This window comes from Marmota flaviventris, chromosome 4 (assembly GCF_047511675.1).
Source record: "Marmota flaviventris isolate mMarFla1 chromosome 4, mMarFla1.hap1, whole genome shotgun sequence".
Taxonomy (NCBI): domain Eukaryota; kingdom Metazoa; phylum Chordata; class Mammalia; order Rodentia; family Sciuridae; genus Marmota; species Marmota flaviventris.
In genome coordinates this window covers 121905144-122420332 of record NC_092501.1, presented here as the reverse complement: position 1 = coordinate 122420332, position 515189 = coordinate 121905144, and the positions used below count along the sequence as shown (strand labels likewise).

At 36.2% G+C, this 515189-nt stretch overlaps 1 protein-coding gene and 1 pseudogene across 1 annotated transcript; both read left to right on the top strand.

The window, feature by feature from the left end:
* The first annotated feature begins 61236 nt into the window (after window positions 1–61236).
* Vwa8 (von Willebrand factor A domain containing 8) lies at window positions 61237–455536 on the top strand. The gene is made up of 45 exons (XM_071611473.1): window positions 61237–61508; window positions 68977–69054; window positions 112284–112414; window positions 115928–116038; window positions 131589–131756; window positions 135976–136140; window positions 136463–136512; window positions 137235–137343; window positions 139435–139539; window positions 148092–148223; window positions 150382–150516; window positions 150604–150681; window positions 183663–183823; window positions 186076–186189; window positions 197315–197483; window positions 199208–199285; window positions 204387–204502; window positions 213266–213372; window positions 215979–216085; window positions 221878–221949; window positions 251646–251722; window positions 288597–288672; window positions 290782–290917; window positions 293502–293621; window positions 299094–299299; window positions 300398–300549; window positions 315618–315726; window positions 317487–317625; window positions 319923–320122; window positions 327372–327482; window positions 328363–328427; window positions 328815–328940; window positions 330032–330141; window positions 330887–331041; window positions 335023–335218; window positions 340911–340992; window positions 345085–345289; window positions 398864–398972; window positions 402611–402767; window positions 428654–428762; window positions 436902–437027; window positions 439115–439273; window positions 450991–451089; window positions 451888–452126; window positions 454702–455536. The coding sequence occupies exons 1-45, from the start codon at window positions 61346–61348 to the stop codon at window positions 454808–454810; spliced, it is 5721 nt and encodes a 1906-aa protein (XP_071467574.1). The 5' UTR covers window positions 61237–61345; the 3' UTR covers window positions 454811–455536.
* Window positions 415146–418493, top strand: LOC114078941 (thyroid receptor-interacting protein 11 pseudogene; annotated as a pseudogene).
* Window positions 455537–515189: the final 59653 nt, after the last annotated feature.

Genomic DNA, 515189 nt, shown 5'->3' with positions numbered 1-515189 from the left:
GCGGCCTCCCCGGTGGCCCGGCGCGGAGCTGCCGGCGGGCGCTCAGGGAGCCGCGGGGAAAGCACGGGCCCGGCGGCCGCCGTGTTGGCGATCATAGCAGCGGTGGCCGCGAGTACTAGAGACGCCTGCCAGCGCCCCTCTCCCTCTTTCGCTGTCTACCGGGAGTCTGCAGCTCCCGCCCGCCTCTGTCCAAAAGCTGGCTGCCCGAGCTGTAGGCGCCTCCCCGCCTCTGGGTGCCGAGGCTTGAACGAAATCACATTGGACAGTAACCGGCTTCAACAGAGCGAGGGAGATCTTCGCACTCCCGAACCGCTCCAGAACACACGGAGCCAGGGATGGTTTCTTCTTTGTGATGTTAAGAAAGCTGCAGATGGGTTACCATCTGCAAGAGAGGTTAAGCTTGAGAAGTGCTGCTTTTACTCTTTTTTAATGATTACCGGTTTCGTGGAAAGAAAGTCGTGATGGGCTGAGACCATCTGCGCTCCAGTTTTAGCACCACACTGAAATTAGGGGAAGGGGCTGGCACGCCGCGAGCGCTCATTAAGCAGCAAGTCGCCTCCTCCCGTCCTTTGTGGGAAGGAAAAAATGTTACAAATAGCATTTCAGATCATCTCCTTGGCACTGGATGCAGTTTCCATCTAGTTCTAATTCAAGAGTGACTGACTTTACACAGGTTGTTTCCTCTCCTGAACTTTCAGAAGCCTTCCATCTACATCTTCTCGCGGCCTTTATATCAAATGCATTCACAGGTTTTCAAAACCGGAAAGTCAAAAACATTTACTTGATTCTGTTATGCCTGCCATTCCACTGAGACTACACTGACAAAGGTCACCCAATGGCTTTGAAGATTCCCCAAAACATTTGATGTTCTTCAATTCTCATCTTAATTGATTTTCCTGAAGCATTTGTCACTGTTGACTAGGTTTTGATTCTTGAGTCTATCCTTTCCCTTGGCTCCTTGATGATTGAGTAGTGATGCTGCCTGAGCATTTCTTGCTCAGCTACCTCTTATATGTTGGGGAACCTAAATACTTTGCCCTCGGACTGTTTTGCTACCCAGGAAACAATGAGCGGTCTTGATTTGAACTGCCAACTGCTGATAACTCTTAAATTACCATCCCTATCTCAGATCTCCAGTTCTAAAAAAAAGCCAACTTCTTACCAGAAAATCTCTACTCAGATGTCCCCCTTGAACTAGCCTGACTAACACAGAAGTTAGCTTCCCTAACAGTGACTTTTCTCTCCTGTCTCATTCTCAGTAAATGCCATAATTTACCTAGACAACAAAAGGAGAAACCTGAAAATTATCCCAAGCCCCTCCTCCTTCCATTGTTCCCCACACCCCATGGTTCCTGTCCATCACCTTCCCTTCATTCACTGCTGTTCCCTGGTTTCAAGTCTTTTGTTTCAAGTTCCTGAAACTTTGCATTACTTTTCCTTATTAATTTAGCTGCCTCTAAGCTTGTTGCACCTCCACTGTTTATCTCTAGTACATTGACTTAAGCAAGCCCTGTAAAGTACAAAATTGAGCAAATCATTCCCTGGGTAACCCCTGCCAATAGCTCCCCCCCACCACCACCCCATAGCCTAGAGGGTAGAATTCCACTATCTTAGCCAGTGCCTACTTTGCCAATCTTGTCAAACACTTTGAGTTCCTTGCATTCAGTTCCCTATCAGGTCACTTATTTTTATGCTGTGCTCTCTTATGGAATGTCCTTCCTCTTATTCAGTCAGTCCAAACACCTGCTCATCTTTCACCATTCACCCAAAGAGTCACCTTTCTTATGAAATCATTCATTCCCAACTCTGCTGCAGGTTAAAACTAGCCTTTCTCTCTACACTGAGTGACTAAATATCTTCTGTCTCCATTCCCAACCATAATACTTAGCAGACTTTGCCTAACTCAGTTTTTACATTTAATCTCCCCAATGGCAAGTGTTATGATTGACTCATCTCCATTTTCCTAGTTCCCAGTTCAGTTCCTCACACATAGTAGGTGCTCAGTAAATGTTTGTTGAAAGAATTAATTATGTGACATAGTTCAAGACATGTTTTTATGGCTCTTGAAAATTAGTGTCTCATGCTTAGCTCATCTCATTCTTATAATTCTCCAAAAAATATATTATTGTCAGCTTTTATTGGACACTGAAGCTGGAAAAGGATAAAGTAATTTGCTCATGGTTCTGCTGTATAAATCACAGAGTAAGATAACCAAGTTTGCCTAGTTAAGTTCATTACATGTTTTCCTATTTCTGTGGTCTAAATGTGTATATCTTTCCCAAATCCATATGGTAAAATCCTCACCCTCCTCCACCAAATAATGGTGTTAGGAAGTAAGGACTTAGAAAGGTGATTAGGTCACTGATGCAGAGTTCTCATGAATGGGATTAGTGCATTATAAAAGAGTCCCCATCCCTTCTGCCATGTGAGGTTATAGCAAGAATAAGGCAGACTATGAGGAAGCAGGCCCTCACCAGATGCCAAATCTGCCAAAGTCTTGGACTGGATTTTCCAGCCTCTGAAACTGTTAGAAATAATTTTTTATTGTTTATAAACCAATAAACTATAATACTTTGTTATAGCAGACTGAACAGACTAAGATGCCTATCCATTCTCTTTTCACTTAATTCTGTTTTGTATGATATGATAGCTTTCTTTGCTTTTAATGATTGCCCAGGTTAGCCCCCTCTTTATTTTCAACCATTTTAAGTCATTCATTGCATTTTAAGTGTGTCTTGTAGATAAGAGTTGCATTTTGACATTACTGACCCATTGTAACAGTCTGCCTTTTAGGAGACTTTTTAAATCTGTTTTCATTTACCACATATATTAATCAGAGTTAAAACTTGTTGTAAGGAGCAGATCCTTCCTCCCGCCTTCCCACACCTAGTGTTTATTTCCTTTTCTTGGAGCAGTGCCGAATAAATGGTCTAGTTGCTGGGAAGGCTCCTTTGTACTGTATTGCAATTCCATCTTCTTAAATTTTTATCCACATGGTGGAAACTGGTAAGGGAGCTTCAGTTTATAGAAGGAAGAAGAGAATGTGAAGGAGCACTAACCTAAGTTCTGAAGGCCTACCGCAAGAAGTGATACACATGTCATCTGCTTATATACCATTGGCCAGAACTTATATGACCACACTTAGCAGCAAAAGAGCAGAAACATGACACCACTAGCTGTGTGGTCATAGACCAACCACAGCTACATTACTATGGAGGACAAACAGATTTTATTGAAAACAAGCACACTCTGTCACATTATGATGACTGTGTTTTGGATTTATTAGCACCATCTCATTTTTGTATTTATTTAACTTTCTTTTGCTTTTTCTTCCTTGTTTCTTGCCTTCTAGTGGTTTTTGTTGTTGTTTGTTTGTTTGTTTTGTTTTGTTTTTAGTTGAATTTTCTTTAGTGTGTTCTCTTTCTCCAAACGTTTCTACTGATTTGAAATATATTCCTTCTAGCCAGTTACAATGGAGCATGCCCGTAATCCCAGTGACTTGGGACGCTGAGACAGAAGAATGGCAAGTTTGAGGCCAGCCTCAGCAACTTATTGAGACCCTATCTCAATAAATAAATAAATATTTTGGGAATATGGTAAGTGCACCTGGGTTCAATCCCTAGTAAGCCATCCCCTACCCCCAGAGAAAGAAAAAGAAAGAAAGAGAGAAAGAAAGAAAGAAATGTATACTTTCTAATTCAACTTTTTGAAGTTATCCTGAAAATATTAAAATATTAACATTTATATTTAAAATCCAAAGTTAGTCACTATCTGTACCTCCTCCTATCAATATAACCTTAAATTAAAAAAAAAATAATAAAATGAATCACTCTGTCAAGTTCCCTTTCTATAAACTACACATTGATCTCTTGTGCTTTTTATTTCCCTCTTATTAATTAATTAGTTTATTTATTTTTCTCTTTTGCAGTGCCGAGGATGGAAACCAGGACCTTGCACATGCTAGGCAAGTGCTTTAGCACCAAGTTGTTCTCCTACCCCTAGCCATTACTTTTAAGTGCTCTAAATTCTCTACTCATCATTGTTACTACATTCATAGTTATCCCATTAAATTTACCAACATATCTTACCATAGTTTTTTCTTATTGTTTGTCTTTTGTATTCTGTTCTTTCCTTTTGGGATAAATTCCTGACTTAGTGAAGTGTGTTGTTTTTGGTTTCATTCACCAAAGGTCTGGGTGAAATTTTTTCTTTCTCTTTATATCTCTCATTCTATTTTCCCTCATACTCTTAAATCATAATTTCACTGGCTATGGAATTCTTTTTTTAATTTTTTTTATGTTTTAGTTGTAGGTAGACACAATTATCTTTATTTCATTTTTGTATGGTGCTGAGGATTGAACCCAGGGCTCACACATGCTAGGCAAGTATTCTACTACTGAGCCACAACCCCAGCCTCTGGCTATGGAATTCTAAGTTGACAATTATTGACACCAACACGTTGAAGTGACTATTGCATTACCTTTTGGCATTTACTGCTGGTTAATTAGAAGTCTGCCGTTGGTCTTATTATCACTATATAGATATTTTTCTCTCTACTAAATCTTAATATTTTCCTGTTTTGAGTTGATAATTGCATTATTGCAATTGGGTTTTGTATTTGGATATATTATTCAGGATGTAGTATGCATTTTAACCTGAGGATCTAAATTCTTATTCTTCCTCTCCTCCTTCTTATTCGCCTTCTCCTCCTTTTCCTTCTCCTTCTCCTTCTCTTTCCCCTTCTTCTCCTTCTTCTTCTGTACCAGAGAATGAACCCAAAGGTGCCTAACCACTGAACCACATCTCCAGCCCTTTTTATATTTTATTTTCAGACAGGGTCTTGCTAAGTTGCTCAGGGCCTCACTGTGTGGCTGAGGCTGGCTTAGAACTTGCAATCTTTCTCTTCAGGTTCCCAGGTTGCTGGGATTACAGGCGTGTACCACTATATTTTAATTCTAGAAAAATTTCAGCCATCTGTAGTCATATACTGCTTCTCCCTACCCCTGTAGCATGCATTTTTCTCTTATTTTATATCTCTAGAACTTCTGCTAGATATGGGTTGGGGTCTTTCATTTTATCTTCCAAGTCTTAATTTTTCTTTTATATTTTCCATCTTTCTACTTCCCTTTGTTGGCCTTTGGTAATTTTCTCAAGCTATGGCACAATTCCCTAATTCTCTTTGAAGCTGTATTTAGTCTCCTTTTTAATGTATCCATTGCATTTTTATTCATTCCCATTTCTAGAATTTCATTTCATTTTTTAAATTTATTTATTCTTTTTAATAGGATGTTAATTTGTCGGTCTATTTTTTCCTTTATCTCTTTAAACATTTTAAACACATTTATTTAGAAATTCCTTTCATATTGCTCTGTTCTCTATTGTTGTTTGAATGTAAATTCTTCCATTTGTTGCACATGCTGAGTCTTGCTTGTGTTGACTTGTTTCCTTGTATACTTTGAAACATTTTCCTGTTGTTTTCCATGGGAATAATGTATATCCTATGGAGTCACTATCTGGAAGGGTCTTATTCTGAATCAGCCAGGGACCACAGATTTCTTTGGTTCACTTATGTTTCTGGCAGCTGATGCCAAAAACTCAAACAGCTGCAGGCTAGTATACCTGGGACTTCTTGGATATCTCTCTCTCCAAGAGGCCTCTCCACTACTCATTCCGGCATGGTAGCTTCAGAGTAGCTGACATCTTATGTGTAGGATCAGGTGTCCCAAGATGTATGTTGAAAGAGAGAGCTATGTGAATGTTGTATCCTTTTTATAAGCTCACCTGAGAAGTCATGTAGCATCACTGTATCCAAATCATTTAGTTGGAACTGTCACAAAACCCTGTCTAGATTGAAGGGTATAGAACATAGACCTACACCTCTCACAGGAAGAGTGCCAGAAAAATTGAAAGCATAACATATGGAATTAGATATATATATATATATATACACAAGTACAGCCATTTTGGAAATAATCTACCACAATAGTGTTTTTTAGTAAATTTTGGTATTTATGCTTCTAGGCAATCAGAAGTCCATTTTCTGTACAGATTATAAGTATGGGATACTTCTTCCCTCTGACATAGCACCAGGAGAACATAGATTATGGGGAAACCAGCCCACCAAAATACAAGCATATGGTTCTCATATTTGGAGTAGCAAAGACCTGTTGCTTCTATTACAGCCAAAACTCTCATGGACCATATTGGAGTCTAGCAAATTTTTCCATAGAAATAATTTGACAAAGGCTTTCCACATGAGAATTACACTTGAAACAAATTCATAAGAAAATTATATCTTAGTAACAATGCATCTGAAACAAGAATTGGAAATTCCAGCCTCTGCTCCCCTTTGTAATAGGAATAGGAATGAAACACACAAAAAGAGGGTCCCATAGCAAACAAACTATCCTTTCATCATGTTGGCTAAGATTACCCCTTGCTGTTTTAATGAGAAAGGGCTTCATGGTTCTTCTGTAATGAATGCAGTTCTGTGTTGTTTTTTACAACTACAACTCAAGTGTGCAAGTTCTACAAATGAATTTATCTTACTCTACTGTGCTTGTATCACACAATATAGAATGGGGGAGGGGACTTAAAATCATTAAAAATATGTTAACTATAAGTATTGACTTGTAAAAATGCTAAAAATAAAAAATAAATAAATAAATAAATAAATAAAAATGCTAAAAATATAGTAAGAAGGCAGATTTTTAAAATAGAGAATGTAAAAAAATATAAATATTATACAAATATGAATTAAGAAATTTGGCAGACTATATCCTAATGTAGTTGGTGATTATTGATTGACAGTAAGATTCCATAATCTCAATGTGCTTCTTTCTTGTTTTTGTTTCATGTGTAGTAGGATTATGGATGATCTCCCTCCACACACGTAATAAGCATTTGTTGTTTGTGAGGAAAGAATTGCTCATAATTAGGTTAGCAAAGAGATCAACACAGAACAAATTTATGAAAATACAACTCGGATGTGTAACTGATGTGATTCTGCAATCTGTATATGGGGTAAAAATGGGAGTTCATAACCCACTTGAAGTGTGAAATATGATATATCAAGAACTATGTAATGTTTTGAACAACCAACAATAAAAAATTTAAAAAATAAAATAAAAAAGAAAAAGAAAATACAACTTGGAGCTGGGTGCAGTGGTGCACATCTGTAATACCAGCAGCTTAAGAGGCCGAGGCAGGAGGATCATGAGTTCAAAGCCAGCCTCAGCAAAAGCAAGTTGCTAAACAACTCAGTGAGACCCTGTCTCTAAATAAAATACAAAACAGGGCTGAGGATGTGGCTCAGTGATTGAGTGTCCCCAAGTTCTATCCATAGTACCAAAAATTAAAAAGATATATATATATAAATCCCTGAATAAAATGTAATAATAATAATTTAAAAGACAACAGTGGGACTTAGGAAGTAATGAGGCAGAGGAAAGGGGAAATAACAGGTGGCTAAGATTTCTTCTCTGGATGGGACAAGAGTGAAGATTTGGGTCTAGAGTTCAGATAAAATGTTACTGTTTTAGTTGTGATTCAAGCAATGGAACAATGGGGGGGTTCTTGCCAAGTAAGCACTTTGAAAAGATGGGAATCTAGTTTCTGTGATCCCTAAAAGTATATTTAGCAGACTTCATCTGGGCAGTGACCGTCTCCAGTCACCTTAGATCAAGGTCAGAACTCTCCAGGCTATCAGGAACTGAGCAGTGGGAATCAAGCCAAAGCCAAGTGCTGGGATCCAGGGATAGGCATGGAGGGATATCCAACCCACACGCCTCAGCTACAAGCACAGTGCCCATGGGGAACTTAAGGATTTGGAGTCTAGGAGGCTATAAAGGATAGTGGGAGTAGTGATCAGTAGTGGCCTTCAGGATCTAGGTACAGGGACAGGGCCCTTACTCGAGCAAAAGTACCCCAGGTTAAAAGATTAATATTAGGGAAGGGGCAGGGGATTAGCAAGGACGGTGGAATATGATGGACATCATTATCCAAAGTACATGTATGAAGACTCGAATTGGGTGTCAACATGCTTTATACACAGACAGAGATATAAAAAATTGTGGTATATATGTGTAACAAGAATTGTAATGCAAAAAAAAGTACATGTATAAAGGCATGAATTGGCATGAACATACTTTATATACAAAGATATGAAAAAAATTGTGCTCTATATGTGTAATAAGAATTGTAACGCATTCTGCTGTTTAAAAAAAATAAAATCATTAAAAAAAAGATTAATGTTTATGCCATGTCTTTCTTCTCAGGGATAGCTAGTAAACTTTCTTTTAGAAAACTAAGAGAGAAGTACATGCCACAAGAATGAGGTTTGGGACTTGGCCTTTTGAGGTACACTAACATTTTTGTGGAGAGAGCATGGCATTTTCTGTTAAAGAGAACTGTGCCCAAACTCCTGCTTTCTATTTATCAATCTTAAGACCTTGAGCAATTTATTTTCTCCTTTTAAAAAGGAATGTAATAATGTCAATATCTCTTAGAGGACCAGGTGAAATGCTGTACTAAACATACCTGGCATAATACAGGTGTCTCTCCAAACATAAAAGTTCCAGCAGAAAGAGAAAAAGAAGGACTATTTATTTTTTGTAAGATGAATTTGTTGGAGAGCATTGCTTCCCATTATTATGACAGAAGTCATAGTTTTTGAAACAAGTGGCTACTGGAATTAGAAAAACCATAGCTTTGACAAAATTTTGCATATATTGGGATTTTAAACTCCCTTTTAAATGAGTGACACTTTGGTTGTAATCTTCAGATCAACCATATGAAGTTGTTATTATTCCTACTTTGCAGGTGAGAAGACCGAGGTTCAGGGATCAAGCAATTTGCCCAAGGTCACAGCACAGAAGTAGCACTGATTTGTGGAGTCCTCAGCATGCAGAGAACTTCTGTTAAGAAAGGCTTTCTGGAAGCAGGAAAGAGAGGTGCACATGAGGGAGGGAGAAGGAGGATAGACTACGTTGCAAGAACTTGGGTGGTGAAATCTTTACTGGGAGATTATTGTTGTTTGGTAGCATAGGGAAATACTTGTGTGTTTAGGCAAATGAGAAGGAGCCAGTAGAGGGAAAAAGGATTTCAATGCCAAAGAGAGGACCAGTTGATGGGAGAGGTCTGATGTTCAGATTGAGGAAGAAGTTTTAACGAAATCTGCTTTTTCAGAGCCTAAAATAGAAAGGCAAGGAAGAGACACACCATAAATGTTAACTGTTGTTAGGACCTGGACTGGAATCCAGGTTTAAAGCGTTTTCTGTCCCGTTGCCCCAGGATACAGCAGCTGCTTCAGTACAAAGGTCTTAAGCAGGCTGTGTTCAGTCTGTCCTTTTCACCAGCCTCAAGTACACAAACCCCCCCTTTCCTAGACCATCTCCTTTCAGAGTTTTCCTTTGGTTCTACTTCCTGCACCACTTGACTTCCCATTCACTGGGGGCCTGGCCAGTCTCTTTTGGTGCCCCTTCCTCTCCTACATTTCTCTGCCTTTTAAACCTGGATGGCAACCTGGAAGGCCACAGATGGGGAAGGACGTCAGGATCTTGACCTGACCCAGCTGGCTTTGCCTCACACCTCTGCCACAAGTGGGTTCCAGCTGTATGGAAGCCCAGAACAAGCTGCATACCATTCTGACTGCCCCATCCTGCCTCTCCTCTTACGCAACCTCCACTCCCATGGACAATCACGTGGATAGTGCATCCGTGAGGCTGGCTGCAGGCTAGAGATCCCAAGTGTAGTGACTGAAGACTTAGGCCCAGAGGGAGTTTTGGGGATTGGAAGAATGGTGCTGTTTGTGTCCCGTCCTTACGGTGGAGGCATGGCAGCAAGTCAGAAAGGACACTGTGGTGCTGCTGAGTTGGAGGTGAGAACCATCTAACTAGATCTCTGGGGGACAGTATCTCACCATCTTCAAGTTTAATTTTTTCACCAACAAGCAGTTATTGAACACCTACTTTGTGCAAATCATTAACTTTGGCTTGTCCAGAAATCATATGAAACATCCCATTAGTTAAACATCTCTGGCCATAAGATGTGGGCAGAACTTTAAGAACTTGACAAACTGAAGTTTTGTCAGACAGAAGTTAAAGTGAACATCCATTTCATGTTTTCTAAGGGAAAATTTTTAGATGCATTACTTGCAAAATCATAGTTATTTAATTTATTTGCTCAACAAATCTCTATCAAGCTCCTATTACATCTGAGGCTACACACACCAGGGAGACATCTATGACAGATAACGGGGCCTTTACAATTGGGTATTGTAAGTGTGATGGTACACTAAGTGGCAGGCATGAAGAAGGGATGGGTTAACTTGGAGGGTTAAGAAAAGTCCCCCGCAGGAAGCAACTAACTCTCATTAACTATACCAAGTTGGACAGGGAAGGGAAGAGCAAAAGACAAGTATTCCCAGGAGGCTGGGGGCCTAGTGGGACAAAAACCCTACTTCTTTATAAAGGCCAAGTGGCAAAAGAGAACCCTGCTGGTTGGTTCAAGTTCTGAATAGAATTGCAATATGACTATTTATTGCAGTATGAGGTAGTGAATAAAAGATGAGATAAAAGAAAGGAACAGAGAATGGATCATGAAGGTCCTAATACAGCAGCCAAGACTTAACTGTGCTCACATCTTTAACATAGTAATAATAGCAAGAAGTGAGCTCATTGAATAACTAATCTTTTAAAAAATATTTTATTAGTTATAGATGGACACAATACCTTTATTTTATTTGTTTATTTTTTATGTGGTGCTGAGCCTCAAACCCAGTGCCTCAAACATGCTAGGCAAGCACTCTAGCACTGAGCCACAACCACAGCCCTGATTAATTAATCTTTATAAATCCTAGAAGGCAAGTGAAGTTGATTATAATAACTTATTATTTTCCACCTTAAATTCCCTCACATTATGTCTTAAAAACTGGGAAGCACTGGCACAAGTTTAAAAAGACCTGCCTTTCATTCTTTCTCCCTCCCTTTCTTTCTCTCTCTCTTTCCATAGAAGGGGGGTTGGGAATCACAGGACTGATGATTGAAGAAGGGAAGGCATTTTGGACAAGCTTAGAAACCCTCTGACTAACCAGTTTGGCATCTTAAAAGATCTACAAATTAACAGTTCCTCCAGGGTGGAGCATAGACTACAAGCTGGAGCAGGCTTTACCCTTTGGGGAGGGGGCGGGGGAGGCTGGAAACCTAATTCAGACACAGGGCTCTTACCATTTCATTTTTAAAGCACTGCTTTGGAGAAGGAAATCAAAGTGAATAAAGAATCGCAGTTTCAACTTATTATTAAAATATGATATTCTTGCCTCATCAAAAAAAAAAAAAAACACCTGATGTATGACAAGACATCAGATGAATGTACCTACTGAGTGAACTTTCCGAAAGAGAAATTTCTTGTTAGAATTAGTGACTAGACCATAGAATTAGTCATGTTGTTTGATTTATTGAAGCATATTATTAACCAGATTAAAAGATTAAAAGGGTTCCAAAAGCTGGTACTGAATGCAAGAGGTCACTAGCATCAGACACCTCTCCCCACCCCCCCCCCCAAAATGACATGTTGATTAATGAAATTAATATAAGAATTATTTCTTTTCAGTTTAACAATAGTGGTATGTTATGTTTCTCAATGAACAGAGAAACAGATAGATTGTGACATGCATGGCCAACCCTCCCTTGGGTTCTTAGGAGATGAAGAAAGTGCAGAAAAGGGCAGTGAACTTTGGAATTGCTAGGAGGCTCTGTCTCAAACAGGGTGCAGCCCCTACCTGAGCTTAGCTGATCTGGACTAGCACCACGCCCTGCTGCTTTTTCTGCCCAGAAAAACAGACTTTTCTTGCCTTCTCCCTTTACTTTTCCTAAGGTAAAGAAAGAGCAGCCCAAAGAATTTTTTACCAACTGTACTTTCCCATCCCCCAATCTCTGCTTACTGCATTTCTGGTTCAGTTTCCATCCCTCCCCACCAAATTTACCAGCCTCTTCCAGGTTGCCAAATCCAGTGGACGCTTTTCAGTCCTCAACTAACTTAAACTTTCGACAGTGGTTGCCCTTACAACACAGATAACCACTCCCTACTTTTTGAAATACTTCCTTCTCTTGGGTATGTTTACACAGAACAGTGCTATTACCCTCATTTTGCTTTCTTCCTGCCTTACTGGCCACTCCTCAGCCTCTGTGGCTGCCTCCTCCTGCCCAATTCAACCTCTGTATGTTAATATTTTCCAGGGCTCCCATTTAGGGCCCTTTGTCTCCTCTTCTTATACTTCTTCCCAGGGACTCTCATTCCATCTCATGGCTATGAACAACAATTATATGCAGATAATATCTGTATTTGTATTTCCAACCCTGACTCTTCCTCCATACTTTATGCTCATATATTCACCTGCAGACTTGACATCTCTATTAAGATAGGTAATCAGCATATTAAATTTAACACATCCTAAATAGATGCCCCCTCAATCTGTTTCTCAATTTCCCCCATACCGATAAAAAGTACCAATATTCACACAGTAGATCAATATAAAGACCTAGAATGAATCCTCTTTCAACCTCGCCCCTTGTGTCCAATACATCAGCAAGTTTGGTCACCTTTACCCCCAAAGTGTCTATCTGTCCACTTCTAAGTTTCACAGTTTCCATCTCAGTGCAAGTCACCATGATCTCTTCCCTGGCTGTTACCCCTATCTCCTAACTGGGCTCGCTCCTTCCATTATTACTCTGCCTGTACCATCCTTGTTCAACATGGCAGAAGAGTGACTTTTTAAAAAGCAGTTATCAGGTCACGTAAATTGTCTGCTTCACAGACCACTCAAGCTATCTGTCCCCTACCTACTTCTCTGACCTCCTGACATACACTTCATTGTCTATACTCTAGTCACATTGTCCTTTAAAGGTTCAAACATGCTAAGCAATCTCTCTGCCTTGGAGACTTTGCCAAGCTGCTCCTTCTGTTTGGGACACTCCTTCCCTAGTCTTCCGTTGACTGGTACCTTTTTATCCAGTGCCACCTCTCTCAGAGACTGTCCCTACCAAACTAAAGTAGCTCCCCAGATACTTTCTATCATTCCTCCCTGTTTTATAGTCTGCATAGAACTTGTCACTACCTAATATAATCTTGTCTTTATACTTGTTCATTGGATTACTAACTGCCTCCACTATACAATGTAAGCATCATGTCAGCAGAGACCAGGTTATGTTCATTGCTTTATTCCCAATGCTTAAGTGCCTGACACATAGTGCATGCTCAATAAATTGTCGTTGAATGAGTACTTTGTCCCATTGTCTCAAAGCTAATACTTATACAACACCTGCTATGACCTAAAGCCTTTAATATAGCTTTACATATATTCCTTCATTTAAATAACAAGGTAATTCTGGTGTTACATTGTATTATATCTGTGTTTTGTTTTAATAGATGAGTAAATGCAGCACTTAGAGTTAGTGGCAGAGCTGGGGTTTCATCTGAGGCAGTCCAGATCCAAAGCTCTGGCTCTTAAACATATTACAGAGCTTGGTTTAAACTACTAATTTCCAACCTTCCTAGGAAAGGATCCTCAGGCCTGTCAATCCTGACACCCTTAAGGGAGAGAAAAATCTTAGGGGAAGCAGGAAGAGCTTCAGACTGTGTTAAAGAAAAAACAAACCGCTGGGCACACCTGTAATCCCAGAGGCTGAGACAGGAGTATTGCAAATTCAAAGCCAACCTCAGCAACTTAGGTTCAATTCAGTGAGACTCTGTCTCAAAAAAAAAAAAAAAAAAGGAAGAAGAAGAAGAAGAAAAATAATAAAATGAAAAGCAAAAACAACCCTTAATTGACTTACCTTATGGCTATTGCTTATCTTAGTGAAATGCTCCAATCACTCTTTAATAAAACATCCTGAGTTCTTGGGATTATGTATGTCCATCTTCTTTGGCACACCCCACCCCACTGAGGAGGGAGAATAACATAATAAGAGCCAACATTCCCTGATTCTTGTTCAATCAAAAAAAAATCAGTCTATATGTGTAATAAAAATTATAATGCATTCTGCCAACATACATAAATAAAATTATAGTTAAAAAATAATTATGCCAAAAAAAAAGAAAATGATCAGAGGCTGGGGCTGTATCTCAGTGGTAGAGTGCTTGCATAGCATGTGTGAGGCACTGGGTAGGATCCTCAGCACCACATAAAAATAAACAAATAAAATAAAGATATTTTTAAAAAAATGATCAATGAGAGAAGAGGTCAGTACAACCCTGGATGAGGTCTGCCCATACTTTCAAAAGACCACTGTGTACATGTATCTTTAACACAGATGTATCCCCCCAGCACTGATGAGATGTGGGGTGTCTAAGTCCATTCAGCCTGCTACAACAAAATACCATAAACTGGGTGGTTTATAAACAACAGAAACTTATTTCTTACATTCTGGAGGCTGGGAAGTCCAAGATAAAGTCTCTAGCTTTATGGGGTCTGGTGACGACCCACTTCCTCAGATGGTGTCCACGCGGCATCAAAGGCTTCAGAGCTCCCTTGGGCCTCTTCTATGAGGGAACTAATTCGATTCATGAGCTACTCCTTCCAATGACTCCCTAATCCCTTCTCGTTGGAAACTGGATGTCAACATATGAGTTTTAAGGAGATAAAAACATTCAGACCATAGCAGGAGACCTCAGCCCTTTGAGGTTCCTCTGTGGTGTTGTTTTGTCTATTCAACCACAATGTTCAGACAGCACTTTCTGTCCTTCCCAGGCCCTGTGACCCCTGGCAGTTCTTCCTTTTCCTTCTTCTAATCACATTGATTCCAGTCACCAGCCCTGAACCTAGATGCCAAACTCCCCTGCACTTCCCAGGCCCCTCCTGAAATTCTGGGATTAGATCCAGGTACATGCTCTTTCCTCTTTCCTGGGACTCTGTTCTGACCTCTTGAGACCTTGAGCCCCCATCTGTCTGAATCCTTTTCTCCTTCAGCTTCTATAACCATGTATAAAACTAAGACTGCTTCCTGGGCTGTCTGTGCATCTGTAACACCCTGTGTCACTCAGATGGTCAACCAGACATCCCACTGTTTCTGAAACAACCTGATAAGCCAATGCCTTTTAGATACAGGTATGTTGACGTGTGTATGTGTGTGTGTGTGTGTGTGTGTGTGTATGTTGTTAATGTTTAGATTCTAGATGATTTAATTTAGTTTTGCCTCTACGCAAGAAGGAATGACTTTTGTTATGTGGCTGGTCCATCCATTCCTCATTATCTGTTCACTGGTATACTTTACCTCTCTGGGACCCTGCAATAGTAGCCACAATCTAGGCTTATCTATCATCCCTGGGGACCTCTAGGAGTCCTGCTATCAAACCATACCAATCACTATGCCTGGACTTACCTCTCTGACTACTTTCCCACAGACTCATAGACAGTAGAAGATGACAACAACAATTAACCTGGAGCTCACAGTAGAGAATTCAGACTGCTGATAGCCACCAGGAATCCCACAGTGGAATACTACTCGGGCTCTTCTCTGAGTCATCCATCAGTCTAAAATGTTGGCAAAGATAGGAAAACAGCAAGATGCATTTAGAAAAAAGAAGCATGACCTGGGGCAACCAATCTAGAACTAACAATTAAAAACCTGACATTCTCATATGCAGTGATTATTTACCTGAGGGTAGCTGTATTAGTCTGTAACAAATATCTGAGATAATCAACTTATGAAGAGAAAAGATTTATTTTGGCTCACAGTTTTGGAGGTTTTATTTCAAAACCAAGTAGCTCTGTTGCTCTGGGCTTGTGGTAACACATGATAGAAGAAGCAGCTGGTGGACAAAACTGCTCACCTCCTGGCTGGAATGCAAAAGAACAAAAGGAAGAAATTGAAGTTCCACATTCACCTTCCAAGGCATACCCCAATGACCAAAGGCTTCTCTCTGGACCTTAAAATCTTAAAGTTTCTATAGCCTCCTCATAGTTTAACTTTGAGGAACAAATCTTTAGCACATGGGATATTTAGGGAACATTTAAGATCCAAACTATCGGAGTAGCTACAGTGACCATATTGAATCTCACCAATATGGTGGTGGTGGTCATCTCTTCTTCTTTATTCCCAGGGCTCTTTATAAACATGACCTTTATCATATCACAGATGCCAGCAGTAGGCAAAGTGCAGGCAAGACAGATGAATTTGGAGAAAACAAACAGGCAAACAAACACCAGAGGACAGGATTTTCACTTTGCCTGTGGAAATAGATAACATTATTTCTTATCTCCTCTTCATGGGTTCTAGGCATACACTGGCACTCCAGAGTTATTCCCCTGTTCCTTCAAGAACAGACTGTTGCTACAAATTAAGTTCAAGCTCATTTATGTGGTTGCAAGAACCTCAAAATAGTTTAACTTTACTCATGTTCCTTTTTCAAATTATTATTCATTCACTATGATTCCCAAACTCAGAGAAATCCATCTCAAAGGGATGATGTGGGACAGAGCACAGTATGTTGAACTGGCTTTAGTCTCAGGTCAGGTATTTGGAGACCATCTCATTTTGTCCTCGTAGCTATTTTCTACACATGCCACAACTTTTTCCCCCAGTAACATTTTTTTATTCGTTTTGTTTTATGCTTGCTTCACTAATGTTACTTGCAACTTAAAAAAAAAAATTCTAGTGCATGTACCTGGCTTTCTTTTCAATACCAATTTTCCTTAAATGCTTCTTTTATTCATTTTTCCCCTTAAATAGAAACACTTCTAATTCTTCCATATTTGATGGACACATAATAATTGTACAGATTATGGGGTACAGTGTGGTGTTTCAGTCCTTGTGTCCATTGCACAGTGATCAAAGCAGGGTAATTGGTTTATCTATTCCTTCAAACATTTATCATTATTTGTGGGTCACACCTCCTTTCCTTTCATACTTGAGTTTGGAGCTGGAACTTTATTTATATCTAGTTTAGAAGTGTTTAAATACTCTCAAAATTTTTTCATCTTTGTCAACCACAGTGCATAAATATGGTATTTTCCAATATCATTTCAAAGTGTGAGTATTTATAATTTACTTTGGCAGATGCTGTGTAAAGATCATAAAGCTGTTCTTAATTTGTACATGAATTTATAAGTGGCTTTACCATTTGTTGGAAGAAACATAGAAACAATCTGTCTTCATTCCATTTCACTGTTTTCTTTTCTCAGTTTTACTTCTATATGCTTCAACTGACTAGTATACATCAATTCAATACAATAAACTCACACGATAGGTACAGCTCACCAACAGGTGTCATTAACACATTACTAGCTTTAATTTTAAGATTTCCCAAAGTGATTATAAAGGCCTTCTTCAATAAATATGATAATTTTATAAAACTGGTAATTTTACACTACTAATATGAAGATCCAAAAGATAATGATTGAAACTTGTGTCAGATTTTCATATTCGAGTTCCTTAAGAGAAATAGTCCAAGAACCATCTCAATAGAAACCCTCAAGAAGCACTTAATAAAAGTTAACACCAATTCTCAAGTTAAAAACAAAAACAAACAAAAATCTGCCTACGAGAGGAAAAGAAGGGAATTTCCCCAGCTTGAATATAGTGTTTATCAAAACTGTCTTAAATATCCATCACAATTTTTGGAAAGTTGCATGCACTATCACCAGAGTTTTATTTGAAGAAAAAAAATTCTATGTTTATGTAGCCAATCAATGTAAGCACATTCTTTCTCTCTTTAAAAAAAATTAATATTTATCTAATACTCACTTCATAATACTTAGAAAAGAAGAAGCTGTTTTTGACTTTTTTTTTTTTTCTAGTACCCGAGATTGAACCTATGGGCCTTTAACCACTGAGTCACGTCCCAGCCCTTTTATTTTTTTTAAAACATTTTATTTTTTTTTTAGTTGTATTTGGACACAATACTTTTATTTAGTATTTTTTATGTGGTCCTGGGGAATGAACCCAGTGCCTCATGCATGTTAGGTCAGCACTCTACCACTGAGCCACAACCCCAGCTCCCTTTTATTTATTTATTTTTATTATTTTTATTTTAAGACAGGGACTCACTAAATTGCTTAGAGCCTCACTAAGTTGCTGAGGCTCTTTGAACTTGCCATCCTCCTGCCTCAGTCTCCCAGCCACTGGTATTACAGGTGTGCAGCACTGTGCCCAGCTTGACAATTCTTAAAGGTTTATACTCTTGAATATTTTGAGGATTATTTAGCTAATAAGTTTAATACATTATAGGCAAGTGAGTAAGTTTTTTTAAGTTGTTGATTGACATTTATTTTATTTATTTTTATGTGGTGCTAAGGATCGAACCCAATGCCTCACACATGCTAGGCAAGCTCTCTACCACTGAGCCACAACCCCAGCAAGAGAGTAAGTTTTAATTGGGAAAAAGACCACCACTCTCATTATGATAAAAGCAGAGCATTTCATACTTCTTTGTCATCTCCTTTCTTGTTTTTAGTTTTGTTTTGACATGATGACAAAAAAGAAATGGAATTGAGCATACATGAGGTCATTTTTCTCTGGTACAGTATTAGTGAATATTTATTTTTCAAAATTTCCCCAGATTTAGTGAGGTATGGTTGACATATAAAATTGTATATATCCAAGGTGTACAATTGTGAAATGATTACTACAATCAAATTAATTAACATACCTAACACCGTATAGTTACCATTTTGTAGTAGGGGATGAGGACATTTAAGATCTACAATCTTAGCAAATTTCAAGTCAACAACATACTCATCTGCTATACAGTAGATTCCTGGGATTATTTATAATCGGAAGTTTGTTTAACCAACATTTTCCCATTTTCTCTTCTTCCTAGCTGCTAGAAACCTCCTCTCTACTCTCTGCACCTATGAGTGTAGAGAGGAAAGGGAGGAAAGGGAACATTTTTAGGTTCTACATATATGTGAGATATGTGTGGTATTTGTCTTTCTGTGTCTGGCTTTTCCCGCTCATAATGGATTTCCTCTTTTTATGGTTGAATGATATTCCGTTCTAGAGTATATCATATTTTCTTTACCAATTTATCTGTTGATGGACACTTACTTAGGTTATTTCCTTATCTGAACTATTGTAAATAATGCTGCAGAGAACATGGGAAATGTCTCTTCAAGATACTGATATCATTTCCTTTGTATATATACCCAGAACTTTAATTTCTGAGTCACGATAGTTCTTTAAAAAAAAAAAAATTGGAGGAACCTCCACACTATTTTTCTTAATGACTATAGCAATTTACATTCCCACCCACAGTATACAAGAGTTCCCTTTCCTCTACAGTTTCCCATAATAATGGCTCTACCAATTTACATTTCCCACCCACAGTATACACATACCACCAACACTTGCTATCTCTTGTCTTTTTGAGAGTAACCATGTTAACAGGTATGAGTTGATATCTCATTGTGGTTGGTTTGCATTTCCTTGATGATTAGTGATGGAAAGCAGCTTTTAGTATAAGCAAATAAATATTTAAAATCAGACTTCTTACAATATACCAACATAAATTCTGATAAGTTGAATATGTTGAAAGAATATAACAAGCTTTGGAACTGCTTCTGACCAAGGAGATAATTTCTCATGCCCACAGAATTCACCAATCTTACCAAGTCCCCATCATCTACGGCCACCATCTGAATGCTAAACTGGTACGAGGTTGGAGTACTTTCCTATAGGATGGAGTACATTCTTGAATTAGTGGCCAAAGTGATCAATATCTGGTGGTGTTTCTTTCACAGCCAGTATAGGTTTAACCAACCCCAGAAATTGAGGTGTGAAAATAGAAGTCCCTCTTCTCACTACCACAGGTAAGAATCACTCATAAATGTTTGTTTTCAAGCTCTTATACTTTAGGTGTTGCTGGGTTAGATCATAGTTCTCCAGGCAGTTCCTTTGAAACCCTCAACAATGCTTCTTCTGTCGACCTGAGAGCTGACACTGACATGCGGCCATTTTGAGCTCTACTAAATTACTCTGTGAAGAAGAAATGAACAAATGAGGTGCCACATCTATCTTAAACCCCCAAGATCAGCAGGTGTCTTTAAAAGTTCAACAATAGTAAAAATCAAGCCCTAAAAGAGATGTTTAAAGCATCCATAGACCTGAAAAAACAGATCTCTTTAATTCAGTCTGTGAATGGTGCTGCCATTGAAAAAGAGAAGAAAATTACATAAATCACATTGATGGAATCATCAAAGACAATTTATCTTCAGTTAAGAAAAAACAACAAAACTTTCTAGAATGACTGAAAGACTATCTTAGATATCTACCTGTCAAATTCTAGAACCATAAAGACATGTTATATTTAATGGAAACGGATCAGCAGGAGAGAGAGCTATTAGTCAAAGATTCAAAAACCAAAAGATTTTTAAACTCATACAAAAGAAAGAGCATAAGCAGGCCCTAAAGATAAAATTATTATAGATCCCCCCAAAATACTTGATTCCCACTATAAATCCACATTATATCATCCCACTGGTTTTGGGGGTATTACTTACCTTGTTTAGATTTTGGGTTGCTGCTTGTTTGTGTTTGAGGCAGAAGAATTTTTGCAAACATAGAACCTGAAAGATTATTTTGCCATAATTGCATCAAAAAAGAAAAAACTATGAAGGATTGGGGCTGTAGAGTGGACAATAAATATAAGTGATTAGGATGACTCTTACAGCAAAGGTAGTTAAGTACCTATGTTAAAGAATTATTGTTATGAACTCTAGAACTCCAAAAGATAACAATATGAACATTGTTTCTGAACAAAATTTAAGATATTTAAAATAATGCTAAAAGATAAAAAATTAGCCTAATTAAAACTTGATATATAATGGGGAGCACAATAAGTGTTCATTTCCTTCCTTTCCTATACCGAAATTTTTCACAAAAGCACACAGAAACAAAGAAGAGGTGTACGAAACTAGACTTTATAAAAAAAATAAGGACAGATAAGTGTTAGCAAACAATTTTATTTTCAAACTGAAGCAAGTGATGGTTTCTTGTAGATTTAACCAAAAATTGTTGGACATCAGCATAACTGAGCCCCCCAAAAAAAGAGAAACCAATTTAAAAAAAAACTAAAATAGGGGAAGATCTAGAAGAAGTATATGAAAAAGTGATTAGAAACTATCTTATACAATTCGTACACTCATTTTTAAACCTAAGCAAAAATTCCAAGTATAAAACTGACAGAATATGAAACAGAAAACAAAACTTGGGAATCTCCTCTTATTTCAAATCTCAGAAAAATCTTTCCCTCTCTAGGTATTGTGTTGATTGCCTCCATCCAATCAGTCAGAAACTTCCAACTATCGGAAAGAAAGTACCCCTTGGCTCTCCCAAAGTCTCTGGGGTTCCTAGAAGGTACTTATTAACCTGCCATCAGTCCAGTGTGTCCTCGACTTTGCTTATTGTCTCACTTCACAACCCAGGCAGTTACGCATGTCTGCCAAGCTGAGGCTGAGTTGATGAAGGTGCTCTTGTTCTTCCAAGATGCAGATCTTCTTGAAGCTCATGACATTATTACAAATTGCCACACTCTAGTGAATGGTTCTGCTTCACCTAAGTAATGTCTGTAAGATGATGACACAGCAAATGTATCTGGGTGCAGAGGTGTTTCAGAGTTTATTAAGGTCCTTCTTTTGAATTACACACAGCTTTATGTACCTATGGGGGAAAACTACCTAGTTTGGTTGAGATTTGTTCATACATTTTGACCACAAGTTGGTCTCTCTTCACTTTCAGACCTTTTTGGTGTCTGAATCCTAATTTTATGCTGGTCTTTCTGCCAGAGGGTCCATAGTCTTCTAGCAATTTTTGAGCTCTCATCACAAATCCTACCCTTAGAACTCACCCACACACCAGTCCTCCATAGTACTAACATATCCCTACAACTCAAGAGGAAGCAAGATATCATCTCCCTGCCCCTGGGGGTTCCTAGCCTTCATACAAGTCAGTGATTTAAGCAGGGATGGATATACATAGTAAGTACCACCTACTTTCATCTACCAATGAATTCTGATATCGGCTATGATCTAGTTGATATGCCATGTGTGTTAGTAAGAATCCAAGGAGGAATGAGAAACCACTCTAGGTACTTCAACAGCTATGACTTAATGCAGGGATCAAATGCATGTGAGACTGCTTTACAAGCCCTAATATACACATTCACAATAGATACTTTCTTTAATAAAGTCACCAGTAAACTCAAAGACCAAATTCACTGGATAGTTTCTTTGCAGTTTTGTGTAGGGACTTTGCTTTTTTCTGAAACTGTCTCCTGGCTTAGCTTCACAGGTTTTCTGCCTGTCCGGTTCATCCCTTCTTAGACTCTTCATAAGTCCTTATACTTTTAACAAATAGATACTGAATAAATTAAATCAGCATTGATGATTAGACAGACTTGTGTGAGTTACTGTTTTTCTTATTTTTCTTAGATCTTTCAGCAGAACATTTTTGGACTATAAATGTTTAAGCACTTTCTCCCAAAGAATTCATTTCATATTACTGTTCTCTCGGCCCTGTTCCCCCTGCCCCTCTGAAGAGGAAGCCAAAAACTGGAAGTGAAGCCATGCACTGAAAGCTACACTATAAGTTAAAATTTTAAAAATCCGCTGGTCAGTGGCATTGAGACAAGCCAGACTCCTGTTTCTAAACTCTGATGAGACAATAGTGCCTCTTCAAGTAATAAGCAAATAAAAATTCCCGGGGAAGTGACAAAATGCTTGCAGGCATTGTTTCTTGTTATTTCCTTGTTTCTGTTTTAATTTGCTTATTTGTTTTTTTCTGTAGAAAAGAAGTCAAGAAAAAGCATGTCCAACTTGATTTTTTCTTTCTCACCCATTTCTTTCCTCCACGCTAAATAATTTGTTTAGAATTTTGAAAAGTAGTTTTGATTTTAATGGATTTAACCTAGTGAGTTTATTATATAACAGAATTATTCATTGAAATTATATTTCATTGAATTATATTATTAGTATAAACTCATTTGAATTGTTTGTAAAATAACAAATTTATTCATGTATATGTTAAATATGTGTATAGATGTGTATGTATTAGTTTATATATTTAATGTGTACATAAACATATTTTATGTATACAGTTGACCTTTTGTATCTGTGATTTCCACATCAGTGATTTAAACCAAGTGCAATTGAAAATATTAGGAAAACAAAAGTTAAATCTGTCCTGAACATGTATAGGCCTGTTTTTCTTGTCATTATTCCCTAAATAATACAGTATAACAATTATTTACATAGCATTTACATTGCATTAGTCATTATAAATAATCTCAAGATGACTTAAAGTATACAAAAGGAAGTGTATGCAAATAATATAATTTGTATGCAAATACTATGCCATTGTGTGTCAGGGACTTGAGCTTCTCTGCAGATTTTAGTATCCACAGGAGGTCCTAGAACCAATTCTCAGGAACAACTGTATATATAACTATATTTTGTATTGTAATATAGTTGGATTATTTTGATGTAAATATCCAGCCTAGTTTATTTTGGGGAAAATAATAATTTTCAATTTAACTGCATAAGTTGCTTATATGAATTATCTTAGTGCTATTTGGATTATTATTAATATTTAATCATTTGAACAATGAAGAAAAAAACATAAAAATAAGGTGTACTGGCTCCAAAATTTGAAAGTAGGCCTTTGAGGTCCTCCAGGATCTGCTCCCATCTGCACTCCTCACTTCTCTGGTCTTTTCTCCTTCTACCCCACGTACACTTTGGCTGTTCTCCTTGCTGTGCCTTAAGTGTGCCAGGCACACCCCACCTTGAGACCTTCTCTTGGGCTGACTTCCTTGCCAGGAATATTTTTCACTCAGAAACCCATCACAGCTCATGACCTCTCCTCTTCCAAATCTTTGCTCAAATGTCAACTTCTCATGGAAGTATTCTTTGCTTGATCTGATGTAAAAGTGCACCCTGCCCCTCCTCCCAGGTTCGTGAAGCCCTACTCTTCTTTGCCTATTTCCCACAGCTCTTCTCCTCTTCCAACATTCCACTTAACTTTTAAATACATATTAATTTTGTGGGTTTGGAGTTTACTGTGAAGTTGAATTTGGGGCTCACTAGCTCTCTTGAGAAACATCACCACCTGCTCACTCAGCTCAGAAAGTGTCAGTGAGCTGGGCATAGTGGCGTGCACCTGTAGTCCAAGTTCCTCAGAAGGCTGAAGTGGGAGGATCACTTGAGGAGTTGAAGCACATGGCCTCTCTGGGGCTCATCCATTTGAAGCCACTCACAGGAGCTCCCAGCCTTTAGGAGGATAGAAGGACAACTAGAGTCATTTGCTTTGGTTTCCTCACCTCACCAGACCCACTTAAAGACAAACATATATCCCATTTGCTTCCTTTGTAAAAGAAATGATAATCAGAAATATTGGGGAAAGAGGAGGAGGTTACAGCAATTTGGTGATACAGCAATTCTTTCTAGCCAAGGGTACTATAGCTATTTCACATGAAAAGCAAATGTGTCTACTAAAGGATGCTCATTATCGCTGCTTTGTTTGAAAAGAGCAGAAACCTGAAGCAACCTAAATGCCCACTAATAGTGACTGATGAAATAAAAATAGTATATGGAGTCAATGGTATATTATGCAACTATAAAGAAGTATGATGAGACAAGATATACTAATTTGGAAAGAGATCTATGATATTTTATTGAGTGCAAAAGCAAATTATAGAACAATAGGCACAAAAAGACTTGCGGGGAAAAAAAAAACCCAAGAAATTATAATGTGGTGGGGAAAGCCTTTGAAATGTTTACTAAGTGTCCCTTCTTCCCACCACCATTACCAACTTCCAAGTCACCTTTTCATACCCGCCCCCCTAACCGACTGCAGGCAGTAAACAGGGCATCCCAGGCCTCAGGGGATCAGGGCCACAATTAAACAGAGAACAAAAGAATTAATTCTCACTTTTTTAGTTTCAAAATAGACTTATGAAACTCCTGGCAGAGATAATAGGTTAAACAATAGCTTTGAAAAGAATGAATGTTGATCTAAGAGCCAGTTTTCCTGCTTTAGGTGAGATAAAAATATTCCAGGAGAGTTAGTGGGAAAAATATAGTATTGGGATCTGCCCACCTGGGGGCTGAGCCTCACTCAGATGGTCTGGAAGCCCAAGAGAATGAGACCGAGTTTCCAGGTTAGGGACCCGTGACAAAGTTCCCTTCGCCTTCAAGGCACAAGAGCACGGAAGTGAGACAAACATAAGGTGTGCCATGCAGTTGGGCCAGGAGCACCTTTGCTGGCTGGATCCTGGGAAGAAGATTTGGTTTCCTGTAAAGAATCAGGAGCTTATTGCAACCTCTGGGTGAGCAGAAGGCAACACATCAGCTCATACAGTGTCACCACCTGGTTTGCACCAGATGCCAATATGGAAATGGAGGGGGAGCAGCAGCTCAGCACTAGATCCGACCATGAGCATCACAGTAGATGTCAGAGTGTTTAGATCTCACTCATGGCTGCCCACCTCTTCCACGTGCCTCTTTGCCAACCCCCAGAATCTAGAACAACAGCCACAACTATAAGCAAGGGCAGAAGGGCAGAGCTGAAGAGCAGTTCCCCACTGAGTGAGAACTCCTGAAATGACTGTTTCCTTTGCATTGACAAACATTATGTTTTCCCCCTCTCGACAGAACTGGTGCTCAAAATAGAAACCAAGTTGTTATTTTTAAAAAGTTGTGTTTTTGCACTCCTGAATGTGGCATCCTGAAAATCATCATGACGGCTATGCATAGATATGTACTTGTTTATAAATAGAGACGTTAGGGAGGTAATTCAGAAATGTAACAGAGAACATCCCTGGGGGTAGAACTGAAGAGACAGGGGACCTAAAGACTTTTCACTTGTGCACTTTGAATTTTTCAGCATGATTAACTTTAAAATACTCGCTAAAGACCTTGTCCTTAAAGAGCTCAGAGAATATGAAGTAGGACAGACAGATAAGGAAATAACTTAGAGTGTGATATGTTCCCCAATTAAATGTCACAAGCGAAGCAGAACAAATGATCCTTAGAGGTGACCAGATGAGAGCTCAGATGAGTCATCAAGGACCCCTAGCCTATTGGGAGGGAGAGTGTCCACTAGGAGAATCCTTGTTTAGGATTATCTCAATTGTTACCTGAGGACTCAGTCCACAGGGGGAGAGTATCCCTGGAATATGAGTGACCCTTTTTATCAGGAAGAAGCCAGAAAGCTAAAACTAAATTTTTGACCTAGATCCAGGAAGAAAAGAAATAGGCATTGAACAATTTGGTTGTTCAATTCACCCTTTCCTCTGCATTAGTTCTTGCAAAGACCCGAAAGTGTAACTTTTTTTTAAAAAAAATTGGTCTAAATAGTAGAATATATTTTGACACATGGCACACAAATGGAGCACACAACTTCTCATTCCTCTGGCTGTACTTGGTGCAGAGTCACACAGGTTGTGTAATCATACAACATACATGTATATAGGGTAATAATATCTGTCTCATTCCACCATCCTTTCTACCCCCACACCCCTTCCCCTCCACTCACTCCCCTCTGCCTAATCCAAAGATTCTTTATTCTTCCCTACCCTCCTACCCCCATTATGGATCAGCATCCATTTATCAGAGAAAACATTTGGCTTTTTTTTTTTTTTTTGGTTTGGCTTATTTCACTTAGCATGAATTCTCCAGTTCAATCCATTTATCTGCAAATACCATAATTTCATTCATGAGTAATATTCCATTGTGTATATATACCACATTTCTTTCAAATGTTGAATGGCGTCTAGGTTGGTTCCGTAATTTAGTTATTATGAATTGAGCATGCAAGGGTACCTTCTTAAAAAAAAATCTGATTGCAACTTGCTTTGCAAATGAGTACCAAAAAATTGATCCATATCTTTAAAATACTTTCCAGTGCCTGAGTTCCTCAGGGTGGTACATGTGAGACAGTAAAGGACATCTACTTGCTCAACTACTGCACTTTACATTGTTTAAATTGTACCACTTCCCCGAGACCTAAATGTAGAGATCCTGGTAAAAGTTTAAACAAAGTAAAACCACATTTTTTTTCCTATTCCTATTGCTACTGTTATTAATATTACTATTGGTGCGACTGGGAAAGGGTGGAATAAAAAAGAAAATATGTTATTTGAGCAACATTCAGACAAATATCTGCGTTTCATGCTGAGAGTAGAAAAAGGAAGCCACAGTGTGGGAGGCTGGGGCATTTGAGGAGAGCAGGAAGGCCACTGAGGCCCATGGTGGATGTCAGAAAGCTCCCAGGATACCCAAGAGCTCCAGGGGATCTAGGCATGAAATCCTTCCAAGGGCTATGAGGACTCAGTTTTGCTCTGAGTCAGATGGAAATCCAAGGCTGGAGGGGGCCTGAGAAGAACTGTGCAAAAATGATTCAGTATTTAAAGTCACCACCAGGCTGCCACGGTTTGAGTGACTGTGGAGGCACAACAGACATCATGAACAAGGCAAAGGGTTTGTTCTCCCCATATGGTGCACCTAAACTGCTCTTGGGTGTCTTGTTCCTGTTTTTAAAAGGGAGGTTTTATTGTTCAGTATAATTTAATCTCCACCAAATAAAAAAGTCAGAATGGTGACAAGTGGGTGATTAGCCTACAGCATATTTTACTCCTCCAGTGTTCATAAAATAACCTCTTTCTGGTAGTAATTACTGAAAGTCTGGGCAGGAAAATCAGCAAGATGACAGTTAAGGCCACAGAGAATAAGAGAATGAGGAAGGGAACAGCCTCTTGAACCATGTGGTGGAGGCAGAGGAGTCTGGGTTTAGCAACAAAGGGTATGTGGAGGGTGAAATATAGTTTAGCGTCGCTGCCTGGACAACCAATCATTTAAGGCTATTTTAAATTAACTTACTGTAATTTTATTTTGAAAGCCTGGGCTCCTACAGAGATCGGGGGGTGGGGGGGGCAGCCCTGTGAGCATCATGATGTATCAGGCAGTAGAATCACAGCAAACCTCAAACAGAAGCAAACGCTGGCTAAGATGGAACAGGGAGTGGGAATGGGCACATTCCCTGATACTGAGGCCACTTCAATCCAGGGCTGGAGTAACCCCTTGGAAGGGATACAGCAGAGAGCTAATAATTCTATGTATTAGTCTTCTTGGGCTGCAGTAACAGAATACCACAGACTGAGTGGCTTAAGCAACAGAAAGCTATTGTCTCACAGTTCTGGAGGTGAAGATATTACTCCGGAGGTTTCTCTTCTTGTAAGTGGTTGTCTTCTCATTTTGTCTCCAAAGGTCTTCCCCAGTCACATGGATCCTTGAGGTCTCCGTGTATCCGAATTGCTTCATACAAGGACCCCATCATATTGAATTAGAGCCTCATGTTAACAAAACCACCTCTTTAAAGGCTCTGCCTCCAAATACAGTCACATTCAGAACGGCTGGAAGTTAGGGCTTTAGTATATGAATTTGGGGCCACACAATTCAGCCTTTAGCACAAAGATCCTTTACATACATAACCACAAATGAATTTGTATTTCAAGGGATAAATGTAGAAGAGGAATAGAGATGAAATTTAAATGTCCTAAAATGCATTGAAAGGGGGAAAAATGCTTAGAAGTAAGTTAAAGAAAAGCACTTCCCAAAAGAGTTAAATCATTGTCAAATCATTCCAAGCCAGTGGTAAGCTGGGTTAATTGTCAAATACTTCAGCAAGACTAGTGGGGGAGTTAACAGCAGTTATTATCTTAAAAAGAACACATTTCTTTGAAATGCTATTATGTGTTAGAAGTGCATAAAAGGTTTCCAAGGAGAGTCCCTTTTGTGTAACGATGCAAATTGAACTGAGTGGTATGCATCATTTCTGGGGTGACATCTGCGGGTAAAGTCAGAAAAATCCAGAGGCTGCACACTATGTTAAAGGTAAATTTTCTTGAACTGGAAGAACCCAGCTAGCATCAGAAGGTGGAACACACAGAGCTTGTAAAATAGAGACAATAAGGGGGGAATAGCAGGTTTTAGAATCTTGCAGGTTTCCTGCTGTTTATAGCTCACAGATCTAAATATAGCTTTGTTTTAAGTTTTTAAAACATTCAGTTTGTGTGAAAATCCTCCTCTATAGATACTCTATTCCTTAGTGAAATAGACTAGGAAAGGAATTTTAGAAACCACCCAGATCTCTTTAAGAGAAATGATTTGCACCAAGGATTCCTGGCAATCTGAATTTTTCTGAATGTAAACAGAAAACCGTCTGGGGGGAAGAATGGGAGAATAAAAAACACTGACATGGGAGGGGAAAAAGTCAAAAAAGAGATACAACAGTCTGCTATGACTAATTTTTATTCTCCGAAATTACTATTTTATTTCCCAGCACCAATCCCCTTTGGAGACCAAAAACTTCTAGCCCACTTATTTATGCTCTATTACAAGTGTTTCTCCCGAGGTTAGTATTCATTTGGGTAGGAAGAAGCAATTGAATCTGTGAAAGTGACTTGGCAGTGGAGTTTTTTCCCCTGTAAATCCATTAGCCATCTGCTTTTATTACATTTAAGAATGTTCCCCGAGTCCAATAAAGCTCTGGGTGCATCTAGGCCATGCATCAACTATCTCTGAAATATTTAGGTGCCACTGTGATGAAAACATCAAAAATAATTATGTGCCAGAGTATTGCATTATTCACTAGGGAAACATACTTGCCTTAAAAGCTGTTTTGAAAAAAAACCATCAGTTTCATCAGTTTTTTGGGGGCACCCCTGAACCTCAGACTACTCTGACTCTCACCTCCGATATTCCATCTTGCTTACCAACTTCCTGAGGAAGCTAAAAGTTCAGTGATTATGCTTCTGCTTCTCTGACTTTATCATTGTCTTTATCTCCAATATCTAATGGCATCCCCCAAAGAACCAAGACTGTTTCATTGATACCCAGTAGTTCACAATGAATCTGAGAGATTGTACCACAGTTAAAATGTGTATGAAATTTACAACGTGATGTAAAACAATGTGAGGTAGCTTAGTCTCATTGTTATCTTGTCAATGAACAAACAAAAAACTTACCCTATATCTTATTTCACAGGTAATTTTCCAATAATATTCTGCATTTGCACAACATTTTTCAGATTTTATATCATCATCAAGTGAAAAGTCTAGCAGGAGGAATAGCCAACATTAAATGAAAGTGATACTGGCCACGTCTGTCTCCCACTTCTCCCTCTTCCCCATCTCTCTTTTACATATTTTATATAATATCTTCTTCAATCAGGCCCTACTTCAGTGCACTGGATATTAAAGATGTAATCACGAATAAGATGAAGTGGCAACGGTAATGCAACGTAATAAATACTGCAGTATAGAGACCATTTCAATATGATTTTAGTTTGGGCACCCCCAACCACCTCAATTGAAGCCTAAAGAAAATACTTAGGTACAGGGAGTTTGTTTGGGTGATTATCCCAGGAATCAGAGTGAGAAGTGTGGAGAGTAATAGAAGAAGGGAGAAAAGTTAATAAAAGATATCAGTGAGCAACTATAGGCCTCAGGGGCACAATACCACTGGAGGCCCTCTGAGGAACTATGTAGAATGAACCTCAGAATCATCCCAATGAAGGCTCCGCCGATTCTGATCCTCTATTATTTGGCAGTTGCCTCTGTGGGTAGCAGCTTCCCCCACACTTCTATGTTAACTTCTGCAACTAAGCTGAGCAGCTTCCCAAGGGATTCTGGGACAAGTGTCCAGGCAGCAGAGCACAGGTACACTTCAGAGAAGACTTGAAGTGAGGAGTAGGCAAAGTACTTGGGACCCTTCCTAGGTTGGCCAAGAAACTGTAACGGCTTATCACAAGTATTGGCTACAAAAAGAATCAAGAGGCTCCTAATTTGATCATGGGAAGAAGGGAATCGTAGATTTCCTAGAGGAAATAATTTCCAAGCTAAAGTCTAAGAGAAAGGGAAGATTTAGGCCAGGAGGAAAGGCATTATAATATATGAAAGAGCATGAGCAAGAGAGGACAATAGAACATTTGGAAAAATGTGTGTTTATTTGGGTTGTGAAAATAGGGAGAATGAGATGAATCCAAGGGGGAATTTAGGAGGCAGACTAAAAGGACTTGTTAAGGATCAATGGGAAGAAAAAAAATTTTGATTGGGGTAATAAAGTTGGTGGATATAAGAAAAAGGATGGAGAACTCACTTATAGGGTGAGGACTATGCACATGAAATGTCCAAGGTGTCTGTAGAATGGACAGGTGGGCAAATTCTGTAGATAATTGGATGTCTGAGACATGAGCCATTAGATACATGCCCTTATTACATTAATAAAAGTACCCTGAGCCATGTATATAAAGCATTGGATATAAAAGCATCTGGCCATGCATTAGATATTGCAGGATTTAGGAGAAAGGTAAGGTCTAGAAATATAGATTTACATACATCCACCCTAAGAGGTTACTCAGGAATGCAGGCAGAGGTGCATTAGGTGTGGTAGTATGTACCATACTGAGACAAAAGGGTGGAGGTCAGAGCTTTGATGTCTGAACGGTAGGCAAAGAAAGAGAACTTCACGATGGATATTGGTAATCTACTGTTAGAGGAGTAGAAGAAAGTAGTAAAATGGAAACCAAGTAAAAAAGAAAATGTCAAACAGAGGTCAACAATGTCAGCCACTGTAAAGAAGTCAAGAAAAAGGCATTTAGTGACAGGGAATTTGTTAGTGATCATAGCACAGTGAGAAGTTGCTCTTCTTATTGCATGCCAACTCTGGGTGCTTTGTGTCTACTCTTATTTAACTATCTCAGGCTGACTTATTACCAGTACTTTGAGTTTCAATATTTCCTTATATTGTAGAAAGGGAAAGGAATGTCTCTGGGGTCTCTTTAATAAGGACACTAATCTCATTTCTCAAAGGCTCTACTCCTAAGACCTAGTCACCTCTCAAATGTTCAAATAACCTCAAACTGGGGATTAAGTTTGGACATATGAATTGGGATGGAGAGGTATACAGGTTCTCTAGTCTTCAATCTTTAGCAGCTATACTTTCTCATAGATCCCCTGACTAGAAAAAAGGATACCTCTTCCATGTAGACAAGAAAAAAGAAGGTAAGAGCTCTGTGGAAGCAGATGTTGGGTGGAAGTGTAGAAAGTTGCTTAATTCAAATCAGCCTCTGTTTTCTCTAATACATTAAATTCCTAATCTGAGGCAAAGAAAGGCAATATGGAGATATGGTAGGGAGACTAATGGCAGAGATGAAACTTCACAATAACTTCAGAGAGAAGAATTGAACATCCCAAAGGCTGAGACCTCAAAGACTTTCTGCTTCTGAAAATTGTCCCAATCCCGTGCCATCTACCCAGGTACATGCATCTATTGGATCTGCCACGTTATGGTAAATAAAATAAAATGCTTTATTTAACAATCATGGATCATTCCATAGACCAAATGATTGACTTATCCAGGACTAAGTAGTAGATTCTGAGCAATGTGTGGGTCTTGATTCTGATCCCAGTGGGTTGAGAGTGTTGCCCTCCCACTGGGGGACTTATACATTGTGGATGAGAATATAGCTCATCAAATCCATGAATCTCACATACACCTTCAGGCACTGTTCCGGGAAGACAGAACCTTCTCCGAACCTTGGTGACCTGCTTGATAGACTGCACATGGCTGGTGGGGGCACAGCAGAGATGCCATATTACAAAGTGACTTCAACTTCTGATCACAGGGTTTTGGTCCTCAATGGACATCTGACCCAAGTTTAGCCAATGTTATTTTCTTACCTTTCTAGTCAGAGTTCATTCTGTGTTAATGACAGCCCTTTCCCAAGAACATTGGAAATATAATTGAAAAGAAAACCAACTGTCTTTGAGTATAAGAATTTTAAGATAAAAAACATGGAGAATGTTGGTGGCTGTAGGGTTTTATGAGGGACAATATATAAAATCCCTGTTATTTTTGTTTCATATCCATGGGGGATTGGTTCCAGAATCCCTCCGGGATACCAAATCTGCAGATGTGCAGGTTCTTTATATAAAATGGTATGAATTTGCATATAACCTACATATACTCTCCCATATAATTTATTTTTCAAAATCATTCTATAATGTCAGAAGATGGGGAAATAAGCCAATGGTGAGGATTCTCTTAGAAATTCTGTAGACCTTATAGTTCTTTAAGCCCTTCTAGCAACATGTGGATAGAGGCCTGCTGGTAGACAGATCCCAAGAAGAAGAGGAAGAATGGAGCTGAACCACATATATTCAGTCCTTTTCCTCAAACACACAAATCAGATAAGCCATCCTTACCTGCAGAGAACTTGGGGGAGCAGGGGTGCAGAGAAAGCAGGAGGTGTTCCCTAATGGAAATGCCTCCTCAGGGAAACAAGAGGAAAAGGGATGAGAGCCCCTTCTGCTCATCCTTGGCATTTTCCTTCCATGTGAACTAGAGAAGCAGGTGAAACTCTGCAGAGACAAAAGAGCCAGAAACAAAGCAGATAAGAGATACAGAGAAAGTCCTGATAGCATTTGAATCTCTGGTTCCAGTTGTTCCTCCTACCTGTGGATTTTTCCATTTTGCTGTATCCTAACAAAATCATCAAGCTCTGGTCTTGGCCTCGTAACATCAGAAGATAATATTCCCAGTGCATTTTTCTCCAAATTGAACCTTCATTAGAATCCTAGTGTTAAATATTGTAAACCATCTTAGCCTGGTTTCCCCACAAAGCACAGACTGAAACAAACACTTGAGTACTTTCTTGAGGAGTGTGATTCAGGAAGGAGGAGTGAAAGGCAGGGGAGTGCAGCAGGGAAGAGGGAGAGAAAATACAAAGATGCATTCCTAGTTGCTTACACCTTCTCACAGACCTGCTGACTGCTTTGTGAAACTCAGGGATGCCAACCAAGGTAAAAAGTGGGAAAAGGTTTTGTTGATAAGCTCCAACCCCTCAAGAGTTACGGGTTGTTGCTTGCCAGTGGATTTCGACTGCATCCCCTCCACATTGTCAACAGAGAAGCCCTGGGCTGGAAAGCATAAGACCCGTATGTGCAGAGGACAGATGCTGTCTGTGTTTGCAGGAAACTGGAGCCTGCACAAACTGGGTATGAGAGGAGCTGGAACAAGTCACAGGTGAGGCCCAGAAAATATGAAGTGGTGGCCGAGAAGCATCCATCAGTTACAGGGCACTTGTGCCTTCATGATGAAATTGACTTCATTTTCTCATGAAGAAGTTACATGCTTGTCAAAATATATTCCATATTTAAATGTATTGCACATTTGAAAAAAATATATACTATATTTATACATCTTAAAATATATTATACATTTCTACTTAGAAACTCAATCTAAAAAACCTAACACTGTTTTCAGTTCAGAATAGACTCCTCTTTCCAGACAGGTTAAAATAAAACCATTAGTGGACGATTGTTGTAAATATCATGGCTTTAATGTGTTTAGTAGTATATCAGGCTGCCTTCTCCAACCTCCTCTCACGTACTTCTCTAATTAGTTAAGCACAGCTCTATTCAATATTTACGAAATGGGAGAAGTGTATCTAAAAATAAAAACTCCCCCAAAATTGATATAAGATCCTTCCTCTGGAAACGATTTATTATTTCTTTTCTTTTCTTTCTTTCTTTCTTTTATTTTTTTTGGGGGGGCTATCGGGATTGAACTCGGCCACTGAGCCACATCCCCAGCCTTATTTTGTATTTTATTTAGAGACAGGGTCTCACTGAGTTGCTGAGTGCCTCACTTTTGCTGGGGCTGGCATTGAACTCATGATCCTCCTGCCTCAGCCTCCTGAGTTGCTGGGATTACAGGTGTGAGTCACCGCGCCGGGTTAATTTCTTATTTCTATAAAATATTGAATAGTATAATCATAAACTGTCATTTTAAGATCATCCCTCAGCCTAATAGGAACCTAAAAGAAAGCATATAAAGGAAAGGTCATGCTTGGGACCTGGAGTACTTAGGATTTATCCTGGACAGCTCCTCCAGCTGCAGCAGCAGCACCACCACCACAGCAATTGTGGACTTCATTTTCTGCACTGGTGATAATCAAACAACTCATATTGTGCTGAATCTTAGTGTTATTTTTTCCCTCAGTTAATAGTACATTTTGGAAAGCTTTCCATATCATAGGAGCTAGCTTCCTTGTTTATGTAACTAAGAACTCACTAATGGGCATGTCATTGTTTTTTTTTTTCAAGTTGCAATGAACAAGCTTGCGTGTGTATTGTTATGCTTGTTCAAATAAATAGATTTGTAGAATGACATGGAATTTCTGGCTTGCTCCAGTTTTTAAAATTGTATTGAAGACCCAGCCCCTGCCTTGTGGCCTACTTCTGGTAATTGGGTCACAGATTTTATTTTCCATGTGGAAGTCCCCGTCTTTCTTTTATCAGTACTACAGTCTCTAAAGAACTGAGACTTGGCTTTGCTCTCTTCAGTTCTCTATCAGAGATGAAAATTCTGCAACTCAACCTCTTTCCAGTTTTACTGCTACCTTGACACCGCCTAACAGACTTCTCTGATGTCTGCTTGGGTCTTGAAATAGTTTCTGTACCTAGTTATAATGCCAATGCTTTGTCTACCTATTAAGAAATTGTTAACAAATATTGAATACCATTGATATTCTTTGTATCAACTTCCATTCATTGCCTGAATTTCTGGATACTGTTTTATCTACTAATCTGTTTGTTTTTGTACTAGGGATTACACCCAGGGACACTTAACCACTGAGCCACATGCCCATCCCTTTTAGTTTTTTAAATTTTGAAAGACGGTCTTGCTAAGTTGGTTAGGGCCTTGTTAAATTGCTGAGGCTGGCCTTGAACTTGTGAGCCTCCTGCCTCAGCCTCCCAAGTTGCTGGACTTAATAAGTGTGCACCACTGTGCCCAGCTCTAAACTGTATTATTTGTATCTGAAGATGAACTTCTTGAAAACATGGAGTTGCATATGATTCCTCTTGGTAGCTCCAAGCCTGTCTCATGATAGGAGTTTGATATATGCTCTGATGTACTTGTGCACCTGAGGATTACTGAGGATTAGAGGATACAGTCCTTGTTAAGGCAAAGGATATACTGTAATTAGAAAAAGGAGTTTAGGATTAGAATAGAAAAGGAGGTAAACAGTAGAGCAGAAATAGATCCCAAGGGCCACATAAATCAACTTGATCAAGTTTGTATCCTGGTTTTAGCACTAGAATGGGGGAAGGGAGACCTCTGATATTGAGGATTAAGGAGTATAGGAAGGCTTTTGGTTTGATATGAAGTTATCAAGAAGATTATAATCTTGTGTTACTATAGAGGGGCTTGAGAAACACCTACTCTGATAAACTGAGGTTGGCTCCTGTTACTCATGCCAGAAACCCAAGTTATACAGTCTCAGAATCTAGGAGGCAGGGAGAAGAGTCAAACCTCACTGTTAAAAGTTATAAAAATTGCAGAATATTTAAGACTACACATACATGCACATATGCACACACAGTATGAACATGTATACTTAGGCACACATGTAAATACATGTGCCTCTGGAACAAAAGAGGAGGATTTTATAAGCATCTCACTAAAACTTCAGAAGGAAATTCTTTAAATTACCTACTTAGCAAAGGGTAGGGAAATACAAAAAGACTGCCAATAATTGCCAGTATGATGTATAGAATGTCATAGTTACCATCATTACATGATAAACTACTTGTGTTATTTTAGGAAAGGTAAAAATATTTGTGAGGACATTTATACATTCATTCCCAAATTCAGTTCTTGTAATGTTATTTTTAATAAATATCTTAAGGTTGATTAATGGGCTGGGGATATAGCTCAATGGTAGATCCCTTGCCTACCATGCATAAGACCTTGAGTTTGATTCCCAGCACCACAGTTGATTAATTATTAATTAACTAATTAATTTAAATTTACTCATTAGGAAGAATAAAAAGTTTCTAAATTTTTTTTTTTTTTACAGAAGTTGATGTTTGAAAATTCCCACCAGTGGAATTTCTCCAAAGTCTCTCTAATTCCTCCAGTCAAAAGGGATAATACACAGGAAATTTCCCCAAGGAAGATTGTAGTATTTTCTGGTGGCAGTAATGCCTGAGATGTGTCCTCAGCAAAAGGAATGGAGTTTCTTCATCGGACCAGATAAGAAGTGATATTTCAGGCAAGAAAATGTTATATACAAAATTATGCAAGTCCAGCAAAGCATGCCAGGTTCAGGAACTGCAGGTAAATAAGTGTTGGGACATAAAACAGAAGGGGCAGTGTATATAGTTACATATGAGTTAGCACACATTTTGTGGCTTAAAACAATAGCTATTAATTAGCTCATAGTTTCTGGACTTAAGGGTCTGGCACAAAGCAGCTGGGTCCTCTACTGAGGGTCTCAAGAGTCTGGAATCAAGATATCTGCTGCTGCAACCTCACTTGGAGGCGTAATTAAGGAAAGATCTGTTTCCAGGCTCCTTTCAGTTGTTAACTATTGTAGGACTTGTATTTGTAGGACTGAGGTCCCCATTTTCTTGCTGGCTCTCAGCCTGGGACTTCCCTCATCTCCTAGAGGTTGCTCTCAGGTCCATGTTATGTGGCACCCTCCATTTCAACGATGGAGAAGCTCCTTTCAGGTGATCTCTCTCCATTTGAATCTCTCTGGCTTTTATTAATGCAACCAGCAGGGACAAACATTCTGCTTTCAAAGGGCTAGAGTGATTAGATTAGGCTAACCTTGAAATTTTTCCTTGATACTGTCAATTGGTTAGCAACCTGCATCCACCATCTTCGAATTCTACCTACCATAGGTAGAATCTTGAGAAATGACACAAGAAGCTGTTCTGGATGTTTCATTTAGAATGGAAGCCTGAAGGAAAGCAAAGTGGATGTTAAGGACTGGAAATTCCATGAAATAAAGTCTCATACATAAACAAAATTGAGGTGCTTTGCTTCAAGAATAGGAGACAAATTCAAATTTTCAAAAGCTGACAAAGATGATGGATTTGCTTTGTGTATGTTGCAACTAACAATGGGTGGAAGTCACAGATAAGACCAGTGCAAAACAATGCAAAGATGAACTTGTAGTCTTTAAATTCTTTATGTTTTTCCAAAAGACTCTTAGAAAATATTGTTTCTTTTTTTTTGGGGGGGGGTGGGGGATTGAACATGAACACAGTACCTTTATTTTACTTATTTATTTATTTTATGTGGTGCTGAGGATTGAACCCAGTGCCTCACATGTGCAAGGCAAGTGCTCTACCACTGAGCCACAACCTCAGCCCTGAAAATATTGTTCTTGAACCTTACTCAGATCTATGGATGCAGAATCTCTGGGAGTAGAACAGATGATCCTTACCCCAGAGTAAAAATTGCCTCTTCTTTCAAGCCTCCTTCTGTTGGTTATATATTAAACCTATCACCTCCTCTTCCACCACCTCCAGTATTACTGCTTTGTTCTTTTGGATTTCTCATAAAGGGACTCAAATCAGATCCTGGGCAGATTCTCTATCAAGTTTAAAGTAAAATATTATATGGATATAAAAAAATTAAGTGGCTGAGGCTGCTTTCTTGTTCAATCACTAAAAGAGGAGATTGTAGACACATGGTATAACATGAATGAACTCTGAAGACATCATACTAAGGAAAATAAACCAGTTGCAAAAGGACAAATACTGTACAATTCTGCTTATATAGGGTATATAAAGTAGTCAAATTCAAGGACAAAAAGTAGGAATGGTAGTTGCCAGGGACAGACAAGAAGAGTAGGGAATGGGAAATTAGTGTTTAAGGGGTACAGAGTTTCAGCTATGCAACATAAAAAAAACTTCTGGAGTTGAATGGTGATGGTGGATAACAACATGAATATATTTGATGCCACTGACACACTATCCTTACACACGGTTAAGATGGAAAATTTTGTGTTAAGAATATTTTACCACAATTAAAAAAATTTAAAAGAATATTATATCATTGGAAATGTATGACAGTTTGTCAGTAAACTTCTCTCCTAGAATACAGTAGCCTCAAACAAGTAAAGGACATTCCTAGGAAAACATTCCCCAACTCAGGTTAATGATTTTAAGAACTCAATAGTTTCAGTCACAGGCCCACAATTTGGAAATAGGCATGCTTTTTTATTATATAGGATTCTTAAAAAAAACATATATGTTGTAGATGGACACAATACCTTTCTTTCTTTCTTTCTATGCAGAATTGAGGATCAAACTTAGCGCCTCAGTCATGCTAGGCAAGTGCTCTACCACTGAACCATAACCCCAGCCCATGGAATATAGGAGTTTTTAAAAAATTATATTTTTATAATGTTTTCGTGTTTTTTGTGCCTTTATTTATTTTTTATGTGGTTCTGAGGTTTGAACCCAGTGCCTCACACATGTTAGGCAAGCCCTCTACCACTGAGCTACAACTGCAGCCCATAGGATATTTTAATTAAGTTATTTTTATTTTCTGGTTCAGATTGTTAGATGGCCTCCTGACTAGATTGTGATATACAAAGAAAACACAATCACCAGAGCTTGTTTTATACAGGCAATTCTTCAAAGAGTGTTTGTAGATTACCTATAATAGGCCCTCCTCTTTCTCTATGTACAGATAAATAAATATCACATCAGAGAGCCACATTCCACCTGCCTCCATATTCATGTCTGGGTGCTAAGTTTGCCTTGTTCTAAATATAGACTTGGCAAGAGCTGAATGTCAAACATGATCAAGACCCAACTAGAAGCTAACGTTCTTGTACTTACAATGCTCATTATTATTTCCATTTCTGGAAGAGCCCCTATTTTATTGTCTACAAACTATAGGTTAATTTCTTATTTCTACAAGCCCTTCTTCCTTAAACTTTCATATGTAATATTATATTTTAAAAGTCTACCTCTGGAACAAGTTTTAAATTTGACACTAGCATAGTATTTGAGGCTTTATTCTTGCAGAAGCCATTTAAGTACGCATACTAAAATTTCCCTCATGCTGCTTGGAATGCTTAGAAACCTTCCTTGGAATGCTTAGAAAGCTCATTCAGTGAAGTTTTATTTCATTGGATTGCATGTTTTCTATTTTTAAAAAGTTTCTGTTTATATATATATATATATATATATATATATATATATATATATATATATATTTTTTTTTTTTTTTTTTTTAGGTGGACACAATATTTTTATGTGGTGCTGACAATGGAGCCCAGTGCCTCATGCATGTTAGAGGAGCACTCTACCACTAAGCCACAACCCCAGCCCAAGTTTCTGTTTTTTAATAGCAACAAAACAGTATCAGGATTTTGTTACAAATAACAAGCAAGTCTAATAATGAGCATAAGTAAAATTTTGCAGTCTTCCCTGGGGAATCTAGTATAAAATATCTACCAAAATTCAATTACATGTACATATATAAAAGATGACACCTATTTGTTCCTGAGGTAGGCATTAGTCATTCATTTTCTTAACTAATTATTTAGTTTTATATCTAATCCTGACTTAGAAGCTATTGAATCTCCACCCTTAAGCCCAAGAGACTGCCTTCTAGGAGTTAATATAATTGTGTGGTTATTTGCAAAACAGTAACAGAATTAGCAGAGGTGCCCCCATTGTGTGCCTAGCTTGTCACCACCCATGGGTTTACATTGTGGCTTTCAAGGCCACAGCTTGCAGGGCTTCAACATCATCATGAGGCGGCTGCACTTGGCTGTTATCTCTGTTGAGTGTTTCATCACCATGCTCTGCATGTCTATGTGTGGACATGACAGAAAAGTCACCCTGGCTGGAGGCACTTGAGAATGTGCTGTTCACTAGCCACACATTTACTGAAGCATAAAATTTGAATTTAGGTTCTGCTCCATTATTTGACTTTTGAAAATTGTTTATCTTTGTGGAACGTTGTCAGCAGTTACAATGCAGTAGTTTTTTTTTTTTTTTTAAATTATTATTCTTATTATTTTTCTCCCCTTGGTTATCTATATACCTGAGCTACTGGTTTCTTTTTAGTTCTTATTGGTGACCATAATATTATGGTCTGGTTATTTCCTGTCCTCATGTGGAATATTCTTTCTAAAAAAAAAATTCTTATTTGAATGTCTTCTATATGTTACTGCTTATTTTTTCATGATATTTTCTTAAATATATTCAACATTATCTTCCTTTCTTATTTATTTATTTATTTTACTGGGGATTGAACCCAGGGTGCTTAACCCCTGAGCCATATTCCCATCCCTTTTTTAAAAAATGTTTTATTAGAGGCAGGGTCTTTCTGGGATTTTATGCATGCACCACTGCACCCGGCTCTTTTTTTTTTTTTTTTTTGACACTGGGGTTGAACCTGGGGGTACTTTATTACTGAGCTACATCCCCAGCCTTCTTATTTGTTATTTTGAGATAGGGTGTCCCTGAGTTGCTCAGGCTTCCCTTGAACTTGTGATTCTCCTGGCTTCATCCTTCTGAGTTGCTGGGATTGTGGCAATACACCACCAAATCCAGCTCAACATCTTCCTCTTTTTAAAGAAACCAAACTGCTCCTGATTTTTAAAACTCTGCCATATATTAAAATTAAAACATTTTCCTTAATATACATTATTAAAAGCATGTTAAACTGCTTACATGGTATTGTGTGTTACATTATTGACATTTCACACTTGACAACTCAACCTGATGAGCTTGGTTGGATAACATAGCTTGTCAATGTAGGAAATAGAAAAGATCATCATTCTCCAATTGGGGTTCCATAGAACTCCATTTCCATAAAATGTTCATAGTCTTTATGCTTTAAAGGGTTCTTTTATCCCAAAATTCAGAAATCAGTGAATTAAACAAAGTAAGCTTATTTCTAGTATGACTTTTGAGAACTTTTTAAATGCCAAAATACCATATGTTCTCAGTGTCAGATGTGGTATGCAGCATTTCCAACATGTGTGTGCATGTTTCAGAGCACCTAGTAGGATTGATGTTTCATAAAGCACACTTTGAGATATATTAGAAGAGCCAATGAATTTACCTGGAGAATAATCTAACATGGTATAAAGTTAATTAAATAATGTCCTAAAACATTTTAGTGGTTTTTCAAGGAGCCATAATGAAAAACTTCATTAAATTGTCTTGAAATATTGCATTGTCCATTTAATTAGTGACTTCATGTTATTATTTGGACAAAGATAGGTGAGATCTGAAGGTGTGTGGCCCAGTCTAGATGTGGAGCACAAAGTGAGTAGAGCCAACTACAAGGGCTGCTGCCCCAAAGTCTAATGAGACCAAATAGCAGGTGGCATTGTCACACATAATGAAGAGACTGCTTTCAGCTTGGATCAAACATACAACACATACGCCAGTTGTGGCAATGTGAATACAGCAGAGTGGTGGGAGAGACGTAGTGGAAGCCTGCTGGTATGCCTTTTCTCTTCCTTCTTCTGCATGCAATGACCTGCAGGTGGGATGTACAGCAGCCATATGGTGACCATGAGATAAATATGAGAATAAAAGTTGATGGGCTAAGGATGGAAGGATAAGGGTACTGAGAGAAAGCCTGGGTCCCCTCAGTCTTCTTGAGCTACTGCACTGGCCCTGGACTGCTTTCCTCTGAATGTCTTGTTATGAGACACAAATGAAACTATTTGTTTAAGTTACCATTAGTCAGGCTTCATGTCATTTACAGCTGGAACACTTTCTTAATGGCACAAATACTCTGTCTCTATCGGGAAAGGGCCACTGTGGAAATAATGCTTGTGTGTAGCAGGTAGACCGAAAATCAGATGTGTCTGAACATCCTTGACAAAACAGTGGGATGAGCCTTCCAGAAGCAGAGTTGCCTGAGCCCTGAAAAGCCCTTTGGGAAGACTCATCCTGTAGAAACAGATGCTAAACATTGTAAGAGCTGCACAGAGCAAGAAAGCTTTGGTAGTCAGAGGAGGAGGGAGCATTATAGAAATAGCACTGATATTCAAATATCAATCTGAAATGTCAAATTCTGGTATTCAAATTTGCTTCCTTATCAAGAACTCTTTGGACTTATATTGGGTAAGTCAGAGGAGTGGTTCTTCTTTTTTTAAAAAATATTTTTTTTTGTTGTAGTTGGACACAATACTTTTATTTTATTTATTTTTATGTGATCAAACCCAGCACCTGGCACATGCTAGGTGACTGTTCTACCGCTGAGCCCCAGCCCCAACCCCTGGAGGAGTGGTTCTTTAAAGAAAAAATTAAAGGAGATACTTACTTTTTAATAACCTCACAAGGCAAGCTCATCTTTTGCCCCCTCTAAGAGTATCCCACATTAAGAGGTCACCTCCCCTGCTTTGCAACAGAACAGTACAACAACGTGGCATCTCAAAACTTGGTGTGTCAGCTGCTTTGGAGGTTCTGACGCTCTAGGAAACGTGGCTGCCAAGTGTGAGAGGGTGGTACCCGGTGCAGAAAGGACACTTATTTTCTTGGAGGAACTTTCAGAAGTATTTAGAGAAATCTTTGCAGTGGGACTCACAGGTGAGTTGAAGGCACAAATGGATAAATTCTATTAGCATAACCCCACCTAAACATATAGACCTGAGGTCATTTGTATAACAGACTGTGCAGAAGTGTTAGCTACACTCTGAGGTTTTACCCCTTAATATCAGCCTCTAAAGGGAAGGGGTCTATAGAGCTGAGGGCTAAAAGAGTTGGCTGTGCAAGTGACAGGAATACAAAATCACCTCCACTCTCTCATGTTTCTTTCTTGCAGAAGAAGACAAGGCTGTATGTGCCATCTGAGGTAATATCTTTGATTCTAGAATTTTAAGAGGAAACAGGGTAAGGTCAAAGAGAGTGGAATTGAGGATTGGACTGTTCAGATCTGGCCTCAGGCTTAGGAAGAGGATTCACTGACTGTTAAGGTATCTGTCTGTGTTCTCCAACCTTTCCCACAATGGGAAAGGTAGTAAATGCAGGAAAGAAACCCCATAAAAGTATGTTTGGGGCTGGAATAATTCCCTGCATTCTAGTTCTGATAAACCATAGCACAGCAACAGGCAATAGACAGGCTCCAGATTCACCTAAACTGAATTATTGGGGAGACAAAAATATAAACTCAGAACATAAATGGAAGCAAAACTGAAATTGTCTCTCCTTTCTCCCAACCCTATCTAATTTATGTGCATGTACACACACACACACACACACAGTGTGTGTGTGGCGGTGTCACTGTGCATCCTTCTGCCCTACCTAGAGGTTAAGCTTTTTTTTTCCTCTTTAATTTTTTAATTGTAGTGGTACACAATCCTTTTATTTATTTATATGTGATTCTGAGGATCGAACCCAGGTCCTCGCACATGCTAGGCAAGCGGTCTACTGCTGAGACACAACCCTAGCCCCAAGATTAAGCTTCTTTAAAAGGAATAAGAGGGGGCTGGAGTTGTGGCTCAGTGGTAGATCTCTTACCTTGCACACGTGAGGTACTGGGTTCAATCCTTAGCACCACATAAAATAAACAAATAAGTAAAACAAAGGTATTGTGTCCATGTTCAACTAAAAAAAAAAAAAAAAAAAGGAATGAGGAAAAACTTTGGATGAACAGCTACATAAAGAAATTCAGGTCCTCTAGACTCTTGGCTTTTCATTTGCCAGCCATTTGATTGTGGGTAACTCACTCACACTAGCTTCCACTCTTAGTTTCCTTGTTTGCAAAATATTGCACTGTCTACTTCATAAGAATAATGTGAGGAATAAATGAGATATATGTTTAATAAAGTGCGGTGCAAACAACGTATGTTCATTGTTGTATTATATGCACAGAGCATGGTGACATATGAACAGTGTGGGCCAAAACAAAAGAGACCAAAATGTAGAGCAGAGCTGGGGGGGTCCTGGCAGATAGCCTATCAAAAACACCATGGCTGAAGCCAGAGAAATCCTCAGGATTGGAAGTATTAGCTGGATACTGAGAATCAGGAAGGCTAAATATTCAGTAAATGATGGGAATGGCCAGGAATTTTCAAATGTATTAAGTAGGCTGAGACTATTCATTTCATTTTTTTTTTTTGCAAAAAATATAACTGCAAAAAAACAACAAATATGCTCTGATTTCACATATGTAAGGTACATATTCTATGCAAATTTATAGAGACAGAAAGTAGAAGAGAGGTTATAGGGACTGGGGGAGAGGGGTGAGAAGTTACTATTTAATGGATACAGATTTTCCATTTGGGGAAACGAAAAAGTTTAGCAAAGGGATCATAGTGATGATTGTGCAACATTGTAAATATACTTAATGACACGACTCTGAATTATACACATAACAATGGTTATCATGGTAAATTTAGTGTTATGCATATTTTAGCACCTCCAAAATATACTGGTATAGAACCCAAGATTTCAAAGAGTTCTAACAAGGAAAAGTGGCAATAGCACAGGAGCTACTAACCAAGGCTTGGATTGAAACGCATAGGTTTGGGGGTAAAACCCAGGTTTTTTCCACCTATGTGAGAGGCCTTTTCAAAATTCCTTATTAATATCTGTAAAATCAACATAATAGATCTTGCTTCATGAAGTTTAGGATTAATTGACATAATATAGTGACGTTCTTAGCAAAATATCAAGAACATAGTTGGTGCTCAATAAAAATTCACCAGTAGCAATTAATTGTAGTTAACAGGAGGCCCTCCTCATGCCTTTGTGTTCTGTGTTGGCAGAAATGGTTCACACACCTGGGCTCACACCAGATGTAAAGGCAGAATTTAAAACATCCAAATTGCTGTGCTGACTAAAATAGAAGAAGAAGCATTGTGATGGTTAGGATGGCTCAAGGACTGGGGCTGAGAAACAAGGATGATAGAGAGTGGTTTGATTCAGTTGACTCCGTTGCTAAAAGAAGACAAGGAGTGTTTCTTTGACCTATTGCTTCCATTCTCCTGCTGTGGTCATGACAGGTAAAAGGAAATTGCAAAATTGTTCATACAGCATAACAGATAGAGAATAAAAGTTCTAGAGAATATTAATTAAAATTCTTCCTGTAAGTCTGGAGATACAGCTCAGTAGTAGAGCACTTGTCTAGCATGTGTGAGGTCTGGGGTTCATTTCATAGTGCCACCAATAAATAAATACATTCCCTGGCCCTTCAAGCAGATAATAAAAGAAAAATTCCTTCAGACACAGCTTTATATAAAGAACTCAAAGCACAATAAAGGTCTATAAAATCACTGTTCATTTCCCTTGGAAAACATACACAAAGCCCAGAAATAAAGTCCAGGAAAAAAATTGAGCATGAAAAAGAACTCCAAGGATAATTATTCTTTCTGCTATAAAGCAGGCTTAGCAATAACTACGCAGGCACTTGCCCAGGGCAGTTGAGAATTTGTACCAGATGAATGAATAATAAGGAATTCTGACGATTTTACTCTTATGGGACGGATTGACTGGTTGAAATAAAAGCAAAGATTGGTTTTAAATTTATTTTTGCTTTTGTATAAGATGTGGGGACAGGAAAAATTAAAATCCCAGAGGCACATAAGAAAGAAAAGAAGATACAACTTTTAAGGACAAAAAACAGAGCATGAGTTACTAGGGTACAGACCATTACCATAGCTCAGAAGAAAGGAGATTCACCATGTGTGTTAAGATGCACAACAAGAAGCCTGGGGGATAGTAAGAGAAAGAAGTTAGCAAGAAAGCTTGCATGGTAGTGCAAAAGCATTTGAAAATGAGAACCAAATGGAGCAATAATGAAAATGAATGGACCAGAGAGGAAAAAGGCTAAAGGAATATTACATGTAAGAAAATACTTTTAGGATATGCTGATTCCAAGAAGAAAACCCAGATAGCAGAAGAAAAGGAATTACATGAATCAAAAAAAGGAGCACAAATAAGTGTGTTAAAAAAGTTTAGAATTAGCAGGGGAAAAAAATGATTTTAACCTTAAATCTCTTTTAAAGAGTCACGATAGTAAAAGAAATCCCTGCTCATTTAGGTTTTTCAGCAAAAAGGTCCTGTAATAAAATGAATGAGAGTCAGGAATAAAATTAGGGGAAAGTATGTACTTATTTTTATTCTAACACATACTCTCATATCCCCCATAAAACTTACTGTGGTCTCATTTAAACAAACAAATGAGCCTCCTGGAAACAGTAAAGGTGTCTAATTGGTGAAAGAGTACTAATATTGCTCTCTGGAGGACTGGCTCCCACATCTGAAGCATTAAATTACTTCAGGATGCGAAGATGCCCTTCTATGTTAAACTCAATTATTTAAGAGGAAATGGTGATCACACAGCTACACTGTGTCGAGAGGGCAGGGGGAGTAGGGTCAGTTATAGAATAGTGGAAAGAAAATGTAACTTCTAGGATGATGCCTCAATTTTTCATTTGGGAAATAGGGATAGTGAACTCTATATGTATTCTGGGTTCTTATGGTTCAAATCCAGTGAACTGCAACCCAGGATTGATAGCCTAAGCAATCTCTGGGATGACAACCAGGAATAAGCAACCAGAGTGATCCCAGCTCTTTCTGAGAGGCGCCTGAGGTCTTTTAGCCTAGGTGTGTTTGGATTCTGGTCCTTTTGGTCCTCCATTCTAATCTTGTCACACTGTGCTGCTGCAGGGGTCTTCTCTGCTCTCCAGGTGGTGGACAACTTCCCCTTACTTTTCCACAACATGGTGGGTACTAGTGCAGGGCTTCAATGGAGATTTTCTGACATTTGAGGAATATCAGAAAAACAAGTGTGACACCAAGAACAACTTGTACCTACTGTGCAAGTCCAGACATACCTTATAGTGACCTAGAGTGACCATTCCCAACCTCTCTCCTAGCCTGCCTCCTTGTGGCAGTGTGTATCAGTGGAGTCAGTGGGAATGCAGTTTGGAGGGCCAAAGATTCATTGGGAAATAAGACCCATGGAAATAAAAGGGAGGAAATGGGCCATCAAACTGGGATGCAGACCCAAACAAAGTCTCTCCTGTCCAATGGGAGCTCCAGAGCAAAGTCTGTCTTTAGCGGGGCCCATATCTGGGCAGAAAGGGTAGACCCATGTATTACAGTCTTGCTTGAAGAGCAAGAAAAACATGACCTTGACTCAAAAGCTGAGGTGGACTGAGGTCTAAATAGCTGGAGGCTGTCAGCTAAGCATATTCCCTAGAGTCTTTTTTGGTTTTTTTGCTATTTTTTTTTGTTGTTGTTCTAATCAGTTATCAGTTATATATGACAGCAGAATGCTCTTCGATTCATTGTACACAAATGGAGCACAAATTTTCAATTCTCTGGTTGTATATGAAGTAGGATCACATCATTCATGCAATCACACATGTACCCAGGGTCATGATGTCTGTCTCATTCCACTATCTTTCCTACCCCCATGTCCCCTCCCCTCTTTTCCCTCCCCTTTGCCCAGCCCAAAGTTCCTCCACTCATCCCATGCTCATCCCCCCCCCCCCCCCCCATTATGGATTAGCATCAACCCTTGCAGTTTTTTGTTGTTATTTTGTGGTGCTGGGGATTAAAACCAGGGCCTTATACATGTGGCAGGCACTCTACCAACTCACCTATGTCCCCATCCCTCTTACAGTTTTTTTTTTTTAAATGTTTTTATAGTTGTAGAGGGACAGCATGCCTTTATTTTATTTATTTTTGTATGTGGTGCTAAGGCTCAAACACAGTGCCTCACTATTCTAGGCAAGTGCTCTGCCACTGAGCCACAGCCTCAACCCCCTTACAGTCTTTTTTGAAGGAGGTTCTGAGCAATGCACATTCCCATGTCTGCTACACAACTCTACATACCCATTCAAAATCAACAGACAGGTCTCAGCATTACTTTTCCCCCAGTTCTAGCCAACCTGACTTTGACTATAGAGGAAAGAGAAAGTCTAAGGCCTGATTTTTGTATTCTCATATCCTTCCCCATGACTGACAGTGTGAATATTCATTCCATTCAAAGAAAACGCTCCTGCCACTCACAAGAGTGTGGTCTGACCTATGGCCCTCATACGAAAATCACACAAAAGTCTAATAGCCATATATTTCCCCAATATGGGTTATCCTATTTTGAAAAATACCACATGTAGCCTATCAATGACTAATACAAATGGCACTCTGCCAAACTCAATAAAGATTCTTATTAGTCTTTTTGTTTTCAAGGGTGTCACGATCTTAGAATCTAGTCGCATCCAAGAGCACTTTATTAAAAGAACAATATATGTAAAAGGACTTTAAGACTCATTTGCTATATAAATGCAAGATATTGTCTTTGTAATGCCAAATATTTACAGATGTATGAAAACATTCTTGACTGAATTTCTCACTTTCCTTCTAAATATAACTATCATGTAATTTCAAATAGTGAGTAATCAGCAGGAACAAGCTGAACTTTAAGAGAACATTCAAAGCATTTTCTGATTTTCCTTTTCATAGCATATTCTGATATGGTTAATACTGAGCTTAAGTACAGTTTTTTTGTCTAGAAATTAATTGGAATACACTTATTTGAAATCTTAAAACATGTTTCTCACTGGAACAATGGCATTTTTTACTTTCCTGGGTTAACTCACAAAAGATAAAGTATCCAGAATATAAAGTTATTTTTTCTTCTATGTAAGATATACATAGAAATATTATTTAATCATAACACTTAAGTAAACAGATTGTTCACCTTCCTTCACTCTACAATTCAGTTTGCTATTTAACATATAAAAAATAACCCCCCAAATGGGAACAAAAACTGTTAAAAAGTAGGAGAGACCAGAGGCTTGAAGAGTGGATATTAGGTGGACATTTAGATAAGTTCCTCACTTCATTCTTACCAATTTTTTTTCTTCTGGGTTTTCTCATTCCCTATTCACTCTCAATTACCTTGCAGACACAAACTCTGGCTAGTGGGAGTGGTGGGAAGAGCAGTAATGGAAATTTTCCATCTTTTCTCCCTTCCCCTTTCCTCTATTCCTCCAGTTTCTTGTCTTGTCTCCATTTTCTTTCTCCATGTTCCCTTCACTCCCCTCTCTTCTTCTTTTGAACACCTCCCCTGTTCTTCTTCTCTCCTGAGCCATATTCTTTAAATATATATATTTAAATATATAAAAATATATTTAAATATATAAAAAAATATAAAGAAGAAGAACAGGGGAGGTGTTCAAAAGAAGAAGATATATATATATATATATATATATATATATATATATATATATATATATATAGTGTAGGTGAACACAATACCTTTATTTTATTTTTATGTGGTGCTGAGGATGGAACCCAGTGCCTCACACGTGCTAGGCAAGCTCTCTACTACTGAGCCACAACCCCAGCCCCACCATTATTTCTTATGCCATTTCTTTCACCTTCTTTGGAATCTTTGTCCATTGCCTGGATGGGACTCTCACCATCTTTCACCTGCAACCCACATGATTTTCTTGCCTCTGATCTTATGCCTACCATTCATTCTCTATCCTATAAGATAAATCTAATTATATTATATCCTAACTAAAGACCCCAATACTTTGGAGATTAAATCTAAACCCCTTATGTTTGGCTCCTGCCTACCTCCTGAGCCTTATCTCCTTGCTACTATTCTATCAGTTTGAACTGATTGATTCCTTTCTGGACCCTCTGCCTGGCTTGGGCAGGCTTCCTTTGTGCCCCCTCAGTGCATGCATCTAGTTACCATTTCTCCTACCAAACTATAAGCACCTTGAGTGCAGACAAACTCTTTATGTGCAGATTAAGTCTTTTATCTTTGTTGTGGTACTGCAGAATTAAGTCCAACTCATCACCAGTTTTGGCCGCAAGGACAAGAGGCCCTGCTGGAACAAGGCAAAGAGTGAGCAAGAATTACAAGAGTGTACAATAGCAGCACATGTGAAAGATGTTTGTCTCCATAGGTGCAGAAGTCTGCACTAGCACCAGGAAAAGGGACCTCAAGTGAGGAGGAAAATTCTCTGCATCTGATGCAAGACAGTTTACAGCAGCCCTATTAGACCACTGGCAAGGAAGTGGGACTAAACAGGGTACAAGTAAGCCAGGAACTCCCCATACTCTTTTTAAAATAGATTACAGCAGAAACAAAAACAAATACTAAAACTGTGTTGTGGCTCTAATACTTGAGTCTCATAAACTCTATTGAAAATGAGTGCTAAGTATATAATTTGCTTTTTAAATTTTTTTCAGTACAATCTTTATAATGGAAACATTATATAATACTTGGCTAAATTAATTATATGTATAAAACATTCTGAATATATGTATACATTCAATTTTGAAACAACTCTTATTGCAAATGATTATCAAGGAGTATAAATTAAGTTTTTTTTTTTTCATTGGAGGGTCTCCCTCCATATAGAAACCATTTTCTTCCAGGCAAATTTTTTAAATTAATGCTTTTGGGCTAGGTGTGGTGGTGCACACCTATAATCCCAGTGACTCTGAAGGCTGAGGTAGGAGGATTTCGAGTTCAAAGCCAGCCTCAACAACTTATTGAGACACTTAGCAGCTCAGTGAGACCCTGTCTCTAAATAAAAAACAAAAATGGATTAGGGATGTGTCCCAGTGGTTAAATGCCCCTGGGTTCAATTCCTGGCGGCATCATCATCATCATCATCATCATCATACTTTTGGACTGGGGATATTGTTCAGTGGTAGAATAAATATTTGCCAGCATGCATGAGGCCCTGGGTTCAATCCCCAGTTCTGTAGTTCAGATCTGAAGTTAGGAGGAATGTAAAAGTTTCTTCCTTCAATGTCTGATGGCTGGACTCTTCCTAGAATTTCTGTTCTGCTGTTTCCTGTTCCTTTGATTGGGATTATTAGTATTATCTTCAATCAGTAGCTTCTTTGCAAAGATTTTTAAAAATTGTCAATTTGGGGGGATTAGCTTATTTCAAACTAGATATTATAATCCATGTAAACTGTAGTATGTAGTAACATGCTGAAAGCAAGTGAATGAATGAGATTATAAAGGTCAACAAATTCAATAAGCAATTCTCAGTCTTTCCCCAGGACATCTTGTGTTCCTGATATGACTGACATAGATGGTGTAGGGGCACCAATGTCATTCTATACATAAATATGAGTAAAGACTTTCAAATGGATTTCCAACTCTTAGGAAAACAGTTGTAACTTCTTCCTCATATTTAATTAAAAATGTAAATAGTATTTCTATTAATTTCTTCCTATACCCCAGTGGTTTGTCTTCTAGAACCCTGGTGATATGTATCCCCACTTTGGAGATCATTAATTCATATCAGGACTTCACAAACTTTAGGTTGTTTAAGAATCTCTTGGAGGTTAGAGATGTACATATATATGTATTTAGATATATATGTATTTAGCTGTACATATATATGTACATATATACATATGAACATACATATGTATTTAGTCAGATTTGTTGAGAAATAAGTTATTTACAGTAAACATTTACTTTTTAGGTATATAGTTCTTTGAGTAATGGCCATTGTATGTAACCACCAACAAAATCAAGATATAGAAAATTTCATCTCCTGTCAAAATTACCACATGATCCTTTCTTGCCTGCGTCCCGTGCGTGCAGGTGATGGAAATGGAGTTTCACTCAGTGGAATGGTCTGGCTGCAAAATAAAAGCTAAGAAAAACAGAATGACAAAAAAACCCCACAGGACAGAGAAAATAATTTCAGAAAGCAGGGGTGGGACGGACTACCTGATCATGTTGTGCCAGCATCACCATTAATCTAATTCTAGCTTTTTTGTTGTTGTTGTTATTGTTGTTACTGGGGATTTAACCCAAGGGTACTTACCATTGAGTCACATCCTGAGTCTGTTTAAAATTTTTTATTTTGAGACAAGTTCTCACTAAGTTACTTAGGAGCTTGCTAAATTGATAAGACTGGCTTTGAAATCATGATCCTCCTGCCTCTTGAGTTGCTAGGATTACAGGTCTGAGCCACCACGCCCAACTTCATTCTAGCTTTTTATCACCAGCAAAAGAAACCCCATTTCCATTAAGTGGCCTGAAAATATTTATTTTAAAACCTTGTTGAACCTGTGGATTACCATGTCTCAGAGTTTATAATTTAGTAAAGGTGATGTCAGTCCCTAGAATCTGCATCTTCGACAAGTCCTCAGATAGTCCCAAACCACATTTTGAGAAAGTCTTTTCTCAAGATAAAGCTATTTCAGTACATCAGATTACTGTCTAATTTGAAAAGAGACACACATGTAGTAATTGTTGACTTAGAAATATAACCTAGGTTTCCATTACACTTTACCATCGTCTTTCAACAAATGAGGTCTCATAAATATTAACAATGAACCTTTTTCTTATCTTAGTGTCACTGCCGATTCAATATACTGTCTCCTTTGCAAATACTCTTCATATATTTCTGAGCATCTACAAGGTTATCCTGTCCTCTAATTGTAGAGTCATTTGGAGATTCTTCTTAGTGCCACAATGAATGGTGTTCATACCCAGAATAGATACCCAAAATGTTGAAGTCCATGAAACTTCCAAATATCCCTTTCTTAGACTGGATTCCTTGGAAATAGACTCTGAGATGGAGAACTGGTCTGTAAAAGTTTCTTTGAAGGAATGCTCTCAGGAGGTACACCTGTAAGGAAATAAGGAAGACAGGTTGAATAGAGAGGCAGGATCATGAGTTCAAAGCCATCCTCAGCAAAGACGAGGCACTAAGCAACTCTGTGAGACCCTGTCTCTAAATAAAATACAAAATAGGGCGAGGGATGTGGCTCAGTGGTTGAGTGCCCCTGAGTTCAATCCCTAGTAATAAAAAAAAATCTGGAGGGAAGATGGTCCTTTGGTATTTATCTCATATTGAACCAAGCCGGCAGGACCTTTGCATTCCTGCCATTGCCAATCATTGGCTATAAGATGCTCTCTAGAAATTAGCAAAACCACCCTGTGGTGGAGAGTATGTTCCTGTGAGGGACACAATTGTGAACCATTAGCAGCTGATAGTCCCAGCACCTCAGGTATAAGTAGTTAGGCCCTGAAGAGGGTATCTGAGCATAATTCTATGGTATCCACTACTGTCCACTCTGCACCACTCATATCCACATGCTTTTTTTTTATACTAAATTCATTTAACTTGGAAACAGCTTCTCCAGGATTCTAGTGGTGTTGTTTCATGGGAAACATATCAAATAAATAAATAAATAAATGATCATTTGAAAGGACTCAAGCCCCCACTGCTGCACAATGGATCTGGAGGCTGCAACTGCCTTTGTATATTCACTTTGCAATAACCAAGGACCTCATTCTTGTGAGGTCAGAGCCCCTGGTTACCATGAACCTGCAGCTTCTGTTTGTTGATTTGCCATTCAGACTAGGCACCTGAGAATGAAGAGTTATTCTCATGGATTACCTGAACACCACACACTCCACCCAGCTGCCATTGCGTAGTAGCAACTCCAACTTGTCCTGATGGTTAGAGTATGTGATCTATGCTACTCCCAGCTCTAGCATGGAGAAACCCTAACAGAACACTCCTGAAGCCAGGGGAACTTTAAGAGAATATACAGGGCATTTAAGAAGCTGTACTATTATTACCTTGTTTATTATAAAAGTCATTCTAGATAGAGAGGAAATAATTTGGAGAAAAACTTCTTGGAACTGTGCTGTTTTATCTTGATTCCCCAAGCCATTCTCATCAGGAAACCAAAGGACTTCATTGATTCTGTGTTTTTTGTGGACCTAACACATGCTAGGTAAATGCTCTACCACTGAGCCAAATCCCCAGCTCACTTCATTGATTGGGTATCTTTATCTAACTCCACCCTACCTTTTTCTTTCACAGCCTGAATCATTGAAAAATAGTCTGTACCAGCATTTTCAAAATCATTTTAAAATAGTAGTTTCATGATATAAAACAAGCAATTTTATGATAAATGCATTTGGGAATTTTAATTATAAATAGTAGCCAAGATTTACTTATGTCTTATTACAAATCAAAATATGATGTTAACAGTTTTCAGTATCGTATTTATTTTATTCAGGAATTAATCATTTAACAAATATTTACTGAATTCCCAGTAGGCACCAGTCACTGTTATAGATGCTGGGAATATAATGCAATGCAACAACTACAAAGACAGGATTTTTACCTTCATGGAGTTCATACTTTGCTCAGAAGACATTTACTAACCAAATAAGCACGGAGACAAATGTAACATTGTGACCATGCTTAATATTTCAAAGGAGGGATAGACGGTACTGTCAGATAACATAACTGAGAAATTGATTTAGAAAAGTCATTGAAGACTTCCCTAGGAATTGGAAATTATCCCAGGATATGAATAATATAATATCACATAAATATATATTTGGTATATTTATGCCAACATTTTCCCATGTTCAACTTAAAAAAAAATCAACCACAGATCAGGAATCTTAGAAACTATAAAGAAAACCACATCTAAGCACATTATAGTTCAACTTATGAAAAATATAGATAAAGAAAAAAGCTCAAAAGCAGCGCCCCCCCCAAAAAAAAAAAAAACCCAAACTCTCTGTGTCTGCTTCTCTTTCTTACACACACACACACACACACACACACACACAGAGACATACACAGGAGCCACCATACCCAGCTATGATGACACTTGTAAAGGACCAAAAGAAAAAAAAAAAAAAACAGAAATTCTGTATTCTTAAAATGTTTTTCAGAAAGAAAGAAGACATTAATGTTTCAGGTACACACAAATCAAGCGATTATTGCCAGTAGACTTGCACTAGCAGAAAAGCTAACTAAAGTTCTTCATGCTGAGGGAAAATATTACCTAATGGAAATACAGATTCATAGGATGGGATGCAATGTGCTGAAAATGGTAAACATGTGGGTAAATATAAATGAATGTTTTCTTAAAATTTTTAAGCAAAGGGATGTGTGCTGGATTCTGTGTGGTCAACTTGGAACCACCACTCCCATTTGAGGCTACCTTTCTTGGAATTCCTTTTGCTGTGTGGTTCTAGGTTAGGGTTGCTTGAAATAAGAATTATGGAATGCAGAAATAAAGCAGAAGCCATTACTCTTGAAAGGCTCTGGTGGTCAGACATGCTGATAGAAACAGAGGTAACTAGCAGTTTCACTTTGTGCTCATTCTCCTTCTGTGTCCAATCTTCCCAATTTCTGGTGCTATTGTTGAGCAGTGATCCCAAACTCAGCACCATGTTCTTGGCTATATGCTCATATGTCATTAAAACAACCCTGGGAAAGATTGCAAACAACTGCCATGTTTTCTGATATGTTTTACTATTTTTAGTTTTCCTTTTAACTGACTTCTTTTTGTGGCATCTGATAATCCTGTTTTCCTTCAGATGGTCTAGTCTGCTCTTGGTTTTGTTGACACTACGATTTCCTGGTTCTACATCTCTCATCCTCTTTTCAGCCTCCTGATTTCATCTGCCTATCCTTAAAGTGTGCTCTTCAGGATTCTGTCCTAGCTTCTTTGATCCTCTTGCTCCTGCACATTCTCAGAGTGATCTCTTTCATTAGTCCAACAAACAGAAATTAGGTGTGTGCAAATCATGGGAAGTCCAGGAATGAGACACTGATTCTACTCTTAGGATGTCCAAATTCTATTAAGGGAGGCAGAATACTAAAAGAAGATTTTTTTTTTTTTATAATATTGTAGAGTGACTGGTGGGAGAAGTTTGGATCATGAAGGTACTCATGTAATTAATAGGGAGTTTTCAATTAATCTTGAGGGTAAAGGGAAATCAGTCAAGGGTTTCGTGTTATAAATGACAATTAGATTTGCACATTAGAAAGTTCATTCTGGAAATGGTGTGGAGAAGAGATTAAAGAGTGATAAGTTGGGAGGTTCCTGTAGCAAGCAAATTATGATTAAGGTCTAAACCAGGGCAATGACAGAAAGACATAAAAGAAGGAAAGGATTAGATGGCTACGAAAAAGGTACATTAGATGAGATTTGTTTATTTGGATATAAGAAGTGAAGATATAAAAAAGTTGAAGGAAGCCCCACAGTTTCTACTTAGCTTAACAAATCAATATGGGTTACTAGAGACTCAGGGACATATGAGGAGAAACAAGTTTAATGAAGAAGGGATGAATTCAATTTTGAGTTTAAATTATTCATAAAGTCTTTAGATTAGGATTATCCAATGTAGGCACTATTGACATTTTGGGCCAGGTAATTCTATTAGGGGAGGCAGAATACTAAAAGAAGAATTGTTATAAGGGGTTGTCCTTTTCCTGAAGGATGTTTAGCAGCACCCCTAATCTCAACCTGCTAGATGCCAGAAGCACTTGACCCCTAGTTAGTCGTGAAAATAAAAAATGACTCCAGACATTGCCAAATCTTCCCCAAGGGACTAGGGAGGAGGGAGGGATGAAACTGTTGGCTTGCTGAGAATCACTGATTTAGATGGAGATTGCTCCCGTGATTTCAACTGTCATGCATATGCTAATGATACTCATACTTATATCTCAGCTCACATCTTCTCCTGAGCTCTAGACTCAAGTAATCAGCAGCCAGATTGGCTGGACAGGATGAGGACCAATTCCGTTCAGGGTGATATTTACATTCATTCCATCTGTACACATTTTTTTCGGGATCTCATTCATGGTGCCAGTTCTTTAAATTCATAAAGGGGCACAAACTGTTGTCCAATTCTTGTATGTACAGAGGAATTTCTCATGAGAAAAGGAAAAATGAGAGAGGAAAGAGATAGGATTTTACTTTTGTTTATGGGTTTTCTTTTTTTTTCTGGGAGTAATGGCTCCTTGGTAGCTAAAGAGGTACATCTTTTAAGACCTTTGGGAAATGCATGAAATCAGAAACAGACTACTCAATTACTTGACATTGGTCAGATAATAGGTTGTCCTAAATTCATGGATTTAAGTGTGTCAAGGAGAGTTCATTCTCTTGGTGTGGAAATGGAGCTAACATTTTTTCCCTTACATTTTGTTATTTTCCTCAATACTGAAATTAATATGTTTATGGCAGAAATATTTAAAACAAAAAGGTTCAAAAAATTTTTGTTTACCCATGAATTGATCACTCCAATGATATTTTTCTATATTTTATGCCCTTATAAAAATTAGAATCATGTTGGATGTATAATTTTGGTTTTTATATTTTTAAACACGAAGTATAAAGATCTCATGATTGTAAAGTTATAATTCAGTTAACCGTTCCTATTGAGTAATTACTTTTCAATATTTTAGTGTCATAAATAATGCTTCGGAAAACTTCCTCACTCCAAGACTACAGTAACATCTATTTTAGTAAGCTAGAGTCCTAGAGGGGTGTATCTAGGTCCCTGATACAAGTTGTCATATTGTATCCCAGAATAACTGTACCAGTTTCCACCTTCATCCTCAGCAATATTTAAGATGATTTTCATCTTTCTTATCAAGTCTCTTTTTATAAATTGCTGCCTGTCTGATATTCACAAACATTTTTTTTCATCTTAAGTTGGGCAATAATATTTGTGTTATTAGGCATTTTCTAAGGGGCGTACTGCCCATTGATACAGTGGCTTCTCTTCCTTCTTTTTTAAATTACAGAAATAACAGACACTTGTTTGAACTTGCATTCATTACAACAAATGTGTTATTTTTTTGTAATTTAATATAACACTGAAGGAAATCAAAGTTTTTCTTATGCCATCCTCCACCCTGCTGAGGTAACCATGATAACTCTCCTGTGCATGATGCACCACACTGTTCTGTACACTTACATAACGCATATCAACATATGCATGAAAGGGGATGTACATTACATTTCTTTTCCTTTTACTATTTATGGCTATTCTTTCTTTAGACTTTTTTAAATTTATTTTTTATTTTTTTACTTGTTGATGAGACTTTTTTTTTTTTTAATGTTGTGCTGCAAATCAACCCCAGTGACTGACACGTGCCTGCAAGGCAAGTGATCTACTACTGAGCTACAACCCCAGCCCTCATGCCTATTCTTATTGTTATGCCTTTTACTATTTGTTCTATCATGCCCAGTACTCTGCTTGCTTTGGTAACTTAATAATATATCCTAAATGTCATTTTAAATCAATGCACCTAGACTTATTGCTCCTCACTTTTAAAAATAGATAGCTGTGATGTATCAAAATATCATGTGGCTGGACTCAGTGGCACATGCCTGTAATCCCAGAGGCTCCTGAGGCTGAGACAGGAGGATTGTGAGTTCAAAGCCATCCTCAGCAAAGACGAGGCACTAAGCAACTCTGTGAGACCCCATCTCTAAATAAAATACAAAATAGACCTGGGGATGTGGCTCAGTGGTTGAGTGCCCCTGAGTTCAATCCCTGGTACTTGACCCCCCCCCCCGCCCCAATCACATGGTATCCCATTGATATGTAAAATTCTTATGGTTTTAAGTATGTTGATAAATATATTTAATTCAAAAAATAAAAATAGGTGACTCAGTTGAGAAAAGTAATAAATAAACATAATGCAAGAGTATATGGTGATAGGTGGGCATGGTGGCACATGCCTATAATCTCTGCTACTTGAAAGGCTGAGCAGGAGGATTCCAAGTTCAAGGCCGGCCTTGGCAATTTAATGAGACCCTGGTTTTAGTACAAATATCCAGGAGCAAATCCTTCAATTGAAAACATCTGAGGGACAAGTTGTTCGGTTGATCTACTCATGTATATCCTTTAAGAACCATCTCGAACATCGCCTACTCTGAAAACCCTCACTGACCTTTCCTAGGTGTGACACTGTGCCTTAGAGTATCTTGAGGCTAAATCTCCTACACATGTCTCACTATATTATGTAATTCTTTATTTGTATGTCTGTCTTCTATACTTCATGCAAGCCCTTTATTTTACAGTACCTAGCAAGGTCCTGTTTATACAATAGTTGTTTAATAAATGTGGTTGAATGACTGGGTGCTCAAACCCATATCAATCTCCTCATTGTCCCCCCTCCCCATTATCTCTAAGAGCTCTTAGTGCTTATATCAATCATTTTGCTAACTGCCTTAGTTTTTTTCTCCATTCTTTCAGATGTGTACTGGGTTCTGTTGACATTAAACATAGATGTCTTGACCAAGTGTATCTAACTCTTTCAGCCTCAGTTTCTTCATCTGTAAAAGGGGAATTAAATAGTACCTCAATAAAAGCATTCTGTGAAATAATTCATTAAAGTGCTTAGCACAATCTTTGTCACATAGTATGTGCTCAAAGTGAGCAAAGCATTTTATAAGCTTGTATCCTACCTACATCTATGTCATATCTTCTAGCAGTCTCCTAGGGTGGTTGTGAAGAATAAATAAGATACTAATGAAACCATGTTGTAATATATTAAGTGAGTATTTATTATCTTTATTTTCACCATCTCCCTAACTAAGTTAGAAGCCTGTGTCAGCCTTCATTACTCAAGTCCCAGTCCTTGAGCAGGATGCATAAAGCCTTCTTTACTCAGCCCAGCTTCTATTTTACAGCCTCATCTCAATCACTTTCTTCTCAGCATCTATCATAGATTTATATGCTTGTGAGATAGGTATATAGGTAGGTGTTCAATATGTATTTAAAGATAGTGGCAGCTTTAGAATTAGCAAGGCCTTTAGCTAAAAGTGAGGCCTGCTCTCTTTGTTGGATGTTTGTAGAACTTGATAACTTTTCTGCCTTGGTCAATTCACTCCTGACATTTTGGTGATGTAGTATAATTACATTAGGCTTCCTCTGCTTTGTGATAGGACCATTTCTGCTTTTGGAATGTATGAAAAGGAGGCTGCCTTAGCCAGTGCCCTACTTTTCTCCTACTAGAGATACAAGTTATGTTTATATAACTCTTGTATTGCTGCATGACTGAAAAGAGCTTGATTTGGATCCTTTCTGATAGTTTAGCAGTATATACCATCACAATGTAAAAATTTCACTCGGATTTTAGGAAGGGATAATAAAACATACAGAAACAGAAACAACAAAACCTCCAAAGGTTAAGGCTTTCAGTTATTGTATGGAAACACTGGTATGGTTACAATGAATCAACATGGGCGAAAGTTCCCATAATCTCATGCATGTTTTCTCAATTCCCAAAAAGGATTTGAAGCAACACACGGGTAAAGCGCATTACAATAAGACCGAGAAATGAAGCCAGTGCGAGTTATCTGAATTCCGATGCTCCTAAAACCCTTCAGCATTTTCTGAACTCCCCAGAGTTTATGGGGCGACAGGGCAACGACTGGAGGCAGGCCTGGAGAATCCAGGTGAGGGGTCGCTGGGGAGGCGAGGTGCGCAGGAGCGGAGGTCCGGCAGCCGGGGTGCCCAAGCCGGCTCCACGAGCTAGCGCTCCGCGGGCGCTCTCCGCCCCGGTGGGCCGGGCAGAGAGGGCTGAGCCGGCCAAGCCGGGGGAAGGAGTTTCCGGCGGACTCAGCGTGGTGTCGCTTCCTGTGCCTCTTGCCGCACCGGTTCTCGCTGTGGTCCCGGGACGCGGTTGGGCCTGGGACCCTTAGCTGTCCCTGGCAGGACCCCGGCTCCATGCAATCCCGCCTCCTGCTCCTCGGAGCGCCGGGCGGCCGCGGGGCCTCGGCCTCGAGGCGTGTGCGACTGCTGCTGCGGCAGGTGGTGCGGGCCAGGCCGGGCAGCGATGGGCAGCGGCCGGAGGTCAGACTGCTGCACGCCGGGGCGGGGGCAGACACAGGTAACCCAGGCGCCCCCGCCGTGCTCCCTGCAGCCTGCGCTGGGTCCGGGCCTCTGCCGGCTGCTGCCTCGCGGCACTCGGCTGGAGCGCTTGCTGTCAAGGTTGCTAAGAGATCTAAGTTCTCGTCCGATCTCTCTGCTAACTGCTGCGTAATGTGGGGCAAAGCGCTGGCACTCTCTGGGCTTCATTCTGTAACTTGAGGGTCTGGACTAAAGATCCTGATGACCTGTTCTCCTCCTCCACTGGCGCGTTTACCCCCAGAAATCTGACTTGAATTATAGTACATGTAGAGGTTAATGCAGCAGCCTTGCAAGTTTTTGAAAGCTAGAATTGACCTTGCTTTCTGAGTGTCCCCAAAGGCTTGGGCCTGGAAGCCATAGTGCTATGCCATATAGCTATGCCGTATTCCCTGCAGGGCTTGACATTGAGTAAAAGCATACATTCTGGTCAAAGAACCCATAATTGACGGTGTGATATATCTCCACAAATCTTTTCGAGATCTATACTAGTCTTTCCAAGTTCCACATAAAAAAAAAAAATTCTTAGAGCTGAAAATCACAGGTTCATTTAGCCTAAACACTAAATGTGTGTGTATGTGTGTGTGGTGTGTTTGTGTGTTGTTGTGATTTGCTACAGATCACACAACTAGTGACTACTCTAGAACTACATGCTCTGATTTCTAAACTTGGCATTTTTTTTTTTTTGTCTCTACTTGAGGTGGTTTCAGGAATCCTTTTTGTTTTATATTGGAATTTGAGTGTTTGTGATGATTAAGGGAAGAGATGTATGTTGCTGTTCTTCAATGTTTAAGTTATTTCTAGGAAAAATTTTGTCAATGTCATTGTTGCTTAGAATGATGGAGGTTTTCACTATGAAATCGTAGATTTCATTGTTCCTCTTGCTTTCTCTCTTCACCTAATACTTTTTCTTCCCAAGAAATGAGTCAGTTTTATCTCCCGTTCATTCATTCATTCATTGAACAAATGCTTCCAGCAGAACTGAAATTCAGAGTTTGCCTTTCTCCAGTTGTGGTGTCTAGAATATTTGTTTTGTTTTTATTTGTTATGTTATTTGTTGTTTGTTGCTCCTCTATCCTAAAGGCAGAGGTCAAGGGCAGGCATGTAGCATAATCTATACCTTGGGTTTTGGAGCTAATCAGTCTTGGTTGGAATCCACTTCTGCACTATCTAGCTGTGAGGACTTGAAGGTAGGTTACTTGTGTTCCAATTTTAACTGTAAAATGAGGTTAGGAAGATAGGGTTGTTGTGAGGATTCAACTTGCAATTCAGTACATATATTATTAGTATTATACATTCTTAGCTAGGTGAAAGTTATTCTGCTTCAGTGGCTTTAGAAGAAATGAAATCAGTTACTTTTAGGTTCAGAAGTATCTGGATAGGCAGATGGAGTAGAGTTAATTGACACATTTTTAAAAATAGAAGTTACTCTCTATACCTGAATAATACTTGTTGATTGTAAAAATATTAGAAACACATGTGAATGTAAATTTTAAGTCTGTATTATATAGATGGTGGTAAATGTCCTCAAAATTTGTGTTATGTTCAACAATTCAAAGTATAGGCGTTGTTTCAAATGCAAGTCACAGATATGTGAATAACAGTTTAACTTCTTAGACTCAGCCATTGACTTTGGCAGAATCAGAACACAAGAAGTACAGTATGTTGACCTAAGTTGTCTTGCTGCTACAAAGATTTGTAATGCTGAAGGTTTGAGGCATGTGGATCCATGCACCTGGAAACTTACCAGAGATCTGGGCTCAAGTAAGAAAAGTTATGAGCCAGGGAAACAGAAGGCAGTTCTTGGCTACCCTGACATATTAGGGCAAGGCCTTCCAGGTTGGAGTGGCCTATTTGGAACCAGAGGTCATATGTTGACAAATGTAAAAAAAAAAAAAAACAAAAAAAAAAAAAAACAGTAGTTCATAATGGATTCATATTTATAATGAAAAGGAAAAGAGGCTCTGAGCTGCGCTGATATATGTGACCAGTAACTTACTAACTCCTCTTTATAATTGACATTGCTTCCTTAGCAGTTTTGGGGAAAAAAAGTACACAGCAAAGTACATAAATAACATATTCTTCTTTCCCCTGGACTTTATGTCTTATTTATCATTATGTTGCTTTGGGGCCTGCCAACACATTGTATTTAATAAGCCTTCAGTGGCTTACTAGGTTAAAGATCAGAGAACCAGTGTGAGAAGCTATGATTGCGTTGTTGGCTCTCAAGATAGAAACTTTACTAAGCCTGATAAGAAGAAAGATAGGTCATTTATGGAAAAACAAAACAACACAAAATCCCAAAGCCACTGTTTTTCATTCTTTGTTTTTAGATAGAGTAAGTATCTTCAATTTGTAAATTCTTTATCCCTTTACACTTCTATTAGTAGTAGTGTCTCTTGGTTTTAGAAACAGAGGGGTTAGTTAACAAGGAGGTTATCTACTGCAGAGTTTTCAATAAAGAATATTGTAGTGTTTTCACAGATGGAGCCAAGTAAGTTGGTTCAGTAGGACTCTGATGTGAAATGGATTCAAATATACTAGAAATAAAATGAGAAACTCAGAAACACAACTATGTAAATCCACTGTGACATTTAGTGCTCTCTTTCAACACAATTATTAATGGATTCACTGCTTTTTCTTTATGACTTCTGTGTATGAATTAAATGTTTATAGAAATACTTCAAAATACTTTTGCATAATCAATCTATATTCATTATAGAAAACTGGAAAATACAAATCCCCTAAACAGTCCTCTCACCCAAATTTATAATTGTCAACTTTTTAAAAATATTTTTTTAGTTGTTAATGGACTTTATTTTGTTTATTTATATGTGGTGCTGAGAATTGAACCCAGTGCCTCACACATGCTAGGCAAGCACTCTACCACTGAACCACAATCCAAGCCCCAATTGTCACTTTTTTGCTGTTAATCCTATCAAGTTTTATTGATCTCACTATAATAAAACATTTATGCAAAAACATCGTTTGAAAAATGGGATATGTGTTTTGTGACACATTGTTGTGAATATATCAACATAATATTGCCATGCATGATCATTTAAAATAGGAATTATTAAATTAATGTATTTATCCACATAATTTATCTTATTGGTTTCTCATTCTTGGATATGTAGATTGTCTATTTTAAAACATATAAACAGTGAAATAAATGTCCATTTATAAACATTTTTGTGATTTTGAGATTACACCTTTGGGCTATAATAGAAATAGTAATAAATGACACTGGGGAGGGAAAATATAGAACTCTGGCTTAAACTGAGAAATCCAGTATAAAGGGAAAAGAACTATACTTTGGTTTAGGTCTTAATTCTATATTGACTTGGTATTGAACCTTGGGAAATTATTAACTATTTTGACCCTGCAATAGGACATTTTGACTCTGAGGATCTTTTGATAGTGTTTATATATTAAAGAATTTAGCAGAAATATTCCAGAAGAGTTGTAAACGTACAAATCATTAGGAAGACCCATACCAGGAACACATAGACCAAGATGGAAATTGATATATTTGGTTTTCTCTTGGGTCTCAGTTTTGTATATTAAAAAACGGTGCCACTGACCCATTTGTTCTTAACCTGAGGTGATTCCCCTCCCCCAGGGGACATTTGGCAAGGTCTGGAGATGGTTTTGGTTGTCAGAACCATGAGGGAGGGCTACTACTGTCATTTTGTGTGTGGAGGCCAGTGATACTGCTAAACATTCTATAATACACAGGACAACTCCTCTGTTTTAGTGAGCTTTTTTGCTGCTGTGACCAAAAGACCCGACAAGAACAATTTTAAAGAGGAAGAGTTTATTTGGTGCTCCCAGTTTCCGAGGTCTCTGAACATAGATGGCTGACTCTAGATGGCCAACTCCATTGCTCTGGTCCAAAGATAAGGCAGGACATTTTGGCAGAACAGTGTGGTGGAGGAAAACACCTGGGAACATGGCACCAGGAAAGAGACAGCTCCACTCTCTTGGAACAAAATATATATCCCAAAGGCATGCCCCCTATGAAATACTTTCTCTAGACACACCTTACATGCTTATAGTTGCCACCAAGTTAATCCCTATGAGAGGATTAATTCACGGACTGTCTTAAGGTTCTCATAATCCAATCATTTCACCTCTAAACTTTCTTGCATTGTCTCACACATGAGCTTTTGGGTCACTTAATATCTAAACTATAACACTGTCACAATAAAGAAGTATCTATCCAAAATGTCAATAGTGCCACGTTTGAGAAACTATGAACTAAATCAACTTCTTTGTCAAAGCTTGTTAAAAACTTCATACAAATCAAATTTAAGAGTTTAACTTAGAGCAATGAATGATTGACAAATCAGATAGCTCTAGAACCAGAAAAGTTTCAGAGAGGTTCACATAGCAATATGGGCAAGCAGCACTTATGGACAAGAAACAAGTGCAGTTCAGAAAGAACTTGATGGATTATAGCTTACTGTTTGCCTTATTTGCCCATGGTTTGATCAGTTGACAACCTGTGTTGACTGAAGCTGGGCTTGGTGTGTCTGGCTAAGACTCAGTTAATATAAAAGTATATTAAGTTAGGTTTTCAAATAGTTTACTAAGTTAATTTACATTTTTTAGAAGCCTCTTGCTTGTTGCTCTAATGCTTGGGGATCTTCAGATACCTTTTTGATTTGATTTCTAGTTTAATTTCACTGTGGCCAGAAAGCATACTCTATGGTTTTAGTCCTTTGAAATTTATCAAGACTTGCTTCATGGTCCAGTTTATGATATACTTGGGTGAATTTTCCATGTACATTTAAAAAGAACTTGTAATATGCTGTCATTGGGTGTAATGTTCCAAAAAGTTTTTGTACATCAAGTGAATATTAGTAATTTCAGATCAATACTCTTCTCTGCCCTTACCTTTGATACTTAATCTTAGCCAAAAGACTAAGAAGCAATTGTCCTAACGTCTGTATTACTTTCTCCCCCTGTTCCTTCCATCAATTTCTGGAGAAGTACTTTAAATTATTTAGATGATTGTGAATTTGTCTATTTCTACTTTTCTGTCAAGTTTTTTTTTCTTCTTTTTCCTTCATATTTATTCTCTAGCTCCCTTGTTGCCCAGGTCATCACCATGGTTTTGCTGTTTTCTTCCACGGAGAAAGAGGTTAGGATGTTGCTTTATCTAGTTTCCTTCTTTCCTTGCTTGCTCTTCTGGCTTTTTAGGCCTAGAGGTCGTCATGGTTTTCTGTTATGGCTAGTCCCAGGGTATTGCATTATTCTTATTATTTTTCTGCCCTCACCTTTGTTAATCGTTTCTTGATCATACTCTTTTCAGTTACTCAATTTAAATGTAACAACATTCCATCTGTTTCTTTCAAGGTCTCTGATTGACAAATCCATATGCTCGGTAAAGCATTTTAGTTAGTAGAAAAATCCAGCGCAGAAACAAGAAATAGGGAGGAGACAGACCAGTTGTGGCTGGAGTAGGATGAGTGCAGAGAAAAATTATAGGAGATGAAGTCAGAGAGGAAACCGGGGGAGCTAGATTAAAAATATGCCTGTAGGCTATTGCAAAGAATGGAGGATTGACCAGAGGATTGGTATTGATGCATATTTTATTAGAATCACTATAGCTACTCTATTGAGACTAGACTGTAGGGGAGCAAGGATTGAAACAGGAAATCTGTCAAGATATGTGAGAGAAGGCTTTTTGGACTACCATGGATTAGGGTATGAAAGAGAAAAATTAAGAATTTCTTGACTCCAAGCTTTGTGGTCTGAACTGCTGGAAGGAAGAAGTAGCCATTAGCAGAATGGGAATACTGAGTTGAGCTTTTTGATGGGAAGATCAAAAGTGCAGTTCTAAATACTGAGGAAAATTTTACTACTTTAAAAAAAACCTCAGTAAAAAAGTTATAGATATACCATGTTTTATTTTGTGATTCCCGTTATTTAATATTAAGTTAAAATTTTTTTTGTAAAAAACCTATCAAGAGATGTCTTAGTCTGCTTGGGCTGCTATAACAAATTTCATAAACTGGATTATTCAGAAACAACAGAAATTTATTTCTCACAGTTTGGGGTTTAGAAATTCCAAAATCAAGGTGCCAACTGATTAGATGTTTTAGTGAGGGCCAACTTTTTGGTTCATGTTGACACCTTTTACCTCTATCTTCACATGGTTAAAGGGGAAAATGAGCTGCCAGATAATTATAGTCTTTTTAAGAATTGAAATAATATTTATGAAGGATTCTCATTTGAAAATGACACAGCTATAATTCTTTATAACTGTTCTGTAATAAAAGCCAGTAAGTATCTCTCTTATATTTGTAAGGAAGGTTATACTTTAAAAACAGATACTTTAGAAAGTAGCTAATTTATGTTTTCCTTGCACTAAGAAAAATAGGGTAGCATAATCTATCAGCCAATGCCTGGAAGTAGTTAAGGTTGTACTGTGAGACCCTACTGACCACTACATTTTTGAGGATATTAGAATTTAAAGACCAGTGGTTCTCAAAGTTGCATTAAAAATGACCTGGAGGGCTTGCTGAAGCAGATTGCTGGACAATACTGATTCAGTGTTCTGGGGGGCCTGAATATTTGCATTTTTAATAATTTTCAGGTGATGATGTTGCTACTGGTCTTTGAAAGTGTGAAGACCAGAGACTGAAGATGGTTGTTATTATCACCATGATTTAAGTTCTTAGTCTCTAGAGTACCTGACTAGTTATAAACTGGCCATTCTGAAATATGAATTTTCCACAACTACTTTTTGAGTGTCTTTGAACCGTGTCCGAAGTTCCAGGTGCAGTATGCCTAACTTGCTGTTAGGACAAAGCAGAGAGCGATTATTTGGTTTAGTCCTGCACTTTAGAAAATCAGTCATAAATTAATGTTAGTTTAAAAAATTGAAAGTATAGAAGTTACTGAGAACTTTTGTAGTTCTTTTTCTACTTGTTTCATGTTGAGATTCTTGGCATTTATGTCACTTAGAGTTTTGTTCTTTTAATATGGATCTAGAAATATTAAAGTTTGAGGTGGATTGCTAGAGAACCTGAAATTGTACGTAGTAAAATAAGGATGTATAAAGATATAAAAAGGTTGAGGATATGTGTTAAAAATTCAACTATTCATGCTTTGGATACTCTTAAATAACATACATCTTCTGTATTATTATTGCCTATGTTAGCATTACTATTAATGAAAAGACAAAATGGTTAATATTGTATTGTGCTTCATCTTTTTTTGCTAACCCAAATTTGAAATGTGAATTTTAATAATACTTCATTTCTCCCTGATATAATTTATACTGTGGACAGAAGTTTTTGAATGCACTGCCTTTAACATAGTCATATGTGTAGTACATTTCTGTGATGTCCTCTCTGTGGGTCAGGAGAATCATTGTTGATAAAGGCATGGTATATGTCACTTGTCCCTTGTAATGTGTGTTTTCTTTATTCTCTTTTTAGGTGATACTGTTAATATTGGGGATGTATCCTATAAGTTGAGAACTCCTAAGAACCCAGAACTTGTGCCACAGAACTACAGTAAGAAATATTTATTTATGAATGAATACATTTTAAACTTTTTAATGGGAATTTTCAAACAAACACAACCTAGAGAGAATATTAAAAAAGTGTATGATCTAGTTTATTAATATTATGCCAATCTTTAACCTGAACCTCTTTTTTTTTTTGGTTCTGGAGTATTTAAAACCTATCCAAGACATCCTATTACTTTCTTTATTCATGACTATTTAGTAGAAACATTAGTTTTTCTCACTACCCTTAAAAAAAAACTTGGGATAAAGTTTACATCTACTAAAATGCATAGATTTCAAATGTTTATTTGGTTAGTTTTGACAATTTTATAAACCTTGGCTTTCCATCTCTGTGACAATATACCTGACATAAACTCAGATTAAAGGAGGAAAGATTTATTTGGCTCATGATTTCAGAGGTTTCATTTTATGGTTGGATAGCTCCATTGTTTTGGGCCCATGGCAAGGCAGAACATAAGTGTGGCAGAATGAAGCTACCCACCTCATGGTGCCTGGGATGCAGAGGGATACAGCCTAGAACAAGATAGATCCTCAGTGACCTACTTCCTCCAACTAGGTCTTACTCCTAAAGTTTCTACTACCTCCCAATAATGCCACCAGCTGAGGACCATGTCTTCAACACATAAACCTTTGGGGGATATTCCATATTCAAACTGTAACAACCTCCAAATGTTCTCTTTGCCTTTATCATGACTTGGAAACCACTGATGTCTTTTCTGCCATGATAGATTAGTTTTACCTACTCCTTAGCTTTTTAAAAGTAGAGTCATGCAGTATGATTGTGTGTGTGTATCTAAGTTCTTTACATCAAGAGAATGAATTTAAGGTTCATCCATGTGGCTGCACCTATCTGTTTTGATTGCTGAATAGTAGTTTATTGTAAAAAAATACCACAGTGTGTGTTCATCCATTCTTCTGTTAATAGATTTTTGGATGACTTCCATTTTTAGATTGTCATAAATAAGGTACTATGAAAATTTGTGTACAAGTCTTGTGATCATAAATTTTCACTTCTTTTGAGTAGAAAACTAGGAATTGAATTGATGTATTATAGGATAGATACCTGTTTATAACACACTGGAAATAATTCTCCAAATCAGTTGATCAGTTGTACTATTTCCATTTTTTTTTTGTACCAGGGATTGAACCCAGGGGTACTTAATTACTGAGCAGTATCCCCAGTTCTTTGTTTTTATTTTGAGACAGGGTCTTGCTATGCTGTGGGACTCACTGAATTGTTGAGTTTGGCTTTGAACTTGTGATCCTTCTGCCTCAGCCTCCAGAGCCACTGGGATTACAGGCATGCATCACTACACTTGGCTGTACCATTTACTTTTAACAGTGATATTCTACATCCTTACCAACATTGGTGTCTTATTCTATTAGGTATGAAATAGTAACACATTGTGGTTTTTGTTTATAAGTTTTGTTCAGATGTAATTCATATACCATAAAATTCACTTTTTAAAGTGTATAGTTTATTGATTAGTAGCATATTCAAGGAGTTGTACAGCCACACCACTAACTTTAGAACATTGTCATTACCCCTGAAAGGTTACATATTAATAGTTACTCTCCATTTTTTCCTTTTCAACCTTAACCTGTGGTAATCACTACGCATTATGTTTTTATGGGTTTGTCTATTCAGGACATGTTATATAAATGGAATCATACAATATGTGGCCTCTGTATCTGGCTTATTTCACTTAACATATTTTCAAGGTTCATTGTTTGCATAGTATGTATTACTATGGATGAATTATATTCCATTGTATGAATATTTTACAATTTGTATATGCATTTATCAGTTGATGGATATTTGGTTTCCACTTTTGGTCTGTTATGAGTAATACTGTTGTAGAAGTTTTTATATGGACATATGTTTTCAATTTTCTTACATATGTACCCAGGAGAGAAATTGCTAGGTCATATGGTAATCCTTTGTAACATTTTGAGCAATTACCAAAATGGTTTCCAAAGCAGCTGTACCATTTTACATTCCCATCAACAATGAATAAGGGTTCTCATTTCTCAATATCATCACTGCTTTTTACTGTCCATCATTTTGATTGTAGCCATCCTTATGCATGTAAAGTGGTATCTTATTGTGCTATTGTACTTTTGATTTGACTATTCCTAATGACTTGCCATTTCTTTGCTCAAAATCATTTTATTTCTTTTCTCAAGAATTTAAAACATCTTTCTTATACCTTGGGAACAAAGATAAATCCTTAGCTATTTTGATCTAGACTTAGTCTAACCTTTACACTCTCTTTTTTCTGTGTTTCAGTGATTGAGCACAATATAGAACATGTTTTTTTTTTCCTCTTTAGATTTTTCCACTAGACTATGTGCTCTTTAGCAAAGAAATCTTATTTTCATCTAATGCAAAATTACATTGACTCTACCTCCTAAATGGCCTTGCCATCTGTCTTCTCTACTCTGTTCCCCCTTTATTTTACTATGTTTTAGGTTTTTTCTTTTTAATTATATTTTCTTAGTGGTCATCTTAGGGATTACAATTAACACCTAAAGCAATTTTTTCAGGCTAATACTAACTTTAATTTTAATAGTATAAAAAACTTTGCTTCAGTATATGTAGGTCTGTTCTCTCCCACCTCCTTTGTGTTGTTATTATTATTATTATTTAATATTTGTTTTTTTTTAGTTGTAGTTGGACACAATACCTTTATTTATTGATTTTTATGTGGTGCTGAGGATTGAACCCAGGGCCTCGCACATGCTAGGTGAGGGCTCTACCACTGTGCCACAGCCCCCTTTGTGTTATTATTATTATACAACTTATATCTTTATACATTAAAAGTCTACAGTTTTATAATTTTTGCTTTATGAAGTTGTCTTTTAAGTTAAATAGGAGAAGAAAAGAATGGACAAAAACATGTTTATACTGTCTTTATATTTGCTTATATTATTTTCTTTGCCAGTCTTAATTTCTTTGTGTAGACTTGATTTACTATTTATTATGCTTTCATTTCAGCCTGAAAGAAGGACTTTAGTATTTCTTATAGGGAAAGTCAGCTAGTAAAGAATTCTCTGTTTTTGTTGATCTGGAAATATCATAATTTCTTCTTTGTATTTTGAAGGATAATTTTACTGGGTGTACAGTTCTTGGTTGACAGTTCTTTTGAGCACTTTGAATATGTCACCATATTGCCTTTGGCCTCCCTACTTTCTGATGAGAAGTCAGTTATTAATCTTATCAAGGATCCTCTATGTAATGAGTTACTTTTCTCTCTGCTGTGAAGATTCTCATTTTGGCTTTTGATAGTTTGATTAGGATGTGTACTGTTTTAGTAAGCTTTTTCAATGCTGTGACTAAAAGAATAACCTGGGACAATTGTGAAGGAGGAAAAGTTTATTTAGGGGCTCACAGTTTCAGAGTTCTCAGTCTATAGATAGCAGGCTCCATTCCTCAGGGCTTGAGAGGAGGCAGGACATAATAATTGCAGAAGAGTATGGTGGAGAGAAATAGCTCACATGATGATCAGGAAGCAGAGAGAGACTCCACTCACCAGATACCAAATATGTCACCCTCCCCCCGAAGGAATTCCCTCAGGGACCCACCTCTTTCAGCCACACCATACCCTCCTTCTGTTATCACGTAATTAATTTTGTCAGGGGATCAATTCACAGATTGCTTTAGGGCTCTCATAACTCAATCATTTTTCCTCTAAACCTCTTTCATTGTCTCACATCTGAGCTTTTGGGGACACCTCACATCCAACCATAACAGGTACTATGGTTTGGATGTGGTTTATCCCCCAAAGGTTCATGTCCTAGAACCTTAGTGCCTAATATGGGAGTGCTGGAGGATGGTCGAACCTTTAAGAGAAGCGTCCTAGTGAGTGATAATTAGGTCACTGGGGAACTGCTTTTGGAGGGGAGATTAATTCTGGCCTTTTGGAATGAATTTCCTGGAGAATGGGTTGTTATAGAAAGAGTAAGACTGGACCCTCCTTTTTGAATTTCTCTTCTAATGTTCTTACCTATCATGTTATGGCACAGTCAAGGGGGCTCTTACCAAATGCTGAAAAGATAGGGCCACCTGATCTTGGATCTTCAGTCTCCCAATCTGTGGGCTAAATAAATCTATTTTATTTATAATTATTTTATCTTAGATATTTTGTTATAACAATGGAAAACAGACTAATACATTAACAGTGCTAATTTCTGAGTTCATCCTATTTGAAGTTTGTTGAGCTTCTTGGATACTTAGATTTAATGATTTTCATTAGTTTGGCAATTTTTTAGCCATTATTTTTTCTCTTCTATCTATTTCTTTCTAGTACTCCTTTATTTGTATGTTGATAAGCTTGATGATATCCTACTGGTCTCAGAAACTTCATTTTTCTTTCTGTTACTGAGACTAGATACTCTGAGTTGACCTGTTTTCAAGTTTGCTAATTGTTTCCTCTCTCTGATCACTTACTTTTCTATCTTTAAGGTTAATGATTCTTTACCTGTTCACATTTGTTTTTGAGTTTCTCTAGTGAATTTTTTCATTTCACGTATTATAAATGTTTTCAAGTTCATAATTTTTATTTGGATTTTTGAAATAATTTCTATTTTTATTGATGTTCTTTCTTGAGATGTCATCCTCACATTATCTTTTAATTCTTTAGACATGATTTCATTTTATTCTAGAATTTATTTGTAATGATTGATTTAAAGTGTTTGTCTACCAAGTCAAATGTCTGGCTTCCTCAGAAACAGTTTTTTATTGACTCTTTTTTTTTCCTATGAACCATATTTTTTATATTTAAAATAGTATAATGTGGCAGCTCTGGAAATCAGATTCTGCCTTTCCTAGGATTTCTTGTTTCTCCTTGTTTATTTGCTTTTGTAAGCTATTTCTTTAAATTCCAAATTCTTTGTCATGTGCAGTGCTTTAAGTTTCTGCTCGGTTGGTTTAGTAGTAAGCTAATGATTAGACAAGAGATTTCTTAAATGTGTTGAACTAATAATTCTCTTGGCCATTGCTGAGGGTCTTTTATGCTCTACATGGGGATATGATTTCATTGTCACAAACAGCTTATAATCGTGTTTTAACTTTACTTCTGTTTGTGCAAACCCTCAAGGGTCAGCCAGAGGTAAGCAATTAGGCCTTGCTGTGCATGGCCTTCTAGATTTCTAGGCATATAGTAGAGCTGCTGAAGCCTTCTATGATTATCTCATTCCTAGTTTTTCAAAGTTTTTGCCCCTCCTTTTGTTAGTTCCAGTTGGTATCAGTGCCTCATGCAGCTGTGACATTAAATAATTGTAGTTGATTTTATTTATTTATTTTTTGAACACATGCCCTGGTGTCATGCTATTTACACACAATGAGCTCTGAGTAGGTTAAATAAAGACAAATTTTAACAGTAGATATTTTTCAGGGAGCTGCCAGACTGACCAAGAAGGGACAATTCTATGGGAATGGGGCTTTTGAAGCACTCCAAACTGTACTGTTCCATTTAAGTGGTTGCCAGGTCATGGTGGTTGGTTTTCAATACAATCATAAAGCTGAGAAATTAGGGATGGAATTAGGGCAAGTTACACACAGAGCTTACTATTCTTACTGAAGTTCATCTCTTTTTTTCTTGGATAAATGCTCGTTAGACTATTCAAAGCCTTTCATTAATTTGTAGAGTTCTAAAAAAGTTATTGACAATTTGTGCAAGTGTTCTCTTTTTTTTTTATGGAGAAATGAATTTCAGAGGTCTTTTCCCTGCTATTCCAGTAATACCTGTGCTCTTGTGGTTTTAATTTGCTTTTCCCCTGATGAGGGATGATGGTCAAGACATTTTCCTATACTTGCTGTCCATTTGTATATCTTCACTTGTGAAACGTCTACATCATTTACCTATTTAAAAATATTGAGTTCTTTGCCTTTTTATTATTGATTTATAAGATGTTTTCATATATTATGCATTATATATTATGGATATCCTCCTTTGTCATCTATATGCATTACAAATGCTATTCCTAGTCTATTTGCTTAGTCACTTTCTCATTGGTATCTGGGTTCGCAGAAATTTTAGCTGCATTTGATTTATTATTTATTTACTTCATTTACAATTAATACTCTTTGTATTTTAGAAATCTTAGTCTACTCCAGGATTATAAAGACAGTCTTTTTTTCCCTTTCAAAGAAGTTTATAGTTAATTTTGGTGTCATGAAATGCAATTATACTTATAAGTAACAGCAACAAGAAAGTTAAAACTTTAAAACTTTGGAGAAATGAAGTCTAAGGATGGCAAATCAATGTAATGCCTGATCTATTGGTTAAACTAGTTGTCACTGAACAGGTTGTAGATGAATTTGTGAAAGTCTGCAAAGAACATTTAAGTTTACACATTGTCAGTTTTTGTTATTTTAAAATTATACCTATTTTTTTAAATTTTAAACTAATGTTGGTAGTCCTGTGTGTAACAAATGCCCTGTAACCATTAACTATGTCTCAATTTCAGCAAATGTAAAACAGCTAATGACTCTCCTATTCAATCAAGCTACTGAGTTCTTTTTACTCAGTAAAAAGATAAGTGTGTTTTCATCTCAGTTTGTAAACTCATTGACATAATTTTTTAATATTAAAGCCTCCATTATTCTTTAAATATTTGTAGAATCTCTAGTGATATTCTTTTATTCCTCATATTGGAAATTTGTATTTATACTTTTTAATAGTATAAATCTTACTGGAGTTTATCAATGATATTGACTTTTCAAAGAAATACTTTGTTGATTTTCTCTATTGTTGTTTCATTCATTTCCATTCTTAATATTTCCTTATTTTTACATACTTCAGTTTTTATTCTAATTCCAGCTTCAAAACCCACAGCAAACCATAGTTAATCTCTCTTAGCTATATATCTACCAGATTTTTGAATTGCTGGGGAGCTCTCTTTGCCATCCGGTCCTGTATTTTGCATTCTACAATTTAGATTTCTCTTGTCCTATTGCCTTGCCTCTAGAGGCCACTTCACTGAAGAAAAAGAAAACCTCAAAAAAATTTATGTGTACTAGCCCAGAAGCATCCTCAAGGAACTTCTCCTTTGCACTGGATAAAGACCCTAGTGTCCGTGTGGAATTTCTGTCATGTCTTCTATCCCACCCCTGGTGTCAGTGGGTTGTTTCCTTGCATTAATAAAAGGTCCAACATACTTCAGAGAGGGTATCTCTCAGCTTCTGCTCTGTTTGGCTTTTAGTGTGCACTCTTATGTACCTTCACTTGGTAAGAGCTGGTGGGAAAGAATAGATGGGTAGTTAGTTGCAGGTTTTATTTGTGGCTGGGATGGCTCGGTTTACTAATTCATCATGCCAGCTCATGTGTGGCCATTTTAAGTTTGTCAAAAGTTCAGTATATTCAGTCGCTTGGCCCATTTATTGATTGGGTTATTTGTTTTTTGTTTTTTGGTGTTAAGATTTTTGAGTTCTTTATATATTCTAGAGATTAGTGCTCTATCTGATATGCATGTGGTAAAAATTTGCTCCCCAAAAGTAGGCTCTGTATTTACCTCACTGATTATTTCCTTTGCGGAGAAGAAGCTTTTTAGTTTGGATCCATTCTATTTATTGATTCTTGATTTTAATTCTTGTGCTATAGGAATCTTATTAAGGAAGTTGGGGCCTAATCTGACATGATGTAGATTTGGGCCTACTTTTTCTTCTAATAGGCAGAGTCTCTGGTTTAATTCCTAGGTCCTTGATCCACTTTGAGTTGAATTTTGTGCATGGTGAGAGATATGGATTTAATCTCATTTTGTTGCATATGGATTTCCAGTTTTCCCAGCACTATTTGTTGAAGTATTTTTCTCCAATGTATGTTTTTGTAGCCTTTGTCTAATATAAGATAACTGTATTTATGTGAGTTTGTCTCTGTATCCTCTATTCTGTACCATTAGTCTACCAATCTATTTTGGTGCCAATACCATGCTGTTTTTGTTACTGTTGCTCTGTAGTACAGTTTAAGGTCTGGTACCACCTGCTTCACTCTTCTTGCAAAGGATTGCTTTAGCTATTCTGGGTCTCTTATTTTTCCAGATGAATTTCATGACTGTTTTTTCTATATCTATGAGGAATGTCATTGGGATTTTGATTGGAATTGCATGAACAGACACTTCTCAGAAGATGATATACAATCAGACAATAATTATATGAAAAAATATTCAACATCTCTAGCAATTAGAGAAGTGCAAATCAAAACTACTCTAAGATTTCATCTTACTCCAGTCAGAATGGCAGCTATCAAGAATATAAATGTGAATGTGTAACCAATGTGATCCTGCAATCTGTACACATGATAAAAATAAGAATTCATATCCCACTTGAATCAACTGTATGAAATATGATATATGTCAAGATTATTGTTATGTTTTGAGCAACCAATTAAAAAAAAGAATATAAACAACAGTAAGTGTTGATGAGGATGTGGGGGAAAAGTCACACTCATACATTGCTGGTGGGACTGCAAATTGGTGCCACTGGAAAGCAGTATGGAGAATCCTTGGAAAACTTGGATTAGAATCACCATTTGACCCAGCTATCCCTCTCCTCGGTCTATACCCAAAGGACTTAAAAACAGCATACTACAGGGACACAGCCCATCAATGTTTATAGCAGCACCATTCACAGTAGCTAAACTGTGGAACCAACCTAGATGCCCTTCAGTATATGAATGGATAAAGAAAATGTTATATATATATATATATATATATATATATATATATATATATATATATATTCCATTGTGTGTATGTGAATATGTGTGTGTGTGTGTGTGTGTGTGTGTTTGTGTGTATGTATGTATACACATACAATGGTATATTATCCAGCATTAAAAGAGAATAAAATCATGGCATTTACTGGTGAATGGATGGAATTGGAGAATGTAATGCTAAGTGAAGTTAGCCACTCCTAAAAAAACCAAATTCCAAATATTTTCTCTGATTTAAGGATGCTGATTCTTAATGGAGTTGGGAGTCGGGGGGAAATGGGAGGATTAGATGATCTGTAGATAGAGCAAAGGGGAGGGAGAGCAAGAAAGGCACATGTGAGTAGGAAAGAAGGTGGAATGAGTAGACATCATTACCCTAAGTACATGTATGAAGACATGAATGGTGTGACTCTACTTTGTGTGCAATCAGAGATATGAAAAATTGTGCTCTATATGTGTAATATGAATTGTAATGCATTCTGCTGCCACATATAACAAATTAAAATTGAAAAAATAAATTAAAAAAAGATGCTAGCAAATGGAATCCAACAGCAAAAATAAGTAAGTAAGTAAGTCAGTAAGTAAATAAAAAATTCAGTATGTTTCTCCTCTCATATCTATGGCAGGTTCTTTGTCTTCCTGCCTGGGATTCTACCAGGAATGAAAGTTAGCTATGAGTCTTTTCATCTCCTTAAAGGGCTTATTACTTTCTAGATTTTAGTTCATTTAGGTTTCTTTGTATTTTTACTTCTATGATAAGTTTTGAAAAACTGTGATTTTTATAGATTAAGTGGTTTGTTCTAGTTGTTATGTTCGAAGTGAAATTCTCTTCATCCTAACTAGAAGTGGGAGTTGAGAGAACATTTATTTTTAATATTCATTATTGAATGCTTATGTGTGAGCATATTATTGTAGTAGACAGGTTTTCTTTTCTGGGGGTAAGACTAGTGACATAAATTCTCAACAAGTTGTTATACTTGTCTGGAGAAAAATTAACAAAATAGATTTGTAATGAGATAATTGGGAAAAAAGGGACATTTTTCATGATTTCTGTGTCTTTTCTTATTATGAGTGTAATTACATTTTTATAGTAAACTTCAGAATGAGGAATAATATTGTCTCTTGATAGACAATAGGAAAAAATTTATTTAATTTAATGTCTGTAGGAAAAAGACTGCTGGGGGTGGAAATTATATTTAAAAATTTGTCCATACTACTTTCTAGTTGCATGATTTTTCTCTAGGTTGTTTATTTGGTTACATGGGGATGATTGTTGCAACCTCACAGGTATATTTTAAGGATTGAATCAAATAGCTTAAGACAAATGTGTAGAATAGTGCCTGGCACTTAGTGTTCAATAAATGAGTCGCCAGGAAACCATTTCCTTGGTCTTCTGATTCTTGTTCTCTTTCATTTCCCATTATTTTATACCTGGGAATGACATAGTTGAATATGAGGATTATTAAGGAAAACTGTCGTTCTATACTAAAAATGCTTTAGTCTTAATTCTGTATTTTCCTTTAAACAATTAATCTGGTACATTTCATCTAGATTTGATTTTGAATTTGCCTTCAGCCAGGTTGTTTGCAGGATTACCAGTGGCTGTAGGCCCTTCAAATAGCTTCAGTATCCTTCAGAGATAAAATTTGCCATGTTTACAATATGGCAAGATGCTTACCTTTTCAACAGGAAGACAGGAAGTATAGTCAGTGCCTGACAGTTTTCAATAGGATAGCACTAACCATTTCTTCTTTTGATATCAAAGATACTATAATCTCCCATATGAGGTTGGCTGAAACATTTTGTCATATTCACAAATGCTTAGTCATTTCATAAGTTTTATTAAGTGAAAGAATCCATAAGAATATCTGTACTAGTTTTAAGAATTCCATTCTTATTTTAGTAATAATGTGTTTTACAAAACTTATGAATTATAGCCTTTGAATAAATGTATTTTCATATCTTACAAATGACCACAGGGCAATATAGTAGCTGGTTGAAGTCAAGCCCCAGAGTATAAAGGCTTCTAAATGTAGCAAAACTATCAGAAATGGTGACCAGCAAACCCCACAAAAACGAAAACAATAATAACAACAAAACAACCAGTACATATTCTTGCTTATATACTTCTTTTAATATTTATTTTTTAGTTATAGGTGGACACAATGTCTTTATTTTATATTTATGTGGTGCTGAGGATCGAACCCAGTGCCTCATGCACGATAGGCGAGATCTCTACCTCTGAACCACAATTCCAGCCCCTTGCTTATATATTTTTAAAAACTTTTTCATGCATCCTTTATGTAATCAATTTTTTTTTCATTTCTTTTATGTTTAGCTATTAGTAGCTTACTCTTTAAAATTTTTTTCAAGATAGTTTATGTTGAGAATAGTCTATAGATCCTAATTTGTGTTTTCTTGTTCTTGTTATCCATTGATCATTATTCTTTCCATAGTCACAGTATTTTTATCTTTTGTCTTTCTCCTATCAAGATGATTATAGCATATGCTTTACTCAGTAGCAAATTGCTACATTGACAGTACTTATGAGAGACTGTGTCCATTTGTAAGAAAAAGATTTAGGAGTTTAGCTTGATATAGGAGAAGTAGCTGAGTCAACCAAAGTCTTCAGTATCCGCAAAAGCATCTCGTGGTTGCCACGTATAGATTGGAAAGATAAAATATATTATATTACACAGCTTTTTGTGCATCCATTGATTGTATTATATTAAAATATTCTATTTGTTGAACTTTTTCTTCCTCAGGGAATATTTATAAAATGGGAAAATTTGGCTTTTCTGATGTTATTGCATGATTGAAGATTTTGAGTTTTGGTTCTCAGGGAATTTTGATGCTTTCTTTTTTTTAAGTTTTAAAATATTCTAAAATATTTTAGAAATGAAGTTAGGTTGAAGTTTGATACCCTGTTACTTTCATTCCTGTATTTTTGCCTCAGTTGAGCTTTAGCCTTTTGGATATTTAATATTTTCAAATAAAACATAGACTGATAGACTTTTTTTTTTTTTGGTGGGGGTGGGGTTCCAGGGATTGAACTCAGAGGCACTCAACTACTGAGTCACAATCCCAGCCCAATTTTGTATTTTATTACAGACAGGGTCTCACTGAGTTGTTGAGTACCTCCCCATTGCTGAGTCTGGCTTTAAACTCGAGATCCTCCTGTCTCAGCCTCCTGAGCCGCTGGGATTACAGGTGTGAGCCTGGCAAAATGATAGACTTTTGTTGAAGAAAGGAACTTTAGTAATTATTATTCTCTCTAAAACTCTATTTCATAGTCAGGAAATTAGGACTACAAGAAAAAGGTCAGAAGACTAATTAGGAAAGCCTAGATTTTCTGACTTCAGTTTGGTTTTCCTTTTGCAGCCTGCCACAGTTTCTAGCTATTTATCAGCTACTCTTGATTTTCTATAGAATTAATTCTGGAATGGAAAGTAGAATGATATGTTAGAAAATTTCCTTTTAGATTTAAAAGTATAAAAGATTATTTAAAAATGCTGAATTACTTGAAGCGTGGCATGATATTTTATTTCTATCTTTATCAAAGTTGTCAGAGCACTGGAAATCACACCATTGTTATAGTGTTATAGAAATGAAGAAATAAAAATCACACCATTGTGATATGAACCCTGCTATCCATATTTAACATGTGTTTAATACAACGGTAGAATCCTGCTAACTGGTATTTGCTATGGACTAGAAATGTTCTTAAGTGGAAGTCTAAGATTTGATGAAAAACCACATGAAAACAGTATTATCAAAGTAAGATTGCTTAATTCACTGAACACCTGAGATAATGAATGCTTACATTCTATACTCATTTGTCAGCTTTTCTTTTGAACTTTTTCTGTTTTCATAGTGTTGAGCAAAGCAGCAAAGCAGGACATCTTTCTAGTTCTAGCACCCATCTTAGTGCCTGGCACATCATAGAAACAGGAGTTCGATTGCTCTTTAGTTTTTTTTTTTTTTAATAAACTATCTCTTGTCATCTCCTGCCTTAACCATTGTAATTTCCATTTATCATCTTAGTCTATCATGATAGACTATAAGTGTCTTTTGCCTTTTTGTGTGAAAGTGAATCTTAAGGCTTAGGTGAAATTAGCAGTTTAAAAAAAAAGGGAGATTCTTTCATATTTTTTTTTGCTTGAAGTTAAACTATATTGTATCAAAGAAGGTTATTTCTTCCAGGGTTTGCCTTATGAGGTAATGTTCCAGGGTAGATAGTTTTCAATAGATAACTTTAAACCTGACCTGAGAGTTATATTCTGCATCCTCACATAATGTTCTTGTTGCAATGAGCAGACTAATTATACATGAAGTCATTTAAGGTTTACTGGACTCTGAACTTTTATCAGAGCTGTGAGAGCTCACAAAGATTTTCTGCAAGAATTACAACATTATGTTCTTAAAATGGATCACAGGATGAGAGGATTTTTTTCTTTAGTTTATAAATAATTTTGAGGTTTGAGAAATTCATCAACATCATAAATGATAGAATAGCATGGGAAAATGGAATTCTTGTGTAAATATAGGTAATGAAGAATAATTATTGCAGCTATGTCTTAGCTTCTTTTTAATATTTATTTTTTAGTTGTGGTTGGACACAAGATTTTTATTTATTTATTTATTTATTTTTATGTGGTGAGGTTCGAACCCAGGGCCTCACATGTGCTAGGTGAGTGCTCTACCACTGAGCCATAACCCCAGCCCTTATGTGTCAATTTTAATGAATTAGTGATAAGTTATGCAGAAAGGTCTCTGGATTACCCAAGATTCTCTTACTACATAGTCAAAGCTTAAAAAACAACTAACCAACCAAACAAACAAAATCCAGAAAACATAAGAGAAATAGGGCTTCTAATACTTAAGATCTGCCTTAATTTGTTGCAATACTTTTTAATTTCAGCCCAGTTATGTATAAAAATTGCTTATTATATCATTTTCATACTTCTAACTATAAAACAGATATAGAACATATGTTTATATACTTACTGGCCACTAGATTTCCTCTTCTGTGTCACAGCTATTTAAATCCTTTGCTTATTGTCTACTGAATCACATGATTTTTCTTATCAGTTTGTAAGATATATTTGTATATTAAGCATTTAGTTCTCTATCACATGTGTTGTATATGCATTAAAATTATTTTTAATTTAATTTTTAATAGTTGCACTAATTGCATCTCATTATGAAAGAATTTATTTTAAGAAGTATCTTTGGTTTTCTTTAGATGGATTTAAAAAATTTTTTTAAGTTGTAGATGGACACAATATCTTTATTTTATTTATTTTTTTATGGTACTGAGGATTGAACCTAGTGCCTCATACATGCTAGGTGAGTGCTATGCCACTGAGCCCCAGCCCTAGCCCCCTTTAGATGTATTTTTAAGAAGAGTTCTCAGAAGGAAGAATTCATCAACTTTTAAGTCCTTGAATGTGTCCCACAGTCTGTCCTGGAATCTTTATAGTAATCTTTATCCAGTTCCTAATTTTTCTTTAATCTTCTTTCTCTTAGGAACTGTATGCAGAGTAAATTTTTTTGACATATTTTATTACTTTTTATTTTTCATTTAATTGCCCTTGTTGCTTTCTACAAATTTCATTGCAGATGTACACTTTTTTTAAAATTATTTTTTAATTGACAGAATTTTATGGTACATAACATGATGTTTAAAAATTATAGAATGACTAAGTCAAGTTACTTAACAAATCTTTTACCTCATCTATTAATTTTGTGATAACATTGAGAATTGATTCTTTTTGTAAGTATACGATACATCATTATTAACTATAGTCAGCCTGTTGTATAATAGATCTGAACTTTTTCCTCCTGTCTAATTGAAATTTTATGTCCTCCCACCAACATCTTTCCAATGCCCTCTGCCACCAGATACACAATTTTTGAGCTATGAAATATGTTAAATAGGCTTCTTTGGATGTACCTGGCAATTTGGCTACAATGAATGACATTGTTTATATGAGAAAATGAATTCAAATAGTAATTGCCTAAATTAAAAATCATTTTAATGCATATACAACACATGTGATAGAGGACTAAATGCTTAATATATAAATATATCTTACAAATTGATAAGAAAAATCATGTGATTCAATAGACAGTAAGGAAAGGATTTCAATAGCTGTTACACAGAAGAGGAAATCTAGTGGCCAGTAAGTGTATAAACATATATTCTATATCTGTTTTATAGTTAGAGATATGCAAATTATATGATAAGTTAGCAATTTTTATACATTAGTGGGCTGAAATTAAAAAGTATTGCAACAACAACAAAAAGTATTGGAACATCAAGTACCTATAGAGTTTTAGGGCAATGGCTTTCTCATATTTTGTTGGTAGATGTATGAATTCTTATGACTTCTTTAGAAAGTAATAAAAAAACACCAAGTTTAAAAACCAAATCATTCATAAATTGAATTATAATCATTGCTATCATTTTAATATGTGTCATTTTAGTATTTAAAAGATTGCTAGGAATAATTTAAACACAAAACTGTACATATTTATATATTTACAATGTGCACTTTGGTAAATTTTGATATGTCCTATAACCAGGAAACATCTAACTATAGTCAGAATACTGATCAAATAAATTTATTACCCCAAAAGCTTACTTGTGACCCTTTGTGATGTTTCCTGGGTTCCTCCATCATCTTGAAATCACTGATTTGCTTTATAGACTTACCAAGATTTTCTAGAATTGTATATAGATGCAATCATACTATAGAAATTATTTTCGTTTAGCTTCTTTACTTAGCATAATTACTTTGAAATTCTTCCATGTTGCAACATTCAAAAGGATTATTCTCCTCTTCCTCCTCCTCCTCTACCTCCTCCTTCCTTTTTTTTTTTTTTTGTGAGAACAGCATTTTACTGTATGGATATATTAAAATTTGTTTATCCATCTACCTGTCAGTGATTATTCAGCCCATTAACATTTTGTGGCTCTTACAATAAAGCTGCTCTCAACATTCATGCACAAGTCTTTGGACATATGCTTTCTTTTCATATATATATATGCTATATTACACCGTAAATGTTTGTTAAATTTTTTTAAGGAACTCCCATTCTGTTTCCTAAAGTGATTGTATCATTTTACATTTCCACCAACAATGCGGATTCCAGTTCCTTCACATTTTTGTCAGCTCTTGGGCATGGCCAGTCTTTTGGATTTGTTTTTATTGGGGGAGGTACCAGGGATTGAACTCAGGGACACTTGAGCACTGAGCACATTCCCCGCCCTATTTTGTATTTTCTTTAGAGACAGGGTCTCACAGAGTTGCTTAGAATCTCACTTTTGCTGTGGCTTTGAACTCACAATCATCCCACCTCAACTTCCCAGCCACCAGCATGTGACACTGTGCCTGGCCAGTCTTTTGAATTTAACCATTTTAATGGATGCGTAATGATATTTCACAATGAATTAATTTGTGTTTCTTAGTGACTAATGCCTTTGGCATTAGTTGCAGTGTTTGTTCAGATCTTTCACCTATTTTTTTGGCGGGGAGAATTGTTTATGTTCTTTTTTTGAGTTTTGCTATTTCTTTCTCTACCCCCACCCCTGCCATTTCACTATACATCCTTGATATCAGATGTAAGTTTTGAAATATTTTCTTCCTCTCTGTGACTTATCTTTTTGTTCTCTTGTGTTCTTTGAAGAGTGAAAGTTGTAAATTTTAATGAAGTCTAGCATATCAGTTTTTTAACTTTGTTTTTACTTTGATAGATTGTGCTTTGGTAGTCACCTGAGAAATGTAAGAAATCTTTAACTGAATTCCATACAGGCTTTTTTCCCTAAATTTTTAACTAGATGTTTTTATTTATGTCTATTATTCTTTTTTACATGAATTTTTGTAAATGGTATAAGGTATGGGCCAAAGTTCATTTATTTTACATATGGGTATTCAATTGTTTCAGCACCATTTACTGAAAAAAAATCTATCCTTTCTTCACTGAATTGTTTTTGTTCTTTTGTCAATGTATATTCCGTGTCCATTACTAGACTCTGTTCTGTTCCTTTTGTTTATCTCTCTTGACACCAGTGCCTTACTGTCTTGACTATTGTAGCTTTATAATAATATTGAAACGAGGTAAAGTTACTCATTTTTATCTTTTTTACAAAGTTGTTTTGCATATTTTAGGTCCTTTGCATCTATATGTGATTTTGTAATCAGCTTGTCAATTTCTATATTAAAAAAGCCTGCCAAGATTTTGGATTGGGATTGCTTTGAATGTGTAGATGATTTTGTGGATATCTTCATAATACTGAACTTTCCAATCTGTGAACAATTCACATCTTTCTATTTAGGTCTTCTGTAATTTCTTTCAGTGGTGTTTTACTGTTTTCAGTGTATAGGTCTTATATATATTTTGTCAACCTTATCCTTGGAGTATTTTACATATTTTGATGTTATTTTGAATAGTATTATTTTTCAACTGTAATATAGAAGTACAATTAATTATTGTATATTGATCTTGTTTCTTGGTACTTTGCTAAAGTCACTTTTTAGTTCAAGAGTTTGTTTTTGTAGATTGCATCACATTTTCTACATAAACAATCATGTTCTCAATAAACGAAGACAGCTCTGCTACTTTTTTCCCCAATCTGGATGCTTCTTATTTCTTTTCTTTAAAATATTTTTTTTCTTGTTTTTTTTTTTAATTTGTTTTCCTTATTGCATTTATTAGAACCTTCAGTGTAATGTTTAATACAAGTTATGAGAGAAAACATTGTCCTGATATTATGGGGAAAGAATTCAACCTTTCTCCCTTATGTAAAATAGATATAGTTGTTTTTTTTTTTTTTTTTTGTTTTGTTTTGTACTGGGGATTGAACTCAGGAGCACTTGACCACTGAGCCACATCCCCAGCCCTATTTTGTATTTTATCTAGAGACAGGATCTCACTGAGTTGCTCAGTGTCTTGCTTTTGCAAAGCAAAAGGCTTGCTTTGAACTTGCAATCCTCCTGCCTCAGCCTTCCGAGCTGCTGGGATTACAGGTGTATGTCACCACACCTGATTGATTTTTTTAATTAGGAAGAAATGTCAGATTTGTTGAGTGCTTTTTCTGTGTTATTTGACAGTTTTCTTTTTCTTTTTTAGTTTGTTAATATGGTGAATAACATTGATTGATTTTCAAATGTTAAACTAACTGTTCCCAGGATATATCCCAATTAGTGCTGATGTATTATTCTTTTTACATATTGTTGGACTATTTGCTAAAATTATATTTAGAATTTGTGCATCTATATTTATGAGATATATTGATCTGCAGCTTTGTTTTCTTGTTATGTTTTTGTCAGATGTTAATATCAGGGTAGTGCTAGCTTTAGAATGAATTTGAAAGTGTTTTTGCCTCTTCAGTTTTCTGAATACATTTGTATAAAATTGATATGTCCCCCTAAATGTTTGGTAAAACCAGTGAAATTATCTTGGTTAGGAGTTTTTTTATAGTGTGTGTGTGTGGGGGGAGGATATTTAATGGTAAGTTCAAATTCTTTCATACAAATGGCTATTTATCTCTTCTTATTTTTTTTTTTTTAGTTTCTTCACGACTTTCTTTTCTTTTTTTAAATTTTTTATTGTTGGTTGTTCAAAACATTACATAGTTCTTGATATATAATATTTCACACTTTGATTCAAGTGGGTTAGGAACTCCCATTTTTACCCCGTATACAGATTGCAGAATCACATCAGTTACACATCCATTGTATACATATTGCCATACTAGTGTCTGTTGTATTCTGCTGCCTTTCCTATCCTCTACTATCCCCCCTCCCCTCCCCTCCCCTCCCCTCTTCTCTCTCTACCCCCTCTACTGTCATTCATTTCTCCCCCTTGTATTATTTTCCCCTTTCCCCTCACTTCCTCTTGTATGTAATTTTGTATAACCCTGAGGGTCTCCTTCCATTTCCATGCAATTTCCCTTCTCTCTCCCTTTCCCTCCCACCTCTCATCCCAGTTTAATGTTAATCTTCTTCTCATGCTCTTCGTCCCTACTCTGTTCTTAGTTACTCTCCTTATATCAAAGAAGACATTTGGCATTTGTTTATTAGGGATTGGCTAGCTTCACTTAGCATAATCTGCTCTAATGCCATCCATTTCCCTGCAAATTCTATGATTTTGTCATTTTTTAATGCAGAGTAATACTCCCTTGTGTATAAATGCCAAATTTTTTTTTATCCATTCGTCTATTGAAGGGCATCTAGGTTGGTTCCACAGTCTTGTTATTGTGAATTGTGCTGCTATGAACATCGATGTAGCAGTGTCCCTGTAGCATGCTCTTTTTAGGTCTTTAGGGAATAGACCGAGAAGGGGAATAGCTGGGTCAAATGGTGGTTCCATTCCCAGCTTTCCAAGAAATCTCCATACTGCTTTCCAAATTGGCTGCACCAATTTGCAGTCCCACCAGCAATGTACAAGTGTACCCTTTTCCCCACATCCTCGCCAGCACTTATTGTTGTTTGACTTCATAATGGCTGCCAATCTTACTGGAGTGAGATGGTATCTTAGGGTGGTTTTGATTTGCATTTCTCTGACTGCTAGAGATGGTGAGCATTTTTTCATGTACTTGTTGATTGATTGTATGTCCTCCTCTGAGAAGTGTCTGTTCAGGTCCTTGGCCCATTTGTTGATTAGGTTGTTTGTTATTTTATTGTCTAATTTTTTGAGTTCTTTGTATACTCTGGATATTAGAGCTCTATCTGAAGTGTGAGGAGTAAAGATTTGTTCCAAGGATGTAGGCTCCCTATTTACCTCTCTTATTGTTTCTTTTGCTGAGAAAAAACTTTTTAGTTTGAGTAAGTCCCATTTGTTGATTCTAGTTATTAACTTTTGTGCTATGGGTGTCCTATTGAGGAATTTGGAGCCCGACCCCACAGTATGTAGATCGTAGCCAACTTTTTCTTCTATCAGACGGCGTGTCTCTGATTTGATATCAAGCTCCTTGATCCATTTTGAATTCACTTTTGTGCATGGCGAGAGAAAGGGATTCAGTTTCATTTTGTTGCATATGGATTTCCAGTTTTCCCAGCACCATTTGTTGAAGATGCTATCCTTCCTCCATTGCATGCTTTTAGCCCCTTTATCAAATATAAGATAGTTGTAGTTTTGTGGATTGGTTTCTGTGTCCTCTATTCTGTACCATTGGTCCACCCGCCTGTTTTGGTACCAGTACCATGCTGTTTTTGTTACTATTGCTCTGTAGTATAGTTTGAAGTCTGGTATCGCTATACTGCCTGATTCACACTTCCTGCTTAGCATTGTTTTTGCTATTCTGGGTCTTTTATTTTTCCATATGAATTTCATGATTGCTTTCTCTATTTCTACAAGAAATGCCGTTGGGATTTTTATTGGCATTACATTAAACCTATAGAGAACTTTTGGTAATATCGCCATTTTGATGATGTTAGTTTTGCCTATCCATGAACAGGGTATATTTTTCCATCTTCTAAAATCTTCTTTTATTTCTCTCTTTAGGGTTCTGTAGTTTTCAGTGTATAAGTCTTTCACCTCTTTTGTTAGGTTGATTCCCAAGTATTTTATTTTTTTTTGAGGATATTGTGAATGGAGTGGTTGTCCTCATTTCCATTTCAGAGGATTTGTCGCTGATATACAGGAGTGCCTTTTATTTATGCGTGTTGATTTTATATCCTGCCACTTTGCTGAATTCATTGATTATCTCTAATAGTTTCTGTGTAGACCCTTTTGGGTCTGCTAGGTATAGAATCATGTCATCAGCAAATAGTGATAATTTAAGTTCTTCTTTTCCTATTTTTATGCCTTTAATTTCTTTTGTCTGTCTAATTGTTCTGGCCAGTGTTTCGAGAACTATGTTGAACAGAAGTGGTGAGAGAGGGCATCCCTGTCTTGTTCCAGATTTTAGAGGTAATGCCTTCAATTTTTCTCCATTCAGAATGATGCTAGCCTGAGGCTTAGCATAGATTGCTTTTACAATATTGAGGTATGTTCCTGTTATCCCTAGTTTTTCTAGAGTTTTGAACATAAAGGGATGCTGTACTTTGTCGAATGCTTTTTCCGCATCTATCGAGATGATCATATGGTTCTTATTTTTAAGTGTATTGATGTGGTGGATAACATTAATTGATTTCTGTATATTGAACCAGCCTTGCATCCCAGGGATGAATCCTACTTGATCATGGTGCACAATTTTTTGGATATGTTTTTGTATCCGATTCGCCAGAATTTTATTGAGGATTTTTGCATCTAGGTTCATTAGAGATATTGGTCTGTAGTTTTCTTTCTTTGAAGTGTCTTTGTCTGGTTTAGGTATCAGGGTGATATTGGCCTCATAGAATGAATTTGGAAGTTCTCCCTCTTTTTCTATTTCCTGAAGTAGCTTGAAAAGTATTGGTATTAGTTCCTCTTTAAAGGTTTTGTAAAACTCTGCTGTATACCCATCCGGTCCTGGGCTTTTCTTAGTTGGTATTCTTTTGATGGTTTCTTCTATTTCCTCAATTGATATTGGTCTGTTTAGGTTGTCTATATCCTCCTGACTCAATCTGGGCAGATCATATGACTTAAGAAATTTATCGATGCCTTCACTATCTTCTAATTTATTGGAGTATAAGGATTCAAAATAATTTCTGATTATCTTCTGTATTTCTGAAGTGTCTGTTGTGATATTGCCTTTTTCATCCCGTATGCTAGTAATTTGAGTTCTCTCTCTTCTTCTCTTCGTTAGTATGGCTAAGGGTCTATCGATTTTATTTATTTTTTCAAAGAACCAACTTTTAGTTTTGTCAATTTTTTCAATTGTTTCTTTTGTTTCGATTTCATTAATTTCAGCTCTGATTTTAATTATTTCTTGCCTTCTACTTCTTTTGCTGTTGTTTTGCTCTTCTTTTTCTAGGATTTTGAGATGAAGTATGAGATCATTTATTTGTTGGTTTTTTCTTTTTTTAAGGAATGAACTCCAAGCAATGAATTTTCCTCTTAGAACTGCTTTCAGTGTGTCCCATAGATTCCGATATGTTGTGTCTGTGTTTTCCTTTATCTCTAAGAATTTTTTAATTTCCTCCTTGATGTCTTCTATAACCCATTGATCATTCAGTAACCTATTGTTCATTCTCCAAGTGATGCATGATTTTTCCTTCCTTCTTTTATTGTTGATTTTCAGTTTCATTCCATTATGATCAGATAAGATGCATGGTATTATCTCTACTCCTTTATATTGTCTAAGAGTTGCCCTGTGACATAATATATGATCTATTTTTGAGAAGGATCCATGTGCTGCTGAGAAAAAAGTGTAACTGCTTGATGTTGGGTGGTATATTCTATATATGTCAATTAAGTCTAGGTTATTAATTGTGTTATTGAGTTCTATAGATTCCTTATTCAACTTTTGTTTGGAAGATCTGTCCAGTGGTGAGAGAGGTGTGTTGAAGTCTCCCATGATTATTGTATGGTGGTCTATTAGACTCTTGAACTTGAGAAGAGTTTGTTTGATGAACATAGCTGCACCATTGTTTGGGGCATATATATTTATGGTTGTTTCTTGTTGGTGTGTGGTTCCCTTGAGCAGTATGTAGTGTCCCTCTTTATCCCTTTTGATTAACTTTGGCTTGAAATCTATTTTATTTGATATAAGTATGGACACTCCTGCTTGTTTCCGAAGTCCATATGAATGATATGATTTTTCCCAACCTTTCACCTTCAGCCTATGTATGTCTTTTCCTATCAAATGCATCTCCTGTAGGCAGCATATTGTTGGGTCTTGTTTTGTGATCCATTCTACTAGCCTGTGTCTCTTAATTGGTGAGTTTAAGCCATTAACATTTAGGGTTATTATTGAGATATGGGTTGTTCTTCCAGCCATATTTGTTTATTTATGTTAGTAAACATGGTTTGTTTTCCTCTTTGATTATTTTCCCCCCTTTACTGTCCTACCTCCCACTGTTGGTTTTCATTGTTATTTTCCATTTCCTCTTCCTGTAATGTTTTGCCGAGGATGTTTTGAAGAGACGGTTTTCTAGCTGCAAATTCTTTTAACTTTTGTTTATCGTGGAAGGTTTTAATTTCATCTTCCATCCTGAAGCTTAATTTCGCTGGATACACAATTCTTGGTTGGAACCCGTTTTCTTTCAGTGTTTGAAATATGTTATTCCAGGCTCTTCTAGCTTTCAGAGTCTGTGTTGAAAGATCAGCTGTTATCCTGATTGGCTTACCCCTAAATGTAATCTGCTTCCTTTCTCTTGTAGCTTTTAAAATTCTCTCCTTATTCTGTATGTTGGGCATCTTCATTATAATGTGTCTAGGTGTGGATCTCTTATGATTTTGCACATTCGGCGTCCTGTAGGCTTCTAGGATTTGGGATTCTGTCTCATTCTTCAAGTCTGGGAAGTTTTCTCGTATTATTTCATTGAATAGATTGCTCATTCCTTTGGTTTGGACCTCTATACCTTCCTGTATCCCAATGACTCTTAAGTTTGGTCTCTTTATGTTATCCCATATTTCTTGGATGTTCTGCTCATGGTTTCTTAACAGTCTTGCTGAGCTGTTTATGTTCTTTTCAAGTTGAAATACTTTGTCTTCATTGTCTGATGTTCTATCTTCTAAGTGTTCTACTCTGCTGGTAGTATTCTCAATTGAGTTTTTAAGTTGGTTGATTGCTTCCCGCATTTCTAGGATTTCTGTTTGTTTGTTTTTTATAACCTCTATCTCCCTGTATAGTTGATCTTTTGCTTCCTGGATTTGTTTGTGTAATTCATTGTCGAAGTGATCTTTTATTGTCTGATTTTGCTGTCTAATGTCTTCCTTGAGACGCCAGATCATCTGAAGCATGTATGTCCTGAATTCTTTATCTGACATTCCATCTGCTGCAGCTGTTACCTCTTCTAAAGTTGAGTTCACCTGCATTGCTTGTGGTCCTTTCTTTCCTTGTCTTTTCATACTGCTTGCGTTTCTTTCTGCTTGGTGAAACTGTTGTGTTTTTGAAATATTTTTCCCCCTATATATTTATATTGCTCTTGTATAGTTGAAAAGTCTCTCTTGCAGGGTCGGGCGGCGGTCTGCCTACCTTGCAGGCGCTGGCGGCGGCTATGCTCTGCCCTTACTCCAATTGGGGTGACGTGTCTACCACGCCGGCGGGTCGCTGGGCTTATTCCGGGCGCGGGAGGCGGCTGTGCTCTGCCCCTACTCCAATTGGGGTGACGTGACTACCGCGCCGGCGGGCCGCTGGGCCTGTCCCGGGCGCGGGCGAAAGCTCTGCTCTGCCCCTAGTCCAATTGGGGTGACGTGTGTACCACGCCAGCAGGCCACCGGGCCTGATCCGCTGGTTGGTTGCAGGTCTGCCTACCTTGCAGGCGCGGGCGGCGGCTCTGCTTTGGCTCTCCTCCAATTTGTGTGACTTGTCTACCACACCCGCGGGCCGCTGGGCCTGTTCCCGGCGCAGGCGAAGGCTCTGCTCTGCTCCTACTCCAATTGGGGTGACGTGCCTACCACCCCGGCCGGCCGCTGGGCCTGTTCCACCGGTCGGTCACAGGTCTGCCTACCTTGTGGGCACGGGCGGCGGCTCTGCTCTGCCCCTACTCCAAATGGGGTGATGTGTCTGTCGCGCCGGCAGGCCACTGGGCCTGTTCCTCTGGTCAGTCGCAGGTCTGCCTACCTTTCAGGCGCAGGTGGCGGCTCTGTTCTGCCCCTACTCCAATTGGGGTGACGTGTGTACCATGCCGGCAGGCTGCTGGTCCTGATCCGCCGGTCTGTCGCAGGTCTGCCTACCTTGCAGGCGCGGGCGGCGGCTCTGCCCTGCTCCTCCTACCACGCCCGCGGACTGCTGGGCCTGTCCTGCCAGTCGGTTGCAGGTCTGCCTACCTTGCGGGCGCGGGCGGCGGCTCTGCTCTGCCCCTCTGGCTTGATGACAAAGTGAGAGAGACTCGGGTGTTTGTGACTCACTTTCTTTACCAGGAGACCAACTGTTTCTGTCGCCGCTGGTATCTATGAAGTTCTCTCCTCCGCCGCTTTCTGATGACATCAGATCTCTGCCATGTTGGTATCCCATGCGAATGGCAGCAGTTCGTTCCCTTTGCCGGGTGACCAAAGCAACGGGTGAGTCCTGACCGGCCCTCACAAGCCCCGTCTCAGTCCTGTTGCCACTGCCTATGAAGGCTCGGTTGGTATTTACCTCCACAGTATTCAGCAGGACCCGGACCGAGAAGCAGTTTCCGCGGGTTCTTTATCCCTGGGCCAGAGCAGTTCCGGGAGCTGGAATTCGGCCGCTCCGTGCTCGGTGTATGTTCTGATAGGAGCAGGCTCCAAGAAGCAGTTTCCGCAGGTTATTTAGCACTGAGCCTGAGTAATTTGTTTGCGAGCCGCAGGCGAATGGCAGCCTGAAATTACCTGTTCTATGGCTGAATGAGCTGCGATCAATCGAAAACAGGGATGGTGACGTCAGCTCTCCAAGATCGCTTCCTCTGTGGTCTGACTGGTGTGGAGAACCGAATTGGACCGCTTCCTTCCCCCGTCTCAAACCCAGAATTCAGCACTGAGTACGGTGATTGCACAGCTGGCAGAAGCCCGCAGAAACTGCAGCGCTCTATCTTTGCGTTGCTATCTCCTCGTTTCCCAGCAAGCGCCTCAGACTCTAGCCGTGGGGCGATTTGCTGAATAAGCAGCGTGACCCTCCCTCCGTGCGCACAAATCTCTCGCGTTTGAGACCCCGTAGCTGATCCTCGTATGATGGAAATCCTTCCTCTAGGTTTTGGAGCACCCCAATTTTGCTGGAAATTCCTAACAAGATAGCTTTTAGCCGTTCTAACTCGTCATTCTCCCACACAGTGACGCGGTTCACGGGGGTAATGCTCTCCCTTCACCGCCGTCTTCATGCTCAAGGCTGGGGATGTAGCTCAGTGGTAGAGCACTTGCTTAGGATGCTCAAGGCCCTGGTTCCATCTCCAACACTGCCGGGGCCCCTGACCAACTCCCGGGCTGCTGCCTCTACCTCGGCCGCCAGTAGCCACCAAGCGCCACCACCTATTTATCTCTTCTTGTGTCAGAAGACCCGGCTCTTTTAAGAAACTTTTCTTTTCAGTAATTTGTTCATTTCATCCAAGTTGTGAAATGTATTAGCATAAAATTTTTCACAATATCTCATTATTTTACTTTTTTAAAATTTTAATTTGTTATATATGGCAGCAGAATGCATTACAGTTCATATTACACATATAAAGCACAATTTTTCATATCTCTGGTTGTACATAACATAGAGTCACACCATTCATGTCTTCATACATATTCTTAGAGTAATGATGTCTATCTCATTCTACCATCTTTTCTACCCCCATACTCCCTTCCTTTGCCCTATCTAGAGATCATCTAATCTTCCCATGTCCCTTCCTCATCCCCATTATGAATCAGCATCCTTAAATCAGAGAAAACATTTGGCAATTGGGTTTTTGAGATTGGCTAACTTCACTTAGCATTAAATTCTCCAATTCCATCAATTTATCTGCAAATACCATGATTTTATTCTCTTTTAATGCTGAGTAATATTCCATTGTGTATATATACCACATTTTCTTTATCCATTCATCTACTGAAGGGCATCTGGGTTGGTTCCACAGTTTAGCTACTGTGAATTGTGCTGCTATAAACACTGATACGGCTGTGTTCCTGTAGTATGCTGTTTTTAAGTCCTTTGGGTATAAATCGATGACTGGAATAGCTGGGTCAAATGGTGGTTCCATTCCCAAGTTTTCCGAGGATTCTCCTTACTGCTTTCCATATTGGCTGCACCAATTTGCAGTCCCACTAGCAGTGTATGAGTGTAACTTTTTCCCCACATTCATGCTCATTTTTTTACTTTTTGATGTATGTGTTCCTTTGTGTCTCTTTGTTATTTCTGATGTTAGTAATATGTATCTTCTTTTTTCCTCTTTTTGGATCAGTATGTCTAGAGATTTGTCAGTTTTATTGTTATTCTTAAAAAAATTCAGTTTTGTTGCTTTTTCTTGATTTTTCTGGTTCCTATTTCATTGATTTTTAAGCTCTAATCAATATAATTTCCATTCTTTTTTAATTAAAAATTTTTTGGTTGTTGAAGATGGACAGAATATTTTACTTGTTTTATTTTTATGTATTGCTAAGGATTGAACCCCATGCCTCACACATGCTAGGCAAGTGATCTGCCACTGAGTTACAGCCCCAGCCCTATAATTTCCATTCTTTGGGCTTCATTTGATCTTCTTTTACCACTCTGTTAAAGGACAACTGAGACCCCTAATTTTAAATACTCCCTTTATCTCAATATAGGCAGTTAGTACTATGTAATTTCTCATGAGGCAGTGAGTGGCATGCCAAAAATTTTTATACATTATGATATCCTTTTCATTCAGCTTTAAAAGCATTGTAATTCCCTTATTTCTCTTTTGACCCATATTTTCTTTGTTGTTGTTGTTTTGTTTTGTTTTGTTTTTGTACCAGGGGTTGAACCCAGAGGTACTTAACCACTGACCCACATCCCCAGCCCTTTTTTCTTAATTTTTCATTTTGATACAAGTACTTTTTAAGTTGCTTAGGGCCTTGCTAAAATTACTGAGGCTGGCTTTGGAACTCACAATCCTTCTTCCTCAGCCTCCTGAGCCACAGGGATTATAGGTATGTGCCACCATTCCTGGCACAACTCATGTGTTTTATTTTTTAATTTTCTTTTTAGTTGTTGAAAGACCTTTATTTTATTATTTATATGTGGTGCTGAGAATTGAATTCAGTGCCTCACACATGCCAGGCAAGTGCGCTGCTGCTGAGCCCCAGCCCCAGGCCCCCATGTTATTTTTTTTTTAAATAATTTTTTGTGTTTATATTTATGGTATACAATTTAAATTGTGGAATAAATATATATAATGAAATAGTTATTATAGTGAAGCAAATCAACATATCCATCATTTTACATAGTTATACATTTTTTGTTTTTATTTATGGCAAGAAAATCTAAAAATTTCATTTAGAAGCATCATAAATCCATGATAGTTTTATTATATTTAGTTCTCATGTTGTAAATTAGATTTCTGGACTTGTTCATCCTGCTACTACTTTGTGTCCTCTTGACTTACATCTTCGCATTTACTATCCTCCCCACCCACCATCCCTGATAACCTCTGTTTTATTCTCGTTCATTGTGTATTTGATCCTCATACCCCACTGGTTTCCAAATATAAGAAGATCATGCAATTTTTTTTAGTATAACGTCCCCCATGTTCATCCATATGGTGACAAATTGTAAGATTTTCTTTTTTAAGTCTGAGTAATATGCCATTGCATGCATAGCTATACACCACAGTTTTCTTATCCATTCATTTCTTATCCATTCATCCATTCATAAACACTTAGTTGTTTCCCTACCTTTGCTAACATGAATAATGCTGCAATGAACACAGGAGTACAGATTTATTGATGAGAAGTCAATTTATTTCCTTTGGGTATATGACCAGAAGAGGAATTGCTGGGTCATGTGGTAGTTCTATTTTTAATTTCTTTAGAAACCACCATACTTTTTCTCATTATGGTTGTTCTAGTTCACATTCCCTTTCTCCACAAGCTCAGCAACATTTGTTATTTTTTCATAATGTCTATTCTAATGGGTGTGAGTTAGTATCTCAGTAGTTTTGATTAGCATTTCTTTTTATATACTAGGTGACCATTTTTATGTCTTTTTGGAGAAATGTCTATTGAGATCTTTTGCTTATTTTTCAATCATATAATTTTTTTCTATTGAGTCATCTGAGTTCTTAATGAATTTTGGATATTAACCATTTAAATTTCCCTCCAATTTTCATTTTGTTGGTTGTTTCTTTTACTATACCTAAGATTTTTAGTTTGATGTTGTCTGGATTATTTATATTTGCTTTTGTGGCCCAAGTTTTGATAATAATAATAAAAAAATCATTGCTAATATCAATGTTCAGGAGTTTTTCATCCATATTTTCCTCTAGGAGTTTTGTTGTTTCAGATACAGTATTTAGGTCTTTGATTAATTTGAGTTGATTTTTGTATATCATGTAAGTTAAAGGTCCCACTTTTTTTTTTTGCATGTGGAAATCCAGTTTTCCTGTACCATTTACTGCAAAGATTATCCTTTCTCTAAGTATGTCTTCTTGGTGTCTTTGTCAAAAGTAGTTGACCAAGTGTTGGGGTTGTGGCTCAGTAGTAGAATGCTTGCCTAGTATGTGTGAGCCCCTGGGTTTGAGCCTCAGCACCACATACAAATAAATAAAAATAAAGGTATAGTGTTCAACTACAACTAAAAACAAACAAAAAAAGTAGTTGACTGTATATGTTTGGATTTTTTTCTATGTTCTCCATTCTATTCTACTGGGCTATGTGTCTGTTTTTGTAGCAGTACCATATGGTTTTGATTATTATAGCTCTGTAATAAAATTTCAAAATAAGAAGTATGATGCTTCCATCTTCTTCTTAGAATTGTGTTGGCTACTCAGGATATTTTGTGGTTTCCAGAGGGTTTTGGGATAGTTTTTTCTGTGAAGAATGTTATTGGGATTTTAGTAGTGATTATATTGAATCTATATATCAATATGGGTAAAATAGACATTTTAATTATTCACCAATTCTTATGATCCATGATTATGAGGTATATTTTCACATATTTGTGCTATCTTCAATTTCTTTCATCAATATTTTTAATTTTCAGTATATAGATCTTTTACCTCCTCATTTAAATTTATTCTCAAGTGTTTTTATTTGGTTCTATCGAATAGGATCATTTTCTTGTTTTTTTTTTTTCAGCTAGATCATTATTTATGTATAAATGCTACCAACTTTTTAATGTTGATTTTGTACCCTGCAAATTTATTGAATTCATTTATTAATGGTTGTGTGTGATTGTATGTGTGTGTGTGTGTAAAATCTTCGTGGTTTGCTATGTTATGTACTATGTCATCTAAAATAGAGATTATTTTACTTCTTCCTTTCTGATTTGGATGCCCTTATTTCTTTTTCTTATTTATGATTGTTCTTGAGAATAATTCTATGTTGAAAAGAAATGAGTGTGTACATCCTTGCATTGTGCTGGATCTTAGTAGAAAATCTGTTTTCCTGACAAAATCATGGAATTTGCAGGGAAATGGATGGCATTAGAGCAGATTATGCTAAGTGAAGCTAGCCAATCCTTAAAAAACAAATGCCAAATGTCTTCTTTGATGTAAGGAGAGCAGGGAGGAAGAGCATGAGGAAAAGACTAACATTAAACAGAGATGAGTGGTGGGAGGGAAAGGGAGAGAGAAGGGAAACTGTATGGAAATGGAAGGAGACCCTCATTGTTACACATAATTACATATAAGAGATGGTGAGGGGAAAGGGGAAAAAAAAAACAAGGGAGAGAATTGAACAACAGCTGATGGGGTAGAGAGGGAAGAGGGGAGGGAAGGGGAGGGGGGATAGTAGGGGATAGGAAAGGTAGCAGAATACAACAGTCACTAATATGGCATTATGGAAAAATGTGTATGTGTAACCGATGTGATTCTGCAACTTGTATTTGGGGTAAAAACGGGAGTTCATAACCCACTTGAATCAAATGTATGAAAGATGATATGTCATGAGTTATGTAATGTTTTGAACAACCAATAAAAAAAAAAGAAAATCTGTTTTCCCCCATTGATTATAATGTTAGGTGTGGGTTTTCATAAATGGCCTTAATTATGTTGAGGAACTTTATGTCTATTCCTAACCTGTTGAGAATTCCTGTCAAGAAAGGATGTTTGCCTTTGTTGAATGTTTTCTTGTATATTGATGGAGATAATCATGTGCTTTTTAAATCTCATTTTGTTAATGTAGTGTATCACAATTGATTGATTTGCATGTGTTAAATGAATCTTGCATGACCTACTTGGTCATGATGTATAACTTTTTGGATGTGCTGTTGAATTCAGTTTGCTAATATTTTATTGATGATTTTTACATTAATTTGGCCTATTTTGTTTTCTTGTGATGTCTTATCTGGCTTATATATAAGGGTAATGCTGACTTCATAAAATGTGTTAGGAAGTTTTCTATCTTGATATTTTGGAAAAGTTTAAGAAGAATTTTATTTAATTCTCCTTTGAGTGTTTGATAGAATTCAGCCATGAAGCCATCTGGTCCTGAGCTTTTCTTTGTTGGAAGGTTTAAATTACTTCTTCAACTTCTTTAGTTGTTGTTGACCTGTTCAGACTTTCTGTTTCTTTCTGATTCATTCTTGGTGGGTTGTGTTTATCTTAGAACTTATCCATTTCCTCTAGGATATTTAATTTGTTGGCATAGACTTGTTCATAATAGTCCTTTATGATCCTTTTTATTTCTGATGCATCTGTTATAATGTCTTTGCTTTCATTTTTTATTTTACTTATTCAAGTCTTCTCTCTTTTTCTCTCCAAGTTAGAAAAAAAATGTGTATTCTGCCACTGTTGAATGGCAAATTCTGTAGATTTAAAAAAAATTTTTTTTAGTTGTTGATGGACCTTTATTTATTTATTAACTTATATGTGGTGCTGAGAATTGAACTCAGTGTCTCACACATGCTAGGCAAGCACGCTACCACTGAGCCATAACCTCAGTCCTCTGTAGGTGTTTTTATGTCCATTTTGTCTGAAGTGCTATTCGAGTTTAGTATTCTTTTTTTAAAAACTTTTTTATTGATTCTTTTTAGTTATATAAGAGACATTAAGATACATTTTGACTTAATAACAAAAGTAAGGAATATAATATGCTCTAATTCAGACGCAGCACGCCCTCCTTCCTCTCCCTCCCCCTGTACCTCTCCCTTTACTCTAATGATCTTTCAGCAATTTATTGATAGTTTTTTTTAATTACTGTCTTGTGTATATACTTGATACTGGGATTTACTGTGCTTTATTTATGTGTGTACATACAAAAGGTCAGTCAGATTCATTTGACTATTCTTCCTTTTCCCATTCCTCCTTTCATTGATGTGGCTGTGTCCTTGTAGTATGCTGTTTTTAAGTCCTTTGGGTATAGACGGAGGAGTGGGATAGCTGGGTCAAATGGTGGTTCCATTCCAAGTTTTCTGAGGACTCACTATACTACTTTCCAGAGTGGTTGCACCAATTTGCAGGCACACCGGCAATATATGAGTGGACCTCTTTCCCCATCCTCAGCAACATTTACTGTTGCTTGTATTGTTCATAATTGCCATTTTGACTGGAGTGAAATGAAGTCTCAGTATAGTATGAAATTGCATTTCTCTAATTGCTAAAGATGTTGAATATTTTTTCAAATATTTGTTGACTGATCGTATTTCTTATTCTGTGAAGTGCCTGTTCAATTCCTTTGCTCATTTATTGATTGGGTTATTTGTTTTTTTAGTGTTTTGTTTTCTGAGTTCTTTATATATCCTAGAAATTAATGCTCTATCTGAAGTGCAGGTGGCAAAGATTTTCTTCCATTCTGTAGGTGCTCTCTTCACCTTCTTGATTGTTTCTTTTGCTATGAAGAAGCTTTTTAGTTTGATACCATCCGATGTATTGATTCTTGATTTTACTTCTTGTGCTTTAGGAGTCTTGTTGAGGAATTTGGTTCCTAAGCATGACATGACAGAGACTGGGCCTACTTTTTCATCTAGTAGATGCAGTATCTCTTGTCTAATGCCTAAGTCCTTGATCCACTTTGAGTTGAGTTTTGTGTAGAGTGAGAAATAGGCATTTAATTTCATTTTGCTATATATGGATTTCCAGTTTTCTGAGTACCATTTGTTGAAGAGGCTATCTTTTCTTCAATGTATGTTTATGGTACCTTTGTCTAGTATGAGATAACTGTATTTATGTGGGTTTGTCTCTGTGTCTTCTATTTTGTACCATTGGTCTTTATGTCTGTTTTTGTGCCAATACTGTGCCGTTTTTGTTACTATTGGTTCTTAGTATAATTTAAGTTCTGGTATTGTGATGCTTCCTGCTTTTTCTTTTTCCAAATGAATTTCAAGACTGCTTTTTCTATTTCTATGAAGAATGTTATTAGAATTTAAATAGAAATTGCATTAAATCTGAATAGTGCTTTTGGTAGTATGGCCATTTTGAAAATATTAATTCTGCCTATCCAAGAACATGGAAGATTTTTCCATCTTCTAAGGTCGTCTTCAATTTCTTTCTTTAGTGTTCTGTAGTTTTTGTTGTAGTGGTCTTTCACCTCTTTTGTTAGATTGATTTCCCCATTTTTTTGAGGCTATTGTGAATGGCATAGTTCTTCTAGTTTCTCTTTCAGTTGACTTATCACTGATATACAGGAGTGCAATTGATTTATGGGTATTAATTTTGTATTCTGCTACTTTACTGAATTAATTTATGAGTTGTAGAATTTTTCTGATAAAATTTTTGGGTCTTCTGAATATAGAATCATGTTGTTAGCAAATAGGGATAGTTTGAGTTCTTCTTTTCCTATTTGTATCCCTTTAATTTCTTTCTTTGAGATAAGGTCTTACTTAGTTAGACTGGCCTCAAATTTTCTGACCCTCTGCTTCAGACTCCTGAGCTGCTGCATTACAGGCATGTGCCACTCCTCCCAGCTATAGATGTTTTAAAGTTTATTTTGTCTGAATGCAATTCAGATCCAGTATTCCATTTTAATTTTCTGCTTGTTCTATTTATTATTGGAAATATTGTATTGAAGTCTCCTGCTATTATTTTATTGTTACCTATTTCTGCCTTATATTTGTTTTATGTATATAGGTTTAATAGTGTTGGGTGATTACATACTTATGAATGCATACCTTCTTTGTCTTTTGTAGTAGCTTTTTATTTGAAGTTTAGTTTCTTAGATATCAGTGTAGTTACCCCATTCTTATTTGGTAATCATTTGCATAGAATTGTTTTTTGTATTCCTTTGTGTGTTGTTGTTGTTGTTCTTTTTTTTTTTTTTTTTGGTGGGGGGTACCCACAATTGAACTCAGGGACACTCAACCACTGAGTCTTGTCCCCAGCCCTATTTTGTATTTTATTTAGAGACAGGGTCTCACTGAGTTGCTTAGTGCCTCATTGTTGCTGAACCTGGCTTTGAACTCATGATCATTTTGCCTCAGCCTCTTGAGCTTCTGGGGTTACAGACATGTGCCACTATGCCTGGCCTATGTGTGTTTTTTAAGCTGAAGTGGATTTCTTGTAGGCAGCATAGTGAGATATTCTTTTTTTAAAATCCATTCATCCACTCTGGGTGTGTGGGAGGGCACTGGGTACTGAGCTACCTCACCAGCCCTTTTTATTTTTTGAGACTGGGTCTTGCTAAGTTACAAAGGCTGTCCTTGAACTTTTGATCCTTCTGCCTTAGGCTCCTAAGTTGTTGGGATTACAGGTGTGCCATCATGCCATTCTATGTCTTTTGATTGAAGAATTTCATCCATTTAATTTCAAGGTTATTATTATTAGGTAAGGACTTTCTACCACCATTGTGGTATTTTCTGGTTGTTTTTTTATAGATTCTTTGATAATGAAAGTATAATGTGCCACTTGTGTGGGTTGAATGTATTTGTGGACCTTGGAGGTTTATCAGTTAGGATGTCCATGTCTTTCAAGACATGGGAAGTCATTAGCAGCTATTTTATTAAATAAGTTTTCTGTCCCTTTCTCTCTTTTCCTTCTGGAACTCCCATAATATGAATATTTGTTTGCTTAAGATTTCCCATACTCCTGTGGCTTTTCTTCACTTTTTTACCCCTCTGCCTGAGTTATTTCAAAGACCTGTTTTTATATTTACAGATCTTTCTTCTGATTGATCTAGTTTGTTGTTGAAGTTCTGTATTATATTTTTTTATTTCATTGAAATATCAGCCCTAAGGATTTGTTTCCTCTTTTTTTTATTATGCCCATCTCTGTTGAATTTCTCATTCAGATCATGAATTGCCTTCCTAATTTCATTAAATTTTGTCTGTATTTTCTTGTGTCTTACTGAGTTCCTTTAACATAGTTATTTTAAATTTCTTTTCAGGAAATTCATAAATTTCCATTTCTTTGTGGTCTGTTACTAAAGAATTGGTGATATCGTGTTTCCTTACTTTTTCATGTCTCTTGTGTCCCTGCATTGATTTCTGTCCATCTGGTAAAACTTTTACCTCTCCCAAACCTCACAGAAGAAGACTTTCACCTATAGGTGGGCCTAAAGGTGCTGGTCACAGTAGCTCTGGGTAGCTGCAATGATGTAGACTCTGTGCAGCATCTTTAGTTGTGATCAACATCACTGATGAGTCCAGGTGTCTCAGTGGTCTAGGATGCAAGAGTTTGTAGCAGTGATGGTGGTAACAGGTTATTGGGGTCCTCAGTGGTAAGGATCTCTTTAGAAATCTTGCTGTGTTTGTCTTCCCCACAGTGGGCATTTTTAGCTGAGGGATTTGTCATGGTTGTCCAGTCAGATATTGTCCAAAGACAGTGATAGTGTCACTGGGGTCCAGGGTATAAGTGTTTGGTGTGGCTTTGGAACTATGGTTCTGGGCTTAGGGACTTTTGAAACTATTGTAGCTTTGTAAGAATGAAACCTGAAGAATTGGTTCTCTATCTTTCTTTCTTTTTTTGTTTTGGTGTGCCACTCCTTGAACCCAGGGGCACTTAAACTCTGAGCCACATCCTTTTTATTTTTTATTTTGAGATAGGATCTTGCTAAATTGTTCAATTCCTGCTAAATTGCTGAGGCTGACTTTTAACTTGGTGATCCTCCTGCCTTAGCCTCCCAAGCTGCCTGGATTATAGGTATATACCACCACACCCAGCTTGGTTCATTTTCAAAGGCATAGGTAGATACATTTCTCCCACAAAGTTGGGTCTATTTCTCTGAGGCAGTACACTGGGACCACAGGACAGGGATGTATGGATGTGACTTTGATCTTGGAGGGAAGGGCACAGCACTGGCATGGCTATGGGGAAGAAGTGCTTTGGGGGCTTGGGCCCTGGAAAACAGGGCACATCTGCAATTTGGACCTTAGAACCAACAGGACATAGTGGCAGCATGGGCCCTGGCACATGAGAGGTACCATTCATTGGTGACTCTAGACCCCCAAATGGTGGGAATGACACAAGCCATGTTCTGTGTGGCCAGGTGCTGCAGCAGTAGCAGCAGTAGCAAAGAACCTAGGAGAGGCAAGGCATAACTGTGGCTTGGGCCCTGGTAAATAAGCACCGGTGCAATGAAGATGCCCCCCTTTGGGTACCTCAACAGATCATATTCTGGGTGCTTACTTCAGTTCCTGGGAGATGGAGCCTTGTGGCTATTCAACCTAGATGGCAGGGTAGCTAAGCTCATCCAGGCCTTTGATTACTTACAGTACAAGTTGCTGCTTCAGTTTAGCCCCAGAAAACATAAATACACAGGTCAAATGAGGCTTCGATTCTTCAGGTCACGGTGCTGTGTCAGCTGTGGCTCTAGGAGGTACAACTGCATTAGTGTGTCAGATGGTTGGGATTTACCCCTCCCAAGGGAGAGGGCTCCATGTTGGCTTGGGGACCAGAATTTGAAGTTGCTCTGGTAGTTTACGGCTGGTAGAGAGAATTGTGCCATTTCAGCTAAGGCCCTGAAAATGTGGGCTGTACCAATTATTGGGATGGGGGTGTGTGTGACATGCACATGAAAGCTTGTCCCAGAGGATAGAATGTAGCAGTTTCTAAGCTCAGGAATGATGGACTACTGGTAGATTGGTGCAGTGGTGTCAAAGCCTCTAGTATTGAGGGATTCCATGGCTATTTGGCTATTTGTCCCTGGAGTAAGGTGTACTCTAGCAGTGATTCTGGTTCCGTGATAGGATAGTTAAATAGTAGCTTGAGCCAGGGGTGTGGGGTGAAGTTGTGAGTGGGTATGGAATTGGGGATGAGCAAGGCACTGTTGGTTTCTTCTCTGCGGGTAGCATTATGTGGACTCTTGGGAGCTCCCTTGGCTGCTTTCCTTTAGTTATTTTGGTTGAACTATAGATGTTTATTTTCTGTTTTGTGATTTTTTTTTTAGGGAAGATCACTGAGAACTTCTGCTTAGCCATTTTCCTGATATCACTTGGCAGTGATCTCATTTCTTATTTAGATATGTGCTATTTAGTTTCTAAATGTTTGGAGACTTTCTGAAGATCTTTCCATTATTAATTTCCAATTTAGTATGGGGCAGAGAACATACTTTGTATACTTGAATCCTTATAATGTTCCTTGGTGATGTTCCTAATATTTAAATGTTCCTAATATTTAAAAAAGTGATAATATATGCCTTCCATATAAAAATATTCTATAAGTACTGTTTTGTGACCATTTTCACAAAGCAATATATTCTGGAAAGTTTTTTTTTTAGCAAACATTTTCTAAAGCTCAACCTAAAATAACATTTGGGGTAGAATTTTTGGCTCAAAAAATCAAAACAATGTAAAAATGCATATTGAGAAATATTTCCTTTTACATTCTTCTTATAGTATTAGTTTCAAGGATATTCATTTTGTATTTATCATGCAAACACAAGCAAATATGCAACCTTTACCCAAAAAGTGTACAGTGGGACACTTAGTCATTGTATGTGAATATACTATAATTTATTTACTCTATATTTACCAGTTTTTCTAATTTTAAGAAAAACTAAATACCTTCTCTGTGCTGAGTACTGTGCTGACCAATGTTATGGTTTTCATTTAGTTTTTGTTACAGCCATATCACATGAAAACTCATCAGCTCATTTTATATATAGTGACTTTATATAAACTGAGATCTTATATATGTATTATTTTCTGATAACATCTTCAAGGACATTCTTGTACTTTGTGTTCTTGATGATAAGCATATAGATTTCAATAAATGGACCTGTGTAAATACTTGAGCTTTTTAGTTCAGTTAGCCCATGTTGTAAATAATGAGGGCTTTGGTTCTAAACACAGTATATTGTGTCCCCTGCCTTCATTTCCCTCCTTGATGTCCACTACATCCATTTACAAATGATACACAGTAGATACATGATGGTTTAGTAGAAGAGCATGCAATTACAGTGAGGAGATTAGTTGTGCTTCTTTTGAAATCTTGCACTGTAATATGGATAGAAAAAAATTCAGGGGAGTGTGATGGATGTGAGTTAAGATATCTCTGAGTGATTTTGTGGAATGACTGTGGCGGATGACATGGTACCATGATAGCTTGTCCCCAAAGGGTAGAGTGCAGCAGTAGATATGAGAGAGTACCAACTCAGGCTCTATTGATTAGGATGTGTAAATACTGGGTTCCTTTCTCTCTCATTTTTTCAGGGTGGGTTCTAGGCCCAGAGGATAATTTTAGTGTAAACCCAAGAGTCCATTCATATCCACTTAGTTTACGCTGTGCAGCCTGTTGTCCAGGCCACACATCAGGGGAAAGGACTTTTCAGGTGAAGATAGGTCTTTCCCTACCTGGATCTCATTGACTGAGGGACTGGACAAAGTACTTTAGCCATAATCCTCATAATAACCATACCTGATAAGTATTATTACCCTTTTTTTGAAAATAGGGAAACTTAGAATAGGCAAATTCTTGTTCAAGAACACTGATAAATGACTGGTAAAGGAAAGTGTCAAAATCACAACTGTAGTTTTTAACTATAGTTTTGTTTGGCATCAAAGTTTTTTTTTCTTTCTATTATATTGTCTCTTGGGATACTAAGCAACATCACTAGTTTTGAAGAATTTATTATAAGAATTTGAACTATGTTTAATTTTATGGAATTCTAATTTTTACTTTTATGACAAATTGGAGTCTGTAAAGGAAGAAAATTAAAATTTAGATTACTCTAATAAAATTATTTTAAAGCCCTTGAATATGACTGATCAAAAATAGCAATTTTTTAATATTTATTTTTTTAAAAAAATCAATAAAAAATAAAATAATACTATGCTTAAAAAAAGGCAAATTTTTTTGAAACAAATATTGACAAGGAATTGAAACAATAATTAGCCCAATATGAGCCAGGTATTTTATTTCTACATAGAAAGGGAATCAGAATATGGTACTACTTTGACATAAGCTTATTATTAGTAGACTCCTGAAAGGTAGCATTTTGTGCCTGCAAACAAGTTGGGGATTTCTCTCATGTGCTGGGCCATGTTTATATTAGGTTATGCACGGCAGCATGGCAGTTTATTTTGCAGATGTTCATAATGTACAGTCTTAAATCTTATTTCTATTTCTGGCATGCTTTTAAGTATGACTCATGCTTTCTTGAGGCCATCCTAAAAATACAGCTAGTTTCAATCATTAATGTAAATACACCACAGGCATCACATAGCACTATATAATGCTTTCTTTTAGTATTTTAATGAAATTTCCTGACAAATTAAATATGGGATTTGTTTGTTTGTTTGTTTTTCAAAATATACTATCCTAAAAAAGGAATAAAGTAGAATTTTTTATGGAGAAGTGAGTCCTGTGATAATATAATGTACATAACAGAATGACTGACATTTTAATAGAGAGAATAGAATATATTATTGATATCACCAAAAATAAGAGAAATAGTACTAATGGACAGAACATTGAGTCCACTAAAATTTTTGATGTATCCCTGTGGGTCTGCACTTGTAGGGAAAGTCTTGAACCTAGAGGACATAATGACTAGAATGTAGGCTTTAGATTGGAACAACTTGGGTCTAATATTAGTTTAAGGATTTACCAACTGAACAAATGATATTGCCTTTTCAGCTTTGATTTTCTTATTATAAGAAATAATGAGTATTTAACAAACACATAGCACTTACTGGACCATGTTCTAGCTCTGTGAGTACAATTTTTAGGTCCCTTATACAGATGGGGAAACTGCACACAGATTAAATAACTGGATTAAGGTTACACAGCTAGTAAATAGTAGATTTACAATTTGAACCCAGACAGTGTGGCTCAGGTCTGTGTCCTTACACAGATGTAGTCTGTTGCCTCATAGGGTTATTGTGAGATCTAAATTATTTTCTACACTATAGAAGATCATTTGTATTTTTATCTAGCACAGGATAAGAATGCAATAATTTATGGTTATTAGGGCTATTTTTTGGGGGGGGGAAGATGAAAGTAGGGAAAAATATGGTCATTGTAAGATACACCATAGCCTATAAGATCTGCCACAAGATTAAGAAGCTACTTAGAATTGAAAGTGATGATGAAAGCCTTAGATATCCTGACATCTCCTCCAGGCCTACATAAAGGAAGAACTTGCTACTGACTTGCATCCCTAACAATGTCGTCTTGCAACAGGTAGGGGAACTGAGAGGAATGCTTTCTCTGGGCTTAATTGTGACTAATTACAACTCCTTAGCAATGTGCTGGCAATGGAGGCAATTGAGGAAAAAAAAGTCTATTTAGCATTTCTCAATTAGGATGCTATTAACCTTTTGGCAGTATGAGACTATCTTGGACATTTCATTTAGCATCACTAAATATTGGTAGTAAACCAAATTATTCCTCATTGCCTGAAGCTTTGCAACAATTAAAAGTATCCCGAGACATTTCCAGATGCCTTCTGCAGGTATTGGGCTATGGCAGTACTACCATTGGTTGAAAACCACTGTTGAGTGCTAAGAATAAGGGAAGTGGTTGCTGAAAATTGTCAGATATTTCTTAAGCCAGTGGTTCTCAACACACATGAAATGGAGGACACTCTCATGAGCATTCACAGGTCTATACACAATTCCTAGGGTTCTAACTTTAAATAACTCCATGCCTTTCTACATTTGATTGAGAACTGCTGCCTTGGATTTAACACAACCTTGAAAATGAATATAGTTCCAAGATCAAGACATTTAAATAGACTGGAACTATCTAGAACTAAAATAAGACTGTAATTATGAATAGTTACCAATAGTTATAAATAATAAAAGGTGGGAGGAAGCTGAAGAGACCAACTTGGCTTTACCTTTTAGAACTTGGCAAGTTTTAGATTTTCAGTAGTCAAGTCTAGATAATGGAATATCAGGCACATTGCCAAAGTTGAACACAAAGAGTAACATGAAACTGTGAGAGTAGGGTAAGAAAGCCTGTGGCCATAATAAGCCAAGGTTTGTAAAGTAGGAAAAAATACCCCAGTTTTTAACAATTTATTTGATATTAGAATAAGAAGAAGTAGTAGCTCTGCAGCATAGGGAAAATTGTGTCATATTACTGATAAAGAATTTAGGGTTTCTTAATTCTTATTTATTTTGTCCTTGAACAACAGGGAGGCTGACTTATTTTGAAATAAGATTAGACTGTTTATCACAAAGATGGATAGGAAAAAAATAGTTACAAGGACATCTGCTAGTTATATATGAGGTTAACTCTGTAGATCCAGGTGAATTGAATCCTAATACCAAGAAACTACTTGAAAGAGTTCTCAGAAGTATAAATATTAGAGCAGTGTTTTTCAATCAGTTTTTTATTATGGTTCTTCTAAGGACATTCTTCTCCATCTCAATTTTCTTCTCCAATTCCATGAAATTTTAATACCACAGAGATGTTGTATACCCATTTATGTAAAGGTCCTCCTTTTAGAGGACCACAAGACATTGTAATATCTAAGATTTTTTTTCTCAAACTCTCTTCCAGTAGCTTCCCCTGAAGATGTATGCCCCCATCCATGTCTTAGAGGATTGATAAGACAAAAGAGAAGCCAAGTACCTCCACTTGGGTTGATTTTCAGACATAGAGGAGTTTGTTTTGGGGAAATTACAAGATGCTTTAGTTTACTCCAGTGATGTAATAAACCAACCAATCTACCCAAAACCTTTCCCTTGATCTTTCTACCAGGATAAAGAAAACCAGAAAATTACCTTTTCTAGCGATTAGTTTTCTTTGGGAGTGAGGGGCTAATAATGTTGTGCTGTCAGAGCACAACAAAACAAAACAAAACCATTTGCACTCCTATGCAAGCTTTCTTAGTTGGATGTTCAAATTATTTCATGACTTCATTGGATGATTAAACAAAGTTAAAAAAGCATGGATATTCAATATATGCAAAAGAGCATATAATATATGTTTCTCGTTTTATGTATATATAAAATGTAGCATAATAAAGCAAACACTGTAGCCCATATCCAATTTAAAAACTAGACTACTACTCATACCATTGTAGCATTCCATGAGAATCTCTGTGATTCCATGCCCACCTCACATCCCCATGCATCCAGTTTCTTGAATTTATCATTCCTTTGCTTTTTGAGCATTGTTTTGTCATGTTATCTCAAAAGAATTCATTTTCTAGTTTGTTGAACTTTATCACAATAGTTCAAATGATTTATTTTGTGGCAGTTTTTCACTCGATATGATATTTTTAAGGTTCAGCATTTGTTGGCATTTTCCCTTATCTGAAATGCTTGGAACCAGGAGTATTTTGGATTTCACATTTTTTAAAAATGTGGAATATTATTTTGGAATATTTGTTTATATCTTAGAGATGAGACCCATGTCTAAACATGAAATTCACTTATATTGCATATATACATTATACACATTGCCTGAAGATAATTTCAAACAATATAGTCCATTTCCATTTTGACTACAGCCTGTCACATGAGATCACATGTGAAATTTTTCACTTGTGGTGTTATCTAGGCACTCAAAAATTTCACATTTTGGAGCATTTAGATTTCAGTTTTTTTTCAAAGTAGGTGACAATTTATTCTGTTTTTGTTCTTTTGTAAATTTTCTATCATGTGTAGTTTATCATTTTCCTTTCCCCAGTTTTATTTCATTTTGAACAATGTTGCTCAGAGTATTCTACATGTCTTTTAGTTGCACAAGGGCAAGAGATTTTCCTATATACCTAGAGATGGACTCTTTGAGTCATTGGGTAGTTTACACATGAACAAACACAATTTATCTGTATTAATTTAAACATTTTAGAACATGTTGAGGTAGAAGATAAGCACATTGGAGCTTATTTAGTAGCAGACTTAGAAGGGTATTGTATGGAGTAGTCTTCTGTTCCCAAAAGAATTTGTACAGAAGAATAGACTTAAATTATAAATTCCAAAGTAGTTTTGAATCTACATCAGATTTTCTAGTTGTGGAGTTTGGGAAACCTTAAAAACATTGCTAACTTAAGTTATACTTACTTGTCTCCAAATTTTCAAGTCTGTGATAATCATTAATTGAGGTGATTGTTTGTATCTCCCTTTTGGAACAAAAGGGTTAGGCTGTGGAATTGTGGTAAAATAATGATACCAGTTCCTCAAGTTATCCTTGAAAATTACTTTCATTTCTTTACGGAAACTTACAGTTGATTATTCAAATGTCCTTATATGTTTTCACATGTAGGGTATGTGACTTTTTGTGATATCAAAGACTTCGTGCTGTTTTAGCATTGATAATAATAGTTTTATTGTGAAAGAGTAAAAATTTACCAGGTATCTCTATAGTCTCAGTTTCATCTCTTGTCTCATACACACACACACACACACACACACACACACACACACGTATATTTTAAAATATACAGTCTGCATTGCTCAGAGATTTGTGCTAAAAATATTAGTCCAATTTGCATTTCATTTTCTCTTTTTTCCTACTTAAAGTTTCAGACCCTCCGACTCAATCTGTAGTTCAGCATCTAAGATGGATAATGCAGAAGGATCTTTTGGGGCAAGATGTCTTTCTGATAGGACCACCTGGACCTCTTCGACGCTCTATTGCCATGCAATACTTGGTGAGCAATCAATTCTTGTCAATTCATAAAGGTCTTAATTTTGATAATCTATGTAATAAGTAAGTAAGCATTAAGATTTATAAAAATATCAGAATTAATGACTTCTTGAAATACCAGTATCAAAGGGTAATATATAAATGTTTGGCAAAAGTTATTTGGGAAGAAAGTACACATCTACTATGAATGGCTTTAGCAGATTTTTCTGTAACTAGAAAGTCCTCCACTTTAAATAGAAAAGAAGTATAAACCCAGACAAGTAGTGGATAGAACCAGCAAACAAACAACAAACACACTTTAGTTTTAAACTACCCAGTGAACTTTCCTTATCTCAGGTTTACAGCTTAAAAACCCAGTTTCCTTGAATTGATGAAATGATAGTCTTTGGAGGGAATGTAAAGGTTTGTAAATCATTTCTAATGTGTTATATGCTTTCTTTTTTTTTTCTTTAACTAGACAAGAAAACAAATTATCAGAACTTAATTAGCACATTCTATCTTTATCCAATAATAAATGATGGAGCTCGACTTTAAATCTCATATTGTTTCCCCTTTTTGACATGTTATCCAATGCTAGAGGTTCTTTGAAAACTTTAATAGAATTGAAATGTTTAAATATCAACCCAAATAAAGTTTTATAAGACTTTTCTACAGATTTATCAATGTTAATCGATTGACATTGCTATACTGAATCAAGAAAGAATGCCATCAAATGAAGTTGTGCTCTAACAATAGTTTTTAGGATGAAGGGAAAACCATTGTTCAAAACTTCTTTGAATTATTTGGTATTAAAGGATTGGTTTCTATGCTATTGAATTCTACAACATATACTTAATTTTATTTCAGTGGTGAATTTACTTTGGTACTTCAAAAAGCATGTGAGGAAGGAATGATAAAAATACATTGGACGGGCTGGGGTTGTAGCTCAGTGGTTGAGTGCTTGCCTGGCATGTGTGAGGCACTGGGTTTGATCCTCAGCACCACATAAAAAAATAAATGAATAAAAACAAAGATATTTTGTCCATTTACAACTAAAAAAATGTTAAAAAAATACATTGGACAAGCTGGGCAACAGTGGTACATACCTACAAACAGCTATTTAGAAGGATCACATGTTTGAGGTAGGCAACTTAAAGAGACCTTGTCTCCAAGTATGAAAAAGGCTGGAGGTGTAGCTCAGTGGTATAGGACCCCCAGTTCAAACCCCATAAAATGGATAGGTCAGAACCTAATTCTTACTACCCTTAACTTTTGTATCTTACTTATTCCTAGATCCAGTGTGTGAGGCATAACATGCCTTTATAGCATTATCATGTCTTTTTTAATAATGTTATTGTATTTTTTATAACTTTATTTTATTAATTTTTATGTGGCGTTGAGGATTGAACCCAGTGCCTCGCACATTGTTATGTAAACACTCTGCTACTGAGCTACAACCACAGCCCCTTATAGTCTCTTTATTAACACACATGGTGAAATTGTTTTGTCTAAGAACAGGGGATCAGCTACTAAGAATCCCTTGAAATTTCTGCCTCTAAAGACATTATCTATCTCTTTAATTTTTAGATGTACACTCTCTCCCTTGCTTTTTTCAAAGACAATCTCATTGAGATTTTGATTCTGGCAAGGCTTTGAAGCTTGTTGGGATTGTGGAATGAGAAGGACAAGGAGATTTTAGGGGGGTTGTTGGTTCAAAAATGCAATATAAGTCTGTCACTGTAAAGCCTGTATGTTTGAACACAACCACAACCAAACTTTAAATTGTGAAATACAGCTGAGGCAGCCATATGATGTAGAAATACTCATTTGAAAATTCAATACTAGCTTAAGCCACCCTGTAAACTGTGCACTGAGTACTATTGTTAGTAGGTATAAGAGCCTTTATTTAGTCATGCCCAGAGTAGATAATATCTTTAGAGGCAGAAATTTGGGGGCAAACCTGAAGAACCAAAGAGAAATAAGTTGATAATTGTCTTTATGTGATATTTAACTCATACAAGTTTTGTAGATTTAAAAACAAACAAACAAAATAAAGCAAAACAAAAGCCCCCAAACAAAACACTCAGCAGACCACTGCTACCTCTTCCTAGTACTGTTGTGGCTTGCTTGGTCTACTGTCATGAAGAAGCACCTGAAGAGACTGTAGTGCTTGTCATGGCTGTCCCAGGAAGCTGTTAAGACTGAGGATAATGATAACATTGTCCTCAGTGTGGCAGTTCAAGGTTTAACTGTGGTGCAATTTAACAATCAGAGGCATACATAGCCTTGTCAACCATTGTGAATGACAGGGTTTTCAGTGAAGGGGATCACATTCAGCCAATGAAAGAAGCAGATATGAAGGTAGTAGTGATATGTTCCAGAAACAGGAAGGAGGTTATCTGCTAAAAAGAGAAACTGGTACTTTCCTCCAAAATTGGATCTCACAGACAATTCATTTGTATTTAGGAAAATGTTGTTTGGTAACACCACATCTTTATCACTGTGCTGTATGTATTCTATACTTAAAAATGTTTCCTCTTTTCCATACATACTTAAAGTTATAGCAACATGGGAACAAGCACACTTTAAAAATGGAATGAAAATAATGATGTATTTTTTGCTAATATAAAAATAGAATGCAGAGAAAAAGTTACTTTCTGTGGTAGTAAGCCTTTATGCCATCAGTAACATGTTCATTCAACTTTTTCCTCTATTCTCTGGTAAATTAATTTGTTTTCCCTGTTTAGTAAAGACTTATTAAATCTCTTATTTGACTGGAAAATATCATTGTTTTTAATTCAAGGATAATGCAAGGGTAATGTTAGAGGTTTTTTTTAAATCTTGATGTTTGTTCTATATCAGACATAATGAGTTTGAATGGATAAATTATTTGGAAAGAAATGTATTCTGGATGATTTTCCCTTCAATCATATGATGTTTTGGTAAAATGATTCCCCCCACTCATTCCTCTCCGTCTCTCCTCTCTCCTCCTCCTTTTCCTCGTCTTCCTCCTTCTTTTTTCATCTCCTTCAGCTGTGCTTGTGTGTCTCCTCTCTGTTGACCTGACTTGACATTTACCTTACTTTAATTCTTGGCAAATTATCTAACTTGCTGTATATATTTGGTAAACATTGGTCAATGGAATGAAATAATTTAAATCACGTTTAAAATTACATGAACTATACTTATAGAAATTGTTATACTTTGTGAGTACCAAATAGGAATGTTGCCACATTATTATTCATGATATTTGAAAAGAATTCTACAGAAGAAATTAAGGTTTACAGGATCTAATTTTGATATATTATTGCCCTAGTAGGACTGAGTGCAGTAGAAAGAGAGCACTAAGAGATATATGCATTTTGATTAATATTCAATAGGTTATATTTTTCTCAAAGCTGAGACTCAAAAGATTTTCATCCAGAATTTCATTTAAATGTTCTTCTCAAGGGTATTGTCATTGTCAAATAAGTTGTTCCAAATCATTTTCTGGTAGTTTGATTTTAGTTCTGGAATAACTTAACTCTCTATCCTACAGGAGCTAACCAAACGGGAGGTTGAATACATTGCCCTGTCAAGGGACACCACTGAAACTGATCTCAAGCAGCGAAGAGAGATCCGTGCAGGCACGGCTTTTTACATTGATCAGGCAAGTTCTTATTCCACTCCAACCTGTGAATGGTTACTCCATGACTGTATGAAATTGATTTTTAAAGTAGAAAGAGAGTGGCTCATATAACAGTGAAAGATAGATATACTATGCCCTCTCTAGACAGATTTAATTTAGATTTTAGGTTTTCTCATTCTTGGAAATGTCTCCTTGGTTTTGTACTAAATGAGAAACACTAGATGAAATTAATGGTTCCAAATTGTCAGCTAATGATCAACATGCCAATTTCTTTCTTTTAATTTTTCCCTTTGGTACTGGGGATTGAAGCCAGAGGTGCTCAACTACTCAAGCCAAATCTCCATCCCTTTTTTTAATTTTTAGTTTGAGACATGGTCTCACCAAGTTTCTTAGGGCCTTCCTAAGTTGCTGAGGCTGGGTTTGAACTTGGGATCCTCCTGTCTCTACCTCTGAGCCACTTGGATTATAGGCATGCATGATAGTTATTTAATTTTCAATTTCTTCCTAGTTTTTACCTATAAATATTTGATTATCTAAAAACAAGAATTAAGGAGATTTTATTATAGGCAATTCACTAGCATACTTATTTAAGTATGAATGAAGGTCAATTGGGTAAAGGTGTATTAGAGGGAATGAAATTAAATATTTACTGCTATGACTTTAGCTTTTCTTGAGGGGTGTCTTAGGTATAGATTGCCAACTAAAATAATCTTCTATTATTATTATAATATTTTATAATATCCTAATATTATAATGATGCTGATTAAATATTTCTCAAATATATTACTTAAAATGTTAAATGTTGTTCTTAGTAATACCTTATAGAAAGTACTGTACAGACTATAAATAATCAATTTGTAGAGAAGTGATTTCAAATATACAATAAATTCATGGAAATATGGTTGAATTTTTTGTTTATAAAAATAAAATTAAAACACTAATGTGCTGCTGTTTTATTTCACCTCTCAAATTGGGGAAGAGCGAAGAATTCACTAAGGTTCAGTGTTGATGAGGAATAAGGGATGAAGAAGCAGCATTGCTGTTGATGGCAACAGAAATCAATGCAGTATTTATTTATTATTTATTTATTTATTTTTATTTCTTACATACATGACAATAGTGGAATACATTACAATCATAATTATCCATTCACAGCACAATTTTTCATATCTCTGTATATAAAGTATGTTCACACCAAATTATGCCATTATACATGAGCTCTCTTTTTTTTTTGCTTTACAATTTTTTTTAAAGAGAGAGAGAAAGAGAGAGAGAGAGAGAGAGAGAGAGAGAGAATTTTTTAATATTTATTTTTCAGTTTTCGGTGGACACAACATCTTTATTTTTTATTTTATGTGGTGCTGAGAATCGAACCTAGCGCCCCGTGCATGCCAGGCGAGCACGTTATCGCTTGAGCCACATCCCCAGCCCGACATTACAATTCTTAATACACCTTTATACCACAATTTATCATATCTCTGTTTGTATATAAGGTATGTTGACACCAAATTCACATCTTCATACATGTATTTTGTATAATGATGAGGGTCTCCTTCCACTATCCATGTTATTCTCTTTCTCCCTTCCTTTCCCTTCCACCCCTATTCCCTATCTAGAGGTAATCTTCCTCCCTTGATGTCCCTCCCAACCCAGTTTTGAGTCACCCCCCTTATATCAGAGAAGAATTGATTTTATTTTTTTAAATACATGACAGCAGAATGCATTACAATTCTTATTACACATATAAAGCACAGTTTTTCATATCTTTGTATATAAAGTATCTCACGCCAATTCTTGTCTTTGTTTTTTTTGCATTACAATTCTTATTACACATATATACCACAATTTTTCATATCTCTGTTTGTATATAAAGTTGGTTGACACCCAATTTGTGTCTTCATACATGTACTTTCAATAATGTTGTTCATAACATTCCACCATCCTTGCTAATCCCCTGCCTCTTCCCTTTCCCTCCCTCCCCTCTTCCCTATCTAGAATTAATCTATGACTCCCATGTTCCCACTCCCTACCCCACTATGAGTCAGCCTCCTTATATCAGAGAAAACATTCAGCATTTGTTTTTTTTGGTATTGGCTAACTTCGCTTAGCATTATCTTCTCCAACGCCATCCATTTACCTGCAAATGCCATGATTTTTATTCTCTTTTATTGCTGAGTAAAATTCTATTGTTTATATGGGCCACATTTTTTTTATCCATTCATCCACTGAAGGGCATCTAGGTTGGCTCCAAGTTGAGCTATTGTGAATTGTGCTGCTATAAACATTGATGTGGCTGTGTCCCTGTAGTATGCTGTTTTTAAGTCCTTTGGGTATAGACCAAGGAGTTATTTAGCTGGGTCAAATGGTGGTTACATTCCCAGGTTTCCAAGGAATCTTCCATATTGTTTTCCATATTGGCTGTACCAATTTGCAGTCCCACCAGCAATGTATGAGCGTACCTTTTTCCCCACATCCTCGCCAACACTTATTGTTGTTTGTCTTCATAATAGCTGCCATTCTGACTGGAGTGAGATGATATTTTAGAGTAGTTTTGATTTGCATTTCTCTGATTGCTAGAGATGATGCGCATTTTTTTATATATTTGTTGATAGATAGTATATCCTTTTCTGAGAAGTGTCTGTTCAGGTCCTTAGGCCATTTGTTGATTGGGTGATTTGTTTTTTCAGTGCAGCTTTTTGAGTTCTTTATATACCCTAGAGATTAGTGCTCTATCTGATGTATGAGGGGTAAAAATTAGCTCCTATGTTGGCTGTCTCTTCACCTCACAGTTTGTTTCTTTTGCTGATAAGAAACTTTTTAGTTTGATTCCATCCCATTTATTGATTCTTGGTTTTAATTCTTACGCTATAGGAGTCTTATTAAGAAAGTTGGGGCCTAATCCCACATGATGAAGATTAGGGCCTACTTTTTATTCTGTTAGATGCAGAGTCTCTGGTTTAATTCCTAGGTCCTTGATCCATTTTGAGTTAAGTTTTGTGCATGGTGAGAGATATGGGTTTAATTTCATTTTGTTGCATATGGATTTCCAGTTTTCCCAGCACCATAGTTGAAGATGCTATCTTTTCTCCAGTGCATGTTTTGGGCCCCTTTGTCTAATATAAGATAATTGTAATTTTGTGGGTTAGTCTCTGTATCCTTTCTTCTTAGCGTAGAGAGCCTTCTGTACCATTGGTCTACCAGTATGTTTTGGTGCCAATTCCATGCTGTTATTGTTAATATAGGTCTGTAGTATAATTTAAGTTCTGGTATAGTGATGCCACCTGCTTCACTATTCCTAGTAAAGATTGCTTTAGCTATTTTGGGTCTCTTATTGTTCCAGACAAATTTCATGATTGCGTTTTCAATTTCTATGAGGATTGCCATTGGGATTTTGATCGGAATTGCATTAAATCTGTATAGTGCTTTTGGTAGTATGGTCATTTTGATAATATTAATCCTGCCTATCCAAGAGCAAGGTAGATCTTTTCATCTTCTAAGGTCTTCTTTGATTTCTGTCTTTAGGGTTCTGTAGTTTTCACTGTGTAGATTTTTCACCTCTTTTGTTAAATTGATTCCCAAGTATCTTATTTTTTTTGAAGTTATTGTGAATGGGGTAGTTTTTCTCATTTTCTTTTCAGAGGCTTTGTCCCTAATATGCAGAAATGCCTTTGATTTATGGGTGTTGATTTTATATCCTGCTACTTTGCTGAATTCATTTACTATTTATAGAAGTTTTCTGGTGGAGTTTTTTGGGGTCTTCTAGGTATAGAATCATATTGTCAGCAAATAGTGCTAATTTAAGTTCTTCTTTCCTATCCCTTTGATTTCTTTTGTCTAACTGCTCTGCTCAGTGTTTCAAGAACTATGTTCAATAGAAGTGGTGAAAGAGGGCATCCCTGTCTTGTTCCAGAGGGAATGCCTTCAATTTTTCTCCATTTAGAATGGTGTTGGCCTGAGGCTTAGCGTAGATAGCCTTTATGATGTTGAGGTATATTCCTGTTATCCCTAGTTTTTCTAGTGTTTTGAACATAAAGGGATGCTGTATTTTGTCAAATGCTTTTTCTGTGTCTATTGAGATGATCATATGATACTTATCTTTAAGTCCATTGATGTGATGAATTACATTTATTGATGTCCATATGTTGAACCAACTTTGCATCCTTGGGATGAATCCCACTTGGTCATGGTGCACAATCTTTTTGATATGTTTTTGTACTTAATTTGCCAGAATTTTATTGAGAATTTTTATCTATGTTCATTAGATATATTGGTCTGACATTTTCTTTCTTTGATGTGTCTTTGCCTGGTTTTGGGATCAGGGTGATATTGGCTTCATAGAATGAGTTTGGAATTACTGCCTCTTTTTTATTTCCTGAAATAAATTGAAGAATATTTGTATTAGTTCTTCTTTAAAGGTCTTGTAGAACTCAGCTGTGTATCCATCCAGTCCTGGGATTTTCTTGGTTGATAAGCTTTTGATTTCTTCTTGTATTTCCTCACTTGATATTGGTCTGTTTAAATTGTGTATATCTTCCTGACTCAATCTGGACAAATAGTATGACTTAAGAAATTTGCCGATGCCTTCAATTTCTTCTATTTTATTGGAGTATAAGATTTCAAAATAATTTCTAATTATACTCTGTATTTCTGTAGTATCTGTTGTGAGATTACCTTTTTCATCACATATGCTGGCAATTTGAGTTCTCTCTCTCCTTCTCTTAGTTAGCATGGCTAAGGGTCTCTCAGTTTTATTTATTTTTCAAAGAACCAACTTTTTTGTTTTGTCAATTGTTTTCCCCATTGTTTCTTTTGTTTTGATTTCATCTCTAATTTTAATTATTTCTTGGCTTCTAGTGCTTTTGCTGCTGATTTGTTCTTCTTTTTCTAGGGCTTTGAGATGTAGTGTGACGTCATTTATTTGTTGACTTTTTCTTCTTTTAAGGAATGAACTCCATGCAATGAATTTTCCTCTTAGTACTGCTTTCATAGTGTCCCAGAGATTGTGATATGTTGTGTCTATGTTCTCATTTACCTCTAAGAATTTTTTAATCTCCTCCTTGATGTCTTCTGTGACCCATTGTTCATTCAGTAGCATATTTTTTAGTCTCCAAGTGATGAAGAAATTTTTATTTTTTATAATGTCATTGATTTCCAATTTCATTTCATTATGATCTGATAAAATGTATAGTAGTATCTCTACTTTATTGTATTTGCTAAGACTTGCTTTGTGGCGTAGTATATGGTCTATTTTAGAGAAGGTTGAATGTGCTGCTGAGAAGAAAATCTATTTGCTTGATGCAGGTTGAAATATTCTATATATATCAATTAAGTCTAAGTTATTGATTATGTTATTGAGTCCTATAGTTTATTTATTCAACTTTTGTTTGGAAGATATATCCAGTGGTGAGAGAGGTGTGTTAAAGTCACCCAAGATTATTATGTTGTGGTCAATTTGACTCTTGAACTTGAGAAGAGTTTGTTTGATGAACATAGCTGCACCATTGTTTGGGGCATATATGTTTATGATTGTTATGTCTTGTTGGTGTAGGTTCCCTTGAGCAGTATGTAATGTCCATCTTTATCCTTTTTGATTAATCTTGGCTTGAAATCTACTTCATTTGATATGAGTATGGAAACCCTCTGCTTGCTTCTGCAGTCCATGTGAGTGTTATGATTTTTCCCAAACTTTCACCTTCAGTCTGTATATGTCTTTTCCTATCAGATGAGTCTCCTAGAGGCAGCATTTTGTTGGGTCTTTTTTTAAAATCCAATCTGCTGGCCTATGTCTTTTGATTGGTGAGTTTAAGCCATTAACCTTTAGAATTACTATTGAGACATGGTTTGTATTTCCAGCCATATTTGTTTATTTTTATTATTTTACTTGAATTGGTTTTCCTCTTTGATTAGTTTTTCCTTTAGTGTACTACCTCCCTCTGCTGATTTTCATTGCTGTTTTTCATTTCCTCTTCATGAAATATTTTGCCAAGGATGTTTTGTAGTGCCAGTTTTCTACCTATAAATTCTTTTAACTTTTGTTTATCACAGAAAGTTTTTATTTCATCTTCAAATCTAATGCTTAATTTTGCTGGATACAAGATTCTTGGTTGGCAACCATTATCTTTCAGAGCTTGATATATGTTGTTCCAGAATTTTCTAGCTCTCAGGGTCTGTGTTGAAAAATCTGCCATTATCCTAATTGGTTTTCCCTTGTATATAATCTGATTGTCTTCTCTTGAGGCTTTTTAAAATTCTCTCCTTATTTTGTATGTTGGGGATTTTCATTATAATGTGCCTTGGTGTGGATCTGTTATGATTTTGTACCTTTGGCGTCCTGTAAGCTTCTTGAATTTGGATTTACAATTCATTCTTCATGTTTGGAAAGTTTTCTAATATTATTTCATTTAATAGATTGTTCATACCTTTGCTTTGGACCTCTATGCCTTCCTCTATCCCAATAACTCTTATATTTGATCTTTTTATGCTATCCCATATTTCTCGAATGTTCTGCTTGTGGTTTCTTATACTTTTCACTGTGTGGTCTATGTTCTTTTCATGATGATTTATTTGATCTTCATTGTCTGGTATCCTATCTTCTAAGTGGTCTACTCTGTTGGTGATACTTTCATTTGAGCTTTTAATTTGGTTTATTATTTCTTTCATTTCAAGGATTTCTGTTTGCTTTTTTTTTTTTTTTTTTGTAGAACTTATATCTCCCTGTTGAGGTGATCTTTTGCTTCTTGGATTTGTTTATGTAGCTCATTGTCGAAGTGATCTTTCACTGCCTGTATTTGTTCTCTTATATCTTCCTTGAGATCCCAAAACATTTTAACCATGTTTATCCTAAATTCTTTCTCTGTCTTTTTTTTCTGCTATAGCTTCCAATGCTTCTAATGATGTATTGTCTTGAGTTGTTTGTGGTACTTTCTTCCCTTGTCTTTTCATGTTGCTTATGTGTCTTCCTCTCCAGCTCTGTGGATCTGATGTGTTATTGTTTTTACCCTATAGATTTGTAGTGCTCTCATAGAGTTTCAAGATCTCTCCTGCTCAAATGGCGATCTGATCTGATAGCCACGCCCACCACAAAATGGCGAGGAAGGTTTTCCAAGATGGAATCGGTCTGCTTCCAGCCCCAGGGTGTCTCGTGATGTCAGGGGAGCTGGGTGATGGCCTTGTGCTGTGGATAGGTTGCAGCCAAGTGACCTGTGTGGGAGCGGAGTGCAGTCTGGAGTTCTGCAGAGGAGCTAATAGGTGGTTCTGCTAAACCACTTGTGAGCTGTGGATGAGCTAGAACTGTGGGCTTTGCGTCTGGTGTCCGGAGACTTACTAGAGCACAGAGGCTCTGATTTCTGCAAAAATCCATTGTATAGGGTTCTTCTTGTACTCTCTGAGATGTTGTATTCCATCTGAGTGAGACTTTGTGGAGAAGCTGCCTGCCTGCTTTCTTGGTTTCATGTCACAGAGCAGCCAGAAACAGGACTTCCGCTATTCCGCCATCTTCCCTTTTGGGAATGGTTAATGCAGTTTTTAAAAGAGAATTTGACAGTATATCAAAAGAAAACAATGTGCACATATTTGAATCCAGCATTTCTAACAATCAAAAGGTCTAGAAAGTTTTAAAAGTCTTATTATTTATTGTTAAGCCTCTTTCTAAAAAGGGTATACCCATCACACTCTGCTCTAATCCTTTGAATGATTGTCTCATGGTATATATATTGAGTGTATCTATATACTTTGCCAAATTGATGGGCTTTAATTTGTATTGAAAATTATTAAGTAGGTGTATCTTTTTAAATACTTATTGGCTATTGCGTATAAGATGTCAGTAAGTGGAGTGATATGGGTGGAAAAGACATACTGATAAAAGAAATTATAGCCTATAAAAATATAATTTACATCTTATTATCTATGTAAATATTTGCCATAACTTATCCACTTGTTATGAACATACTTTTAATACTTTTTGTGGAATTCCTTTGCTATGTAGTTTACAAGGTAAGCTTTTAAAAATAAGAATTGGTTAAATAATGAAAATATGAACATTTATTAGAGTTATTATAACATCCAAGGAGAAATAAGGAGACTAACCTAGATATTTTGCTGTCACATGAACTTTCATTTGCCTTAGGAGATAAAGTAACCTGAAAAAAGTCCTAAGTCATTGTAACCTTAAAAATCTATTACTATATTTATTTTTGTATGTTGATATTGTCATGTTCTGTTTATATTCCTGTGATTCCAAAGAGCTGGAAAAAGGAGACTTTTAAATAAATATGTAATTTCTTATATTACTCAAGTATAAACTAATACAACTTACCTATACTATGAATAAATTACAGTCAGATTTTCTGCCTGGCCAAGTGGAGATATTCTTTATCCCCAAGATAATTTGGGGAATAGAAAGTATGGATGGAAAAGTTTGAATGATTTTCTTTAACTTGTTCTAAGCCAGAAGTGCTTTTTGCATTGGTATCTTGGGATATTTGATAATATGTAAAGTACAAATTTAATATCAAGTATAAAAATGCACATTAAATAATTATATTTTAATATATTCTATTTTGGATTATTCTGAATTCCTTCATTATTACTAAACCCCTCTAAGACTTCAAAAATACCACATGGCTTAACTACTACTTATTATTAAAAGTAACTCTTAATTGAATAATATAATACCATCAATCAGAAAATAAGGGTTTTATCTTGTCTAGATGTCATTTATTTACTTTAGCAAATAAGCAAAGCATTACTTGTAAATTATACCTCATTTGTGGATGTTAAAATCAGTTTCTCCATGTAACCAGTGTTAAAATTTCAAAGTTGGATTTCAGAAGTTCATTCACAAATGAAATATTTAGAATTTAGAATACATTTTGTATTTGCACCAGACCATTTGCAACTGCACTGTTGTGTGTCTAAAGTATCTCTTATTCAGCTGGGGAAGAACTCTCTCTATTTACTTTGACCTCTATGTTAGGCAGAGCTCAGGCCTTGCTTCTTATTATGTTACTATCATAGTCAGAACAACTCTTATCTACTTATTAGTGTTAACTATTTGGCAGATTTATAAAACTCTAAAAATATCAAGGGAGATAAAAGGAAACTTTTGTTGGAGAAGATGTATGTTATGCTAGGTGTTTTATGTCATTGCATTTAATCTACAAATAATGACTTTCTGGTTTAATAGGTGAAGTAACTGAAGCTTATTGGCTATAGTCAGAAAAATAGCAGAAGTGGGATTTGAACCAGCTCTGTAAAATTCCAAGTCTCATATTCTTTCTACCAAATTATGCTACTTCCCTAAAAAATGATTGTGATCATGATGATCACATGGATGACTACAGTAACCAGTGACAATTATGGTAATATTTATAATGACAGCAGGTATTTTTAAAAAAGAAAATAAGATTGTTCTTTGTTTTCCCAAATAAATGACAACTATAATCAGTTGTCAATGCCATATATTATGTATTCACAGTTTATTTGGGTCAGATGTTATAATCATGGCAAAATATAATGCAATTTATATTTGCAAAAATAGGCCAATTAGCTTGCTTGATTGGGTCATAATTCTAATGAGGCTAAGTCTATAGGTTTCATACATGAGCAAACTAATATTGTACTGGGAGACATTCCTGCTGCAAACTGTCCCTAACTTTGTTGGGTTGTCCTATTTTTTTTAAAGGAAGAATTTTATTCAGTAAACAAATATTAATGGTGTCCATTGTTTGCACAATCCTCTTTTAGGCACTAGAAATATAGCCATGTATAGAACAAATAAAATCCCATGTACTTCTTTATAGTGAAAACATTCAGAGTCCTTCTTTCTTTTTGAAATGTGCAGTACAGCACTGTTATCTACAGTTGGCCTACTGTGCAGTTATACACTAGAACTTGCTCCGAAATGTAACATAGTATTTCTTATTGACTTTTCCCCATCCCTTCTTCCCTGAAAGTCTTCCTAGACACTGGTAACCACCATTCTACTCTTGATTTCTAGGAGATTAACTTTTTTAGATTCCACATGAGTGAGATCATGAAATATTTGTCTTTCTGTGCTTAGCTTATTTGACTTAACATAATGTTCCAGAAAATGACAGGATAGCATTCCATTGTGTTGATTGTTTTTTGACAGTTTACCATGTGCCAGAAATTATTCAGTCTTTAACACAGTCTCTGTTATAAGCACTGTAATGAGTCTACATTCAGAAACAAATGGAGGCTTAGGGAGATAAAATGACTAAGCTAAATCCTGGATAGCAAGTAAGTGGTGGAACAACTGCTGTAGTCTCTTGTGTTGCTGTAACAAAATACCTGAGACTGGGTAATATATAATGAACAAAAATGTATTGTTTCATAGTTCTGGAGGCTGGGAAGTCCAAGGTCAAGTGTCTGTCTGAGAAGGACTTCCTTGCTGTATTATCCTATGGCTGAAGGGTAGAAGAGTAATAAGAGTATGGAGCAGGATGAGAGAGAGGAAGAAGAATGAGGAAGAAGGAGAAGGGAGAGAGGTAGTGGAAGAGTAAGAGGGAGAGGGAGAGGGAGAGAGAGCGAGAGAGAGAAGAGGAGAGTGAGGAGTCAGGCCAAACTCATCCATTTAACAGGAACCCACTCTCAAAATAAGTAAACTTCTGCCAAGTAATGACATAAATCTATTCATGAGGGCAGAACTTCATGCCCTAATTACCTCTTAAGGTCTACCTCTTAATACTGTTATGGTAGGGATTAAGTTTCCAACACATGAACTTTGGGGAACATATTCAAATTATTATTCTATCTAAATCTATTATGATATTTTAAAATAAAGAACTTAAAATGTATTTTTTAAATTTTTTCTTCCTCAGTACTTTTACATTGTAGTCTTTTTGAGGAAGTATGAATTTGTTTGGGATAATTTTTGTGAAATAATAGTTACATTAACAATAACTTACATTTTAACAGATTCAGCAGCTTTAAATTTTTCTAGTACTACTTTGATTCAGAAGTTGCACAATACCTCTTGAGGATATTTTCATTTAGTAAAAATGAGGACACAGACGTCCAGATTAATTGTTTGCCTAAGGTCTTATATCAAACCAGAAGCAAATCTAGAGTAGGGGCTTGGATAGTTTTTGACTTTAGGTCATGTACTTACTTTTGTTTTGAAATTGTTCATGTCCATGTGTTGAGTTGTTAAAGCTGTGATATAAGATGGCTAGGCTAAAAGAATCTTGTTGCAATTTACATTTGAAAAAATTAGGTCTCTGGAAGTTTTGTGGCTTGAAGGACAAAAAGTATCCTTAAAATTGGCCTAATTTCTATTTTAAGGAACAATCATAACTAGTCATTCCTCTTAAAAATGTATGTGCATTGCTCCTTTGTTTTCTTTTACAATTTCAGAAATCTTTTACTACAATTACTGAGTAATCTATGTAGAAAAATTTCAAAATATCTAAACGGAGTCTCTCATGCTTGAGCTTATTCTATTCTGTTCTCATAACAAGTGTAGGCATAGATAACTGTCATCCTTCATATAAAAATTCTTTCTAAACTTACATAACAACATCTTTTAACTGAGTGGCTGCATTTTTATTCCATAAATGTTAATAGCCTGCTGTGAGCTAGTTTTATACTGGTATGCTTAAAACATGGGGTTCTCATCCTTTGAAGACTTCTGAATCCTACTAAGATGTGAGAGAATGGTGCAAGTTTCCTGTTGATCCTCCAGGCTTAAATGCTGAACAAACAGAGAGTGAAGGGGGTGGGGCATTAGTGCAGGGAGGGTAAGAAGCTTAGGCCTCTATCAGGAATAACAATTTTTTTTCTCTCCAATTAAGTTGAGATTTATGTGTAACATAATAATTTTGATAGAATACATAATGTACTTTGTATTTGCTTTAGTCAGTTACTTATTTATAAATTTTATTTTCTTCTCTACAAATGCAAACTTTATTACAGTAGTGAAGTTTGGCAGTACTTTAAAGCATTTAGCTTATTTTATAGACTATTTTAAGGAAGAATTAGAAAGCAAGTTGATACTAAAGTAGTAAATAGATGCTAGTAGTTCTATAAATTTGAGTGTTTCAAACTTTGTTACCAAAGATCATCTACTTAAGGTTTTCTCTTTTTGGCCAGTATTTCTGCCTACATTTAAAAATTTTAATCTTCACATGTTCTGGTCTCCAACCATGCAGCCAAAGGGCAAATAGGGAAGAAAGTTAAAATTCTTTGGTGATACTTTGCTTATCATTTTTCCTTCTTTTTCCCTCCTAAAACTTTACCATTCTATGGATTTGTAATTCTCTCTTTATATTTTCATCTTTGGATCCAGTTGGACTATAAAACATCCATTCTCATTGTGATGAAAATTGTGTGTAAATTTAAGAAATAATTTATGTTGTATTAATAAGAAAGAAAGTTTGGGAAAATTTATTGTTTTAACTTTAAAGATATTCTTAGTAAAGATGAGGCAAGTCCTATACTCATGGATCTTATTGCTAAAAAATACCTTATAGATGGTTTGGTCCAACATCAAGTAACAACTTTCTTAGTTTTATTTCAATCTTATGCATTCTCTTTCTGTGCCCCTGTGCTATCTCCCCCTCCTACTCAACATCATTTGAACATATCCATATCTTTGAATCATTCAAACACTGGCCTCTACCACTCACATTGTTCCTAACTCTGCTTTTGCAGTAAGCTTCTTCCTTTTCTTCTTTATGGGGAATTATCTTTGGAATGTTGCTCAGTTTGGGTCTTGATATTTCCTCATGATTTATAATTATGCAGTTTTAGTACGACTACTATAGAAGTGATAGGTTTATTTCAGGGCATCATATTAGAAGTCTAGTATGTGACCTCTACTGTGTAAATGTACTTGTATGCATTTTACTCTAGAGAAGAGGTGCAAGCAATATGGATCAGGTTTTCAAGAGGACATTACATGGTATTATCTTTTCTCAACTTTGTGGTCACAATACCTCCATTAGAGTAGACGAAAGAATGCCTTTGTATATTTGGCTCCTGTTTCTGATCCCTCTACAAGGCTTATCCTGAAAATATTCAGTAAGTAGTAGACCAGAGTCTACCTGAGGTGCATAAAAGCAGAGCTGCAGTGTTTTTTGTTGTTCTGTGTTGTCCAGCCTTTGTTTTCTCAGGCCCCATAGTTGGCTAACCACTGAATTTTGATTGGTGGTTCTAATTTTACCTCAGTGAACATGAGTTTTCAAACTTATGAAGTTTTAAAAAGTCCAATACAGTATTTAGTCTATTATATACAAAGACTGATTAAAAAAAAAAAAACCTTCAGGTTTTTAAGAAATAATATTGCCCAGTTTATGATAACTTAATTAGTTTCTTTTTTTTAAAATTCTGAGCTATGCTTTCTTGGACTAAATAAATTTTTGTGAAAGAAAGCTTAATTGAGACCTTACCTGAAACATGAATTTTTATAAAAAAGTAATTTGTATTTGTTTTTTTTTAATATCCCAGAAGCTTTGTCTTTTATATAGCTAGCAAAATGAGATTCTTGGTTTTGTTTGTTTGTTCCTTAGGAACTTCTAAGTCATCTCTATCCATGCATTTAAAAATTAATAAAGCTACAGAAGAGAATTAAAATATATAAAGTAATGGTAGATTTGAAAGATTCCATGAATTGTTTTTATTCTTAAAATGGGATGATTTTAGACTAATATGATTTATTAAAATCTGATTATTTTATAATATCACAGACACCTGAAATAAACTAAGCCCTATTATACTGTGTAAAATCCAGTGGTTTATTAAAAGGAAGCAGCCTGCAAGCTTGATTAAACAGTGCTTATTTGCTCCTCTATTCTTGAAAAATCAATACTTTATTGGTCCAGAAATTTCCTTGGCTATGGATATGGAGAAGGAGAAGGAGAAGGAGAAGGAGAAGGAGAAGGAGAAGGAAGTAGGGAGATGTTTTCCCCCTTTCATAAGTTTAGCTCCTTTTATGGGCTGATTATAATTACTAAAGGGAAATTAAATTTTGAGTAAAGAGGTCACTTTAATTAAACACAGATTTTTCTAGTAAAGCAATATGATATGTACATGGATGGGAGAAATCACATGCAGTTCATTGTCACAAAAGTACCACATGTGAAGCAACTAATGTCAGGAAGTGACACTAGAAATCCTGTAGTATGATAGGCTTATCTGACCAATTAAGGAGCTTGGACTACTATGGAGGAGATCTGAGATTTAAGAAGGACCTGAGCTTGGGGTATAGTAGAAAGGGATGAGTTCAAGAGATATTAAGGAGGTTAAATCGTCAGAACATGTAGATGAATGTAAGAGGTAAGATAGGAATCAAGGGTCCTATCATGGGTGAATGGTTTTCCCATCTTAAATAGAAGAGAAGCAGATTTGCAAGGAGGGGGAAAGATGTGCTCAGTGTTGAGCTGAAGAGCTTGTAGGGTCTGAATGGAGCCATCATGTGATAGAACCATATGGTCTGCAGTTTGGGTTCTGGAGATTGGGAAATCATTAGCATAGAAGTGATGTTTGGAACTGTGTGATTCAGATTAATGAGGAAGTATCTTGTAGAGTAAGAAGTGCTGTGGGTTAAAGATATAATTCTGAACATCACCTTCATTTAATGGACAGACAGAAAAAGAGAGACTTTTTCTAAGAGCATGCAATGTCATGAGACCAAAGAAAAAGCCTTTTAAGGAAAGAGTGGTCATATAAATTTAGCACCATTAATCTTGTCTGTTGTTCAGTGTGCAAAAGAAACTTGATTGAAGGTTTCCTTTTTAAAGCTGATTTCCAAGGATTTTTTATGAAGAAGTTTTAATTCATATTTTGTTTTTATTCTACATTGTTCAGGACCTGCAAGTTAAAGGAGAATTTTAATATGTGTGTGTGTGTGTGTGTGTGTATAACTATAATACCAATAAATTACTGAAGATATAATACAATATCTTCAGTAATTTATTGGTATTATAGTTTTCCTGTCTCTCACCATTTGGGAGTCTTTTATTTCTCACTTTTCTCTACTACTAATTTTCCTAAATTTATTAGAATACTTACAGTACTGGCTAAGTCAGTATGTTGTAGGCTACTGTAAAACCTCCATCCACCTTCAGGTTCGACCTGAATTCTTTTGAGGATGACTCATTTATAAACATTATGGTCTTCAAGCCTTCTCACCTAGTTTATTTGATCTTCACAAGAAGCTTGCAGAACATTTAGGGCAGATTACTTTCTTTATTTGCCTCTTCTAATTTAAGGAATCTGCTCCCTTGTTTAATTATCTTACCAGTTCTTAGGTAGCACTTAGTTTCTATTCCTTTGGGTTCATAATCTAAGATGTTAATGCCAAAAGGAACCCTAGAGGACATCTCTTTCAATGTCTTTTTTTTTTTTACAAGTGAATAAACAGGCACAAATAGGTAAAATCACTTGTCTAAGATGGCATGGGCAGAAAAAACTAAGATTGGAATTTAGCATTCCTGATTCCCAGACCCTATAACAAGAAATGCAAGTATAGTTTGCAGTACATGTAAAATTAGGTCAAGGCCTTCTGCTATCTTTAATATTCTCATTTTGCTCTTATGTGTTTTGGAAATAGTGTGCAGTTCGTGCTGCCACAGAAGGCAGAATTCTCATTTTGGAAGGCTTGGAAAAGGCCGAGAGGAATGTTCTGCCTGTATTGAACAACTTACTGGAAAACAGGGAGATGCAGCTTGAAGATGGACGCTTCCTGATGTCTGCTGAGCATTACGACAAACTTCTGCAAGTAAGAGAAGAAAAATCCTCCTGCTTTGTCTTTGTTGTCAAACTGTGGGTAGTGTCAACTATGGGTGGCGTGCCATATAAAACACAGTTCTCTTGGAATCAGGACAAGTGTTCATTCAGATGGCCCTTATCTTTGGCAAATGAGTTTGCAGTTTTACAAGGCTGTACTTCTGCAGACCATGTCAGAGACCTCTGAGATTTCTATAGTTTCTTTTTTGTCAGTTTAATAACTATTTTCTCTCTTAACACATTTTTCTCCTTTTCCCCCCTTTTCTTTGCTCAACAATGTAAAATTCTAATGACTTTTAGACAGTGCTCAATAACTTTTGACACCAGTGGTTTTGATTGAATTCATACTTCGTGGCATCTGGGATACAAAGCTGAATAAAGTTCAGTTCTTAGCCTCCTGAACCTCAAACCCCAATAGGTATTGACCAAAATGAATATGATATTTAAAAGACACCCTGATGGTCCAAGCCAGGAACATCTTATGCCTGGCTTCTAACTGGATTCCCTGTTCAATTCTTATTCCTTCATACAGCAGCTAACGATTGCTTTAAAACATGCATCAGATTTTACCAGATTGGGTCACTCCTGTGCTTGACCTTACGGGCTTGCTCTTCAATTCCTTTATAATGGAATTGAATGCTCTGTATGATCTGGGCCCTTACCCAGATCATATCTTATCCTGCCTCTTGTCCTTCTGTCCTCCACCTCTTTTACTTCACTCCAGCTACTAGTATTCTCTTTACCTTAAATCTGCTAAGTAGGCATTCTATTTTCAAGCCTTTGCACAGGTACTTACCTCTTCCAGAAATGTTTATTTCCCCAGGCATTTACTTGGCTTGCTCCTCTAACTTAATCAAGTGTTCAAATGTTACATTGTCAGTGAAGCCTGCCCTGACCCCCCTATTTAAAATTGTAATTTGCCCTCTGCTTCTATACACCCTAACCCTACTCTGTTTTGTTTTTCCATGTTGTCTTCTAATATCCTATATAACTTGTTTACTATTATCTGTCTCCCTCTACTAGAATATAAGTTTTGCAAGTACAGGGATTTCTTTTTGCTAATGTTTCTCAAATTCCTTGAACAATGTAGTGGGTGTTCATTAATTATTTGTTGGATGGATAAATAAGTAAGTAAAATTAAATGCTGTGCAACAAGTACAGGATATGGGGCTCTTCAAAAGGCTTTGGATGTGTCATTTAATGTCATAAATGGCAAGAAGATGCTTAGTCCTTATTCATTTAGCTCAGGCTGTACCAAATTGGAGCTGTATGTGCTAACAGCCTTCTGTGACTGACTGATTGTTCTGCATCGACATTCTAGGACTCGGAGGCTTTCTCACACCTTTTCTGTGCAGATACATATATGCTAATCTTACTGGCCAATCACTCAAGAGCAAGACCTGTTTCTTATATTTCTTGATCCTGCTCTCGGGGTGCAAATACAAGTCCAGAACACATGAGGCACTAAATAATAGATGTTGATGCCAGAGGGTCTGATTGAACTGATGTTCCATGGCTGGTAGAACCAGGAGCATCTTTTTCTGATCCCTGCTGCCCAAAGCTGTTTCTCTATAACAATCTTGCAACCCTTTTAGTAGTGGGTTTCTTTTCTGTCTGTGAGAGTTTTTTGATGGTGTTTTTCTCATGCAGTATAGTAATTTCCATCTAGATCTATCTAAAGGTCATCTAATTCTTATACAATTAGAAAGGGATAATGGAGGTTCTAATCAATAAGAAGAGCTAAATTTTATTCCTTCATTTTGCTATAGTTCACGTACTGAAATGAAGACTTTTTTTTTTTTATTATTTGTCTGTAAAAGAAGGTGAAAACATGCAGGTCACTTTCTCTTTAGACACTTTTAAATTTCAAAATAATTGTTTTCTCCTAAAAATTATACTATTCAACCTTTTAGGACATGATTTGGAAAAGAATACTACTTAGAATGTGGAATTGTATGTTTTAAAAGCAAAAGCATCACTTCACAACAAAAAGTTTGATATATTCTTTATTCTTAGAGTAGAATTCTGCACAAAATTATTGAACCTTTTATTTTGGGTAAAAACTTGCAACATGGGAGTCAAAAGGGTTCAATTATGTAGGGAATGCTTATAATTAAAAGAGAAAGATTTTTTCCCCTCAAAGAAGATATTAGTATAAATACATAATTTTTATTGGTAGATGTTAATTCTGTACTCATATGAGATCTGTCTCATGAGAATATCACAGAATATAGGCAAGATCTCTTTTTGAAACTTTTACATCTTAAGGCAATTTCTATGGTAAACAGATTCCAACACCATAATTTAAGTCCCACTTATTTCTAACTAGACTCAATATACTGAGTTTTAATATCTCAAAAGGTGTATTTTTTCACAGAGGTAATGGTTGTAGAATTTTGTTATTATATAAATAATCAGTCTGTATAAACTTTATATGTATTCTAATTATCACTTTTAGGTAAATGAAAAACAGAAATATTTGATTCTCTGGAGGTTGTCTTGTTGGTTTCTCAGACAGGGCTGGATCCAGACTCTTGTTTTCTAATGTATGTAACATAGTGTTAATCATATGTAACATAGTGTTACTTGGTTAATTTATGAATTGTGATCTTTTTATTATCATTGAAATAATCATGTTTCATTTTTTAAAAATTAATTCATGCAGTCTATCCACAGACTTTTGGATTCTTATGTTCTACAAGCAATAAGTCCTCTTATGAGGTTGGATTAGCATGAGGCAGTCTTGCATAGAAGTAGCTGCACAGTCATGTAGCATTGAGGCCCTGCGTTCCAGCCCCAGCATTGGAAAAACAAAACAAAACAAAATCCAAGTGAAAAGTCACTAAAAATGGGCTCACAACAACCTGTATATTTTATAAATGTTTTGTTTTTTTTTTTTTTTGGATGTGGGTGGGGAAGGAGAGCAAAATAAATAAGTTATTTACTTAAAAAAAAAAGAAGTAGCTACACAAATGTATAAAGATAGAAGCTTGTAAAAGATTTAATGAAGGGGTATAAAAGTAGTTCTAAAGGGGAAAAGGATCAGAAAAGGACCTGTTTTTATGAAGCTGTGGTGTGTACTAAGATTTGAATGATACTTGTTTTTATGCTGTACAAAATGAAAAAGGTGTTTCACTGAAAATGGAGCAGTGTTGCTGAAGCTCCATTTTTGGAAAATAACAGTAGTATGATGGGTTGAAACAGAGTTATAGAAGGTTGGATTGCTGAGACTGGGAGAATGAGATACAAATCTTGCCAGGAAAGGCAATGAGAAGATTTTATACTGTCAATGTGGGCATTGCCCTCTGAGGATCTGCTGAAAGCACTGGACCTTTCCCTCAAAATGTACATATGCACATTTATATAAACTTTATATACCATGGATACTATTGTTTAAGGCTGTGAAGAGCCATTAAGGAAGAGAAGGAAGGAAATGATTTGTAACATGTGCCTGCTACATACATACATTCTCACACTTAGTTTTCATAGCAGTCATAATAATGTAGATGATATTATTTCTGTTTTATAGATGAGGACTGAGGTTCCAACGGTAAATAATATAACCTTGATAATTTAAGTAGAACATGCATGTATCAGGTAGTTGAGCCAGGGTTTGTGACTTCAAAACTATGCAGTTTATGTTCTTTCAGTGCCTCCAGTGACCATGGGTAAGTTATATAACTCCTTTGAACTTAAGGTTTTTCATTCAGATCATAAGGAGATTGTCTGGATTCTGGTGCAAGTTAAATGAGAAAAATTCATGGAAAATGCCTACTCTGTAAATTTTCAAACATGTTAGTTGTTATTAGCAGTATGTTTTTCTAGAAATATTCCTGTAAACATAATTATCTATTTAGGCTCTGTGGGTGATCTCCACTCTGGATGGTTTGTCTGTCCTCTTGATCATCATGTCTTTTCCTTATTTTCCTGACTCTCTTCCTCTGTATTATTGAGTGGGGCTTGGAGATCTGACTCAGCTTTTGTTGGTTCCTTCGTGTATGAGGGACTTTTGTTTCCAAGACTGGTATTCATGTTGCAAGCTTTCCCTGGATCTGGATTTTACTTTGCTTCCTCCCTTGACTGTGTGATTTTGAAAGTGTTTTCAAATTCAGTTCTCTTAACAGGCAAGGCTTAGGTGTCTTGGCCTGGTAGCTCTTGCAGTTCTAATCTGTTTCATTTGTGCTGTAATTTTTGATCTCTCCCTTTCTTAGGATCATACTAAAGCAGAGTTGGATGCTTGGAAGATTGTCCGAGTTAGTGAAAATTTCCGAGTGATTGCCTTGGGCTTGCCAGTGCCCAGATATTCTGGGAATCCATTAGATCCCCCTCTTCGTTCTCGATTTCAAGCCAGAGATATTTATTTTCTACCCTTCAAGGTAATTATGACCAAGATTGATTAAGTCTTTAAAATAGATTTTTGTCCACAACAAGAAATTCAGTTCCTCTTCAGTAGTTAATGGACAGGAAAAAAGATATGGGATAAGGAAAAATCTCTGGGAAGTAGGATGAAAAATTTTTGTGGCATTATTTGTTTGAAAGATTTTAAAAAGATTTTTATAAAATGAATGTAACAAGAAATTATTTTTCCTATGAATTTCTTGGTGTCTGCCTAATTAAAAGGTTTGTTTGTATCTATAAACTTTTCCATTTAATCTGTTCTAGTTTTTATTAATTTGATATATTTCTATGGCATTTTAGGATCAACTTAATGTATTATATTCAGTTGGAGCCAATGTTTCAGCAGAGAAGTAAGTGTACTTTTATAGATACTGGTCACTTAACATTGAATTTGTTTTGCCTGTTCATTGATTGATATATTCATTCCATGACTATTCTTTTAAGAATTTTTTTAGTATTGCAAGGTTTGGTATATGCTGGTGATAAAATCAATAAAATAGATCATTGATGGTAAGAAGTGGAATTAAGATCTAGTAGAACGGAAAGAGATACAAGTAGCTTAGTTTAACCCAGTGTAGTTACATGCCACAATTTCAAAATACTGGGGCTATTTGTGGTTGAGACTTTGTGAAGGCTTCACAAAAACATTGATGTTTGAAGTGAGTCCTAAAGAATGTGTAGACTTTTCCCAGATAGAGAATGGAATGAAAGAATTACAAAGGACTTTTCTGAAAGCATGAGATATGAGAGTTTATGCTTTGTTCCTAAGGCTATAAAAATCTGCTGTCTAGAGTTTAGATTTGAGATTGAGAGGAGATAAAGCTGGCAGGGTAGATTTAGATCAGGTTGTGATAACCTCACCTATCTTGATGGGTTTAGGAAATTCATGTGTCTAGCTAATCAGCTTCTGAGTTTTAAATGGAACATTGGGATACGGGAGTCACTGTTCTTCAAGAATTAACAGTAGGGATCATTTTAGATTAATTAAATTGGCCCAGCTATTTGCTATTTAACATACTTATACTTATTTCAAAACTATTAGAATAAAATTTAATATGATTTTTTCCCCCAGAGTTTCTCAGCTTTTGTCTTTTGCAACAACTGTCTGTTCCCAAGAATCTTTTGCTCTTGGACTTCCAGATTTTCCTTTAGATAGTTTACCAGCTGCAGTTCAAATCCTGGTATGTATAAACCAAATTAATGACTCGTGAACCCAAATATAGCAAAGCAAATTTAAAAGTTAATCCTTGGGAATTAATCACTTTGGGTTTTCTTATCATATTCTTCTGTAAAAGGCCTAAGGTTGATTTGTTGTGCAGTATAGTAAACTATACAGAGCCCAAGGACGTGTTCTGAGTTTCTAAAGAACTCCTAGCTTTGGAGAAGGAGGAGGTAGACATGAGATGTAAGTAAAGTATAAAGGTGGAAGGGAAGGCTTCAGCCGTATCAAAGAAGAGGTGTACTGCAGTGAGTTAGGCCTCAAAGTTGCCCCAACTGGAGCAGTAGAGCTGGGCTTTCTTATTCTAGCACCCATTAGTCATTGGTTAATAGTTGTCCCAGGGGATGTACATTTCAAGTCATTACCGTCTCTCCCAGCTTGTGAGCAAAGCTGGTTCCAGGAGCTGAAGGGCAGTCTTCTTAAAAAGACCTGCAGAGCTGGTGTTATGGCTCAGTGGTGGAGTGCTTGCCTAGCATGTATGAGGCACTGGGTTCACTTCTCAGCACACATATAAATAAATTAATAAAATATAGGTCCATTGACAAATTAAAAATATTTAAAAAATAAGATCTGCAGCAGCTGGCTGTGGGAAGGGAGACCTGAGAGGCACAAAGAAAGGATATAAAGAGACCTGAGGGGATTGGGTGGACAACAGCTGTTGTCCACTACACTTTAAAAAAGTGCATGGCAGTTAAAGGCCTTATAGGCAGAGGATGCATTCATAGGTGTTCAGTCACAAAAGAACCTGGTAGGAGAGTGAGAATAAGTTGTATCCCTAGAGAAAGCGTGTATGGTGAGAGAGATGTTTGAACTTGATTTTGAAATATTTCATGGGGAGTGAAGTTGCCTGGAGTTTATGATGAAGAAATGGCCTGTAAGACATTTTGAAATAGGTAGAACATTAGGTGATCAGATTTAGGTTACAGGAAAACACCTCCCTTGGTGATGGCATCAAGGAGGTTGGGGAGAACCTGGATGCCAAAGATATTCAAAGGCTTGTTATAACATTTAGTGAGACCCTGCAAAGGAGGTCCATCTGAAGTAGTAGCAATACTGCTTTCTTTAGTCAAGGAACTCATTTTTAAATGTTAATTGTTTTTTTGAATTATCTATTTAGACAGGAAGGGTAGTTTTTACATTGCTCTACATATCCAGAAAGGCATTTCTTCTGTTTATCCAATTTTGCATTTTTGTTTTTGTTTTTGCTCAGAACTTTGTGCTTTGAAGAGTGTCATATCTCAACAAGCTGGAAAATAGTCAAACATTCATAATTCCTTCACCTAGAAGCACCAATTACTAACATATTGCCACATTTTCTTGACCCCTCTTCCCCCCCTGAACCATTTGGAAATAAATTGTAGTATTCTATTAAATATTTAAGAATATGACTTCTAAGAATTAGAGCATTTTTCTGCATAATGAGAATACTGTTATCATACTTTACCATATTAACATTAATTCTGTAATATCATCTAATAGATAATCCATATTGAAATTTTTGTGTTGGTCCCTATCAGTAGACTCTTTATTGTGTAAACAGAATTGAAAATGCAATTTGGTTTGGGGTGAAGGATTTGAGGAAAATGAACACTTTTTTTACTTTGCACTTATAGCTATGAAGCTAAGTTAATATAGATCAGATGAACTCAGATTATGAATAAAGGAGGAACATGTGCTTTGGGATGAGTAAAGTATGCAAATGTGAATAGTTTCAGATGTAAAAGTTTACATATGAAAATTTACAGTATGTGACTACATACTGTAGTCACATGTAATGGATAATTGAAGATTCAGGTCTAGAGCTCAAGGAAGAGCATGATTAGACATAGAAGCACAGGAGCTACTGACACACAGATGAAAGGTAGGAGTGAGTTCACTTAGAAATGAATAGGAAAAGGAAGAGGAGAGGAAAGAATATTTTATTTTTTTACACTTCTGGAAAATTATTGGTTATTTTTATAGGGCAATTTTAATGGCACATATACATTTAAGATACATTTTCTGTGGTTATTTTAGATGTTGCTTATTCCTATGTATTTGTGCTCCTAAATAGGATTCCTTTCCTATGATGTCAATTAAACACGCAATCCAGTGGCTTTATCCATACACTATTTTATTAGGACATGAAGGGAAGATGGCTGTTGAAGGTGTTTTAAAAGTGAGTATCTGTTTCCCTTACATTCCAATTTTCCCTTCTTTTGCCTTCCCTTTCCTTTAAATCTTCCCATTTCTCTTTTTTCCATCTCTCCTAGTTTTCTCTAGTCTCCTTTCATCTTTTTTCACCATCCCTTGTCTTCCTTTCTAGTCATGAAGGCATTGGATGCCAGCAACAAGAAAGCAGTAATGGGGAAAGAAGCACAGAGGGACTGGTGTGGAGAGATTGAGAAAATAAATAGATCGAGCACATGAGTGACTATGATAAGGATATTGAGATAATGAGAGCTGTTGGAGAAGGGATTTATAAACAAGGAAAGGGATAATGAGGTATTGAATGAGGTATTTAATTGAAATTGGAGATATGACTTATGTTTTTGATACATATGAACAAATAGATAATATAGTATTACATTATAGTATTTTATACTACATATAGTATTATATATAGTATATATAATATTATATATATTTATATATACACACACACACACACACACACCACATATATATAATATATGTAGCTCTCTTAAAACAGACAAAAAATTGTATGATCATGCCATATACCTAGACACTGATTACTAAAAGAAATCAAAACTCCTTGGAAATAGGGTTGACTCAAGGACTGAGCCATAAAACATACAAGATGAGCATTGAATTTCTTAATGTTCCAGAGAGTAAGGAAATGTTTAACAAATGATATTGACATTTCAAAATGACAGAGGAGTCAGCTTGAAAATTTGACCATTAAAAATAAATAATGATAAAAATTAATAGAACTCGTTTCATAAAATGGGAATCCACAGATCTCTATGATATGAATAAATTATAAAAATGTGGAAGAGAAAGAAAAATCTTTTAATGTGAAATGCTTACTGATAAATAAGGAATAATATAACTAGAAAAATCACCATTTGGTATTCATCAGAATGGTGGTTGATTTAGGAAGGTGTCACCAAGGGATTTAAAGCTGGTGGATAGATCTTTGGATATGAATACAATTTCTGAATATCTCTCTACTCTATACAAAATACTCAAATTGCCTATTATATATATATATATATATATATAAAATTTTGTATTGGGGATTGAACCCAGGGTGCCACATCCCCAGCCCTTTTTATTTTTATTTTGAGACAGAGTCTTGTAAGTTGCTTAGGGCCTTGCTAAGTTGAGGCTGGCTTTGAATTTGTGATCCTCTTGCCTTAGCCTCCCAGGCCACTAGGATTACCGATGTGTGCCACTGTGTTTGGCAGAAAGTAGTATTTTTACAGTAAACATGAGCTTGACCAGCTGGAACAAATTGACATGATGTATCTCTTGAATGATGGGCTTTGAAGAGCATCATTCTTGGGGAGTTCCTACTAAGAATTGAGGATGTAAGTATGGCCTAGTCCTAGGTTGAAGGCCATCTTACAGAATGAAGGCCTATGTTATTTAAAACTGTTCAGACAGTGTTCCATGTTGAAGGAGACTGAAGAGCCATGAGCTAAATGTTCCTGCACTGGATCTTGAACCAGATAGGAACAAATGACATTGTTGGTGCACTTTGTAAGAAAGATCTGTGCATTGTATAGTATTTTATTAAATTAATTTCCTGTTCTGGAAGTTTATGTGGTGATTAGATTGGCTAGAGATCTTGTTCCAGGAAGTATGAACCAGAATGTTTAAGGGTGTGTGACATCATATCTGCTGCTTGTTCTCTAATAATCAGAAAAAAATCAATACTTATGTGTGTGTTTAATTTTTGTTTCTTCTAATACAGTCTGGTTAAGGTACAGATTTCTAAGGAGTAGATAGAATGTTAACACTAAGCTGTAGTGGCTATGTATACAGCACCTTCATTTTCTGGGCTATAATTCGACGCTCTTGAGAACTTGGGATGTTTGTTTCTCCCTTATTCTCAAACCCACATGTAGTCTTTGGAAGTATTGAAGCACTCTGTATTCATCTAGTAATAGAAATGAGAAAGCAGGAGAGTGGCATAGGAGATTCTAGTTGTTTCAGTAAGATTTTTTTTTCAATAGATAGCCACAAAACCTAAGAAATAATGTTTTCATTGATTAATTATGTTTAATAGTAATAACAATAAAATCATAGAAAGCTATTTTTCATAGATAATGAGAAGTACAATTATGAATAGAACCTAAAGAAAAGCATAAGGAAGCAAGGAGTTAATAATGGTCAATAAAGAGGCAAAGGAATGTAGAAGAAAGCAAGAGAATAGAAGTGGTGAAATAGTAGTCACTGATGAAAGAGAAAAAAAGAGGTCTGCTCTGTGTTTTTTTTTTTTTTTTGTGTGTGTGTGTGTTTGAGAGAGGAAGAGAGGGAATAAAAGGAGAAGGAGAAGGAGAAGGCGAGGATATTAAAAACCATTAGAAAATGGGGAAAGTCATACATTCAGGAAACTGCCATTTTCTGACTATGTAGTTCACTTTTAGGTTTATTCTAGGTACTAAAAAAAAAAAGAGAACTGGAATTTATCTTTGGTTTAATCAACATCTGAGCTAAATTGGCATTGGTCACTGAAGCAGAACATCTAGTATTCAAGATCAAAGGCTTCCTCAATTCCAGATGAGCTTCCTTAGTGCCCTCAGCACAATACCTGTGCCTTGGGAACAAGGGGGCATACTCAGGGAAGAAGAGAGTCCCAGAGGAAGTACTGATAAAATGAAGCAATGCAGAGTTACTCTGTGACACAACTGAGAAAGATGTTCAGTATCTAGATAGATCCGTTATGAACAAAGGTCTATATCTTTACAAAGAAACCACTTTGATGTGTTTCTGGTCTCTAATTTTTAAAACTACTTGTATAAATTATATAAAGTTGTAGAAAATACTTTTAAAAAAATACTTTTATTTTATTTTAATGTGGTGCCAGGGATTGAACCCAGTGCCTCAAGCATGCTAGGCAAGCACTCTACCACTGAGCCACAACACTGGCTCTGGAAAATATATTTAATGAGTTGAATTTTCTGAAGAAAATAGTATCATTTTGTTTGCCCTTAATTTTAACCTCTTAAGGGTAACATGATGATGAAAGGTTTATATTACAAACAAATCATTTTTAGTTTGATTGTAGAGAATTTTAAAAAAATGGAAAAAGGTACTGGCATTAATCAGATAAAAGTGTAACTGTGTTTTCTCACCTTAATTACCTGAAGTGCTAGTTAATGCACAGATTTCTCTTGTCTGAAGCTAAAAGAATTTTCTTTTGGTAAGATTATTATACACTGATATATACATAAATATACACCTAAGGTGTAAAATATCTTTCCTTAAGAGTGGGTTGTGCCCTGAATGGTGGTACATGCCTTAATCCCTGCTACTCAGGATGCTAACACAGGAGGACTTGAAGTTCAAGGCCAGTGTGGGCAATTTAGCAAGACACTATCTCAAAATCAAAAGGGCTGGGACTACAGGTCAATGGTAAAGCACTCCTGGGTTCAATCTCCAGTTAGGGTGTGTGTGTGTGTGTGTGTGTGTGTGTGTGTATGCACACACATGTGCAGGGAGTGGAACCGTCTATTCATTGGTATAGTTTTTTGTTATCTGTTCTAGGGTGCTCTGTGTGGCCTGTTTCTTATTTAAATTTTCACATTGTTTTCCCAAAGCGTTATTTTAAGCCAATATTCACAGATGAATGAAATATTATCTATCTTCAAACAATTTTGATAAGAATGGTGAAAATTAAAGTACTTTGTTGAATTTGGAAAAATGTTTAATTAAGGAATAGAAATGTGTATTATAATAGAGCTAGTCAATAACTTTTTCTTCATAAGGGATAATTATTTTCTCTCTCAGATTGCTATAGAAATGAATGAATAGTTGTCTTTGAGTTACATATCCTCCTGAATTTTAGTGTATTCACTTAATTGTGTTGCATTTTTAAAGGAAAAATTATTACTCACTGAAAATGTAGTCAGCTAAAAATCAGAGCACCTTTCTTTTTTTGAACTAGCTATAAAAATGACTAGAATAATTTTTATTCCCCAGATGGTACTTATTATGTGATGTTCATATTCTAAAAACATTTTTATAGTCATGAAATTACTTCTAGCTTTTAGTTAAAGATGCCTTAAAGATTAATTCTGAATCTACCACACTTTGAGAGTTGGCATCCTTTATCACAGTTTAGTAACAAATATATCCAGGCTTTTCTCAATATGTCTCAGCTCTCAGTTCTACGTAAGTAGAACTCCATCATAATAAGTGTTAAATTAGTATATTCCCTAGGTGATTTAGAAAGGATATGCTACTGCTTGTTCATTGATAATATAATCTGAATGATAGTTTTGCAAGAGAAACTTGGAAGGGTCTTGAATTTAATATTTTCACTCAGTTCAACAAACATTACTTGAACATTCATTATTTGACAAATGATTATATGTCTATAGAAATCTAGAGATATAGAAATGGATGCTATTTGATCCCTGCTCCTGAGGAACTTACCATAATGATGAATAGCTCTGGCCAAACATGAAGTAGCCCAGTGAAAATAGGAATTAAATGGATGTGAGAAATATCTTAGATGCAGTAATGTCTTAGATGTTACTAACTGATAAAATGTGGGTTGGGTTGGGAGACTGTGAGAAAACGTGAGAAATCAAGAATGTCCATGGATACTAACTTGGACAAACGAGTAGTTACAGCTGCCATTATTTAATATGAGAATATGCAAGGAAGAAGCACAATTGGGGTGTAGGCTAAATAATTCTGTATGGTAGGATCTTTTTTGAATTTGAGATTTCCAGGGAGGTTTATCCAGCAGACATGAAATACAGATCTGGCTCTGGAACTTTTTTGTTATTAAAGGGAAATACTTGAGAGTTGTTAATGTGTGGGAGTTGTTTGAAAGAACTCAGGGGAGCAAGTAGAGTGAGAAGAAAAACTGGCCAAATGCTGAACCTTGGAAACACCAACATTTAAGGTATGGACAGTGGGGAAAGAACATGCAAATTAGGCAGAAGTAGAATGGTCAGAGAGAAGTAGAACAGAAAGAATATTCTGATGAAACATTAGGAGTGATAGTTTAAGAGGAAAATGTTAATAGTTTCCAGTGCTGCAGAGATATCTTATTTAAACAAGACTTTTAGATTATTCATTCAAAAAAATTATTCATTCCAAAAAATTATTCATTCCAAACATCCTTCCACAGGAACACTTAACTAAGCACTATTATGCTGAAAATGTAGCAGTAAACAAAACAGACAAAAGTCCCTGCCTTCATAGAGGTTGATTTTTGGTGAAAAAAGTCAATTAGTTAAGTAAATGATGCTATATGTCAATTGAGGAATACATGTGTTCACCAAGAAGGCAACACTTAGATAAAGATCTGAAGGATGAAAGCACTTCAGAAATCACTAGTACATAAGCCCTGAGCAGGAACATACTTGGGGCATTCTAGCATCAGCATAGGATAGTGTGATGGTGCAGAGTAAGTGAAGGAGAGGTATGTAGGAGATGAAGTTAGAAGGTAGGGGAGCTCAGATCATGTAAGGTTCTGTAGGCCATCAAGGAGATTTCTGCTTTCAGTCTGAGTATGATGGAATACCATTAGGAATTTAAAAATTTTTTTTGGCAGTCTTGGGGATTGAACCCAGGGATACTTTACCACTGAGCTATATCTCCATCCCTTTTTAAAATTTTTTACTTGGAGATAAGGTCTAAGTTGCTTAGGGCCTTGCTAAGTTGCTGAGACTGGCCTTAAACTTGTGATCCTCCTGCTTCAGCCTCCCAAGTTGCTGGGATTATAGGTGTGCACCACCTTGCCTGGACCATTACGAGCTTTTGAGGAATGTCTTATATGACTGATCATTCAGCAGCCCTGTTTTGGTTGCTAAGTAGTGAATAGACTGTGAAGGGTAAGGGCAAAAGCAGAGAAAAACCAGTTAGCAGATTGTTATAATAATTCAGTTGAGAGATTATGGTGATTTTGACCAGTTATGAGTTGGTAAGAGGTAGTTGGATTTGGGTTATATTTTCAAGGTAGAGTTAACATATCTGCTGAAGGGTTGGATGTAGGGTTAAGACAGGAAGTCAAGGATAATTTCAAAGTCTTTGGACTGAGGAACTGGAATGATGAAGTCGGAGAGAGAGAAAATGGGGGGAAGGTTAAAGACCTGAATGTTGGACATGTTTAATTGGGGACACTTAATAGCTATCTGAGGGGAGATAATAAGAGGGAAGTTTGCATATGCCAGTTAGGAACTCAGGAGAGAGACTGGAAAGAGAAAACAAGGAGTCATGAACATATAGATGGTTTGTAAAATCATGACTGGATGAGAGTATTGAAAAAGTAAATATAGATAAAACTATATCTAAACCCACTTGGAAACCTCAAATTCAAAGGACTCCACTGTATGGAGTTATTTAGTATCCACTCCAAATGTGTTTCTTCTTTCTACTTCCTCTCATTAATGGCATCACTATCTTTTCACTTTTCCAAGCTAGAACTCATAAACACTCTTGATTTCTCACTTTCTTTCACAGCCCCCCAACCTGCCCTATTTTTTTAAATCAGTTAATGATATCTATCAAATGATCCATTCCTGAAGTACTCTAATATGCACTGTTTAGGAAGATGAAGGAGAAGTCACAAAAGAGACCAAGAAGGAGGAATCAATGAAATAGAAAGAAAATTAATTTATTAAATTTGGCAAATATGATATTATTGGTAGAATTATTGAGAACAGTGTTAGTAAAGTGGGAATGTAAGCCATAAATTCGTGGGTATAAGAATAAGAAAGATGAAGCAGTGATTATAAACTACTTGTAAAATAAGCAATGGTGAGCAGAAGGAAGAAGTTGATGGGTTGCTGAAGGATGATGTAGAGGGATGGGGAAGAGGGTGGTAGAGAGGGGGAGACTATTAAAGCACAATGCATGCATGCATGGAATTGTTACAGTAAAATCCATTGATTTGTACAGTTAACATTACTTGATATTTATAATAAAAAAGGATGATGTCAAGTGAAGAAATGACTGTTTCTTGGAATGGGAAAAATAAACATGTTTTTAGGAAGTAGGGATGACATTTGTTGAGTACATGTAAAATATGGCTTGGGCAAGGTGAGAAAGGACATTTCCAGAGCACCATTGTACTTGATTTAAAATGATATAAGAACTTATTTTCTATCCAGAAACTGTACTGATGGGATTGCTTTAATTTGAAATTGAGAAAGACTGGTGGCTTTCCATCTACTGTCACTTAAAGCAGAAGTCCTTTTTACTGAGAAAATGGGAAAAGAAATAAATATTGATGAAATTATAGATGATTTTGAGGATTAAAGAAAAAATATTTTCATTTTATTTTTCTCATTTAACAAACCTTACATGACTATTGACTAGGGTAATTGTAGGTTGTAGAGATTTTGGAGAGAGCCAAATAGATTGAATAGTTCTCTAAAGAGACTTACATTCTAGTAAGGAGTAGAGAAGTCTAAGGCACTGTTGTAGGTGGGAGAAATGTCTAGATTGCCTGCCAAAAAATGGGATAGAGGACTTAAACTGACTTCTTAGGAAGCAAGTAATGGTTCGTATTAGTTGCTGAGGTGCTTTGGGAAAATAGCCCAGGAAAGATTGGAGCCACATATTTGTTTAGTTGCTAATCAGCATGGTCTGGATAATTTCTCTTTTGCTGCTCAATAGCCTAGAAAAATCTAGGAAGAAGGTTCAGCATAGTGGGTCAGGATTGGGAATTATGAGGATGAATGCCATTGCCTTATTACTTACATCTATGTGATTTACATTTCATTCTGTATAATTATAAATCACATTATAAATAATGTAATCCCAAAGAAAGTTAGTTGGAAATGTTAGTTCTGTTTAATTGAAATTAAAGAATTCATAGGAAAAGCCCATAAAGTAGTAAAGTAAATAAATGCTGATTTTCTACATATTACTAGCATGTAGTCTGAAACATTTTATATTCCTCTTGTACTCCTTTATTTCTTTTCTGATTAATAGTTTCTCTAAATTTCTTATGTCAGCAAATGATAATTCACCTTGCAACTTGAGATCTTTTACTATTCAAGTTGAATATAGCCTGTTTCTATTCCACTAGCTTATTTAGCTTAATTATTTATAAAGATATAACCAATGTAGTAAATGATTCTTTGCATTTGTATTTATTTCAGGAATATGAGTGCTCTAACATCAATCCTGTATCAACTTATAATGACATTATTATAACTGGGGTAAAAGCATACTATTTCCTGTCATTTTATAAATTTTAAGGATGATTTTAGTATCTATCACCTGTATACTTGGTTTAAGTAGAATGGTATTATTAGAAAGTAGAAAAAGTTCTCATTAATTTTTTTTTACTTCTATTTTTATAGAATTGAAAAGTTTTGGTTCTAATTAGATGAATCTAATAGATATCCAACATTGATTCTAAAATCAAATGTAAATTTTAGGGCTGGAGATAGAGCTCAGGGGTAAACACTTGCTTAGCATGCATGGGGTGCTGGGTTGGATCCCAGGTACTCCAAACAAACAAACAAAAAAAAGTAAATTCCATGACTTTTACATGATTTTCTTATAATTTTACAGCGTTTTGAACTCCAAGATTCAGGAAGCTCTCTGCTTCCTAAAGAGATTGTTAAAGTGGAGAGAATGACTGAAAACCATGTCTCCCATGCTTGTGTGACTATTCAAATTGCAGGACAAGAGGTTACCATTAAGGTAATGAATCACAATTTCTTCACTTTAAGATGCACCTGGTTAATATGGCCTAAATTAGGCATATGACCCTCTCATAAGTCTTATTTGGCTCTGTAGCAACACATCTATGTCTCTGTATCTCCTTTCTGTATTAGGATTGATTATTTATACTATTTATTGTGTCTCCTTGATATATATTATACTATTTAAATCCCCCAATAATCTTGAACGTAAACTTTATTATCACCATCTTATAGGTTAGACAACTGAGATGTACCTTGATTAGTGGATTCATCCATGGTTATAATCTAGGAGGTGGCACTGCTGGTAATTCTAGACAAGGTCACTTTGCACTACACTCTTCTGTCTTCTTCAAATGATAATCTATGGTAGAAGCAGATGAATAAGGACTACATTGGAATGAATGGCAATAGGGACCTAGAGAGGGAAGTAATACAGGAATTCTGGAGGAGTAAGGAAAGCTTCAGAGATGAGGTGAAACTTGAGCTAAGTTTTGAAGAATGACATAGAATTTTCCCCATGGCCCAGGGATAGAAAGGTGATAGGACACTGGGAAGTTTAAACAGAATGTTCAAAGTCATGAGGTATGAGCCAATCTTCATTATTTGCTTGACTTTGGTAAGAGTTCACTAACTTTGTTGATTCCTGTACCTTTTGTTAACTTTTCATGTTAGTACCAGGATGATCTTTCTTAAATGCAAATTTGATATTGTTTCCAAACTTAAAATTATTTAGGGTTCATGTTGTATATGTCTGATCAAGTCCCAAGTCCTTAGAAGAGCATGACACCCAGGATAATGATAAGGAAGAGGATAAAAAATAAAAGAAGATCATAATCTTACTCATATAGAATCTAAAAAAGTTGATCTCAGAAGTTGAGAGTAGAATAGTTACTACTAGAGGTTGGAGAAAGGGGGAGAGAGGAACAGGGAGATGTTGATCAGTGAAAACTACATTACAGTTAGACAGGAGTTAGAATTTTCTGATGTGCTATTGTATAGTAGGGTGACAATAGATACTGATAATGTACTAAAAGTGAGGAGGAAGATTTTTTGAGGTTTTAATCATAAAGAAATAATAAATGTTTAAGGAGATAGATATATTTAACCTGATTTAACTATTATACAATTTATAGTTCATTGAAACATCATATAGTAATCCATTAATATGTATAATTTTTATGTTTTATGTATCAGTTAACAATAAATTTAATTTTTAAGAAAGTTCCCTAGGGAATGAAAGAGTAATCAAAGATGAAAACCAAATGAATTGAGACCACAAAGAATAAGTATAGAAATAAAAGCTAAAAAAAAAAAAATAAAAGGAAAAGTAGGTGGGAAGCATGGGAGGAGAGGTTTTTTTGAATAGATGCTTCTGAGGGTAAACAAAGATAAGAGTAAAAAGAATTTGTGGACATGGGTTTTGGAAATCAGGAGGTCAGTGGTGAGTTGGAGATTTTGACATGGGTAGATTTTAAATTCCATATTATGTCTGCAATTTGAAAAAAGGTTCATTCCCCACTAGAGATTTTTTTATGAGTTATAAAGGCAAGAAAATGACATGATTCTTATGTACATATGTGACAGCATGGGACTTTAATTTTAGAGGAATGATTAATTTGGGTGTTGGATAATAAGATCATCAGATCTCTGAATGGGAAAATAATTGCTGCTCTATATCCTTATATCAGAGAAAACATTTGGCATTTGTTGTTTTGGGATTGGCTAACTTCGCTTAGCATTATCTTCTCCAATGTCATCCATTTACCTGCAAATGCCATGATTTTATTCTCTTTTATTGCTGAGTAAAATTCCAAAATATCAATAGCTACTATAACTAAGTGTAATCCTAGCATCTCAGGAGGCTGAGACAGGAGGATCTTAAGTTTAGAGTCAGCCTCAGCTACTTAGTGAGGTCCTAAGCAACCTTTTCTCAAAATAAAAAATAAAAGGGGTTGGGACATGTTTTAGTACTTTAACACCCCTGGGTTCAATCCCTGGTACTGAAAAGACAAAAAATAAAACAAAACAAACTTTGAATTGAGGAAGGAATTAAGTGTATGTGGGAGCTTTTATGTGGCAGCTACTTATGTCCTTTAAGTTGCTAATATTTTGAGAAAAGCATATGAATATTTTATCTACCCCTCTTTAATTTGCAGGTGCCAGCTGGGACCAGACCATTTGGTCAATCTTGTGCATCAGACCAATTCATACGGACTTTAAGTCATAAGCAGCTACTGGCTGAAATGATGCAATCTCATATGGTTAAGGACATATGTTTAATTGGGGGAAAGGTAAGAATGGCAGCTTTTTTGCAAACTTTTATTTCCTGGCTTTTCTTGTTTTGATTCATCCTTTGAATGATGTGTTTCCATTTATAGGGTTGTGGAAAAACAGTCATTGCCAAGAACTTTGCTGATACCTTAGGATACAACATAGAACCCATTATGCTATATCAGGTATAATATTCATCTTTACCACTTGATCTATAAACATGTATGTTTGGCCTATTAGTAGTTGTTACCTATTTTGAATATTCATATAGATAAATAACTAAAATAGCAATCAAGTTAGAGTATAATTATACTTATTTGGAGCTTTTGAAAGTACATTCTAGGATACTCGTTTTGTGTAACATATCAGAGATCTGTTTTTTTAAAAAATTCATTTTATGTGTATGCACACATATACACAGAGTACATTTACTAGTTATTTGGAAATAAATGAAGTTGGTTTGGGCTGCTGTGGAAGAAAATTAGGTATTCACTGAGTGGATTATTATAATTTTTATTGTCATAAAATATATATAACATAAAATTGGCCATTTTATTTATTTATTTTTATTTTTATATTTTAAATTTTCCAATAAAAAGACCAAGTGGTTGAATGGATTTCCAAAAACAAGATCCAACCACATTGATCTTTTTTTAATTGATTTTTTAAAAAATAAATGACAGCAGACTACATTACAATTCTTATTACATGTGTACACACAATTTTTCATATCTCTGGTTGTATAAATGTACATTGACACCAATTCACATCTTCATACATGTACTTTGGATAATGATGTCTATCACATTCCACCATCCTTGCTAATCCCCTGCCTCTTCCCTTTCCCTCCCACCCCATGCCCTATCTAGAATTCATCTATTCCTCCCATGCTCTCCCTCCCTACCCCTCTATGAGTCAGCCTCCTTATATCAGAGGAAACATTTGGCATTTGTTTTTTTGGGATTGGCTAACTTCACTTAGCATTAACTTCTCCAGTGCCATCCATTTACCTGCAAATGCCATGATTTTATTCTCTTTTATTGCTGAGTAAAATTCCATTGTGTATATATATGCCACATTTTTTTTTTTTATCCATTCATCCACTGAAGGGCATCTAGATTGGCTCCACAGTTTAGCTATTGTGAATTGTGCTGCTATAAACATTGATGTGGCTGTGTCATGTAGTCTTTTGGGTATAGACCGAGGAGAGGGATAGCTCTCTAAAATTTGCCATTTTAGTATATGTACAGTTAACTGGCATTAAGTACATTGACAATGTCATGTAATAATTGCCACTTTCTTTTCTAGAACTTTATCATCCCAAGCAGAAACTTTGTATTCAATAAACAATAGCTCCCGATACCCTACACCTCTCCCAGATCCTGTTAGCCTCTATTTTACTTTCTGTCCCTATAAATATGTTTATTTTAGGTGTCTCATATAAGTAATCAAAATTTTTGTTCTTTTGGTTTACTTTATATATATATTTTCAACATTTCTCTGTGGTATAGTATGTTTAAGAATTATGATCTTTTTATGGCTGAATAATATTCTGTTGGATGTATCTACCACTTTTTGTTATACATTCATCTCTTGATAAAACATTGGCTTATTTCTATCTAATGGCTATTATGAATACTTCTATTATAAATGATTGTGTACAAAAATGTGCTTGAGTTCCTGCTTTGAATTCCTTTAGTTTATACTTGAGAATATAATTGCTGGAGCATATAGTAATTCTGTTTAACTTTTTGAGGCACCAATAAGTGGTTTTCCACATTTTCTGTATCATTTTATATTTGACCAACAATGCATGACATCCTCGACACCTATACTCAGCTTTTGTTTTTGTTTTATAATAGTCATTCTCGCGAGGGTGAGGTGATAGCACGTTGTGGATTTTATTTGTATTTAACATAGGAGTAATGATGTTGTGTATCTTTTTATGTATACATATTGGCTATTTGTATATTTTGGAGAAATGCTTATTCTTGTTAAGGTTTTTGCCCACATTTTAATTGGGTTGTTTTTTTTTTGTTGAGCTATTGGAGTTTTCATACATTCTTTATATATGTGTGTGTGTGATATATATATATATATATATATATATATATATATATATATATATATATAGTTGATGGGCCTTTTTATTTTATTTATTTATATGTGGTTCTGAGGATTGAACCCAGTGCCTCACAGATGCTAAGCAAGCAGTCTGCCACTGAGCCACATCTCCAGCCCTATACATTCTAAAAATAGAATCCATTCTCAAATATATGATTTGCAAATATTTTTTTCATTCTGTTGGTTGTCTTTTGATCATCTTGACAGTGTTCTTTGATTCACAAAAGTTTTTAACTTTATTGAAGTTCAATTTGTCATTTTTCTTTTGATGCCTGTGTTTTTAGTGTTATTTTCAATAAATTCAGCTCAATGGCCGGGATTTCCCCGTATTTTCTAACAGGTTTACTGTTTTCTGTAGTACATTTAGATTTCTGATCTATTTTGAATTAATTTTTGTATAGTGTGTAAGACAAGTGTCTACCTTTAATTTTTTATTATTTGGTTATCCAGTTTTCCTAGCACCAATGTTGAAAAGATTGTTCTTCTTCCATTGGAATTCCTGGCACTCTTGTTAAGAATCAGTTGAGTATAAATGTAAGGTTTTATTTCCAAGCTTTGTATTCCATTGGTCTATGTGTCTATCCTATGCCAATACCACACTGTTTTAATTACTGTAGTTTTATAGTTAAGTTTTGAAATCAGAAAGTGTCAGACGTCTACTTATGTTATTTCTTTCCCAGATTGTTTTGACTATTCAGGGTCCCTTGAGATTCCATATAAATTTTATGAGAAGTTTTATTTTATTTCTGTAAAAATAAATGCCATTGATATTTTGAGAGAAGTTGTACTCAGTCTGTAACTCTTTTTGGATAATATTGTCATTTTAATAGCTTAGTCTTTCAATCAGTGAATATGGTTGTCTTTTCATTTATTTTTATCTTATTTCATATCTTTCAGCAAAAGTTTTACAGTTTTCAGTATATACATCTTTTGTCTCCTTGGTTACATTTATTCTAGGGTATTTTTGAATAGATTATTTTGGTAGATGTACATGTTGCACATAGTATGGAGAAAAAGCAAGCCTACAGCTGGTATTCTTACAGAGTGAAGTTTTCCGCCATGTATTTTTTTGTGATGATCTCTCCTAACATATTTTTATCCTGCTAATATTTTGATGCTGTACGTTAATCTTTGGCTGATTGTTGTAGCTTCTTACTTAAAGCAGAGTTTAATTTTATTCTTTGAAAGATTTTGAAACTGAACGTGATACTATTTATTTACATTTTAGGATACCTTTTGTGTTTTTAGGTTATTCTTTAGTCATTAGGTTATTCTTTTGAATTGTTTCTAACATTAAATATATTTATGTTAAAAATGTTGTTTCTGAAAAATAATATTGAAACTAGTTAGTTTTTGTGGCATTAAATCAGAAATTTTTTTATTGCTCATATTTCAAATTATTCTACTGAGAATATTCCTTTCATATGGCTTTAAGGTAGTTTGTGCCTACTTACTAAATTGGCCAGAGTTTAGATGGAATTGTAGTTACATGATACTCCTAACTTTGGGGCTGTAAGTACAGGAATATGTTATAAAGGTCCATGTAAGGATTCTTCCTAAAATTAATCCTTTCCTTTGCTTAATTTAACCCATTCTGAGCATCAAGTACCATTTAGGATTTTGACTTGCATTGAAAACAGTTTGGGAAACAAAAGAGAAAGCACCCTGTCTCTTTATAAAGCTGTGGTGAATCCATACCTCTACTATTTTATATAGTTTTCACTATCATATTTCAATAAATACAAAAGCATAAAAAGGAGGTTATGTCGTTAAAACAATCAACTGATTGAAGGACTTAAAAAGTTTCAAATATTTACTAAGAATCACTATGATCTTAAAAGATGAAGTTTGTGAAGAATCATATGTGAAGGTGATGAAATCAAGAAGAATGAGTTAAGGCAAAGAGATTTAAACTATCAGGGACCCCATGTATGTTTAAAGTAAAGTATAGGAAAAAGAAAATATATTTTTAGATTCTATAACAGGTTGTGAATTTGAGGATCCCCCAAAATATATTTTGAAATGAGCTTTTATAACTTGATTCTAGGTCACCTAGATTTTTTAAAATAGGAAGTAAGGATATTTGAGGGGATATTTCTCTTAATAAATCTATGGAAGATGCCATGATAAATACTTTGACCTTTTACATAATCATGCTTCTTTGGCAGAGATCATAAGATAAGAAAGTTGTCTTTGTATGCTCACTCATCTTTATTTCCCCTTCCATAGTTCATGTCAGAAATAATCTGAGGACAGCACTTTCTCTTTTCACCAACCTATTCCCTGTCAACTTTCTGATATCCAATAACAATGTTTTTCTGCCAAACATCAATGGGGAAAACTTTGATCATCAGTATATTTTGCAAAACAAATTAAGGTTTTAAATAATAGAGTCTAATTTGCCTTCAGGTGCCATTACTTTGAACTTACATTGACAAGACATTTTGAAGAAAATACTTCTTTTCTCTTTGATTCCATTCTAGCTTACTATTGTTTATAAATTTATGAACATGAATATTTTCTTCACATTAAAATAAAACTTTCATTCTAATGAAAGCTGGAAATAGTCTATACACCTTATCAGTTTTTTCAAAAAGTACTGTTCCTGTGCTGGGTTTCTATAATCAGTTTATGGTGATTTTTATACTATATGCTTGAGCTGTGAAATGTTTGTTTACCTCACCCTGCTGTTCCTTAAAAAAAGAAAAAAAGAATCAAGGGGTTGGGAATGTAGCTCAGTGCTAGAGCATTTGCCTAGCATGCTTAAGGCCCTGGGTTTAATCCCCGGGGATGGGGGATGGGGGAATGAACCAAGGAAAAATGTATGTGAGGTGTATCTGATCATTCAGAAATTCAGAATCTCTTAACTACACTGAAAAACAAAAACCAGAAAAACACTAAATGTACCCTTCCATTGAGGATGTTATTTTAATATGTGAAAGGCTTAGTTTAAGAGTCTGAAGAACAGATTTCTTTTTTACATACTTTTTTGTATTTATGTTTTTTAGCTCTAAGTGGACACAATACCTTTATTTTATTTTTATGTGGTGCTGAGGATTGAATCCAGTGTCTCATGCATGCTAGGCAAGCACTCTACCTCTCAGCCACAACCCCAGCCCCTTTTTTACATACTTTTTAAGAATGACAATGAGTTCACAAAAATTATTTTAATGTTTTTTTTTTTTGCTCTCCTATTCAGTCTGTTGATGGATGGATGATCAGGAAGATACAAGTTGATATCAGGCTATTCTGTTTCCTGATAAACTTCTGACTCATAAAATCAGTTTCTTCTAGTTTCTATCACAGAATAAGATCACTTAATTATATCTTAGCAATCTTCTGTCTCTAGAAAACATGGATGATGATAATTGAAAGGCACATAAGTTTTCCATGAGAATATTTTGCCTGCCCTTTGCACATACCCTGTTGGCTTTATAGATGTCTTATAAGAATCAGAGAAACAGTAGAGAGATAAGCAAACTAATAGAATATTCTGAACAATCCTCTTTTTCCACTTTGCTTTTATGTTCATTAATCTTCAGAGAAAATGTTCAGAGAAAAATAATTAAGTATAGACCTTGGAATGGATTAGAGAAATATAATAATTGTAACATGGTCTGGAGATGAATTTTTGTTCTCTTTATTGCTTCTTTCCACAAATGAGTCAAAGCAAATGTTGGGCCTTGAATTGACATTTGCAGATTTTGTGATTTGAATAATCAACTGGGTTTATATTGTGAGATCAAATGTAAGACGTTTTTGCTTGCACTTACATATTTTTGGTAAAGCTCATTGATTTCCCTGGGACAATGGAATTGAAAAAATTAAAGAATGAATTTGGTTTTAATAATAATGTTGTCTACATTAATGAAAGTATTCCAGAGGTTTAATCCAATGTAGAGAATTTAGTGGGAACAAGTGATCCACCATCTGTTTTCCTAGAAGATGTGGAGACTTCCTTGTTATTTGTACGTGCATAAAGCTACACTTAATCTGCGGGTTTTGCCTTATTTTTAGACTTAACTATTTTTAGAACTGGATTTCATATGAAGCAGAAGGAAAACAGAGCTTTAACACAAATTTGTGGCAGTATGTAAAATAAGTTTTATAATAGGCTATAAAAATCTTCAATCATTTGACTCAAGTGTTAGGTCAGATTCTTTTAACTGATTATTCTTTTTTTAGTGTTGAAGCCAGTGATTTCATAGTTATAAAGAAATACAAGTTATTATTCTTTCCTTCACAACCAGAAAAGGGCATATTTCCAGATTCCTTTTGAGACCATCATAAATACACTGGCTCTGAGATCTCCTTAATACTATTTGGATTAAAAGCTAAATCAAATCCAATCAAAATTTTAAGAGTAAGTAAGCTTATGGGTCTTTTAATGTAAGTAATCAAGGTCTAAAACATGCTGAAGTCTTAGGGTCATCTTTGGCTCCTTAGCTAAGTTTTTTTTCTTATAGCTAAACTGAAACCAAATACATTTTTTCCTTCTCCCATCTAATGTGCATCTCCAATTCTTTATTTTATCCAAAGATAGTAGTCTGCTGCTTTTAACTGCCAAAGACTTTATCACATTTTTATTTGTGTTTATGTCAGTGTTTTTGTTTATTCCATAGGAACTTTACTTCCAAAGTCGGCTGCTTTCATAAACTTTATCAACAATAGCTTCCTAAGCTTTCCAGCCACTTTCAGCCTGGGTTTTGTCCAATTTATCTTTCCTATTCTTATTTTTTGTTCTTTCTAATTTCCCCCTTGCTTTATATTTTTAAATCACTTTTCATAGTTTGCAAGTTAAAATTGAAGTTCTGTTGTTTAATACACAGTACTCTTTTGCTTCTCCCCTCCAAGGCCTTGATCTGTACAAGTTAACAGCAGTGACATGTGCTATTCAGTTAACTCTTTGTTCCCTTCATGGACACCTAATAGATGGCTAGTTAAAATATGAAGTTTTCAAATGCTATGGTCTCTAGCCATTTTGTAATATAATTGTAAACCAAGGCAGTTATTTTTGTTGTTGTTTTCATAGAGCTCTTTCTCATTTGTTTCTTTATAGCTACATATTATTTTATCATGTGAACAAACCAGAGGGTATTCAATCAATAGCCTCTGTATGGAATATTGGGTTGTTTCTAATACTTTGTAATTACACATTAAATTGCAATAAATAAACTTATGTGCATATAATTTCATGTTATTAGGAGCATATATTCAGGATATATTCCTAGGAGTAGGATTGCTGGGTTAATAGATATGCTTAGTTTTGTCAGATTTTGTTAATTTTTTCTCTATAAGCATTGTGCCATTTTTGTACAACAATGCCAACAACATTCTATTCAACAATGCCAATAGAGTAGGCTGTCAAAATTTTTAATGTTTTGTCAATCTGATAGTTAGAAATGTTATCTCAGAGTAATTTTTCATTTCTTTGGTGGAAAGTTGAACATCTTTTTCTGTATTTTTACTTTATGAGAGCTTTATGAAGATAAAATTCATAACATAGGATCTGATTTTAAGGGCTATTATTATATCTTTTTTTATAATTGTCTTTTGCCCATTTTTTCTATTAAGTTTTCATCATTTTCCTTTAACTTTTGAGTTCTTAATATTTTAGGGATACTTGCCTCTTATTTTCTCTCAATTTGTCAGTTGCCCTTTGACTTTATTTATGATTATTGTTTTTTGCACTGTAAAATTAGAAAGATGTTTACAGTTAGATTGAATTCTTTCTTTCATTGCATCTAGATTTTAAGTCATGGTTAGACGGTCCTTCCTTACACCCAAGTTATGGAAGAATTCCCTCTGCCTTTGCCAAACTTCTAGACTGACCCCGCTCTAATTGTTTCAATCCTCAATGTGTTATCTTTCTGCTCACAGCTGGAAAAAGTCCTCCTATTTTAAAGACTCACATTATATAAGATTGGGTCCACATGGATAACATAGGATAGTCTTCCCTGTTTTAAGATCCTTAATATAATCACATCTGCAATGTTCCTTTTGTGATGTAAGATAACATATTCATAGGCTCTGGGTTTTGGGATATGGCTATTACTGTGAGTTGGGGACACTATTTATCTGCCCACTATATTGATCATTTTGGAAGATCAGATCACTGAAATAGTATTGATAAAAGACACCTGTATCTATCTGTATAATATTTATATTAATTTCAGTTCTACATTTAGCTATGAACATCTGACTTCATTATGTTTATTGGTTTAGCTGTGTCCATATATTTGTGGAATTATTTCTTTTTTTTTCACTTTTTATTATATATATCTATCTATATATATCTATATATATATACATTTGAATTTATTCTAATTTGTTATATATCACAGCAGAATGCATTTCAATTCATATTAAACATGTATAGTTCAATTTTTCATACCTCTGGTTGTATATAACATAGAGTCACACCATTAATGTCTTCATACATGTACTTAGAGTAATACTGTCCATCTCATTACACTTCCTTTACTACTCCCATGCCCCTCCCTTCCCTTCCCTTCCATTTGTCTTATCTAGATTTCATCTAATCCTCCCATGCTACACCCCCCTTCCCCATTTTGAATCAGCTTCCTTATATTAGAGAAAACATTCATCATTTGTTTTTTTGGGATTGGCTTACTTCACTTAGCATTATATTCTTCAACTCTATCCATTTGCCTGCAAATGCCCTGATTTTATTCTCTTTTAATGATGAGTAATATTCCATTGTGTATATATACCACATTTTCTTTATTCATTCATCTACTGAAGGGCATCTAGCTACTGTGAATTGTGCTACTGTAAACATTGATGTGGCTGTGTCCCTGTAGTATGCCGTTTTTAAGTCCTTTGGTAATAGACCGAGGAGTGGGATAGCTGAGTCAAATGGTGGTTCCATTCTCAGTTTTCCAAGGATTCTCCATACTGTTTTCCATATTGGCTGCACCAATTTGCAATTTATGAGTGTGCCTCTTAAAAGCTATCTATGTTAAGCCCCAGGCCAACATCATTCTAAATGGGGAAAAATTGAAAGCATTCCCTCTAAAATGGGAACAAGACAGGGATGCCTCTTTCACTACTTCTGTTTAACATAGTTCTTGAAACACTAGCCAGAGCAATTAGATGAAAGAATTTAAAGAGACATGGATAGGTAGAGAACTCAAATTAGCACTATTTGCTGGTAATATAATTCTATACCTAGAAGACCCAAAAAATTCTAACAGAAAACTTCTAGAAATAACAAATCAATCAGCAAAGTAACAGGATATAAAATCAATACCCATAAATCAATGGCATTTCTGTATATCAGTGACAAATCCTTTGAAAGGGAAATGAGGAAAACTATACTATTTACAATAGCATCAAAAAACAAAAACAAAACAAAACAAAACTTGTGAATCAACAAAAGAGGTGAAAGACCTCTACAATGAAAACTACAGAATGCTAAAGAAGATGGAAAGATCTCCCTTGTTCTTGGATAGGCAGAATTAATAGTCATAATGACCATACTACTATACAGATTTAATGCAATTCCAATCAAAATCCCAATGACATTCCTCATAGAAATAGAAAGAGCAGTCATGAAATTCATCTGGAAAAATAAGAGACCCAGAGTAGCTAAAGTAATCCTTAGCAAGAGGAGTGAAGCAGGTAGCATCAGTATACCAGACTTTAAACTGTGCTACAGAGCAATAGTAATAAAAACAGCATGGTATTGGCACCAAAATAGACTTGTAGACCAGTGGTACAGAATAGAGGACACAGAGACAACCCACATAATTACAGTTATCTTATATTAGACAAAGGCACCAAAAACTTATATTGGAGAAAAGATAGCCTCTTCAACAAATGGTACTGGGAAAATTGGAAATTCATATGTAACAAAATGAAATTAAACCCCTATCTCTCACCATAAACGAAACTCAAAGTGGATCAAGAACCTTGGAATTAAACAGAGGTTCTGCGCCTATTAGAAGAAAAAGTAGGCCCAAATAGCTATCATATCAGATTAGGCCCAGACTTCCTTAATAGGACTCCTAATAGTGCAAGAATTAAAATAAAAAATCAATAAATGGGATAGATTCAAACTAAAAAGCTTCTTCTCAACAAAAGAAACAATCAGTGAGGTGAATAGGAGAGCCTACATTTTGGGAGCCAATTTTTACCACATGCACATCATATAGAACATGAATCTCTAGGATATAAAAAGAACTCAAAAAATCTTTACACACACACACACACACACACAAAGACCCAATCAAAACTAGGTAAGGGAACTGAACAGATGTGTCTCAGAAGATGATATGCAATCAATCAACAAATATATGAAAAAATGTTTATTATCTCCAGAAATTAGAGAAATGCAAATCAAAACTACTCTAGATTTCATCTCACTCAGTCAGAATTGAGGCTATTAAGAATACAAACAAGAATAAGTGAATCATTTCTTAATGAGTTATTTCCCCTGTACTAAAGTTTACACATTATCTTGAATTTTTATTTGAAATTATGTGTGTAGAAAATTCATTATATGTCTATGGATTTTTTTCTGAGATGATAAGGGTTGTAAGGCAAATATTATGAAATATTCTTTATAAAATGAGGATATTGGCTCTATCAGAGTTGAGAACCATTGGGCTAGACCACAGCCTAGTGTTTGGTATGAAGAAGATATTCTGTTGAATATATACCATCTTGGAGATATGGTAAATCTTAAATATTTTAAGTAGGTCATATACTTTTATATTTATCAAATAGATATGATTATTCAAGCAGTTATATCAACTCTCTCATAAAAAATATTTAGTAGCTTCTCCATTTACAACATTCCATAATTTACAAAAGCAGAATAATTGTTTTGATCAATTCCTGATTTTTAAAAAATTTATTTGTTCTTTAGTTATTCATGACAGTAGAATGCATTTTGACATATCATACATACGTTGACTATAACTTCCCATTTTTTTGGTTGTACATGATGTGGAGTTACACTGGTCGTGTGAATACATGAGCATAGGAAAGTTAATTCTGATTCATTCTACTGTCTTCTTCATTCCTGTCTTCTCTCCCTTTCCTCCACTCCCCCTGTCCTATCTGGTAAACTCCCCCTGCCAACACAAATCTATTGTGTGTGAGTCACCATCCACATATCAGAGAGAACATTTGGCCCATGGTTTTCAGGGATTGGCTATTCACTTTCTTTCTTTTTTCCTTTCTCCCTCCCTTCCTTCCTTGGATTGAACCCAGGGGCACTTAACCACTGAGTCACATTTGCAGCCCTTTTTAGCATTGTGTTTAGAGACAGAGTCTCGCTGAGTTACTTAGGGCCTTGCTAAGTTGCTGAGGCTGGCTTTGAACCTGGGATCTTCTTGTCTCAGCCTCCTCAGCCACTGGGATTACAGGTGTGCACCATGGTGCTTTGCTTGGATTGGCTAATTTCACTTAACATGGTAGTCTCCAGTTCCATCCATTTACCGGCAAATGTCATAATTTCATTCTTCTTTATGGCTGAATAATATTTCATTGTGTATATGTACCACGTTTTATTTATCTATTCATTCATTGAAGGGCATCTAGGTTAGTTCTGTAGCTTAGCTATTGTGAATTGAACTGCTGTAAACATTGATGTGGCCACATCACTATACTATGCTATTTTAAGTCTTTTGGGTACATGCTGAGGAGTGGGATAACTGGATCAAATGGTGGTTCCATTTCAAGTTTTCTGAGGAGTCTTCCTACTGCTTTTCAAAGTGGTTGCACCAATTTGCAGTCCCATCAGCAATGTTTGAGTGTACCTTTTTCCTCACATTCTCACCAACATTTATTGTTGCTTGTATTCTTGATAATTGCCATCTTGCCTGGAGTGAGATGAAATCTCAGTGTAGTTTTAATTTACATTTCTCTAATTGCTAGTGATGTTGGATATTTTTTCCTATATTTGTTGATTGATCATATTTCTTCTTCTATGAAGTGCCTATTCAGTTCCTTTTCCCATTTATTGATTGGGTTGTTCTTTTGTTGTTAAATTTTTCAAGTTCTTGATATATTCTGGAAATTAATGCTCTATCTGAGGCAAAGATTTTCCCCCATTCTGTATTTTCTCTCTTCACCTTCATGATTGTTTCCTTGCTGTGAAGAAGGATTCTTTATTTTACTCCTTGTGCTTTAGGAATCTTGTTGAGGAAGTTGATTTCTAAGCTGACATGATGGAATTTTGGGCCTACTTTTTCTTCTGGTAGGAGCAGTGTTTCTGGTCTAATGCTTAGGTCCTTGATTCACTTTGAGTTGAGTTTTGTGCACGGTGAGAGATAGGGGTCCATTTTCAGTTTGTTGCACATGGATTTCCAGTTTTCCCAGCACCATTTGTTGAAGAGGCTATCTTTTCTCCAATGTATGTTTATGGCACCTTTGTCTAGTCTGAGATAACTGTAGTTATATGGGTTTGTCTCCGTGTCTTCTATTCTGTACCATTGGTCTTTATGTCTGTTTTTTTGCCAATACCATGCCGTTTTTGTTACTATTGCTCCTTAGTATAATTTGAGATCTGGTATTGTGATGCCTCCTGCTTTACTTTTATCACTGAGGATTGTTTTGGCTATTCTGGGTCTCTTATTTTTCCAAATGAATATTATGACTCTTTTTGCATTTCTATGTCATTAGAATTTTAATAGGAATTTCATTAAATATGTATAGTATTTCTAAGTATGGCTATTTTGACAATATCATCATCAATTCTTGACTTTTGAGAACTAACCAGTTCTTATAGGATTAAGCAGGAGGCCCTACTTTGAGATAGACTCATGTCATTCTCAGATTATAATATTTTTTCTTACGTTTTTCAAAAATAGTTTTGTGATAATTTAATAATAATTTTTTTGGCGATTTCTTTGAAGTGATCAAAGTTTTTTACTAGAAGGTAATTAATTAATTATCTCATTAATTCTTCAAAATAGGCCAGTAAAATGAAATATTTTGACTTTCAAAATGAAGGGTAAGAAAGATTAAGCTGTAGATTAAGGTCAAAGCTTATAATACAGCGCATAATTTATTAATTTTCAAGACATTTTCTTGCCTGCTAGATTATACATCTTTAAAAACAGCAGCAGAGAGCCTCCCTGCGAGGTTGGCACTAACTGAGTTGAGGCTCTTGAAGTACCATCTGTTTGATTTGGAATGCTATCCTTCAGGTTAGCTTGATTTGCTTTAGAATGCTACCGTTCTTCTTGCATCACAGTTTGTTCTTTAGTATGGTCTGTTTTCATATTTGCTTGCCTTTAGAAACCAAAACAATAGAACAGAAGATTGATGGAATTTCCATAAATTAAAGATTGTTTTGAAATGATACAATTCCATCTCATGAGTATATTATTTTTATTACTGAAACTTTGTAAAACATCTTGTGCTTTCATCTTGAGAGATAATATCAAAAGGTGAGTGTAATGGCACATTTTATTTTAAGCTATTTGGTAGACTGCTTGGACTACATGTGAAAGGACATAGCACAGAAGTTATGTATTGAAAAGACAGGATATTTGGTGATTTAACTTTATACTCTTTTAAACTTATAGATATTATATATTCTAAAGATGCAAAATGTGTCTTAAAGATTAATTTTGATAGAATGTTATAAAAGTTCATTTTAAAGAAACTCTTCTGTTGCATAAATTTGTCATTTGTAAGTCAGCAAATTTTATATTTGCTTTTGTAAAACAATTCCAGTTTGATATTCAAATCTTTTATATATTGAACACTTTTTTTGGTGTGGGGGTACTAAGGATTGAATTCAGGGATGCTTAACAATGAGCAACATCACTGGTAATTTTAATTTTATTTTTCAAAAAAATTTGAGACAGAGTCTTTCTAAATTGTTGAAAGTAGTCTTAGAATTTGTGACCTTCTTAGCTCAGCTTCCCAAGTCTGTGTGCCGGTACACCTGGATAATGTACATAGAACAGCTTTTAAAACTTTTTTTTTCTTTCTTGATATTGGGGATTGAACCTAGAGGCTCTTAACCACTTAGCTACACCCCGAGCCTGTTTTTTTAAGATTTTGAGACAAAGCTTTGCTAAGTTGCTGAGACTGGCTTTGAATTTGTAATCCTCCTGCTTCAGCCTTCTGAGTCACTGACATTATAGGCGTACACCACTGCTCCAGACTTCAAACAGCTTCTCCAGGATTCTAGGGCTTTAAATCACTATTTATTTATTTTTCTGTTGCAGTTCATTGCAGTTTATTCATTATATTCATTAGGGTTAGTAAAGTTAATCTTCCATTTTCTTCCCTTTAGGACTGCATATTCAATATAATTAGAATTTTTAATAGCAGAATTACATTTTTTTTTGTTCTGTGTGCCTTTTTAAAAGTTTTATAAATATCATGATAATAGCAGAAAGGAATTTTGAAGAAAAGATAAATCACCCTTAATACAACACTATAATGCAACAGCTGGCTTCAATTTGGAATATTCTCTTCCAGTTTTACATATAAACTAACATGTTTTACATATTTATTATGAAAATGAAGGCACATGTTTCATTTTGCTTGTACTTTCCCCTAATTTTATATATAAATATTTCCATATTGCTTCATCTTTAAAATTTGATTTCTCATGGTAATTCAATAATTAATGTTATTTAATATCATGATTTACCTATGTACTTTTTGTTATATTTTTTAGTAAAGCTTTTACAAAATTTTTTTTTCGTATTTGTAGATGGACAGGATGCCTTTATTTTATTTGTTTAATTTTATGTGGTGCTAAGGATTGAACTCATTGCCTCACATGTGTTAGGCAAGTGGTCTGCCACTGAACTACAGCCCCAGCACCTTTATTACAGCTTTATAGTTTTATATATAGTAATTAACTTCATCCTGACAAACTCATACATGCATAGAATTTGATTTCTGTTCACAACCCCCTCCTCTCTCCCCCGTTTCCCTCCTGTCCTTACTCCCCTGATTCTACTTCCTCTACTCTATTAGAGTTCCTTTTACTTATCTATTAATTTATATGATTGGTTCTTTCTACCTATGCATAAAAATGAAGTTTCCTTTGCTGTGCAGAAACTGTCATATATTTATATATGCACATAACATGATTTTCAAGAATTCATTTTGCATTGCCTCTCCTTACCTATCCCTTCACTCTGTCTCTTGATTCGTCTATATTACTGATCTTCTTTTTATTTTTATATTATCATATCCTTCCCTCTCACTTTTCTTTATTTTACTATAGCTTCCATGTATGAGAGGAAATATTTGACCCTTGATTTTCTTTTTTAAAAAAATTGGTTCTTTTTAGTTATACATGACAATAGAATCCATTTTGATAAAACTATAGAAGCATATATTATATCCTTTTCTAATTAGGACCCCATTCTTGTGGGTGTAAATGATGATATAATTCACTTAGGTATTTTCAAATATGGACTAGGAAATTTATGTCACATTCATTCCACTATCTTTCCTATTCCTGTCCCTACTCCTATTCCCTTCATTCCTCTTTGTCGACCTTTGGGTAGAATTCTGAGTGTGGCTTATTTACTTAGCATGATATTCTCCATTTTGATTTGAGTTTTGTGCAGGGTGAGAAATAGAAGTCTAGTTTCATTTTTCTACATATAACTATCTAGTTTCCCCAGCACCATTTGCTAAAAAGGCTGTGCTTTTTCTAAAATATATTTTTGGCACCTTTGTCAAATATCAGATGGCTGTAGATCTGAAGCTACTTCATACTAGCTAGTATGATGCCTTTAGTTTTGTTTTTGCTCAAGATTGCTTTTGCTATTTACAGTCTTTTATTATTCTATATGAATTTCAGGATTGTGCTTTCTCCTATGAAAAATGTAACTAGAATTTTGTAAGGAATTGGATTGAATCTATAGATCAATTTGGGTACTGTCAACCGTTTAACAACATTAATTCTTTCAATTCATGAACATAGTATATCTTTCCTTTTTGTGTGTTTCTCCTTCAGTTTCTTTTTTCAGTGCTTTATAATTTTCATGTATTGATCTTTTACCTCCTCATTTAAATTTATTCTTGCCATCCCTTTTGATGCTATTATAAATGGGAAAATGGGATTATTTTTATATAATTTAACATCAGTACATAGAAATTCTGGCTTTTTAATGTTGATTTGTATCCTGCAACTTTAGTGAATCTATTAGTTCCAACAAGTTTTTTTGGTGTGTGTGTTTGTGTGTAGAATCTAAGTATTTCTAAGTATTAGATAATGTCATCTAGAAAGAGATAATCTTCTTCCATTTAAATTTGGATACCTTTTATTTCTTTTTTTTCCTAATTGATCTAGGACTTCTAGTACTTTATTGAATACATTGTTGAGAACAGAATTCCTTATTTTGTTCCTGAAATTCCAGGTTTTGCCATTGAGTATGAGGTTAGGTCATATGTGGCCTTTATTCTGGAATATATGGGTTTTATACCTAGTTTTTGAGAGTTTTTGTCATGAAAGAATGTTGACTTTTTCTCCCACTGTGTTTTTAGCGTCTTTTGAGATGGTTCGATGACTTTATCCTTCTTTCTATTAATATGGTGTGTCATATTTATTGATCTGTTTATTTTGGGACATTTTTACATCCCAGGGATAAATTTCTCTTGATTACATTGTATTATCATTTTAATGTGATGTTGAATTTAGTAGCAAACTAAACTAGCAAAGTATTTTATTGAGGATATTTGTACTTATTTTCATCAGGGATATTGGCCTGTAATTTTCTTTTCTTGTAATATTCTTATCTGAAATGTTGTTGTCAGAATTATGCTGGCTTTGTGAAATTAATTTGGAAGTACTCCCTGTACTTCAATTTTTTGGAAGTGCTTGAGAAGTATTTGGTGTTAATTCTTGTTTTTAAAAAAATTTTATTGGTGCATTAGTATTATACATAATATTGGGGTTCATTATGTCATATTGATACATACACATAATATAACTTAATCAATTTAATTTTTCTTTAAATGTTTGGAAGAATTTGTCATTTAAGCCTTCAGGGGCTGGGCTTTTTCTGTTGGCAGGTTTTTGGTTACAGAGTTAATTTCATTACCCATTATTGATTTGTTATGGTTTTTTATTTTTTCATGATTCAGTCCTAGTAGGTTGTAGATTTCTAGGAATTTATTTTTCTAGGTTACCTAATTTGTCATTACATAGTAGCTTTTTATGATTCTTTTTCTGTGGTAACATTTGTGGTACCTCCTCTTTTGTTTACAATTTTATTTATTTGAGTCTCTGCTCCTTTTTTCTTAGTTGATATAACTGAAGGTTTGTCAATTTTATTTTTTAAAAGTATCAACTGTAGTTACATTTGTATTTTTCTATTGTTTTCTGTTCTGTTCTCTAATATATCTATTTCTGATGTGATCTTTATGATTTCTTCTATTATCTTTTAGTTTGTTCTTTTTCTTTTATTTGTTTACTCATATGTCTATTTTAAAATTTGAGCTATAATCTGATATTGCTTTTGTGGTTCAACTATTAGGAACTCTCTCAATAGGTTTCTGTGTCCCACCCATCACTATAATTTTTTAAATTTGCTTTTTTTCTATTGTTTGCTTTTAGTATGTCTTTACTTTCTGATTTCCTAACATGCATCCAACTAAGTGTGTGTGTGTGTGTGTGTGTGTGTGTGTGTGTGTGTGAGTACTGGTTGTGCAGGACCACATTTAATTTCTAGTATTTTTCAAAAAAGTTTAGTTATTTCTAGTTTCATAACATAGTGTTTAGGAAAGATAGTTAATACTTCAGTCTTCTTAAATTTGTTGAAACTAATTTTGTGGACTAACATGTGATCCATATCAGAGAATGGTTCATGTGTGCTTGAAAACAATATATGTTTACTTGTTGAATTGAAAGTTCTGTATATGTCTATTAAGTCTATTTGGTCTGTAGTGTTGTTCAGATCTGCAGTTTCCACCTTGATTTTCTGTCTATATGATATATCAATCTTTTAAAGTGAGATATTGAAATTTCCTACTATTATTGTTTTGCTGCCTTTTTCTCTTTTTAGCTCTAATTAATATTTACTTTATAAATTTAGGTTCTCCCATGTATGGTGTACATATATTTACAATTGCTATATCCACTTGATAAAGTGACTCCTTTATCATTGTATGATGACTTTGTTTGTCTCTTGGGAGTTTTAGATTTAAAGGTGATTTTCCCCCCTGATATAAGTATAGTCATTGCTACTCTCTTTTGCTTGCCATGTGCAATTTGCAATTTACCTTCCCCACCACCTTTCTCTTTGACATTCAGCCTATGTGTGTCTTTAAGACTAAGGGGAGTTTTATATCTTTGTAGACAACTTTGGTAGGAGAAGCCCTTCTGTAGTCACTTCAGCAGGAGACTCTTTGGGCAATATAGTGGGGTTTTTGCTGTTGAATCTTTGAGTCATTAGTCAGTGCATAAGTCAATGGGTGGATAGGTCTGGATCCTAGGTGCATGAGAGCTGACCTGATCTTGGCAGGCCTTGAGACTGAGTCTATAGGACCTAACTTGTCAATGGGGCAGCCCTAGCATCTGGGTTCATGGGAATGGACCTGATCTTAAGTCCATGGGTTCTATCTGATGCCAGGGCCCTTGATGGCCTAAATTCCTTTTAAAGTCTATACTTGACTTCTTACTTAATTGAAGCAATATACTTTTTTGGGGGGTAGGGGTGGGGGTAAATGGATATCTCTGTGTTATCTTAACAAATTTAGTTACCATGCGATATTTATTAGTTTTGTAAAAGCTCACTAGGAGGGCTTTGGCATGTGTATAAAAATAAACATTACAAACAAAGCCAAGTCCATTAGCCCAAGGGAGAAAACAGAAGAAAAATGACCAAGAAATCCTACTAAATAAGGAACTCTAGTTTGAAAGGTATTTCTTTTACCATTCCTGATGGTCCATAATCTCCGAGAAGGAAAAAATTTCGAATTTGGGAATTCTCTGTGGATTAATTCCAAGGATAAGGGCATAGTATAATGAAGTTGTAGTGATATTGGTAACAACAAACTGGTATGCTTGATCATCACCCTTGAAATTTTGTATTAAATGTACTTTACAATAATTTCCATTAGAGGTCTTAGGGAAACCTTTTAAGAGACTCAGAATTTTATAGTTATTTAAGACTGCTATAAGAATGAGGAGTTTCCAAAGATTAGTAAGATTAATGATGAAGTTATATATGTATAAACATTCATCTTTTCTAAAAAAGAAAATAATTAAGTATATAACTTATATTTAAAATTTTGTGTTTTTTAAATGTCATATATTTTATGTATACATTCCATTTTTGAAAATAAGAAGTAAATGTATGCTTTTCAGTTATATCACCTTGTTGCCTTGTATGAGTCCTACATGCTTTTTTAAATTTCCCTCTTATTATAAAAATCTTTTATTCAGGATCCATACCACTTTCTAAATAGAACATTACTAATGATTTTCAAGTTGGTCTTATAGTAGAGGCAAGGCTTTCTGAACTGTTTGAAGTGTAAGCCTTTGGTGGGAATCACAGTGACAAAGCCAAAAGGACACAAAAGGGAAAGAGCACTGTTTAATAGAACTGAACTCATATCTCCAGACTTGTAATTGAAGTATCATGTGATTTGAGGTGGTAGAAGCTGCTAAAATCTCAGTTTTATGCTCTATTGACTCCTGTTAAAAGATAATAACTTGAAGAATGACCTTAGACAGCTCAGCTCCTGTAGTGCTTTCTGTTCATTTCCTGTGGTTTTCTTAAACGCTCCCAGATTTAGGTGGCTGTAGGCGGGCATCCTTGTTCTGGGGAGGATTGGTGCCCACTGTGCTGTCACATAAGTGGGAAGGTGGGCAGGTTATAAAGTTTGTCCTTTAAGTGCAAGGATTTTGTTTTTTAAATCTTCAGAAGCTTATTATCTGTGCTGCCTCAGACAAGAGACTCTTCTTTAATGACTCCCAAATCCATTAGCACTTTCCAATTTTCCCGCCTAGTAAGCAGGTGTTTGGCTTCCTGCTACACAATGTCTCCCATGGAGGAGCAGTTCAAGAAAGCAGTTTTTTGTTTTGTAAGGATGGTGACAAAAGGGATACATTAAATCAGTCAAAAGAGTTATCAAGTATTAAAGCCATGGCACACTTCTTAGCCTTTGTCTACCCTCTTCACGCCAATTACCAGTCTTAGATTACTTGCTTTTTGTAGAATTCAGGGTAACTACAGACATTTCCTGTGACTCCAGTCCATCATCCCTGGACCCATTATTGAGGGTTTGGTGCAAAACACATTTGTCTTAAGGAATTTTACTTTATAGTTACAAAGAACACATCATTTGTCTCACTTTTACATTTGTAGATATCTAATTAGAATATGTTGCATTCCATAATCCATTCATTAGGGAGTAGTAAGAGTGACTTTTTAAGAATATAAATAGGATTATGTTATTTCCCTACTTAGAATACATGAATGGCTTTTCATTATCCTTAGAATAAAATTAAAAAAAAAACTCCTATTTTTGGTAATTGGAATTGAACCCAGGGGCACTTGACCACTGAGCCATATCCCGAACCCTTCTTTATATTTTATTTAGATATAGAGTTTTGCTGAGTTGCTTACAGCCTTGCTAAGTTGCTGAGGCTGGGTTTGAACTGACAATCCTCCTATCTCAGCTTCCCGAGTCACTGCGATTATAAGTGAGCGCTGCTATGCCTTGCCAAAAAACTCTTTATTTGGACTTCTGAACCCTCCACCAATGAAGTTACCTATTAGAATCATTCAAGGATATTTGAAAAATGTCCCTGTCCAAGCCCTACCTTCAGAGAGTCTGAAGGAATTGGCATTATATGAGATCTGGACTTCAGTGTTTTAAAATTTTAATTAAAAAATCAAAGCAGGGTTGAGAACCACTGCCCGGTGTGAACTGTCCCACGATTGCCTTTTCAAACTTCTCCCTCCATGCTACACACTCTGTTGATGATGTATCATTCTCACTGGCTACTTTTAGTCCTTTAAATATGTCTAGTTTCTCTCTGCTTCAAAGCATTTTCACAAATCACTAGTTGCAAAGGCACTATGAAACAATGTTTCTAGTTTTTAATATATATATATATATATATATATATATATATAAAATAGGAGAGAGAGAGTAGAATGACATTTGGTTGCTTATCTTAATTTAATATATATACATATATATATTGCCTTATTCGCACCTACCCTGACCTTGGCTTCCTGTATTATTTTAAGATCTTTAGTTGAGTTGGTTGTTAGTAAGATAGTGGATTTTATTACTGGTTAGCTTCAAGCAGAGAATTTTGCTTTATGTTAATAAAATAAATCTTTAGCTAGATTCAAAATCAACTTCCTATCAATAGCAGAGTAACATAGGCTTGTAACATCAATATCTTATCATATACATAAAAGGGAACGTTTATTTTATATGTGACAGGTTAAAAATAGTTCTTTAAAAGAAGTTGAGGAAGAGGCATGGGAGAGTTTACAAATAATTTTACAATATATGTATAACGAGAGGCCTTTTTAAGATCAAACATAAATGACACTGAAGAATGTTGGCCTCATGCCCTGTGTTCTGCTCCCTGAGCATGCTTAGACTCTGTAAATGTCTTTGTTTCTATTCTAAGACCTAAAAGTTATTCACATTCTGTGTTTGGACAATATTTATGCAGTATTATGCTAATAGGTATGGACATAATTAATATTTAATGCAAATTTAATAGCTTAAATCAGTTAATCTTAGTGTATTCTTTTATTCATTTAAATCCTAGATTTTCTTAAGTGTTCATATGATTGATGATACACAGACAGAGACACACACACACACACACACATCTCATATAATATATACGGGAATTTTTGTGGAAAGCTAACAGAATTCCAACTAGTTTCTTTTGTAAAACAAAATGATAATGCTTATTTACCCCTATCAAAAATATTAAATGCCTAACATCTATTTTTAAATAAGAGAATGAAAAATCGTATCCACCTAGAGATATTCTTTGTTGCCTACAACTAATCACTACTTTTAGACTCCTCTCAAAAAAGTTGATTGAGACTATAATAAGAAATTAATTTGTTTGTGAAGCAAGCCTGAGAGGTATATAATTGGTACATTCCTCTGTTAACTATTAATCTACCCATGGATTAATTAATCCAAACTAGTTCTTTTTCTTTGTTGTCCAATTTATTATATCCTTGAGGACAACCCAGCTCTTCTTATTAATTGTGTGTCCTTGATTGGGTAAACTTTAACCTTTTTGTACCTTGGTTTTCTCATCTGTAAAAAGAAGACAATAATTGTACCTATCCTTTAGAGTTGGAAGGATTACATGAGTTAATATATGTAAAGTGCTTAGAGCCTAGTGAGCTTTTCAAAGTTATTTAGTTGCTATAATTTTTACTTATGTTTTAAATTCTTTAACATACCTATTCCTGTGATGACTTGATCAATGGGACCCATTTTTTTCTGTCTCATTTTCAAGAATTGTGCTGCTTCTGATTTGGTGTCAATATTGTGGTTATTATGATTGTGTGTCAACTTTTGTGTTGGGCTTTAGAAAGATTGGATTCAGATTTTAGTTATTCTTACAATGTGCATTTTGTTTACTATCTTTTCCTTTCTTGGTTTCATCTTCCTTTGTTTAGTTTTATTTATTCACTTATGTTTAATTTTATAATATCTTAAACACATTTTTGCAAGTCAAGTTAAATACTTTCTGAAACTCTTCTAGGTTCATATACAAGGTGAAAATGTGTATTGTTTTAAGCTGAGTTGCAATCAAGTTCTTTATACAGTTTGATATCCTACTTTTTGTCATAATCATTTTAGTTCCTTATTAGAAAAATTACATATATATTATAATATAAAATTTTATGTTCTATCAATATCATAATTTTACTTACATATCATATTATATTTAAGAGATATAGTTAAAATTTCTTTATACACTGAAAATATGTATCTTTCCAAATGATATTATAATTTGAAAGTAATTCTATCTAATTCTAGCCACTCCATACACAACCACCTTTTATACAGTTATTTTATTGAGCTAATGACTTATATGTGTATTTCTCAAGAGACTCATTAAAAAAAATAGCTTAGACTATTTCAAAAGTCCTATAAATATTTAAGGCATATAATTGCTTTAAGTTTCAAATTTATATTCTTTGATATATTTCATACAGTTATGCTTCTCATTTTATTAGGACACTTTGATTTTTCATTCAGTTTCTCTGTTGCAAAAGAAAAGAGCATAATTTATTATGAAACAGGATCTTAGGAACTATTATGAAACAGGATCTTAGGAACTATATGGATGTTTTCCAGGGATCTGAATGAAGGTGAGGTGAGGAAGGTTAGACAATGGTAGCTTGAAAGGAACTAGATTTCATGTCCTGTTGTTTTCAAATTTTTAAGGAAATGCAGAAAGAGGAAATGGTTCAGGCTTATGATATCATTAGTGCTATTTTTATTCTCTTAAGTTCAAAGGTTCTAGGGATAAGAACAATATATGTAAAAATGAGGACATTCATGTTTTTTGAGTTTTTATTAGTGTGCTTTCAAAATGTCCATAAAAAAAGAGCACATTTTAACTTTCCAACAAAGAGGTACAGGTAGGCAGGAAGAATAAGGAAATCATATATATGAAATTATATAGAGATATATGAAATTATAAATATATATACACATATCCATAATATATGTTAAGATAAATAAAATATTGAAATGTTAATTTTAGGGTGCTAAAAACTGAATCCTTTATAGACAGAACCATTTGAAATGGTTTTACTGTTTTAACGATAAACTATTACCTAAAATTAATTCATGTAATTGACCCATTTAGATTATACCAGAATTTTTCTGTTAATTTGTTTTTATTAGGTCCTATTATTCTGTGAAGGCTTAGTTTGATATTCTTGCATCCTCACACAATTGGAAATAACTTTGGATTTTAATTAATATTGAGAAAAATAAGGGCAACTATTTTCGTTAAGAAAAGGCTGGGATTTTTATCTTTAAATGTAGCATCTTATTTATAAAACTGTCAGCTTATATAAATGGAATGCTATTTTTTCTTCTGAGGATGGTTTTTATTTTAAAGCAAAGATATATTAGAAATAAAGAATGATTCTTTCTAACATGAAGGTATGCAGAGAATTTAGGTGATAAAACCTGAACTGAGCTAGTCTTGTAAGAAATGTCAAATATTTTCCATTTTTCACTACTTTGTTTTAATGCTAACCTTAAATATTTAAATGATTGAAAAAAGGAAGAATATTTCTGATCTGTACTTGTTGTTAGCATTAACAGCATTGAGCTATGTTGATCTGTTATAGCTTGTTATGTAGCAAGAAATAATTATTTTGTTTTACTTCAGTAAATGTAAGGGAGTCTTTGCTTATTTGGAAAGAGAAGCTGAATTCTCATCATTTGTATTGATAAATTTTACTTTTATGAACAAGCACTATAAGCATTGTGTGAACTAATAAGATATTAAAGTACTTTGGAATCATGACCAAATGAAATTGTATTTTTTTTTTAATTGTCATGTAGAATTGTGGTTCAGGAATGAGGTAATCTACTAAAATTAAAATAATAAAAAATGTTCAACAGTTGTTAGCTTCAGCTCCTTAGTACTCTAAACTTCTGCATCAGAGTCACCTTCCTCATTTTTTTCCTTTTCCTGGGCCCAATCAGAAGATTTCTGAGCAGAATTGGGCTCATATATTTTCAGTCTGCAGCTGAGATTTTCAAAATTAACACCCAGCCATTTCTTGCAAATAGGGTATCAGGAGATCCTTTGGTCATGCCACCTACTCTCTGAATTCCAATAGGAAGGAAACAAGCCTTATCTTTTCCTTTTGTTTCTTTCATTCTTTCATCTTTATTCTATGCTATTTTGTTGTACATTTTGTATAGTTGAGCAATATCATAAATCCTATTTGAAAAAGGAAGGCATATAAGTAAATGAGACAATATTCACATTAGCTTAATGTCTTATAGAGCAGTACATCCTGCCTGGGAGATATATCAGAATTATGTACATAATGTTAATAAAAAAAAAGATAGGTAGAATGAATGTATTTTATCAGAATCTTTAAACTGTTGGGGTCTAAGCTTTGTGTTTTCAGAAAGTTTCCCAGCTGTTTCTGATATGTACCTTTAATTTTGAATCATTATTATAAGCATGTTTTCAGTTTGATTTTCTAGGACAGTATGTGTGAATATTTTTATGGAATAGTAAGTACTAAGAGTTTTAAGTTTACTTTGTTTTAATACAAACTTTAAAGAGATTTTGTGTGTGTGTGTGTATGTGTGTATACACACACATGTAAATATATACTTGATTTTTTTTAAAAATTGTGAAAATGACTCACAAGCACTTTTATTTTGAATAATGTCATATTTTTCTTGCAGAGCAATCTATTTGCTATTCTATACCAACTAGGAATGAGCTCATTGCCACTATGCACCATCCTGCTAAGTACTAATGATAGGGATGTGTTAAATGTTGGCTGTTCTAACTGTCATGGGCAGCATATGTTGATACTATTCATCCAGTTTGCAACTATGAATTTAAAATTCATAGTTAAAGAATTAAATAAAATTGTTAAAAGACTTAGGCCAAATTTTAATAATGGGTTAAAATGACTTGCTGAATTTGAATGTTGTTTATTAAGTGTCTTTGATTCAGCAGGAGCGTATTACATTTTTAAGTTAATACGTTTTTATAGTGTGAACATGGACATAGTAAGACTTACGTTTTAATCTTGAGTTCAGAACAGACCTGTTACCATTGTAAATATAAGAAATTTCATCAATTTTTTTTCCTTTAATTTTTATTGTTGGTTGTTCAAAACATTACATAGTTCTTGACATATCATATTTCACATTTTGATTCAAGTGGGTTATAAACTCCCATTTTTACCCCGTATACAGATTGCAGCATCACATCGGTTACACATCCACTGTTTTACATATTGCTATACTAGTGTCTGTTGTATTCTGCTGCCTTTCCTATCCTCTACTATCCCCCATCCCCTCCCCTCCCATCTTCTCTCTCTACCCCATCTACTGTAATTCATTTCTCCCCCTTGTTTTTTTTTCTCCCTTTCCCCTCACCTCCTCTTGTATGTAATTTTGTATAACCATGGAGGTCTCCTTCCATTTCCATGCAATTTCCCTTCTCTTTCCTTTTCCCTCCCACCTCTCACCCCTGTTTAAGGTTAATCTTCTTCTCATGCTCTTCCTCCCAACTCTGTTCTTAGTTACTCTCCTTATATCAAAGAAAACATTTTGGCATTTGTTTTTTAGGGATTGGCTAGTTTCACTTAGCATAATCTGTTCTAATGCCATCCATTTCCCTGCAAATTCTATGATTTTGTCATTTTTTAATGCAGAGTAATACTCCATTGTTTATAAATGCCACATTTTTTTTATCCATTCGTCTATTGAAGGGCATCTAGGTTGTTTCCACAGTCTTGCTATTGTGAATTGTGCTGCTGTGAACATCGATGTAGCAGTGTCTCTGTAGCATGCTCTTTTTAGGTCTTTAGGGAATAGACCGAGAAGGGGAATAGCTGGGTCAAATGGTGGCTCCATTCCCAGCTTTCCAAGAAATCTCCATAATGCTTTCCAAATTGGCTGCACCAATTTGCAGTCCCACCAGCAATGAACAAGTGTACCCTTTTCCCCACATCCTCGCCAGCACTTGTTGTTGTTTGACTTCATAATGGCTGCCAATCTTACTGGAGTGAGATGGTATCTTAGGGTGGTTTTGATTTGCATTTCTCTGACTGCTAGAGATGGTGAGCATTTTTTCATGTACTTGTTGATTGATTGTATGTCCTCCTCTGAGAAGTGTCTGTTCAGGTCCTTGGCCCATTTGTTGATTAGGTTGTTTGTTATTTTATTGTCTAATTTTTTGAGTTCTTTGTATACTCTGAATATTAGGGCTCTATCTGAAGTGTGAGGAGTAAAGATTTGTTCCCAGGATGTAGGCTCCCTATTTAACTCTCTTATTGTTTCTTTTGCTGAGAAAAAACTTTTTAGTTTGAGTAAGTCCCATTTGTTGATTCTAGTTATTAACTTTTGTGCTATGGGTGTCCTATTGAGGAATTTGGAGCCTGACCCCACAGTATGTAGATTGTAGCCAACTTTTTCTTCTATCAGACTGCGTGTCTCTGATTTGATATCAAGCTCCTTGATCCATTTTGAATTAACTTTTGTGCATGGCGAGAGAAAGGGATTCAGTTTCATTTTGTTGCATATGGATTTCCAGTTTTCCCAGCACCATTTGTTGAAGATGCTATCCTTCCTCCATTTCATGCTTTTAGCCCCTTTATCAAATATAAGATAGTTGTAGTTTTGTGGATTGGTTTCTGTGTCCTCTATTCTGTACCATTGGTCCACCCGCCTGTTTTGGTACCAGTACCATGCTGTTTTTGTTACTATTGCTCTGTAGTATAGTTTGAAGTCTGGTATCGCTATACCGCCTGGTTCACACTTCCTGCTTAGCATTGTTTTTGCTATTCTGGGTCTTTTATTTTTCCATATGAATTTCATGATTGCTTTCTCTATTTCTACAAGAAATGCCGTTGGGATTTTTATTGGCATTACATTAAACCTATAGAGAACTTTTGGTAATATTGCCATTTTGATGATGTTAGTTCTGCCTATCCATGAACAGGGTATATTTTTCCATCTTCTAAGATCTTCTTCTATTTCTCTCTTTAGGGTTCTGTAGTTTTCATTGTATCAGTCTTTCACCTCTTTTGTTAGGTTGATTCCCAAGTATTTTATTTTTTTTGAAGATATTGTGAATGGAGTGGTTGTCCTCATTTCCATTTCAGAGGATTTGTCGCTGATATACAGGAATGCCTTTGATTTATGCATGTTGATTTTATATCCTGCCACTTTGCTGAATTCATTTATTAGCTCTAATAGTTTCTTTGTAGACCCTTTTGGGTCTGCTAGGTATAGAATCATGTCATCAGCAAATAGTGATAATTTAAGTTCTTCTTTTCCTATTTTTATGCCTTTAATTTCTTTCGTCTGTCTAATTGCTCTGGCCAGTGTTTCGAGAACTATGTTGAACAGAAGTGGTGAGAGAGGGCATCCCTGTCTTATTCCAGATTTTAGAGGGAATGCCTTCAATTTTTCTCCATTCAGAATGATGCTAGCCTGAGGCTTAGCATAGATTGCTTTTACAATATTGAGGTATGTTCCTGTTATCCCTAGTTTTTCTAGAGTTTTGAACATAAAGGGATGCTGTACTTTGTCGAATGCTTTTTCCGCATCTATCGAGATGATCATATGGTTCTTATTTTTAAGTCTATTGATATGGTGAATATCATTTATTGATTTCCGTATATTGAACCAGCCTTGCATCCCAGGGATGAATCCTACTTGATCATGGTGCACACTTTTTTTGATATGTTTTTGTATCCGAGTGGCCAGAATTTTATTGAGGATTTTTGCATCTAGGTTCATTAGAGATATTGGTCTGTAGTTTTCTTTCTTTGAAGTGTCTTTGTCTGGTTTAGGAATCAGCATGATGTTGGCCTCATAGAATGAATTTGGAAGTTCTCCCTCTTTTTCTATTTCCTGAAGTAGCTTGAAAAGTATTGGTATTAGTTCCTCTTTAAAGGTTTTGTAAAACTCTGCTGTATACCCATCCGGTCCTGGGCTTTTCTTAGTTGGTAGTCTTTTGATGGTTTCTTCTATTTCCTCAATTGATATTGGTCTGTTTAGGTTGTCTATATCCTCCTGACTCAGTCTGGGCAGATCATATGACTTAAGAAATTTATTGATGCCTTCACTATCTTCTATTTTATTGGAGTATAAGGATTCAAAATAATTTCTGATTATCTTCTGTATTTCTGAAGTGTCTGTTGTGATATTGCCTTTTTCATCCCGTATGCTAGTAATTTGAGTTCTCTCTCTTCTTCTCTTCGTTAGTATGGCTAAGGGTCTATCGATTTTATTTATTTTTTCAAAGAACCAACTTTTAGTTTTGTCAATTTTTTCAATTGTTTCTTTTGTTTCGATTTCATTAATTTCAGCTCTGATTTTAATTATTTCTTGCCTTCTACTTCTTTTGCTGTTGTTTTACTCTTCTTTTTCTAGGATTTTTTTTTTCTAGGATTTTGAGATGAAGTATGAGATCATTTATTTGTTGTTTTTTTCTTTTTTTAAGGAATGCACTCCAAGCAATGAATTTTCCTCTTAGAACTGCTTTCAATGTGTCCCATAGATTCCGATATGTTTTGTCTGTGTTTTCATTTATCTCTAAGAATTTTTTAATTTCCTCCTTGATGTCTTCTATAACTCATTGATCATTCAGTAACCTATTGTTCATTCTCCAAGTGATGCATGATTTTTCCTTCCTTCTTTTATCGTTGATTTTGTTTCATTCCATTATGATCAGATAAGATGCATGGTATTATCTCTACTCCTTTATATTGTCTAAGAGTTGCCCTGTGACATAATATATGATCTATTTTTGAGAAGGATCCGTGTGCTGCTGAGAAAAAAGTGTAACTGCTTGATGTTGGGTAGTATATTCTATATATGTCAATTAAGTCTAGGTTATTAATTGTGTTATTGAGTTCTATAGTTTCCTTATTCAACTTTTGTTTGGAAGATCTGTCCAGTGGTGAGAGAGGTGTGTTGAAGTCTCCCATGATTATTGTAATATGGTCTATTAGACTCTTGAACTTGAGAAGAGTTTGTTTGATGAACATAGCTGCACCATTGTTTGGGGCATATATATTTATGATTGTTATGTCTTGTTGGTGTATGGTTCCCTTGAGCAGTATGTAGTGTCCCTCTTTATCCCTTTTGATTAACTTGGGCTTGAAATCTATTTTATTTGATATGCGTATGGACACTCCTGCTTGTTTCCGAAGTCCATATGAGTGATATGATTTTTCCCAACCTTTCACCTTCAGCCTATGTATGTCTTTTCCTATCAAATGTGTCTCCTGTAGGCAGCATATTTTTGGGTCTTGTTTTGTGATCCATTCTACTAGCCTGTGTCTCTTAATTGGTGAGTTTAAGCCATTAACATTTATGCTTATTATTGAGATATGGGTTGTTCTTCCAGCCATATTTGTTTATTTATGTTAGTAAACATGGTTTGTTTTCCTCTTTGATTATTTTTCCCCCCTTTACTGTCCTACCTCCCACTGTTGGTTTTCATTGTTATTTTCCATTTCCTCTTCCTGTAATGTTTTGCCGAGGATGTTTTGAAGAGATGGTTTTCTAGCTGCAAATTCTTTAAACTTTTGTTTATTGTGGAACGTTTTAATTTCATCTTCCATCCTGAAGCTTAATTTCGCTGGATACACAATTTTTGGTTGGAACCCATTTTCTTTCAGTGTTTGAAATATGTTATTCCAGGCTCTTCTAGCTTTCAGAGTCTGTGTTGAAAGATCAGCTGTTATCCTTATTGGTTTACCCCTAAATGTAATCTGCTTCCTTTCTCTTGTAGCTTTTAAAATTCTCTCCTTATTCTGTATATTGGGCATCTTCATTATAATTTGTCTAGGTGTGGATTTCTTATGATTTTGCACATTCGGCGTCCTGTAGGCTTCTAGGATTTGGGATTCTGTCTCATTCTTCAAGTCTGGGAAGTTTTCTCGTATTATTTCATTGAATAGATTGCTCATTCCTTTGGTTTGGACCTCTATACCTTCCTGTATCCCAATGACTCTTAAGTTTGGTCTCTTAATGTTATCCCATATTTCTTGGATGTTCTGCTCATGGTTTCTTAACAGTCTTGCTGAGCTGTCTATGTTCTTTTCAAGTTGAAATACTTTGTCTTCATTGTCTGATGTTCTGTCTTCTAAGTGTTCTACTCTGCTGGTAGTATTCTCCATTGAGTTTTTAAGTTGGTTTATTGCTTCCTGCATTTCTAGGATTTCTGTTTATTTGTTTTTTATAACCTCTATCTTCTGTATAGTTGATCTTTTGCTTCTTGGATTTGTTTATGTAATTCATTGTCGAAGTGATCTTTCATTGTCTGATTTTGCTGTCTAATGTCTTCCTTGAGACTCCAGATCATCTGAAGCATGTATATCCTGAATTCTTTATCTGACATTCCATCTGCTGCAGCTGTTACCTCTTCTAACGTTGAGTTGAACTGCATTGCTTGTGGTCCTTTCTTTCCTTGTCTTTTCATATTGTTTGTGTTTCTTTCTGCTTGGTGAAACTGTTGTGTTATTGAATTTTCCCCCTATATATTTATATTGCTCTCGTATAGTTGCAAAGTCTCCCTTGCAGGCGCGGGCAGCAGCTCTGCCCCTCCTCCAATTGGGGCAATGTGCCTACCATGCCAGCGGGCCACTGTGCCTGTTCTCCCGGTTGGTAGCAGGTCTGCCTGCCTTGCAGGCGGGGGGGGGCGGCGGCTCTGCCCCTCTGCATGTTGCTGGGCCTCTTCTGCCTGTGGGTCACAGGTCCACCTACCTTGCAGGCGCGCGGCAGCTCTGCTCCTCCCCCAACCAGGGCAATGTGTCATCCATGCTGGCGGGCCGCTGGACCTGTTCTGCCAGTGGGTCGCAGGTCCGCCTGCCTTGCAGGCGCGGTTGGCGGCTCTGCCCCTCTGCGGGCCGCTGGCCTGTTCTGCTGGTGGGTCGTAGGTCCGCCTACCTTGCAGCCGCCCAGCGACTGTGCCCCTCCCCCAACCGGGGTGATATGTCTTCCACGCTCTGCCCCTCCGCGGGTTTCTGGGCCTCTTCTGCCGGTGGGTCGCAGGTCCGCCTACCTTGCAGGTGCGGGGAGGGGGCGGCTCTGCCCCTCCGCAGGCCGCTGGGCCTGTTCTGTCAGTGGGTCGCAGTTCCGCCTACCTTGCAGGCGTGGGGGGGCGTCCAGGCCGCTGGGCCTTTTCTGCCGCTGGGTCGCAGGTCCGCCTATGGTTATCAAAGAATTTACAAAACACTTTAAATTTTTGTGTAATGTTGACTGTAAAAGTCCAGCTTGTTTGATGTATGTGGCATAAAATGTATCTGAAGTTGCTAACAGTAAAGAAATTATTGCCTTCAATCTTAATACATATAAGAAAAAATTGTTCATGTTGTATGGCACTAATCTTTTACAGTAGATTTTTATATATCATAAATATTAATTGCTGAGAGCCGTAGCCAAGTAGGAATGACACATGGCATTTTTGGTTGAAAGGTGACACCGGCAAGCCATTGAGATAATAATGATTATGTTAAGATGTGCATTTAATTGGAGATTAGACCCCTGCTGTCTGCCTTGGCCTGCTCCTTTGGAGCTCTCGTGGGACTCCCTGAGAGTTCCCATTGGTTGGGGAAGTGCGGTAGGAGGGAATTCTGGAGGAGGGATTTCCTGTTGGTAGTGTGCGTGCGTGGCATTCACGGGAGTTTTGGAAATAAAGTTTGTTCCTGCTTGAGTGGCTCTTGATTTTGTGCCCAGCCAGACTGCGGCAATTAATAGTTTGCTTAAGCCTGTTACACTATTTTAGTGCTAGCATATTGTATGTGTACCTTAAAAATTTGCTTGTAAGTGCCATGCTATTGTTTCTGAATTCTTGTACCTCATCTGATGACTGTCCTCCTAGATTTCCTCCACTATCAAGCCTCTTTTAAATATAATTAGTCACTGTGATGGACTGTAGTGGCTTTTCAGGAGAACTCATCAACTGCAAGAAAATGCACATTCTTGATAAGGATCTCTGAAGGTTGACTTTGCATAGTCTCTCATTTTAAAATGAAATCAATGCATTTTACTCCCTGCAGGAGGGGAACTGAGTTAAATTCCATTAAATTATTGCTATTATCTAAATGAACTTTTTAAAAGAGAAGGAAATGCTCAATAAAAGGAGAAGGGGGAACAAATCCTCACTCTTACTATGTAATGCTTACAGATAATAGGAGGAAAACCTTAAGCTTTCTGAAAATCTTTCTTTTCAGTGAATTTGAGAAGATGACTTCCCAGTTGTTATATGAAATAATTTGTACAGAAAGAGGGCCAAATCCATGTCTTAAAAATTAACTTTTTTTGTGATTTCTGGAATTTGTTTTAGGATATGACAGCTCGTGATCTGCTCCAGCAGAGATACACACTTCCAAATGGAGACACTGCCTGGAGGTCCTCACCCCTTGTGACTGCTGCTCTGGAAGGCAAGCTGGTCTTGTTGGATGGCATTCACCGGGTCAATGCTGGCACACTTGCTGTATTGCAGAGGTTTGTATGAGTCACACACTCATACACAAAAAACCCAAAACACACAAATATGCAAACAAACACCATGTCGACTTAAGCAGCAGACATGGATTGCTCCCATTTTTTTTTTTAAACTGGGTTTCTACATCTTGAAAAGCTCATATTTCTGTGTCCGAGTAGAATGTGAGATTACTTATTTTTACAGATATATTACAGCACAAATCCAAATAATGAACATTTTCGGAAATGCCATAGCCATAACTTTTTTTTTCTTCATAGCTGAAAAAAAATTCTCAATAATTTTGAAGGACTTTATATTTGCAGATTTACATATGCAACAAATTACAGAGCTGGAGTTTCTGTATTTTTTTAGAGTTATAACTTCACTAGTTACAAATTCCATATTGATCTGGATCTGTATTATTGGTTGATTTTGTTGGAATCTTTGTTTTTTGAGAAAGAGAAAAATGTAGCTTTAATTTAAAATGTTTTAGCTATTTGATTATATTGTATAGAGATTAGAAAAGCTGACTTTGCAGTAATAAACATTTATGTCACCATTTTTTTAAAAAATTATTTTAGTTTAGATGGAGAAAAATATTTACATATTCTTAAAACTTCTGTAGAATTTAGTGTTGAGAGAAGCCTCTTCATGTGTAATTTTTGTGGAAAATATTTCTACCCTGTGTCATTTTAGAAAAGTAATTAGTGATATTTTTTATTCTTCTTGGTTCTATGATTTTTGGACATTGATTGTCAACTTTGAATTATAGGGAAGAACCAAATAAGTACAATAAGCCATTTCCCCAACTAACTATTCAAAAAGTTTTTGTCCTTGACAAGATGCAGATAGTATATTAAAGATCCCAAATGTATTAATTCTAATTAGATTTGAACACATTTAAAATACTATCACAAACTTTCAGTGATTTACCATAAATATTTTATACTTATAATATTTTTATCTTCCAAGGAGAAAAATGTGTAGACAAAAAATAAAATAAAGTCACCTTTTATTTACTGTCTCTTGAATGTTCAGCTAAGCAGGAATAGCAGCAGCAGCAGCTATCATTAATTGAGTACTTACTCTGTGCTGGACATTGTTTTAAGACAGTGCTTCTCAGGTTTTCAACCTTGGAATTACCTTGCAGGTTGGGAATTTAAAAATACCGATGCCTGGGTTCCACCTTCACAAATTCTGATGTTAATTGGTTCAGGCTGAGGCTTGAACATTGGCATTTTTAAGCACTTCCCAGAAGAACTTAATGTACAATAAAGATTGAGAGCAACTCTGTTAATCATTTTTTATATTATTCAATTTTCATAGGAACTCTGTGAGGTTGTAAAATTATTGCCTTAATTTTGTAAAAGATAAAAATGTAGAGATATTACTCCCTCTCATTCAGGGAGTAAAATGCCAAGCTAGAGTTGAACCCAGGTCTGGCTGAGTCCACTGCCCATGCCCATAACCTCTGCATTATAGACCCATAGAATGGAGACTATGTTGCAGCTCCTAACATGGGTGTCATCAGACTTAGTGGTTGGTGCTTTTTGACTTTTGCAGCACCTGGAAGACAGTGCTGTTTCTGGTGTAGATGGCTAGGCCAGCATCAGAATTGGTATATGAAATAGCAGTGTAGTGGGGCTGGGGCTGTAGCTCAGTGGTAGAGCGCCTGCCTTTCATGTGTGAGGCACTGGGTTCTATCCTCAGCACCACATAAAAACAAATGAAATAGGGGCATTGTGTCCAACTATAACTATAAATAAATAAGTAAATACTTAAAAAAAAGAAATAGCAGTATAGTTATTTCATTATGAAGATTTTTGATATTTAAAATCATCTAATTCCAAAGATAGAAATATTTTGATAATACTTTCCCTTAAAGAGTTATATCAGATTCGGGTGTATGTGACAACTGCCTTGCTCAGTAATATATACCCTATGGTAATTCTGAGACACTCATTCAGCTGTTTCTTTTTGTCCCTCTTCTCCACCTCCTTGCCACTCTTCCTCCTCCTTCTCCTCTCCCTCCCCCTCACTGGCTACATCTAGTAGTTATGACTGTAGCTCTCTAGTACAGAAAATAAGTTTTGCCAAATATAACAGCACTAGCCACCTTGAAATTTTGAAAAATCCATCTAATGAAATAATTTGACTCAACTACAACCTATAATAGACATGATTAAAGTGTTGATCGAGTGCTTCTATTTCTAATAACGTCACTGTTCAGAACTGGCTAGTTTGTTTTCTGACATTCCCTTTATCCCACTAGGTTGATCCATGACCGAGAGCTTAGCCTCTACGATGGTTCTAGGCTGCTGAGGAAAGACAGATATATGCGTTTGAAACAAGAGCTGCAAATGTCTGATGAGCAGCTACAGAAGAGGTAATTTTGAGTGCCCTATTGTTATTGGTAATTTATTGCTAAGTAAAATAATGTTCATTTTTTTCCTAAACCTAGGGTCAAACCAAAACATCTTTGAAAAGCTTAATTATTTGGTGTTCTGAGCATGATAAAAGTTTGGGACTCCCTAAAACTTGCGGTTGCTATCCAGGATACATACACACACACACACACACACACACACACACACACACACACACTCACACACGCTTTGTCTTCTCAAGCTTCTTTTAACTAAATGCCTAAACTTTGGTTTTGTTACCGAAAGCTCTGTCCTTGTCCCCAATGTCAATCCCGTAATGAGGACACTAATTTGAGAAAAAGGAAAAAGAACTTTTAATGCTTTGCTAGCAAAAGAGAAATACAAGGGATTCCTGTCCAGGAGGCTGTGATTCTGCCCATTAAGGGCAGCAGGGAGCTTTTAAAGAAGTGATTCAAAGGCTACATTCCAGGGTTCTCTGTTGGAGTTATGATTCACTTGTTAATTTGGGAGATAGTCATTTTTGAGATCTTGTGGTACAATCCCAAGTCTGAATGACTTTGTGGGTATATGCTCAAGGACAGTCAACTCTGCTTAGGATGGGGAAGAACACCCCCCACCACCACCAGTGAGATTAGGGAGGTGGAGACATCAGGAAGGAATAGGGAGAGAGGAAGAGAAAGAAAATAAGTCACAGTGGCAGAGTAGCAAGGGCTGTACCCAAAGCACAAAGTGGACCACTGTTACAATGTTAAGAAAGTAATGCCCCCTCTTTGTCTTACCAATTCAGTTTGGTCTCATTCTGTGTATTCCCTCAGCAAAACAAAAGCTGGACCCACAAGTAACTGGATCCATTCTCCTAGGAAGTCTTCAGTTTTACCCAAAATGGATGCCACCTGATAACAATGTTAACCCAGTGTGGCTTATCAAAATCTTCTTCCAGAGATGTGACAAAAAAATACGATGGGTGAGACTTGATTGGATCCTGGAACAGAAAACAAAATGAAAGCAGCTATAAAAGACAATTAGGAAAGGTTAAATATCAACTGTGTATATATTACATGATGTTAAATTCATATTAATTTTCTAAGTATCACAATGATATTGTGGTTATACAAGAGAATATTACCATTTTTAGGATGTGCTACCTGATATTTCTAGGGATAAAGTAAAATATATATAAAACTTACTTCAAAATGTTTCATGGGGAAAAAAAAGAAAAAAAATAGATACATGTGTGTATGTATGTATACAAACCACACACCAGAGAGAGAAAAGAGAAAGATAAGTGAGAGCGAGAATACAAATGTGATAAAATCTTAATAACTGAAAAAAAAATCTAAGTGAAAGATATATAAGCCCCCACAGGGCTTGCTGCCACATTTTAAACAAGAAAACCTTACAAAAAATAATGAAATGTATTTATTATTGAGTTTATGTTTTTAGTGAATTTTTGCTTTAAAATTTCCTTGCAATGTTTTCTTAGGGGGAAGTGTTGAATTCCTTACTATCTTTGTATAAGTTTTTAAACATCTCACTTGATTATACAGCTGCTTATGCTTCTAGGGCATACATTATCAAATTTCTGTAGCACAGAAAATGGTCCAATTGAGGGTTTAAGTTCTAAAATCCTTCTCATTTCATACTTTTTTTTTTAAAGAGAGAGAGAGAGAGAGAGAGAGAGAGAGAGAGAGAGAGAGAGAATGGGAATTTTAATGTTTATTTTTTTTAGCTTTCGGCAGACACAACATCTTTGTTTGTATGTGGTGCTGAGGATCGAACCCGGGCCGCATGCATGCCAGGAGAGCGCGCTACAGCTTGAGCCACATCCCCAGACCAACATTTCATACTTTTGATTTATAACATTTGGCGTTTGTATATTATTTGTATGTGAATCACAAGTCAGGAAAGGACTCATATTTTCAGAGAAATAAATAAAAGCAACTGGGCAATAGCTCACAGCAAGCCTGCCTGGAAGTTTCCCTTAAGACATCAGGTTCATTGATCATTATACTTGACACCAAATGTCCAGGAAATGACAATTCTTTTCTCTGAAAAGAACCCAAGTTCTCCTTTATGGTCATAGCAGTTTTACAAATAAAAACAAGGAACAAAGTGGCCCTGAGCATCACATGCTGGGTTTGGCTCACATTCTACAATAGTACTTCTTTCTCAAAATTTTCTACCTGTGTTGTTCAGTTTTTTCTCTTTCACAAACGTAATCCTGCTTACCTCTATCTCCAAAGGAGGGAAAGTAGAGAGAAATCATAGCAATACTTGCTTTCTTTCATTAAAATTTTTTGTTTGACTATTTACTAGTGTTAACCAGGTACTGAAACTAGAACCTGATAGTGTTTTATGAAAAATGCTTGTCTCCTGTCATTGATTCTATGAAAGTCTCTCATTTCCCTCTATTCACTTCCTTAAGGCCACCACTTTCAACTCTTCGTTTTGGTATTTACCTCTGTCACTAAGCAATATGCTTTCATTGGTATCTCTTTCTTTTCTTTATTTTTATTTTTGAAGTACTGGGGATTGAACCCAGGGGTGCTCTACCAATGAGCTACATCCCAGACCTTTTTACTTTTTATTTTAAGACAGGGTCTCAGTAAGTTGCTGAGGCTGGCTTCAAGCATGGAATCCTCCTGCCTTAGACTTCAAAATAGTTCCACTGATATTTCTTGATTTATTCTTTAGTGTTGTCAATTATATATTGATTTTCTGCATGGATAATTAATGTTTGGCTCTTTCACTGTCTCTTTTGTGTCTTTCTATCCACCCATTCTTCCTAAAGAGTTATATAATTTTGTTTAGAACTTTGTCTAATTTTTACACAATTATGACAGCATAAGAGTATATACATCTGATTCATTTAGTATACTATAATCATTTCTCCTTTATACATACCTCTTTTTTTTCCTAAAATTAGTAATTATTTGCATATGTAGAGAGATATAAATAATTGCAATCCAGTTTTGCATGTTAGAATAGAGATTTGTACAATAGTACTTTGGGAGCACTGAGTGGGGAGACAAGTATTTTTTCATAAAAAGATTAAAAAAAAGTGTTTTAGTCAGCTTTTTCACTTCTTTGACCCAACAAGAACAAGTTTAGAGGAAGAAAAATATATTTTGAAGCTTACAATTTCAGAGGTCTCTGTCCACAGATGGTTAGTTCCATTCCTCAGGGCTTAGGTAGGGCAGAGCATCATGTTGGAAGTGTCTGGTGGAGGAAAGCAGCTGGGAACAAGACATAAAGGGGTGTGTTTGTGTGTGTGGGGGGGGAGAGCACTCCACCCTCCAAGGACAAAATATATATCCCAAAGGCATATCCCCAGTGACTCACCTTCTTCAGCCATACCCTACTTGCCTACAGTTACCACTCAGTTAATCCCTATCTTGGGATTAATGCTCTGATTAGGTTAAGGCTCTCATAACACAATCATTTCATTGTGAACTTTCTTACATTGTCTCACACATGAGCTTTTGGAAGACATCTCACATCTAAACCCTCTTTTTATGTATGTCTCACTTTTTCATCTCAAACACTTCCTCTGATGTCAAAATCTCTCAGCATATTGAGGTACATCCTATATTTATCAATTACATCTTCTATCAGTTTCACCTTTCTCCAACAGAGTATTCCGACAAGCACTTATCTGGAGTTCTTCTTCTTCTTTTTTTTTTCTGTGGTGCTGGGGATTGAACACAGAGCCTTGTGCATGTGAGGCAAGCACTCTACCAACTTATTCATTCCTCATCAGTACTCCTCCTTTGTATCCAAGAAACAATATTTCTAATGATATTAAAATGTTATCTCTTTATTTTGTTGTTAAACATTGCCATGTTACAGAATCTGCTTCATTCTGATGGTTTGGGATACTAGTAAATTTCTTTGCCTTTTCCCGGTTAACCTTGATTTAATTTGGTAAACTATTTTTGCCTTTCTCTGAATAAAAATATTCTCTTTTACAATTATAACATTTTACAATTGCAACATTTCTTATAAGTCAGTTGGCAGTATTTCTTTCAGGACTGTATTTATTATATAACAGCTTATTATAACTGTGTTTATTGCCTAACAGCTTGACTAGAAGGACATAGTATGGTATAAAAACAAAGAAATTTGTACTCAGCAAATTAATTTACATCATGAATTGTTCTTGTGAGTAACACAATCTGTTATCTAGCATAAGTTGATCTTATATGCTGTCCATGTCTAATATGTCACTCTTGGCTACAAATTAGAAACTCGTGACTTGAATTGTCTATCATTTAACTTCTGTACTTAATCACAGAACTAAAGTTCAGCGATGTGAAAACTATTTTTATAATATTTAAACAAACTCAACCTTTATTTTATTTTTATTAATGCTGTGTTTCCTTATGGGAGATTTTAAGATAGAGGAAAAAGGTCAAAAGTAGAATGACAAGAAAATTTTTGTTTTGTTTCTTAAAGGTAAGGGTTTTGGAGAGATGGGGAGGGTGTTCTGGGTTGGTATGTCAGTTGCAGTTGTCTAAGCTTCCATAGTCTTGCATAAAAATAAATCTCCTACCTCTGGGGATCAGGATTCTAAGAACAACTTCTACTAATCTGTGGAGTAATAACTCCTAACTTTAAAACTTTTGTTCCAACTACAGTATTGGGTAATTTTGTTGAACAAGAATATCATAGAGGCAATCTCCACAGTCAGTACTCTCTGGGTACTCAGGTGATTAGAATAATACCCAGACTAATGATTTGGTCGGATTTATTTGGAGATTATAAGCTTTCGTTATTGATTATTGGCATTACTTCGCTCTTTCAGGTTAAATATTTATTGAATGCTAACTCTAAGATGATATAGTCACTTCCTGTTGCACCACATATGAAGACAGACAGATATGCAAACAAATAATTACAATGTAGCTTTTAAATATTAGAGTAGAGGTCTGTACAAGGGGCCATGGGAACACAGGAGAGGAAGTGACTAGAAACTGCCTTGAAAGGTTCGGGAAGTCTTCAAGTGCTGTTTAAGTTGGCATTTTCCAGGGTTTTCTCCTAAACCTTTTCTTTGGACAGTCCTAGTCACTCTTATATCCTTACCTGTTGTTGGTACAGTGAGCTTTCCTCAAAATCTCTTTACAATTTAGTTGTCTTTCCTAAGACTACTAAATGTCTTCCCTGAGGTGTTGTGGAGAAAATATGAATTTATTTCTACCAACCTACTATTCCTCTAGAATTCCTGACCTTAGTGGACAGAGCCACTTCCTATCCATACACCTAGCCTAGATGTGTACAGTACCCAGCAATTAATTTGATTACATCACTCTTTAAATCCTTCAGTAGTTTTCATCACCTGCAGTGCCCAGGGCCAACATCTATATATGTCTTCTATGCTGCTTTATCCTTCACCTCTCAGGCCCAGTGTAGCCAACTTCTGTTACTCCTGTTAAGACTCACCTCCACTGTGAAGCCTTCTGGGATATTACTGTAACTCTTTCCTAGACCAATGCAGGTTTAAGAGCATCTTTGCTTTTAGGCGTAATGTGGTAAATTTAGATACATGGTTCTGCTTCAAGGTAGGAACAGTTTCCAATATTGTGTTTGGCAAGATTTCCTTAGTTACAAGTAGCAAAAAATTCAAACTGTTGCAAAAGGGAATTTATTAGTACCTCATATGGTAAAATGAAAGGCAAAGATGAAGTAGAAACTGAAGAAATAACCCGAACCTGGGACTTTGATGTAATCAGAACTTTCTGTATTGCTTCTGTACCTCATCCTTTTGTTTCTCATGACAAAATATGTGGCACGTAGTAGACTATTTGGTGAGTAATTTTGAATGAGTGCGTAAATCTTAACCTGGAATAAAGTTTAGAAAACATAGGTAAAGTTAATTCTATTAACAAAATTTTGGGTGGCCTTGTGTGCTAGCAACATTTCCTCACGTAAACCTACTAATTAGGAATATTTTGGTGCCCTTTGATGACAAGTCTGATAGCATAGTATTCCATAATTAAGAGCTGCTGGCTGTGTGCTACCAATCCTTTTCAATTTCATGGCACGAAACCCACTTTCTAAATAATTATATTTGACTCCTTTGCCAACCATCATTGTTTACTAGTTTATACCTAGGATCATACACTTTGATCATTTCCAGAATGTTCTACAACCTTTTACATTCTTAGCAGGTAATTATATGCCTAATAACCTTTAGAAATGTTAGGAACTCTTGTTGCAAGATCCTAGGAATTCTCTGGGTATGGTGGTTAGAAAAACAGTGATAGCCACATTCATTAGATATCAGTCCCACCTGCACTGCTTGCAGGAAATAAGAACCACAATAGAACTGTTTCCTTTCATGAGAGAAACTTATTTTGGGGAAGGAGGGAGTACAGATACTACAAGCTGCTAAATACTACCAGCTGCTAAATGTGTCCCTTCCTGCTGATAGCCAGAGCATGGATGAGAGAGATGAGTTAATAGTTCATTTCACCAGGAAAGGGCTTCTGGTTATCTCAGGGAAGCAATACAGATTGTGGCCTTGCCTTGGTTGTATTTAGATGTGCTCTAATATTTTTGTATTTTCATTGAATATTTTACAGGTATTGTTTGTTATTGAACATTAAAAACAGCTTACAACCTCTCGGTCTTCATTGATTACTGCTGAAATGTAATTGGACATTTGAGCACAGTCCTTAATGAATTAGGTTCTCTGTACCCTTTTGCTTTTACTCTTACCCATGTTTGAAGATAGTTAGGACCTAAGCATTCCCCTATGTCCCAGAAATTTTAACATCTTTTTTTGCTAGCAAATTTGTCTGTGTAAATTTTTAACCAAATTCAATATAGATCCAGGATTTTATACCAAAAAAAAAAAAAAAAAAAGAGCAATAGAAACTTTGATTTTGAAAATAATCCTGTATATTTTTTTATGGACAAGGAATAATTTTAAAAACCTATGCCTATGTAGGTATAATTATTTTGCTATATATTTTCTCAGTTTGTCCTTTTGATACAGATAATACAGGAGATCATTATTTTCAGTTCTTATCACTTTGGTTTTTTCTTGTCACAAAGATCTTCAAAAAGTTTCTTGTAGCCAGGCATGGTGGTGCATGCCAATAATCCCAGTGGCTCCAGAGGCTGAGGCAGGAGGAACATGAGTTCAAAGCCAGCCTCAGCAAAAGTTAGGTGCTAAGCAACTTTGTGAGATCCTATTTCTAAATAAAATACTAAATAAAGCTATTGATGCGGCTCACTGGTCGAGTGGCCCTGATTTCAATCCCCGGCACTCCTCCCCCCCAAAAAAGTTTCTTGTAGTACTGGTAATTGACAATAATTAATATTGTCATTTATTTGTTTGGCATCTGCTTTCTTCCAGGTATTACCCTAGATCTTGTATGGTATAAGGAAACATTAGAAATGTGTCTATGCAACTTGCTTTGTTGCACAGAAAAAAATGAAATATGAGCTATGTATGGAACTATGCAACTTCTAGGTTCTGAAATGGAACCATAAGTATAACAGCATGGAAGGCCAACTTAAAAATCTTTTTCCAGCCCATGATTGATGTCATTATAGAAACCTTCTGTATAATTCTTTCAAGTGCCTTAATATGTAAATTCAGCAAAAATATGCTATATAATGTCTTTCAAAAGATGGGAGCTTATCAGTGCCTTTTTTATTTATTAAAATCTTTGTTGAGGTATCATTGACATGTCATAAACTTTATTTAAAGTGTACAGTTTGATAATTTTTGATATTTATATATACTTGCAAAACTATTGCCACAATCAAGATATTGAGTGCATATATAATCTCCAAAGTTTCTTTAGACCCCTGTGTAATCCCTCCCTCCTGCCCATTCTCATTGTCTTCTGCCATCCCCAGGGATCTTCTTCTGGTCACTATATATAGCTTGTATTTTCTAGGGTTTATGTAAATGGAATCACACAGTATATATTCTTTTTTGTCTGGTTTCTTTTATTCAACTTAATGATTTGTGATCATCCATTTTGTGTATCAGTAGTTTGCTTCGTTTTATTGCTGAGAAACATTATAAAGTATTTTAGTCTCTACAAACATTTATGCCGAGGATGGTAGCACACACCGACAATCACAGTGACTTAGGAGAATTGAAAGTTGGAGGCCAGTATGGACAACTTTCTTTCTTCCTTGTCTCAAAATTAGAAAATTAAGGGGCTGGGGTTTTAGCTCAGTGGTAGAACTCTTGCCTGGCATGTGTGAGGTGCTGGGTTCGATTCTCAACACCACGTATAAATAAATGAATAAAATAAACATACATCAACATCTAAAAAAATTTTTTTAAAAAGAAAAAAAAAAGAAAGATAACAAGGCTGGTAGTGTTGCTTAGGTGGTTGTGCCCCTAGGTTCAAACCCAGTACCAGAAAAAAAAAATTAAAGAAACACCTCTGTCTACAAACATATTGACCCCAATATTTCAAATGTTGACCCCAATATTTTAAATCTTTAAAAATCCTTTTAAAATACATTTTTGCTTTTTAAATCTTTAATCCTTAGGAAATAATGCCCATGTGAAAGTAACCATCTTTTTTGTTTTATTTTTGTCATTGTTAAATTCTAGTAAAATTAAACCTAACTTTGATTTTAAATTTTCATGGTGCTTGTTTCCTTATTTTCAATTATGAACCAATTTCTTCAGCCTTAGTATTACCAGTGGTTTGTCAAGTCACTCTGAAGTCCATGGTAAAACTTCTGTTCTCTAACTTTCAGACTTGGGGAATCTAACTCAGTTCAGAAATAACTCTCTATATAACCTATTTGTATGTAAGGAAGTTTTGTGGGGAGAGCCTAGAAAAACTAAAAGGTTCTTCTCATCCTGTTATTCAGTAGTTTGGTGGTTGTTTTTATTATCAGAATAGCCTTCTATGCCCAACATATCAGCTGTCTCAGAAATGCCCCCTCCAAATCTGGCCATCTTACTGAAGTACCTTGTGAGAATCAAAATTAAAGAGCAAGCCACAGACAGTAAATATCTCAGGCAATGGCTCTATCACCTTATTTAAATTCAGGCCACCTCCCTTGTTCTCATAGTACTTGCTTCCTAATCTCTTAGTTTAATGATATAAATTGGGCTTTCCTTTTTGCCTTGCCTGTTGGATTTCCTTTTTTGTTTGGCAGTACTGGGGATTGAACCCAAGATGTGCTCTACCAGCCCTTTCTTTATTTTATCTGGAGACAGGGTCCTCACAAAATTGCTGAGATTGGCCTCAAACTTGCAATCCTCCTACCTCAACCTCCCGAGTCTCTGGGATTACGTGTGCACAATACCATGCCTGGCTGCCTGTTGAATTTTGACTCTGTTTACTCCCTGATTTGCTATCCCTCACTGTCTTAGGTAAAAATCTACATCTACAGCTTTAATTTTGTGCATCCAAACCAGACTTTGTATCTCCCATCTTTTTTTTGTCCCCACTAGGAGTCAGGAGGATCAAGGATGTTATCTCTTGATGGGCCTTGAGGCAGAGTGATCTGAATTATAACAAACTACTTAGCTAAAATAGAAAATGAAATAACTTGCCTCTTTAGCTTTCTGATCTCAGGATGTCCCATGCCCATTTTCTGGTATATTACTAATTACTAGCAATCCTGAATTACCATGCTGCCCTCAGGACTTTCAGGCACTATCCATGTTGTTATCCTTCCCTGTTTTCCCTGAACAACTTTTTGGGACAGATCATTCCTCAGGCCCTGCTGGAACATCTTTTTTTTAGACCTAGATAAATGAAAGGATATCAGGTAGTTTTTATGAATCCATCCAGGTCTTCTATATGGCTATTTCTAAAATTGCTTTTCCCTGGTTTAAAAAATTATGCTCTCTAAAATTATTAGATGATTTATGTACGGTAAAATTACAGATCATGTAGTGAAGGACTTGGTAGACCACTGTATTGATATGACTTGCTCTTTTTTGAACTCTTCAAAGTACTTATCTGATTCTTTTCACATGTCCTACCTCCCAGTATTCTGGCAACCTAATCATTTAATTCAGGCACCAGTGAAATAGTTAATGTTGGAATACAGTTATATACTGATATTTTTATTTTTTCTGAAAATCTTGACAAGTATTTCACTTTTTACTTTTCCTCAGCATTAACTATATTACCCTCTAAAAGCAATATTTCTGATGGGTTTTTGAGTAGAATTGATGAAATCTGACAATATTTCCCACATGCTTAGATTGTAATAAGTGGTTTCCTATCGCTCATCTACAACCATCTCAACTTATTTCACTAGCCATGGGAAGTCTTATCTTTTTCTTCTATGTGTACTAAAATGTTTATATGCCTTCTCAATTTTCGTAAGAGAGATTTTTTATGAACATCACTTTAAAAATTGTAACATTTCTATAATGATACCAAAAGAATAGATTATGTTAAGCTTTGGTTCTCTTTGCTTTTTTTAAAAACATTTTTTGGTGCATTATAATTATATATAATAGTGGGATTCATGCTTACATGTTCATAACATGCACACAATGTAACAATTTACTTTGGTCTTTTTCATTCCCCAGTATCTTCCCTTCCCTCCCTTTTTATTTTTCTTTACCTTTTTAAAACCTAAGTATTCTCTTGCTGATCTAAAGTTTAAATTTAATCTAACCCCCTTCAGCTGCTTTAATTTTTTGTATTTGAAAAAGTCTTCCTATCCTGAATCATGCTTCTTGGTCTTTCTATGATTGACATAGAGTGGCCTCCTTGCAAGACAGAAGATTTTGAGGAGATTTTAAATAAAGAAAGAGAATGTGTATGATTAATATAAATGTGATAAAGATAATTAATATGAACTAAATGGGATTTTAGTTTAAGGGACTTCAGGGAAAGTTTTTGAAGGTATAACAACATGTTACAAGCAGTGATTTGTGTTAGGACTGGAGTTTTGTAAATAGACATTGTACAACATTTATTAGTATCAGGTAATTATGTTATTTTTCTTAATCTTAGGATCTTGGGATACCCTGACTTTTTTTTTTTCTAAACTCATTCTTTGAGTAACAATTTGGACATTAATAGTATGATAGACTTATCATTGCCTACTTTCCAATTACCATGACCTAATCTCTAATGTGAAAGTTTATGTTTTCTTGTTATTTTTCCTTTTTAGATCCATTTTTCCTATACACCCTTCCTTCAGAATCATTGCCTTGGCAGAGCCCCCTGTTATTGGAAGCACAACACAGCAGTGGCTGGGACCAGAATTCTTGACCATGTTCTTTTTCCATTACATGAAACCCCTTGTCAAAAGTGAAGAAATACAAGTGATTAAGGAAATGGTAAGAGTAAGGCCAGTGATAGCCTAATGCCTATAGCTGTTCTCTTTCTAATGTACCCTAATACATGCTGGGGCAGAATGGGGCATTTTGTCTTTTCCTCCCCATTTATTTCCAAATATTTTCATATAATAGTATAAGTCAGTGGTTCTTAACCTCTTAACATTTTTCAGAATTATTTGAAGGGTTCGATAAAACACAGATTTTTGAGCTCCATCTCTTGTTTTTTGAGTCAGTAGATTTGAATTGGTATGTGACAATTTGTATTTCTGACTAGTTTTCAGGTGATAGCTGATGCTACTGGTTTGAGGACCACACTTCTGAGAACCACAGGTGGAGGCCACCTTTCCCCTATCTTATGCAGAGTTTTGCAATTCCTTTCTGATTATATTCAGTCAGAAGTGACTATTTTAACTTCCTGCTGAGAAAAGGCCAGATATATAGTTAGTTCCTTAGATTTTAGAGAAAGTACTAAGTAGTCCTGGTTCCCTCAGGACTATAATCTTATACTTACCTGCCTAGTCAATTGGTAGCTTCTGATATGTGGGTGATCCATTGTTGAAATGTTTGCCCTAACCAAGCATTGTGTTTACCACTTTGTAGTTCTAGAACTGTGCTATTCAATGTGATAGCATTAGCCACACTAAACAAAAAATTTTAAAGTCAGTTTCTTAGTCACCTTTCAAGTACTCAGTAGCTATGTGGGATGTGTTGACTACTGTATTAGCACAAATAAAGAAAATTTCCATCATCATAGAAACTTCTATTGGCGAGTGCTGTTTTAGATCATTAAACATGAACATTTTACATAAATGGATTCATTTCCTTTGAAATACCAGAATGAAATGGTTAATTTTAGGTATTGTGAGCATGGTTGTGTACAAGGCTTTAGGGTTCAGCAACTTGACTCTTAAATGTCAAATCTACTACATATTAGCTTCTAGATCTTGGATAAATTAGTCACAGTTTCCTCACTTGAAAATGGGGATAATACTACATCTTACACCATAGGATGGATTTAAAGAATAAATAAGGTAAAGTATGTAAGGAATAGAATTAAAATTCTAAAAATTTCCATTTACTTAAGTGACCCAAAACACCCTGAGCAGTGTACTTTCAAAATGGTCATATTATGCCAATCATCACTGTAACATCATTTCTATTCCTTTTAAATTAAAAATTGAAAGTTGTTGATTAAATTCTTATAGTTTAAGATATTTAGTTACATTAAGGTTTGTAATAGTTAAAAGCAATCAATGTCTTTTATTTGAGCAGCTGCTCTCCTGAATTGATCATGGCCCTCAAGTATGAGGATTAAAATTTTTTGAGAAAAAAGGATACCTTGAGCATTCTTTATACAATAGTATCTTATGTTACTTAGTAGACATATAGACACACACATATAAAGCAATTTGGTTTTAGTAATGAAAATGCCTAAATCAGAGCTTTCACAATGAAACTAACAAAACCAGAAATGAAAACATTTAATGGTTACACTATATGTCAGTTTTTAATTGCATTAATTGTTTTGTTTTATGCTGGTGATTAAATTGTATATGGAGAAGAGTAGCTTCACACTGACTCATGAACTATGTATGTAACTAATAATCATGTACTTTCTATAAATGTAATTCTAATATTATTTGCTAAGTAGTCATCATTTCTGGCCAATTGAGCAGATAACCTAATTATTTTTTCTGATTTTCCTCAATTCTCTCATAAAATAGGTCCCAAATATTCCTCAGGAAGCCTTGAATAAATTGTTATCATTTACACACAAACTCAGAGAGACCCGGGATCCAACGGTAAGTCTGGGCTTTGCCAAAGGATTTTCTCTTGTTGACATGCTGTTGTTTTAAAATCTGTTGTTAAATTGGCAGTTTTAGCCTTTATCTTTGGTTTCTCCTGTACATATGTTTAACTATGATTTCAGTGATTTTAACATTTTTTTCCAGATCTTTGTGGCTCATGTAGAGGATGTAATTTTTACTTTATGGGAATATTTGGGGCTCTTGGGGTTCTACTTTGTTCCCTTCATCTCTTTCACTGAGCATCAGCATCTATTCTTATAGCTGTGTCCTGTTTCTAACCACACCCAACCCCTCTGTTTGTATTTCTATCCCAGGATGGCATGTTGGAAACATAAAGTACTATCACTTTCTAACTCTGTAACTCTGTGTTCTCATCTGTAAAATGGCAAAATTTCCATTTATCTCATAAGAAGGTTGCAGTGATTAAACATTAAAATTTATGTAAAGAATCTCCTCTTTAGTAACTGCCTAAAAAATGTCAGTTTCTTTACTTTTCAACTAGATAGCTTTGAGATTACTATAAATTATCTAGTACAACTAAGCTATCTTTCCCCTTGAAATTGTGTTCCCAATTTAATTTCCTTTAATAATCTACCAAATTACCCAAGTTAGAAAGCTTGACATTTTTAATTCCTTGCATTTCTTATGTCTCCTTTTAATAGGAAAGTAAATCTCACCAATTTAGCATCTTTAAATGTCATATCTCTTCTTTGATCTAATGTCAATAATTGTTCTCATATCAGATTTCACAGTCTTTCTCCTGGGGTATTGGTATTTTCTCTCTACTGCTCTATTTACCAACAATTCATTCATCAAGTGGTTGTCTGTTATTTTCCTATAGCTGTTATAACAAATTATCATAAGTTGTTGGTTTAAGAGAATAGAAATTTGTCTGGTGGACAACAAAATTTATAAATCAGTGTCATCCAAAATCAAAGCATCAACAGAGCTGTACCCTGGGAAGCTCCAGGGAAGAATATCTTCCTTGCTTGTTCTGGGTTTTGGTGGCTTCCAGCATCCCTTGACTTGTGACCTCATCATGTCAGTTCTGCCTCCATCTTTTTGTCACCTTGTCTGTGTATTTGTGCCAAATTTCCCTCTGTTTCCCTCTTACATAAGATTTCATTTAGGGCTCACCCAAATAATTATCTCCTTATTTCAAAATCCTATCCTATCTGCAAAGAAAACTGTCATAAAAAATGACGTTCACATATTCCAGAGATTATGATATGGATACCTTTGTGTGGAAGGGCTTAGGGTTGGGGGACCCTGGACCATTTTCTAGATGTCACATGTTTCCTGTTAATTAACATCTAGGGCCTCATCTCCAACTTCTTTCCCCCCTACTCATTCTTCAGCTAGCTGTATTGATCTCTTTGCTATTCCATGAACACAGTATACCTGCCTCAAAGCCTTTGCTACTTGGCATTTCCTCTGCCCATGTGTCTCTTTCCCAGATGGCTGCACATTTACTCCTTCACACCTTTCAAATTCTCTCAGGTGTTACTTTTTAAATGTCATATTCTCTCAGGTGTTATTTTTTAAGTAAAGCTTTCTTAAATTTCTTCTCTATTTTATTCCTATCTCTCTTTCTACCTTAAGGTTTTTCAGAGGACTTATATGACCTTTGGACACAATAGACATGTTTTAGTCACTTATTTTTTGTTCTCTGTTTTCCCTCACTTGGATTTTTATCCCCAGCAGCATTTGCTTTTGTTTGTTTTGTTCCCTGTGGTATTTCCAGAATCTTGAACTTCGCCTACAACACAGTAGGTATTCAACAGGTATCTGTTACATAAATGAATGAATGAGTCTTCTTTATTGTCCTTGGAATGAACTTTCTCAATCCATTTATGGAGTTCTTCCCTTTCTTTAAAAGTGTTAAGAGATTCATTCTCTTTGCCCACAGATTAAAGACAACCCCCTTTTCCCAGTCTCATTTCCTACAATCTCTTTTGAAGCTCCCTCAGCTCTGTTCACACATGGCTTCTTCCTGTTGTTTTTTTTTTTGTTGTTGTTGTTGTTTTTGTTTGTTTGTTTGTTTTGACTCTACCACTAGTCTGCTCTGTATTATGTCTGAAATATGCTTTCTTCCCATCCACTTGTCCCTCAGATTCCTTATTCTCTCAGGTCTCTCATCCTCCTTAGGCAGAAGTAACCTCTATCTCTCATCTGCTTTCATGACACTTGGTGTATACTTCTGATATTGAGACATTGCCATTGTATTAAACTTTATTTTTATATCCCCAATTAATATTTGAACTTTTTGAGTCTGAGTCTTGTTCATTCTTTTATTCTTTTTTCCCAGGCTGGTTGGTACCTGGCACATAGTAGACACTTAAATCTTTGATGAATGAATGAATCAATGAATTTGTTAAGTAATTACTTATTAGCTGTACACCCTTACATTTTTCTCTTGACTTGTGATCTCATCTGTTAAGTTTTCGGAAAGAATAATTCTTTAGGAGAAAGAAAGGTTATTTTAATAAGTTCTGATAAGATCTTTTATATTTTTAAGCTGGGTACTAATAATCATGTTAATAATATAAAACCCTTTTTGGTGTGTTTTTAAATTGCATAATCATGGTAACTAATGCTTCTCATTCTCATCCTATTTTCTACAGATAAAACTGTAGTTAGAAATTTGATATTATAAATGTTAAATACATTAGGAATTTTAAATTAAAGTATACTCTCAATTTTTAATCAAAAATATGACAACAGAAATTACTAGTCTCTCTATTCAACACTTAAATGGCTCAACAGATAGCTTAGTTCTGATTTTTTTCAACACTGTATATTATTGCAAAACATTTTGGTTCCATCAACTGAAGGAGTTATTATTCTTCAAATTCATGAGAAATCCTCACTGATCACTAGAATTAAATGTGAAGTCTGAACTCAGTGTTATGCTTAGAATGAGATTAAAATGTTGTATCCTAGAAAGTTACCTGAGGGTTTAATAAGACTCTTGTCATCAGAAGCCTCTGTTGGGAGTTTAAACTTTTTTCTTGATTAAAATAGGAAAATTTCATCATGCTAGATATTAAGGATAGGGATTTCTAAGTTATTTCTAGCCTCTGATACTTTCAGCCATACTGGCTGAATCTTATCCTTAGTTCCTCTCAGTTGGAAAGTCCTTTGAGATACTTGTTGCATCCTTTCTCTTCATGTTTGCTGCCATAATTGGACTATAGGATTTTGTCTTTTCATAGGCAGATTAATGAAGTAACTTTCTGTTTCCTGATTGTAGTCTCTCTGTCCTTCAACTACTTTACATATGGCTGCTGATTTAAGTCGGGAATTAAGCCAGATAATTTGATTCTAAAATCAGGGTACTCCTTTGCACAAAGTTCCCTTTCGTTTAGGAATAAGGTCAAACTCCTCAGAGTGTCACCCACAGGTCTTTGATATTTGAGAATAAGCCTTTCAGCAGGGCTCTATATTAGAGCTGTGCTGATGTCCTCACAGCTTACATGAATTTGTGTTCCATTTGCTTTCATGCCTTTGTTGTAGCAGTTCTCCTGCCTACTGGAACATTTTAAGCCACTGTAGCGGTTGTCAACTGTTCCACTTATTTTAGCATTAAATTACATGCTATTTTGAATTGAAATTTATGGTTTCTTATCTTTAAATATTGTCTCTATGTCTAGAATGCAAATTTATTGAAAACAAGGATGCACCAAATGTTTGCTTGTGAATGAGTTCTTTGAAATTTAGAACATGTTGTTTAATAAAGGATATGTACTAATAACAGTAGATCAATATCTTATGAAGCTGAAGTTCATGAGGAAGGAAATAGTCAATAAATTTTTCTTCTTTGGGACTTACAGAGATGACCTTAGGTGAAAAGTTTGAACAAGAAAATGAATGTGAAATGTGTCTTTGGCTTTCTCCCCTTATCTATTTTGAACCCTTTGTTAATTTTATAGAATCTCCTTTATTAGGCACTTTGAGCCATGTTAGTGCTCCTGTCACCTACTACATTTCACTCTTATCTTCGGTGTGCCCTCCCAAAGGTCCAGTTGCTTCAAAAATCCTTCTCTGGTTTTCAGTGGAAACCACTGTTTTCCTAACATTGCCTATCTGAGTTGAGAATTAGGCCATTAACAATCTGGCTCATTAAAATTATGGTCATGTCTCATCCCTTTCATCTATTTGATTTTTTTTCATTGTGAAGAAGGTAACTATTTTAATGATCTCTGCCACCTGTTGAGCACTCATATTTTTCAGACCTGTACTAAGTGCTTCAAAATCTTTTTCTAATGTAATTCTCAAAACAACCTTAAAGGTAAGTGTATTATCATTGCCATTTCAAAAATGAGGAAACTGAGGCTTGGAAAGTTTAAATAATTTTGTGAAGTTCATACAGTTAATGAAGAGTCTGACTTATCAAACTCAAAGCCTATAAACTTTATCATGATATTATGGTATCTGCCAAGAGAATTTCAAGTTCAAGTCGGCAAATGTTTATTGAGCACTTACCATGTCCTAGGTTCAACAGGAACAACTCTGTGAGTGGAATCTGAGAAAGTAAGAAAAGAAAAAGAAATTATTCTGACAGTAGAGGGGAAGGATTTCAAACATCAAGCTGCCACACAAGATAACAAACTGATTTACACATCTATGGTCAGCACCCTAAAATATTCCACAACTCCTTTTCTCTGGTTCAGAAACAAGAGATTTCCTTAAAGTTCTAGGAATTTTTAGAATACCTTAACAAATTAGGGGAAAAAAAGAGAAACAAATAGTCATTTGTACATAGGAATTATTTTTAAGACAGGTATGACCTATGTTGTATAATACCCTTCACCTATTCACTCTCCTCCACCCCAATATGTGAATATAGCACTTAGCACAATTAAAATAACTTGAATTGAATTGATACTTTTTATATTGAAAAAAATTGCCTTTACAGATATTTAAAATGCAAGTTGGTTTGTTTATTTTTATTTGTAATTCATTAACAGTGCATATTTAATTTAAAGTTGGCCTTATCCTTCAGGAGTAATGAATTCTGCTGTGATACCCATTTAAAGGTTATTTAATAAGTTGAAGCAGGTCTCTTAACAGACTTTCCTTACCTTTTTGATAGGCACAGTCCTTGGCAGCATCACTTTCTACTCGACAATTGTTGCGGATTTCTCGTCGGCTGTCACAGTATCCTAATGAAAATCTTCACAATGCTATTACAAAAGCTTGTCTTTCCAGGTAACCATACTCTTCTTTCACACTGACTTCAAGTCTTTGGATCTTTGCTAAAACACAACATAAATTTAATTGATAGTCTACATTCACAGGTTCATAAAAAGTATTGGTCTGAATATATGAATATTTCAGCCTAGTCATCAGTCATTAGAATTTACTTAGTATAATATATTATGTTATTTGGGCATGAAAACAATTACAAGGCGGGGGGTGTAGCTCAATGGTAGAGTATAAGCTTAGCAGGTATGAAGCCCTGGTTTTAGTTCCTAGCACCAAAAAATAAAATAAAATAAAATAATAATAATAATAATACAAAATTTTAAACAATTTTTTTATATTTGTTTTTTAGTAGTAGTTGAACAAAATACCTTTATTTTAATGTGGTGCTGAGGATCAAACCCAGGGCCTTACACATGCTAGGTGAGTGTTCCACCAGTGAACCACAACCCCAGCCCCAAATTTTAAACAATTTTAAGAAGTATTTTACATATGAGAAAACTGAGTCACTTGCTCAGATCACGGAGTAGAGGTCTGAGACTTGAATGCTGGTTCATAGGTCTTCAGAGCTGGGGCTTTTGTGCATTTTACTTATCACCTTGCAAATTTGCCTTGGAATTTTCTATGCTTGTTAGTACTGCCCTCTTCTCTAATTTTAACAAAACTAAGTTGTTTTAAGTCTACACTAATAGTTTTCATACCAATGGGGAATGATTATAAAACATTGACTTATAGAATTTTCTTACAGAATCACCTTTTCATGAAACCATTTTAAAAGAGTAATAAAAAAAGATTAAGAACAATCCCAGTTAACATAAAATATCTTCTTGAATACAAATCTTATTCTTTTAAGTTGATATTAGGTCTTGTTTAATTTTTTTCCTTTTTTATGTTAACTCACATAAAATATTTTTGAAATATTAAAAAATGGTTTATTAGATACTATATTATTTACCAAATATATTTTCACAGTAAGTCCAATACTAGGTATGATCAGGAAGCATCTTTTTTTATACCTACAATATGTTTGAGTCATCCTGTAAGCAGATTGGTTTGTGCTCACTGTCTCAGTAGGTACATCATGAAAATGTTAATTTATGCCACTTATATCCCTGTATTAAAGGGCTCAAATTCATTATAAGGGTCTCTCAACAGCTGCCCACACTGACAAGATGAGCTGGGTTCAAAATAGCTGGCTGCAACATTAAGCTAAGAAAATGGCAAGAAATCACACAACACAGAAGTAGATTTCATGTCGAGGGTAGGATGTCTCTGCAACCTTAGGGTCAGCATCCACCCTGAGGAGCACTGGAAAGAGAGCGTGTACCAGGAATCTATTTTTATGGGTGGGAGACCCACAAAGGAGATCCAATGGAATGTTTTTCACCAAATAAGGCAGGGGATAATGTTTCAAAGGTGAAGTCTTGCTTTGTGATGTCTTGTGGTCAGCAGATTGATTGACATCTTGGCAAATCACACCCATCTCAGGTGCTGTGTGGGATCATAGGCAGAACAGAGGAAAGGCACACTTACAGCCCAATCAGCGAACAGCGCCAGACCTGTGATAGTTCCACCATTTGACCCAGCTATCCCTCTCCTCGGTCTATACCCAAAGGACTTAAAAACAGCATACTACAGGGACACGGCCACATCAATGTTTATAGCAGCACAATTCGCAATAGCTAAACTGTGGAACCAACCTAGATGCCTGTCAGTAGATGAATGGATAAAGAAAATGTGGTATATATACACAATGGAATATTACTCAGTAATAAAAGAGAATAAAATCATGACATTTGCAGGAAAATGGATGGATTTGGAGAATAGAATGCTAAGTTAGCCAATCCCCCAAAACCAAATGCCAAATGTTTTCTCTGATATAAGGAGGCTGACTCATAGTGGGGTTGGGAGGGGAAGCATGGGAAGATTAGACAAACTCTAGATAGAGCAAAGGAGAGGGAGAAGAAGAGAGGGAGTAAGGGGTGTAAGAAAAAGATGATGGAATGAGATAAACATCATTAACCTAAGTATGTATGTATGTATATATATATATATGAAGACATGAATGGTGTGAATATACTTTGTATACAACAATATAAAGCAGGGGATAATATTTCAAAGGTGGAGTCTTGCTTTGTGATGTCTTGTGGTCAGCAGATTGATTGACATCTTGGCAAATCACACCCATCTCAGGTGCGGTGTGGGATCACAGGCAGAACAGAAGAAAGGAGCACTTATAGCCCAATCAGCGCACAGCACCAGACCTGTTATAGCTCCAGTGCACATAGTTCACACATAAAATTAAAAAACAAAAACAAACAAACAAAAAAAAATCCCAGTAGGCCCAGAGTGTTTTTTTAGACCCTTTTCATATGTTCTAATATTTTCATCCTTCAAATTCTATTCCTGTGATTTTTATGATAGTTATGCATATTGTCCATTATTCCTTGATTAGAGGAATTAAAAAAGAATCAATCTATTTATGGCTTAGGATAATATGAAATGGTCCTTTGTAACTCTTTAATGTAATAGACAATTTTTCTTTTAGTTAAATTAAACTCCTTAATGTTGCAACTTGAATTTGTTTTTCCTGTGGTGTATCCAGCTAAACTGAGACTCTCCAGTGACTTTAGAGTAATTTTTTGAGACATAACAAAAATGACTCCTTTCCTTTAACTAGAATATGAGATTTCCAACGAAAATTTGAAAAAAGTCTTCAGTCACCTATTTTTGAGTTATAAACTGAAGAAAATATAGATAGTTTAATTACCTAAACAATATTTTGTCTTAGGTAGGATTTGTTATAAATATGAGATAATAGAAGTTGACACTGAGTACTAAGCAGTGTAAACAACTTTGAAGCTCAAGGAAAAACAGTAGTATGAATATGTTAGAATAAACTAGCCACACCTCCAAAATTCTATGACCTGTAAGATATAGGTGGGCAATCAAATCAACTTTCGGTTTCCTCTGTTTAAAAAAATACAAGAGTAAATACAGTAATGAAAACTGGTTTAGTAAATAAACAATAGTGATCAAAATTTGGAGAACTAATATCAACTATCTTAAAGCATCTGAGAGAGCTGAATATAGCTCAGTGGTAGAGCTTTGAGCCTAGCGTACACAAATCTCTGAGTTCAATTTCCAGTACTGTCAAAAATAAATAAATAAAATAAAGCATCTGAGGATGTTGATAATTGGCAAAATTTAACTTATTACTAATAGTCATACAGTCTACATAGAAAATGTGAGAAAATTTTTAATAAAGGTGAGAAAGAATTAAGGAATTGATTTTCATCAGATGTTTTATTTGGATAGATATTTGAGAAAACATTAAAAGAAGTAATTTCAGAGTGATTCCATATTTTTCCTTTTATATGAGACAGAAAACTTCAAGGATCTTTTTTAAAACACTAATATTTTTAAAACATGTTGAATTAAAAGAGTTTAGAAGCCATTGAAAAACATAAGCAAGATAAACTGAGGTAAATATTCTCTGTTCACTCTGCCAAATTAGAAATTGTGAAAAACTATAATAAAAAAAATAATTTTTTTCTTATTTAAACTTGAAAGGAAGAAAATATCACAATTCAGGTATAAGAAATGAAGTAAGCTTGAGGTTGCCATGGGACCTAGCAATTCTGTTCCTGGATTTTTAGCCAAGAGAAATTTTAAAATGTCCATACAAAAACTTGTACATATATGTTCCTAGCAATCTTATTCGTATTGGCTGAAAAGTGGAAATACACAGTAGATTGAATTGGACATAACTTTCCTATGTTCACATATGAATATACGTTCAGTGTAACTCCATATCATGTACAACTTACAAAAATGGGAAGTTATATTCCATGTACATATGATATGTCAAAATACTTTCTATTGTCATGTAAAACTATAAAGAACAAATTTTAAAAAAGAATATTGAGGAAAGAAATAGGTAAATATATGGGAAATTTAAATGTATTATGAAAAGTAAAGAAAATGAATACTAATAATATAGGGAATTTTTTTTATGGGAAATTTAAATGTATTATGAAAAGTAAAGAAATAAAAATGAATACTAATAATATAGGGTAATTTTTTATGGGAAATTTAAATATATTATGAAAAATAAAGAAATAAAAATGAATATTAATAATATAGGGAAATTTTTAACAACAAGGTGAAACCAATAGTAAACAAGAGACTATAGAAACTGGAAAAAGATGAATATCTTAGTTCTATTTTCTTTTTTAAAAATATCTTTATTTTATTTGTTTATTTTTATGTGGTGCTGAGGATTGAACCCAGACCCTTGTGATGTACTAGGCGAGCACACTACTGCTGAGCCACAACCCCAGCCCTTAGTTCTATTTTTTAGGAAGAGAATAGAAGTATCAAATCACTTGGTAGTTGGTAATTCAAGTATGCATGCATAAATTTTGGGTAACCACAAAAAAGTATGGAAATGGATCTTATGGGATTAGAATGAACAAACAGAGAAAAACTGATATCAATACAACATAGGTAGAAATAAAAGAAAAAAATCAGCATAAAAAATAAACATGAGATAATGTTTAAAGTTAAACAATTTCTTCCTTCGTCCTCCCTACCTTCCTTCTTTCCTCCTGCACTGGGTGGCGGGGAAGGGGTTTGAATCCATGGGTGTTCTGCCACTGAGCCACATCCCCAGCCGTTTTTATTTTTAATTTTGAGACAGGGTCTTACTGTATTGCCAGGCTGTATTCCTACTTGAGCCTCCCAAGTAGCTTTGGATTACAGGTATTCCCAGCTAGAAGTTAGCACAAATTCATTGTTGGAGATTAGGGTATTGACATGTGAATTTTAGAAGGGACAAAAATGTTCAGTTATAGCAAAAAGATGATGTTATTTCTGAGGTTTTCTCTTTTCACTTAGCTTTTATTAAAATGTACCTGTTTTTGATTTATCTAAAATGTATGTTACACTTCTAAAACTTATGAAAAATTCAGAATTATCTCAAGAATGTGAAGAAGGTCCAAAATTCTATTCTTACTTCACTGTTAAAACATATAATTGAGAAAAGATAATATTTTGATAAAGAAAAAGTGTTTCATAAAATCAAATAGCCAAATCCAAAATGAAACCAAAGCAAAACCAAACATCACTTAGTAAACCAGGCTTATTTTTAGTAAATCATGAATAGTTGGGAAAGTCTTTAATCTGATAAAGAATATGTACCAGAAATTTATAGCTGATTCTTTTGGCAAAACACTTGGCACGTTTTCTTTAGAATTAGAAACAGAGCAAGAATATCATCTTTCTATATTTTTAGTATGTGCATTTGCCAAGGATTATATCATTGACTACACAAAAAAATCCAAAGATAATACATGTAAATTATTTGAACAAATAGAGTTTAGTGAGGCTACTTATGTACTGTACTCAGTAACATTCCTGTACTCTAGCACCTATGAATAAATCTAGTCATTGAGCATGTAATGCTTCTATGGAGAAAAGTACAAATTTTTATTGAAATTTACAAAAGAGGACTTAAAAGGGAAGCTATACCTACATGAAAGGAAGGATTCATTAGTTTAAAACTGTTTTCCCCAGAACTGAAATACAGATATAATTTAATGAAAATCCCACAAGGTTATAGTGCATTTGAAAAGCTTTGATCTCAAAGTTGACATGTAAGAATCAAATTCAAAAAACAGTGTAGGAAATTTCGAAGATTTGAGCAGGGTATACTTACTCTATCAAATATCAAGATCCATTGTTAAACCGTATTCTTCATATTTATTTTGTGTTCGTGTAAGGCAAGACAAATAGACTATTAGAATAAAGTAGGAAAAGATGTTTTACAAGATTTATAGTCAAGAAAGTATTGGTATTCAAGGGACTACAAATATTAAGGAAAAAGAATCAACCCTAAATGGGCAAAGGATGAATAGGCATTGATGAGAAGAAGGAGTAATTCAAATGGCTAATAAACATTTGAAAAGATATTCAACCTCATTACTAATAAGGGAAATGAAATTTGAAATGAAAATCAGCTACCATTTTATACTTTAAAATTTTTTACTTGTAAAAACATTTTCTGTAATATCTCTGCAATTTTCTGAACTACTAAAATATTTCAGAGTTTAAAAATGTTTACTTTTTGTTCTTGTAAGTACCTCACTGCATGAAGTAGCTAATTTTTCTGGTGTTAACAGCTGACCACAATAAAACTCCATTTTCTTCTCACCTTATAACCTTTTGGAAATAGAAATGACAGTTCATCTTGTTTTTTGCATCATCTGTTGACTTCAGCAAAGCTAAAGTTAGAAGTCTTTGTACTAACCTTCTCCCAAGGATAGCACAATGTCAGGAATGTACCAAAAAATTATTGGTGATAAAGTGTGGGGGTCTTTTTGTTTGTTTGTTTGTTTCGGTTTTTGTATTCTTCAGTGACTTCATTCCATTTTGAGGCAGTGAAACAGAATTGAATTTTGTTGAAATTTTTAAAATAAAAATTAACCTAATTTATATTCATAAGGTATTTTATTTAGCAGACAAAAAGGTAAATAAACTACCTAACCTAAATTTATTGAACATTAAATTTATTAAAATTATGCTTATTTTCTTGTAATTTTATTTCTTAAATATTTACTTTAGGAGACTGTTTAGAATTTATTTTTGGCTTTAAAGCTGATTCAATTTTTTAAGGCTATAATTTTAAAAATTCTAAGTCTTCTGTGGTTTTCTGTTCATTCAGCTAACTAAGAGATCTTAACAATCATTTTTAAGGGCCTTTAGAAAATGTTTGGTTCCATTTATAAAACTTGGCTAAATTAAATATCTTTAAAAATTTAAACCTGCATTAATAATTTTATGTATTTTCTGTTTAACTATTTCAAACTATATTTGTAAGTAGGATAAATCATGTTATCTTAAATTACTATTTGTAAATTTAAGAATTAAAATTATACAAATAAAATAATTTGTTACACCTTCTAAGTAAGACTGCTTGAATACACTGAGCCTCTGTTTTTTTCCTCACTCTTATTTATACCCCTCCTCCCATATTTGCTAGACTCCACTGGCTTTCCAGGCAATCTAAAAAGCTTCCAGTTCACGGTCAATTTGAGGATGTGTTGACAGACCACGGTGATGTCAGGGATGACTGGAAATAGCAAACAAGTCTAGTTTGTAAGTGGGCAGTGCCAATTGAGGTGGTCTGATAGGAAGTAATGGAGATGCAACCACAGGGTGCACAGATACAGTCACTACTACCATCTAAGTCTGGGAGAATGGTGAAAGGAAGATTGATGGGGTACTAGGACCAGGGCTCAAAAAAATAGAACAAAAGCCCAGTTATTGGGTCTGGGAGTTAAAATGAGCACATGGTTTTGAAAAAGGCAAATGATCTAAGAGTTATGATAAAAGGTCACCATTGTAACAGATAAGTCTGACTTGATGCTGAACTGATGAACTATTGGCACAGAGGTCTATGAATTCCCTTACATCGCCTAGGACCAAAATGAAACATTAGCTAAGAGCTAGTGTCAGATCTAGGAGTGGAATGCTATAAGGACAGGGATTATTCCATAACAATCCCTTTATGGACATCTGTTGCCTCTGGCACATACCACTCCATTGTTAAAATTATTCTCAAACATGTTGGAACCATTGTCAAAGTTTTAGAGCTGTATAAGATCTAAATTATAAGTGGTATGTTCTTAGTGTATTTATTTGAAACACTGTATTTCCTAGTGGTTAGTTTATAAAAGTATGGTACAGATAATCATGGATTAAAGATTATTTCTGTGGGCTCACTTGGGATCAAACTAGTATAACTTTATTTGGGTGGGAATCTATGTTTCATGTTAGCAGCACATGATATGTTTATAATTGCTCACAATATGTTTATAATTGAAGAATGCCTCTGTCACTCACCAAATTGACAACACAGTTATAAAATAGATATGGAGATACACTTTTGTATTTATTTATTTATGCTGCAGTACTGGGGATCACACCCAGGACTTCATGCATGCTAGGTGGTGCTTTGCTACTAAGTTGAATTCCTATCCCTGGAGGTATATATTTTTTAATGTAAGGAAGATCCAAGATTGATAATTATTCATTCAGTAATTTGTTAAGACTAATTCACCTCCATTGATTTGAATTTGTGACTGTAAACTTAGAGCAGTCCAAAGTATTGCTATAATATCTATTTAATAAAATTTGATAAACCAATAACAAACAATATTTATGAAGTATATTAAATCCACTTAAAAAGCAAATTATTTCAATTTTTATTCTGTAATATGTTGTTCGTAAGTGAGTACGGCTAAGTACAAATGAGCTTTATTTAGTTATTAAAGAAGATCCCGCAAACATCCTTTACTTTATAAAGTATATACTTTATACTTATATATTCTAAAAATTTTGTATGCTTCGAATCTCATAGATCCAGACCAATCTCCCATAATAGGTAGTAAATACTAAAGTTGTGTGTGTTTGTACACGTGCACCCATGTGCATTTAAAGATATTTGAGAAGCCTAATGCGGTGGCGCATGCCTGTAATCCCAGAGGCTCAGGAGGCTGAGACAGGAGTTCAAAGCCAGCCTCAGCAATGGCAAGACACTAAGCAACTCAGTGAGACCCTGTCTCTAAATAAAATACAAAATAGGGCTGGAGATGTGGCTCAGTGGTCAAGTGTCCCTGAGTTCAATCCTCAGTACCCTCCAAAAAAGATATTCGAGAATCACAGAAAACTTTGACTTTATCATTCCATTCCCCCATTCTCTGCCAGGTTCTTACCAAGCCTTGCTAGGTCAGCTTTAGAGAAAAATCTGGCAGATGCTGCAATAGAAATAACTACCAATGACAATCTGGAACCAGACCTGGAGGATTACAAATGTAAGTATTTAATTTGTTTTTGTTTTAAGTGAAAAAATAATTATCAAACATTTGATGCTATTATTTTAATTTCAATATAAATGTTTTTAATGCATTTTGTTTATGTACTGAGTTGAAGAATCTGTTTTTTAGAAATGTGAATGCTATTTATAAGTTAAACCTTAGAATATTTACTGCATTGCAGTATATTCTTGATGGCTCTCCCTGGCCTTCAAGAGTCACAGTTGATACTAACATATTAAAGGCTCTGAGAATCCATTTTGTAATTAACTTGTATTATTTTGACAATATTTTTTTCCAAATATGTTTCACGATATTATCTAAAATTCTGCTTTCTTTGCACAACATTTAAATATTGAGGACCACTATGGGACATGTTTGGGCAACTTTTTTAGCTTGATTCAGACTAAACTAATATTCAGAATAACATCTTATGCCTTCGTACTCCTTCCATTTCCACCTGTTGTTTGTGCTGCTTTTTTTCTGAGTAGCCATAAGTATAAATTTGAATTTTGAGGAGGATTATTCATAAAAGTTTCCTATTCTTCAGTTAGAGCACAGCGAAAGTTTCCCCATTTTTAAATGTAATTACCTGTTTTTTTTAAATTTTATTTTTAATTTTTTCATTGTAGTTGGACACAGTACCTTGATTTTATTTATTTATTTTTATGTGGTGCTGAGGATCCAACCCAGGCCCTCATCCATGCTAAATGAGCGCTCTACTGCTGAGCCACAACCCCAGCCCCTGTAATTAACTGTTTTATCAAAACATTTAATGTATGACCATTTTCTAAAATAGAGTACTGTGATTCTCTTTATAGTAGACTTTTTTTTTTTTTTTAATAATGGAGGTTACCCTGAACCAAGAATTTGGTATTAAGAAAATTAGATGACGTTTTTGGACTCAGATTATAAATTTAATATACTGATAGATCTGAATAGGAATTCAGATCTGAATAGAAACTCAAAAGAGACAGAATAACTCTGGGCCTTGAAGATTCAGAGTGTTATTTGATTAAATCTATTGATATATCCAAAGAAAGACGATCATTTCAGACAGGCCCTTGTTAGCAGTGACGTGACCCTCTTGTAGAATATAAGGGACCTAAGTGATGAGACTTTTCAAATTGACTAATACCATTCATTTTTAAAATCATCTGTCCTATAGAGAATTCATTAATTTACTTTCCTTGTTAGAGTCCATGCTTACCAAATAACCTTCTTGAGAACATGGCTTTCCATGCAGTTCCCACTCCAAATAATAAGGTTTTATGGCAAACAGTGTATTATAGTTGATATGAAAGTTGCAGTTTCCATTGTGATGTAATATTTTGCAATTTTATTTTCTTAGTCAGAATGTGTTTAATATTCTCCTGAAAGTTAGATTTACCCTCAGTTCTGATTATAAAATTAATTTTGAGCCTACTAGATTTTGAGGAACTTCATAAATTTACCAAAATAATGTCATCCTGTGAAATTACTTACAAGATAGCTAGCCAGCTTTCTCCCAGAAATGTACTAGCAGCATCATTCTCTGAGTTCGTATCCCCTTTCTGCTTATCAACATTGGTTGTGTAAATTCAATTGTCCTAAAGTTAATGGACATGTTCCATAAACTAAATTGTAGATGCTATCAGATGCTGTTTGAACCTGAAATTACAAGTGTCATCTCAGCATACAAGTATAAGAGTTGATTCACTGCCATATTCTGCCTCTGTCCCTTTATAGTTTTATATTGGGTCTATTTCAAGGTCTGGTGGTAGTAAATAAATACTAAATACTTAGTGTGATGGCTCTTGGCTTTCCTTCCCTGTAGAACTTTTGAAAAAGGAAAATGGTAAAGATCTGCTGTGCTCTGGCAAATGTGTCAATGAGCTTGAATATCTGATTACTACAGGGAATATACAAGATAGGTTCCTGACTTCAAGAAATTTATTATTATTAAATTCCTGTATTTAAAGATCTCTTTAAAGCAAAAAGAGAACAATACAATAAAAGTTATTACTGAATAACTGTATGACAAAGGTTCCCAGTTCCTACTTCAAATAAGAATATTTCTGATACTATTCTATCAGAATCACCTGGATATTTATTTGAAAATATAGATCTTCTGGACTATTCCTGAAAATAATAGTTCAAGAGGTCCAAGGGTTTGGTTCATCTGTATTTTTTACTAGACCTCTCAGGGATTTTCTTGTGGCGTTTTTCATTAGGTGCTTCCGGAAGATGATATTCGGGATACTTAAACCCTTTTGAATGTGTACTTGGCTTATGTGTATATTATAATCCTGACCAGATAAATTTATGAATGTGGCTTGGCTATGTTCTGGGTTGTTTTTTTATTTCTCAATTTTATCTATATACTATTTGCTAAATTTATTGCTTTAAAATTATTACATTTTAGAACATTATAAGCTGTATATAGAACTGTAGTGTTTAATTACCATCTTTAAGCTTATTTCTTTAGATGTTAAATTAAAATCCCTGAAGAACTCAAGGTGTTACAAAAGCTATCCTACATTTTATGTTGGGTGGATTTATCATCTTTGGATATTATTTGTAGGATGTAGTTATGACTAATTCTCTGTCTTATGTAAAACATTCAGGTGAAGTGGTATCTGGATCACTGAGGATTGGTACTATTAGTGCACCAATATATAATACCCATGAGAAAATGAAAGTGCCTGATGTTCTCTTCTATGACAACATTCAGGTAAGAGCATCACTTTATTTACTTACAAATCACCACTTATTGTGGTAGTTAGCTCTGAGAAATGATACTTATGTTTAATTATCTATGTAATTTTCTAAATTAAATGCAGATGATGCAATATGACGTGTTGAAACATCTTTTATTAAAGTATTAAAAACTTTAAAATTCTTTTTTTTTCTCCTCTGGTGAGATTTTCTTTTCTTTTTTCTTTATTGATTTTTTAAAAAAATAAATGACAGCGGAATGCATTACAATTCTTATTACACTCATACAGCACAATGTTTCACATCTCTGGTTGTATATAAAGTATGTTGACACCTATTGGTGTCTTCATACATGTACTTTGGATAATGATGTCTATCACACATTTCACCATCCTTGCTAATCCCCTGCCCCCTGCCTTTCCCTCCTACCCCTCTGCCCTATCTAGAATTCATCTATTCCTCCCATGCTCCCCCTTCCAAAGGTACTTGAAAATTGGAGGAGTTGCTATTATCATTAGGGTTATAAATTTCATATGCACACATAAACAAATATTGTATGGCTGTACTTCAGGTTGATAAAGTAAACCCATTATTAAATTAAAAACAAACAGAACTTCTCATTCTCTTTTTTTTTTCTTCTTAGTGAAATCATTTCAGTAATTCAAAGAAAGTGTATCTTATACATTCTACAATTCCAGTATTTTTCTTTTTCTTTTTTTTTAAGGGAGTATGATGGAGAATTTTCATCTTACAAACTAACCAATAATTATGGACTTTCCACTAAGATTCAGATATAAGTTTATACCTAGAAAGCCATATTGTAGATATTCAATTCAATTAGATTATTTTCAGGGAAAATACTCTGAATATAACAGTTTTCTTTTCCAAGTTTTCCATGAAGTGGTCCTTCGGTCCTTCCTGCCAGCCTTTTCAATTTTGTGTGTGTGTGTGTGTGTGTGTGTGTGTGTGTGTGTATGTGTGTACTGGGATTGGACCTAGGGACACTCTACCACCAAACTACATCTCTACCGCTTTTTATTTTTTATTTTGAGACAGGGTCTTCCTAAGTTCCTGAGGCTAGCCTTGAATTTGTAATACTGCTGCCTCAGCTTCCCGAGTTGCTAAAATTATAAGTGTATGGCTCTATGCTAGGCTATGTATGTCTTTTATAATGAAAGAGTACTTAAAATTTTCTATAATACTTCATTATTATTCTGCATGTAAATAGTACATTTAATTTACAAATTATGTTAGAACTTCTTACTATTTTTGCTATGTTAAGGCATTAGCAAAATTGAAGTTAAATTTATTTTTTAATCTGACATTCTACAATTCTGTTTTTTGTTCAAGTATCATAATTTAAATCACTAAATTATAATAACAATATAGAAGGTATCCAGGCAAATTCTTCTTTCTTAATAAAAATCCTGGCTTAAAATTTTGAAATCTGTCCAAGCTACACTAATTATTTTTGGCATAGCAAAGGCATAACCCTGATTTGATTTTAATTATTAAGAATCAGTTAATTAATGAAGATTTTATTTTTCTTCAGAAACATTAGTGTTCTTGCATAATCAGTACACAAATAAACAGAAAATTAAATTGTAAGACAGAGGAGGGAAAAAAACTCTTGCCTAATAAATAAAGACAAAAACTTGATTAGAAAGAAAATATACTATTTCTAAAAATTGATGGTATCACCCTCTGTCCATGTAATGAACAAAGAAAACAAGAAATCAGGGTACTGTTATAAGTAACATTTAATTGAAAAGCTCTACAGCAGCAAGGGTTGAAAAGATTTCAGAGTGTATAAGAATATAGGAAATTCAGTAGGAAAGAGGACCATTGTGCTCTTGAACATAGTGTCTGTTGCCAAGGTGTTTATGATATAGACATGCAGGGCTGCAGGGCTGCTGTGAACTTTACACAGAGCCCCTGAGGGACTTCTTGTAACCTGTCTCCAAATGTACCTCCTCCTCTAAAAGCATTATGAATTAACCACTAATGAAAAAGTTTTAGCTGTACCAATTCTAGGGACAGTGGCTTGATTAATTTTGCTTTTGCTATGTATTACTGATTCTGTTTTTGCTGCACTTCAGCTTTGAAGCAGTATGCTTCAGAGTCTTTTGCAGATTGAAATACCATCTTGTTTTATGCCCTGTTGTCTCTTTACCACATTGCATTGAGAATGGTTTTGAAAATGTGTTCTTATATATCATAGGGCGAAGCCCTGTGTTTTCTTTATTTTGTATCTCCAGCAAATAACAAAGTGCCTGGTGCATAGCAATTGCTAAGTATATAAGTGGTGAGTGGATTAATAAAAGGATGAATAAGATTCTGAGTGTTCATGCTAAGGAATATTTTTTTTCATCCAGCCATTCATTAAGAAATATTAGACTTGTATCAGTAAGGAGGAGAGATTTGAGGGAAGAAAAATTAATAGTCTCTTAATATGCTTTAGATCTGAAAAAATATCGTAAATATTTATTGTGGGTCAGACCTTGTCCTAAGATCTTGAGATAAAGAGATTAAAATAGTCACGTGAGCAAATGCATCTTTAGAGCTCAAATTGTTCTTAATCTAATGGAAAAACAGGCAAATACACATGGTTACTTCACAGTGTGATGAAAGTATATACAAGTTATTGTGCTTACCTTTGTGAGGTGATCATCCCTGATGATAAAGATCATAGAAAATTCGTTAACAAGACAAAGCTGGGCAAGTCTCTCAGAGACTAGCATTTGTAGAGACTTGCTTATATGAAAGAGTAGCTCATTTATGGTACCCAATGTAATTGTCACTAGCACAGAGCTGAGATTGCAAATAGAAAAGTTTAAGAGATGAGCCTGATAAGTTAGGAAAGGATCAGATCATCTGAGCTTCTCAAATTAAGGAGCTGGGATTTCTTTCATTGGTTTCCTCACCGATGAAAGACTTTAAGCACATTTGCTAACTTTGCATTCACTCTTGAATGTTGTCTAAGAGTTAGGACCAAGGCAAAGAGAAACTAGTTTAGAGTTATTCTAACATTCTGGGTGAAAGTTAAGAAGGATCTGAAATGAGGTAGTGAGAGTAGGGACAGAGTAGAGTGGACACCTCACAGGACTATTTAGAAGGTAGAGTCCTTGGAACTTTGTGTTTGTTTAAAACAAAGATTCTGCCTCAGGGAGCACACAGTGTGGTGCAAAAGTAAACTGAAGAGTAAGTAGAAAATTATTCTAGATTCTTCCCATCCCTGGAACATTGTGTGAAAGAAGGAGAGTGGTAGGGGATGAACCTGAGATTAAATCAGAAACATGAGAAGTACCTTTGTTTCTAAATATTGAGTCACTTAAAGAGTTTTGAAAAAATGAATTGGCAAGATTTTGAACAAAGAAGTGATTGTATGAGAATTATAGAGAACACATTGACTCAGGGAAAGGATGAAGTTTCAAAAGCTAAATTAGCTTAAAAATTATATCTACCTACCTGTCTATGTATATAGGCCAGAAATAATAATACCCTAAATTCAAACTGTGGTAATAGTAAGGAAATAATGAATACCGTTGATCTTTGTTTTGGGGAGTTGGTGGTTTTGGATTTTTTTTTGATCTTGATAAAAGAGAAGCAAGGTGGGCAGTGTGATCATGATTATGATAAACATTTGATCAGGCAATAGAAAATGATGCTATTAATTATGAAAAGAAAAGGAAGAATGAAGTTATTGAAGAGAATGTAACAAGCCAAGTTTTGAATTTGAGTATGCTGAATTTAGGAGCCTGGGCAATAATCAGGGGGTGTTATTATTAGTCATCACTGAGAAATCTTGATGTTTGAAGATCAGGGTTAGCTGCAGCCATGAGATGGATTGAGAGAATGTAGGTAGTGTGAAGTCAGAGGTAGCTCTTCTAGCACTGATGTGTGGGTACCAACTCTGCACATAGCCCTCACTTGGATCTTAGGAGAGTGACTGTGTACAGATAGGCATGACTTGTTCTACCCTATACTGAGACCCCAAAGAAAGCAAGTAAAAGGTAATGGAGAGAACAAACAAAGGAACCAGGGGAAAATCATATGGAAGGAATTGCTACAACAAGATGATCTAGTCCAGAAGACTATGGAGAAAAATTATTAAAGGCGGGGAAAAAATCAGGAGAGAAAGACAACTCACTGAAAGCATAGACTTAAGAAATCACCTGCAGTGCCAAGTAGAAAAGAAGGCAAGACAAGAATTATGTTGGTCATGACCTTAGCCTTTGTTAGTGTTTGTGGATTTGAATAATCTAGTTAAATTTAATGAGCATATGAAGAAGGAAGATTTAGAATAAACAATACAGATAAGAATACAAATATAGTTTGCATTCATTTTCATTATTATGGAGCCATAAAGGTGCTCCTTGCAACTTTTCTATCCATTCCTCATGCAGATTAGCCTATTTATTTCAGGAAGAATTTAGTGTTTTATGGAAATTGGTATTGACTTTTCATCTGAATTAAAATGTAAAGATCTCTGGCGTATATTACCACAGAACTGAGTTTTAAATTATTTTCTAGGACTCACTTTTATAGAGAAATCATACATCTCAGTTTATCTTAGTTTGCTTTTAAGACAGTCTCAATTTAGGCTGGGAATGTAGTTCAGTTGCATAGTGCTTGCCTAGCATACACAAGGCCACTGAGTTCAATCCTTAACACCACAAAAAAAAAAAAAAAAGAAAAAAAAAAAGATAGTTTGTACCTATTGTGACCCAGCATAATTATTAACAATGGCTGGCTCTTTATTTTAAAAATGTGCCAGAATGACAATAAGTAAATATGCTCATTTTATTTCATGCCTTGTTAAAACTTTAGCTCCCTAATGTATCTAATTTTAAAAAACAAAAACTATCAAGATAAATATCAGGGGCTACTCATTTGTTCTCAAGGTAGGAAAATGCTTTCTTAGTTTTCCTTTCTAAGAAACAGACAGAATGAAAGTATACTAAATTTGATAAATGAAAGGAAAATTTCCTGGCTCTCTAAAAACTAACTTAAAAAAATAAAAGCAATTGACATACCAGATAAATATCTATAGATATATAAAATGTTAATATAAAAGGTTAATGCAAAAGTTTAATTTGCCTTTTTTAAAAATAGGGAACTTCAATAAGTTTAGTACTTATGAGGCTGTTATTTGATTTGATACAGAAAACCAAGAGAAAGTAATAGGGATATTAACTGTTCCTGGATGTAGTTCTTTTCCTGACCCCCAATGAGCTTTTGTAACCTACTTATAGGTGGCCTATTTTTTAAGATACAAAAGAGCAATGTAACTTTCTCTGTAGCTATTGTGAACAACCTTAATCTTGTTCTTTTATTATATTGTGTCATAATTCAAATAAAAAACTGTGGAAGTTGAATAATATATTTAATTTCAAAGCTATATATAGTTTTGAAGGTAATGGTTAAGTTGATGTCAGTCTAAAAAGTTCCATAAAAATTGCTAATTATTTTTGGAAGCCATTATATATTTACATTAGCAAGTGTCAATTTAAATTTATATTAAATTTCAAGACAATGCTACGTAGTTTAAATAAAAATACTTGAATTATAAAAACAACTTGAACTGGTTAATTGGTTGTACTTGCTCTAATGGGCTGTTTTAAGTTTTCAGTATCAGTGACCCAATTGGTTATGTAGTTTACTTATATCTAACTCATTAATTTTGTTTTCTTGAAAGTTAAATTACTTGAGTATTCTATCATAAAGGATGTCTTAACTTCCAAGAAGATATCTATATAGTTAACTTAAAACACAGTTAACCTATCTGTGGTCCTTTTTTTCCTCTAGCACATGATAGTGATGGAAGACATGCTCAAAGACTTTCTCCTTGGAGAACACTTATTATTGGTTGGTAACCAGGTAAGTTATGGGTGAAACCCAAGCTCTAACGAGTAAATGACAGTAATAGTTTCAAAGCAGTAATTTTTTTTGTTGTTGGAATAAGTTTTTGAAATTGCTCCCTTTCTCTCCCAGTAAAATGACTCGTTTAATTAAAAGGTGAATGTCTACCTTAGACTTAACCTTAGACTTACTTCAAGGCTTAAATCAGACCCCATTCTACTCTACAAGTGGGCACTCTTCTTGCTCATATCTGTTACTCCAACCCTGCTCACCGTCACCTATCTCCTGGATTAAGGCAATAATTTCCCATCAAATACACTATAAACTGTCTTCACTCTGCAATCAGATTGATACTTGTACAACTAAAATGTGATTAAGTTTCTCTTTTGTGCTTGAATTGACTCTCCATTGCCCTCAGGTATGGTCCTAAGTCTCTAGTATGCTTGACAGGCCTGTAGAATCCAGCCTCTGCCCACCTATCTGGTCCAAGCTTTGGCTCTTCTTTTCTCTGGATGGCAGCTTGAGCTACTCAGAACTTCCACCAGTTTCTTATTTCCGTTCTGGTCCTTAGTGCATGTTTTTTTTTTTTTTTTTTTTCTACATTGAACACTCCCTGTCTCTTTATATCATGCCCTGCCCTAACTCCTAGGAGGGAGGTTTTCCCTTCTCCCTAGCTCAGTTAAGTTCTCCTGACCTCCTCCCTCTGTCCCCTTCATCACACAAGTTATATGATATTGTATTCACCCATGAATGACTCTTCCCAACTTGTCTGGAAGCTCTTGGAGGGCAGAGACCTTGTTTGTCTTATTCATCTCGGTCCTTGGTTCCTAGCCCAGTACTGCTATAGATATTCAATATATGTTTATGGAGGAAATGAATAGATATTCTGTAGTTAGAGGGTGCTGATAATTTTCCTTAGTTGAATTATCGTACCCACAGTAAGTGACACTTTGGGTCTCATTTTTAATTAGTCTTAAATTAATGGTGACAAGCTTTCAGAAGTTTGTCCTTTATTTTTTTCTTTTTTGTACTTATAAAAATAGTACATATTCTTAATATATTTAGCCCCTCAAACTTACAATTTCAAAGTGCTGTTTAAAAATAAAAATGGGCCAAATGAGTGTTTTACTGGCTGAGGCATAGGCTTGAGGGTTAGCTGGCTAGAGATCCAGTAGCAGTGTTCCTACATAACGGTGTGTGACTTTGGGAAATTGCTTATCTTAGACTATTTCCTGATGTCTAACCTGGGAATAAAAGTAGTTTGTATTCTACTGGGCTAATGTAAGGATAACATGATATAATGCATGGAAAGTACCTCACACTGTGCTCTATTCTTCCAACTAAAAATAAAATCACTGTAAAATTTAAAAAGTACTTTAATGTATCTTGTTTCATGTTTTCTAAACGAGAATTAAAAAGTAGAACAATAAATTATTCGTGGCAGTTTTTTCCATAAAAATCCCCACCTTCTTTTCTTTCCTGAAAAATCATTTTTCTGTATACCTGAGGTGAAAGGATGAAGATCAGTTGACGGTATTTGTTCCTTGATGTTGAAAACCATAAGTCAAGTTGTCGTCTCACTTTGAAAAACAGTGAGTCTGTGGACTTTTAAGTCTTATATAGCCCAGAGTGCTTCACAGACTTTTTATCAACTTAACCATGGCACTCAGTGTTTCCTTTTCAAAACTTCTTCCATCACATGAATGTCCTCAACACAGAAACTTATGGCCTCTCACCAGCAGCAGACAAGCCTATAGAGGAGAGTAGACTGGGAACATACCGAGCTGGGCTCAAGGGGCAACTTTCCTAAGTAGCAGGCTTGGAAAAGGAAGGTCCTTGGAGTTCAAGGCATGGGGTCCAGGTGTTTTTGAAGCATTCATTGATATTGATGTGCTAAGGTTTGTTGAGTGGAATGCAGTTTCTCAGCTAAGATAGTTTTTACTATTAAGCTATTAATAGAATCAGGATTTCAGGACAATCATTTACATTTATGTCAATGTTAGAGTCTTACTAGTAACCAGAGATGGGGAGCATATTCTAACCTCTGGAGAAATGAGGGGAGCTATGCAGGGTAAGGGGTAAGATAGAATGGAGGTTTGCTTCTGCTTTATGAGAATTTAAAAAGAATATGTGAAAGTATTTTGAAATTATTCTGGAGTGCTATACTAATATTTGTGTAAAATTTGCCTTGCCTCCTCTCATCTGTTTCAAGTCCCAAGGAAGGGAATGACGCTAGAACAAGGGCTAGGCAACAGGGTAGGTGTGGTGGAGGGAAGAGCAGCTACAGTTCTATGGGCATGTGGTTAGTCCCTAGCATCTGTGAGGATGGATGATTCAAACCTGTCTAGGGTTGGTTCAGGAACCAGCTGTACAGGGTTGAAGATACTCAGGGGCAAGGCAGGAGGTATAGGGTACCACAAACTTGTCAGTCCCATCACATTTTACATCTTGCTTTCTTATATCCCTGTTCTACCACCCTCCACTTAAGAGAAAGAAGAATTAACAAAGGGAGATTATGTTCATTAGAAGTGTGCTATGTGTCATTGGCCTTTTTTATATTGGAAGGCATTTCTCTTCTTTCATTATAAACCTCTGAGATTGTCAGTGTTCTATTGTAGTACAAATGTTAAAGGAAGTATTAGGTGTGCAAGTAATTTCTGCTACCTGTGTCCATTAAATTGTTTTAATGAAAAAGTCTAACTCTCTTAGACTGCCATTTGATACCCTCTGATGTCTGATCTCACTGTTTTCTGCCTACCATCTCATTTCTCCCCTCAAGCTCTTGTTCTCAGAGAAATTAAATGGTCTGTGTTCCAAATAAACTTTTTTATCAGTGTTATATTCCAGCCTATGTTTGCCACCATACTGTCTTCTTTCCTCCATCCTTGCTTATTCAAATGCTTTCCAACTCAGAGTGGCAACGTAGTATAATGGGAATGAAGTAAACTGGGAATCTGAAGGCCTACTTCTGTGTTCAGGTTTTTAAACTGTGTGAATGATATGGAGTAAATTCCTAATCTCCTAAATGGGCTTTTTCTTTCCTGCCTCCCTCCCTGGCCCCCCTCTCATATCCATAAAATAATGATTGGAAATGGATGTTTTCTAAGGTTGCTCATAGCTCTAATATTCTATAATAGTGGGTCAATATAGATTTCCTTGATTTATGCATCTGCCTATTCTGTCTCTACTGAAAAGAATGAGCCCCTCAAGAAGAGTCTTCATTAATTTTGCTTTCTTCCCAATGCCTTGTATATAGTAGATGTTAAATAAACACTGGATTTTAGAGGAGTATAATAATATAAATTCCTAATGAGTAGGTAAAATGATTTAGAAATAATATGAATTTTAAATTTCAACTTGTATTATTTTTAGGAAATTCTGAAAAAGATTGACTGTATTTTTTCTTCTGTAATCTTACAGCTGCTGAATTAAGGATACAAATGGATTAGATATAATGTAAGAACTCTTCTTTGAAGAGAGTAAATAGTTAAATGGCCCCTCAACTAGGTATGATTCCATGATAGGATTAGAGACTGGCAGTGTTATCACTAGAATTGACTAATAAAAACTTATTATTTTAAAATTTCATAATAATTAGCTGAGTAGTACTAAAAAAATTAGATGAGGTATAACTACCTAGGCTTACATTTTACAGGTTGGGGAATGGAAATTATATTCATTTATTCAGATTGTCTTCAAAATCTAAATAATACATTCATATACTTTAGCAAACTTTATTTTTTTTCAAGCTTTTTTTCAATAGCTAATGTCTGTGTTTAGAACCAAGTAAGATTCTATGGTTAGACTCTTGACTGCCTCCTGGAAGGTGTGAGGACATGCAAAGCCACCTGAAGTGTTACTTGCAGATTGCATACCCTGCTGTGCTTGTCTAAGTACGGGTGCAGAGATTTTTTTTTTTTTTTTCTGTGTGCTCTCTGCATCTTGGTCATTTAGAAGAGTTCTCTCTTCAGGAATGTGTGCTTTTGCAGCCACAGTAACTCAGGTCCTTCTTCTGTAACTTTGAAAATGCCATATTTCATCCATCAAAGGTATTTCAAACCTCTGTTAATATTTCATGTACTTTCTCACCTTCACCTCATATCCACCTTCTGAAACATGACAATGAAAAAATAAAGAGACAAGCAAGTGAAGATATAGGTGATAGTTTGGGGACTATTGACTCTCAGCTTTCATGCAATACTGTAATTGGTGTTTTCCCTCAAATGCAAAGTGACAGCCATCTGGGAAAATGCCCATTTAAATCACATGATTTATTTTGAAACCAATTAAACCATTTGTAGCAATTGAGCAGGCTCTTACCTTTCTCTTTCTAAAGCATTAAGCAATGACTACTCAAAAAAAGGTAAATGCAGGCGCGGTGGTGCATGGCTGTAATCCTAGTGATTTAGGAGGCTGAGGCAGGAGGAATTGGAGTTCAAAGGCAGCCTCAGCAATTTAGCAAGGCCCTAAGCAACTTAGTGAGACCCTTCCTCTAAATAAAATACAGATAAGGGACAGGGATATGGCTCAGTGGTTATGTGCCCATGGGTTCAATCTCCAGTACCACCCCTCAATAAAAGTTAATTAAAAGTGAAACATAGAGATTAAATATTGACAAAGAATCCAACAGTGAGTTGGCATAAATATGTGATAAAAACTTAATGAATGCTCCTTCCACAAACACCTGTAGAGAGATGTCTCCATAGCTTTCTGTTTGCAAACTAGATACTGGCTGAAGTTCGTGAAAGAAACTTCAACAATTGAAATTATAACTAGAGCTATTTCAGAAGACTGTTTTTCTGGCAGTTTTTACAAATAAAGAAATTAAATTGAGTAGATGTTGATTCTGAGGCATCTCGAGATTCATCACCTTTATTTTGCCCAATCTACTTTTTTTTTGTAGATAGTATTATCTTTTCTAAGAATCTATAGTATTAGACAAAATTTCATGTCTCTTGGGAAGCTAAAAACAGTCCCATAAAACACCACTTGTCATAGCAAAAGAAAATAACTTGCATCTTTATTTTGGTGAAATAAAATAGACTTGTTTATCCTTTATATTTTCTATGTGGGATTTTGTGGCATAACACATCGCCTTTCCAGTAAATGAAGCAGAATTGCTGTCTTTCAGCCAAATAGGATGGGGAGCCCTGAAATCACATGCTTGATGGTTACATTGGATACAGTACTCCATATCATGGAACTGCTAAGTGTGCTGTCACATGCATTATTTTCTGCATATTATAATTATCATATTATATATATCCATCATGCAATTAAGAGTTCCATTATGGTATTACTATTATTATTATTATTATCATAGCACAATTTTCTACTTAACAAAGAGAGATGACTATTTGTTTTCTAATGAGTGATGCTTTTGTTTGGTCCCGGCTTTAGGTGAAGAATAAGCTTCCTGCCTTCTGCATCTTCCCATACTGGCTTTACTTTTAATTTGTAGAGTCTTATTAAATTTAATACACAAAAATTTATTATGACAATGGAGGTTATAGAATCACCCTAGAGGCACATCATTTCTTTTTGTTTAAAATGTCCCAAAGAATAAACTTATGTTTAGGGGTAAAAATGCTTGAATTTTCAGAGATAGTTATATTTTATTAGATATTTGAAGGGAAAAAAATTTTGCAGTGTGATGCTGTAAACTGCTTAGATACCCTTACATAAGAATTATCTTTAAAATCTGCAGTGTTTCATTTTTTAGAAATGAAAATTTAATCAGTTACATAAAATAATGTCACTTGGTTGTTTCTAGAACTAGACAACATTTCAAAGCAAGTCATCAAAATTTAATTTATATTTAATAAGACACAATTAATTATTCACAATTACTTCTGTATGAATATAGCCCAATAAAATCATTTGCTAGGGTTTGTCAACATTTTGTCTTTTTCATTTTAAGCCAGCTTTGTGTATCATTTTATCAAATAATGGCAGTCTGCTGATGTTTTTCTATTTAAAATCTCCTTTTGTTCCATGTTCATATTTTTTTGCCCTTACCAAAATTCTGTATGTAACAGAATTCCTTAACAAATAAAAAACCAACTCTGGAAGATTTTTATATAGGATGCCTTCTATTCATGTTTTTGTTTTTACATGACTGATTCTATGGGCCTCTTCACAGTTTCATGGCAATGTCTGACCTAATAGCAGTGATACAATCCAAGAAAGCATCTCTTACCTATTTCCTGTGAAAAGTTAAAGATGAACCTACTTGCCTAAAAAGCAAAATCTCCTTTGTAGAGAGATACCCCTAATGACAGACAGTCTGGCTCCAAACTCCTTTTATAGTTCTTCCAAAGTATAGTGTCCACCCCTTCCATGCCCAGAATTCTGCCTGAGTCATTTTTTTGTGGTATATACTTTGTACGGTCTCTTTCCCTTCTCTCTTCTTGTGAAAGTCATGCCATTTCAACAACTCAGATGTTGTTTTCCTCTATGAAGCTTTTCTTCATCTCCCCCAAATAGAAATAGTCTTATTATCCTTTGAACTTTTATAGGATTTTCTCACTATTTTGATCACATTTTCTTTGAAATTGTTTTGCTATGTATTTGATTTCATCTCTAATTGAATTAGAAGTTTATGAGCAAGGATTTTCCTGTGTCAAACTTATCTTCTGTTTCTCCCCCGCTTACTCCCTCCTTTGTGTACCCCTTCTCTCTGCAGTGAACTGGTGCCTCTGCCACCTCTATCTTGGCTTCAATGTCCTCTTTCTTGTCCTCTGTTCAAAGCAACCAAATTTCTGGGTCTCTGTGACTCTCTGACTGTCCAGTATGAATTTCAGTGAATTCCCTTTGTTACTCACCTCACTGAGAAGCAGTATCTCAAGCCATCAAGCAACTGGAAAGCGCACTCTTCTCTAATCTTCCATCTTTGGTCTCCTCATTTCACACTCATTCTTATAGTAGTAGTTATAGTAGTAGTAGCAACAAAAACAACATGATAAGTTACTTGTTGAGTAGTTTTAATAGGATATAATAAGAGCCTGAACATACAAAGTAAAGGACATTTAAAAAATTTTTATGGAAAAATTAGTATACTATAAATAGCAGATATGTAACAAATCCCCTTGAACCTAGCAACCAGCTGCTACAGTTAAAAGTCCTTTTTGCCATTTTGTTTTATTTATTCCCCTAACACTTATTTTATCTCATCTTTTAATAAATTATCCTTCTTGCAGTTACTTCAGTATTTATTTATAATATAACCACAATTTAATTATTATACCTATTAATAATGATCTCTTAATGTGATATTCCATCTATTTTTAGTTTTCTCATTTATCTTGAAACGTTATTTTATAGCAGTCTTATTCCAGTCATCCTCCAAATAAAGCCTGGCCATTGCATTTAGCCGATACAGCTTCCAAGTCTCTTCAAAAGAAACATGGCCCATTTTTATTAGTATAAACATTTTATTCAAAATTATGCCAGTTAATGAGTTTCTATTGGTAATATATCTTCAAGAGTAAGATTCATTAAGCCAATTTAATTTCTTAATTAATTTATATCACAAAATTATGATACTTATTTTTACAGGCTTGAAATAACTTCTTTCTTAATTTTCATAGCACTGATTTTAAAAATTTTTTATACATATATGAAATCAGTGAATATGTACTTAGGGTCAACTAAATAGAACTCTATGTACATTGTTACTATATAATTCTTTGTACCTTCTCTCTCTATTAATTATAACTTTACTGTAATCAGGGACTTCATTTTTTTATGGATAGAAGCTTAGCAAATGTTTACTTGAATTAATTAATATTGAGATACTGTGCATATTTTATTGCCAAAATTAAAGAATGTGTGAATTTGCTAATTAATTTGAACTGAGTCCTAGCAGGTTGTTACTGTGTACCATCAGAAATATACTGTGTTGCTATGCCAGAGCAATTGTCTGAAATCTGTAGAGAGGCTGAACAGTTTGTCCAGAGATTTTCCTGTGTTTCTTTCCAGCTGGTAGTGGCAGCAGGGCTTTTGATAACTGAGTGTGCTGTGCTTCTACTAGCTCCAGTAGTTGGGGGTCTGGTAGGGGGGAGTCCTAAGACTGTGAAATGCATGTTTTCATCAAATACTGTGATACTCATCTCTCTATATAATATATATTTTGTCCCTTCTTCAATCCCTTGGTTAGTGAAGTTGCCTAAATTATAGTCTGGAAATAAGTGTCATTTTTTTTCACATTCTCTCTGCCAATTTAAATAGTCTACATAGTAGGTATTTTTGTTTTGTTTTGTTTTGGTGCTGAGGTTGGAACCTAGGGTCTCACATATATTAGGCATGCACTCTACACTGAGTTATACTCCCAGCCCTACCCAGTGTTTCTTAGTGAATCTTTTGTTCACACTTATTTTGAATTTGTATATTGTTCTTGCAGACACATTGATTTTTTTCCCCCTGAAGTATTTGTCAGGATTGCTTTGGAGGCAACTAATGGCTGACCATACTACCCAAAAGTTTATCTTTGCCCTTTATAGCAACAAAACATTTCAGAGGGGAATCGTAGAATATAGCTTTTATTATATATGTGTAAAGAGAAGGATATGACTTTGACAGAAGTTACAGTCATGGAAACTAGAGATGCAATTAATTTGACTTCTCATTTGGCTTCTCTCATTTGACTTCTGGGTACTATTTGTTGGCTCTTATACAGGGAATCCTTTGTGTGTGTGTGTGTGTGTGTGTGTGTGTGTGTGTGTGTGTGTGTGAATGTTTAGGGTTATTGCTTTATAGTTAAAGTATTTTTTCTGATTACATAAGTAATATGTATTTATTGAGATAATTTTGAAAAATAAGAAATTACTAGTGATCATATAGTATCAATCTCTTATTTGGTTATAGGATTAAATAGTATCATTATAAGATATTATTTAGAGATTAGTTTGTCTAGGCCCTCCATATTCTGCATGTTCAAATGAGCATGCCTAGGCTCAGGTGGTGGCAGACACTTCCATCTGAGAGGAATTTCACAGGAAGTATAATTCAAGTGTCCCAACGCCCAGTATAATATACTTTTAGCCATTTTAAGCCAAGAATCCAAAGGTTCAACATTTGATGGAAATTTTAAAGTTAAAAAAAGCAGCTGAAATTTTTTTCTTGATTTACTGCGATATCAGTTTCTTTTGTTCTTTTTCATTGTGTTTGATATTTGTTAATGGCATTCATATAGTAACTTTTCTACAAGGGAACATAGGGCACCATGTAATAAAAATATTACATGAACTGAACCAACTTTGTGAAAATTATTAAGGAATTGGGGCAACTGGAAGAGAGACTCAAAGAAACAATGTTTTAGAGAGTATGAAGGAATTCTGAGCATTAGAAGTGGCACACACTCTCTTTCAGGCCATTTAAAATATTACTGCAGAAAACAAGATCTGGAATGACCCCTCCCTGTTCACTCTCATGGTCCTTAAATTCTATGTAAGAAGTCCCAGCCTCATGATGGGTGATTGTTACTTGCTTTAGGTTTATTTTATGGCCTTCTAGTAGAGATCTTTGACTCTATGACATCATGAAATAAACACATATGTCAGTTTAAGGAGGCTACCTCTTGACTTACCTTTTGCATGATGAAATGGAAAATACAGTCCAATCTCTTTAGTCAGTATGGATTTGTGTTCAGAATCCCTTGTGTACAAGGTTCTTAACTTCTTAAAACTTAAATTTGCCTCTCTCCAAAGCATTTCCTCCTCATGTGTCTGGTATAAGGATTTAAGTGCACTGAAAGGGCATTTATGCATGTACCAAAGGGCTTGTGTTAGTCGGCTTTTCATCTCTGTGACCAAAATACCTGCCTAGAACAACTTAGAAGAAGATAAGTTTATTTTGGCTTATGCTTTCAAAAGTTCAGTCCATGGTGGGCTGGTTCCATTGCTCTGGGCCTGAGGTAAGGCAGAATATCACAGTGAAAGGGCATGGCAGAAAGAAGCTCTTCAACTCATGGCAGTCTGGGAACAGAGAAAGTGTGAAGCACCAGAGACAAAATATGAACCCCAAAGGAACACCCTACCTGCCTAGTTAGAACCCAGCAGTCCTTTCAGATTGTCAGCCCATCAAATGGATTAATGCACTGATTAGGTTACATCTCTCATAATCTAGTCATTTGACATCTAAACATTCCTGCATTATCTCATATGTGAACTTTCAGAGAACATCTCACATCCAAACCATAATAGGACTCTATAAATGTTACCTTCTTCCTCTTTGTTTTCACAAAGGGAGTGGAAGATTCCTGGAAGAGGTTTCTACCCTCTTTAGTAAAAGCAGATCACATGACTTCCTTTTCCTTTTCTTCCCTCTTTTGCTCAAAGTTGAATAGTATTATCTGCAGATTATATGTGAGTCAGTGGTGATAGAGACCTAAATAGGAGATCTTGTCTTGTCCTCAAGGAGTGTGTCTACTTATCAAGGCACCTGGCATAATACTAGATAGAGTACAGTGTGCAGAGAGAGAGCAGCTTAGGAACCGAAAGGAGGAAGTCATTCTGGATCTTAGCACTGAAGAAGAGAAGCAAATGGACAGTCAGGAAAAGCTACAGAGAAGTAAAGACAATTCATCATAATGCTAAGGGGTGAGTGGAAGATGACAAACAGGGAAGGATGGGCCATTTTAATCAGAAGAAACGACATGACGAAAGATGTGGAAGTATGGAGATACTTGTTCAGGAAATGGTCCACTGATAGGAGCATGTGTGAGAATGGCAGAGGGTGGCAGAGCAAGCTTGCAAGTTTATCTGTTGTTGTGGGGCTCCTCCAAGGCTTGTTACTGATTCTTCAATGTTTATGTCCCAGGAGAATTATTCTTGGTCCACATCTCATTCCTAGACTAGAATTGCTTTACTTTCCGTTCCTCTATAGTCCTTTTCTCCCACTCTTTTTCATTCTCCTTCTCCCCCTTGACAGAACATGGATAGATTTCCTAAGCTCTGTATTCAATTCCTGTTCATGGATATACTCTTGGAAGCCCCTGAAGGATTTTATGGCTGATCTCTTTGAAGAAATAGGATAAATACAATAAAAAACAGGAAAGATTAAAAGAACCCTATAATCCTCCATAGTTCTTACAAGTCATGTTCCCTAAGCTTTTTTTCTCACAGAAACTGGAGGCATGCTTATTTCCTGCCCTCAGTTTGATTCCTATCTACAGGATTTCACAAATTTCCCACTTTTCTTAACTCTGTATTTAATGGTCCCTCTTTCCAGTACATTGTCATGAAGAACTCAATAGGACAAGAAAGTAATGATAAAAATAAAGGACATTCTTATGAGATAGTTGGTATTTTTTAGGATCTTTCACTCCACAGATCCATTTTTAAAAATTTTATTAACTAAATATTATCCTTAACACAAGTAAATAATGATTGTTTTAATTAATTCTTGTGGTACTGTGACCAGAATACCTGATAAGAACAATTTATAGGAGGAAAAGTTTGTTTTGGCTCATGGTATCAGAGGTCTCAGTAGATTGATGGCTGACTTTGTTGCTCTAGGCCTGTGCTAAGGCAGCTCTTTGTGGTGGAAGGACCCAGGCCAGGAGAGCTGCTCAGCTCATGGCAAGATCAGGAAGCAGAGGTGGGAGGAGAAGGGGATGGGATTCCAGGAAGGATGTATCCTTCTAGGGCACCTCTCAGATGACCTAACTTCTCCAGCCGTGCCCCACCTGTCTACAGTTTTCACCCAGTCCATGCAACAAGGAAGGGCTGATTACTTATAGCTCTCACAGTTTGATCATTCCACCTCTTAATATTCCTGCAGAAACACAGGCGCTTTGGGTGGACACCTCATATCCAAGATGTAACAATTTATTTTATTTTAATTTTTATTGAAGGATATAAATTGTACATACAGGATAATAATGGCTAGCAAGTAAAGATAGATATGCACAGGAATAAAATGAAAATCTTAACAGAGTGTTGTTAAGCAGTTGTGCATGAAGTGATGTTTTGTTTTTTTAAATTTCCTAGTGAGGAATATGAGTATATGTATTTTTATAGTGGAAAAATGAAATGTTGTTTATGTATTTATTCAATTAAAGTAATCCTGAGGATTTTCTGTTCTAGACAGAAACTATGATTGGAAGGAACCACTGCTAAACTGTTTCATTTTGTTCAGGATATTTACAGAAATTCCTTCCTAGATTATTCTTTTAGCATTTCCTCGAAGGAACTACCAGAGCTTCCTAAAATGAAGTAGGAAGTGACCTGATGAGATCTCTGATGTAGAAAAATAACTAAACAAATTTATTTTGGGATTTATGATGGGACTGGCCCATCATGAGTCTTGAGGTAGCAAAGCAAATTGGACCCTTTCCAGGAGTCCAGAGAGAGATGAGCTACTCATGAGCTGAGACAGTAAGCTGGAGAGGAAGGAACAGATATGGAAGCAGACACTTCAAAGTAAACATGTCCAAAATTAAACTACATTTAAAAAACTCCTCCCCCACCAGCAAGTTCACTTCTCCCCTATTCCTTTCTCAGTAAAGGGTCTGACCTACTACCCTGCTGCCCAAGATAGAAACCTTGATTTCTGTATCTCCTTTCAGTCCATCACAAAGTCCTTTTAGTTCTTTTTCCTAAATAGCTCCTAAGTTCATCCAGTTCTCTTTACCTTGTAATTAGGCCACTATCATCTCCTTCTCGAATTTTTTAAGTCTTCAAACTGCTTTCCTTTGCTATCAGTTTTCTTTTCTCTGTGTCTCTCTCTCAGATCATTCCATCAGAGTTATCTTCCAAAGCAGAAAATCTGTTCTTTTTACTCCTCTGCTTTTCTGTGTTCTCAGTGAACAGTGCAAACTCTCAGCTTCTAAGTCGTTGCGAGAGTTAGACCCCACCTCCCTTTCTACTTTCCTACTGCTCCCTTCCTTACCCCTAATGTAGCATTTGAATTCACCCTCCCAGCTCCCCAGCTCACTGTTGCCCACAAGTTTTTCCACACACTTCTCTCTCCTCCTTCCCTGTACCCTCTGACTGCTTGATATCTCAATGGAAATATCACTGTTTGCAGTGGGTCTTTCTAAGCCTTAAGTTAACTGTCTCAGATGCTTCATATGATGACCCTAGGTCGTCCTGTATATCTGTAACATTTGCTTAGTTGCCTGTGTTCCCTAGTAGACTGTAAGTCATGAGTGTGGCCAGAAGCAATTGTTTTTATTTGTTGTTTTAAATTTACCACCATATCTAGCACTACTAGGAAGGTGCTGTAACTCTATGTGCTCATATAGTTGATGAATTAGACAAGAAAGAAGGGATGAGGAGGGAAAAGGAGGAAGGGAAGGAGGAAGGGAAAAAAGAGAAGGAAGGAAAAAAGGAGTGGGAGGTAAAGAAAACTCCAGGTTTTATTGATAGGGATTGCAAAGAGCCTAGTGACATTTTGAATGGCGTTTGGGGGAAAATGGGGTAAAATACCACCAAAATATAAAAAGTATTCTAAGATTTTTTCACTTAGTGGCAAGACACAGAGCAATACTAATATATTAGAGTTAAAAGAAAAGATGAGTAGTTTGACTAGAATCCTAATAAATTTGGTATGAACATCTGGTACAGAAGTTTAGTTTTCAGAGTAAGAGGTCTCCAATGGAGCTTAGGAAAGAAGTGTGAGCCATATGTGATGACTGAGGTCATGGGAGTGGGTGAGACCTCCCAGAGAGTATGTGGAACAAGAAGACAGCTGAGGTTGGAGTTCTGCAGATCCTGATACTTAAAGAAACACAGCAAAAAATTTCCTTAGCAGTAGCTGAGGATCTCATCCTACATCTGTGGGAACTGTGAGCTCCGAAATGGTGCATTGCTCAAGAGAAATTTGGAAAAGCATGACTGATCCAGTAACTTTGCAGTTGGTAAGGGAGGAGGAACTCCTTGATAGTAGCTTTTCATGACTCATTGCTTTCAGGAAATCCTTCCTATTTCTGACATGCTAATGCATTTATGATGTTTGCTTCTCTGTAGGATCACTGAATTTAACAGAGCTGAAAAATTAACACAGACATTTTGCTTACCCGATTTTATCTATTTAAAATTTTATGTTTATTGCAGCATGCCATTTAAAGCTTACATAGCTGTTGTAATTGACATGCAAATGTGCAAATGTGATTTTCTGTCTTTGTGCTTCTGTGCTAAGCTTGAAATTATTTTGGGTGAAATCCAGTTAGATATTGAAAAGATTCCCTAGAAGATGAAATGGCCTATCATTCCTGCTTTAGTGAATCTTTCTGTTTGGCATTCTGCTCTGATACAACCTTAAAGTTTTGTAGGAGAAATAAATTGAATCATTCACAAATTGTCCAGCTTTTTAAAATTTATAATTTACCACAGATTCCATTATTAAATGTTCTTATTAACATGGTCATTATCTAATATAATTAATATTTACTGAGTGCATTATTAGTATCAGGTGCTCCCTGGGGTCTGGGAATATAGTGATAAACGAAGCAGGCATAGGTCCTTCTCTCCTATAAATCTCCATGAATCCTGCTTAATTGATTTGAATTTCCAGCTTGGTGCTCATACATAACATGTTTAGTACGTAGTTAAAATAACTCTAATAATGCTTGCCTCTCTATTTGACTTTTGTTATTACTACTAGGTACCATGCATGCCCTGATGTACCTAATTATTTTTTTAGAATGGATCATAGAATTGAAGAAAGAAATAATTTAAGGCTCAGATTTCCTTTAATAAATTTATCACTGAAAAATTAATATAACCCATAATGTAGAAGCTAAGAACATGAGCTTCAGAATCATACACACATGGATTTGAGTTCTGGCTCAGAACTCAAATTAGCTGTGTGACTGTGTACATGTTACTTAACTTCTATGAGATTTCGTGTCTTTTTAGTATTATTTTTGTTATTTTAGTTATACACCAAAGTAGGATTCATTTTGGCATAATTATAAAAGCATGGAATATAATTTGTAAAATTGGTTCTAATTTAGACCCCACTATTTTCTCTTCCTCTCTCCTCTCCTGATTTCTCTTCTCGTCCCCTTTTTTTCTTCCCTCTACTCTACTGATCTTTGGGCTATTTACATTTTTTTTAATTAGTACTTGGGCATGTACATGATGGTGAGATTCATATATATATATATATATATGAAAGTTGGGTCAGATTCATTGTCCATTGCCTTTCTCTTTCAACCCTACTTCCTTCCCTTCGTTCTCCTTTGTTTACTCCACTGATTTTTCTTCCCCTCCTCCTCCTCCTCTTCTTTTTCTTCTCCTTCTCTGTCTCCTCCTCCTCCCTTTTCTTCTTCCTCCTTTTCTTCCTCCTCCTCCTCTTCCCCCTTGCCTCCTCCTGCTCTTCCCCCCCCACCCCGCGCCTCTTCCTCCTCCTCCTTCTTCCCAGAGCCTTCCTTATTTTGGTTTAGCTTTCCAAAATTATAGAAAACTTTTGACCTTTGACTTTTTGGAACTGGCTTATTTCACTTAGCATGATAGTCTTCAGTTGTATCCATTTACTGGCAAATGCCAAAAAGTCATTCATCTTTATGGCTGAGTAATACTCTGTTTTGTGTGTGTGTGTGTGTGTGTAATATTTACTTTATCCATTCATCTGTTGAAGAGCACTTAGGATGGCTCCAGAATTTAGCTGTTGTGAATTATGTTGCTATGAACAATCAAGTGACTGTGTCACTATAGTATGTTGATTTTAAATCCTCTAGATATATACCAAGGAATGTGATAGATGGGTCATGTGGTGGTTGATTTCCAGTTTTTTGAGGAATATCCATACTACTTTCTAGAGTGGTTGCACCAGTTTTTCAGGTCCACCAACAATGTATGAGGATACCCTTTTCTCCACATCCTCTCTGATATTTATTGTTATTTGTATTCTGATAATCGTCGTTCTGACTAGAGTGAAGTGAAATCTCAGTGTAGTTTTAATTTGCATTTCTCTAATTGCTAGAGATATTGAACATTTTTTCATATATTTGTTAACCAAATGTTTTTCTTCTTAGTGAACTGCATGTTCAGTTCATTTGAGCATTCATTGATAGGGTTAATGTTTTTTTTGGAGTTAAATTTTTTGAATTGACAGCAGAATGCATTACAATTCTTATTGCGCGTAGACAGCACAATTTCTCATATCTCTGGTTGTATATAAACTATGTTCAAACCAATTTGTGTCTTCATACATGACTTTGGATAATGATGTCCATCACATTCCACCATCCTTGCTAATCCCCTGCCCCCTTCCTTTCCCTCCCACCCCTCTGCCCTACCTAGAATTCATCTATTCCTCCTTCCCTACCTACCCTACTATGAGTCAGCTTCCTTATATCAGAGAAAACATTCAGCATTTGTTTTGGGGGGGATTGGCTAACTTCACTTAGCATTATCTTCTCCAGCGCCATCCATTTACCTGCAGATGCCATGATTTTATTCTCTTTTATTGCTGGGTAAAATTCCATTGTGTATAGATACCACATTTATTTTTTTTTATCCATTCATCCACTGAAGCGCATCTGGGTTGGCTCCACAGTTGAGCTATTGTGAATTGTGCTGCTATAAACATTGATGTGGCTGTGTTCCTGTAGTATGCTGTTTTATCCTGGAGATTAATGCTCTACCTGAGGTGTGGGTGGTAAAGATTTTTCCCATTCTATAGGCTCTCTCTTCATGCTTTTGTTTCCTTTGCTGTGAACAAGTTTTTTAGTTTGATACCGTTCTATTTATTGATTCTTTGATTTTACTTATATGCTTTGGGAGTCTTGTTGAGGAAGTCATTTCCTAAGCCGACATGATGGAGAGTTTAGCTTACATTTTCTTCTAGTAGGAGCAGGGTCTCTGGTCTAATGCCTAGGTCCTTGATCCACTTCAAGTTGAATTTTGTGCAAGGTGAGAGATAGGGGTTCAATTTAATTCTTCTACATATGGATTTCCAGTTTTCCAAACAGCATTTGTTGAAGAGGCTATCTTTTCTTCAGTATATATTAATAATGCCTTTGTATAGTCTGAGATAACTGTATTTATATGGGGTTGTCTCTCTGTATTCTATTCTATTCTATTCGTTTTCATGTATGTTTTGGTGCTAATACTATGCTCTGTAGTATAATTTATGAGATCTGGCATTGTGATGCCTTCTACTTTTCTTGCTAAAGGTTGCTTTAGCTATTCTGCTCTTCTTGGTTTTCCAAATGAATTTCATGACTGCTTTTATATTTCTATGAAGAATGTCATTGGAATTTTAATAGTAATTGCATTAAATCTGTATAGCACTTTTGGGGATATGGCCATTTTGACAATATTAATTCCCCCTGTCCAAGAACATGGGAGATTTTTCCATCTTCTAAGGTCTTCTTTAATGTCTTTCTGTAGTGTTTTGTAGTATTCAGTATAGAGGTGTATCACCTCTATTACCAGTGTCTTACATTTTATGGGGAGACCAAATAATAATTTGTTTATTTTTTTATTTTACCTCTTTTGTTAGATAGAATCCCAAGTATATTTTTAGGCTATTGTGAATAGGATAATTTATCTAATTTCTTTGTCAGTTGGTTCATCATTGGTATGTAGGAATGCAATTGATATGGATGTTAATTTTATATCTTTCTATTTTGCTGAATTTGCTTTTTAGTTCTAGAAGTTTTCTGGTGGAGTTTTTGGGATCTTCTATATTTAGGATCATGTCATTGGCAAATAGGGATACTTTGAGATCTTCCTGTTCATATCCTCTTAATTTCTTTCTTTTGCCTAATGGCTCTGGCTGGATTTTCAATAAATATGTTGAATAAAAGTGGTGAAAGAGGGCATCCCTGTCTTGTTCCAGTTTTTAAAGAATAAGACTCTCAATTATTCTCCATTTAGAATGATATTGGCCTTGGGTTTAATGTATATACCTTTTAAAGTACTGAGATATGTTCCTACTATCTCTAGTTTTTCTACTGTTTTGAACATGAACCAATGCTGTAGTTTGTCAAATGCTTTTTCTGCATCTATTGAGATAATCACATGATTCTTGTCTTTAGGTCTGTTGATTTAGTGAATTAAGTTTATTGATTTCCATATGTCGAACCATCCTTGCATCCCTGGGATGAAACCTACTGATCATGGCACACTATCTTTTTAATAAGTTTTTGTATGTGATTTGCCAGTATTTTATTAAGAATTTTTGCATCTATATTCATCAGGGATATAGGTCTGAAGTTTTATTTCCTTGCTCTATCTTTGTCTTTCAGAATCCGGGTGATACTAGCTTTGTAGAATGAGTTTTGAAGGGTTTCTTCCTTTTCTATTTCACAGAATAGTTTTGAGGAGGAATGGTGTTAGTTCTTTTTTTTTTCCCTTTAATTTTTTTTTTTAATTTTTTATTGTTGGCTGTTCAAAACATTACATAGTTCTTGATATATCATATTTCACAATTTGATTCAAGTGGGTTATGAGCTCCCATTTTTACCCCATATACAGATTGCAGAATCACATCAGTTACACATCCATTGATTTACATATTGCCATACTAGTGTCTGTTGTATTCTGCTGCCTTTCCTATCCTCTACTATCCCCCCTCCCCTCCCCTCCCCTCCCCTCTTCTCTCTCTGCCCCCTCTACTGACATTCGTTTGTCCCCCTTGTATTATTTTTCCCCTTCCCCTCACTTCCTCTTGTATGTACTTTTGTATAACTCTGAGGGTCTCCTTCCATTTCCATGCATTTTCCCTTCTCTCTCCCTTTCCCTCCCACCTCTCATCCCTGTTTAATGTTAATCTTCTTCTCATGCTCTTCGACCCTACTCTGTTCTTAGTTACTCTCCTTATATCAAAGAAGACATTTGGCATTTGTTTTTTAGGGATTGGCTAGCTTCACTTAGCATAATCTGCTCTAATGCCATCCATTTCCCTGTAAATTCTATGATTTTGTCATTTTTTAATGCAGAGTAATACTCCATTGTGTATAAATGCCACATTTTTTTTTATCCATTCATCCATTGAAGGGCATCTAGGTTGGTTCCACAGTCTAGCTATTGTGAATTGTGCTGCTATGAACATCGATGTAGCAGTGTCCCTGTAGCATGCTTTTTTTAGGTCTTTAGGGAATAGACCGAGAAGGGGAATAGGTGGGTCTAATGGTGTTAGTTCTTTGAAGGTCTTGTAGAACTCGGCTGAGAATCCCTGTGGTCCTGGGGTTTTTTCTTTGTTGGTGGGCTTTTGATGACTTCTTTAATTTTGTTGCTTGAAATTGATCTGTTTTAATTTTCTATATCCTCCTGGTTCAATTTAGATAGGTCATATGTCTCTAAAAATTGGTTGAAGTCTTTAAGATTTTCTCTTTTATTGGAGTATAAATTTTCAAAATATGTTCTGATTATCCTCTGTTTTTCATTAGTGTCCATGGTGACATGTTCTTTTCCATCATGAATTTTAGTAATTTGAGTTTTTTCCCTCTTTCTCATGGATAACATGGCTAAGACTTTATTGATTTCATTTATTTTTCCAAAGAACCAACTTTTTGTTTTTTTGAAAATTTTTTGGTTTCAATGTTATTGATTTTGGATCTGAGTTTAATAATTTCTTGTCTTCTGCTTTTGGAGTTGATTTCTTCTTCTTTTTTTATGGCCTTGATATGTAATCTTAGGTAATTTATTTGATGACTTTCTATTTGTTTAATGAATGAGCTCAGTGCTATGACCTTTTCTCTTAGAACTCCTTCATAGTGTCCCAGAGATTTTGATATGTTGTTTTGCTATTTTCATTTACCTCTACATGTTTTTTTTTATTTCACCTTTGATTTCTTCTGCTATTTATTGGTCATTCAATAGCATTTTATTTTATCTACAGTTGTTAAAGTAGCTTCTAATTTTTGTTTAATAGTTGACTTCTAATTTCATTCCATTGTGATCTGATAGAATGCAAGGTATTATCTTTGTTTTTTATTTGCTGAGTTGTTTTGTCTCCTAAGATGTGGTCTATTTTAGAAAATGCTGAGAAGAAAATGTGTTCAGTCATTTATGGTTGAAATATTCTATGTCTGTTAATCTAAATTATTAATTTATTTTGTGGTCTTGTAGCTTTGTAATTTACTTTTTGTTTGGAAGATCTATCCAGTGATGAGAGAGGTGTGTTAAAGTCACCCAATACTATTTTGTTGTGGTCTATTTGATTCTTGAAATGGAGAAGGGCTTGTTTGATTTACATAGATACTCCATTGTTTAGGGCATAAATATTTATAATTGTTATACCTTGTTGATGTATAATTCATTTAAGCAACATGAAATGACCTTCTTGTTCCCTTCTGATTAACTTTGGCTTGAAGTCTACTTTAATATGAGGATAGAAACCCCTGCTTGTTTCTCAGGTCTATGTGAATCATATGATTTTTCCCATCCTATTACCTACAGTCTATTGATGTATTTGCTTATGAGGTAAATCATAAAAAAGTTAGCATATTTTTCAGTCTTACTTTTTGATCCAGTTCTCCAATCTGTGTGTTTTGATTGATGAGTTTATTCCATTTACATTCAATGTTATTATTAAGAAAGGATTCTTATTACCTGTCATTTTGATTTATTTCTGTTTTTTAATTTGGATTAGTTTCTCCTTTGATTGATTATACTTCTATTCTTCCCTTAGTTGGTTTTCAATTTTATCTCTCCTTTCTTCTTCATGAAATATTTCATTGACTATGTTTTGTAGTACAGGATTTCTAGTTTTGAATTTTTCCACCTTTTGTTTATCATGGAAGGTTTTTTTTTTTTTTTCCATTGTCAATTCTGAAGCTTAAGTTTGCTGGGTATAGTATTCTTGACTGGTATTTATTTTTTTTCAGAGCTTGGTAAATATTATTCCAAGACCTTTTAGAGTGTGGGTTAAGAAATTATCTAAGATCTGGATTTGTTTCCCTCTAAATATGACCTGTTTTTCATAGACTTTAAAGTTCCATTTTTATTCTGTATGTTAGGCATTTTCATAATAATGTGCTTTGGTGTGGGTCTATTGTTTTTGTATATTTGTGGTCTTGTAAGCCTCCTACATTTGATTTTTCCATTTCATTCTTAAGGTTTGGGAAATTTTCCAATATTATTTTATTGAAAAGACTGTGCATTTCTTTGGTTTATATCTATTTTATGCATATATTTGGTTTATAGCCTTCATCTATCCTGATAGATCTTATATATGATCTTTTCATATCCTGATAGATCTTATATATGATCTTTTCATGTCATGCCATATTTCTTGGGGGTTCTATTTATGGTCTCTTAACATCTTTTCTCTATGGTCCACTTTGTTTTCAAGATTATACATCTTGTCTTCGTAGTCTGAAACTATTTTCCAAGTGATCTATTCTGCTGGTGATGCTTTTTATTGAATTTGTAACTTTCTTTATTGATTCCTTTTTTTGAGAATTTCCATTTGATTTTTCCCCCAATCTCTCTCTCTTTCTTATGGTGATCTTCCATTTCTTGTGTTTTCTCTCTGATTTCACTCCTTACATTATCCTTTACTTTGCAGATCAATTTGAATATGAACTTTCTAAACTCCTTCTCTGATATTTCTTCCACTCTGATGTTGATGGATTCTGTTCTTGAATTTTGGGGTTTGTTTGGGGTGGTTTGTTTTCTTGCTTTTCATGTTATTTGTATGTCTACCCATTTAACCATACAGGTCTGAGGCAATAGAGTTTCTGCTCTGAGGACTTCGTGTCCTTGAAGATTACCAGTGTCTTACATTTTATGGGGAGACCAAATAATAACAAACAATACAAACAACATACAGCACTAAACTCAATACTTATTTTTTAATTTGATATCAATATGTTAATTGGCACAATAAGCAGAAATGGTATGTTTAGCAGTTGCCAATAGTAAAAGGAGTAAGTTTGCAAAAGGGTTTGCTATTTCAAAAGGTAAACTGGGAAAATGCAGAAAAGATGTAGGATGTGACAATTATGCAGGAGAAGGAGAGAAAGTAGAAGTAAAAAAATTAAAGTAAGACTGAAAGAGAGAACAATAGAATTTGGCTATTAGCAAAAGAAAAGAGAAAAAGAAATAGGCAAGTGAAAAACAATACAATATAAAAACAAAAGTAATCTGAAACTCTAGCCCTCAAAAGACAGACGTGAAAAATAACTACCTTCAAAAAATGCTAGAAAGGAGAAAAGTGAGACAAATATGTATATGTACAAATATCCATGACCCATTCATTACACAAACTGTTTTAGTCACCTTTTGCGCTACTGTGAGTAAAAGACTTGACCAGAACAATTGTAGAGGAGAAAAAGTTTATTTAGAGACACATGATTTCAGAGGTCTCAGTCAATAGACAGCTGGCTCCATTCCTTGGGGCTCTGGATGAGGCAGAACCTTATGGCAGAAGAGTGTGGCAGAGAGAAGTAGTTCACATGATGATCAGGAAGCAGAGAAAGAGTGACTCCACTCTCCAGATACAAGACATATACCCCAAAGCCACAGCCCCCAATGCCCACCTTCTCCAGCCACACCCTACCTACCTTTAGTTACCATTCAGTTAATCCTTATCTGGGGATTAATTCACTGATTGGGTTAAGACTCTCACAATCTAATCATTCCTCTTCTGAACCTTCTTGCATCACCTCACATGTGAGCTTTTGGAGGATACCTCACATCAAAACCATAACACTAATGCATTTTGTAACTGCTTTTTCTATTTCTGTGAAGAATGTTATTAGAGTTTTGATAGAAAATACATTGAATTTGTATTGCACTTTTGGTTGTATGGCTATTTTGGCAATATTACTTCTGCCTTTCCAAGAACATGGAAGGTCCTCCCATCTTCTAAGGTCTTCTTTAATTTCTTTCTTTAGTGTTCTATAGTTTTTATGATAGAGGTCCTTCACCTCTTTGTTAAATTTATTCCAATTATTTTTTTTCTTTAGGGCTATTTTGAATGGGATAGTTTTCCTAATTTCTTTTTCACCAGATTCATGATTGGAATATAGGAACACAGTTGATTTGTAGGTGTTGATGTTGTATCCTGCCACTTTGCTAAATTCATTTATGAGGTCTACAAGTCTTCTTGGAGTTATATCAGTCTTCTAATTGTAGGATCATGTTATCAGCAAATAGAAATAGTTTGAGCTCTTTTTTTCCTATTCATACCTCTTTAATTTTCTTCTCTTGTCTAATTGCTCTGGCTGAATTTCAAAGACTATGTTGAATAGAAGTGGTGAAAAGGGCATCCTTATTTTGTTTCTGTTTTTGAGGAAATGCTTTCAGTTTTTCCTCCATGCAGAATAAGTTAACCTTGGGTTTGTCCCTGTTTTTTCTAGTGTTTTGAACATGAATGGATGCTGTGCTTTGTCAAATGCTTTTTCTGCATCTCTTTAGATAATCATATGATTATTGTCTTTATTTATTTGGTAAATTACATTTATTGATATCCTTATTTTGAATTAACTTTGCATCGATGGGATGAAACCTACTCAATTATGATGCGCTTTTTAATCTATTTTTGTATGCAGGCTGTACCTTATTAAGAATTTTTGCATCTATGTTAATGATTGATATTAGTCTAAAGTTTTCTTTCCTTGATGTGTTATTGTCTGGTTTCATGTCTTTGCCTAGCTTTGTAGACTAAATTTGTTAGAGTTTCCTCCTTTTATATATCATGGAATAATTTGAGGAGGATTGTTATTAGTTCTTCTTCACAGGTCTGGTAATACTTGGCAAATCATTCACCCAGTCCTGAGATTTTGTTTGTTGGAAGACTTTTGATGGCTGCTTCAATTTCATCACTTGAAATTGATCTGTTTGTTTTCTATATCCATCTGGTTCACTCTTTTTTAGATCATATGTCTCTAGGAATTTGTCTATATTGTCAAGATTTTCTAATCAATTTGAGTATAAATTTTCAAAATAGTTTCTGATGAGTCTCTGGGAGTTCAGTAGTGTTTGTGATGATATTTACTTTCTCATCTTGGATTTCTATAATTTGCATTTTTCCCCTCTTTCTTTCAGTTAGTGTGGCTAAAGATTTATTGATTTGTTTATTTGTTCAAAAAACCAACTCGGTTTCATTGATCATTTGTAATGTTTTTTAAATGTTAGTTTCATTGATTCAGCTCTGATTTTAATTATTTCCTGTCTTTTACTGGTTTGGGTGTTGGTTTGCTCTTTTTATATGGCCTCGAAATGTAATGTTAGATTATTTATTTTTTATCTTTATTTTTTTAAATGAATGAACTCAATGCTATAAACTTTTCTCTTAGAATTTCCTTTTTACTGTTGCAGAGATTTTGACATGTTGTATCACTGTAGTCATTTGTTTCTAGGAATTTTTTATTTCACCCATGATTTCTTCTGCCATCCATTCATAGTTCAGAAGTGTATTATTTAATCTCTTTCAGAAGTTAATTATTTAATTATCATCATTCAGAAGTGTATTATTTAATCTCTTTCAAATGATTATTTTATCATCATTCAGAAATGTATTATTTAATCTCTTTTTTATTTTATCATTTATTTCTAATTTTATTCCATTATGATCTAATAGAATACAAGGTTTTTTCTCCTTTTATTTTATTTTTGCTAAGATTTTCTTTGTGATCTAAAATATGGTCTATTTTTAAAAATGTTTCATGTGCTCCTGAGAAGAAAATGAATTCAATCATTGATGAATGAAATGTTCTATACATGTCTGTTAATTGCAAATTATTAATTGTATTTTTTAATTCTGTAGTCTCTTTACTTAGTTTTTGTTTTGAAGACGTAACCAGTGATGAGAGAAGCATGTTTAAGTCACCCAGAATTAATGTATTGTTGTCTATTTGATTCTTGATATTGAGAAGGGCTTGTTTGATGTATGTAGGTGGTCCATTGTTTGGGACATAGATATTTATGATTGTTATATCTTGTTGATATATGATTCCTCTCAACAGTATGAAATGACCTTCTTTGTTTCTCCTGATTAAATTTGGCTTGCAGTTCACTTTATGTGATATGAGACTAGTAACCCATGCTTATTAATGAAATTCACGTGAGTTGTATGTTTTTTTTCCCATTTTTTTCACCTTCCGTCTTTGTATGTCCTTGACTGTGAGGTGAGTCTCTTGCAGACAGTGTATTTTGGGTCTTGTTTTTAAGTCCAATCTGCCAACTTTTGTCTTTGATTGCAGAGTTTAGATCATTCATATTCAGTGTTATTATTGAGACATGAGTTTTTTTAAAAAAATAGTTTTTAGTTGTTGATGGGTCTTTATTTAACTTATTTTATATGCAGTGCTGAGAATTGAATCCAGTGCTTCACACATGGTAGACAAGTGCTCTACCACTGAGCTACAACCCCAGCCCAAAAGAGATGAGTTTTATTTCATATCATTTGGTTTATTTTTGGTGTTTAAGTTGGATTTAATTCTCCTTTAGTTGAGTATTTTTCTAGTGTATTTCCTTCCTATGCTAGTTTTAATTTGTATTTTTCATGAAAATATATTATTGAGTATGTTTTACAGTACAGTTTTTTAGTTGTTAATTGTTTTAACTTTTGTTTATCATGGAAGATTTTTATTTCACCTTCAAATATGAAGCTTAATTTTGCTGGGTTGATATACTTGGTTGGCATTCATTTTCTTTTGGAGGTTGGTATATATTATTTCAAGACCTCCTAGTTTTTAGAGTCTAGGTTGAGAAATCATAAGATCTGTATTGGTTTCCCTCTAAATGTGAGCATTATTAACTATTTGTCTCTTGTAGCTTTTAAAATAAATCCTCATTATGTATGTTAGGCATTTTCATAATAATGTTTCTTGGAGTGACTTTATTATGACTTTGTATATTTGGAGTCCTGTATGCCTTCTGTATTGTAATTTCCATTTCATTCTTAAGTTTTGGGAAATTTTTCAATATTGTTTTATTGAAAAGATTGTGCATTCCTTTAGTTTATATTTCAGAGCTTTCATTTATCCCAATGTATGTTAAAATTGGCCTTTTAATGTTGTCTCAGAGTTCCTAAATATTCTTTCATGGTCTCTTCACATCTTTTCTCTATAGTTGACTTTATTTTCAAGGTTATATAGTATGTTTTTGAGGCCTAAAAAATCTGTCTTCAAAGTGGTCTAACCTATTGGTGATGCTTTACATTAAATTTTTAATTTTGTTTATTGGTTCCTTCATTTGAGGATTTTTACCTGGTTCTTTTTCCGTATCTCTTTTTCTTCATTGAAGTGATCTTTCACTTCCTGTATTTTCTCTCTAATTTTATACCTTACATCTTATTTTAGCTCATAGAACAGTTTAACTACAAACTTTCTAATGTCTTTCTCAGATAGTTCTTCTACCGAAGTGTCCAGCGTTATGGGTGTTTGAAGGTCTGTTGTTGAAGCTTTTTCATATTGTCTTTGTGTCTATCCATCTATCAGTATAGTTCTGACTTCTTTCAAGTAACAAACTACTTTGTGAGAGTATTTTTTCATAAGAGCCCTGGGTTGGGTGAACATCCAAATAATTATGTTTTAAGTGAATGTATGACCTTTGCTGATAGAAATATCAGCACCATTTAAAAACATGTCATGTATTTACTCTAGTCACTTCTGAGCCAATCTTCCTTCTGTTCAGCCTTTTAAGAACCAAAATCTTGTTGCAGTTTTTCTCTGCATTTCCTAAATTCAGATATAAACCTATAGTAAAGTTCTGGAACAGGTCAAAAATTAATTGGTAAATTTGGTGAACTTAATATAACCTTAAGTGAGGGCTAAAAGGGAGAAAGAAGAAAGATTGGGTAAATAGGAGAAGGAGAGAGAGAGAGAGAGAGAGAGAGAGAGAAAGGAGAAGGAAGGAAGGAAGGAGAGGTAGAAACTATGAAAGGATAACTTACACCAAAGTTGAAAATAGAAATAGATGAATGGGTGTAATTTGAGGTAGTAGCATTTAAGCCAAAAGAAAAAGGTATAAACAAGAGAGATATAGGAAAACAAAGATAGGAAGATTGATTCCAATTAATGTTTTGTACCATTAGATGAAATACATTCAAATCAGTTAAAGGTACAGTGCTCCCTGTTGTATTAGCAATTTCTGTTCAGTTAAGGAGTTATTTATATGATCAAAGTTGAAATACATGAAACTATGGCACATCCTTATAATCCCAGCGGCTCTGGTTCCTGAGGCAAGAGGATTGTTAAATGTCAGCTGCGGCAATTTAGCGAGGCCTCAAGCAACTTAGTGAGATCCTACCTATTATATTTTATATAAAAATATAAAAAAGGGTTAAGGATGTGGCTCAGAGGTTAAGTGTGCCTGAGTTACATGCCTGGTCTTTCTTTGCCCTGCAAAAAAGTTGAAATTAGAGTTGTTTATAGTATAATATGTCAAGGTGAAGAAAATTCTTGTTGAATGTTGATTTGGGTTTCATTGGGATTTTGACATTTAACAGATTTCCATCAGTCTTTGGATATGAGTCTTTCCTGAGTTATGGGGACACAGGAGCCAATTCCATATTTGCTATGTTCCTCTTACCAGAAGTTTCTGGGTTGTCAGTTCTGGGGCCAGCAGCTGACTGCTTAGAGGGTGCATTGTTGTGCTTGGCTGCTTCTATTGTATGCAGTAGTTCAGGATGCAGGCTTTGAAGTGCCCCTGGTTGCTGTGTACCACTGTGTATCTGCTCCCCTCTACTGGAGCCTCTTCACTAGTAAAGATCTTGGTGGATGTCTTTGAGTGCAAGAACTCTGGTTGTGGGTTTTCCGTGGGTGTTCTGTGGTGCAGAAGTGTGGTGAACAAGTATTCTCCCTGGTGATGTGGCTTTCTGATGTATTGTAGGTAAGGGTCTCTTGTGGTTAACCTGTCTCTCATGGTTAACCTGGACTCTTGTTGCTCCAGGTTGTGAATGGTGGGCGTTGATTCCCTGTGCTTTCTAAGTCTGATGCAAGTTTTCCTAAGTATACAAACAATGCCCTGTCACTTGCCAGTTGTGATCATGACTTACCTGTTAAGGCTGGTATCAGCCTCTTCCTGCTGCATAGACTGGTAATTTCCTGCTGGATCTTTTATGTCACTGGATATTTAGTCAGCTCCCCTCTGGTAAGGCCTGTGATCCTAGGGACTTTCCCTAAGCTTCCCAGGGTTCCTCCCCCCAGTGTCAGTGATCAAGGCCTAGTAAGTCCACTTTCCTTTGTTTAGGGCCTAAGCTGCTTCATTCTTGTCTGTCCAAGGCAAGCAATTGGACATTGTGCAGAGTTTAGCTGGACTAGGTACACTTCCCAGTACAGGTCCCCTCCAGCTGGTTCAGTCCTTTTGTTTGAGGTGAGGAACAAGGGTGAGGGAGGGGTTTAGAGGTTTTTGGCCAATAGTGATACTTTTTAAGCTCTTTCTGGCTGGATTCATAGGATTTTTAAGAGGTCCTACTGCAGGGGACTTCCTTCTGGTGTGATTTGCAGCTGTCTGGGTATGAGAAGACAACCTGCTGATTTAAGGGGTTAACTGGTTGGCTGAGGGCTCCACAAGATGGCTGCCACCCTTGGCTCAGTTTTCTTTTAAGCTCTTTGAGCTGTTTTAGAGACCTTTCTGTTACTGTTGTGCTTTAAGTATTTTTTTTTCTTCTTTCCAACAGTTTTTAAATGGTAGAACTTAAGAGAATGTCTCCCTTACCCCCACAAACCCTTCTTTCTCTGTTGCCCCTTTTCCTTATCCACAGGTTTGGGATAGAGTTAGGGCACTCTGAGTTTATTTTCCTCTCTGGTAACCTATCATCCAGTCTCTCCAGGTTCCAGACTATGTAGTATCAAGCATTTATTTTGTCACCCACCTCTCAGTCATGCTTTTCCTTTGCTGCCTCCTTTCTGTGTTGTGAGGTGATTGGGACTTGATGCCTAGCTCACTTCTACTATCTTTCCTCTGTTGCATTAGTTTCTTGATTTGTGAAATAAGAATAATCTTCTTTCACGGGACTGTCTCAGTGTAATGATTAAATGAAATAATGTGAAAAATACTAGCACAGTATAAGAAATTAATACATTATTGCTGTCACCTATGATATAAAACTGCACATTTTAGTGACTTCTACTTTTTACATACAACCTAATTGTTAAAAGATTCATTTGTATTCCACCTCTAAGTGAAAACTTTAAAATAGGGAAATTATACCAGAGCAGATTCCATTTTTAGTAGTGTGTCTTCTAGAAAGGACATCGACTCCTGGGATGAGTAAGTGGCTAAGAAATGAGGGCATTTCAGAGGAGATCAAATAGAGTTGAGTTTTATTAATATATCTTGGCTACAATTTTAGTTTTCTAGGGTTTTAAAGGAGTAGAAAATAGGATAAAAGGAGAAGTGAGTGTTTGATTAAAGCAGGAAATGTATAGTATTGGTTGTCTTCCTGTAACTGAGAACCATATTTCTAAAGAACTGATTAGAAAAACCATTTTTTTCCTACATAAATGATTTCACTCTAATGTCATTCTTCAAATCTGGAATAAATATTCTGCTGTAATGTCTGAACTTCATTGTAAAATTGTAGAACAAAATAATCAATATGTAGGAGACTAACTTATGGATTTCCCTTTAAAACAGAAGAGCTTAGAATTAATATATCTAGAAGTAAATTTTTGACAGAAACCTTATTTCATATGAGAATTGTGCTATATGTTTTTGCTAGTTTGGTTTTCATTAATAATAAACTAAAATAGTACAACTTTGGGAAAATAGGTTTTTATAAAAGATTCTTCTGGTTTGGCAGAAGAATCAAACAAAACAAAAGTCCCTTTTTGTATAATACTATCTGTGTAATTATTACAGGGTGTAGGAAAAAACAAGATTGTTGACAGATTTCTTCACCTGCTCAACAGACCACGAGAATATATCCAACTTCACAGGTAAGAGTATTAGACCCACCACTTCTTAAAATCTGATTAAATTATTCATCTTTTACCTAGTGCAATTTAAATATACTTCCCTTCCATCCCATCCCCCATATTGGTGAACTCAGGGCCTTGTCCATGCTAGGCATTCTCTCTACCACTGAGATACATCTTCATCCCTTTTTAGTTTTTTATTTTGAGGCAACCTTGCTAACTTGCCCAGACTGTCTTTGAACTTGCTATCCTCCCACCTCAGCCTGCCAAGTATCTGGGATTATAGGCATGTACCACCACACCAGGCCTAAATATACTTCCTTAAAGGCCCATTTTATAAACTAGTTTCATTCCTATTCCTCTGCTCTTATCTATCTTCTCCTTAAAAGGTAATAAAACCATACTATATTTATTTTTAAAGTGACTAATACTTTATAAATATGAATTAATAGATCTTTTGTGGACAGAGAGTGATGAACATTACATTCTAGGAGCAGATCTCATCAACATTGAGGCACTTAAATTAGAAGAAAAGTAAGTGGAGCCTAAGTCTATTCATCTAACAAGAAGCTAAAATAGCTCACAGGGAGGAAGAGCAAACTATATGGCTCTCAGGTAGGAAATGAAGAATACAGACATGTGGAAGAAGTATGTTAGTAGTGTTTTTTATCTTAAAACACTTTTTGGATTGTTTAGTTTTGTGTGGTCAGAGTACTCATTCAGTAATAGCTTTTAAGCAAATTTTCTCAGCATAGATCATTTTTTAGCTGTATTAGTGAACCTGTTCCATATTTTAAAAAATATAACCAGAAGATCTACTCAAAACAGAAAAATGAAACAGAATAGTAGGGAGGGAAAGAGGAAGGGGGAGAGAGAAGGAGAGAAATATATCAAGTTTTGAGCAACTTAAAACTAGTTTAGAATGTTATTTTATTTCCAGGAAACAAAAGACATTGTACAGTGACAAGAACATTGGATTGATTTTTTTTTTCATAGTACTAGAGATTAAACCCAGGGGCACTTAACCACTGAGCCCCCCCCCCCCTTTTTTTTTGAGACAGGGTTTTGCTAAGTTGCTTAGGGTTCAGGTTAGTTGCTAAAGCTGGCCTCAGACTTCTAATTCTCCTGTCTCATCCTTCTGGAATTACAGGCTTGTGCCATCATGCCCAGGCCCATTGGATTGAATTTTGAGAATTATTTTCTGGTTTGGGTCTTTTGCTAAATAATTATGAGTTCTTAGAGAATTATAGGAAAGTAGAAGGCAATTACTATGTCAAAAGACAAAGAAAAAAGGATCAAATGAAAGTTGAGATATGGCTAAAAACTCCCTCATGGGATATATACTTCTGGCTATGGCAGACTAATGTACCAGATTAGCACTACCACAATAAACAACTATAAACCTGGACAAAATTCATAAACACTTGGAAAAGAATAACCACCAGAGATCTGCAGTCTGAACAACTGTCAGAACTCCTGCATGATTGGCAGCCTGCATTAAACCCTCTGTTTTCCAGAAAATATCTTATAAAGCTTATGCTTTAGAAGTAGAATTAGTCTATCTCTAATTAAAGTTACTATATACTCACCCTTAAAAAGTTTAACAATAAGTCTCAAAAAAAAGCAAAGGTGCTTCAGTTTTAGAAGTTCTTTCTCATACAAAATGGCTTTAAAAATAAAAAGAATGGATTTTGAGTAGACAGGAAAAGATAGGAACAAAACTGAACACTCAACTAAGAAAGACTGAAAAATCGAAACACTTCACAACATGCCATTAAATGATGTCAAGCCTTCAGTAGAAAATTACTAGATATACAAAGAAACAGGAAAATTGGTCAAAAGAAATGGACTAAAAAAAGCTAAAAAATGGTAGAATTAGCAGGCAAGAACTATAAAACTGTTGCCATAAACATTTTTAAGCATTACAAGAGGGGAAATGAGAATAATGAGGGAATAGAAATCCTCAGTATAGAAAAGACAACTTTAAAAAATGCAGCTTCACATATCAGCAACTGGAATCTCAAAGATTTTAGGAGAAAAATGGGACAGAGCATATATTATAAGAGATATAATGGGAAAACTCTCAAATTTAATGAAGAACAAAGTCATCAGTCTAAGAAGTTCTATGAATGTCAGCAGAACACACAGGAAGCCACAGCATGGCACATCATGTCAAATTGCTGAAAACTAATAGAAGTATCTTTAAAACCACCAGAGGGAATGAAAGCCATAATACATACAGTATAACAATGATAAAAATTACTACTGACTTTTCATGGAGAATAAATATAAAAAAACATAATTCAACGAAATGGTTACTTTTAAAGCAACAAGCAAAAAGTAGGATAGTACATTCAGCACAAATACTCTTCAAATATAAAATAAAAGACATTTTCAGACAAAAGCTAAGAATATAGATGTGAAAATTCTTAACAAGTATTAACAAATCATATTCAAGGAAATATAGAAATATAATATGTCAATCAAGTAGATTTTATCCCAGGAATGTAAGGTAATAATATCTCCATAATTACACCTGGCATTGATTATCTATGTTCTCCATCAATTCTGCTAGGATGTTATTATTATTATTCAAATAACCAGCTTCTGGAATTGTTAACCCTTTCTTTTCTTATGTTTCTTTTTCATTTCAATAATTCCTGCTTTTGTCTTTATTATACCCTTTTATTTTCTCCAGACTCAGTGTATTGTTCTTTTTAAACTTTTTGATGGGAATGCCTTCTGAATCATTGATTTTTGACCCTTAATTTATCATATATGCATTCAAAACCATCAATTTTTGTCTCTCTTGGGTCTCAGTTTGTTCATCTCTAAGTAAGAAGAACAGACAAAGGTCATTTATAATATCACTTTTTGCTCTATATTTGAATGTCTTTGAGACTTCAAGAAGAATATGGTATTTGAGGTTCTTTTAAAGGTTTAGAGGATTAGAGAGAGCATGCCTTACTTCCTGTCTGGCCCATCAACCTCTTGTCCTAAAATAAGAAATGGTCCATAGAATAGTGAAGAGTTGAATCCTGCTAATTTACATTCTGTGGTAATTCTGACATTGGTTAGATAAATGTGTAAATATATTATCTATGATTAATTTTCTAAATTTAAAATGTAGGAAAAATTTCAAAGCCAAATACTTATATTTTATAGCACCTGTTGCTGTATTATTAATTGATAATAGTATGTCAAATAAATTTATATTTATTCATTTAACAGGGGCCCTAGGTATCTCTGTTTGACATTATTGGATATTAACTTATTATGTAAAAGTGGAAGTCCAAAAGCTCAGTTTGCGATAAATGCCATTAAAGAATTTTCACTAATTAGACCAACATCCCCACTAATTTCAATGTAGGGAATTTTTTTCTTTTTTATACAGCTTTAAGGTTGTATTTGCCATAAAATTTAAGCTCATAGAATTGCTTTAAGGGAAACCTATGTCCAAAAGACTTAAAAATAGTGGTCTTAAAAATATGTTTAGGACTTCTTTGATCTGTAGATGATCTATGTAAGGCCTTGTCTTCATTTTAGACTCCTGATAGATTTGTGATGTTACCATCTAAATGATCAGTCAGTCTCAATTTAATTTAGTCATTGGAACACAATTAGTTATAAGAGTCATTTGAAACATAATCTTGATAAGTAAAACCATCACCAAACACACATGAATAAAACAACCACAATGCTTTTAAGTATGGCCATCTTGTGTTTTGATTATCAGACTTCACAAAATGAACAAGGTGGGCAATTCATGTACTTAGTTAAAATCAAAAGTATGTCTGAAGAATATGATGTAAATAATTTAAAAGATTAATGGATGCAATCACTTATGCCTTACATTTGTGAAATGTATCTATTTACTTGTTTCTTCTATGATGTTAATTTGACATGAAGGACACTTGCAACTTCTGTAGTTGTATTGCTTCCTTGGATAAAAGTACATGTCTATATTAAAATCATAATAATCTAAAGGCTTTGAAATACTTATATTACCATTTTTTTTTATTTGCTACTCTTCAGATATAAAGATAGCTCAGGTCCAATCATTAGTATGATATATGCTCTTGTTATTTTTCTAATAGTGGTACCTACTGGAAATAGAGTTCCCACATCCCCTACTATAGCCTCAACTTTCTCTTACAATGAATTTTCCTCGCAAATGCTCTACTTATTCCAGGATCATTCTATGCTCTATTCACAAGTTTTGAAGTTTAACCCATTCCTACCTGTATTCCTTCATCTAAAAATGCACCCCATTTCTCCACCAAGACTTCAAAGTTTCATCCATTGGTGACCTCTCTTGTTTCATTCTGGGTGTGGCTGTTCCCACCTCTCAACCTCTGAGAAGCTGAATTTGTACCAATGTGATAGAAAGAATACAGGTTCTAGAAATTGAATCCTGTCTTCACTAACTTTTGTGTGATTTTGAACTCCTTCAGTCTTAATTTCCTGACTTATCAAATTGAAGTATGTCCTTCCTAGGGTGAAGACTAAATGACAGAATATGTGAAATGGACTCAGCCAGTGTCAGGCATTTTTAGACAAGCTACTAGTTTAGTTTAGTATTAGTTTCTTATCACATAACTTTCTTTCTTTTCTATCTCTGATTTGAATGAGACAGGTGAAACATTCCTAATCCAATATTCAACATGCTTCAAAGTCTGAAACTTTTTGAACACTGACATGATGCTTATAAAGTTTTGGCTTTGGGAACATTTCACATTTTAAATTTTTGAATTAAACATGCTCATTTGGTAAAAATTATGCAAATATTCCCATTCCCATAACCATTGAGCTACATTTCCATCACTTATTTATTTATTTTTATTTTTTTATTTTGAGAAAAAGTCACATTCAGTTACTGAGGGTAGTCTTGAACTTGCGATCTTCCTGCCTCAGATTCCCTATTCACTGGGATTATAGGCCAGCACCACCACATCTGGCATGGCCATTGGAAACAAGCCATGTAAATAACAAGTCAGTGTGGTAAGTTTGGGATGTATGTGTGTAGATGTAAGAATTAATGGCAAGAGGCAGACATGGGCTTACAGAGGCGTCATAGTCCCTGCTGAGGCTGGATTGAATCCTGACTGCAATGAGGTATAATGAAAGCAAGAAAGATGATGTTGACCATAGTTTGTGGGCTGCTCAAAGTCATATGGATCTTGAATCACATAGAATACTGGGAAGTGATATTAGGAATCCAGATAAAATTATTGGGGCTAACCAAAAATATTGGTGATGAGAATGGAAAGTATGAATATGTTGAGATAATTATAAATGGCTGATTTTACAATTGTTGATAAGTCTGTAGAGGGAGAAGGGAAAAGAGAAGTGAAGAAGTTATTAAGAGAAGTTGCCTCCCTTATCACAAGGCAAGTACTTTGTGTGGTTCTCAATATACAGTGGATGCCACTAAGTATTTGTTGAAATGACTTGGTATGAGCTAATTTCATCTGGAACTTGCAGCTCAAGGTCCCCTCTGATAGCCATCCTTATCTAGAGGCATCACAGGCTACTTCATTGTGGAGCCAGGTTCCTCATATATGTATGGGTTCGACCAGTGACTGTTATGTAAGTGCTCTAACCAGCTGAGATAGTTAAAATATTGCATATTGGAAGGTTATTGTTAAAACATTTGCTTTTTATCTATCATATTTTTATATTATTCTCCCTTTGTGAAACCAGATGAAGTAAAATATGTGGCAAATTGAATGCAAAACTCTTCTCTTGCCCATCTTAAAATCACATATCCTGGAGTAAATGATGACATGCTTTTCAAAGCACAGCATAATCAACACACCAGGCTCTCCTTAGGCTGAAGAAAACTGAGTGTGACAGCACAAAATTTTGAAATTCACAAAATCCCAGCAGGCAAAACTATCTGGTAGAAAACAGAAAAAGTCAAAGCTTTTCTTAAGTCTCATGGAAAACATTATTATTGAGCCATTACAATATCCTTAGCCCTGATTGGAGTAATAGGGACCTGACGATATGTCAAATGGCAGCTGCCACACAAAACATCCAGGGTCCTCTTCCTGTGTCTTCTTCCCTATTATGAATTTGAAAAAGCTGTTTTGGAAACATTTTTATCAGCAGTTGGACAGTAGTTCTCCTAGTAAGAATTCCTTATACTGCCTCTTTTAAAAAAAAAAAATGAGTTATGCCACTGCCTCATGCTTTAGGTTTATAATAATTTTGACTCTTCTCTGATTGACCTCCAAATACATTTAAATTTCTGTATTTTTCTTTTTATTTAACAAACATTTACATGGCAGCTATTATGTGCTAGTCACTGTTCTAAGCTGATTTCAAATTATAACTTATTACTGCTGACTACAAGTGTATAAGATCCATTTCATTACTATCTCTGTTTTGCAGATGAAGCCACTGAGGCACAGAGAGGTTAAAGAACTTGGCTAAAGTTACACAGCTGGCTTCATACATTCTGGCTTCAGCCCTGTGCTCTAACTACTGCTTGATGCTGTTCCTTGACTTCATTGTGCTGAATCAGACAGTAGAGTAGGGAGGATAGTAAGTACTTTACTGTAGTTTTAACCTGTGTGACAGAACTGTCGATCAACCATCTTTTTTATTCTGTACCTCAGTCTATGTATAATTAACTTGTTGTGTTAAATTCTAGCCTTATGTTCCTAAGTCCTGTTGAGTCTTTTCTGCATTATTTTCTTTGGCTAATTATTTCATAGTTTTATATTTTTGGCTAATAATAATATCCTTATTTCATTTTCTTCTCGTTACTATTTCTCTGGATCATTAAACTTATTTTTTTTGTATCTATATCTATAATGATTTATTTGTGATGCTGGGGATTGAACCCAGGGCCTTGTGCATACAAGGCAAGTGCTCTACTATATCCCCAGTCCCTAAATTTACTTTTACTCCCAGTCACATCTCCTCCTCTGAACTGTGTCATCAGCAAACTTAATGGCACTGTTTTTTTTTTTTTTTTTCTGTTCACCCAGGAGATTCATAAAAACATTAATTAATTATTGTGGTTTATTAAGGAATATTCCTCCCAAGTGGACACTACTCCAGTGATGTCCTTCCTTGAAGCATGCCCACCAAAAAGTTGTTTTATTATGGCTTCTAATTTGTGGGTTACAGAGGCTGGTGAGTCAGAACTATAGACAAATTCCTGAAACTGTAGATAGCAGCAAGTGGCATGCTCTAGGCTGTTCTGGAAAAGACAACTGGAAACAATGAGGAGTCTGTGGGATTCGTTTTCATTTTTTATTTCCTGAATCACAAGCTTAAGAAGCTTGAGAACCACTAAAACAGTGTTTTTTCTTTGTTTTGTTATATCCCTTGCCACTAGAGCCTACTACATTCCTTTCAAGTGTTATGTGCATTTTTAGTTTGAGAAAAACTTTTAAAAATCCCAAAAATGTAAATACAAATACGTAACACAGAGCCAAATTTATCACCCAGATTTAACTGTTCATATTTTTCCAAATTTGATTCCTTTTCCAGAAATTAAATATTATAATTATAGCTAACATTTCTTTTAACTGCTACTTCCAAAATCATATCACCTTCCTCAACTCAATCACTATTATAAATTTACTTTATAAATTCTAGTCCTTTTTTCCCCCTCACAGGACAATTTTGGTTAAAAAATTATTTCACACTGATTCTCATTATAAAATTCCTTATAAAAATATGGAATAAGCTCAATATTAGAATTGTTCAAATCTCAGATCATCTGGACAGGCTTAACATCATGTCCCTACCACTTAAATCTGGTGACCCACTTGGGCCTTCCTAGCTGGCATCAGCTGCACTGTCCTTAGATGAGCAGAAAGAATGAAAAAGTGTCTTGGTCTAATATCCAATACTTCCAAAATGCCTTTTTATTTGTTTATATTGAAAATAATGTTGTTCTTATAAGATACATATTGCTCTAGCCAGATTCTTCAAATGGTGGCAACAATGACAAAATAAGCAGAAGGAACATCCCAAGGTGCTTCAAATTAGTAAATAAACTGGTGTATTAAGGTGATTGCTCAGTTCACAATTCTGTTATGAAACTTCTGTTGATTGAGATGTATCTATAATGATTTATACAGGATAAATTAAGAGCCTTGTTGAAAAATCTAAGAATTATTTCTGCATTTGCCTTTAGTCATTCATTTATTAATTCATCAGTCAGTCAGTCAGTCAACAGTATCTTAGGTAGGGTTATCTTGAAACAGATCTCTTGAGCCAGAAATCAGGATGTTTGTATAAGTGATTTGAAAAGGAGAGATTTTAGGTGAGAACTATTGGAAAGTAAAGAAGTCAGGATAAGTTTGGACAAATGAGATGGTTCTAAATATAACCTGGTCTCAGCCTCTTCACAGGGAGCTCTGGAGTGTGAATGGTACTACTCCATTATCTCACCTAGAAGCAAGAGAGCCAATAGTTTAGTTTTAGCTCCCATATCAGTAAGTCACTGGTTAAGGGCTGCACCCTGGGAGAGAGGGCAGGAAGCATTTGTAATTGGTATTTCTCCAAGAGGTAGCTCCCAAGGTGGAGGGAAGAAGATTTTAGCTGTAAGCATTTATAGGTCAATGCTGTAATAACTGGAGGATGAGTGCATTTGCTGGTAAAGGAGATCTTGGTAGAGTACCAACAGCATCTACTATAGCATCCCTATATTGAATTTCTGTTATGTCCTTAGTGCTGTTTTACAACTGGAGAACTTAACAATGAATAGGATAGACAAAGGTCACTGCTGCCATGAAGATTTCTATCTAGTAGAGAGAAGATGTACAATAAAAAATAATGTAACCAATAGAAAAAATGCTAAAATGAAAATGATAGCTGGGTACAGTTGTCCATGCCCATAATCCCACTGATTTGCAGGGGTCGGGGGTACTGAGGCAGAGGATTATTAATTTGAGGCCAGCCTCAGCAACTTAATGAGGACCTAAGCAATTTAGTAAAAACCTATCTCAAAAACAAACAAACAAACAGGGTTCAGGATGTAGCTCAGTGGTAAAGTACCCCTGTGTTCAATTCCCATTCTGAAAAGAAAAGAAAATGATGTACAAGACTTTAAAGGGTAATGTGATAGAGAGTAAATGGGAAATTAATTGAGAACTCAACATTGCTAAGTTTGGCAGTAATGACTATTTATATAATTGTGGTGGGATTTGCAGTGCAACATTCTGGCATTTCAACAACTATCTTTTCTAGAGACTCAGCAGGGCTACTGACCCAATATGTAAGATGGATCTGTAACAGAAATAATAAGCAAACCTTCAGATCAAAATAACTAGAGAGTTGTGAGAACTTGGGCTAATGATAGTTTTGAATAGGATTCTAGTAAATAGTCCAGATTACCAGAACTAGATAGATTTAACCCTGTGGGAATAGAATCATTAGTATCAGCTTGGTAGTAATAGGAATTAATCTTCTTTCCTCATCTCTACTCTGGACTATTGCAGTAGCCTCTTGGTTAAGACCTTAACCCTCATCTCCTTTCCATGTCCCCACATTGTTCCAAAAAATAAAGTTGATCACTTGTTGTCCTGCTCAGAAGCCTTCAGTGACTCCCATTACCAGCAGTATCAAGTCCATACTCCTGAGTTTGAACACCATCTGTTTCATTCGTCTTGCTTCCACCTGTTCTCTCCCATACACTTACGCTTCATCCACTGCCTGTGGCTCTGCATACATATTCATGGCTCCATAACTTAACCTACGCAGTTTGGAATTCCCTATCAAGTCTACCTGGAAAACTCCTACCTTTTTCTTCAAAATGTAAATCAAAGTCTTTTCCAGTAGGAAAAATTCTTAGACCTTTCCTTCTCATTCTTTTTCACAAGCAGATGTTTCCTTTCTTTGTGTTACTTGCCGCAGTCTGGCTGGGCACAATCAGAAGCCACTTGTCAAAAGAAACTAACTTTATTTTTAGAACCAAACACGCCAAACAAACAGCCTCTCAGGAAAAACCCCTCAGAGCCCAACTGCCACCATCGGCTTTTCACAAGCCTCTCTCTCCCCCCACAAGCTTCTCTCCACCTCCCACAATCCTCCTGCTCTTGAGGCCGATTGGCTGGGTCACGTGGGCGGAGCCAAAAAAGTCCCCCAATGAGCAGCTCCGTGGTCTGAAAGGGCAGGGAAACAGTCCAATGAGCATCACCGCAGAGGAGCCAATCAGCTAGATGTTGCTGGGGCCGAGGAGCCAATCAGCTAGATGTTGCTGGGGCCGCTGTGAGCCAATCATCAGCCGGCAGCTGGATTGCTGGCAGCTGGAAGTTTGCTGGGGCCCCTTCGGCTGTGGCTCTCAACATCTCCCCCTCTCTGTTTAAACAACAAGCATGTGGCTTAGGGACCGTGCCTGTTAGGCAGTCCAATTCAACATATGGTCCTTACCCGTCATCGGATGAACTGACCTCTAGGCGTCAGCCTCCTGTCTTAGGTTGGTACCACTGCAATTGGATCATACCCGTCACTGACTACCGGTCCAGCATACAGCTATACTTGTGGATAGGCCTTTGCACCAGTGGGGGGGTGAGGTTCTTTGCCTCACCTCTGTTGGCCCCCAAATTTTAGACCTTCACTAGTAGAGGAGGATGCAAAATGCCATGACATTAAGCCAATTGAGGGCTCCTTTGAAAAATTGTACCACCGGTGACATCATCAGCAAAAATACCCCAACACTACCACAAGTCGCTGCACCAACAGATAGTTCAAAATGCATACAGGTGAGCTCACAATGTGTCCAGGCAAGTTCTGCAAGCAGTTCAGTGATGGCTATTGTAGAAGCTGTAGATTGGTTTTATCTTTGACTTCACCAGCACTGGGATGAAGATAGGAATTCTGGCATTAATGGCTAAAGAAAAAATTATGTAACATTACAGAAGGCACTAAAAGAAAACAATTTTCTTAACAATTTACATTATCTTTAAGAGAATTATTAAATATAATGAAAAGGAAAGGTGAAAGTAAACAAACAGATCTGTTAACCTTCTTTTTTGTTTACATATTAAAACAATCCTCAACAGTTGTTTACCCAATATAAATTAAACCATATAAATCACGTGAAAAAAAAATATTTGGATCCATTTTATCATGAGCGCTCATCATATATGATATATGGACATTCAAACATATAACACAAAACACAAGTGTGCACACATAACATAATACATACAACACATAACATTATAGTAAAGGCCTTATAACTTTTTACAGGTGAAATCTCCATTGCAATGTTTAAAAACTCTATAGTCAAAAAATAGAACTGATCAGCAAAACATTAACCTAGGTCTGTATGAGCTCAAAAAACAAAATAGAACTTCATGATATGGCAAAGGGCAATAATAAAATAGATATTGAAAAAAGCATCCTGGTTCTGTTGCAGATGTAAGAATAGCCAAACTGGAGTTTTGGATATCAGTTGTTATGGATTTGAGCCAAATCATCTTCTTTTTGGTCTGTAGAAATCGCTTTAGTTAATCTTTCTGGAATCCAAATCGGCTGCTGTTCTCCCTGTGGAAACACATAAACAGACCCCCGACTCCAGACAATCACTGGGTCAGGACCTTGGTTAATCTCTCTGGAATCCAAATCGGCTGCTGTTCTCCCTGTGGAAACACACAAACAGACCCCCGACTCCAGACAATTACTGGGTCAGGACCTTTCCATTGTCCTGTTAGAATATCCTTCCAAAGTACCTTGGGCTTATGTACATTTTTTGGACACATATGCCTTTCCGCAGCACTAAGTCCTGATGAATCCAAATTTAAAAAGTTTAGAGTAAAAAGGGTTATTTTAAGTTTATCTTTGGGGAATATATACCCCTTCCCAATTCCTTCTTTTTGTTTTAATAAGTACATTTTAATAGTTTGATGAGCTCTTTCAACTATGCCTTGTCCCTGTGGATTGTATGGGATTCCTGTTATATGAGTAATGCCAAATGTTGAGCAAAATTGTTTAAAAGAGGTAGAAGTATAACCAGGGGCATTATCTGTTTTTAACTGTTTTGGAACACCCACAGTGGCAAAATTTTGTAAGCAATGAGCTATAACATCTTTAGTTTTTTCTCCGGCATGAAGGGAGCCCATCAAAAATCCAGAAGAAGTATCAACTGTAACATGCAAATATTTTAATTTTCCAAATTCTGGCAAGTGTGTGACGTCCATCTGCCAAATATGGTTAGGTATCAATCCTCTAGGATTGACTCCAAGATTAACTTGTGGTAAAAAGGTCACACAATTTTGACATTGTTTTATTATTTGTCTAGCTTGTTCCTTAGTTATTTTAAAACGCTTTTGTAAAGTATTAGCATTGACATGGAACTTTTTATGAAAATTTATAGCTTCTTCTAGTGTAGAGAAAATATGTATGTCATGTGTAGTTTTATCTGCTAAGTCATTGCCCAAACTAAGGGCTCCAGGCAATCCTGTATGTGCCCTGATATGTCCTATAAAGAATGGATCTTTTCTGTCCCAGATTAGACTTTGTATAGTGGAAAGCAAAGAGAAAACAGTAGAAGAAGGGGAAATCCTACCAGCATCTTCAAGAGATACTATAGCATTAACTACATACTGACTATCAGAAAATAAATTAAATACAGAATCTTTAAACATCACAAAAGCTTGTAAAACTGCATTAAGCTCTACCTTTTGAGCTGATTGTTTGGGTACTAAAAATGTAAAAGTTTGATCAGGGGTAACTACTGCTGCTGTACCATTATTTGACCCATCAGTGAATATATTTGGAGCATTCATGATAGGTGTTTTTCTTGTCATTTTTGGAAAAATTACAGGATGCAATGCCCAAAAAGACAATAAAGGATTAGATGGTAAGTGGTTATCAAATGAAACATTAGATTTGCACATGATTATTGCCCAAGTATTTAACTCATTAGCTAACTCATCAATTTGATTCATAGTATATGGAGTAATAATTTTATTGGGAGAAATTCCAAACACTCCCTTTGCTGCTTTTATTCCTTTGAGTATTAATTGTCCTACAGCCTCAGGATACCTAGTAAGAATAGTGTTAGGAGAATAAGATAAATGTATCCATAATAATGGACCTTCTTGCCAAAATACTCCTGTAGGAATATTTTTTGTTGGTAGTACAATAAATAATAAAGGCAAACTTATATCAATTCTATCCAAATGCATATTTTCCATATATGTTTCAATGATTTTTAATGCCTTTCTTGCTTCAGGCGTTAACATTCGGGGTGAGTTTGGATCTGATGGACCTTTTAGGATATCAAATAAAGGTCCCAACTCTCCTGTTGGTATACCTAAATAAGGCCTTATCCAATTTATGTCTCCTAATAACTTTTGAAAGTCATTAAGTGATTTGAGTTGATCTACTCGTATTTGAATTTTTGGTGGACGGACCATGGTTGAGGATAATAGAACTCCTAAATAATTAATTGGAAAATTTAATTGTACTTTATCTATTGCTATCTCTAGATTATAATTTTTTAATAAGTTTGTAAGTGTGGCATAACATTCTAGCAATGTGTTTTTATCTTTGTGTGCTAATAATACATCATCCATATAGTGAAATATTTGTAGTTCAGAATTTTGATTTCTAAGTGGCTGGATTGCTTTGTTAACATAAATTTGACACATAGTTGGGCTGTTAGCCATCCCTTGAGGGAGTACTTTCCATTCATATCTCTGATCAGGACCTTCATGATTCAGTGCAGGGATAGTAAATGCAAAACGTGGACTATCCTCAGGATGAATTGGAATTGAAAAAAAACAATCTTTAATATCTATAACTAAAACATACCAGGTTTTTGGCAAAGCAGACAACTGAGGAATCCCTGATTGAGCAGGTCCCATAATAACCATCTCATTATTAATGGCTCTTAAATCTTGCAATAATCTCCATTTACCAGATTTCTTTTTGATGACAAAAATGGGAGTATTATGGGGAGATACAGAAGGTTGTATATGTCCTTCTGCTAATTGTTGTTTGACCAGGTCATGGGCTGCTTGTATCTTTTCTTTAGTCAGGGGCCACTGAGGAACCCACACTGGTCTTTCTGATTTCCAAGTAATTTTTATTGTCTCAGTGGCCCTTTCTGAAAATCCAACCCATGTCTGTCTGTTCCTTGATCTATTTGTATTCGTGCTGCTATACCTTGTTCTTGTTTTTCTAATCTTTTTCCTTTCCTAAAACCTTGTCTAGTCATAATAGTGGGTGCATTTTGGTTGATGTTATTTGTTAATGTCAAACCTAATTGATCTAGGACATCTCGTCCCCATAAATTTACGGGAAGATGATCCAATACATATGGCTGTATAGTTCCTTCACATCCTTCAGGATCCTTCCAATCTAATACCATTGCACTTCTATGGGGATTAGTCGCCACTCCTAGGCCTCGAAGCGTTTGAGTGGCTTGTTGTAATGGCCAATGTTTTGGCCATTCTTGACGAGAGATGATGCTAAGGTCTGCACCTGTATCCAGTAGCCCATTAAATTCATGTCCTTGAATATTTAGTTTTAGCATGGGGCGAGAATCTAAATTTAAAGAAAGCATAGCCCAATCTACACCTGTGGAACCTAATCCCTTGGAACCTCTTTCTACAGTACGACTGGAAAATTTATCATGTAGGCTGGGTATTATTAACAACTGTGCTATTCTATCTCCTGGTGAAATTACTGATATACCCTTTGGAGAACTGGCTATAATTTTTATTTCACCTTCATAATCGGGATCAATTACCCCAGGACTTATCATAAGTCCTTTTAGAGTAGAAGAGCTGCGTCCCAATAATAAGCCTACTGTTCCTTTGGGAAGAGGTCCTTTCACCCCTGTGGGAATGATTTGAACTCCCATCTCTGGAGTTAGTACTGCTCTGGCGGAGGCGCAGATGTCCAACCCTGCGCTCCCTCTGGTTTGTCTGATGAGGGATCTGATGGACAATGTGTCCTGGGCACTACCCTGATGGGGTTGCTGGGTTCCTCCAGTGCTCCGTATATTTGTGGTTTTGGGCCCCGGAGCATTGGGCCCCCTTGTCCATTTTTTGGCAATGGAGCCTGATGCCTTCCTCCACGATATCGTGGATAAACACCTGGTCCTTGTTCGTTTTTTGATAATGGAGTACCCTCTATGGTGGTTTGAGAACGGCATTCATTAGCCCAATGTCTCCCTCTACGGCATCGTGGGCAAATACCTGGTATTCTACTCCTTGGATACCTAGTTTTGTTAAACCCTCCTCCAATGGGGCAATTCCTTTTAAAATGTCCTGTTTGTTCACAATTGTAGCATGTTCTTGGCCTGGCATCTAAAGCCTGTTTTACTGCAGCTGCCACAATTTGCCCTTGTTCATTAATGTCTCTGGCATCTAAAGCCTGTTTTACTGCAGCTGCCACGACTTGCTCTTGTTCATTAATGTCTCTACATAATTTAATATATGTGTTTAAATCTTCATGTTTCCATGGTCTAATGATATCTCTGCACCAACGATTCGCTTGCTCATAAGCCAGGTGTTTTAGTAATGGCATTGCTTGTTCTGTATTCCCAAAAACTCTGGTAGCTGTTTGAATAAGCCTATCTACAAATTCAGCATAAGGTTCATTAGCTCCTTGTATTACCTTAGATAATTGACCTTGTAAACCTCCATGTCCTTGTAAAGTCTTCCATGCCTTAATTGCATCTGCAGCAATTTGTGCGTATACGCCAGGATCATATGCAATTTGTTGCTGCTGATCCTCATAAGGTCCCTTTCCTAACAACATATCTAGATTTCTCTGAGGATAACCAGCTGCTGCATTTCGCCTAGCCGTCTCCTTGCAAAATTCCTCATTGGCAACCTTCCATAACAGGTATTGTCCTCCATTTAGCACAGCTTTACACATATTAGCCCAATCTGCTGGCGTCATGTTCAAGTTGTTAATGGATTCGACCAAGCTTACAGTGAAGGGTGCTTGAGGACCATAGGTTGTTACAGCCTCTTTTAGCTGCTTCACTGTTTTGAAATTTAAAACTTGGTAAAATCGCTGCCCTCCTGCCTCAAATACAGGGCATGTTAATATTTGAGATCTTGTCTCAGGATCCCAACTATCAACTGCGGGGGTTGGGGACCTCCCAGCATATGGAGGTGACCTTGTTAGTTGGACACTTACGTCCTCTGGTGATAGAAAGGTGTTAGTAGCAGTCTCCTGTAGAGGTGGTGCTGTTGGTTGGACACTTACACCCTCTGGTGATAGAAAGGTGTTAGTAGCAATCTCCTGTTGTAACTTTCCCCCTGATGGCTTTTTCTGTTTTACACTTTCTTTCTCTGTCTGACTAACTTGAGAGGCCTTCTCTTTTACTTGAATCTTTTCCTCTGTCTGACTAACTTGAGAGACCTTCTTTTTTACTTGAATCTTTTCCTCTGTCTGACTAACTTGAGAGACCTTCTCTTTTACTTGAATCATTATGTCTTCTCCTTCCTCTACCATTGTCTGAACTGAAGGCTTTGGACTAAGCAAACAAGATACGAACGTCCACAATGGCAATGTGCCAACTGGCAGAGTCCCTGGGCTTTTCTTTTCTATTCTTTTTAAATCTTCACCATGATGGTTCCATTGTGATATATTTAACAACTCCTCCTTAAAAAGCCATGGGCTACATTTTTGTATTGTATCAACGTATGCCCTGACTGCTACTGATTTTACTGGGATGCCTCCTTCCTCTAACAATTTACTTAACACTCTTTCAGTTTGTTTTTTACTAATTTCTGATCCCGTATTTCTACTATAATACAACCCAACAAGATGACGCCAAACAAAACCGAGACAGAATGAAATAAAAAGGGAACAACAAAAAGTCATTATAGCCTTTCTATCCTCCTGACATGTGCATCCGTCCTTTCTCCCTATCTGTTCCTCAGACGTAAATAGTTTTTCCTCAGATGTGAGCGGTTTTTCTTCCGTCTCACTCATCTCCAGGGACAGGCAACTTAAAACAAAAGTGAAACAAAATAACAAAAGAAGAATCTTAAAATGGCTACCCATCCTCTCGCCCTGCCCTCAGGGGCGAGCAGTTCACTTACCCTCAGTCGCTCCCCGTGCGAGCCACCAGATGCCGCAGTCTGGCTGGGCACAATCAGAAGCCACTTGTCAAAAGAAACTAACTTTATTTTTAGAACCAAACACGCCAAACAAACAGCCTCTCAGGAAAAACCCCTCAGAGCCCAACTGCCACCATCGGCTTTTCACAAGCCTCTCTCTCCCCCCACAAGCTTCTCTCCACCTCCCACAATCCTCCTGCTCTTGAGGCCGATTGGCTGGGTCACGTGGGCGGAGCCAAAAAAGTCCCCCAATGAGCAGCTCCGTGGTCTGAAAGGGCAGGGAAACAGTCCAATGAGCATCACCGCAGAGGAGCCAATCAGCTAGATGTTGCTGGGGCCGAGGAGCCAATCAGCTAGATGTTGCTGGGGCCGCTGTGAGCCAATCATCAGCCGGCAGCTGGATTGCTGGCAGCTGGAAGTTTGCTGGGGCCCCTTCGGCTGTGGCTCTCAACAGTTACTGTTTTTGTAAAACGTTTTTGCAAGTGGGGAGCAAAGAAAGCTTTCTGTGTTTGGTAAATGAGATTGAAAAATTGCATGTTGAGCTCTAGGTAGTGCAGTCAGTTTTGCCCTTCTGCCATTTGGTTCTATGTAGGTGTCCTTGTGAGCTGTTGTTCAGCTATAGAAATCAATTGAATTTAGGGCTAGAACTTTAAATCACAAAAATAATAAAGTGAATCAATCACATTGCTTTCTCCCAAATAGTCTTTTTTAATTTTTAATGAAAACAAGAGGGTTTTTTTTATTAGTACCAAATAAAAACTAAGATATTGTTTTTCACTGTTAGGTCATTTTTTTGGTTTCTATATTTATAAGTTTTAGAATGTGTCTTTTCCAAAAGGACTTTTATTAATGGTTAAGGTTAGGGCTATTGACATAGAACAGGCTCTGCTAGTATATCTGTCTTTATCAGTTACAAGTTCCTATCTCTGTCCTCCTCAGTAGGTAGCTTGCCCCCACCCCTTATGGGCAGGGATATGTCTTCAACTGCCTTTTCCACTGTGATGTCTAGAGTATAGCCAATGTTTCATAAACATTTGATAAACAAATGAATAAATGCAATATCTTTTCCTTTTTCTGCCACCTTTCAGACATCCATTCAGAAAGTCTTCCCTCTGAAATGGATAGATGGTTGGTCCTCCAATGGCTTCATATTTTCCATGAAATGAAAGTCAGACTAAACTATGAAATTTAAGACTCCATACATTCTGGACTTATCCTGCCTATCCAGCTCTCTCCCCTTCATATAACTATGTTCTAGACATGTTGGGTAACTAGATGTACCCTAAAACTTCTCTTGAATCTCCAGACTGCTCCACATTTGACTGATGCTCTGCCTGGATGTATCTTCTACGCATCACTGGCAGATAAAATCAGATTTTATTGTTAGAATCATGTCTTCTTCAGTCAGAATTGGTTACCGTCTCCCCTGAGTTCACATTGAACTTTATTTTGATATCTTTGTTTTTATAACCCTTATCACTTCTGACATGAACTAGATTTAATTATCTTATATCTGTCTCCCTATCTGTCATGTGTACTTCCTGAAGAATAGTCTCTGAATTATTCATGTATAATACTTTGTGCCTAATATTCTGCTTTATACATTAGAAGTACATAATTAATGTTTATTTAATACACTCATGCATTCATTCCTTCTTTGAGCAAACATTTTTTTGCTGCCTACAAGGTACACAACATGGTGATAGGCACTAGGTGCATAAAAAATTATGTTATTGCACTCTTGTCTATAACAGCTATGCCTAGCAAGAGAGACAATCATATGAACAGCTCAAGTTCATCTTAAGTGTAGAGTATTTCTATGGATCAATCATTAGTTCAACTGGTAGGGTAGAAGTCAAAAGTAAGGGGTGCTTCTAAGAGTCAGGAACATTTGATCTGAGCATAAAAGGAATGGACCTTATGTCTGGCAATGAGAAAAAGGAAGAAAAAACTTCAGAAAAGAGGAAAGATATACTTGATGCTTAAGGAACTTTTAATAACACAGCTTGGCCTTAGGGTATATGATTGAAGGGACTGAAATGCACCCATCTGAGCAGCATTATTAAATATGTACTATACTCGGGTTACTTTTCTAAGCTTGAGTGATTGACCAGGGAACAAAAGCAACATTCATGTTATGCTCTAGTTGCTGGCAAGAGAGAGAGATAATGAAATATGTCCTGTGTCAGATATTGATGAAAAAAATAAAGAAGAAAGGGAGCCAGGGGCTAACAATTTTATTTTATTTATTTTTTTTTAATTTTTTATTGTGGGTTGTTCAAAACATTACAAATTTCTTGACATATCATATTCCACACTTTGATTCAAGTGGGTTATGAACTCCCACCTTCACCCCGTACACAGATTGCAGAATCACATCAGTTACACATCCATTGATTTACATATTGCCATACTAGTGTCTGTTGTGCTCCGCTGCCTTTCCCATCCTCCACCATCCCCCCTCCCCTCCTCTCCCCTCCCCTCCCCTCCTCTCTCTCTACCCCCTCCACTGTATAACCCTGAGGGTCTCCTTCCATTTCCATGCAATTTCCCTTCTCTCTCCCTTTCCCTCCCACCTCTCATCCCTGTTTAATGTTAATCTTCTTCTCCTGCTCTTCGTCCCTACTCTGTTCTTAGTTACTCTCCTTATATCAAAGAAGACATTTGGCATTTGTTTTTTAGGGATTGGCTAGCTTCACTTAGCATAATCTGCTCTAATGCCATCCATTTCCCTGCAAATTCTATGATTTTGTCATTTTTTAATGCAGAGTAATACTCCATTGTGTATAAATGCCACATTTTTTTATCCATTCGTCTATTGAAGGGCATCTAGATTGGTTCCACAGTCTTGCTATTGTGAATTGTGCTGCTATGAACATCGATGTGGCAGTGTCCCTGTAGCATGCTCTTTTTAGGTCTTTAGGGAATAGACCAAGAAGGGGAATAGCTGGGTCAAATGGTGGCTCCATTCCCAGCTTTCCAAGAAATCTCCATACTGCTTTCCAAATTGGCCGCACCAATCTGCAGTCCCACCAGCAATGTACAAGTGTACCCTTTCCCCACATCCTCGCCAGCACTTGTTGTTGTTTGACTTCATAATGGCTGCCAATCTTACTGGAGTGAGATGGTATCTTAGGGTGGTTTTGATTTGCATTTCTCTGACAGCTAGAGATGGTGAGCATTTTTTCATGTACTTGTTGATTGACTGTATGTCCTCCTCTGAGAAGTGTCTGTTCAGGTCCTTGGCCCATTTGTTGATTGGGTTGTTTGTTCTCTTATTGTCTAATTTTTTGAGTTCTTTGTATACTCTGGATATTAGGGCTCTATCTGAAGTGTGAGGAGTAAAGATTTGTTCCCAGGATGTAGGCTCTCTATTTACCTCTCTTATTGTATCTTTTGCTGAGAAAAAACTTTTTAGTTTGAGTAAGTCCCATTTGTTGATTCTAGTTATTAACTTTTGTGCTATGGGTGTCCTATTGAGGAATTTGGAGCCCGACCCCACAGTATGTAGATCGTAGCCAACTTTTTCTTCTATCAGACGGCGTGTCTCTGATTTGATATCAAGCTCCTTGATCCATTTTGAATTAACTTTTGTGCATGGCGAGAGAAAGGGATTCAGTTTCATTTTGTTGCATATGGATTTCCAGTTTTCCCAGCACCATTTGTTGAAGATGCTATCCTTCCTCCATTGCATGCTTTTAGCCCCTTTATCAAATATAAGGTAGTTGTAGTTTTGTGGATTGGTTTCTGTGTCCTCTATTCTGTACCATTGGTCCACCCGCCTGTTTTGGTACCAGTACCATGCTGTTTTTGTTACTATTGCTCTGTAGTATAGTTTGAAGTCTGGTATCACTATACCGCCTGATTCACACTTCCTGCTTAGCATTGTTTTTGCTATTCTGGGTCTTTTATTTTTCCATATGAATTTCATGATTGCTTTCTCTATTTCTACAAGAAATGCCGTTGGGATTTTGATTGGCATTGCATTAAACCTATAGAGAACTTTGGTAATATCGCCATTTTGATGATGTTAGTTCTGCCTATCCATGAACAGGGTATATTTTTCCATCTTCTAAGATCTTCTTCTATTTCTCTCTTTAGGGTTCTGTAGTTTTCATTGTATAAGTCTTTCACCTCTTTTGTTAGGTTGATTCCCAAGTATTTTATTATTTTTGAAGATATTGTGAATGGAGTGGTTGTCCTCATTTCCATTTCAGAGGATTTGTCGCTGATATACAGGAATGCCTTTGATTTATGCGTGTTGATTTTATATCCTGCCACTTTGCTGAATTCATTTATTAGCTCTAATAGTTTCTTTGTAGACCCTTTTGGGTCTGCTAGGTATAGAATCATGTCATCTGCAAATAGTGATAATTTAAGTTCTTCTTTTCCTATTTTGATGCCTTTAATTTCTTTCGTCTGTCTAATTGCTCTGGCCAGTGTTTCGAGAACTATGTTGAACAGAAGTGGTGAGAGAGGGCATCCCTGTCTTGTTCCAGATTTTAGAGGGAATGCCTTCAATTTTTCTCCATTCAGAATGATGCTAGCCTGAGGCTTAGCATAGATTGCTTTTACAATATTGAGGTATGTTCCTGTTATCCCTAGTTTTTCTAGAGTTTTGAACATAAAGGGATGCTGTACTTTTTCGAATGCTTTTTCCGCATCTATCGAGATGATCATATGGTTCTTATCTTTAAGTCTATTGATGTGGTGAATAACATTTATTGATTTCCGTATATTGAACCAGCCTTGCATCCCAGGGATGAATCCTACTTGATCATGGTGCACAATTTTTTTGATATGTTTTTGTATCCGAGTGGCCAGAATTTTATTGAGGATTTTTGCATCTAGGTTCATTAGAGATATTGGTCTGTAGTTTTCTTTCTTTGAAGTGTCTTTGTCTGGTTTAGGTATCAGGGTGATGTTGGCCTCATAGAATGAATTTGGAAGTTCTCCCTCTTTTTCTATTTCCTGAAGTAGCTTGAAAAGTATTGGTATTAGTTCTTCTTTAAAGGTTTTGTAAAACTCTGCTGTATACCCATCCGGTCCTGGGCTTTTCTTAGTTGGTAGTCTTTTGATGGTTTCTTCTATTTCCTCAATTGATATTGGTCTGTTTAGGTTGTCTATATCCTCCTGACTCAATCTGGGCAGATCATATGACTTAAGAAATTTATCTATGCCTTCACTATCTTCTAATTTATTGGAGTATAAGGATTCAAAATAGTTTTTGATTATCTTCTGTATTTCTGAAGTGTCTGTTGTGATATTTCCTTTTTCATCCCATATGCTAGTAATTTGAGTTCTCTCTCTTCTCTTAGCTAGCATGGCTAAGGGTCTGTCGATTTTGTTTATTTTTTCAAAGAACCAACTTTTAGTTTTGTCAATTTTTTCAATTGTTTCTTTTGTTTCGATTTCATTAATTTCAGCTCTGATTTTAATTATTTCTTGCCTTCTACTTCTTTTGCTGTTGTTTTGCTCTTCTTTTTCTAGGATTTTGAGATGAAGTATGAGATCATTTATTTGTTGGTTTTTTCTTTTTTTAAGGAATGAACTCCAAGCAATGAATTTTCCTCTTATAACTGCTTTCAATGTGTCCCATAGATTCCGATATGTTGTGTCTGTGTTTTCATTTATCTCTAAGAATTTTTTAATTTCCTCCTTGATGTCTTCTATAACCCATTGATCATTCAGTAACCTATTGTTCATTCTCCAAGTGATGCATGATTTTTCCTTCCTCCTTTTATCGTTGATTTTCAGTTTCATTCCATTATGATCAGATAAGATGCATGGTATTATCTCTACTCCTTTATATTGTCTAAGAGTTTCCCTGTGACATAATATATGATCTATTTTTGAGAAGGATCCATGTGCTGCTGAGAAAAAAGTGTAACTGCTTGATGTTGGGTGGTATATTCTATGTATGTCAATTAAGTCTAGGTTATTAATTGTGTTATTGAGTTCTATAGTTTCCTTATTCAACTTTTGTTTGGAAGATCTGTCCAGTGGTGATAGAGGTGTGTTGAAGTCTCCCATGATTATTGTATGGTGGTCTATTAGACTCTTGAACTTGAGAAGAGTTTGTTTGATGAACATAGCTGCACCATTGTTTGGGGCATAAATATTTATGATTGTTATGTCTTGTGGTGTATGGTTCCCTTAAGCAGTATGTAGTGTCCCTCTTTATCCCTTTTGATTAACTTTGGCTTGAAATCTATTTTATTTGATATGAGTATGGACACTCCTGCTTGTTTCCGAAGTCCATATGAGTGATATGATTTTTCCCAACCTTTCACCTTCAGCCTATGTATGTCTTTTCCTATCAAATGCGTCTCCTGTAGGCAGCATATTGTTGGGTCTTGTTTTGTGATCCATTCTACTAGCCTGTGTCTCTTGATTGGTGAGTTTAAGCCATTAACATTTAGGGTTATTATTGAGATATGGGTTGTTCTTCCAGCCATATTTGTTTATTTCTGTTACTAAACACGGTTTGTTTTCCTCTTTGATTATTTTCCCCCCCTTTACTGTCCTACCTCCCACTGTTGGTTTTCATTGTTATTTTCTATTTCCTCTTCCTGTAATGTTTTGCCGAGGATGTTTTGAAGAGATGGTTTTCTAGCTGCGAATTCTTTTAACTTTTTTTTATCGTGGAAGGTTTTAATTTCATCTTCCATCCTGAAGCTTAATGTCGCTGGATACACAATTCTTGGTTGGAACCCATTTTCTTTCAGTGTTTGAAATATGTTATTCCAGGATCTTCTAGCTTTCAGAGTCTGTGTTGAAAGATCAGCTGTTATCCTGATTGGCTTACCCCTAAATGTAATCTGCTTCCTTTCTCTTATAGCTTTTAAAATTCTCTCCTTATTCTGTATGTTGGGCATCTTCATTATAATGTGTCTAGGTGTGGATCTCTTATGATTTTGCACATTCGGTGTCCTGTAGGCTTCTAGGATTTGGGATTCTGTCTCATTCTTCAAGTCTGGGAAGTTTTCTCGTATTATTTCATTGAATAGACTGCTCATTCCTTTGGTTTGGAGTTCTGTACCTTCCTGTATCCCAATGACTCTTAAGTTTGGTCTCTTAATGTTATCCCATATTTCTTGGATGTTCAACAGTCTTGCTGAGCTGTCTATGCTCTTTTCCAGTTGAAATACTTTGTCTTCATTGTCTGATGTTCTATCTTCTAAGTGTTCTACACTGCTGGTAGTATTCTCCATTGAGTTTTTAAGTTGGTTTATTGCTTCCTGCATTTCTAGGATTTCTGTTTGTGTGTTTTTTATAACCTCTATCTCCCTGTGTAGTTGATCCTTTGCTTCCTGGATTTGTTTGCGTAATTCATTGTCGAAGTGATCTTTCATTGTCTGATTTTGCTGTCTAATGTCTTCCTTGAGACTCCAGATCATCTGAAGCATGTATATCCTGAATTCTTTATCTGACATTCCATCTGCTGCAGCTGTTACCTCTTCTAAAGTTGCGTTGACCTGCATTGCTTGTGGTCCTTTCTTTCCTTGTCTTTTCATACTGCTTGCGTTTCTTTCTTGCAGGCGCGGGCGGCGGCTCTGCAATCTCCTTATTCCAATTGGGGTGTCGTGACTACCACTCCGGCAGGTCACTGGGCCTGTTCTGGGCACTGGCAGCGGCTCTCTTCTGCCCCTACTCCAATTGGGGTGATGAGTGTACCACGCCGGCAGGCCACCGGGCCTGATCCGCCGGTCGGTTGCAGGTTTGCCTACCCTGCAGGCGTGGGCGGCGGCTCTGCTCTGCCCCTACTCCAAATGGGGTGACGTGTCTGTCGTACTGGCAGGCCACTGGGCCTGTCCCGCTGGTCAGTCGCAGTTCTGCCCACCTTTCGGGCACGGGTGGTGGCTCTGCTCTGCCCCTACTCCAATTGGGGTGACGTGTGTACCACGCCGGCAGGCTCCTGGGCCTGATCTGCCGGTCTGTCGCAGGTCTGCCTACCTTGCAGGCGCGGGCGGCGGCTCTGCCCTGCCCCTCCTACCACGCCTGCGGACCGCTGGGCCTGATCTGCAGGTTGGTCACAGGTCTGCTCACCCTGCGGGCACGGGTGGCGGTTCCGCTCCGCCCCCAGTCCAATTGGGGTCACGTGACCACCACACCAGCAGGGCCTGATCCGGGCACGGGCGAAGAATCTGCTCTGCCCCTATTCCAGTTGGGGTGACGTGTGTACCACACTGGCAGGCCACTGGGCCTGACCCGCCAGTCTGTCACAGGTCTGCTTACCTTGCAGGCGCGGGCGGCGGCTCTGCCCTGCCCCTCCTACCACGCCCGTGTACCACTGGGTCGCGGGTCTGCCCACCTTGCGGGCGCGGGTGGCGGCTCCGCTCCGCCCCCTCTCCAATTGGGGTCACGCGATCACCACGCCGGCGAGCCGCTGGGCCTGCTCCGGGCGCTGGCAGCGGCCCGGCTCCTCGCCTCTGGCTCGACGACAAATCGAGAGAGACTCGGGTGTCTGTGCCTCACCCCCCCTACCAGGAGACCAACTGTTTCTGTCGCTGCTGGTATTGATGAAGTTCTCTACTCCGCCGCTTTGTGATGACATCAGATCTCTGCCATGTTGGTATCCTATGCGAATGGCAGCATTTCGTTCCCCTTGCCGGGCAACCAAAGCAACGGGTGAGTCCTGACCGGCCCTCAGCAGGACCTGGACCGAGAAGCAGTTTCCGCAGGCTCCTAGCCCTGGGCCAGGGCAGTTCTGGGAGCCGGAACTCGGCCGCTCTGTGCTCGGTGTATGCTCTGATAAGAGCAGGCTCCAAGAAGCAGCCTCCGCGGGCTCCCCAGCCCTGGGCCAGGGCAGTTCTGGGAGCCGGAACTCGGCCGCCCCGCGCTCGGCTCGGTGCACGCTCCGATAAGAGCAGGCTCTAAGAAGCACCCAGGCACTGAGCCCGAGCAATCTGTCCACAAGCCGCAGGCGAATGGCAGCCTGAAATTACCTGTTCTATGGCTGAATGAGCTGCGGTCAGTCGAAAACAGGGATGGTGACGTCAGCTCTCCAACATAGTGGCCGCTGGCCTCCTCTGTGGTCTGACCGGTGTGGAGAACCGAAATGGACCGCTTCCTTCCCCCGTCTCGAACCCAGAATTCAGCCCTAAGTACGGTGCTTGCACGGCTGGCAGAAACTGCAGCGCTGTATCCCTGCGTCGCTATCTCCTCGTTTCCCAGCGCGCGCTGCAGACTCTAGCCGCAGGGCGATTTGCTGAATAAGCAGTGTTACCCTCCGTGCGACAAACCTCTCGCGTTTGAGTCCCCGTAGCCGATCCTCGTGCGATGGAAATCCTTCCTCCAGGTTCCGGAGCACCCCACTATTGCTGGAAATTCCTAACAAGATAGCCTTTAGCCGTCCTGACTTGTCATACTCCCACACAGTGAAGCAGCACACAGGGGCAATGCACTCCCCTCGCCGCCATCTTCCCTCCGCTAACAATTTTAAATAGATTGGCCAGGGAAGGCCTCATTGAGAGAACTGGTATTTCAATAGCATTGCGCAGTAAACTATTTCTTGTTTTTTGCCCCTATAAACATGCCTTGTTTGTTTCATCAATATATTAAGTACTTCTTACTTCTTTACCTCTTTTTTGGGGGTGGATTTAAAGATGTTCTGGTTTACTTAAATGAACAGCAGTAATACCTAAATTCAAACAAGAGAACAGGACAAATGAACAATATCCTTAGGTTCATTCTGAGATATTATAAGAGATGGCTCAGGAGATAAGAGAACGTTTCCGTCTCAGTATGACATAAACTATGTGAAAACTTTAAAAGGTGCAGTTGTTGAAATGTCTACCAGTAGAAGTCAGAAAATGCTGCACATACCATCTTTTCAGCATTATTCTGGAGACTGGCCACAGTGATTACCCTGACATAGTTCATAAATCAATGAAAAATGATTGCTGTATATAACCACTCATTTAATCAGGGTTCATGAAATAATGTGATAGATACCAGAACAGAAAAAGCATCCAGATACTGAACTTTCTATGCAGTGTCAGCTATCTTCAGTTCAATCAAGTTTCCAGAAGGTGTTGGCTCACAACCACAGCTTCTTGTTGCTATAACCTCAGTGGTGACTTAAATGTTTTTATATTGAAACAAATTGGATATATTATGGAATAGCTTTCAAAACCTACATCAAATTTTAAGGTAAAATGCAAGATGACAAGAAATGTGTTTAGGGCCTGCTTTAGTTCTCGGCCTTTTAATTCCTCACATAGCTGTAACTTTTCTTCTTTTAATATATATTTTTAAATTTGTAGTTGGACACAATACCTTTATTTATTTATTTTTATGTGGTGCTGAGGACCTCACAAGCGCTAGGCGAGCGCTATACTGCAAGCCACAACCCCAACCCATGTACCTTTCCTTCTTTGATTAAAATTAGTCTTGAAGAGTGACTAGGATTGAAGTGAACTCTAAATTTTGGTGCTAAAAGCAGCATATATTGTCTTTCCTATGATGCAGTAGTTCTGTTTTTAAAGAGAATCTAAAAAAAACCTAAAAACTAAAAAGCTTCTCATCAAAAGAAGCAATCAGTGAGGTGAATAGAGAGTCTACAGATTGGAGAAAATCTTAATTTACCACAAGCACATCAGTTAGAGCACTAATCTCTAGGATATATAAAGCACTCAAAAACCTTAACACCAAAAAAACCAAATAACTCAATCAATAAATAGGCTAAGGAACTGAAAAGACACTTTTCAGAAGAGGATATACAATCAATCAACAAACATATGAAAAAATGTTCAACATTTCTAGCAATTAGAGAAATGCAAATCAAAACCACTCTAAGATTTCATCTCACTCCAGTCAGAATGGCAGCTATCAAGAATACAAACAACAATAAATGTTGGCGAGGATGTGGGGAAACAGGCACACTCATACATTGCTAGTGGGACTGCAAATTGGTGCAGCCAATTTGGAAAGCAGTATGGAGATTCCTTGGAAAACTTGGAATGGAACCACCATTTGATCCAGCTGTCCCACTCCTCGGTTTATACCCAAAGGACTTAAATACAGCATACTACAGGGACACAGCCATATCAATGTTTATAGCAGCACAAATCACAATAGCTAAATTACAGAACCAACCCAGACACCCTTCAGTAGATGAATGGATAGGAAAATTTTGGTTATATACACAATGGAACATTACTCATTATTAAAAGAGAATAAAATCATGGCATTTGCAGGTAAATGGATGGAATTGAAGAATATAATATGAAGTGAAGTAAGCCAATCCCAAAAAACCAAAGGGCAAATGTTTTCTTTGATATGAGAATGCTGACTCATAATGGTGATGGTGGGGGGAACATGGGAGGAATGGAGGAACTTTAGATAGGGCAAAGGGGAGATAGAGGAAGGGAGGGGGCAATGGAGTAGGAATGATGGTGGAATGAGTTAGACATCATTACCCTAAGTATATGTATGAAGACACGAATGGTGTGAAAATACTTTGTGTGCAATCAATGACTTGAAAAATTGTACTCTATATGTATAATATGAAATGAATTGCATTCTGCCATTATATATAACAAATTAGAATAAATAATTTAATTTAAAAAATAAATCTGAAAAAAAGAGAGAATCTATTATAAAAACCTAATAGGAAAATTATAAAAAATTAAAGTCACATTTTCTTTATAGCTTTTGTAAAAAAAGTACTCACTTATTTACACACTGTTTTTATTTGACTGGGGTGGCTAAAGTCTGGTTAATTTAAAACCTTAGCATTGTAAATTTTTCCGGGTTGATAAACAAGCAAATGAAGATAAAAGAATGGATTATAGTATATCAAATAATATTGTATAAAAATTCAACTTATATTGCAAGTTTTAGTCAATATGTATTACACCAAATATATATATTGGGTTATTAACCAAGAGACATGCTTAACTAGCTTTGTGGAGAGCACTCCTCTTCTGGTAGACATTAATGGCAGCAGGATCATATATTATTTGTCTTAATGATTAAAAATGTGTTTTAATTTTGGGCTGGGGTTATACCTCAGTGGTTGAGAGCTTGCCTTGCGTGCATGAGGCACTGGGTTCGATCCTCAGCACCACATAAAAAAAGAAATAAATAAAACAAAGATATGGTGTCCATCTACAACTAAAAGAATGTTTAAAAAATGTATTTTAATTTTATTCTTTCAATTTAATTGCCTGTTGTAAAATATCTTTTAGTACTTAATATGCAAAATATAGTTCATTCTGTAATTCAAAGTAATACGTTATTAATATGATAAGTTCCTTTAAATGCTATATGAATGTAAGTTCATTGCAGGAAGGAATTTTTACCTGTTTTGTTCACAGATAGTCCTCCAGTATCTAAAGCAATCCCCATTACTATATGTTCAATATTATTTGTTTAATGAAAGACTATGGAATATCATGATATGATAAATGGTCATTTACTAATTTTTATGTTTTATTACATTTTTATTTCGTTACTCAATTTATAAATTATTATGTGGTATATTTTCTAATAAAGATTTATCCAGCCAGGTGTGGTGGTGCACACTTGTAATCCTAGCTGCTCAGGAAGCTGAGGCAGAGGGATCGTGAGTTCAAAGCCAGCCTCAGAAATGGCGAGACCCTAAGCAACTGACTCAATGAGACCATCTCTAAATAAAAATAAAAATAATAAAATAAAATAGGGCTGGGGATGTGGCTCAGTGGTGGAGTGCTTCTAGGTTCAATCCCTGGCAATCCTCCCCACCCAGCCAAAAAAAAAAGTGTATTCAAAGGACAAAATATTCATCAAACTCACCTTTGATTGCCTCTGTGTATACAACTTTGTATTTCTGTATTTATTCTTCTATTCCCTTTTAAAAACTAATTAAAATACTCATTTTTCTATTCAGATAAAGGACCTATAAACTGCCTTTTATTTTTTTCTGGAAAATAGAAAAGTTCCTTCAAAGAAATTAGATCATCTTGAGTCCCTGAAACTTAACCCAGCAGAAAGCTAGTTTTCAGAGTAACAATAAAAAGTACAATTTTCTTTTTACCATCTTAGTAGATTTGTTTTTATTTCTAAAAACTTAATAACTGATAAGATTTTCAGAGAAATTCAAGAAAAGATGTATCATCATGGCTTTAATATTGAATTTCTTTTAAAATAGTGTTAATAAAATAGTCCTAAGGAGACATGGTAGAGATAAATAGATTTTGAAAACTAAGCATGTTTTGAAATAATTAGCTGGTGACTGTCTTGCTGTAGCTAATTTCTACCTGCTTTCCCAGCAACATCCTACCTCTGAACTGCAAAGTGTTACATCCCAGTAGACTTCCTTCCATAAATATTATCCTCTAACATCTTTCTTTCCTTTGTAGTTTGTTAGGATTTTTTGCATTTTGTCATGTTAGCGATGAGTGATTGACTACTAAATAAACTACTATGTGTCTCCAAAACAACTTTTTTAAAAGCTGGAGTTTTTTCAGGCACTTTACCAGAAAAAAAAAATTTTGCTTATCTTTCTAAAAGAACTTTTTCCTCAAAGCATTCAAAACATTCAAAGCACTGTGTATATATAATACTCTTTTCCCCTTTCATTCTTTTCCTTTTCCTTTTATGTTTCTTACTTTTCACCATAATATTCTCTCATATATTCTATGTTATTTCCCTTGGTAGAGGTGAGATCTTGGGCTTTGAGAGGGTAAGTGATTGATCAAACCAAAAGTATTCAAATTTAGCCCACTGCTAGTTTTTTTACTAACACGACAGTAACCATAGTCTTATTTTGTGTCTTCTTTTTTTTGAGTTGGTTGGCAGCACTGCTCACAACAAGGACTGTATCTGTTTGAGGTTCTAAGGAAGTTTCTTCCTGTGTTCGGGAAAATCAATTTGTCATTTGCAGGTAGAGGGTGGTGTTATGTACCCCTATTCAGCACAGAAACCAGAATGTTTGTAAATAATTAATTCTTAAACTTGTTTGCATCACTTTTGTCTTAAGTACCACTCTCTGTTTTATTAATGATTATTAGTGTTCTTTACATTTATTTCAACTTATTTTTAATCAGCATTGTTAAAATAATATTTTGATGATGTCATGAACTCTTCTTCATTTGAAAAACTACTTTTTGACAATATTACTTCTCGATAAGTATTTACTACTCAATAAGAAGTATTTACTTCTCAATAATAAGATATATTATGCTTATATCATTTGCTAAAAGTATCATTTAGTTCTATTTTTATAATCACCCCTTTGTTTAAAATAATAAGCAAATATCTGGTGCCTCTTTTGATCTATATTCTTCTGTCTTTTCTCATGTTTGATTTATTATTGAATGGAGTGCTCTTATAGCCATCTTTATTTTAATGAAGATTATAAAGGAGATTTTTGTTGGCTATTTGAAACTCTTGTATCCTCCTTCTTCCTTTACTCTTAGGCTTATCTATTAATTGTCTTCCTAAAAGAAATAAAACATCCATCTATTAAAATATAACTCATCAAAATATAATATTCAAAATAAACACTATTTTGAGAACTTTTCCTTCTTCGTAAATTAGAAGATATTAGTTTAAAGTAACTTTACAAGCAACATTTCAGAACAGATTGTGCTTGCTCTCTAGAGGCTAATTTTATTTCCTTATTTTAACAAATACTTGGTCTTTACATACTTTAATTGCATCTGGAATCATTGTGAGTTACTATTGAACATCAGTAACTCCAATTTAAAAAAATTAAAATCACAAGGTTAAAAGGAAAATAGTTTAATGTGACATTTCTTTTTTTATTATGCAAATTTTTATTTATATATGACAGCAGAATGCATTACAATTCTTATTACATACATAGAGCATTATTTTCCATATCTCTTGGTGTATACATAGTATATTCACACCAATTCATGCCTTCATACATGTACTTTGGATAGCAGTGAACCATCCCATGCCCCCTTCCTTCCCCTCCAATCCCTCTACCCTATCTAGAGTTCGTCTATTTCTCTCATGCTCCTGCTCCCTATCCCATTATGAATCAGCCTCCTTATTATCAAAGAAAACATTTGGCATTTGGTTTTTGGGGATTGGCTAACTTCACTTAGCATTATCTTCTCGAATTCCATCCAGTTATCTGCAAATGCCATGATTTTATTCTATTTTATTGCTGAGTAATATTCCATTGTGTATATATGTGACATTTTTATCCATTCATCTATTGAAGGGCATTTAGGTTGGTTCCACAGTTTAGCTATTATGAATTGTGCTGTTATAAACATTGATGTGGCTGTGTCCCTGTAGTGTGCTGTTTTTAAGTCCTTTGGGTATAGACTGAGGAGAGGGACAGCTGGATCAAATGGTGGTTCCATTCCCAATTTTCCAAGAAATCTCATACTACTTTCCATATTGGCTGCACCAATTTGCAGTCCCACCAGCAGTGTATGAGAGTACCTTTTCCCTCACATCCTCGCCAACACTTATTGTTGGTTGTATACCTAATAGCTGCCATTCTGACTGGAGTGAGATGAAATCTTAGAGTGGTTTTGATTTGCATTTCTCTAATTGCTAGTGAACATGTTTTTAATGTATTTGTTGATTGATTCTTCTGAGAAGTATCTGTTCAGTTCCTTGGCCCATTTATTGATTTGGTTATTTGTTTTTTGGGTGTTTAGCTTTTTGAGTTTAATGTGACATTTCTTTGAGCAGTCCTTTATTGACACAGGCTTTAATTGATGGACATCTGTAGTTTGTAATACCATAAGAAATAGGAACAATTGATAATAGCTTAAATGTCAACTATTAGGTAATTAATTCATCGAGTATTACTGGTAACTGAAAACCATTTCTTTATTAAACCTTAGGCTAAAAAAAATATGACAAAGGTGTGTTTCAACTTTTTTTCTCCTTAGTTTAGTTGATATTATTGACTAAATTTTTATTAGCCAGCATTTCAAAGATGTTTTTGAGAGAAACAAGTCAAAATAGAATTGAAATTTGCAGTAAAATATTTTCTTAAGGCCATTGCTTTCTGTGTGGAGAATTAATATATTTTATTAAATATGTGATGAATGCAAAGCAATGATTTTAATGAAATGCTTTTTAAAAAGAATTATCACAGTGTCTTTAAGAGTCTATGCATATGCTATCTACAACAACAGTAAACAGTAAACAAAATCCCTTATTAAGTTGAAGTTTATAGTTTATAGGATGTCTTTTTTCTTGTATTATATACTATGCAGAAGGTAGTATATTGTTTTTCACCCTTATATAATCAGGGTAACTATCCAAAATGCAAGCCAACCAATTTTAAGCTCAGTATCATTTCACATATGTTACTAGTCTTTGCTTTTTCTTTGATGTGCCAGATGAAATGATCAGTAATAAGAAGAGAAAAAATCCACTCTTATTCCATAAGTTCCTCTTTCTTGCTGACTTTTCCACTGAAAACCATGTTTCCTATTTGTATTTATCTTCATTTTAGTCTTTTATGGAAATCATCTGATTTGTGCTTGTTCCCTCAAACATATGGTTTTTATTTCTAGCACAAAAGTCTTTTGAGAAATCTAATTTGACAAGTCGTATGCTATCAGAATCCAAGTGTTATAGAGCAGTTTCATTTGCCTCTTTAAAATTAGAATTCAGCTTGAATTTACTGTTCTTAATCTGCTATAAAGCACTATAATTATTAATGTAACACTGAATTTCCTTCCTACTGACAATGATGCAAGAGTTTCTTTTTCTTTTTTGGTCCTGGAAGGTATCATGTTGTTACCCATTAAATATATGAGAATTGAGGTGAGAAATTCACTATATTGCTATAAAAATCTGTGTGAACACATCTTTTTCCTTTCATTACCCACCCCTTCTCCATTGCTAGAATATTAACAGTGAATTTAAGTAAGTTAATTAAGCTCTATTCTTCATTAGTTCAAAACTCTAAAAATTAATATGTTAACAAAAGGCAGTATACAGGATGTCCAACAGTAAATTTATAAATATTAATGTACAGAAAATGAATGTTTGACTGTATATCATAACATTGTCCTAGAGATATTTAATCCATAACAAAAGTTGATAAATACCAATAAATTGTCACAACATATTTTCACTTTCCTTAACATTTCCTAGGGCTTTATTTTAGATATATTTTAATTTGATTTTTTAGGGACGATAAAAGAATAATTCTTTGGAATGGATTTTTGGTAAAGCGTATGAAGCAGTATATCATGGGGACAGGTGCTAAGTACCCTGAGGGCTGGTGTCATGAGGATAGCAGCTTGGAAGAAGGTTCAGGAATAGCAGTAGGCCAGATCCCAAGAGAATAAACAAAAGAAACCAATCACCATTTGTTCAAGTTAGAGGAAAAATTCTTTCAAGCTAGGTATAAACAAAGCAGGTAATCTGGAAATTGTAAATGTCAATAATTATATTGTCAACATACCAAAGTAGGTCCCGATAATTAAGGACTTTGACGTGAAAAATACCCACTAGCTAGGTGTGGTGGGACATATATGTAATCACAGTGCTCAGGACAGTGAGGCAGGAGGATCACCTGTTCAGAGCCAGCCTCAGCAATTTAGTGAGGCCCTAAGCAACTTAGTGAGACCATGTCTCAAAATTTAAAAAGTAGAATTAAAAGGGCTGGAGATGTGGCTCAGTGGTTAAGTTCCCCTGGATTCAATCCCTGGTTAAAAAAAAAAAATAGTTACCCACTACATTAGTAAGTCTAAAATTCAATTCAACTGGAGGACAGAATAGACATTAAACCATCTACTCTCAGTTCCATGGCTGATCAAACCCAAGTATACCTTCTGAACATTGCTGTGCTTTCTAATAGAGGTGAATTAGGACCCTCCTTTCCTCTAAGAGAGTCAACCTTAATATAACCCAGCATTTACTAGAGTGGGTTCCAGATTTTATGTTTTTTTTTTTTTTAAATGTTTCATAATCCAATAAATTTGTATTCTTCACTATAAATCAAAATGTAAGGTTTCATTTTTTTACTTTTTATCATATTTTATTTTATTTGTTCAGCAAATATTTATTTAATTCCTTTCATAAGCCAGACATCTAGATACTGGGGACAGAAGTGGGATAATATAGATGTTCTATATTTTAGATTTTCTAGCCAGTGTAGAAAAATAAATCTTGAAATAAATAATTGCAATATAGTATATTAAGGATTGAGATAGGAGAGATCAAGGGTCAAAGGGAATACACAACAAGAGCACATACTCTGGTCTTCAAAGAGTCAGGGAAGAGACTTTGAAGAAGTATTGTTAATACTAAAAGCCTAAAGATCAAGTAGAAGTTGGGCCAGGAAATTTCAGTCACTTCAAGAGCCATAACAATAACAACCAATGACTAAAGCTGGCATGTTATTGTACTCCTGCTGCCTTCCACATACTATGCCACAGACTTTCCAAGCATTCCTTCAGCAATTTTCCTGGGCAGATCTTATTACTTACCCAAGATCATATTACTAACAAGTAGCCAGAAGGAAAATTTACTGATTATTCTGACTCTAGAGTCCTCTTTCTGCTACCCCAACTGCCTCTCAAAGCAATTAACTAATTTCAATTGAATTTGTTTTGCTTTAAAAAAAATTGAGTGCTATGTTAAATTTGCTTTGGTTTTGATTGATATGTGATATGACTTTAAAAAAAATAGATACACATTTTACAATTTTCACAGATGGTAGTAAAATTTGGCATTTGGGTGTGAGTTTCACATGCATATTATAGCACCAAGTTTTGAAGTTCACATTCCAAGTGATGTCTTACACATACAATTTCATTACACATTTTATTTTAACTAAATGGTAGGGTCATTTGAAAAGACAACTTTGAACCATTCCAAAGAAAGTCATTACTCACATTTTAATAGTAGTTCTAATTCTCTGAGACTTAATCCAGCTGGCTGTAGTATTTTATTTTAAAAAAATACAGTATATATAAAAGGGGATGATATTAAATTGATCCCCTCAAGTCTTTGAACCTGCCTAATACCTACAGCTTCTGTGCATGTTTAACAAAAATATCCATAAGTAATACAGACTTTATATCTCATCAGGAAAGAGGCTTACAACACCAAGATAACTCACTATCAATACTTTTGAAGATTATCAATTAAAGGAGCATTTGATAAATAGGAAAAAGTGGTTTAAGAAAATAAATTTGATTACTGTAAACCCAGCAAAATGTTTAAAATCCAATGAAGTAATTCTTCAGTGTTCTTGGAAGTGGTGTGAGTCATGCTTTAGTACCTAGTGATGGCTGATTGGGCTGTATCATATAATTTGTAGACTTGCTTTATTTATTTGACCATGTCAACATGCCAATTATTATCAAACTTGCCCATCCTATTATTATATTTTTTTTTCTGTGCTGGGAATGAACCCAAGTGTAGCTACATTTAAATTTTGAGACAGGGTCTTGTGAAATTGCCCAGGCTGGCCTCCATCTTGTGATCCTCCTGCCTTGGCCTCTGGATTGCTGGGATTATAGCATGCGCTACTGCACCTGGCTGAGATTACTTCTAAGTAACATAAATATTATATATAATATAAAACATTTTTTGAAATTTCTCTATTTCATCCTCATGAGGTAATTCTGAGATATGAAATGATCATAAAGGAGAAAAGAAAAAGAAGAACCTGATTAATCTATAAACATAGATTAATTCCCAAATCCTTGTAATTTATATTAATTTAACAACATAATGTTGCTGGATGAAATTTCACTTGTTATTTTTATTTTTATTCAGAAAAGCAGGATGGTGAAACAAAATTTTAAAAGAACTTCTTTTGTGTGGTATTTTATTTGTAATCAAACATGGGTTTATTTCCTTATTAACTATAAAACATGTTGGTTTCACCTTAGGGACACCACAGTACAAACGCTTACTCTTCAGCCTTCAGTTAAAGATGGACTGATTGTGTATGAAGACTCACCTTTGGTTAGTAATCCAATTATATGAATATTTTAAATATTTTAAATGATAGTAGAGAAATCTCCCATAGATTCTAATGTTTTTTAGACTAACTAGAATGCACTTGTTCAGGTGTTATTTTAGGGACAGATATTTAAATGTAAATTATTGGGAAATATCATTTCTAAAATTATGTTCTCTTTTCAGAGAGAAGGGGTGGGGAGAGAGAGAGACATAAATTTAGGGAATGACAAAAGTCCTTTACTGATTTCTCTTCTAAATTTTTTTTAAGGTTGCTATTGTTTCCAAACGTGTATAGTTTGAAATTAGGTAATATTTCTTTTTTTTTAATTTTTTATTGTTGGTTGTTCAAAACATTACAAATTTCTTGATATATCATATTTCACACTTTGATTCAAGTGGGTTATGAACTCCCATTTTTACCCCATATACAGATTGCAGAATTACATCAGTTACACATCCATTGATTTACATATTGCCATACTAGTGTCTGTTGTGTTCTGCTGCCTTTACTATCTGAAATTAGGTAATATTTCTAGAAAAGTTTTTTTTTTCTTTTGGTGGTTTATTCTAATAAAGTGGTTTTATCTAATCAAATATTAGTGTTTTAGGAAGCTGGGGGGATCCAGTCCTCAGCTTCCCATTTGAGACCCAGGGAAATCCCACCCTGCCAGGCATGTGACCCTGTGCAGCAAACTCCTGCACAACTGCAGCACCAATAAGCCATCATGGGACCTCTATGGTCCAGAACCAGAGATGTGAGTCTAGGATCTCCTGCCTGAAGTCATTTGGGTTGGGCCCAACTTTCCTTTTATCTGTGCAGAGATGGGGTTGAGGATAAAAGCTCCATGTTTTCTTTTTCTACCCTAAAATTTACTTATAACTCTTAATGTTTTTTTTTAATTTCTCATCAATTCTTTATAAAATATTTGTGGTAAAAGAAACCACCTATTTAATGATGTGTTATTTCCTTAAAATCATTCATCACAATTGTGCAGTCAGAAAAACTTATAGTTCATAATGTTATATTTCTTGCTATTTAAAAACAGTCTTTACATTTAAATTCATTGAGTATTTTCTCCTACTCCCCCTGGGGGAAAGAGTTTTAAGAGTTTTTAGCTTTTATCTTTATTTAATGATGTCACCATTCACACAGTCACTCAAGTCCTAGGACTCTTATTTTTCTTTTCCCCTCTTACTATTCAAATGGTTGCCCAACCTATAGTTTCTACCTCTGCTAAACTCCTCAGATTAGTCAAACACTTTTTATTTCTGTTTTCTAATGCTGATGCCCAATCAGGTTCCCAAAAAAACTCTTTTTATACAAATTGTTACAGTAATCCCCTTTTAGTTTATTCTGCATGTGGCTGCCAGATTAAATATCCTAAAGTGTAGCTCCACAGTTTTTTTTCCAACATGTGTGAACTCACAAATATTAAATTATATCCCATTATTTAATGAGGGAAAGAATGTATTTATTGGTCTGGCAAACAAATTCCTTAGTAGTAGAAACCCAATCTATTCTTCTAGTGCCTTTTTTCTCTTTTCTTAGATTTGACTTCTATTTCATTTAACATAAACTACTCATATTCACTCTTCAATAAATATGCTCCAGGAGTTTGACCATTGGTTTGCTTTTTTGTTTTGAATACCACATCTCCAGCACCATGCATTCTGATCTATTACAATATTAAAAATATTACACTCTTTTTAAAAGCTAGAATAAATGCAATATTCTGATACAATTGCTTATGGTGTCTCAACTCCTCTTAAATTCCATGGCACTTTGATTTCTCTATTTATTATACTTGTTGTTCATCTCCCCTATTCTAGGTATGAAATATTATTTGGTATCACTATCATAGGAATAATTCTAAAATGAAGGTAAATGAAAGGATTCCTGTGAAGTCAGCAAAATAGTGACTATGTGAAGATTCTGGTGGAGATACATAAATTTTGTTTTTAGCTGTGCTGCAGATTTTGAGTGTGTATGTTAGTGTGTAGCCATAACTTAATACTAGCTATTATAAATCCAAAGCACTAAGTAATGAAGCTTTAATAATGCTTACTTTTATTTATTTGTGTTTGTTTATGATAAGTTTTCTGTCTTCGAAGGTTAAAGCAATAAAGATGGGTCATGTTCTGGTTATAGATGAAGCAGACAAAGCCCCAACAAATGTCACCTGTATTTTGAAAACTCTAGTAGAAAATGGAGAAATGATTCTAGCAGATGGAAGACGCATTGTAGCAAGTGAGTATTAAAACTGCAATGTTTACTGTCATATCTGTAATTTTTGTATCTCTGGTATGGACTCAAGCAGTAGGCATAAGTTCAATATAAATTAAATTGTCCATGTTGATAATTATTTATAAAAAGTAACATTTAAGTCTAGCTTTATAAGTTTTACTTTTTTGTGGGAGAAGGTGCTGGGGATTGAACCCAAGGCCTATTGCATGCTAAGCACATATTCTACCACTGAGCTTATTCTGAGTCCCCAGTTTTATTTTTCATAGCCAGGAAGGCATTTTTGAAAATTTCTGTGGTAATATTAGGACAAATCAGTGTCATATTTTTCTACCCTGAGAATACTAGTATATACTTTATCAATTCATTTCTCCATTATTTGTGTGATTTATTTTCTTTATTATCTGGAATTTTAAGACTTATTTTATTATTAGCTCAGTATAATTAGAAAATTTGCTAGACTTATACATGTACATATACACACACATAAAATACTTATTATGTATTTGTGTGTGTATTTATATGCACATATATATATATATATACACATCTATACACACACACACACACACACACACACACATACATATACACGCATTAGATACACACTCTTCTTTAGCAGGAAGTAGTTCTCCTCTATTTTGGATTGTCTTCTGCTTGTTCCTACTCATGTACCCTTTTTGTTATTGTTAGGAAAAATTAAGAAGGATAAATCGTATCAGTTTATTTAACCTACAAAGAATATTAAGTTTGTTTAACACAATGTGAGAATATTTTCTAGCTTTTAATTTTAAATTTTTGCCTCCTGAAAAGACTAGCCATTGAAAATACATATCCAATAGCCTAGTAACCAAACAAATTAGGATAACTAAAATCTGCAGTATTTGAAGATAGTGTAAAGAAGACCCCATTCAAAAGGTAAAAGGTGACCATCACAGAAGTGTTCCTCCTGGACATTACCATTGTAAGGTTGCCATATTGAACCTCAGTTCAGACTAATAACAGCATTCTATTATTTTAATTTTACACTGAGTTTCATGAAAAAAATAAGAATTTGGTTAGTCTGAATATTCTCTCTTAACATCTTTTCAGACTCTGAGGATTGGAATTCTGCCGGCTCTTTTTAGAGGTATCTCAAGGACACGAAAATAGGAAGAAAGATTTTCTGAAACAAAATCATAGTTAAAGAGTGATTATTTCCTGGCAACCCTCTACATTTTCTGATATGTTTTTGAAGGATAACTGACAAGTAGATGGGGAAAATAATTTCCAAACTCAAGCATGATTGTTCGACTAGAATTTGTTATTATTGTTGTTTTGTTATATTTTGTTTGTTTTGCTTTTTTGGTGCTGGGCACTAGACTCAGAGCTTTATGTTAAGCATGGGTTTTTTCACTGAGGTACACCGCCAGCCATGTAGATGATATTTTAAATAAAGGCACCTGAAGCTCTTTTAATGGAACTTCATAAACAATCAATTCCAGTCCTGTCTTTTTTCATTTTCCTTGCTTTTAAAAAACATTCTCCATTTTTATTATCATATTTCTTTTATTGAATAATTAAACTTTGCCTATGGCTCCATACTCCTCTGGTTTTCTTTACTAAAATTAATCGGGGTAAATGTTAAAAAACTATAGGTTGTATTAGCACATGCATATATGACACATTGAAAGATTATTGTTTGGTATCATAAATGATTGTAACTATAGGTTCTTACAGACTCATCTCAAAACTCCAGGTGTGTCATAACCATCATGTTTTAAAGGTGGACAGCCTAAGGCTAGGGTTTACATAAACCTAGATGGTAAATGGTTCTTCTTAAAATAACCATAATAAAGCTCTTACTAGCAGCTCAGACATTATCTGGAATGTGCACCAACCAGGAGATTGTAATATTTAGTTCCTTTAATGCCATAAACACGTGCATAATACAATTCCCTAATTAGAAACAAGTCAGCTGGGTTTTTAATTTTTTTTTTTAGTTGTAAATGGATGCAGTACCTTTATTTTAATTATTTATCTTTATGTGGTGCTGAGGGTCAGTTGAACCCAGTGCCTCACACATGCAAAACGGGAGCTCTTTCACTGAGCCACAACTCCAGCCCCACAAGTCAGCTTTTTACTAATGAATTGGCAGTTTTTGAGACCTCTATTTTATGTAGTTATGTTGTAGGGTGTGTGACCTAAACAGGAATGATATCTTAAGCTGCATACTCTAAGGCTTTGTGCAAAGGGATGCAGCTGATAAAAAGTAAAGATTGTGTGGATTTTAGCCTTGGGTATTCCTTGTAGCTCATTATAAATTTTTATTTTTTTAATTTGTTTCAAGAATAATGATATCTCAAGCCAGTATTGTAAGACAGTGTATGGATAGATTTGCTTTTTGATATATGTTGCACATTTACATAAATATGCAAGTTCTTGTAGAGTTTAGTATATTTATCAATATTCTGTTCTTGAGCAAACTTTTTCAAGCAAGTTTTTCTGCAATTCAGTTGTCACTATGACTACTTGTGTTAAAGTCATTAACTTGACATTCTTAAAAAATATTAAATATCAATAAAGAATAAATGGAAATTTTGTTTTTCAGATTCTGCCAACGTGGATGGACGAGAAAATGTTATAGTGATTCATCCTGATTTTAGGATGATTGTTCTAGCCAACAGACCTGGATTTCCTTTCTTAGGCAATGATTTCTTTGGCACCTTAGGTAAAAACAGTAATGCTGATAATAACAATCACATTAACAATAATATTAACAATAACAATGTTAATGACAGTGCCAGAATGGCTGTCACTGTTACTCTATGCTGTACCACAATAACTGCCCTGTGTGTCTTATATTCAAAGAGATTATTCTTCTCTAGTCAATTAGCTAATGACTGATAGAGGTGGGCTTCATATCTAAGTCAATCTGATTCCAGAGCCTTTTTTTCTTAATTATGTTAAACTATATGTCATTCAGGTCTTTTTGGAATGAAATAAGAAATGTTTTTAGTGTCTGTTTTTGTTACATTTCCCTAACTATGAAAAGAGCTAAAACAACTCTGAGGAAACAAATTCACACTGATCAGAGGCCCTGGAATAAACTTAATCATCATAACCTTGAGGAACTTTTCTTTTCTGTGGCAAATATATATTTCTGGACTCTAATACTCAACATGAGGCAGGGTGATTCTCCTCATAGGATCTTTGGCCTAGTAATTCCACATTTAAGGAATTGACCTGATTTAAGTACAAGTATAGACAATACAGCATGTTTGTAATAGCAAGAAAAGAAACAAATCAAATACAATAAGTCATGAAAGTTGTACTCTATCTACTCTTTGAGGTTCTTTTCAGGGTAGAAGGGATATATATATATATATATACACATATATGTTTTACTTGTGTAGAATTTCTCCTAACACAGAAAACTAGCAAGAAGGGAGGGTTGTTTGTCTTGAAATTCAGAAATGGACATGTAATTTGTTTATTTTACTATTTTTGTATTTTTTAACCATATATAGATATTTCTGTAAAAGCCGTTAACCATTCATGCATTACTGATACTCTTACAATGTAGCAATGTGAAAACACTAAAGTAAACTTGTAATTGTTTCTAGTGTGAAAGGTTTGAGGTTTTTTTATGTAGGTTCTTCATGGGTCACACACATCATATTAATTTTAATGTCTATAAGAACATTAATTCCCTATTCTGTCTTTGTCTTTCATCCTCCTCTGAATCCTGAAATCTGCTATGGCTCAGATGAAATTCCAGCCCTCCCTGCAGTCAATTCTTCCACTGAAGTCCTTTCGAGGAGTGTGTGTGTGTGTGTGTGTGTGTGTGTGTGTGTATTTCTCTCATACTGGGTCTAGAGGAAGTAAAGAGTCTTTGCTTCTTATTGCTATTTATGGGTTATTCTCTTTGTTTCTTCCTTAAAAGTTCCTAGCTTTACATCTTGTGTCGTCAGATTATATTATTACAACCCCTTGTTGCTGTCGTCTACCTCCTTGTCCTTTCTCCATGATTTTTTGTTCTTTGTTCACTGTCACTCTGTCTAACTCTAACTGCTCTGGGAGTGTTTGCAGTATAATGCATGTGGCTTTTCCAACTCTCTGGTTTCAGGGCTTCTTGGATGTTTTTATTCAAGTGATTTTATTCCATATTATACCTCAGCCACTCACTTCCATGGACATATCCTAGTTTTAATTACTGAAACTCTTCTATAATCTCAATTTTATAATTCTATTTATAAATTTTCCTTCGGTTTTTATTTCATCACTGCAAAACCTCCAGTATTTCCTGTTACTACTTCTACGTAAGTACCCCAAATCCAGCAACCCTTCATACCAATTAGAAAACATACACACATGGAGCTGAATATGGTTAGAAAAAGTAACCTCACTTTTCTTGACTAGGGACCTCAAGTGTCCCTTATTGCAGTCACACTGTGCCTTCCTAGTTCTTTTACTTTTTCATGTTCTCTTCGGTAAGTAATTCAGATCTTCTCTCTCCTCACAGCTCTAACCCTGCTGGGTGAATTTTCTTGTTTGCTTTAAAATTGTACAATACTTCTGCAATCACTTGTGAGAAATTAAAACATAGAAGGAGAAGTCTTCTTCACTTTCCCACCAGTCCATACCACCAGTTACGTATGGACGACCCATACCTAACCAGGATTCAGTTTCTTGACTCGCTTTCCATAGGCCTATTATTTTTTCCTAGCTTCCTACTGTACTGAGAAAAAAATAAAAACAATAGAAGTTCACATCCATAGACTTGTGTCCCCTGAACATTCCATCCATAGTGTTGTGGTTTCCACCATTTCCAGGTAAACCATTCACACTTTCATCAAGAGCCAGTCCCTCCAGATGAGTACACGATTCCACTTTCTTAAGGATAGAGCTTGAAAAATTCTGCCTTTCCTCTCCCATATCAGCAGTTTCCTTTTTTGTTCAATTGTTCCCATCAGCAATCAACTTTGTTTCCTTTTAAGATATCTTCAATCTTAAAAAAGACCCTCTAATCCTCTTTTTTTGCTAGCTGCTGTTGGATTCTTCTACTATCTTTTTTAGCTACACTCCTCACAACAGTTTTTCACACTCAGAGAATTATCTATACTTGATAGCTGCATTTCTCCTTCACCAGTATCTCTTAAGTTCATTCTTATAAGATTTTTGTTCCCATCTCTCCACAGAAACATTCTTGTCTAGGTTATCAGGGACTTTCCCACTGTTAAATTTGGTGATCAGTTTGCAGTGCTCATCTTTTTTAATCTGTTAGCAGTACTGAATAGAGTTGACACAGTTGGTCACCCTCTTTTCCTTAATGCACTTTCTTGAATTTGACTTCTAATTCTCCTCCAGCTGCTTTTTTGATTTCTTTCTACATTAATGACTATTCCTTCTCAGCCTCCTTGTTGCATGCTTGGTATAATGCTGCTAGTCCTCTTTTACCTAGCTATGCTCATTCCTTGGTAAAATCAGAACATGTTATGTTTTAAAACACCATTTATACTCTTGTTGTTGCCAAATTTTTATTTCCAGTTTAGACCTGTCTCCCACACTATACACTGATATCCAGCTGTCTATTCAATAGTTCCCATATCTTGGATCTAACATGTCCACAATGAATTTACTTTTCTTGATTTATAGTGTCTTTTTTCATCTCAACTAATAACTCCATTTTCTTTGGCCCAAAAATATTTCTTGACTTTTCTCTTTCCTCTTGATTTCTTACCATCTATCAGGAAATCTTATTGGCTCTATCCTCAAAATATATTCAGAATTATGTTATATTCATTATATTACATTACAGCTGTATCATATTATAATTATATTACACTCATCACTTCTGTCGGTCACCATTTTGATCTGAGCCACCACAGCCTCTCATCTGAATTATTAGAAATAGTTCTTTAGTGGATCTCCCTGTTTCCACTGTTATCTTTTGTCTTGAACTGTGAAGATTTTACCCTACCTGCCTTTAACCTAACAAATTAGCTTGCCACCATTTTATGGCAGAAGATACTGGACTCCTGGGTCAGAGGAAAAGGAAGGATTATTACTCACAGCAAAAGCAGTAGTCAGAGAATTGGCATTTGTACTAGTTCCTCAAGGCCTAGGTCCCACAAGATAGCACAAAGAGGATCAAATGATTCCTGCTTTTGCATGAGATGCTTTGCGGGGGGGGGGGGGGAAGCTTAATGTTAGGTAATCCAAATGTTTTATCATGGACAATACATATGCCTTATGTTGTTCCAGAGGGAAAGATATTTGCTTTACAAACATTCTTAAAAATATAGTCAATGGAGTCAGCGTCTTTGCTAATAAGATATGCTACAATGCTATAGATCCCAATAACCTTCTGTAGTCTCTTCTCAACACAGCAGTCCATTCTTTTGTTACAATTCCTCCCTGGATTTCCACTTTATTTTGACTATAAGTAGTCTTTATAACAGTTTATAATGTCCTGTGAGATATGTCTCCCATATCTTGTCTTTCTGACCTCCTGCCTTATCCTGTTCTGAACTGCTCTCCCTGTCGCTCATTCTGTTCCAGCCATTCTGTTCTCCTTCCTCTTCTTTTTACATGCTAGATATTTTTGCTTTAGGGTCTTTTATTAGCTGTACTCACTGCGTGGGATGCTCTTCCCCCAGGTATCTACATTTTCTTAGATGCTACCTTCTCAATGAGTTCTACCTGGTTGATTTTCACCACCATAACTACTTCTATTGTCCTATACTATGCCTTTCTTTTTCTTTGAAACATATACTTTCTAATAGTTATCATTGATCTCCCTTTGCTTGAATATAAACTTCACTAGTATAGGGAATTTTGATACATATGAAATACCTAAATACGTAAATACATATAAAGTACCTAGAGTTGTACTTGGCACATAGAAGATGTTTAATAATTATTTGATGAATGAATAAATATGGAGACAATTGTCTTTTTTAAATCAGTGTTAAATTTCATTTTCAGCAAAAACTGTTTTACATTTTATATTTGAAAACTTTGTGATAAAAGTAGAAGTTATCATGGCTTTCATTTTAATTGAGTTACTTTTAAATACACACACACACATGCACATAGCCCTACCCCCACACACAATAACTTTATTCAGATGGTTTCTAAATCACAGTAAGATCTTACTGCTATCTGACTAGGTATCTTCTTTTTCTAAAATGAACCCCTTAAATGATTTAAGTTTATTTATTTTAATTTTCTTTATACCTGTTCTTTTAGATTATGGATCAGGGAATTTTATGACTCAGCATGAACAATTCATCCTTCTTTTGAGAATAAAGTGTATTTCTCTAATACATTCCTTCTTGTATAAGTAACAGATTAAATATTTTGCATTTAGAATTCCATTTCTTGGTTTTAATTTAGACAACATCTCTGCAGTTTTCTTTTCTAAAACTCTCCTCTAAGGTATATTCTAGCAATCTGCACACTATATAACTTGTTAGGGTAATAATGATACTAATTTTCCATTCTTTAGAATACATTAAAAAAAGCATTCACATAAGACAAATATATGTAATTTCTGAAGATCTTCAACATTTGTTAAAATTAAAAAGGCAGTCTTGGAACCACGTGAAAAATATACTCCTATTAATGGAAAAGGAACAAATCGCTAGAATTGTATTTGTTTGCATGTATGCATTTATTTTAAAATACTAAATCAGATCTGGAAAAATAAATGCGCTGAACTGCTACCAATGAGTGCCTTTTAGAGAGGGAGTGACATTGGCAGAGATATTGAGGAGACTTTACCTTTGTATTTCAGTATCTCTCAGGAAGCATTTTATTCAAGTATTATGTAAATTTTAAAAAATATTTATTTGTTAGTTGTAGTTGGGCACGATACTTTTATTTATTTATTTTTATATGGTGCTGAGGATTGAACCCAGGGCCTCGCACATGCGAGGCACACACACAGTCGCTGAGCCACAATCCCAGCCCCTATTATGTAATTTTTAATGGGAAAAAACTCATGCCAAATAAACTACCATCACCCAGTTTTCTTCCACTTCAGTCATTTCTTTCTTCTCTCTACAACCCTATTGTTGGATGGGCTTTTTGTACTTTGATGAGCAACCAATGGCTCTTCAAACAGCTATTGCATTTTCTCCAGTAGCATTATAGTGGATTAGTCACATGATAAATGTGAATCTTCTTTCTCCTTTAGGTGACATTTTTAGCTGCCATGCAGTTGACAACCCCAAACCCCACTCAGAACTTGAGATGCTCAAACAGTATGGACCAAACGTGCCTGAGCCCATCCTTCAGAAGCTTGTGGCTGCCTTTGGGGAGCTGAGGAATTTGGCTGACCAGGGCATTATTAGCTATCCTTATTCCACCAGGGAAGTAGTAAACATCGTCAAACACTTACAGGTATGGCACGCACCTGGAAATAGAGTTTTAGAAGAAGCCACTAATCTCTTTTTATTCAGACTACATAATTTATAATAAGCCTTTCAATTTCTATAAATAATCCAATTACATAATACAGAGTGTCTGCAATCTAAGTTGTGAATGTAGAAGACAAATGAACATTATCTGTTAGGCCTTTGAATTGGCTTTGGCAAAGTTCTATACCATGGTCATTACCAAGCAACTAGGAAATTTGTGGAGGAGGGTTCAGAGGAGGAAGGTGATGTAAGAGTGAGGCAGTGAGACAATGGAGAGAGATGTTAATTTGTTTGATTTACTCATTTCATAACATATATATATATATATATGTGTGTGTGTGTGTGTGTGTGTGTGTATACACAAACACACACACATATATCTATAGAAACATTACATTCTATCCCATAAATATATAAAGTTATCTGTGAATTAAAAGAATATATTTGGGAAGAACAAAAAGAAAAATAGAAAACATTATTCTACCTATAAAATCATAAGTCCAATTCAGTCAGTTTAGATCCCAGAACCTAAAGAAAATCAAAACACAAACAGAGCCATTACAGAACCCAAAGGAACCACCAGTGTACATTTAGCTGTAGTGGTACTTGTTTTCTTTCCCTCTACTGTTCCCTATTTTTCTATTCACTGTACTTTTTATATTCTTCCCTTATTTTCTTGTTCCTTTATTTTTTTCATTTATTAATAGATTAATTTTTCTAAATACTTTTGTGTTCATATTAACACTGCCTTAACTAATATTTTAAAATTGGTCATCTGGTACTCCTTTAAGGAAGGGGGGGGGTCCGAAAGCAGGTATAGTCACTGAACACCTGGTTCTGAGTTCTCCCTGATGTTTAAGAGTGGGAACAGTTACTCCTGAAATTCTAGTATTTATTTAAAAAGAAGCAAACATTAAAGGATAAAAATGTATGTTTTCCAACTATCTCTGTATCTAACAGGCTAGTAAATTTCTGCTAAAGTTCATTTGTGCATTTTGTTCTATCAGTTTAATAAATCTTTATAATGTTGTATACTTTATCACATACATAATAAGGATTTTATTTCATTTTTTTAATACAGAAATTCCCCACTGAAGGTCTTTCCAGTGTGGTTCGGAATGTGTTTGACTTTGATTCCTACAACAAGGACATGAGGGAGATTTTGATTAACACTTTACACAAATATGGGATACCTATTGGAGCAAAACCTACCAATGTGCAGCTGGCAAAGGAGTAAGGCAAACTCACTGTTGATAAAATGTTCTTGAGCATTACTCTTCTGATTCTGAAATACTGATAATTTCTATTCTACTGAGTTGGTGTGGAAATCCCTTTCCATGAATAAGCTTTGCAAATATATGTTGCTATTTACTGGCTGGTTTTCAGTTGAATAGCATTATTTATAGACTTGTAAATTGAGAATTTCAATTATAAATATCCCATGAGTAGATGTAATACAATCAAATAAAGGGAAATATTTGTTTCTTTAACAGTGTCTGTTCTTTTGTTGAATTACAATGGGTCTCATTATTTCATAATCCAGTGCAAAATTGTACAAATATGAAAACTACATTCTAATGTACATTTTGTTATGATGTTCTTATTTATATCACCATATAGGTTATGGTAGTTTTCTGAATTTATAATCACATTAACTCAGTTATTCATTTATTTTTTAAAATTTCAGCTTCATAGATGAAAGAGATAGGCAGTGAGAACAAGCAAGTTCATTTCGTATGGGCCAGTTGCCTTCCTTTTATTTAGTAATCACAGGCTATGCTTAACCTTAGTTAAGATTCTTGCAAATATGTTGTTTACCAGAATGATGGTTGGTAGAGTTTGTTAGAAGTAACTCAGCCAGTGCAGGTTCACTGGAAAATAATTTTATCTTATTTTTTAAAAATATTCTTTAGTTGTTGATGGACCTTTATTTTATTTATTTATTTGTATGTGGTGCTGAGAATCAAACCCAGTGCCTCACACATGCCAGGCAAGCACTTTACCACTGAACCACAATCCCAGCCCTCTGGAAAATAATTTTAAATATGCATAGTTTATGGATAATGCATCTAATGCCAACTTTGTCATAAATATGATCATTTTTCATAAATTCATAAGATACAATAATTAATCAAAGTAAAATAATATTTAACAGTCTCATATAGAGGCAATATAAAGTTTGTTAAATACAAATTAGTGATTAGTTCAGTAATATATATATTTTTCTAAGTGTATACATCATCCTTATTTATTTGTTCTTCGAAGTCATTGTAAAAACTTGTCATAATATACATATACACCATTAAAATAAACTTTTAAAGTATCAGAAATTTCTTAAAGAGAAACAAATATTTCCCTTTTGTGGTAAAAGTTACAACATAGAATTATGTTAAAAATTATACATGTACTAGTTTGTATTATTGAGTGATTTTTTTTTTCAAGAATGATTGGGTATCAGTTACTTAGCATAAACTTTTCTGTACAATTCTATTTTACCTATTGATTAGCAGTCAGTATGCGCATTTTGAAACTAGGTGAGTAATTGAATAGGCATAAGTTATCTCCTATATTAGTAAGTTCAATATGCAAACTTCCACTACTACCCATGTTTATTACTTCCTTTTTATAAATTACATTTTCATTTGGAAATGGGGCAGTTTTATTAATATTAATAAATTTATATAATTAGAGTTATTTTCATGGAAAATAGGCTTATGATTAAAAGTTATTGGTAATATTTATTTAAATGTTAAAATAGTAGATCAATCATAAGAAAATTGTTGGCAATTTCAGTGTCTACAGATGACAGATTGATGGTTTAACTTATGATCATCCTAAGTTCTAAACTGAAAACTTCTTGTGATGGCATATTAATATTTGCCTTTGCAAGTTAATTACAATTCTAGTACTTACACATGAGTGGAAGCAAAAGTATACTGAGCCTGGAAGCAATATGGTCATACTCATCCTTAAGATGGGGTTGGAAACAACTATTTGTCCACCTACTGCATGTAGCTAAAAATAAACTTATAGCAGATGTGGAGGATGAGTGCATTTTTCCTTTGGAGTGGAGATAATGGTTGACTATAATTTGCATAATCATTCAAAGCCTTGTTTTCCTCATCTGTAAACTACAGTGACTTCAGCAGTTCAAAAGTAGTGATGTTTTATTGCCCGTTAGTGAATTCATAGATTTCATAGCACTATTTCTATTAAATTATCAGCCTTGTACCTAAAGAAGGTAGCATGATAAAGTGAACAGCTTGGGAATCTAGCAGTCAACCTGCATACCTGGGCCAGAAATAGAGAAACAGTTAAAAAAGACAGAGTCCTGCCCTCAGAGAGCTCGAAGTTCCATCTTGGTCATTTGAATTTAGAGAAGTTACATCCTGGTAAAATGAGAGCTTTATATTATAGACCATATAATTTATTATCTAGATTAGGATATTTTTGAGAATGGAGGGGGAGAACTATTGATGATAACTCTGAAAAGAGATGTGATGTAAGACTCTGTTCTAGTCCAGCCTGAATAAGTGTGTGGTTGTCCTCATTATAGAGCATTAGCAAGGTTCCTTCCTATTCTAACATTTTGCATTTTTTATGTAATCTTTTAAAAAAAATTTTGTAGTTGTAGATGGAAAGAATGCTTTTATTTTATTGTTTATTTTTATGTGGTGCTGAGGTTGGAACCCAGTGCCTCACTCATGCTGGGTAAGTGCTCTGCCAGTGAGCTACAGTCCCAGCCCTTTAATGTATTTTTAATGTCTCTCAATTCTGCAAAAACAAGCCAAAAAATATAGAAATAGTACAGGTTAGATGTCTCTAATCCAAAAATCCAAAATACTTCAAAATCTGAAACTTTTTGAGTGCCAAAATGATGCCACAAATGGAAAATTCCACAGGTATATTATAAGGTATACCTGAAACATACATGAATAATATTTAGATTTGGGTTCCTTCCCCAAGATATCTCATTATGTAATTGCAAATATTCCAAAATCTAAGAAAAAAATTCAAAACCCCAAACAGTTTTGGTCCCAAGCATCCAGATAGAGGATCATCAGCCTTTACTAATACTTAACCTTTCTCCCCCTTGGGTACCACACTGTAGACAGTAATCACATAGACTTCTGAAGATTTAAAGTTGTCCCCATGCCGTCTAATATTCGACTTTGACTTTTCTCCACCTTTTGCTAAATGTTTTGTTCAACTAGACCTTTAGACTAAACTAGTTCTCCAAGGCTGGTTCTGCCTAGCTCTGCAGGTTGTTTGTTGTTTGGAGAGGATCCTCTTTAGATTTCATCTCCTAGAGAAGAAGGGTAAAATGACTCAACTACTATTACTATCCTTTTGCCCTGATAGACAAATTTTTATTGCAACCTGTTAATTTTATTTTCCTTTAACTTAACCATAGTCCTTATTGAATGGGAGCAAAAATTACTTTGAGTCTAGACCAAGATGGGCATAGTTACGCTTAAGATGAGAACAGAAAGATAATTTCGCCTCCTACTACATATAGCTAAAAAGAGACATAAAGCAAATGTTGTAGCAGAAGGAAAATTTTTACACAAGAGAGAGATGACACTAAACCATTATTTGTATAGTCATACAGCTCCTTCTTCAGTTGAAATCAGAATATACTCTGACTGTTTAGAGCAGTAATATCATTTTAGTGCTCTTTGATGAAATTTCCAAAAGAGAGAGATTGTTACTTGCCTTTGTTCTCCTAAGTAGTATAGTGTTGTTACCTTTCTCTAGGTTTTTGCACACTTTTTAAAGGCCAATGTGATGAGACAAACTTAACTTGTCTTCTTTAAAATAAACTTTTCCCAAACCTGGCATTTTTAGACCAAGCTTTATTTGATGGTGCTTTTTACTTTGCTTTAGCCCACCATAATTAGCTCTTCTTCCTGATTTACAAATGTGTTTTCAGTTCTTGGTAGTAGAATCAGCATTGGCTGATTACCTAGCCTTCCACATAGAGTTTACCCATTTCCACTAGTATCTCCTGAGGTTGATTGTTTTGTTGATTGGTTTGGTTTTGGTCCCTTTGTAAGTTTCCAGTACACAAGAAAGCATGTCAAGGAGATGATAAACATAACCAAATAAGGAGGTACACTGTTAGAAATTATTTTTAAATGTAAATATTATGCTTTACATGGGATTTGAATTTAAGTCTCTGTTTTTTAGTCTATAGAGCAGCAACTCATCAAGACAATCTGTGTTGTGTGTTGTGCGTACACACATCCACAAATCTGATTTTTTTTTCAGTACAATAAGCAGAGATAGGAGGGTTTGGGTTAAAATATGAATTCTTGAGTTTTAAACTTCATTGTTGGATATACACCCACACATAAACATATATATGTTTACATACATGTAAACATTCAACCAAAAGCATATAGATTATCTACTCCAGGAGAATATAGATAACTATAGATAAACATATAAATTTCTAAGTAGAGTTTGCTTGTTTGGGCCTTACATGAGCTTTTATTTCTGAAGCTTCTTTTATTTGAGAGTAAACATACTGCTAGCATGTTAGCACTTCCAAATTAAAAAGTGTGTTTCACAGCAATTTGCAAACTGTCATTGCGGGAAAACATTTGTTTTAAAGGAAGAAAAATCCTGTTTTCTTTTTCTAAACATCCATTTTAAGTGACTTATCTATTTTATCTTAAATTTGTGTACCATTTTCTCCATAACCATTCTTAAAATGAGAATTGTCATCTTTTATGTCTACAATGGAATGTGGATATTCTACTTCTAAATAAAATTGTGTAACATTTATAATGTCATAATAATGCAATCATGGTAATGGAATAATAATAATGATGACAGAAACACAGGTAACTATGTGCCTAGCACATGTCCAGCTATTCTCTACACAAATCATATAATCCCTTCAATAACCTATGGTGTGTGTGTGTGTGTGTGTGTGTGTGTGTGGTATGGTGTGGTGTGTGTGTGTGTGTTTAGAATTGAATTTTGAAGTTGAGGAATTTGAGGTACAGAACAGTCACATATCTTGCCTATGGTTAGAAAGCAGGGGTACACCTTTGGTATTTGTATATTCAAAATTCTAAAGATAATATAAATAGATTGACATGATTATGGGCAATTTCTAAATCAAAGTTATTATTGGAGACTGGAAAGTATTGTTGTTGCATAAAAGAACCTTTGAATTTTAAGTAATCAAGTTGGAAATCATCATTGTTCCTGATATTATATGCTTATAATAGACAAATTCTTATTCTTCGGAGAATTACGACAGATTCAGATTTTTAGGTTTTAGGCATATTTCAAAATGAAAAATCAGCCACAAAACTGATGAATATAGACTTTGGACACAATAGTGATTATTTTAGAAGCCTATTCATTCCTATTTAAGTTTTCCTTTTTGTTATAATGGAGGATCTTGAAATAAAACACAAAGTAATTCATTCCAAAAAATGAGAAATCGAGAAAACTTTGCAGGCCTACCATGTGTAAGACATGCACTAAACATCATTTCTTCCTGATTTGGAACATGAAAGCTATTAATGGATATTTTTCCCTCAAAGATTGTGATCATGTTAAAATGAATCAAACATACAAGAAAGTTCTCTCCACTGTCTGAAGTTATATTTTTGTGTTTTTCTCTCCCTGTCTTCCATGGGAGATACCCATCTGTATGTAAAATCTTTCTCTTTACTCCAAATTCTTTGCTGTCAACTCTGTTGATTTCTTTTTCAATGCTGCTTAGTTTATTCTTAAACCACCTTTTCTTTGTCCTAGAGCACTGCCTATTTGTCACTGGAAAACTAGTTATGTTTTACTAATCATTTATTTGTATCAGTCAAGTAGTATTAAAATTTTGAAAAATTGAGAAGTTTTGTAAGCTTTATTTTTAAGACAAATTTACTGAATAAAGAGTTATATCCCATTTATTTTTAAAGTAAAAATGAAATGAAAATTTCTCTAATTCTACCATCCAGAAATAACTGTTGACAGATCCTTCTGGACTTTTCCTTATGATTATGTGTGTTATTTCATGCACTGAGAAATATTTCTTTTCAATCATTTTTATTCTTCTGAGCCTTTCATCTTCATAGAAGACACATGTTCCTAAAAACGGATTCTTTTTAAAACATTTCATTCTCAAGCTGCTTTCTTGAAAAGAAAGTTATCTAAATGAATGAGGTTTAATTATGTATAACACTTCTCTCACATTTCTACTTTTTTCTACCATTCCCCTCACTCCTTAGATTTTAAGCTTAAAACATTTATTCTAACCACAGTGGATAGATACATAAGGCATATGAGATACTCACATAGGAATAAAAATGTTAGTATCAATGCTTTGTGTCTTTATGCATATGTTTAAATGTCATTATGCTTTTCAGACCTATAAAAATGCTCTCAGCAGATAGTCTGCACATCAAAAATGACTGTGATGTGTGACTACACTTTTAAAGTGCCCATAGCTGGTGAAAAGCCCTATTAGAGCCTGTAATTACTGCTCAGATGTCCTGTTGTTAGGCATTCTCTCGCTGCTATCATGCTTTATTTAAGATATTATAAAATCTCATTTTTCAGGAAAATAACTTTGAATTAATGAATTCCAAAACCACTTAGCCAATATTTTTATTAAATTTTTTTAATATGTTCCCAATTTAACATTTGAAAAACACAGTGGGGACAGAGCAGGAAACTTAGTGGTAGAGTTCTTGCTTAGCATGTGTTATCCTGGGTTCTGTCTCTAGTATCACAAAACAAAGACAAAAATACAAAAAAGTTGTAGCTATAGTTGTCTTCTAGAGAGGTCCTAAAAAGAGCAAAGGAGCCTCTCTTCTTTCTCTAGTATTTTAATATTCTAAAACATATAATCTTCTGTATTTTATTTTTTAAATGTCCATTGAGTCTTTGGGCACTGGAATTTCTCATTTTTGTTTGGTACTTTAATAAATTTAAAAATTTTAAACAAAGGTCTGTTGTGTTCTGAAATTGCTGTTTCTGGGGACCATCTTTGCCTCCCAGTATAGAAAAGCCTACAACAGACTATGATGCCTATTCTAAAAGTAGAACCTTGGCTCCTTTACCAATGGCAAATGAAAAATTAAATTAGCCCCAGGCATTTCTGTGATATTTCAACACAGTGTAATTAAGTCTGTGTGTTGGCAGGCATCAACATGAAAATAAAAATATCAAGTGAGAGTAGACAGCTTTATTTATTTATTTATTTATTTTGGTGCTGGGGATTGAACCCAGGGCTTTGTGAATGCTAAGCATGAGCCCTACCACTGAGTTACCCACCCTGCCCATTCCCCCCAAAATGTTTTAAAGCAGCAGAAATGAAAGTAGTTGGTATTTATCAAGTCCTTACTAAGTGGCTTTAAGCACTTTACAAATATCACAGATCCTTAATGTATATAACAATTCCACTTTTTATATTGGGTAATTTTTTCCGATTTTCATTTTTAACTATTAGGTATTAAGAGGTGTGTGTGTGTGTGTGTGTGTGTGTGTGTGTGTGTATGTGTGTGTGAATCTGTTACAGATTAAGGAAATGAGTCTCAGGAGATATTAAATAACTTAGCAGTTTATACAACTAATAAATAGTAGTATAGGGATTTAACCACAGATTTGTCTGGTTCCAAAGCTTATCGCCTTTATGTTTATTCCACTGTTTCCACAAGAAAAACAATACAATGTAAAACTGGCTGTCAAGATTTGAAAGATAATTTCTGTTTCTTAGCATTTGGGAACATTTATATTAAATATGATATACATACTACATTTTACATTAGTGGCTATGCCTATTGTTTTAATCAGTTTCCTTTGAGTTAAAACCATTTGTCACATTGATTCCAGAAGCAAATAAAAACATCCTTCGCATAAGATGTGAACAAATTATCATAAACCTTTTCTGCAATAAGGACTTTTTGGGGGGTTGGGCAAAAGTGGTAGCATTCACAAATTCTTCAAAATTAATAGAACAATGATTCTCTAAGTTTCTCCTACAAAGAATCCTTTATTAGTATTACCATCCTTGAATACATGATCATTAATATCATCAGCTTTAACTGATTAGTCATACATTGTTGTTCTTTTCCTGGGCCCCTGTGAGTCTAGGTCTTTGCAAGTTTGGAACCAGTAGCTCCTATGTTCATAGTTGAAATGGAGTATCCAGGAAAAACAGGGTGTGCCTTCTGTTACTTGAGCCCAAACAGATCTGGACAGAATTTGTGGGTAGGTATCTGCTGGAGATTCAAACCTGGAACACTGAATTGTCCTTTTTATTCTTCACACTCCTGTATTCTATGATTTACTGTCCTTAATTGAATAGGGAAGCTGAATAAATAGAAACTCTTCTCCTTTTTATCAGTAACCATTCATTACTTTCTCAGCCAATCTCAGCATATTTTAATAGGATTCCCAATGAAATTAGCTAAGAGTATGTTTTCCTTTTATAAAAGCTATTTGTGTGCCATTGCAGTGTGTTACAGAATCGTGTTTAGTATTTATCTTTCTTTTCAGAGAGTGCCAGGTGTGTGTATTTGCAGACTGAACAGCTTCATCTCTTTTGAAGTTGGTTTTGAAAGGATATCTGTCAAAAATTGATTTTCTGCTTTGAAGACTTATCCTGTATAGTTGGGCCATCAATAGCAACTGCTGCTTCTCTAACAGAGAACAACTATGGGGTCTTCAAAGTACCAGAAGCATGAAAAAGAATATCACTAGGCAGGACCTTTCTTTGGAGTAATTTCATTAGATTTCCATTTAAAAGTAGAAATGATTATCAATTTACTATTTAACAGTAGGAATGATTATCAATTTACTTTTTAATCCCATTAAAGTATAATGCTCTCAGCCTACAGTTTTCAGCCTCTTTTGTTTCCTCCAAATGATTATATGCTCTAATTTTCTTTTTTGTAGTGATAGTTTTTACAAGTAAGTTCATAATGTAGATCACAGAGTTCTACACGAAGATTTATTTTCATAAAAGAACTCTTATTTTCAAAAATAATAAGGTCTACATAATGACAACTCCGAACTTTTATAAGCAGAGGGCGGTATTGGGTTTTATATTTTCATACTCTGTCCTATATTATCTTGCTATATCATGAAGTAACTTCACAGCCATTTCATATGCTTCTAATTTCTTTATGAAAGTGTAAAAGAAAATTTAAAAATATACCCAATCTACATAGAAATTTTTAAGATGTATGAATCTTCTTTCTTATGCATCTTAAGCATTTTCACAGAATTATTCTTGACCCTTTAAATTTTTGTAAGTGAGGTTTTATAAGAGCCTGTCACCTGGCTAGATGGAAGTCCCCAGTCCTTGGCTATAGCTATCTCTTCCAAATATACCTGCAAGGCAGACTGTATCATTTGTTGAGTCTTCTAAGTGAAGGAAGTGGTAAGACATGTAGTCAGAATACAATGAGGAAGATTTGCCATGGTAAGTTTGCAACTTGCCACTCAGATGAGAAAACATGTAGGGTCAAAATGTTGGTAGTGCTAATGTAAGCAAGTATTCACTCATTAATAGATACTTCTTTAACACTAATGTGGCAAATACTAGATGGGGAGTAAGAATTATAGAAATGAATAAGACTTAATATGTGCTTTCCAGGAGGTCACAATTAATTTAAAAAGCAGTCAAGTAGACAGACTTGTGTTATATTAGAGCTGTACAGATGGAACAAAGAGGCAGGGTTGCTGCCACTGCCCTTGAGGAGAGGTAGTGAGGATGAGGATGCAGAGTCTTTCGGGGGCTGCTATGCATTTCCCAGACAAATAAATAAGGGAGGACACTTCAAGGAGAGAAGGTTTATGAAAGCATGATGCATTTTGGAAAGTGCAAGTAGTCTGCTGACTAACACATAGGGTTAACTGAGGGCATGCTGGGTGGGGAGGCTAACTGGTATCCAAGAGCCAAAGGAGTCACAGGATTACAAGCCTTAGAGTAGCATGGTCAGATTCATAATTAAGAAAGGGCCCTTTTGCCTTCTAAAGATAATAAATAAAAAGCTATGAACCTGAACATAGACCTGTTGGGAGGCAGTTTCAACAATCTGGGTGATGACAAATGAGGAGGGTATATGTTGTACCTGTGGCAATGGAATAAAGGCACGACAGTGAGAAAGAATTAGGTGGCAGAAGCAATGGATTCTAAAGGTCAGAGATTCAGATGAGTAAAATGTATGCTTTACTTTCATTGGATCAACAATTTAATAAGGAAAACAAGTAAAACTATAGATACAATGTCATATTTGAAGTGCTACATTCACAGTAGGGTTTTCATCCTAAGAGTCCTTCCTGTGGGAAATACAGGAAATTTTTCTCTAGGAAAATTTTTAACCACTGAGAAAGTTTTCAGTCTCAGTCATTCTTGTTGTGGGTGATTATAAAAAGAAAGAATATATGATTCGAAAACACTTAAGATGTGATTGATAAAGTAGATGGCAGAAAAGGAGAAGACATTTTTGCAGTACAACTTGAAGAAAGATGAAGGAAAGGAAATCCAGACCCCAGAACTGTAGTTTGGCAACTTCTGTAGGAGGAAAAAAAAGAAAAAAAAACAGAGATGTGTAGAGAAAGTTAACAACATCTGCTTTGGCACAAAGTAATGCTGGGCAACAGCACTGAGACTGCACAGTGTCATTCTGGGGCTTGGGGAGTGTATTTGAAAAGTATCTGCCAAGAGCAGCAAATTTTCTCCAAATCTTTTCCATCTCATACATCCAAATTACTCTGTATTTCTGTGACCTCTGCAGGATCTAGGTGGCAGAGGTGCACAAGTCTTAAGTCATTAAGTGAAAGCCATAATATCTCAGTGTAGAACCAGGCACAGAAAGGGAAAACACATACTCATGTGCACATCATTTCCAGCAGAGCAAAATTAATTGGCCAGCAGCATGTGAGTTGTTGGGAAGTATGACTCTGAAGTTTCTAGCAAACAAGGGAAGATATTACTGGGAATTAATGGTTCCCATTACTACTAATTTAATACGTTTAAAGGGGCTTTGTCTTTTCTTTCTAATGTGCTGACTTCTTAATTTAGTAAATATAATAATGATTATGAAGGATTTCATAGGTTCACTTCTGGCTTGCTCTTCGTAAAATTGTATTTTCTCTCATGTCCTTAAATTTGAAAATTATAGATTCTATAGAACTCTATTCCTAGAGTTTCATGTGTGTAAATTTACATAGAAACCCAGGAGAGCAGGGAGTTTGTATAAATAAATGTAGCAGGGTGATGCATTTGGATTGGATGTTTGGAGTGAGAAGGATCTCACCAAGGAGACCATAGCAGGAATTCTGTGCAGAAGGAATGACTTCAGGGATGCATGAAAATGCATGGCATGCTAAAGAAAAGCAATAAGCAGTTCAAGTAGGACTAAGGCATAGATTGGCTGGAGAATAAGAGGATGGTGTAAGAACCAAAACTGTAAGTATTTGTGAGAAATATTCTATGAAAATCTTCAGTGAACTCAGTTGGACAACCTGAAAATTTTTACCAGGTGTTAGACGTAAAGTATTAGAAACAAGTGAGGCCTACTAAAATTGAAATAGTTCTGTTTCTTCTCAAAGATGGTAGTGATTGTCAAGTTTTTGAGTTGATGGAACTACCCTGAAGGGTTTCATTATTCCTGTGAAAATTAGTAGTTCTTGTGGTACGGAAATGTTTTAGGAATTGTTGATAATAGGTATGTCAACAACTTCCAATTGCATAATGCCCCTAAAAAGATCCAAATCTTTTTCATGTGTTTTCCTTCGTACTCCAGAAATAGTTTTGGCAAAGGTTCAGAGAAGTCAGAAATTTGCCAGAACATGCTCTTTAAAACCCTGGCTCACCTCTTTATGGAAACGGTCTAAGACAAATCTCTTATATGTCATTCAGATGATGGGACTTGACTTTGCTGTCTATATGCATCAGGCTATGAATTTGTTTCTTTCTGCAACTTACTCAAGTATTATAATTTGATCTGAGTCATAATTTTGATATTCACCTTTTTGTAGTTGAAATTTTTACTTCCAGATCTTTATTATTACTTCCACAAGGGATTAAAAAATATCACAACATATAAATTAAAATACATCATTGTTTCAACAAGCATAAATTCATGAATGATACTGAAGATAAAAAGCAATGCTATTTATAGGCCTAAGTTCATTCTCCTCCCCGCTTAAAATCAAATCCAGATATCATTCTAGCTAAGACTTTAACAAAGTTAAGCAATGCAAGCGATGGGATCTTAAAACCATGGAAAAATACCATTATTGTTTCAATCAAGACAGATATAAAAACTGAACTCTGGTAGACTTGGATGACAGATTTCAGTTATAGAATATAAGGCCTTTTGCTAACTGGTTATTAATTTAGAAGTACCCCTGAATTAACGTTGAGTGTGTTTCAAATTCCAAAGCTTACTCATGCATCCAAGTATAATGCTTCTCCTTTCCCCTGCCCACTAACATACTGAAGGGGAGAAAGTTAGGAATGGTCAATTTTTTCCACAGTTCTTTGGGAGGGCTTAGTGAGAGAAAAATAAACAAGGGGCTATGGTTTACCTCTGTTGGACAGCCTAAAGTCCATATTAAGAGTCTAGAGAAAGTATTTCATATGACCAAGGAACAGGATGGAGTCAGTTTGGTTGTGCAACTCCAGGACACCCTGCTTGTGTGTCTTTCAGTTATAGTTGTCATTGCCAGTAGCATCCTGTTATGTGGTTTCGGAATAGATTCTATATGGGGTACCTGAAGGTCCTTCCCATACTCTGCCAACCAAACAGCCAGTGCTATTTTTATATAGAGCCAGGCAGCCTGTAATTTCCATGACTGTTATTTAGAGTGAGTTGGCAAGTTTAAAGCAGACTTTATGCACATCCCTGGCATTGTCAGTAGGAACTGGAAGTTGAGCAGTTACTTTTTCTCAAATGGATGAAGGGGTGTCCCCCACCCTTTTCAGTATTTGAATGTTATTTCTGTAATATTATCAATGGATACATTAAGAGTGTGTGTGTGTGTGTGTGTGTGTGTGTGTGTGTGTTGCATGTGCACATGCATATGCTGGAGATCATACTCAGGACCTTGCATATTGTTAGCCAGTGTTCTACTAGTGAACGACATTCCTAATCCTAGGTCCATGTTTCAGGCTAGTTGTCAACCAGAATCATTTTTATTACACAATTCTTCACCTGTAATTAGATTTTAAGATGTGAAATGGTTCTCTTGTTTTCAAAGAACCAATTTAGGTGTATTTAGAGCTTCTTAGTATATGCTTTAATAAAGCGTACCTATCTATCAGGACACCTATTCTATTGGGAGGTATACATATTTTCAAGCAGAGCAACAAGTTAATGCTGGCCTTTTAAACTATCACTGACATTTCCTTCTTCTTGCTTCAGATTTTCTAAACCATAAGGAATTTTGAAAATTACAAATGAAGAAGTTAAACTGGGCATGGTGGCTCACGCCTGTAATCCCAGCAGCTTAGGAGGCTAAAGCAGGAGGATCATGAATTCAAAGCCACACTCAGCAACTCAGTGAGACCCTGTCTCTAAATAAAATACAAAATAGGGCTGGGGATATGTCTCAGTGGTTGAGTGCCCCTGGGTTCAATCCCCAGTACCAGAAAAAAAAAAAAAATACTGAAACATTAACTGATATTCCCCTTCCCAAATTTGCATAGCTGGTTAATACAAGAACCAAAACTAAAAACCAGCTCTCTTTGCATTTTTTTATTCTGTGTCTTCTCTGGTAAAGAGTAATTAATGTATTTATTTCCTTTATTTTTCTCCTTATATATTTGAGACTTTATTTTCCTTTATGAAAGCAAATGAAGAATATAGTTCATTCCCTAAACTAGCAAAGAGAGACCCTGAGCCTTGGATATATTTTAAAGATCTGCCCTGTTGACACAAAAATGCATTTTCATAATATTCAAAAGAGAATACAATTATAGTCAATCCCCTAACTCATCACTGGCCTCCCTCCGCCCCCAGCACACTCCACACTTTTTGCCAGTGAAAAGATGGAAGTACATGGGTCATAAGTCAGTATAATTGTTCAGGTACTTAAAATGTATTTTGGATAATAGATATGAAAGCACATGTGCCTTTTGGAGAGACCTGTCTTAGAAGAATTTCAGTGGGAATTTCTTTTTCTTTCCTCTTATGTCAAACATTAGCATTTCAAAGGGACAACAAGCATATTCTGCCTGAATGTTTAGATTTTTATATTAAGCAAAAAAAAAAAAAATCAAAGCCTAATATGGTCTTACTAAACATAAAGAAATTTTTGTCAGACTATTTCTTTACTGAAAATAAAATTATTTCTAAATGTAAATCTGTACTCTCTTTAATGTCCATTAGATTGACTGCAAGCACCTTTAAGTTGTAGCCATGAGCCTATTATTTTTAGAAAACTTGAAAGTATAAGTTATTATTTTTTGGAATTCAGTTTGTCATGGAATAAGAAATTTCTAATGGGTTAAATGACAAATCAATGATTCCTTTTTTTAAAAAGTTCAAAGTCAAATTAGTATAATTTGGAAGCGAAGCCTTGATTCTCAAATTTGTCTACAATTTTATACTTTAGCTTTGTCATATTTGCTTTTTTAAAAACTTTAAAATAAATTAAACATAGCATTATTCCTTTAGAAGTTAGGATCCTAGCTTTCTTGGTGGGAATAGCTATAAAATGTGGTCCCAAGAGGGTTTCTGATGTGCTACTTCTTTGGTTCAGATGTGTTTAATGTTACACTTACATGAGTAACAGGCTTATATAGGCATTTCTGTATGTATATTATGTATCAAGCAAACTGAAAGAAGTTAAAATGCCAAAAGAAAGTCTATGAAACTTGCCCTGTATAACTGACAAACATGGGCCTAATAATACTGCACACTAATTATTATTACTTGGTTCAAACTTTAAAAGAATAAATTGAAAATTTTGATAGATTGCTCCAGTTTTTAAAAATGACTATCTGTGCTCTATTTGCTATATTAGAAATTAATAGTTATTATTGAACATTTTACAAATTCAAGGAAAAAATGTGTGAATCTTAATTGTGTTTGTCTTTGAGGTAAATATGGGATAGGACCCCACCTTCTGTATTTCTGAAATGTGGAATCTTTTTCATCTTAATGTGTATTCTAATCATCATCTTTTTTTAATAAAATGAAGCATAATTTTCTCCTAAACAAAGCATTCTTTAGATTTATTTGTGTGGTTGATAATAGAGGGCTCATTATGTTATTCTATGATTTGGAAACAAGAATGCTCATTTTTCCAATCATCCTTAACAGGTTGCCTCTACCAGAGCAGACATTCATGGGTTACTGGACGATTGGTCAGGCAAGAAATGGAATGCAAAAACTCCTGTGTCCAGCAGAAACTCATCAGATAGACATAAAGGTTGATATCTTTATTATTTTCTCTTAAAATATTGACTCTTAGAAATTTTTCCATGTCTTTCCTGAAGAAAATCCATACAATAGATCTTGCAGAAATGACTTGTTCTGACTTTTTTTTTTTTTTTTTTTTTGCTTCTATTCTTTCAAATCTTTTTGGTCTACAAGGAACTCCATGTAGACAATTCCTAATGTACAGATAAAATTTCTGAGAACTAATGTATGTTTTATGATAGTCAGGTATGTTTTCCTAGGACTTTTTCCTAGGACTGTTGCTCTGTTATATTTGCCTTTACTTTGGTTTGCTAACAGAGTTAAAATTTTGTGCTTTTATGAATTGCCTGCCTCTTTTTAGCCATATATTGTTGACACATAATGTCTTCATGTGAAAAGGTAAAGGAAAAGAGGATTAGTCATTAGTTGCAATTAAAATCACTCTAGGTATTTCAAGCAGAAAGGGTTTTATCATGGGGGAAAAGGTGCTTGTAAAATCATTAGAAGGACAGGAAGACTTGCAGCCAGAGGCTAGTCAGTTTCAGGGTCAGTGATTCTGCAAGTGCTGTCATCCTGTAGCTGGGAGTTGCACAGGAAGGCAGAGTCAGCAAACTTTTTCTGTAAATGGCCAAAAAGTAAATATTGTAGGCTTTGTGGTTGCACAGATTCTGTTGCAACTACTCAACTCTGCCACCATAACGCAAAAGCAGTCATGGCAATATGTAAACAAATGAATGTGGTTGTGTTCTGCTAAAATTGTATTTAAAAAAACAAGTAATGGGTCAGACTTCCCCTGCAGGCCCTCATGTATCAAACTTGCAATAAAGGACAGAATCTCTGCTTATATTTTTAGATTTTCCTTGTTTGCTATGGCTGCAGGAAGATGCCCACTCCCTTTGTTCTGTCTTACAGATCTCATGCAAGTGTGTTTAATTGGCAGAACCAAAATCACTTCCAAAATCTTTCTCAAGGGAGTGTGACAAATGCATTTGTTAGTCGTCTTCTCGTCCCTGATGCATGGACTAGATCAAATGAGATGGGATGTGGATGCCAATATCTAGCTCAAATATTTTTGACTAAAGACTAAAGATAATCATGCAAATCATTGAAATATTAGTTACATCCATGGAGTTCTTCCAGGAACTCCAAGTACCCAGTACTAATATTCATAATATCATTAATTTAGTTTCTCTGCCTATGTTTATTATTGAATAATTATCACCATGTGTGAAATACTTTTTCATAAGTAACATTAATGAATGTCAGTAAGTATGGTTTTAAAAAATTAATTTCAAATGTCATATTTTTTCACATTTCATTTAAAAGACTCATATTCAACCCTTACGTTTCTTTGTTATGATATAAAAAAATCATTCTTTATAAAGGAAACATATTAGAACATGGCTCATTAATTTATAAGTCATTCTGGTTTGGACCACTCTAGTTCCTGATATATGGAGTTTGAAGTGGGCTCTTGGTTTGGCAAGGAATAAAGTAGTGAGAAATCTTGTGGGATTTTACATCTGGTATATTTTGTGATTAAAAACAAAAGAAAACGAGAAATCATTAACCAAGATAGCACGTATAGAAAGCATTTATAAATACAAGTATGGAAATATTATTGTTATAAGTACTATGTCAGAAAATAAAATGTGGAGTAGATCCACATTAAATACTCAAAATATACATTCTATATTTTGGAAGAACTCTAGCTTTTCTATGTTTTTGTGACTACCAAATTTCTTAATTCAAACAACTACTTTATTATAGGGTCCAGTGTTTATGAACATACAGAAGTATCCAATAGAAAGACATGAAAAGAGATCCCTAAACTTTACTGAAGAATGTGTCTCCTGGAGATTACCACTGGATGAAATTAATTTAATTTGTGACATTGCTACATCATGTGGTATGTTAAGTTTATTTTTTAATCTTTTATTCCTGTATTGATTTTTTAAAAGGGATTAAAACACTCTCTAGTTATCAAGGAGTCTATGATAAACTCGGTGACTGTCATTCTTGGATTGGATAGCAATTATATATAATTTAGAACTAATTTCCTCTAACAACCTAACAAAATGCCATTGTGGAATCCACATAAGCACTGCTAAGTTTGTATGCATATGTCTGTTTCTCATTACAATTGTAGCACGAAGTTAAACACACCCAGGCGTGTGCTAAAAATAGAAGGAAAAAAGAAAAAGGAGAAACATTGGATTTTTTGGCTGGGATTCCAGTTTGGTGATTGCATAAACCACAAAATCAGGGCCAGAGTGATTTGCAGTTGCTAAACTCTTCATTGTAAAGAATGGCAAATAAAGAATGGGAACTGTCGGCATCTACATTTCTGGACTGTTGCCATTACTTACTGATTGACGCAGGAGGCCCTGAGTACTTTTTGGCAATAGTTCTTCAACTGATGTCAGTTACTAAGGCAATATAAACAGAAGAGGTAGCTGGGGGATGGGAGAGTATCTCCAGCATCACTTAAGATGGAATTGTTGAGGCAATGTTGAGTATCTTGTGTTTATTCCTGTAAGTTTTATGGATATAGTTTATACCCCAAGTCAGCTATTTTGAATAAAAGTATGCTTTAAAATATTTACAGATTTTTTATTATTGTTATTTGTTTGTTTTGGGTAAAGATTTATGATCCTAAGATTATTTCATATTTGTTTGTAAAGTGAAAGTCTGAGATTTTATTTAAAAAAATTTGAACTCTGACCCTTGTCTCATATTCAGGAATCATAGGTAAGTGTGTTATGATCCTCTGCCCAGGCCTATGGCAGGTGGTAAATCAGTTGTACACTCTTCCCATTAAACCTGGTCACAGGCTCTTATTTCTCAATAGCATTCAGGCAGCCCCTTCCTGTCAGTCAGAGGCGACTCTGATAAATGTGACTCATTTGCTGTCCCTGATAGAATTTAACCCTCTTATTTCAGTATTTGCCACATTTGCAAACTAGACTTTTTGTTATTTTTATTTCTTGGTGTTTTGTGTATATGTGTGTTTTACCTATTCTGCACTTCAGATAGAAAAGAGTTAGAGTTGGAGTTAATTTTATATCTATGAGTCTGAGCCAAAGGCCAGATGATACTTAATACCTGAAGTAAAAGAGAACAATTAATAAATTTATTAACTAAATTTATGTAAACATTCTTACTGTATTTCCCACAGCACTGATGGCTATTTTTTTACTGAGGTTAACTTATTGTTTTAAACTTAGTATTTGTAATATATCTATATGTAATATAATTATTACATATTAACATTGTAGATATGGCATTCATACATGTAGTCCAGATTTTCTAGGATAGTTCCAAATTTAAATATATATCATGTCATACTGTGTGTCTGAATTTTAGGTTAAAAAATACAGCTATTTATAAATAGATATCTCGGTACTGGGTGATGCAGATAGCATTTATGAGACAAAGCAGCTTAATTCCTTGCCTCAAGGCACTCACATAAGACATTATCAGAAGTTTGATCCAGAGCCTGGTTACTCAAAGGAAGGAGCTCAAACAAGCAACCTGGGAGCTGATTGAAAGGACAGAATCTGTATTCCCACCACAGACTTACTGAATCAGAACTTGCAATTTAATTAGTTCCCCAGGTGATTCATAGTCATTTTAAACTGGAAGAAGCACCGGTATAAAATTCAGAAAATGGACTTAAGAAAGCACCCCGTTTAAGATGTTAGAAATTTTATAATAAGGAATACCGAAATATGAACAAAAGTTTGAAACTGAAGATCTGTAAGGCTAAGATTTTTAAAAGTGGAATTAATTAGATCCTAAATATCTAGTAACTATCTAGAAAATGAAAGATCAGCAGTTAGAAAATATTGAAATGTTGTTATTCTGAAACAACAATGGAAAAGAGAAAACAGACTTTCATTGGAACACAAGGGAGAATTTCCTGACATTAAAAATTGTTAACTAATTAATGATGTTATCAGGAGATATTGTGGCCTTTTCTTTGGAACAAATAGATACCTCCTGGAATAGGTAGGTGTAACTCTACATTTAGGGAAGGAACTAAGGTGCTTTTCATGGTCTTTTTAGTCTAATCAGTGCATCTACAAATCATCTGCTGGGTTTCAACTGTATGTTCAAACTTCATAATTTAATTTTTCCTAGGCCTCTTGATCAGTTGGTAAGTCATTTTCAAACCACTAAATTAACACCTTTTTTCCATTTCAGAAAATGAGGAAAATACTCTGTATATAACTACATGCAATCCTGTTTCCTTATACTTTATGAATATGACTGGGGAAAGTGGCTTCTTTGTGGACTTATATGACATCTTCCCAAGAACTGCCAGTGGACTTTGGCACCCATTTGTGACAGTGGCACCACTGGGAAGTCCTCTCCAGGGTCAAGTTATTCTCCACGAAGAACAGGTATACCAGGCTACTCACATTCTATAATTATGGGAAAAGTAACTGATGTGAAGAAAAAGGCAAGAGTAATTTTCAACCTAAAACTGAAATGTGTGTTTTTCATGATTGAAGAGAATCATGAAAAATTCATTTATATTGGGGGACATATCAGGAGTTATATTTTATCAGTTCCACAAAGGTAGGCTACTATCTTGCTCTCTGTACCAACTTCAACAGAATTTTTAAGTCTGGAAACTGCCCAATCAGGGTTTTTCAGCCTTGCCACTTTTTGATATTTGGAGCTAGATAATTCTTTGTTATGAAACTTACTCTCTTAGGAGAGAGAGAGCCAACAAACAACCAAACCAACAAATAAACATGTCAATTTCAGGTAGTGAAAAGTGCTATATAAAAGCAGTGACATCTGGGGAAGTGATGGAGAAGAAGGAGGAAGAGTTGGGAGGGTGAACAGTGCTAAAAAGAGTGCTGAGATATCTTCTCTGAGAAGATGTCATTTTATCTGAGACTTAAATGACATTCTTTATATAGAAGTAGCAATGTAAATATATTGCATGGAATACACTGGAATCCCTTAGTATCTATAGTGCTCAAGTTCTATCCATCACTTCTAGAGATTAGTGCACTAAGACAGCACTGATAAGAAGTACAGATACCCAGATTCATGCTAAACCTAATTCTAAACAGATGCTACAGCTCAAAAGACAGATGCTATAGGTCAATGAACAAGACCACAAAAATTCCTGTCCTAAAAAGCTTATATTATAGTTCAAGAAGATAGACAATAAGCAAAATAATAATAATAATAATAATAGCAACATCAACAACAACTTAAACTATATCTTTAGCTAGAGGTTGAGATGCAAGAGACAGAAGATTTCCATTTAAAATAAGGTCCTCAGAGCTTACCTAACTGTAGGGTTGGCAACAAAGATCTGATGGAGGTAAAAGGGAGAACAGATATCTGGAGGAAGAGAGTTCTATGGGAATCATAGATTCAAAGTCCCAGAGACTGGATCATGCCTATTTATGTTTAAAGAAGTCAGGTGGGAGCCTAGGAGTAGCTCAGTTGGTAGGGGGGCTTGCCTAGCATGTATCGCTGCAAAAAAAAAAAAATGACATAGAGAAGTGTACATGGAAGATTGAATGACGGGAAAAGTAAGAAGTGAGGTAAGGAGGTTATTCAGAGATGAGGAAGAGAGAGCAGTGGGAAGTAGATTGTGTAAAACCTTATAGGCCATGGAAGGTTCTGATCTCTGACTATGAGTAAAAGGAGGAGGTATTAGAAGTTCTTTTGGCAGAGGAGAGCATGATCTGACTTATATTTTAAAAGAATGTCTATGTTTGTTCAGTGATAAATAATCTATAGGTGCTAAGGAAGAATGAGAGGAATTAGTTCAGAGATTTCTTGCAGTGATCCAGGCAAGAGATAATGGTGGTTTAGAAAAGGTTGAAGGTCTTAAGTAATGGTAGATCTTGGATATATTCTCTAGGTAGAGTTAACAGGATTTTTTAACAGAGCAAATATATGGGGTGAAAGAGTGTGAACTCAAGAGCAACTTCAAGATTTAGGGCCTGAACAACTTGGAAGAAGTTGTCATTAATTGAAATGGAGAAGGAATCAGTTACGAGGGAAACTCAGATGACATTTGACTAAATTTGAGATACTGTTAAACAGCCAAGTAAATGATGAGACTGGAGTTCAATGGAGAGGTCAGAAATAGAAATATAAATTGGGGAGTCATTGGTATATAAATGTTACATAAGTCATGAGACTGAAAAAGGTCACCAAGGAGTAAATGTAGGTGGGAAAAGTCTAAGCACTAAGTCAAGAAATCAAGGACATGAAGAAGGAATCAACAGCAGGGATTGAGGATGAGTGGCTGGTGATGAATATGGGTAAACCAGGGAGGGCCGTATCCCAGAAGGCAAGTGATGTCTCAAGAAGAAAGATGGATTGTTAAATAGTGATGGTGTGTCAAGTAAGAAATTACTACATTATCTTATGTTATTATTTTAAGTGCCAAGTGAGGTAGCTGTAAGGCATATTTACATATGAGAACACTAGGTTCAGAGAGTTTAACCTTTTCTGTGGATACACAGCAGGATTGAGATTCAAATCAAATTGGATTGACTCACAAGAATTAAACTATACCCATTCTCTTACTCACTGCAGGTACTTGGAAGAAGAATACTATAGTGTGAAAAATTTAAAAGTCTTCATATATTTTGTTGATCGATTATACTTCTTCTTCTGTGAAGTGTCTGTTCAGTTCCTTAGCCCATTTATTGATTGGGTTATTCATTTTTTATATTCTGGAGAATAGTGCTATATCTGAGGTCCATGTGGTAAAGATTTTCTCCCATTCTGTAGGCTCTTTCTTTACGTATATAAGTGATCAACAAATATATGAAAAAATGTTCAATATCTTTAGCAATTAAGGATATGCAAATCAAAACTACTCTAAGATTTCATCTCACTCCAGTCCAAGTGGCAATTATCAAGAATACAAGCAACATTAAATGTTGGCAAGGATGTGGGGTAGAAGGTACACTCATACATTGCTGGTGGGAATGTAAATTGGTATAACCATTACGGAAAGCAGTATGGAGATTCCTCAGAAAATTTGGAATGGAACCATCATTTGATCCAGCTATCCCACTCCTCAGTTTATACCCAAAGGACTTAAAAACTGCATACTATAGTGATGCACGCACATCAATGTTTATAGCAGCTCTACTCACAATAGTTAAACTATGGAACCAACCTAGGTGCCCTTCAATAGATGAATATATATAAAGAAAATATGACATTCTTAAAGAAGAATGAAATTATGGCATTTGCTAGTAAATGGATGGAGCTGGAGAATATCATGCTATGTGAAATAAGCCAATTCCAAAATAAAACAATGGCCAAATGTTTTCTCTGATATGCAGATGCTAATTTACAATAAGGGGAGGGGTTTGGCTAAGGAAGAATAGAGTTTCTTTAGATTAGGTTGAGGGGAGTGAAAGGAGGGGAGGGGTATGAAGTTAGGAAGGATAGTAGAATGAATCAAACATTATTTACCCTGTTTACATAATATAACTATATGACCAGTGTGATTCAATATCATGTACAACTAGAAGAATGAGAAATTATATTTCATTATGTATGATGTATCAAATTACATTCTACTGTCATGTATGACTAATTAGAACTAATAAAGAAAAGAGTTCATAATAAGAAAATATTAAAGAAATGCAGCATTGTTACCTGTAAGTAATACTACCAAGAAATAATACTTTTAGATTTTATTTCAAGAGGAATATATTGGATAAATAAAATGTCACTAACTTTTTGAGGAAATAAATTAACTTAGTTGTTGCCTAAATAATTATCATGAATTCTGAGTTAAGATTTTTTTCTGGGTTCAGTTTTGGGCTTGTTTTTCCCATTTTCATTTTCTAATAGAAACAGAGTTCATCCATATCCAGATATTGCTTATAAAAGTTCATGTCCAGCAAATTGGAATAAGGGTTTTATTTTAGTGTAAACAACAAAATATCAGTGTCTGTTTTGAATCCTATATCTATAAGAATCATTAAAAGCACATAATATGTTTGTGATTTTTCATTCAGTAAGTCAATCAAATTTGTATGAGAAATGAAATTTGTAGGGGCTGGTGCTGTAGCTCAGTGGCAGAGCACTTGCCTAGCATGTGTGAGGCTCTGGGTTCAATCCTTAGCATCACCTAAAAATTAAAAAATAAATAAATGATATTTTTTAAAAAGAAATGAAATTTGTAATATTTATTCAAACAGTTCTGCCAAATTTTTAGCTGACAAATTCTCTGTCAGTTTTACATACATACAAATTCTCTAACATTATCAGATTTTTATGTTCTCAGTATGTGTTTCATTTTCTCAAAAAATCCAGTTATTTAACAATGTTGTTGATTAATATTCTGTTTGATTACAATGACTTTCATTGTGAAGCTATGTTCAGCATCCACAGCCAGCATCTTGTCTCCTGGCATCTTATACACTGTCTTACTTATCCCTTTGGCCACAGTGTCAATAGTTGTTCAGAAAGGAGCTTAGCATCCTGAGCAGACATGCAGTATGTGGATGCTTCCACTATCCTGTCCTCCAAACTGCCTCATCCTTTCCCAGAGAGGATATCTTGGCTGTCTGTTTTATAAGATGGGCCTATTGGGATGCCAGACCTGTTGATTCCATATGAACAGCTCACAGCTGTGAAATTTAACAACTGGTAGATAATTCTAGTGGAATGGGAACTGGGTGGACTGCCATCAGTTTCTTCTTCCTCAACCTGTCCTCACTGAAAATGAAGCTGAAATATTGTACTGCCATGAGTTTACCTATCCCTTGTCTTCTTAAAATAAAGCTATGCCTTCAGATGCACTTTCCTTTAGTTTAAAAAATTGTTCAAAAATTCCTTGCTAAAATAAAATCTTTAGTGAAAAAGGAAAACTTTGCTATGCCTAAAAATAAAGACCCTCCCCTTCCTTCACCCCCCATGGAATTATTTATTACATCTGCACAGAGTTTAGAATTTCAGACTTGGGGACATGGAGGTCATCCAGAGGTTACTTTTCTCCCAGTCAAATACAAACATAATAAAATTGCTCACTTATTTCTCCTCCCTGCCCTGCTTAAAAGAGCGCCAAAGCCACAGTTAACTTGTACTCATGTGTGATGTGAAATTCTATTTTTAAACTCAGACAGAATATATCATTAGTCATTTACAGAAGGAAACCATTAACATCTTAAAAGATGGAGCCATAGAACTCCTTCATGTTGCCAATTACTTATAAAACTAATTCTAAATACAGTCATAGATGGAAATATATACATTTTCTGTCACTTGGAAAGATACAGTTTTTCAGTTCATTTATACCAGGTTATGAATATATAAGTTTTAGACTCTAAAAAAGAATATAAATGGGAAACTTCACTAACTTATTTTTCTGCTTAAGCATATCTTTAGTCATCTGTTTATTTGTTGGTTTAATTGTTTTGAGGGGACAAAACATTAGGACATCTTTTAAAATTTAATGTTGGGGCTGGGGATGTGGCTCAAGCGGTAACGTACTCACCTGGCATGTGCGCGTCGCTGGGTTCGATCCTCAGCACCACATAAAAATAAAATAAAGACATTGTGTCCACCGAAAACTGAAAAATAAATATTAAAAAATTCTCTCTCTCTCTTTTTTTTAAAAAAAGTTAATATCTCTCAAATTGCTTATGTGCTAGGAATTTATGTAAATGTTATATATAGTTATCATCCAAGAAAGACTTCTTTACTAAAACATACTCAAAAAATAGTTGAACTAGAATGGAGACTTTATAATTTTTTTTACTTATTTGTATGTTTTCTTAAGAAAAATTCTAATTTATCACTACTGTTTTTAAAACTTTAGAATACCAACGAACAATACTTCTTGATTAGATGTTAATTTTTAAAATTATATTTCTAACATACTTTCTTAGTGGAGGCTTACATATTATATGGAATGATACATTTCAAGGGTGATGTTTGTGGGAAAATGAAAGTTTTATGAACATTCTCAGTAAAGTTTGTAATACAATCATGTTTCAATATATGGTCTGACATGAACTGTGTGGTACAAATGCTATTTAATTTTGAGCACTTCAGTAAAGTTAGTTTGTAAAATAAATATGAAACCACACTATAAGTTACTAGATTTGCAGCTGAATCATTAATATTTTTATATTTCTTTTTACTTCCCCAACTACATAACATAATAGAATGCAAGGATCATGATTAACTTATGGTTATGTTCTCCTTTGTGCTTTAAATTTAAGCTGCCCCATTAACATTATGGAATAATTGAGCAAATATTTCATATTTGATTGTTTTTCTATAGGTTCCTAAGTATATTTTAATTCTTTGGATGCTTTGTGACTCTATTTTCCCCAAATAAAGTTCTTAAGATGAAATATTATAAGGGTTAGGATAACTGGAGAAGCCCAAATTAAAACAAAACAAAACAAAAAAAAAAAACAAGAAAGGAGAATTGCATAATAATGAGGCCTGACAAACAACTTGCAGGTGTCTGTTTTGCAAACTTGTTAGTTTAATCTTAAAACATTTTAATGTTTCAACCAGGAAAGCCAACTTCTTTACATCTCTTTAAAATATCTAATCTTTTCTGACTTTCTCAATTTTATGTTTTTGTTTCTGTTCATGTATTATAATGCTTAAAGTTTCTTTCTTTTCTTGAAAAAGAATCCTATTTACTGAGAGATTATTACTTCACTGCATAGCTGTGATTAATAATGCTTCATTTGTATATAATTTTTCCCTTGTACAAGTTTTTTTATGGATTAGTATAAGAATTTATTTGCAATAAAAACCCAGATAGAAGTGTTAGATCATCATCAGCACATAAACTTAATTTTCCCAGGTGGTGTCAGCTGTTCTCCCAAATGGCTGTACATGCTTACTAATAGTACTAAAGGGTCACAAGTCCCTGTGTCACTGCCCACACTCAGCATTGTCCAGCTTTATAATGTTGTTTAGTCTTGTAGGTGTAAAGTGATAGCTCCTTTCTTAAAACTTGAATTTCTTTGATACCCTTTACAAAATTAAATGAGAAAATGTCTCCTTCATCCAAATCCATTTTCTCACCTTGCTAAAACCTCTTAGCACTACATTTTCTTCATAATACAGCACCAGTAATGAAAGTCCTTCAAGCTCAGTGAATTTCAAGATGACACTCATTACTAACTGGGCTCTTGGGGTCCTTTATATTTTTTTTGCTAACCCATCTTTATATCTAGTACCTATTTTCTAAGTTGAACTTTTGTTTCTGAAAAGGGTAAATGAGATTTAAGAATGCAGAGTGTAAAAGAGCTTTCAACAGGACATTTTCTAAGTGTAATTTTGATAAAAGTAAATGAACTTTTAAAAACTATCAATCCTCTTAATTTCCTTGTTATTATATAATAAAACATGGTTCAGCTGCCTTATACTTAAAAGGGAATGATTTTAAGATAAAATCTTTTAGGAGAAGGTTACACAATTAGACATATCCTGATAAAATCACTCAAAACTTTAAATTCTATAGTAAGGAAAATCACTGAATGTCTTCATGATATCTTATAATTATTTCAATATTTTTGTCTTCCTTTTGGGTTCCTCTTTATTTAACCTTTACTCTCTTTAACCTTTACTGCTCTTTAAAAATAATTTTGAACTTAATACTGTTTTCTTTATTTCCAGAGTAATGTCATCCTCTTATTAGATACCACTGGCCAGGTCCTTCGTCGTCTCATCCTTCCTTTAGAAGAGGTAGCATCTAAGAAATCTTCCTGGTGGAGCAAGGAGGAAAAAGTAAGGAATGTCAGATCTCTGTTGGGCAGATTGCCAACAATTTTCTGTAGCTTTCTCACCATGAAAATGCAAGCTTGCGCATTCCTTTTGGTGCTTAAAGAAAAAACAAACTATAATGCACAAGAGAGACCTCTTGTTACATCTGTGGATTTTAACATCTAATATATAGAGATATGATACAATATATAAAGATAAACCTATAAATAAATATCAGTAGCTTCTTTTGGTATACGTTATACTGAGTTGAAGATTGCCAGGACTAACTAAGAATAATAAAAGAACATTATGAACTGTTTGATTATGATATTAATAACAAATTCTTCATCATTTAACCTATTTTTCAGTTATGTAGTTCTTTTTTAGGTTTATATGATAAAACCATGAGTAGAATACCTAATTGTCTCACCAGATAAATAAATGTCTCAGTTTATTAACCAAATTGAATAAATGAACACTGAAGGCCAACCCAAGAGAATTGATTCTGATATAAAATAGGGTTTATCCAGTACTGTATAAGATAGCATACTTAGGTCTTAATAGACCATGAGAAAAAAGAGATTTTTAAAAAATGCTACTAAGTATTTCTGACGTGTTTATGTTATAATTTAAATTCCACAGTTAATCACCAAATAGCGTGTTTATTTCAAATAGTACTTGACCCTATTTTAAAAAAAAATATTCTATGGAGGTTTTAGTACATAGTCCACAATAAATTTTGAAGTATAGTTTAATCCATGTTATTGTAAAAGTCTTGAAGTGATTATATATCTTCTCCAAGAGTTATGTATTCTTTCTACACAATGAAGAAATTTATTTAAGGGGAAGCAGCTAAAGAAATGTGACTACATCTGAAACATTTAATATTTTGTTTTGTCTTTAGGAAAATTATAAAATGTGTAAAGAATTTTCACACAAAAACTGGCTAGTATTCTACAAAGAAAAAGGGTAAGCTCTTTATTGAATAAGACAAACTGGGTTACTTATTTTATTAATCCTGTTTCCTGTTTTAATTATACTTGTTTAGTACAAAACTAATATAATCAAATTATAAATGTTTTAGTGTGAAAGTAACTATGCCCACGTTGTAGAACACTGAGAAAGATAGAAAAAAAGAGCACTAAAAATTTCATAATGCAACACTACTAATATGGCAGCTGTCACTTTCCTTTATTTTTTCTCCTTCACATCCTGACAGTTTAGAATTTGTTTATGTGTTTTCTCAATTAACATTTTCTATGTTATTACTTAGTGCATAATATATCATGAAAGGATTATGCCACTCAACTTATCCTTATCATTCCTTTTAGACATGGTTTTCTTTGCCTTTTTTAGGAACAGATTGACTGTACTGGATGTTTTGGAAGGGCGAGCTCATACCATCTCACTTCCCATCAACCTCGAGAGAGTTTTCCTTGTAGCAGAGGACAAATGGCTTCTGGTGGAAAGTGAAACAAATCAGTGGGTGAATCTGTACTGCGTACCATCTTGTGCAATATGCCATAGCTTAACCTTATTTATCAATTATCCAAAACCCTTACTCCATCTTCCTTTTATCTCTTTTAACAACTTCTGTATTTGGCACCATCTCTATTGGTGAAAAGTTATAAGAAGAGAGAGGAGAAAATTAAAATAAATATCACTTCTCAGAGTATGACACTGAAATTAACAGCAAAAATAATAACTTTTACATATGATCCATATTGATTTGAAATTTTTTTTATTTGCACATTGAGAATTCACAGTGTTCTACCAAGCAGTAGGTATTTCAAAGTAGATTTTCAGTTTATTCTCCCTTCTAAGAGCCCTAGACTCTATCCTAGAGCTATTGCCTTTTTGTAACTTCACAGAATTCATACCTTAGAAGTTTCTTCTTTTCATCTTTTGTCCTCTTATTTGGTTATGGTTGTTTGTTTGTGTTGCCTTCCCCCATTGGGACTGTATATTTTTTGATCAAAGGCAGTGTATGGCACTTGGTTTATAAAGAATGCACAATAAATTTCAAGTCCCCTTCCCTTATGACTACATCCATTGGCTAAGTGAAGAGTTCTGTCCTTCTGATGACAAGCAAAAGTGGCTCACTACAAACAGTTTCTAGCTATTCATGCATCCACATTTTAGACAGCTTAAAAATAAATCCGTCAAGAAGATTATAATGGTGAGGACTTCTGACCCTTAGCTGGTCACAAAGTCAGAGTTCATGCTCTCACTTTCTGCCTGACCAGACAGACATATTAAGAGAGGGCTCCAAGATTATAAGGGTGTGCCCTGTTAGCATTGCTTTGCTTTAATAGCCCTTTCTCTTATAGGAAGCCTTGAATGTTTGATTTGCCTTCATCACTTCATTGTCATTGGGTACTACCCTTTATAATGGTGTTAATAGTTTTGAGAATTTATTTTTTAAATTCATGATGAAATGTTGAAACAGTAAATTATACTCAACTATTTTTTAAAAGGCTTTTGGAGCAAACAACTAATTTTTCTTGGTTTGCCCTAATGATTTCTCAAAAAAGAAGCTTTACACTTAAGTTGAATGTCTTGTTTGTTTACAGAAAATATCTTTTAACTAAACCTGCACACATTGAATCTGAGAACAGTGGGGTTTGCCAGTTGTATATGTTGAAAGAGGAGCTGCCTAGCACAGGGTTTGGAATTACACAAGGTAAATACTATGTTGTCTGTGTTTATGGCTGTGTGGGTGCATGCTTATTCACAAATTATTCTCTAGATTCATTGAAGAACAATAAAATCAAGATTATGTGATATTTACACCAAAAGAAAGAAAAAGTAATTACTACCCTGGAAAAAGGAATAATCTGCCTTCAAAGTATTATAAGGAAGCCCACTCTTTTAAGTCTTGTCCTTGAAAATTTTAAACTGTCAAATAAGAATTTTCACTTACATTTAGGTTCCAAGTCTAATTTAGGATAACATCTTTTCTGTTTTCCACAGGCCATCAGAATTTCTACTTAATTCATCACAGTGTATGGCAGTGTATGGCACTTGGTTTATAAAGAATGCACAGTAAATTTCAAGTCCCCTTCCCTTATGACTACATCCATTGGCCAAGTTTGGGGAAGTGAACAGTACTTATGAAAAAAATCTAAAACTTTACTATTGCCAATACTGGGTTGGGTCAGTTTTGCATCTTTTCTGTGGGGAGCTATTAATGATGATATTTATTACTAATAAAATTCTGAATTCCATAAATACTTGAAATCACTTTGGAAAGAAGCTTTGATTATAAAAACAATTTTCTCAGCCAAAGCTCATGAATGCAATTTAGAATGTTTTCTATTTTTTACTGTGTTTTTCTGTTTGAGTTGTTGAGAATAAATCTTGCAAAAATTTAATTCCTAGAGCATTTTAGGGGTAAATAGTGCCTAATGTGTGTCTGACATTTTCAGAAATGGAGGTCAGCATACCTCATAAAATTTCAAGTGATCAACTATCATCTGAAAATCTGAGTTCAGCTGTAGGACAAAAGATCGCCTCTCCCAACCGAATTTTCTCAGATGAGAACAATTATGCTGCCATAGTGGTTGGCTTCCCAGATCTCATGGTGAGCACCAATGTTTTACATTATTGTGTAATTATTTCTCCACATTTGATGTAAAATCTGTAAGCCTATTTAAGAGACAGTTAAAATGTAATAGCTGGTAAACATTTTAAATCAAGTTTGCATTTGAAATCAGTAAAAAATATGTTTTACTGTATACCAATCAAATTGTAATGCAATGATCTAGTTTAGTAAGAAACAAGTATCTTCATATGTAGGAGTTCATATGACACATTTAACATTTAACCTATTGAAGATGATTTTTTTAATCATGTCATCTTAATGTGTGTTCATGGACTCTGCCAGGAGGAACAATTTGAGACTAATAAAGTATGCCTTCTAGAATTTTTTCAGGTTAAATTTGGGTATCATTACTATAGATTAAATTTTTTTAACTCATGTTTACTTCTCATTGAGTTTTATTCTGATTTATCGTATCTCTGCAGAAGCCTGCTAATAATGTAATGGGTAATGGTCTTAATTTATTTTTCTCCTAGATGCGACTTTATGCTGTTATCTATCTTTATTGCTAAAAGAAAGGCTATTTGTAACTGAGTTCAGGTGAAACTGGGCACCATCTTCCCCTAGTGGAAATGTGGGGAAATGAAATATAAAGGTTATTTTAGTACAAGTTTCTGTATACTAACCTTAGATGTAACTCCATGGTTTTGAGTAAACATTTAATTTTAATAATTTCCTTTGTAGCTTTTAGATCAGACAATATAATCTTTTAAAGATGAAAGTATTAGCTGTACTTAGTAATACACCAATCTCACATGCCTCTAAATTTTAATGTGATTAATAAATTGTGAGTACTTGAGGATATAAGACATTTGAAATACAAAACCCAATGGATAATACGTGGCTTAGGACTTGCCGTATGCCTTCCTAATTATCAAGTAAAAAGCATTTGCTATTATGTTATCTAACTCAAAATGAAATATATTGTTGAAAAACAGTGCCTACACCAGCCTGATCAAATAAAAGAGGTGTATTTAATATGCTATGAGTAGAAAAAAAATACTTGAATTTTTTGTGAAGGTGGAACTATTTAAAACAAATTGATCTTATCACTGTTTTTTGATTAATGAAATTAGTATAGAAATATAATATCACCATAAAAGGTTAGAAAATAAAAACTGAGTAAAATAAACTATTAACCCTATAGAAGTCTTTTACCCTGTAAGAGTAACCTTGTTAAAATAAAAGCTATATCCTTGATATTTAGTATGAAACACACCACCAGTGAATAATTTGTTAATGAAAAAGTTAACTAGGCAGCCTTTCAGACTTTTATGGTAACAGTCATATTTTCCTTGGGCCCATCTGTAGTAGTAAGGCACTGTATGGTTCTAAGCCTTTTCATATATAATAGTTAACTTTTTTTTTTTTTTAGTACTAGAGATTGAACTTGGGGGCACTTTACCACTGAGCTATACCCCTAGTACTTTTTATATTTTATTTTGAGACAGGGTCTCACTAGCTGCCCAGGCTGGCCCCAAACTTATTGCAATCCTCTGCCTCAGCCTCCTTAGTAGCTGGGATTACAGCATACACCATGAGGCATGGCATAATAGTTTTTTTTAAAAAAAATAACAATTCTACAGTTTTGTGGATACCGAAACAGAAACAGAGAGGTTCTATTCCCCCAGGTCACAAGGCTTACAACTAAGAGCTCTAAGATTTGATCTCAAGTATGACTAAACCCTTAACTCATACCCTTTCTTTTAAAACTTTTTTTTTTGGGGGGGGGGTGGGTAACTAGGGATTTAACCCAGAGGCCTTTACCACTGAGCTACAGCTCTAGTCCTTTTTATTTTTTATTTTGAGACAGAGTCTCATTTGCTAAGGACCTAAGTTTCTGAGGCTGATCCTCCTGTCTCAGCCTCCTGAGTCGTTGGGATTATAGGTATGCATCACTACATACAGCTAACCCATATACTTTCTTTTATACCATACTGCCTTTCTGCTTTTATGTGAATTTCTTTAGATTCTTCATAAAACTATCAACAAAGGAGTGTGACACCCCTTACTATTTCTTAATAAAACTATCAGAGGCAACAGATTATTACAAATTTATATAATTCTCTTAACCTAATCCCAAATAGTTATATAAACCTATAGCAAATATCATCTTCAATAGTGTTAAGATAATTAAGATCTTTAACACTGTTAAGATAATAAAAAGATAATCTACAGGCTAGGAAACTACATTTCTAACAAAGGACTTATACCTAGGATCTATAAGATTCTTAAAGCTCAAAAGTGAGAAAAAAACCCAATTTTTAAGATGGGCAAACAGTGAACTAAAAATAAAATATAGAAAGTGCTAGGGGTGTATCTCATTGGTAAAGAGCCCCCAAATTCAATTCCTAGTACCTTGTTAAATTAAGGTCAGAGCCTAAGTGGGGTAAGAAGGGCATTCATGGCAGGGAAGGGGTAACTACTGGTGATGGGCATCAAATCTGAGCTTATAAAGGGGCAGCTTGGTATGAAAAATTGGATCCCAAGTAAGATGAGGAAAGTGCCCATGCATGAGTCTAGCCCAGTGTGGGCTTTGGGGATGAAGCAAAGAGAGCAGGGCTCTGTCCATAGGGTAAGGTTAGTGGTAGAGATGGGTCACTTATAATGGACTTGAAGAAGAAAATAAATATATTAAGGATGTTATAATAAAGATAATGAACTATGTTAAGGATAATTAAAATATATTAAGGATAATAAAAGTTGGTTTCTCACTTTTGGAGAAGGCAATCGTGAAAGGAAGAAATCTAGAATGAACCCTGTAGCTATTGGATTGTAATTGGATATATTTGTATGAACTCAATTTTCAATGTATTTAGGTAGATATAGAAAAATATTAAAGATAAGTGTGGGGGGAAAGTGGACAAAAGATTTGAACAACATTTAGTTACAGAGTATATAGAGATGGCAAATAAGTCCAAGAAAAGATCTTCAACATCGTTAGTTATTAGTGAAATGCAAATTGAAACCCTGGTAAGATACTATTAGAATGGCTAAAATAAAAAATACTGACAAGAATACAGAGTAAATACAGTCCATATATTTTTATGAATATGGAAGAACAAACAATAACAAAGACATCACTGAAGAAAAATGTGAAGAAAAAGCAACCAAAGTTACTTTACCTACTAAATTTCAAGCCTGCATATAAATTTGTAGGAACTAAGACCATGTCTTCTTGGCCCAGAGGTAGAAAAATATGCAGTAGAATAGAATGCAGCCTCCAGAAACAGAGGCATGCATACATTGAACTCTGTTTTATGAAAACATTTGTAGATCATTGGGCAAAAGTTAGTGGTATTGGGGCAAATATCTATCCAGATAAGAATAGACAGACATGTGTCCCTGCCTCACAACATGCACAAAAATTAATTCCTTATGGGTTAAAGACTTAATTCAAAAGACAACACCTTAACCTTTTAAGAGAAAATATAGGAAAATACAGTTTATTATCATTTGGAATGATAAATATACATGGTAAAATTTTAAAATAAACCAAAGGAAAAAAATAATAAGAAATTCCAGGAGAATTAAATATAGGTGTACCAGAGACGTGTGATTGGGTAGGGATACTCCAAGGGTTTAAAAATACCAGTTATGTTCTTTTCTTACCTTTATACTAGATACATAGTTTTATATCATATTATGTTTGAGCTAACTATACTGCCATATTCCCTCTTTTTAGTTGTAATTTATTTCAAAATAAAAATTTAATATATATTTCATACTTGTCTGGATATTATGATTTTTGGTAAAGCAGCCCTCTCCTATACCAAATTCAAAAAGATAATTTGATTTTCTTATTCCTGTTAGACAGGTTCACCACTGGTGTATACTTAAAGGAATATATTGTAAAAGTTATGGTGAATGTGTTATATGATACTTTAATTTTTTTTCTTCCTTTCCCTTCCTCCTTCCCTCCCTTCCTTCTTTCTTTCCTTCTTTTCTTCCTTCCTTTTTCAGTCACCCAGTGAAGTTTATTCTTGGAAGAGGCCATCATCTTTGCATAAACCCAGTGTCACTGATACAGCATTTTATGGAGGAAAGAAGAAGAAGGGGGCTCCAAGACAGAGAAATTGTGTGACTCTTTTAGATACTAATCTGGTAGTCAGGATTTTGCCCCCAGGAGAAGTCCCTCTAAAAGATATCTACCCAAAAGGTAAGAAGTTATCACTATCTGATTTGGTAGGGGATATTTAGTTTATGATTATTATTTCATATTTTTATAAGTAGCTAAAAAGAGGTATGTGGGTTTTGTGTGTGTGTGTGTGTGTGTGTGTGTGTTTGTTTGTTTGTTTTTGTTTGTAGGTGGGGCTGGGAGGAAGGTGCTGGTTGTGATTTTTGGTACTGAGAATTGAGCCCTGTAGTGCTCTATCATTGAGCTATATCCCCTTTTTATTTTTTATTATGAGACAATGTGTCATCAAGTTTCTAAGGCTGACCTGAAACTTACACTCCTTCTGCCTCAACCTTTTCAGTAGCTGGTGTAAAATTACAGGTGTGTACACCATGCCCAGTGGGCTTTGTGTATTTTGAAACCGTTCACTAATCTTTACACAGTGTATGGTTGTATGCACTGCTGTCAGAGCTCATCAACATTCACATTACAATCTGTAAAGTGACTTTACCTAGAACATGTTTTTCAAGAGCCTTTTAAAATGATTAGGATTTAGGCATAGAGAGTCCTGAGACCAAAGGCCCATAGCTTAGCATGAGACCAGTTCACTCATCAGTGCTCTCCATGTCAACTTGTGTTTTTTTACTACACAGTATATCCAAGTGCAGTGCTGATCACTTCTTCTATAAATTCACTTGATCTCTAGAACCCTATCCTGTTGTCATCTTGCTCTTTGATTTATGTGTGAGGAAATTCTGACACAGTGAAATAAAATTACTGACCCAGGATTACCCACCAGTAGCCAGCAGAACTCAGATTTATACCAAGCTCTTCCAATTCCAGATTTAGAGTTATTTGTATAGAACCACACTGGCATTCATCAGAATAGGTAATTATAAAAAAATTAAACATTAAATCATTGAGTATTATTATTTGCACTGTGGTAGTAGAAATGTGTTTATGCTGTGTTTATGTTCATTCTATTGGTGTGGACTTCACAAGTATAATGCTAAAATGTATGATAATAATAATCTATTACTGGATTTGAAAAGTGTTGGTTAAATGATAATATTTAGTTCCTTCCCATCTGAAATTCAAGGAAAATGAATCCCTAGTTCCCTAAACAGTCTTCCTGTGATAGAAGAGGCAGATTAATAAATTGACAATTACAGCACTATGTCATCAGTGCTATGATAAGAATATTCACAAGGCAATATACAAACACAAAAAAAGAAGCTTTTAGCTGAGACTGCTGATTAGGAGGTGATTCTTGAAGGATGAGGGGGAATTAATTGAATGGGAATTGTTCAACAAAAAGGGAGGCCTGCGTGAAAGGTACAGGATCTTGACAAAGCACTCCAGGAATGACACTATGATATATACCAGAACTTAGCACACCTTTATCTACCCAGAAACCTGGGGCTCCACTTGATGCCTTTTCTCCTTCATTCTCTACATCAAATCCATCATCAATCACAATGTCCTTTTGATATTTCCTTCCTGATATTATCAAGTTCTGTTACCAACATCCAATGCACCACCACTGGAGTAATGCCAGGGCCTCTTCTACTCTTTTCCTTTCCTACTTATTCTCTACATATCAGATGACTGACTTTCTAATGTATATGTTTGTTCTTAGTAAGGTCCAATTTATATATAGTCAAATTTTACCCTTTCTACTGTGTAGTTCTGTGAGTTTTGCAAACACAAATAGTTGTATAACTCATCATCCAACTGATAAAGAAGAGAAGTGTCCTCACCCCAAAAACCTTCCCATGTCACTTACAGCCAATTGGTCTACCTACCCCCAACCCATCACTGATCTGACTTCTGTCCTTATAGATTTTCTTTTACTAGAATATCATTAATGATATCATACAGTATATTGTCTTTTGAGTCTTGCTGCTTTCACTTAATAAAATGTATTTGAAAATCATTTTGTTTTGTGCATGCCAGTAGTTTGTTCCTTTTAATTGCCAAGTGGTAGTTTATTATATAGATATACCACAGTTTGCCTATCTGTTCACAAATTTGTATGTATGTGTGTGTATATAATTTTTTACAGTAATTAATAAGACAACTATGAACATTTGAGCCTAGATTTTTAAGTTTTTGCTTTACTTGTATAAGTACCTAGGAATGGCACTTCTACATTCTATGATAAAATTGCCGAAACTGTTTTCCCAAATGGAAGTTCATTCCTATCAGCAATGAATGAGAGTTATAGTTGCTTTGCATCTTCGCCAATACTTGGCATTGTCAGATTTTCACTGTTCTAATAGGTTATAGTAATTTAATTTGCATTTTCTATAGCACCTAATGATATTGAACATTTGTTCGCATGTATCTTCTTTAGTGAAATATCTCTTCGCTTCTTTTGCCCATTTCTAATTGGGGTATTCATTTTCTTATTAATGGCTTTTGAGTGCTCTTTATATATTCTAAATACAAATCCAGTGTCAGATGATTTGCATTTTTCATACATTTTTTCCTATTTGAATAAAAGGCAAATCTCCTATGTTTTCTTCTAGAAGCTTTATAGTTTTAGATTTATGATCCATTTTGAATTAATTTTTTATAAAACAGTGCAAGAGGCAAACATAGAAGCCCAAGAACTAGGGCCTAGTTGGAAAGAGGATTCTGAAGAGCCTGAGTAGAGCTTGATCAAGGAAAGAATCTTTGTCATTACCATACTGAGAGCTCTACCTTTATTTCCACTGCTTTACACACTACAGTTTATTCCTCTATTGTTTGTAAAATGCACATTTAGGTTTATTCCCCAAATTTTTGTCATTATAAATAGTAGTGCTGTGAATATTCTAGCAACTCTCTCCTTGTATGTATGTTGAGAGTCTGTAGTGGGTCTGTCTAGGAGTAGAATTACAAAATTGTTATTCTAGCAGCATAAAGAAAGTCACTGGAAAATATCATAGTGGGAAACTCTAAAAGCCTTTTTATTATGGCGCAGATCATTCTTTTAATCCATGAATAAATAGAAGAATATTAAACCTAGTGGTTAACAGATGTACATCAAATTACATTTCTAAAAGGAGTGAATTTTTAAGTATTATTTCACCTTCCCTTTGAAAATCTTCTTGGTTGTTTCACCTGACAGTTTTTATACCTCCTTCTAACTTTGGCACTGTGCATATATCCTGTTCTCACTGTTCATGGGAATTATGTGATAAACATTGCAGCAATGACTTCCCTTTAATGGTTAGTGGACTAATCCCTAAATACAGTTTATACCCATCTTTAAAATCCACCTGGATTATAAGTGTAATGGAAATATATTGAGCCTTCATCCTCTCTACAGTGTGGAAACATTTTAAATGGACAAGGACTTGGCTCAGTTTGGAGGGAAACCTGGCCCCAGTTTTCATTTCCTTAATTCAGTCTTATATTCTGTTCAAAGATAGCCATAAGACTATTTTTGTAAATATTCTTGTTGTCTGAGCTGATTTATTTTCAGATCAGTAAACATTAAAATTTTGATTATTTTACCACCACTGCCACCATGCTTAATATTTCCCTGAAGTGCTCTATAGCCACAAATTCCCTTTCTTATACCTGGAAGTATATTTTTAGTACTAGGAGTAAAATTTTTTGCTTTCTTCTTGAAACAGCAGATACAGCAATTATTGCATTTTCTCACCTTCTGTGTTGTGGAATTAATCTACCCAGGGAAAGTAAAGAAAGGTGTAGAAAAAATATTTTTAAATAAGTTGGCTTACGATGCTTTCACAAGCAACCTGAAAGTGCTGATGGCAGCAGCTCAACTTAATTCTACTTACTATATTTCAAAAAAAAAAAAAATGCCTTTTAAATGCTATACCCAAATGTTTAAGTTGGTTCGCTAAGCAGCTCTAGTCATCTCAACAGTTTCAATAACTGGTTATTTTTGGCAAAGAACCCTGGTCTATAAATAATTCAACCTACTTCAGCTAGGTTCTAGCAGCAGGAATTGTCAAAATCGACATATGGTGTAAAGCTTTATCCAAGATTGACCTTATATCCTAGGCAGTACAATACAGACGGTGCGTGACTTATGCTAAGCATGTTCATTTTATACAAATGGCTGTCTGGGTACAGCCACTGCAGCTGGGTGGTCAAATTGCATAGTAACACTCTTTGCTTAGCCTTCCTTCCCCTGTACATTTCCTTCTCTTCCTCCTGAACCTTTTGCCCTCTGGGCCCTCCCTTTGCCTACCTCTTCAGTTCATACCTGACCTCGGAGTTATAATTCCCACTCTGGAATCTTTTCGAAGTCCCCCAGGGCCCACCTCTTTATGCTGTGAGCTCTTTAAAGGTGGCATCTCCTTCTTCTCTATCTTCTCTATATCCTCAGATACAAAGTAAGCTCAAGCACATCTGTTGAATAAATAAGAGATATGTTGAGTTGTTCAGATAACCTGAGGAAAAAATCCTTCAACTGCAATCATGAAATAAAATGCCAGATTTATTTCTCTCTCTCTCTCTCTCTCTCTTTCTTTCCTGCATTCCATGAATTTAGTGTGGACATCTCATTGTTATGTGAAGTTGTAATAAAATATAGGTAGGTAGATAGAATGATAGATGATTGATAGGTAGACAGACAAAGATGGACAAAAATCTTAAAAGTTTTGCGGCAGGGTGAGTTTTATCTTGTTTTTAAGATATCTTAGTGTCCAAGGTTTTGTAAAAGGGGTTATTTTACAAATAGCCATTGTCCCAGAGCCAGCTCAGGTAGGAGTTGTGTACAGTGATTGGCAGAGCAAGATGGATTTCAAACCATCACTGTACAGCTAAATCACCTCAAGTCAGTCCTATAGTGACATTAGCTCTATAGTACTCAGCTTCTTCCTCACTCAAATAGGAATCATGCGTCTTGCCTATAAAGACAAAGTAGAATTAGTGACACACACTGATGACAGGTAGTGCTTTGAGGAAGGCAGAGGTATTTGGAGCTGTGGAATAGAAGTCAGAAAGCCATGGAATTTTCTGGGAGAGCAATCCCAAAATTTCAGTTACAGACCTGGCCGCCATATCTTTGTCTTTTCCTCCCCCCAACTTTGTATACTCTTCATGATCCTAAGTCCTTACTCCCCTGCCCCATCCTCATCTCACCTTCTGTTTTGCAGAACCCTAATAATGACAAATACTATATGCTGAGCTACTACTAATTAGATGCTTTGCATTTATTAATTTCATCTCATCCTCAAAATAATGCTTATGATGCTCAGATGCTATTATTATCTCTATTTTACAAATGAGAAAGCAGACCTCAGAGATGTAAATATTTTTACCAACAGCTAGGAAGTATCACAGCCAGAACTACTCACCAGATCAGTCTGATTGCAAAGCAGATACTAAATTCTACCACTTTATACTGTCTCCTGTTAGGCATTGTTGTGACTTCCTAAGAAGGGAAACAGAATTCAAATGATAAAATATTTTTTAAATAACTATGCTAAAAAATTGACCCATATTGGAATGCTATCAAAGATCATGAAGAAAAGGACAAGTTATTTTTCTGACAGTAAATCAAATATGCTTCTACTTTGTGTTTCTCCATAATTTTAAGTCTAGCTTTGAGAGCTGGACTTGTCCAGTACCTTTTCAAGTAGGTCCCACAGTTCTTTTGTAGGAGAGTGGTAACTTCATTCTGCTTTTAGCAGCAATCAAGCATTCTTGGGGTCATGCTTTGGTATCAAGCAGTCATTAATACTTGTTTCATGTCGTGACTTGTTTGCAGGTGTTACACCCCCACAGACAGCTGGTTATATAGAAGTCACTGATCTGCACTCAAAAAAACTCCGATATATCCCTATTCCCAGGTAACCCATTGCACCTTTTGCTTCCTTAAATGAAAGCTTTCCCTCCTGCCCCCACTTAACAGTTGGTTTGTATCTTACCTTTCTTCTGCATGTTTTACTGGTATGTTTATTTTTGTTTTGGAAAAATATTCAAATATTTAGAACATTTTACATAGGTATAAGTCTAACAAGCTTCTAGCCTTTGCTCTCTTTTGTTTGATCTGTTCTAATGCTCAGTTTTTTCTAAACCAGAAATAGCATTGTTAGTATTGCAAAAATGTTAATACTTATTAACTTTATGTATTAGTTTTCTGAAGAAAATGCATTCAAAATGTCAAAGGAATTTAAACAGCATTTATTTAATATTGTTTCTAAATATATTACTGTGTGCAGTTGTGAAGGCCACACAGTAGCCAAAGGATTCCCAGAGATTTAGAATGAAACTGATTACCATTCACTGCTTTTATTATTGACCAGTCATGGAAGTGAAGCCTTTAAACTAGCTGGGCTCAGGATACAGAAAGAGTAATTACTTGTCTCTGCCCTGAGGAACATTGGTATCCTCACCTGTAGCCTTTTCTGAGCATATCCATGCCTTGTCTCTCTCTTGAGCTAATAAGCTTGCAACTGTTTGTTCTACGTAGCCTAGGTTGCTCATTGTTTCCTTTCTTGACTTACCCCCATCTCTGCCACCAAAGCCTGATTCCTCTTATCTTTCTACTCTACTTTGATCTAAATAAGATTGACTCCCCTCTTGTGCTTTCCCATATGCAACTGAGCTCTAACAGTGGGTAAAACCTTGCCTGAAATCTCAGAGGACCCTGGAGACCCACTAATATCAGAGGAAGGACAGGAACAGTGGAATCTCTCAATCACCCAAAACATCACCAGGCGTCCTTTCTTTCTCCTCTTCAAACCCACAGAAGAAAATAGCTCAGTATGACAATACAAAATAACTCAGCAATAACAATTGCATTTCTTAGGACCCTTTAATCAGATTCAAAACATATACAACATAAAATCACTATTCAAAGAAATAGATCTACTTGTTTCAACGTATGTGATTTCTTGCAACATGTTAATGTGTTGGTTTAATGGAAAATGACTTTTAGACATTTGAAGAAATTCCTTATTCCACCTTAGTTGTATGCTTGTCTAGTCCATTTAACAAAAACAAATAATATACTTTTAAAAATCATTTAAAAGCACTGATTATTTTTTCCAATACTTCTCTTACTTTCTCCCTCAAGAGCTTTTTATTTTGGTGTTTTTTAATTTTCTGTTTGAGCTACATGTTCTACCTACAATGAGAATAACTTCTGGAAGAGCAGTTGTGTGTACAGCCATGTAGTAGCTGAGCCCCTTAATTCATTCATTTAGAGTGTTGCTGTCCAGTGGAAATATAATGCAAATCATAAATGTAATTTTATATTTCTTATAGCCACAATAAAACATTAAAAAGAAACAGGTGAAATTAAATTTAATAATACCTTTATTTAAACCATATTATCATTTTGACATGTATTCAATATAAAAACTGTAATGAGATATTTTATATTTCATTTTTCTTCTAAGTCTGTGCAATCTAGCTATACTTACAGCATATCTCAATTTAGACTTGCCACATTTCATGTGCCATGTAATTTAGAGTATGTTTCATTGTCAGTATTATCCTGGCTTTCTGTTGAGATTAACTATTGCTATTTGTTTTTGTTTGCATGTATATAATACAAAGGAATGACCTATCTAGATTTCTGGGTTTTTGCTAGTTTCTTAAATTTAGCATCCTCCAGATATCAGGAATTCTCCATTTGATGGCTAATTTCAAATCATAAAGTACAATAAAAATATAATGTAACTACAAGTCCAAATGAATGTGCCACTTTTGCGCTCATGCATTAATTCTACAAATTTTTTGTATTATCTCTTTGCCTTTGTAAAATGATACTGCCCAACTCTCATATATGACTGTATATAAATCTAAGCTTCATTCCACTATAATTCTGTGTTTTCATTTAATTATGTAAAAGAAAACATGAATTTTTGTAAAAAAAGAATTGAAGAAGTTCTGGACCTGATGTGCAAAATGTAGTAAGTTTAGATTTCTTCAGTACTTCCTTTTTCTTATTATTAAAGAAATTGTTCCTCTAAATTTAAGGTTTTATGGTAGAGAGACAAGGAGGGACAACAAATAGATACAATGCTCAATAGTATCATATAACATCAGTGTTCTTGGCAGAATGTCAAACATCATAATTTCACATGAATAGATTTCATTATTCCTGAATAGCTCTTTATTTCATCGTCTGTAACTACTATTTTTTTCCTAACCAAATACCTTTGAGAGAGCACCGTGAAACAAATCCTACAGCATATCAGTGGTTACTTTATTTAAGTCCTCTAGAGGTCCTATAAAATAATTTTGAAATACCTGTTCCCATTCTGCTGTTCCCTTCATCATGTAAACATTCCCTGAAACATCTGCATTCCAAGAGTAGCTGCTCTTGGTCTCTGTGTGTTCAGTATCAACTAAGGCATACTGAAAAAACACCAAAATCGTCTTGATTTATTCTTTAGCATAGAATTTACTTCATGTATAATGGTTTTGTGGTTTCCCAAATCTACATTGTTAGTTTATTGTGTTTCTTATCGGAGCAAACCATCCCTTTAAGCTATTTTATTTCATACAGAAAATATCATTTGTGTTTAAAAAGTAAACACTAGTAGTTGGAATTTATAATCTGTGTAACTTGTATATGAAAACTATTCTTAAAGGAAGTATACAGTTGACTTATACAGATAAAAGTTGCATTCCAAAAAAATTATATATATTAGAAATATGTAATAAAGGAAATAAATATGAGATATAATACAAGAAGTATATAAATTCCTTGTTACAGATAAATTTCACTTTCTAAGTCAGGAAATACAAATGAAATTGAAATCCTTAAATAAAACATTGGTTTCAGCATTGAAATGAGACCTTTGAATAGTGAGGCCACCAATGCAGGTGTAGGAGGGATGAGTTGGTGTGGAGTTCCTTTCTTCCTGAGAGTGAGTTGCTAGTGTCATCTTGTATCCACGACTATTAGAAAATGTTAATAACCAATAAATGGCTGTATTTTTGTTCTTTACCAATGTATCTGTTATTGTTTTTTTGTTGTTGTTGTTGTTGTTTATTGTTTGTTACTGGGGATAGAACCCAGGGATGCTTAACCACTGAGCCACATCTCCAGCCCATTCTATTATTCTATTTTGAGATAGGGCCTTGTTAAGTTGCATAGGGCCTCACTAAGTTGAACTTGGAATCCTCCTGCCTTAGTCTCCCCAACTGGGATTACAGGCATGCACTACTGGCAGTATCTGATCTTTTAATGTACCTACAATTAGAGTTCTGGCTTAGTGCAGGATGCTATAACTATAATGGGTGGCTTAAGTGATAAACATTTATTTCTCACAGTCTGGAAGCTGGGAAAGTCCAAGACAAGGTGCCATCTAGTTTGGCTCCTGATAAGGGTGCTGTTACAAGTGACTGCCTTCTTAACTGTATCTCAGCATGATGCATGTGTGGGGCAGAGTTGTGGAGAGAAAGCACAAGCCCTCTGGTCTCTTCTTAAAGGGACAATCCTATCTTGGCCATTCTACCCTCATGATCTTCTCTAAATTTAATTACTACCCAAAGACCTCCTGATACCATCACATTGAGGGTTAGGTCTTCAACATATAGATTTGGAGGACACAATTAGTCCATAAAAAATCTTTATGACAAGTTTAGTGAACTGAAATCACTTTTAACTAGCTTCATTACTTAGACTGTCAATAAGCAATATATTATAATTAATTATTAACACTTTTCCTTCAAAATCCTTGTTAAATTAATTTTTGTTCTGCCTCAGGATTAAAAACTCAGTATGTTCAATGTCTCACTTTGGTCATAACACAGACCTTTGTAACCTTCTTATGCTGTGAAGTAGGGAAGAGTCAGGTATAAAATAATGAATAATGTGGTGAACATACTTTTTAAACAGGAAAGAACAATACACATATAAAGTATCACTCAACTCCTTTATTTTTAATGTTTCTCATCTTTGGTTTTTGTTTTTCCTTTTTCAGTTCAGAATCTCTCTCACCATATACTACATGGCTATCTACTATTTCGGACACAGATGCACTGCTGGCAGAGTGGGACAAAAGTGGCGTTGTTACTGTTGATATGGGAGGTCACATCAGGCTTTGGGAAACTGGACTTGAACATCTGCAGCGATCACTCATGGAATGGAGAAACATGATTGGGCAAGAAAGTGACAGACATATGCAGGTACTACTTAACTTACCTCCTTTTTTTTTGTTGTTTTTTCTTCATTGTAGAAGGACACAATACCTTTATTTTATTTATTTATTTGTATGCGGTACTGAGGATCGAACCCAGTGCCTCACACTTGCTAGGCAAACTCTCTACCACTGAGCCACAACCGTAGCCCCTAACTTACCTCTTAAAGGTGAGCATTCAGGTATAAATTTCATTCTAGATGCCACAATCAGGAAAATTTTTGGCTCAACAACTCAAATATACTTGCTAAAATAAATTTGAACTCATAACATTGAGGATCTGACAGCATATTCTTATAAGCCTAAATTTCTAGAAAGTTAGCAAAATATTCACCCAATAGTTTTTAACAACTTCCTTATTTCCAGATAATGCAAATTTAGCAGTGACCAGTAGAAATTACACTATGGAAAAGAAATATGGGAACAGGCCACCAGAGCAAAAGGAAACCCAGTGACTCTAGAAATGACTCAGTCAGCATCTGGTCTAGTTGTTGTCTGGAATGAATTATAACAATGAGGAAGGCAGTATACTCATACATACTAAAGCATATAATAAAATATTTTTTTAATTTATTTAATCTTCAGAACAAAACTTCTTTGTTTATATTTCATTCTTATCTAACAAAAAGGAAGGTAGGAAGGGGCACGTTGGTGAATAGCTATAATCCTAGCTAGTCAGAAAGCTGAGGTAGGAGAATTACAAGTTGGAGGCCACCCTCAGTGAGACCTGTCTAAAAATTAAAAATGAAAATTAAGAGGACGATGTTGCTCAATGGTAAAGAACTCCTGAATTCAATCCCCAGTACAAAAAAAAAAGGAAGCTAGGTTTCTACCTAACAAGATAAGACATTTCAACCAAGTATTCCATGAATAATTGGTTAGTAATTACTATTTTATGTGATTACTTTGTGATTTTTCCTTAAAAGAGAAATAAATATATTTGTAAATGAATAATACATATTTTTCTTAGATTCTTTTTTAAAAAATGTCCCTTTATTTTTAGTTGTAGTTGGATACAATACCTTTATTTCACTTATTTATTTTTATGTGGTGCTGAGGATCGAACCCAGGGTCTCGCATGTGCAAGGCGAGTGCTCTACCGCTGACCCACAACTTCAGCCCAAGATTCTTAAAAGTTTTATAGGAATATTTTGAAAATCTCAAACCAAACTTAGGCTAGCAACCTCAATCCTTTTGAAGGGACATAAATTTATTAATTTAATCAAGTTAAAACAAATGTATTACTTAAAATAAACATGTCATTAAAATGCAAAATTGGTCTATTACAGCAGCAGATGAATGTTGATTACTATCCATAATATTTAGAAAACTAATTACTTATGGTTCTGTTTTTTTTTTTTATTATTCCAAGCATTAGTTTCTTCTCTGTCATTGGCACCCAATAATAAATACTAGTGTTATAAAAATAATAAATACATAAATCAAAGGTGATATTTTTCCTGTAGTCAAATCTTTGTGACCTAAATTAATGATTTTATTTTTTCTCAAAAGAACTTTTTTAAAAAAGACTTCTACTCATGATTTTACAAAAATTTATCCATGTGTTTTAACCATGTAACTCTTCTCTTCCTGGGAACAAGTATGTTCACCACATTATTCATTATTTTAACCATGTAACTCTTCTCTTCCCTAAATCAAACATTACTTGGAAATATTATAACTTTATATCTCTAGCTCAAGATTCAAATATTACAGAAATAAGACAAATTTAGTAATAAAGTTATATAATTCAGAATGAAATGATAGTTTCACTTGGAAAACTAGAATAGATGTTTGCTAATATTCTCCTCCTACTTCTAAGATTGCTTAATCCATTTTGGCTGATATAAAAAATATATACACATATATAATACAGATATGTGTGTGTGTGTGCGCGTGTGTGTGTATACTCAAACTGAGAAACAAATTATGAGCATACATCTTTATTGTTTAAGTGAACAGGAAGAATTGTCTTGTCCAAATAATCTGCCATTGTATTAACTTTTTCTCAAATCTCTTGGTAATGAGGACAAAGGATACTTAATTGATCTTACTTAAGCCAGTTCATATTATAGATTATACAACATAAATAAAAATCAATCCAGATAATAATAATAATATTTGCCTTTTACAGTTCCCTTCCTGTTTGATATTTTAAGGAGCCTCATTTATGAATTCTTTATTCTATATAGGTATGCTCCTGATTTGGGAGCTTGAAAAATGCCTTTCATAGAAATAGTGAAAAAAGAGAATAGGTTCTTGGTATCTTACTTCCATTTGCTGGCTGCAAGCCACTTTAGTCACTGGCAGAGTAACCTGATCTCCATCTAGTGGCCAAATGGACTTACATCATCAGAAGGGAAAGACCTGCTTTGCATTCCAGCAGTCTGTGTCAGCACCAGGCCCCCTGCATGGGAGGTCTACTCACTTCTGTGTTGTATGATTCCTCTGGAGTGGAGATGCTCCTTTGGATCAACAGGGAAGGCTGGACAAACAGCCTACTAAGCTATTTGTCAGAAATTAACCCTCAACTTTCCCTGATTGCTCTGTAGAGTAGCAAACAAACCGCCCATATTTAGACAAAGAGTACAGTTACATGCTTTACCTTTGCCCTTTCTGTCTTTGCTGTATTTCAGCCTTCCAGAGGTATTATCTTTGAACCCATTGTTGATTTGAATTTTTTTAATATTTATTTTTTAGTTGTAGTTGGACACAACTATTTAATTAATTTATTTATTCTTATGTGGTGCTGAGGATTGAACCCAGGGCCTTGCCCGTGCTAGGCGAGCACTCTACTGCTGAGCCACAACCCCAGCCCCTTGAATTTTTGTTTTTTAATGAATTCATTGTTATATTTTGAAAATGAGTACAGCTTGCAAGAGGATATTTATTGAGCTCTGCATATAAAATTTGTTCATTAATTTGATGTGCTTTGACAGGAACATGTGTTTTTCCAATAGTAAACAACTATAAAAATAAATCAAAGTATTACTACAACTGTAGTTCCTAGAACCCATTATTTAAAATCCATATTTATTAAAATGAGACTCTATATTTTCAGAAACATGGGTTAATTATAAACCAAAATTTTTCTTGCTATATTTCATGGGGTTCTCTATAAAGTATATTTTTAATTTGTTACATTTATGTTCCTCTCAAGAATGCTAATAAAGCTACATCACATTTTTCCTTAGAAATAAAATCATATTCTTTTTTTTTTTAATTTTTTATTGTTGGCTGTTCAAAACATTACATAGTTCTTGATATATCATATTTCACAATTTGATTCAAGTGGGTTATGAGCTCCCATTTTTACCCCATATACAGATTGCAGAATCACATCAGTTACACATCCATTGATTTACATATTGCCATACTAGTGTCTGTTGTATTCTGCTGTCTTTCCTATCCTCTACTATCCCCCCTCCCCTCCCCTCCCCTCCCCTCTTCTCTCTCTGCCCCCTCTACTGACATTCGTTTGTCCCCCTTGTATTATTTTTCCCCTTCCCCTCACTTCCTCTTGTATGTACTTTTGTATAACTCTGAGGGTCTCCTTCCATTTCCATGCATTTTCCCTTCTCTCTCCCTTTCCCTCCCACCTCTCATCCCTGTTTAATGTTAATCTTCTTCTCATGCTCTTCTACCCTACTCTGTTCTTAGTTACTCTCCTTATATCAAAGAAGACATTTGGCATTTGTTTTTTAGGGATTGGCTAGCTTCACTTAGCATAATCTGCTCTAATGCCATCCATTTCCCTGTAAATTCTATGATTTTGTCATTTTTTAATGCAGAGTAATACTCCATTGTGTATAAATGCCACATTTTTTTTATCCATTCATCCATTGAAGGGCATCTAGGTTGGTTCCACAGTCTAGCTATTGTGAATTGTGCTGCTATGAACATCGATGTAGCAGTGTCCCTGTAGCATGCTCTTTTTAGGTCTTTAGGGAATAGACCGAGAAGGGGAATAGCTGGGTCAAATGGTGGCTCCATTCCCAGCTTTCCAAGAAATCTCCATACTGCTTTCCAAATTGGCTGCACCAATTTGCAGTCCCACCAGCAATGTACAAGTGTACCCTTTTCCCCACATCCTCGCCAGCACTTGTTGTTGTTTGACTTCATAATGGCTGCCAATCTAACTGGAGTGAGATGGTATCTTAGGGTGGTTTTGATTTGCATTTCTCTGACTGCTAGAGATGGTGAGCATTTTTTCATGTACTTGTTGATTGATTGTATGTCCTCCTCTGAGAAGTGTCTGTTCAGGTCCTTGGCCCATTTGTTGATTGGGTTGTTTGTTCTCTTATTGTCTAATTTTTTGAGTTCTTTGTATACTCTGGATATTAGGGCTCTATCTGAAGTGTGAGGAGTAAAGATTTGTTCCCAGGATGTAGGCTCTCTATTTACCTCTCTTATTGTATCTTTTGCTGAGAAAAAACTTTTTAGTTTGAGTAAGTCCCATTTGTTGATTCTAGTTATTAACTTTTGTGCTATGGGTGTCCTATTGAGGAATTTGGAGCCCGACCCCACCGAATGTAGATTGTAGCCAACTTTTTCTTCTATCAGACGGCGTGTCTCTGATTTGATATCAAGCTCCTTGATCCATTTTGAATTGACTTTTGTGCATGGCGAGAGAAAGGGATTCAGTTTCATTTTGTTGCATATGGATTTCCAGTTTTCCCAGCACCATTTGTTGAAGATGCTATCCTCCCTCCATTGCATGCTTTTAGCCCCTTTATCAAATATAAGATAGTTGTAGTTTTGTGGATTGGTTTCTGTGTCCTCTATTCTGTACCATTGGTCCACCCGCCTGTTTTGGTACCAGTACCATGCTGTTTTTGTTACTATTGCTCTGTAATATAGTTTGAAGTCTGGTATCGCTATACCGCCTGATTCACACTTCCTGCTTAGCATTGTTTTTGCTATTCTGGGTCTTTTATTTTTCCATATGAATTTCATGATTGCTTTCTCTATTTCTACAAGAAATGCTGTTGGGATTTTGATTGGCATTGCATTAAACCTATAGAGAACTTTTGGTAATATCGCCATTTTGATGATGTTAGTTCTGCCTATCCATGAACAGGGTATATTTTTCCATCTTCTAAGATCTTCTTCTATTTCTCTCTTTAGGGTTCTGTAGTTTTCATTGTATAAGTCTTTCACCTCTTTTGTTAGATTGATTCCCAAGTATTTTATTTTTTTTGAAGATATTGTGAATGGAGTGGTTGTCCTCATTTCCATTTCAGAGGATTTGTCGCTGATATACAGGAATGCCTTTGATTTATGCATGTTGATTTTATGTCCTGCCACTTTGCTGAATTCATTTATTAGCTCTAATAGTTTCTTTGTAGAGCCTTTTGGGTCTGCTAGGTATAGAATCATGTCATCTGCAAATAGTGATAATTTAAGTTCTTCTTTTCCTATTTTGATGCCTTTAATTTCTTTCGTCTGTCTAATTGCTCTGGCCAGTGTTTCGAGAACTATGTTGAACAGAAGTGGTGAGAGAGGGCATCCCTGTCTTGTTCCAGATTTTAGAGGGAATGCCTTCAATTTTTCTCCATTCAGAATGATGCTAGCCTGAGGCTTAGCATAGATTGCTTTTACAATATTGAGGTATGTTCCTGTTATCCCTAGTTTTTCTAGAGTTTTGAACATAAAGGGATGCTGTACTTTGTCGAATGCTTTTTCCGCATCTATCGAGATGATCATATGGTTCTTATTTTTAAGTCTATTGATGTGGTGAATAACATTTATTGATTTCCGTATATTGAACCAGCCTTGCATCCCAGGGATGAATCCTACTTGATCATGGTGCACAATTTTTTTGATATGTTTTTGTATCCGAGTGGCCAGAATTTTATTGAGGATTTTTGCATCTAGGTTCATTAGAGATATTGGTCTGTAGTTTTCTTTCTTTGAAGTGTCTTTGTCTGGTTTAGGTATCAGGGTGATGTTGGCCTCGTAGAATGAATTTGGAAGTTCTCCCTCTTTTTCTATTTCCCGAAGTAGCTTGAAAAGTATTGGTATTAGTTCCTCTTTAAAGGTTTTGTAAAACTCTGCTGTATACCCATCCGGTCCTGGGCTTTTCTTAGTTGGTAGTCTTTTGATGGTTTCTTCTATTTCCTCAATTGATATTGGTCTGTTTAGGTTGTCTATATCCTCCTGACTCAATCTGGGCAGATCATATGACTTAAGAAATTTATCTATGCCTTCACTATCTTCTAATTTATTGGAGTATAAGGATTCAAAATAATTTTTGATTATCTTCTGTATTTCTGAAGTGTCTGTTGTGATATTGCCTCTTTCATCCCGTATGTTAGTGATTTGAGTTCTCTCTCTTCTTCTCTTCGCTAGCATGGCTAAGGGTCTGTCGATTTTGTTTATTTTTTCAAAGAACCAACTTTTAGTTTTGTCAATTTTTTCAATTGTTTCTTTTGTTTCGATTTCATTGATTTCAGCTCTGATTTTAATTATTTCTTGCCTTCTACTTCTTTTGCTGTTGTTTTGCTCTTCTTTTTCTAGGATTTTGAGATGAAGTATGAGATCATTTATTTGTTGGTTTTTTCTTTTCTTAAGGAATGAACTCCAAGCAATGAATTTTCCTCTTAGAACTGCTTTCAGTGTGTCCCATAGATTCCGATATGTTGTGTCTGTGTTTTCATTAATCTCTAAGAATTTTTTAATTTCCTCCTTGATGTCTTCTATAACCCATTGATCATTCAGTAACCTATTGTTCATTCTCCAAGTGATGTATTCTTTTTCCTTCCTTCTTTTATCGTTGATTTTCAGTTCCATTCCATTATGATCAGATAGGATGCATGGTATTATCTCTACTCCTTTGTATTGTCTAAGAGTTTCCCTGTGACATAATATATGATCTATTTTTGAGAAGGATCCATGTGCTGCTGAGAAAAGTGTAACTGCTTGATGTTGGGTGGTATATTCTATATATGTCAATTAAGTCTAGGTTATTAATTGTGTTATTGAGTTCTATAGTTTCCTTATTCAACTTTTGTTTGGAAGATCTGTCCAGTGGTGATAGAGGTGTGTTGAAGTCTCCCATGATTATTGTATGGTGGTCTATTAGACTCTTGAACTTGAGAAGAGTTTGTTTGATGAACATAGCTGCACCATTGTTTGGGGCATATATATTTATGATTGTTATGTCTTGTTGGTGTATGGTTCCCTTGAGCAGTATGTAGTGTCCCTCTTTATCCCTTTTGATTAACTTTGGCTTAAAATCTATTTTATTTGATATGAGTATGGATACTCCTGCTTGTTTCCGCAGTCCATATGAGTGATATGATTTTTCCCAACCTTTCACCTTCAGCCTATGTATGTCTTTTCCTATCAAATGCGTCTCCTGTAGGCAGCATATTGTTGGGTCTTGTTTTGTGATCCATTCTACTAGCCTGTGTCTCTTGATTGGTGAGTTTAAGCCATTAACATTTAGGGTTATTATTGAGATATGGGTTGTTCTTCCAGCCATATTTGTTTATTTATGTTACTAAACATGGTTTGTTTTCCACTTTGATTATTTTCCCCCCTTTAGTGTCCTACCTCCCACTGTTGGTTTTCATTGTTATTTTCCATTTCCTCTTCCTGTAATGTTTTGCCAAGGATGTTTTGAAGAGATGGTTTTCTAGCTGCAAATTCTTTAAACTTTTGTTTATCGTCGAAGGTTTTAATTTCATCTTCCATCCTGAAGCTTAATTTCGCTGGAAACACAATTCTTGGTTGGAACCCATTTTCTTTCAGTGTTTGAAATATGTTATTCCAGGATCTTCTAGCTTTCAGAGTCTGTGTTGAAAGATCAGCTGTTATCCTGATTGGCTTACCCCTAAATGTGATCTGCTTCCTTTCTCTTGTAGCTTTTAAAATTCTCTCCTTATTCTGTATGTTGGGCATCTTCATTATAATGTGTCTAGGTGTGGGTCTCTTATGATTTTGCACATTCGGCGTCCTGTAGGCTTCTAGGATTTGGGGTTCTGTCTCATTCTTCAAGTCTGGGAAGTTTTCTCGTATTATTTCATTGAATAGATTGCTCATTCCTTTGGTTTGAAACTCTGTTCCTTCCTGTATCCCAATGACTCTTAAATTTGGTCTCTTGATGTTATCCCATATTTTTTGGATGTTCTGCTCATGGTTTCTTAACAGTCTTGCTGAGCTGTCTATGTTCTTTTCAAGTTGAAATACTTTATCTTCATTGTCTGATGTTCTGTCTTCTAAGTGTTCTACTCTGCTGGTAGTATTCTCAATTGAGTTTTTAAGTTGGCTTATTGCTTCCTGCATTTCTAGGATTTCTGTTTGTTTGTTTTTTATAACCTCTATTTCCCTGTATAGTTGATCTTTTGCTTCTTGGATTTGTTTATGTAATTCATTGTTGAAGTGATCTTTCATTGTCTGATTTTGCTGTCTGATGTCTTCCTTGAGACTCCAGATCATCTGAAGCATGTATATCCTGAATTCTTTATCTGACATTCCATCAGCTGCAGCTATTACCTCTTCTAACGTTGAGTTGACCTGCAATGCTTGTGGTCCTTTCTTTCCTTGTCTCTTCATACTGTTCGCGTTCCTTTCTACTTGGTGAAACTGTTGTGCTATTGAATTTTCCCCCTATATATTTATATTGGTCTTGTATAGTTGCAAAGTCTCCCTCGCAGGCGCGGGCGGCGGCTCTGCCCCTCCTCCAATTGGGGCAATGTGCCTACCACGCCGGCAGGCCGCTGGGCCTGCTCTGCCAGTCGGTAGCAGATCCGCCGACCTTGCAGGCGCGGGCGGCGGCTCTGTCCCTCTGCGGGCCGCTAGGCTTGTTCTGTCGGTGGTGGCAGTTCTGCCTACTTTGCAGGCGCAGGCAGCGGCACTGCCCCTCTGCAGGCCTCTGGGGCTGTACTGCCAGTGGGTCGCAGGTCCGCCTACTTTGCAGGCGTGGGGGGGGGCGGCTCTACCCTTCCTCAGGCCACTGGGCCTGTTCTGTCTCTCGGTTGCAGGTCTGACCTGTTCTGATGGTGGTCACAGTTCCGACTACCTTGCAGGCGCGGGGGGGAGGGGGCGGCTCTGCCTCTCAGCAGGCCGCTGCTCCTCTTCTGCCGGTGGGTCGCAGGCCCGCCTTCCTTGCAGGAGTGATTGGAAGCTCTGTCCCGCCGCGGGCCACTGGGCCTTTTCTGTCGGTGGTCACAGTTCCCCTACCTGGCAGGCGCGGGGGGTGGGGGGCGGCTCTGCCCCTCAGCAGGCCGCTGGGCCTGCTCTGTGTTTGGTCACAGTTCCCTCTACTATGCCGGCGCAGGGGGAGGAGGCGGCTCAGCCTCTCAGCAGGCGGCTGCTCCTCTTCTGCCGGTGGGTCGCAGGCCCGCCTACCTTGCAGGAGTAATTGGAAGCTCTGTCCCGCCGCGGGCCACTGGGCCTTTTCTGTCGGTGGTCACCCTTCCCCTACCTGGCAGGCAAGGGGGTTGGGGGGCGGCTCTGCCCCTCAGCAGGCCGCTGGGCCGGCTCTGTGTTTGGTCACAGTTCCCTCTACCTTGCCGGCGCAGGGGGAGGGGGCGGCTCTGCCTCTCAGCAGGCCGCTGCTCCTCTTCTGCAGGTGGGTCGCAGGCCCGCCCACCTTGCAGGAGTGATTGGAAGCTCTGTCCCGCCGCGGGCCACTGGGCCTTTTCTGTCGGTGGTCACCCTTCCCCTACCTGGCAGGCGAGGGGGGTGGGGGGCGGCTCTGCCCCTCAGCAGGCCGCTGGGCCTGCTCTGTGTTTGGTCACAGTTCCCTCTACTATGCCGGCGCAGGGGGAGGGGGCGGCTCAGCCTCTCAGCAGGCGGCTGCTCCTCTTCTGCCGGTGGGTCGCAGGCCCGCCTACCTTGCAGGAGTGATTGGAAGCTCTGTCCCGCCGCGGGCCACTGGGCCTTTTCTGTCGGTGGTCACCCTTCCCCTACCTGGCAGGCGAGGGGGGTGGGGGGCGGCTCTGCCCCTCAGCAGGCCGCTGGGCCTGCTCTGTGTTTGGTCACAGTTCCCTCTACTATGCCGGCGCAGGGGGAGGGGGCGGCTCAGCCTCTCAGCAGGCGGCTGCTCCTCTTCTGCCGGTGGGTCGCAGGCCCGCCTACCTTGCAGGAGTGAAAATCATATTCTTTCAAAGGCTTTTGATGACTTTTATTGTGGGACAAAAAGGAAAAAGATTATAACTTTCAAATGTCATTTTCTAATTATAGTGAGCAAATCAGAAAGTGATTTCTCCATATATTACTGGTAGGATCTCTATGAGGGCTTTCGGTAGTACTTCCTTCACCATCTATTTTTGAAATGCACAGAATCTTCTGAAAACCAATGTGGGACTACAACTTAAATGTTCTTGTGTATAGCCACGACAGTGACTGGTACAGAGTTAGAACACAATTAATTCTTAGAGAAGCATGGAAAGAAATACATGGAAAAGATGACTAATTTATATTAAGCACCATTGATCCATTCCCTCTTTTAAAGAAAATATTCCGGGGCTATGGATAGTGCAGTTCAATGCAACTTAGGTAACAAAGCTTGGCCTTTCTTTAGCCACTAGTCTAGAAGTTTTGACTTTTGAAGATCTCAGTAGAATATTAAGACCTATTTTCAGTTTTAGAAATCATTAGATTATTTAATTGGCATTCAGTAAATTTAGTTTTTCAGTGCACAGACTGAGTGACCTCCACATCCTTTGTGGTGGTGCAAGAAACATGGTCCTCTCTTGGAAAGCATGCTTCATTCTTTGTTTTGGTCAGTAACTTGGAAAACAGTCTGTCTCAGCAGGTCAGTGTTACAGAATTGTTTTATATAATGGTTACGTGTACTTGTATCTTTGGGAATCTTTCTTGACCAGAAAGGCATTGCCTTTCTGACCTTTTCCTGCCATATCTCCTAGTGATATGTATCTGTAGAGCCAACTTGGACCAAGATGATCTAGGCGTGTGCCTATGTGGTAACCCTTGGCAATGTCTCTATTATTTTTATCATTTACCCCTGTTAGAGAATATTCCCTGTTAGAGAAATCTCAGCGCATATTGTTGAGGAAGATGATACACTAGTATGGCAGTATGTATAAACGTAGATGTATAAACAATGTGATCCTGCAGTCTGTACACGAAATAAAAATAAGAATTCATACCCCATTTGAATTAAATGTATGATATATGATATGTCAAGTTCATTGTAATGTTTTGAGCAACCAAAAAGAAAAGAAAAAGAAAAAAAATGATAAATAAATGAAAAGGCAATCTTAGAAAATTTTATTAAGGCAATTTTACTTATATAAGGAAAGTAAATTAACTCAGGAATATACCTGCTATAAGTTGAGGTGTCAAATTCAATGAATAGGTTCATATTCAATGGCTCTATAATTTTTACAATGCTGAAATTACATCACAATGAATATAGAAATAAACTTTCTTATCATTATGTTTACAAACATAATTATGATTTTTATTCATAAGTAGTATAGCATATAGTTTAAGAGCATGAAATTCGGAGTGGTCATACCAGGTTTCAAATCTCTTTTGAACATTTTATGGGATCTTTGACAAATAAATTACTCTTTCAAAACCTCATTTTCTAATCATAATATAAAGATAATATAAGAAAAAATATATGATAAATGCCTAGGAAAGAGTGAGTACTCAGTAAACAATAAAAATTAGAAACAGGATTTAGGTAATATTGGACTACAGAATACTTTAATGCTTATATGGAAACAAAGCAAATTAAAATGAAACAGTGTTACCTAAATACCCAACATTAAATCATGACCCAATGAGTTACATAATTCATCATCTATCCTAGTGTTAAAATGAAAGCTTTGTTTATAATCCTGTTGGAGAAAGTTTTGTCAAGCCCAAAAAAGGAACTGAAAAAATGGCCTTTGCCTAAACTTGTCAACTTGAAGGAAAGCAGGAAATCAATGATAGGACAATTGTCAGCATAGGATTATAGTGTTTAGCCTATTCTAAAGACAAATTAGAAGAAGACTAAAAAACACACAGCAAAACATACATCATTGAGCCTAAGTCCAGAGAACAGTAAAGAGCAAGTCAAATTTGGTGCTGTGTTTCTTCGCTTTTCTTGTTTAGTTTTTTGCCTTCGTTAGCTTTAGGACTTGAAAGCACTGGGTAGCCCTGGAAATTGATGTGTGGGTGGCACAAGAATTTGGAAGATTAGTCAAAAGTCTGTACAGAGGCCGCCTAGGCATCTTGGCTTTCTCCTCTACCTTGTGCTCCTTGACAGCAGCACTCCTCTACCATACAAAAGGCAGGAACTATAATGGAGACTCCTACAGCTTAGGATAGGGCAGGAGTGAGACCATACAAGGAAGAGATAAAGTTTACCCCTTTCCTTACTTGGATCCAAGAAAGCTGCCATCTGTGTGTGTGTGTGTGTGTGTGTGTACACATATACACTTCCTGGCAGGAAATTAGCAAAATTCTTTTTTGCCAGTGACGTGTCCAAGACAAGAAAATATATATATTTAAGGGAGAACAAAAGTAAAATGTATTGCAATGGAATTGAAATTATGATAGAGAATTTAGGAATCATAGAAAGCAGCTTAGTTTGGTTAGATACACTAGGAGGACTGTATACAAAAGCTGGAGAAAGGGCAGGAAATTAATCATATCATATTATCAAGGTCATGAGATTTTTCCTGAAGGCAGTAGAAAATTAAGCAACCCTTTAATTACCTTTTATCACTGTTAGGGAATAATTTTCATTTATCTTTCTATCTGTGTCCACAGAGAGCATACAGCAAACTAAATAATTAGCAAGAGAAAATGCATTCATTAAATGGCAATACAGGTTGCTGGACATTCTAGGTAGTATTCCCATCAATTCTTTTGAAAAACATAGTTTAAATATGATGTAAACACACTCTTAGAGATTAAGTCAAGTCATCTGGCTAGTTCCAGATACAGGGCAAAAGCTTTAGAAAGATGGAGCAGAAAGTAACCATTTTTTAAATTTCCTCTTTTCTTTTTTGATTTAAATAGAATATCTTCTTATTTTATTTTATTTTCTGGTTGTATGAAAAGTATGTTCACACCAATTTGTGTCTTCATACGTGTACTTTGGATAACGATGACCATTGAGTTCTTTCCCTAAAACTTTACAAAAGACTTGCCTGTTCACCAGCCCTACCCTCATGCAAAAAGCCACTTTTTTACAAGTAATTTTAAAATATTAATGGGTAACTTCTTACACAATGGATGGAATCAAGACAAACAGAAAAAAAAAGAACTTTGAAATATAGGGGTGGTACAGATAGTAGAAAAACATTTCACAAAAGGACAATTGATATTCTCAGAGAGGTAAGAAAATATATTACAATCAAAAACTGAAAATGGATAATATTTTAACGTAGGAAATCTTCAAAGGACAAGGAAGATATCTAGAAAATTAAAAAGTGATAGAAGTTTAAGAAAAGTTGATATAAGGTATTGGACAACACTTCCAAAACACAAAGAAAGTTAAAATAGAAAAAAAAGAAGATGGGGAAGTTGTATCTAATATGAACTCTAGGAAGAGAACAAGAGGGCAGAAAAGCACACAAAAAGTAATTTAAGAAAATTTCATGGAACAACAGGTATTGGTGTAACAAGTGGGAAAGCATATCCACCTGAAATTTTAGAGCCTCATAGATAATGAAGCAATGATGAAATCTTCAAAGTTGGAGGCAGTGGAAAACAGGTCATATAAAATGTGGTAGAAAATTCCATACTATCATGTCTCAAATCCTAATGGGAGTAATATGGGAGTACTGGGGTTGTAGCTCAGTGGTAGATCACTTGCCTTGCATGCGTGAGGCACTGGGTTCGAATCTCAGCACCACATAAAGATAAATAAATAAAGATATTATGTCCATCTACAACTAAAAATATATGGGAAGAAAGAAAGAGAGAGAGAGAGAGAGAGAGAGAGAGAGAGAGAGAGAGAGAGAGAGAGAAATTCTAATGGCACTGGCCTTCTTGGCAGCACTAGAAGCCAAAGGGAAAATCCTTTCCAACCTAGAGTTTATATCTAGCTGCACACTGTTAGTCGTGTGTGCAGGTAGGAAATATTGTAGAAACACTGTCCAATGTGCAAATCTAAAAAAAAAACTTGCATTCTTTCTCAGAGAGCAACTCACTGTACAACAAGAGGATGTAGCCAACAAAGAAGAAGACATGGGTACAAAGAGTGGCTTTAACCGTGAAAGAGGCAAATGTAATTAATTCCCATTAAGATAGTGACAGAGTGTCCTAGCTGTGCAGGGGACCTGGAAACAACCTCTCCAACATGAAGAGGGAAGACACAGGATCTAGAAAGAGTAGATATCTTTTTTTTTCCTGGTATGGGGACTGAATCCAGGGATTCTCTATCCTGAGTTACATCGCCAGCCAGCCTATTCACTCATTCACTCATTCATTCATTTTGAGACAGAGTCTTGCTAAATTGCTTAGGGCCTTACTAGGTTTCTGACGCTGGCCTCAAACTTGTCATCCTCCCCCCTCAGCCTCCCAAGTCCCTGGTATTATAGGTGTGTGCCATGGTGCCCAGTTGGATGTCTTTTTTAACAATAGAAAGGAACTAGTAATGTAATAGACTGGTGACATGAGAAGAGCTCACAGGTTTGGTGAAGAACTGTGGAACAATTAGAGATAGATATATAAAATAGAGTTGTGAATTAATGAAGAGCCCTTAAATAGAACATTGATTAGTGGGGAAAATGAAAAAGTAAAGTATGTAGTAGTAATACATATAAAACAGTATATTAATTATATATTAATGTGTATTATTTTAATGGAAATATATATAGTAGTATATAATTACACATTTCTTTCCACACTGAAGCATACTATCATACTTATGTAGAAACAAGTTAAATAATTAATCTTTATTGTTCATGATACTACTCTATTAGGAAGATGAGAGGAGGAAAAATGATATGTATTTGAGGTGAAAAGGGTAAAATAATCCTTACCTTTCATAGTAGGAAGTCAATAGATTATGTCTGAAAAGTAAAGATAACATAAACCAGGTGTGGTGGTGCATACCTATCCCTTCAGGAGGATAGGGCAGAAAGGTTGAAGTTCAGGGTCACCCAAGGCAACCCTGTCTCAAAATAAAATAACTAAAAGAGATGGGGATATAGCTCACTATTAGAATACCTCTAGGTTCAGTCCCCAGGACTATAAAATAATAACAATAATAATAATAGTAATAATAAATAAAATATGATTCCAAAATATGGGAGTAAATAGCACAAGTCATAGTAAGCAGAGCTTTAGCAGTTGCCTTTAGGGGCTAGGAACAGATGATGGGACACAAGGTTGCTCATTGGAGGATAGGTCCCACAGGTATGTAGCTTCTCCTCAAGGATGGAGTTGAATCACAGAAGTTAAATCACTTTATTTTGTTTTTGTTTTTAAGTAATAATCTTTGTAGAAAAATTGTCTGCTGTGTCATGTGTATGTGGTGCCAGGGATCAAACCTGGGGCATTGCACATACTGGGGAAGTGCTCTATCACTGAGCCACATTCCCAGCCCTGGTGGTCTGTTTTTAAGGGTATCTTTCTTAACTGCATCCACCTTCTTATATGTTTCTGCCCAGAGAGGTAGGAAAAGAACTCACCTTTCTGTGCCCTGTTGATATCAAGGTTGTGATAGGTAACATTGTTACTGATCAGCTTTCCAGAAATTGTTTCAAACCTTGCTCCTGCCCACTGATCTCTACCCTCAGTTTAAGGAATATGAATTTAAAAATAATACTAAAGTTTGGTCTTTTGTTCATACATATGCAAAATTAAAATTTTTAATTAAAGTTTCACACAAGTGATTAAAGAGACATATCTTAGTCCATTTGTGCTCCTTTGACAGAATACCATGGACTAGATAATTTGTCAAGAACAGAAACTTACTGCCTCACTGACCTGGAGTCTGGGAAGTCCAATATCAAGACTCCAGAGGGTGTAGCAATTCTGATTCCCAGGTAGTGCCCTTATTTATCCCTAGATCACCTAAGATTGAAGGGCAAAGAGACAAAAGAGAACTAAATTTACTTTACTATAGTAATAGTAGCCCCATACATGAGGGCAGAATCCTGAGGACCTAATCATCTCTCAAATATCTGACTTTTTAATATAGTTACAGTGGCAATTAAATTTTAATAGAGTTTTAGAGGGAATAGACATTCAAATGATAATAAGAAACAAGGCCTGACAGGCGTTAAAATGATTTTCTAGAACTGGTTTATTTGAGCCTCTGCAGAATTTTCTGGTGGGAAGATGGAGGTATGAGAATGGTCTTCCCAATATAATTATCACTCACATTCCAGGCAGAGCACAGCACACATATTTCTTCTACAGCCTATGGCCCAATATCAGAGCCACCCCTGCCCTCTGCTCATATCTAAAAACAGCAGAAAACATTGGCTCTTAGAGAGAAAGATGCAATGCATTTAAAATGGAAAGGTGAAGCCCTTGAGCTGCTGGGCACAACAGAAGCCTGGCTGGGGCACAAAGCCAGGAAACTAGACTGGCTGGTCTGTCCCAGAGGAAGCTGGCATCTCATTCACTTAGAGTTGCTTTTCTTTCTCAAACTGCTTTGTTTCCGTGGTTTCATTTTCATTTTATTTCAGCCATGTTTGTGTACCCATGAAATAACTGTGACATTAAAAAAATGAATTATCATTGATACTCTGCAAATAAATAAACTTTTAACTACAATCTCAATGAAAATTCTATACTAGGGAATAGCCTTCCAGCAGTCCTAAGCCGTAATTAATGCCTACACATCCAATATGCTCACATGGACTAGGAGTGCCGCTCAGGAGTAGAGCACTTGCCTAGCACACACAAGGCCCTGGATTTAATCCAGCACAAAAAAATTAAAAAATAAAGAAGAACAATATTTACATTTGTTTGTCATCACAAATAATTTTTTTGGTGGATAAGTTTTCCTGTCATGTCATCATATTTTTAATCTATGGCTTTATCTTTAGAATCTCAGTTCTTTTTTAATTGATTTTTTAAAAAAATAAAAAATAAATGACAGTGGAATGCATTACAATTCTTATTACATGTATACAGTACAAATTTTCATATCTCTGGTTGTATATAAAGTATGTTGACACCAATTCGTGTCTTCATACATGTAATTTGGATGATGATGTCTATCACATTCCACCATCCTTGCTCACCTCCTGTCCCCTGCCTTTCCCTCTCACCCCTCTGTCCTATCTAGAATCTCAGTTCTTTAAAATTCTGTTGGTTCCCTCTGTCCCAGTATTTCTAGTTTATTTATAACTATATAACAACAGTGTTTATAATCTAGGCCTGGCTCCAGTAAGGTTAATGAACCATAATTTCCTAGGGAGATGATGGTGATCCAAGCTGTGTCATTGGCAAGTTGACATCTATTGAATTCAAGAGGTTCTGGACAAACAATAGATATTTGAGTCCTTTGAAAATCATTAGCCAGCTTGTTCTTGTGCAGCACTTATTGTGGACCTGCCAAGGTAGGCCCTACAGGGAAATACCAGAATACCCATCATGGTTTTTATTCTTGGGGAGATTAGACTATATACTTGGAGAGACAAAACTGAAAATTGTGAACTAGCAGCAAGTGCCAAACAATGTGTAGTTCAATGTTTTAATGAGGTGATTTGGGCCCCTGTGCTGTAGTGTTTCACAGGAGAGGTGTCTGTGCTGATGAATTTTATAAGCAAAGGAGTTGAAGCTTAGGCTGTGCTTTTTAAATGGATGTACTTAGATAGTTAAAAGATGAGGGAGAGGCATTCCAGCATTGCCTTCCAAAAAACACGACTGCAAACATACCTAAAAGAATGAGCACGATGTGTTTCCTTAATAAAAGAAAGATTTGTGCCACAGCTTGGGTCACCACAAATACAGTGATGACCTGGGAGCAGTTGCCACAGGAGTAGTGAGTAAATCCAGCTAAGTACAAAGTCCCAAGGGCAAATCCAGGCTCAACACCGACCATCCCAAGGAGGTAGCTGAGCTCATGCTAGAGCAGAGATGGGGGTGAGTTCTGGGTCTAAGCATAGAAACCTGTGAGCTAGCAAATTGGAGAAAACAGAGAATTCGTTTCAGTACAGAATTGCTGACACAGGCATTTCTAAAAGTGAAGGATCCAGGTGTGGTGGCACCCACCTGTAATCCTAACAGCTCAGAAGGCTGAGGTAGGAAGTCTTTGAGTTCAAAGCCAACCTCAGCAACTTAGCAAGGCACTTAGCAATTCAGTGAGACCCTGTGTCTAAATAAAATATTTTTAAAAAGGGCTGGGGTTTTGGCTCAGTGGTTAAGCACCCCTCACTACCAAGAAAAAAAAAAAAAGCAAAGGAAACTCGCCTTCTAGGCAACCCTGTTCTGTCCTCAGTGCATCCTTTAGCCTGTTTTAAGAGGAACCTGACCAAAGCAAAGGTCTCTTTGGGCAGTGGCTCAATAAGGAGCTACAGGCAGAGGAGAAAGCAGACTGTGTGAAAGCCCAGTGAGGTCTTCACGTTCCCTAAGACTGGCAGTTGCTGAAGCTCATTGCATAGGAAAGGTTTGATGCTGAGGCTGTATTAGGAGGGTGGACTTAAGAGAGGTGGATAGTGGGGTAAAGACCCCCCAGTGAAGTGGGGCAACTGTGAGTCCAAGATAGTGACTGGGTGTGAGCTGATAGAGATTGGCTGAGTGTGGGCCACGGAGGCAGATGCTATGGATGTTTCTAGATTGAGTGTTTGGCAAAAGGCAGAATATTGAAGGAATCAGGAAAGTTGGAGAGGAGACACTGAGTTTGAGATAATGGTAGATAGTCAGCCAGTAATTGAAATAAGGAACTAGAATTGTAAGCAAGCAAGAGAGTTATGAAGATCCTTACCAGAGAGAAAATGGTCAGATGCCAAGGAGAAGAGGCAAAATGCTCAGGACTAGACAAAACATGTTGTTTTTAGAAATACATAGAGCCTGATGTTGCTTCAAGTATGTTCTCAGACACATTCTTCATAAGCATCTATGTTTAAGCTATTGGGAAACACTGTTAAACTTGGTAGCCTCTAAGAGATGTACTTATGACTAGTAAATATCTGATTTTGAGAATTCGCACTGTAAAGAAACCTCTTTAACCTAATAAGCCCCAAATTTATTTTGATTTAAAAAATACTTCTGCAAGTTGCCAGTTCCTAGTCCTGTTTTCTTTGCTCCAGTTCACCATGGACTCTGTTTAGTAGTAGATCTCTTAGGACAAGACCTTTGTGCTGATTGTCATCCTGACTCATGATGCAGCCAGGTTGTGTGTCATTTATGACTTCAGAGAATAAATATGGAATGTATGTGAGAGGTAGGCTACTAGTTAAAAGAATAACTTTCTCCAGTACCTAATTACCTTTTAACTCCAGATTTATTATGAAACGAATAGGTATGTAAAATGATGTTTGTCAGGAACATTGAAAATGACAAAAATTTCATCTCACAATAATTTAAGTTACAAAAGGGAGTACATTGGCTCACAGAACCAAGAAGTTCTAGGACCTACGGCACAGACCAAACCAAGGGCTGAACACATGTCATGATACTTATTCTTTCTCCTCTCTGCCCTGCTTTTTTCTGGGGTGGCTTCCTGCTCACAACGCAGTTCTTCATCAAGTACATAGTTCTCACAATTGGTAATCCCAACAGAAGGGGCTTGTCGCTCCCTATAATTTCAGCAGAGTGCTCTGGTAGGTTGGTCAGGTCATATGCCTACCTCTGAGCCAGTCACTGTGGCCAAGAAATAGAATATTGCAATAGGTCAGTCGTAGGCCATGTCTTTACTCCTAGTGTGAGATAAAAGAGATATCCATTAGTCCCACTCACCAGAAACATAGGAAATAGAGAGGGAAGACAGAAATTCCCCCAACCAATACTGAATAAGTAAAAATTGACAATGTGATTTTGGTGGTGGTGGGGATTGTGGTGTTTTTGATAGTTAGCTCCAGCCACTTGCAGGTGATAGCTGAAGATCTTTCTTTCAGATTAGGAATTTTTGCCATCCAGGACTGTTATCAGGTTTATTTTGTTTTGCAATCAGCACAATATTCATAAAAAATAATCCTTACCAAATGCAGTTGGGTAATTAGGCCAATGGTAGTTTAGCATCCAATAATTTTATCTTTCTTTTAATTTCTGGAATGGAATTAAGAAATACATCTTTCATTTTCCAACTTTATGTAGGGAAGAACTAAACATGCTTGCGCAGTCTTCTTATGAGACTTTCCAGGATTCTGAAGAAATATGAAGCCAGTTCTTTCCTGACATCCCTGTGGTATCATTGGGATTCAGTGGGTTTTCCCCTAAAAAAAGAGCTTACTAATACTGCATAATTTTCATTAGTTTAGATATTTGTTTAAAGAAGTACATTTAGGACTGTTAAAGTGCCTGCAATTTCACATTGCTGACATTGGTTGAATAACCTTTCCATAAAGAACAACATGTATAAAGCCCTAGTAGGAAAATTCGAGACTTAAATAGGTTTTGTGTTAGGCAAAGAGGAAAGTGCTGCATTGAATTGTAAGTCAACATTACATCAACTTCATGTTGACATCTAAGACCACCGATAAAAAGAAAACCTGACATAACATCAGAAATAAACATGTGTTCTAGTCTTGTTTGGGTTACCTGAGCCCATAGAATCCTTAACAATGTTTAAGGACTGTTTCACAGCAATCAGTAGTAGCTGATTTTTACTATAATTCTGGCTCTCTTAATCCTAAAATATAATATATTCCCTTTTTGTAGCCCATAATTATTTATAAGTTTAAAAAACAGTTGTATATCTCTGTTACACCTATGGCTTGATGGTTTGAATAAGACTCAGATTGCTCTCCAGGTGAAACAGGAACCTGTCTCATGATTCTGAACATAGCTCTGATCTCACTCAGGCCCAACTCAAGAAAGGATGGATGGAGAGAATATGAAAATATATGTGTATAAACATATTAATGACCTTGACATTTTTGGAGATTTTAGGTCAGTTATTTTGTAAAATACCCTTTGATTTGGTCTCATCTGGTGTTTCCTCCCTTTGGATTCAGTTTATGTACTATGTTCTTCTTAGTGTGCCATATTAGGTGACACATTATGGCAAATTGTCCCATTACAGGCAGTGTTAACTTTGCACATTTGGTTAAGCTATTTTATATGCTGTATTTCTCCATTGTGAAGTTACTGTTATTTCCCTTTATAATTTATACATGTATTACAAGACTATATAAATATCTTGTTTCGTTGATCTTTTATCCATTATCATTCATTGATGATTCTTGCTTGAGTCAATTATTCCTGCTATGGTTGCCCCTGATGATTTCTCTGTTTCCAACATTGTCCTTCTATATTCATTAGTTGGCATTCTAAGGTAAGGAGCTGCCCTCCCTTCTCCATTGGTTTTTTTATTAATATCACTCATGGGTTTCTGTCTCATTTAATAGGCTCTAATATATTTTTCAGCTTATTTTAAAAATATATTTTAGCTGTGGATGGACACAATATGTTTATTTCTATTTATTTATTTAATTAGTTGTAGTTGGACACAATACCTTTATTTTATTTAATTTTTATGTGGTGCTGAGGATCGAACCCAGGGCTTCGCACATACTAGGCAAGCACTCTGCCGCTGAGCCACAACCCCAGCCCTGAGCTTATTTTTTTAATACTTAAATTATTTCAGATTTTGCCAGTGGGAATCCCTTCAGGCCAATTCCCTTGTCCTTTTTACAGGCCTCTATCATTTCTAAATACTTTCTTACTTTGTGACACAAAAAGAAAATCCAATTACTTTTATACCTAATATTCTGTAGTGCTATCTATACCATTTTTGGGGGGCAGTTTAGCATTGACTATTACTTAGGCCAACCTGGTAATACAAAAGAAGCATTCCAACTCACTAAGTTAGTTCACCCACTTGAATGGATGTGCACAGCCCCTAACCATGCATGTGCCCCGCTCATCAGCTTCTCTCTACTGTGTCTTCACACCTGCACTCCCACCAGAGGGGTTATGAGCCTACCAAGGGGTAGGGGACATCTTGGAAGCCATCCCTTGGGAATCTTATCCCTACACATTCTAGAGGCACACAGAGTCCCAGAATGTTCTGTTGTTCAAACTCGTGTATTTTGGAGGAAAACCTAAAGAGACCTAAGATTATATAGCCACTACTTAAGTTAAGCATTTTTCTGCATTGTAACACATAGATGTATTGTGAAAGAAGCCTAAGAAAAGTATCCATTATAATCTAGTAGATTTGGTCAGAGAGAGACAAACATTTTCCTATAGGCTTTGGCCATGTATCAAATAATATAATGACTTTTGTTATGTTATTTGGCACTTATATAGTTAAATTTAAGCAATAAATTGCTTCACACTTTTCTTGTTCATTTGACTGGAATTATTGTTTCTGCTAACCAGAGGAGGGTGTCACTGAGCTTAGAACAGGAATAGTCCAGACAAACCAGTCTGAGAACTTCAACAACTACTGACAAATTCTTGTCATTTCACTGTATTTATAAGTTATAATTAAAGAATACAGGCAGTAGGCCGGCCAGGAGTTGTGGGTCAATGTTCTTTCTCATGATCAAATGAAAGGCTTTTATGAACAGAATTCAGAACTTTCATTGAAGTAGCAGAGCACAAAGAAATCTTCCCAGAATTAAGAGAGCCAAATTCCTGTCCTGATGCCACCACTCACATGTGACTTTGAGCTGTCTCTTCGGCTCTCTGGGTCTTCATTTCTTTTTCTATAACACAAAGTAGATGATAAACTGATCTTCAGGCCCTTCCATGGAAAGCAACAATAAAGACAAGGTCAGAACATTAAAAGTACACCAGGAAGAATTTGTCCATCCCAGCAGTTTGTTTCTTTTATCCACTGCTCAGTAGCCACTAGCTGCTTCTCATATGATCATTACAGCCACTACTTTAGGTATATGTATTACTGTTCCCATTCTGAGGTTAGAGTTAAATCATGTACCCAAGGCTGAGAGGTCTTTCTAGGTCTCTAACTCAGAGACCCATGTTTGTGTTCCTTTATATCAGATGGCTTCCCTGGCACCAAAAGACTAGTTTTAATGGAGGTTGCGCCCGAGGAGAGAGGTAATATTAACTTTGAACATTTGGTTAAACAAATGGAGGTTATGCTCTTAGACAAGAATACAGATAGTTTTCTACCCAGTAGAGCTCAGACCAAATGCTTACCAGTGTGTGTATAGGAAATGTAGATGAGGGACCCATGCCAGGAGGAACTTAGGTGAACAAGAGGTTGGGCCCCACCTAGAAGCAGATTCCACTGGCCCAATTTAGCCTTTGCCTCTAATTTTCAAGAGAAGGCTGAAATCTCATTAATATGAAACTTTGACAGCAATGTTGGAATTTTTCAAGCTAGGGGAAAGGCAAAATACTGTAAAACCTATAAATCTCTCTTTTCTCTGACCTGGGTGGGAGCAGGGTCAAGAAATGAAGCCCCATTCTCTTCTAAACTTTTTCAAGATTGCTCTGTTCCTGAATTTGCTTCCTTGTGCTCTAAACTCTCATAGGTTCTCCTAAAGATGCTAAATAACTGGAAAATTGTGCAACCTGTTTTTGTAGGGCCGACAAAGTATAATTTTTTTTCTTTTCAAGTTTCCAACAGTTGAAAAAAAATTAAAAGAACTGTAAAAATGATATGAAATTCAGATTTCAGTGTCAATGTGTCAAGATTTATTGAGACACAGCCACACTCACACAGTATTTTCTATGGTTGTTTCTGCACTACGAGGGTGGTGCTGAGTTAATTTCCACAAAGACCCATATGGCCCATGAAGTCTAAATAAAATATTTACTATTTATTCCTGTACAGAAAAAGTTTGCTGATTTAGCAAACTAGCTGTGTTAGAATACAGAAGCCATAAAAATGGGCAGTCCACCTCTGCTTTCTACCTAATCTAAGTTTTAAAATACAATCTGCTTAAGTCAGAGGGAAGGAAAGGGGGAAATAAAGAGAGAGAAATAAACATAAATATATCAAATTATTTTACAGGTAGGAAGGGATGAAAATTATGTTTCTCTCCCCAGATTATATCAAATATACTTATTTATATGCTGTTCAAGTCACAACAATCAACAACAGAACTATATTAACTTTAGAGAAAAATCAAATCAGTCCCAGAGTGGGTTTATTTTTCTGCACTTTATAAGTAACAAAGCAAAACTCTATGGTTCTAAGAAGAATGAGAAGAATGAAAATGGAGCACTGTCCATGCAGTCCCTAAACATGCACTCTTGGGCCTGGCATGCCTTCACTCACGTTGTCCTCTATGGGACAGCCCACACCCCGTCTATGTCTCCTCCTACACCGCTAAGGACTGGTGTCAAGTCCTCTGAGGCTCCAGCCTGTCCCAGCAGAGCACCTCCCTCCCTGCTTGGCACCCCTTGCCCTGATCACTTTGTGGTCTCGAACTCTGACGCATGCCAGAAGGGGCAGGCTTCCCAAGAGCAGAATTTATATCCCACTGTGTCTAGCATGGCCAGTACTATCTGGAAGTCTGATACCGTATTGGTGCTCAAATTCTTGGTGCATCAGTGAATCAATAAATTAATGTATAATTTATTTGGTTACTTAAAGCTTTTCAGAGGTCCCATGTAGAAATGGTAAAAGCTGGAATACTCTTTGGTGTTTTCTAGAAGGCTAAATCTTTTGTTCCTGTAAATGAGTTCGTTATTCTCTGGCTATTGTCTCAATCGGATCAATCTGCCCTATACCCTTTACTTTTCTACATTGGTTAGTTTGTGACTATGGAATGAACAGGTGTGAACCAGTGTTCAGAACTGAGTTTGATTCACAGTTCTGTTTTGTGGCCTTAGTGAGTGGTTTAACCCCTGAGAAGCTCCATTTCCCCACTTTAAATGAAACTAATCATAGCACAACCTCATGTGATAGTTATGAAGCCAAATGAGATAATACATGTTTAATAGCTTCATGAACAATAAAGTAGTACATCAATATGTTATATTATTTATGGAAATAAATATGTACAATAAATGGAAGAAAGATTATAGAGTATAGGGAACTAATTTTAAAATTCACAAAAGAACTATTGAACTAAATTTTAAAAATTAAGGAACTTATTAAGAATGTGTAATAACCCTCCTGGGGGGAACTACTTTTATTCATAATTTACATAGATTAAAATGAATAGTCTACCCAGGTGCAGTGGCACCCACCAGTAATCCCAGCAACTCTGGAGGCTGAGGCAGGAGGATCTGAGTTCAAAGCCAGCCTCAGCATAAGGGAGGCACTTAGCAACTCAGTGAGACCCTGATTCTATATAAAATACAAAATAGAGCTAGGGATGTGGCTCAGTAGTCGAGTGTCCCTAAGTTCGATCCCTAATACCTCCCCACCTCCACCAAAAATATGAACAGTCCAAGGACTTAAGATTCTTTCCTGTTCCCACTAGTTTTATAATGGCACAACACTTGTTTTAATGATAATTTTCATTTGTCTCTAACATGTGTGAGCTCCCACCAGTGATAGGATGTCATCCTTCTGAGATGTGGAAACAAACGTGGGCATAAAACTTTTGGTATATTTTTTTCCAGTTCTAAATTTCTGTAGTATAGGTCTGAGGATTTCAGTCAGTGATAGATGTTTGCCTAGCATGTTCAAGTCTCTTTATTCAATCCCCACAACACAAAAATTAATAAAATAAAATAAATAAAAACCAAAATTATTCAATTGATATGTCTTGTTGCTACAAGTAAATTCTGTTTTGCCACTAAAAGACAGTGTAAAGTTAGAGATACATTTCAGTAGAAAAAATTAGCATACCCCCCTCAACAATGAATTTTTGGAAATTATACAATGAAAGGAAAAAAATAATGAATTTGTGATTAAGTAAAAACAATATAAGAGAAGCAGTATTCAAAATATTCATAAAAACTGTTACATTCAAAATATTTTCCAAGAAACACATATAAAATAAAATTATCCCACAGAAATGAAGAATATATGATTATCTACATAGTTATAACTCATAGATTATCAATCTATTACAAAAATCCATTTATTCTTTTGCATCTTATTATGTAGATTGGACATCCCTTATCTTAAAATTAAAAACTTGGGACCAGAAGTATTCAAGATTTCAGATTTTGGAATGGTTCATATGGATGATGAAATGCCTTGGGGATAGTACCCTTCTAAATAAGAAATTAATTTTTTCATATTCGCATTTCACACAGTCAGAAGGCAATTTTATACAGTATTTTTAGTGCACCTGAGTTGTGACTGTGACCGACTCAAAGAGGTCTAATGTGAAACTTTCCACTTGTGAGAATTGTGTTGGTGCTCAAAAATTTCAGATTTTGGAGAACTTTTATTTTATACTATAGATTTCAGATTTTAGATTTTCAGATTAGAGATGCTCAGCCTAGTATTCTTGAGTAACTAAAGAGAAGAATAATTTACCCTGAAGATTGACTACCTAACCCTTGACTAACCAGGGAAGTTTGGGAGGTTCCGAGTTCCTCATCTCACGTATTCTATAGAAACTGCTAAATTCAATCATCGTAGATAGTAGCTCTGAACATGTCCCTCTTGATCAAAAACCTTCAGAAATTAAAGCATTGTCAATAGGAACTGCTCCTCCTGGCATTCAGTTCCCATAAACACCCCAGCCTGCCAGAGCTCTCCTTCGTTCCCTGCTCCCCAGCATAGCCCAGCCTGTCTCTCCCCTGCACTTTCGTCCAGGTAGATCCCATGGTGGTATACTCCCGTCTTCCAGCCCCTCCTTCCTCTCCTTGCCAAACACAGTCATCCAGTCTCAGAGGTCTATCCCAAATGCCACTTCTTTAACCCCATCCTTCCCAAGTGGATATGTTATTATCATTGTCATCCTTGTCTTCATCTTCCTCCTCTTCCTCCTGACTCCAGCCCATAGTATGTTTGTACAGTAATTATCACAACCTTCCTCGACTTACTTGTGCAGTCATCTTATTTTTCTTATAAGATTTTAAAGTATTTGAATACAGAGACTATTTTCCTTATATTTATTTTTCCTAGGCCCTGGTACATATTACACATTGCTAATTATCAAAATTTTTTCAAAGATTATACTGCTTAATCTCCAGCAATAATTGGTGTTAGGAATTCAAGCTGAGACCCTTCTTTAACAAACAATGTTATGGAAATATTATTCTCCCACTTAAAATGTAGGCCTTGTTGTTTTTAGTATATTCATAGAATTATGCAGCCCTCATAACTAATTCCAAAGCATTCTTATTATTCCAAAAAGAAACTGTGGACCGAATAAGCAGTCGCTCCTCATTTTTCTCTTTTCCCCAACCCTAGTGAACCACTAGTCTACTTTCTGTCTTTGAAGATTTGCCAATTCTGGACATTTCACAAAAATGAAATTTAAAATATATGGTTCTTTATGCAAGCTTCATTCACTTAGCAAAATGTTTTTAAAGTTCACTGATATTATGGCATGCATCAATATTTCTATTTTCTTTGTTTCTGAATAATATTCCATTGTATGGATTTACCACTTTTGTTTATTTATCCATTCATGAAAATATGAGTTGCTTCTACTTTGGAGCTATGGTGGATAATGTCACCATGAACATTCATATACATGGTTTGTATCAGCATGTTTTCAATTGTTTTGATTGTACACCATAGTAGAATAACTGGGTCATATGAAAATTCTATATTTAACCTAGAAAAGAACTGCTGGAATGTTTTCCAATATAGCCGTAGTGTTTTATGTTCCTGCCAGAAATTGGTGATGATTCCATTTTCTTCGTGTCTTTGCTAACACTTGTTAATATTCATCTTTTTATTGTACACATCCTAGTGAGTATGAAGTGGCTTCTTATTGTGGTTTTGGTTTGCACTTCCCTGATAACAATGATATTAAATGTTTTTTTTTAAAGTTTATTGGTGATTTGCTTATCTTCTTTGGAGAAATATCTGTTTAAATACTTTGCCCATTTTTCAACTGGCTTGTCTTTTTACTGATTTGTTATCAAATCTCCTTTTCTATTTTTGGAAGAGTTTGTGAGAAATTTCATTAATTTTTTCACCTGTTTGGAAGAATTCAGAGGTGAAGACATCTGGTCTTAATAGTTTTCTTTTTTGGTAGTTTTTAGCTATTGATTAATCTATGTACTTGTCATAAGAAGCCTGGGATTTGAGCATGTCAGGTGATAATAGGCTAGGACCTAGGAATGTCTACTATCACTTATGTCTTCTCTCCTTGAAATTCCAAATCAAAGAACTTCACACTCAAGATGATCAACAAAATGGGATCCAAAGTACCAATGTATTTTGTCTCTTTTATTAGTTAATGAATCAGTCCTCAGTTACCCTCAAGGAATAGTACAAACAGAAAGAAAAATTGGTCCTAAAGGTCAGAGGTGGGATTCTTTCATCGCTCTCGGGCTCTGTAGGCCATATCTGCAGAAGACTCAATTCGACCCCTCCTAGGTGCAAGACAAGCTAAGCCTTCCCAAAGGTAAGCCATAAACCAGTCAGTTCACTTCACCAAAGTGAGAAGTACCAGGAGGCCTATTACATATTTAATGCACAGTGACGCTGCCTGTTTATGAAATGTAGGTCAATGGATGTCCTTGTCTTTGACCAGTTAGTTTGGCAATCAGATGCTAGGAAGGAAGATATGGCAGACAAAAGTTGGCATTAAGGAGCCATTTACAATGAGCAAAGCTTTAGATAGATATAATCTAATATAGTTTATTATTCTAGTCTTAAACAAATGGCTCATTTAAAAAAAAGATTCATACCTGTTTATTATTGTGAAAATCATAGAATGGAGGCATAATGTAGCATAATTCATAAAAGAACCAACTCTGAAATTGGACAGAGCAGCCTTTGAAATCTGTGTCCCCTCTATACTAGCTATGTGACTATGAGCAATTTACTATATTTCTATAAGCCTCAGTTTCTTCAGATAAAATAAGAATGATAAGAGCTAAAAGAAAAAATATAAAAATAAATGAGATAAACCATACATAGAACATATTTCAGTGTGGAAAATATTAAAATACAAGTAATCAATGCCATCACCAATTTTAAATAAGCTGAGCTCCAGAAGAAGTTAATGACTGACTTGAAATTATACATTTACTTCATGACAGAACTAGAACTAGAACTTGAAAAGTCAGGTCTGCATTTCTAGAATTCTTTCCTTAAGAAAAGGGAACTGAGGAAGAAAAAATTACTTTTTATTTTTTTCTTACTATTCTTAGAGGAATTATTCTAATTCCTCTGCCCAATTCAGCTATTTCCAGGAACCTGAAACCTCAGGCTCTTCCTCCAAAAGTTCTGGGCCCATGTGGCCATGGGTGGTCTCCAGAAAATACCCCTGCCCCCTCTAAACGTTAGGCCCCTTTTTTTTTCATGTGGAATAAATCCTTTAGGAAGTCCTCTGGGCTCTCCTCTATCCCAGGAGCTCTGAGGAAACTACAAGCTCATTTTCTCAGGGATTTGACTGAGACATTCCTTCAACTTCCAGTGTCCTTGTGATCTGGGGACAGTGGACCTTGCTCACATCCGTGGACGTGGACGTGCAAGAAAGGATGTCACACAGAAACTGAACTCAGGCACAGAAACCCTGCCCCATCCCCTATTGTCTCCTTAACTTCCTCACTCCACCCCACAGGGCCTGAAGAACATCTCATTCTAATTTTATACTCATTATTTGAAAACAGAAAATTCCACATAAAACCTCAGCATCCCCTGACCTCTTGTGTATTCTTCATAGATAATTCCCTAGAAATGCACAATCCTTCTGTAGTGATAGAAGAAAGAACCCCAGGGGTTGACTACTGTATAAAAACAGGCTGATAACAGTGATAAAACAAGGTCTGCAGATGGATGAAGAAAGACCTGTGGCATTTCTGTAATAATTATATAATTTGGTTGGTTAGCATATAGCTACATTAAATTTTATAATTACCAGCATCAATTTTAAATTTATTTTCATTAGGTGGTTTAAAAGAATAAAACTTTAAAATGGGAAAAATATTTATTTTAGCTAACTGATGTCATTCCATTCAATTTAAAATATTGAACCGATCTGTGATCATAATAAAACCCATTTAAAGAAATCAATGGCTCCATAACTTTGAAATTCATATACAAAACGGAAAGCATCAGCCTAATATTTTAAACTATCTCTAAAAGCATTGCTTTATTCTTGAAGACTCTAAGTGTGTGATTTGTGATATTACTTGCCATTAATAGTATTCTGGTCTATGTGTTATTATTGCTATTATAAAATCATTATAATTGTGTGTCTCCTGAGTTGATAAAAGCTTTTGTAGGTCTACAGACATAGAAGAAAAAATTTTAGTGCCTACCAAATACAGCAAGAACTATTGTTTGAGACCTTTTATAGATGTATAAGATATTCTTCTGGGTGATTTGAACAGGGTTTACATTCAGGAAAGTTCACAGTTAAGTCTTTGAAATTCTCTGAAAGAATCCTTTGTTCTATAGAAAAACATACTCCCTCCATTCTTTGAGTCACCTTGTGAGTGAGTGTGAATGAGTGAGTGAGTGCTTCATAGAAGACAAATTAGGTTACCTATTGAACTCTACACATGAAAATCAGGAAACTTGTGTAAGAAGTTTTAGTGAAAGGGAAAATAGTACACATTCTTTTCTTTGCAGTCTTGGAAGAGCATTTTTTTTCATCTGCATGCAGAAAATATAGAAATAAATGGGAAAATTACATTCTATGTTGTCCTGGGAAAAAATTCTTTCATATAATATACAATAAAAATACATCTGAGTGAGTCAGCTACTATGTAAGTGCTTTCTTCAAATTCTGATGAAGTCTGTCTACATGAAATTATAGGGGAAAGATACTGGGATTTACCTGTAATAAGCACAAAAGGCAAGAGCAGATTCCTTCCTGTCTCTATGCTTGTTCCTGAGGTTGCACTTGCCAAAACTCACTCATACTGTGTTCTTGTGGGAGAGTTAGCCATACTAGGGCTCTTCCATCATACATGAGCACTGTGTGAAGTTAGGAAAGGATGTTCTCACTAGGAGGATGGTTTCAAAATGGCTCTCTCTGGGCAAATTAGTTAGAAAGGAAATAATGAAGAACTGCTTCCTTTAGCCTGCCTTCCAGAGCCTGGTGTTCTAGACACAGGCATTGTGTAACTTTCAGTCCTGCTCACACAGTGAAACCCTCTCTATACAACCCGAGGCAGCTGCCCCATTAAGAACACAGCAATCTCCTTGTTTTTTTAAGTTCGGCACCTGTGTTAACTCAACCAAGGCTAAAGTATGAGAACATTGGCTCCCCAAGCCCTGCTGATATTAGAGAAAGCACAGGTGGAAATAGCCCCTGGAAGGAAACCCAGCTCCAGTCAATGAAAAGGAAGCTCCTGCATTCATTGGTTGTTCATTAAGTTAACAACTGTTTGTTGAGGATCTACTCTGTGCCAGGCCTTGTACTAGGTGTCAGCTCTTCAAAGAATAGAAGCCCTTAGTGTCTGTCCTTATTGTTGAGAATACAAGCAAAACGGATTCAGGATGCCTCACAGTAGCTGAGAGTCCAGGTCAGAGAGGTTCAGGTTCAGGCAAAAGGGTTAAAAGGGGAACAAATTGGAAGCCAGTTTCTAGAAGAGAATTGCAAGGTAGGGGTGTTGTTTCCTACAGAAAGGTCAGTCTAGACACAAGGAGTGCAAAGAGTGGGATCCACTAAATGGGTGGGACTGGAGAACACCATGCTAAGGCAAACTCAGAAAGCCAGGGTAAAATGCTTCCTCCCATACGTAGAAGCTAGAGAGAGGGAAATAAAGGGAATTTTAAAAAAGATCTCATGAAAGTAGAAGGCAGATCAGCAGAGTAGAGGAAGGGAATTAAGAGAGGGAGAGGAGAGAGGGGATAGGGAATGAAATCTGTCTGTCCTTGTGCTGCTATGCCACAATGAATCCAGGTTTTATATACAATTTTAATATATTAACTATAATAAATAATAATAATAATAATAATAATAATAATAATAATAATAGAAGGGAGATATGTACAATAGAACAAGCAAATCAGGGGTGGGAGTTGGGGAGGGAAAGGGAAGGTACTGAGGAATCAGAGTGAGCAAACTGTTGTGTGCATGTACACGTATTGTATACTGAATCCCACTATTATGTATAAAATTATAATGCACCCATAAAAAATATGGGAGCAGAAGCAGGATTAACTGTAGGCCAAGCAGCACTTGGGGCCAAGTGGCCACAGCTGTCCAATCCATCTTAGCCTAGATCTTAGAGAATTACTTTGAAAAACTGAACATTGCCTATTTTGTTTGAATAGTCACCATAAGAAACAGATCCCAGAAAATTTATTGGTAAATTGTTGATATGAAATTCAGAATTTTGAAGTTCATATTTCACTTTTTAAAACATTGCTGCACTGAGAATAAACCTTTTTTAGGCAAATATGCACTTTTACCAAATGGGAGATATATGTCACCAGTGTTGCCCTTGGTGATTGCTGCCAAGAAACAGAGTTTAATTAAATACCCAAATGGCATGATTAACTTGTCCAAAGGGTTGGGTTTTGTCTACATCTTCAATTATTATAGAGCAACCATATAATTGTGCTTATAAGACTGAAAGGAGTGTTTTTAATAATTATACTGGCATAACAAGCATTAACATGAACTATTCCAGGCACAACAGGACATATGTTATTACAACTGGTTATTAATCATTTATTAATCATTTGACTTTTATATTATTTATTTTAGAAGGTAGTTTTATAGAATCCCTTTGGTGTTTTAGAAATACAATTCCTAAATATATGATTATATAAGACATATGCATACCAAGGAAAGGTTTCCCCATTTCATATACTATTTTTTAGATAAAGTCTTCTTTGCTTTAAGAACCTATGATGGGGTTGGGGTTGTAGCTCAGTGGTAGAGTGCTAGCATGGCACATGTGAGGCATGAAGTTCAATCCTCACAACTGAATAAAAATAAATGAATAAGATAAAGTTTTTTTTTTAAAGAACATTATGCACACAGTATGGAAGCAAATTAACATGACTCTTTTACCACCTATGACACTGTGGTTGCTGGGCAGACAGCATTCCCTTGTCAGCATTGCCCAAGACTGATGAATTGCTACCTTTTAATAAGTAAAGTACAGAGTAGGCATTTTCAGAATAATAATTAAGCAACTCAGCAGGATGGGCTCCTCACCAGTCAGTAGACATTATAACTGTTAAAAAAGCTGAGCCTGAACTTCTGAATAAGACAAATCAGAATTCCAAACAGCTCCAGACAGGCTACATATAACCTTAAGCAAGTACCCCCAAATGATATATTTCTAAAGAGATTTCTAAATAAAATAATCTATTAACACGAACATTTTCATTTTTCAAGAACCAGGAAGTCTCTCTAAATGCTTTGGAAAGTATTCATAGAATTCACATTTTAGTTTTGTTTTGTTTCATTAGTTTTTAAAATTACCTTTTTCTGTAAGAACTGTAGGTCTTATTCCAGGAGTCCACTCTAGTACATTCTTTCTGTAGAAAATGTTTCCAACCTGTTGATTATCTATACTTTGCTCACAAACAGCATAAGTACTTTCCAGTCCTCCTAGTCCTTTGTCTTCATTCAAGCATGTGCTTGAAGACTAAAATGTTTTTATACATACCTTGCAGAAACTAAATAAGAGCTAGTTAGAAGAGAAAGTCTACTGTTATGTTAGCAATTTGTTGTTATCCCAGTGGTTATGAGAGGTCAGGACTGGGTAGGAGAAATTCTCAAACAGATTCCCCAATCTACTTTTTTCCTAGCTGTTTCCATCATTTTTGTGTTTTTTTTTCTTTTTAAATAAAACAATCAATTGTTGGGATACTTAACTTCAATAATTAGAAATGTCACTTTCAAAGAATAAAGGCCTCTAATTTTTCATTATTTTGGGGGATGATCAACTGAATCAATCCAATTGATTCATTATCTGGGGAAGTGCTTTTTGAAAAAAAATTGCCATCAACAACAGATAAATCTGAAAAAAAAAACCTTCAGGCTTGGAAATTTACTTCTATTTCAAATATAGACAAATTAGAGATTAGACAGAAGCCCCAATCTTAGCATTCGGTAGCTGAATCACTAGATAAAGCTCTTCTCATGTACTTTTTAAATACACAAAAATAGTCAAAGAGCTAGAAATAGATTTTTAACTAGCAAGCATAGGATTTTTTTTAAGAGTGAAAGGAGTAAGATTTATTCAAGAGTGAAGAATAGAAATAGAATTCGTGCAGAGATGAGAGGGGACCCAATAGCAGGTTACCTCAAGCATAGAATTTTTACTTCACTGAATACGTTATCCTATGTTTTCATTAACCTACCAACACTCTGTTACTTCTTAGTCTAGTCATCTGTCAGTTTAAAACATTCAGGTTTATTGAGCAAAGAGAGTATTCTTTTGTTGTTGTTGTATTTCCCAGTTATACATGACAGTAGAATATAATTTGACTTATTTAATCCAACCTGGAGTACATCTTATTGTAATTAGGATCCCAGTATTGTGGTTGTACATGATGTAGATATTGACTGTGGTGTATTCATATATATACATAGGGAAGTTATGTTAGCATCATTACACTGTCTTTTCTATTCTTCCCCCTCCCCCTTCATTCCCCTTTCTCTAATAGACTGAACTTCTATTCCCCTATCCTCTTTGTTGTGTGTTAGAATCCACATATGAGAGAACATCTGACCTTTGGGTTTTGGGGATTGGCTTGTTTTGCTTAGCAAATAGTCTCTATCCACCTATTTTCTGGCAAATGTCATAGAGTCATTCTGTGTTATGGCTGAGTAATATTCCACTGGATGTATGTACCACATTTTTTTTTATCCATTCATCTGTTGTAGAGCAGCTAAATTGGTTCCATAGTCTAGCTATTGATAATTGAGCTGCTAAAAACGTTGATGTGGTTGTGTCATTGTAGTATACTGTTTTTAAGGGCTTTGGGTTTATACCAAGGAATGGGATGAGTGGGTTAAATGGTGGTTCTAGCTCTAGATTCTATTTTATACTGCTTTCCAGAGCAGTTGCGCCAGTTTGCAGCCCCACTAGCAATGTATGAGTGCACCTTTTCCCCATATCCTCACCAGCATTTATTGTTACTTGTATTCTTGATGGTAGCCCTTCTGACTGGAGTGAGATAAAATCTCAGTGTAGTTTTAATTTTCATTTCTGTAATTGCTAGAGATGTTGAACACTTTTTCATATATTTATTGACCATTTATATTTCCTCTGTTACATATCTGTTCAGTTCCACTGCCCACTTATTAAGTGGGGTTTTTTTGTATTATGATTTTTGAATTCTTTATATATCTTGAAGATTAATGCTCTATCTGAGGTGCAGGTGGTAAAGATTTCCTCCCATTCTATAGGCTCTCTCTTTGTTTGTTTCCTTTGCTGTGAAGAAGCTTTAATTGAGCCTATCCCATTTATTGATTCTTGATTTTACATCTTGCACTTTAAGGGTCTTATTGAGGAGTTGGTCCTAAACCAACATGATGGATTGTTGGTCCTGTATTTTCTTCGAGTAGATGTTGGGATTATGGTTAAATATCTAGGTCTTTGATCCACTTTGAGTTTTGTGCAGGGTGAGAGATAGGTGTTAAATCTCATTCTGTTATATATGGATTTCCAGTTTTCTCAGCACCATTTGTGGAAAAGTCTATCTTTTCTCCAATGTATATTTATGGTGTCTTTGTCCAGTATGAGATAACTGTATTTATGTGGGTTTGTCTCTGGGTCTTCTATTATGTTCAGTTGGTCTTCATGTCTGTTTTGGTGCCAATATCATGCTGTTTTTGTTATTTTAGCTCTGTAGTATAATTTAAGGTCTGGTATTATGATGCCTCTTGCTTTACTTTTCTTGCTAAGGATTGCTTTGGTTATCCTGGGTTTCTTATTTTTCCAAAAGAATTGCACGACTCCTTTTTCAATTTCTACGAAGAAAATCATTAGAGTTTTAATGGTAATTACATTAAATCTTTTGGTAGTATGGCCATTTTAACAATATTAATTCTGCCTAGCCAAGAACACAGGAGATCTTTCCATTTTCTAAGGTCTTCAATTTCTTTCTTTAGTGTTCTGTAGTTTTCATTGTAGAGGTCTTTCACCTCTTTTGTTAAACTGATTCCCAGGTATTATTTTTTTAAATTGTTGATAGACCTTTATTTTATTTTTTTATATGCGGTGCTTAGAATCAAACCCAGTACCTCACATATGCTAGGCAAGTGCACTACTGCTGAGCCACAACCCCCAGCCCCTCCAGGTATTGTTTTTCTGAGGCTATTATGCATGCAATATTTTTCTTAATTTCTCTTCCAACTGATTCACCATTGGTATATAGGAACACAATTGATTTATGGGTGTTAATTTTATATCCTGCTACTTTGCTGAATTCATTTATGAGTTCTAGAATTTTTCTGGTGGACTTTTTTTAGGTCTTCTAAATAGAGCATCTTGTTGTAGGCCAATAGGGATATTTTGAGTTCTTCTTTTTCTATTCATATACCTATAATTTCTTTATTCTGTCTAATTGCTCTGGCTATGGTTTCAAGGATGCTGTTTAAAAAAATGGTGAAATTTCTAATTTATTCCAGTTTTTTGAGGTAATGCTTTTAATTTTTGTCCATTTAGAATGATATTGGCCTTGGGTTTAGCATAGATAGCTTTTAAAATGTTGAGGTATGTTCCTATTATCCCTAGTTTTTCTAGTATTTTGAATATGAATTGATGCTGCATTGTGTCAAATGCTTTTTCTGCATCTATTGAGATAATCATGTGATTCTTGTCTTTAAGTCTATTGATGTGGTGCATTATATTTATTGATTTTCCTATGTCGAACCAACCTTGTATCCCTGGGATGAAACCTACTAGGTCATGGTGCACTATCTTTTTAGAATGTTTTTGTATGCAATCTGTAAGAATTTTATTGAGAATTTTCGCATCTATATTCATCGGGGATATTGGTCTCAAGTTTTCTTTTCTTGATATGTCCTTATGTGGTTTGGTATCAGGGTGATAGTAGTCTTATAGAATGAGTTTGGAAGGGTTCCCTCCTTTTCTGTTTCATGGAATAATTTGAGGAGTATTGGTATTAATTATTCTTTGAAGGTCTTGTAGAACTCAGCTGAGAATCTTTCAGATCCTGGGCTATTCTTCATTGGTAGGCTTTTGATGGCATCTTCTATTTCATTGCATCAAATTGATCTGTTTAAATTGTGTATGTCCTCCTGATTCAGTTTGGGTAGGTCCTATGCCTCTAAATATTTGTCAATATCTTCAGGATTTTTATTGGAGTCAAAATTTTCAAAATATTTTCTGATTATCCTCTGTATTTCATTAGTGTCCATGGTGACATGTCTTTTTCAACATGAATTGTAGTAATTTGAGTATTTTCCCTCTTTCTCATACTTAGCATGGCTAAGAGTTTATCAGCTTTATTTATTTTTTCAAAGAACCAACTTTTTGTTTCATAGATTTTTTTGAATTGTTTTAATTTCAATTTCATTGATTTTTGCTCTGATTTTTAATAATTTCCTGTGTTCTATTGCTTTTGGTGTTGTTTCTTTTTTCTATGGCATTGAGATGTAATGTTAGGTTATTTATTTGTTGACTATATTCTTTTAATTAATAAGCTCAATGTTATGAACTTTCATCTTAGAACCATTTTATAGTGTCCCAGAGATTTTGATATATTGTGTCACTATTCTCATTTGCCTCTAAATATTTTTTAATTTCACTCCTTATTTCTTCTACTTATTTGTTGATCATTCAATGGCATAATCTTCAGGTGATATATTAACTTCTATTTTTATAATTGATTTCTAATTTAATTCCATTATAATCTGAAAGAATACAAGGTATTATCTGTATTTTTATTATTTACTGAGTTGCTTTATCTCCTAATATATGGCATATTTTAGAAAATGATCTGTGTGCTACTAAGAAGAAAGTGTGTTTAGTCTTTGATGAATGAAATATTCTATACATGTCTGTTATGTCTAAACTATTAATTGTATTTTTTTAGTTCAGTAGCTTCTTAATTTAGTTTTTTTGTTTGGAAGATCTATCCAGTGTTGAGAGATGTGTGTTAAAGTCACATAGTATTATTTTGTTGTGGTCCATTTGATTCTTGAGATTGTGAAGGGTTTGTTAGATTATGTAGATGCTGCGTTGTTTGGGGCATAAGTATTTAGGATTGTTGTGTCTTGTTGATGTACAATTTCCTTAAGAAGTATGAAATGACTTTCTTGTTCCCTTCTGATTAACTTTGGCTTGATGTCCACTTAATCCGATATGAGGATAGAAACCCCTTCTTGTTTACGAGATCCATGCGAATGACATACTTTTTTCTGTCCTTTTACCTTCGGTCTGTGGATGTCTTTGCCTAAGAGGTGAATCTTTTGGAGACCACATATTTAATCCAGTCTGCCAGTCTATGTCTTTTGATTGATGAGTTCGGACCATTTACATTCAATGTTATTATTGAGTAATGATTTTTATTCCTTGTCATTTTGGTTTAATTCTGGTTTTTAATTTGATTTAGTTTTTCCTTCAAAAGAGTATTCTAGTGTAGTTGCTCCCTTTACTGATTTTCACTTTTATTTTTCATTTCTTCATGAAATATTTCATTGAGTATGTTTTATAGTGCAGGCTTTGTAGTTTTTTCTAACTTTTGTATCATAAAAGGTTTTTATTTTATTGTCAATTTTCAAGCTTAATTTTGATGGGTATATTATTCTTTGTTGGCATCCATTTTCTTTCCTAGCTTGGTATATAATATCCAAGATCTCCTAGGTTTTAGGTTCTGGGTTGAGAAATCAACTGAGATCCTGATTGGTTTCCCTCTAAATGTGACCTGTCTCTGGCAGCCTTTCAGATTCCATCCTTATTCTGTATGTTAGGCATTTTCATAATAATGTGACTTGATGTGGGTCTATTGAAATTTTGTATGTTTGGGGTCCTGTATACTTCCTGTGTTTAATTATCCATTTTATTCTTAAGGTTTGGGAAGTTTTCTGACATAATTTCATTGAAAAGACTGTGCATTTTTTCATTTATATCACCAAGCCTTGTTCTATCCTGGTAAGTCTTAAATGTGGTGTTTTCATGTTTATCCTTTTTTTCTCTATTTTCCAATTATACATTTTAGTTTTGTTGCCTGAAACGCTCTTTCCAAGTTTTTTAGCCTGCTGGTGAGGCTTTCCATTGAGTTTTTAATTTGGTTTATTGACCCCTTCATTTTGAGACTTTCTGATTGATCCTTCTTCGGGATTTCTATTTCCTTACTGAAGTGATCTTTCACTTTTTGGATTTTCTCTCTGATTTCACTCATTAGATCATCTTTTACCTCAAAGATCAGTTTAACTAAGAATTTTCTACACCCTTTCTCTTACCTTTCCTTCATTGTGATATCATTGGATTCTTTTAATGAGCTACTTTGATTTGTTTGGGATGGTTTGTTCCCTTGCTTTTTCATGTTGTTTCTATGACTACCCATTCATCACTAAGAATCTGAGGTGACAACGATTTTACCTCATGAATTTATAGTATTCCTGAAGATTTCTATTACCTCATGTTTTAAGGGGAGAGAAATATTAACAACCAATACAACCAATACTCAGCATTAAACTAAATACTTTGTTCTAATTTGGGCATCTACAATGTTAATTGGCACTATAAGCAGAAATGGTATGGTAAGCAATTGCCAACAGTAGACATATTATGCTTATAAAAGGATTTGCTATTTCAAAAGGTGAAGAGGGAGAATGCAGAGATGTAGGATGTAAAAATTGGCAGGGAGGATGAGAGAGTATTAATAATGAGTTAAATCAAGAGTGAAAGAGAGAACAGTGAAATTTGGCTGTTAATGAAAGAACAAAGAGGAATAGAATCAAGGGAAACCAAAGAAAAACAAGCAAGTTGGCTAAAATTATTTTCTCTGGAGTATATTAAGTCAGCTATGTATTTATGTTTGATATTTATGTGTTTTGATTAAAATTTCTTGGACATTTTGTGAGACGTCATAATAAAAGCTATCTTCAAACAGCAAGAGATTGTTTTAACCTTTTTCTTAACTAACATTAAAAAAAGTTAAACAATAAAAAAAAAGCCAGGCATGGTGGTACATGCCTATAATCTCAGCAGCTTGGGAGGCTGAGGCAGGAGGATTGAGAGTTCAAATCTAGCCTCAGCAAAAGTGAGACCCTATCTCTAAATAAAACACAAAATAGGGCTGGGGATGTGGCTCAGTGGTCGAGTGCCCCTGAGTTCAATCCTTGATTCCCCCGCAATAAATAAATAAATAAATAATGTAAGACAAAACCAAGGTATATTAGTCAACTACCTTCAAGAAATGTTTGGGGGGGGGGGCAAAAGACAGAAATGCTTGAAATAAGAAGAGTGAAAATATATGTATATGTTTAAATATCCATAGTCCATTCAGCACACAAAAGTTTTAAAAAATTGTTTCCTTGTGATGGTCAAAAATTGTCTGTAATATTATATGTTGGTTGTCAGTTCCCAATTGTTTTTATTTATGGTTTATCTTGAGATATGTATTGTGCACAAGAGTAGTTATCAGTTGCCGTCAGTTCCTCCTTTTTGTGGAGCTTCTTCTCATTGTTGCCCATTCTCAGCTTCCCTTCTTAGAGGTATGAGGTAGGACAGGTTGGAGGGTGTTGTTCACTTCACTTACAGCAAGGGGTTGCTGTAGAGTTCTGTGAAAGGGGTTCCTAGAGGTGAAGCTCCTAGAGGTGGGGTTTGGGTTTAGCCAGATGCCCAACCCAGTGCTTTGTGGAATGATGTTTTGTGAAGCTTTTAAATCATCACACCTCCAGAGCCCACTGCTTCTGTTCCATAGTAGGTCTTCAGTACTGCTTAAATCTCCCTTGGTTCTGCTTGAGAGGTGGAGAAACCAGTACATTGACCCCTCCACCTCCACCGCACCAGTATCTCCTCTACCTGGGCTCAGTCCCAAAGTGCTCCCTGGCCCACTGCCAATGGAACCAAGTCCTGCATAGTCCCCAGCTGGTCCTTTGAACCCAGAGATTCAGTGTGAGTGTCTCGAATTCCCCTAGGTATGACACTGTCCATGGCAGATTTTCACCTGGTTTTCTAGTCACACTCTGGGTTGTGGGGTGGGCCAGTGCCAGGTCATGTTTTTGGACCCAGTTGGAATTACCCAGGTCTGGAGGCTTTGTTTTAGACCCACACCTGCCAACTATGTAGCACAGAAGGAAAAGATCTTGGCTGACCAGAGGTCACTGGGATACACACAGTGTCCCCTCTTATGAAAATAAAGTACAGCTAAAATGCTGGATCAGCTCAACAATGTCCACAATTGCTGTCTTCCCTTCAAGAGACACCTCAGTGTCTTTGGACTTTCTTAGTTTTTCTTTCTGACCTGCCCACAGTGGATCTACCTCAGTAGGCACCAGTGCCTGTCATGGGTTCCTCCCTCCCTTCCTTCCTTTCTTCCTTCCTTCCTCCCTAGGCCATTCTGAGAGTCCAGTATTAAATCCCAGTAGGATTTTTTTTAATTACCTTAAACCATGGAGCAGTTTGGAAAGTATAACCTTCTCTACTGTGCCATCTTGACCCCTCCTGCAAATGGAATATTCTTAAAACATTTCTTTCCATCTTGGTTTATGTAAGTCTACCAGCAGGAGAATTTTACTACTCCAGGGTGACTATGAGCCATTGGGCTCTGGCTTCTTGTTAAACTAGTTCTTTTAATTTATGGTGTATGTACATAAGAGAGAGCAAAAGTTGGCTCCTGTGAGCCTTTCTAAGCCTGGACATGCTAAAAACACTGTTGTGAATAGGCTGTCACAGACTCAAAGGTCACATTTCCATTTTGTTCATTTTGAGAAATGCTTTTAGGTGATTATTTGTCTTTTGTACCTAAAAAGTTTAGGAACATGGGAGGGGGTTGCTTCATTTCCCTGAATTTTATTTGCTAGGCTGGGGGCCTTCTTGAAATTGTAAAACAGAGTGGCCATGCAGTTCACAAAGAGCATGTTGCTTCCAAGCATGACTCACCCACATGTCGTTGTGTTTCTGTTTCTGAACACCTTTGTTCTTGCAAAGATATGTCACTCAGTGCCATGTGTAAAATTAATCTGTATACACCAGATGACACTTTCTCTTTGACTTAAATAGCCATTTCATAGATTGCATTTAGTGGAAGACACACTGTGAACTAGGGACTCTTGACTTGGAGGACCTAGGGGTTAGCAGTGTATCTAGCTTACATGGATTGATGAGACTGTTGTAGCCCAGAGGAAAACATGGAGATTTACAGAGTGCTGTGAAAGCCCAGAGGAAGGAAAGCATCTTTTGTTTGGGAAATTCAGGTTCGTCTACTGGGAGGTACCAGTTGCAGGGTAATTGCCCTCATTTCTGTACATTGCAATTTGTACAGAAAGTAGTGTTAGGTTCCACTGATTTAGTCTCTGTTCTTCTTTCTCAGACCATGCCCCTCCATCTAGCACTTAATATCTCCAAAGAGATGGTTATTCACCCCCAAAACTTCCATTTCAAAGAGCATATTTGGAAATTTCCTTGAGATAAAAAGGAGGAGTCTTTTAAGCCTAGTCTTGACAGTCTCACATGGTCTTTACATTCTTCAGCCTCAAACCACTCTCCCCCAAATTCTCAGACATTAATCTTATGGTTCCTAAAGATCAAATCTCCTGTTACCGTCACTCTAACTTATGTAATTCCAACCCTGTTCACAGCAAAGCCTCTTCACACAAGTGTCCCCATGCACGTGGCTACTGCCAGACTCCATTCATCACCTGTCAATCTGTGACTTTCAACCCCTCCTCCCTCTCTGCAGAGTAGTCCTTGCTCATGTCATGAGTAGCCTCCATGTTGCTAAATTCAGTGTGCCCTTTTTGGTCATCATCTTATTGGTCCCTGAGCTGCATTGAACTCAGTACACTGCTTTGAATCTCATTCTTCCCTTGGCTTCCATGGTAATCTCATCCCAATTTCCCTCCTGCCTTTCCTGACTGCTCCACCTCAGTCTCCTTTCCGGATTCATTTTCCTCCTGGGCCACTGTCCTTTTCATTCTAAATTCTCTTTCCAAACCACGTATTTGCTGCCTTGATTTCAGGTGGTTGGTGGTTGTCAAGTACACAAACAAAAATAGTCAGAGACATGGCAGGAATTTTAAAATGGGGGATGGTGGTATATAGATTTATAACTATTTAATAGATGAGAAAACTGAGGTTCTGGGAATTTGAGTATTATACAAGGTTTCCAAGCTCCAAAGTTGCCGAACAAGAACTAAACACCAGCCACTGGTTTCTAGGCTGCTGGCATGGACCTTATATGCTTCTCTGCAACTTTAGAAATGTTGCAAGTAAATCACATTTGAAAGCTGAAAATATCTATTTAAAAAAGGCAAACCCACAACAAATGCAGTGAGTACTCTTACAGCCTGGCAGGATTGTGGGGAGGAGGGCAGAGAGGAGGAGTTGCAAAGTAATATACATTTTAAGTGTTTATCCAGATGTAAAGACTGAGCTAGGTGTTTTTTGTTTTTTTAATAAATGCACATGCTGATTACTTGTGAAGCAGTGCCACAATGATGAACACATTTCTCCCTGATGTTCTTCAATAAGGAAAATGAATTTAGCAGTAAAGAGCCCTAAGTTCTTCTCTGGTTATTGGGGTTTTCTATGTGCTCTGATCAGTTTATTCCACTTTGACTCAGTGGAATGAGTGGGTTTGAGAATGAGGTATCTTATAATCACGAACCTCTGTGAATATGTGTCATGTACACAGATTGTGGTGAGGGCTACAGGGAAGCTGTGCTCTCAGTGTAGACTGTCACTTCACCCCTTGTTTTCACCTCAGCCCCCACTCACTGATGCTCCTTCTGCCTGAGTCCTCCAAACTCCTGTGCCGTCTGACTCTTACTCTTCATTCAAGATTTCCCTTGGTCATCACCTCTTCTAGGAAGCTTGTCCTGACCCCAGCCTGGGTTGGAGACCCTTCCAGCTGTCTCTGTTGACACACTGTGCTGACCCCTGGCTTGGTACTCTACCAACTCTCTGCACTGGTATTGACTAAAGATCCCCTCCCACTCCCTGCTAAAAACTCCATGAAGTGTAGAACCAGGTCTCATTTGACTTTGTATCCAAGCATCTTAGCAGGGTGTCTGACTCACGGCACTGTTTATTAAATAAACTATAGTCACCTTCCCCCTTGTCTATGTTTCATTTTTCTGAGGTTTCAGTGATTCAAATAAATAGAAAGTTCTAGAAATAAACACTTCATATGTTATAAATTTTACACTGTTCTGAGTAGTATGCTGGAATCTTACACCATTCTTCTCTGTCCCACTCAAATATCATCCCTTTTACAGTATATCTGTGAATCCACACTGTAGGTGCTGCCTACCCATTAGTCACTTAGTAGCTGTTCTTGTTGTGGTGTCATAGTGCTTGTGTCCAAGTGATCCTTAATTTATTTTAGTAATGATCCCAAAGAGCAAGAGTAGTGATCCTAGTAATATTGTTGCATATATTGTTATCATTATTCCATTTTATTCTTTTATTAGTAGTCTTGTAGCATGCTTAAATTTAAACTGTAGCAGAGTTATGAGTATATAGGAAATGCACCAAATGTATAGAGTTCAGTACTATCTGTGGTATCAGACATTCACTGGGGTCTAGAAACAGGTCCTTGCAAATAAGGGGTAACCACTGTACCACATGAAGGTAGAAGGTTGACAGGCAAGTTGTACATATAGATATACATAGTTTAAAAATTAAATGTGTTAAGACTTATTGTGAAACAACTCAGAAACAATCATTTTTGCCACCATCTCCCTCTCTCTCTTTGAATTTTCCACCAGTGTACTCATGTTTCTTCTTGATTTTTCTCATATTAGGTCATTGTCTTTTGACTACAATCACGGAGTTCAGGATTTAGCTTCCACTTCTCCATTCTACTATGTGATGCATTCCTCACCCAGTAAATGTACACTAGAATTTGATTTAGACTAGTATTCAGGTTTCATGTTATAATAACTATGTAAAATGTTACCAGTCAGGAGAACCCTGTAACTCACTTGAGTTATATCTCTGCAGCCATCCTCCTCATCTTCTAAGTGAAGAATGTAAAGTGCAGATAAGTAACTTTGTCCCAAATCACTTCACCAATTAATTCCAAAACTAGGATCACTGTGTTGTCTCTGCTATATACCCCTTCCTCTCAAACATTTCCTATACTTCTCAGACACTTTCCTTCATTTACCATCTGTGTCTTACAGAGGCCTAACCTCATTTTCTATTTCAGACTCAGAAAAATGATAGTAAGACATATCAAAATAAGACAGGAGTGGGGGACAAAGTGTGTTTCTGAAAACCAGGGTTCTTTTAAGCTACCTCAAATGGCTGTGCAACCCTAATATTACAGTGTCAGGTCATGGGGTCCAGTGATGCCAGTGGAAAATTCCTAAGTGTCATAAAAAAATTGCACAGCAATGCAGACCATGGGAGGATACAGAGGAAGTCTGACTGCTACCCTGTTTGCCCAGCTCAGCCTTCTGAGATCCTAGATTAATTTAGAATCTCTACATTGTATTTTCTCTTCTCCCCTCTGTATGATCCACTTTTCATTGTAAATTGCCTCTCCATGATGTCCATGGCAAATTTATCCAGATACCAAACACTGTGCTGTCTGAAGCTTTCAACCTTCCAGGCCTCAGTGGCTCTCTGGAAGGAATCCTGAGATGGGCCTAGTGGGAAACTAATGGAATGGGCTGCAAGGAGAAGAGGAACCACTGAGGGCAGAAATGGAAAATTGAAAGGACACCCAGAACTTCAGACATTTTAGGAGTAAGAGTTTCTTGATATAAGTGGAACCTGATAGATTCAGACTGGTGAAGAAACAAAGGATAAAATGACCAACTCTTCAATGTTTGATTATATGAATCCTTAATTGATTACAGTCATTATGCCATTTGTTTGTTTATAATTAGTGTGTAGCTCAATGCCAATGATCCATAATATAAATCTGTGTCATTAACTGTGTGCTAAATTTAATTAGAAATGGGTAACATGGTATTTAGTGTTCCAAATTTGTTGCTCAGATAGCAAGAGCCTTCACAACTGAAAATTAGAAGAATGTTTTACCAAGCCCCAGATCTAATAAGACTCTTCTCCTATCCCCAAATTCCTGCTTTGCAACTTGCCTCCTTAAGTCTCAGGAGAGCAAATATCAAGCTTTTACAAATTCTTGGAGCCCTGTGTACCAGTGCGCCCATTCTGTGTCCTTGACATGGCTACAGTGGCAATGTCAGTAACTGTCATTCACTTACTCACCAGAGTCTCTGAGCTTCTGTGCTGCACCAGGTCTGTGCAGGGCTGCATATGACAAGGAGAATGAGACCTGTTCCTACCGTCTGACACTGGCATCTAGAGCTCATCCTAGTTTACATGCCTAGCCACCTCTTCCTACGTGCCACACCCTGTTTGCAGTATGATTTTGTCACTGAAATATGTTCTTTAAAATAATTTTTTAAAAAACTTAAAAAAGAGGAGACTTAGCAGCCCAGAAAAAAAAAAAAAAACTATGTGTGTGAATGTATGCAGTATGCACATACAGGCATACGTAGTTGCACTACAATAAAAGTACATTGCCATTACTTAATACATGACTCCTGCTTATGCTCCTTTTGCTGATTTGAGCCTTTTAAGTCAATGCAACAACCTGAAATGCTCCCTCCCACAGTGAGCATCAAAATACAACTGTGAATGTTCTCAGCCACTGAGTGCTATTCCACCCCCTCCTAAGTTGTGTGTGTGCAATGCAGATTGCTCATTTCTCTGTTGCCTTGCCTTATGCTGCTGTGTGGTATTCTGGTTAATAGTTTTAATGCACAGCAACTGCCAATAAGTATGTAAGTGACAATTCTGGGCTTGTGGGAAGCAAAAGGGATTGTTATCTCTGGCATTACAACACAGGTTTTAAAGGGACTCTGAGTACCTTGAGGAAATGGCTAGGGACATGCAGGGTAAACATCAATAGGCAGTAACTTCATAAACATCTGTCTTACCTGAGGTGGTGAAGCATGGCTATTAGAAATGTTAGCTAGGGGCCTGGTGTGACTTCAGTAGAAACAAAGAAAATGGAAAACAAGTGCTGAGTTTTGAGCCAGAAATGCCCCTCCATAGGGACTGTGCTGCAATAACCTGTCCAGAGATGCTCAGTCAGTGTCTTTTCTGACAATAATTACCCAGCTAAATGCTGTTGCACATAGTCATGATGGGCGCTTCCAAGAACCTTCAGGACCTGGGTCATATTAAAAATCCCCATTGCTTCTCCCCAGGGCAATGATGGGAGTGGCTTTTGTATCCACCCTTCTCTCCCTAGCTTTCCTTGATACCTCAGAGGAGTCTGTTGACCTGTGAAGTACAGGCAGTAACTTCATAAATATCTGTCTTACCTGAGGTGGTAAAGCATGGCTGGTAGAAATGTTAGCTAGGGGCCTAGTGTGACTTCAGTAGAAACAAAGAAAATGGAAAACCAGGTGCTGAGTTTTGAGCCAGAAATGCCCCTCCATAGGGACTGTGCTGCAATAACCTGTCAAAAATTGAGAAATCAGCTTTCTTCTTTGGAGAAAGAAGCTTCAAAAATTGAGAAATCAGCTTTCTTCTTTGGAGAAAGCACAAAACTTAAGTATAAGATTAAAGTCACCCAGCCAGGAAATGCCAGGAGAGGTAGTTCAGGTTCAATAATAATATAAGTATATGGTATGAAATGTCAGTTGCCGGGACCACCTTGAACATTGCAAAACCAAAGTATTTGTACACTGTTACACATTGTACCCAAGGTTGCCTTGTGTCTAACCCTTCCCTTGGCTATGGAGGTCTGAGGCTGGTCATTGATTGATCCCAGTACTGAATATTAATCTTTTTTAAAATGTAGTCCCCCCACCCATATTTTCTTATGATGCATTAGAATGTTAACCTTTTGAAGGTTAAAAATAAGAGGCCAAAATAGAAAAAGTAGAATATATGAAGAACTGACAGTTTGCCCCACCCCTGCTGTCTTGGAATTTAATTAGCAGTTGTTTTCCTGTGAATGTTTGGAATACTAAATGTGCCCCTGTGAGGTGGTGACAGGAGGGGAACATCTCTTGCCAGTAAACTCTTGGTGTCCCTGGTATCTGTGGGTTGTGAACATTTGTTTTTGACACTCACCTACACACGAGGATAACAACACTTGATTTCCCATAACAATTTGTACTTATAACATCTTAACCCATGAAATAGCCTCTTATTTTCAGCATTCTGCATTCTGTATTCCCAGATTTCCAAAAAATCTTTATCTTTCTTCCTATTGAATGAAATAAGTATATACTCTTAGTCAAGTGAAAAGTTGTTTTGAATGAGTTTTGCAACCCTATAATATTTTGGACAGCCATTCAAACTGCTGTGCTTGGGGGAGCGAGCAAGTAAAGAGGCCATCTCTGTAGACTCACAGGCCATGGTAGAAAGCCCATCCAGGGACTAGTGAGGGTTCTGGCCAGAAACTGGGTTGAGGCAGTGGTAAGAATGTGATAAACATCATCATCCAAAGTACATGTATGAAGACACGAATTGGTGTTAACATACTTTATATACAACCAGAGAGATGAAAACATGTGGTTATATGTGTAATAAGAATTGTAATGCATCCTGCTGTCATTTATTTTTTTAAATCAATAAAAATAAATTAATTAATTAATTTTTAAAAAAGAATGGAAGTCAAGAATTTAAAGAACAATTGAGAGCTGATGTATTCTGATTTTATTAGAAGATGGCTCTCTGCTAACCTGTGGCCTGCCAGGTACCAATCATGGACTCGCAGGCAAGACAGGAAAGAGTCTCACCAGGTACCCAGGTGACAGCTTATTATGGTGAAAGTTATATTCAAATTAAACTATTAATATTTTGTCACCAAACATCCTCCCATGGATGCATTTAGCACATACTTATTAAGAACCAGTTATATACAAGGCTACAAGTAAAAGCCACTGTACTAGCTACACTTCTCAGAGAATAAAAAACATTGTCAAATATTAGTAAATTGGTATTTTGCCCTTCTTTTAGGCCAACCCTGTGGAACCTGTCATTTTAACTTGGACTGGGTGTTTTTGTTACATATTAATGGCTCCTAGTGAAGAACATCTTCTCAGTGAGAAGGTACTCTAAGACTCTGTAAACTCAGATCAGGATACATAGAACATTCCAGAGCACTGGGATAGAGGACAGTGGATGTTTTGAGTTATAGTTTCAAATTTTTAAAAAGATTTACCAAACACATTTGTGCCAGAAATCAGCATATATATATAAGTCTTTGGAAGTTTGTAGGCAGAAAGAAGTAGGAAGGAAAGATAAGGGGGTTGGGTAGGGACTGTGGGCAAAGGGCTCCGGCCAGAGAGAGGGGGAGGTTGCTGGCTGACTTGAAGAAGCCCATGAGAAAGGACAGAAAGCTATCTACACCAGAAGACAGGGCTTGTACAGGACACACCAGGGACCAGCCACTGTTGATCACTTGTAATGTCACAAGTCACCCAGCATTGGTTTTTCAGGGCCAGAAGGAAGGCCTCATAAACCCCAGGCCCCATCCTAACATCTCTGCCTGCTTTCTGATTCCTAGACTTTCTAACAAAGGAAAAAAGATTTCAAATTTCAATTAGTAATAAAGACACTTAGAATATGACTGCCTTCTAGGGTTAGTTATTTAGTGCTAGTGAATGTCAGCTACAGTGTCATTAATGGGTATTAGTGATCAAAAGTCAGAGTCTTCTCTGCTTTGTAGAGACAGTGAGGGATTAAAGAGGGCAGAAGTTCATTGAGTATTTGAAAGCAAATGTTACCAACAGGCCAGGCAAGAACTGAAGATAAATTGCTTATTTGATGGCTTTGCCAGAGATGAAAATTGGAAAAGTTACATATGAGACAAAGGTATTTTTGTCATGCATTGTCATTGTAAATGCACAGAGTCTTTTAAAAACTGGTGATTAGCTTTTTATTTTTTTTAGCCAGCTGACATCATATGAAAGATCATCATTCCTATGTACATGTTAATGCAACTTCCATCCTTTCTGTAACTGTGAGAGAACTTTCTGGTCTGTGGGTACGAATAACCTCAGACTCTAATATGATTCAGGCAGATGTGGTCAGTACCATATGACGGCCTGTATCACCCCATGCTATGATTTTGCTTCCGTTTATGCAATATCTTAATAGAAGCAAAGATCATTTTTCATGCATCTCTGTATCCTAGTGAGTTGTAAATACACCTCCAAATAGGCACAGGAGTGTTTGTGCTTATAAAACAAATGGATAGATAACATTCAGTTGGTTGCTAATCCATCAAGAAAATAGTAAGCAGCTGTAATAAGTACAATCACTGATCTGATATAATTATGGAAGTGTTTAATGTCAGAAAATTCAAGGTATATCTTCTTAAAAGTAGAACCTTCTCAGAAAGTCAAGACAGTAGCTTCTGCCCTGCTGCCTCTCATTCATCCCTTAATAGATGAATCAATTAGTTCTCATGCCCTTGGGTCCAACTTGCAGAAAGCCCAACTAACAGTGACTTAAACTCTAAGGACACTTATTGTTTGTTTATGTCGAGGATAAAAGCTGAGTGACTCCAGGGCAGGATACCTAGCTCAAAAGTGTCATAAGAAGAATACACTCTTTGCCACCTTCTTGTCACTACATGGTCTCCAGGTGGAGGCTACAGCTCTGTATGTCATGTCCTAACTCACCTGTGTCCCAAGGCAGGCAGTGGGTGTATGTGTGTGTATCGGTGTGCACACATGTGCAGTGGAGGTAGGAGAAAATAATGCATTCAGGATAGTCAGAAGCTTTCCCCAGGATGTTCTCTTCTTACCTGAGAGGGAAAGCTTTCCTAGAAGCCTCTTGACAGACTTTCTCTGGCATCTCAGGTCACATGGCTTCCCCTAGACCAATTCTCTAGAACCTGCACAGGGGAATTGGATTTTGCTGCTTAATTCCATGATTCATCTGATTCTGTTCAAAAGAAAGAAAGAATAGATGTTGTGTAGGCAAGTAGAAATTCCTGCTTGGTAACAACTAGATGGAAAATGGTAAGCAACTATGTAGTCCACTCATACTTCCAAGAGCTAACTTGTCTTCTAAAATTATATCCTGGTTATTTATATCATTTCATTGATTTTTTTAAAGGATGTGCTCAAGAAAGAGTTTAAAATATATGGGCCTTGCCCAGAATTATAGGGCTTCAGTGAGTCATGTCTCTTCCCTGTACTGGCTTTGGATTGCTTTACTCTGAAACATTATGACTTGTAGTTTACAAAATCCATGTTTTTTTTTCCATTTAAATTCATAAGTGAGAGGATAATGATTCTTAGGATCACTGCACACATACCTCAAAGGAAGTAGAGGGTGTCCACTTTAGGAAACACGTCAAGGATTTTAGCTTGTGTATCAGGTTCTATCAAAAGTTATAAAAGGCCATATTTTCTGATTTGAAGAAAATTTTGATTCCCTTAAGTTAATTCAGTAGTGTCTATGTTTGTCTTTAGAATGACTTACTTGAGCTTTTTCTGGATGAAACCACTTCTCAAGGGAAATGCATTACAAATGTTTCTCAACACAAGAATGACAACAGACAGCAATTAACAACTTTCAGAATGACCAGTGGCTCTGTAGCACACATCTGTCTCCAGGAAATAAACTTCCTCAAGTGACAGTCCTTCCTTGGTATCTGTTTGAGTTTCTGTTCTGAGTTGAACTCTTTGAGCCTTTCTGCTTGCCCCTTTTATGAAACTTTATTTATGTCAGAGAGACCTTAAAATGGCTTTGACCAAACCTTGACATGTACATATGTAATCCACCTAGAGAAATATATTCCTTGAGTATAACAGCATTCATAAGATGACCCAAAATTAAATCAACTTACTTTTAATTAAATATTTCTAGAATTTTATGGCATAATTTCTCTGAAATAAATCAGGGTTTGGCAAATGATTGTTTGGTCAAGAATTAGTCAGTTTTCCAACATGTCTAGGCCCCACCTGAGGTTGGTTGGGGTTGCCTTGTGGTCAGTGCAAGCAGCACCATTTACCAGCGGATGACATGGCAAGACACACAGGTGACAAAGAGCACAGAGTTCCTTTCTCTCAGCACTTACACATTGTTTTCTGCCCCCCTGATGGCTTCTACAGGTGTCTTTGCAACTTCAAAAGCATGATTTTGGAGGTAACTATGGAAGCTATTAGTGGTGCTTTTTCTTTTGCCTTAGGCCATTAATTTCAGTACCTAAAATCTATTTTCTCAGAGGAGACTGACTGGAGTGTGTGCAATGTCTAAAGGAGGTAAATAATGTTTGATGAAAGTACAAGACACAGTGAAATTTGCTTTTCATTTCACCTCTTCCAAATTATTTTATATATTTTTACACACACACACTCACACACACACACACACACACACACACACACTGAGGAATGGTTTAAGAACATTTTTTTTCAATAAAACTATCACTTCTGAGACTATTTTTGGAACTTCTTTTTTAATAATTGGCTTATTGAAGAGTCAAACCCCATGTAAGCAAACTAGTCTCATTATTGAATTGCACAAAACCCCACCTCATCACCTTATTAACCAGATTTGGTCCAGTGAATCAACCACAGGAGGTCAGTGCCAGGTAGAGTGCCAGAGGAAGTTCCAAAAATGGTCTGAGCACTGACAGTATTATTGCAAGAACTGTTCTGAACACCATTCCTCATTTTGGGGTGTGTATATTCTGGTATGTTGCTTTAAAATAAATGAAATAGGGGGAACTAAAGTGCCAGTTTTTCTGTTTGAATTGCAAGAATCATAAATTCAGTGTTAAAATAAAGACAAATTAGGAAAAATATAAAACACCATAACATTGGAGTGGGTCCAGAAAATAAACAAGCAACTTTTAATATATGTAGGTGTATAGAACATAAATCTACCACTGAGCCACATATATATGCACTTTCTGGTTTTGTTTCTACATATTTTATATAAAATAGCATTTCTCAAAGTAATGGAATTTCTTTAAAAATGAAATGACTAAAATGTAGGTTTATTCACTGAGATTGATCATCAAGGTGGTGATTTTTTTAAATGGCTGGGAAAGTGTCTAACTGTTGAGATCCATTTGCTCTGTGTCTCGGAGGTCTCTTCTTTTTGTAAATGTAGCATGTTCTGCACCAGGGAAATTCTAAAGCTGAAACCCCACCCATTTCCTTTTCTTTTATAAAAAGAATTTGTTAAAAATGTACTTCATCTCCTTTCCAATTAGATGGAGGCTAACTAATGAAATTTTTGCCAGACACAAACAGCATCTGTTGTGTATATAGCCTAAGATTATGAGATACCTTAAGGACTTGCAGGAAAAGAATTCTTTCTGTCATGCAATTTCTGGTGTTGGTCCCAGGATAGTGATAATATTTCAATTCTTCATTTTTAGATAACAATCAACAGAGACAGTGGAGAAGACGTGAGCTCCCCTAAACACGGGAAGGAGGACCCAGACAACATGCCCCATGTGGGTGGCAATACTTGGGCTGGTGGAACAGGTTGGTAGCACAGACGTGGCATTCTTGTGGGTCTGGCTTCCTATCAGGCCAGCACATTGCTCTGCATTAACTCCCCAAAAAGACTCAGAGACCAGCTGTGCTTCTCAGCCTTCCCTATTAGTCAGTCAATGTGTTCTTACCCTTGGCTCCAGTGTGGCATCAAGACATAAGAAGAACCTGGCATTTTGATTCCCACAGGCTCCACTAACCCAAGACCTAACACCATTCTCACCCCCTTGGAGTTGCTTCACTGGTAAAAGGGTGATACTAACTGCCTCACCAGGTCATGATTTGGACTAAAAAAAGATTGTGATAGTAAAAGCACTGAGCTCAGTGGCTGGCCTGAGGATGGTATTCATTCAAGTGTTAATCCCTTCTTTTAAACTGTGTGCACTTGGGTTTTTGCCAGAAATCTACAGTATATTCTTTCTTAAGCAACTGATCTAGAAAAGAAATAGTCCTTGTGTTTCACATCTCAGAAGTGAGTGTGATGAGGATGCAAGATTTTGAGAGAGGAGGGTTGGTTACTATTTGCACGGATGCCAAGAGTAAGCAAACGAGTCTGTTCCTTCCTCTCAGCTGCCAGACCCTACCATTGTTCCATGACTGCTGTCTTCCTATTTCCTTGGGCAGCTGGAGCCAACACATCTGCTGGGCCACTGGAATAGGGCCAGACCGCGCACTGCCTGAGCTTATCTGAGCCCTGAGGAGAGCTGGCAGGGATTCCAAGCTTCACCTTCACAGAGGACAGTCTGCACCTCTTAGCCTTGACAGCCTGGGCAGGAAATGGGTTTCTGTGCTGAGACAATGAGCTATCCAACAGGCTGTAGGCTTCTTGCCTGCTCTGTTTATTCATCAAGCAGCTCTTTAAAGAAAGGCTATTTTTAGAAATGTCCTTTTATCTAGAAGGTAGTGTCAAGCCAACAAGATTTAATCCATATGGAATGCATTGAGGAACTAGTAGGTCAGAAGTAGGCTCCCCAGCAGTGGACTGCTCCCAGGTGAAAGTTCTTATTTACTATTCAACTTGCATCTGCTAGCTCCAGTATCTGTCCAGATGATACCTGTGTTTCCCCTTTTACTTTTCAGTTGATCAAGAGCCCTTGGCTTCAACTTGTCTTTTTATCTTTGTCATTTTTCTCCCTCAAAATTCTGTACATTGAATTTAGCTCTGGCCCAACAAGTCCTCAAAGTCCCCCTCCCTTGCCCACTTTGTCCCTTAACTCATGGACTGGTTTGGGATGTCCAAGCTTAGCTTTAAAGTTACGCCTTGCAGAACCTCCAGCAAGAGTTTTCACTTTAAAAGTACAAATTGAAAGCTCTGGGAAGTAGAAATCATGAAGAACTCTCCACTCATATCCTTTGTACCCCAGGGTGACTTTCCCTAGGGGCCATGTGACTCCTCTGGCCCTCACTCACATCAGCCTCTACCAGTTGCAAGTCCTTTCCTCCTTTCTCCCAAATGATGACCTCTGAGTATCTAAGAAGTGCTGAGCTCCAGTTCATCTCCCCGCATAGCTAAGAACAGCCTCTGGAGGAAGGGAATGAGGTCCCAAACACACCTTCCCATCAATAGCTCAGTGTCACTACCCAGTTCCTGTTCCCTCTGCCACAGGCTGATTGTGAATGGGAGCCAGGAATCACACAAATCCAAGAAGTAATTTTCCACCACCCAATTCTAAATAAAAATTACGTAAGATGTGCTTCAGTCAAAGGATGCTGTATTTAATAGGCTGTTGTCATGGTAGTTCCCAAAAGGAAATTACCTACCTGGACTTTCATAAAGGAAGTGGTTCATGCTAAGTGTTCCTTCTTAGTTTATTTAGACCAATTAAAGCTTCAAAGTAGAAAAATAATTTATTATAATTTAGCCAAAGTCTAAAAGCTTTCAGATATTTCACTTAATAAATCTAGAATTACCTCCTTCTGTGCATGGGAGTTATTTAAATAATAATTGTAAGATTGGTAACTTATATAGCTCTTATTTTTTTGCCAGATACTTTTCTAAACATTTTTGCTTTATGACAATCTCATGAAGTAAATCATATTATTATACTTGTTTTATAAATGAAGAGACTGAGACAGAATATTCGCATAATTTCCTGAAAGACACAGCTATTGAGTTGGAATCAGGCTTCAAACTCAGGCAGTCTGCCTTAACTAGTATAGTATACAATACTGTGCTTACTACAGTATACGATACCGTCCCTCAACTGAGGTCTCATCATGAGTTCTCAAGTTATGTGTGAACAAACAAAATATACTGTTTACTAATAGTCTAATTTTTATAAAGCAAAGATAATAAGTTGGCCAATTCTAGCCAAAATATGTATATATTTTCTTTGGTCAATGTAGCATTTATTGATTGATTGATTTATAGCAAAGATTGAACCCCAAGATGCTTAACCACTTGAGCTACATCCCCAGCCCTTTTCATTTTTTCTTTTGAGACAGAGTCTCACTAAGTTGCTTAGGGCCTTGATAAGTTGCTAAATTTCGCTTTGGACTTATGATCCTCTTGCCTCAGCCTCCGGAGTCCCAGGGATTACAGGTGGGCAACACCATTCCTGGCCAATGTAGTATTTTAAAATAATTTCATTTGGAATATATCTAGCCAATGTCACCACCACTTCTTATAATGGTACCTACCTAGCCTTATAGCCATTTAACTTTCATTTTTAACATAAATTGTTCATACAGTATTACATGACATATACTTATAAATATGTAAATGTGGGTTTACATTGAAAGGCTGCTCTGAAACTGATAATATTTATCCATTGTATATTATTCAAAGCTAAAAGTCAAAGTTGATATAATAATTGGCTTCAGTTCTTAGTTAAGCCAGAGGTCATCATTAGGTCACTTAACCTCTCTGTGTATTGTTTTTCATTATTTTCAAAACAAAAGAAATTTTATCTATAGCTTCACTGTCTTTTTCTATTTTGTGGGAAAATAAGGTAATAAGTGAAGGAAGAGTTACTCATTTATTTAGCAGATATATAGTAAGTATTTATATTGTTCAAGCAATTAGGGCAGAGTTAAAAATATAAATAAAATATGATCCCATCCATTACATAATTTTTAGGAAAAGGAAAAATAATGAAGAGTAATAAATAGTACACCTGAGTATCAATCCCTATGAGGTATAGGCCTCAGACGAAGTGTGTGTCATAGAATTCGTAACGGAACTTGAAAAACATGTAGATTTGGATGGATAAGAAAAGTGTAAAATCATGCTAAATAGGGGAAAACCCTTTATTTTAAGAAAAAGGTTATTTGAATTTTTAATTACTGTTAAGTACAATTAATATACTTCTCAGAACTATCTTTTTTGTGTGTGGGGTTGGGTAACCAGGGATTGAACTCAGGAGCACTTGACCTCTGAGCCACATCCCCAGATCTATTTTGTATTTTATGTAGAGACAGGGTCTCACTGAGTTGCTTAGTGCCTTGGTTTTGCTGAGGCTGACATTGAACTCGCAATTCTACTGCCTCAGCCTCCCAAACCACTGGGATTATGGGTGTCTACCACCGTGTCTTGCTACTTCTCAGAACTATCTGCAAAACCATAATCTAATTTTTGTTTTGCAGTCAGGTTCAGACTTATCATTTGTATTTTCCTTGTTTCTTTCCAGGAGGAAGAGACACTGCAGGTCTGGGGGGAAAAGGAGGTCCTTATCGGCTGGATGCAGGTCACACAGTGTACCAGATCTCTGATGCTGAGAAGGATGCCGTTCCTGAGGAGGTCAAGAGAGCTGCAAGAGAGATGGGCCAGAGAGCATTTCAACAGAGGTGAGTGTTCACGTCATATCTACAACAGTGCTGTTGACTAATAGACACATACATACTTGCACGCATGTATGCATGCACACTGTTAGGTGCTAAACTCACATGGTACAGAGCCTGTAGCCTCCAGCTATGCAGATAATGGCAAGATCAGTGGGTTAATATGAGGAAGCACCCATTTCTGTGCCAGGATTTGGAGATGAGACAAAGATAAATGAAGAGGGCACCAGGATAGAGTGCACAATATTGATGAGGGAGAGAGTCAGCTTGCCTGCCCACAAAAAAGGGTAAGAGCTGGAGAGAGATGAGCAGTAAGGTTGGTTGGGGAGGCTTTTTTGGCCGGTGGGGTCTTTGAAACCAGGCCAAGGAACCTGTGGTCTTCTGATGTTCCACAGCTGTTTTAGGCCACTTCATTGGCCCCATCCACTAGATGCTTCTCTAGACTTCCATGTTTGTTCTTCAGCTAAAAAAGAAAAACACCAAAGAACCAGCAATATCTCCTTTCTGATTGATGGACTTGGTAGCACTTTGGGAAACAGATTCACATTTTTGTGCTCAATGAAAGGAGTTGGGTGCAGTTGAATAATGGATATAAAGAGGAGAGAAACGATATGATCCTATACTTAGAAGACCCAAGAGGGTCTACAAAGAAACTACTAGAACTAATAAATGAATTCAGCAAAGTGGCAGGATATAAAATCAACACGCATAAATCAAAGGCATTCCTGTATATCAGTAACAAAACTTCTGAAATGGAAATGAGGAAAACCACCCCATTCACAATATCCTCAAAAAAAATAAAATACTTGGGAATCAACCTAACAAAAGAGGTGAAAGATTTATACAATGAAAACTACAGAACCCTAAAGAGAGAGATAGAAGAAGATCTTAGAAGATGGAAAAATGTACCCTGTTCATGGATAGGCAGAACTAACATCATCAAAATGGCGATATTACCCAAAGTTCTCTACAGGTTCAATGCAATGCCAATCAAAATCCCAACGGCATTTCTGGTAGAAATAGATAAAGCTATCATGAAATTCATATGGAAAAACAAAAGACCCAGAATAGCAAAAGCAATTCTAAGCAGGAAGTGTGAATCGGGAGGTATAGCGATACCAGATTTCAAACTGTACTACAGAGCAATAGTAACAAAAACAGCATGGTACTGGTACCAAAACAGGCAGGTGGATCACTGGTACAGAATAGAGGACACAGAGACCAATCCACAAAATTACAACTTTCTTATATTTGATAAAGGCGCTAAAAGCATGCAATGGAGAAAGGATAGCATCTTCAACAAATGGTGCTGGGAAAACTGGAAATCCATATGCAACAAAATGAAGCTGAACCCCTTTCTCTCACCATGCACAAAAGTAAATTCAAAATGGATCAAGGACCTAGATATCAAATCAGAGACTCTGCACCTGATAGAAGAAAAAGTTGGCTCCGATCTACACATTGTGGGGTCGGGCTCCAAATTCCTTAATAGGACGCCTATAGCACAAAAGTTAATAACTAGAATCAACAAATGGGACTTACTCAAACTAAAAAGTTTTTTCTCAGCAAGAGAAACAATAAGAGAGGTAAATAGGGAACCTACATCCTGGGAACAAATCTTTACTCCTCACACTTCAGATAGAGCCCTAATATCCAGAATATACAAAGAACTCAAAAAATTAAACAACAAGATAACAAACAACCCTATCAACAAATGGGCGAAGGACCTGAACAGACACTTCTCAGAGGAGGACATACAATCTATCAATAAGTACATGAAAAAATGCTCACCATCTCTAGCAGTCAGAGAAATGCAAATCAAAACCACCCTAAGATACCATCTCACTCCAGTAAGATTGGCAGCCATTATGAAGTCAAGCAACAATAAGTGCTGGTGAGGATGTGGGGAAAAGGGTACACTTGTACATTGGTGCTGGTGGAACTGCTGGTGGAACTGCAAACTGGTGCGGCCAATATGGAAAGCAGTATGGAGATTCCTAGGAAAGCTGGGAATGGAACCACCATTTGACCCAGCTATCGCCCTTCTCGGTCTATTCCCTGAGGACCTTAAAAGAGCATACTATAGGGATACTGCCACATCAATGATCATAGCAGCACAATTCACAATAGCTAGACTTTGGAATCAACCCAGATGCCCTTCAATAGATGAATGGATTAAAAAACTGTGGCATTTATACACAATGGAGTATTACGCAGCACTAAAAAATGACAAAATCATGGATTTTGCAGGGAAATGGATGGCATTAGAGCAGATTATGCTAAGTGAAGCTAGCCAATCCTTAAAAAACAAATGCCAAATGTCTTCTTTGATATAAAGAGAGCAACTAAGATCAGAACAGGGAAGAAGAGCATGAGGAAAAGATTAACATTAAACAGAGACTAGTGGGGGGAGAGAAAGGGAGAGGGAAGGGAAACTATGGAAATGGAAGGAGACCCTCATTGTTACACAAAATTACATATAAGAGTTTGTGAGGGGAAAGGGGAAAAAAAAAAAACAAGGGAGAGAATTAAACAACAGCAGATGGGGTAGAGAGGGAAGATGAGATGGAAGGGGAGGGGGGATAGTAGGGGATAGGAAAGGTAGCAGAATACAACAGTCACTAATATGGTATTATGTAAAAATGTGGATGTGTAACCGATGTGATTCTGCAACTTGTATTTGGGGTAAAAAATGGGAGTTCATAACCCACTTGAATCAAATGTATGGAAGATGATATATCATGAGCTTTGTAATGTTTTGAACAATCAATTAAAAAAAATAAAATAAAAAAAAAGAGGAGAGAAGATGCATATGAGGGAATTAGTGACAAAATTATACACCTCTAATAAATGCTGAAGGCATGCTCAAGTGTATGAGACTGATGAAATTCCTCCCATTACATGCTGTACTTTCACATCTGTAAGTAAACAGTACAGAACAATAAAGAACTGCTGGCCACACTTTCAGGAAAGCCTGTGAGCCTCAGAATGGGCCTGAGAGGCAGAAGTGTTGCTCTCAGTCCTCCTGCTGGCTTCCCAGGTGAGCACAGTTTATTTATAGTTACTGAATCTGAATTTGCTCTTCTGGAGAATGGAGACTTCACTCTTCCTTCCTCTCAGAGAGGTGATTAGGACAGATAACTATTTTTGGAATGAAAGTAGTTGAAATCTCTCAAAAAGAGGCAGGAGAAAAATTATACTATAATGAAAAGTCATGTTAGAATTAAAAAGAATTGATCTGTTTCATATGAATAGTAAAATATCCATTTAGGAAAAGATTAATAGGTATTACTCTCCCCTCTCCCCCAACCAGTTGCTATTGTTGCCCCTCTCAGTTTTTCACAGGTAATTATCCAGTCTGAATGTTTTACAAGCAGAGTGCTCTGGCACACAGGTCATTTGCAGGGAGACAGGTAAGTCTTGCAGTGGTGCATGGGCACAAGTATGCAACCCCTCTCTGAGTGCCACTAGTGATAAGGAGCCTGGTTCTGTTGAGGACCATTGCCCTCCAGGGGAATGAGGTCAAGGGGCCTTGGTGGTAAGACAGCTGAATGAATAGTGGATATAAAGAGGAGAGAAGATGCATATGAGGGAATTAGTGACAAAATCATACTGAAGAGAAGAATCCCAATCAAAGAAAAAGAATACCATAACGTGGTTGAAATCCAGAGAAGGTGAGCAAGGGTGTGAAAAGCAGGGGATAAATCAAAACACACAATGATCCTGAGAAAGATGGAGGCACAGCAAAACACCATGAAAAATGCTCTTTCAACTTTCATGTAGAAATGGGACTTTCATTGCTTTGGATGAGTATTTCCTTTAGTTCTGCTGAAAATTTTTCTTTAATTCTTTATTATGGGTTTTTTCAAACATGAATTGAAAGTAGAGAAAAATATGCAATGAATCCTGTGAGATGATACCCCAACTGCAAAAAGAAAGTGGTTCCAGTGCCAGGTGCCATGGCACATGTCTATGGTCCCAGCAGCTCGAGAGGCTGAGGTATGAGGGTCACAATAACAAGCCTCAGCAATTTAGTAATGCCCTAAGCAACTCAGTGAGACCCTGTCTCTAAATAAAATATTAAAAAGGGCTGGGGATGTGCCTCAGTGGTTAAGTGCCCTTGGGTTTTGTCCCCAGTACCAAAATAATAATAATAATGACAATTTTAGTTTCCACCCCTGGAGTATCTTGAAGTGAATCCAAAATATTTTGTCATTTCATCATAATTATTTCTGAGTGTTTTCTACAATATAGGAACACAAAACCACAAACACAACACACTATTATCATGTACTTACAAGGTAATAATCTTTACTATCATCAAATAATTAGTTTTACAGCTCTTTTCTACCACTCTGGGCACATGGAGAATGAGGTCAAATCCTGCCATTTATGCTTTTATAGCACCCTGTGCCATTTCTTCTTAGCCATTATCAATCTTTCTCATTTAGTTATTTGTGTGAGTAGTTAATCATCTCTCTACTGATTATGAATTTCTTAAGAACAGAACCTGGTAGATGGCAGATATTCATACACGTTTGTGGAATAAATAATATTCATGTGCATAAAAGTAATGGTGTCTTTATCATTCATCCCTTGGTATCCATAAGAAGACATTCATATAAAATAGCCTAATATTTGTACATAATACACATATATCCTGCCATGAACTTTTTTATTTATTGGTTCTTCTTAGTTATATATAACAATAGGATTGATTTTGATGTAATGGAATGTAATTAGTTCTAATTCAGTCCCTGTTATTTCCCTTTTCTCTCTCTTGTCCCTCCCCCACTACTCCTTCCCTTTACTCTACTGCTCTTTCTATTTACTTATAGTGTTGTTATGTTATTTAACATTAGTGTCTTGTGGATGTATATGATGGTGAGAATCACTGTGGAATATTCATATATATACATAGGAAACTTAGGTCAGATTCATTCCACTGTCTTTCCCTGTCTCATCCATACTCCCTTCCCTTCATTCCCCTTTGTCTACTCCACTGATCTTCCTTCTATTTTTTTTAACCTGCCCCCTTATTTTGGAATAGCTTCCACATATCAGAGAAATTGTTTTACCTTCAACTTTTTATAACTGGCTTAATTTACATAGCATGATAGTCTCCAATTCCATCCATTTTCTGGCAAATGCAATAAAGTTAATCTTCTTTATGGCTGAGTAAAAGTCCATTTTTTTATATATATCACATTTTCTTGATCCATTTATCTGTTGATAGGCATTATGGGTCTCTGTGTCTTCTATTCTATTGGTCATCATGCCTATTTTTATGCCAGTTCCATGCTGTTTTTGTTACTATAGCATTATAGCATAATTTGAGGTCTGGTATTGTGATGCCTCCTGCTTCACTTTTCTCACTGAGTATTGCTTTAGCTATTCTGGGTCTCTTATTTTTCCAAATGAATTTCATAAATGCTTTTTCTATTTCTAAGAATGTTATGGAATTTTGATTGGAATTGTATTGAATCTGTCTAGCACTTTTGGTATTATGGCCATTTTGACAATATTAATTCTGCCTATCTAAGAACATGTGAGGTCTTTCTAAGGTCTTCTTCAATTTCTTTCTTTAGTGTTAGGTAGTTTTCATTGTAGAGGTCTTTCACTTCTTTTTTTAGATTGATTCCCAAGTTTTTTGTTTGTTTGTTTGTTTGTTTTGACTTTTGTCTTTTGAGGCTATTGTGAATAGGATAGTTTTCCTAATTTCTTTTTAGCAGATTTATCATTGAAGTATAGGAATGCTGTTGATTTCAGTATTAATCGTGTGATTTGAATGTTAATCGTGTATCCTGCTACTTTGCAGAATTCATTTATGAACTTTCACAGTCTTCTGATGGAGTGTTTAGGGTCTTCTAAATATACAATCTGTCATCAATAAACAGAGATAATTTGAGCTTTTCTTTTCCTATTTGGATCCCTTTAATTTCGTCTTCTTGCCTAATTGCTTTGGCTGGGGTTTCAAGAACCATGATGAGTAGGAATAGTAAAACTGGGTATCCTTGCTTGTTTCTGTTTTTAGAAGAAATTATTTCAGTTTTTCTCCATCCAGAGTAGTGTTGCCCTTGGGTTTTGTTATACATAGTATTTTCAATGTTGAGGTAAGTTTCTTCTAATGCCTAGTTTCTCTGTGTTTTAAAAATGAGTGGGTGCTGTTTGCCTCCCATGTATTTTAAATCATCTCCAAAGTATTTATAATACCTAGTAAATGTAAATACTATGTAAATAGTTTATATACTTTATTGCTTAGGAATAATGATGAGAAAAATGTCTGTAAAAGTTCACTAGAAACATAGGTTTTTTTTCCCAAATATTTTGGATCCAAGATTGTTTCATCAGTGATATAAAACCCATAGATATGGAGGGTCAATTGTAAAGCTATCACCCTTTAGTACTTGATTTGGAGACTTGCCAACACTAGACAGTCCTCATCATCCAACAGAAGGTCCACTCATTGCCTTGAATAGCCTGATAGTACTGATGGGTTCCTCATATCATTAGCATAGCATTTAGTTAGCATTCATTTGAGTCTGGTTTTAACCCAGACACTGGTTCCTATATATCAAGAATTGATTGATTCAGGCAAAACAACACAGGGAAACAAGCATGAGACATGCATAAAATGCAACAGAAACATTACATCAACAAAAAGTGAATGAAATAGAGAGTGAGGAACATGTACACACGTAGAAAAACATTTAGGATGGGTGTCAGCTGTGGAAATTGCATCAGCTACCATTTGCAAAACTAATCAGCCCCATATAGTAGTACATACAGTAATGTACATATGTGTGTATGTACATACATTAGCTGTATGTACTACTATATGGGGCTGATTAGTACATACATATATTATGTATATATGTATGTATGTACATACATACATACAGCTAATGTATGTTTCCCTCATAATTGATTTAAAATCATAGTATTTAACTGTAACCTGTAAGAAAAAATAAAATGAGAACCAAAATACCCAGACTCTTACATACCCATAAATACACCCTTTAAAAATGTACTGTGGCAGTTGATCCACAGAGATTACTAGGATGTTAAGCAGCTGTACCCTGCAGTTTTGATCAGAGGTAAAGAAGCAGAATGATATATTTTTAGCATTTTGTTGGCTTGAGAATATTACGAATAAGAAGCTTATCTAAACCAGGAGCTAAAATTTCCTATTTTCTTTCTTCATTCCTTTCCTCAGTCTTTCAGAATTTGTTACGTGTTTTGAATCTTGTAGGTTCTGAAAGATGACACAATCTGGAATATGTTTTCCATATTTCCTCATAATTAGACAGCATGTGATGTGCTTTTAGGTGCTATGTGATCATACCAAAGGTACTGCTATACTTGTAGCTGATCTGGCTACAGACTACTCTGCCCCGGATGACTTAGAACTGCCTGACTCCTTCCCTAATATGTATTTATATCTCTCTATTTATGTATGTATTAAGTGTGTGTGGGTGTGTGTGTGCGTTACTTCCCCCGTTCCCTCTCCCACCTAATTGCCTCCCCAACAAGGACAAGCTATGCCTACATTTTTTTTTCTAGTCAACACTAGTCTCCTTCCTTTGAGAGAGAACATACAGACTTCCAACACATGAAGTGAATAGGCCGCATATCCTACAGGGTTCACTGTGCCCAGCTTCTGTCAGGCTTGATACTTGAGATGTAACTTAAAAAATGAAAATTTATAAAGAAGTTTCAGAGATTGCCAAAGCTAAACATAAGAGGTATTGTTATGAGGTCAAGTCCTAGATACACATTCCTTCTCTGAATGAGAAACAACCATTCAGATGTTATAATGATTTTGTCTATAGTTACTCATTGATAGTGTTTTCAAATTGTTATCTAATAGCTTTTATTCAGTACCATTGTTTGCCAGGTGTTTTGCTAGATATTGGATATTAAAAGAAAATGTGGTCTTTCTTCCAGAGAAATAGAATAGAAAGCATCAAAGTGCATTACACATAAGTATTTTTAATTAAATCTTTTCTCCAATTGTATACATAAATATTTATGCATTTGTTTGTACTGGATCTAAATGTGAAGCATATTTTCTACTTTGGAAGAAAAAAGTTTGAGAAATGCTGTGAGAGAGGGAAATAGACCTAACTCCTAAAGCAATGAAGCATAAGATTCCATGATGGACGTCTGTAAAAGTATGTGGAAAAGGAATGGACTGTTTTACTTAAGAGATTAAGCAAGACTTCCTAGATGTGGCCTTTGAACTGGAACTTGAAACATTTTGGTGTTGACCAACAGAGCTGGGTGGTAAGGCAGGAATGATCGATCTGCCCCCTGGTAGTCTTGGCCCAGCATTGTCAGGCTCTAATAAGCCCCCAGCACTCTAATTTTGATTCTTCCCAGTGCCTGTCAGAGAATAGAAAACACTTATTCTTCCTCAGCATTTGAGGTTTCTCTTCCAACCCACATGATAAATATACTTTACATAAGAATTTCAGCTAAATACTTGTGATCCTTTCTTCCAACATTGCACACATACACACACACACACACACACACACGCACACACATACACAAATAGTACTTTAGATGATTGTGTTATGATTAGGCTTTTGAGGTGTGTTCATTATTCCCTGGCCAATATTAGCACCTAAATATTTATGCACGTAAATGTGTGATTAAATTAGTGTGTTATGGCTTCAACACTGTAAAACCCAAGAGGTTCTCAGAGAAAGACCCCTCTACTTAAGATTAATTTAAGAAGCCTTCTCTTAAATAATCCTGAATCTTGTTTCACTTCAGTCATCTATTTGAATCTATTTTGAGCATCTGTTACCTGTTAGGTACTGTTCTAAGCACTGTACCCAAAAAGATGAAAAAGCTACAGACCCTAGTTGGGGAGACAGAGGGCAGGCAGTGATAGCTGGGATAGTAAATGCTGTGTCTGAGGAAGGAATGAAATGAGAAGAGAGCACACAACTCACTGAAACTTTATACTGGAGCATAAAAGAAACCAGAGACATGGGAAGGGAGAAACTTCAAAAATCATATGAAAAATTTTATGTTAGAGGGGGGCCAGCTTGGCTGGTGGCGACCGCTGGGGGTAAGGGGGGAACGCAGGCAAAGAGAGGACAGCATGGTTTATTTTTTTAAAAAAATTGAATTGAATTTGGGGAACGTGTGGAATAGAGAGGGTGGCTCATATTAATGGACCCAGTTAATGGAAAAGTAATTCAGTGAAATCCAACCCCAAATCACTTGGCACATGGTTGAGTTCAGCAGGAATTAGGGATAACCCCTGTACAGGACTTATGTATAAGCACTGTGTGGCAGCCAGCAGACAGTAGATCAGGAACTTATAAAGGAAGTTGCCAGCAGTCATCTCTGATGAATCCCAGAGTGTGACTCAACCACAGTAACTAAAATAGGTGCACAGAAAATTGTGCCTGGAGCAAACAGCCTCCTAATTTCAAGGACAAAGACTCCCATTGTTGTTGCCACCCCCCCAGAGGTTCTGGGAAGATGCTAATAAGGGCCACACAGGAACTTCTGCATCCCAGGCTGGGTACCTGGTAATTCATATTAACAGTGGTGGATTGGAAACTTTAGTCCCTATACCCTGAAAGTGGATTTTAATGAAAACCTCAAGATCCATACATCCAGCAGAGATCAGAATCACCTCAACAATAGGGGGCCTCCAGCAAATCTCAAATACCTACCAGAGTTCCAAAGTTCAGCCAAGACTAAACCCCAACTACTGCAACTTCCAGTTTTGAACTCTCCACCACCCCCACTACAGGAATACACCATTTGTTAGCCTCCCTGGTGGATCCCACCCTCTACTGAGAGACTGGAAGCTAAGAGATCCCCCTAGCCACAAGGACTGCAGCTGGTTAGGACACAAAGATGTGGGTCCTAACAACCCCCAGCTCTTCACCCAAGGGTTACAGAGCCAACAATAGATATAAAGAATGCAAACCCATCTCTTTCAAGAGTTTGACCACCTCAGAGGAAACAAGCATTTTATTTCCCATTAAGTTTTTTTTTTCTGTTTTTACTCATCTCCGTTTTTCCCTTTTTTCTATGTATTCTCCCTAATTTTTTTCTCTTCTTTTTTTCCCCTAATTTTTACATGGTTAAAAATTTTAAATTTTTATTGTATTTTTTTTCCCATTTTCTGCAAGTTTTGGTGTATGTGTGTGTGTGTGGGTATTCTCACTGCGTGAATAGGTTTGAAAATATATATTTATGTAATTTTACTTCATATAATTGCTTTCTTTTGCACCTGTTTATGATTTAGCCTTGTTTTGACTTAGGTAGGATATAATTATATATAGGCTTTAACTGTTTTGATCTTACATTTGCTTATTTGTTTGTATACTGGTTTTTGTCCTTAGTACCATTTCTTTAGTTTCTCCCCACCCCAATACCAAATTTTCATGCTCCCTCTCCTCTTTTTTCTTTTAATTACATATAGTTATTTTTTGTTCTTCCTGCTTTATAGTCAACCTCAGCTACGTATCTCCTGACTCTCTTTTGTTTACTTTTTAACATATTTCAAACCTTTTCTTGCCTTCTTACCCTATTTTCTCTTTACTTAAGAAACTTTAATTCTACTATCTAATAGAATTAGATAGTTAATGTAATTCTTTCCCATTCATGTTGCTGTGATATTGATAGAATACACGACGTAGTAGACACCTGCTGTTTAATTCATGATTGAGTTCATGATTTTTTATTTTTGGTATTGATGGCACTGATGCTCACCTCAACATTCCTATATAGGTGGCAATTATTGCTATAGATGTCAAAGTGGACAGCAGACACTGTACAACTGTTGTTAACAGTAGTGCTATTCCTGGCTCCCACTTCCTGTAAGAGGGACTGGAAAGTGATCGGGACATTTCAAGATCATAGAGTCGAGATCTCACTGTGGAGCAATACTCACAACTCTGCCAAGTAAGTAACAGCAAATCTCACTCCACACATGATGATCTAGCCCCACCTGAGCCTTCACATTACTTCAAGGGCAGAGAATTGGGGAAACAAAACTCTCAAACCAAAAAACAAAAACCAAAAACAAAAAAAAACAGGTCTCAAGGAGGAACAATCAGAGGGGCATCTCAGGTTGCACATTGGATATCTACTCATAAAGCAAAAAAGATAACTATCCACAAGAGGACTTAAAAGAGGAAGGAGAATCTATCTAAACTGATGCACAAGTCCAACCAAGACCTCCGAAAACATGAGGAAATAGGCCAAGAAATCTCCTCCAAAATTCAGAATCTCCCAACAAAGGATCCCACAGATATGGAAGTAGATGAAATTTCAAAGGTTATAAAAATGATTATTAAAAATGTTAAACTAAAAGAAGATCTAACCAATGAATGAAGAAAGCTAATATTGGAGATCAAAGACCACTTCAGTAAAGAAATAGAAATATTGAAAAGAAACCAGTCAGAACTCATGAAAATGAAAGACACAAATCACACATCACAATAGCTCAACTGTGGAACCAACCTAGATGCCCTTAAATGGATGAATGGATTTAAAAAAAAATGTGACATATATACACAATGGAATATTACTCAGCAATAAAGGAGAATAAATCATGGCATTTGAAGGTAAATGGATGGAGTTAGAGAAGATAATGCTAAGTGAAGTTAGCCAATCCAAAAAAACCAAATGCCAAATGTTTCCTTTGATATAAGGAGGCTGATTCATAATGGGATAGGGAGAGGGAGCATGGGAGGAATAAAGGAACTCTAGATTGGCCAGAGAGGGTGGGAAAAGAAGGGAGGGGGCGTGGGATTATAAATGATGGTGGAATGTGATGATCATTATTATACAAAGTACATGTATGTGCAAAAACTTTGTATAAAACCAGAGATGTGGAAAATTGTGCTCTATGTGTGTAATAAGAATTGTAATGCATTCCGCAGTCATATATTAAAAAACAAAAAAAAACATCACCAACAGATTAGATTTCATAGAAAACTTGAGTCCTTGAGGACAGAACTTCAACTTCAGGCCTCCAAGAAAGGGTAAAGTGTCTCCGATGGGGATGTTCTGGCTGCCAGCATGGAGGTGGCAGGACCAGCTGGAGCTGGGGGAGTCACTAACTCTGAGGGAGAAGTCACCCAATCAGAGGGCTGAAAGTCCAGGGAGGGAGCAGAGGCCCCGCGGGGGGGACTGAGACCCTGGTGGCAAGTTTCTAGTCAAAGTCCAGGCCAGGCCTCTACCTTTAAGGCAGAGTGCCAAGGGGGCAGGAACCCTGCACTCCCCGGAATTCTGAATGCTTTGGTCATAATTGACCCCTGCAACGCTCCAGGACATTCAGCTGGAAGGTGGATGGTCATAGAGCGGTTTTTGGAGCACAGCTGAGGGCTCTCTGAAGCTCTAGCAATGTTTTCGTGGTTTAGAGGTCTAGCCTTCAGCTTGGGCCAGTTCTTGGGTCAGGTGGGAGGCAGCTTGGCTTCCCCCACTGGCCAAGTCTCCAGCTGCATCATAGATATGCCTGTGGAGGTCTCCAAAGCTGTGGAAGACAGTTCACTTCGTTGTTGAAGAAAGAAAATTGAAGCCACAGAATCAAGGTTGAGATCAGAGAATACAAGACTTAAAAAGTATTGTACTGATCTGGAAAAAAAAGATGAAGCATCACAGATTCAAATAAACCTTCAATCTACAAGTTACCAAAACCAGCTGCAACAGAAACAGGTAGACATCAGCCATCTTCAAGCAAGCCAGATGGCACTACAGGAGCAGATGTTGAGCCTGCAGTCAGCTGCTCAATCAGTACCTTCAGAAGCCAGTGGTGTACCAGCAACCAGCGCACCTCATTCATTCGGTTATGGACTCAGCCAGTATTTGTCACCTTTCCATGACGATGCCAAGGACTTTAGTTACATAATTTCATCACAACAGGAAATAAACAGATTGAAAAATGAAGTTTCAAGACTTGAATGTGAAGTTGGCCATTGGAGGCGTAACACGCAGGCACAAGGAACAAATGAGTCAGATCAAAGTGAAATCAGCAAACTACACCATACAATTAAGGTACTGGAACAAAACCGAAGTCAGGACATGGATCATCACCAACATGAAATGTCCATTTTGCAGAATGCACATCAACAGAAACTGGCAGAGTTAAATCACCAGCATCAACAGGAATCAAATGACTATGAAGGACGGATCGCAGAACTTGAAAAGCTGTTACACCAAGGTGACTCAGGAGTTACAGTCACTGATGAGTCTCAAGTCTGGGAGATGCAAAACACTATTCAGGTTCTACAAACTGAAAAACTAGAGTCCACAAGAAGAATCAAAGAACTTGAGGATACAATCAAAGTCATAAATAAAAAATTATCTTCTGCAGAACACGACAGAGATGTCCTGAAGAGAGAAAAGGAGCAGCTCAGTGTGGAAAAGAGACAAATAATTGAAGAGTGTGAAACCTTGAAAGTGGAATGTAGTAAATTGCAGCCCTCTGTGATGGAGCAGAGTGATCCTGCTGCAGAAAAGGGAACAATTTCTCCACAGAGTTCATCAGTGGGAGAAGTGTTCAGACTCCAACAAGCCCTGTCTGATGCTGAAAATGAAAGAATGAGACTGAGTAGTTTAAGACAGGATACCAGCCTTGCTGAAGACAATCAGAAACTTCAAATACATGTGCAAGTTTTAGAAAAAGAGAAGTCATTATTGAGTCAAGAAAAGAAAGAACTTCAGATATCACTTTGCAAACTGAGCTGGGAATATGAAGTCATTAAAAGTATGGCTTCAACAGACATGTATTTGAATGCACAAATACAAGACTTAACACTGAACTTGGAGGCTAAGGAGCAAGAGCTGTATGAGAGTATTAACGAAAAGGAAATGCTGATAGCTCAGTTAGAATATCTGTACAATGAACACCGGGAAGCCACAAAGCACATGAATTGGATAATAGATGAGCTATCAAAACAGCAAAATGAAGGAGATGGTCTAATCACGAAATTGAAACAAGATCTAGATGACAAAAAAGAGAGAGTTCATCAATTTGAGGAGGATAAAATGGACATAACTAAAGAGTTGCATGTAGAGAAAGAAAAGTTAACTGAGAGTGCACTGAGCCTCCGTGATTTGCATTTAACCAAGCAGAAGCTTGAAGATAAAGTCGAAGATTTAGTAAATCAGCTAAGTCAGTCACAAAAAAGTAGTTTAAACATCCAGCAGGAAAACCTGGAACTTAAGGAATACATTAGCCAAAAGGAAGAGGAACTATGTAGAGTTCGGAACGAGTTAAGACATGCTATTAATGAAGACTCTCATTTTAAGGATGACTTGCTTAAAGAAGGGGAAGTCGAAATTACAAACTTGAAGCAAAATCTTGCAGAAGTAGAACAGCTCAATGAAAATTTAAAGAAAGTTGCTTTTGATCTGAAAACGGAAAATGACAAGTTGATTTCAGCATGTGAAGATGTAAGGCATCAGTTGGAAGAATCTATTGCTGGTAACAACCAAATTTCTCTAGAAAAAGACACTATTATGGAGACGCTGAAAAGAGAGAAAGAACAGATACAAGTAGAACTGTGTCAGGCCAAAAAGAGACTGTTGGAAGAGGCAAACAATTACAGGCAGACTATTCAGGAACTCTCAAATGTATGTAATTGGAATACCTCTGTCTTACAGCTGGAACAGGAGCGTGTAGTGCAACTCAGTCAAGAGAAAGACTTTGAAATAACAGGACTCAAGAAGAATATTGAGCAAATGGTTACTGATCAAAAAGAAACTAAGGAAATATTGACATCTTGTTTAGAAGAACAGAAGCAATTGATGCAACTTATAAATGAGAAAGAAGTTTTTATTGGCCAACTCAAACAAGAAAGTTCAGAACTGCAAAAGGATTTAGATAAGTGTTCTCAGGCCTTAAAACAAAATGAAACTTTAAGGCAGACCATAGAGGCAAAAGACAGAAGTCTTAGCTCCACGAAAGAAGAAAACAAACATCTGCAAGAAGAATTGGAAAGACTTAGGGAACAGCGGAATCGAGTTGGAGCTGTGGCTGAGCCTCAAACCCTCGATAGTATCACAGAACTAGAATCTGAGGTATCTCAACTGAATGTCATCAAGAATCATCTGGAAGAGGAAGTTACACATCATCAAAAGGTCATTGAAGATCAAAACCAGAGTCAAATGCAACTACTTCAGTCTCTACAGGAGTAGAAGGAGGAAATGGATAAATTTAAATACCAGTATGAGCAGATGAAGGCTGCACATACCCAACTGATTTTTAAAAAAGACAAGGAAATTAAGAATTTGCAGAAAACCATGGAACAAATAAAAGCCCAGGGGCATGAAGAGAGACATGACATTCAAACAGAGAATGCTGATAGTTTTCCAGAAACAAAAGTGAAAAGCCTTAATATAGAAAATGGGAGTGAAAACCATGCCATATGTAAAGCCAAAATGGAAAAATTTGTGAAAAGAATCAAAGAACGAATACTTGAGATTCAACTTTGTAATTCAAAGAATGTATCTTTAACCAAACAGATCGATCAGCTGTCTAAAGATGAGGTTGAGAAACTCACTCAAATTATCCAGCAGAAAGACGTGGAAAGACGAGCTCTTTGTGCTAGAATGGCTCCAGTTTCATACACCTAGGATGTCCTTGACCTCCAGCAGCAACTCCAGACCTTCAGTATGGAAAGAGAACAAGGATTATTTGTTAGTATCCATTTAACTATTTCAATTGGCTACAAAGTCACTTCAGGTTAAATTCAATTTTCTAGGTGTTAAATATAGCCATTTTGAGTGGGAAGATCCAAAAGTGTCCCCAACATACTCTTGAGACCAGATGAGCAAACTAGGCTTAATAGTTCTTTATCAGGACTTTTTGTTCAACACTGTCCAACTACTAAAACAAAATTACACTTGGAGAACCCAAATATGAAATTTAGTGGTTCAATTCTAAGATTCTCTTTAAAATTCTTTAATCAAAACTTATCCATTTAACTATTTCAATTGGCTACAAAGTCACTTCAGGTTAAATTCAATTTTCTAGGTGTTAAATATGTCCATAAGGAAAATGGTTTCTACACGTTAAGTGTGAGTCAAACCAAAAGTCTTAATACATCAATCATTTCCAATGGAAAAGTTAATTTGTAAGAATGTATCATTAAAATCTGGACTGTTTATCTAAACGCTTCTCTGGGTTATCAAAAAGAGTATTTAAAATTAATCTTTTTTTATTTTTGTAAATTAAGATAAAAGATGAATCAAGAGTTTCCAGCTTGAGCTGGGTGAAAGTCAGAGAGGAGAGAAAGCAGATTATGTGGCAGTTGCTTCTCTGACACCCGTAGTTTCTAGAACCATTAAGAACATTTTTATTAAAATTAATTTAGTATGAAACAAATGTTTAAATATAAATTATATTATAATTAAATATAAATTAATATTATTACCTTTAATTTAAATTTATTTTAATAATTAATTTTATGATAGTTTTATTACATTTAATTTAACTTGATTTTTTGATGTAGCACTTAAAATTTTATTTGTATTGCTTTTTAATTTAATAAAAATTTATATTAAATTATAACATAATTTATATTTAAAATTTATTAAATTTTATTTAAATTAATTTAATAAAATGTAAAGAAATGAATTTAAATAAAATTTAATATAAATCTGATTAATTAATATTCATTACATAATTTAATATAAATTTTCATACAATTAATTTTAATGAAAGTGTTCTTAGTGGTTTTGGAAGCTCCAGGTGTCAGAAAGGTATTTGTTGTATGATCTGCTTTTTTCTCTTCTCCGACTTCACCTAGTTTGGGCTGGTAACTTTTGATTTATCTTTTTTCTTAATTAACAAAAATCAAAAAGAGAAGACAAAATACCTGGTAGCTATAAATATATATCATCTTTTCTTCCTTTTTATTTCTTTTTTAAAAATTTTCTCTCAGTTTCAACTTTTTGTTTTTTTACACACAATAATTAAAATACCTAACATAGAAAAGAAGGCAAGAGCACTAAAAGCTGCAAGAGAAAAACCGTCAGGTCTCATTTAGGAGCAAGCCACAAAGGCTAACTTCTGGCTTCTGAACTCAGATCCTAAAGAACAACAAGGCCCAGAATGAGATATTCAAAGAAAGCTCTTAAAGAAAAATGTTGTCAGTCAAGATTTCTAAATCCAGCAAAGCTCTTTCAAAATCAATGTAGAAAGAATTGCTTTACATGACATGGATAAGCTAAAAGAATTTATGATCACCAAAGAAGCACTACAAAAAATACTCAAAGATAAACTGCACAAAGATATACCCAAAAAATAACTCCCAAAGCTCCTAAATAGATGATGACCATGAGAAGAGCAACCAACTAAATGAAAATTAAGACAGAATTAAATGTAGTAAAGAAACCAAAATATCAGAAAATTACAAACGCATATTCATAATAACCCTGAATGCATCTGGCCTCAACTCCTCAGTTAAAAGACACAGATTAATGGATTGGATCAAAAAACAAAATTCAACTAAATGTTGTTTGCAAGAACCCCTATCACCAGCAGACAGGTCATCCAAGTATAAAATTAATAAGGATTTTTCTGACTTTAATACTATAAATCAAATGTACCTAATAGACATCTACACACTATTTCCCCCCCAAACAGCTGAAATGAATTTACCTTTTTCCAGAAGCTCATGGAATCTTTTCCATTATTGATCATATTTTAAAATGAGTACAAGACGATATTTATTGAGCTCTGCATATAAAATGTGTTCATGAATTTGATGTGCTTTGACAGAAACATGTGTTTTTCCAATAGCAAACAAGTATAAAAATACATCAAAGTTTTGCTACAACTGCAGTTCCTAGAACCCATTATTTAAAATCCATTTTTTATTAAAATGTGACTCTATATTTTCAGAAACATGGGTTAATTATAAACCAAAATTTTTCTTGCTATATTTCATGATATTCCCTGTAAAGTATATTTTTAATTTGTTACATTTATGTTCCTCTCAAGAATGCTATAAAGCTACATCACATTTTTCCTTAGAAATAAAATCATATACGTTCAAAGGCTTTTGATGACTATTATTGTGGGACCAAAAAGGTAAAAGGTTATAACTTTCAAATGTCATTTTCTAATTATAGTGAGCAAATCAGAAAGTGATTTCTTTGTATATTACTGGTAGAATCTCTATGAGGGCTTTCAGTAGTACTTCCTTCACCATCTATTTTTGAAATGCACAGAATCTTCTGAAAACCAATGTGGGACTACAACTTAAATGTTCTTGTGTATAGCCATGACAGTGACTGGTACAGAGTTAGCACACAATCAATTCTTAGAGAAGCATGGAAAGAAATACATGGAAAAGATGACTAATTTATATTAAGCACCATTGATCTATTCCCTCTTTTAAAGAAAATATTCTGGGGCTATGAATAAGTGCAGTTCAATGCAACTTAGGTAACAAAGCTTGGCCTTTCTTTAGGCACTAGTCTAGAAGTTTTGACTTTTGAAGATCTCAGTAGAATATTAAGACCCATTTTCAGTTTTAGAAATCATTAAATTATTTAATTGGCATTCAGTAAATTTAGTTTTTCAGTGCACAGACTGAGTTACCTCCACATCCTTTGTGGTGGTGCAAGAAGCATGGTCCCCTCTTGGAAAGCATGCTTCATTCTTTGTTTTGGTCAGTAACTCGGAAAACTGTCTCTCAGCAGGTCAGTGTTACAGAATTGTTTTATATAATGGTTACGTGTACATGTATCTTTGGGAATCTTTCTTGACCCAGAAAGGCATTGCCTTTCAGACCTTTTCCTGCCATATCTCCTAGTGATATATATCTGTAGAGCCGACTTTTACCAAGATGATCTAGGGTTGTGCCTATGTGGTAACCCTTGGCAATGTTACCTATTATTTTTATCACTTACCCCTGTTAGAAAATATTCCCTGTTAGAGAAATCTCAGAGATGGAAGTTCGTTTTGAATCTTTAAGGTTTTCAGGAGTACCCACTAAGACTGCAAGTCCCCTGGGCAGTGTAATACCCAATGGTGTGCAGATAAGCCAGCTCCTCACAGGCCAGTAGGGAGTGTTAACAATGCCAATTTCCTGGGTATAAGCATTTCCTCCAAGGCTGATGACTAGCTACCAAAAGTTGAAAGTTTGCTTGTAAAATTCCTGAATATTGAGCAGTTATCTCTCACAAGCTGGTACCATTTGGCTTCAGCATGCCACTGGCTTAATTAAGTCTTTATCAACCAACTGCCTGAGGAGAAGGATGACAGTTACCTAAGAGCGAGGATTTTGAGAAACAAGGCAATGGAATGTGAATAGGAAGAGAGAGGTGAAAGAAAAGAAAAGGGAAGGGAGGACTGAGAACACAGACTAGATGGTGTCATGCTGTCTCTGGGAAATGTAGTTGCCTAGAGTTGTACCAGTTGCAGGAGTGCAGGGCCCTTCTTGAACTGGGAGCTTGGTTTGAGCCAAGAATTGGAGAGAAGTCTGTCCTCAAGTGAGATGATGCCCCTGGGTTCATGTGTAGGGGCCTCCTTTCTTATATCCATTGTATTTCAGAACAAAGAAAACCTGCCACTTGATATTGCATTCTTTCCAGAAGTAATGCTTCCATTGATAATAAGATTATCTGAAATTGTCAAATACAACTAAAATTAAATCAGTAACCACCTCCTTAAGACAAGCAAATCAGCAAGTTTGTGATTTTAGGGAAACTGTATTTTCATTAACCTTTTGGGCCATACAAAGAGACTGACATCCCTATAAACTATGAAAATTGTGAGATTTATAGACTTTTAAACTAAGGTTAAAAATAGAAATATCAACTTTCTTTCACTCTCTAGGAAAGGCCTAACCTTGAGAAATTTCTTTTTTAAATCATTAGCAGCAATATTTTAGCTCTCCTCTCTTATATCAAGTTTTAAGATCATTATTCTGAATGTTACCATATCCCCAGCGCATATTGATGAGCAACATGATAAATAAATAAAAAGGCAATCTTAGAAAAACTTATTAAGGCAATTTTCCTTATATAAGGAAAGTAAATTAACTCAGCAATACACCTACTATAAATCTGTAAGAATGTATCATTAAAATCTGGACTGTTTATCTACATGCTTCTCTGGGTATTTAACAATAGGAGTATTTAATTTTAAAATTCAATATAAAGTAAAAGTTTAAAGTATATTATAATTAAATACAAATTAATTTTATTACATTTAATGTAAATTTATTTTATTAATTAATTTGTCAGTTTTATTACATTTAATTTAAATTTATTATTTAATTAGTTTTGTTTATTAATTTAATAAATTAATTTATAATAAATTATAATATAATTTATATCTAAAAATTTATTAAATTTTATTTAAATTAATTTAATAAAATAAATTTAATTTAAATAAAGTTTAACAAATCAGATTATTTAACATTACATAATTTTATATAAATTTTCATACAATTAAATTAATTTTAATGAAAGTGTTCTTAGTGGTTTTGGAAGCTGCAGGTTTCAGAAAGGTATTTGCTGTATGGTCTGCTTTTTTGTCTCTCCGACTTCACCTAGCTTGGGCTGGAAACTTTTGATTTGTCTTTTATCTTAAATCACAAAAATTAAAAAGGGAAGACAAAATACCTGGTAGATAGATAGATAGATAGATAGATAGATAGATAGATAGATAGATCTCAGCTTTTCTTTTTTATTTCTTTTTTTAAATTTTTCTCTCAGTTTCAACTTTTTCTTTATTTGATTTTCAAGCTCTTTTAGGATAGGGACATGTGGTTTATCTTTTAAACCTCCAGCAATTTATTAAAAAGAAAAGAAAGTACTAGTTGTGACTGTTTTACATAGTATGGGAAAAGGACCCAAAGCAAAAGTGCATCATCTTTAGAAGGATTTTTGTAAAAAGGGGGAGAAGAAGGTTTATTCCGGGGCGTTGCCAGTCCCCTTCAACTCTGCGGATATGGTTCTCTATGATTTCATCAGTCATATAGGTTGATGTGACCAGCATCACCACAGCCAGGAGACACATTTGCATCCTAAGGACCACTGAAATCACTTCCATGATACCAGCACTAGCTGTTTAGAACTTACAATAGAGTATTTCTTTAGTTTTTTTGCCACGAGACGCATTTGCATCTCAAGTAACAGTGAAAGCACTTCCACGGCACCAGCACCATCTATTTAGAACTTAAAAATCAGAGTATTTCTTAAATTTTTTTATCAGCCCATTTTAAAAAGTCCTGACTTTATGCTTCATTGTATGAGAATGTTCATATTTACAGTTTGAAGTAGTACATCGAAGAGCTATTTCTTGCACGTTTTGTAAATTAGGTATGCCTTTGAAATAGAAAATTTGTATGGCCAGAAAAGTTGGAAACAACGCTAGTCCAAATATGTAAAGAAGTCTTGCTCCAACTAGAGAGAAATTCTATCAACAAATTGGAATTTCCAAAGTAGAATTATAAACAAATTGGAATTTCCAAAATCACATGGTGAAAGTTAATGTGTATTGGCTAAATATTCCTAATCCCATCCTTCAGTGAAAGTTTTATCCTCTTCATCAAATAGTATCTTTATAAAAAGTTATTTTAATATAATTTTTGTGGTGCATTTCTTTACAGGCAAAAATAATAATTTATTCTTAATGGGTCAAAGAAAAAAAAAGACAGGGTAAAGGAACTTGAATACTCAGCATGTAATAAAGGGGGAAAATAAAACACCATATTTAGAATGCACAAGAACTCTGGGACAGGATTAAAAGAGCACACCTGAGTGTCATTGGGATAGAAAAGAACGTGGAAATACAGGCTGACGGCATTAAGAACATTTTCAATGAGATAAGTAAAAGAAAAATATTCCTTTATCAGAAATGAGGGAGCATCCACATAAAGGGGGCATATAGGGCCCCAAATAGACAAGGTCAAAATAGAACGTAAGACACATGATAATCAAAATACCTAACATAGAAAAGAAGGAAAAAGCATTAAAAGCTGCAAGAGAAAACCATCAGGTCTCATTTAGGAGCAAGCCAGTAAGGCTCACTTCGGGCTTCTGAACTCAGATTCTACAGAAGAGGCCTGGAGTGAGATGTTCAAAGAAAGCTCTTAAGGAAAAATTTTGTCAATCAAGATTTCTAAATCTAGCAAAGCTCTTTCAAAATCGATGCCGAAAGAAAAGCTTTACATGACAGGGATAAGCTAAAAGAATTTATGATCACCAAAGAAGCACTACAAAGAATACTCAAAGATAAACTGCACAAAGATGTACCCAAAAATAACCCCCAAAGCTCCTAAATAGATGATGACCATGAGGAGAACAACCAACTAAATGAAAATTAAGACAGAATTAAATATAGTAAACAAGCCAAAATATCAGAAATCTACAAACACATATCCATAATAACCCTGAATGCGTATGGTCTCAACTCCCCAGTTAAAAGACACAGATTAATGGATTGGATCAAAAAACAAGATCTAAATAAAAGTTGTTTGCAACAACCCCTATCACCAGCAGACAGATCATACAAATATAAAGTTAATAAGGATTTTTCTGACTTTAATACTATAAATCAAATGTACTTAATAGACATCTAGAGAATATTTCACCCCCAAACAGCTGAATTTACCGTCTTCTCAGAAACTCATGGAATCTTTTCCATTATTGACCATATTCTACGTCACGATATAACTCACAAATATTATATATTTCTAGGTCATGATATAAGTCACAAATGTGTATATATATATATATATATATATATATATATATATATATGTATATATATATATATATATATATATATATATATGAGCATCTTATCAGATCATAATGGAATAAAACTAGGAAACAACAGCAAAAAAAAGGAACTACATAAGCACATGGTGATTGAACACCACTATTTAAATAAAATATGATCATAGAATATATGAGAAAAGAAATCCAGAAATTTTTAGAAAACAAATAAGAAAAGAGATACAAGACATCAAAATCTCTTGGACAGTAGGAAAGCAGTTCTAAGAGAAAAAATGAGTAACTACATTAAAAAAATAGAGATATCCCAAATAAACTTATGTTCCACTTCAAGGCCTTAGAAAAGGAAGAGCCAATTAATTCCAAAATGATCAGAAGACAGGAAATAATATCAGAGTCCAAATTAATGAATAGAGAATAAAAATATACAGGATCAATGCAATAAAGAGTTCTATGGAAAGCTTAATAAGATTGATGAACCCTTAGCAAAATCAACCTAAAAAAAGAGAAGACCCACATAAACATAATTAGAGATTTAAAGGGAGGTATCATCACAGACACTTCTAAAACACACACAATCATTAGAAATTATTTTGAAATTTTATACTCCAATAAACTGGAAAATCCATAAGATACCAATGAATTTCTGGACAAATATGACCTGCCCAAGTTGAACCAGAAAGACATAGAAAACCTAAACAGACAAATATCAAGTAGTGAAATTGCAACAGCACAAAACCTTCCAACAGAGGAAAGCCCAGGACCCGGTGTATTCTCAGCCATGTTCTACCAGACCTTGAAAGAAGAACGAATACCATTCTCAATTTATTTCATTCCCAAATATATTCTATGAACACAGTATAATCCTCATACCAAAACCAGACACAGACACATCAAGGAAAGAAAACTACAGACCAATATCACTAATGAACATAGATACAAAAATCCTTGACATTAGCAAGCCACATTAGAAATCACATCACAATAGACCAGGATCAAGTGTATTATCCCAGGCATGCAAGGTTGATTCAACATATGCAAATCAATAAAATGTAATTTGCCACTCAATCAAAATTAAGAACAAGAATCACATAATCATCTCAATAGACGTAGAAAAGGCCTTGGATAAAGTTCAACACCCTTTCGTGTTAAAAACATGAATGGAGAAACTAGGAAAAGAAAGAACTTACCTCAACATTACAAAGGCTGTAGATGACAAACCCAAAGCCTGTACTGAATGGAGAAAAACTGAAAGCATTTTCTGTAAAAGCAGGAACAAGACAAGGATGTTCAACCTCACAACTTCTATTCAATATAGTTCTTAAAATCCTAACCAGAGCAATCAGGCAAGAGAAGGAAAATAAAGATTTATAAATAGGAAATGAAGAAGTTAAACTTTCTGTTTGCTGATGACGAGTCTATACTTAGAAGGCCCCAAACACTGCACCAGAAGACTAGAGCTGATAAATTAATTCAACGAAGTAGCATGACACAAGAGCAACATTCATAAATCCATAGCTTTTCTGTATTTCCACAGTGACTCTTCTGAGAATGAAATCAAGAAAACCATCCCATTCACAATATCCTAAAAAGATTCCTGGGAATTAATCTAACCAAGGAGGTAAAAGACAGCTATAATAAAAATTATAGAACAATGAAGATAGAAATATAAAAAGACCTTAGAAAATGGAAGACCTTCCATGATCTTGGATAGGCAGAATTAATATTGTTAAATGACCCTAACTACCAAAAGCAATATACATGAATATTGCCTTACCCATCAAAATACCAATGACATTCTTAACAGAACTAGAAAAAACTGTCCTAAAATTCATTTGTGAGAATAAGAGACATAGAATAGATTGAGCAATTCTGAGGAAGAAATGTGATACATGAGACATGACAATACCTGATCTCAAATTATACTATAGACCTACAGTAAAAACAAACAGTCTAGTACTGACATGAAAGTAGAAACGAAGACCAGTGGAATAAAATATTCAACACAGAGACCAACTCACATACATACAGCCATCTGACACTTGACAAAGGTGCCAAAAAATATATGCTGGAGAAAAGACAGCCTTTTAAACAATGATGCTAGAAAAACTGCATATCCATATGTAGAAGAATGAAACCAGATCCCTATCTCTCACCCTGCCCAAAAGTCAAATCAAAAGGGATCAATCACTTAGGAATTAGACTATAAATTTTGTAACTGCTAGAAGAATACCTAAGGTCAACATTCCATTATATTGGTGCAGGCACTCTCAAAACTCAAGAAATAAAACCAAGAATTAATAAGTTGGATGCCATCAAATTAAAAACTTCTGCACAGCAAAGAAAATGATTAAGACCATAAAGAGAGAGTCCACAGAATGGAAGAAAATCTTTGCCAGATGCTTCTCTGACAGGGTATTAATATCCAGAATATATAAGGAACTCCAAAAACTTAACACCAAAAAAAAATCAGTAAATGGACAAAAGAACTAAATAAATCTTTCTCAAAAGAAGAAACACAAATGACCAACAAATAAATAAGAAATATTCAACATCTCTAGCAATCAGGTAAATACCTATCAAAACCACACTAAGATTTCATGTCACTGTGGTGAATGACAATGATCAACTACGAATAGTAACAATAAATGCTGGCAAAGATGTGGGACAAAAGGTTTGCTCATACATTGTTGGTGTAACTGCAAATTAGTGCAGTCGTTCAGTAAAGCAGTATGAAGATTCCACAAAAATGTAGGAATAGAACCATCATAGGTTCTGCAATTTTTGGTGTGTGTGTGTGTGTGTATTCTCACTGTGTGGGTAGATTTGAAAAATATATACTGTTTCTATTAATTGTAGTGGTACAATAGAAATAGATTGTAGTGGTACAATAGAAATCAGCAAATATGTACTACAAATTGGGGCCTTTTGTATTTGGGGAGGAGTGGTGGGTTCTGGCCAGCATTTTTTTTACTCATTCACCAACATACCACTGGACATTGAACTGAGGCATTGCTGGAGATCTTATTTCTTTCCTTTTCTCCTTGAAGTCTGAGTTTCCAAGGAATTTCATACAATTTTAGCAATAGGTGAGTAAAAGAACACATGAACATGCTGTAAGCTCTTGTCTTCTTTTGCCCCTCTGGTTTCAGGCTAAAGGAGATCCAAATGAGTGAATATGATGCTGCAACCTATGAAAGATTTTCAGGTGCTGTTCGGCGACAGGTGCAGTCCCTCCGAATCATCTTGGATAATTTACAGGTAATCTTCCATTTGTGGATCAAGAAATAACTTGGGCCCAAATCTGGACACTTCCCCAAACTGTCATAGATGGTTAGCTGAACTCTAATCAGCCAATCAGAAAAAAATTAATCAGTGCCAAAGTGTCTATATTAAACTATGGTCTCACACCATGCCTTAGCTGAGCAAAACACACCTAGTTAAGTGTTCCAAAGGAAAATATATTACCTTACCTTTCTTCCTATCCAAGAAGCAGTAAAATTACCAGTAACTCTAGCAGACACTAAAATTTCTCATTCCCCTCATGTAAGATCTTAGGGCATCTCACCTTTACTGGAAATTCACAAATATAAGTCATTTTATTCTGAAGAAACAGAGAAACATTCTGGATTATCCAGGTGACTATTCACTATCCCCTGAACCCCCTCTTACTGCTTTGTACTTGCCCCTGCACTGCCTGGATCTTTTCAGTTTCACAAAACTCTTGAGTCAGTTGATACTGCTATTGCTCCTAAAAATATTAAAATGTCAATATTTCCTAAGCAGAGATGTTATTTCTGGTCAGTTTGCACAAGTAATTAAGGAAGGGTTGAATTCATACAAGTTTTCTTTTGCTTAATGCATCATTGAGCACTCACAAGTGTTTGAAGACTGAAACCAGCTGGTGAAGCAGTACTCTAGAAAGAAGAGACCTCTGAGTAGGGGACAGACTCGAGTACCAGGCTGCTTGGAAAATGGCAAATAGTATCTACAGTGACTAGTGTTCAGAGTTTGGGGATGTGCTTGGGGGTAGAAACTAGTGGAAGAGAAAGCTTAGAGAACAGGAATCCTAAAAGGTTGTGAGCACCATGCAGAGGCTGATATGTCTGTAACCAGGGAAGAGCCATGAAGATGCATGAGCAAAGGAGTGGCATGGTCTGTCTTCATCAGGAAATGGCATGGCCAAGAAGGGAGAAGGTTGCAGAGATGGAGGTGAAAGCCAGAAATCAAATCATAAAATCATTTCAGTTGTTTAGGAGAGAAGTGATAGGAACTCAAAACAGGGGCAAATGAAGTGAAAATGGAAAAGTTGTGACGAATTCAAAAATCATGTTAGTGGCTGGAAAAGAAGACAGTGACTAACTGTGGCGGAGGGGAGTGGTGAATGGAGCAGAGAACTTTCTAACCCTAGAGGACAGACCTAGAGAACACAGGAAGAGGGAAGCCTTGATTAAAGAAAGCACATGTTTGCTTTGGATGTTAGTATGTTTTCTCACTACTAGCACACCTATGCTGAAGTGTCAAACATGATATTTGAAGTTTTTAATATGTGAACCATAATGGGATGGGGGAAGTGGAGGAACTTTTGATGCGGCAAAGGGGAGGGCAAGGAGTGGCTAAGGGGATAGGAAAGATGGTAGAATGAGATGGACAACATTACCCTAGGTACATGTATGATCACACAAATGATGCATCTCTACATCATGTACAACCAGAGAATTGAATTGCATTCTGCTGTCATGTACAACTAAGTAGAACAAATCAAAACAAGAAAAAAAATCATTCTTGCTAAAAATATATGTGAAGAACTATGAATTTAATAATAAACAGTGCCTAAATTTCCATGTTATTTTAAAATTTAAAATTTAAATTAAATAAATAAGATTTTAAAATTTAGATAAAAATCAAGAATACTTTCAGTTAATTCTGTTGGTTTTGGTTAATTAAGTTGGTATAATGAGGACTAGAAGTAAAAAGTGTGATACTTCATGTTACATATGGAAAAAGTGAATTTTTTTTTCATTCTTTAAAATGATTACAAAAATATAAATTTAATCTGACTTTTTAAGCACAATCATGTCAGCAGTTTTTCTTGCTGAAATTTCTTGCAAATTGCAACATGTTATATAAAATTGCTCTGATTGCTGTGTGGCGAGGGGTCTGCACGAGGACAAAGGTGGGAGTAGGGAGGCCAGAGGGAGGCTGTGTGGTGGTACAAATGGGAATTAATGCTGCACGTGAGGGATAGACATGCAAATGGCAGAGAGGGTCAGATACTGCCAGGAATTGAAAGGATTTACCAGTGGATTTCATGGGTGAAACAGGACTCATGATGTCTCCTAGATATATGGCCTGAAGAGCTGAAAATAGTGGGTTGCCCTTTGCCTTTTGCTGAGGTGGATTCTGGGGTTTCGAACTTGTTAAGTTTAAGATGCCTATTATAGATGCACACCCATAGGTATGGTTCTCAGATCTTTTGAGTATTTTTAGTTCTTGAAGAAAAAGCACTGAAGTTGTTTTTCTTCATAAAAACAGAATGTAAAATGACAGTAATTTGTCATCCAAAGTAATGATTTAGAACCACATTTGTGTCCAAGGGTACAAATTCTTATAATTAGAATCACCTTTGTTAATACGTGAATCTCTATTTTCCCTCACAATGAGGTGTTACTTTAAGAAAAAAAAAGGAATTCCTTGGAATAAGAAGATAAATATTTTTCCCTTCTTTGCAATATTCTTTCATTATTTAGATATTTTTAACTGTTATGTCAAAATATGTAAAACCAGAAAGTAAAATTTATTTCTACCAATTAATAATTTGTTATTTTATGGACAATATACAAAAAGTTCCTTAATATAGCAAATATTTGTGTCCAAATGGTTGGCTAAACATGGGGAATAGTAAAAATAATGGGAGCTAATATTAATGAGAGAATCACTCTTCCTAGCTATCCTCAAACATTCATTTACAGTTACCTATTCACCCAACAATAGTTATGGATGATATTCTCCATACTTTGTTCTATATAGAATGCTTATGCTTTCTACCAATCTATTCTGAAAAAAAAATAATAGAAAACTGTCATAATTGTAGAGTTTATAGATGAAGGAAGTCTTGCTTAACCAGAACCCAAATAAGTGAAAACTTCAGATTAATCAGAATGTTTTCAGTGCTGAAATCACAGGCAGTATCACAAACCACAAAAATAACTGGTTTTGGTCAATTTTATTCATTTAATGTCCTCCATGCTACAAATGTGTGTGTATACTTTCTAGCTAACCAAGAGTTCCCAGAAAATAAATTAACCAGAATACATCATTCTCTGAGTATTTCAGTTAGTCAGAGTGTTCTGTATGTGAAAGTAATAAAACTATATTTCTTTTTTAGAAGAACCATAAGTTAGACTTTTCATATAATGTAATGTAGTCACACAATCTAATTTAATAATGAGTTCTTGTTAGTGTGAATTTAAAATATAATACAAGGGGCTGGGGATGTGGTTGAAGTGGTAAGATGCTCGCCTAGCATGTGTGAGGCACTGGGTTCGATTCTCAGCACCACATAAAAACAAAATAAAGATATTGTGTCCACCTAGAACTAAAAAATAAATATTTTTTAAAAATAAATAAATAAAATTAACACAAAACAAATGGACATTTTTACAAAGAAACTTTGCTTTATTCACTAGGACTATATAATAAAAAAAATGTATGACTCCTGTTGTAAGTAAAAGTATGTATTTAAATTCAGTGTGATCTAAAATGAACAAATTAAAAATACTAAAAACTAAATAGAGTGTGTATTTAGTATTTCTGGAAGTATTTCAGTGAATACAATAAAATACAGAAGACTTTGCAAACACATTGAAAATAATGAATATTTCTTTTTAAAAAATGATTATTTTTTTTCAGTGTTAAGGATCCAACCCAGTGCCTCACACATGTTAGGCAAGTGCTCTGCCACTGAGCCACAGCCCCCAGCTCTGAAAATAATAAATATTTCTATTCAGACGTCAACAACTTTTTAAAGAACTCCCCCTCCAGCCCATGGTCCCCAAAGGCATCGATTCTGACAGGCTTTTTCCTGTTCTGAGTTTCCAAGTATTGGTGGATGGGCTAGAGGATAAAAAATAAATTTTTCCCCTAATTTATCTGCAAATTATAAACCTGAGAACTATAGAACAGTGCTACTGTTAGAAAAATATTTTTGTGCCCAGTATCTCTGGATCAAAAGACTGAGACATGCTTTCACTTCTCAAAAACAAAAGCTACTGATTCATGATCCTTTGACAAGCATGACCCAAAGTAATTCATTTGCTGCAAATAAATATTAAAATAAAGGGAGTTTAAAGCATACCAACCAGGATAGCTAAAAAAAATTAAAACTATTAATATCAATGTTGGTGAGAATATGCAAAAGCAACCCTCATACACTGCTCATGCTAATGTTAATTAGACAAACCATCTTAGAAAACTGAGTAGCAATATCTACTAAAGTTGAATATATCCAGTCTTGTGACTCAGAGCTTTCCCACAACAGAAATGCACATGTATCTTCTCTAGAAAACACATTCAAGAACATTTATGGTTGCATTATTCAAAATAGTCCAAAAATGAATACAGCAGGATTATAGATGGAATTATAAATATAATAAATTGTGCAAGTCATATAATGTAATAATGTTAAACCTGTGAGAGAGAATATAGTACCGCAAGATACAACATAGCTAACCCCATGGGATATTGTTGAGCCAAAGAAACCAGAGACAAGAGTGTATGTTCTTTGACTCCATTATTTTTAAGAGAGAGAGAGAGAGAAAATTTTTTAATATTTATTTTTTAGTTTTCAGTGGACACAACATCTTTATTTTTATGTGGTGCTGAGGATGGAACCCAGTGCCATGCGCATGCCAGGCGAGCGCGCTACCACTTGAGCCACATCCCCAGCCCTTGACTCCATTTTTATAAAGTTCAAAATCAGACAAACCTATTCAATGCTATTAGAGATCAGAATAAGTGTTACCTTTGCAAAGAGTAAAATCCAGGACAGGGCCCTGGGAGACTTCAGAGGTATAGGTAGTTAAATGGTGTTTTCACAGCACAACAGTTCGTTAAGATCTGCACTTATGATTTCTGTACTTTATTATAAGCATATCATACAGGAAATTGACCAAAGAAGAAGAGAAAGAGGAAGAGGAAGGTGCAGGGCGGGAGGGAGGAAGGAAGGGCAAGAAAAGGTAGCAGACTACTGGAAAAAGCATATTTCTCCCCTTCATTCATGCTGCAAAAATATCATATTCTAAGAGTAAAATATTTTCAATTCAGTAACCCCTTTACCAAGGAAAGTAATAGGAACATGTGCCCTAAACAGAAGTCCCTTCTGTCATTTTTACAAAGTATTATTAACATGAATATTAAAAGAAGAATTCCACGGTGCTGTTGAACTATTACATAAACTCCACCGGGTGATGGCTCTGTTTCTCTTCATCACTCTGCCATTTCCCCTCAGCATCCCAGCTCCATGTCACCTATAATTCCCTTCTTGTGCTGTGAATCTATTATTGCAACTTCTGGACCCTATAATGCTGGTTAGGAATTGAAATCACTAAGTCAAGACTTCACAAAGCTCACACAGGAGTTAACATTTGTTCACTTTGTGGTCTAGAAGACCTGCCTCGTAATAAATTAACCTTGAATACCAAGGACTAGAGCTGACCAGTAGGATTTCTTTCTCACAAATATACTAAAGAAAATCGAATAAAAACTTAAATTCCCTCGGATGAGTTAGTCACATACAAGAATGTCTAAAATAACAAACTACTTCAGATCACTGTATTACAGTGGGATCTTTATAAATAGATTTGCTAGTTCATTTTTTTTAGGACTGAATAGTATTCTATTGTCTGGATGTACCAACAATTTAATTCATCCATTACCTATCGAAAAACACTTTAGTTGCTTCCAAATTTTGGCAGTTATACATAAAATTGCCATAAATATCACAGCAGAGTTTTATGTAGACAGAAGTTTTCAACTCATTTGTGTAAATAGTAAGGCATGCAATTGGTGGATGGTGCAGTAAGAATATTTTAGTTTCAGAAGAAGCGGCCAAGCTGTCTTCCCATGTAGAAACACCATTTTTCATTCCCATGCACAGTGAGAGACTCTGCATCCTTAACAACATTTGTTGTTGTCAGAGTTTTGGGTTCTGATCATTCTAATACGTTTGGAGTGATGTCTCATAGTTGTTTTATTTTGATGTTACATATGTTACATCTATTAACATATGTTTAAGATATTTTCATACGATTATTTACCATCAATCTGTTTTTGTTTTGGCAGGTATTAGGGATTGGACCCAGGGGAGATGAACCTAAGCCATATTGCCAGCCCTTTTTAAATATTTTTTATTTTGAGACAGGTTCTCACTAAGTTGCTTAGAGCTTTGCAAAATTGTTGAGGCTGGCTTTAAACTCATGATCCTCCTATTTCAGCCTCCCAAGCCGCTGGATTACAGGCATGTGCTCACCACGGCCAGCCAATGTGACTATTTTAATGAAGTGCCTTCTCAAGTCTTTTACCCATTTTTAAAACTTTTTCTTTACTGTTGAGTTTTAACAGCTTTTTAGATACTAATCCTTTATTAAAATTACCATATTTAATGTAGATGTATTAATGTAAATAAATGGAAACCCCTAGGTCACCAGCATAAGATTTTAATTTTGATGGGCAGGTCCTGGAACCACTGTACCAGGTAAATATTAGAAGTGTATCTTTCCCAGATGTATATTCTTCATAAGAACCCCGTGATCTCACATGGAAATGGGGCATATTGGAGCAAAGCTGCTGTCATATAAAACTTGATACAGAGTTATAGGTGGTAGAAGGAGCGAGTAAACACAGACTTCCAGAATACTTTCCACATTTCAATAATCAGACAAGACAACCTTGATCGCACAGTGCCATCCTCCCCGTACCAAAAATTGGGACTTAACTCCTGTCTCCTCTTTTTTGTCATTTCTGGAATCAGGAGTGGGTAATCCCTCAGACTGCCAGGATAATTTATGCTTGGAAACAACACCATGGATGACCATTTAGGTACCTTTCAATGTGACATTCTAATACTCTTGGAGGTACCAAGCTGCAGAGCTCAGTCTTCTAATGCCTCTCATAGATGAAGACAGACTCTCACAGGATTGTCAAATGGAAAAATAAGCAGTTAAGAAAGTAAAAGAAAACATGGTCACAATGCTCAGCCACCATCGAAATGGCATGGAAGTTAATTTTTGAGCTGGGTTTAAGAGCAATACAGAATTAGTATCAGAATAAAATTATATAACATGTTTGGTAACACATGTGCCATTGTTATCAAACATTGGTTTTCTAAGTTTCATAAATAATTTTGACAAGGCAATGCCCTGATCATGCCCTTCCCAGTCCTCCTGGCTGCTACATGCTTGTATTAACCAGTGATGGTTTCACTGTTGTAAAGGCTACCCAGTAAGTAATTTTTGTGATTTTTAAATGCAGATCATAATTGTTATAAAATTAAATTTAAACCCCATCATTTTGCCATGGAGGAATTATAAAATGCTGAAATTCTAACTATAAGTCCACTCTCCTCTCATATTTTGGTGTTTCTAGAAATGAAATACATCCTATAATCTTGTTTACATGCATTAAAACATTTTAACTATTCTTCCCCCTTCTATGGTAATTATACTCATGGATTGCAATAAACACATGCCTTTATTGGGATATTACAGTTCTTTATCATTTAACTATCACCTGATCTAGTTGTGTTTTGGCAAAATGTTATGTGAAAATACCTTAGAAAAATAATTCAGAAAATTTCAGAATATAGAAAATCAGAGACATGTGGGGTACAAAATGTTCAGATACTGTTGTTTCCAGCTATTTCCATGTACACAATAAGACACGGAGAATTTGAGTAGCAAATTTCTTTCCAAAAGGAAGACTTCTGAAGATCACATTCTCTCTGGGATTTCTGACAATGTCAACAAGTTCAAGCTGATTATTTAGGTACCTAATAAATTTTCTAGAAGAACAGAGACAGAAAACCCATAGGAAATGTATCATCATTACCTTTCCAGATATAGAACTTTCTTAAGGGGGTCATTTTCATACTGTCTTCCTGTCCATATGCCCTTCAAGTGTTCCATATGTTAAAACAATTAAAACTAACAAAATACACATAAATTGCATTTCTTTGTCAGCAGAACAGAAACCAGTTCATTTCTGCAGTTGTGTTTATGCAGAACCATCACGTATTGAAAAGTTCCCTGGTGTGTTTCCTGTTATTCATGCAGAAAGTGTGTCAAAGATCCTGCAGAACTCGTTAAAAATAAAGACTTATGTGTATGTGTTTGTGTGTCCTAGGCTAAAGGTAAAGAAAGGCAGTGGCTAAAACACCAAGCTACTGGAGAACTAGATGATGCCAAGATCATTGATGGGCTGACTGGAGAGAAAACCATCTACAAACGTCGGGGTGAGCTGGAGCCACAAGTAAGTAGTGGAGGACTGGTAGCATCAGACTGGCTTAGTTTGGCCTTGTTTCTAGAAACTCACTTTCTTGAGTTGTGTGTCAAAACATCATAAACCCTGGTGCATTATACTAAAAAAAAAAAAAAAAAAAAAAGATAATGATGAAGAAAAAAACAAAAATATTATACTATTTATTGTACATGTTAAGGTCTCAGCAAGAAACACAAGGCACACTCAGACTGGGTAATTTAAGTAGCAGTGAATACAGAAGAATTTAGAGCATATTTACAAAGATAAGGGTGGATTTAGGAAAGCCAAAAGATTCACTGTGATAACCCAGGCTGACATCAGCGGGGATCTGACTCTGCCCTGAAGTCTAACACACAGAGCAGGAGAGCAGTTCTGGAATCTGGAGAAAGTAGTTCATGGAGCTGTGGCCTTTGGTAGAGGTAGAGCCCACCCCTGGGCAACAGCAGAGAAAAAGCTGAGGTAACAACCCACCCCCAGCCTCTCATTCTGATCTGACAGTGCCTCCCATTGGCAGAAAACTCTGGAAGCCAGTAGCCAAGAGAGCTGCCCATTGGCCCATCCCACTCCTGGGACACAGAGCAGTTGCCCTGGAAGGGAAACTGATGCACCCTGTTGTCTCTGAATCCTAGAGTATTCCTCAAGTGAGAGCAATAGAGCCATCTTGGTGGTTTTCTACTATTCTGTACCTTTAAAGATCTGTGTCCATCCTGGGATTTAAGAAAATTTTAGGAAATAAGGAATTCTCCTTTAACTCTCATTGTGTTAAGTCAAGTTTCAGTTAGCTATAGTTTTGAAAACTTTGCCATATAATGGCAACAGAGTGAAATATGAGTCTCTTGATTTCCTATATCCTACATAACCAGAATTGCCAAGTTCCCACTGAGAGCTGGGGGAGCAGGGCCTGGAGAGAGCAGGGAGAGTCCATCTACTTAAATGTGTTCTCAGAGAGGATCTGGTGGTGCTTTGGGGAGTTCTTATTTCTGTGTCACTGGGATGAGTCAACAACTGTGTTCTTTACTGACTCATTGTGGTCAACAAATGTGGTTGGATATATATGATTTTGTGAGCAGTCATGAAAGCCTGTGTGGCACTATTGTTCATTTGGACACACTCAAAAGTTTTGAAGAAATATATTGAATTGGCTCCAAACCATTATCCTCTAATACCCAGAGCATGTTTTGAAATTTCTGGCTCTGCCGTTAGTGTTTATGCATGTCAGAAAGTTTACAATAACAAAATAACCTGGAATTTTTCTTCCTTCCTTCCTTCCTTCCTTCCTTCCTTCCTTCCTTCCTTCCTCCCTCCCTCCCTCCCTCCCTCCCTTCCTTTCTTTCTTTCTTTTTTTTTAGTAAAACTGACAAGATATTTCAAAATTCTGCACATTGGCAGATAGGAGTCCAAAATCAAACTGAATCTCTCAAGTTTCACATTTAATTGATAGTTGCTTCTATACATCAGCTTAATGATACTTTCATGCTTTAAACTGCCAAGAAAAGAAAAGGAAAAAAGCACTAGTTCACTAACTCCAAGGAAATTTGAAAGCTTGCTAAGGACAAAAACCATTTAAAAAATATTTTCCTTAGATTATTTGCCAGACTCCCTCTCCCATAACCTTGTTTTAAAAATCTAGTATTTCTTGCAACCTACATGGGAAATGGTTTTCAACTGACTGCAAATAAAATTGATGTTGGCTTCCCTCCAAAATAACAGACTCTTGCTAGAATTACTGACTTCCAGGCATGGAGAGAAAATGACATGTTAGGATTTGTATCTTTCCAAATTATTTTAAGGCACCAGTCTCCAAAAGGCAACTTTACTAGACTAGATTGGGCCTTGCAAGGGCTCTATTCCAAAGGAAAATCTTTTTCATATGATCCTAACTACCTTATGCAATTTCAGTTACTGAAATTCAATCTACAGGCATCTTTCACCAGCCTGATCAACCTTTTACAGGGTCAAGTCTGCAGCTGATCTGCCCACCTCATGACTAGCACTCTGGTGCCTGTGTGAGCTCCTCAGGACTGCAGCCATTGATGACATTGTAGTTCACAAGCTCTTTCTGTCATTCCCTCCCTCAGCTGGGGAGCCCACAAGAGAAACCCAAGCGTCTGCGCCTGGTGGTAGATGTGTCTGGCAGCATGTATCGCTTCAATGGAGTGGATGGCCGGCTTGAGCGCTCAATGGAGGCCGTGTGTATGGTCATGGAAGCTTTCGAGAACTATGAGGAGAAATTCAAGGTAATGGCATGATCTAAGGATGATAAGAGTCATCCTTGACCACATCTGCACAGAGTGAGCCCTGAGTTATGGCATGATGATGATAGGTGCTTGGAGACTTTATTCCCAGGAAGACAGAAATCTCCATTCTCTTACCAGCTCATTTGGCTCATTTGCCAGGGCAAAAGTGAGACATTTGCTTCATCTGCTCTGATAATATCATAATTTAAAGGACTGATTCCTTCTGATTACTACTGAAGAAACTCCACCATTGTGTGACATTAACCATAAGGTTTAAAAAAAAGGAACAGCCACTTAGAAGCACCAGAGTCTGTTGCCCTTGTAACACCCATACCCACACACCGTTTCCCAATCACCAGACAGACAGCCTTCCAAGGTTTGAGCTCACTCCCAGAGTGTGGTGTTCTCAGCATCACTGTCCCTTTGCACATGGGCAATGATTCTACAGAAATGAATGTCTCCCCAGCTGACAATGAAGATGACCACCCTGGCAGAAAAGCAGCCTCCCATTTAAGCTATTTCTATTTTGTTCTTGCAGAGTTTGATGCACACCCTCCATTTCAGAGGTTTGAGAGTAGAGACTAGATTTCCCCATACTGCTGTGTTATCCCCTGACAGAAGCCTACTCGTCTGCTCTTAATCAACCACAGAGAGCACCTACTCCTCTGACCCTTTCAGAGAAAATAACCTTGTGTTACCATGGTTATCACATTCCATGCAATTATTATTAAAAGTTCAGTGGAGAGAAATGGTATATGTGTAGACATGTAAAGGACACAGAGTCTATTCATGGATACTGTAGACCTTATTCTGGGTCATACATTTCCTGAGAAACAAGTAGTATTAGTTCATTCACTGTTTAGCTTGACATCCCACCAGCACCTCTGGTTGCTACCTGGGTCATGGCTCTGTGTTATGCCTCATACAGCAAGAAACAGGTCATTTACTTTGGGCTTATTATTAAGTGGACTACCCATTGAATCTCCCAGGGTCCCTTATATGAATTAAGTTCTGCAAGAGAAATTCATTTTAGGATTGACTGCTGGGGAAAGGGCAGCTTTAGACAGTGAATGCTGTGGGTTACTAGACTTTGCACAAGTACAGGATACTAATACAGATATACATGGACTTTTACCATGAGGAGTAGTTATGTTTCCCTTGAAGAACTAGAATGGGTATCCCCTTGTGAGTATTGAAAACCATGGAACTATTCAAGATTCTCACTTTGTCCTAGTTGCCAGGAAGCTTGGTGCCAAAATCAAAGACCCACTATGACAATTTTATTTTGTCTTATGTCTTAAATACTTATATTTAGCTTTTTATTTCCCTTGACCCTCCCTCACCTCAGATGTAAGTTTGTCTTCATTTTTTTAAAAAAATTTTTATTACTTTTTCATGTTTTGTGGGTCAAAGGAAAATATTAAAAAATTTTATTTAAAAGTATTTCAGATCCTTTCTAGTATATAGTAGAGTTTGATTTCCTATATCACTTGAACCACAGGTGACCAGTGGATTTCTAAAAATCCATCTTAGTAGCATAAATACCTGTATCACACCTAATGTTTAAAAACCTATGGATTTTAACTTGACCCAGAATCCCTACTATTTCCAGAGCTTCTTATAGACCTTCCCTACATATTGTCACATTGGAGTCTTTTTGCTATCTTTCTACCATCTCCAACACATATCTGAGATTCTAGTGGCCACAGGCCACTCAGTCTCTGCTAAGCCTCCTGTGGCCTCCTTTGTAGAGGAGAAGAAAGAGATGGGTTGGAACTACTATATTCTGTGAGAGCTTTATATAATTAAATGTTTAGGGATTTATGTAAGGGGTACACATAGTATAAAATGTAAAAGGAACAAAAGGAGATAAGAGTGAAGAATAAATCTCTGTCCACCCCTCTCAGTTCTGAAATTCCTTGTCTAATGATGACCACTATTAGTGGGTTTTTGGTCACTTTTCAGAGATATTCAGTGGTATACATCACGTGGTTCCATTCCATGCCCTGTGGTTTGTATGGTTATGTTGATCATATTCAAATCATTTAATCTCTCTGTACTTCCATTTTCTCATTTGCAAAGAGATATAAGAACTAGGAAGGACTAATTTACTTAGAAAACATAAAAAATGTATGAACCAATGATTACTTGAGGAGCTCCTAGTGAAAATTTTGTATTCTTCAGACCAGAATTGCATCAAATGTCTTATCTTTAGGAATTCAGATTTGTGATCTGAGATTCCCCATCCCCAGTTCCAGATGGTTCTTAATGTCTTCCCAAATTTATCCTTCAGCAGTAAAGTATATTTGCTTTGAAACCTTCAGAAGCCTCTGGTCTGGTGTGGTGGTCTAGAGTCTTCCTGTCTCTCTTGGCACTTGCTGTTTTCTGTGTAGTAGTCTCAGCCATCTGAGCTGTAGCTCATTACTATCAAACTTCAGTGGCCTTGTTTAGAGTCTCTCTCCATGTTTTACTCCCCCACATTAGCATGACACATGCCAAACCACAGTGAGCATAGAGCCAAAATTACTGAGTAGGAAAGGTAATTGGTAATTCAGTGGCAGGACACATTTCCAAAGCATTCAGAGTTTTAAAGTTTTTCATAAGTGTTCTACCAACAGAATTTGATTATTCCCAGGCATAGTGTTCACAGTAGGTCATCTAAGACAAGAGCAACATTATTTGCTTATAATGAGCATAATTTTTAACATTCCTAGAAAACTTAGAGACTACAGTGAAAGGTAGAATAGTAATGCTTATATGAACCATTTTATTTTAGTCAAGTTAATTCTTTTTCTTTTATCTTCATTTTTAATTGGTTCCTCATGATTTCACCCCGTCTGCTCCATCTCAGTACAACTAAAAGCATTCCACTTATATTGGTAATACATGATGTTTTTTTAATATTTATTTTTTTAGTTATAGTTGGACACAATACCTTTATTTATTTATTTTTATGTGGTGCTGAGGATTGAACCCAGGGCCTCGCACGTGCCTAGGCGAGCACTCTATTGCTGAGCCATAACCCCAGCCCCATGATGTTTGATAAAGTGGACTTTTCTGAAATACTTCATTTGAAGAAAGGACTTTACTGCTGAAAAAAAATATTAAAGGTCAGAGGTGTTAGAAAACCACTATTCCAGGACCAATGCTGGATTATAGCTTCTGAGGGCTTTCTTTTTGGAAGATATGTCATAGATCCTTAGTTCAGTTAGATGATTCACTCCTTCTTTGATAGGTGAAAACAAGGCCTACCTGTTCTTAAAACTAAGAGGAGCCAGCTTTTCATTCCATTTCTTGGGTATACTATTGAATATAGAACCTTGAGGGCAGGAATGACCTTGGAAATTATCTTCATCAACCTCACTTTTACAGATGAGAAAACTAAGATTCAAAAAGGTTGAGTGCTTTGCCCAGTGTCATAGCTGGACCATGAAAAGCCAGGACTTCTGATGTCACTTCACAGCTTTTAGTTGTTTTTCTTCCTATTATTTGTAGTCATTTTATTTCTGCCCAATCAGTGTTTTAAAAAAATGTAATTCAGGATGTACCCAGGGGATTCAAGTCAGAAAAGCCAAGGGAAAGCTGGGCATGGTAGTCCACTCCTGTAATCTCAGCAGCTCAGGAGGCTGAGGCAGGAAGATTGAAAGTTCAAAACCAGCCTCCACAATTTAGCAAGGCTCTAAGCAACTTAGCGATATTCTGTATCAAAATAAAAAGTAAAGGGGGATGGGGATGTGGCTCAGTGGTTAAGTACCCCTAGGTTCAATCCCTGATAACAAAAACTTAAAAATAAAAAAGGAAAGTGAAGGAGACCCAACTTGTTTCTGTCTTTGATTCTGGTGGCTCACATGACCAGCTGAAGCAGGTCCAGAATCTGAATAGCTTGGATGTGAATACACTTAGGGACTAAGTCAGGGGAGCCTGGAATGGCTGTGTTTGTGGGCATCAGAGGAAGTGAAGAATTGGTTTCCTTCCCCCAGCTGAACTGTTAGAAGGTTCCTGAGATCCAGACTCTCAACAGAGATCCACACTGCCAAGTCCTAGTGGTATGTTCATCTAATCTCTCCAGAGCAGACACTACCCAACAAAACCCCTGAGGCCTAAATAGACCTAGTCCTACCCACTGGAGCACCACACATTGAACTGTGCAGCAACCCCACCCTAAAGTACATAAACTTGGCCTGTGCAGACAAAACTCCAACACATAGCACTTCCCATTTCATCCTACCTCATACTGTGGAGAAGAAAAACTCTGATGCTGACTAAACTCAACCAAAAGAAAGTGCACTTTGCTCTTAATGATAATCTTTTTATTAAATTTATTTATTTATTCTAATTTGTTATACAAGACAGCAGAATGCATTTCAATTCGTAGTACACAAATGGAGCACTATTTTTCATTTCTGTGGTTGTACACAAAGTACACCATTCGTGCCTTCATACATGTACTTAGGGTAATGATGTCCATCTCATTCCACTGTCTTTCCTACCCCCATGCCCCAACCCCTTCACTCCCTCCCCTTTTGCCCTATCCAAAGTTCCTCCATTCCTCCCATGCTACCCTCAACACCCCCATTATGAATCAGCATCTACTTATCAAAGAAAACATTCAGCCTTTGTTTTTTGGGGATTGGTTTACTTCACTTAGCATGATATTCTCCAACTCTGTGTATTTACCTGCAAATGCCATGATTTTATTCTCTTTTAGTGCTGAGTAGTATTCCATTGTGTATATGTACCACAATTTCTTTATCCATTCATTTATTGAAGGGCATCTAGGTTGGTTCCACAATTTAGGTATTGTGAATTGTGCTGCTATAAACATTGATGTGGCTGTGTCACTGTAGTACGCTGATTTTAAGTCCTTTGGGAATAAACCAAGGAGTGGGATGGCTGGGTCAAATGGTGGTCCCATTCCAAGTTTTCTAAGGAATCTCCATACTACTTTCCAGATTGGTTGCATCAATTTGCAGTCCCACCAGCAGTGTCTAAGTGTGCCTTTTTCTGCAGTTGACAACACTTATTGTTGTTTGTAATCTTAATAGCTGCCATTCTGACTGGAGTGAGATGATACCTTAGAATAGTTTTGATTTGCATTTCTTTAATTGCTAGAAATGTTGAACATTTTTTCATATATTTGTTGATTGATTGTATATCTTCTTCTGAGAAGTGTCTGTTCAGTTCCTTAGCCCATTTGAGTTTTTTATAAATCCTGGATGTTAGTGCTCTATCTGATGTGCATGTGGTAAAAATTTGGTCCCATTCTGTAGGCTCTCTATTCACCTCACTGATTATTTCTTTTGCTGAGAAGAAGCTTTTCAGTTTGAATCCATCCCATTTATTGATTCTTGATTTTATTTCTTGCATTTTGGGATTCTTGTTAAGGAAGTTGGGGCCTAGTTTGACATGGTGAAGATTTGTGCCTACTTTTTCTTCAAGGGCTCTGGTCTAACTCATAGGTTCTTGATCCACTTTGAGTTGAGTTTTGTGCATGGTGAGAGATAGGTGCTAAATTTCATTTTGTTGCATATGGATTTCCAGTTTTCCCAGCACCATATGTTGAAGAGGCTATCTTTTCTCCAATGTATGTTTTTGGCACATTTGTCTAGTATGAGATAACTGTATTTATTTAGGTTTGTCTCTGTGTCCTCTATTCTGTACCATTGGTCTACAAGTCTATTTTGTGTCAATACCATGCTGGTTTGTTACTATTACCCTGTAGTATGTTTAAGGTAATGACACTCAATCTTCTGTTATATGTTAATACAAAGAATAGAAGAGACAAAAACCCAAACAAATGACCAGCCCAATTTAGAAATAGCTAAGGGTGGGCATCCAGGTCCCACCTATGAATATCCATTGTTATAATAAAAACACAGAGAAATGAAACAAAGGCTGCAGACACCAAACCTGTAAGAGAAACTCAATCTAGATCATTGTAGAACATTTGGCAAGGGAAGAATGTACCCTAAAAAGTCCCATACAACAGAGTGGAAGAAAATCCCTTCCAACAGGTGCAAAAAATTCAATGCATGAATACGAGAAATATGAAAAATAAGCCAACATAGCACTTCTAGGTCATAATTCACCAGGAAATAACCCTAAAAATGTTGAAGTGGATGAAACATCAAATAAATATTTCCAAAGAATATTATAAATATGATCGATGAATTACAAGAGAACATAGAAAAACAACTAAATAAATTAAGTCAGTACAGAATATGAATGAGAAATTCAATAAGGAGATAGAAATATTGAAAAAGAACCAAACAGAAACCTTAGAAATGAAAGACAAAGTAAATAAAATAAAATATTCAGTTGAAAGTCTGTCTAATAGTGTAGACCATGCTAAAGACAGAATCTCATACCTGGAGAACAAATTAGCCTGCCTTAAACATTCAGACAGTAGTAAAGGAACATAAAAATAAGTAACCATGATTAGAATATACAAGAATTCTGGGACACATGAAGAAGCCAAATTTAAGAATCACTGAAATTGAGGAGGGTTGTGAATTGTGGGCTAATTGAATGGATAACACCTTCAGGGAAATAATAACAGAAAAATTTCCAAGCCTTCACAAGGAGATGGAAATCCATATACAGGAAACATTCAGAACCCCAAATAGACAACATCAAAAAAGAACCTCTCCACAACACATTAAAATTAAAGTACCTAACATACAGAATAAGGATAGAATTTTTAAAGCCTCAAGAGACAAATTTCAGGTCACATTTAGAGGCAGGCCAATAAGAATCACTTCAGATTTCTCAGTACAAACTCTACAAGGCAATAGGGCTGGGAATGGTGTGTTCCAGGTCCTGAAAGAAAATAACTATCAACCAAGACTGCTGTATTCAGCAAAACTATCTTTCAAAATTGAAGATGAAATAAAAGCCTTCCAGGATATTCAGAAACTACAAGAATTCATGAATACCAAACCAGTACTACAGAACTTACTTAAAGAAATACTCCACAAAGGAAAAAAAAATCAAAAACCAACCTCAGAACACACAAAACAACAAATCTCATGTGAAGAGTAGCTAAGCAAATGAGAAAGAAGACCAAATTAACTGTGATGAACAAACCAAAATGGAAGGAAATTATAAACATCTCTGTATAATAACATTGAATATAAATGATCTCAACTCTTCAATTAAAAGACAGGCTGGAAGAATGGATTGAAAAACCAGACCCAACTTTGTGTTATTAGCAATAGACACACCATACAGGAAAAGAGATACACAAGCCAAAAGGATGGAATTTGATACACCCTGCCAATGGGGCCCCAAAACAAACATGAGTAACCACTCTCATATCTGACAAAGCAGACCTCAAACTGAAATTAATCAGAAGATACAAAGAAAGTCACTTCATATTGGTACAGGGAGAAATCCAATAAGAAGATAAAACAACAATAAACATTTATGCCCCAAATATGGCTGCAATTAATTACATAAAAAATGCTAATCAAATGAAGCCCCAGATAGACCTCAGTGCACTAATGCTGGGTGATTTTGAAACACCTCTCATGATTAGAGTGGTCATCCAAAAGACTCTTTGGACCTGAAAAAAATTAGGTTCAAATGAACTTAAAAGACATATTTAGAGTATTTCATCCAACAATAGCTGAATACACACTCATGGAAGCTTCTCCAAAACAGACATTTTAGGCTACAGTGCAACACTTAAAAAATACAAAAAAAAATTATCAGATCAGATATAAATGAAATTAAAAATCAACACGACAATACCCTATATAATCACATGGAGTATGAACAATACTCTTTTGAATGATGAAATGACTATGGAAGAAATCAGGGGGAAAATTACAAATTATTAGTTTCAAGTGAGAATAGTGATACAACATACCAAAATCTCTGGGACACTATGAAAACAGTTCTAAGAGAAAAGTTTATAGCTATGAGTGTCTACATAAGAAAATCAGAAACATCCCAAATAAACAACCTAATGATGCATCTCAAGGCTTTGGAAAAAGTAAAACAAACCAATTCAAAAACCAGTAAAAGGAAGGAAATAATTAAGATCAGAGCCAAAATCAATGAATTTGAGAATAAAACACAATGCAAAGGATCAATGACAAAAAGTTGATTCTTTGAAAAGATAAACAGGATTGATAAACCTTTAGCCAAACTAACCAAAACAAGAAGAGAGAAAACCCAAATTAACAAAATTAGAGAAGAAAAAGGAGAAATCACCACAGACATCTCAGAAATCCAGCAAATCATTAGGGACTATTTTAAAAACTTGCATTCCAGTAAACTGGAAAACCTAGAAGAAGTAGATACATTTCTGGACAAATATGATCTCTAAAATGGAATCAAGAGGACATAGAAAACCTAAACAGACCAATAACTTGTAATGAAATACAAACAGTAATAAAAAAGCATTCCAACAAAGAAAAGCATAGGACCAGAATTATTCTTGACTGAATTCTACCAAAATTTTATAGAAAAACCAATGCCAATTCTTCTCAAATTATTCCATGAAATAGAAAGTGATAAAATACTTCCAAATTCATTCTATGAAGCCAGTATCACATTTATACCCAAAACACATAAGGATATATCAAGGAGAGAAAACTACAGACCAATATCCCTGATGAACTTAATCATATATTAGCAAATTATGCTCAACATAATTATGCTTAATTCATCATATAAATAGAATTAAGGGCAAAAATCACTGTAATATCAATAGATGCAGTAAAGGACTTCAACAAAATTTAGAACCCATTTATTATAAAAACACTGAAAAAACTAGGGATAGAAAGAACCTACCTCAACATCATAAAGGCTATATGTGAAAATCCCAAAGCCAACCTCATAGTAAATGGGGAAAAACTGAAAGCATTTCCTTTAAAATCTGTGACAAGCCAAAGTAGAAATTCTAACCAGAGCAATTAGTTAAGAGAAGGAAATTTTAAAAGAAGGAAGTAAAATTGGAAAAAAAATAGGAAAGGAAGAAGTCAAATTATCACTCTGTGTAAATTGTATGATCCTATACATAGAAGATCCAAGGAACTGGTAGAGCTAATCAACAAATTTGGCAAAGTAGCAGGTTACAAAATATACATAAAAAATCAATAGCTTTCCTATATAACAACAACAAATCTACTGAAAATGAAATCAAAAAGACAAAATTCCATTCACAATAGTCTCAAAAAACTGCAAATTTACCTAGGGGTATATCTAATCAAGGGGTGAAAGACTTTTACAACAAAACTATAGAATACTGAAGAAAGAAAATGAAGATGACCTCAAGATGAAAAAACCTCCCATGTTCATGGATAGGCAGAATTAATATTGTCAAGATAGCCATGCTACCAAAAGCAATATACAGATTCAGTGCATTTGGAAGAATAAAAAACTCAGAAGAGCAAAATCAATTCAAAGCCCCAAAACGTAAGGCTGAAGGTATCACAATACCTAACTTCAAATTATAGTACAGAATTATAGTAACAAAAAACTGCATGGGACTGGCATAAAAACAGACATATAGACCAATGGTGCAGAGAGAAGACACAGAGAGAAATCCAAACTATTGAACAAATGAGCCCATTGGCTGATCCTGCAGTGTAGGCAAAAGCCAAGCCTGAGAAAACATTCCTTGTCAAAGGCAGGATGTATGAAAAGCCTTGACACTGGGCTCTGACATCAGTAGTTATCAAACATTCCAGTAGAGTGGGTTTCCTGAGTACAGCAGGATAGCCACGGGATATTCTTAACAGCATAAAAGCAGGATAGCCCCAAATGTTTTAGCTTTATAACTTTTTAGTGCACAAAGAAGCCTCTTGATAACTCACAAGTCTTGAAAAATGTACAAAGCTTCTGTAGTTGAACTTCCTGATGATGAGACCCTATATAATAAACTTGCCAAACTCATTGTGGGTCATTGTTCCTCCCTCTAAGAACAGTGTCCCACCTGGCCCCAGCTTTGCTTAAAAATGTCTGTTTTACTTTGTCTCTGTGTTTTTCTTAGTCTCCTATCACCCCTCCTCAAGATCCTTTGTTGTTGTTGTGCTGGTCATGGCACCATACACCTTTAGTCATCAGGTCCTTGACAAAGGTGCCAAAAGGTTGGAGAAAGGACAACCTTTTTCAACAAATGGTCCCCGGAAAATTGGTTATCCATATGTAAAAGCATTGAACTAGACCCTTATCTCTCACCCTGCACAAAAAATTAACTCTTTATGGGTCAAATACCTATGAATTAAATGAAAATTCTGCAACTCCTAAAAGAAAATATAGGGTCACAAGCAATAACTTTCTTAATAGGACCTCTAAAGCTCGGAAAAAATAATGCCAAGAGTTAATAAATGGGATAGCATTGAATTTACAACCCCTATGGAAATAAGTATGGAGGTTCCTCAAGACTAGGGATGGAATCACCATATGACCCAGCTATACCACTTCTTGTTATTTATCCTGAATAATTAAAGTCTTGCAGTGATATATGCATACTCATGTTTGTAGCAGCACATGTCACAATACCTAAGCTATGGAACCAGCCTAGGTGTCCATCAATGATGAATGGATAAAGAAAATGTGGTATTTTTACACAATGGAGTTTTATTCAGCCATAAAGAAAGAGGAAATTATGTAATCTCCAGAAAAATGGATGGAATTAGAAACCATCATGTTAAGTTAAATAAACTTATTTAATGTTTAGTTAAATAAACTCGTGTTAATAACCATCGTGTTAAGTTAAATAAACTCAAAAGTTTGAGGGCCATATGTTTTTTTTCTCATATGTGGAAGCTAGAGAGGAAAAAGGAAAATAAAGGTGGGATTGGTCTCCTAAAAACCAAATGGAGAGTAGTAAAGGAATGAGACTAAGGAGTGAGAGGTAGGGAGGGAGGTGGGACATAGTGGGGAGTGATATTGGCCCAATTGTGTTGTCATATTATGTGTGTGTACAAATATGTAACAATATATCCTATCAATATGTCCAACTATAATCAACCTATTAAAAATGAGGAAAAAAAGAAATACAAAAAAATCACATTTTTGGATCTGTGATTTTTATCTCAAAAAATAAAATTACATTTGCCTAAAAAAATTTCAGGAGTAAATGTACAATTTACATATCAGTTTTCTACTCTCAGCATCCCACCAATAAAAGGAGGATATAATAGACAAACAAACAATAAATCAATAGTTCAAGTGATTTGATTAGGCCCTTATTACCTCCCTTTCAATTAACTCAAACCAAGTAAACTTAATTATATCTGCAAGTTCATTTTGCCATTAAGTTAACATTATCATGAGTAACTCCCCATCCTATTTCCAGATCCTGCCCCAGCTTACAGGAAGAAGCTTATAAAGAACAGGTGCACTGGGGCGTGGGATCTTGACGACCACCTTAGAATTCTGCCCATCATTGTTTCTATGTGTGTGTGTGATTGGAAAAAAAAATTCTCCCTGAAAGTTATGAATGGAATTCAGGGTAGTCCCCGAAGCCCTCATCATACTTTCCACCTCCTACAGAAAGCAGAGATCACAAAAGAAGGTGGATCCAAAATGAGAATCTGTCTGCATTTCAACTATTGATAAACATACATCTGCTTCTGTGCATTTCTTAATGGCCAAATATTGAGCAACTTTGGACCATCAGATTCCAAAGAGATAGAAATGCAAAGGCTCAGTGATAATTCTCTAGTGGACAATGTTTTCTAACTCTCTGATTCTTTGCATAGTATGACATCGCTGGACACTCTGGAGATGACTACAATATTGCACTAGTTTCAATTAACAAAATCCCCAAGAACAACAAACAAAGACTAGAAATTCTAAAGGTAAATATGTTGTTATCTCTATACTGTGAAAACTTCTATCTGATTAGCTAAAGACTATATAAAAAGATTCACTGAAGAAGCAGTAGATATTAGAAAGAAAATGATGTTCTGTTTCACAAACTTTCAAGTTGTAAACAGAAAACACCCATGAGACCTCAAACCCTTTTCTCCATCATCCAAATTTGAATTTTGCTCTGTGCATATTTTTAGAGTACTCAGTATTGGATTGGGATTATGCATCTCAGTATTGCATTGGGATTCTGTAACCTGTGACTCCTCATATATGCTACATGTTCAGTAGAAGGAAAAGAATGATCCCTTGTAGAGTACTAATTTATGCTTTTCTTAGTATCTTATAATAATAAATTTAATTGCACATACTTCAATCTGCAAGAAAAACATGCATGTAATGATTTAAAACAAATTTCCTCCATTGCTACTGATGTAAGTACAATATAACTTTATTGGAAATTTAATCCATTCCTTATTTTTCACCCATGTGATACCAATTCTTATACTTTCTTACATTTTCTCACTTTAAATGGAAACTTTAATTTTAAAAGTAATTGTCAACAGTGATAGTTTGGAACATTTCCTTCTTTCTAACAAAAGTCTACCAAATGCAAATATTACTGTGTACTGTTGTTACTCTGATGTGCAAGTTAAATAAACTTGCTCAGAAACCTGTTACTGACTTGTAATAATTAGCTTTTATGCATTCACAGTCAATAGAAAAACCATCCTGTTTGTTCAAAGAAGCTTATCACCCCTGACTTTTGCTCTGACTCTTTCCTCCAGACAATGCATGCCCACTCTCAGTTCTGCATGAGTGGAGACCACACATTAATGGGGACAGAACATGCTATCAAGGAAATTGTCAAAGAAGAGGCTGATGAATACTTTGTCATAGTCTTAAGTGATGCAAATCTGTCACGATATGGAATAAAACCTGCCACATTTGCCCAAATCCTTACAAGTGACCCTCAAGTAAATGCTTTTGCCATTTTTATTGGATCATTGGGTGATCAAGCAACCAGGTAAGTGTCATCTCAGGACACTGCAAAAGGCAGGCATAGATAGAATGAGTGCCTGTGTTTTAGTCAGCTTTTTTTGCTGCTATGACTAAAAGATCTGACCAAAACAATTTTAGGGGAGGAAAAGTTTATTATAATGGACTCATGATTTCAGAAGTCTCAATCCATAGCTCAAGGTGAGGCTCAACGTCATGGTAGAAGAGAGTGGCAGAAGGGAGCAGCTCACATGATCAGAAAGCAGAGAGATTCCACTCACCAGATACAAATATATACCCCCAATCCCTTCCCCATGCCCTACTTCCTCCAGCCACACCCCACCTGTGTCCAGTTACCACTCAATTAATCCCAGTAGGTGATTAATTCACTGATTGGATTAAGGCTTTTATAGCCCGACCATTTCTTCTCTGAACCTTCTTGCATTGTCTCACACATGAGCTTTGGGGGGAAACCTCACATCCAAACCATAATAGCCTGACACATGCTGTCTGGTGGAATGAGCACCAGAGGGGAACTGAGTGAGGGACATAAAGGAAAAACAATCTAGAGATGCCACTCAAGAGTTTGCAATCTAACTGAGGAGATGTGATGTTTTAGCTTATGTTTAGAGAAGCAATCATAAATTTAAATTTAAATTAACTGTTTTTCAGATTATGTTTAAACTAACAAACTAATTATCAAATTGGTTTGTTCATTAATGTTAGATAATATTTTATGCATTTGGCATCTTGTATCAAGGTCCCAAGCATAGTCTCATCAGTTTGTGTCCAAATCATATTCAAAATAGTGAATATGTTAGTTTTCTTGGCATAAGACAAAATGTGTATATTTGTGTCTAAGTATTTTATATGTAGACATATATATAGACAGATAGACATGTAGACATACATACATGTATCTCCACATACTTGATTCTCTAATAAGTGATATAAATGTATATATATATATATATGTGTGTGTGTGTGTGTGTAAGTATCCATAGATATGCCTATGTATGTGTGTGTGTATTTATACACATATATCTGCGTGTGTGTGTATATGAGTGTGTGTGTGTGCGTGTGTGTGTCCACTATTACTGGGCAGACAAAGCAGATGAAACACTTGGAAACCAATTAAGACACCATATATAGTTATATTCTACACTAAATATTCTGAATGTTCACTGAAGAAATTTATGGTCAAACAATAAATACCACTGAGGATGATCTAAAAGGAAAGATCTGGGGAAGCTTTCATAACTTAAATGTACTTATCTTTTAACATTTATCTTTTTGAATGACAAACCAAAATAGCTCATATTTCTCTACATATAATATTTATAAAAAACAGAAAACACAGGTAAAAGTTTATCTGCTAAAACTAACAAAAAAACAAAACTAAACAAAAAATCTTCCTGAGCCCCAAAGGGCCTGTCTTTCCTATTTCTCCTCTTTAACCTGTCATGCTCTGTGATTCAGAGACCATGAACTAGGAAAGGTTTTAGTATCCTGCATGCTGACATCTTCCATCACCTTGCTACAGAATTACTGAGGAAGGTAAAGAATAGACAATATTGTGTCATCACCATCACTTTAATACAACTGACTTTTATGCATTGGCACTTTGCACCTTCTTGTCCTTGAAAGCAAACCATGCTTTTCCTAGTCCTGTTTTTCTCAGCACAGCCCAGTATTAGGCAGATAGCAAACACTAGTTGATCTGAAATGGCTACTTTGTCTTCTAGTAAACAGATCCTGTTTGAATACTTAAGGAAGCACAATAATACCCTTGTGATTTCCTAGGGAAATGGTCCAAAGCCACTGGCAAAAGATATGTTGCAGAATTTTCTGGTTTGCCAGGCATGCCAAATGGATGATACTACACAGGATGGCTGACTTTTATGAAATGTCATTCCAAAACCAGACTCCGTTGCCACAATGAAAAGAGGCATTCCTTTGAATAAAATTGTATCTTGTGGTTTTATTACCTTCAAAAATATTCTTTTGTTCCAAGTAATAAGTTAGTATTTTTTAAAATTGCTATAAGCTTATATAACCTCAGTATTATCAAAGCAGCAGTTGGAAAAACCAGACTGCAATGCACATTTGTGTGAGTTGAGCCAAAAAAGGAGAGGAGGGTGGAGAAAAAATAAAACCACTCAGGATTTGGCTGGGCAAAATTCTTGGAGCCCTGTTTTCTAGAAGGCAAAGCATTTAGATGTACAGTATCAGGCCAACACATTTGCTGAACCCAGGTGAGCTAATTCTAGTTGGGTCCCTAGGGCTCTGTTCTACTAAGGAAATATACAATAGCAGAAAATAACAGTCATGAAAAGGAGAATTTTTTTTCCTTTCCACATCCACTCGTTTTCTTACTGCAGGGACCTTCCTTATGGTTTATTGCTTTTACTCTCTCTCTCTCCCTGTTGCTCTTCCAGGCCTTTCATTGTTTAGTGACAGCCAGTTAAATTGCAGGCAGTAAGCAAGGTATTAGAAAGTAAAAACTTCCTTTCCTACCACTTAGATATGATTTGCCATGGAGGAAGATGGAAAGGGATCCTCAATTTGTAATGGTAACTTTCTTTTCCTTCCCCTCCTGGCAGGCTCCAGAAAACTTTACCAGCTGGCAGGTCTTTCATTGCCATGGATACCAAGGACATCCCTCAGATTTTACAACAGATCTTCACCTCCACAATGTTGTCAACTGTTTAAGAAATGCCCTCCACTGCATAACGACCCCAGGATTTAAAACAAGAAAAAGGAATGTTCTAAAGAGAAGACATCTATAAAGCAAACCCATGCAATGACAATATAATTCTAGCATTGCTTGCTTCTTCCTACACTGACTCCATAATCAGGATTCAGAAAAGCAGCCAGAAGCAGACTTGTGCCTGTAAATCTCCAGCCACTGATGGGTTTAGAAATCCTCAGTGGGAGAAGTTGACCTTCATATAATGCAAGGTCGTGGTTAAAGGAAATTGGCATGAGAACTACAGTGTTTGGACTGTTTCAAAAACCTGAGAGGTAAAGAATCCTTGCTTTTGCCTTAACACATCATCCGTCACCTAAGATAAGAGAAAAAACACCATCACACTGAAACTCTGAGACCATGGTCTGACATTGGGATCAAGTCTGTGCAAACCCCACCCAACATGCTGCTGTCTCATAATTATTTTTATTTTCTCCCTCCTCTGGATTGTCTAGCAAACAATAGTTTTATAGTATTTAACCCACTGAAAAGACCTTCCAACAGCAATATTTTATAAAAAGTTGGATTTTCTCAGTAATTCCATTTTCTTGGCCAAAGCCAAAAGAAATCAGGAGATCCTTAGAATGCTTGATTTCCTAGGTGACTTTTAAAAGGCTCTTTGAATAATAAAGAACAAATGTCCTGTTCTCCCTGCCACCACATGGAAGAATAAAGATATCTTGTATGAAGTTTCCTGGTTCTTCTTGTCTTTCTAGTGCTTCTCAAAAGTTTCACACTACTCTGTTTTGGTGTTCAAAGCACAATGCTCAAAATAACAGATGCTTGTAAGAGATTATCTATTGAGAACATTCATATAAAAATTACTTAATAAAATATAAAAGGCATTATATTTGAACTAAATGGTGATTGGGCATTTCTTTAGCTGAAGGAGAAAGCGAGGAAGGGGAAGAAGGAAGAAAAAAAATTCTCCTTTTCATGACTGTTATTTTCTGCTATTGTATATTTTCTTAGTAGAAAACTTAAGTTCTTAAAAAAATAATAACAATGTATCAAAATGCATTCTACTGACATTATAACTAATTAGAATAAATAAAAAAGAATCAAAATAAATTAATTAAAGACACAAAGCCTTAGAGAAGCTCAACTCAAGAAAATCAGCCATGCTCAGAGGCAAGCAGGGACACCGAGTGGACTAATGCTTATGGCCCTCTCACCCCATACCTCATGCTGCTGCTTATAGACCTACGTATATATCTTGCTTCCACTGCCTAATTCTCATTTCTTTTAGTCCAGTATCCTTTCTATAACTGGTCCACATTCATAGAGCCAATTTCTTTTCCCTTGTCTTTCAAAAACTGTATCTAAACACATTCACGCAATTCAGAGGACATGGGGCACTGCTGGGAGACATTTCTAACTTCTCCTAACTTGCTGGACACAGCAGTAAAGCTGAGGAACTGCCCATCTGAATGGCAGCTTTATTCCAAGGGATTCCCCTTTGCTAGTGGGTTCCTGCCTCTATCAAACCTTCTCCATGCATAATTACTTGAGTGAACGAAAGTCATACTTTTTAAAACATGGAAAGAATGTTCTAAAGTAATTTCACAACATGATTTGTGAAATGGAATGGGTGAGCAGATGGACGATGGATGGATAAATAAAAAATTGCCTGGGCAGGTGGATGAGTAGAAGAAAAAAATCTATCCTGTTTAGTCAGATATCTATTGCAATTGTTGTTTTAAAAAAAGAAAGAAAGAAAATAAAAAACAATAGAGCACCTGGATTTTCTTAGGCTTTTTTAAAATTTTAATTAGGTATATATGACAGCAGAATGTATTTTGATTCCTTGTACACAATTGCAGCACAATTGTACAAGATGTAGCATCGCACCATAATGTGCAGTCATACATGCAACTAGGGTAATGATGTCCATCTCATTCCACTATCTTTCCTACCCCCATGCCCCCTCACCACCTTTCCCTCCCCTGTGCCCCATCAAAGTTCCTCTATTTTTCCCATGTTCCCCCAATTACAGATCAGCATCAACTTATCAGAGAGAACATTCGGCCTTTGGTTTTTTGGGATTGGCTTGCTTCACCTAGCACGATATTCTCCAACTCCATCCATTTACCTGCAAATCTGGCTTTTCTTAATTTGTATTAGGGAAGAATGGTGGAGGAGGGAAGGGGGAATAAGATGATTTGTTTTCATTTCTTGCAATACCTAAGAAGTATGTGTATTTATTATTAAATAAATAAATAAAAGTCCAGATAAGAATTCTAAGCAGCCTTCTTCTCAGAACCTCCAGGGCAGACTTCTGGGCTGCCCAGCCACTGACCCTGGCCCTGACTGGAGCCCAGAGTAATGACGGTCAATAGAGAAATCCTCCTTACATGGAGCAACTTCATGATGTGGCTCTTCTCTTTAACTTGTTTATGTTTTTCCTCCTTGAAAATGAGCTGAGAACCTTCTTTTTTATTTTTTTTAATTTTTTATTGTTGGCTGTTCAAAACATTACATAGTTCTTGATATATCATATTTCACACTTTGATTCAAGTGGGTTATGAGCTCCCATTTTTACCCCATATACAGATTGTAGAATCACATCAGTTACACATCCATTGATTTACATATTGCCATACTAGTGTCTGTTGTGTTCTGCTGCCTTTCCTATCCTCTACTATACCCCCTCCCCTCCCCTCCCCTCCCCTCCCCTCTTCTCTCTCTGCCCCCTCTACTGACATTCATTTGTCCCCCTTGTATTATTTTTCCCTTTCCCCTCACTTCCTCTTGTATGTACTTTTGTATAACTCTGAGGGTCTCCTTCCATTTCCATGCAATTTCCCTTCTCTCTCCCTTTCCCTCCCACCTCTCATCCCTGTTTAATGTTAATCTTCTTCTCATGCTCTTCGAACCTACTCTGTTCTTAGTTACTCTCCTTATATCAAAGAAGACATTTGGCATTTGTTTTTTAGGGATTGGCTAGCTTCACTTAGCATAATCTGCTCTAATGCCATCCATTTCCCTGCAAATTCTATGATTTTGTCATTTTTTAATGCAGAGTAATACTCCATTGTGTATAAATGCCACATTTTTTTATCCATTCATCTATTGAAGGGCATCTAGGTTGTTTCCACAGTCTTGCTATTGTGAATTGTGCTGCTATGAACATCGATGTAGCAGTGTCCCTGTAGCATGCTCTTTTTAGGTCTTTAGGGAATAGACCGAGAAGGGGAATAGCTGGGTCAAATGGTGGCTCCATTCCCAGCTTTCCAAGAAATCTCCATACTGCTTTCCAAATTGGCTGCACCAATTTGCAGTCCCACCAGCAATGTACAAGTGTACCCTTTTCCCCACATCCTCGCCAGCACTTGTTGTTGTTTGACTTCATAATGGCTGCCAATCTTACTGGAGTGAGATGGTATTTTAGGGTGGTTTGATTTGCATTTCTCTGACTGCTAGAGATGGTGAGCATTTTTTCATGTACTTGTTGATTGATTGTATGTCCTCCTCTGAGAAGTGTCTGTTCAGGTCCTTGGCCCATTTGTTGATTGGGTTGTTTGTTCTCTTATTGTCTAAAGAGAGAAATAGAAGAAGATCTTAGAAGATGGAAAAATATACCCTGTTCATGGATAGGCAGAACTAACATCATCAAAATGGCGATATTACCAAAAGTTCTCTATAGGTTTAATGCAATGCCAATCAAAATCCCAACGGCATTTCTTGTAGAAATAGAGAAAGCAATCATGAAATTCATATGGAAAAATAAACGACCCAGAATAGCAAAAACAATGCTAAGCAGGAAGTGTGAATCAGGCGGTATAGCGATACCAGACTTCAAACTATACTACAGAGCAATAATAACAAAAACAGCATGGTACTGGTACCAAAACAGGCGGGTGGACCAATGGTACAGAATAGAGGACACAGAAACCAATCCACAAAACTACAACTATCTTATATTTAATAAAGGGGCTAAAAGCATGCAATGGAGGAAGGATAGCATCTTCAACAAATGGTGCTGGGAAAACTGGAAATCCATATGCAACAAAATGAAACTGAATCCCTTTCTCTCGCCATGCACAAACGTTAATTCAAAATGGATCAAGGAGCTTGATATCAAATCAGAGACACGCCGACTGATAGAAGAAAAGGTTGGCTACGATCTGCATACTGTGGGGTCAAGCTCCAAATTCCTCAATAGGACACCCATAGCACAAAAGTTAATAACTAGAATCAACAAATGGGACTTACTCAAACTAAAAAGTTTTTTCTCAGCAAAAGAAACAATAAGAGAGGTAAATAGAGAGCCTACATCCTGGGAACAAATCTTTACTCCTCACACTTCAGATAGAGCCCTAATATCCAGAGTATACAAAGAACTCAAAAAACTGAGAACCTTCTTAACTAAGATTACAAGTTGGGTTGGTGACAAAGGTCCGTGCTGTGCAAAAGGAGCCCTCAGGAAGGAGCTCGCACATTTTCAAGTCCTTCTGTTGAAAATGGTTTGCTCTGTGACAAAACAGGAGTTTAGAAAGGAGGATCAGAAATAGCCCAGCCTTGGTTGAGGCTGCCTGGGATTCCTGGTTGGAGGTCATGGCTGTCAAATGTTTCCACCCTACACACAACCCAGTAAGACCCCAGATACATATGTCCCTAGAAGACTTGGGGAAAAAATGATTAGGCCCATATTCCCAAACCCAGGAACTGTCCTTCAATAAGTCACTTTACAAAGTCACTTCACAACATGATTTGTGAAATGGAATGGGTGAGCAGATGGACAGATGGATGGATAAATTAAAAATTGCCTGGGCAGGTAGATGAGTAGAAGAAAAAAATCTACCCTGTTTAAAATACTGAAGAAGAAAGGAGATTACCAGGACTCTTATTAATATCCACACTAATTATAGGACAACAGAGGTGGAGTCTCAGCTTTAGCTTAGGTAGGAATACTGCCATATTTGCTGGAGTGGCATCATAGGCCACCCCAAGTCCATCCACATGAGAGATAAGGAGCCACCAGGAAAGAATTTCACCCAAGACACACAAGCTTGATCCTATTATAAAATCTTGAAGTGGCAGGGGCAAAAACGGTTATGTAACACTGAACATGAACTTGTGTCCAGGTCAGCCCCTGGTGTCAAGCAGACACCCAGGTATCTCTGCCCAGAGGACACAGTAACATTTTTCTATATGTGCCTGAGGCAGTTCCAGGACCCATGCTGCCCAGCAAGGCACAGAAGCTTTGACAACATGTGTCAAGTGTATGGATATTGGATTCAAATCATGACTCTTGTTCTAACTAGTTTTCTGTCCTAAGGAAGTTTCTCTTGTTTTCTTTTTTTCAATATTTCATACTGAAAAATATGTATCAAAAAATTCATACGTTCAAAGTGTACAATTTAGAATATAGTTTGGAACTTTTTATTTTAATTATGCAAATATCACCACTACCTAATTCCAGAATATTCTCATCAGCCCCCCAAAAAACCCCATATTCCCTAGTAGTCATTTTCCATTGCTTCTCTCCTCAGCCCTCAGCACCACTAAACTTTCTGTCTCAATGGGTTTGCCTTTTCTGAATATCTCAAATATATGCTTTATACAATATCAGACATTATTGGCTTCTTTCAATTATAATATTGTTAAGGTTCTTTTTTGTGCAAATAATATTCAGTTGTAAGAATATACATTGTGTTTATTCATTCATGAGCTGATGGGCTTTTTGGCTGGCTATATGAATGATTCTGCTGTGACATTCATGTACAGATATTATTTGTGCACATGTGTGTTTCCAGTTCTCTCAGTTACATAACCAGGAATGGAACTGATGGCTCATATGATACCTCTAGTTTTAATTTTTTTGAGGAACTGTCCAATCTGTTTTCCAAAGCAACTGCATCATTTACATTCCCACCAACATACAAGGTGCCAATTTCTCCACATCCTCCCTAGCACTTCTTTGTCTTTGTGACTAGAATCATCCTGGTACATGGGAAGTGGTACCTCATTGTGATTCTAATTTGCATTTCCTAATGACTTAGTAATAATAAGCTTCTTTTCAGGTGCTTATTGGTCAGTTGTCTATCTTCTTTGTAGAAATTTCTATCCAAATCCTTCTCCCATTTTAAACTAGTTATTTGTCTATTTATTATTCAGTTTTAAGAATACTTTATAAATTCTTGGGCTGGGTGCCATGGCTCATGCCTGTAATCCCAGCAGCTGGGGAGGTTGAGACAGGAGGATCACGAGTTCAAAGCCAGCCTCAGCAAGGACGAGGTGCTAAGCAACTTAGTAAGACCCTTTCCCTAAATAAAATACAAAATAAAAGGACTGGGGATATAGCTTAGTGGTCAAGTGCCCCTGAGTTCAATCCCTGGTACCAAAAAACAAAAAAAGAATTCTTTATAAGTTCTCAATACTAGACCATTATTGCATTTGATATTCGCAAATACTTTCCTCATTCAAAGGGTTGTTTTGTTTGTTTGTTTTCTTTTGGTTTTTTTTTGGGGGGGGGGGTACCAGCAACTGAACATAGGTGCACTTAGCCCCTGAGCCACACCCTCAAACTTTTTTTTTTTTTTTTGAGACAGGGTTTTGTTAAGTTAATGAGGCTGGCTTTGGATTCATGTTCCTCCTGCCTCTGATTCCCCAGCCACTAGGATTACAGGCATGCACAATCACACCTGCTCTATTTTCACTCTCATGGTGGTATCCTTTGAAGAATAAAAGTTTTTAATTTTTATAAAGCCTAATTTATCCATTATTTTCTTGGTTGCTTGTGCTTTTAGCATCATATCTAAGAAGCCATTGTCTAATCCAAGGTCAAAGATTTATGCATACATTTTCTTCTTAGAATTTTGAGATTTTAGCTCTCACATTTATATCTGACTCATTTTGAGTTAATTTTTGTATATGTTGTGATATAAAGGTCAAACTTCAAGAATATTCAGTTTCCCAGAACCAATTAATAAAAAGATCATTATTTTCCTTTGTCAAAAAATTAGTTGACTAGGACTGAGGTTGTGGCTCAGCGGCAGAGTGCTTGCCTAGCATGAGGCAAGCCCATGAGGCACTAAGACAATAAGTTCAATCCTAAGCACTACATAAAAATAAAATAAAGATATTGTGTCGACCTAAAACTAATAAAAAAAAGTTGACCATAAATATATGGGTTTATTTCTGGACTTACAATTGGATACCATCTGACAAGAACAATTTTAAAGGAGGAAACTTTATTTGGGGCCTCATGGTTTCAGAGGTCTCAGTCCATAGACAGCTGGCTCCAATCCTCAGGGCTCCAGGTAAGATAGGACAACATGGCAGAGAGTGTGATGGAGGAAAGTGGCTCAAGACCTCACACCAGGAGACAGAGACAGAGACTCCAATGGCCAGGGACAAAGTATATATCCCAAAGGCACACTCCCAATGCCCACCTCCTCTAGCCACACCCTACCTGCTTTCAGTTACCACTCAGTTAATCCCTATCAAGGGATTAATTCACCGATTGGGTTAAGGCTCTCATAACCCAATAATTTCACCTCTAAATCTTGTTGCATGGTCTCACACATGAACTTCTGGGAGATACTCCATATCTAAACTATAACAGCTTGTGTTCAATAAATATATTTCCCATGACTGATAGATTCCAACTACTAAATGACAAATATTTAATCACTTCTACCTAACAGTCTAAATTAATGTTATTATAAATTTATACAAATGGCAGATTAAGTCAGTAATTTTATTGAAGGTCATCATTCCATCTCTCCTTATTAATCAATTCATTATATTTTATATTATAATTCTCATGGATCTTCTGACATTGTTGAATCTGCTGATCACCCACATCTTACAATTCCCTTGTCTTTTGTCAGAATACCTTACTGAAAGGGAATGCAGTCATTGCTATATGTTTCAATAACATCTTAAAAGCTGGCATGCCCTACACAGCAATAACAAAATAACAGCAAGAAAAAAAAATGGGACCATGGAACTGAATACTTGCTATAAGTTGATGCCACTTAAAGTATTGAAACTATTTTTTAATGCACAGTAAGAGTTGTTTGCTTGTTTGCTAAATACAACAATCTACTCTCTCTGTCAAAAAAATGTCAAATTGTTTTCACTTTAATGTTATCATTCCCTGTGATTTGAATCCTTTCAAATTTCATGTGTATTCATGTATGTGCATATATACATGCATGATATGCATTCGAGACCACCGTCTACATCAAAATGAAGCTCTGAATTGGGTTAGTGAAGCACAATTTTACATGAAGGAAGTAGACAACTTTATGAGCTATTATGTTTTATGTGAAATTAAAATTTGACAACCCTCTACAACCTGTAAAATATTATCTTATTAACCAAACAATAAACTCAAGCAAGGTAGACACAGTTCTGGAGAAATGTGTAATTGCTATGTGGTTTCTCTGATATTCATTATTGCCTATTAAGGAAATGAACATATGAAATAATTGTGAAAATTGTTGCAACAGGTATATGTACATTATAAGAATTCTGTACATTTTTACAAACACCTTACTTTGTAGGTTAGTCATGAGTTAAAAATCTTTCTTTTTGTGTATCTTCTACCAAGCTCTATCCCTATTTCCTTCAATGCAGGGTACACAGCTAATTCTTATTAAAATGAGATTATTTACTGAAGTATCCAATGGTTTCATTAGCTCTGTTTGGCTAGACATTTTTGTGAGTGTCATAAATCATAGTGTATGTTTACAGTGCTGATATAGAACTGTAGATTTGTTGCAACAGATCAAAAATAATAACGAATGAATCTTCTGGCAAGCTAGTTTTGGGATATTAGTAGCCATGTCAGTTTTCCCAGTTGGAGAATTTGAAGTCTATCTTATGATGTAAATTATTCCAGTAGTCTACTATATTCATACCAATAACAATAAGTATAAGAAAGTTTATTTACTTAAAATTTGCATATTTAAAGCAAATTATTTTCTTTATTGTTTTTAGTTATCAATGGACCTTTATTTTATTTATTTATATATGGTGCTGAGAATGAAACTCAGTACCTCACACATGCTAGGCAAGCACTGTTCCACTGAGCCACAACCTCAGCTCTAAAGCAAATTAATTTTTATTTTATTTTTTTAATGTTTACAGAGCAGCTTTATTCATAATTGCCCAAAACTGCAAAGAATCTAAAATGGTAGATAAAACAAATGGTAGTACATCCACACAATGGCATATGACTCAGGAACAAGAACTAATGTTAACAACCAATGACATTGGTAAATCTCAAATTTATTATTAGCAAATTGAATCTCAAAAAGTTACATCTGTATAATTCCACTGTATAATTCCACTTATATAACATTCTTCAAAACATAAACCATAAGGACAAAGACAAATCAATGATTACTAGAGGTTAGTTATAGGGGACTGGTTTTAACTATAAAGTAGCAGGAGTGAATTTGGTGGGGGTAGGCTAATAGGACTGTTCCATACCTTGATTGTAATGGTTATTACATACCTCCATGCATAATTTATCAAAGCTTATATAACTGTAACCCAGAGTAAATTTTACTTTTTTTTTTTTTTTTTTTGCAGTAATAGGGACTGAATTCAGGGCACTCTATCAATGAGATACAACCTCAGAACTTTTTTTTTTTTTTTTAAGACAGTCTTGCTAAATTACCCAGGCTGGCCTCAAATTTATAATTATCCTGCCTCTGCCTCCAGAGTAACTGGGATTATAGGTGAATGTCGATATGCCTGGTTCTAATATAAATTTTAAGAATACATGTTTAAAACTTGATGGTGTAAAATAAGCCTATATACTGTATGATTCTATTTATATGGCATTCATGCTAAAGCAAAAACACAGGGACAGAAAACAGATCAGTGGTTGCCAGGAACTGAAGATAAGGGATAAGAGTTGACAACAACAAGGCCTGCGGAGTTTTGGGGTGATAACAAATATTTTGAATCTGGACTGTGGTGGTGGTTCACTCATATATTAATGTGTCCAAGTCCACAGAACTTAAACTAGAAAGGGTAAACTTTATACAAATTATCTTAATTTTTTAAAAAAGAAGAGGAAAAAGATTCAATAACTAGCTTTAAGTCAGAAACAGTGGTGCACATCTGTAATCCCAGGTACTCGGGAGTTTTTAAAAAACAAGATATGCTACAGGTGGAATATCTAGAATCTAAAATTCTTATCCCAACGTGACTATTTTAGTTCTTCCATTTGATTTTGGCCAAATTATGTTCCCATGTTTCTCAATCACCCAGATATTTCTATTTCTCATCCTTGCTTACCAGAACCATTCATGAATTTAAAAAAAACTATTTTAAATATTAAATTATGAAATTCCAACTGGATGTGGTGGCACATGCCTGTAATCACAGCTACTCCGGATGCTGAGGGGGTGGTATTGCAAGCTTGAGGCCAGCCTGGGCAACTTTCAAAACTCTGTCTCAAATAAAAAATAAAAAGGGATGAGGATGTAGTTCAGTGCTTGCCTAGTATGCCTGAGGTCCTGGGTTAAATCCCCAGTATTGCAAAAAAGGGTGCATGTATATGCATTTGTATATGTGTGTGTGTGTGCGTGTGTGTGTGTGTGTAAATAAAATTCTATATGGTTGTAAAATGGCTTTGGCAGTCTCAGTACACAATTTTTCATTTTAACACAATTACCTACCAGGAGAGCCTTATAATGTGATGTAAATTAAACTGGACCTCATTCAAGGAGACTATGAGAGCAAAATTTTAGCAAGACAACACCAGGATTTTTAAAGCAAAAAAAGAAGAAAATGCATTTTAAGGACTTGATAACAGAGACTGGCACACAGTAGTTGCTTAATTAATATACTTTTGTTAAGAAGGCAGTATAATGCAGAGGAAAGGGCCTGCATAGGGTTTTAATCACACTTGGCACCACCAGTTAATGTTGTCTTGGGCATAAACTGTCAACTTTCTGAGCCTATTTATTTTTCTTATGATATTAATCCCATACCAGTATAGCCATACTGAGAATTAAGAAGTTTAACAGATTTCCAGAGCTTGTTGCAGTTTGTGCACAATTAGTAACTAACTCCTTCCTTTGGCTTTGCCTGAATACAGTAGAAATCCACACTTTCCAGACAGAAGAGCCTATAGTCAGTAGCTTTCTCCTGTGTCACCTGATTCCGTTCTTAGGATCTGGTTAAGTAAACTTTGGGTGCCAGCCTGAGAGGCAGAGGCAAGAGCAAGACTAAAGGGTATATATTCATGGTCAAAGGATGGTATGGAAGTTTAGTGTAGGTAGCAAAGACTGAAGTAATGTAATGCCCACTCCTTACAAATTTGCTTCTTGGCCATAAGATGAAAGGTTTTGATAGCCACATGTACCAGCTTATCTATGCTATCTCACCAGAAAGCCAAAGCGATAGAGCCAATCAATCATGGACTGGAACTTTTAAAACTTTAAGTCAAAATAAGCCTTTTCTCATTATAAACTGATATCTCAAGTATTTTACAATAGTGACAGCAAGCTGACTAAGCCAGGCCCCTAGTAGTGCTTGGGCCTGATGCCCTTGTCTGATAGGGTAGGCCCTCCAAGAGGTGATAGTTAATTATATTTTAATGGGTAGCTTCCAGCCACTGGGAAAGGAGATAGCTGGTGCAGTCCCAAATACAGCAACTCTCTCAAGGACACACTCTGAATAACTGGTATCAGAACTCTCCAGAATTATGGAATTCAAATGCTGATGCTGGATAAGGTCACACAAGGGCAGGGATCAGCCAGAGCACTTCAGTTAACGGAATTTCTCCAAATTCTCACATATGCCAAGATGGGACTTGTCCCTAAAGCTCCCAGCTGCCCTACCAATAGGTACCTTGTTTTCTCCTCCTACAATATAGTCTCTAATACACTTGAACACCAGCCAGGCTTATTTGTTTTCTTCTTCCCTTTATCCTATCTCCAGACCCTTGCACAGATATAAAAAGGCTCATCACTATTCCCCTGTCCCCACTGCCACCCAAGTGAGGACCTATGAACTTGGAAGAAAGATGCATGGCCAGAAGCCCATTATAGGGATACCTTGGTGGTGATACCTCTCATTGAATGGTAAAGAAATCATCTTCCCTGCAGGGGCTCTAGGTCTACTAACAGTCTAGCCTTTATTTGTACATTCAGCCGTCTAAGAGGGCTTGTGGGAGGTCATCCTTAATATCAGCTCAACCTACAGGGTGGGATCCTGGGAATAAGAGTGAGGGATAAATTGTTAGCACCTGGGCTCTGCTGATATTTTCTCTTATAAAACACAGCAGGGATTAAGTAAAATTCACTGGATTTGGCAACTCCAACCTCTCTAGAGAGAATGGAGGGAACAGTATGGGGAGGGGACACACAGCATGGGAAGTTTTATATATATATATGGACTTCCGAGAGAACCAAACTCCATTTGTACTCCCCCATCCTATAGGAACCAGTGCTTGGAGGGGGAGGGGAGTGGGATCAGCTGATCAGTCACCAGCACTGTCATCACCGTTGCCCGAGAGATCGAGAACAGACATCATGGAATCAGACAGCTTGCTGGCGATTTTATCTGTACGCTTCTGCATGTTCTGCTTATTTTTCAAGGCAGATGCCAAAGCCTGACCCTGTTGCAAGGGATCTGTCTTCATGATCCTCTGCAGCATCTGACGGCGGTCCACTGGGCTGACATCCACCACACTTTTGTTCTTGGGACGGGGGGGGGGGGGGGGGGGTGTAGTCCACATTGCGTTTAGCCCACCCCATCTGATGATGGTTTGGATTGGTGCAATACCCAGTGAGGTCTCCAATCTTATATACGGTGGTTTTATTTTCAATGGCATCTGCTATTTTCACCATCAGAGAATGAAGCCACTTAACCTCCATTTCGAGCGGGTCTGTGTCGCCCAACAGCTCATCTGATTCTCCATGGTGTCTTCATTGGCCTGCTCAGTATCTTCAATGTCAAAGACCTCAGTCATTTCCTTAACAATCTCAGCACTCAGGTGGGCTGGTAGAGTGTGGGTGGGTGGTGGTGGTGTATAGAAACTGATCTTTCCACTCACCCAGTCAGCTAGGACAGCTTTGGCAGCCTGCTCCTGACTGTGTAAGCCTCCCTTCTTCTTCTTTCCCAAGCTGTGGGCCACTGCAGTCAGAAAGTGCTCAGTGGTCTGGAACCCAGAAACTCCATAGTAGTTGGAAATCTCTTCCAGGTTGCAGCGCTGTAAAATGGTCTCCACCTGGGTCACAGGATCTGCCAGCTTTTGCACATGGATGCAGTAACGCAAAATAGTGCCCACCTCAGAGTTGGGTCCTGGGACAATGCCTGGAGCATCCAGCAGCCTGATGAACTTGTCTAGGTAGAGCAAATTAATTTTTAAAAGTTCTATGCAATGCAGCACTCATTCAAAACCAGCTGTCTGACAAGTACACATTATTTTCACTTGATTAAATTTTTGCTATAATGAAAACAATGACTATATAATGCATCATATATAGAAGTTAATTTCTATATGCTCAGATAAATAAATATAAATGAGCAACTTCAATAGCTGTTCCAATAACTGATTTCCTTAGTAAAAATTATGTTTCAATCACACCATGAAGAATTTCCTCAGTGCATCATCATTTCTCTCACAGTACAAGGCAGAGTTTTGTTTATTTTTTAAATATCTGAATTACTCCATTTATTCACTAGCTTCTCATTTTTCTCCCAATTTATGAAAGTAAATTTAACCTAACTGCTTTTTCAACTAAAGCAAATTTTAATGCATTTCTGTTATTTGAAATTAGTAAGAATATACTTAATATGCAGACATGTATGAATACTGACTATTCCTATATAAAATGACATAAAACACTATTTTTCAATTTTTGTCATTTACATAGATCACCAGAAAAGCAATGCTGTAATTAATCAGGAATCATAAACTATGAATTCTCAAATTATACTAACTTTTATTTTTATTAATATGCTTGTGAAAGTTATAATACGAACTATAGAAAACTTTATTTCCAAAGTGTTTTTCTATAATAGTTATAGAAATTATTTAAGTATGTACACAATTTCAAAGTAAATATAAGTATCTGCCTTTATAATTAAGTACCAAGTATTTTCTAGTTGTTTAGCAAGTTTTATTTTATTTGATCTACCCAAAAATCTAATGAAGTGGATCTAGATCTCTCATTAAGTTCCGTTTTGCAGAAGAGGATGCTGAGATTCAAAGGAATTTAGAGCATTGTTCAAAGCCATATAGCTAATAAGTAGGGAAGGATTTGGGTCATGATTTGATTGCAAAGTCTATGATGTTTTCAGTCATCAGGCAACCAGGGGCAATAATGCACATAATACTTTGCAAATGTCATAATTTAAATATTCTTATGAAAATCATATAAATATGTTGTAAAATTGCAACACTTTTGTCTACATATTCTGTTTTCTTAATAATAACATTTTCCCCCATGTTGTAATGCATAAATCTGCATTTTATTCTTGATATTATCATTATAAAATAGTTACCATCGACTATTCTACTATTTAATGCTTTAGAATTGTTTGTTTACAAATTTATCTACTTACTGGGCTATGTGCATTCACTTTTATGTCTGTATTACTTTCCAGTATGCTTGGCATTTAGAGTGTTCAAATAAGTATCAAATGGGGCTGGGGTTGTAGCTCAGTGGTAGAGCACTTGCCTGGCATGTGTGAGGCACAGGGTTCAATCCTCAGCACCACATAAAGATAAATAAATAAAATAAAGATTGTGTCCATCTACAACTAATATATATATATAAATAAGTATCAAATGAATGAGATACATGACAAACTTCGACTTTTTCATTTTAATTAATTTATTATTTCCCTTTAATTTCCATATCATGAACTCTTATGAAATCATACCTCAAAAGGATATTATGCAAAACATGTGTCAGCAATTTCAGGTGAAAATCATACACATTATAACACCAGGTAATATGTGGTATGAAGGATTAAAAAATCAGGTAAAGTAGATCATTCTCTTTGAAGTAACCTATACATGATCCTACCAACATGTCTAGAATTTTCTAAGCTAAATTTATCCTCAGATTATAGTAGTTGTTTCAAAATGTTTTGAATAGTGGAATTATAGAATAATAGTGGCCAGGGTAAAGCTCAGAGATAGAGTATATGCTTAGACTATAGGGGCCCTAGGTTCAATCCCCAGCACCAAATACACACACACACACACAATTATGCAAGAACATTTTATAGAGCAAATAAAAGCAGCTTTGTACTTATTCAAAGCAGAGTGTAGATCCTGAGCAGTTACTACTTGCCAACATTTTCAGCAATCCATGAAGTATGATGAAAAGTTTTGACTGTCCCCATGACTAAATTTGAAAAACTCTGGGAAAAAGCATTTTCTTTTCCATTTCTATTGAATATATTTTGTGTTTACAACATTATATATATGTACATATAAAATAATATAAATGATTTTATATAGAGAAATGTTTGTTATAAACAACTTAATATAGCTGTCATGTATCATACTTAACCTTTGTGTGTGTGTGTGTGTGTGTGTGTTATGAGCACCTAAAATCTCTTAGCAAATTTCTAGTGTATAATATGATGTTTTAATTATCATCCTCATGCTGTACATTAGATGTTAGATTTATTCATCCTACTTAACTGCAATTTTGTATCCTCTGTAATAACTTGAAACAAAATGTATATTATTTTGTGTATATGAATGTATATGTCATTAACATGTCAGCATGACTTACTTATGTGAGCATCCTGCTTTAGTGAAGGACAGAAAGAGCAGGAAAAGGTGAACAAAACATGGAAAATATCTAGAAAAACATATTTAACATATTTCCATGTCTTTTAGACATGAAAACATGGAAAATACCTAGAAAATTGAAAAGTCAAAAGATCATTAACTTTGATGGAAACCTATTTCCTTACCACATATTGTGATCTAAATTTACATCACCTCTTAAATTATTAATTTCTGTAGTACCCTGAATTTCCTTCTCCCTACTTTGTTTCTTCTGTGTATTCTTAACATGGCTGGCAGAATAGTATTGGGAAGTGTAAGTCGGCTGCCATTACTCCGATGCTCCACATCCTCCAATGGCTTGCCATCTCACTCAGAATAATACCTAACACGTGCATTTGCCTGACAGTTCCTGTACGTGATCTGCTCCCTCTTACCTCCTGAGCTCACCTTCACCTCCTTTCTGCTTTACTTAACTAGTGAGGAGGAGGTGCTAAGGCAGACAGAAAATTGTACTGCGAGGACCTTTACAGCTTCACGGCGGGCTTTTTCCTTTGCTTTCCTACATTTTCCGGCATGTATATTTTTCTCTTTTATAAGCAGACTACATAAAAAATAAAAATAAAAAAACCCACCCCTTCTTACACTGCAAAAAAGCATCTGACTTTTTCAGGTAACCAGCAAGCTATCAGGGCATTCTCCCAGAGACGAGGGACCAGGGCACCGAGATAGCTAGGGATGCGCTTCTCTGTGTCTTGGGGCTCTTTCTCTCTTTGAGCTTTCCAGGCACTGCACTCTGAGCTGCAAGAACAGGAGCAGACTAAGACTCTGCCAAGAGTGTATTCAGTGCGGCATATGCAGCTGCGGCCACTTCCCAGGTTCAAGGCGGGCAGACCCTCCTCCCTCGAGCGTCTCCAGCCTCAGGGTGTTCCTCCTGGCCTTAATCACCGGGTCCCTGCATGGACTTTGAGGATTCTCAGCCCTCGGGGACCCACTCTGGCTTCTGCACACGACCAGTGGTTTCTTCCCGAGCGGGTAGGCAGGACCTGGTCGTGTCTGAGCTGCGCGGCTTTGCCTTTGATCTCCTGTCCTCTCCTTGGCAGGGCACGCAGCCCGCCTCGTCTGGTTTGGCTCTGAAGGTGCTCAGAACGCTCTGCGCCTCTTCCTCGCCAGCAGGCTCGGCTGGTCTCCCCAGTCTGATGGCCAGTCTACTCCTGAGCGAGCTGGGTTCCTTTTGTCTTCTTTGCATAGAGCATGACAGGCTCTGGACCAAAAGGCTTGGGTATGAAGCTGGAAACTCTTCAGCAGTGGGTTGCTATCCCTAGGCAACCCCGCGGGGAGGCAGTTGCCTGCAATGGGAAGACTGGCAGGTTAGAGCATTGGGGACCCAGCCAAAGCTGACTGCCCAAAACCAAGGGAGGGGCAGTGTGAGAAGTTTCTGGAAGAAACCTTCTTCTTTCTCCTCTTCGTTGTCCTCCCGCCCTCTTCCTCCCCTTTCTTCAATAGGCTGAATGGCGCTCTGCTGCCAGTTGCTACCAGGCTGCAGCAAGGGGCTCCTGGGCAAGGCACCCAGCAGCCAGCCAAGACTCTCTCCTATGTGGAGTCAGAGTAAGAAGTGGTGCCAGGCTGAACTTTCCTGGACCACACGAAAGGGAGCTGGTCCTACAAGAGCTCAAAGTGGAGCCAGCCAACTCCAGCCAGGCTACAGGTGAAGGATGTGGACCCAGGTACAGTAAGACCCCTTGGGGCACCCAAGAATATCCCAGTTTCCACTCATTTCTCCCAGTGATCTCTTGTAGTAACTAAGTGTAAAATGTTTCAGGCTAAAAATTTGAGTTAAATTTCAGCTTGATTTTTGTTAATCAAGTTAAAATCTCATTAAATAAGTCTATTCATTAATTTCTACTGGTTCATACATGTTACTTTTGGTTTTGCCAGTTTTCAGAGTGGTAACCACCAACTGAATAGACATACATTTTGGTAAATATTCATGTGGAGTGGTTCTTATATTTCCCAGATATATTGTTCTTCCATCTTCTGTCATTAAATTATAGCCAATGATCCCACTATGTTATGAGCTTAGATTGGCCTTGAGCATCATCAAAATGCATTTCATGTACTCACCTAATAACTGACTGAACATTTTGATCTAGGATCACTGTGACTTGAATCTGTATTTCAAGAATAATAAGATAGGCTAAAATGAGAACAATGGACAACAGCATTAATTTATCCCTGCTCTACCCTCCAAATAATATAAATACTTCCGTTACATTATATTAACTTTTTTGTTAAATTGTTGAAAGTGCTAGGTTGGAATCCAGGGCTTGGTGCATGCTAGACAAGCACTTTACTTGTTTACAATTTTGCTTTTGCCTTTCAGAGTAAGTCTTAGAATTAAAACTGTTGTTGATGCCCAGCTGTTGTCACTTGCTGGCTCAGTATTAGAAGTGTGAATGCCTCCTAAGCAGATATATATGTTTATTTATAACATTATACTTTGTGTAGCATTCCACTACTTTAAAGACAGAAAATATTTTCAGCATATGAAACTCCTGAGTTTTACATTTTTAGAAAATGGAGTCATTATTATTCTACATTACATCATTACTAGTTTGTGCATATAATAAGGATATGAAAAGATCTGAATTTAGATTTATATGATGTCAGAATACATTATAGTAGAAGAAGTATAGAAAAAGTACAAGAAAATGATAATATGCTAGTAATTACTAATTATCTCTGAAGAACAAATTAAAAATAGAAGAAACTTTAAGATTTCATTTAATTGAACCAAGTTCTTACAAGATTGAATGTTTTAGAAAGTATATGTAAAACAAAATCATATATGTAGGTGTCCTTGATACTGACAAATGTGATGTTAGAGATAGAAAAAACTAATCTTAAGTTTTATTTTATGGATGATATAGATTTTAATTTGATATTTAAGAGTCCCAAATATATCGTAATGTTCTTTTGGGACATTTAATATAAGATTAATATATTAAAAAGAGAAATTTAATTTGTGATTTTCAAGGATGTCCAAAGTTTTTCATATATAGGAGATACAAATAAAAGTTTATCCAAAATTATAATAACTGGATACAAGGAATATTATGAATATTATGAATTTATCTATTCACTTTGTTCTTATAACTTTTGATTTTTGAAGGAAAATTTCTTGGGTTTTCAAATTCTCTTTATTTGAATAAACAGAAACAGGAGAGGAAAATGGTTCATAAACATTTAGCAATTCATTTTAGAATGAAATTTATCTCTATTATGAATAGAAAGTCTATGTTCAAGAGAACATATAGTTTTCAATTCTCATATTATCAGAAACATAAAGAAAGCTAGATTTACAATACACTTCTGTTCCTATGTGCATTTGAAGTACATACAGTAAAATACCAACACAGATTTCATGTATTAATGTGGGGAAGGGCAAATAACAGTGACTTTCAAAGTATCTGGTAAAACAATTTCTGTAAAGCCCAAGATTAGGCTAAAAATCACTGGAAATGAATAATTGCATCTAAGTTCTCAAAACCAACATCAAAAAATGTTTTCAGTTTAAAATCAACATTTTCAGATTCACTGAGAAACTAAGATGGCTTCTTCCATATTAAATCTGGGAATGCTGTGCAACATCAGTATTCTGTTTTTACTGTTTTTTGCAAGGGAAATAAAATTGCCAGCTCCATGTTTACATTATTACTTACATAGGAAAACTTTAACGGTATTTGAAAAACTGACAAAACATTCCAAAATGGAGCAAGGGGTGTTATCCTTTAGCACACTTCACCACCAAATACAGAGAAATTTATCATAGGAATATTAGCTGTGTGTGGTGTCAGAGAGAAAATAGATAGAGTGTCCTAATCTCAACAGGAACATAAAGGATCTGCATGGCTCACCATCATCAATTCTGGATAAATCTCATATTTAAGAGTTTTCTAATGCTGACAATGGTGGTCTTTTCAGCCACCCATCCTACGTAGTTAAGTGTGCAAGTAGATTCACAGGCAGAGAGGGTTAAGGCGGCTCTGATGCAACATCCACAATTTGGTCCTGATACACAAAAAATATTATCTTAATTATTATACAAAATTCTGAAGCAAACTCTTGCTAGTCTTGTTACACTGTTAAATAATAAAGTAGCATGTTTTCTTCCATGATTTTTGTTTACCTCAAAGAAGTTTTCTACTATTAAGTATGAAATAATTCAAGCATTTACCCTCTTTGAATTTATGCAGATGTTTAATTAGCTTTATTTACAGAGCAGAGATTTTTCCCTCCTACTTTCCAAGGGTGCCTAGATAACATCATTATTAAGGATGCCAATTTAGGGGCTGGGGATGTGGCTCGAGCAGTAACGCACTCACCTGGCATGCGCGGGGCCCTGGGTTCGATCCTCAGTACCATATAAAAATAAAATAAAGATTTTGTGTCCACCGAAAAACTGAAAAATAAATATTAAAAATATTCTCTCTCTTCTCTCTCTCTCTCTTTTAAAAAAAAGAATGCCAATTTAAAAAACATCTATGCAGAATCCTAAAAATAACAGATGTTGATGCTCCTCAAGAAGAGCCAAGTCAGGCCATCAGCAGCTCTCTCTCTCTCTCTATGCTTTAGTTACAAGCAATTCTGTTGCAGTCTCTACATCCCATGATTTTGAAAACAAGGCCACTATTACTGCATTCATATTGGAGCCCATAGCACATAGGTTTTCTATGCCTTTGTTATATTTTGGATTAGAAACTGATGGTTCAGCATACAACTGTGCCCAAAGTTGAGCTATTTGAACACTTCATGATTTGGTTTGTACTGTTTTAGTACTACTGCATCTTGTGGGTTATCCAGTTCTGCAGTTGCCAACAATGCTTGCAGTGGCAATAATACCCAGCCAAGAGGTATTGCTGACACCCATTGATCTTTCAGGATATCCAAACAAATAGCCCCTTGTCATGGACCATCCATGAACTGTGTGTGAGAGCTGTGAGCATTCTGAGTGCTCCAGTCTGAGTCCAGACTGGACTGACGTTGCTGCTCTGTCTGGGCTGTGCACATGTGTCCTTTTCGCCCACTCTGCCTTTTGATCCCACGCAGCACCTGAGATGAATGTGGCCTTCCAGCATGTCAGTCAATCTACTGACCTCAAGACATCGCGAAGCTAGACTCAACCCCCCTGAAACCTGACCCCTTGCCTCATTGGAGTGGAAATTTCTCAAGTGAATATTATGAATTTATCTATTCTCACTTTATATGTTTTAAAGGAAACTAGGTTAAACTTTCTAATAACTTCTTTAATGAAATGATATTTTGTGAGTCAGCTCACAAAAAATATGTATGTATGTATGTGTGCATATATATGTGTATATGTATAATGATTTTATATCTATTATGTCAATCTGTATATAGATTTTTAAAAGTTACATTTGTATTTACATATATAAAACTTTAAATCTTCAAACCGCCTGGAAATATCTGACCTTCTTGGAATATGAATTAGTTTCATATTTTAAAAAATAATTTGCTATACAACATGTGTCCATTCATGAGGCATGTTTGGAATCAACAATTTGGGAAGACTTTTCAGGAATTTAGAGAATTTGAAAATTCTAACAGAGTACTGACTTAATAAATTATAATACATTTTAAAATACAAAATTAAATAACTAACCTGAACCTTTCAGTTTCCACCTGAAATTCATGCCAATTCCTAGCTGATCCCTGAATGCACCTAGTTTATGTTTTACAAGCTGCACCTTCTGGAAAGCTTTTCCTCCATTTTTGGTCTGGCCCGTTTCAGTGTCTCCTTCGCAGTCCTTGAAGTGAATCTGGACCAGGCTCTGTTGCAGAAACTATCTCTATGATAGAGTTTCTGTTAGCCCTTTTAGAATAGGTGTGTGGGCAGAGGGTGTGCTAAGGAGGAAATTTGGGGTTTCTAGTTTCAAGCAGGTACCAAGCGAGCTGTTGAACAAATTTACCTCTTTTGCTCCATCTTTAAGAATCTGGCTCTTCAGCTATATTTTCCCAATGATTTTGCCTTCTGTGTGCAAATACAGGACACACGCAGACACTTTCTCTATGCTACTTTAGACTGCATTTTCTTAAAAATTCTTTTTCAACTGACAGATGTTGGCCTTTAAACAAGGGACTGCCTGTGGCCCTGAGAGTCAGTGTTTAGTATAGACTGTTTTCCAACAATATGAGGATTTACTCCTGCAGGGTAACGTGGATAGTTTTTCTGGCAAAGATGATCACCTTTATAGTCTTGGAACTACCCTCAATGATAGGCCTAAGAAAAACATCATCAACAATGCTAAAATCAGGCATAGGAGAATTGTTTTCATATCCTTGCAATATCTCAGTCCTTGGTAATTTGCAGTAGGGTATTGGGATCATTGGATGCCTATGGGTGAAAGCTACTGACTCCTCCAAAACCCTTGATTTATTTTATTAATATGCTTGAATAGTGCAGTAATCAGTGTGAAACTACCATACTTTTAAAGTCCAATGCAGATATGCTCAGGTTATGCTATAGAGTCATTGCTGAGATCTCCTGTTACATAGTTTGAAGATTGCCAAAGGCAGGTAGGCTACAGTTACTTGAGCTTGCAGTTTGGCTACACAAATTGATGTGTTCATAACCAAAATTGTGACAGAGCATGCTATGTAATGTGTTGAATTTTCACTCTGCCACTGGATGACATAGTACAAGTTTACTACAGTATTGGATTGCTCCAGATCTAGTCCTACTCAGGGATTAATCTCCAAGTTTCTTTGTCTGACAACAGCAAAGGGAAGCATAAAGGTGAGAAATCCATGTACATCAGTATGTTTAGCCCTACCAGGACAGTCACTGATATATTACTATTATTGCTTTTTTTGTTTTTTGAATCACAAAAATGGAAAATAAATGACTTAGATTACTTACATTATGTTAGAACCTATTGCATTACATACTATTTCAAGGCAGGTACTGTGTTTTACAGGTTGTTACATCTCAGGCCTACCAAGGTGGCTTGCTGGCTTATTTGTTCAGTAGCTATATTGATAAACTACTTGGTAAATAGTTCTAAAAGAAATATCAAATATAATCCATATATTATGCATAGTATTTGGACCTCATGTAAGAGCCAGTATTGTGTTCTTTTTCTAGCCTTTTCATTTTCTTATATTTTTAAATATGCAACCATTTTTACCCTACAAATTGGCTATTATCCCTATTTTAGAGATCAGGAAATTGAATGGAACAGAAATGCCTTGCCAGATTTTATATGTGGCCATATGTGGCTCTCTTGTGGAACTAGAACTGAGAGCTGAAACTTTATCAATACATGGAGTTAAATTTTCTCAACTATTGCCCTATTAGTAATTTCTGGCTTGAGTTTTTTTTTAATGACACATTAGAATATAGATTTTTTTGTGAAAAAAGATTTAAGATTTGTGGTATATAGTCACTCTTTAAAAAGTATAAATGAGAAATTAAAATGTAAAAACTATTAACTATATTTCTACTATGTACTTGAGGAAGCAGCTTTAAAAAACAAAGGGGGAAGCTAATGTTAATCAATTAACAAAAATAACAAGACCAACAGTTATATTTCCCCCAGGTCCTTGTACTCCTTCATCTAAAATTTTACAATTTTAAGGTATAGCTTTGCAGTCAGTGTTGATGTTACTACTTAAAAAACACCCACTTGGAATTAAGCTAAGATTTCATTTTCAAATTCCTTTGCTCCAGAAATAACTCAGAAAGTACCTCTGTAGATTTGACAACAACTGGTATCCCATTGTAGAGGTAAAAACTGAGAGAATGGAAGTGGAATGGGCCTGAATTTTGGAGTCAGAGTGATCAATACTCCCAGCCTGTGCCACTAGACTTCCTGATCTCTAAAATAGCTAATTTGTAGGGTTGTCAAGTATATTAGTAATTATGATTGGTGCTCACTTAAGTAGTAGCTAGTAATGACTAAGGTGCTATGTTATGTGGACGTGCTATGTCAGGGACCCATTTCACCATCTTGGGGTCACTGTCAGTTAAGGCCTACTTGGCTTAAAGAAACAGATCCCCTCCCCATGCAATCTCCCTTTAGGCTTGGTAAGGGGAATTGAAAAGTTACACAGGTGTAGCTCCAAGAATCAAGCAAAGTAAATATTGTCAGCTGTCTTGTGGGACTTGAACCAAGAGCAGAAAGCCAGCAGCCTGTCACCTTCATGCCCTTGTGCTCAATCTCTCTCTCTCTCTCCCCCTCCCCTGTCCCACTTCTCTTATTATACATTCTCAATTTTGCTCCCCACTAGTCATTTGATCAATTGTTGTATCTCTGCATAATATGGCTTCCAGTACTTGTAATTTCAGCCTGCCAAGTTCGAAGCCTTGAAATTCCAAATACACATATATGCCCTTGGTCTGTACAAGAGCAGAGTCTGATTTGCAACTCTAAATCTCAATTCCAGGTTTCCAGAAGATTAAAGATTTGACTGGCTCTGTTTGGGTTTATATTTTACCATGTGTTCAGCTGTGACAGAATACTCTAGACTGTTGGGCCCACCCCTACAACAGGCAATTGAGGGATGGCATGCAGGAGGCAGACAAACCAACGGCTGTGTAGGATATCTGCCTTTGGATATTCCTTGATGACAATCTTAAAAGATTCAGTTTAAAAGTCTTCCTAATTTAATAGTCCCTAACCCTAGTAGTTCTGTTTCTTATAGTCACCTGATAGAGCTTTAGGGCAATACATACTTTTGGGTATTCTGATTCAGTTAGTCTGGTGAAGTAGTCAGGGGTTCATATATTAGGAAAGAAACACTCTTAGGTGATTCTTGTGTGAAGTTAGATTGAAAATCACACACTGTATTAAAATGTTTCCTGTGCTGTGGTAGATACAGGGATTAAAAAAGAGAGACAGAGACAAGCATTAAACTATAAACAAGTGATGATCCATGACCCAAAGGAACTGTAAACAAAAGAGCTATGGGAGGACTGAAGTATGGTCTTCATTTCTTGATGGTAAGGAAGGTTGAGTCACCCTTACTATAAATTTACAGGTGGGCAACACCTACATCTCAGTTACCCACCTGGCTGTTAGACTCCTAAGGTCCAGACAGCATGCTGGCTCCAGGGATGGCCCTGGGAAACTACCACAGCTTAGGGTCTTTTTTGTTTGATTGATTGTTGCTGTTACCAGGGATAGAACCCAGGGATGCTTAACCACTGAACCACATCCCCAGCTCTTTTTAAATATTTTATTTAGAGACAGAGTCTTGCTGAATTGCTTAGGGTCTTGCTAAGTTGCTGAGGCTAGCATTAATTTGCAATATCTGCCTCAGCCTCCTGAGCTACTGGGGTTACAGACTAGCTCCACCAGTCCCGGTTCACTGCTTAAGAGTTCTTAGTCCCCAGGTCTGAGCTCCAATGAAATTTAATAAAAGATGAGACATACTGGCAGCTGAAAAGAGGACAGTCCAACATAATTGACACCCAGCAAGATAGAGTTGCTGGCAAAGTGACCATGACAAAAATCACTGTCCTCAAATAGCACAAGTCCAGTGGGAAAGGTGGCACACATTTAGTATTAATTTTAATAAGAGAATGAATACAGGGCCCTGGATGGGGGGAGACTAATAAGAGAATGATACCTGAACCAGGTGATGCCTGTAGGGATCTTAGTGAAAAGGAAAGAGAAAACCTGACAAGAGCCTCCTTAGCCCAGGTATAGTTGGCATGTACTTTGCATGATCTTCTCAGTTAAGTCTCCTACCAAACCTGTGTTTGGGGGCAGGTAGCTTGCTAACTTTATGGTATACATAAGACACTGACTGAGATTTTAAGTGCCCAGGTTCACATAGCTGATGGCCATAGGAGCCAGATTCCGATTCAGTTGAGTTTGATCTTAGAACCCTACTGGTTATTTCTGACCAGTAACTGCTTTTACTACAACATAAGATTCCCAGGAGAGGCACACTTGATGTGGGGAAGTTAGAGAGAAACTTCCTGAAGCCAGCAGTGTTTGAAAGGTGAGCAGGAAGACACGTAGGGTAAAAGAAGCAGCCTGAGGATTGCCAGGATAGGAATGGGACTGGGGCAGTGTCTCAGTCAGGCCCAGACAAGAAATTGGAACCACAGTAAGTCGATTTAATGTGCGGGTCACATACAGAATTTTTGAAAGGGCAAGGGCAAGTGGGAGATACTGAGGAACCCAGAGATCAGCAACTGCAGGAAAGAGAGGGGTCCTCCATCACAGGAGCCTGGAGGAGGGGCAGCTGAGGCTGGTGCTGAACTTTCTTTGAAGATCTCTGAGGCCCAGCTCAGATATGGCTTGAACAGCTATGCTGTGTGTAGCCTTCTGAGGAGAGACTCCTTAGGGATGATGCTCAAAGTTCTGAGGGCCCTCAGGTTATGTTTAAATGGTTGTGAATAAGTTTTTCTAATCCTCTTTTCTCTAAACAAACTTGGGTGTTCCCTTCACCCCTTGGACTAGCTCTATTTTTATTTTTTAACAAACTAGTTAACAGAATTAACTGAATTTGTCTGAAAATTTTGTAGTGGCTCTCAGTGTTTTGGTAGTATTTTAAATTCTATCTGGTAAATGACTCCTGGCAGTATAACCAAACAAGCGTTTTAAAGGACCATGGAGTAAATGATTATTTGAGAGAACTTTCTCTCCCCCATGATGTAAATAGTTTATGAGCTGGTTTGACTATTAAATACTGTATAAATTGATAATTTATGCTTTTTGTACTTCAACAAATACGTGATTATTGCCCCAGTGCATGGCCAGTAGGAAGACACCTCCCACAGTTTCTGGGAACCCTATGCTGTAGAGAGCTGCTCCCAGGGGGCTGAGCAGGAGTCCAGTGGATGTGTTGAGGCCAAGTCCAGCTATGGAAGGGCCCTGTGGGGGCTGGGCCAGGCTGATGGGCTGCACGGTGAGTGCCAAGGATAAGATGGTGGCCCAGGGCTCTAAAATTAGCCACAAGAACATGTAGGGGGATGAGGGTAAGGCTACCCAGGAGGTGAAGTTCCTGCTGTTGGGTGAGGCCACGTCTGGATCTGGCACCCCTGATGTTGGCCCAAATCCCAAACAAGGGCATCAAACTCGCAGGCTGGCTCTGGGCCCCACAGCTGAGTTTGAATCTGGGACAAGCCTATTCACAACCCCCAAATAAGAGTAGGGAAAGTCTGAGCAGCTCTCTATAGCATACAGTTCCCAGCCACTGTGAGAGGTGTCTTCCTGCTGACCAGGCACTGAGGCAATAGTCATGTATTTGTCAAAGTTCAAAAAACATAAATTATCAATTTATACAGCATTTAACAGTCAAACCAGCTTATTAAATAATTTACATCATGGGGGAGAAAAAGTTCTCTCAAATAATTCTAGGCCACACTAGATCAGACTCTCATACCCCAAATCCCCAAGTCAGGGCAATGGTGCCTTAACATTAGCTATCCATACCCTGATTGACCATTCACACTCAATAACCAGCCTCACAGAGTCTCAGAACACCATGCTCCCACTGTCATTCCATTCTTCCCTAGACTTTACACAAATCCTCAGGACCCTATGCTGTACCCACCCTCAGGCTTCATCTCTTTCCCCCAAATGTTCCCTCTATTCCTACTGAACATGAGCATCCCCTGGGGCTCCTTCCAGGCCCCTACTCAGTCACTCCTTCAACTTTCTTCCCCCTATCCTTACTCTGTAATCTATATCCTCCACTTGTGCACTCTGACCCCAAGGAACCCCTCAAGTGGGATACTGTTCTTGAGCCCTCTACATCAGGAACTCCTTCAGAGCCCCTGCTTCTGGCTACCAGATCTCTGTAGGGGCATCACTCCCCAAAACTGGGTTAGGCAGGCCCCCATACCCCAACTACAGCCTTTGACCTCCTGTAAATTTTCTCCCACACTGTGGCCTTCCCAGATTCTACCAGGTGGGTTCTGCTAGGAAGAGAGGAACCAGGGGCTGGAGAGGGCCTGGGCTGGGCTAGGCAGACCACACACACACACACACACACACACACACACACACACACACCTCAAAGGCCTGGACTGAGATTTCACTGGTCACCTTGTGGGAGGTGGCCAGACTCCAAGATTCCCTGGAAGGTTCTGCTCCAAGGGAATATATTTCCCAGTTTCCAAGGCCTGTCTGGGCCACTGATGGGGAAGTCTGGGAAGAAGGAGGGAGTATGGACAAACAGGACGAGTGTCGCTGCTAGAAGTAGTCTTAACAAAGCCACTTTCGGAAGACATTTCTGATTTTTTTAAAAAACAAATGGGCATTTACAAGACATGTTATTTTCGAATGCTTTCATACCTCTTCAACCTCTTTACCACCAGAATGTCCAGATGTCGCAAATTGTTTTAAAAGGTTGTATGGAAAGTTGAGAAGGGTTTTGTTTGTTTTTTTAATACAAAGACCTTCTACAAATGGCGGCGGGCAAACCAAAAGGTGAGGCACTTCCGGTCTTCGAACTGCGCGTTCCTCTTCCTGTTCTCTCCAGAAGGATGACGCCCAGCGCCCTGAGGGCCGCAGACCAGAAGCTTACTCACCTTCCAGGGCAGGTAGGGCCTTTGACCGGCCTTGTCTGGAGGAATTAAGGTCTCCTGGAACCTGCATAGAGCACCAGCGGGGAGCGGAGACACGTCCTGATTTGCACCGCTCGGCATCAAACGCTGGCCTTCTTGGGCCCTCAAAGCCCCCGAGGCCTCCATGGCCTTCAGCAGCCACCCTTCTCCCCGTACTACATCTGCCACCTCCCGAAGGCACCGAGGCTTGCATGGCCCCACGGGCCAGTGCACTGTCCATGTGTTTCCTCAGTTATGTTTTCAGTGTATTTCCTGAGATATTACTTGCACACCATTCTCATCCTCTTTTCTGCCACTGGACCCCAATTACACCTGTGTGATAACATCCCATATAGTATCTCAAATCTTAGTCGCCCCACCCTCACCCCCAACTTCCCAATTTTTTTTTTCTGGGTTTTAGTTTAAGTACTTTATACTGATCTATATTTAGGTTCACGTATTCTTTCCTCAACTACATCCAGGTTAATGTTAGGACCATTCAATGGAACCTTCACTCCTGATCATAGTATTCATTTCTAATGGATATTTTTTTAAAGTAGTGTCTGTGACTTTACTGATGAAATGGATTCCTCATCTCTTGCATGGTATCTAATCCACTTCTTAAATTATGTCTTTAGCCTTTTTATTACCTCATTTTAAACTGTCTGTCTAGTGAGTCTTCACATGTTGGTCACCTCTCGGTCTTCCTTTTTTGACCCTGGGGTCACACTCTCATGCTGCTTTGTGTGTCTAGTGGATATTTTATTTAAGTAGTGGCAGATGTCCTTCTTTTAAGCTGCTAGAAGGAGGTGACTAGGGTGGGGAGGAGGCTGAGTCAATTTGATCTCCAGTTGAGCTAGAACTGGGCTTTGTTGCTTCTGTAGTTTTAATTCAACTTACCACATTGTTTTTTTTTTTTTGTGTTCTAAGGGCTTAGAATCTGAGCTTTAATGAGAATCTGGCAATCATAGTGTACTTGTAAAGTCAAAGTTCTTTGACTTTACAAGTACACTACTATCTTTCAAAACTGTGGGCTATTTCTGCTTTAAAGCTCTGTTGTGCATTTTTAGGGTTAATGTAGAGTTGTCTTTTGTTTTCTATTCCACTCCTTTAATGATTCGTCAATGCTCTGACATAGTGTCTTTTAAATAGAAATTTTTAGGTGTCAGATTTCTTTACTGATTATACTAGATGTCCAGTAGAACTTTCTGTGATAAAGAAAGTGTCCTATGTACGCTTGGATCAATGTGATAAGCACTAGCTACATAGGAAGCTATGGAACTGAATTTTTAACATTAATCTAATTCAATAACCATCTGTAACTATGGGTCATCATAATGAGTGAGTCAGTTCTACATCCTTTGTATATTGTGAAAGCCATGATGAATATTTAACAGACTCGTTGTTCATGCTTTTTACATGTATTTCTACTTTTGATACAAAAGATATCTGGCCCTTTTGATGTTGATATTATATGAATCTTGAAATATGAGTTTGGGTTCTTTGTAAGGAATAAAACTTTGTGAAATGTGAAAAACTTCGGATGAGCAGTTAGCTTTGTAAACGAATGTCTATGCATTTTCAAAAATCAGTGATCTTTGTGATCCAGTTGTAGGAGAAGCCCCATCACAACATCAATCTCACTTTATTTCCTGAGGATTTCACACACCCTGCTGTGTAGATGTTCTAGAAGTTCAAAGACAAACCAGCCTGACAAGACATGCATTATTAAACTAACAAGGTATGAAGATACAAGTAGAATTCAATACAATTCCTAAATCATGTCCGCCACACCTCCCCCACCCTCCCATACCTGTTAAGATATGTATGCCATTTCAGCACTTGACAGAAGGACCAGGAGGTAGGCTGGGAGCAGGACACTGAGTATTAGTTTGGTGCCACCACTAAATTAGTCAACATACCTTTGTAAAACTGTTTTACTAATCTATAAAGAAAAGTCACCTGTTGTTAGATTCTGAAAGCTGTATGATTTTAAGACCAGAAGGAATCCTTTTGGAGGTTTTTCAGTTTCTCTTCTGCCTTTAGATAGAATTGTTCCTGAAAACTTTTCATCATGATTTATATTAATTATATTAATGCTTTGAAATCACAGTGGCAATGTGATTGGTTCTTGTTTTTCCACTTTGGGGATAAGACCTAAATGTTGTTGGGGGAAAAAAATGCTCATATGTGTGCTATTTTATCTTTCTATGTAGCTGGACAAATTTGCCAGCATAAGAATGCTGAGGAGCAAGAGAAAGAACTCCTTTTCTGAACCTGAAGACTGTGTGTGCAGGCTATGATTGCTCACCAGCATCTTCAGACATGATGGGAAACATACCAAAGCCACTGTCAGAGAATGAAGTCCTACAAGGTTTTGGTTTTTTGTTTTGGAACCAAGGATTGAACCCAGGAGTGTTTTACCACTGAGCCACTACCCTTTTATGTTAATTATTTGAGGGTCTTGCTAAGTTGCTTAGGGCCTCGCTAAGTTGCTAAGGCTTGCTTTGAACTTGATATCCTCCTGCCTCAGTTTACCAAGCCACTGGGATTACAGACATGTGTCCCTATGCCTGGCATCCTACAACTTCTTAAAGAGATGATGGTAAGAATTTTGATTTTCTATAAAATATAGAGACAAAGTCTAAGGTTTAGATGCTATGCATGGAACTCTTAGCATATCTCTTAGCACAACTTAGGTTTCATAGGGTGATTTCAAATATCACTGAAGATAGCCCTTTAGCCATAGATTGCTTTTGGAATATAAAAATAAATCTGAAGAAAAACATCACACCAGTTTTGAGTTTTCTCCAGAGTATCTACACTCTATATCAAGTGGTATTTTTTATCTCCAATATATTATCTAAGTTGTCTGAGTTTAGTTGATGTTTAGATGGTCACAGTCCTCTGATGTTTGCATTAATTGTGTTGGTTTTTTAAAAAGTCTTATTTTATTCCTTTCTTAATTCTCAGTATATCCATGTTTATTATGGTTCTGCAACAGTTGTGTCTATAAAATTAAATTCACTCCTTTTGAAGTATGGACTCATTTCTGGTTCAAACTAATTTGACCAATAACTCACATGTTAACTATATTCAAGCCATTTACTATAAATGAATGCTAATTTAACTGAAATAGACTTATGCACACATATAGTTCTGCTTTCAATTTGCTTATCTCCTAGGATTCCAGACATTTGAAAAATTGAGTAAGAAATGCCAGAAGGTAGTATTCAGTAATTAAGTTCTTTATAAGTTCAGTGTAGGAAGAAACTAGTTTTTGAGATATCTAATTAACTTCTGTGGAAATCACAGAAAAATTTAGTATGCATGGTGTTAGAAAAATTTAGTATGCATGGTGAAGGAGGCCAGGTCTTAACTCAGGATAGGATTTGTGTAGGCAGAGGAGAGAACAATCTCTTGAGATGAAGGAAATAACAGTAAGCAAAGGTGTAGAGGTAGGCTGAATATAGCTCCGTGGGAACCGGTGAGAGGTCAGTAAAATTAGATTGGAATAATAACTTGGGGCATATTAGAAGAGGATTTTGTGTGTCATTCTGAGGAGTTTTTTTCTGAATCATGATTTATTCTGTTTGTTATTTTGTGTATTGTTTTGATCACCTTATCAGTTTTTAGGGAAGTTAACTTCATTCACTATTAAGAGTGTAAGATGTGCATGAAATTTGAGAAGTGGGAACAGCTAGTATTATTGGTCAGCTGGAATCAGTGATTTATTTGCCATTATGCTGCCTTATTTTCTATTCATCACAATCATTTGTGTCCAGGAAGCTTGAGAAGACCCAAAAAGAATCAGAGCTTAGCTTGTGTCTTCATAGGGTTTTCCCATATCAATGATTCCTAACTATTCATCACTGAGTGTATATTTTTAATGAATGAACCCTAGGCTATGCCAGATCTTGATGAAGTGCTAGTTTTGGTTTGTTAATCACATATGTATAACTCCTTCTCCACTCTTTTCACACTAGGAGTTGATATGTTTTCTGTAAAGAACTAAGAAAACTTTTTGCTAGCCTTTGCCTCTGTTGTTGAGGTTTGTATGAAGTCAGCTCTCTCTAGTGTACCATTAGGGACTCAGGATGGTAAAGTACCCTTTTCTTCCTCTCTTCCATGCACTGTAAATGGAATCACTTACTTTAATAACCTGTGCAATTTTTGAAATGGTACTTTTATGGATCATTTGTGACTCCTTAAAATTTTTTTGGTCACCATAATGGGTGTCACATGAATAAGCAGAGGAAGGAGCCTATTGATGTTAAACATTTATCACATTTTATTACCACACACAAGTTAAAAGGAAAGCTACCCAGAAACTACTATATTTAATTTATATTATTTTTGTTGTTGCTGGTAGACAGAAAAGGAGGAAGACTGACAGTTTTAATAAGATGTATGGGGCAGATGGAAATAGCATTTTTGAAGTATTTACAGAACACTTCTTTGATAAGTGGGCCAGATCACTTATTAAACAGTTCTGTCTGAGGTAGGGCTGTCCAGTATCCTAAGGAATAAGTCTGTTCCTACTAAGGTGTGTTCAAAAATAAGGAACTGATTCTTTTCTTTCCTTACTGAGTTCTTGAATATATCACAATACTCTGAAGGGAAAATTTGCTGTTAATTCCAAAGCTGAAGACTAAGAGGATCTTTTCCTCCTCTAAATGCCAATACTGACATTCCTCAGGTTTTCTGGGTCCCACACTATTTTTTAAACAAATTTGAGACTGTTTCTGAGAATTCTAGACTTCAGCTGGCATTGCTTTTTTTCTTGCACATATCTATAATATTTTCATTAATAAAAACTGTGTTGAGAAAGCCACTCTGGGTAATGGGCCAGGTTAACCTTTTGGCATTTGCACCCATGGAAGTTTCATACTATCTAAAATGTGTGTAGACGTCCTTTGTTTTGGTGTTGTATAGTTTTAAAAATAATTATTCTTTTTAAATTTTTTTAAAAGTATTTGTTCTTTTTAGCTATATATGACAGAGTGTAATTTGACTTATTTATACAAATCTCTTATTAGGATCCGGTCTTTTGGTTGTACATAATGTAAAGATTCACTGTGGTGTATTTATATATGTACATAGGAAAGTTATATCAGAATCATTCCACTGTCTTTCCTATATCTGTCCACCATCCCTTCCCTTCCTTCCCCTTTGTCTAGTCTTCTGAACTTCTATACTTCCCCTACTCCCTTTATTGTATGTTAGTATCCACATATCATAAAGAACATTCAACCTTTGGTTTTTTGGGATTGGCTTATTTTACTTAGCATCATAGTCTCCAGACACATTCATTTTCCAGCAAATGTCATAAAGTCATTCTTTTTTATGGCTGGGTAATATTCCATTGTGTATATATACCACATTTTCTTTATCCATTCATCTGTAGTAGGGCACCTAGGTTGGTCAAAAGTATTTATAATTTGTTTTGTTTTGGTACTGGGGATTTAACCCAGGAGCACTTAACTAATGAGCCCTTTAAAAAATAGTTTAATTAGAGACAGAGTCTCATTATGTTGCTTAGGGCCTTAAGTTGCTTAAGTTTCTGAGGCTGGCTTTGAAATTGCTATCCTCCTGCCTCAGACTCCTGAGTTGTGCAGGTATATACCAGCACATCTGGCAGTATTTAATTTTTATGTGAAGTTAAAAAACTTTATTTTGAAGAATGCTTCTTTTCCCTCCTCAAGACAGTCCTTTGGAAGACTGTACTGACTTGATGTCTTAATAAATGGAAGTACAACATAAGACTTGAATGTTTGTACTCATTTAGTTTTTACCTAGGAAATGGTTTTACTGGGTCTCTGTAATAGTCTAATTTCTGAATGCTTTCCCAGAGTAGTGATATACTTTTAGTTCTTCTTTTTAAGGGCTTTTCCCCCTTTTGTATTTTGGTCAAGGTGAAGTTTTAGCCAAAAGTCCATCTTGGTTCCTTTGTGGATCTTAGGTATGTGAAGTAGTTGTGTTCATGACTGATTATACAGTTGATTGCTGAAGCCTGTTTCCGTGTTTTTTCTTGTACTCCTTATAGACACAGGTAGCTGGGTTTGAAACTGACTTGTTTATTCCAGGTTTTGCCTCCAGTTCTGGCTCTCTCAGCTGATTTTTTCCTGACCCTTGATAAAATTCCAGATGGGTCCCACAGCTTTCCTGCTGCATTCAGGTAGCAAAAACCATGGCTTAGGATAAATAAGTCAGTTTTCTTCCCCCAAAAGCAGCTGTTATTTTTTTTCTTTTGTCAGTTTGTTCCACTTGGAGCCCACAGGAGACTGCAGGTGTGTGTGTGGGTATGTGGGCCTGATTCTCATCCTTGCCTTTCTCCCTACTCTCTAGACTGAATCTAACTCCTCCAGGATTAGACAGGAGCACCCTGGGGTGCTATTTAGTTTCCTATTGTTACTGGTGCAAATTACCATGGATTTAGGGGTTCAAAACAACACAGTGGATTGTAATTGTGTAGGTTAGAGAGTCAGCTTGGCCTCACTGGTTCTGTGGGTTTCTCAAGGCTGTTAGCTAACTAGGCTCCTAGTTCAGGCTTTGTGAAGGATCTTCCAAGTTCATTCAGGTTGTTGGCAGAGCCAATTCCTTGTAGTTGTACAAGGATATTGATGTTCCTGCTTCCTTGCTGACTACCAGCCAGAGACTACTTTTAGTTTTTACTTTGTAGAGGCCTTTCTCCTGTCCTTGTGTGCCTGTTTCTCAGATGCATTGAATCCGTCTCATGCTTAGAATTTCTCTGACCTCTTCTGATGTTTCAAACTTTTGCCTCCATTTAGAGAAAATTCTCTGTTTTAAATGGCTCATATTAGATTATGCTCACCCAGATGGATCCAGATAATTTATCTATTTTAAGATTTATCACATTGATTATATCTGCACAGTCCATTTTGCCATACAATATATAACCTAGTGTTATGGTTTGGATGTGAAGTGTCCCCCAAAATCTCACATGTGAGACGGTGTAAGAAAGTTCAGAGGAGAAATGATTGGGTTGTGAAAGTCTTAATCAGTGATTCAATCCTCTGATAGGGATTAACTGAGTGGTAACTGAAATGGTAAGGTGTGGCTGGAGGAGGTGGGAATTGGGGCATGGCTTTGGGTATATATTTATATCTAGTGAGTGGAATCTTTCTCTGCTTCCTGATCTCATATGAGCTGTTTCCTCCCACCACACTCTTCCTTCATGATGTCCTGACTCACCTGGAGCCCCGAGAAATGGAGGCAGCCTTCTAGGGATTAAGACCTCTGAAACCATGAGCCTTCAAATAACTTTTCCTCCCCTAAAATTGTTCTGGTCAGATATTTAGTCACAGCAGTAAAAAAGCTGACCGAAATACCTATTTATAGGGTCCAGGAATTCGGGCAGTATGCTTCTTTGTAGGAGCCATTTTACCTGCCACAGGTGTGGAAGATTAAATATGCTGATTCTTTGCTCCTTTGGTGTTATGGCCTGCTGCCTTCTAATGTCACCTATATTTCCGACGTCACTAGTGACTTTTCTTTTTTGGCTATTTACCCTTGTCTTCTGTGAGTTCAGTCCTCTGTTGGGTGATCTTTTGGATGCAGTATTTCTTAGATGGCTTATGCCAGAGTCTTCCCTGGGATTTATATATTCTATTCTTGGAAGCTAATAATCTGGTCTTCATCATGTTCCCTCCAAATCCTGTCTTTTACAAAGAATGGTTTACTCTGATGGTTTCTACCAATACCTTGAGATTTTTACAGCTATTTTGTTTCAGATACTCGTGCACTCGTCCCTCTAACTTTATTTTTTTTTACTTTTATAATCCCCATTTTATTTTTATTTTTTTTTAATTTTTTATTGTTGGTTGTTCAAAACATTACAAATTTCTTGACATATCATATTCCACACTTTGATTCAAGTGGGTTATAAACTCCCACCTTCACCCCATACACAGATTGCAGAATCACATCAGTTAGACATCCATTGATTTACATATTGCCATACTAGTGTCTGTTGTGCTCCACTGCCTTTCCCATCCTCCACCATCCCCCCTCCCCTCCTCTCCCCTCCCCTCCCCTCCTCTCTCTCTACTCCCTCCACTGTGTAACCCTGAGGGTCTCCTTCCATTTCCATGCAATTTCCCTTCTCTCTCCCTTTCCCTCCCACCTCTCATCCCTGTTTAATGTTAATCTTCTTCTCCTGCTCTTCGTCCCTACTCTGTTCTTAGTTACTCTCTCCTTATATCAAAGAAGACATTTGGCATTTGTTTTTTAGGGATTGGCTAGCTTCACTTAGCATAATCTGCTCTAATGCCATCCATTTCCCTGTAAATTCTATGATTTTGTCATTTTTTTAATGCAGAGTAATACTCCATTGTGTATAAATGCCACATTTTTTTTATCCATTCGTCTATTGAAGGGCATCTAGGTTGGTTCCACAGTATTGCTATTGTGAATTGTGCTGCTATGAACATCGATGTAGCAGTGTCCCTGTAGCATGCTCTTTTTAGGTCTTTAGGGAATAGACCAAGAAGGGGAATAGCTGGGTCAAATGGTGGCTCCATTCCCAGCTTTCCAAGAAATCTCCATACTGCTTTCCAAATTGGCTGCACCAATTTGCAGTCCCACCAGCAATGTACAAGTGTACCTTTTTCCCCACATCCTTGCCAGCACTTGTTGTTGTTTGACTTCATAATGGCTGCCAATCTTACTGGAGTGAGATGGTATCTTAGGGTGGTTTTGATTTGCATTTCTCTGACAGCTAGAGATGGTGAGCATTTTTTCATGTACTTGTTGATTGACTGTATGTCCTCCTCTGAGAAGTGTCTGTTCAGGTCCTTGGCCCATTTGTTGATTGCGTTGTTTGTTCTCTTATTGTCTAATTTTTTGAGTTCTTTGTATACTCTGGATATTAGGGCTCTATCTGAAGTGTGAGGAGTAAAGATTTGTTCCCAGGGTGTAGGCTCCCTATTTACCTCTCTTATTGTTTCTTTTGCTGAGAAAAAACTTTTTAGTTTGAGTAAGTCCCATTTGTTGATTCTAGTTATTAACTTTTGTGCTATGGGTGTCCTATTGAGGAATTTGGAGCCCGACCCCACCGAATGTAGATCGTAGCCAACTTTTTCTTCTATCAGACGGCGTGTCTCTGATTTGATATCAAGCTCCTTGATCCATTTTGAATTAACTTTTGTGCATGGCGAGAGAAAGGGATTCAGTTTCATTTTGTTGCATATGGATTTCCAGTTTTCCCAGCACCATTTGTTGAAGATGCTATCCTTCCTCCATTGCATGCTTTTAGCCCCTTTATCAAATATAAGATAGTTGTAGTTTTGTGGATTGGTTTCTGTGTCCTCTATTCTGTACCATTGGTCCACCCGCCTGTTTTGGTACCAGTACCATGCTGTTTTTGTTATTATTGCTCTGTAGTATAGTTTGAAGTCTGGTATCGCTATACCGCCTGATTCACACTTCCTGCTTAGCATTGTTTTTGCTATTCTGGGTCTTTTATTTTTCCATATGAATTTCATGATTGCTTTCTCTATTTCTACAAGAAATGCCGTTGGGATTTTGAATGGCATTGCATTAAACCTATAGAGAACTTTTGGTAATATCGCCATTTTGATGATGTTAGTTCTGCCTATCCATGAACAGGGTATATTTTTCCATCTTCTAAGATCTTCTTCTATTTCTCTTTAGGGTTCTGTAGTTTTCATTGTATAAGTCTTTCACCTCTTTTGTTAGGTTGATTCCCAAGTATTTTATTTTTTTTGAAGATATTGTGAATGGAGTGGTTGTCCTCATTTCCATTTCAGAGGATGTGTCGCTGATATACAGGAATGCCTTTGATTTATGCGTGTTGATTTTATATCCTGCCACTTTGCTGAATTCATTTATTAGCTCTAATAGTTTCTTTGTAGAGCCTTTTGGGTCTGCTAGGTATAGAATCATGTCACCTGCAAATAGTGATAATTTAAGTTCTTCTTTTCCTATTTTTATGCCTTTAATTTCTTTTGTCTGTCTAATTGCTCTGGCCAGTGTTTCAAGAACTATGTTGAACAGAAGTGGAGAGAGAGGGCATCCCTGTCTTGTTCCAGATTTTAGAGGGAATGCCTTCAATTTTTCTCCATTCAGAATGATGCTAGCCTGAGGCTTAGCATAGATTGCTTTTACAATATTGAGGTATGTTCCTGTTATCCCTAGTTTTTCTAGAGTTTTGAACATAAAGGGATGCTGTACTTTGTCGAATGCTTTTACCGCATCTGTCGAGATGATCATATGGTTCTTATTTTTAAGTCTATTGATGTGGTGAATAACATTTATTGATTTCCGTATATTGAACCAGCCTTGCATCCCAGGGATGAATCCTACTTGATCATGGTGCACAATTTTTTTGATATGTTTTTGTATCCGATTCGCCAGAATTTCATTGAGGATTTTTGCATCAGGTTCATTAGAGATATTGGTCTGTTGTTTTCTTTCTTTGAAGTGTCTTTGTCTGGTTTAGGTATCAGGGTGATGTTGGCCTCATAGAAGGAATTTGGAAGTTCTCCCTCTTTTTCTATTTCCTGAAGTAGCTTGAAAAGTATTGGTATTAGTTCCTCTTTAATGGTTTTGTAAAACTCTGCTGTATAACCATCCGGTCCTGGGCTTTTCTTAGCTGGTAGTCTTTTGATGGTTTCTTCTATTTCCTCAATTGATATTGGTCTGTTTAGGTTGTCTATATCCTCCTGACTCAATCTGGGCAGATCATATAACTTAAGAAATTTATCTATGCCTTCACTATCTTCTAATTTATTGGAGTATAAGGATTCAAAATAGTTTTTGATTATCTTCTGTATTTCTGAAGAGTCTGTTGTGATATTGCCTTTTTCATCCCGTATGCTAGTAATTTGAGTTCTCTCTCTTCTACTCTTTGCTAGCATGGCTAAGGGTCTGTCTATTTTGTTTATTTTTTCAAAGAACCAACTTTTAGTTTTGTCAATTTTTTCAATTGTTTCTTTTGTTTCGATTTCATTAATTTCAGCTCTGATTTTAATTATTTCTTGCCTTCTATTTCTTTTGCTGTTGTTTTGCTCTTCTTTTTCTAGGATTTTGAGATGAAGTATGAGATCATTTATTTGTTGGTTTTTTCTTTTTTTAAGGAATGAACTCCAAGCAATGAATTTTCCTCTTAGAACTGCTTTCAATGTGTCCCATAGATTCCGATATGTTGTGTCTGTGTTTTCATTTATCTCTAAGAATTTTTAAATTTCCTCCTTGATGTCTTCTATAACCCATTGATCATTCAGTAACCTATTGTTCATTCTCCAAGTGATGTATGCTTTTTCCTTCCTTCTTTTATCGTTGATTTTCAGTTTCATTCCATTATGATCAGATAAGATGCATGGTATTATCTCTACTCCTTTGTATTGTCTAAGAGTTGCCCTGTGACATAATATATGATCTATTTTTGAGAAGGATCCATGTGCTGCTGAGAAAAAAGTGTAAATGCTTGATGTTGGGTGGTATATTCTATATATGTCAATTAAGTCTAGGTTATTAATTGTGTTATTGAGTTCTATACTTTCCTTATTCAACTTTTGTTTGGAAGATCTGTCCAGTGGCGAGAGAGGTGTGTTGAAGTCTCCCATGATTATTGTATGGTGGTCTATTAGACTCTTGAACTTGAGAAGAGTTTGTTTGATGAACATAGCTACACCATTGTTTGGGGCATAAATATTTATGATTGTTATGTCTTGTTGGTGTATGGTTCCCTTAAGCAGTATGTAGTGTCCCTCTTTATCCCTTTTGATTAACTTTGGCTTGAAATCTATTTTATTTGATATGAGTATGGACACTCCTGCTTGTTTCCGAAGTCCATATGAGTGATATGATTTTTCCCAACCTTTCACCTTCAGCCTATGTATGTCTTTTCCTACCAAATGCGTCTCCTGTAGGCAGCATATTGTTGGGTCTTGTTTTGTGATCCATTCTACTAGCCTGTGTCTCTTAATTAGTGAGTTTAAGCCATTAACATTTAGGGTTATTATTGAGATATGGGTTGTTCTTCCAGCCATATTTGTTTATTTCTGTTACTAAACATGGTTTGTTTTCCTCTTTGATTATTTCCCCCCCCTTTACTGTCCTACCTCCCACTGTTGGTTTTCATTGTTATTTTCCATTTCCTCTTCCTGTAATGTTTTGCCGAGGATGTTTTGAAGAGACGGTTTTCTAGCTGCAAATTCTTTAAACTTTTGTTTATCTTGGAAGGTTTTAATTTCATCTTCCATCCTGAAGCTTAATTTCGCTGGATACACAATTCTTGGTTGGAACCCATTTTCTTTCAGTGTTTGAAATATGTTATTCCAGGATCTTCTAGCTTTCAGAGTCTGTGTTGAAAGATCAGCTGTTATCCTGATTGGCTTACCCCTAAATGTAATCTGCTTCCTTTCTCTTGTAGCTTTTAAAATTCTCTCCTTATTCTGTATGTTGGGCATCTTCATTATAATGTGTCTAGGTGTGGATCTCTTATGATTTTGCACATTCGGCGTCCTGTAGGCTTCTAGGATTTGGGATTCTGTCTCATTCTTCAAGTCTGGGAAGTTTTCTCGTATTATTTCTTTGAATAGACTGCTCATTCCTTTGGTTTGGAGCTCTGTACCTTCCTGTATCCCAATGACTCTTAAGTTTGGTCTCTTAATGTTATCCCATATTTCTTGGATGTTCTGCTCATGGTTTCTTAACAGTCTTGCTGAGCTGTCTATGTTCTTTTCCAGTTGAAATACTTTGTCTTCATTGTCTGATGTTCTATCTTCTAAGTGTTCTACTCTGCTGGTAGTGTTCTCCATTGAGTTTTTAAGTTGGTTTATTGCTTCCTGCTTTTCTAGGATTTCTGTTTGTTTGTTTTTTATAACCTCTATCTCCCTGTATAGTTGATCCTTTGCTTCCTGGATTTGTTTGCGTAATTCATTGTCGAAGTGATATTTCATTGTCTGATTTTGCTGTCTAATGTCTTCCTTGATACTCCAGATCATCTGAAGCATGTATATCCTGAATTCTTTATCTGACATTCCATCTGCTGCAGCTGTTACCTCTTCTAAAGTTGCGTTGACCTGCATTGCTTGTGGTCCTTTCTTTCCTTGTCTTTTCATACTGCTTGCGTTTCTTTCTTGCAGGCGCGGGCGGCGGCTCTGCTCTCTCCTTACTCCAATTGGGGTGTCGTGACTACCACGCCGGCAGGTCACTGGGCCTGTTCTGGGCGCTGGCGGCGGCTCTGTTCTGCCCCTACTCCAATTGGGGTGACGAGTGTACCACGCCGGCAGGCCACCGGGCCTGATCCGCCGGTCGGTTGCAGGTTTGCCTACCCTGCAGGCTCGGGCGGCGGCTCTGCTGTGCCCCTACTCCAAATGGGGTGACGTGTCTGTCGTACTGGCAGGCCACTGGGCCTGTCCCGCTGGTCGGTCGCAGATCTGCCCAGCTTTCGGGCACAGGTGGCGGCTCTGCTCTGCCCCTACTCCAATTGGGGTGACGTGTGTACCACGCCGGCAGGCTCCTGGGCCTGATCCGCCGGTCTGTCGCAGGTCTGCCTACCTTGCAGGCGCGGGCGGCGGCTCTGCCCTGCCCCTCCTACCACGCCTGCGGACCGCTGGGCCTGATCTGCAGGTTGGTCACAGGTCTGCTCACCCTGCGGGCACGGGTGGCGGTTCCGCTCCGCCCCCACTCCAATTGGGGTCACGTGACCACCACACCGGCAGGGCCTGATCCGGGCGCGGGCGAAGGATCTGCTCTGCCCCTACTCCAGTTGGGGTGACGTGTGTACCACGCTGGCAGGCCGCTGGGCCTGACCCGCCAGTCTGTCACAGGTCTGCTTACCTTGTAGGCGCGGGCGGCGGCTCTGCCCTGCCCCTCCTACCACACCCGTGTACCACTGGGTCGCGGGTCTGCCCACCTTGCGGGCACGGGTGGCGGCTCCGCTCCGCCCCCTCTCCAATTGGGGTCACGCGATCACCACGCCGGCGAGCCGCTGGGCCTGCTCCGGGCTCTGGCGGCGGCCCGGCTCCTCCCCTCTGGCTCGATGACAAATCGAGAGAGACTCGGGTGTCTGTGCCTCACCCCCCCCTACCAGGAGACCAACTGTTTCTGTCGCCGCTGGTATTGATGAAGTTCTCTCCTCCGCCGCTTTCTGATGACATCAGATCTCTGCCACGTTGCTATCCTATGCGAATGGCAGCATTTCGTTCCCCTTGCCGGGCAACCAAAGCAACGGGTGAGTCCTGACCGGCCCTCAGCAGGACCCGGACCGAGAAGCAATTTCCGCGGGCTCCTAGCCCTGGGCCAGAGCAGTTCCGGGAGCCGGAACTCGGCTGCTCCGTGCTCGTTGTACTCTCCGATAAGAGCAGGCTCCACGAAGCAGCCCCCGCGGGCTCCCCAGCCCTGGGCCAGGGCAGTTCCGGGAGCCGGAACTCGGCCACTCCATGCTCAGTGTATGCTCTGATAAGAGCAGGCTCCAAGAAGCAGTTTCCACTGGCTCATTAGCCCTGGGCCAGGGCAGTTCCGAGGGCCGGAACTCGGCCGCTCCATGCTCGGTGTATGCTCTGATTAGAGCAGGCTCCAAGAAGCAGCCTCCGCGGGCTCCCCAGCCCTGGGCCAGGGCAGTTCCGGGAGCCGGAACTTGGCCGCCCCGCGCTCGGTGCATGCTCCGATAAGAGCAGGCTCTAAGAAGCACCCAGGCACTGAGCCCGAGCAATCTGTCCGCAAGCCGCAGGCGAATGGCAACCTGAAATTACCTGTTCTATGGCTGAATGAGCTGCGGTCAGTCGAAAACAGGGATGGTGACGTCAGCTCTCCAACATGGTGGCCGCTGGCCTCCTCTGTGGTCTGACTGGTGTAGAGAACCGAAATGGACCGCTTCCTTCCCCCGTCTCAAACCCAGAATTCAGCCCTGAGTACGGTGCTTGCACGGCTGGCAGAAACTGCAGCGCTGTATCCCTGCGTCGCTATCTCCTCGTTTCCCAGCACGCTCTGCAGACTCTAGCCGCGGGGCGATTTGCTGAATAAGCAGTGTTACCCTCCGTGCGACAAATCTCTCGCGTTTGAGTCCCCGTAGCCGATCCTCGTGTGATGGAAATCCTTCCTCCAGGTTCCGGAGCACCCCACTATTGCTGGAAATTCCTAACAAGATAGCCTTTAGCCGTCCTGACTTGTCATACTCCCACACAGTGACGCAGCACACGGGGGCAATGCACTCCCCTCGCCGCCATCTTCTCGTCCCTCTAACTTTAAATAGCTTTGTATTAATGGAATCCTCTTTTGCAACATGTGACAGTGCTGACCATTTTCTCTTGCTGGCATTTCTTTATTTGCCTTGGAAGTGTAATGCCTCTTTCTCTCTCCTGATTTCTATCCTTTCTGGCTGGTTCTTTCCATATTTCCTATGCTGTCTGTCCTTTAATTTCCTTTGGCCCACCAGTCTTACTTTATCCACTCTGATTTTCTCTGCACTCCTTCTGGAGGATTGAAACTCTTCCAGGTTGTAAACTATCCCCTATATTCTGATACCTTGCTGTTTCTCCTATAGAAGAGTAGCTGCAATCATGCTCTTTAAAAGATGCTAAACCTCAACACATAAGAAATGAAATACATCATGTGCCTTAAAAGCAATAGATTTTCATTTCTACCTTCCTTAGTTTCCTGACTGGAAAGCCCACACTGAAATCTGAGTATACTTGATCCCATTAAAGCATTGGTCACATCCATGTACTTCTCTGTCCTTATTAGCTCTGATTATATTTCTCCCCTGCTTTCACTAAAGCTTTTATTAACTCTTACTGGGGTATTGCAGTGGCCTCCTTCATTCATCTGACTCTGCTTGATAACTCTTACATGTTATGTCTTAGCCCAAATATTACTTTTCCTTAAAAGCTTTCCATCCCCTTCCAGATTTAAGCACTATTTACCCTGCTTCTCAGAGCTGCTAAGGTTGATTCATGAGTCCCTTTTTGAATTTATCATTTTTTAAAATATTTGTCTCCCCACTAGATTAACTTCATGCACTATCAGAATCCTCAACAAATGACTATTGAACCAAGTGCAATTTCCTAACTTTTAAGATGTGTAAGATATTGTATTTCTTCTCCCTCCCCCTCTTTTGGTACCTCTTGTAGAACCCAGGGATGCTTAGACACTGAACCACATCCCTAACCCTTTTTTATTTTTTATTTTGAGACAGGGTCTCAATAAGTTGCTTAGGGCCTTGCTAAGTTACTGAGGCTGGCTTAGAACTTGCAGTTCTCCTGCCTCCATTTCTCTAGTCACTGGGATTATAGGCATGCCCCACCACTCCCAGCAATAATGAATCTCTCTTTAGACCCTATGACTAGATGAAGATTAGCTTTAATTTCTAGTGTTCCCAGTAACACAAAAACATTAATGAATGGATTGGATTTTTCATGAATTCATAGCTTTCTTTACTCCCCCACCCCTTTCACTTGAGAAAATGAAGCTTTGCAAGCAGGGTCCTCTGTCAGAATGTCATCATTAAAGGAGTGTCAAACAGAATCATTCTGATAAAAATTAAATTCTGGACTTTCTGTCCACAATTGTGTAGGGAAAAATGGTCTAATCAAATACTTGCTCAAAGTACTTAAGTATGAAGAGTGCTGCTTTAATCCTTTCCTGGGAAGTTATTTATCAGGCTTTATCATAATGTAGAAGAAAGCACATTTATATGAAGCCTTTATCATCTCTTAGGCATGTATTTTGAAGTGTCTCCTGCATAAAGAGCTTAGATGACCTATCTAATCATACATTGCCTTTTTAGTGAGGGTAGTAGTAAAGGCACTCACATTTGATTTTGAAATTTCATCATATAATATAAAGTGAAATCTACTCTGTTCAGCAAAATCTCCTAATTAGAGTATTTCAGGCATATACAAAAAGTACAGAACACAAATAACCATAGATATAATTTTTTGAAGTCCCTGTGTATTGCTTCAAATCACATTCTTTCTACTTCCTGGTGGTAAACAATACCCTGAATTTGAGGTTTCTCATTCTCATTCATAAAATAAACATTTTTCTGCATAGTAGTCACAAACGTACAGAAAGCCTTTTTTTCTTCTGATGGTAAGTTGCTAAATCAATGTTTCATAATCTTCTAATAGTTTAGCATATATATCATACAAATAAGGACATCATCTTACATAACCACAATACAACTACCCAAATCAGAAAGTTAACACTGATGAGCTTCTACCACCTAATCTTCAGATACTGTTACCAGTGTAACAATGATGTCCATTATAACAAAAGAGTCTGGTTCAGTGTCATGCATTGTATTTAGTTAACATGTTTTAAAAATCTTTAGTCTGGGGCTGGGGATGTGGCTCAAGCGGTAGCGCGCTTGCCTGGCCTGCGTGCGGCCCGGGTTCGATCCTCAGCACCACATACAAACAAGGATGTTGTGTCCGCCGAAAACTAAAAAATAAATATTAAAAAATTATCTCTCTCTCTCTCTCTTTTTTTAAAAAAAAATCTTCAGTCTGACATAATACCTGTCTTTACTCATATTTTATTAATTTGATGCTTGACGATTCCAGGATGGTCAATTTGTAGAATGGCCCTTAGGTTTAGTAGAACGTCTTTCAGTTTGCATTGGTTTTATAAGACTTCTTAAGTTTTATAAGTCTGTCAAATGTGAATGGGATACCTTGTACTTTAAATGATTTATTTTTCTAATCACAAGTACAAGTGAGCATCTTTTCACATGCTATTGGCCATTTGGTCTACTTTTCAGTGAACTTCTTAAACATATCATTTACACATTTTGTTGGGGTATTGTCTTTTTTCTTACCAATTTGTAGAATTTGTCATACATCATGAGTAATACATGTCCAGTTTGTGTGTATTGAGCATATCTTGTCCCAGTCCGAGTCCTGTCTTTTCATTTTTGGTAGGGTCTCAAGTATAGAAATGTAAAATTCAGTGTACACACATTTGTCAGTCATTTTATGATTTGTGCCTTTTGTATATTATTTAGGAAATCCTTCTGTATCCTGAAGTCATAATTTATTCTCCTGGTCTTACATCTAAAAATATTAGAAAGTCCATTCTTTTGAATATAAAGGATAGTAATAAAATTAATTTCAAGTTCCTGGTTCTAATTATGTATAGGACCATTTTCTAATTATGTCTAAATCCCATCAAAAATTTAAAAATTGTTGAATTGCAGAACTGGACAAGATTCATTTAGTCTTATAATGACCTGGAAAAGAGTCATGAAATCTTCTAATTTTTATTTGGCACTAAATCATTAAACATCTACCTGAATGTATAGATAAACACCAGGAAGACCTTTGATATTGTGGATATGAAGAGAAATTCATATGTGGTTAAAAACAGCATTACACTTTTAGAAGAACTGCAGGTAAGTCCCAAGGGAGCATTAGGGGATCATTGTGGGCCTTTTCTGAAGATGCAGGCATAGTAATGTAATGTTATCAAGACAGAGATTGTTTCCAAGAATAATTATGTTGGCTTTAATCCATGAGACAAAACTACTGAAATCAAATGATTGTTGTTGACTTAAGCATTAATTTTTAAAATTAGTTCTTTTGCTATTGCTATGTTTCTAGTTTTTAATCTTCCAATATTATGCTTACTGGTTTACGTGGATGTTTTGATCTGCTATAATACTGTCTTTACAGGACTCATTTTGTAACACCTGTCATGCCTCTGCTTGTCTATAGTGTTTTTCCTTTCTGACTGAATTTCCCCACACCTACCCATTTTCAACAAATTGCTGCTTGTATATATTTGTGTAATTCTCCAAATAGTTAACTCTCTCACTCAATTTGATAGGATTTAATGAGCCTGTATCTTGTACAGTCCACATTCATGAGTGAAAATATTGATCTTAACATTTACATTCAGTAGAAAAAAATGTTTACTCTCTATTGCCATTCTCTGCCTGATTGCTCATTAGTGTTCTAAAGTTGCATGTATGTCCTCAGGTATTAAGAGTATAGTTTTTTAGATAAAAAATTTTTTAAATTGTAGATGGACACAATATCTTTATTATACACACACAGAAATATATATATATATATATATATATATATATATATATAACTGAGAATCGAACCCAGTGCCTAACACATGTGAGACAAGCGCTCAACTACTGAGCTACAGCCCAGCCCAAGATGAAATTTTCCCCCCTACTCTGCTTTACCAAAGAAAATGTGGAAATATTCATCTTTTAATGCTGAGTAATATTCCATTGTGTATATATACCAGTTTCCCTATCTACTGAAGGGCATCTGGGTTGGTTCCACAATTTAGCTATTGTGAATTGTGCTCCTATTAACATTGATATGGCTGTGTCCATATAGTATGCTGTTTTTAAATCCTTTGGGTATAAACTGAAAAGTGGGATAGCTGGGTCAAATGGTGGTTCCAAGTTTCCCAAGGAATCTCCATACTGCTTTCCAGACTTTCTGCACCAATTTGCAGTCCCACCAGCAATGTATGAATATGAATATGCCTTTTCCCCCATATCCTTGCCAACACTTATTGTTGTTTATATTCTTGATTTCTGCCATTCTGACTGGAGTGAGATGAAATCTTAGAGTTGTTTTGATTTGCATTTCTCTAATTGCTAGAGATGTTGAACATTTTTTCATATGTTTGTTGATTGATTGTATATCCTCTTCCAAGAAGTGTCTGTTCAGTTCCTTGGCCCATTTATTGATTGGGTTATTTGTTTTTTTCAAAATAATTTCTAATTATCTTTTGTATTCTGTATTTCTGTAGTGTCCATCATAATATTTCCTTTTTCATCACGATGTTAGTAACTTGAGTTTTCTCTCTCCTCTTCATTAGCATGGCTAATGGTTCATCAATTTTTTTAAATTTTTTCAAAGAACCAACTTTTTGTTAATGTTTTCCACTTATTTCAATTTCATGGATTTCAGCTCTGATTTTAATTATTTCCTGTCTTCTACTGCTTTGGGGGTTGATTTCTTCTTCTTTTTCTAAGGCTTTGAGATATGTTAGGTCATTTATTTGTTGACTTTTTCTTCTTTGAAGGAATGAACTCCATGCAATGAACTTTCCTCTTAGAACTGCCTTCATAGTTTCCCAGAGATTTTGATATGTTGTAACAGTGTTCTCATTTATCTCTAAGAATTTTTAAATCTCTTCCTTCATATCTTTTGCAATAATAGCATATTATTTAGTCTCCAGGTGTTGGAGTATCTTTTATTTTTATTTTATCATTGATTTCTAATTTCATTCCATTGTGGTCTGATAGAATGCAGGGTAGTATTTCTACTTTTTTGTATTTACTAAGTTTGCTTTTTGGCATAATATATGGTCTATTTTATAGAAGGATCCATGTGCTTCTAAGAAGAAAGTATAATCACTAATCAATGGATAATATACTCTCTATATTTCTGTTAAGTCTAAGTTATTGATTTTTGTATTATTGAGTTCTATACTTTCTTTGTTTAACTTTTGTTTTGAAAGGTGAGTTAAAGTCACCCAGAATTATTGTGTTGTGGTTTATTTGACTCTTGAACTTGAGAAGAGGTGGTGAAAGGTGAGTTAAAGTCACCCAGAATTATTGTGTTGTGGTTTATTTGACTCTTGAACTTGAGAAGAGTTTGATTGATAAATGTAGATGCTCCATTTTGGGGGCATACATATTTATAACTGTTATGTCTTGTTGATGTATGGTTCCCTTAAGCAGAATGAAATGTCCATCTTTATCCCTTTTGATTAACTTAGGCTTGAAGTTTGCTTTGTTTGATATGAGAATGGAAACCCCTACTTGTTTATGTAGACCATGAGAATGGTTATATTTTATCCCAACCTTTCACCTGTAGTCTATGGGTGTCTTCCTATGAGTTGAGTCTCTTGAAGGCAGCATATTTTTGGTTTTTTTTATTAATCCAATCTACCAGCCTCTGTCTTTTGATTGGTGAGTTTAGGCCAGTAACATTTAGGGTTATTATTGAGACATGATTTGGTTTTCCAATCATTTTTGTTTACTTTTGGTATTTAGCTTGACTTGGTTTCTCCTTTGGTTGGCTTTTCCTTTATTGTAGTTCTTCCCTTTGCAGATTTTCATTGTTGTTTTTCATTTCTTCCTTGTGGAATATTTTGCCAAGAATGTTACGTAGTACATGCTTTCTTGCTGTAAATTCATTTAGTTTTTGTTTATCATGGAAGGATTTTATTTCATTGTAAAATTTGAAGCTTAATTTTGCTGGATATGAGATTCTTGGTTGGCATCCATTATCTTTTAGAGCTTGGTATATGTTGTTCCAGAATCTCCTGGCTTTTATTAGAGTCTGGGTTGAAAAATGTGCTGAGGTCCAAATTGGTCTTCCCTTAGGTAATTTGATTTTTCTCTCTAGCAGCCTTTAAAATTCTATCCTCATTCTGTATGCTGGGCATTTTCATTATAATGCGTCTTGGTATAGACCTGTTGTAATTTTGTTTATTGTCCCTTGATAGAAGTGTGATATTCCATATATCAGTTAGTTTCTACTTCTACATTTACAGTTTTGTCAGTATAATTTGGTGTCCTATAGGCCTCTTTTATTTGATTTTCTAATTCATTCTTCATGCTTGGGAAATTTTCTGATATTATTTCATTGATGAGATTGTGCATTCCTTTGGTTTGAATCTCTGAACCTTCCTCTATCCCAGTTAATCTTAAATTTGGTCTTTTGATGGTATCCCATGATTCTTGGATATTCTATTCATGGTTTCTTACCATCTTCACTGTAAGGTCAGTTTTATTTTCAAGATTGTATATTTTGTCTTCATTATCTGAGGTCCTGTCTTCCAAGTGATCTAGTCTGTTGGTGATGCTATCTATTATAGAGTCTTTAAATTGGCTTATTGTTTGTTTCTTTCACGGATTTCTGGGGTTTTTTTGTTTTTTTTTTTTTTTTGTTGTTGTTGTTTTTACCCAGTGTCTCTCTTTCTTGGAATAATCTCTTGCAACCTGTATTTGCTCTCTTACCTCTTTGTTGGAGTGATCTATTTTTGCCTGTATCTGCTCACTTAGGTCATTCTTTAATTCCAAAATTCTTTTCTAGTTATGTATATTCTGAACTCCTTCTCTGACATTTTACCTACTGCGCTATCTATGGATTTTATTGTTGTAGTATCTTGGTTTGTTTGGGGGCACTTTCCTACTTTGTTTTTTTATGATGTCTATGTGTCTTCCTTTCTTGCAGTGTAGATCCGAGATATTACAGCTTCTGCCCTATTGTCTTACAGTGTTCCTATATGTTACCAATACCTCACTTTTAAGGGAGAGATCAATATTTCAGCACTCAATGTACCTAACATACAGCCATATATCAGTTAATTTCTTCTTTTACATTTACAGTTTTGTCAGTATAATCAGAAATGAGTTCAGTTATCTTCTAACATGTAGTCAACAGGCTTACATAATGGTTTACAGTTTCTAATAGTAGAAGGGAGGACTGGAGGATTGGCTGAGATGTTTATGAGGTAGGATGTGAGAGTAAGGAGGTATTAGATTTTATGCCTAGTGAGAGGGTAATCATAAGAAGTTGGCTGTTAGTAGGAGAAACAAGAGATAGGCAACCCCATGCAAGACCCCCTGTTAACACCCATAGAGAGAAACCTCTGGTGCATCCAGGCCCACAGGGACCTTGGTGACATCTTACCAGGTCCTTAATGTTTGTTGTTCCTCGATAGAAGTGCGATATCTCAGTTTCGTGTTGGTGGCAGCCACAAGTCATACCCTGATGTTGGGCTATGGAGCCACGCTTTGGTGAATAAGGAACCTAGAGCGGGGTGGGTCTCTGTGTAGGCACAGGGTGGGCCTCTCTCTGGATCTTCAGGCCACGATGTTGGTTGTTTTTTTAAATGTACAATTAAAATGATTTTCCAACAGCTCAAATTCATCCTGCTTCTTATGGCTTGTTTCTTGGGCAGCTCTAGCGGTGTTTAAAGTTCTCTGCTATTATTGTATTGTGCTGTTCTTCCAATAGGAGATGGTAATGAAGAAACCATGAGATGGCAATGAAGAAACCAATCATTTTTTTTATCAGAAGAAATTAAGTTCAAATTAGAATTGTATATGTTTAGTCTTTTAAGAAACTTACAGGTTAAGATACCTTTTATTAGTTTGTTGTTGTTGTGTTAAAGGATTACCGATAAGATGTTACTTGCTGGCTGAAGTTTAGAGACTGAAGTGGTCAATGTTTATAACAGTTGTTGGCTTTAGAGGTCAACTGAAGTTGTTTTCATCTTGGTCATTGAATTGTTTCTTAGTCTGAGACAGTTTGTATACTCATACTTAACATTTTAGAATTTTATGAGCATAATTAAACTTACATCTGATAACCACAAAGTAGTGATAAATTTGAAAGTGCCAGTGAGAAGAGACATGACATCATGGTAGAAAAGAAGAAACACTTCTGAAGGAAAAAGCAAAAATGAAAGTTCTATGTATATACAATTAGCTTTTTCAGTGAGCATAAAGGAAAGGTAATTAATGAAATAAGGAGGGAAAATCATGTCAAGAACAGTTGTGCTCAACCTTGATATCCAGTAGAGTCATTTGGGGAACTTTAAATATCTCAATGTCCAGGCCATGTCATTTAACAATTATACCAGAATTCCTGTGGCTAGGACCCAGGCATTACTATAGAGTAAGTCTTTCTGAGATTCCAGTGCTCAGCCAAGAGTAAGAACTACTAGGCTGTAAAGAATGAGCCTCATCACCAGATGGCCTTTAGTGTAACATTATTCAACAATAGACTAGGAGTTGATCAATGTAAAGGCTGAGGTCAGTGAACATTTGCCACTGTAAGGCTGGTTGCATATGGTAACATCAAAATATACATTTAAGTGGCATACATACTGGAGCTACTAAAAATTTCACTATGACACTTGGTAACTTGGCGAAATCCTTAGAGAAGAACCTGCTCTATTTTAGAAAGAGATGTCCCAAAGAACAGGTATCAGCAAGGAGAAGAGTATGCTTGGTTTTAAAGCTCAATGAACTGATTCATCTTCCCAGCTGGTAGCACTAAACTTAAGTAACTAATTCAGATTTGAGGCATTCTTTGAATTCTTAGTTATTCTTAAATGGAATAAGTCATCCACATACTTAAATACTTAAAAGGTTAATAATCGTGATGTGCATAAGACATTTGCTCCTTATTTTATGGTGAAATGATTGGATTATGAGTGCCTTAATCAGTGCATTAATCCCCTGAGTGGTAAGTGAAGGCAGATAGGGTGTGGCTGGAAGAGGTGGGTCATTGGGAGTGTGATTTGGGGGTATATATTTTGCATCTGATGAGTGGAGTTTCTCTCTGCTTCCTGATCAGCCCTGAATCACTTTCCTCTACCACCCTTTTCTGCCATAATGTTTTGCCTCATTTCAAGCCACAAGGAATGGAACCAACCTCCTATGAACCGAGACCTCTGAAACCGTGATCCTTCAAAATAAACTTTCCCTCCTCTAAAATTATTCTTTTGGGTCTTTTGGTCACAGGAGTGAAAAAGCTGACTAGAACACTCAGCCTTCCCTTTTCTGCTCTGCCAAGTTAGGTGTTCTTAGTTTGGGTCTTTGGTTCTGTTAAAGAAATTAGACTGCACTGATAATCATCATTCTATTCTGTGTTTCATTTTGATAATTCCTGTGTGAACATTGCTTAGAAGTAGACTCTTAATGGTAACTGAATGAATCAAAGACTAAAGTGTTTTCTATGTTGCTCAGAGTGCTGATTTTCATAGGGTAATTCTTATATTGATTTTTCATAATGATTTTGAATGGTATTAAAATAAAATATTTTAAGATATTTTCTGATCCATGCTTGATAATTCTCCATGATTTTTTGAGTGTGAAAAAGCTATTTTAATTTGTAAACCGTTTGATATGTTACTATCTTTGGTGAATACCATGTTTTAAGAATTTATAGATTTATGGGTAGAAGTAAGGAAATCATCCCCTCAACATAATAGTAATCATAGTAGTTGTGTACAGCTATTAAAGGAGAGGCAGGATTAATTTATTATTTTATGAATAATCATTGATGCAGCATCAATTAAGTATTTTTAAATTTATTTTACAGGGAATTCTTAAGAGTAACTGACAGATTTTTACCTCAAAAATTCATCAATGAACTGAAAATGGTATCTGCAGCTGAGAGACTTGTGATGTACCTGGGTCACTCCAAGTTGATCAACAATCCTATGAGGCAATTCATCTATGTCAACATCATCAGAGTATGTTATAAAAAATTGATGACATCTTTTTCATACTTTCTTCATGGTACTTTCAAATAAATGATTAGGAATACCTCAACTTTTTCTCAAGTAAAAATTGAATTCATAATACTTATAATACTTTTATGCACAAAGAAATAGTCTCAGTGGAAATTTCTGTAGTTATTATTGAATGGTACATAACTCATGGACTTAATATTTTTCATAGAATTTTTTTAAGTTAAGATTTTTTCAAGAGAATGGTTACACTTAGTCTTTGATTCATTCATTTAGTGTGAGTGAATTTCACTCTGGGTTTTGGTATTGCATACATATTTGCTGATTCTTGTTTGACATAGCAAAAAATACCACTAATTAATTTTTCCTTGTTTGAAATGGTGTTTTTGTAGGGGCCCATAGGCCAGTGTTGCTATATTTAGCAAAGAAAAATGTAGGACACCACATAAACTTTATTTCAGCTATACTAAAAATTTAACTGAGTGTCTTGTATTTTATCTGGCAATACCACATAGGTATTTCTATAAATCAAGTTTGCTCTTTTGGAGTGGGGCTACTTTTGGGTACCTTTGAGAAATAATTGTGTAGAAAATTTAAAAAGTCAGTATAATTTTGATAAATGGGGCATATTTAACATTGTCAGATTAGTACCTTATAGCAGACATACTTTTTTAAAAAACAGTGTACCTGATGAGTATCATGCATGTTAGTTTTTTAAATTAATTTATTTATTTTACAGTAGAATGCATTCTGACATATAGTACACAAATGGAGCACAACTTCTCATTCCTTTGGTTGTACATGGTTCAGGGTCACTTCACTAGTATAATCATACATGTATATAGGGTAATAATATCTGTCTCTTTATACTGTTCTTCCCATCCCCATAACCCCACCTTACTTCCCTCTATACAAACCAAAGTATGCATGCATGTTAATTTTAACGCCTATAAGGAGAGATTGTAATTTGTATAGAAGCTATAAGCCAATGCTGGATTATGTTGGAGACTGAACAAGAGTATTCTTGAAAAAGTTTCAGCAGGTCATTATGAAATCTTTGAGCAGTTAGAACACTTCTGAGTCCGAAGGGTTTGAGGAAAATCAATTCTGGCTTTTTATTGTATCAGAAATGAATGTTTCTGCATAAAAATATATGGATGTATTTTCATGTATATGTATTCTGAAGGCTTGAATGACATACTATAATTGGAGGCTAATGATATAGAAAAACCTTTGGAAATATTCTAATAAGTACTTTTCTGGACATTTTGCGGGGAGTATGTGGGGTTGAACTCAGGGACACTCAGCCACTGAACCACATTCTCAGCCCTAGTTTGTATTTTTTTTAGAGACAGGGTCTCACTGAATTGCTTAGTGCCTTGCTGTTGCTAAGGCTGGCTTTGAACTCGTGATCCTCCTGCCTCAGCCTTCAGAGCCATTGGGATTATAAGCGTGTGCCACTGCACTCAGCTTTTTTGGACATTTCTAAAGTTTAGATATATTGTGAGAAAGTGCTTGACCATACAAGTATTTAAAACTGTAAGACCCTGTCTGTTGAGACATGAGAATGAGTGAGGTTAACAGAGTATGAAGAGTAAACCATCTTTAGTATATTTCAGTTGTCTTTTCTTTCATATTTTACCACCTCCAAACTGATGTTTACACTGTAAACTAATAGGCATGAAACTAGAGCCTTCATATGTGTTAGTTACTTCTCTTTACCAGGCAGTGTTTAGCATGTAGTAAATACTCAATAAAGATTTATTGATTGAAACATTCGCAGAAGGATCACGAGTTCAAAGCCAGCCTTAGCAACAGCAAGGCACTAAGCAATTCAGTGAGACCCTGTCTCTAAATAAAGATTTAATTTTGACTTCTTCAGTCTTCATGTAGCCGTGTTAGGAGCTGGGATTAAATTCGAGAATTCAACAGGTATATTTGTAAGTGAAATGCTTTTGTTTTCAGTTTCATCTATACCTGAAAATGTGTTCATTCAAAAAAATATTTATTGAGCACCTACTATTTTCCAAGTATTATGTTTAGTATGTAAGTAAGCAAAGCAGATCCAATACCTGTCTCTCTGGAGTTTAAATGTAGGAAAGAAGGCATTCAGGAGTCAATTAGAGAGGCAACTCACAGTCATTTGTTTATCTGTCAGCCTTGGGGCACTGGAGATATTCATAGTTTCTCAATATAATTTGAAGTACCCCTCCCCCACACCACTACTAACTACTTCTCCACTTCTCTCCTCTTTTTGAGATGATTATGATAACAAAAGAAAACAATATTGAAAGATTTCATGAATGTATTCATGCATATTATAATGAATAGGATTATTTATTGTGATTTCATATAACAACGCTGGCAAGTTTTACAGTGTGTCCCTATTAAAATTTTGATAAAAACAAAAAGTTGTGGAACTATTTCTCCTTATAAGGACAGCAATGTATGCTACTTGTGTTCTTATAAGGAAAGTAATGGTTTAAAAATGAGCTGTTCCCCAAAAGCTGCTGTTAAGGCAGGAATATTCAAAGGCAAAATGACTGGATTTTAGAGCTCTACCTAATCTGACCCTCCTAGTTTCAATGGACTAACTGGGTGTTAACTGGGGGCAGTGGAATATGACTGGAGGATGTGGGTCACTGGAGTAATGCCCTGAGAGGGTGCTACTTCCTGTGTCTCCTTCCCTCCATTCTGCTTCCTTGTTGCCATGAAGGGAGCAGCTTTCCACTGATAGACCCTTGCCCCATGATGTGCTGCCTCATGTTGGGCCTGTAGCAATGTTTTTGGCCATCTAGAGACTGAGAACTCTGAAACATTGCTACCTTAACACGGCAGCTTTTGGGGAACACCTCATTTTTAAGCCACAAGGGGCTGTAAGCATATCTTTTTGGGACACTGGGGCAGAGGGAATCACATGTTCAAGTCCAGTCTGAGCAACTTAGGAAAACCTTTTCTCACAATAAAAAGCCTAGGGATGTATCTCAGTGGCAGAGCACTTGTTTAAAGCGTGTGATGCTCTGGGTTGTTGTGTTGAATTGCCAGCATGTTAGAGACAGACAGACAGAGAGAAACTAAAAGGGTGAGGGGTTCTTAAGGAAATGAGTTTTACCCTCTGCTCTTCCATTATGTGAGGACACAGCACCAAAATAGTACTTGGACCTTGAATTTGCCAGTCTACAATAAATAAATTACCCAGTCTAAGGTATGTAGTTACAGCAGCATGAAAGTACCCAGTCATCTGATAATGTCTCCCTTTCTTCCCTCTTTGGGATGGACATTTTTACTGGTTCCAGGATTCTTGGATAGCAGAGTTTGTCCTTTGTCACTTTGAATGTTTCAACTCACTGTGTTTTGTGCTCCAGTGTTTCTAAGCAGAGATCTGATGAAGACCTTATGGGGAAATTATGATGAGCCCTTCCTTCCTCTCAACCCAGTAGGTGTGCATACCATGCTCTAGAGTGTTTAGGGAACATGGAATTGTCATATTATCATGTGAGTGAGGTGCAACCATCCTTTTGAAACCCATTATTCAGTGTTGGGTAGAAGAAAAAGAAGTGGAATACCTTGAGTGTAGATATGATGAGGTCTTTCAAAGCCAAAGTTATTACAGACTTCTAGGCTTGAAATGAAAAGTCATTGAAGTACTTACTATACAATGTTAATTAAAAAAAAAATACTTATCAGTTTCCATAACCCATTGAATTGAAAAGCTTCTGGAGTCCTTTCTTATTCTTACTCTGAAATTAGAAAAGGTCCTGTAGGCCCAAAAGGACATGGCCAGTGTGGGTGATGCCCAGGCATGACTGGGTCATTTCTTGCTCTGACCTCACAAGGAGCCATTGTGAGGGAGTCTCAATCACTGGATATATAACAGAGTGACTGAGTCTGGGTTTTTGTCCATAAGTACAGGAAGCTCTTGGTGGTGACCTGTCGGACTCCCAGCTAGTTAGTGCATTTGGTGGTTGGCAGTTGGTGGTTGTGGTCTTTGGCGATTGGTTCTTTGATTTGGGTTTTTAGTTTTATTTTGTTTTGTTGATTTTGGTTTGTTGTTGTAGTTTCTTATTTTGTTTTTAGCTAGCATCCTTAGTTGGTGTTCCTGCTTAGGATGCATAGTAAGAGTAGTGAGTTTAGTGTAGTGCCGCAGGGGCCTCGCTCCTGCCAGGAGAAGGCCTTCACAGACCATTACCAGGTCTTGAAGGACATTGATCATGGGGCATATGGTCAGGTGATCCTAGCCCGCCATCTGCGCACTGGGGCCAAGGTGGCGGTGAAAGTCCTGCCAAGGAGCATGTGGGAGAATTTGGTCCACTCTGAAATACTAGCAATGAAGACCCTGAACCACCCGAACGTGATCCAGCTCTTTCAGGTGATTGAAACCCACAAACAGATCTACATTGTGATGGAGTACATGGTTGGGGGATCTTTTTTTGGCCTCGTCCCGCCTGGGGGTATGCAGGAGAAGGAGGCCAGGAGACTCTTCAAGCAGATCATAAGTGCGGTGTGTTACTGCCACAAGATGCACATCTTGCACGGAGACCTGAAGCCCGAGAACGTTGTGCTGGACACCAGAGGCAACATCCGAATCATCGACTTTGGCTTCAGTGTCATGTTCAAGCCTGGGAAGAAGCTGACCCAGTTTGGGGGCGCTCTGGACTACCTTGCCCCGGAATGTGTGCGCAAGGAAGTACTCGAGGGCCCCCCAGTGGACAGCTGGAGCCTGGGTATCATTTTGTATTTCATGTTGACTGGACAGTGCCCATTTAAGGCGGCCAGCAAGGAGTTAAGGAGGAAGATCTTAGACCCCAAGTTGAAATTTCCCTGGCAAGTCTCAGCCAAAGCCAAAAGACTCATCAAGAAAATCTTGACAGTGGACCCCAGAGCGAGGCTCTCGGCAGAGAAGATCTTGGTGGACCCGTGGCTGAATCAGGGTGAGGAGAAGTTACCTTTCCATGATGTGCCCCTCCCCAACCTCTCAGACCCCACAGTACTGACAATGCTGTTTGACATGGGGTACGACCCTTACACTACCTGGGTGTCGCTGTCACAGAGAAAGTTTGATGAGGTGATGGCTTCCTATCTTATAATCCAGCAGCAGATAAGCCAGGGGGCAGGCTGCATGAAGCCCCTGGGAAGGAGGGTTGCACCTCGCCCATGCCCCAGGGATCCTTCCATTTTCCCTGCCCTCCCGCAGAGGAGGGCGAGTGAGCCTGCCATTCACACCTTCCCCTTGCCCTGTGAACATCATTGGCCTCAGGAGGCCAAAGAGTCAGGGCAGAAAAGCTTCAGAAGGGCCAGCGTGCCTGCCATTAGACTCCGCTTCCTGCATGAGAAGCCCCCCACTCCCAGGGTAGCCTCCCAGCATCACTCTGTGTCTGAGGCACCCCAGCCATGCCCATCAATAGCAGCCAGCCATGTCTCCCAAGATGCCACCACAGTGCATCCCCGTGGCCACAGGAAGGGCTGGAAGTGGGTGAGGCAGAGGATCGCTGCCTGCCTTCACAGACTGTGCTGTTGCACACCGTCATGTGATGGAGAAAATGAGGCTCCTACACCAGGAGAGCAGAAACCTGCTAGGTTCACAAATCGGGTGGTTCCTACATAAATGGACAGTTCAGATAGACCAAACGAAGAAACAGCCAGCCAGAGGAGCCTTTGCTCCATGGATGCTGTTGTCATTGGTCACGTGGACCCCAACAGCTGCAGGACTGAGAGTGCCTACTGGCTGGGCTTCTCCACATGGGGTCCAGCCAGGAGCACACCTGGATCTACCCGGACATCAGGCATCTCCCCTGCCCCCACCTGCCAGGGACATCAGATGAGACTGTTTTCCCTGAGACCCTTCCCCTACCCTGCTCTTCTGTCCTTTCTCCCATGCTCCTGTGATGGCAGAGATATTTCTTAATAAACTTGTTTCTCTCAAATTGCATAGTCAAATTGACATTCTAAAGATTAAAATATAAAAGCTGATGTAAAAAACGGGGGAGAGGTGGTCTGAGTGAGGGTGAAAGCCCACCAAGCATCCTTTCCAAGGCCTCCCTCTCCTGCACATAGACTTGCTCACCTTGAACCAGTGCAGATGAGGACTCACTCACCTTAGCCTGTGTACAATGGAACACACTTGCCTTTAACCAATGTAGATGGGTACTTAGTTTCCTTAGTGTAGAGGGCCTCTTGCTTCTAGCCAGTGTAGATTAACACATGCTTTGACCTAGTGCCAGTGGAGACTTGCTCCCCTTAACCCAGCTGGATGGGATTTTTCCTCAGAACCAATGTAGACATGACGACTTAAAAAGCCTTTGACAGAAGAAATCCCTCCCTGAGGTGTGTGGAGAGGATGGGTGGCAACTGTTGGAGAAACAGTTGAGAAGGCATTAAAGACTCCAGAGTGTTCTATGGCATCATCACCGAGGAGGGCCAGGGGTTGGGATGGGCCTGCCTATCGCCCTGACTGTGTGCTTACCATCTGCCATGCTGCCTCACCATTCCTCATGGCCCTTGCTGAAGGTAGTAGGGAAGGGAGCACATGGGGTTTGGGGAGTGGAGATGACAAGCCATCTTATGGATGCTATTTGCATAAAAGCAAAATGTACCCATGTGGAATTGCTCTTTGCTTTTGATTCTCTTGATGCTGAAGTTTGTAAATTGAAGCATGCACAAACGAACAGAGGGAAATACTTGGGTTAGCCAGGAGGGGAGGCTTCTAACTCCTTCCATCACTGACATCTCCCAAGACTACACTTCCAGAGCTGTTGTGGCAGCTTCTTCCTGGTATTCTCTCAGTGGTCAGAAAAAT

Excerpts from the sequence above, each read along its gene's own strand:
- Vwa8 (XM_071611473.1), top strand. The coding sequence starts at position 61,346 with ATGCAATCCCGCCTCCTGCTCCTCGGAGCGCCGGGCGGCCGCGGGGCC. Across the intron at positions 327,483-328,362 it reads GGTGGAGCAAGGAGGAAAAA|GAAAATTATAAAATGTGTAA; the intron begins GTAAGGAATGTC and ends TTTTGTCTTTAG. Across the intron at positions 331,042-335,022 it reads TTGGCTTCCCAGATCTCATG|TCACCCAGTGAAGTTTATTC; the intron begins GTGAGCACCAAT and ends TTCCTTTTTCAG.